The following is a 540,000-nucleotide window of genomic DNA, read 5'->3' on the forward strand; positions in this document are numbered from 1 at the left end:
AAGGGACACTTTCCGGGTAATGGGAAAGTTATTTTAATAAGGGTGGTGGTTATAAGAGAATAATAAATTGTCAAAACTGACTGACGTGTGCAGTTTATTGCATTAAATTGTACTGAACAAAATCCTAATGCCTAAGCTATACTTTAGTCCAAGTAATCAGAGTGTCTGGGGATAGAATGTAGACACCAGGATTTTTTAAAAGCTCCCCAACGAGGGCCTCACCTTCCACAACTGAAAACTCTACCATGGTGTTTCCATTAAAAACAAAACTAAACAAAATAAAGGACTCTATTTGTGTCTTTGAAAGGAGGCAAGTCAAACCTGAGCCAAGTTAAAAAAAATACTTTTTCTCCCACTCTATTCATATTTTTTAGATCACCACTGACAACGAAAAAGAAAGGCAGGGCACTAACATTTATTAAATATCTACCATGTGCCAGACACTATATTCTGCACTTTATACTCATCATCTAATCTTTGGAACAATCCTTTTGGTAATTATTACCGACATTTTGGAAAAGAAATCCTGAGAGTCCAAAAAGATAGGTAATGTGCCCAAATTAAAAAAAAAAAAAAGCACGATGAATAAAATACAAGTGCATTTGATTTGCAAGGTTTTATATTGTGCTTCCACAGACACTTTTTAAAAAATCTGACACATAGTAATTTGTAAAAACTACATTAAAAAAATCAAGCCTCGATTCTTAGTTGCTCTAAGGCATTAGCTTTTGAATTGTTTGTTTTGTGTAAATCGTACCTTTGAGATTTGGGACTTCTTTTCCTATGACACAGTAAGGACTGTTGTGATTTGGGAAGCGGTATCCGCCTTTCACCAGGGTGAGTCCGAGATGCCACATCTCAGCTGACCATTGTGGGGCAGACCATCTTCTCATAGAAACAGCTATCATTGGTGGCTGCGTGCCTGAGCTGTTCTCAGCATCAAAGAAATCAAAGAGGAAAGCACTAATAAAACCAAATATATACCTTCATAATCATTTTGAATAACCAAACTATGCTTCCTAGTGTATAAAATCATCACAATCTTGGGGTCCCTGGTAGCTCAGTCGGTTAAGCTTCTGACTTCATCTCAGGTCATGATCTCAGGGTCCACAAGATTGAGCCCCGGGTTGGGCCCTGTGCTGACAGTTCAGAGCCTGGAGTCTGCTTCAGATTCTGTGTCTCCCTCTCTGCCCCTCCCCCACTCTCTCTCTCAAAAATAAACAAACATGAAAAAAAATTTTTTTAAATGATCACAACCTTTCCAAGGGTCCTCAGGGTACTCTTATAAACTGTAATACAGAATATATATAACATATAAATCTAGGGTATCATGAAATCAGTCCAAGATTAATAATCTAATTAAATATTTAAAGAATTATTTTGTGGGGCGCCTGGGTGACTCAGTCGGTTAAGTGTCCGACTGGCTCAGGTCATGATATTGCGGTCAGTGGGCTCAGGCCCTTGTCAGGCTCTGTACTGACAGCTTGGAGCCTGGAGCCTGCTTCAGTCTCTGTGTCTCTCTCCCTCTCTGCCTCTCCCCCCACTCACGGTCTATCTCTCTCCCTCTCTCTCAAAAATAAACATTAAAAAATAAACTTAAATAATTATTTTGCTTGTATTTTTTAGAATTTTAGGGTTTTTTAAAAGATGAGTTAAGTGAACCATAACTCTGTCAGCTAGTTATTTAATTTCCAAATAGTTTGATCAGGGGAATGCTATAGACATAATGTATCTGAAGATCGTCAAGCTTTTCGAGATATCTTGGTAAGAGAATAGAGGTAGGAGATTGTCCAAGATAAATGTCAATAGGAATCAGCTGCAGCAAATACTTATTGAGGGTCATGCACTGCATTAAACACCCTATGTTACATTATTTAATCCTTCAACTTTGTGAAGAAGGCACTGTTCTCACAGCTATTTTACAATGAAGAAATTGACACTCCGAGAAGTTAAATAACTTGTTTCAGGATACACAACTACGAAATGAAAAGACGAAGATAAAGGCCAAGCCATTGACGATAAAGCCCTTTCCTCTGCAATAATAATGACTCACCTTCCTGAACATATATACTGCGGTGGGCACTGTTCTAAGTATATTGCAAGTGTTTAATCATTTAATCCTTACAACAGCCCTATGAGTGGGTACTAAAGTTATCATTTTACAGTAGAGGGAAAGGAAGCACAGATACATTAATGTGTAACTAGCTGAGCAACCATCCCTAAAGAGTGTTAACTGTTTATCACAAGGAGCTAGAAGGAAGGTCTCCAAGGCCACAGTAAACTGTCCCCCTCTGATCTTTTCATCAGAATTTATTTGGATAAAGACTGATTTACTACCCAATATGGGAAAGCATGAATTTGGTGGGGTAAGTTATCTTGGATGGTAGAAATGAGGATGCACAGGATCTCAGTGGTCTGGAAAAATGAGCTGAATCTAACAAGATGTAAGTGTGAGAGAATTAAACATTGAGTCCTAAACAGTTCCAAAAAATAGATCAGTTGGGGGCAAAATGAATTAATAGTGATACATGTAAAAGAATTGCGCCGAGTTTAGGTGACTGAGAGTGTGACTTGAGTACTGGATGACAACCAGGTGCTACCACTAGGTATCCGCTCCCACCCATGCGCATGCACACACACACACACACACACAGCTTTTGGAAATTTAAAAACAAGAATGCCCTTTCAAAGTTACTACAAAATAAGTAATAGGGGTGCTTGGGTGGCTCAGTCGGTTAAGCATCCGACTCTTGGTTTAGGCTCAGGACATGATCTCACATTTCATGAGTTCAAGCCCTGTGTCAGGCTCTGTGCTGACAGGGCAGAGACTTCTTGGGATTCTCTCTCTTTCCTTCTCTCTTTGCCCCTCCCCTGGTTTTGGTTGCTCTCTCTCTCTCTCTCTCTCTCAAAATAAATAAATAAATAAACTTTAAGAAGGTAATAGGTCAGGGCAGACAAAAGCATCGTCACTAGAGGTAGAAAACTTCCTGGCAAGGGTTTTACTTTATTTTTATTATTTTTTTAACATTTATTTATTTTTGAGACAGAGAGAGACAGAGCATGAACGGGGGAGGGGCAGAGAGAGAGGGAGACACAGAATCGGAAGCAGGCTCCAGGCTCTGAGCCATCAGCCCAGAGCCCCACGTGGGGCTCAAACTCACGGACCGCGAGATCGTGACCTGAGCTGAAGTCGGAAGCCCAACCGACTGAGCCACCCAGGCGCCCCTTATTATTATTATTTTTTAATGTTTTTATTTATTTTTGAGACAGAGAGAGACAGAGCATGAGCAGGGGAGGGGCAGAGAGAGAGGGAGACACAGAATCTGAAGCAGGCTCCAGGCTCTGAGCTGTGAGTACAGAGCCCGACGTGGGGCTCAAACTCAGACTGTGAAATCATGACCTGAGCTGAAGTCGGACGCTTAACCAACTAAGCCACCCAGGTGCCCCAACAAGGGTTTTACTTTAATCAGGTTAAATGTATTATCATACTTCAAAAGAAGAGTAGGGACGCCCATGGGATGCTTGGTCAACAGTTGAAGCAAAGATACAGGAAAGTCATAGGAGCAAAGGGGAAAAGAATCCTAGATTCATGAACACAAGCAGTTAGTTCTTGTGACATGTTTATCTGTGTGCAAAAGGTGAATGTGGAAGATTACCACAGATGGAGGTCAACACAACAGTTAGTGGAACATTCCAGTCTTTAGGAAGAATTTAAGGATCCTCTACCCTACCCTCACAGTGTTTGACATTATCAAGAATGAGGCTATTTTAGGGCCATGGGATTGGGTGTTAGAGGGAGAGGGTTGACTGAGATACAATGAGCAAAGAACTTAAAAGCTATTGTGATTCTCAGGCAATATGATCACATATGTAAAAAATTACAGAGGAAACCTTTGCACACTGTTGGTGGAGATGTAAACTGGTCTAGCCATTATGGAAAACAGTATGGAGTTCCCTCAAGAAATTAAAAATAAAATCACCATATCCAAAGTAAACAAAACCACTATTTCAATGAGAGATCTCTAATCCCATGTTCATTGCAGCAGTATTCACAATAACCAAGACATAGAAACAATGTGTTTGTCAATGATGGCTGGATAAAGAAAATATGACACACACACACACACACAGTAGAAATGTATATATGCACACACACACAATGGAATATTATTCAGCCTTAAAAAGGAAGGAAGTCCTGCCTTGTGATAACATGGATGAACTCGGAGTACATTAGGCTAAGTGAAAGAAACCACAAGGGAAAGGCAAATATTGCATGGTATCATTTATATCTGGAATTAAAAAAAAATTAAACAGAGAGTAGAACGGCAGTTCCAGGGGCTACAGAATGGGGGAAATTAGGGAGATGCTGGTAAAAAGGTACAAACTTTCAGTCATAAGATGAATAAGGCCTGAGGATTTAATTTATAGTATGGTGACTATTGTTGAAAATACTGTATTGTATAATTATTGAAGTTTGCAGGGGTGCCTGGCTGACTCAGTTGGTTAAGCATCAACATCTAGTTAAGATTTTGACTCAGGTCCTGGTCTCACGGTTCAGTTTGTGAGATGGAGCTCGCTGACAGTGTGGAGTCTGCTTGGGATTCTCTCTCTCCTTGCTCTCTGCCCCTCCCCCTGCTCTCTTCTCTCTCTTAAAGTAAATAAGTTAATTAAAAAAGAAGAAATGTGCAAAGTCAGTAAAACTTAAGTATTCTTACCAAAAAAGAAAGAAGAATGGTATATTAACGAAAGGTGATGGGTGTATTAGTTAATTCATTGGTGGGAATTCTTTCATAATGTATATGTATATCAAATCATCACATTGTACATTTTAAGTATGAAAGTTAATTTTAATTAACATATTAATTTATTAAACAAATATCGTTTAGTTAATATTAAGTAATAAAATAAATTACAATTTTGTCTATTATAATTCAAAATGGATAAAAAATTTTTTTCTTGGCAAAGAAGCTAAAAAAATGAGTTTAACAAGATTATAGAATACAAGGTCAATATACAAAAAACAATTATATTTCTATAAACTATCAATAAGCAGTTTTAAAATGAATGAACTCAACTTATAATAGCATTAATGGAATACAGTACCTAGAAAGAAAATTATTTTTTTTATTAAAAAAATTCTTTTAACATTCATTCATTTTTGAGAGACAGAGAGAGACAGAGCGCAAGGGGGGGTGAGGCAGAGAGAGAGGGAGACACAGAATCTGAAGCAGGCTTCAGGTTCTGTGCTGTTAGCACAGAGGCAGACGTGGGGCTTGAAATCACGGACCTGAGATCATGACCTGGGCCGAAGTCAGATGCTTAACCGACTGAGCCACCCAGTTGCCCCTAGAAATAAATTTAATAAGAGAAGTGCAAATCTCTAGATTGAAAACTACACAACACTGCTGAGTGAAATTAAAGAGGACTTATAGGGGCTCCTGGGTGGCTCAGGTGGTTGAGCGTCTGACTCTTGATTTCGGCTCAGGTTATGATCTCCCCGCCTGTAACTTCAAGTCTCACATGAGGCTCTGAACTGAAAGAGTGGAGCTTGCTTGGGATACTTTCTCTCCCTCTCTCTCTGCCCTTCCCCTGTTTGCATGTTCTCTCTCTCTCTTTCAGTATAAATAAGCATTAAAAAAAATAAAGAGGACTTACAAAAATAGGAGATATACAATATCCATGGGTTGGAAGAGTCAATATTGGTAAGATGGCAATTTTCCCAAACTGATGTATAGATTCAATGTAATATCTATGACTATCCCAGTAGGCGTTTTTTGTTTTTGTTTTTGTTTTTGTTTTTTTGGTGCAAGCTGAAAAGCTGTTTCTAGAATTTATATGGTAATGCAAAGAACCTGGGAAAGTAAGATAATTTTGAAAAAGAAAGAAAAAGTCAGAGGACTTTACTTGGCTTTGAAACTTACCACAAAGCTATGATAATCAAGAAACAATAGGCATTTTTTTTAATATATGAATTTTATTGTCAAATTGGTTTCCATACAACACCCAGTGCTCATCCCAAAAGGTGCCCTCCTCAATACCCATCACCCACCCTCGCCTCCCTCCCACCCCCCATCAACCCTCAGTTTGTTCTCAGTTTTTAACAGTCTCTTATGCTTTGGTTCTCTCCCACTCTAACTTCTTTTTTTTTTTTTCTTCCCCTCCCCCATGGGTTTCTGTTACGTTTCTCAGGATCCACATAAGAGTGAAACCATATGGTATCTGTCTTTCTCTGTATGGCTTATTTCACTTAGCATCACACTCTCCAGTTCCATCCACGTTGCTACAAAGGGCCATATTTCATTTTTTCTCATTGTCATGTAGTATTCCATTGTGTATATAAACCACAATTTCTTTATCCATTCATCAGTTGATGGACATTTAGGCTCTTTCCATAATTTGGCTATTGTTGAGAGTGCTGCTATAAACATTGGGGTACAAGTGCCCCTATGCATCAGTACTCCTGTATCCCTTGGGTAAATTCCTAGCAGTGCTATTGCTGGGTCATAGGGTAGGTCTATTTTTAATTTTCTGAGGAACCTCCACACTGCTTTCCAGAGCGGCTGCACCACACAATAGGCATTTAGATAGAAGGAAGAGAACAGACGGTCCAGGAATAGACCTGGACCTTCACTTACAGAGTCAATCGATTTTCGAGAAAGATGCCAAGTAATTAAATGGGAAAGATAGTTCTTTCAATACAGATGCTGGAGCAATTGAATAAGCATCTGCCAAAACAATGAAACTCAACCCTTACCTTATACCATACATAACAACTTAAGAGAAAACATGGGATGAAATCTTTGCAGCCCTGAATTAGGCAGAGTTCTTTACAAATATAGCACAAAAGGTAAGAACGATCAAAGACAAAATGAACACATTGGATTTTATCAAAATCAAAACTTTTGCTCTTCAAGAGACACAATTAACAGAATGAAAATATTTGCAAAACACAGATCTGGTAAAGGACTTGAATCCAGAATATAATATATAAAGAACTTTTATAATTCAGCAACAAGAAGACAAACAATCTAGTGCGAAATGAGCAAAATATTTGAATAATCACTCACCAAAAAAGATATATAAATGGCAGGTAAGCATGTGTAAAGATGTTTAAATATCATTAGTCGTCAGAGAAATGCTAGTTAAAAGCACAATGAGATGTCACTACACACCTATTGGAATGGCTGAAACAAAAAAGTCTGACCAAGCGTTCATTAAGATATAGAGAAAAAAAAAAAAAAAAAAAGATATAGAGAAACACATACATTGTTAGTGGGAATGTAAATGCCACTTTGGGAAACTTTGGCACTTTTTAAAAAGCTAAACATAGACTTATCAATTGACTTAGCAACTCAACTCCTAGGTATCTACCCAAAAGAAATGGAAATGTATGTCCACACAAAGACTCATACAAATATTCATTGCAGTATTATTCATAACAGCTTCCAAACTGGAAACAGTGTCTATCAAACTGGTAAATTGATAGACAAAATGTTGTGTACCTAAAGAGCAGAATATTATTCACAACAAAAGCATTATACTAAATGGAAGGAGGCAGACACAAATGACTACATATTGTATGATTCCATTTACATGAACATTTTAGAAAAGGCAAAACTCTAGAGACAGAAAACAATCAGTGGTTGCCTAGGGCTGAGTGGAAGCAGAGATGGATTGCAAACTGGCACAAGGCGACTTTTTGTGGTGATAAAAGTGCTCTAAAACTGAATTGTGGTGATGGCTGTATAATTATATAAACGCACTAAGATTCAATGAAGTTTACATTTAAAATGGGTGAATTTTATGGTATCTAAATGGAACCTCTATAAAGAGGGTTTAAACAAAACAAAACAAAGCAGAAAGCTATTATGACTTCATAGCACCCCTTTTGGCTCACCTTTGAAATAGCTGGTGCCTGTATAATTGGTAAAACTGTCCTTGAACTTTCCTTTCCACACCCTCTGAAGACTGCGTGGAAGACTTGAAAGGGATGATTTTGCAGGCAGCTCTAACCCTGGTGGGGTTTTTATTTCTCTTGGAGGAAGGTTGGAAGGTGAAAATTTACAAAAAGGAGCACATGTAGAAGGGCATATCAGGATGGTGGAGATCTTAAAATCATATCCTAGGCATTCATCATTCTTCTATCAAGTACCTTCTGGATTTTCCTGTTCAAGTAAGTGCTGTGTCTATAAAATAGTGAATGATATCGACAAGGTCCTTGCTCTCTGGGACTTATATTCTAGTAGTGTGAAATAAAGGAGGGAGGGGAAGGGGGGAGAGAGAAAGGGAGGGGGAAGTAAAAAGAACGTACCTTAAGTACTCAGAAAAGTCGAAAGGGTGATATTAGAACATGACTGAACCACAAGAGGGAGCCAGTCTTGCAAAGACCAGAAGGAGGAGCATCTTAGGCACCTTGTCATGTTTTGGTTTGTTTTGTTTTGTTTTTACAGGGTATTTGTACCTTGAGGCCCTCTATTCCCTCTTTGCTCAGCTTAAAATTCAGAGTTGATAAATACAATCATTCCCTCAACTTCCTTGATCGCATTAACCTCTCATACTGGTTGGCAAAATCACAACACTGTTCAAGTCCAACTGTCCACCTCTACCGGTCTCACTTTAAACTTGTCACCAAGAACTTAAGAAGGCCCTTGCTCTTTGCCGGCTAACATCCCACATCCCCCTCATCCATTCACCTTCCTACATTCTCCAATACTACATCCGCTTTCTGCTAAAGGACCGTTTTCTCTCTTCTCCGTGGTCACTCCCAGCTGATGACTGTGCTTCTTTCCTCATTGAGAAAACTGAAGAATCAGAAGACAACTTCCACTTGTTCTCACCACAGCCACATGTGCCTATATGTGTGCCCCCTTAGGCCCTGCCTTACCTCCTCTCAGTCAGGATGCACTCTCAGGGCTCCTATGTACAGGCTTCCCTGTGTGCATTAGATTCTACCCTCTTGTTGACTCAGGAACACCCAGTCAGCCAATCCTCCCCCGCTATCCTACATCACGAATCTTTCCTCTACTGCATCGTCTCCATTGGTATACACAAGAATCATTTCAGGCACATTAAAGACAAGCAAAGGAAAATCTCCCCTTGGTTATATTTCCCTCATTTGGTTACCATCTTACTTCTTTTTAATCTTTCATAGCCAAACAGTTGTCTATACTGTACTAGCAGGCTAATTCCTGTTCTCCTGTTCTCTCTTAAATTCTCTCCAGTCCAGCTTTTGTGTCATCATTGACCTGAAACTTGTGTTTTCAAGGCCAACAAAACAAACAAAACTAAAATGCTACTGCAAAGAAAAATGAATAAAGCGGCTCTGAGTAAATGAAGAAGGTAGGGAGTAGGAGAAAGTCCTGAATTCTAGCAGCTGGGTTGACTACCTGTATCCTAAGAATTCCTTAGATAATTAGTTTTCTTTCTATTCCATTTGAACCATCCTTCTTTCCTATATATTTTCCCAATTTTCTTTGGAATCTACTGTCGCCCAGATTCTGAAATCAGTCTGAATATCAGATTGACCTGCTCACCATTTTGTGAGAGGAGAGTGAAGCAAAATCATAGCAGTGAGTGAGACCGTTTTCATTTCTGTATTATATCTGAAATTAATGTGAAACCTCAGAAACCTAAAACTCTCTTTAAACCAATCAGGAATGGGGCGCCTGGGTGGCTCGGTCAGTTGAGTGTCCGACTTCGGCTCAGGTCATGATCTCACAGTTCGTGGGTTCAAGCCCCACATCAGGCTCTGTGCTGATGGCTTAGAGCCTGGAGTCTGCTTCAAATTCTATGTCTCCCTCTCTCTCTGCTCCTCCCCCGCTCATGCTGTCTCTCTCTCCTTCAAAAGTAAATAAAAACATTGAAAAAATAAAAAATAAAAAATAAACCAATCAGGAATAATTTTAAAAGTCTGAGAAAGAATTGCCCCCAAACAATACCCCTCTATTCTAAGATAAATGTAGTTGCTATTTGTGACGATTTTGCAGCTACCCTTGTCTATAAATGGCCTTGCCAGGAATTATATATAGTGACCTCAAGCAGTTTAGAAAGTCTGGCTGCAGGGGCGCCTGGGTGGCGCAGTCGGTTAAGCCTCCGACTTCAGCCAGGTCACGATCTCGCGGTCCGTGAGTTCGAGCCCCGCGTCAGGCTCTGGGCTGATGGCTCGAGCCTGGAGCCTGTTTCCGATTCTGTGTCTCCCTCTCTCTCTGCCCCTCCCCCGTTCATGCTCTGTCTCTCTCTCTCTCTCTGTCCCAAAAATAAATAAAAAACGTTGAAAAAACAAATTAAAAAAAAAAAGAAAGAAAGTCTGGCTGCAATACTCAGCTTGCTGATGTTATCAGCAGGAGCAACTGTGACTTACTTGGGTGAGGTGGCCTCAACTCCTTTTGTGGACAAGGTGGTTCCTACCGGAGATAGCACCAAATGAGGTAGACTGTGTAACAATTGTCCTGGCCGGTTGCTTAATACACGAAATCTTAATGGATAGTGCAGTTCAGTGTTTAGCAAAATGCAAGTCACAATCCATTAGTGGGTTATGAAATTAATTTGGTGGGTTGACCAATTTTTAAAAGGTGACATGGAATAGAAAATATCAGAGCTCATTACACATAGTCGGGGTATGACATAGTTTGTGACACTCTGGATGAAGTTCCAAAGAGGGTGTCTTCGATCATAAAATTAAAATTTTAAAAATTAAAGCCACTGGTCTAGATCCATTCATAATGAAATAGCCGGTGTGGTTGAATGCACTAATCAAAGTTACAGGACATTTGGAAAATGTCCACGTCATTTTCAGCATCATATATCACTAGGCATGAGCAGAAACAAGGGAAATCCAGAGCATCTTAAAGAAGGGCTTTTATACACAGGACCAGGTGAAGAGGTTGAAATTACCACCATAGAGCCTTTGTAGTTTGCAAACCACGCTCACAAACTTAATCTCCTTTGAATTATCTTGTCATCCTTTGTAGTAGGTCAGATAGGAAGGTGGCAGCATTCAGAGGCAGTTTTCAATAACCCATCCAGTTTAGGTCAGGAGCCCAGCCAGCAGCTGGGAGAAACGATCTAGCCCCACAAGCCTCAGGGAGAAAGTTGGCAAGGGTGAAAAACTGTGTGTGGGTCCCAGCCAAGGGTTCAGGGCAGAATTCCAGTTCCAGGAGGGAGAAAGGGAAGGAAGAACATGAACTGGGGCAGAAGCCCAGATATTAAACAAAGCACACAGATAGCCAGGCCCACCCCCAGCACATTGGATTTCATGCTCACACCTGCAGGGTTCCAGAACTCCATGCCTGGCTTTTGAGGAAAAGAAATGGAAACATACCATGTGGCTAAGGGGGAGAATGGAGTGGTTATCAGGCACTTACGAAGGCATGAAGAGACTAGTGTGGAATGGTAAGTTAATCAATCAGACTGGCAAGAGTAGAGTTGCCAGATAAAATATAGGATACTTATTTAAATTTGGATTCAGATAAATAATGAAAGCCTTTTAGTGTATGTCCCATGCAATATTTGGGACACATTTATACCCCAAAATTGTTGCTTATCTGAAATTTAACTGGGCATCCTGTTATTTTTATTTACTGAATCTGGCAACCATCACACATGGGTGTTATGAAGGATGAGGTGAGAAGGTTTGGCAGAGCAAGATCACAAAGGGTCTTGTGTGCCATGCTTGGCAGACAACGGGGAGCCAGGAAAGTTTTTGTGCAGGGGAGTAATACAGTCAGGTTTGCATCTTAGAATCAACCTTTGGAGAACAAAGCAGAGTTCAGAGATTCGGGAACTGAGAGACCAGAAAGCTCTTTAAATAGCCTAGACTCCAGGAGAATTGAATTTAACTTCATTCACTTCACAATTCTGCCTAGTGCTGGTGAAATTCCAAGGTTCGCTCAGGCTGCACAGACCAAACTTTTTTTTTTCAAGAGTTACTCTTTGTTTTGAGGAACAAAGGCTGTTCTGGGGGTCGTGGGGGCGGGGGGTGGAGTATATATTTTTTTGCCTTGCCCAAACCCTGTGTCAATCAAAGACTTCTTTTTTTTTTTTTTTTTTTAAATTTTTTTTTTTTTTTCAACTTTTTTTTATTTATTTTTGGGACAGAGAGAGACAGAGCATGAACCGGGGAGGGGCAGAGAGAGAGGGAGACACAGAATCAGAAACAGGCTCCAGGCTCCGAGCCATCAGCCCAGAGCCTGACGCGGGGCTCGAACTCACGGACCGCGAGATCGTGACCTGGCTGAAGTCGGACGCTTAACCGACTGCGCCACCCAGGCGCCCCAATCAAAGACTTCTTAAGGGAGCCGTAAAGATAACATGTATGTATCAATCTCATGCTAGTAAGCTCAATATCTTTTTCACCATTGCATCCCCAGTAGTAGCCAATAAACATTTGTGAATGAGTTTCTTAAGGGCAAAGTCTGTATCTTCATCACCTTTGTTTCCTTAGCACCTGACCCAGGACTGGGAATAAGTTTCTCAGAAAATAGTTCTTGATTACAGTGGCCTAACTAATTAACAACCAGATGTGCTTTCTATTAACTACACTTCTCCAACATTGTTTCAAAGGTACAATCTGGCATAGTTTTCACACAAATGCAAAAGAATCCTGCCTCTTATACTGGACAAGAAAACTGTTTTCAAAAGTTGCAGAATTGTCTGATTGGATGGGGTTTTGAAGGTAATCATCGTCATGTATGTGAAAATGTGAGGGTTTGGGGGTTTTTGGCTTGTTTTTGTTTTTGTGTTTGTCTTTTGGCATTTTCCTCTCCCGATAAGCTTTGTCATTGCTTGGGTTTCCATAAGCTTTGTCATTGTTTGGGTATTCGTGAAGACAGATCTTATGTAAATGCTTCACAGTTAGATCATCATAAAGTAGTACAAGTCAAGTGTTTGTCTTTGGTCCACCAGTATCAGTATAGTTAGTTTTCTATGTATTTTTCGAAGGCTAAAGTGTGAACTTCCTGAGGGCAGGATGTATTTACCTTCATAGTCAAAGAACTGTCGTTAAAATGAGATTTGTGGAATTTTTTAAGAGGAGAGGGGCAGAGAGAGAGTGAGAGAGAGAGAATTCCAAGTAGGCTTTATGTCCAACACAGAGCCTGATGAGGGTTCCATCTCAAAAGCCTGAGATCATGACCTGAGCTGAAATCAAGAGTTGGACACTTAACCAACTGAGCCACCCAGGTGCCCCCGGTCTGTTGAATTTTCAAGAGCAGGAAGCCACAAGGAAAAGACTAATTCTAGGAAGTATATGGTGTAAATAAAAATGCAACTTAAAAAATTATTACAGCCACCTGTTATTGAAGATTATGTTCTAAGCATCATACCAGGGTGGGGGCTTTATGTATATTTCATTAAATTCTGATTAAGTTTCAATCCTAAAAGCTTCTCTTTGAGCTAGGTGACATTATGTTCGTTTTATGAGTAAAGAAACAGAACTGATGAGAAAATTGCCCAGGATGACACAGCTAATAGATCGGCAGAGCTGAGATCAGAACTTGAGTCCAAAGCCCAGGAATTGTCCACACACCAGGAATTGTCATTTAATTTATGTATTTATTTATATTTATTTATTTTTGAGAGAGAGAGAGAGACGGGGGGGGGGGGGGGGAGGGAGACAAGGAGACACAGAACCTGAAGCAGTCTCCAGGCTCTGAGCTGTCAGTAGAGCCCAATGATGTGGGGCTTAAACTCACAAACCATGAGATCATGACCTGGGCTGAAGTCAGACGCTTAACCAACTGAGCCACCCAGGCACCCCCGGAATTGTCAGTTTTTTAAGTGTATATTGGAGAGATAAAGAATATATTGTTAGAGTGCCTATAAGAGCTCTAATCAGCAACCATGTAGTTCCCCAGAGGACTAAAGTTTGATCTTTATAATTATGTGTGAGTGTACATGTCTGGAAGAAACATGGAGGTATTTCTTGTATTTTTGATCTATGTTCCTTTTTTCTCTGTTCGGCTTTGTACTTAAGGGAGCATGTGACTTTACGTATAATTAGGGTCCATCTCCACCTTGCTGGAAGGTAATATTGTTACACTTAAAACGACTATCATACTGTTATTATCTGGGATGAAACTTTAGACGTTACCATCAGTAATACCAATTTCATTTGCCCCATCCAAAGGAATTCTTGTAGTTTATGTTCAGACATGCGATGGAAGCTCATTGGTCTGCATGTGTATGAACTCATCTGTGACAATCCAGACTCTCCTCTGAGCTATCAATATGATTGCATATATCAATTATTCTCCAGTCTTTTAAAGTACAAATGTGCACTTTTGTCCATGATGAGATCTTTTCAGCAGCCCTCTTCATACTGCTCAACTGCCAGCCTCCCCACTGTGTTCCAGGAGGAATCAGTCTCAATAAGAATGCTGTCTCTGGCCATTGAATTCAGCCATTTGATTTAACCAATTGCCGAGCAGGGTTAAATCATAGTTTTGACTTTATCAACCTTTTGGATCTGTGAAAGCAAAAGTTAAAAGGCAAGTATTGGCATAATCAATTGTATCGATTAGAAGGAATTTGTAGAAGAGGAACCAAACATGGTAAAAAGAGGGTTGAAAGCATTTGCTTTAAAAAAAATGAGAAAACAAATCATGTTTTGCTTGGCTCTGTAAATAACAAGTCTGTCAAAGATGGTCTGCAAAGTGTAAGAATCAAAAGGCATCTTTGGTGTTCTGCCTTCACCAAGAACATGGTAGGACTTTTCTAGAGATGGTTAGGATGTAATTACTGGGAAAAAAAATCCTCATCAGGCCTTAATTTACTTATTCATTGTCAGGCGGGGTGCTAACCATGAGAAATATAAAATTAACATGGCATGGCCCTGGCCCTCAAAGCTTACACTTCAGTTCAGGGAGATACAGCAACTTTAAGCTTTAGTGTGAAGGGCACCATGAAATAAATATTGAAAGGATACAGTGGGTGGACAAAGGGGCAGTGATCTTCTCTGCGATTCTAATAGAAATAATTCATAACTATCATGTAAGGTTGTTCAGTGAGATGACCAACTCTGGCGGGGGGGGGGGGTAGGGGGAGGGAAGCGAAGTGAAATCTGAATTAACAGAGGTAGTTGAGGCAAAACACAAGAAAGGGGGTTTTGAAGAAGCCATCAGTTCACATCAGTCCCACGAAGGTAATGATCTGGTCGTGTTCTCCATCTTTAATTTCCAGGATATTAATTTTACAGAGCAGAGTGGCTGCCAAACACTACTAAGCACCTCCCCCCACTCCCTAACCATCCCCCACCCCCTCTAACAGAGCTATCAGGTGAGCAATGCTCAGTCCAAGCTCCGCCCTAATTAATTATGTGACCTGGCGCAACTTGCATCATTGCTCGGGGCCTTGTTTGTGCGCCTGTGGAGCGAGGAACCCTAGTACATTCTAAAGTCCATTTCTGCACCGAATTGTGAAATTGAGACAAGAAACCAGAAAGGAAACTCAAGAGAAACAAAAGTGAAAGTGCCTAAAGGAAATACAGTAGTAAACAAAAAAAAATTTATATCTCACTGAAAAATGTGGCAGAACTCCCAAATACTTTGTTTTTTCCAGCAACCGTGAACACGAGACTTGGGAGAGAATGACATGTCTATCACGTCCTCCAAATGTGAATACGATCAGTGTAACACGAATCCACCTTGCTGCACGCAACTGTCTTAAAACAATGCTCCCTGGCCCTGAAAATCCACTTACTAAAAATTTCTTACAAAATAAATCAAGCCATGACGAATGATCCGTCCCCACATAACTACCCGCCCCCCATCCCCCCTTGGAACACCACGTAAGGGTGTGTCCGGCTTTGAGGAGAGAAAAGGGGGTTGAGAAAGGAAGGATTCCAAGGAATATTAAATTCTGTCTGGCGTTGCCACGCGGTTGTCATAAACAACAGCATCGAGACAAACTATCTTAAAACTCAGGAAATCCAGTAGCCTTTAAACTTTATTATTTCCTCCGTTTATGCTGAGACTTCCCTGAACGTAACCCAGAACCTTACACCCGCCTGGGAGCGAGGGCGCGAGCTCCAGGGTGGAAGACCAAGTGGAGGCGGCCAGAAGGGACCAAGCTGACAGCTTCGCGGAGCGTTTGCAGCGACTGTGGGACCACGACGCGCTTCGCCACAGCTAGAGGGTGCGACCTGGACCCACGGGGTCACTGGGCTCCCTAGATGGGAGGATGCTCCCTGTCCGCTGCGGGAGCCTCCCTTCTAGGACCAGAAGAGAGAAGGGCGCGCGTGTGCGCGCGCGTACACACACACACACACACACACGCACGCGCGCGCGCACACACACACACACGCGCACACACACACACACACGTATCCTTCCCCAGGAGTTGCGTCTCGTCTCCCTTTTGTTTTTCTCCCTTCCCGGTCATGAGACCCGGAAGTTTTTTTTTTTTTTTTAAACCTGTCTCTCTCCCTTTTCCAAACCCTCCCCCCCCCCATCTATCACATGGCAGAGATAGAATAAAAACAGAAAAATGGCGACGGTCACGTTGTGGCGAGCCTTGCTGCGTCATTAGATAATCCTCATGCAAATAGCGGGAAGAACAAAGGAAGGGGGGGCCCAGGACCCCCGGGGGCGCAGGTGGGCGTGGGGGGCGGCGGGCCGGGCGCGGGGGCGGCCGGGCGCGCGCGGGACCGGGCGCCGGCGGGCCGCAAGCGACCGCGCGGGGCTCCGTGCCGCCGAGGGTCTGCGTCCGTGTGCGCGCCCGTGCGCCGCGGCGGAGCGCTGGCCGCTGCGCTCCTGGCGCGGTGTGGTGGCGCGCCGGGGCCGGCCGGGGACGCGGGAAGCGGCGGGGGCGACGAGAGCCGTTCCTGTGAAGCTGGCCGCGGCGCGCGCGCGCACACGCACACGCAGCCGCGGGGCTCGGCCGGCTCGGCGCCCGCGCGGGGGGCGGGCCGAGGGCGGGCCGGGTGGCGGCGGGGGCCGAGGGCGCGCCGCTGCCCGGCGCTGGGCGCCTGCCTTCACCGCTTCCCCGGACCGCAAGCAGTTCGCCGCCGCGGGGTAGGCAGCGGGCACTAGGGCGGTGGCACGGGGCGGGCCTGGGCTCCGCACTCCCTCCCGGACTTCGAGCGTGTGTTGCCGGGCTGGGTTTGTTGTTGTTGAGGCGTGTGTGTTTTTCCTGCGGGGTTGTGTGTGTTGGGGGGGGGGGCGGCCTCGCCCCTGGGCATTTCCGCGGTTGTCCTCCGGCCCTCGCTGGGGTGCGTGGAGCGGCGCAGGTCGGGTGAGGGCGCGGGTGGCCCCGGACGCCCCGCTCCGGCCCCTCGGAGGGGAGCGGCGCGGAGGGGCGGGGCGGGGTGCGTGTGTAAATGTTGCGCACTCGCTTTTCCCCCACCCCCGCCTTCTTCTAGGGTGCTGGCGTGGGTTCCTCGCCGTCCGGCGGCGACTGTAAATAGAGCCTGGATGTTGTTTACATGAAGGATCCGGCGGGAGGAGTCTGCGAGGAGGAGGCGGAGGAGGAGGGAGGGAGGAGAGAGGAAGAACGGAGTCCCCGCGGCGGCGGCGGTCCGGGGTGAGGGGGAGCCCCGCGCGGCGTCCAGGGACCGGACGCTACCACGAGGCCGGGACGCTAGACCCTAGGGTAGGAGGGAGAATGGATGCGAGGCGGGGAGGGGGATGTCTGTCAGTGTGGCATTTTTAGCTTGCAACCTGCCACGCAGATTCTCCCGGGCTGGAGGGGAGGGGGTGTGCAGGGAGGGCGAGGAAGCCTCGATTTCTCGGTACGTTCTTTCTCCCATCTCCAGTCTTTTCCCGCTTCTCTCCGGGTTCACCTGTTTATTTCCATCAACCAGAGAGTGCAGTTTTTTAAGTAGGCATGGGAGGGTGTTTCTTTTATTAGAAACATTATTGGGGGGGGGGTGCGTTGTTGTAATTTCTGCCGGTCCTGTTCGGTTTTCAAGAAGGGGGAAGGGACTTGGAGATCGCCTGCTCCTGGCCGCAACTGAACCCACGGCTTCTCCCTGCCTTCCCGGGCCAAGGAATCTTTTCCCTCACTCAGCTACCCGCATGCCAGCTGCCACCTTTTTGGAGAAGGACCACACCTGTGCTTATTCTCGCTTTGGAGGAGAGGTGAGCTGAAAAACCAGAGAATCCCGTGTTCCCCAGAGTTCTTAGCTAATCCCCCCTCCCAGGATTGACCAGAAAGTGCTTCTTTCACCTGCTGATTGCACTGGGCACTTCCGTCTCCCTACCCAGGCAAGTTGTGGTTTACAGATGTGTTGAGATTTTCTCTTCCCTCTGGACCTGCACCCCACCAGCCAACTGCTGGCTTTAGATTGAGAGAGATGACCTCCTTCGGTCAGTGCTGTTATTTGTTCCCCACCAGGTAGTGTAATGGAATTGTCTGCTCTCTCCTCACAGCCCCTTTTTTTCTTTCCCTAAGAGCTTAGCCCAGAATCCGGCCTAAAGCAGCCTGTCTCTGGCTCCCTTTCCCTGGGCCCCACCCTGGCCCCTCTTGGTTCTTCAGAGCCAAACACGCCTCCCAAGCAGAAGACACACCCAGTCCCAAACCCAACCATTCCAAAAGGGAGGAGAAAGCAGTGGCAGAGAAGGGACCCAAGGGTCTCCTTTCAGTCTTGAATATCCCCACCAGCATTTTCCTCTCCAATCCTCCTAGATTTATAATAATCCGTTGATTCTTCTCACCAGCTGTCTCTCCTACCCTTCCTGCCTGTAGTCCTGTGATGGGTCCTTGGGAAGGTAGGGCTGAAGAGTGGAGAAGCAGGTGGTCACCATTATTCCCCAGCATGAGGCATTTTCCTTCTCAGTCTTCGTTTTTGAGTAAAACATGTAAATATGTTTGCACGCTTATTTGAACTTGTTTTCTTGCTGGCTAAATAATAATTGGGACTCACAAGGAAGGGAAGGGAAAGGAAAGAGATGAGAAATGAACATCCCCCCCCACTCCGCCACCAGGTTCTATCATATGAGCAGCCCCGAGCTGCTGAAGACCCTTCTGTAAAAGTCAACAGTTTCTCTTTCATGACATCACCACCTAAGCCCTTCCAACTTTAGCTTCAGAACAGGAAGAAGGCTCAAAATAGAACTATCTTAGGAATCCAGCTCCTTTAGAAGATCAACTTTTAAATCAGCCGCAGGAGCAACACTGAACTTTGACATAGGGAGGGAACTGTAGTATTTGTAATCGGTTCCTTTGGGGAAGAGTGGAGGGGATACTTACCATGCGTATTAAAAAAAAAAAAAAAAGCTTTTCTCAAGATAATTTGGATACCTAGACCAATGAATGATTAATAGGCTGGTTCGAGATTCTTTTACTGAATTATTCATATGTTTCGGTGTGTCAACAATAACAAGTACTTTTAAGAATGAATTAAAGTGGGGCTCCTAGAGTGTTCTCTAAAAGTCTGCTAGAGATCAAGGAGACTGTGGAGGCAGGCTAGGAGGGAGCATTTGAGGAAGATGAAGGATGTGAGGTTGCGTGCAGTGACAGCTGTCATGAGAGGCTCATCATAAACAATGACTAACTTTTGCGGGGGACAAACATCCTTGACAAAGAAGTAACCATGTCAGGATTTTCCACCTTTACCTTGGAACTGAACTGCGTATCTCTGAATGTCAGTGTCTCCATTCTTTCCCTGAATTGAGATGTGCCTTTCTCTCTGAGCGAAAAGTATTGTTCAGTCTCTGGGAAGGGCTGCTTGATAAGTGATCATCACTGAAGTATTGACAATTTAAGGATGAGTAGTGGGGCAGAGAATACTTGGCATTAAGTTGAGCATCTGGTGGGTGTCGTAGAAGGACTTGCTAGTTGGAGAGGTAACGTCTTCTAATCTGGTTCATGTTTTAAAAAATCGAGGAGACAGACAGGGTTGCCTGTAACTGCATTAATACAGTAGCCACTAGCTCCATATCCCTGTCAACCACCTGCAATCTGGCTGTGATAATGAACTGAATTTCAAATTCCAGTAAATTCTTAAAATTGATACTTGATTCAGTTATTGGAAAACTTAAATATGTTTGGAAACAACTTGTGCATATGCATCACCGTTTTAAACTGTAAAACATGAAATCTAAGTGTAGATTAAGTACTTCTGATGAAAATTTAGTGTTTAAATTGAGACGTGACGTAAGTATAAATTACATTCTCATTTTCAGAAACTTCCTACAAAGAAAGTAAAATAGCCATGGATAATTTTTACGTTGATTACATGTTCAAATGATACTATTTTGGATATTTCATTTAGAAATACATTGTTAAAGCTAATTTAACCTGTTTAAAAAATTTTTTTAAATATGGTTACTAAAATATTTAAAAATACATAATATGGTTTGCATTTTACTTTTCCTGGACAATACTGGCTTATAACATTGCTCCTTTTGGTCCATGGATTAATTTCAGAAGAGATGACTGAATGAAATCTCTACTTCCCCTTGCTGTTTTCCATGTGGAAATTTGGGGACCCCAATAGTGAATTATTTTAGTACATAAGACCTAATAGTGAATGCTTTGCAGATTTCTATGTGGGAGGCATGCCCTACTCAGGAAGGTCAATACAAGCATGCAGGGGACCAGAAAGGCTAGTGGGAGTGTCATGGTGAAATTTAGATACCACACATCTGGCTCTAGGTGCTGTTTTAAAAGATTCCTGTGCATACCAAACTCTATCAGAGAACAGTAAGTGACACAGTAACAATTGTGACACCTGGTGGCATTTTAGTGATACCACTCATTTGTTTTCTCTTACTCCTTCATTTACTTTCTCTCCTCCACCCCCTCATCCCCCCATCCTAGCTCCACTGGTGGTAATTGGGCCCACAAGGCTGCTGACCCCTTACGTCCGAAAAAAGTATAATGATGACCTAGATGGAGATAGTGCTGTCTTTGGTGGTTGGTTTTGTCTAATGAGATTTGCTAATGGCACTGGAAGGAACTTAGGAGCCATTCAAATAACAACCCCCTCCTCTAACAGATGACAGAAAGTCATGTACCTTGCTTGAGATCATACAGATAGAAGCTGGAATTAAACATACACTTTCGTTGATAATCTATTTAGAGAATCCTTAGGAAGTGATGAGGTTCAGTTAATCAAATACCTGTTGAGCTTGCACTTTGTGGAAAGGAGTGATTAGTGTCTTGAAGTGACATGAAGAAAACAATTTCTGACCTTAGGAACAATACTGCTGATTGGAAGAAATAATTATAAGCCGTGCCAAATTAAATTACAGTACAGGCATGCCTTAGTTTATGGTGCTTCAAAGATACTGTGGTTTTTACAAATTGAAGGTTTGTGGCAATCTTGTGTTGGGCAAGTCCGTTGGCACCGTTTTTCCAACAGCATTTGCTCACTTTGTGTCTCTTATGTCACGTTTTGGTAATTCTCACAGTTTTTCCTTATTATATCTGTTAGGGTGATTAGTGAATATGACTTGCAGAAAGCTCAGACGATAGTCATTTTTTGGCAAAATGATTTATTTTTTTAATTTTTGAGAGAAAGACAGAGACAGAGCATGAGTGGGGGAGAGGCAGAGAGAGGGAGACACAGAATCTGAAGCAGGCTCCAGGCTCTGAGTTCTCAGCACAGAGCCTGATATGGGGCTTGAACCCACAAGCCGTGAGATCATGACCTGAGCCAAAGTCAGACGCTTAACTGACTGAACCACACAGGCGCCCCATTTTTTTGGCAAAGTACTTTTTAATTAAAGTATGTACATGGTTTCTTTAGACATAATGCCATCATACACTTTATAGGCTACTGCGTAGCCTAAACATAACCTTTCTGGGGGTGCCTGGGTGGCTCAGTTGGTTCAGTGACCAACATCGGCTCAGGTCATGATCTCGCGGTTTGTGCGTTCGAGTCCTGCGTTGGGCTCTGTGCTGACAGCTCAAAGCCTGGAGCCTACTTAAGATTCTATGTCTCCCCCTCTCTCTACCCCTCCCCTGCTCATGCTCTATGTCTCTCTGTCTCTCAATAATAAATAAACGTTACAAATTTTTTTTAAAAAAACATAACCTTCTTGTGTACTGGGAAACCAAAAAATTCTTTTGACTCCTTTTGTTGGCGATACTTTAGTGTGGTGGTCTAGAACTGGACATGTAATGCCTCCAAGGTGTGCCCGTATAAGAAATAGTGTTTAATATTAATAATGAGTGCAGTACCACTGTGGCATATGTTACAAGTAGAAATGTGTTTATTTTACAGATGCAGGACTAAAAGCTCTGAGAATGGTGGACTCTGCAGAAAAGAGGAGTTTAATTGTGTTTCTGGAACGGCTCAGTGTTCTAGAACTTGAGGTCAGTGAAAGTCTTTGGTATTGCCCCTGTTAGCTGGCCCTTCAGGGAATTTCAAAATCTAAGACCCGGCGTTTTTACATGGCAGTGCTGTAATAATGAGGAAGTTATAGATTAATTAGGGACAGGGTGTTTAGAGATGGTTAGCTTAGGTAGATCATTTTGAATAGTTATTTTAAAAAGATTTAATACAGAGGTGAAATCAGAATAAAACGGACTTGTGAGCGGACTCTAAAATCTAAACTCTGGGGAAAAAAATGGAATCTAGAGCAAAATCAGAAAGCAAAGTAACTGGAATAGACAGTTGGACTAAAAGTGTGTATGTGGAGTGTGTGTGTTACGAGGAAAAGGCTAATGATAGAATTTATGGGATAATCCATTTATTTGTAAATTTTTAGTCTCCTGTAGCTTTTTTGGACTAAAATCCCCGTTAAAATAAATAAGAAAGCATGTTCTTTCTTTCTCTGTGTTATTGTGTACATACTTCTTTGATAGGTCTTTTCCTTGAGACGGATCTCTTGGGGTTATGTGGTAGGAGAGGACTTGGAGGTCAGTGCTGGAAGTGGGTAAAATATGACACTCCCTTTATAATGCCTCCCAGTTAATGCTTCTCTGTGAGAATCAGGGTGGACATTGCACAGGGCAGTGGTCCTTGACTTCTCTTTGCCTTTTTAGCCAGTTTCTTTTCTCCTTAAAAAAAAAAAAAATACCTGTAATTCCCTCACTCTAGGTCTCCTAATAATCTCTAGCAGAAGTTAGTTTTTAAAAAGTGTTGATACAGCAGAGCTTTGCAGTGATACGCATGTGTACATTCCTGTACTTCCAACAAAGCAGTAATTGATATTTGAGCATTTTTTGTTGACAGTAAATTTTTATAACATCACAGTTGGGTCAGATATGCACATTTTATAACATTGAGTTGGATTTCGGTTTTCAAGTTGGGAAAAAAGTCACACTTTAGTAAAAGCCTGGTGGATTTAATTAAACAATCTTATTTAAACTATTGTGTTTGAAGTGTTTTGTAAATACTTGGCATTGTCAGCAGCTTATTTTATGGTGCCTCCAGTTATTTACTCATATTTAAAGGTTTAAAATCATATTTTCATTTTTGGTCTACAGGTAAGAGAGATGTGACATGTTCTTTGTGTGTTCATTTATACTCCCCAAGATTGATTGATTGATTTTGTTTATTTATTTTGAGAGAGAGTCTGAGTGGGGTAAGGGCAGCGAGAGAGAAGAGGGAGGGAATCCCATTCAGGCTCTGCACTGCCAGCTGCAGACCCGATGCAGGGCTTGAACTCACAAACGGTGAGATCATGACCTGGGACTGAAACCAATAGTCAGATGGTTAACTGACTGAACCTCCCAGCCGCCCCAGTACTCTGCAGTATTTAAAAGCAAGTTCTTTACTATACCAGTGTGCCACAAGTACTTAATTTATTGATAATATTTGGTGCATGCATCATGAAGAAATTGTTCTCAGTTTGTATCATTTTTATCATAGAACTTTAAAATCAATTTGATCTCGGTAGGAAACATCACTATTTTGTTTCTTCTCTTACTTTGCAGTATAGTTTGGTATGTAGCATGAGTACCTGCAGTCACCTGTTTTAATATTAAAACAGTTCCATTTTTATAAGAAAAATCTCTTGAGAAAGAAATGTTTCAGATTTGATTTTTTAAAATGGACATTTATAAAGAATAATTTCCAAGAAGAAATAAGACTTTGCATCTCTGAAGTTTATTTATCAGTATTTATAAAATACAATAACCCATATTTTTCTTCCTTGAAACTGCTTTAGAATTATTCTGAGAGCATTAGTGTAAGTAACCACTCACAGTATGATGACAATTTGCTTTTTATCACTTGGTCTGTGAGGTGTTGTTTTTTTTGTTTGTGTGTGTATGTGTTTTATTTTTTGATCCCAGTTTAGACAAAGTGAGAGAAAAATAAGAAAATATCTTTTATGTAATGTGCCAGAAATGTTTAGTTATGTGGATTTTGGTCATGGCTAAATAAAGTGAATTTCAGCTTTGCAGTACAATACGAACTAAGTTCATCTTGGCGTACTTCACATTTAGATGTTCAGTTACATTAATACTGAACCTTGTGTAGAACAGTCTATTCACCACTAAGTATATCAAGGCTGCTTATTTATTCCCATAACTTGTCCACCCTTCAGTGTCTCAGAGTAAGTACTCCTCTTTTCCGGACTGACAGAACTTGTATCCAGGAAATGTTAGGTGGTAATCTTCTTATCCTCTTTGACAGATCAGCTATCTAAAATTTTATTCTCAAGTAATCACAATATCTTTGTTCATGTAACAGATGTTTATAATTTGGGTGAAAATGTGCAGCTATTTCCAGGAACCTAAGGTTACGAGATCCAACTTTTTTTTTTTAAGCTTCGTTGCCCTCTCGTGTTTCAACTCTGTATTACATCAGTTGGCTAAAACCTAGGCATTGTGACCTCCTTGAGTTTTAGTTATTTAGAGAATGTTTTAATTTGTGTGAAGGTGGGTTATTTCATTGGATGCTACTTTTCTGAAGATAAGGTCAGTTTCATAGTGCATAAAGTCACTGTACTCCTGTTTTCTGCTTCTCATCTAAAGAATTGACTCATAACATCTGTCTTATTTGAAGTACAGTGCTAATATCTAATTTGCATATAATGAATCATTGAAACTGAGAAAATGCCTAATTGAAAACATAATTATTTTTCAAATATCTGTCGAGTTCCACTCATATTGAAATAACTTGAGATCTTATGACTGACATGGAAAAAAACCGAGTGAATCATAGTTTTAATAAGTTGACAATCTAAAGCCTGAATTCCAATTTCAGAATCTTTTTGTACTTTTTATTAAAAGTAAGAATCATCCCTCAAATGACTTCATGGTACAGCTCAAAGGTACAGATAATTTCAAAGCAAGTGATCTGTGTGTATGTTGATTTTTTTTTTTTTTTAAATGCATTCCAGAGGTTGTCAGTGGTTCTTGCACCACCATAACTGTAGAATTGACGTTAACTGTAGTGGAAAACACCCTGCAGGTGTGCTAAGTACATAATTGTCATCAGTGTCATCAATTTGAGTACGTCCTTGGAACTGAGAGTAAGAATAATCAAAGTCATTTTTTTTCTTTTTTGCTAACATGCATTTCCCCTTAAAGCATAAAATCCCCACTAATTTCTGCGTTGTGATCTGAGATACTGAGAAAACTAAAACTCTGAAGCCAAAATTAAATGTTTTCAGAAATCCCTTTGTGTAAATTGTGTATCCAGTTGATGAGTTGAATGGCCAGGTTGGAGTAGAGAAAAAAAAAACCCTGGGCTTGATCATTGGACATGGATTTGAGCCCAAGTTTATCATAACTTAGGGCATGATCTCAGTTAAATCACCTAACCGCTCAGGTTTTTATTTTTTATCTGTAAAATGGGCTAATGATATGTAATCTATTTCTAAAACCTTTTGTGATAATGAATAATTCATGGACAGCCCCATGTGAGTTGTTGTGAAAACCAAATGAGAATGCACATAGGAAATTATTAAATGTAAGACACATGAGAAGTATTATGGCTATGTTTGTGAGCACTTTGAGGACAAGGAGCATTTGCTGAACATCTAGAAGAGATCTTGGAACAGAGTAGTTCCTCACTAAGTATTTATTACATGGGTGATTGAGGTCAGGGAGATAGAGTTGGCAAATCCATGCATGGAAGAGATAACACTGAAACAGCTGGGAAGCTTACTGCATATTTGATGTATTGTCAGAGTTGAAAGCTTAATCACATGGTTGCTCATCATTAATATGCATTCATCTTGTGTTCATCTTTCATTCTAATATGATTCAACTGGGCCTTTTACTATTTCAGTCTCACCACTTGCTGGGCCATGACCCTACTCTTCTTTTGCTTCCCCACATCTCAAACCAGAAAGGGATCTTTTAGTTCTTCACTTCATGGGAGCCTTCGGAGGAAGTCGTGCAGCCACCCAGAAAGGATGGTGCTGGCCGACACCGTGACTGACAGGCTGCCCTGGCTCAGTTATCACAGTGCTGATGCTGTCCATTCTAAAGGTACAGTACTGTGATAACTGAAGGATGGCAGCCATCTTGCCTTCCATCAAAGGAGTCCCGTCGTGTCCAGGAAGGAAGACAGAAGATGAAACAGGCACATAAAACAGTGGCGGGGGACCTGGAAACCTGCTTACCCTATTCCTATATTGTACGTCTCCTGGAAAATAGGGTATGTTATTCCCTCTGTCTTTGCCTTGTTTTGTAACATGGTGGGGATAAGTCAGAGTTGGGTAGTTGCTTCCATGGCAGGATGAAGACTGTTGCACTGAGTGGACATGTATTAAGACCTTTGGAACTTTTAAGATGCTGTTACTAGATGAATGCTTAGTGTGAATTAGTATTTCTGAAGTGGTATTCAGAGAAATTTTTGCCTTTTTTTTTTTTTGAGATTTTATTTTCAAGTAATCTCTACACCTAGCATCAGGCTTGAACTCACAACCCTGAGATCAGGTCGCTTGCTCCACCCACTGAGCCAGCTAGGTGCTCCCCCTACCCTGCCTTTTTTTTTTCATTGCAGAAAGGTATTTTTATTAAAGCACAAAGACCAGACCCGTGGGCAGGAAGAGCTGCACTGGAATTGTGAGGAGCAATTGATTTGCTATTTTTATAAACATAAGAGGTAATCTAATTAGAATAGATAGATACTTGGCAATATTGGGTATTCATAATGAAATTCAACTTAAAACAGGGAGAGGAAAGCCCTACATGTTGAACAACATTGTTATATATATTTTTAAGTTTATTTGTTTGAGAGCACAAGTAGGGGAGGGGCAGAGAGAGAGAGGAAGAGAGAGAATCCCAAGCAGGCTCCATGCTGTCAGCGCAGAGCCCGATGGACGGCTTGATCCCACAAATCCTGACATGGTAATCAAGAAGTCGGATGCTTACTCTTGTTGCCCCTGAACAACACTGATATTATTGCATGAATAAAACTGTATCTTTGTGCTTAAGGAATGGGTAGGGACACATTCTGTTTCTTTCAGGAATAATTTAGAATTTAGTTCTAATTCAAAAACTGTTTGCTAAGTGTCTATGTTATTGTTGCTGTCACCTTTATGTGAAAATGTAATTTTATTTCTATCAAGAATTGAGGACGACTCTGCAGTGACATCTAAAACAAATTGATTTCAGGGATATAAGGCTATGAATACCAACCCAGCATCAGGATTGCATAAAACACTAAGACATTTAACAGAGCATGCATCTTTAGCCTGCATCCTACACTGAAGAGTGCTGTTTGGGATGGGGATCTTAGAGAACCCAGAGTTTCCTACATCCTTCAAGACCCTTTCGGAAGCTGTACACGTGGATCAGCAGCAGACAAGAGTCAAAGTGCGTGACTTTATTATGTGTTAGATCACAGTCTGCTGCAGGGCTCAGGTAATTTCATATAGCTCAGGTTCAGTCCATTAAACAGAGACCTCTTAACCTCTTCTGAGGTTCATGTCTGTATCTGGGAATCTGACCTTCCTGTCAGATGACTGATGGAGGAACCCAAAGCAGTGACCCACTCATACTCTTGGGCAAAGAGATGACTGAGCCTGCTGAGGTCAGGGTGTGCATCCCACAGGGCGAGAGGAGCGAGGGAAGGAAGAGCTGTGTGTCACCTTTTAGTATATGGAGACCTTACCCGCTGATCAGCACAGCCCAGTTAATCTCTTGGGCCAAATGTATTTCAAGTCCTTAAAAAGGGGAACCGGAAAAAAAAAGGGGGGAACTGGAGTGCGAGTAGAGAGGCAAAGCCTTGCGTCCCCATCCAGAGAGGTTCAATTTCACCCTTCGTTGCGTGGTCCTCAGATGTTCCTGGTAATTGCATTCCTTTGCTGGTTCACACAGTTCTCTTTAACCCCTCTTCCCTCCCAAAAGGGGACCGACCATTCCTAGAGTAACCCCTTGTACTGTACCTGCTTGGCCCTGAATTGTTTTCTCCACAGCATTGACCACATTATGGCCCAGTACCTCCACATGTCATTATACATTCAGAATTTCTCTATAAACTGCATGTTAGACTATGTTTTTGATGAATTATAGGGAATGATGGCTCTGCCTAAACGTGTATTACACTATCAGTCCTAAAATTCCTTGGAGTTTCCTGCTTCCTTAAACAGGGAATTTCTGACAAACCTTGGAAGAACTTCTAATAAAGGAAAGTTTTGGGATTGGTGAATTCTCAAATAACTTGAAACATTCCTAATTTTTAGTGTTCTAGCAGGTGGAAAAAAGTGCCTCAGGGAGCGACGTGTTGTGCAATCATTGGCCTTGGTGGGGATTTCACCACCTTCTTTGATCTTCCTGTTTTCCCGTTACTAGTTTTATAAAAATTCAGGTTTTATACTTACCGGGCTCTGATGCCAGGATCCACACCCGTGCCTGTGGGATGCTGCAGAGCTGAGTTTTGGGTGTAGTTTGGACTGACCTCGGCACTTCTACAGACGGAGCTGTACTGGGTCCTGTTTCCTGTCAACAGGAAAGCCTCAGGCTTGGTCTGCGGCAAGAGCTCTGGAAGGCTTGCCTAGGCCTGGAAGCCTTTGGCGTCTTCAAGTCAGTTCATAGATGTAAGGTGTTCCAACAGGTTAAGTGAGGTGTGATGCAAGAAAATCTGATGGGGTTTTTCCACTGCCTTGATGAAAATCCACACAATGTGTTCGATTGGTGTATTTGTTGTGTTCCTCATTTAGGTATATAAGAATGGAATTAAACATAGAAATACCCTATGATCGAGCAGTTCCAATCCATTTCTGGTTATATACCCAAATGATGGGGTTCAAACAGCTATTTGTACACCCAAGTTCACAGCAGCATTTACTCACAATAGCCCAAAAGTAGAAGCAGTGATAGATGAATGGATAAAGAGAGGGGTGTATATGTACCATGGAATATTACTCAGCCTTAAAAATAGTGAAAATTAAGACACCTACTACAAAAGTGGGTGGACCCTGATGATAGCTAAGTGAAATGAGCTAGACACAAAAGAATAACTATTGTATGATTCCTTTGAGATGAATCTCCTATAGTAGTCAAATTCCTAATGCCAGAAAGTGGAAAATTGTTGCCCAGGACTGGGGAGGGGGAAGGAATTCATGTTTAATGGGTACAGAGTTATTAAGGAAGATGAAAAAATTGTGGGGATGGATGGTGATGGCTGTACAACAGTGTGAATGTATTTCATGCCACAGAACTGCACACTTCAAGAGGGTTAAAGGGGGAAGTTTATGTCTGTTTTATCACCAAAATGGGAGGCATTTCAGGGTAAAAACACTGTTGCAGTCAATAATAGGAGTGAGTTGATCGCTTCCTTAGTCTTCAGTGTGAACAGTTTCAAATAAGCAGTTAAAATGTAATTTTCATGTCTTTTGCATTTAAACTTCTCTGAACTGTAGACTGTTAGACATATTTCCAAGGGTTTCTGACATAATTTAGCATAGTTCCATAATTTTGTAAAATATAAAGGAAATGAAACATAACAATGAATACTAAATCAAAATGGGAAAGGGGCCTCAACAGGCAGTGAGGTGATGGGACATCTCTTGCTGGATTTACTGGTGAAATCAGGGTGACTCACCAGATCTTTCCATTCTCCAGTGTTCTCATTTGCCCACCTCTGGAGCTGTGGTAAGATGACATCATACATACTTTATGTATAGGTATACTTTATATGTATATATGCACACACATATTTCACGTATTACATAGGTGTAATATGTATATGTAACATTACATGATATGTGTCAAGAATTATATACACACATACACCTAGCTATGTGTACACATGTGACCACTTTGATGACTAAAGGAACATTCAAGTGTGGCATAGTCTCAAAATTTAGAAATTCAAGGTCTGAAAAGAACAGCTATAGTATCCCTAAGTAAATCAATGTTTTAAGATTCCTAATTGGACTTGTGGCTCAAATATTACCAGCCTCATTAAAAGGAGTGTTCTGTAGCTTGCTATAGATCATGAAAGAGTTCTGTTTGTTATTACATGTGTAAATTTGAAAATAAGTAAAAGCATAGAGACTAGAAATAGGCAGCAACAATCTTCTCTTAGGGACCATGCTTTATTAGCCATGGGTAAAAAATCTGCTTCATCACAAAGCTCTTAGTTGGGGTCATGCTTTGGAAATGAGATTGTAGTTGTAGGAACTGCCATGAGCTGCATGGAAATGCAGATCCCATGCAGTATTCTGCAGTGATCATACCACACAAAGTTGGAGCAGGGGTTGAGCTCTTGACCCTGCCACACCAGTTTTAAATATTTTCCTATGCCTAGTACACTGTTAGCTTCTCTGAATAACCAGCCAATTAATGAGTGTGCCAGGAGTTTGTGCCATTATTAAACATTAATTTTTTCCAGATCAATTGCTTTTTGAGACAGCAAGGTTTCTGTTTCTGTGTTTCTGTGCTTCTTGTAGAGAAATTTTCCCCCTAAAAATTGCTTCCTTAAAACTGCATTCTGGGGCACCCAAGTCGCTCAGTCGGTTAAGCGTCCAACATCAGCTCAGGACATGATCTCATGGTTGGTGAGTTTAAGCCCCGCATCGGGCTCTGTGCTGACAGCTCAGAGCCTGGAGCCTGCTTTGGATTCTGTGTCTCTCTCTCTCTGCCCCTCCCCTGCTCACACTCTGTCTCTCTCTCAGAAATAAACAAACATTAAAAAAAAAACAACTCTGCCTCCAGGGGCGTTTGGGTTTCTCAGGCGGCTAAGCATCTGACTCCTGATCTCAGCTCAGGTCATGATCTTGCGGGTTCATGGGTTTGAGCCCCACATTGGGCTCTGTGCTGATGACAGACCCTGCTTGGGATTCTCTCCCCCTCTCTCTCTGCCTCTCCCATGCGCATGCTCTCTCCCCCTGTCTCAAAATAAATAAGTAAAACTTTTTAAAAACCTGCATTCATATTTACATAATCTATCCTTGTCGTATAGTTCATTCTCACCATTGCCTGTTCAAGTTAATCTTTCACCACACAAAATTGCATTAAGCATGAACAAGACTAAGGGACTCAAAACAAACAAACAAAAAAACCAACCCACTTTTTTTTCTTCCATATCCAAAACATAGTGATTATGAAGATCCCCATTGACAGAGAATGTACCCAGAACATTCTCAGCTGGAGTTCTTTAAAATTGTTTGAAAGGGTTTGGTTTTGTAATACATGCCTCTGATGTAATATATGTTAAAACAGCTCACATTATAGAACTGGAGTAAAGCAGATTATATCTTTATGAGTTTGGACTATTACTGCGCTTGTACTTTCCATGAGCTTATGAGGAGATGGATAGTGATGTTTAAAAAAATGTGAAAGATGTAAAGAATGGTTCAATTTAGTGGGGAATTTGTTTTTCTGCTTTTTGTAAATGAAATTCCAGGTATGTTACTTAAACTCTCATTGCTTGATTTTTCCCCCTACTTTGAAAATGAGTACATTCAGACCGGGAATATCTTTGGGTTAGTCGGGGTAGCTGCCTAGAGCCCTTGGCTGGGACTTCTGAGGCTGTGTCTGGGCTCCATAGAAAGGAGTGCTGTACCCACCTATCCATATCTTCTGATGTCTGCCACGGGCACCAGACAGTGGAGTTGTGGTACATTTGCTCTCCCCTTTGTAGATAACATAGTTTTTACTCTGGAGGTTTAGATCCTCTGGGGAGGTGCCAATTCTCAAAGTTATATTAATAAAGACTAGATTTCTGGGAAACTGTGTCATTGGGAATATAGATGGCCTTTTTCTTATGGGGAGGGTATCAAGGAGTTTTAATTAAAATGTCTGCCAGTATAATGTCTAATCATAAATCTTTCTTCACCATTTTAGTATCACTCACTGCTATCTGTAAAAGAAAAAAAAAATCCTGGCTTACAATATTACTATTCTAATACCATAAAATTTGCCACTCTAGTAAATGCATTTTGGGTAATCTCTTGCATAATTTATGTATGTAGAATTTTGTTTAATTAGATCCAGTAGAAGAGGCCTTCCTTTTTTCCTTTTTTTAATTGACAGGATTATTTGCTTGAGATGAGTCTGTGTTTGTGGAGCGTCCATGTACCCAGGCTCTCATTTCACCCTAATGCAAATCTTCAGAGAAGTGTGCTCCTTAATTCATAATTGAAGAACCTGAGGAGGCTCATAGGTAGTTCCTAAGCCACACAGCTAGCAAGTGGTAAGAGGGAGGGTATGATCCCAGAACAGGAAAAGTGTAGGAAATTAATGTAAGTTAATACAACCTTGCTCTTGAATGTTGATTAGGTGAGGTTTTTTTTCCAACGTTTTTTTTTTTTTTTTTTTTTTTTTTTTATTTTTTTTATTTTTGGGACAGAGACAGAGCATGAACGGGGGAGGGGCAGAGAGAGAGAGGGAGACACAGAATCGGAAACAGGCTCCAGGCTCCGAGCCATCAGCCCAGCGCCTGACGCGGGGCTCAGAGCCTGACGCGGGGCTCGAACTCACGGACCGTGGGATCGTGACCTGGCTGAAGTCGGACGCTTAACCGACTGCGCCACCCAGGCGCCCCTAGGTGAGGTTTTGAAAAGGGGTTAGACCCAGCATAACTAGAAATGCTTTAAAACTTGCATGGCACTATACCTGCTCCCTTCCCCACTCCATTCTTGCCTTCTGATGCCCTTTCAAGCTGTGCAGCTGTAATTACCTTTTTAAAATGAAAATTTGATCATGGGAGCAAATAAAGCCCACTGATGGCTTTCTTTTCTCTTGGGACCAAGACTACTGTCCTTAACATACCTGGAGGTCCTGGACAATTTGGCTATCATCTACATCTCTGATTTCATCTTTTGCACCCAGTTGACTGGACCATCCTTTGGGGAATGAAGTCTCTTTCTGGCTTCAGAAGTATTTTCTGCCTGGGCTACCCTTGCTTTTCACACCACCTGGTTGTTTCTTAGCCTCTGATTGAATATCCATTCCTCAGAGACCCCTTTCCTGATACCCCGACTAAGTCCAGTCTCCTGGCTGGCACTCTGTGTTTTTCCTCCAGAGCACTTGTCACAGTTCCTTTGTGTGTGTGTGTGTGTGTGTGTGTGTGTGTGTGTGTGTGTGTGTGTGTGTAATGTCTCCTTCGATGTGTGTGTGTGTGTGTGTGTGTGTGTGTGTGTGTGTAATGTCTCCTTCGATTGAGTTCCTTGAGGGCAAGGGCCATGCATGTGCCTGTTGCTGTGTCCACAGTGCCTGGCACAGGTCCTACAGTGTGGCTTGCTGTAGAAACCTAAGGTAGTGTGAGATGCTGAGTGGAGTCTTTCCTGTTTTCTAAGAAGTGGTGAGAAGAGCTCACAGCTAAAAACAAGGTGTTTAAAATCCCCACTTTTGACATTTAGGTCTTTAATCCATTTTGATTTTATGGTGTTAGAAAGTGGTCCGGTTTCATTCTTTTACTTGTAGCTATCCAGTTTTCCAACTAATAGAACATTGTATAACTGTGCTAAAATATAAAAAAATACATAAAATTCAGGCTTACCAAAAAAAAAAAAAATATCCCCACTTCTCTAAGGTCACAACTGCAGCTCTGTGGCCAGCATTTTCCTGCAGAGTGTTTTCAAAATGTGTATTTGAGCAGAACCAATTCTTGAATGGCCTTTAGCTCTCACACCCATGTAAAGTGGGCTGGAGGAGGGGGAGATGTCAACTTTCGGGGTAACCTTTCAGAAGATCATCTTTTGTCTGAAAATTGGTGAGCAGTTATCCCAGAAAGAGGTCCTCATGCTGAGACTGTGAAGCTAAGAGAAGGAATAGAGAGAGTGGAAAGAGGACAAATTTGGTAGGATGCGGGTGTGAGGTTTTTTGGACACCATGGTCTCAAGTGAATCCACAGAAAATGGCTTGGGACTTCGGCCTTTTGGGTGGTACCCAACAGGAGAGCACTCCCCACAACTCCTGAGAAGAACCCTGGTAGTGACTCTCAGCAGAGTCAACAGATGCGCCCCCCCCCCCACCCCCCCAAGAGCAAGCCAGGACATGGATAGTATCCCAAAGTGCAGGCATCTGACCAGTCAGAAAAACTAACCCCTGCCAGGTCGGGGGTTCACCTGGGAATCCCTTTTTGAACTTAATGAAGAGGCAAACCAGCATTCACGTGGAGCTTTTTGAAAAGATGTCATTTCTGCACAACCAGCTCTCAAATTTGCTGTGGATAGTCATGAAAGGAACCAACCATAAGAATAAGTTCAAGGAGAAGGTGAGGGATGCAGGTGAGAGATCACTCCTCCAGCATCCCATGCCCCTAGAGCTGCAAGACTTGCCTCTGCTGGAGAGAGGCACAGAGCCTCGTATTGAATCGGAGATTAAAGTTACCAAGTGAAACACTTAGCAACTCAGACTGGGAGGTCAATTAGAGATGTTCTTACTACTCAAGAGGAAAGGGGAGGTTCTACAGAGCACAAAATTAGAAGTTACTAGAAATAACTTCATCTTTTATTCTTCGACAAAGTTGAAATTCACAAGTTAAAATTATTCATTAAAAGAATAAAAGGACTACAAAATATCCTTCCACATAGAAAGCTGCATGTCAGTTTTCTTTTCCTACTAAGTTTCTCACCTGCTGCCTCTAACATGTGAAAGAAGGGAAATACCAGTTCAGTCCTAACACTTCCAGCAGCCTGTTAACTCCCACTGTTGTCCCTTCTCCCTTCTCCAGAAAGAAGGTGGCCTTTTAGCCAGACCACAAAATCCAATAAGGAAATTTACCCATAATTGTCTCCCAGTACATTTACCTGAAGGAAGCTTGTATGAGGGCAGGTAGGAGTTACCCAGTGATGCCTCTAGGTTGTCATCCAGGGCTATGAGCCAAAGACACCCACATCTTTGACCATTTTTTTTTAATTTTTATAATGTTTATTTTTGAGAGAGACGAAGTGTGAGTGGAGGTGGGGCAGAGAGAGAGGGAGACAGAATCCAAAGCAGGCTCCAGGCTCTGAGCTGCCAGCACAGAGCCGTAAGCGGGGCTCGAACTTGCAAACCATGAAATCATGACCTGAGCGGGGCACCTGGGTGGCTCAGTCGGTTAAGCATCCGACTCTCGGCTCAGGTAATGATCTCAAGGTCCATGAGTTTGAGCCCGGCGTCGGGGTCTATGCTGACAGCTCAGAGCCTGGAGCCTGCTTCGGATTCTGTGTCTCCCTCTCTCTCTGACCTTCCCCCATTCATGCTCTGTCTCAAAAATAAACATTAAAAAAAAAAAAAATCATGACCTGAGCCGAAATCAGATGGTTAACCGACTGAGCCATTGAGAACAGAATGGTCCTTGACCATTATTCTTTATGACCAATGGATTCACTTAATATCCCAGTGTAGGCAGGTGGGGGTTGGGTGGAATAGATAAAGGGGATTAAGGGTACATATATCTTGATGAACACTAAGAAATGTATGGAATTGTTGAATCGTTATGTTGTACATCTGAAATTACTATAACACTATGTTAATTACCCTTGAATAAAAAAATTTTTTAAAGACTATCCTAATGTAGAATCAGTTGGCTTAAACAAAAACTTCTAGGTAATGTCAGTCTTACCCGGAAATCAAGTTGTAAATGACTGAGAGGAACCTATTTACTCATTAATCCCATCATCAAAGATAGAAACCCTAGAGATCATTTGCTGTAGCGTTTTTCAAGTAGTGGATTTGAAGTCAAATATGTCTTGACCAGCATTTTTTTATTTTTTATTTTTAAATATATATATATGTGTGTGTATGTGTGTATATATATATATATATACGTATATATATATATATACATATATACGTATATATATATATATATATATATACGTATATATATATATTTTTTAAAGTTCTACGCCCAACATGGGACTCGAACTCAACCCTGAAATCAAGAGTCACATGGTGTACTGAGTGAGCCAGCCATGTGCCCCTTGACCAGCATTAAAAAAATAAGAGAAATCAGAATGCATAGCATGTGATAAGAATAATATTACTTCATGAAACTTTGCAGTTGCCTGCTTGAGTGTATGTTGGTGCGTTTGTGTCCTGGGACATAATGAATTTTTTTTTCATTCTGGGTTTCAGTTAAATTCATAAGTCACTGATTTAGATGTTCGGTTCTAGATCATCTCATGTATTTTACATTTTGGAACTAACACTCAGCACAGTGAAGACACTTGTCCAAGGTCATAGCAACAGAGTAGGAACTCAGACATCCATGTCAGTCTCCTGGATGTTTCCCCTCTTCTCACCAGCCTGGGGAGGACAGCAATAGGTAATATTTAGTGGGTGATTCCCATGTGCCAACCCCAGCACTTAAATATATCATCTTACAGGGAAAGGGATAGGTTGGCTTTGTGTTCCATTTCAAGTAAAGTGTTCATGGCTCACCAGTGACAGATCAGTGCTGCAATCTACAGCTGGATAAAATACAGAAGTTGTGAATAAACATTTAAAATTTTTGCAGTTTGACAGAGTAATTTTATGACTGTTGAATCTGGTAATAAAACAGTGGCTTGCATTTTATGTCTTTAAATTTTTTCCTAGCAATTAATTTTTATTGTATTTTATAAAGTATCAGTCCACGATGGATTGGAAATAGGAACAAGCTGGTCCTTCACCACAGATTGTGCAAGAAGCACTGACTCAGACCCACCGAAGCCCATTTCCTCTTGAAGTGCCAGGTGGTCACAGCTACCCCTGGAAGGGGCAGATTATATTGCTGGATGCAAGTCTCCCAACAGCAGAGAGGGGGTTACTGTGCTTTCGAGGAGTGAGTGGAGGACTTCCAATTCTAGAAGTAGCCCTCTTGTCTTGGGGACATAGTGGAAAAGGTGCTAACACCAATAAACACTTCAAAGTTTTCATTTACTTCAGAACTTGCAGAAAATGGGACTGATAAGGAAAAGCAGAAAGCGCTTCTTCCTTGTAAAGCGGTCCCCATGAGAAAAAGTTCAACATGGAACAAATTAAATTCTCATTTTCCAAAACTCTCAATCAGAGTGGTAAGAAGCAGAGGGATGATGCTACAGAGGTCTCCGGGAAAATAGGGCTGATTAAAGGGAGCTTGTGATCTTGACTTGCAGGCTCTGGAGGGAAGCACACTTCATAAATCCTTTTGGACTGTTTTTTTGGCTAAACCCTCAGATTTGTACGAAAAACTGTTTTGAGTGAATCAGTGTGTCTTTTGTTTGCATCTTCTGGAATTCTGAAGACTGCAGCCAAGGAGTTAGCAAGGCTGAGAACTGGATGGAGCATTCAATCAGTTGAACGCTTCCTTATGTTTTCCTGGTTTGTTCTCATGGCAAGTGACCTTAGGCCAACTCCTAGTAACACGTGATTGTGGAATGTTCCCTCCTGAGGGATACAGCTTTGTTTTTTCATTCTGTACACAGGGAAGATCCAAAAATTCAGATGAGTTTGGACAATGATGATAATAATGTAAGCTCACTGTACCTGCTGTGTGCCCAGCATTTTACATATGTGATTACTAAATGTTACAATAGCCCTGGTCAAATATCAGGGAAAAACTAAAGCTTAGAAAAGGTAGGTCACTTAGCTGATGAAATTCCGTTCAAGCCAGAATTCCTGCACATCTGTATTTCCTAGAATCTTATCAGCAACCTTGCATAAATGAGGTAATGCCAGAACCCTAAACTCATGACATTTTCATTGAAAATGACACTTCAATGGGGCGCCTGGGTGGCTCACTCGGTTGGGCGGCCGACTTCAGCTCAGGTCATGATCTCGTGGTCCGTGAGTCCAAGCCCCGTGTCGGGCTCTGTGCTGACAGCTCGGAACCTGGAGCCTGTTTCGGATTCTGTGTCTCCCTCTCTCTGACCCTCCCCCGTTCATGCTCTGTCTCTCTCTGTCTCAAAAATAAATGTTAAAAAAAAAAAAAAATGACACTTCAAAACAGTGTCAGGATCCATTTCCTTTTGGTTTTGATTTTGAACACATCACCTATTCAATAAATCGGGAATGGATGATGCATTAAAGTGTAGACCATGTGAGCTCAGAAGTCTCCATGGTAATAATAGCCAAAACTGATTGAAGACTTTCTACTGAACCTATTGTGCAATAAGTTTTACTGTATTAGCTTACTTAATCATTTCACAGAGACTGCCTTTTCCTCCCTATCCCTCTTACTGCTTTCTTTTCTCATAATAGTTTTATACAGTATGTTCACACTAACATACTCCAAAAACTTATTTACTGTGTTTATTACCATGTCCCCCCCTCCCTCCAACTAGAATATAAGCTCCACGAGTGTGTATGTCTTTTTTAGCCCAATGATGTAAGTTCCCAGCAAGTCAAACCAGGCCTGGTCCATAATAGGTGTTCAGGTATTTGTTGAATGGATGAATGAACAGTCCTCAGAGGTACACAGCACTATCATTCCTATTTTACATGTAAGGAAACTGAAGGTCATGGTATTAAATAATATGCTCAAAAACGAAACTTTTTGTTCCTTTTTTTAACTTCAAAGTCTGTTTTTAAATGGTGATAATAGCTTCCTTTCTACACTATATTGTTGGAATGAAACATTTAACATGAGGAAGAGGTTGGTTTGGCACTTCAGGTACCCTCCTTAGAGTAGGTAAGTAATATGTATTTGTTAAATACATAAACTGGGCCTTTCATGTACAGTAGGAACTATAGCTAGTATTAAGGTAAATAAGATGTCTTTCTCCTCTATCCTGTTGTGGTGCCCCCAAGATTTACAACACGCTGAAGGAACTGGTATATATAAATGACCTGCTAACTCAAGACTTCTTCTGTCGGAGCATGGGCCTCTCTTGAGATGGACTTTCAGAGCTGTGAAGGATCTGAGGGATGTGCATGCCAGCCTACCCGCCTCTGCCCCTGAGTGACAAACACTGGGACTCAGGTTCTCCTTCACTGGACAGCCTGTTCCACCGGTAGACTGCTGCATTTCCAGAGAATTCTTGGAATTGTATCCTCAAGTAACTTCTACCCACTGGTCTGAGTTCTCTCCACAATCAATGAAATCATCCTTTCACTTATCAACCCTTCAAATATTGGTTTATTTGCACTCATCCTTCAGTTTTTCTTGTCCCTGTCCCTTGGACATTTTTCACGTGGCATCTTTCCAGCCACTTTCCCACCCGGCGTGCTCTCCAGCTCATTCATGTCAAACGTGAATGTGTCATTCAGTATCCAGGTGTGGTATTGGGATTACATCCATTGTTTTTTGGCAGTTGCACTACCCTGTTGACTCATCCACACTCCTGAAGTCCTTTAGTGTGACCTGTTGTGGAACTCCAGTGGGAAGAACATACTACTCAGATGGAACCAAGGATTAGTGATGATTATGAAAAATAATAGTGATGTCTGTGGACGCTCTGCTCATTTCTCTGTGCATTCCTGCTGCCCCACCCAAGATAGTTATGGAGAGAACAAACGCTTATTGCGTTCAAATTACGTGTAAGACAATGTCTTAGACACTTTATATTTACTACCTGTTTAACTTTCTAGGCAACCATATTCATAGATATTATTAAACTCTTACACTGAAGACACAGAGATTGGGAGAAATTAGCTAACATGCTTAAAATCACATAGCTTGTAATTGCTAGAGCATGAATACGAATCTAGGTTTGCCTCCAAATCCCAGGCTTGCTAAGGTGCATTCCCAGGAGCTATAAAGAGGATAAGCTTAGCTATCCAAGGCGCCTGTTCTCATTATCTCTGAAAAACATGAACAAGATATCTTAAAGGAGTTATGATATCTTCTTCCTATCCTTTGAAGAAAGAAGGATCCGAGTTACTGTGTTACTTCTCTGTTCCAGCTGTACCATATCTGTTTACCATTTAGTCCTCAGGATAATTCTGGGAGGACAGCATTATTGTCATTACCATTGACAGGAAGGTGAAGAAGCCATGGCTCAGAGAAGACAAAGCTAGGTTACTCACACAGCTACTTGCATTTAGAGCCCATGTGCTTTCTGCCACACTATGCCACTTCTCAAGTTTTTCAGCTCAGCCCTAAGTGCCTCCCTCCTAGAGTGTCTCTGGATAGACTGTCACCCACCATGATAGTGTCCCCTCTCCTATGCAGCATTTCCAAAAGTAGTGATTTCCCAAATTACCTAAATGGAAAACATAAGAATCCTCATCAAATTAGATGAGCATTCATTATTTAATTCTCTCTATGTGCATAGCTTTGGGCCAAGGGCCAGTCAGGGAAGCATGCTAGGAAACCAGCTGAAGTTATTAAAGCTCAGCGCAGATGGGGGACATCATGCTTTATTCCATTCCCATTGTATGACCCCATCCATGAACTCATGGTAAGTGCAGTGGTTGCTATCAAGACCTGATCATTTAGTGATGCTCACTTGAGGGCCATGGACCCTCCAGCCTTCAGGTGGAATTAATTCACTTGCCAAATCATAGGTATAGAAATTTAGAGACCACTAGTAGGAATCTTGTGAATCACATTACTAATCTTTGCATTTGCGAAGAATGGAAGTGTTCACGGAGTATGTATTACTAACCTTATTCCATTTGTTCCTCCCAACCAACTGGTAATGTAGGCCAGCAAGGGTTCTTTGCTCTGTTTTGCAAATGAGTCAGTAGCTCAAAGGACTAAAAGACTAGCTCAGAGCCTCACCGTTTCTAAGGGACAGAGCCTAAACACAGTCTGTTCAAGCTGTGAATCCTGTACGTGTCCTCTGCCGTCTCTTTTCCCTTCACTCCTCTCTTGCACTATTTGCCAAACTTCTTGTACATCTTTACCCTTGCCATTGGCCTGTTGGCTGTGAGCAGCCAGTAGCTCAGAAAGAACTGAGATGCACCACGCTGGAATTGCTCTTTTCTCAGGCTCCACTTCCCATGCCATCTGATCGCTCTGTCTTTTCACAAAACAGATGCGATGGCTTGTAGGTTGTCATCAATCTTCACTGTCAACTGCAAGTCTGGTTGACCCTGCAGCACTAAGCTGCTGTAAACGTTCCTTTTCCCCAGGCAAGTACCTGTGTATCAATCTTAATGTCACACTAACCATTTGAAAAACTTATAACTTCACTCAATTTCTCTAGGGTGGATAGTAAGTTGAAAAATTGTCCGGGAAGCACAGCCTTTCCTGTGGGTTGGCTCATTGAAGAACACTTGACCTAAAACTTGCTCTGTCTTCAGCCAGTGGACAGAAGGAACAGTGTCCCTACTGCCCAGCTCAGAGTCAAAGCCTGCTGACCACTGCCTCAACCTCTGTCCTCATCACCCCCTGGCAACCACTAACCTAGCCTCCCTGTCTAAAATGTTGTCATTTCAAAAATGAACAGAATCATATAGTAGGTAGCCTTTAGAATTGGCTTTTTTCTACTCGGCATCATTCCCCCAGAGATTCAGCCAAGTTGTGCTATAGGGTTTTGTTTTGTTTATTATCATACGTTAAGACCATATGTTAACAAATTTTATTTAGTTTTAATTTTTTAAAACATTCAGTTAGGTATTTTGTTTTGGTTTGTTTTTAGTTAACCAAAATCTGTAGCTGGGGTAACAGAGGCTAGCTGTGCCACTTCCTAGCCAGGAGACTTGTGGAATGCTTAATCTTCCTGAGACTCCAGGTCCTCACCTTTAGAATGAGTGTAACAATTAGACTCTTATATTTGACTTTTTAAAGTTTCAAGGAGGAGAAGCATCCAAATTCCCTTCATTAATGGAGTTGTGTTATAATGATGCAAGGCAGTGTCTTTTTTAGCCACAGTACCTCCAAGTCCCAGTACTTCAAAAATTGGGATAAACAACGAGCCTCTTGCGTTATTTGGAAGGGAAAGACATTAGATTCAGTGACCTACCTTTTCTGTGACTCCCTGTCCAAGAGAGTCCTATTGCCCAAGAGAAAGGGTGTGATTGGGTTGGTTGGCCATTTCCAATATAGAGAAACTGTAATGGGTCCACACCAAACCTTATGAAGGTGGTATCCTCTCTCATGGCCCTCTTGTAGATGCACTACAAGAATCTGTAAACTTCTCTGTCTGGCCATCTCTGTCTGCCAGTTGGTCAGAAACAACCAAAGATGGGGATTGCCTTAGGAGGTGATAACCATGTCACTAGAGGTATTCAGGCTGAGGCTGATGGTCATATAGTATATATGGGACTATAAGCAGAGAATCAACTGATTTCTGGTTTAGCCATCTGTAGATGAAGGGCAGAATTTATTCAACATAGTAAAAAAAAAAAAAAAAGGAAAGCCCACATTTACTCAGTGTTCTCAGAGGGGACTCTGGATTTGAAAGGTTCTTAGGACCTAAAGGACCCCCATCGAAGGCACTGTTTCATAAGGTGGTTACGAGCAACAAGGTTCAATGGCCAAGAACAACTATAAAGCCCTGTACAAACACTAGGGATTTCACAAAGTCACCTGATTTAACATGAATTCAATCTCATCAAAGTAGCTTTTTGGTTGCACCACTGGAAAGGAAGTGTGTGTGTGTGTGTGTGTGTGTGTGTGTGTGTGTGTGTGTATGTGTGTGTGTGAAATAAGAGAGCCTGGTTTGTCATAGTTCGGAAGGATAAATAGGAAAATGGGAAAAAAATATATATATATGTGCTGTGCTTCTGAAAGGAGACAGTAGAGTTCAGTACTGAGCTGGAAATAAGGCTTTCGGTTCTTGTGACATGTCTGTGGGCAGGAAGTACAGATTCAGATGATAGTCTGAGTTTCTTATAAAAGTAGAAGCAAAGGTCAATCATCAGGCACATCCAAGAAATGGCTATGATAGGGTATCTACAACAAACAAATTCATTGAAAGCTTACAAGTTCTTGCTCCTTCCTCCTGTTCCACATTTGAGACTCAGAGAGGAACTAAATTACATCTGTGTGTGTTTAATGTAACAATTTCTTTCCTTCTCAACTTTCAAAATAAGACCTTCTTTTAGGTCAGGTTCAGATGAGGGAAGTGGGAGAATGCGCCACCTGGGATGAGCCCATCCTTGTGAATACTATAAGCTTGTTTCACTTGGCAGTGGTCCTCCTTACTTTGGTAATGAGCAACTCCTGGCTGCCACTGAGCCCATGCTGAAGTGAGGCCTTCAGGAGGACAGAGGGAGATTGACGTGTTCCTGTGCTTCTTAGTCTCTGAGCAGCCCAGCCCTGCCTGGCATCACTGGGCACTGATACTTCAGAGACGCCAGAGACCAGATCCCAGATCCTTATCTTCCATGGTGAATTCTACTGGCTTAATCTTGTGTATCTATGACAGGAACAGGTGGAGTAAGATCTATCTTTGCATATCCCCAAGCCCCAAGTCCTGAGTGCCCTTTCCTCTCCTGTGCTTTTATCTCAGTATTTGCCATATTTTCTTGTCTTTCATGATTTTTCTGTCAGCTTCACTAAAGTGTGAGCTCCTTCAGGACAGGGACGATGTATTTTTTCTTGGTATCCCTTGTGTCTTGCAGAATGCCTAGAACCTAATAGGTGGTTTATAAATGTCTATGGGCTGAACACAGAGGAACCAGAATGCATCCATAGGAAGGTGAGCAGAGTCTATAGGAAGGGGAAAGCCCTGGAATCCAGGTCCCATGAGGAGCTAGGTGTGTGTGTGTGTGTGTGCGTGTGAGTGTGTGTAGTGTGTAGACGTGGACAAAAATGTCCACGTCTTAATTCCTGGAGCCTGTGGATATGTTGTTGTGTGCCAAGGAGAAATTATAGCCACAGATGGGATTAGAGTTTGTAATCTGCTGGCCTTAAAATGGGAAGACTGTTGTGGATTATCTAGGTGGTCAGTGCATCACAGAGTTCTTACAAGAGGAAGGCAGAAGGGCCAGAGTCAGAGAAAGAGACATGATGGAAGCAGACCTTGGAGTGTCATGGCTGCAAGCTAAGGGATGCAGGCAGCATCCAGAAGTTGGAAAAGGCAAACGACGGACTCCTCCCCAGAGCCTCCAGAAGGCCATGTCTCCGTGGACACTTTCATTTGAGCCCTGTGAGGCCCCTTTCAGACTTCTGACCTCCAAAACTATAAGATAATAGACTTGTTTTAAACCACTAAATCTGTGGTAATTTGTTACAGCAGCAATTAGAAACCAATATAGAAGCTAAGCGTGGGAGGGCACCTAAGGAAAGAACCTAACAGAGAACAAGAACCTGGGGCAGGAAATGGCCACGTGGGAGTAGCTCAGTCAGCACCCGAAGAGAACTTCCCAACGAAATCACCTTAAATGAAAATTAGTTGACAGTAAGATCAGATGGTAACAGCTCAATACGTGCTGCATCTAGCCTGCCAAATAGCGCCTCTAATAACTTGGGAGAAACCATAGCAGAACATAGTGTGGAAGAATCAGTCAGCCCTGGGTTAGAGTTCTCTGCCACCTATGACTGTACAATCTTAAGCAAGTTATGTAACCTCTCTAAACCACAGTTTGTTTTTTAACTTTTAACATTTTTTTAAAATTTATTTTTGAGAGGCAGAGAGAGACAGAGCATGAATGGGGGAGGGGCAGAGAGAGAGAGAGCGAGAGAGAGAGAGAGGGAGACAGAATCTGAGGCAGGCTCCAGGCTCCTAACTGTCAGCACAGAACCAGACACGGGGCTCAAACTCTTGAACCGCGAGATCATGACCTGAGCCAAAGCTGGACGCTTAACCAACTGAGTCACACAGGTGCCCCCATCTTTTTAATGTCTTTTTTTAAAGTTTATTTTGAGAGAGAGAGAGCGCACAAGCATCCATAGGGGAGGGGCAGAGAGAGAGAAGGGGAGAGAGAGAATTTCAAGCAGGCTCTGTGCTATCAGCACAGAGCCTGAAGTGGCTCTTGAACTCACAAATCATGAGATCATGACCTGAGCCGAAATCAAGAGTCACGTGCTTAACCAACTGAGCCACCCAGGTGCCCCACCGCAGTTTAAGCGATAATTGCTTTCTATTACTGAAAATATACATATAATGTTAGGAGCCTGTATAACAGCAGTGTCTGAGGTGTCCCTATACTCCACACTCACTAGATCATATGTAGAGTCTGTGGTGAGTTCTGGGAACTAAAGCCGGAGAATGGTGAAAAAGATGCCAAATGGTTAAAAGACCCCAAATCCAGTCATATAAAAAAGAATGTCCAACTGAATGGAGAGGTTTAGACATGAAGCTATTTGAAATATTCTCGGGAGAGGCTACATAACTTGTGGGGTCTGATGCAAAATGGGAGAGTGGACCCCCTGGTTCCAAAAATTAAGAATTTCAAGATGATGACAGCAGAGCATTCAACCAAGCCTGGGAACCTTCTGAACACAGGGTCTATTGCATAGTGCACACGCTCACCAAGCCAGCCCTGAATATGATCACGTAAGAGGTGACAGACTCACTTCTGGAAGCAGTGGTGACAGTGGCAGCATGGAAGCTCCAGGCCTTGCAAGATGATGATAGCAGAGTCTGTGAGCAGAACAAAGGACACGTAGAGAGATGGTATGAAGGAGAAATGGGATGAGACAAGAGCCAGAGCAGCAGCAAGAGAAAGGCTATTGTCCTTGGATCAGCACTGCATCCCCGTCTCACACTGGGGCCCGGGAGAACTGCCACCATCCCACCAGCACACAGAACTGCAAACAGAATATCAAACAGATGAGCACCTTTGACCCTGTGGAGCAGTCCTGGGGGGTTTTCAGCCACCATGTGCTACCTCCATGGAACTTGACAGGTCATAGTGGCTTCCTTCTCTTCAAAGAAGGAGTTAAGCCCATGTGGGAAGATGATGCAAACAAAAATGGTGGCAAGTGGGTTATTTGGCTGTGGGAGGGCTTGGCATCCTGTTGCTGGGAGAATCTCATCCTGGCCATGTTGAGGCAATCCATAATGACTGGGGAGGAAATCTGGGGACCTGTGGTCTATGTGGTTTCAGAATATTATGTCTTTTTAAAAAATGTTTATTTATTTATTTTGAGAGAGAGAGAGAGTAAGCAGGGGAGGGGCAGAGAGAGAGGGAGACAGAGAATCCCAAGTAGGCTCCACACTCAGCATGGAGCCCGATGCGGGCCTTGATCTCATGAAAGTGAGATGCCACTTTCGTGAGATCAAGACCTGAGTGGATATCAAGAGGCATCCTGACTGAGCCACCCAGGTGCCCGTCTATTATTTCAATATCGAATAATCCTGGCAGCGACCTTACAACCACAGCCCAAACACGGACGTGTGTTTATGTTGGAAGTCTCCAGCCAGTCCTTCCATCTGCTCACTGAAGAGACATTCCTTTGCTGCATGATCCCCCTTTGCACTCATTCCTGGGGGACTGATATACCCTCCAGCATCTCTGACTTTATAAAACAGAAAAATGGAAAATGCGACTTAGTAATAGACAAACTTTGTGTTTTAATGGCCTTCTGTGGAGGGGAGTTCAGCTTTTCTTTTTGCTGTGTGCTGTCCAGATGCCTCTTGAGCATTGTTATGCTCTCCTCATGCTGTGAGAAAGGCATCATGACCACGTTTACAGCCAGAGCTGTCGCCTGAGAGTTATGTTGGTATTATGAATGTCTGGGCATTCAGGAAAAGCCTTTTGTTGGAGAGTCCTGAAATAGCTGTAAATGCTCTTTTCTAGCTGTGTCATTAAATTATTGGGACATTTTGTTTATTTCTCCTCTCTCTTCCCCAAGCCCCCCGTTTCTGAAAATGTGTTACTGATTTTGTATAGTTTCCTGCCTTGTGCCCTCCACTTCCCTCCTGTGCCAATCCTTGCTTTTTAGGCTCTGCTGCCCAGAGAGTTTTAATCAGTGGGTCACATGGGTTTCACCGGGTATGCCTGATAAATTAAGCTGAAGCAGAACCCAGTCTGATAAAGAGCTAGATTACAATACATGTTCCAAGTGCAGGATTTGGAGCTGAGGGCAATGACTGTAATGATTTTCCCTGATGAGCAGTTGTCAAGCCTATTTTGGTGGGTTCTTGCATGCCCTTCATTGAGGAAGGAAAGTGGAAAGCTGGATGTTGTCAGGCACTAAAATTGGCAAATTCTATGATCCTGAAACTGGAGCATCTGGAGAAAAAGGGACCTTGATGAATATCTTCATCTGCATGGCTGTGCTTGTCTGCAGTGATTGGAAGAACCTGCTTTCAGTCCTCATCCCTTGCTATGTATGTTAGCAAATGTGTACTGATCTCGGATGCCCAGACAGAAACCTCCTGAAGGTTGATGCTTTCAAATGCTTTAAAAATGACCAGTTACTGGGGAGCATGGGTGGCTCAGTTGGTTAAGCCTCTGACTCTGGATTTCAGCTCAGGTCATGATCTCACGGTTCATGGGGTTGAGCCCTGTATCAAGCTCTGCACTGATTGCGTGGAGCCTGCTTGGGACTCTCTCTCTCTCTTTCTGCCTGGCCCCTACCCCCTACTCATGTGCTCCCTCCCTCTTTCTCTCTCTCTCTCTCTCTCTCTCTCTCTCTCAAGATAAATAAATAAAAACTTTTTTTAAAATGACCAGTTACCTACCTATTAGGGTACCTAGGATTCCAGTAAATAATGATTAAGAGTCCTAAAGCCATCCCCAAGTAGCACTTTTTTCACTCTTGTGAGCAAAGATTGAAATATAGTCTTTAATACATATCCCTGTGGCGCCTAGGTGGCTCAGTCAGTTAAGCATCTGACTTCAGCTCAGGTCATGATCTCATGGTTGGTGAGTTCGAGCCTGGCACTGGTCTCTGTGCTGTCAGCACAGAGCTAAGCCCACTTTGAATCCTCTGTCCCCCTCTCTGTCTGCCCCTCCCCCACTCATTCTCCTTCTCCCTCTCTCAAAATAAATAAACTAAAAACAAAACAGAAACAAAAAGTCACGAAACATATCCTTGAAAGCTAAAGGGATCCTTAGCCACCTGGTCTAAATCACTTGACAAATCATATGAGAGCAAAAAGGCATTTCCCTATTGTGTTTATAGTACTTTCTTCCTACTTTCCAACTTCAGAACATCTTTACCTGTTTGAGGATGCTTTTTTCCTAAAAGAACAGGAGGTCAAAAGAGGTACTTACATTACAGGTAAAGTTAGATCAGATAAGAAGATCTGGCAGTGATTTAGAAACCTGAAATTCTGGTGCCCAATTATGAAGGGCTCAGACAAATGTAAGAGCACCATTGGCTAAAATGGGGAGCAGTGGCTGCCTCTTAAGATTTGCTCAGATCCAGGGCGGTCTTCACTTTTGCCTAAACTCAGATTTGCCATGAGAATTCCAAAGACAGCAAACATTTGGGTTTCTCCTCCTATTGTGTGTATGAGGATGGGTGCATATGTGTATATCGTGCTCATGAGTGAGGGTCTTCTTGGGCTGGGTGGCTAGGTATATTGTCCATAGTTTTGCTTTTTTGTCTTTTGTCTCATTTGTTCAAGATTTTTGAATCTCTTATATTTTCTAGAAATTCCCCTTCCTCTTTGTCATTGAAGTATTTCACAGTTACCTTTTCCCATCAAAAATATGCTGATGATGCTGGTTAGAGCAGGGGCTATCCCTGTTGGATAGCATGTTACTTACTCCAGTGTTCTCCCAGATATCCTGCTAACAGCTTTAAATGGGAGGTAGCCATTTTATTCAAACCACTTATTTTTTTCCAAACCAGCTTGAGAAATCTTTTCATTTATTTTGATTCCATGGGGCCTCTGGTATGCTAAGATATAACACAGCTATGGTTAGGGTATCACCTGTTCTAGAGACAAAGGGAAAAATGATCTGCTGGGGGATGGGGAGTCAGCTTCCACTTCACACAATCAGGGCTGTTTTCCCCATGACATCTTTGCTGGGTTTTCCATTTGCAATTGGCCCCTGCTGTCTTCCAGCACTCTTCTCTTTTTATCCTTCTGTTCATGTATGTGTCTGTGTGCGTGTGTGTCTACTTTTTCCCTCTGACACTGGTAATCATTTTTCTGCCCACAGAGAAGCTTGTGGTCCAAGACACTCCAAGAATGAATTTTCAAGTATTTTTCCAGTGGGGAGAGTGCTGTGATGATTGATTGCCTTTTCAGAGCAATTGTCTATTGCAGTGATAAATGGAAATATCAGGGGGGAAAAAGGGATAGTCTTGACCCTAATAGGCCTAGAATGAAAGGGAAGAAACTACAGATAAAACATGGGGGAACAAACTGATGGTTGCCAGAGGGGAGAGGGTGTGGACCGATGGGCAAAATGGGTGAAGGGAGAGGGAGATACAAGCTTCCAGTTATGGAATGAATAAGTCACGGGAATAAAAGACACAGCATAAGAAATATAGTCAGTGATACTGTAATAACATTATATGGTGACAGATGGTAGCTACACTTGTGAATGTAGCGTAATGTAGAAACTTGTCAAATCACTGTGTTGTACACCTGAAACTAATGTAAAATCGTGTCTCAACTGAAACAAACCAACCTGAGGGAGAACTTTGTAAAACAAGTCAACCCAAGACACTTTGGCACCTCTGTCCCCAGAAGTGTTTGAGCAAAATGTGGGCAGCCACTTCATAGTTACCTTATACTGGAGGGCAGAGAGCTCCTCATCACTGAAAGTGTTTAGAAGGTAAGAAGTGAAAAATTATACTAAAAGACTTCTAAAATTATTTCCAGCTCTGAGACTTGATTATTCCATCAAATATTTTAAGAGAGGGAATTTTTTAAGAGCCCTCTAACTTTTCTTAACAATTTAATGTGACTTTTGTGCCTAGGGCTTCAGCGAGTGGGAGAACTGGGGGAAAATTGGGAACGATTGATAGTGGGTAGGGGATTTCTTTGGGGGATGATAAAAACGTTCTAAATTGACCATAGTGATGGCTGAACAACTCTGTGTATATATAAAAAAAAACATTGAATTATATGCGTTAAATGGGTGAGTAGAATGGTATGTGAATTATAGCCATAAAATTCTTATTTTTTTATTTAAAAACATTTTTTAATGTTTATTTATTTTGAGAGAAAGAGATCAGAGGAAAGGCAGAGAGAGATGGAGACACAGAATCTGAAGCAGACTCCAGGCTCTGAGCTGTCAGCACAGAGACCAACTCAGGGCTCGAACTCACGAACCACCAGATCATGACCTGAGTGGAAGTTGGACACTCAACCAACTGAGCCACCCAGGCACCCCCAAAATTCTTATTTTTTTTAAATAAAAAACCAAGACAATGGAAAGCGAAGTTTTAGGACAGGCAAAAAAAGAACCAGGAAAGGATGGGAACGAGTGCAGGCATGAGACAAGGAAGCTGGGCATTATGGATTGTGGCTTGGTGTGCACAGGGCAGTGTCTGAGACTGGTGGAGTGAATGGCTGAAGGGTTCATCCTTAAGTCTACTCAGAGCTTAATGCTTGTTGGATATTGGAAGATCATACTCGATAGCATCACTAGGGAGCAGAAGGAATGGTTGTCGACACTGGTGACCATTGTACTAACGAGCACCGCTCCTGGCTTTCTGAATGCTTTATCACACAAAGAGCGAGGAAACTTCAATGATCGTGAAAATTAAATGTCCCATCATTTACAGGAGTGAGATCTCAATGTATATTAAACTTGATTTAAAGGAATAGTGCAATAAAGCTGGCTGAAGAGCATGAAAAAAATGTAATGCAGTTTTTGAACAACATAGAACACACACACACACACACACACTTAGATAAACATACACACAACACACTTCTTGCCTACCATCACAGTTTCCGATATATTTTCCCTATTGTAATTATTCTACTTATATACAGTTTTCTGCTTGTGCATTTTCATGATTATATAATATTCCATGGAATGGACATTGTATAATTTATTATTTCCTAACTGTTGGGTGACTCAGTTCTTCCCAATGTTTAATTATTATAAAAGCAATGCCCTAGATTTTTTTTGCGCACACAGCTTCTCTTCACTCTTGAAATACTTTATTAGAATAATTAGAACTCATTTGCTTGCAAATTATATAGCTCATTGGAGGAGCCTAAGTAAAAGAGATTTTGTTGATAAGCATATAGATACAAAATGCAAGGCACACATAGGAATTGGAAAGTTATCCAGAACTCCTCATCTTCCCTCTCTGGTCTCTTGTTTTCTTTAGACTGACTTTTTCTGCCTACTCCTGGCTTCCTTAGAACTTTGACTCACACAGGGCTTTGACTTGCTTGGAGCCAGAGACACTGGGTCTATAGCAAAGAAGTCCAGAGCCAACCGCTATCTGATCAAAATTTTTGTATCTCTTGTATCAAATTCCTAAGAAATAATCTGATTCTCCCCTGATTTTATGACTTGTGCTTTCCTCTGAGTGGTGGAGAGGGTGAGGGAAAGGCTCTGTAGTCTGCCTAGATTCAAATGAAACTCTACCACTTACTAGGCATGTAGCCTTGGGTCAGTTCCCTGTGTATCTGTTTGCCCATTTGTAAAATGAGTGTAACAGTGGCACCTACTGCACGAGGTTATTGGGAAGATGAAATAAAATATTCCTTGTCAAGGAATATAAGAAGGGCACATAAGAAGTCCTCAATATGTGTTGGCTCTAGGTTGTTTTTTTTTATTGTGGAAAAATATGCATAAAATAAAATTTACCATTTTAACTATTTTTAACAGTACAATTCAATGCCATTAAGTATATTCACACTGTTGTGCAACAATCACCACTCTCCATCCTTAGAGCTTTCTCATCATCCCAAACTGTAGCTCTTGTTTTTAAGTTGTCATCATCATGATTATTTCAAATATGGCTCCCTAGGTCCACCCTTTGGAAGGGTGTGATGGGGACTCTTCCCGAAGAAAGGACCATGGTGGATAGGCACTCTAAGTTCCTACTGAAAATATCACACATTTGCAATTCTTTGAGGCTTCAGAACATTTTTACACATGATTTTATGTCATTCTTCTAAGGAAGGACTTCTTGAAGTAGGAAAGGGTTGTAACCTTGTTTTATAGGAGAGGACACTGAGGGTCAGGAAATCTGTCTTGCCCAAGATCTCCCACCTTGCTTGCAGAGTCAAGACTCAAAGTCAAGTCTTCTCACTCCCAAGTTCCTGCTTTTTGCATAACAGCCCAGAGATGTGATTACTCAGCCAAGCTTTATACCCACTTGTTTACAGTTCTATTACATACTGTAGTTCAGATGATGAGAAGGAAGAGACTCCTCAAATTGGAACTTGAACTTGCGGGTAGGCTCTCTCTGGGAAGTACAGCTGCAAGAAGCCTGACGGTTGGTCTAGTTTACCAGTTTGCATCCTTAACATATAGGAAAAGCAAGACTCATTTAACTTTATTGTGCAATGTGGTGATTCTGTGAAAACCAAAGAGTAGAGGGATTGGTTAATGGGCCTCTTAACTTTTACCTTGAGAAAGTTCTGAAATGTTTGCCAGAAACAAATGGCATTACTAAGCAGATTTTTCAAATGGGATAAGAAAAAGATACCATTAGAATCAAAATGGGCAACTTTCTGCTGGTGTTTTATGATTTGTACAAAGAAGCATATTTTGTCTGATTGGCTTGATTAGCTTTTTTTTTTTTTTTTAGTGGAAAACACCTTTGTCAAATGGCAAAAGTTCATTTTATATAAAAACCACAGGAAGAAAGCTGTGTGGACTCAAGCTACCTCACAGCACCTTTCTAACAACTAGATTAATGTTTGCTATTAGGCAATCTTTCCATTAAATTAATGGCTACTTTTTGGATTAGACATTCGCCTTCCATTTGGCACACTCTGACTCATTTCCTTGTCACTTGTTCTAAAAGAAAATCACTTAGGATAACTGAACACCTTAGTGCAGTGAGCTTTTATTATGTCTGTTCTGATCATTGCTTTTGTGTAAAATTTATGGATTCTCTTGTGCTCTTTTGCATCAACTCACATATTCTCTTTTGCTTTCAACCTGATCCCAGCCCCTCTCTGCTGCCCTGATCTCCCCCCACTAATGCTGCTCTATTTTCCTCAGTTCCAGAGTATCAGTTATGCTGATCTCCTTGTAACTTTCAAATATGTTCTATTCATCCAATCCCCATATCTTTACCTATGCTGTACTTGTCTTTCCCTATATCCATGTGGTACATCCTTCCCTTTTATCCACCTTGAACATTTCCATCCTTCACTGCTGTTAAAACCCCACTTATTCTCTAAGGCTTTCCTGAACATTTCAATGCATACGGACTGCATCTTTCTGTGTGTTTGTCTACCTTATAAATTATGACCATCATTTATTGTACCTATTAAGTATCAGGCCCATTTTCTCTACTCATTACAACTACATAAGGTAATTGTTGTCATCCTCATTTTATAAAAGAGGAAACCAAGGGTCAGAAACCGAGGTCACATACCCTAAATTGCTAAGCTGAGGACTGAACTACAGGGGTAACCGATTCTAAAGCTCTTCCTCTTTCTACCTCTGCTGGCTCTTAACCTTATACCTAGAGGTGTTCTCTGTGTGCTCTGGGTACACGAGTCTTCTCTCCTCATTTCGTTCTTGAAATCAGGAATTGTGTCATTTAAGAATTACATTCAACTGCTAGTTACAGAGATCCAGACTGATGATGGCTTCAATAGGACAGAAGAGGATTTTTCTCTCACCTAAAAGAAACGGAGTCCAGAGAAAGCAGGCCAGGTGATAATGTGGTACCCTAAGAGAGTATCATGGTCCTCGCTTCTTTCAGCTCTGCCCTTCCCTTCACCACCCCTACAGTGTGGGCCTTACTGTTGTGTTTACAAGTTGACCTCTGCAAGTCCAGTCATCATATTTGTGTTCGAGGCACAACGGAGGAAAGGATGGAGGGGAGAGCACGGGCCTCCCAGTCAAACTTTTAAAAGCTTTTCCACAAGTCTCACCTACAACTTCCATTTATATCTCGTTGGCCACCACATCTGCAAGGATGGCTGGGAAATATTTTATAGTTGAGTACACTGATTCACCCAACAGTAAAGGTAATCTGTTTCTGAGAAAGAAATAGATGTTGAGGGGTACCTGGGTGGCTCAGTCAGTTAAGTGTCCCACCTCAGCTCACGTCATGATCTCACAGCTTGTGAGTTGGAGCCCCGCATCAGGCTCTCTGCTGACAGCTCCGAGCCTGGAGCCTGCTTTGGATTCTGTGTCTCCTTCCCTCTCTGCCCCTCTCCCGCTTGCACTTGTATCTCTCTCTCTCTCTGTCTCAAAAATAAATAAACCTTACAAAAAAGGGAAATAGATGTTGAGCAGGCAGCTAGTGGTCTCTGCCACAGAGACCCATGTCCCGGTCTTCCTATTTTCACAGCACCTTGAAGGTGTCCAATAAACACTGGTGGACAGTCTAATGTAGAGAAATAGAGAGTGGAAAAGGTAATTTAGAAAACTGATAAATGAAAAAAGTAGCCCCATATGATGTCAAATTTATAAGTACTTTATAAGAAAATAAATCCCCATGGGGTGCTTGGGCAGTGGCTCAGTCAGTTAAGCGTCTGACTCTTGATTTCAGCTCAGGTCGTGATCTTGCAGTTTGTGGGATTGAGCCCTACATTGGGCTCTGTGCTGGCAGCACAGAGCCTGCTTAGGATTCTCGCTTTCTCCCTCTCTGCCCCTCCCTCATTTGTGCTCATTCTCTCTCTCTCTCTCTCTCAAAATAAATAAGTATTTTTTAAAAAAGAAAATAAATACCCACTTTCTTCTCCCTAAACAGTCCTGTCACTCAGCTTCCTGTACAGAATGCTTATAAAATTAACATCAAGATTAAGAAAATGAGGCCAAGTCTTTTGAAATTATTTTCAGTAGATTCATTGTTTCTTTCAGCCTTTATTCTTTGCATACATTTTATTTCCATTTACAAAATTGGAGTCATAAAATGTTCTGTTTTGCAAAAGGACTCATTGCAAGCAACCACTTCTGACAAAATGACCAGTACCCAGGCGATGTTTGATGAGCACTTAGAGAAAAAGAGAAGATTACATTTATAGAAATTAGTGTTATGCATTTCTGGAACTCTCCTGAGTTTCTTATTTTGATTTGCAAAATAATTCAAACTCTTGAAAGAAAAATCTATGGTAATTACCTGAAGTGTCTCCCCAACCACCAGATTAACCTTGAGAGAGGGCCTTTGTTTGAGATCAAAAGCACAGTTTTATAACTTTCTGAAGCAATTTCATATTTAGAACAAATTTCTAAGAATAATATAAGGAACTCTTGTATGCCCTTTATACAGCATCACCAACTGTTTACAATAAGACCCATTTGCCTTATTCTCTCTCTTTTTTTCTCCAGTATGTGTGTATGATTTTTTTTTTGGACTCTTTTGAGAGTCAATTGGAGATGTCTGTGCTAGGAGACACCTAAACACTTCAGAATATTGGCTGAGAAAAGGATGTTCTGTTATATAACCACAGGAACATGATCAAAAGAAATTTGATATCATGCTGTTACCCAATACATGCCTCATGTGCAAATTCCATTAATTGCCCCAATGATGTCCTTTATAGCTATTTTATTTTTCTCAGCTGGAATCCAGTTTCAGGTTATGTATTCCATATAGTTGGCACGTCTCTTTAATCTGGAACAGTTTCTCAGCTTTCTCTGGTTGTCTCTATTTTGACACTAAAAAAAACAATAAGACAGTTATTCGGGAGAATATCCTTCACCTTGGGGTTTGTCTGACGTGCTTCATGATTACATGCAGGTTAAACACTTTTTGGCCAGAATCCCACAGGAGTGGTATTGTGTTCTTTCCATGCATTGTATGAGGAAGCACACAATATCAGTTTGTCTTAATACTGGTGGATCACTGGTTGAGGTGGCATCTGCTCGATTTCTCCATTGTCAAAATACTACTTTCTTTATAATTAAGAAATGATTTATAGGAAGGTTTTTTTTTTTTGAACTATGTAAACATTGTCTTTTTCATCCAACATTAATCTACCAGGTTTAGCATCCACTGAAGATTTTCAAATCCCATCATTCTTTCTATTTTTACTAATTACCGTTCTACCACCAGAACACCTTTTTCTTCTAAGAGAGAGTTTCTGATGCTGTGTAGCTCCATGTTTCTGAGACTTTATCTTATTCTGCTAGGGCTGCTATAACAACATACCGTGGACTGGGTGGCTTAAACAATGATTTATGTCTTACACTTCTGGAGACTAAAAGTCCAAGATCAAGTAGCAAGGCAGTTCAGTCCCTGGTGAGTGGTCTCCTTCTGGCTTACAGATGGCTGCCTTCTCCCTGTGTCCTCACGTGGCTGAGAGAGCTGGTACATTGATAATTCTTTCTCTTTTTGTAAGAGTATTAATCCCATCATGGGGCTCTACCTTCACTGCCTCATCTAAACTAATTACCTCCCAAAGGATCTACTTCCTAATACTATCACATTAGAGGTTGGGCTTCAACATACAAATTTTATGGGGACACAAACATTCAGTCTATAACAGCCTTTATAAAGGGAAAAAACAAACCCATTGTAAGAAGATGATATCTCCCTTGGACTGAGTAACTGTGATATTGAGCATTGAAGCCCATGCATAGCAAAGTAATTCCTTCCTCCTTCCTCCTTAATGTCAACCTTTAATTTTATTTTTATTTTTCAATCAACTGTGAGGGAATTTAGCCACATTCCCCTCACTTAGCATTAAAATCTGTTTTTTGTTTATTGCTATCAAACAAATCTGGATTTAAATTCCACACTTCCAGGGGTATATGTGATGTTGGGCACCTTCTTTGGACTTTAATCTCCTTGCTCCTAAAGTAGAGATGCTAACCCCTATTTCAAAAATAGTGCTAGGATAAATAAATGAAATAGTGTATGTCAAAGGATGTAACATGGTATCTGATGCAAGAAAGCAGTTGATATGTTTTCTCTTCTTCATTTATAATTCCAACTTTTAATTATATGCTTTTGCAAGTTTCTTGACTTGGAAAAAGTTAAATGCTTGACCTTCATCAAAATGTTAAATGGTCTTGGGGGGCCTGGGTGGCTCAGTCAGTTGAGCATTTGACTTCAGCTCAGGTCATGATCTCACCACTCATGAGTTTGAGTCCTGCGTTGGGCTCTGTGCTGACAGCTCAGAACCTGGATCCTGCCTCCAGTTCTGTCTCCCTCTCTCTCTGCCCCTCCCCCACTCATGCTCTGTCTCTTTCTCTCAAAAATAAAACATTAAAAAATGTTTCTAAATGTTAAATGGCCTTCTTAGATATGAAATCACAAAGAGAAAGATTTAGTGGTAGTTACCAACTTTTAGATGATGTGTGTGGTTATATCAGTTTTATTCCTTCCTCCTTTCTTTCCTTCTTTATTTTCATTTGACATATATTTAATGGCCTTTGCTATGTGCCAGCCATGACTGTAGGCACTAGGAATAGAGCAGCAAACAAAATTTCCTGACCTGACATCAATTATATTCTAATCAAAGAAGACAAATGATACAGAAACAAACTTTTTAAATCATGTGGGATAAGTGCTATGGAGAAAAATAAAGCCAGGAGGGGGAATAAGGATTGCAAAGGGATTGCTTTATTAATTAGAGAGGAACTAAAGTGTCATTAAGGTGACATGTGAGCAGAGACCTGAAGGAGACAAGGGAGCAAGTCATTAGAATGTCTGAAGAGAAACATTCCAGGCAGAGGAAAGATTTCAAATAAAAGAGATCTAAAGTATAGAATGACTAAGAGTTCACCCAAGGGAGTCATCAAGAAAGCCAAGGCAGTTCTGTGGAGCACAACAGCACTGTCCCTCCCTTCTGTGAGTATGATTCTAGGCGTGAGCAGAATGGCCAACATGGCAGGGGCTGTGGCACTGTAGCATGTGACACTCAGTCCTCTTTTCAAGAAGGAGCCTGCTTCAAGGAGTGCAGGGAGCTTAGAACTTCCAGCTATGGCACCTCCTAGAGGCACCTCAGCATCTGAAGTATAGCATTTTCTCCCAGGCAGTCCTCAGCCAATGACTGAGCACACAGAGACACTAGAGTATGACCACTGTTATACAACATGGGACTCCTTTTTTTCCCCTTTAAGTTTTTAATCACCTAGTGCTCATCATGACCTGATCCTCTGGATCCATTCATGTTGTTATAAATGGCAAAATGTCATTCTTTTTATGGATAAATAAGATTCCATTGTGTGTGTGTGTGTGTGTGTGTGTGTGTATGTATACATATATACATACCACTTCTTTACCCAGTAATCAATCAATGGACACTTGGGCTGCTTCCATGTCTTGAATATTGTAAATAATGTTGCTGTAAACATAGGGATGCATGTATCCCTTTGAATTAGTGTTTTTGTATTCTTTGCATAAATACCCAACGGTGCAATTGCTGGATCATAGGGTAGTTCTATTTTTAACTTTCTGAGGAAACTCCATACTATTTTCCACCATTTCAAAAACAATTCCTCTATATACTCATTTTAGCCAGACTCCTACCCCTGACATTTCTGTAGAGAGATTCTGGGTCTACCCAGGTAGCAGTTCCAAACTCTTGACCAAGTTCTGAGGAATAATGGGCCCACTGTTGAGTTACCAAACTAGAACCCAAAGGGGCAGCATGCATGAGAGGGTGGGAAGGTGGGGAGATGGCACTTACTTCCATTCCTAAAAGTTAAACTGTGGGAATCTGAGTTCTCTGGTGAGATGTTCTAGGTCTCCCTGACAGATCTTTTCTGTCTTCCACCATAGCCTCTGTTCAAAGGCCACTGCCTGTGTCTGTCTCACAATGAAATTCCAACCAGAAACCATTCTTACAGTTGAGAGAACCATGTACTAATCATGTAGCTGAGGGGGCATTCTGGGGCTCAGTAAGGCAATGGATCCAAATATTTTCTGGGGAAATCTCTCACATCCCATCAGGAAAGCAAACACTGGCTTGGAAGGAAGTTGCTCTGGGGTGGGGACACATGGAAGACAAAAGGTTATGAGCCAGGATTTCAAAATAAGTACCTTTATGTGCCAGGTACTTTCATATGTTTATATTTCTAGAGCCACCCTATGCTGCCAGAATTACACTTTAAGGCAATCAATTATACTTTAAGATAATCTATTTTTTTTTAATTTTTAAAAAATTTTTAACATTTTTTATTTTAGGGAGAGAGAGAGAGCATGAGTTGGGGAGAAGGGCAAAGGGAGAAAGAGAGAGACAGAGAGATAGAAAGAATCTTAAGCAGGCTCCATGCTAATGTGGGGCTTGATCCTACAACTCTGGGATCATGACCTGAGCTGAAATCAAGAATCAGATGCCCAACTAACTAAGCCACCAAGGTGCGCCTAAGGTAATCCCTTTTTTAAGACCTAGAAAACTGTGGTTTAGAAGGTTAAGTGATTTTTCCAAGGTCATAGTGTTAGCAGATAGCAAAGCTAGGAAATTCGGATAAGATCTTCTAACTCCAAATGTAGTACTTTTTTTTTCATGATTTCACTCTGGCTAATTTTATCAATATGCCTATATCAATGATAATAATACTTTACCCAGTGGCCATACCTGGCTTCGTTGCTTAGGTAAAATCATGTCAACTTTTAGTCAGACCATGGTTGTGAAGCACTGTAGTGGACATTTGCTAGTTTTTGACATCTCAACATCTATTTTCCTCTTCTTTTGGTAAACATATTCTAATTTCCCTCTGGAGAACTCTCTCCTCCACTTGCAGTCCAGAGTTTTGGATGGGCTCCAATCCTGGCCTAAGGTCCCTCCCAAATCCATCAACGGATGCATTTCCCTGGCCACTGCAATTTGGAATGGTCTGTAATCAGTCAGGACCAATTAGCTTTTGGCCAAAGCTTCTGTGAGAAAAGCAGTGCTCTTCCTAGTTCCCCTGAACCTGGGAAAATGTAGGCTGGAGCCACTAAAGCTATCTTGCAGCTTTGATTGGAGAGTCTGTCCAAGAATGGTGCTTACACAGCAAAAGCAGAGCCAGGAGATGAATAGGGAGAAACCGGGCCCTGTTGTCTTTCTTTTGGCCTTGGATTAGGCCACTTTTCAGACCGAAACTATCCCCCAAAACTTACAGTTCTGTGATACAACAAATTCCATTTATACTTAAGCTAGTACAGGTTGTATTTTCTGTTACTGTCAAGTAAAAAGGTTTAAATTAAACCTTTTTTAAAATTTAAACCTTTAAATTAAATTAAAAAGGTTTACCTGATACAGTAGATTTCCTCACTCCAATCCAACCAGTGTTAAAAATCAATTAAGACTCAACAATAAAAAGGCAAATAACCCAAATAAAAATGGGCCTGGGATCCTAATAGATGCTGTAGACTGAATATCTGTGTCCCCCTAAAATCCATATGTGGAAACCTATTCCCCAAATGTGATGGTATTAGGAGGTAGGGGCCTTTGAGAGGTGACTATGTCATGAGAGCAGAGCCTTCATGAATGGGATTAGGGTCTACAAAGAGACTGTAGAGAGCTCCCTTGTCCCTTCTGCCATGTGAGGACACAGTGAAAAGGCTGCCATCTGTGAACCAGGAAGCATGCTCTCATCAGACACTGCATCTGCCAGTGCCTTGATCATCAACTTCCCAATTTCCAGAACTATGAGAAGTACATTTCTGTTGTTTATAAACCACCCAGTCTATTGTGTTCTGTTTTCGTAGCCCAGATAGGCTAAGACAATAGACATTTCTCCAAAGTAGATATGAAATGGCCAATAAGCTCTTGAAAAGATGCTCAACATCATTAATCATTAGGGAAATGCAAACCAAAACCACAGTGAGATACAATTCCACACACTCTGGGATGGCTTTAATAAAAAATATGAGCAATAACTAGTGTTGACAAGGATATGGAGAAATTGGAACCTGTGCACATTGCTGGTGTGAATGCAAAATGATGCAGCTGCTTAGGAAAACAGTCTGGCAGTTTCTCAGATGACTGAACATAGAGTTGCCATGTGACCATCAGTTCTGTTCCTAAGTATATACCCATGAGAAATGAAAAGATATGTCCCCAGGGGTGCCTGGGTGGCTCAGTCGGTTAAGTGTCTGACTTTGGGTCAGGTCATGATCTCATGGGCCGTGAGTTCGAGCCCCACATTGGGCTCTGTGGTGACAGCGCAGAGCCTGGAGCCTGCTTTGGATTCTGTGTTTCCCTCTCTTTGCCCTTCCCTCACTCACACTCTGTCTCTCTCAAAAATAAATAAACATTAAAAATTTTTTTTAAAAAAAGAAAAGATATATCTGCCAAAAGGCTTGTGTAAGAATGCTCATAGTTGTTGTATTCATAATACAACAAAAACAAAACAAATGTCCATCAAGGAGAAATGGATAAACAAATTGTGATATATTCATTCAAAGAAATACTACTCAGTAATAAAAGGAATGAGCCACTGATACATGCAAAATCATGAATGAAACTAGACACACGTTGACTGAAAGAAACCAGACACAAAATAATATGTATGGTATGACACCATTGATATGAAGTGCAAGAACAGGAAACTGATCTATGGTGATAGAAAATCAGAAAGTGGTTGCCTCAGTGAGAAGGAAGCATATTTAATTAGAAACGGATAAGAGGGTGAGGGCACTTTTTGGAATTTTAGGTGCTACTTACATGGGTGTGTACAGCTATCAAAACTTACTAAATTGACCTGTAAGATTAGTGCACTTCACTTAAAAAATGATGAATACTATTTTTTTCAGTGTTGACTGCTTTTTCACTTCTGATGAGGAACAAAGGCATCCATTGAACTTATGTGATCTGAAATGTGTGAAAAATCATCCTATCCAAAAACATCTTTCCCTACCAACTTAGGAATGGACTTCATTCCTCCCCACCAATTACTTTCTCCTTTAATATAGAGCATTGCAAATCCTAAGTAAAATGCTGTATTACATATTCCTGATGACTATTTTAGCACTGCACTAATTCACAAGATTGATTGATTGACTGATTAAGAAGCTAACGCTTCATAGCAATGCATCTCAACCCACTGTTGTCAAAGGTGAGCAAGTTATCTAAGGCCCCATTGGTCATCTGATAATGGAGTATGTTTATAAACCATTAATTTCCAACCTCTCTTTTTTTAAAAACAAAGTTTGTCACAGAGTTCTTCATTCCATTTAACTTAGCTCAAGAGATCAGGTGAAATTCTATCTTAAAAAATCCAGAAATTAAAAAGAATGAAAGCAATAAAACAGTGATTGCCATTTTCAAGTTACTAAGTTTGAAGAGACACCGACTCTTACAAAGTAAGTTTCCCCTCTGGATAATGTGTTCTCATTTCTTCAGTTCTTTCTTTATCTCACTGCATCTCTCGGACTTATGCCTCATCACTTACCACTTATTGACCACTTTAATTAGTCCCAGAAAGGCTATGGAAATCCTAAAATGCAGACTCACTTTGAAACTTCCCTAGCATGATTCATGAAATCCCTATAGGTTCACCGTAATAATCCATTTTGATGGTGTTTTATAGATTAGAAAGAGCCTTATTGCTTCACTAGATAGACTTCTCTGTGACTAAAAAACAAAACAACAAACCAAACAAACAAAAACCAATGTGAACTCCTCCTTTGCGGGAATGGAGAGGGGATAGTACAAAAGAAAAATGGTATTATTTTCCAATACCAAGGAAATTTATTAGCAAACACATTAAAATGCACTTGAGTAGTCATCAGACTGAATTGTTTTGGAAAAGGCTCTACTTTGGAAAAACACAGGGCAAAACATCTTCAGTCCTGTAGCTTGGCACAGTGAGACAGCAGGATGACAAATGTCTTCTTATTCCCCATGGTGCCTTAATGTTTAGAGGACATCTGTTACTATGTGTTTCTCCCTCCCCTGAGTCACCTTTATCAGAGTCTAACATTATGTTACTGCTACTCTCCACGTCCACCTGGTACAGTGATAAGACACAGATGTAGTCCTCCAGTGTAGCAGACAAATTAGCCTTAAAGTCAGGAGGCTGAGCTTTTATTCTCTGTTCCTGTACTAACTATGCAGTCTCAGGCAAATATCACAAATTCTCTTGGCTTCAGTGTTCTCATGTGAAAAAAAGGAAGCATTCCGAAGAAATGTAAGCTGACTTCTTCCTATTCATTAAGGGTTCCTCAGGCCACAGAACCAATATGCAGAGAAGGGGTGATGATGTAGCCTTCGTAGCGGTAATTGTCTTGCCCTTGCATGGTGGGGATGCGGTAAGGGGGGGCTATGTTCAGAACTCAGGCATTCAGTGCACAACCTCTTAGCCCTCCTTGGCCCAGTGGCCAAGTCCGCTCACTGGGAAAGTGTTTGCCTAACATAGACAGGACTATCTGTCTCGTATTCCACATGCATGAAGTTTAGGTCTCTCCAAACCTACTTTAGAAAAGCATGCAAAAGCATCTTTATTCCTGCAGCCTGGCACAAGGAGAGAGGTAAAAAACAAAATCAGAAACATTCAACCAGTGTGCTGGCAGAAAATAACAAGAACAGAAAGAGCAGAGAGAAGGTAGCCTTGAGCACCTGCTTAAACCTTGTGGCACGCTGCAGAAGCAGAGATAGTGCCAGATGCATGTTCTGTACTTGGTCATTTTTCAATCCCTCACACCCCCTACTTTAAAAGGAAAACAATGGAGGTGGCTGACATTTTAGGTTCAGGTGGACCTGTGACCAACTTCTCATCGCTCTAGATCTACTCTCTAGCCTTCCTTCTGCTGTGTTCCCTGAGAGGTTGACGTAAGCGTACAGCATCAATAGATTCTCTTGCCCTCTGGGTTCTGGATGGGTTCGACAACAGGGAGCAAAGTCAGAGGAAAGAAAGGAGACTAAGATCAGAGTATGTACATATGCCCTTCTATGAAGCCACTGCACTGTGAGCTGGCAGCATCCTTCCACTAGAGGTCGGAGCTCCTGTTAGGCAGCTGTCTTCACAAAGCCTTATCTCCTGGTTCCAATAATGGCTTTCTTTCCTTGCCCCCAAGCCTATGAGTGGTAATGGTACGCCTAAGTTACTAATACTTGGGTATTTTATTATCACTTTCGGGTTCCTTACACCCTGCCCACACTTTTGTAAATAGTCCCTTTGTTAAATTCTTCTCAGATTACCAAATTTGCATGAACTATTTCTTTTCTGGGTGGGAGGTCTGACTAACAGACAGTTTTTCATAGCAACCACAGGCGTGATCATAAGATGAAATGACTTTTAAAATGTGTGTGAAATTTCTTTGGAGAATGTAATAATTTTGTAGAGTTCAAATGAAGCATATGTGATACATATAGAAAAAATGCATAAAACATATATGTACAGTTTAAAGAAAAATGATAAAATTAACACCTCTATGACCAGTACTATGATCCAGATATAAAACATTGCTGGCTTCTTGGAAGCACAACCTTCCCAACCTACCCTACCCTGCCAAACTAAAGACATCTTTTTCCTGACTTTTATGGCAATTATTCATTGTTTTTCTGCATTTTACCAATGAATGTGTATTTTATCAGCTATGTAAGAGTCCCTTAAACCTAAAGTTTTATTTTGCCTATTACAGACCTTCTGCAATTGGGATCACACTATAGGCATTTTTTGATCTTGCTTCTTTCGCTCAATATTATGTCAGATTTATTTATGTTGTTGTGTGTAAGTATCCATGTTTTGTAGGATACTTTCTTTACTTTAGATGCTGTATACTGTTCCATTGTAGCAATATTCAACCCTTAATTTATGTATTGTAGTGTCCATGACTATTTGAATTGTTTCCAGTTCCAGGCTATTTGAAACAATTCTACCAAAAATTTTTTGTGCTTAGCTCTAGTGCACAATGCAAGAGTTTCTCTAGCACAGTGGTTCTTGAATGTTTTGGTCTCAAAATTCCTTTACATTCTTAAAATTTTGAGGACCCCATAAGAGCTTTTGTCTTTATGGGTGATATTTGTCATTAATTACTACATTAGAAATTAAAACAGAAAATTTAAAAATATTAATTTATGTTTATTAAAAAATTTTTTTTAACGTTTATTTATTTTTGAGACAGAGAGAGACAGAGCATGAACGGGGGAGGGTCAGAGAGAGGGAGACACAGAATCTGAAACAGGCTCCAGGCTCTGAGCTGTCAGCACAGAGCCCAACGAGGGGCTCGAACTCATGGACCGCGAGATCATGACCTGAGCCGAAGTTGGCTGCTTAACCGACTGAGCCACCCAGGCGCCCCTATTGATTTATGTTTAAAAATAATAAACCCATTACATATTAACATAAATAATGTGTTTTTAATTAAAAAACTGTAAGGTTTAGGAAGATAATACAGAATTCTTTATGCCTTTGGGATAAAGATTCTTAAATACAAAAAGCAAAACCATAAAAATTGACAAATTAGACTACATTAAAGAACTTCTATTCATGAAATGATACCTAAAAGAGGGAAAACCCAAGCCACAGCATAAGAAAGGATATTAACTACAGATGTAAACAACAAAGGACTTGAATCTAAAACATAAAAACACATATAAGTCCTCTTTGATTTCTTAGTTGACCCCTTCATTAATTAGTAGCATGTTATTTAGCCTCCATGAATCTGTGTTCTTTCCAGATTTTTTTCTTGTGATTGATTTCTGGTTTTATACCATTGTGGTCAAAAAAGATGCATGATATGATTTCAGCCTTTTTACTTATTTTTTAAAAGTTTTATTTATTAATTTTGAGAGAGACAGAGAGCACATGCATGTGAGTAGGGGAGAGGCAGAGAGAGAGAGAGGGAGATAGAGAATCCTAAGCAGGCTCAGTGCTGTCAGTGCAGAGCCTGACATGGGGCTCAATCTCATCAACCATGAGATCATGACCTGAGCCTCAATCAAGAGTTGGACAATTAACCAAATGAGCCATCTGGGCACCCTGATTTCAGTCTTTTTAAATATATTTAAATTTGTGACTTAATGTGATCTATTCTGGAGAATGTTCCATGTGTAGTTTTTTTTTAAGTTTATTTATTTACTTTGAGAAAGAGAGAGAGAGCAAGAGAGTGCGTGCATGCATGTGAGCAAGTGGGGAGGGGCAGAAAGTGAGAGAGAGAATTCCAAGCAGGCTCTGTCAGCACAGAGCCCAATGCAAGGCTTGAACCCATGGACTATGAGATCATGACCTGAGCTGAAATTGAGAGCGGGACACTCAACAGACTGAGCCACCTAGGTGCCTCCATGTGTATTTGAAAAGAATGTATATTCTGCTATTTTTAAATTTTAATTTATTTTTTTAAATTTACATCCAAGTTAGTTAGCATATAATCCAGCAATGATTTCAGAACTAGATTCCTTAATGCCCCTTACCCATTTAGCCCATCCCCCCCCCACAACCCCTCCAAGAACTCTCTGTTTGTTCTCCATATTTAAGAGTCTCTTATGTTTTTGTTCCCCTCCCTGTTTTTATATCATTTTTGTTTCCCTTCCCTTACGTTCATCTGTTTTGTATCTTAAAGTCCTCATATGAGTGAAGTCATATGATTTTTGTCTTTTCTCTGGCTGACTAATTTCGCTTAGCATAATAGCCTCTAGTTCCATCCACGTGGTTGCAAATGGCGAGATTTCATTCTTTTTGATTGCCAAGTAATACTCCATTTTATATATATATATATATATATATATATATATATATATATATATATATATATATATATATACACACACACCACATCAATGGACATTTGGGCTCTTTCCATACTTTGGCTATTGTTGATAGTGCTGCTATAAACATGGGGTGCATGTGCCCCTTTGAAACAGCATACCTGCATCCCTTGGATAAATACCTAGTAGTGCAATTGCTGGGTTGCAGGGTAGTTCTATTTTTAATATTTTGAGGAACCTCCATACTGTTTTCCAGAGTGGCTCCACCACTTTGCATTCCCACTGGCAGTGCAAGAGAGATCCTCTTTCTCCACATCCTCGCCACATCTGCTGTTGCCTGAGTTGTCAGTGTTAGCCATTCTGACAGGTGTGAGACTCACACAGTGTGAGTCAGAATCTCATTGTGGTTTTGATGTGTATTTCCCTGATGATGAGTGATGTTGAGCATTTTTTCATGTGTCAATTGGCCATCTGGATGTCTTCTTTGGAAAAGTGCCTATTCCTGTCTTTTGCCCACTTCTTCACTGGATTATTTGTTTTTTGGGTGTTGAGTTTGATAAGTTCTCTATAGATTTGGGGTACTAACCCCTTATCTATATGTCGTTTGCAAATATCTTCTCCCATTCTGTCGGTTGCCTTTTAGTTTTGCTGATTATTTCCTTCGCTGTGCAGAAGCTTTTATTTTGATGAGGTCCCACTAGTTCATTTTTGCTTTTGTTTCCCTTGCCTCTGGAGACGTGTTGAGTAAGAAGTTGCTGCGGCCAAGGTCAAAGAGGTTGTTGCCTGCTTCCTCCTCGAGGATTTTGATGGCTTCCTGTCTTATGTTTAGGTCTTTCATCCATTTTGAGTTTATTTTTGTGTGTGGTGTAACAAAGTGGGCCAGGTTCATTTTTCTGCATGTCGCTGTCCAGTTTTCCCAGCATCACTTGCTGAACAGACTGTCTTTATTCTATTGGATATTCTTTCCTGCTTTGTCAAAGATCAGTAGGCCATACGTTTGTGGGTCCGTTTCTGGGTTCTCTATTCTGTTCCATTGATCTGAGTGTCTGTTTTTGTGCCAGACACAAAACTGTCTTGATGATGACAGCTTTGTAGTATAGCTTGAAGTCTGGGATTGTGATGCCTCCTGCTTTGGTTTTCTTTTCCAAAATTGCTTTGGCTATTTGGGGTCTTTTGTGGTTCCATACAAATTTTAGGATTGTTTGTTCTGGCTCTGTGAAGAATGCTGGTGTTATTCTGATAGGGATTGCATTGAATGTGTAGATTGCTTTGGGTAGTATTGACATTTTAACAATATTTGTCCTTCCTATCCAGGAGCATGGAATCTTTTCCCATTTTGTGTGTGTGTGTCTTCTTCAATTTCTTTCATAAGCTTTCTATAGTTTTCAGTGTATAGATTTTTCACCTCTTTGGTTATATTTATTCCTAGGTATTTTATGGTTTTTGGTGCAATTGTAAATGGGATCAATTCCTTGATTTCTCTTTCTGTTTCTTCATTGTTGGTGTATAGGAATGCAACCGATTTCTGTGCATTGATTTTATATCCTGCCACTTTGCTGAATTCATGGATCAGTTCTATCAGTTTTTTGGTGGAATCTTTTGGGTTTTCCATATAGAGTATCATTTCATCTGTGAAGAGTGAAAGTTTGACCTCCTCCTGGCCGATTTGGATGCTTTCATTTCTTTGTATTGTCTGATTGCAGAGGCTAAGACTCCCAATACTATGTTGAATAACAGTGGCAAGAGTGGACATCCTTGTCTTGTTTCTGACCTTAGGGGGAAAGCTCTCAGTTTTTCCTATTCTGCTAATTTTGGATGGAATATTCTGAATATATCTGTTGGATCCATCTGTTCCAATGTGTCATTCAAAGCCATTGTTTCCTTGTTGGCTTTCTGTCTGGATGATCTATCCATTTATGTAAATGGAGTGTTAAAGTCCCCTACTATCATTATATTACTGTCAATTTCTTCCCTTATGTCTGTTAATATTGCTTTATGTATTTAGGTGCTTCCATGTTGGGTCATAAACATTTTTAATTGTTATATCCTCTTGTTGGAATGTTCTCTTCATCATTATGTGGTGTTCTTTTTTGTCTCTTATTATAGTCTTTGTTTTAAACTCTATTTTGTCTGAGGGGTGTCTGGGTGGCTCAGTTACGTGTTCAACATCAGCCCAGGACATGATCTCATGGTTTGTGGGTTCAAGTCCTGTGTTGGGCTCTGTGCAGACAACTCAGAGCCTGGAGCCTACTTTGGATTCTGAGTCTCCTTCTCTCTCTGCCCTTCCCCTCCCCCCTTAAAAATAAGTAAAGATTTTTTAAAAATTAAAAAAAAAGAAAAAAAGAAAGTCTATTTTCTCTGATGTAAGTAGTGGTACCCTAGCTTTATTTTCACTTTCATTTTCAAGGTAAATGTTTGTCCATCTCTTCACTTTCAATCTGCATTTATCTTTAGGTCTGTACTAAGTCTGTTACAGGGGCGCCTGGGTGGCTCAATTGGTTAAGCATCTGATTTCAGCTCAGGTCATGATCTCACAGCTTGTGAGTTTGAGCCCCACATTGGGCTCAAACAAAAATTGAAGTACGTCTCTTGTAGGCAACATATAGATGGGTCTTGCTTTTTTATGCATTTAGTCACCCTATGTCATTTTTTTTAATATTAAAAAAAATTTTTTTTAATGTTTACTCACTTTTTGAGAGAGAGACACACAGCATGAGCCGGGGAGAGGCAGAGAGAGAGGGAGACACAGAATCCAAAGCAGGCTCCAGGTTCTGAGCTGTCAGCACAGAGCCCAATGGGGGGCTCGAACTCATGAACTGTGAGATCATGACCTGAGCCGAAATCAGCTGCTTAACTGACTGAGCCACCCAGGCATCCCCATCCTATGTCTTTTGATTAGAACATTTAGTCCATTTACATTTAAAGTGATTATTGCTAGGTGTGTACTTATTGCCATTTGTTACATGTTTTACCTCTTGGTTTTGTAGTCCTTCTCTGTTTCTTTCTCCTTCTCTTTCTCTCTTCCCTTGTGGTTTGATGGATTTCTTTAGTGATATGCTTGGATTCCTTTCTCCTTATATTTTGTGTATCTATTACAGGATTTTGATTTGTAGTTACCATTAGGTTCATATATAGTATCTTATGCGCATAGCAGTCTGTGTTACGTTGATGGTCACTTAAGTTTGAACCCATTCTAAAATCATTAAATTTTTACCTTCCACCCCATTTTATGTATATGATACCATGCTTTACATCATTTTGTTTTGTGAATCCCTTGACTAATTTTTATAGATACATTGATTTTACTGCTTTTGTGCTTTAACCTCCATACTGGTTTTATAAGTGATTAACCTACTTTTATCATATGTTTGCATTTATCTATGAAGTTTTTTCCTTTCATAATTTTCTTACTCCTGATTATGGCCTTTCTTTTCACTCGAAGAATTCCCTTTAGTGTTTCATATAAGGCTGGTTTAGTGGTATTGAAGTCCTTTAACTTTTGTTTGTCTGGGAAACTCTTTTAAATCTCCTTCTATTCTGGGGGTGCCTGGGTGGTTCAGTCGGTTGAGTGTTTGACTTTGGCTCAGGTCATGATCTCATGTTTGTGGGTTTGAGCCCCGTGTCAGGCTCTGTGCTGACAACTCAGAGCCTGGAGCCTATTTCAGATTCTGCATCTCCCTCTCTCTCTGCCCCTCCTCTGCCTGTGCTCTGTTTCTCTCTTGTCTCTCAAAAATAAATAAATGTTAAAAAAATTAAAAATTAAAAAAAATCTCCTTCTATTCTGAATGATAGCCTTGCCAGGTAGAGTATTGTTGGTTGCAGGTTTTTCCTTTCAGCACTTTGAATAGATCATGCCAGTCCCTTCTGGCCTACAAAGTTTCTGCTGAACAATCCGCTGATAGCCTTATGGAATTTCCCTTGTATATAACTGTGTACTTTTCTCTTGTTGATTTTAAAATTCTCTCTTTATCACTATTTGCCATTTTAATTATTGTGTGTCTTGGTGTGGACCTGAGAGTTAATTTTGTTTGGGGCTCTCTGTGATTCCTGGGTCTGGATATCTGTTTCCTTCCCCAAATTTGGGAGGTTTTCAACTATTATATCCTCCAATAAATTTTCTGCCCCTTCTTTCTTGCTTATCCTTCTGGGATCCCTGTAATGCAAACATTATCACACTTGATGATGTCTCTGAGTTCCTTTAACTCATTGTCATTTTTTTTATTATTTGTTTTGTTGTTCAGGTTGTTCCTTTCCATTACCCTGTCTTCCAGATCACTGATCCACTCTTCTCTGTCCTCCAATCTGCTGTTGATCCCATCTATTTGTATTTTTTATTTCAGTTATTGAGTTCTTCATCTCTGATTGGTTCTTTTTGTATTTTAATCTCTTTGTTGTAGGTCTCACTGAAATCTTCCATTTATTTTTTCAAGTCCAGTCAATCTTTATGATCATTACCTTGAATTCTTTATCAGGCATATTGCTTTTCACAGTTTCATTTGGCTTTTTTGCTGTGGCTTTGTCTTGTTTTTTCATTTGGGGCATATTACTCTGTCTCCTCATTTTGTCTAACTCTCTGTTTCTATGTATTAAGAAAGTCAGCTACATCTCCTGATCTTGAAAGTAGTGGCTTTATTAAGAAAAAGTGGTGCCCTGTAGTGCAATGCCCCTGTTCACCAGAATCAGGTCCTTTAGGGGTGTCTCCTATGTGGGTCGCATATGCCCTACTGAGCTGCATCTGCCTTCAGTCCAGTCACTGCAATGACTCATGTTGCCTCTTGTAAGCTCACTGGGCAGGGTTTGATCCCTGTGCTGTTAAGGGGCAAGTCTGGGGCTTCTGGTGGCTTGTAGTCGGGTGGTGTCAGTAGGCAAATCAGATGCCTGCCCCTAGCCTGTCTGCCAGGGCTGCAGTCACACCAAACTGTAAGGCACTCTCCCTTTATTGTCCTCTGAGAGGCTTTAATTGATTCAGTCAGACCAGATGCCTGACCCCAGTCTGCTGGAGCTGCAGTTGCACTGACCTATAAGGTGCTCTTCTGCCTTGTCCCCTGAGAGGCTTTCATTGGTGGGTAGAGCCAGCAGTCAGACAATACAGTCAAAAAAAAAAAAAAATACATGGAGAAAAATGAAAATGAAAACACAGTGGTCCAAAATCTTTAACATGCAACAAAAACTGTTCTACAAAGAAAGATTAAAGAAATACAAGCCTACCTCGAGAAACAAGAAAAATCTCAAATAAACAACCTAACTTTATACCTAAAGGAACTATAAAAAGAACAAACAAAGCCCAAATCCAGTAGAAGGAAAGAACTAATACAAAAGAAACAAATGAAATAGAGACTTTAAATCAATAGAAATAATCAATGAAACCAGGAGCTGGTTCATTGAAAAGAAGAACAACCTTGAAGAACCATTAGCCAGACTTATCAAGGAAAAGAGGATTCAAATAAATTCAGAAAGGAAGGAGAAATCACAACCAATACCACAGAAATATAAAGGATTATAAGAGAATATTATGAAAAACTATATGTCAACAAATTGGACAACCTCGAAGAAATGGATAAATTCCCAGAAACATATTACATTCTAAACTGAATCAGGAATAAATAGAAAATTTCATCATACTGATTACTAACAATGAAATTAAATCAATAAAAAAAAAAAAAAAAACAACTCTCAGCAAATAAAATTCCAGGACCAGATGGCTTCACAGGTGAATTCTATGAAGCACTTAAAGAAGAGTTAATACTTATGCTTCTCAAACTATTCCAAAAAATAGAAGAGGAAGGAATGCTTCCAAATTTATTCTATAAGGCCAGAATTGCTATGACCCTCAAACCATATAAAAACACTACCAAAGGGGCACCTGGGTGGCTCAGGTCAGGTCATGATCTCATGGTTTGTGAGTTCGAGCCCCGCATCAGGCTCTGTGCTGACAGCTCAGAGCCTGGAGCCTGCTTCGGATTCTGTGTCTCCCCCTCTCTCTGCCCCTCCCCCACTCATGCTCTATCTCTCTCTGTCTCAGAAGTAAATAAACATTAAAAAAAAAACACTACCAAAAAGGAAAGCTACAGGCCAATATCTCTGATGAACACAGATGCAAAAATCTTCAACAAAATATTAGCAAACCAAATCCAACAATACATTTAAACATAATTCAATCAAGTGGGATTTATTTGTAGAATGCAATGATGGCTCAATATTCACAAATCAATCCAGGTAATATATCACATTAACAAGAGAAAGGATAAAAGGCATGTGATCATCTCAGTAGATGCAGAAGAACCGTGATAAATCACAACATCCATTCATAACAAAAACTTTCTGCAAAGTAGGTTAGAAGGAACATACCTCAACATAATGAAGGGCATATATGAAAAACCCACAGCTAAACATCATACTAAATGAGCAGGGGGGACTGAGAATCAGACAAGAAAAAAGGAATAAAAGATAAGGTAAGGAAGAAGATGCATTTGCAGTTGACATGATGCTATATGTAGAAAACCCTAAAGACCTCATCAAAAAGCCACTAGAACTGGTAAATAAATTCAGCAATGTTGCAGTATACAAAATTAATATACAGAAATTGGTTGCATTTCTATGCAGTACTAATGGAGTATCAGAAAGATAAATTAAGAGAGCAATTCCATTTACAGTTGCACCAAAAAGCAATAAACCTAACCAAGGAGGTATAAAACCTATACTCTGAAAACAATAAAACATTGATGGAAGGAATTGAAGTGGATACAAACAAATGGAAAGATATTCCATGGTCATGGATTGGAGGAACCAATATTGTTAAAATGTCCATACTTCCCAAAGCTATGTACACATTTAATGCAATCCCTATCAAAATACCAACAACACTTTTTACAGAACTAGAACAAATAATTGTGAAATTTGTATGGAACCACAAAAGATACTGGATAGCCAAAGCAATCTTGAAAAGCAAAGCTGGAGGCATCACAATTCAAGTTATATTACAAAGCTGTAGTACTCAAAACACTATGATACTGGCACAAAAATAGACACACAGATCACTGGAACAAAATAGCTCAGAAACAAAACCACATTTATAGGATTAATTAATCCATGGCAAAGGAGGCAAGAATATACAATGGAGAAAAGACAGTCTCTTCAACAAATGGTGCTGGGACAACTGGATAGCTACTTGCAAAAAAATGAAGCTGGACCACTTTTTTACACCACATACAAAAGTAAACTCAAAAGGGGTTGAAGGCGTAAATGTGAACCCTGAAACCATAAAACTCTTAGAAGAAAATATAAGCAGTAATTTAGTTGATATTGGCTGGAGAAACATTTTTCTAGATATGTCTCCTCAGGCAAGGGAAATAAAAGCAAAATTAAAATATTGGCACTACACCAAAATAAAATTTTTGCACAGCAAAAGAAACCATCAACAAAACAAAAAGGCAACGTACTGAGTAGGAGAAGGTATTTGCAAATGGTATATTCAATAAGGGGTTAATATTTAAAATATACAAGGAACTTACAGAAGTCAACACCAGGCAACAAAAAATGAACCCTATAATCTGATTAAAAATGGGCAGAGGACCTAAATAGACATTTTCCAAAGAAGAAGACATACAGATGGCCAACAGACACATAAAAAGATGCTCAGCACCACTAATCATCAGGGAACTGAAAATCAAAACCACACTGAGATATTATGTTATACCTGTCAGAATGGCTAAAACTAAAACACAAGAAATAACAAGTATTGGAGATAGATAAGATATGGAGAAAAAGGAACCCTTGTGCATTGTTGGTGGGGATGCAAATTCGTACAGCCACTATGGAAAACAATATGGAGGTTCCTCATATAATTAAAATCAGAATTACCATATGATCCTGGTTGTTTACCCAAAGAAAATGGAAACACTAATTCAAACAGATGTATGCACCCCTGTGTTTACTGCAGCCAAATCATGGAAGAAACCCAAGTGTCTATTGATAGATGAATGGATAAAGAAGAAATCACACACACACACACACACACACACACACACACACACACACACTGTAATATTTACTTAGCCATAAAAGAATGAAATCTTGTCATTTGCAACATGGATGATCCTAGAGGGCATAATGCTAAGTGAAATAAGTCAGTCAGAGAAAGACAAATACCATATGTTTTCACATGCAGAATTTAAAAAACAAAACAAATGAACAAAGAAAAAAGAAACCAAAAACCATCCTCTTAAATGCAGAGAGCAAACTGGTGGTTGCTGAAGAGGAGATGGTTGGTGGACGGGTGAAATAGATAAAGGGAATTAAAAGTACTTACTTTGATATGCACTGAGTAATGCATAGAGTCATTGAATCATTATATTGTACACATTAAACTAATACAACACTATGTGTTAATTATGCTTAAAAAACCAAATAACTCCTACAAGTCATTATGAAAAAACCAGGTAGCCCAATAGAAAATGGGCAGAAGATCGGGTCATGATCTCAACAGTTCCTGAGTTCGAGCCCCACATCAGGCTCACTGCTTTCAGCCTGTCAGCATGGAGCCCACTTCGGATCCTCAGTCTCCCTCTCTCTGCCCCTCCCATGTTTGTGCTCACCCAAAAATAAATAAATAATAATAAAAAAAGAAAGAAAATGGGCAGAAGATTTAAATAGGCACCTCATACAAGAGAATATCTACAAAGCCTAAAAAAATATCCAACGACTTGCTCCAACTTGTTTTCCTCATTAGTAACGAGGGAAATGCAACAGGAAACCACAGTAAGGTACCAACACCATCCCGACTAGTGGTGTTGATGTTTGATAGTGGGAATTCTTTTAAGCTATTGGTGGGGATATAAATTAGTACAACCGTTTTTGAAAAAGTGTGGCACTGTCTAGTACAGACAAAGTTATACCTATCTTCTGACCCAGCAGCTTCACTCCTAGGCTTGCACCCTGGAGCAGTGGTTCTCAAAGAGTGGTCCGTGGACACCTGAAGGTCCCTGGTTATCTTAAAGGTCTATGAGGACAAAACTATTTTTATAATAAAACTCATATGCTACTTGTCTTTTTCATTGTGTTAACATCTGCACTGATGGAGCAAAAGCAGTGGTGGAGGAAAGGCTGGAGGCTTAGCACAAATTAAGGCAGTGGTACCAAACTGTACTGGTAGTTACTGTATTCTAAAATACCACTTACCAAGAAAAATGACAGTTTCACTGAAGAATATCTTTAAAAAATTTTTTTCTAGTGTTTGTTTATTTTTGAGACAGAGCATGGGCAGGGGAGGGGCAGAGAGAGAGGGAGACACAGAATCTGAAGCAGGCCCCAGGCTCTGAGCTGTCCGCACAGAGCCCAACACAGGGCTCGAACTCACAGCTGTGAGATCATGACCTGAGCTGAAATCAGACACTTAACTGACTGAGCCACCCAGGAGCCCCAAGAATATCTTTAAAACAATAAAATCAATAAATGAAGTAGTAACAATTAATTGTATTAAATCATAAGTAATTGTACCTTAAATACATCTTTTTCTGATAACATCAGTAGCAATATTAACAAATGTGAAATTTCTGGTATAAGGAAATGTGTTAACATTTGGAAAATCTGTGTAACTCAGTGAGCCAATATTTACCAAATGACCAATGCATGATATTAAAAAGTCATGCATAGGTGAAAGTTTCATTCAGAGTTAGAGACCAGATTTAATGAACAGAGTACATAGTTTTAATGAGTACAGAGATTTTAATGAACAGAGTACATAGTTCACTGATGTGATTTCAGATTCTACATTGCAACTAACCTTTGAGAAACTACCAGTGTTAAATAGAAGAGATGATGGTAAGCATCTTTTTTTTTTTTCCCTTATTTCAGAGAGAAAGCTTTCAGTGTTTCACTATTTAGAATGATGTTGGCTATAGATTTTCTGTAGATACCTTTGAAATGATTTTAAAGTTCCCTTTTTTTCAAGTTTGATGAAATTTAAAATTAAGTGTACGTATTGATTTTTTTTTTTTACTATTTACCTCTTCTGAATATACTGAAGTAGTCATATGGTTTTTCACCTTTACTAATATGACAAATTTTATTTATTTATTTATTTATTTATTTATTTATTTATTTATTTATTAAAGTTTTGAATGTTTATTGTTGAGAGTGAGAGAGAGAGGGACGGGGGAGGGGCAGAGAGAGAGGGAGACCCAGAATCAGAAGCAGGCTCCAGGCTCTGAGCTGTCAGAACAGGGCCCTATGTGGGACTCGAACTCATAAACTGTGAGATCATGACCTGAGCTGAAGTCAGACGCTTAACTGACTGAGCCACCTAGACTCTCATATATTGATTTATTTTTTAATGTTAAACCAATTTTGTATTCTAGGATAATTCCAATTTGTTATATATATATTATCCTTTTGTATTGCTGGATTCAGTTTGCTAATATTTTGTTTCAGATTTTTCAATTAATGTCCGTAGATCAAATTAGCCTGTGATTATTTATATTTTGTCATAATGCCCATGAGTTTCGCACCTTATTACGGGTTTGAGAATTCTCTCTTTTATTTTATGTTTATATAATATTAGAATACTCTTTTCCTTAAAATATTGGTAGAACTCACATTAAAGCCTCCTGGTCCTAGAGTTTTCTTTAAGGATTTTCTATGATTGATTCAATTTTTTAATGGTTATAGGAGTTTTCAGGTTTTTCAGCTATTGTAGGCTTTGCTAATTTTTCCCCTAGAAAATTAGTCCATATAGCTTATTACATTTTCAAATGTATCAGCATTACGTCATTCATTATATCCTTTTGTGATTTTATTCAGTGTCTGCAACCTCTGGAGTAGTATGCTCCTTTCCAATCTTGATAGTTTTTTTTGTGTGTATGTATCCATCCTCTCTGTCTGTCTCTCTCTTATAGTCTCATGAAAGGTTTGACAACTTTATTAGCCTTCTCAAAGAACCAAGGATTGACTTAATTATGCCTTTTTTAAAAAACGTTTTAAAATGTTTTTATTTATTGTTGAAACAGAGAGAGACAGAGCATGAGCAGAGGAGGGGCAGAGAGAGAGGGAGACACAGAATCTGAAGCAGGCTCCAAGCTCTGAGCTGTCAGCACAGAGCCCGATGCGGGGCTTGAACACACAGACTGTGAGATCGTGACCTGAGCTGAAGTCAGACACCCAACTGACTGAGCCACCCACATGCCCCTTAATTATTCCTATTACATGTTTTTTCTATTTCATGTATTTTTGTTCTTATTTATTATTTCTTTTCTACTACTTTCTGTTTATTTCTAATATCCTGAGGTGGTTGCTTATCTCATTAAGTTTTGGCCTTTTTTCTTTCTCTTCTTTTTTCTTTTTTGCCTTTTTCCCCCTAATATATCACATTTAAGGCTATAAATCAGCCCTCTAAGTACTTTTTAGCTGTATCCTACATGTTTTCAATAGGTGTGAGTTTATTATTCAATAGAAAACAATTTTTTTAAATTTCCATTATGAGTAAATTTACAATTACATGGGGATGTTCTGTTTATCTTTTTATTATTTATTTATAGTTTGATCACCCTCTGTGTTATGTCCATCCATGTCTTAATGATCTCATGAGTCCATTTTTGAAATGTTGTGTGTGGACTTTGGAGTATTTGTTTTGCAGTTGTTTAATGTAATATATATATCGCAGCTAGGTCAACTGTATTAAGCATCATCGTTTGAATCATCTATTAAGTAATTTTTCTTTATTTTTAATGTTTATTATTTATTTTTGAGAGAGAGAGAGAGAGAGAGAGAGAGTGGGGGAGGGGCAGAGAGAGAGAGGGAGACACAGAATCCAAAGCAGGCTCCCAGCTATGAGCTGTCAGCCCAGAGCCCAACTCTCAAACAATGAGATCATGACCTGAGCTGAAGTCAGATGCTTAACCGACTGAGCCACCTATGCGTCCCTATTAGGTAGTTTTTCTTGTCTTATTCTATCTATTATTTTTAAGTTTCCCATATAATTGTGGGTTTGTCTATTTCTCCTTATAGTTCTGATTTTCTCTTACATAGTTTGAGGATGTTGGTAGGTATATATAAATTTTAAATATAAGTGAAAATTGAAATTGTATTGTTAAGGGACTGTCTTTATCTTAGTAAATTTTTATTGTTGTAAAATATATATAACATTAACTTTGCCATTTTAACCATTTCTAAGTATACAATTCAGTGGCGTTAATTACATTCACCATATTGTGCAACCATAATCGCTATATAGTTACAAAACATTTCCATTACCCCAAATAGAAACTGTAACCATTAGGCAAAAATTCCCCAAGTTCCCTTCCTCCCAGCCTGACAAATCTACTTTCTGTCTCTATGAATTTGCCTGTTCTAGATATTTCATTTAAGTGAAATCATACAATATTTGTCATTTTATTTCTGGCTTATTTCAACTTAGCATATGTTTTCAAGGTTCATCCATATATGTGTGGCGTATATATCAGAACTCCATTCCTTTTTATGGCTAAATAATACTCCATTATATGTATACACTGCATTTTGTTTAGCCATTGATTTGTTGAATAGTAGGGTTGTTTCCACCTTCTGGCTGATGTGAACAATGAACATGGTGTAATAGTATCTTTTGAGTCCCTGCTTTCCATTTTTTTAGCTATATGCCTCAGAGTGGAATTGTTGGGTCATATAGTAATTCTGTGTTTATCTTTTTGAGTAATAGCCAAATTGCTTTCAATAATGCTTTTTTTTTTTTTTTTGCCTTAAAATCTGTTGAGAGTACTAGTGATACAAGAATGCTGGCTCTTTTCTGTTTGTATTTGCAGAGTATATGTATTTCTATGTCATCTGTTTGTATGTTAGTTTTTTTTATTCAGTCTGAAAACCTCTGTTTTATAACTGATACATTTTATCCATTTATTTTTTATTGCATTAATTAGTATTAATAACTAATATCTTAAATTTTTTTTAATGTTTGTTTATTTTTGAGAGAGAAAGAGAGACAGAGCATGAATGGGGGAGAGGCAGAGAGAGAGGGAGACATGGAATCCAAAGCAGTCTCCAGGCTCTGAGCTGTCTGTACAGAGCCGGACGTGAGGCTCGAACCCACGGACCGTGAGATCATGACCTGAGCCAAAGCTGAACACTTAACCGACTGAGCCACCCAGGTGCCCCAATAACTAATATATTTTAAATTAACCACAAATGCTTTGCTTTCTCTTTGTCTCACTTGTTCTATTATTCTTTTTCTCTTCTTTGTTTTGAATTGATGATTTTTTTAATCATTCCATTTTCTCCCCTCTACCAATCAATTTATTGGCCACATTCTTTGTCTATTTTTTTAGCAGCTAGCTAAATGACCCATCAGTTCAAGTTAGCCAATAATGCTGTTTTTGTGCTAGATACTGCAAAGACACTAACTCTATTCTCTTCCTAGTTTGCGTGCTTTTACTTTTGTTAATATAACTCTTCATCTTTATTTCTTTAAAATTTTTTAATGTTTATTTATTTTTGAGAGAGAGAGAGAGAGAGAGAGAGAGAGAGACAGAGCACGAGTGGGGGAGGGGCAGAGAGGGAGACACAGAATCCAAAGCAGGCTCCAGGCTCTGAGGTGTTAGCACACAGCCCGATGTGGTGCTCGAACCCATGAACCGTGAGATCATGACCTGAGCCAAAGTTGGACGCATAACCGACTGAGTCACCCAGGTATCCCTAACTTCTTAGTTTTCAATCTAAGACATTATTAATGTTGTATTATGTGTAACATTGCATTATATAGATTTATCTACATATTTACCACTTTCTTTATTCTTCATTCTTTCTTTCATTTCAGAGCTTCCATCTGAGATCATGTTCTTTCTTCCAGAATGATATCCTTCAGAATTCCCTTTTTGGAGGGTCTGAATAGTAGCAAACTAACTCTCTGTGTTCTAATTGATTTTTAAATGTTTATATTGTGTTCTCATTCTTGAAAGATGTTTTCACTAAGAATAAAATAATAGGTTAATAGGTATTTTCCTTCACCCCATGGACGATATCATATTGTCATCTGCTTTCCATTGATTCTATTGAGAAGTCAGTTGTCAGTCTAGCTGCTTGTTGCTTTGACAGTGATCTCCACCCATACCCCACCCCAGTCTCCACCCTACCTCCAATTCCCCGCCCACCCCTGCTCTGGCTATTCATTAGTTTTATGGTGAGGAGTCTTGGTTTGAAGTTTTCTCATTTCTCATGTCTCAAAGTTATTTCATTCTTTCCTCCTTGCTTCCCTCCCTGCTTTCTTTCCTTCCCTCCCTCCCTCCTTCCTTCTCTCCTTCCTTTCCTCTCGTCCCCTTCCTCCTCTCCCTTCCCCTCCCTTCCCTTCCCTCCCCTTCCCTCCCCTTACCTTGCCTTGCCTCGCCTTCCCTTCCCCTCTCTTTTCCTGTATAGGATGTATTTAGCTTTTTGAGTGTGTGAATTGATACCATTTATTAGCTCTGAAAAAGTATGAACCATTATTTCTTCAAATCTTATCTCTGCCATGTCATCTCTTTCCTCTCCTTCTAGAACTAATTAAATGTACACTAGACTTTTCCATTCTCTTTTCCATAAATCTTATTTTTTAAGTTTATTTTTATTTATGTTGAGAGAGAGAAAGAGAGAGAGAGAGAGAGAGAGAGAGAGAGAGAGAGAGAGAGAGAATCCCAAACAGACTCTGCAGCAATGGCACAGACCCAGACACAGGGCTTAAACCCATGAACTGTGAGATCATGATCTGAGCCAAAACCGAGAGTCAGATGCTTAACCGGCTGAGCCACCAGGCACCCCTGCATAAATCTTAATCTCTTTTTGATATATTCCATTTCTTTGCATTTCTGTGCTGCCTTCTGTAAAATCTCATGACTTAAACTTCCTGTTCTCTAATTCTCTTTTCATTTATGTCCAATATGCTGTTAAACCACTGGTTTTTGTTTTGTTTTTAATTTCAGTAGTTGTGATTTTCATTTCTAGAAATTTTATTTGATTCTTCCTAAAATCTTCTTGGTCACATTTTATAGTTTCCAGTATCCTGAAGATATTTTCAAGTGTACCTTTTATATCTTTAATAACAGAGATATAATTGTTTTTATTTTTTAAACGCTTATTTATTTATTTTGAGAGAGGAGGGGCAGAGAGAAAGAGGGAGAGAGAGAATCCTAAGCAGATTCCAGGTTGTCAGTTTGGAGCCCAATGCTGGCTTGAACCCATGAACTGTGAGATCATTACCGGAGCCAAATCAAGAGTTGGATGCTTAATTGACTGAACCACCCAGGCTTCCCAGATATAATTGTTCTTTTAATCTATGTCTGATAATTCCAGTGTCTGAAGTCTTTTTTGCTCTATTTCTACTATAGTTTCTTTTAACTTTTATACATGGTGCTTGTTTATTCATGTGCTTAGTTGTTTTTTACTGTGTGCTGCTCATTGACCTTGAAAAATTATTTATGTAAATACTTTGAGGCCGAGGAGGAAGATGACTTCTCAAAATAGGTTTGTATTTGTCACATTCAATCCCTATGGGCTTCACCAGTATACAATTTCAGTTGGCAGAATTGGGGAAAACATAGCCTGTGAGTTCCTAGTTCCACTGGTGCATTTCCTTTTGTACTTTACACCTTAGGCAGATAGAGGCTCAAATTGGCTGGATTAGCAAATGCTCTCAGGGAAAAAGTAGCTTGTACTCAGTATAATTTAGATTTGAACAAACTGAGGGTTGCTGGAGGGGAAGTCTATTGCAGGTGGGGGGAGTGGCACAGAGGGGATGGACTAATTGGGTAACGGGCATTAAGGAGGGCACTCGTTGGGGTGGGCACTGGGTGTTATACATAAGTATGAATCACTAAAGTTTACTCCTGAAACTAATAAACTATATGTTAATGAACTAGAATCTAAATAAAAATTTGAAACATTAAAAAAATATTTTAGAGTTGCATTCCCATACGCCAACAATGAAGCAACAGAAAGAGAAATCAAGGAATTGATCCCATTTACAATTGCACCAAAAACCATAAAATACCTAGGAATAAATATAACCAAAGAGGTGAAAAATATATACACTGGAAACTATAGAAAGCTTATGAAAGAAATTGAAGAAGACACACACACAAAAAATGGGAAAAGATTCCATGCTCCTGGATAGGAAGAACAAATATTGTTAAAATGTCAATACTACCCAAAGCAATCTACACATTCAATGCAATCCCTATCAAAATAACACCAGCATTCTACACAGAGCCAGAACAAACAATCCTAAAATTTGTATGGAACCACAAAAGACCCCAAATAGCCAAAGCAATTTTGGAAAAGAAAACCAAAGCAGGAGGCATCACAATCCCAGACTTCAAGCTATACTACAAAGCTGTCATCATCAAGACAGTTTTGTGTCTGGCACAAAAACAGACACTCAGATCAATGGAACAGAATAGAGAACCCAGAAACGGACCCACAAACGTATGGCCTACTGATCTTTGACAAAGCAGGAAAGAATATCCAATAGAATAAAGACAGTCTGTTCAGCAAGTGATGCTGGGAAAACTGGACAGCGACATGCAGAAAAATGAACCTGGCCCACTTTGTTACACCACACACAAAAATAAACTCAAAATGGATGAAAGACCTAAACATAAGACAGGAAGCCATCAAAATCCTCGAGGAGGAAGCAGGCAACAACCTCTTTGACCTTGGCCGCAGCAACTTCTTACTCAACACGTCTCCAGAGGCAAGGGAAACAAAAGCAAAAATGAACTAGTGGGACCTCATCAAAATAAAAGCTTCTGCACAGCGAAGGAAATAATCAGCAAAACTAAAAGGCAACCGACAGAATGGGAGAAGATATTTGCAAACGACATATAGATAAGGGGTTAGTACCCCAAATCTATAGAGAACTTATCAAACTCAACACCCAAAAAACAAATAATCCAGTGAAGAAGTGGGCAAAAGACAGGAATAGGCACTTTTCCAAAGAAGACATCCAGATGGCCAATTGACACATGAAAAAATGCTCAACATCACTCATCATCAGGGAAATACACATCAAAACCACAATGAGATTCTGACTCACACTGTGTGAGTCTCACACCTGTCAGAATGGCTAACACTGACAACTCAGGCAACAGCAGATGTGGCGAGGATGTGGAGAAAGAGGATCTCTCTTGCACTGCCAGTGGGAATGCAAAGTGGTGGAGCCACTCTGGAAAACAGTATGGAGGTTCCTCAAAATATTAAAAATAGAACTACCCTGCAACCCAGCAATTGCACTACTAGGTATTTATCCAAGGGATGCAGGTATGCTGTTTCAAAGGGGCACATGCACCCCATGTTTATAGCAGCACTATCAACAATAGCCAAAGTATGGAAAGAGCCCAAATGTCCATTGATGGATGAATGGATAAAGAAGATGTGGTATATATATATATACATATACATACACATATATATACATATATACATATACATATATATACATATATACATATATATGTATACACACATATATATGTGTATATATACATATGTGTACATATATATACATATATGTACATATATATGTACATATACATATATACATATATATACATATACATATATACATATATATACATACATATATATACATATATACATATATATATATACATACATATATATACATATACATATATATATATACATATATATATACATACATACACACACACACAATGGAGTACTACTCGGCAATCAAAAAGAATGAAATCTTGCCATTTGCAACTACGTGGATGGAACTGGAGGGTATTAAGCTAAGCGAAATTAGCCAGAGAAAGACAAAAATCATATGACTTCACTCATACGAGGACTTTAAGAGACAAAACAGATGAACATAAGGGAAGGGAAGCAAAAATAATATAAAAACAGGAGGGGACAAAAGCATAAGAGACTCTTAAATATGGAGAACAAACAGAGGGTTCCTGGAGGGGTTGTGGGGGGGGGATGGGCTAAATGGGTAAGGGGCATTAAGGAATCTAGTTCTGAAATCATTGCTGGACTATATGCTAACTAACTTGGATGTAAATTTAAAAAATAAAAGTTAAAAAAAGATTTCAATTGTGTTTTGATACTTTTATTATAAGTGTATTTAAAATAATTTTAATACTTGAATAATATTTATATTATTTTATATATAATATATATCTTATATATTATATTTATATGTTATCTTTATATTCAATCCAGCATTTTTAGTTGTCAGTTTCTGTAGTCAAGCGTCTGGGGCAAGCCAGTCTCAAGACTGGCCTGTAGACTGGCGTCCACTGAGGTCTCACAGGGGTATCTCTGGTTTTCTGGTGTTATCTGTTACTCAAATCAAAGTGGAGTATTTCATAGGATGGTCATTTTTCTCCACTTGGTCAGGAGTTGGTGGTATACCTCAGCTACCACTGGCCCACCATGGTTCTCATCAGCACCAGCACCAGCACCACAGACTTTTTGAATCTCTCCAAGTCCTTTACTCATTGTCTTCATTTCTACTTCTGCAATGGGTCACCTTGACCACCCTTATGGCTGAACTAGTGTCTCTCCACTCAGCCATGTTCTATGTCCTCTATAGGAGTTGCAGGAAGCCCCGGTCCCTTCCCCACCACACAGGAACTAATGGAGCTCAAACTGGGCCCTCTTTGTACCCTCTGTTCTGCTCTTTCCTCCTCTGGGCCCACCCCTTGTGATGCTGGCTCAATGTCATATCCTAGTTCTGTCTGAGGACAGCAAGCTCAATGGTCTAGTCATCATAGGTGCACAGTAGTCTTAACTGTGCTAAAGAAGAAACTCCATGATCTGGTCTACCAGGTTTAATCCTTGATATGTCAATGCTAGGAAAAGGAATGTGGACAATTTCTTCTCTTTCACCTTTTTTTCTGGCTTCCTAATTAACTATTTTGATCAAAAATCCTATTTGGGATGCCAGAAGCTGATTTTTAGCCCTCTTTTAGTAATTCCGGCTTTAACAATCCTAATCCCACTCTGCACACAGCACTCTCAGGCAAATAGAGGCCTCAGGCCAACTAAGGAAAAGATCATATGCATGAAAATGTAAAAGAAAAAGGCGTATTAGTACATTCCATAAATATCCAAGTTACAGATATATACATATATTATTTTCTAATCAAAAGCATTTGTATTATTTGTATTAAATAATTTATTATTATTTAAATTTATTGTTGTGTAATAAGTTATGCCAATATTTAGCGGCTTAAGATAATGAACACTTACTATTTCACCATTTCTATAGGTCATAAATTTTCCAAGTGGCTTATCTTGTGATTCTGGCTCAGGGTCTCCTAGGAGGTTAAAGACCATATGAAAGAGGGGGTACAATCACCTGAAGGCTTGGCTGAGGCTGAACTTCAAAGTTTACTCCCATATTAGCAGGATGCCTCAGTTCCTCATGACATTGTAACTTGGCTTCCCTCAGACCAAGTAAGCGGGGAGATAAGAGAGTGAGCAGGAAGCCACCATGCCTATTATGTCCTAGTCTCTGAAGTCACACACTGCCACTTTTGATTCATTCTATTCATTAGAAATGAGCCACTAAGTCCAGCTCATAACCAAGGAGAAGAGAATTAGGCTCACCCTCTTAAAGGTAGTGTCAAAGAATTTGTGGACATTTTAAACCACCACAGAATTCAAAATCCTTCATTTCCCCCTTCCTGTGTGCCAATGTGCAAAAACCAACCACAAAACAGATTCCTGCATAATAGAGCTCAGGGTCTGGTGTGGACATGAACATGAAAACAAGCAATTACAGTACACCAAGATATGGGTCCTAGTTTTCTCCCATGTGACATGGCAGACAATAGATGCTTGGGGGCACACAAGTCAATGTATGTGAAAATGCTTTTGTATAAGTGTAGTTTAGCAAAAGTGATCAAGAGCTGAGATTCAACAGGCAAAATGCCTGCATTCAAATTTCAGTTCTGCCACTTACTATCTCTGTGAGCCTGGACCACTAAATCATCTTCTCTGTGCCCCAGTTTCCTCATCAGTAAGATGAGAGAATAACAGTACCCAACTCACAGGGTCTTTGTGAGGATTAAATGAGTTAGCATATGGAAAGGTTTAAAAGATACCTGGAATTGGGGCACCTGGGTGACTCAGTCAGTTAAGTGTCCGACTTTGGCTCAGGTCATGATCTCACGGACTGTGAGTTCGAGCCCCACGTCATGTTCTGTGCCGACAGCTCAGAGCCTGAAGCCTGTTTCAGATTCTGTGTCTCCCTCTAGCTCTGCTCCTCCTGTGCTCACATTCTATCAAAAACAAACAAAAAAGTTAAAAAAGAAAAAAAAGGTACCTGAAACATAGCAAGGGCTGGTTATCACAGTTGTAAACTGTGAGCTGCTTCAGGAATGAAAGGTAATGTTAGGGGTGTCTGGGTGGCTCAGTTGGTTAAGTGTCCCACTTCGGCTCAGGTCACGATCTCATGGTGCATAGGTTTGAGCCCCACATCAGGCTCTGTGTTGACAGGTCAGAGCCTGGAGCCTGCTTCGGATTTTGAGTCTCCCTCCCTCTCTGCCCCTCCCCTGCTCATGCTCTGTCTCTGTCTCTCAAAAATAAATAAACGTTAACAAATTTTTTAAAAAAGGAATTAAAGGTAATATTATTCTACTTTCTGAGTCTAAGTACATATCCTTATGCCTGTCTTATTGCAGATGAAATTAACTTTAGAAAATGTTTAAGGATGTATTTGTACTTTTATCTTTTTAAGCATATGACACGTAGTAAGATGACTGTCACTCTTCATCTCTACCCCACCCACTCATTAATCCCACTTCCTTCCCCAGGGGAAACCACATTAACAGTTTCATGAATGTTCTTTCAGAAATGTTTCTACCTGTTTAAAAGCTGATTTTTAAAAAATACTTTACTATAAATGGAATTGTATTATACGTATCTGCTACTTGCTTTTTTTCCGTGAATAATTTTACTGTTAATAGTTAATAGGCCTTTTCATGTTAATGACCACAGCTTGACATCATTCCTTTTAGTGGCCACAGGAAATTTTGTAGGATAGATACTGTCAGTTCTTTAAACATTCTTCTACTGATGGCTATCCATGTTGATTCCAACTTTTTATTATTATAAACTATTTTATAATAAACATGAACATTTAAACGGACTTTCTGACCTTCAAAGACTTCATGAATAAACATTTTTTAAAAATTAATTTGTTTATTTTAAGAGAGAGAGAGAGAGTGAAAACAGAGGAGGGGCAGAGAGAGGGGGAGAGAAAGAGAATGCCAAGCAGGCTCCATGCTGTCAGCTTTGAGCTCAATGCGGGGCTCGAACCCATGAAACATGAGATCATGACCTGAGCCAAAATTGAGAGTTGGATGCTTACCAGACTGAGCCACCCAGGTGCCTCAAATATACATGTTTTTTTATTAAGACCTGTTAAACTCATTGGACCTATAAAGTTCTAATGAAAAAGTCTATAGAAATTTAAACCTTTTAGCTTGACATCCAGGAATTTCTCCAATGTGATCCCAAATTATTTTTTCGTTTTTGTCACTTGGCACTGCTTTTGCATAAACTCCACACCTAGACAAATTGTCTTACGTGATATTACTAGAACACACCATACACATTTTTGCCTTCAGGCCTTTGACTAGGAAAGATCTCCCTACTCCCCTTGGCTTTTCTGTCCTATTCTTCTGTAGTAGGTGACAACGGGGTGGTCTGTCCATCTCACAGAAGTGGATTCCTGGTTTCCTACTTGATTACAATTATTTGGACCAGGAATTGATACCAGACCAAAGCTGTGCAAATCACAGTCTCCCTGAAGAACTTGGAATTGGGACCAAAAGTGATCATCTGTCCACATAGCCAGAGTTGGGTCACCATGGGAGCTATGGGATGGTTTTCTGATCCTTGGGGGCAAGAAATGCAGCCAAAGCAGGCTGGTAGAGGCAGAAGAATGAGATGAACTTACAGAGAGATGAAACAGTCTGGGTATTTTCCCAAATAGCACCTGGATCTTCTTCCATCAAAGGACCCAGTTACACTCCTGCCTTGCATTCTATCAAAACTGGGTTTACTAAAGCTGGTTTTTCCTATTTACAGTCATAAAAGTGGATCCCATTGTATATTCCTTGAAGGTTGAGCCCTAGTTACTCTGATCTGTGAGGGCCTGAACCTGCATGCCTTGGCCCACTCACTTAAACCATTCATTTTGGCCACTTTGTTTCAAACTCATGAGTATCCAATATTACTATGCAAAGAGGAATTCTAGAGGAGGAAGATAAAGATCAGGACTTTTCTTACTTTTTAAATTTTTAACCATTTTGGATGGACCTTTCTAAGGCAGCTGACAAAAATTACCTAGCTTATTAAATTGAGTGTATTATTATTTAGTTATTTCTGGATGATTCAAACTAAACATGAAGATCAAATATCTTATTTTATTTTTATTTTGTTTTAATGTTTATTTATTTTGAGACAGAGCATGAGTGGGGGAGGGGCAGAGAGAGAGGAAGAGAAAGAATCCCAAGCAGGCTCCACACTGTCAGCACAGAGCCCGACACAGGGCTTGAACTCACAAACTATGAGATCATGACCTGAGTGAAAATCAAGAGCCAGACACTTAACCTACTGAACCATCCAGATGCCCGGAAGATCAAACATTTTATATGAAGGCATAATTCAGAGAATCTATAGGTTCATCTCAACTAATGAGCACCAGTTACTAAAACAGAATAAAATAAGCCTCCTCTTTGAAGGGAAAAATGAGATATCAGATATGAGTCCTCCTTTAAGAAAGGAAACTTTTTTTTAAGCTTATTTATTTTGAGGGAGACAGCGTGCGAGCAGGGGAGGGGCAAAGAGAGAGGGAGAATCTCAAACAGCTCAGCACTGCCAGCACAGAGCCTGATGTGGGGCCCGACCCATGAAACTGTGAGATCATGACCTGAGCTGAAATCAAGAGTTGGATGCTCGACTGACTGAGCCACCCAAGTGCCCCAAGAATGGAAACTGTTTTAATTCAAGAAAAACTATGAAGCAAACCACCTAGACCTAAAGATATTTTCAAATTCAGATGCTAGACTGTAAAAATATTTCAGTCTTTGCAGAAGGGAAAGCTAAGTTTATGATTTAGTGAGCTACTCATGGGGCTTAATGATTTATCAGTTAGGTTACCAAATAAGATTTCAGTTTACCGAGTTCAGGTCTCTCCATGTTAAGAAACATTTTTCTCTGTTGCTTCCTCACACCTGTGTGCAGAGATAAAATCTCTCCTGCCATAAAGCCCACACTCATTCTTTACCTCTATGTTGGTATGGACATCAAGGTTGGTGCAACAAATTCAATTGTGGTATGCTCTGAAATGGATGTGGCTGGTGTCAGACCAAAAGAGTTTGTGAATTATACTTACTACTAAAGTTGGGATGATCTTATTTTGGTTTAGAACTAAGCCCCTTGTTTCCACGTATAAAACCTCCAGTGTAATTTTTGTTTGTTTTTGGTTGAATAGTTTTTGTTGAAATTAATCATGCTCACATAAGAATGTAGAAGACATAAGTGTACCATCGGAAGGAAGAATAAAAATAAACTAAGAATTATCTCTAGCACCCCCCTTAGGTTAAGAAAAGAACATTTTCCTCATCAGAGAAACTTGGGTGGGCCTCCTCAATTGCTGTCCCCTCCCTACACCACTGAAGTAATCAATGTTCTGAATTTTAGGGTAATTATCCCCTTAGTTTTCTTTTCTTTAGTTTTGTGATCTATGTGAATCCCTAAACAAGAGTGTTTAGTTTTGCCTGTCTTAAACTTAGTATAAACAGAGTCATATTGTATATTTTCTTCAGGGTCTTGCTTCTTTCAACACTGTGTTTGCAATATCTATGTTGGTGTGTGCAGCTGTTCATTATATTCATTGCTGTATAATAGTACCTGCATGAATATACTACAATTATATATTCAACCTTTGGTGGACATTTGGATGCTTCCAGTTTGTTACTATTATTACAAACAATGCTGCTATAAACATCCATGTATATATTTCCTACTGCCAGAGTTTCTAGTTGAAAGTATACAACTGGGAGAAGAATCATAGGATCTTTACACACTCAGTCTTACTAAGTAATGCCAAACTGTTTTTTTAAGTGCTATTGCAAATTTATGCTCTTATCTGCAATGTGTAAGAGTTCCCATTGTTCCACAGCATTTTCTACATTTGGAATGGCCAGACTTCCTTTCATCAATCTGGTGGAGATGTAAAAATATTTCAGTGTGGTTTTACTTTGCATTTTACTCCTTATTCCTAAGGATGAACATCTTTTCATATGTTTAATGGCTATTTGAGTTTCTCCTTTTGTGAGATATCTGTTTTTGTCTTTTGTCCATTTTCCTATTTTGTGTTTGTCTCTTATTCATAATTCCCAAGTCTTCTTTGTATGTTTTTGATACTACTCTTTTATCACTGAAATCTGTCGCAAATATGCATCTCCTTCTAGTGGATGGTAGGTTATATTTATTAAGTTTTTTGATGAATAAATATTCTCAATTTTTAAAAAAAATTTTTTTTAACGTTTATTTATTTTTGAGACAGAGAGAGACAGAGCATGAACAGGTGAGGAGCAGAGAGAGAGGGAGACACAGAATCTGAAACAGGCTCCAGGCTCTGAGCTGTCAGCACAGAGCCCGACGCGGGGCTCGAACTCACGGACCGTGAGATCATGACCTGAGCCAAAGTCGGACGCTTAACCGACCAAGCCAGCCAGGCGCCCCAATATTCTCAATTTTAATGTAGTCTAATTTACCAATCTTTTGTCTTATGTTTATACATTTTATGTCTTAAGAAAACTTTCCCTGCCCCAGGGTCATGAATATTTTCTCCTGTATTATTTTCTAAAATTTTTATGGTTTGCCTTTTACATTAGATTTTAATTCACCTGGAGATTATTTATATGTATGGTATGAAGTAAGGATCCAATTTTATTTTTATAACTAAATACCCAGTCATCCCAGCACTATTTACTGCAGGCTCCATGATTTCTCCTTTATTCTGCAGTGCCCCTTTTTCTATATATTTGTGGATCTAGTTCTGGCCTCTCCAAGTTCATTGATTTATTCTTCTATGCTTAGACTGATACTATACTGTCTTAATTATAATGACTGTATAAATTTTAATATCTTGATGGCAAGTCCCTATCTTCTTCCTCAAGAATGTCTTGGCTCTTTTTGGCCTTTTGACTTTCATATATATTGTAGATCAAGTTGTCAAGTTCCACCAAAAAAGTCTTCTGGGATTTTAACTGTAATTGGAATTAAATCTATAGATCAGTTTGGGGAAGAATTCACATCTTTAAAATGTTAAGTCTTCTAATCAGTTGCATTCTTATACACTAACAATGAAGCAACAGAAAGACAAATAAAGAAACTGATCCCATTCACAATTGCACCAAGAAGCATAAAATACCTAGGAATAAATCTAACCAAAGATGTAAAAGATCTGTATGCTGACAACTATAGAAAGCTTATGAAGGTAATTGAAGAAGATATAAAGAAATGGAAAGACATTCCCTGCTCATGGATTGGAAGAATAAATATTGTCAAAATGTCAATACTACCCAAAGCTATCTACACATTCAATGCAATCCCAATCAAAACTGCACCAGCATTCTTCTCGAAACTAGAACAAGCAATCCTAAAATTCATATGGAACCACAAAAGGCCCCGAATAGCCAAAGTAATTTTGAAGAAGAAGACCAAAGCAGGAGGCATCACAATCCCAGACTTTAGCCTCTACTACAAAGCTGTCATCATCAAGACAGCATGGTATTGGCACAAAAACAGACACATAGACCAATGGAATAGAATAGAAACCCCAGAACTAGACCCACAAATGTATGGCCAACTCATCTTTGACAAAGCAGGAAAGAACATCCAATGGAAAAAAGACAGTCTCTTTAACAAATGGTGCTGGGAGAACTGGACAGCAACATGCAGAAGGTTGAAACTAGACCACTTTCTCACACCATTCACAAAAATAAACTCAAAATGGATAAAGGACCTGAATGTGAGACAGGAAACCATCAAAACCTTAGAGGAGAAAGCAGGAAAAGACCTCTCTGACCTCAGCCGTAGCAATCTCTTACTCGGCACATCCCCAAAGGCAAGGGAATTAAAAGCAAAAGTGAATTACTGGGACCTTATGAAGATAAAAAGCTTCTGCACAGCAAAGGAAACAACCAACAAAACTAAAAGGCAACCAACGGAATGGGAAAAGATATTTGCAAATGACACATCGGACAAAGGGCTAGTATCCAAAATCTATAAAGAGCTCATCAAACTCCACACCCGAAAAACAAATAACCCAGTGAAGAAATGGGCAGAAAACATGAATAGACACTTCTCTAAAGAAGACATCCGGATGGCCAACAGGCACATGAAAAGATGTTCAACGTCGCTCCTTATCAGGGAAATACAAATCAAAACCACACTCAGATATCACCTCACGCCAGTCAGAGTGGCCAAAATGAACAAATCAGGAGACTACAGATGCTGGAGAGGATGTGGAGAAACGGGAACCCTCTTGCACTGTTGGTGGGAATGCAAATTGGTGCAGCCAGTCTGGAAAGCAGTGTGGAGGTTCCTCAGAAAATTAAAAATAGACCTACCCTATGACCCAGCAATAGCACTGCTAGGAATTTATCCAAGGGATACAGGAGTACTGATGCATAGGGGCACTTGTACCCCAATGTTTATAGCAGCACTCTCAACAATAGCCAAATTATGGAAAGAGCCTAAATGTCCATCAACTGATGAATGGATAAAGAAATTGTGGTTTATATACACAATGGAATACTACGTGGCAATGAGAAAAAATGAAATATGGCCTTCTGTAGCAACGTGGATGGAACTGGAGAGTGTGATGCTAAGTAAAATAAGCCATACAGAGAAAGACAGATACCATATGGTTTCACTCTTATGTGGATCCTGAGAAACGTAACAGAAACCCATGGGGGAGGGGGAGGGGAAAAAAAAAAAAAGAGGTTAGAGTGGGAGAGAACCAAAGCATAAGAGACTGTTAAAAACTGAGAACAAACTGAGGGTTGATGGGGGGTGGGAGGGAGGGGAGGGTGGGTGATGGGTATTGAGCAGGGCACCTTTTGGGATGAGCACTGGGTGTTGTATGGAAACCAATTTGACAATAAATTTCATATATTAGAAAAAAAAATGTTAAGTCTTCTAGTACATGAACATAGTATATCTCCATTTATCTAGGTCCTCTTTAACAACATTCACTAACATTTTTATAATTTTCTTGCATATACTTTGTTAGACTTATTCCTGGGTAATTTTTAACATATAAATTTGGATGCTACCACAAATGAACTATTATTTAGAAATCAGTTGCTTTGTAATTGTATTATTCTAAGGCTACTGTAACAAGTTGCTACAAACTTAGTGGTATAAAACAACAGAAATTTATTATCTCACAGTTCTGTAGTTCTGAAGTCCAAAATCAGTTCCACTAGGCCCAAATCAAGATGTTGGAAAGGCTATGTTGCTCTCTAGAGGCTCTAGGGGAGAATCTGTTTCCTTGTCCTTTCCAGTTTCTAGAGCTATCCACATGCCCTGGTTTGTAGCCCCCTTTCTCCATCTTCAAAACCAGTCACAGGTTGGCTGACTTTTATGACACACTTTTCAGTTTTAAGGACTCTTGTGATTACATTTGGCTCTCCCAGATAATCCAGGATAATCTTACCATTTTAAATTATTTAATCATGTCTACAAAGTCATTTTTGACATTTAAGGCAAACATGTTCACAGATTTCAGGGATTAAGATCTGGACATCTCTATAGAGAAGATGGGCATCATTCTGCCTACCATGGTAATACTGATTTTGTATCCTACAGTCTTGCTAACCTCTTATGAATTATTATCATTTATCTATAGGTTCTTTTAGGTTTCTACATATACAATCAAGTCATTTGCAAATAATGATAGTTTTGTTTTGTCCTTTCCAATGAGTGTGTGTGTGTGTCTTTCCTACATTTAATGCCAAGGTAAAACACAAAGAATGGCTGGGGAAAACAAACAAACAAATAAAAACCAAAATACTGCTAGGACTTCCAATATAGTGTTAAATAGGAGTGATTATGTAAGGCAATCCTGTTTTGTTTCTAATCTCTAATGGAATACTTTCAGCGTCTCATCATTAAGCATAATATTTGATGCAGGCTTTTTTTCTCCTGAAATTGAGATGGTCATATGATTCTTCTCCTCTAATCTGTTAATCACATTAATTACATTAATTCATTTTCTAATGTTAAACCAACCTTCCTTTCTGAGAAAAATCAAACTTGTCATGCATTTTAGTAGTCATGCTAATGAGTGATTCTGGGCCTTTTATTTTCCTTTGCTTGTGTACATTATCATAATCAGGTTATCGCAGCTAGGTTATAACAGCCTCACAAAATTAGTCACAGAGGGTACCTACTTTTTCTATTCTCTGGAATAGTTTGTGTAAGGTTGGGATTATTTGTTACAGCATTGGTTTTAATAAAATTGCTGAGTTTCTAAACGTAAACTACATTGTGAAGCTTTGTACATTCTTCAACATGTCTGTGTGAAGTGCTTTAAATTTTTTTAATGTCTATTCTTGAGAGAGAGAGAGAGAGAGAGAGGGAGGAAGGGGCAGAGAAAGAGAGAGGGAGACACAGAATCCGAGGCAGCCTCCAGGCTCTGAACTGTCAGCACAGAGCCTGGCGCAGGGCTTGAACCCATGAACTGGGATATCATGACCCTAGCAGAAGTCAGATGGGAATCACCATGAAGTGCCTCATGAAGTGCTTTTATATTTAATTATTCAACCCAGGGAGATTGGAGGTACTATCTCTCTCTCTCTCTCTTTTTTTTCCTGATAGGGAAATTGAAGCTAAACAGATTACATATATGCCTAAAGATCACATAATTCCTAAATGGCCCACTAGGACTTGAATTAAGATTTCTAGGGGTGCCTGGATGGTTCAATCAGTTAAGCGTCCGACTTTGGCTCAGGTCATGATCTCAAGGTTTGTGAGTTCAAGCCCAGCATGGAGCTCTCTGTTATTAGCACAGGGCCTACTTGAGATTCCCTATCTCCCCCTCCCCCTCCCCCTCCTCCAATCTTTCACTCTCAAAAATAAATAAACATTAAAAAAAAAAGACTTCTTGGCTCCAAATCTATTATACAATACTACATTTTCATTGATACTCTCCAGAAGTATTGATATCTTGGCTGCCATGAGTTCACATTTTTCTAAAAAAAAAAATTTTACGGTGTCTCTGTCTCTTCCTTGGATTTTATTTCTTGCCATCACTTTTCTCCTTGCCCCACTATTGCTTTATTTCTAATATGCTGTGTTCCCATAGACAGAAATAGGTTCCTGTAGTATGCTCTGAGTGTCTGAGGGACATTCCTCAAAGTAAAGAGCATCAGCTTTGGAACATCCATTTCAGATGGGCTAAGAAGATTTTATTATTCTCTTTGTTTCTCTTATATTGCTAGACTGTTAATTCTCTTTATGTTTGTATGTTCTACACTTTGCTACTCAAAGCGTAATCTGTGCAAGTGGCATCTCCTTGGAGCATGTTCGTAGCAAAGCAGGTCCCATCCCAGAACCAATAAATCAGAAACGGCATTTTAGTAAGATTTCTAGGTGATTATTGTGGACATTAAGGTTTGAGAAACATTGGCCTACATCACCAATTAGACTATAAAATCTTTGGGAACTCCTTATACCTTCTTATACCGCCGGTTCCAAACACCATGCCTTATGCAAAACCACACACTCATGAGATGAAGGCTATGATGATAATTTTGTAAAACACATGGCAAATCAGAATCCTCAGTTCTGATTTTGACTGTGTCAGGAACTCCATATATTATTTAATTTCAATAACCTTTAGTTTCTCCTCTATAAAATGAAGGTGTGTAATTTTTTTCTAATGATCTCCTAAATTCCAAAATGCTACACCATGACTGATAAATATCTTATAGTCAAACTAATTAATGTTGATAACAATTGAAATTGCCCTGAGGTATTTTCTTTGCAAGAATTCAACATGAATTACACAATGGTGTTGAATGAAATATGTAATATATTTTTAAAATATCACTTGCATCCAAATAGGTTGTTATTCTTAAGATCTCACTTGGAAAACATGACTTTTGTTTGATCAGATGCCCTTTCTCAAGCGGCAAAGCAGTGTAATAATAGGGGTCAACACTTTGTGTTTCTAAAGTTCAGGTTCAGTAGCCTGGTACAATGGCAAACTGGAAACTGCAGTATGGGAGAATATAGGAAGTGATGCTTTGATTTCATGAACATTGTGTAGGACTATCAAACCAGAATTAATATATTCTACCTCAGCTGCCTAGAATTTCAAATTTTTCTAGCAATTTTGTATTTGTTCTCACGTTCAAGATATCAGAGGTAGAGAAGGGGGAGAGACAGCAATGTTAAAAAAAGATTGCCCCAGGGGCACCTGGAGACTCAGTTGGTTGAACTGAGCGTCCAACCCTTGATTTTGGCTCAGCTCGTGATCTCACAGGTTGTGAAATCGAGCCGTGCATCAGGCTGTGCATTGATACCACAGAGCCTGCTTGGGATTCTCTCTCTCCCCGTCCTCTGCCCCTCCCCCACTTATTCTCTCTCTCTCTCTCTCTCTCTCTCTCAAATAAATAAACTTAAAAAATAAAGTTTTAGTTTGGAGTGTATCTGGCTAGTTCAGAGTGTATCTGGCTGGCCTAGAAAATGAGACATTTCATAATTTGCTCTTCTGTTCTATCACTGGAAAAAACCTTATCTTGTTGGAGAAGAATTTGTACTTGGGTTGTATTGTTATAACTGTACCATAATCACCATTGTGGAACCATTGTTGACAACCCACAAAAAAATGAAGTTTTTCATGATTGCCACTTATAGTTTTGATTCCTTTGATCTTAACATCTACTTGTTTGGTAATTCTGTTCCCTAAATTAGACATTTGGTATATATAGTTGGTCAGCCTTGAAACTTCAAAGACAACAAGCTGTCCAGCCATCTGCATGACTGCCATTGAAGTCCCTTGTGTTCTCACAGATTGCAGCTTGTCTATTCTGGAAGATGAGCTACACATTTATTCTGAGCCTGAGCAAAACATCTGACCAGTCTCAGAGCAACCCTGCCAGAGTCTAGCAGTTCCCATGCAAAATACCAAACACTGTACTTAAAACAGCATGGTTAGTGGCAAATGGTATCTTCCATACCACTGTTTTAATGGTTTTTTTTTTTTTGTTTTTTGTTTTTTTGGTTTCTTTTTGTGTTTTGTTTTGTTTTGCTTTTTGAGAGAGACACCACAACCAGGGGAGGGATGGGGGGTGGGGTGCGGGCAGAAGATCCCAAGCCGGCTCTGCCTGACAGCGGGTGAGCCCAATGCCGGCCTGGAACTCATGAACCGGACATCATGATCTGAATTGAAGTTGGATGCTCAATAGACTAAGCCACCCAGTCGCCCCTTCCGTACCATTTTGGAGAAGCACTGTTTTTTTCTTTCCCTTCCTTCCTTCCTTTTTTTCTCCTCCTCCTCCTCCTCCTCCTCCTCCTCCTCCTCCTCCTCCTCCTCCTCCTCCTTGCCTATTTTGCGATTAACTTCTGGGGATAAGAAAAAAAATGCCTTGCAAACATCTTGCTTTGGCGTTGTCAAATTTAGCCTATTACATGATGTATTGTGTTTGGGAGTTGCTTGGTTTTGTTTTGTTTTAGATGGGTAGGAAGAGAGCATGGAGTAAGGATTTGAAGAGGTTACTGCAGAAGGCGTTTTACTTTCATATAGAGGGAAAAAATATACCCACCTCATAATTACGACGTCTTTCGAGTTGAAACGAGAGGCAAATTCTATTCCTGACGTCCAAATTAATTAGCTGGGTGACCCTGGGGAAGTCACTTAACCTCTAAATTTCCTCATCTGCAAAATGAAAGCATTGGTCTACACACAGCCATTTAAATCCCTCCTTCAATTGTTCATTCATTCAATCTCTATTCAGTACCTGGTATGCGCCATTCATGCTAACAACACCGATTCTTGGAGAGCTTAAGATTGCGTCTTTAAACATCACTTTAACATCAGCTTTAAACATCACTCCTCATCCTCCTTTAAAACCAGTTCCTGATCTCTCTCCCCCGCAATAGATCCAAACACTTTTTCTGTCTGAAAACACACACGGGGACAAGAAACATGTCAGTTGCATTCAACCTGGAGCTGATGTACCAGCGGGCTAGCGAGCTTTTCTTCCCTTGGAAAGGGCGGGCTCTGCATCGTAAAGGGCTGCAAGGCACCCGGGCGCAGAGTGTGTTCCCCAGTCGCTCCTTTCCCGGCGGGGGGAAACCTGGGAAACATTTTTGGGCCCCGTCCGAGTCACGCGGCAATTCCACGGCAGGAATTGTGCAATGAGGCGAGTCGGGCGGCCGGCCGGGGTTGGAAAGACGGCGGGGGAGGCCGCCACAGTGCCAACCCTTCCTCCCTGGGGAACCGTGAGGCGCGACGGCGCGGCCAGGACGCCGGGGATCCGGACGGCCCCGAATCCCGGCCAAGAAAGCTGCAGGGGCGCGGAGGAGAGGAGCGCGTGGGGCCCGTCCCTTCTCCGCGGCAGGGACCGCCCCAGCGCGCTCCCCGGGACTCCACTTGGGGCCGCGAGCCGAGGGGGGTGGGGGGGGGAGAGCGGGAACGGCGGCCCCGGCCCCCCCCCACCCCCCTGCGCCCGCGAGGACGCGGCGGGGTGGGAGGGACCGCAGACTCGCCCGGGCGACCGCGGCCGGGAAGTCCGGGCTCGCACTTTCGGTTAGAGCACCGGGGCTTCCAGCGGCGCCGCGCCCCCACCCCCGCCGGCCGGCTTGCGCTTTCGGGCTGTGACGCAGCCGTCCGGGTACGCAGAAGTCTGAGCGGAAGCCCGGAACCTCCCGGGCCGCCGGCGCCGCCCGGCCGCCCCCGCGCCGCCCAGCGTGCCCGCCCAGGCCTCCGCCGGGGTAACCCAGGGAGCCCGGGCGGGACGCGCTCCCCGGGCGCGGGCTCGCAGATCAACCTTTGGTCCCGTTCGCCACTCAGGTCAGCGGCCGGTGACGTGCGTACTATTATTAGCGTTAGAGGTGAGGAAGCCGACTCAAAAAATATCCAGTTACGTGCTTGAAGTCAAACAGAAGGAAGAGCTGCGAAGCAATTCCAGCTTTGTCTGGACACAGCTAGGTCATACTTCTCTTGGGTCGGCCTCTTCCAGGCTTTCATCCCAGCGAGCAGCAGACGGGTAACAGGTGGGGCAGGTAAACTGAGAGACGGAGCCCCTCTTGTACGGGGCAGCGGGGGCAGTTGGCTTCTGGTTGTTGCACACTCATTTGCCCCAGTGTGCCGTAAAAATCTGTTTTGTCCCTGTGTATCTCGGAGTGGACGAGGTTGGAAAGCATTTTACAGACCTTCTACCTCGAGTTTCAAACCACATCTTGGGATCAGGGACACCTAACATAAGGGATTTGTTGGAGAATTAAATAAGACGGCGTTTATGTGGTTGCTAGCACCTCGGGGATCTTCAATACGTGTTAATGTTTTGTTTTTGTTTTTTTTGCAGCGCTCCCGGGGTCATCTGGGCACTCACCCTAACACTGGCGAAGGGACCTAGCCATTTTAGGTCAACACCCTCTCTGACAGATGAAAGATACAATGCACCCAATGGGAAAATCACTCCCCCCCCCCCCCGCCCCAATTTCTATCTAATTAGTGACAGAGGGCGAGCTAGGGGCCCTGTTTCTTGGGACGGTGCAAGGGCTCTGGCCACCTCACCCTCCTTTTCCTCCCAGAAGCTTCAGAAGGGCTCTAAGGCCAGAACGTGACTTCCTCGGGGACCTGATGACGGTGATGTGGGCGGGGACCTCCGGGAAGGAGGAGGAAGTCAAGTCACCGGGTTCGCAGCTGCTCCCCCTACCCCCTAGAGAGGGATCCAGAGCCTCAGACGTGGGGCCAGCCCTGCAGGCCTCGGGATCTTTGCTGGCTGGGGCTGGGCCCCAAAGATAAAGAGTGTGTGTGTGTGTGTGTGTGTGTGTGTGTGCGTGTGTGTGTGCGTGTGTGTGTGTGGGGGGGGGGGGGGGTGTGTCCGGAAGTGCAGTGGGCGGGGGAGCGTCGGGCTGTGGAATATCCAAGTAAATGTAGATCAAGGTAGGAAGGAACAGGCTGGCGTTGGGATCTTCTCCTGGAAGGGGCACGCTCCTTCCATGGCAAATCATTTCAGGGTCAGCACAGAATTTTGGAAGGAGTTTATCTTGAAAGTGAAATATGCTGATGAAAGTTTTATAACATGGCTGCATCTTGGGAACTGTTTGGGTTTTAAAATCACTGCTCACTGGAGAAGCTGGTTTTGCCTTCCAAGCCTCGATTTTATGAAATGAGGCTAAGCTACCTGGGCAGCCCTTACCCTTGGGCACCCTGGAATGACTGGAACAGGAATAGCCTCCAGGTAGAGTTGCAGCTCCAAAGGGAAGCCAGACCATGAAAGGAAAGGACACTTCTTTGAAAACTAAATCCTTTTTTTTTTTAAATCACAAAAATAATTAGTGCTCATTGTACACAAGTTAGATTTTTTTCAGAATCAGAAAGAAGATAAAAAATTGAAATCCAACACCTTGGAAACCACTGTTGATAATTTCGTATATAGCGTTAAACGTAAGCAGACTGAACACGCTGCCTTTTTCCTTGAACAGCCTTTTTTCCTTGAATAAAATGTCATGACATGCCACTAAATATTTTCCATATGTTTTTTTCCATGTATGTTTTAAAGTGGTATTTAGTATTCCATTGTGCATTTATTTAACTAAGGTCCAGTTGAAGGATTAAAATTGTGTCAGGATTTTGCTATTGAAATAGCAATGAAGTGTGAGCTTTGTAGCTAAATCTTTGCACACATTCTCAATTATTTATATAGGTTAATTTTCTAGATATGGTATTTCTGGATCCAGAGATAAAGACTGCCCTACATGACCTTTCAAGCTTGATACAGTGACCCCCCACACCAGTGTTTCCCCAGGCTTTCTGTACCCTTTATTCACCAAGAATTTATGGAACATCCATCGCATGCCAGACATGCCTGGATACAAGCAGAGATGAATACTTTGTAGCACAATGTGCCATAAATGTTGTCAGAGCTTTGGGTAGTGAGATGCCCAGTTTGAGGAGGGTCATAAAAGACAAGTTGACTTTTTTGAAACCAAGGGATTTTATGTGAGAGGAAGTTAGTGAGGAGCACTGAAAAAAAAAAAGGGAGGAACAACAAAAGGGCCAAGGGGAGTTTTCTGTGCAAAAGCATGGTAGCCTAAAAGCCTGGTATGTGTTCATATATTTGGCAAAATTGTGAGTTGTCTTGTGTGCTTGTAGTAAGCATAGACTTGGGAAGGAGAGTAGTAAGAGAATGCAAAAACAAAAACAAAAACAAAATACACTATTATGTCATGCTAAGAAAGTTCTGACCTTATTCACATAGTAAACAGAGAAAGTTATTTATGGAGCCGCCAAGAAACTTCATGTATGATGAAATTGGATCTCACCACTTAACCTACTGAAGGGCACTGTCTTCAGTAGACCCTTGAAATCATTCCTGGGAATAAAGAAACAAAAGATGCAAAAAATTGCAAAGAAAGTATCCCCAAAGAATGTTGAAATGGAAACTGCAGCGAATCGACCAAATTCAGCAGTAGTATCTACCAAGTCTGGCACACTGAAGAATGTGCTATACTAATCATTAGTAAATTTGGTCATGAGTAACATTCTCTTCTCTAAAGAGAATGGCCTGGATATTGATGCATTTCCATTTCCTATCAGGAAAACAAATCCAGAGTAATAAACCTTAAAACATGTAGCCTAGATTTTAGTATGTGAAAAGCCCTTTGTAAACTGTAAGTAGTGTTCAATGAAAGATATATTTCTGGAAGGTGGTTTAATAAAAACTTTTGCTTATACACAAGAGGTCACAATGTTCAAATGCCTGCTGTGACCAGGTAGATCATAACTTTCAGCAATTCTGGAAAATTCTCAACTCTTATCTCTTCAAATGTTTCTTTTACCTCATTTTTGCTATCTTCTTAAAGAATTCTGATTACATGTATATTAGGCCTTCTAATTCTGTCATCCAAGTCTTGTAATCTCTCATATTTTGTATTTGCATTTGGTTGTTTTTTAGGATCTGACTTCTAGTTTACTAATTCATTCTTGAATTGTGTCCAATCTCCTTTTGCTCTTGAGTTCTTAATGTCTATCATTTTTTTCTTTCTTAGCAGTTTTGTTGGACAATTCTGTATAGTCTCTTGTCTCTTGCTCATACCTACCAGCTTTCATTTCATGAAAAAAGGTTCAAAAGGAAGCCAGTCTGTCCCCTGGCCTCTAGGCCTTCATCAGCAGGAAAAGAGAGGGATCCTTGGTGTGACTTGACCTTTAGATAAGAGCTTTCCTTCCCTACCCCTCCATTAGGAATTGCCAGGAGAGAAGAGGGAAGCATAGGACTCTCTATGCTCTTGAGAAAGGACTCCACCCTCCACAAGGGTCTTACCACCACTATCTGCCACAAGGCCATTGCAATTCCATTTTGGCTACATTCCCGTTTATGTCAAGAAGCCTAGGGGCACCTGGGTGGCTCAGTAAGTTAAGCATTTGACTTCAGCTCAGGTCACGGTCTCTTGGTTCCTGAGTTCGAGCACTGCATCAGGCTCTTTGCTGTCAGCTCAGAGCCCACTTAGGATCCTCTGTTTCCCCTTCTCTGTCTCTCTGCTCCTCCCCCACTCACGTTCTCTCTCTCAAAATAAACAAAAGAAGCCCAGAACTCTCAGATCATCCTTCATACACAAAGCTAATCCCATGTGGTTCTAAGGACAGAGAGATACCTTCTACTATAGTGTTCTATATCTCTCTCCTAGCTTTTTCCCCCCACCATCTGCCATACTATATATTTTATTAGTCTCCCTCTTCTAAAACCACAACCTCCTTAAGAGTGGGGATATTTGTTTTGTTAACTGCTTTGTCTTCAAAGCTTAGAATATTACCTGAAAAATAGAAGGTATTCAAAAAATATATTTGTCAAGTGAATTAATATTAAACATTCTTATTTTATATTTGGTATCTTGCCATTCCATTTCCAAAGATTTTGCAAGTCTGATTTTTGTTCAGCTGTTGCTGTTAGCTTTTATTTATTTTGCTCTTTTTACTTGTGTGGTTTGTGGATTTTTACTCTCATATTCCTTGGGGGTTTATCTGTAAAAATTCTTTGAGGCATAGATTAAAGTTCATTCATTCACAAATCATTTGTATTTACTTTTACTAGTTGGCTGGGGTAACTCTTTACCCAGGACCAAATTAATATCTCTGCTTGTTTTTGTTTCTGTTGTTTTTTTTTTAACTACAAAAGTAGGATGAGTGGGGTTGCAAACCCATGTGTGTGGATATAAATTATCAAACGACAAATATTTTCTTCAGACAAAACAGAACAATGATATGAGAGTAAGAGGTTCTTGCTTGTAAATAGGCTTTACCTGCTAAAAACAGGTCCCTCCTGTACAGATTTTGTATAGATAATTTATTTAGCTCTTGCAGTGTGGGGAATAAGCTTAGGAATTCCCTGAGCCTGCACTGATGGGTTAACAAGGCATAAAGAATTACAAAGCCATAGGATGCTCACATCCAACTCTTGGCAAACAAGATTATGTGAATAAGGATAGAGAAGAGGGGCAGAGGCCCCCAGTATGAGGGGGCAAAGGCCCCAATACAGAGGTATATGAGGTGAGCAAGATTAGGTATTCAGGGTGAAAACGCCCCCCAATTTAGTACAATAGTAGAAAGCTGCTTTCACAGGAAGGAAGGACCAAATTAGGTAAACAGGTAAATAGGGCTATATACTGCTGCAGGTGAAGTTGCCCAGAGGGGAGCTAATCAACAAAAGAAAGGTGCCTTGTTGACCCTGAGGTTACTTGCTCTTTCTTGTCCCCTAGACCAGTTTAGGTAAACAGAGGTGGTGCCTCACGTCTGCTGTAAACAACCTCCGGCCCTGCTGCCCCTGTGCCAGGATTTTGTTTTGCATTAACTGAAGCCCCTAACCCTGAATATCTTCAGGACCCTCTTTTCCTCACGTCCATGAGTTAAAGTTCACAGTTTCATTGTCTCTTTGTGCATGTCCATCACCATGTTTGTAAGCCTTCTGATCCTAATAAAAACGGAGCAACAACCTTCAACTGGGGCTCTTGTCTTTTCCTGGACATTAGCCATCTCTCGCATTTTAATCCTGCGTCTGCTCTCTTGCTGGACAAGAAAGAACTTTAGACTCAGAGTCTATGACATTGCAGTCCATCCAAAAAATTTCAATATTTTTTGAATGTCAGGTACAGACTTTTTGGTTAAGACCTTGCTTTTTAAAAGGCATTAAGTATAAATACAGTAATCTTGGAGTGTCTTTAGTTAGTCATTTGGGCCACCATAGAGGAAAAAGAAATTAGATTTGTTTCCTCAGCCTTTCTCTATGCTGTAATATTTTCAGCTTACTATTTGCCTGGTCTCAGTAAAAGGTTTCTAATGTCAGATAGGTACTGTTGTGTACGTTGAGTGTTGCATTGGTCTCCCTTTCCGAGGCACGTTTAAGTACATTTCAAGGGATATTGAGCTGTGGTCAGTCTCTCTGCGGGTCATTGCATTTAAAAATAGTCTGGTGACTTTTGCCTCAGATTTCCTAGATAATATTGCAGTAGATGAGAAAATTATTCTCTGTTTCTTTAAATTAGAGTAAAAGATAATTTTCTACTGACTCAGAATTAGAAGGTAGCTTCTAAAATCATTTCCCTTGCTCACCTTCTGAATTCAACCTCATTTTTTTAAAAATGAAACTTTTCCTAAAGATGCCCCAGATCGTTGGAGATTAGTTACGAAAACCTTGAAGTTTAATGATTAAATTGCACTGGCCTAGTGCTCTCAGAGTCAATCCCAGCACATTCAGTGTTTGACAGGAAGTGTCTGATGCAAATTCGAAAATTTGCTCCTGAAACTGCTCCTTTTTTCTTTTTGCATTTTTGAACTGGGTGGCTCCTCATGTGTCTAGCTCCAGAGAGGCAAATAAAATTCAGAATGGCATAGCCACGAGGGACCACAGCTTTACGGCATGAATTGTGATGGTGCTTGGGAGTCTCATCCTTCCCCTCGACCTTCCTGTCTCGCTTAGAGACCAAGAGGCCAAAGTCCCGTCTGTGCTTTGACTTCTATTCTACTGTGGCTTTGCTCTGCTCTTGACTGAGGTTTATATGTGAGACAGAAAAATATCTGACTTAGAAAGGTGCATTCTTAACTCTGTTTTATTTCTTTACTTCCATAGTATCTTATTTCTTTAGTAAAAGGCGAAAGATTTATACGATCTGAAGAGAAACCAGAGTATCATAGTATCTTATTTCTATCTAATTCTTTTTATTATTTATAAATCTTGTCTTGAGAATATTGTGAGTTTAGAGATCAGATCCTCACAGACTGAATGCTGCCAGCGATGATGGAGTGACCTTGCAGGGTTACTTTTACCTTGAAGAGGTCATCAGGGTGTGAGCCTCTGCTCCTCAGTCTCAAATTTTTGTCAATACTGAGAATGAACCCATTTCAGAGATGAGCTCACATTGTCTAAGCTTATAATATGCATAAGGTGATAGATAAACCGAGAATGCTGATATATTATGTGTGTGATCTTGGAAAATTCCACTAGAAAATAAGTTCCACAAAAGGCAGAGAGTCTGTTCTCTGCCATATCTCCAGTGCTAGTTCAGCGCACAGTGTGATAGGTGCTCAGCAAATATGTGAATGCATGATTTAATCCCTCATTGCCAGTTTTCTCTGTGTAAATCAAGTACCATGTATCTCACTGATTGTTTTGAGAACCTTGAGAACTAATTTATAAGCACTTAGCATGGTATTTGCCACAAAGTAAGCATTCAGTAAATTTCTCATCAAAGATTGACACCTATTAAGTTTTTATTTTACTTTTTGCTTATTTTACTTGAAATGAAACATCAATTCTATTTGCTATATATATTTGTTTTACCCCTCACTCATTTTGGGGGAAATTAGTTTGAAATATGAAAATGTATATTGAATGTTCACTGTGTGTTACAAATACAATGCTTGTGCCATGTAGGAACCTAATCCAATGAAGGAAATAGACTTACAAAATGTATATAATAGAAGACTACATATGGAGCTATAGAAAAAGGCATGGAATAGGGCTGGGGGCATTCTGAGTAAGGGCAAGAGGGTTAAAGGTCTATTTGCTAATAAAACTGTTGCTTATGCTGAACTAGAAAGCAGTAGGAAATATATTCCTGACTCATAAAAGACAAGTGATGGTTTAAAGATGGTACTATTTTTAAAAGGTTATGGTTAATATAAATTTTTTTCATTGTCTCATATTCTAATTCTTTGAAAATTTATAATCTATATAGAGTGTTGCATGGCAATGCAGAATTAATCAGAGTGTTTAATCAGTTGGAATATTCTGTTTTTCAAACTATTTTAGACAAACACATTTGAAACTGTTCTACCAAGAATAATACAGTTCTTTTTTTTAAGTTTATTTATTTATTTTGAGAGAGAGAGAGAGAGAGAGAGAGAGCACAAGCAGGGGAAGGGCAGGGAGAGGGAGAGAGAGTGAATCCCAAGCAGACTCTGCACAGTGTGGAGTCTGACATGGGGCTTGAACTCATGAACCACGAGATCATGACCTGAGCTGAAACCAAGAGTCAGACGCTTAACTTACTGAGCCACCCAGGCACCCAAGAATAGTACAGTTCTACCAAGTGACATCCTTTTGTTGTATAAAAACAAAACTAAAAATTAAAGAAGTATACATGTAAATATTTATTTTTTGGTAATTTATAATCACAGTATCCTTGGCACTTGGAGGAGGAGATAGAGACAGAGATAGATGTAGATATCTCCCCCATGGTCCAGACAGGCATGTTTACTTGTCCCTGTACAGCAGCTGTCTATCCTGTTCATCATTATACTGGCCTCCTTTGAGTTTCCAGTTTTATTAGATTTCCCCATTTGGGGTGGACTTTAGTTCAAGCTGATTTCTAACAACCAGTCTTCTGAGATCATCAGATTTCTCAGGAGTAGCTTGATTTTTTATATGAAATCAGCACTTTTTAAATGTTGCCAATCAATTCCAACTTATTTGTTTTTAAAGTGCTATACAAAAAAAATTTACCAAGGGCCATACATGGGCCTCAGTGTATTAGCTTATAATCTCTGTTCTAAACAGGCTAAGCCATCAACCCATGTGTGTTTTATATATACAATGTAGAATACGTTTTGCTAGCATGCATCTGTTAGATACAATATCCACAAATTTGGAAAGAAAAGTCCAATTTCAGATTTCTTTTTATTTTTCTTTATAAATGTACATGTGTCTAGATTTTTTTTGGTTCCGTGAATATGGTCACTATACCTACAATATAAGGAAATGTAGGGCACAGTCCCTGCCCTCAAAGAATTTTTATATCCTGTGCGGTATAGAATGTGAGATGGATTGAAGCATCAAGAGATTTAAAGAAAGAAGAACACCCAGGAATTTACTAGCTCAGTCTGGGTCTGTTTTAAAGGAGCCAGAGGGAGAATGGGTGTGATGGCACTAGAATGAAAGGGGCAGATATCTGATGTTTGCAGGAAGTTGTGACAAGAATTGATAACTGAATAGACGTAGTGTAAGAATAAATGAGAAATTGTATTTGTTCTTCTGTAATTGGAAAATCCTAACCAAGCATCGTGTTGCATGACTATCCAAAGGAGTCCCTTCAGTGAATTTTTAAGGAAATAAAAAAGCTCAATGTCACTTTCTTTTCGGTTTGTTCATTTCTTATAAACCAAAAGCAATGTGGAAGAAGGCTCAACAGATATAATAATTTACATAATTAAAAGGCAGGAAAAACCCAAGTATTAGGGGAAATGTTTTAGCTGATATATTCATGTATATTATCCTTTTTTATTACCTTCTCATTTTACAGGATTGCCTTTCTTTTTTTGAGAAAGAGAGAGAGAGAGAGAGAGAGAGAGAGAGAGAGAGAGATAAAATCCTGATGCAGGGCTCCATCCCATGACCCTGGGATCCTGACCTGAGCCAAAATCATGAGTCGGACGCTGAACCGACTGAGCCAACCAGGCGCCCTGTCTTTCATTTTTAATCAACAAAAAATACATGTCCACAGTTACATCAAGATTTTAAAATTTCTGTAGGCTTCTCATGTTGAAAAGCTTCATTGAAATAGACCATCAGTATTCTCCCAAATCAATGCGATTAGTTCCACTAAGGGCATTTCACTGGCATCTGATTGTTTGAAGGGGCTATAGGGAAACTGATGACATTAAGTAAGATAGATTATGGATAACATTCAACTCTCATCTCTCCATGGACCTAGCAGGCATAGCTTGCATTATTGCTAATGGGAGTTTTGAGTTTACCATTAAAAGTCTATCAATCTCCTAATCCTTGCAGAACACAAATGGGCTTTAACTTTCGGTATAACTTGTTAATTGGTTGACAACAGCCTCATTGTAAATGATTGACACCTGACAAGTTTTTTAATTTTTTTTTTAAGGTTTATTTATTTTTGAGAGAGACAGAGACAGAATGCGAGTGGGTTAGGGGCAGAGAGAGAGAGGAGGACACAGAATCCAAAGCAGGCTCCAGGCTCCAAGCTGTCAGTACAGAGCCCGATGCAGGCTCGAACTCACGAGCTGTGAGATGATGACCTGAGCTGAAGTCAGACGCTCAAACGACTGAGCCACCCAGGTGCCTCCCAACAAGTTTGTTTGTTTGTTTGTTTGTTTGTTTGTTTTGCCCCTTCTCCTGCCCCTTTCTAGTTCCAGAACCAAAGGACATTTGTCAGCAGCCTAGAATAAAGACAACAGTAGGAGACTTCGGTTGCAGATTCAGGCCAACAGGGAAGACATCAGATAGGGTTATGTTTGCTGCACTTCAGGAATGTCCGGTGTCACATTTGAATGTCAGTGCAATTCTGTCTTGAGAGTAGGTTGTCGTCTTAGACTGGGCAGCTATAACAAAGTACCGTAGCTTGGGTGACTTACACGCAGTAGAAAATTTTATTTCTCACAGTTCTGGAGGCTGAAAATCTGAGATCATGGTGCCAGCCCGGTCAGGTTCCAATGAGCACCCTCTTCTGAGTAGCAGGCTGCCAGCTTCTCATTGTATACGCACATGGCAGAAACAGGGATCCACCCTTGTGACCTAATCACCTCCCCAAAGTCTTCTCTTCTAATACTTTCATACTGGGGGTTAAGATGTCAACATATGAATTTGGCGGAGGGTGGGGGGGACACAAATGTTCCACTCATTGCAGTTGAACCTACCTAAGACACCCATGTAGAGACTAGTTATCCAAGTTGCCTTCAAGTTTCTTGTCCACGGTCACCACACTTGCACATATGGAAATTGGGACTAGAACCTAAATCTTATGGCAACAGGTCCAGTGCTTTTTGCAGGGCCCCAAACTGCTTCTCAGTCCCTCAGTTTAACAAGTGTTTCTTCAGGGCCCGTTTCATCGGGCTCTAAGGATGGCAAGAGGGCTTGCATTGCTGTCTTCTCTCAAAGGACTTAGAGTTTATTTGATCAAAATTTGTGTACATGTGAAATGGCTGCAAGCATCAATTGTATTTTCGTGAAGTGTTTTAGGAATGTAGAGAAAGGAGAAATTGTGGGCTGTTCATTGGGGAAATTTTCATGGAGGAGGCCTGCGGGCGTTCATGGATGCTCTACAACAAATAAAATAACTAAGAAGGTAACCCTTTTGAGCACCTAGTCTGTGTTGGGCACTGTGTGAGGTACCTCTCATACTTTCCTTCATTTAGGCCCCATTATCCTCTGAGGTTGGTGTTATTACTGTCCACGTTGCTGATGAGAAGATCAGTGTTCAGAGGAGTGGAAGGCACACTTGTCCAAGGCACATGGTAGGAGCAAAGACAATGTTGAACATAGGAGGACACCAGTGTCTCAACTCTTAACCACTATTGTACAGATTTTATAGTAAGTAGATTTAAAAATCTAACTTAAAATTTTTTAATGTTATTTATTACAAAATTTTTAAAAAATGTTTCTCATCTTTGAGAGAGACAGAGTGCAAGCAGGGTAGGGGCAGAGAGAGAGAGGGAGACACAGAATCCGAGGGAGGCTCCGGGCTCTGAGCTGTCAGCACAGAGCCCGATGCCGGGCTCAAACCCACAGACTTTGGGATCATGACCTGTGCCAAAGTTGGATGCTTAGGGGCACCTGGGTGGCTCAGTCAGTTAGGCATCCGACTTCAGCTCAGGTCATGATCTCATAGTCTGTGGGTTTGAGCCCGGCGTCGGGCTCTGTGCTGACAGCTCAGAGCCTGGAGTCTGCTTCGGATTCTGTGTCTCCCTCTCTCTCTGCCCCTCCCCTGCTCATGCTCTGTCTCTCTCTGGCTCAAAATAAATAAAAACATTAAAAAAAAAGTTGGATGCTTAACTGACTGAGCCACACAGGTGCCCCTAATTTTTTTTAATTTTAAAGAGAGAGGTAGATCAGTAGAGAGAGAGAGCGCGTGCACACATGATATGGGGAGAGGGGCAGAGGAAGAGAGAGAATCTTAAGCAGTCTCCACACTCAGTGTGGAGCCTGACACGGGGCTTGATCCCACGACCCCAAGAGCATGACCCAAGCTGAAATCAAAAGTTGAACGCTCAACAGACTAAGCCACCCAGATGCCCCCAAAATCTGACTTCTTACAAATATATGTAAAAATGTGTCTAGGTCTCTAAAACAAAAAAGCAATTAGAGTTCCCCTTTCCCTTAACATGTTGGCAGACCTGTGGGATAGAACAGAGAAAGGGGATCTATTATGTTCTAAGCTCTCACTTTATAAAACAAAATTCTGGGGGCACCTGGGTGGCTCAGTTGGGTAAGTGTCTAAAGCTTTTAAAGAGACCCAGGCTTTGTGGCCTAATATTTTGGGGACAATCTGCTTCAGGAAGTTGAGATGACACGGCTTTGTTCTCTAAGCCATTGAGGGAGGTGATCCAGGATGAGAGCTCATCTCCCTGCATAAGTTTGTAGAGCTATCAAATATGGTTTACCATATTTACTTTCTAGAACTTTTATTCAGTGTCCTTTTTATACATACATATTTACAGTACAAAAATGTTTCTGTGCTCATTTTAAAGTGTTTTTTCCCCAATGCCCTATGTCCTACATCAGCAGTTTCTGTCAGCACGTGGTACTTGGCCAGCATAGTGCTGGTTGGTGCATCCTTCCCCACTGGGGTTGCCAAGTGTACAACATGGAGGAAAAAGGCTTCAAGCAATTGGTGGAGAAATAGGCAACATTAGGTCACTGGGCTCAAAGGAGGGGATAAGAAGAAGCTGGAAAATTAAGTGGAGGGTCTACAAGAACCGTTTAATTAGTTACTTTTTTTATTGTAATTAAATATGTATAACACAAAATATGCCATTTTAACTATCCTTAAGTGTACAGTTTAGTGACAATAATTATCGAAAAAGTTGTGTAGGGGTGCCTGGGTGGCTCAGTTGGTTGCATGTCTGGTTCTTGATTTTGATTTGTGAGATCAAGCCCCATGTCTAGCTCTTCTCTTTCTCTCTTTCAAAAATAAATAAATAAACATAAAAAAAGAAAGAAAATGTTGTGTAACTACTACCATGATCTATTTCCAAAACTTTTCCATCTCCCCAAACAGAAACTCCATACCTATCAAGCAAAAATTTCTTATTATGCCTTCCTCCCGCCCCTGATAAACACTAATATACTTTCTGTCTTTATGAATTTGCCTATTCCAGATAGACAGTATTCTAGATAGAAATATTCCAGATATTTCATATGCTCATACATTTCATAAAATATTTTTCCTTTTGTGTCTGACTTATTTCAAAGTTCATCCATAATGTAGCATGTATCAGAACTTCATTCCTTTTTATGGCTGGATTTTCTATTGTACATATATATCACGTTTTGTTTATCCATTTATTTGTGGATGGACACTTGGATTGTTTCTACGTTCCGGCCATCGTGAATAATGTTGCAATGAACACTGGCATACAAATGCCTGTTTGAGTCCCTCTTTTCAATTCTTTTGAGTACATACCAGGAGTGGAATCGCTGGGTCATAGGGTAATTCTATGTTTAACTTTTTGAGAAACTGCCGAACTATTTTCCACAGGGACGACACCATTTTACATTCCCAGGGCCCAGCCAACAGAAGGTGAAGCAATGCTCTTTGGAATGGCCCATGGGGTCCAGGTTGGACAGGCAGGCATACTGGCTCATGGGCAGGAGCAGCAGGGGCTCCACTTCTGGGGGTGGTAGGTGGTTCCATATTTCTCTTATTTGCAAAGTCCTAGCTATAATCCAAGGCTTCAGGGGTCTGTCCACCATGTACTAGAGCTTGAGGTAAGTGGAGTGTTCATTCCTTAGTTCCTCCAGCTTTGGCTGCAGCAGGATATCCTTCTTGGTCCAATTGGCAAAGAGCAGTTGGCATATGGTGTAGTCATCCAGGTCCTTCATGATGTCACAGATCACCTGCAGCATCCCTCAGATGCTTTGGGATGCCCGTTCCTCCCATAGTCACACCAACAGACTTCACCATCTTGATGACAAGGTTAGATTTATTGTCTGGACAGATGGCCTTTGCCTGGGTAGACTAGCAGCCCATTTGAGCCCTGGAACGTAATCAGTGATGTCTTCCATCTTCATGGTTTCCTGGTACTGGGACATCTTTCCTTCTAGCGGGAAACTTGGGATGGATGCCTTTACAGAAAATCTTGGTGACCAAACGCACTAAGCCCTTGTCATCATGGCCAGAGATGAGTATATAGGGCGAATGACCAGGTTTTGGTGGATTTGAGTCAATAGTAGATGTGCTGGCCAAAGGGGAGGCCTAGAATGTGATGGGGTTATAGCAGGATGAAGTAGAACCACTGGGTGTCATGGCCAATATTCTCCTTGTTGATGAGCCACAGTGGGTACTTGATATCCAGGCTTTTAAGGTGATATCCAATAGTGGATAGCTGAGCAGGCTATAGAGGAACCAGACTGGGGAGAGCACCACATGCCCCAGTATTCTCAGCTGGGCCTTGTGGTGGTGTCTGCTGTCCAGGCCAAGACAGTTGGGCTGCCTCTTTTCACTTCCTTAATAATATCCTTTGATGCACAAAAGTTCTTAATTTTGATGAAGTTCAATTTATCTATTTTTTCTTTTGTTTCTCATTTGATGTCTTATCTGAGAACCCATTGCCACACCCAGAGTCACCAAATTTATCCCTATATGTTCTTCTAAGAGTTCTATGGTTCCGTTTCGAGTTAATTTTTGTATATGATGTGAACTAGGGGTCCAACTTCATTCTTTTGCACGTGGAAATCCGGTTGTGCCAGCATTATCTGTGGAAAAGACTAATTTTCCCCTGTTGAATGGACTTGGCATCTCTGTGGAAAATAAATTGGACATAAATGTAGGGGTTTATATCTGGACTCTCAATTCTTTCCATTGGTCTATATGTCTATCCTTATGTCATTATCACACGGTTTTGATTACTTTAGCTTTGTAGTAAGTTTTGAGACCAGGAGGTGTGAGTCCTCCAACTCTGATCTTTTTTAAGACTATGTTATGTATTCTGGGCCCCCTGCAACCATACGAATTTGAGAATAGGTTTTTCCATTTCTGCAAAAAAGGCTGTTAGAATTTTGATAAAGATTGTGTTGAATCTCTAAACCACCTTGGGGAATATTGCCATCTTAACAATATTAAGTCTTCCAATCCATGAACATGGATGTCTTTCCATTCATAGCCATACCTTGGAAATATTGTGGTTTTGGTTCCAGACCACCACAATAAAGCAAATATCACAATAAAACAAGTCAAATGAGTTTTTTGGTTTTGCAGTGCATATAAAAGTTATGTTTACACTAGACTGTAGTCTATTAAGTGTGCAATAACATTGTGCCTAAAAAACCCAATGTATATACCTTAATTAAAATATACTGTATTGCTATAACTGACTGATCCACCCAGTCGCCTCTGATTTTCTTTTTTTAAAAGGCTTTACATGTTTTTATTTATTTTTGAGAGAGAGAGAGAGAAAGAGAGAAAGATCAAGCTACCACAATCATGGCAGGGGCAGAAAGAGAGGGAGACACAGAATCTGAAGTAGGCTCTGGGCTGTCAGCACAGAGCCTGATGCGGGGGTCGAACTCATGAACCGTGAGATCATGACCTGAGCCGAAGTCTGATGCTTAAATACACTGAGCCCCCCAGGTGCCTACATTGATTGATTTTCTTAATGTTAAACTACTCTTGCATTCCTAAGAAAAATCCCACCTGGTCATGGCATATAATCCTTTTAATATGCTGTTAGATTTGGTTTCCAAGTATTTTGTTGAGGCTTTTTGCATTCATGAGGGATATTGGCCTGTAATTTTCTTTTCTTGTGATGTCTTTATCTGCCTTTGGTATTGGAGTAATGCTGGTCTTAAAGAATGACTTAGGAAGTGTTCTCTCCATCATGTTTAAGTGCATCAACTTTGGAGGCAGGTGGTGTAGATTTTAATTCTTCCTCTGCTACCAAAAAGTTTGTAGCAAGTTATTTTGTCATTTACCTTCTCTAAACTTAATTTTCCCTTCTGTAAAATGGGAGTATTAGGAGAATTCATTGGGATCATTCATTGTAAAGCCAGTGGTGTGCTGGTAAATGTTTAACAACCAGCTCTTAGAGGATGTGGAGGTGGAAAACCCTGATTTGGAGTGTTTGCCAATGTCCATGTGGTAACTACTCCTGCCATTACTGGTTTTAAGGTGCAAATAGAGTTAAAGAGACATGCACACAGTCTGTTCTCACATGCCAGTGGGAGCTGACTCCAGGACATTGGTTTGTTTTTTAAGTGTGAAGTACACAATAGGTTATCAATCGATAAATATCATTTTCAGTTGCCTTTAACAAAAATAAAATAAATGAAAATAGGATGATTCCTGCAAAGCAAGATATATAATCTCCCTCTCTATTGCCTTCTGTTCTAAAATATTCTATATTTAATGTTATCCTCGGATAGTGTATCCTCTGTGGAAATCACATTTTATACTCATTTTCTAATTTTAGATCTTGTTATCATTGTTTATACTGAACATAATCACAGGGAGGATGATCCTTGCCCACAAGTCTGTTTGCCCTGCTGGCAACTGGCCGCACCTGGAGGGACTTGTTGCTCCTAACTGCTTAACATACTAACCTTGATGGCTGCAGGGAAACTTAGAAGCATCATTCTGCCTTGGCTCCCTGGTTGCTAAGGTCTTCTGCTTGATATTGTCCCTGGCAGGAATCACCAGCCAGTCCTGGTTTCCCTGGAAGGCACACATAGATTGCCCAACCGCCACCATTGGGCAAATGACTCAGCAAATGTCATGCCCTCTACACTTTTGCTCAGACCTGGTCTTAAGAAAATTTATGAAGGAAACAAAGACTATCTTACCCTGTCTCCTGGGCACCTAGTGTTAAACCCTTGACTAACTAAGTCACTGTGTTGTCTCATGTTCTTTATCCATCCATCCATCCATCCATCCATGACTTACAGAATGCTTGTGGCTGCATATATGAAGATGCTAGATGGGCCTAGTGTCCATAAACTCACAGCCTGGGATGGGGCCAGGTGGTGTGGAGATAGAGATGCAAATGAATAGTGAGAATAAGGTATGATAAGAAAAAGCACGAACGTATATGCAAAGTATTATGGGAAACTAAAGGATGAATTCTGTTTGCCTGGAGGAGCTATGGAGGTTTTTGCAGAGTGTGTGCAGGTAACCAAAGGGTGAAGCAGAGGTTTGGGCCAGATTATGACAGACTTTCTATGCTCAATGTGCCATTAAACTTGATCCTCCAGCAACAGGGAGTCTTTCTTTCCTTTCCTCTTCCATTGCCCTGTATCTTAGGACTTCAATGCCCTGGTCCCTGCTAATATAATAATAACCAACTTTTTTAGGGCTTACAGTGTGCCAGATACTGTACCAGGTGCTTTAAATTCATTATTTAACTATCTTCACAACAACCTTCGAAGACAGAAAATATCATCATCCTCGTTTTACAGAAACGTTTTACATAAAACGTTTTACAGTTTTATGAGAAAACTGAGATTTAAAACTCCAGGTCACACAACTGGGAATAGGCAGAGCTATAACCCACTTCTGATTCACAGCCAAGCCTGTGCTCCTAGAAACATGAGCCAGTAGGACTTGGTATCGTTGAGGCATCGGGAAGAGTGGTTGCATATCCCCAAACCCGCCTCCAAAACTTCCCTACGTTTTATGATGCTCATACCTCAAACCCTCTTACCTCCTACCTGGGCTGATAACAACCATCTGAAAGCACCTTGTTTAGGAGACATTCATAGTTATTGGGGAGAAGGGCTTCGGAGGATGTTGATGGCAGTGTCAACTTACCCTCAAGGACTGTGGTTGCTTCTGGGTGATGTTGAATTAACGATTCATCTGCTCATGCATAAGTCACCTAATGCCCCTCCCAAATAATGTAATGTGTTAGCCCAGTTAAAAACACCCACTCAGCTAAATGGACCGTCAGTTCTGTCAACTCCCATTGTACACTCTCTGCAAAAGGAAGCAGGAATTCTCTTTAACCTTGTCAGGCAGAGTTAAATTTATATATGAAATTAACTTTATATTAAATATGCATATATTTATAGGCATAATTTAACTCTAAAATTGTGTGTACAAATGAATAACCTGAAGCTCAGAAAGATGAAACCACTTGTTCAAGGTCATAGAATCAGTTTTCTTCCTACTATTGAAGGACTCTAACATTGGGGTGGTCTTTAGTCTGTATCCTAGCGAATAACTGCCCTTCTTTTTAATAATGAGACTTGGAATGTCCCTGAAGAAGTATTATTATTTTAATTTTTTTTTTCAACGTTTTTTATTTATTTTTGGGACAGAGAGAGACAGAGCATGAACGGGGGAGGGGCAGAGAGAGAGGGAGACACAGAATCGGAAACAGGCTCCAGGCTCCGAGCCATCAGCCCAGAGCCTGACGCGGGGCTCGAACCCACGGACCGCGAGATCGTGACCTGGCTGAAGTCGGACGCTTAACCGACTGCGCCACCCAGGCGCCCCAGTATTATTATTTTAGAGATGTGGTGTAGTGAAAAGAGCAAGGGCTCTGAAACCAGGTATTCCTGCATTAAGATTCTAGCACCTGCTCTGTAGTGGTGTGACCTTTGGCAAATCACCTCACGTCACCCGAAAGGCTGACTGTGAGAATTGCAGCAGATGACTGGCCCCTGGGGTACCTCAGTACGGGTTAGTCCTTTCCAGCTCTCCTCAGTGTAACACGAATGGACATCTCCAGCCATCTCAAGCAAATTGGTTACATACACAATACATTCTTAGAGGTATGTTAACTCATTTTAATCAAAATAAATTCCTGACATGTGGTATTTTGAAGGGCAATTTGGGGAAGGTATTGTGAAACTAGGCAAGTTATACAGCTCCCACAAGGTGGGACTCAGCAGACCAATCAGGGAGGCCCATGACCTGTGAGACTTTTGGGGAGGAAAGAGAAATGCTGCTGTATTGGGGACACAAAATATCTGGTCACATAACACAGGGATAGATGGAAGGAGAAATAGTAATAGAAGGCATCAGAGGACAGATTTCCAGAGAATGATGCCCATAGTACATGCTGTGTGAATGTGGGGGAGAGAGACCAGTTGCAAGGGGCCAAGAAACCCACCATGATGCCCCTCCTGCATTCTCTCCAGCTTTTGTCCCCCCATAGCACTTTGGGTTTCTCTTAGAGTCACCAGTGCACTTACCTCTTTGTAACAAGGTGGAGAAAATGTCACTATCTTTTTTTTTTTAAGTTTATTTATTTTATTGAGAGAGAGAAAGAGAGAGTGAGCAAGGAAGGGGCAGAGAGAGAGGGAGAGAGAGAATCCAAGCTGGCTCCATGCTGTCAGTGCAGAGCCTGGTGTGGGGCTTGAACCCACGAACTGTGAGATCGTGACCTGGGCCAAAATCAAGAGTCGGACACTCAACTGACTGAGCCACACAGGCACCCCCAGAAAATATCACTATCTCTTAATAACTGGTGCCAAAATTCCTCTTGGAGCTAGAAGCATCTAGGTTTGGAAAGCTGGGTAGAACAGAATCATTTGGAGAGCTTGAGGCAGAGCGTTGAGACTTGAGGACTTGGGTGTTAGAGGAGGGGCCACTTGCTGTGGGTACTACAGGGAGAATGTGCAATCCTTGGGGGCAATCTGGGATGGAGAACATGAGGAAAAGAGAGGAGGGAGGGCAGGGGGAAAAGGGAGAGAGCGGCTAGCAGTGCACCTGAGCTGTGATTCCTCCCTACCCTTCCCTACGTCTCCAGCGATGACCACCGAACCCAGGCACCTTCATCAAAGGTGAGTGCCTTTGATGAAAAAACTGGGAAGGGGCAGAGTTTCATTGCAACATTGTGTAGGACAGATTAGATGTGAGGAAGTGGAAGTGTCCCTTCGGATGTTATTCCTCTCTTGGAAGGGCTGTATACTTGCAGAGGCCAATGAGGGGTTGGGGTCTCAAACAAAGTTTACCCAGATCTATGAGAGGCAAAGGGGCCTCAGCTGACTTCCGAGTTATATCTCTAATTTCTTTCTCTTTCCTTCTTTACCTTTCCCTCCCCTCCAAAGCTTACCCAGTACAGCACCTGACATATAGTAGGCACTCTGTAAATATTTGTTGTGCTGAATCATGTAAATATTATGTATAGTTTCTGCTGTCGTGGTACCTAAAATTGAGTAAAGACAACACACATGTATTTCACACATAAAAATAAACTGAATTCTAAAAATTCTGAGAAGGAAATAAATACCATCTAAACAGGTTTAATACTTTCCCACCTCTTTGTTTTTTTAGTATCCTTCAAGTTCAACTCATATCTCACCCTCCAGGAAGTCTATCTGGACTTTCAGTGATGTTTCCTGTCTCTGAGATCTTATGCCATTTCCTGTCTGTGTCAGCCATTTGCCACTTGATCATTTATTTTTCAAATGGATGTTTTGCCTTTTCCTCTATATACTGCAGTCTCTGAGGACCACCCTTGCTAAGGGCCTAGTATAGTATCCTGTACACATAGTTGTTCAATTGATTGTTACTGATCGTATGTATCTTGCATCAGACTCTCAGAAACTGAAGAATTTATTATGTACTTAGCACATCCTGGTACTGAATAAATATTGTTGAATTGAGTTGAATTGTTGGCTGCCACAGACCTCTGAGAATCTCTGATTCCTAGATCTCACCCTCCTGCCAGAATAAGAGAAGATTAGAACTTGGGAAGAGATCAAATCTAATTCTTGTTAAGCTATAATTTTTTTTCCTATTGCTTTGGGGCATGTAATTTAGGCTTTGTACTCCAAATGAAAATATGATATATTGGCCAGTCACTTTCACATGGATGCTATGAGGTTAAAAAAATAAAGATGCACAGAATTTTGATGCTGACAGATATTATCAACTCAGAAGTATGAGCTCAGAGAGGTCAAACAGACTGCCTTATGTTTCCTCGGTTTGTTGCAGAGCTCACTGAGCATTTGGGTCCCACACTTTCTGGTTCGTTGGCTTTCCAGGCTCTATTCTTGGTTGTCAGAATAGCATTTCTTCATAGTGTTTTCATTATTAATGCAGCATACTAAGTCCTTGGGGTGGAATAAGCCTCATTATTAGAGCTAGTAAGTCAGGCCAAGGCAATCTGATATTCTTATAAAATCAAATAGATTTTGAAGTAAAGAATCCTTGAGCTCACTACCTTTATCCTACCTATATATAACATCATATATATACACCCTGTAAGTGGACACTTCTGCGTGGACATTCATTATAACAGTTTTATTGATTCTGTTGTACTGCTGTTAATTACATGAACCACAAAAACCTTCAGTTAAATTAAGCCATAATAAATAAGATTAATAACTCTGCTCTGTATATTGAGTGTTTTTACAAGAAACAATGTTCATCTTTTCAGAAATTACTACATTGACGCCTTGTAAAATAATTATATCAGGTATGTGGACTTTTTTTTTTAGTAAAAAAGCTTTTGCGTGTCTTCTAATAACTAATGGTGTGAACTACGATTAATTATCCTCATGATAACCCTATGAAGTGGACATTATGATCTTCCTCACTTACAGGCGAAGAAAATCAAAGCTTATGGAAATTTGGTATCTTGCCCAAGATCCCACAGTAGGGGAGGCCGACACTGAATGCGATAAGATATATGTACTTAGCACAGTGCTGGGCAGATAGTGTGTTGAATAAACGCAATTGGAAAAGTCAGCATGAAGGGAAAATCAGTGAAAAGGAAGACAAAAGCTGTTTTGAAGGTGGTACATAAAGTATATATTAAAAGTTCCTGTATATAAGAATGCCTGGATGGCTCAGTCGGTCAAGCGTCCGATTTTGGCTCTGGTCACGATCTCACAGTTCGTGAATTTGAGCCCCGTGTTGGGCTCTGTGCTGACAGCTCAGAGCCTGGAGCCTGTTTCAAATTTTGTCTCCCTGTCTCTCTGCCCTTCACCTGCTTGTGCTCTGTCTCTCTCTCTCAAAAATAAATAAATATTTAAAAATAAAAAAAAAAGAAGTTCCTGTATATAAAACATGTATGACTAAAATTTGATTCTGAGCTTCCTAACAATCAGCAGGACAAATACAATCAGTTATATGAGTGGTAAGTAACCTTGCCCAAGAGAAGTATAAATATCTGGAGCTCAGACCTAAAGGCCTTTTTTTTTTTCAATATATGAAGTTTATTGTCAAATTGGTTTCCATACAACACCCAGTGCTCATCCCAAAAGGTGCCCTCCTCAATACCCATCACCCACCCTCCCCTCCCTCCCACCCCGCATCAACCCTCAGTTTGTTCTCAGTTTTTAAGAGTCTCTTATGCTTTGGCTCTCTCCCACTCTAACCTCTTTTGTTTTTTTTCCTTCCCCTCCCCCATGGGTTTCTGTTAAGTTTCTCAGGATCCACATAAGAGTGAAACCATATGGTATCTGTCTTTCTCTGTATGGCTTATTTCACTTAGCATAACACTCTCCAGTTCCATCCATGTTGCTACAAAGGGTAAGGGCCTTTTTTTCAAGACACAGCATTTAACCTCCTAGCGAGAACCTTGGAGGATGAGGCAAACTCACCGTGGAATAGATGGGATGGCTGTTAGAAGCCTGGAAAAAGTACCAGCCAACCTGAGTGAGGTGGAGATGCCTGAGTTGCCCTGGCAGAAGGCAGAAGAAGGATTAAGAACTTGAGGGAAAGGGCATGCTAGAGTGGAAAGGCCAGAGGCCCACGAGAGGATTGTTTCATGAGAGACCCAAAGGATACACCATTTACCAAGACGATTAAGAATGTACTGCAGAGAGGTACCAGTGTCACTAAGAAGTCACTCCTGAAGACCTGGGCTTAAGGTAGGAGAATAGTCCCAGAGCTGGGCTACTTAATGGCCATGGGCATAATGGGGCTCCCTCTAAGAAACAGAGACCAATTGGAAGCATTTACCTATCAGAAGCCATGAGGCCACAATACCATAATAACCAGTAGAGTCAGAGGGCCAGCCAAGGGTGTGGTCTGCAGGAATTACAGAGAGGGTAAACAGCTCATAGTGTCCCAAGGGACAAATGTGTAGAGAACAAAAGTACTACATAAAATCTAAAAAAGAGAGGGCCTATGATCACGTGGTCCTGTGGTCATATATACCACATATGACACCACATAAAGCAGCAGACCTTGTAGAGTGCTGGCAGGCCTTGCAAAGGCACATCTGAAGTGACAGATCAGAAACAACCCTCTGAGAGACTCGGTTATCTTCCTGTAGGATATGCTTTAAATCAGAGACCTCTGTATGACAGTGTGTCCACACCTAGAAGAATGAATGGATCCAGGAACAAAGGAATCAGAGTAGGAGTGGTGCCATTTACCATCACTCCTATTGACTCACTGGGGAACTGTCCACATTCTGGTCTCTTCAAGTGTTAGGGGTCTTGGACCCTAAACATGGTGTACTCTTGTCAGGGGATGTAACAAGAGTCCCATGGAATTATGAATCATAGCTGTCACCAGGGCCCTTTGGATTCCTCATCTCCAGGGACCAGCAGGGGAAAAGAGTCACCATCATGGCAGGGAGAATCCATCCTCATCAGTAGGAGGAAGTAGAGTTCCTTTTACACATGTAGCTAGGGAAGAATGTGTGTGGTGCCCAGGAGAACACAAGGTCCTGGCACTCTGTTTCTCCACTGGAACTGTGATTGGAAGTGGATAGCACTCCTGGCCTGAGGAGGGTATGACTGCAAAGGGCTCAGCCCTCTCGAGGGTGAGATTTGGGTCATGTCACCAGGTAAGCCACCAGGACCTGCCAAAGTAATAGTTAAGAATGAGGGGAATTTAGAATAGAACAGAAAACAAACAAACAAACAAACAAACAGAATGGACAGAAGAGGGAGAGGATGTGAACCAGCTGTGGCTCTGAGACCAACGGCAGTGACCTGGCCATAGTTTGCCTCATTAACCGCCCTTTTCTAAATTTCCCTGCAGACAGACAGATCCACAGACCTGTGGAGGTCCTGCTCCCTGAACCTGCTATAGAAGTTGGCCTGAGCAGTGCAGTGGGTAGAATGTAGCCTCTATGAAAGTGCACTGCCCAGATCTCCTCCTATGGGTGGCATGACTGACCGAGAGTTCCAGCTTTTCCCCTATGCATCCATTGCTACGTTTGTGTAGGGACTAGGCTTCCCATGCCAATGACTGAGCATGGCAAGCATACTAAGGCAGGCTAGTTCCAGTGAACAATGGCCACTTTGGCTTGAGGACTCCCAAGTGGCTTACCCAAGGTTTTCTTGGAAATGCGTTCTTTCTATCCCAACTTCCCTTTCCTCCTCTTTTCTTCCACAGATATCGGAGCTGCATCATGGTCTGGAGTTGAGTCTTCCCTCGCCTTCTTTTGCTTCCTCCCCAGTAAATCTCTTGCTTATCTAATCCTGTCTTACTTGCTTCTTTCTTCTTTTAAATGTTTACTTTTGAGAGAGAGAGAGAGAGAGAGAGAGAGAGAGAGAGAGAGAGAGAGACGGAGAGAGAATCCCAACCGGGCTCCATGCTGTTAGCGCATAGCCTGACATGGAGCTTGACCTCACAAACTGTGAGATCATGACCTGAGCTGAAATCAAGAGTTGGACACTTAATCCACTGAGCCACCCAGGTGCCCTCTTACTTGCTTCTTGAAGGACCTAAACTAATGTGTGTTCTCCAGTTAATGACTGGCTAATTTAGTACAGTCCATACACCTTAATGGAGTTAAACCGTGAGTTTGTATATACCCGCTTTCTTAGTCTTCATAAACATTTACTGAGGTAAATGGGCTGGGTAGTATTATTCAGATTTTACATTTGAGGAAACTGAGTATTAATTTAGGAACTTTCCTGGGGTACCCAGCTAGTAAGTGGCAGGGCTGAGCTGAAATTCAAACTTAGATCTCACTCCAAAGTCACCTTTGCTACTCAGCCATTGGACAGTTGGGCTAAGGGCAGAGTTGATAGCTTAAGAGAATCGAAGTTTCTAAGGAAGATGAACCTCATGTTTTAACAGGAGCGAGCTGAGGTAGTTCTCCAAATCAGGACCAAGGTATATCTCCAGCAATAATTTTAGGGTAGTACTAATGCTGTTATCAAATACATGATAGAGGCATCAATGTTCTGGAAAGTAATCCCTCAAAAATTTTAGCCTGGAAAGGTTTTAAGGTGGGTGCTCACAATCATACATATATGATTCACTGGATTTTATCTTTTTTCTTTCTCTGAATTATACTTTTATAACAAATATCTGCTGAACTTTTATGGCATGCATGATTCCTCTCAGGCAAAAATTACATACATTCCTTTTCCTTCCCCATTACATTTAATCAGGCTCTTTTTTCTTACTTTCAGTGTGTCATTATCAGTATTATTTTTTTTTAGTGTTTATCTTATTATTTATTTTGAGAGAGACAGAGAGAGCATGTGCAGGGGACGGGCAGAGAGAGAAGGAAAGAATCCCAAGTGCCTGAGTATTATTGATGGCCTACTGTTTTCATGGCACTAAGAAATGAGAAAGGATCTCTTTCCTGTAAGTGTAATAATTTCCCCACCTTAGAAGGAGACTAATTCAATGGATTAGAGACCACATAGGAAAAGAATTGTCCAGTTACCATCTTAGTTTAGAGGGAAAAGACCTAACATTTTATTTTAGTTTTTCTTTCTTTTTTTTTTTTTTTTTGGAGAGTGGGATGAAGGAAAGGGAGAGATTATTAAATAAAAGCCATTTATGGAATAATATAGTTTCAATATAAATAACAAAAAGTTTCAGACACTTTGGAGCATCCATTGAAAATTCAGGTGGATTAAATATTGGATATTTAAAGCATTGAGCTGTATAAAACCTAGAGTAATATAGAAAAAACATTTGAGTCATCCTCCCTCATTCTGTCTCTTAAATATTTTTTCCTCCTTAGCATATATCACTATCTGACATTATTCTAATTACTTACTCATTTACTTGTTTTCAACTATCCTCACAACTAGGAACCTTCTCTGTCTTGTTTCACTGCTGTATTCACAGTGCAGAATAGAGACAGGCACATAATTTGGTATTCAAGAAATATTTGTTGTATTCGTTTGTCTAACCTAGGGAAAGAGGATGGTTTCCTAGAGAATCACGGATGACAGCATAATGCAAACAAACAACCCACAGTAATCAATATACTTCACTATAAGAAAATGGAAAATTTTTACAAGCATTTTTTTTAGAGTAAATAGTATGCTGGAAAAATATATATCAAAAGTAGGACAGAAACATATTGCTATCTTTTTTTTTTTTTTTAAATTTTTTTTTTTTCAACGTTTTTTATTTTTTTTTATTTTTGGGACAGAGAGAGACAGAGCATGAACGGGGGAGGGGCAGAGAGAGAGGGAGACACAGAATCGGAAACAGGCTCCAGGCTCCGAGCCATCAGCCCAGAGCCTGACGCGGGGCTCGAACTCACGGACCGCGAGATCGTGACCTGGCTGAAGTCGGACGCTTAACCGACTGCGCCACCCAGGCGCCCCCATATTGCTATCTTTATTAGAGATATCATTATTACAAATTGCTAGAAGATACTATGATCCCTGTAGATATCAGGTAAAGAATGAAAACAGAATTTCTCCTGCCTACTCCATAGACACACATTGATAAACTAAAAGAAAAATGAAAAATAGAAACTAGTGAGAAAGCACATGGAAAATTATTAATCTCTTTAATAATCATGGAGATTCATGGGTACCTGGGTGGCTCAGTCAGTTAAGTGTTGGACTTTGGCTCAGGTCATGATCTCGTGGTCTCTGAGTTTGAGCCCCACGTGGGGCTCTGTGCTGAAAGCTCAGCCTGGAGCCTGCTTTGGATTCTGTGTCTCTGTCTCTCTCTGCCCCTCACCCGCTCATGCTCTGTTTCCTTCTCTTTCAAAAAATGAATGAACATTAAGAAAAAAAAAAAACCAAAAAAAATCATGGAAATTCACAATTAAAAGTAAAAAAAATTAAACATTAAAGATGTAAATATTTATTTACTTATTTTATTTTATTTTATTTTAAAGTAAGCTCTGCACGTAATATGGGGCTCAAATTCAGAACCCTGAGATTAAGAGTTGTATGCTTTACTGACTGAGCCAGCCAGGCACCCCAAAGATATAAATCATTTTAAAATGATAATGTTCATTCTTGCAGAACTTGACATTGTGTATGTTTTTTAGGACAGTGTAAATTTTTGGAAACTTCCTGGAAAGTGACTTGCCAATATGAATCTATGATCAGGAATCTAAAAATATGCAGTCCATTTAACTCAATAATTCCATTTCTGCAAATCTCTCCTAATGGCCTAAATAGCATATATTTAATTGTTATTTAAGTTATTTGCATGAGGAAATCTATTAGTTATGAAGACTTCAGTAGTAACAGAAAAATGCTCATATATTGAAATAAATTTAAGGAACAATTTATAAAATTACATGCACACCGTGATCATACTTACATTAAAAATATGGCTAGTGAAAAAAATAACTGGAAGAAAATATATAATATGGTAAGCATATTTATATTAGGGCTGAAAAATTACAGAGATTTTATCTGTCTTCTCTAATTTCCAAGTTTTTGTAATTGAATTTCATCATCTGTACAATGGCATTTTAGTTTTGTTTAGTACAACCTTTTAAAGGCAAACCTTATTGTTTGAATCTATTTTCCCATTGTAATCTAATCTTTTCCAGAGACATAGACTGGTGAGCAAACACTCTTAATGAAGATTTACGTGTGAAACCCATGTGTATGATTGCTGGTTGGATGGAGTGGGTTTTTTTGAGAATTTCCCAATAAGAGGGTTAGTTCAATTTAGATGAATGTTTGTAGCGGGCTTGCAGATTTCATGCCACATGTTACCTATTAGAAGGGGATGTGTGTAGTCCTCCTTCTATACTGTTCTCTGCTTCATATGTTCCTTATAGGGTAACTGTACAATTTTTTTTTTCTATTTTGAAACATAAGATTGAATTCCTCATCCAATTTAGTTGGTGTTCTTGGTCAACCTGTCAACTAATTTGGAAAATTTGGGAGTCACGTGCCGTTCTGCCTTTTGCCTCAGCACCCACATCTAATCAGTCACCGCACAGTCTATTATATCCCCTCAGGCTTTTGACACTTTCATGCTTATCCCTCCTTAGTCTACTGCTTTAATGTTGTTCTTATCACTGGTAGTTTGCGGCTCTACAATGCTGTGGAGATTAATCTTGTCCTCCAATCCATCATCTACCTTATCTTCACATTAGTGGTTCTCAATAGGGGTGGTTTTTGTCCCCCAGGGAACATTTAGAAATGTCTGAAGACATTTTTGGTTGTCATAACTGGACGAGGAGATGGGTGGGTGGGGGGTGGAGGGCATGGAGGAGAAGCGAGGGGGATTGCTACTGGCATCTAGTGGTTAGAGGACAGAGATGCTGCTGAACATCCTGCAATACACAGGACAGCACCACATAACAAAGAATATTCTAGCCCCAAATGTCAATAGTGCTGAGGCTGAGAAACCCTGCCCTAGGGTGATTCTTGTAAAATGTAAACCTGCTTAAATACCTAAAGAACACACTATATTTTTCAGGCAAGATTTTTGCATGACTCTTATCTTATTCCCCAGCCACACAAGCATATATGTATTACTGTCTGAATATGCCACGATCCCTCTGGGGCTCCTGTGATTTATCTGCTGCTTATAGCATCTTCTTCCTGACTTCTTCAGGCTAGGTTGGGTAATTCTCCTCTATGACCAGTTTTGGAAGAGCATGAATCACACTGAACGGTCACCCGTCAGTTATGCCACTCCAGTGTGAGAACCAGAGGTCAGGAGCTGGGTGTTTCCCCCCAGAATCCTCAGCACTTAGTGCAATGCCCAGTATGGGGAAATACACTCAGCCAAGGCCCTCTCTTCTTATTCCATGTCGTGAGTCTTTCATAGCAGTCAGATTCATTCTTGAGTACAATGGGGTCATTGCTGCTGTCCTGACTGGCCTTTATCTTTACTTTTCACCTTCCCTGAAATGTGGCTCTTTCATGTTTCTGTCTCCATTCATTCACTCCCACCTGTTCTTTAAGGCCCAGCTCAATAAAAATGACTTACCGAGCCCACCACTGTGCCAGACCTGCATTATCTTCTTTATAAAATGTTTATATATTTTTGAGGGGGGGGGGCTCAGTGAGAGAGGGAGACACAGAATCCAAAGCAGGCTCCAAGATCTGAGTTGTCAGCACAGAGCCCGACCTGGGGCTTGAACCTGCAAACTGTGAGATCATAACCTGAACCGAAGTCAGATGCTTAACCTACTGAGGAACCCAGGCACCCTGGGGCTGCATTATCTTAGTTCACCTTCAGCATAATCCCTGTAAGGAAGGTATATCCCAATTTAACGGGTGAGGAATGTGATGTGAACAGCCCTGAGTTGCAGGTGAGGCAATACATGCACACAAACACCCACAAATGGAGACAGCTGGGGCCACAACCCTCCCTGCTTGCTTCTCCTGTCCTCTCTGTTAACTCTTCTATCTCCTTCCAGAAGGCAGTTTGGAGATCTTTTAGTCTGCCCCTCAACTTTTATGAGTAACCTGTAACTTGTTTAGGGTATCACAGGTGGCTAATGGTGGGAGCCAGACCTAAAATCTAGAACTCAAGAATCAAGTGCTCTTTTCACTCACCAGGAACCACACTGGCACTTCTTGCTCAGTATGAGGTAAGTCTTAGTAGTCCCCCAAGTTATCAGGAACCCTCCAGCAGGATTAGCTGGGCAGGTGGGGCAGTCTTAGTCCACAGTGACTGAGCTGCAGAAGCCTGACCTCATGCCTAGGAGGATTTTCCCGGGGAAGGCACTGGATTGTTTCAAGCTTGGGAGTGGAACAGATTTGAAATTTTAAAAGCTCACTGTAGAAAATTAAATAGAGACTGTAGTCTCTTCTATTCTCTAACTGTTGGAACAGTTAGAGAAGTGAAAGGACTAGAGATTCCTTGGAAGTAAAATTGTCAGGATCTGACTGTAGACTGCCTACGGGATATGAATCCTGGCTGTAGTGTGACTTTAAGATACATAAACCTCAATTTGTTTTCTCATAGCTAAAACGAGGATAATACCTATTTTGAGAGATTATTAGTAAAAAATGAAAAGTGCTGAATACATGAATACATTAGGTATCAACAAATGTTTTTTTTTTTTTTTTTTTTTTTTTTTTTTAATTTAAAAGAGCTCTTTAAATAGGGCATGGGTTGGATCTGAAGTACCTTGTCTATGTCAAATAAAATTTGTTCTTAAGTTCCTGCTAGTCAGGTGCTCTACAGCTCATCTCTTATTCTGTCGCGACGAGGGGCAGAGGACTGTGATCAAAGCATCGCGGTGCAGGAGCACATCAAACTTGGGAGGTGTCACCCTATGGCCAAAACCTCACAACAATTTTACTTTTTGCCCTTTCAGACCTCTCCTCCATAGACTGGTGTTTCTAGAAGACGCGGTGTAAAGAAGCGAGTGAGGCGGGGGAAGCATGAACGACGCCGAGTGGGAACCGGACGGGAACACTAGTGGCGCTGGTTCTTGGGCGGTAGCTGAGCCCACCACTGGTCTGCAGCCTCCGCCCCCTGTTTCTTAGGCTGTAGCTCGTGACGTCACGAGGAGGCGGGACCGACTTCGGCCTGGGAGGCGGAGCCAGCGGCGGGGCGGGGCGGGAGCGTCGCGAGGGCAGGCCGCGGCGGCCGCGGAGTAGCTAGCAGCCGCTTTCAGCGCTGGCCTGCGCCCCAGCCCTGATTTCCCATCCCGCGCCCCCTCCTCAGCCCCGGGCGTGCGCTCGCCGGGGCCCTGCGGGGCTGGCCGCTGAGCTAGCAGGCCGCCGGACCTGCGCAGCGACCCGGAGCACCCTCCGGCCCAGGCGCACACGGAAGTGGTGAGTGTCACGGAGGGGAGGTGGAGAAGCCTGTGGCGGCCGCCGACGGCCGGGCGAGGGGCGCGGAGCCGGGCGCCGGCGGCCGACGCGGCCGCTGCTCTCTGTTCTTGGGAGTCGCGCACCCCCGGCCGCTCAGCAAGCGGGGCGGTGGACCGGGGGGCCCGGGCGGGCTGGGGGCGTGTGGGTGCGGGCGAGGAAGCGGGGGATTTCCAGCCAAGCGGAGTCTGCTGGCGGCGGGGAGGTTGGGGGGCGGGAGCCCCACGCCAGGATGGGGGGGATGGTTAAGGCTCGCCGCCCCCTCCCCCAGAGCACACACCAAATTTTCATAAACAAGTCTGGAACGCGCTGACATCCTGTTTATACCACCCTGAGATACAGGCGCGGGCTTGAGGTCTGACGTTCTTCGCTCTTGCACCGAGAACTTGACCGCCAGCACTCTGGCATAATTGCTGTTGGGGTAGGGGCGGGAGGAGGTTTTCTCTGGCCTCAGGACGGAGGCCGAGGGTCTTCGCCGTTGTCCTCCTTTGCCATCTCAGCGAGGGAAAGTTTGTGAGATTTGGGGGCATGTCTGGGGCAAGGAGGGGGCATCTGTGGACTCAGGAAACGCCCCCTCCCCCTTTAGGGTCTTTTGGGACCGTGGCCTAGCAGCCAGCGAGGAGGGGGAAAGACACATCTTGGGCGAGAGGGCCTGGGAAGAGGAACAGTGAGAGAGAGCGACTGGGGGAAGTGCGAATCCTTCTGTAATGGGACTGAATAACTGAAACTAGGGCTGGTCTCTGGCCTCCAGTCTTACTCCTCAGACCCCATCCGCGCGTGGTCGCCAAGCATCAAAGGGAGATGTCGCTTTAGCAGGACTGGTAAACACCCCTCTCAAGTCACATCCTAAGGTTCTAGGGATGTGGGCTCCTTGGATGTGTGTTCATCACGGAACTTCTTTAGGGAGAATAGATAAAAGGTGTGATTATTGGCAGGTGTTCACATTTTTAAAACATTGTGTATTCTCTGAATTCCTGTGTGTCCGTTGGGGAAAGGAGCGAGCCACTTCTCTGATACGTGGCTGTGAGCCGTCGGTCTTTAAGCCCAGGGTAAATACATGCTATTAACCTTTCTTTTCTTTCTTCCTTTTCTTTCTTTCAGAGTCAGAGTTTTTCTTTCAGTGGCAGGAGTTCACAGCGGTATAAAATTGTCATTGCTTCTTTCAGGGAGGAATGCATTAAAAACCTTGGACAGTTAAGTGAGGAGTAGAATGCAGAAACAATTAGATTTGACTGTGGAGTCTTTGTTGGCAATTTTTAAAGGAAACGATCATGGGCATATACACGTTGCAAAAAAATTTTTCAGATGAGCATTTTATATTGATTAAATCCTTGTTCTTCCTTTTCCAAAACCCCATTTTGTGCTGTTTCTCGCTTTTGCTTTTGGTGGCTATGTTTTCTAAGACCAGGGAGTCGTTCTCACTGAAGGATCAATGTGTTCTTTTTTGTACTTTGTGGTGAAGGTTAATGGAGACCATAAGGGTACCAGACACTTGGGGTACAATATGCTATGTATTATGGAGAAAATGTCTCCAATATATATAGATCCAGATCACGTTTAAAGTACATCATACCTGAGTGATTGTGGACATTATGAATAGGAATAATCACCATCTTAATAATTCTACTTATCATATTAACTGAGCACTTTCACTGTATCTTGATTTCTCTAAATAGCTACAAAAATGCATTTTTAAATCCAGAGATTGCAGTGTGATATTCTGCATTGAATAAAAGCCAGTTTAGTTTCCCCATTCCATGATATACTAATTGCAGTTATTAGGAAATGATGATGGAGGGTAAATAAATTGTACATATATAGATAAAATAATTCACTTTCCAAAATATAACATATAACTACTTGCAAATTGCTATAATTTAAGCAGTCTTAGTGTCCGTTTAATACTGTACTTGTGACTATCTTTCTGGTCATTTGGTATCCACCCTTAGTACAGATTAAGATGAATTATGTTGCAAGATTTTTTCAATTCAGGAATTTGCTAAGAAGCTGCTAAAAATAAGGAATTTTGAGGGTGGAGTTGCTTTTGCAGGAATAGGGATTTGGATGAAATGGCATGAAGGAACTTAAATTGAGTGCTTTTAAATCAGATTGTTAGGTCTACCAGTTTAGATTCTGGGTTCACAAACACTAGTGGTTTCAACTGCAGACCACAAATTCTAGTAATGTTTTAAGGTTATCACTCAATTTCTTCTGAAAAGCTTTAGGTCATACATATATTTGGACAGAAACCCAACTGAAGCAAGTATTGAGAGCGTGTGTAGGTTTATATTCACTTTTCTAGAGGGAACACTCGTGTATAACTGCGTTAATAAGGTTCATTAGCAAAGACCAAGATCTGTGTTTTCTAACTCCTCTGATAAGTGTTTTTCCCCCTAAACCCATGTGTATCATTTTATATTTTTTATTACGTGTGTCCTTGTTGTGTTCTATGAGGTAATTTATGCTTTTCAGAAAATTTATCATCTGAGATGTAACTATTCGTACAAGGATATTTTTCTTGTTCATTTCCACATTTAAAGTTTTTTTTAAGTGAATGGGGAATTGGTTAATTAACTCCATGTCCCCGAACAAGCAGCATCTGATGCTTTGTGATTTCTTGTGGCTTAGTGGTATATGGAGCTTTGTCATAAAGTAGAGATGCCAAAAAGAACCTCCCAGATACTTTTAGACCAGTATTTCTCAGCTGGGTATGATTTTGTGCCCGAAGGGATGTTTGCATTTTCCAGAGACATTTTTGGTTATTACAACTTCGGGGGTGGTATGGGAGGGGGCAGTGTTGTTGGCATCTAATGGCAAGAGGTCAAGGATGTTCCTAAACATCCTATAATGCATGAGGCAGCCCCATAGAACAAAGAATTATCTGGCTCAAAATGTCAGTAGCGCTGGGGTTGAGAAATTCTCTTTCGAAATGCCAGGTAGGAAACAAGAAGATGTGGGCTTCTGTCTTGGCAAATAGCTTCCCTTCAGTTCCCAATTTTCCTCATCTGTAGAATGGAAGTAAAAGTGTTCACCATTTCAAAAAGTTGTTGGGGGAAAATCATTTAAATAATGCATGGAAACTATGAAGTGCCACACAAATATAATTGTTGGGAAGACATGATTTTTTTTAAAAATTTTTTTTAACATTTATTTATTTTTGAGACAGAGAGAGAGCGTGAACAGGGGAGGGTCAGAGAAAGAGGGAGACACAGAATCTGAAACAGGCTCCAGGAGCTGAGCTGTCAGCACAGAGCCCGACGTGGGGCCCGAACCCACGGACCGTGAGATCATGACCTGAGCTGAAGTCGGACGCTTAACCGACTGAGCCACCCAGGAGCCCCAAGACATGATTTTTTAAATTGTTAGATATATTAGTAGTTGACGAGCAAAGAGGTTAAGGTTATGGAGTGAAAAGATTGGATGGTTTGGTATTATTGAATTGTTACTAATTTTAAGGGGAAAGGATTTATTTAATGTAGTTTTCTTATAACATAAACTTCAAAGCTCTATAATTTCTTTAAACCTAAGGATTATTTTTTCATCATAGCAAGAGGGAACACTCACTGTAGAATAATTAGAAAATCGAGGAAAGTGGAGGAGAATAGTCATCCATGGTCTACTCCCTTTCCCGTTTAAAGACCATTGAGTTCTTATCAATTTCTGGAAGAGTCCTTAAAATTGGAAGAAGAGCTAACGATGAGAAAAGGGGGAGCAGTGAAGGTGCTGTTGACCAGAGAAGGTACTATTTGTTTCTAAGCCCTTCATTTTCTCTTTTTTGGTAATTACCACGTACAGGTAAAATGCATTATAGGAGACATTAGAAAAATTGGTTCATTGTTTTCATACTTTGTGGGCTAACCTCCAAGCCATGTTCTCACTCGGCATGTTGTTTCCTCTCTGCTTCTTGCTCTCCCCTGTACTCAGCTAGGTGTGCCACTATTGCTTCCTGTCTCGAAAACCCAGCGGTAACGTGGGGTTTTAAGCAGCTGCCATGTTGAAATGACTGGGTTTCAGGGGCAGGAAACTGCTTCCTATGAGTATTCTTCCCTCTGAAGTGCACCAGGTTTTTTGGTATTTGGGGGCAACAAGCAAGCATAAAACATGAAGTTCATTTCCATGATATATTTACTTCTAAGATTTTATGATCTGTGATTCTTAGCAGCTGGCAGCAGGTACACATTTTTCCTTGGTGCTCTGTGAATAAATTGCCCAGTCTGGAGGCGAGACTTGCATTAGAAGAAAAACGAAAATTTCTTTAAGTCTGCTCTAGCCAGAAGACAGAGCTGGTCTTTGTTGGGATATTTTTAATCTGTGGTAACTGAATTTATTTAACAGTAATATTCACACAACACTTTGTTCACTCCTTTATTCATTCAGTAAATACTTGTTGAGCCTGTGCTATGAATCTCAGGGAGTGAATAAACAGAAAAAAGCATGCAAAAATCCTTGTCCTTACAGACTTTACAGTCTAGTGGAAGAAACTTGGGAGTTGTTCATTCAGGGTTTCTCGGTTGTAGATTTTACACATGCAAAAAAGTAAATCCTTTTTTGTAAATGTAGCCAGGCTGCTTGTTTTGATCCGAGCTGCGACAATGTGGGCAACTTAAGCTTGTCTCATCAGTAAAAAGAAATAAAGATGGTACCTACCTCTAAGCTTGTTTCAAGAATTGAATGACTGTGCCTGAAGAGTTTGGAATGGTGCCAGGCACAAGGTATAAGCCAAACATTTGTGTTTTTATTTTTTTATTGGTGAGTGCTTTGGGTTAAAAACAAAATGAAGAGCTTAAATCGTGTCCAGAATGCTTTAAAATGGTAGGGAGGGGCGCTGGGGTAGCTCAGTCATTTAAGCTTCCGACTCTTGGTTTCAGCTCAGGTCGTGATCTCATGGTTCATGGGTGCAAGCCCTGTATTGGGCTTGGTGCTGACATTACAGAGCCTACTTGGGATTCTCGCTCTCACTCCCTCCCTCCCCCCCCGCCCCCGTTCTCTCTGCCCCTCTCTACTTTCTCTCAAAATAAATAAACTTAAAAAAAAAAAGATGGCAGGGAAGTGTGACCCATTAAATACAAAACAGAGTGGCTAATACATTCTATATTAGAAAGGCTTCGATTAGAAACGGATAAACCAAAGAAGTTTAGGCACTTAAAGTATGCAGTTTCTGAAATCTAGAGGAATTTGTTATGTAGACAGCACCAAAGATGATAACACATTAGGTGTTGTATTTTTAAGGAAAAATGAGAAACAAAGGTGCCTTTAATTTAACTTTAAAGGTCATGCAAAGTATATAATTTGGTAGGAATGTATTAGACTTTCTGGGCAAGTCAATATAAAGGTACGGTGTTGCTCTCACTGATTCAGTTTACTTAGGAAGTGGCAGAAACATAGGCATACCCTTTTGTAAAATGGTGTTTTCAGAGTTGTGTGCAAGTTAAAAATCTTACAAGTCAGATGATGTGTTAGGGAATTTTGTTCTTTAAGCAATTGTAAGAGTTTAAAGGAACTCTGAAGTATATATTCAGTTTCTCCTGAATTTTGTCTTACCAGTTTCTATTTCAGATATGTGCTTTCCAGAAGCAAGGTTTACCCAAAATACAAATTGCACAAGAAAGTTAGCCCTTCCTCCTACTTATTTTAAATATACCTTTAGTTCCTTCTCAGTACTGTTTATATTGCATTTATATTCTCAAGAATAACAGTTGCCACGTGGTTGGAGAAGAGCTCTTGACATTTTCATCCCATGTTCTTTGATAACAAAGGTGTTAGTTGTATCTTTTCCTTGTCTTCTGGTAAAATTCTCTGATTTAACTTTGTGGAGGGGCAGCTCAAATGGTGAACAGGTTGGCCTGTAGGTATTTAAAAAATAAATTTAGGTTGATTATTTTCAGGTGCATTGGGTAACTCAGGCAAGTTTGTATATTTAAAGTAGAAATAGGTAAGAACATTTTGTAATTAACACAGCTCTTGTTTTTAATGGTGATTTAAAGGGCTTACGGCTATTAGAATTGACAACAGTTCATTCAATTAAGCACAATTATATCTGCAGACTTATTTGCAGTTAATTTGCTCAAGCTGTAGCAAGGCTGTAATTTTAGCAGTTTTTTTCAATAAGTAGAATTTAAAATCTTTATCGTAAGAGAAAAGACAAAAAAAATTAAGGAGAAAACAATCTGCCAAATGTATATTTTCCCAGTAAAAAATTTTGTTATTGAGCAAGATTGTACACAGGGAGGCAGACACTACCCCCCCCCCCCCCCCCCCCCCCCGTTAAAGCCATTGTGTAAAACTAGGTGAGTCTGCTAATCACCGTATATGAGTTTTCTAATTGGAAAAATCATTTCATGTATTGTGGCATCTCCAAAGAATCCCATCTTTATACCTGTTTAGAATGACCATTCATGCGTGTTGGTTAGAGACTGCTGGATGAGCCTGAATATAAATTATAAGCCCACTTGATGTGGATTTAGGAAGTGGGCTGCTAGAGATGTACAAACTGGCTGATATAGAAATGCTTTCAGGTTTTCATGTTTATTCCTTTATTTAACTATTATCTGTAAATGTGTATTATGTGAGAGCAAGATAGGCCTGATGTCTGCCCTCAGGAAGCTTCCTTGCTAACAGAAAACACAATAATTCAACAATTCTACAGCCTGTGTTACAACTATGCGAAGTACCAGTACTAGTTTGCTGTAGAGGTTGAAGGCAGTAAGAAGAGGGGGTCTCTATGGTATATTTTTAAATTTTTAAATATTGAAATTTGAAGGGTGAAAGAGTTAGCCAGGCTAAGAGGATGAGGAGGTTTTTCCAGCTAAAGGAGACAGCATGTGCAAAGGACCTGAGGTGCAACCAACACTGCAGCTGGAGCAGAGGGGACAAAGATGCAGACTGGTAAGGTTGGCAGGAACCTGATCAAGCAGGGTGCTTCTGGGCCATATTACCTTGGCCTTGTAACATAGCAGGGGAAATTGAAGGCTTTAAAACAGGGCATCAAGTGACATGATGGGACTTGAATCCTGTGTGAAAAAAAGAAAGAAGGATTCCCCGATTGCTACCACCCCTGGGAACATCTCTCTTCTCTCTCTGCCCTCTCTGCCAAATGCCTTGAAAGCCTTCATTTCCTTTCACTCACTCATGCTTTAATTCTTTGCAATCTGACTGCCACCTCCACACTCTTGAGACTTCTTCTTTGAGGTCACTGGTGACCTTCTTGCTGTCACATTTTGACACCTTTCTTCTCCTCTTGTTATCTAAAACATTGATGCTGTTAACCCCTTCCTGAAAGCTGTCCCACAGCTCCACTGCTGTCTGGCTTCTGAAGCACAGTACCTCTCTCCTTCCTTTCTTTGTCTTTGCTCTCTCCTCTTTGGTGTCTTCTCCTCTTCTCATCTCTCCCTTTCCCCCAGTGAAGACTTTTCCCCAAACTTCTGTGAATGGCAAGTCTCTTTTGTTACTGCAACTGCGTGGATGGCTTGCTTTCACCTGAGCTCCAGTTGTTGAGCACCCCTAAGTGCTATTCAAAGCACTGGGGATGCTCTAGGCAACAAGAGGAAAGGCCTCTCCTTAAAGAGCCACACTCCAAGATGTTAAATGCATCCATAAATAAACAAGATAATGTCAGGTGGTGATAAGTGCAATAAAAAAAATAAGATAATGAGTAGAGAATGCTTAAGTGGGTGGGAGAGGGACTTCCCCCTGGGAAGTGACATTTGAGTTCAGGCCTGAGTAATAAGTGGGACCCAAGCCATGCCAGGATCTAGAGGAAGATCCAGGCAGGGGGAACAGCAGAGGCCTAGGCCCCATTAGGAATGGTCTTTCCATTTTATGCTGTGCTCTCTTATCTGGATGTCTTACTGATACCTCTTATTTGACTGCTTCAAACTTGGTATCTCTCTTTCTGGTCCTGCCTTACCAATGGATGATTTCTCTGTTCCTCGTAATACCATCTCTGTCTGCCACCCTCAAAACCTTAGACCAGCGGTCAGAAAACTTTTTCTGTGAAGGAAAAGGCAGTAGTTTTAGCTTTGAGGACCATGCTGCTTTTGTCACAGCTACACAATTCTGTTGTAGAACTGAAGCAAATATAGACAGTATATAAACCAATGAGTGTGGCTATGTTCCAATAAAAGTTTATGTATGGACCCTGAAATTTGAATTTTCACTTGTCACAAAATATTTTTTCCCAACCACTTAAAAATGTAAAATTCATACAGCTTCTTAGCTGTCCAGAACAAGTGGCAGGCGGGATTTGGTGCGTGGGCCAAAGTTTGCTGCCCTTAGTGCTCCCTTCCAGTATTTGCACCTTTCACTGCTCAGTGGTCCCTGCCTTGAGCTAACTTTCTTCTGCCTGGTGATCACAGCAATCTCTAATGTAGCCTCCCTGCCTGCAGCCCTTTCCCTCCAGTTTGTCCTCCACACAGATATTGAATAATCTTCTTGCAGCTGGATTCAGGTCATAGAATTTCCCTGACCACAAGCCTTCGGAAGCCCCTACTGCGTACAGAAAATAGTCTAAACTCCACCTTGCTGTGGCATTCAAGGCTTCTTATGATAAGACCTCAACTTTTCTGCTTCTCCAATTTCTCTTCCTCTGCACTGTGCCAAAATAGATTATTTACTGTATTGCATTCAGCCTTAAACATTTCTTCTGTTTTTCTGCAGTCTTCTTTTTTTAAAATTGTTTTGTTTATTTATTTACTTATTCATAGTGTGCATGCATGGATTGGGGGAAGGGGCAGAGAGAGAGAGAGAGAAGAGAGAGACAATCCCAAGCAGGCTCCACACTGTCAGTGCAGAGCCCAACACGGGGCTCAATCTCACAAACCCATGAGACCATGACCTGAGCTGAAATGAAGAGTCGGGGACAATCAACCGACTGAGCCACCCAGGTGCCCCTGCAGTCTTCTTTTTTAACGTACTTTGCCTATGCCTTCTGCTCTCTCTGTCTGCCAAATTTCTATACCTTTCACGGCCCCTTCAAATGTCCCTACTCCCTCCCCCTCATCCCAGACAAGAAGTTTGTATACATGTAGCACTTCAGTGGTGTGCAATCCTCTTTTCGAGGGCATCGTGTTCTGCCTTGTGCCTCAGTTCTTTTGTAGACTGGCTTCTACTGTACAGTCTCAAGGTCTTGGAGGCCAGGAACAGTCTCACTCACTGTAGTATGGCCTTTCACAGTAGGCACGTGGTGTTTATTGAATAAATGCTAAGTCCTATGTAGATATATACAATATGTAGATGTTGTAAATGAGAATGTTTTGCTGATGGGAATTTGGTCAGATTAAATCCTTGAGTCTTATATAAAGAGGTACAGTTTTGTGAAAGATTAGGTGTTTTGGAAGACATTAGTTGTATTCTTGGTCCTGAATATTGAGCTTAGATAAATACATTCAGGCAAATTACTGATGTTCCTCTTTAGGAATTGTTGTTTCCTTTCATAAAGAAAAGAATGCTCTTTAATTCATAATGTTTCCTTGCCTGAAAGCTCAGGGCCGAGTTATTTGCTTGTTTTAGCTTGCTATCTGTTTTTTCTGACAATAATCTCCTTGCCTCAGTCTCCCATCAGATCACTTGTCACATATGTTAAATCCTTCCTTTAATGAGTGATTCTGTCGTATGTGGCTTTTATATTCATGTAGGTAGCCTCAACGTCTTTTTTGGTGATAGGATTATAAGTAATAAATAGTAGCTCCTTAGTGTAACCATCCTGAAGTGACACCAAGATGGTAGAAGTAACTGAGAAGAAACAGACTAAAAGGCTCTGGGGCAACGTGGGAAACATGATGTGGGTTTGGTGGAAAATGAGAAAGCGACTTTATAAGTGTCTTGTAATCTTTTGATTAACGTGTGCCTGGGGCAGATTGTCTCCCAGGTTTGTGGGTGTGTAGCACATCTTTATCGATAGGAAGGAGAGGGAGCAAGAGGATGAAACTCAAGATTAGTGAACTTTTATGCCTGCTGTTGTATGTGCTTTGTATTTGCTATTTAATCTTTTCATAGAGGGTTGGATCTTAACAGCAGCATTTTCCAGATGGAGCAAACAAAGCTAATAAATAGCAGACCCAAAATTCAAATTTGAAGCCCTTTGGCATTAAAACAGATAAACACCCTTTCTACTCTTTCTACTCTATCCCCAGCTTTACTGAGATATAATTGGAAAACGCTTCTCTTAGAAGAACCCTTTGTACTGTCTGGTCACTTGTCTCTTTGTTTTGTGTGTATGTTTTGTTTTTTTTTGTTTTTGCTGTTTTGGCATTTAAACCAATGGAACTTGTTTCTGTCCCATTTTATAGCTTAATGCTTCTGAAGCAGTTTTTGCCTCTCCAAAAAGTGCCTTTCTGCACCTGTATTGTGTTTGGTATTGTTAGATGCTAAGTAATAAAGAGGATCTGAGAGGATTTTACCGTGAGGGGATGGGGGTGAAATAGGCAACTGGGTTCATTTAGCTGTCCTAAACAGAGTTTTCAGTACTTTCGTGTGAAATCTTTTTGACAGTGTAAATCAAACTTGATTTACTGTTATTTTTTATTACCTGGTTATTATATAGTATGTTCCGTGTTTACAGGTTTGGATCTAGATGTGTTGTGAAAAGCAGGCTGGACTTGGAACCAGCAAGAACTGGGTCTGAGGCTGTCCTCTGCCACAGCTAGGTCTGTGACTTTGGGTTCATAATTGACCCTCAGTTTTTCTCAGCTGTAAAATGGATTTACTAGTGCCTATCACAAAGGTAGTTTTGTGAAGGTTAAATGAGGTAGAACATATGAAATAACTTCAGACGGCACCTGGGATTCAGCAGCATTTACTAAATGTTAGTTTCCCACTCCAGATACTGAAAATTGCCAGGGAATGTGTAAATGATTGTAATGTTTGCATGTTTATAAATGGGAACTTGATCGATAGATCATACTCAAGTTATGAACTTGTGACGCAGGAAACCTCCTAATGCAAATGGCTGGGTTCCCACTGCTACAAAAACATCAGTATTGCATAGTGGCTCAGACTTCCAAATATGGAACTAGAGTCTGTGGGTTTGAATTCTGCTTTATTTTACTAGCTTTTTGATCTTGGGCAAGTTACTCAAACTCTTTGTGTCTTGGTTTGCTCCTGTGTAAAATGGGGATAATGATAGCACCTAGTTTTTAGGTTGTAAGGATTACATGAGCATATGCATGAGCATGTGTGTGTACGTGTACCAGTACTCCATAAGGGTTTGTCACTACTATTTACTACCACTCCTGTCTTTTCCTCATTGTGTAGACAGACCATAAATCACTGGAAATTCCTTGTAATCCCCTGCCATGTCTTCTCTTATCAGGGGAATCCTCTGTGCATTTTAGGTCTATCTTTTCCCTCTATCTTCAGTCCCTTTTTAGCTACTTCATTTTAACTGAGGCTGTCATTTTCTCATATGCTCTCCACGGTGCTCTTCCTTGTACATTTCTTGTCTAGACGCTTAAAAAAAATGGCTTTGTTTTATGTGGAAACTGAACATTTTCTAATAATGAATGATAAACCCAGCTATGTGTTAAGGATACTTTTATGCCAGGGAAGATGAAAGCCATAAAGTCTCAAGCAGATTTAAAAAAAAGTGTATAAACTACTTTATTGTGTATTGAATGCTTACTCTGTGCCAGACATTAAGTTCAGTACACTGAGGCTAAGAATGACCAAATATGTTTAAAGGCACCCAGGTTTTGTTTTTTTTTTTTTAATGTTTATATTTGAGAGAGGTGGAGGAGCAGAGAGAGAGGAGAGGGGAACAGGATCTGAAGCGGGCTCTGTGCTGACAGCAATGCTGACAGCAGAGAGACCAACGCGGGGCTGGAACTCACAAAGTGCGAGGTCATGGCCTGAGCTGAAGTGGGACGCTCAACGGACTGAGTCATCCAGGTGCCCCTAAAGGCACCCAGTTTTGTTTTTTTTTTAATTTTTTTTTTTAACGTTTATTTATTTTTGAGACAGAGACAGAGCATGAACGGGGGAGGGGCAGAGAGAGGGAGACACAGAATCTGAAACAGGCTCCAGGCTCTGAGCTGTCAGCACAGAGCCCGACGTGGGGCTCGAACTCACAGACCGCGAGATCATGACCTGAGCCGAAGTCGGCCGCTTAACCGACTGAGCCACCCAGGCGCCCCTAAAGGCACCCAGTTTTTAAGTGGGGGAACCTAGATTTGATTGAAGTGAGGCCTCCCTGACCCTTGGTTTCAAAATTCCTGAGGTGAGTTGCCTTAAAGCCGACAGCCACCTCCTCAGCACTCCGTCTGCACCCCTTATTAACCTACTCTCTGCTTTCCCTTAAGCTCCAGCTTTCAAGGTGACAAGATCACTCACAGTTCTCTGGCTGCAGTAATGTTTCCTGCTCGTTTTGCAAGGCAGATGTATAGTGTTTCAGTTGCTGTATGTGTTAAATTGGTCTTTTGTGTGTTGGCTTGGAAACCTAGCCACATTTATAGCAGTGCGTGTTGGGGGAAAATGTGCTTTACATTTCAGACAGCCAACTGGGAGCAAATTTTCAAAAAGGCAAAACCTTTTATAAACTAGAGGTACTAATGTATTTGAGTATACATTACCTGCATTGATACACTTGAAAGGCTTATATGTCATGCCTGAACTAGGCACGTTCTGGAATTTATACACATTATTACACTTCTGCTTAGCTGTCTGTTCTCATCTGTGCCTGACCTTTGTATCCCCAACCACCACCATTGTGTTTGGCACATACTAGGAACCCTATGAAGAGACCTATTTAGTCCTCTTTAAAAATCGATGGCTTTTTATACTTTTCTGTATGTTCGATATAGTTCAATAAAAAAAAAAATCAATGCAATAAGGGTCAGGCAACATAGAAGGAGGGATGTTGCCACGCAGTTACCGATTAGATGAAAATACTGCTCATGCTAGACCGAGTTGAAGCATTGAAAGGTATTTGGGAGCCAGACACTTAGACAATATTGCTTTGATTATTGGAAGGCAAGGAAAGCAGTCAAACGAGTTCTTTCTTGGCTTGGAGTCTTGTTTACTTTTCTCAGGTTGAAGTGATAGCTCTAATGGTTTTAAGGAATCAGGGAGACAGGTCTGCCATGAACCCAGCATATTGGGTTCTAAGTTTATAAACATTTTCTAGTTGGTGTTGTTTAAAGGTTTGTAGTACACAGTGATCATAAAATCTTATAATAATTGTAAGAGTTGGAAGAAATTGAAGTCACCCAGAGATACTTCCCCAGTTTTATAAGAGAAAACTAGGAATAAGAGCATTTGTGTGGCTTGCTCAAGACCTCAGTGGGCCACCACTTCTGTGTTTTATTTATTTACTTATTCATTCGTTCAACTGTTTATTTTTGAACTAGAGAGAGCGCGAGTGGGGAAGGGAGAGAGAGAGAGGGAGGGAGGGAAGATCCGAAGCGGGCTCTGCACTGACAGCAAAGAGCCCGATGTGGGGCTCAAACTCATAGAACCACGCGGTCATGACCTGAGCCGACCTGAGTCAGCTGCTTAACTGACTGAGCCACCCAGGCACCCCTTTGTGTTATTTTTAAAATACAACCTCATGCAGAATTTGTGATTGAGTGGTAAAATGATATAGAAAGTATTGACATGTAGAACTTAAGAAACTAAATGCCCATTTGTTGAAATAGTTCTGAGAAGTTTAAGATGTATTTGTGGGTGAAAGATTTAGAGATTATTTAAGAGCAGTGGGGGTTATGTAGGGTCCAGCCATTGGACAGTGGACATTGTGAAGTGCAGTGTCTTGTGGGAGAAGAGCGATCATGCTGCTCTCTTTGGCTCTTGCCATATTAGAAGTTATAGAGGTTAGGGACCAAGTCTCTCTTGATTATCCATTAGTCCCAGTCAAGCCCTATCCCTGCTGCCAAGCAGACGGTCAGTAAGTATTACTGAACACGTGAATGCCAATTATAAGATGCTAAGTATGGGTTTGTGTTGTGTAAGTTTGATTGTTTTGGCTGGCATTTCTTTTTTATGTTCCTTTTATCAGGAGAAAAGCCACTTTACCAAGCATTTCCAGCCTGTTAGACCTTAATGGAAGTAACAGTTAATATTAAGAGCAGCAAAAACAAAGTATTGTGAGGTCAGGGAGATAAAAAGGTGTTCGGTATAACTTTCATTTGAGACTTAAGGCAGCTGAGATTCAGAGGAGTGAAGCAGTTATGAGCTAGCCTGGAGCCCTGTACTCTCCCATTGTGCCCCAGGGCTGCACTTGACTGCTTGTGACTGGTTTGGGGGGACAGCACAACCTGTGATGCCTTCTTCTGTTGCAGTCCGCTCAAGTTCATCTCACCCACTGGCTCCTGTGTCCACCTGGCTCCACAGAGCCTCCCAGAGGCTTAGAATTTATGCCTGCTGTCTTCTGGTCACACTCAAGGCCCTAATCACATAGCTGAGTCAGAATGACCTGTCCTTGACATCTTGCAATGAGGCCTGCTCTTACCATATTCTCACTGTGGGAATGAAGCCTCAGGAAGTAATTCAGTCCAGGTATTTATGGCTGAAACAGGTGCCTTAAAGCAAGACAGTCTGCTCACCTTGACTTGAGACTCTGAGGAGAGAGGTTTTTACTTCCTCTTTTGACCTTTACCTTAAGTCATTTAAAAGCTATAGCCTACAAATGCAAAATAATCGTAACTGTTCGATTTTCTAGAAGTAAGAGACATATGCTGTAGAGTCTTTTGTATTATGTTTAGTTTCTTTTTCACAGTATAATACCATTTATTTTACAAACTAGTTACCCAAACTATATATTCTTTATGTACACGTATATGTAACAGATATATAGAAAACTAATGATGGCAACTGAAACTATTATTTTATTTGAATATTTTGAAGGTATATGAGAATACATTTATTTAATGTTTCTATAATTACAATATTTACTTTTAAAGAGATTACAATGATTATAAATATAGGAATTTAAAAATGGTATATTAATATGAAGCTGTCAGGGCCATCTTAAAAATGCCATAAAATGAAATGAAATGAAATAATGAAATAAAACTATTTCTACTCAAAGATGGCTTTTATTGTATCAATAATTAGAATTCTTTTTACTATTAACACCATTTAGATGACATGTCAACTGCTAACCCCTCTTATTTTCCATTTAAGCTTTATTTTTACAATACTTCTCACACTATGAAATTAAATACTCTATGGAAGTCTATACTGGCTCATCACTGTTACCATTAAAGTGAAGATCTTCTGCACACACTATATAAAAAAGTATATGCTTTTATATACTCTTCAAGGGATCCACTAATTTTATTTTATTTAATTTTTAAAATTTACATCCAAATTAGTTAGCATATAGTGCAACTATGATTTCAGGAGTTGATTCCTAAATGCCCCTTACCCATTTAGCCCATCCCCCCTCCCACAACTCCTCCAGTAACCCTCAGTTTTTTCTCCATCTTTAAGAGTCTCTTATATTTTGTCCCTCTCCCTGTTTTTATATTATTTTTGCTTCCCTTCCCTTGTGTGCATCTGTTCTGTGTCTTCAAGTCCTCATATGAGTGAAGTCATATGATATTTGTCTTTCTCTGGCTAATTTCACTTAGCATAATACCCTCTAGTTCCATCCATGTAGTTGCAAAGGGCAAGATTTCATTCTATCTAATTGCTGTGTAATACTCCATTGCATATATGTGTGTGTGTGTGTGTGTGTGTGTGTGTGTGTGTGTGTGTGTGTGTGTGTGTGTATGGGTAAGGGGCACATCTTTATTCATCCATCAATGGACATTTGGGCTGTTTCCATACATTGGCTATTGTTGATAGTGCTGCTATAAACATGGGGGTGCATGTGTCCCTTTGAAACAGCACACCTGTATCCTGTGGATAAATGCCTAGTAGGGCAATTGCTGGGTTGTAGGGTAGTTCTATTTTTAATTTTTTGAGGAACCTTCACACTGTTTTCCAGAGTGGCTGCACCAGTTTGCATTCCCACCAGCAGTGCAAAAGAGATCCTCTTTCTCTGCATCCTCGCCAATGTCTGTTGTTGCCCGGATTGTTAATGTTAGCAGTTCTGAGAGGTGTGAGGTGGTATCTCATTGTGGTTTGGATTTGTATTTCCCTGATGATGAGTGATGTGGAGCATTTTTTCATGTGTCAATTGGCCATCTGGATGTCTTCTTTGGAGAAGTGTCTATTCCTGTCTTTTGCCCATTTTTTCACTGGATTATTTGTGATAAGTTCTCTATAGATTTTAAATACTAACCCTTTTTCTATGTCGTTCGCAAATATCTTCTCCCATTCTGTTGGTTGCCTTTTAGTTTTGCTGATTGTTTCCTTTGCTGTGCAGAAGCTTTTTATTTTGATGAGGTCCCAGTAGTTCATTTTTGTTTTTGTTTCCCTGGTCTCTGGAGACGTGTTGAGTAAGAAGATGCTGCAGCAAAGATCAAAGAGGTTTTTGCCTACTTTTGCCTCGAGGATTTTGATGGCTTCCTGTCTTACATTTAGGTCTTTCATCCATTTTGAGTTTATTTTTGTGTATGGTGTAAGAAAGGGTCCAGGTTCATTCTTCTCCATGTCGCTGTCCAGTTTTCCCAGGACCACTTGCTGAAGGGAGTGTCTTTATTCCATTGGTTATTCTTTCCTGCTTTGTCCAAGATTAGTTGGCTCTACGTTTGTGGGTCCATTTCTGGGTTCTCGATTCTGTTTCATTGATCTGAATGACTGTTTTTGTGCCATATGTTTAGTTTCTATAGACACTAGGCACTTGCATTTTTAGTTGTTTATCTAAAGAGTTTTTTTTTTTTAATTTTAGATACTTTGTTTAGCCAGTGTATTATGTTCAACAAGTAGTTACAGTTTCATCTGGAATACTGTTAGCCATTCTTTTATTTACTTGCAGAGAAGTCAGGATGTCAGCCTAAATTGGTGCTTCCTAGGCAATCACTTGAAACTTGCTATAGTACCTGAATTCTTCTTTTAAAATTTTATTTAGCATTTTAAAGAAATTAAGACAAATACTATACATGAATTTTAGAAAATTCATAAAAATTCATAGAAATTTCAATAAATAAAAATTATTTTTACCTGACCTATCACTCAGATAAACATTTTTGTTATTATTTTAGTGTTTATTATGTCAGACTTTGTTTCATGCATAATGGACCTATAAATTTAAAAAAAAAATCAAGGAGATCGTAGAACATAATGCTGTTTTGTAATCTGGTTTTTTTCACCAAGTGGTTCCTCACAATTTTATCCCCATATGGTAATAATTTTGGTTAGGGTGACCTAATGTTTTATGGTACATAGTTTTCCTTCTAAAGTGCAACATGCATTGTTTGTTTTTCCTACTGTAAATAATCCTATTGAAAACATCTTTGTGCCTCCATTTTTGTGTACTTTTCTGATTGTTTCCTTAGGAGGCCGTGAATGGTATTGCTTTGTCAAATTTTTTCACATTTTAAGATTTTGGATAATTATTTATGTCATGGTTTAAAAAGCGTCTGCTGTGCTCTAATGGAAACATCATAAATCTGCCCAGTTGGTGTTGTACAATAGCAGGTTGCATAGGTTCTTTGGTGAATGTATGGTTCTGGGGATTTTGGATTCCTGAGCAGTGTTTCTAATGGTTAGATTTCCCCGGAGTACCATAAACATTCTGGGCTGCCAGATTCCAAGATTTACTTTGAAGCTGTGAGGTGGAAGCCACCTTAAATACTTAAATAGTGGGAAGATAATCTGTGGAAGAGACAGGCTTTATCATTGTGTGTTTACCAGGTGTGTTGTAGTGAACCTTGGAAAGTCTTCCAAGTAAAATAGGGACTTCTTTTTCCCCCCTTATGATTAAAATAGTTTCTGCTAATCTTTCATGACAAAGAGAGACACCCAAAAGCAATTTCAGAAGACAGATCTTTTACTGATCAGTGGTTATCAAGATTTCACATGGATAGTATTCTCAGTGTTCTCAAGTTATTTTATCAGTCAGGTCTGTTTCAGTGAAATAAGCAAGGCTAGTTTATCTTTGCAAAGGCTTGCTACAACAAGCTCATAACTGTGTTCCCTGGGGAGCAAAGGATACTTTTAAGATTTTGCTTTAGGCATCTCTGTGCAGCCTTATGCTATGAGCCTTTCAGATTCTGTATGTGAAACTGGTGTGACGTTAATTCTAGCATGACAGCTTTTCAGATAGTCTTTTTGCTTAAGTCAAAGTCTGCAGAGCTAACACCATGCTGGGTACATTAATTTCTTTTCTCTTTATTTGCTCCTTTCTCCTTGCCTCCTGATTTATACAAGAGAGTCATTATACCTAAGCGGTCCTACAATTTTTTGATTAGATTTATATTTGATAAAATTAAACTGTGTCAATAATTAATGGAAACCAAACCAAGGGAACTATGTTAAGGGAGCATTGAGTTGAAGACCTGGTAGAGGGCAAAGTTCTTAGAGCACAGATGAGAGATCCTATCTGTGTATTATCTTCCTGTTCTTTGACTTCAGTGTTCGCATGTTCCTTCCAAAGCCTCCGTTTCAGGGTAATAAAATAGGCACTCTTTTCTAGGTTATACTTCAGGTAATTTAGAAACATTGATACTTCTAATTCAGTCTATTTCGGTATGAGCCTTTAATGCTTTGTAAGTCTCTCCTTCTATATATAATCTAGTGTAGATTTAATGATTTTTTTAAATTATGTTTTTTCTTCGTAAATGTAATAGTACTCAGGCCTAACATAATGCTGTATTTACCAACTGGAAGGATGATGTTAAATTTGAAATTGTACTCACAAAATTACGGAATTGTGTACTACTGTTCTAATAAAGGCATGTGATACTGCAGATAAGATATCAAATGGAGCTATGGAGAGAAATTCTTCTACAAGGACCTATATAGTTCAGCACGATTTTGCTTTTTTTTTTGGATTTCTGTGTTGTCCCTGGTGACAGATGTTGAGGTTTATTGGCCCATGGAACTAGAGCCTTTTAAAAGGAGGGAGGGAGAGAATCCATGAGATTCAGTGATGTCAAGGCATGATCCCTTCATTAGGGTTCTTGTTTCTGTTTCATTGGTCTCATTTCTTGCCAATAGTAAGGTTTTCTCCAAGTGGCTTGAAAGAGAAGAACTGGCTGCCCCAAGATGATATTCTGGCTTCTGTTCATCAAATCTCCCTGAGGGTCTCTTGCTTGAGTCACTCCTCAGTCCTGTAGGTAGATAGTGGGAGGTCAGGCCTCCATCATGGATGGGGGTCAAGCAGGACACTGCCTGAATTGTAGCCCTAACAGAACCACATGGGATGAGAAATTTCTAGGCATAGATGTCTACCATAACATCTTGAACTGGAAGTTTTTTAAAAAGTTTGTTTTCAATTGTGAAATACACAACATAAAATATACCATCTTAGCCATTTTTAAGTTATAGTTCAGTAGTATTAAGTACGTTGCACATTGTTGTGCAGCCTGGCTCCAGAACTCTCTTCATCTTGCAAAACTAAAACTATATTCCCAGTTAAATGTACTGCCCAGCCTCCATTCTCCCCCTCTTCCATCCCCTGGCAACCACCATTCTACTTTCTATGATTTTAACTACTCTAGCTACCTCATATGAGTGAAATCACACTGTAGAGGTGGAAAGTTTTTCCTTTCTTCTAGGTTCATTGGCTGGTCTAATAATTAAATTGGCATCAGATAGATCAACAGGAGAAACACATTTAATTTTATACATATGAAAGCTCATAAAAATATGAGACTCGAAGTGACAAAGCAGGCAACTTTTTATACCTTAAACAATAGATTTGTGAAGAATTGGCAAGACAGAGAAGTTTGGGCTTGGGGTAGCAAATTAACGAAGAAGTAACACGTTATGTTTATATAGCCTTTTCCACCCTGGATTTGCTGTTTCTAGCAATAAGGGTGCTTTCTACCCTGTAGGTGCAAGGAGGGTACCTTTCACATGGGGGAATTTATGCCCTGCTTTCAGAGGTACAGGGGAGGGTCAGAGTATCCTTCTTGTACTGGCTATTTTTAAAGTAACTTTAATTCAAAATAACCACTATGTCAGAGTGGCACATTTTAGGGCAGTCTGCCTGGAACTCCCTCAATACGGTATTTGTCCTTTTGTGATTGGCTTACTTCACTTAGCATAATGTCCTCAAGATTCATCCATGTTGTAGGATATTTCAGAATTTTTCTCCTTTTTAAAACTAAATTAATATTGTGTTGAATGTGTATACCACATTTTGTTTATCCATTCATCTGTCAGTGGACGCTTGGGTTGCCTTATACCTTTAGGCGATTGTATATAATGCTATGAACGTGGATGTACAGATATCTCTTTGAGACCCTGGTTTCACTTGCTTTGGAAACTGGCAGTTTTTAGACAATTCTAACTCAAACAGGACCAAAACGAAGTTCATCTTTTCCCTTAAAAACTTTCCTATATCTTAACCTCCCTTTCCTGTCACCTCCACTGGTCACCTAAGCCCAATCCTGGGGCTTTTTTATCTCCTTTCTCATGGACTATTAGTCACCAAGTTGGATGATTTTTAATGTTTAAACATCCTTTTAATCCAGTGCATCTCTGAGTATGTTTGTTCTGAAGGTGTTCTTTGAATAAAAAATTTCATGATCTGGTAAGTTTGGGAATTAGATGTTGCTTAGTTTATCCTTTTCTTGGAGAACCAAAATGTATGTTAACATTCTAAAGTCTCAAGAAGGCTTGCAGTAAAGTAACTCTCGAATGTTACTGAGTTAACTCTTTTCCAGGTACACTTGATTATGGAATCAGTGTTTCACTTAACACTTTACTCATATGGATTCGAGTAAGAAACACAGCTCTCATCTCTCCTTTCTATCTCCACTCCTACTGCCTGCCTTCCTTTAGTTTTTATCTCTTGCTTGGACTATAGCCTAAACCTCTGAAATCAGGAGTTTTAAATCTTTTTTTTTAAATCTCATCGATCCATTTGGCAGTCAGTTGAAGCCTCCTTCTCTTGGAATAAGAGAACATATACAATTAAATACATAGGATTACAGATCATTCACTGATTTGCTGGAGAAGCTGTCATCTGGTTCATCATCAGTTACTGCAGACTGGAAATGCTTTGTGGGGAGAGTATTGTATGGTGGGGAATAGTGTAGGCAGTACAGTTAGGACAGTCTCTGTGGGCAAGTTATTGAATTTCTCTGTCTCAGTTCACTCATCTATAAAACTAAGATAGTAATAGTACCTACCTCATAGGATTGTTCTGAGAGTTAAGTGAGTCCTTATATTTAAAGCACTTATAATGGTGACTGATAATATAAAAGTGCCCAGTAGCTGTTAGTTGCTATTTCTTTCCTCCCTTCCTCTGTGGTAGCATTATTTTGATCACATTGCAAAAGATGATTTATGGTTCCTGTGAGGTTCATTACTTGCAGATTTTGCATGCGTTTCCATAGTTCATCCCCAATGAAGGAAAAATGCATCTGTTAACATTACCTGTAACTAACTTTTTTGGTGCTCAGTAAGTGGAAAATAAAGAACATCCTTTAGTGTAGAATGTTTGCTTTATTTATTCATTCATTTATTTATTTTAAGATAAAAAAATTCTTAAGAAATCTTTCCACCCAGTGTGGAACCCCAAGATCAAGAGTCATACACTCCACTGACTGAGCCAGCCAGGCACCCCGAATATTTGCTATATTTAACAAACACTTATTCTCAAAACCTAGAAAACAGAATATTAGAGGAAACACGTGGAAGGAAGTATGGTTACGGGTGAATGGCTGACAGTTATTTTTACTGAGACCTAAATTTTCCCTTTGAAAGTTTCAGCAGGTAAAAGCATGAATTCCAGTCATAGCCCTGTGACTTTGGGCAAGTTACCTAATGCCTTGCTATTTACTTATTTACCACCATTTGCTTATTTGCAGGAATGGGGCTGGTTATTCCTCTGAGGGTTAATTTGAATATTAAATGAGATGACTTACACAGAAAACACAGCCCCTGGTAGATGGTCTGTAAATGGTTTCCTCTCTCCTTGGAGGGAAGTGGAAGAGTATCCCTGTGTGATCGATTGCTCAGCTCCAGTGTTCTTTGCTGTGGGTGGCAAATGTCCCTCTTAGGCTTTCTTGGCAAGTGTTTTAAACAACAACATCATTGGTGGTAGTGTTGATGTTTTGTTTGGCATGGGTGCTATATGGTTCAGAAACCCAAGCACTAAATAACAAGGTGCACATTGAGAAAGCTCCTTTCCATCCTTGTGTCTGGCAACTTCCTTCCCTGCCTACATAAGTATCCTCCTTTATTAATTTCTTGTGTTCAGATACAGTTAATACAAGTATATATTTTGCCTCTCTGTATATTGTTCTGCACTTTGTTTTTTTCTTCTTACAGTATATCCTTCTCACTTTTTTTATTAGGACATAGAGTATTTCCTTATTTACATGCATGCATGCAAGTGTGTATGTGCATGTGTGTATATTTGTATATGTATTAGAGCTCCAGAGTTTTCCAGTGTGTGAATGTACCATGGTTTACTTAACCAGTTCCCGTATTCATGGATATTTGGTTTCTTTCTACATTTTTGCTGTTGCAAACAGTGCTTCTTCATATAACCTCATATGTACAAGGTTGGACAAATTCCCAGATGGTACTGTTGGATTAAAAGATAAGCATGTTTATCATTTTTATTAATATCGAAAATTGCTTTCCATGAGGTTTGCACTATTTTGCATACATTGGTATGCATTTATTTTTATTTTGCATTGCAGATAGTTCTTACCTCTCTTCCCTCCTGGCCCCCCATACCTTTTTTGAGCTGCCATCTTGTTAATATAGAAGGTATTGTACAAATGGAGGTGATACCTTCCGGTGTTTCCTAAGTGGTACTGGGCTGTTCAAATCCAGTGTTTTCCAAGCCAGATACTAGGGCACAGGGTTATAGTGTGGTGTGAGACAAGGCTTTCTGCCCATCCTTATCTGCTCTTGTCCCTGTCTTGGGATCTGAGGATGGAATGGGTGGGTGTATTGTGTGCCTGGGGCACCAGGTAGGTATGGGGAGATAGTCAATTGCCCTGCACATAAACTGTTATTGGCTACAGTCTCCCATCCTTGGAAGTTATTTATATTTTAAGGAATTATGTTCACTGCTTTTTGCAAAAGTTATTTCTGTTTATTGAAGGTTTAGAATAAGAGAAAAGAATAAAAAACACTTGGAATCTCATAACCATTGTTAATATTTTAAATATCCTCTCAATCTTATGGATGTATCTTGATCATAAATGGTAATCATGTACTGAATGATGTTTTATAACCTTTCATTTATTAGTGCATTAGGAATATCATTCTATCTTTCAGTAATCATACACACACACACACACACACGAACATGTATGTATATATATATGTGTGTGTGTAGAATTCTGCTGGGTGGCTTCACTACAATTCTGTGTTCCTGGATGGATGAACATTTTAAGATTGTTTTGTTAGTCATTTTAAACAGCCTTATGATGAAGATCCTTGTAGCTTAATCTTATGTATCATTGTTATTTTCTTAGAAGAAATTCCTAGAAGTAGAACTGCTGGGTCAAAGCACATGTGCAGTTGCTCAGTTCTACTGAGTGCTCAGGCATTCCTGAGACACTATAACCATAGTTAAAACTAGTAACTCAACATAATAAAAGGTTACATTTTGGGTTTTGAAGGAATTAGGAAAAAAACCCAACAAAACAGCTTCTCTGGCTTTAATTTCTCATTAGCCAAATAGAACCCAATCACTAAACCAAAAATAAGCATGTTATAATTATTTTTAAAATCTTTACCGGAATTAAATATAGTAATTAATGATTAATAAATATAGGAAAATGTAACAATTTAATGATAAAAAATAGAAAAATGTAATGCTGCATTTAGCTTTTCACATGTTATTTTTCATTTTTTTTTCTTTCTTTTTAAAAAAATTAAGACAGTTCCTTTATTTTGAACAAGAAAGTTGTGTAAGCAATTGAAAATATGCCCCATTATAAGAGAGGTTCTTCCCCCATTCTACACCATACCCCAACATATAATTTTGGAAGGAAAAATACCAGATTTAGTTCATTGTGTTACTTACTTTTATTCCTTCTTCTAGGGCAGGTGTGGCATTGACTGATATCTGGCTTAAAGTCTAAAAATGATGCCCAGGTAGAGCATGCTAAATACATTTGGGGAGATTAACCTTTCATTTGGGTTAAAGTTGAATGCATGTACTAACACAGTGCAACTGAGCCACTATTCTTGATTTAATTAAAGAAAATAAATGTGCTTTATCCACATTTTTGCAGTTTCTTTCATTACAAATCCATCGTTTCTTTCACTTAAAAATATTCTAATGAAATAATCTTGCAAAGGAAAGCTATCCTAGCTGTGAGTCCACAATAAAAAAGCAAAGAGTAAATGTTTAATTTTCTGTTCAGTTGTGTTTAGGACCTTTACAAATAAAGGAGCACCACTATGCTGCCTCTGCCAAAAATTTCACATTCTCTCCTTGAGCCTCAAAGTGGGAACATTGGTTCTGCAGCAAACAGCCAGAACAACAATACTCTTTTCATCCACTGTGAAGTCGTGATAAATTCCTGCAGGAAATAGCGGGTCTTCTTTCTCCATGAAGCTCTGGAGCCACTGTCGTCTTTATCTCTGATATCAAAATCTCCACTCTCATCTGAGATAGATCAAATTCCATCATTAAATGTTCCTCCTAAAACATCTTATTTTTTCCTTCTAATCTGGAAGTTTATCTTTGCATATTTTTTCTTCTAATTTGGAACTTTATCTTCACATACGGTTGTTATGTTCATCCAGGAGTAGTTTTTCTCCTTTTGGATTTTATCTGATTCTAGATTGTTCTCACGGTCGTCAGCAATCTGTTCCCAGTGACAGATACCAAGCTGATGCGATTGCTGCAGGCTGACTGGACTTCAGTAGAGGTTCCTCTGGCCTGTATCCCACGCCTCCAGCATCTCCTCTCCCTCGCCTGAGTGTTGCCTGCAAATCCTGGGGGGCACTGATGGGACACAGCCGACCTCAGGCTCTTCATTTGGTCTTTAGATTCAGACATTTCCTCTGAACTTACACAGTCAGGTGGCTCGAGTTGTGTGGGGATCTGATAATAACTGACTTTTAGACCATAGTTAAGTCATTTCATGCTACTGAGCTTTGGTGTATTCATCTGTAACATGAAGCTCCTTTGTAGGCATTTGAATGTAATGTCCCAGCTCTGAGGTCCCCTTTGCAGCCCCAGTTTCACTGATAGGAGGGACAGTTTTTTTTGCATTCTAACCATGGGAAATTTGAAATGTTGACTTCACTTCATTTTTATGTCCCTAAAATAGAAGAAAACGATCATTTTACCTTTGATTCCTGATTATTATCAGGGTAATGAGCAGGTAAGCTTCAATGAAAGCCCCAAATGAAGGAATTTCCAGTATTGTTATTGTAGTCCATATTTAAAAGTGTTTCCATAGAGGGGCGCCTAGGTGGCTCAGTTGGTTAAGCGTCCAACTTTGGCTCAGGTCATGATCTCGCAGTTTGTCAGTTCGAGCCCTGCCTCGGGCTCTGTGCTGACAGCTCAGAGCCTGGAGCCTGCTTCGGGGTTCTGTGTCTCCCTCACCCTCTGGCCCTCCTCTGCTCACTCCCCCACTTCCAAAAATAAACACATATTAAACAAAAAGTATTTCCATAGAGTTAAGGAATGAATTTTTTTTTTTCACATGTAGATGCAAAGTTGCAGTGCAAGTTACTTGCAGTGTGTATGCAAGTTAAATTCTTGACTCTTTTCAGACCCTTAGGGATGAATCATTTTGGGATAGCCAAGTTTTCTAGATGGATGAGAGTTTATTCTTATGACCATATTTTAAAAACTTTAATCACTTTGATGAAAAAGTTCAAAAATATATTTATTATGTCTTTGCACTGAGGTAACTAGAGCCAATTTATTTGTCTCTATTAATCAGGTTCAGTTATGAACGTAAGTTGTTATGCTGAGCCTTGTGCTTATAGGGGCATAGCATGGCCTGGAGTAAAAAGACCTGGGCTTAAATTTACATTTTACTACTATTTGTTTGCTCAGCAAACCCCTCCTAACTTCACTTTCCTCATCTTTTAAGAAATTGAGATTGAAAATCTTTGTATATGATAGATCTTCCGTAAGTGATAGCTGTTATGATTGGGATGATAAATAGAGGGATGTCCTCCATTGTCTATTGAATTGTGTGTATACACACTCTTTCTGTCTCACACACACAACATATATACACACAGTGTATTTGTTTCATACTGACTAACTTTGGACTAGAATTCTTGTGCTTTCTATAGTTTTTCTATCAACCTCTCTGTTTTCACTTCCTGAAGTGATCAGTGTGCCTATGTATAGAGCCTTATCCCATAGGATTTACAGGCTTGTTGGCATCTAGTCACTTTTATTTTATGCACAACTCTACATGAGAAGGCCTGGCAACATGTAATGTTCATGAATATTTGTGTGAAATTTCTGTAGCATTTCCTTTGGTGAACTCATATTTCATGTGTGTTCCAACAATGAAGCTTAGCGTTATTCAAACATAAGAGTGTATTTGCACACTGGTCTTTATTTACAGAGGAATAGTATTGAGCCACCCACTGGGGAGACACATAGTCTAAGTGGTTCTTTTATTTCCTCTCCCCTTTTTATTGACAGTGTGGCACACATACACCAATAGTGGTATAATACATCTGAGTTTCAAAGCACAGATTGAAACCATGTGGTTTTGTTCTTTTAAGCCTTGTATAGGGATTATGCCTAGGACCTTGACCTTAAAAGTTACACATCTATCATGTGCCCAACCTTTGTGCACTGGATGATATCCCCATTTAAAGATGAGGGAGCCAAGATTTGCAGAAATTAAGTACCTCGTTTTGTAAATGAGTAACTCCTGTCTGACTTCAAAGTTCTTGCTTTTTACCACAAACCATGCTATATGTTAGCTCCAAACTGAAGCTCTTGTGAACTTGGGTGGATGTATTGGAGTGATGAGCAGTAAGCTGCCATCTGCAATCTCAACTACATGGTCACTTTCAGAGGCGTGTGTTGTGCTCATATGTATACATTTATGCAAAGATACACTGCTCACAGAACCATCCCACATCTTCCTGCCTCCAGAAAAGATGGCTGGTGGCAGCCAGAACAGTGTGCCACAGCAAAGACATCTTTAGGGGAAAACATGTTATCAACTCTCAGATAGCAGTGCTCTAAGCACACATGAGCCAACAGTCTCTCCATGAAAAGAATGCTAGATGGATCTTCAGTTTTGTTCCGTTAATTTAATTATTAAATATTAAGTTAATTATAACATTATAAAGACTGCCAGGGGAAGGGAGATGACATCATGATTCTGTTCTGGGGCACTATTGAGATCGTGTGATGCTACTGTCTGCCCCTGCCTCCATCACATCCTTGTGTAAACATAAAATGTGTATTAAGATGAGAGATTCCACGAGGAAACAGTAGTTTTTCAGTTTCTTTTGCAATGAACTCTTAATTTTAGATGAGATACATGGAACCAGCTGGTCTTGTATTGATAAAAGTGTTTACTTGGGAAGTTTCATTTAGAGCTAATATTGTTTTGGGTTTTATAAATGGTTATATTGAGGGAAGGAGAGAAGATAAATAGTGCTGGCATTGATGGAAATGGAACAATAACATCAAGATAAAACGTCACTAAGCCCAAACTAATCAGATCATCTGTGAGTCTTCAAATAAGGCTGAATCAAGGATTCAGACAGGTACAAGTGCTTCTGGATTTTTTTTTTTTTTCTAACCAGGCTTAGTTTATGGACCAAAGAAAGGTTCTGCTGCCATTCCATTATTACTGGGCCAATAGTTGAAAAAAGTCTGTCTGTCATTAATGGAAAAAAAGGCAAAATCATACAGTGCATCCAAAATTTGTGATTAAAGTTGTTCTTTATTAAAGGGCCATTTCTTATGTCTTTATACAATTGAATTTAAAACACTTTTTATTTTGAAATAATTACAGGTAGTTACAAAGATAGTACAGAGAGGGCCTGTATTGTTTAATTGACCTTTAGCACAAGAAATAATGCTTTTCTTTCTAGTTTTTAAAGATTTTAAAGATAAAAGATGCCCAGTGTTGGGTCTTTGAAACTTGTTTTGAACTAGTTTTCTGAATGACTCCAGGTACAACTGGAATAATGGCTGAAATCCAGATGGCGCTGGTCAGGAGTGTGACTGTGTCACAAAAGGGAAGTGGTTTCCCTGGAAGCCAGAAGCACCATTAGAAGGCGAAGAGTTCTCTGGTCACTATAGCTTGGGCCTCTTGAGCCTTTGAGCTGCCTGTAGATGCCTGGGGTTTTGTAACAGGTCCTAGTAGCCCTAAAGCTGCAGTTGTCAAAGCAACAGGTGGTAGCTGGAAGCCAGCTTGGCAGCCAGTCAGCTCTGCAAATAGCCAAGGTTGCTCAACCTTCACAAGGTCCTGCAGACCAAACTGGGGGTGTAAGGATCAGCCGATCAGCCCCACACAGATATTTGATTCTTTTTTTTTTTTTTTTTTTTTTAAACAATCATTTGAAGTCAATCGCTTTGTGTTTTCTTTCATACCTATTTGATTTAACTATATGAAATGGCCACTTTTGTGAGTTAAAAAAAAATGGTCAAATGTTGGAAGTTTAATATGGTTCAGCCTAATGCTTTCTCCTGTCACATTGAAAACTCTTATGAGTGTGGAATAGCATATTTTCAAGGAGACCTTGGCTCTGCCCCTTTCTTTATGGAGGAAATTTAGCATTCCCCATTTTAAGTAGATTAACTTAATCCTCTTAAAAATCGTGAGGTAGGTCCTGATATTTTCCCTCTGTTTAAGATCACAGGTAGTGAGTGGTAGAGCTGGGTTCACACCCAGGCAGTCTAGTCATGGAGTTGACAGCTAGCTTCTCAGCACTTCTCTTTGGCCCCACCTCTCCAGTCATGCTTGTGAAAGTCCTGGGTGTCTGGCCACCTGATGGGCAATGATGTAGGTGTTTATTTTGACTTCATGGGAAGAAGAACTTAATTTCCCCCTAAAAATGAATTCTGCAATACAAGAGTTTTGCAGACTTAACAAAGATACTCTTGCAGTCTTTGGGCCTCTAGAATTGAGGGTAAGAATAGAGACTTGTTGGCCCTAATAATGAAAGTATAGATGGTTGCTGCCTTAGAAGAGGAGGGTGAATGTTTATCTGTCCATTCCAACCATGAAATCCTGTGGTTCTCTAATAAATCTCTGCCTCTCATCTGTGTTGCTTAATCTCTTTGATCTTGAGCATGAGCATGGAAGGAAAGGAAGCAACACAGCCCACGAGGGAGCTTTATTTGGCAATTGCTCATGGTCTCTTGCTTGCTGAGTCCCATATTGATATTGGTGGAGTGAGGCAGAGGGCTAGGAGCCTAGGCTCCCTGGAAGCTTTGTGAAGTGGGGAGAAGAGGGGTGTGTCCTTGGGTCATGTGTTTCTGGGGCAGCTGTCCTAGGTATTGAGACACACACAGATCTATTCTAGAACAGTCCTACTGGAGCCTGTCACATCACACTCTAGCCTTTCCTGATTTATTTATACATCAGTTATGGCTCTGATGTCCATTGAACAAAATTGTAAAGGCTCACATAGTGCCTTTCCAGGGACTTTCCCTCTTTCTCTCCCTTAGCATCAGAGATGAGCCATCATGGTTGTAGGCAGTTTTGTCATCAGCATCTTAGGTATTCTGTCACAGCAGGAAAGGCTGGACAAACAGTGAGTGACTGCCAGAGACCCAGATGACTTCCCACTCAGGCTGAGTAGGAGGAAAGGACAGGTTGTTAGAGACTTGGTTTAAAGTGAAGTACGATCATTCTTTCTGGTTGTATCCTCTTATAGGCAGAGGAGGGAAAAGGTCAGAAAACTGTTTTGAAAGTATTTTTCAGTAACCTCCAAGTCTGATGCATTAGTTTGGTCACAGTGGATGTGAGGTTGAAAGCCAGTTTGATTTGTTTGGCAGTGACAGGGATGTCAGCTGCATTTGTGTTATCATTTCTAGAGGGCAATCAAGGGAAAAGCTCCCTCATTCCTATGTTAGAGAAAGTAAGGAGGGGAGTGATGCATATCTGTATGGCTAGGATTCGATTGGTCTTCAAGTGAGTTGGTTTCATAAGTTGAACGTGAATCTTCCTGCAGAATGCCATGGCCTTTGGAACTCTGGATGGTCATGAGTTTATCCATTCATTCATCCATTCAGTACCTACTATGTTAGAAGCCCTGACTCTGAGAAATAAGAATGAGTAAAGCACAGCCTCAGGCGCTCCTATGGCCTGGTGGGTTATATTTACAAAGCAAAACAAGCTTAGGTTATAATTCCTGTGTTTAATAAAGTGCTGTTGAGGCACAGACAAGAGAATGACTGCATTTGTCTGGGGAAGCCAGGAAGACTTAACAGGGAGGGTGAAGCATTTGAGCTGGACTTTTAGAGAATAAGATAGAATTCTTCAGGTCCAATAGATGGGAAAACTTTCAGAAAAATCTCAGGAGGACAGAGCCTTGGGAACAGTCAGGGTTGAGGGAGCACTCATACAGGTCCGTGACCTGAGGTCCTTACCCATCTCATTTTGTAAGTAGAATGCCAGGCTCTCCCTTTAATGTGTTTTTCTTCATTTTCCTATGGATTCATCATGATGAGTCACTGCAGTTTCTGTTTGCAGTTATACCAGGTACAGCTGCTGAGAAAAGGACACAGCTCTTCACTACCTGGGTCCCCTGGTTGTGGCTTCTCCCACTCTTCACTCTCCCCTTCTCAGAAACAGCCTCACATGTTGTGCCCTCATGTCATTTATTGAGCATATTTCTCAGGTCAGGACCGGTCTGGAGGATATTTGCATGATGCCTCTTGGGATTTCCCTGAAACCTTTCCTCACTGGTCTCAGTTGGTGACCAGGGACACAGGCTGCTTTTGGTCCTTTGCCATGTCTCCATGTGTTTTCTGACATCTTGAGATACTTCTGTCCTTCCTGGGTGTGGGCCAGCATTTCTCTTTCCTCCTGTGGACTCCTGGTAGTGTCTGCGTCACTGTGTGCCAACTCCCTAGTTCCAGAGGTGGACCTGAGGTAGGCCCTTGGCCGTATGTCTCGTTAGTGTGTTTGCATTACTTGAGGGTCTCCGTGTTTATATAATAATTGTGTACTCTGTAGTGCCTGAAAATCCTAAAGGCCAAGGCTGGTTTGAATGATTCAAAGTTAGTCACTTTGGTATGAAACAAAGTGAGTCTAAGGCAAACCAAGAATTCTTTGAAAGCAAAAACTTTTGTTTAGAGCAGCGTGTTTGATGAAGCAAATAGATTGATTTTGTGGTGCCAGAAATATGCTGTTTTTTTTTTATACTGTTCCTCCTGCCGGTGGTCAGAGACATGAGGATCTTTTGGAGTGAGTTCTAGCCACACAGTTCTGGGGAGAGCATCAGGGCGATAGTGCAGCACGGAACGAAGGCCGTGCAGTCTGTTGAAGAGTGAGCGTCACTCAGCCTGTTGCCCGCGTGGATTGTGAGGGGAGGATGCAGGTGGAAGGTGGGTAATGTGCAGGGACACTGTGAAGACACGTGTGAAAAGCCCTTTGGAATCTGCTTCTAGGCAGTGTTGTGCAAGTCCCTCCGAAGTTTCCTCACTTCCCCAGGAACGTGTACAGAGAGCGATATATCACTGGTATGTGAAGATTACTCAGGGCCTGAAAAATGCTGCACTTGCAAACAGTTTTGCTGAGCTGAACATTGGTCAGTTCTGATGTTTGGATGGTGGCCACGGTTATTAAAAATAACTTCCTGAGTCCGGGAATCTAGGAATTTACTAGTTCAAAGCAGAGGGGTGGGAGCCCTGTGTTCTCCCTCTTCCCAGGCAAGGGAAGTGTTTTACTAGCTGTAGAACTTTCAGTAAAGCTTAACTTCTTTGCGCTTGGGTTTACTCATCTGTAAAGTGGGGGTAATAGGGGTACCCACCTTATGGTATGGTTCAGGATTAAATGAGTAAGTATAGGTAAAAGTCTTGGCTGATGCCTGATACATATAGCTAACACTGATGTAGTGCTTATTTCTATTTATTTTCCTCCTTTCTCATTTGAGATTTCCCTGAGATTCTATACCCATTTAAAAAACATAACTCTTTCTATGGTTTTAGGCTCCATCAGCAGTGGCTTAAGAATGCTTCCTAGGAGGGACTTTTGGTTTGTGGTAGGCTTCTTTATTCCCTTCCTTTGCCCTTGGGGTGGTGCAGGGGAGGGGGTGGTGCAGGGGAGGGGGTGGTGCAGGTTCAGAAGCCAGTGGGGAACAGAGGTGTGTGGTCGCAGGCAGAGGCACCAGCCGGAGCTACTCCCTGCCTCATAGTTGGGCCCTTGTATTTGTTTGAAGGTGGAATGAATGGTTATTCCATTTTGCCAAAAAAGCCATAGCTTCAGTGGCAGGAGAAGCTGAACAAAGGCATGTAAGACTCTCTCAGTTATCTTTGCAGATCTTCTGTAAATCTAAAATTAATCCAAAATAAGAAGTTTTTGAAAATCAAGGGGAACGAACAGTTGCTCATGGTTATAGAGTTTGAGTCATGCGAGATGAAAACAGCTGTGTGCATATAGTTAACAATACCATGATGTACACTTAAAAATTGTTAGGAGGGTAAATTTATATTACGTGTTTTTACCACAGTAAGAAAAAGAAAAAAGTAAAAAAAAAGTTGAAAAGCTCCAATGACAAAACTGGCAAGTAGTACCATGCCCGGCACATTAGTAAATACTTAAGAAATGCTTCTGTTGGCTATGGGAGTGAGTGAGCTAGGTTTGAACCTGACCTTGACACTTACTAGACAGGCAACCTTGGGCTGAATTGTTTCTTCTGTGAATCTGCTTATTTACAAAGCGCAGTCATATCTACCTCATAGAGTTGGTGTGAGCATTAAATGAGGTTAAAGAACTTTACCAGAGGATCCAGTGTTAGTAAGCGCTCTAAAATGTGGGGATTGTTACTATTAATTATAGAATTGATATACTCTTGTTTGGATATCCCATTTTTAAAATCTATCCTTTTTTTGGTACATTGAGGTTGCTTTCAGATTTTTGCTATTGTGAACAGTACTGTGATTAATAGCCTTACACACAGTTAAATCTGTGTGCATACATTGTTTTCTTAGTATATATTTCAGAGAGTTGCATGGTTCCTAATTTTTAGGTCTTCTTATTCCAGTATCACACTGTTTCCAGATAGTTTGTAACAATTTGCTATTCTCCACAGCAGTGTGAACAGACTTTCGATAGGCAGAGATGGGGGCTGGAGGGGGAATGGACCCTATACAAGTGAGCTGCTCTCTTCACAGTAACGTTAAATGTTGAGGGCCCCTCTGAATGTCGACCTGAGCACGAGAAGTCAGCCTCGTGCCAAATAGCTGAGCGCCCACCACATGGCTAGGGTGAGCTAAGTGGCTTTCAGCCTGTGGCTGGGGAGGTGGGGACTGTGTGGCTGGCATATGCAGGGTGGACAGCTGCCCCAGGTGTACAGAACCCTACTGCTGACAGATCAGGGAGCAGAAAGGGAGAATTTTTTTTTTTATTTTTTTTTAAACGTTTATTTATTTTTGAGACAGAGAATGAACAGGGGAGGGGCAGAGAGAGAGGGAGACACAGAATCTGAAGCAGGCTCCAGGCTCTGAGCCATCAGCCCAGAGCCCGACGCGGGGCTCGAACTCACGGACCGTGAGATCGTGACCTGAGCTGAAGTCGGACACTTAACCGACTGAGCCACCCAGGCGCCCCCAGAAAGGAAGAATTTTTGCTTAGGCCTTCCTTCCCCATGGGAGCTATAGTGTGGGTAAGCAAGGGTGGGCAGGTAATACAGACCTAATTAGAACTTGCCTTCCTCTCTGAATATTAGAGCCTGAAGAGGACTTTGATGGTATCTGGTATAGTGCTTTTTGACTCTTTGGAAGCCAGGGATCTCTATTTCAAATTTAATCCCACATGGAACCTCAGCATACTGAAGAGACTAATTTTATAAATTCAGACACAATACCATAACTTACCAGTATTATAGTAATTATGATAAAGTGAACAGAACAATGAATCTGATTATGGGCACTGAATTTTGAGTTGGGTTCAGAGTGGAGTGGCAGTCCCAATCATTTGCCAGTTCTATTACCCAATTTACTTCTGAATTTAGTTTTGGTTGCAGTATGGAAAAATCTGATTCACATAAATAAATAATTACAGATAGTTTACTAATAACTTACCTTGCAGTTTCAGGATACTCTTCACTTGGCCCAGAAGCCTGAAAGAAGAATAGGGGGAACTTTTATCACAGAGTAGATAAAACTATCACCACTATCTAACGAATGCTTTATTTTCTACACATAGCGCAAGACTGATGCTAGGTGCTTACTCTTTATTCCAGTGCAGGCTGCTATGAATTTATTTGTTATTGCATAACTGACGATGCCCCTGTGAGTCTGAACCCAGCGGATGTGCTGGAGATTTGCCCGGCATTCAGTTGAACATGCTGCAAGTATGCTCTAGTAGTTTGTATATTTGTTTGAGCAGTTTTCAGGGAGCATGTCAGTAGAAGTCTGAGTTTAAAAAATAGAGTTCCAGCTTCCTTTATAAGATGTTGAAATATAAGCTCAGAATTGACAAGAGAAGCTTTATTCTGATGTCTTCAGAAAGAGAATGTGAACACATTGGTCATCTTCAGTGGGTTAAAAGTTACTATAAAATTGAGTTTGTGAGGGTTCATTATAATTTCAAAAATTGTTAAAATAAGGCTGAAAAGTGAAATTTGAATGTATTTTCCCCCCAGAATTTTAGAGCACTCCAAACATTTGGTTACTTAGAACATAGCTTGAAAATCCTTATCTCGAATATAGTACAGCTTCACTTATTTTGTAACATGATAAAATTGAGGTCTCAGGAGGGGAGGTGACTTTCCAAGGGTCACTCTGAAAGTTACTGGGAAAGCTGAGAAGAGGGATCCTTGGGTCTCTAGATGCTTCTGTCTCTTTAAAGTTTATTTTATTTATTTTGAGAGAGAGAGAGAGAGAGCAAGGGGTGGGGTGGAGAGAGAGAATCCCAGCCAGGCTTCGCACTGTCAGCACAGAACCTGATGCACGGCTCGATCCCACGAACTGCAAGATGATGACCTGAGTCAAAATAGAGTTGGATGCTTAACTAACTGAGCCACCCAGGCGCCCCTCCCGATATTTTTTTATGCGTTTTTTTTCTGCTGAATCGTGAGGACTTCCCAACGGGGCAGGAAGCTGGGAAACATGTGTAGGCACATGCACGGACTCCCATATACTCACCCACACGCTATATACCCTGACAGCCAGCTTCAGGTAAGGGGGGGAAGTGTGTGAAGTTTGGAGTCCCCAGACTGAGCTGCCCTTCCTGGCAGTATTGCTTGTTGTGAATCTCTCCTGAGAGACCTTTTGCTGCATGAAAACTTAATCTTCTCAGGACTCTACTTTCTGGCTGCTTTGCTCGGACAAGTAAAAGTAGCTAATCTGATAAACTTGTCTAATTTAAAAGGTGGGAGTGAACTGACTGGCTGCCCCTCCCTGTTTTTGTATTATCATAAGCATCTCCTGGAATACAGTGCTTTCACCCTGACTGGCTGTTTCAGGGGCACTGTGAGGGTGTGTGTGTGTGTGTGGGGGGGGGTGTTCTTAATAGTATCTCATTTGCCTTTAAAATAAGACTGACCCTCCCCAGGGCTGCTGCCAATCTGCTGCCTTTGCGGGAGTTAGAAAACAGCCCTGCACTGGGAGTGCAGCCTGGCCAGTAGAAAGAAGGCAGCCATTGCGATTTTTTCACCTCAGTTGGGCACTCTTGACAGGACTGTAGTCCTGATCTTGCTTGTTGTCTGTCTTCCAACCAAATACAATGACTTATTGTTTTGCATTATACAGAGAACATACAGATTTGCTCCTTGTGGGTGCTTAATAGATGTTTCGGTTCACTGATAATTCAGAGTTGACCAAATACAGAAAATGGCACCTCGCAGGATGACACCTGCTCTCATAGCAGCAGTGACCATTCAGCATTAACTTTAGGATTCCATAGTTTATACATTTATTTATTTATTTTTAATTATTTTTTAATGTTTATTTTTGAGAGAGAGAGAATGAGAGTATGCAGGGGAGGGGCAGAGAGAGAGAGGGAGGGAGACATAGACTCTGAAGCAGGCTCCAGGCTCTGAGCAGTCAGCACAAAGCCTGATGCGGGGCTTGAACACACAAACTGTGTGATCATGACCCGAGCCCAAGTCGGATGCTTAACTGACCGAGCCACCCAGGTGCCCCTTAATTTTTTAAAAATCATACATTTATTAATTCAGTAGACACTTCTTGAGCACTTACTGTGTAGAACCAGGCTCCCGGTAGACGTAGTTTGTTCTCTCATCTCTAGTCAGGATGATGGACCCCAAACAAATACACAGACCAAGTTATCATAAATAACAGATTTCTAGGTTGTGATAAGTGCTCTAAGGACAATAAACAAGGGTGTGGTAAGGGGGTGGATAGGAGTGGCAGAGGGAAGAAGAGGGCACTGGAGGCAGGGCCGAGATGACCAGGATCTTCTTGATCTGGGTTGTCAGGGAACATCCCTCTCTGAGAGAAGCACATAATCAGACCCAAAGAATGGAAAGGAGCTGGTGTGCAAAGAGCAGTCAAGGAAGCTTGGATAGAGGTGGGTAATAGTTTGGTATACTTGAGGCCCTCAGAGTATGGACTTGGAGCATAATATGAGACAAGGTTGGAGGCAGCAGGATAGTAACAGTCACGAACACTGAGTCTATACAGTATGTGCCGGCGCTGAGTGCTTCCCGTATATTAACTCTTCAAAGGCTGAGAATGATCCTATGAGGTATGTAATAACACATACTTATTATTTTACAGATGAGGAGCGGAGGCACAGAAGCTAAATAACTTACCTGAGATTTCACAGCTGGTAATTGGTAGAGCAGGGATTCAAACACAGGCAGCCCGACTCCACACTGTGCTGGTATCCACTATGGTGTAATGCCAGTGGAAGCTGAATAATGCCAGGTCTCAGTTTCCTCATCAGAAGAATGGAACTGGTCTATAGATTAAAGGAGATAATATCTGCAAAGTGACTGGCACATGGGTAGGCACTCATTAAGTGGACTTTCTATCTAATGGTGGTGGTGGTAGTGTTGGTGTTGTGGGAGGGGAGGGGCGGAGAGGAAATAAGGAACTAAAGCTCTATGGAAGGGATGTGTATACTGACTGCTGTGATGCAGGAGAGTGCTGTGAAGGCTCTGAAGTAGGTTGGTTCCTTCCAGCTGGAGCATGCAGACAGTCTTAGTGGTAGGGGAGGGTAACCTTACTGTAGACCTTGAAAGATGGGCAGAAATCAGATATGCAGAGCAGGTAGGAGGGGAGAGCTAGCATTTGCTCAGAGGCTGGGAAGTAGGGCCTGGGGGCAACAGTACTGGCCCTCCCGAGGGGAGAAGCAGGATCCAGATATAGGCCAGGTGATGATAGGTTGGAGCCAAAACCCAGCAGGGCTTGATGCCATCCTGAAGCTTTGGGTCTTCACGTATCAGGGAATGTGGTGTCCTGGTGTCCAAAGCTTAGTTTAAAGATCCAATTTGGGCTCCTCCCAAGTCTCAGATTGGGCCTGTGGCTGAGTCAGTGAGAGAGATGAATTTTTTATTTTGTCTTTTGACATGGCATCTGGCTGTCCAGTAGAGGTGTCTGCCCACCTTCCGGGTCCACGCAGAGAAGCACTGCTCTCTAGTAGAAAGCTCTATTACCCTGCCCCTTCAGACAAGTTTTATAGGTAGTTGCAGACAAATAACTAGCACAGGCTTTGGAGCCAGATAGCTGGGCAGGAATCTGGGCTTTGATTCTAGCTTTTGATCTTTGGGGCTTGTGTTTGGGCCTCATTTAGTTTCTGTGAAGTAGAGATTTCTACCACCTCATGTTGTTGTAGGAGGGTCAAATAAGCATTTAGCACTAGGTACCTAAAGCACATAGTAAGTGCTCAGATGACAGTGGTTGAAGTTACTAGATTTCATGTTGTGGAAAGCTCTAAATACCCAGGGGAAGTTTTTTGAGCCTACTAATTGCCTTCTCCTGTATTTCTGAGGTTAGGAAGCCTAAACAGTTGGCGGGACTCACTGGAGCCATGTTGAGATGGATTTTAAAGCCATTCCCAGGCTCAGTGGGACATCATGCTGCAATGTGTATTTGCTGTCCTAGTCTTAGGCTGTCATTTTAGAATAAGAACAGTAGCATCTTTTGAAGTGTTTCTGATTGTGAGTGAAGTGTCAGCAGTTTTACATTCCAGTCCGGTAGACCAGTCATTTTCATATTGACTGAAAATATTGCCTCTGCTTTTCTGCTACCTAAGAATGAATTTTTATTTTTTTTAAAGTTTATGTATTTATCTTGAGAGAGAGAGCACGCACACATGCATGGGGGAGGGACAGAGAGAGGGAAAGAGAGAATCCCAAGCAGGCTCTGGGCTGATGTGGAGCCCAACGCGGGGCTTGATCCCACGAACATGACATCATGACCTGAGCCTAAATCAAGAGTTGGATGCTTAACTGACTGAGCCACCCAGGTGCCCCTGAGGCACCTAATAAAGAATTTTGGAAGAAATATCACCCAATTCCGTAGATCCTTTGAGCATCTGCTTAGGAGCCAAGTATAGCTCTAAGGTCAGTACTGGAAAACACAAAGACAGTAAGACTCCACTTGGGCTCAAAGCTGCATTCTTCATCTCAGCTGGTTCAGTGACTTGCGGTGAGATGTTGTTGGTTGATGGTGGGTGGGTATCTTTGGCATTTAGAGGGAATGGCTGGGAATAATAATTATCCTGTAATGTGCTTAGGGATAGTCCTGTACAAAAAAATATTTTTCAGTAATCTGCATGACTTCCGAATGTCTCTCCAGACATTCTTGTGGGGGAAAAAAACCTGTTTGTAATTTTATGAGCCTAGAACCTAATTTTATTTTACATAATTTTTGCATCATTTTGATATAACCTGAATTTCCTAGGAATGCAACTACTGTATAAATCGATATATGGTACTATAGAAACCTAATAGTATTTTATTTTGGTTGGAACTTTACCAGAAGCTGTTCACCATTTTTATAAATTGTGCTACCAATGTTGGGGTGCTTGTATTTGTGTCCCCAAGAAGAACCTGCCGGTATCTGTCTCTATTTGTAGTTACTGTATTCATGGCTGCTCTGCTGTTGGTGCAAGACGTAGACTATTTCATTATGTCTTCTAATGTACTTTTGACAGGAATTACATGTTGAAATACAGATTCTTATAAACTTCTTTGAGTGACCCTTTATTTATACTTTGGACGTCATTTGATTATTTTGAAATTTTGCATATGAATAGTTTTTATTTTTGATTTTCATTTCAGGGTAGTAAGGGAAGCGTTACAAAATATGTGTTTAAAAAAAGGGGGAGGAGAATGTTAGAACTACTGGTCTGGTGCACGGGTTCCATATCAATTATACCTGCTGATGTGCGGAGAAGTCTGTAGGGAGAGTTACACCTCCAGTTTGTTTTAAGTTCTGGTATGTGTAGCCTTGATTCTAAACTCATTTGCATCAAGAGTTGTTTTTAGCTGATGGTTTTGCAGTTCTAGAAAACGGGTATATCTGAGTGGATGTGAAGTGGTTACAGTGGTTTTGTCCACAGCACCCTGCGCCTGAGAATCTTAGCTGGAGGGATTCTAACTTGTGTTCTAGTCACCACAGCCAGCAAATGGGAGTGTCCCCATGTGAGCTGAACCAAAGTGGTTTTAGAGAAGGTCGAACGCTCATTGCAAATGTTAACGTTATCTCTTAGTGTTCAAGAGTGATTTTGAAGTTTTCGTAATTCTCACTAAATGGCATTGTGTAATCGCTTGTGGTCTCAGTGTAGTTTATAATCATCAAGAGTAATGAAAGGGTAATGAGACTGGAAGTTAGAGAAACACAGAGAACTCTTTCCCTGAAGGTCTTCAGTGGATAGGTGTTGGGGCTGGCCTAGTCATCATCCTGGAAAAATAATAAAATGTTTAAGGGCTGATTGTGTTATATGTCAGTCATTGTAGGCCAGAGTTGATGGAGATAGGTAGTGGAAGAGGAGGTTGGATCAGGGTGGACCCCAAAGGGAGGAGCGTAGAGTATAAAAAAAGCTATATTTGTTTCCTACCCTGAATTTCCATGCTATTATTACCCCAGCAATCACGCTGGCTTGTACTCTGAATTTACAGTCATAGGAATTAATGGATATCTTTTATTTAGTACCTAATGTATGATTTCCTTTGTGCTTGGCTTTTGGCAACAGTTAGATGAGAGGGACTTGGAATTGAGCTCAGAGACATAAGTGCCCAGGGCCACATAGCTCATAAGTGGTAGGGTCAGAATTTGAACTCAGGTTCGAGTGCTGCCGGAACCTCTCCTTAAGCCTTTCCATATCTTCACTCTGGAGGAGGTGATCAGGATTAGCTTTTTTGCTCACTGTTTGGTACCCAGATTGTAAAGCAGATTTCATTTGGCCTAATTATGGTGATTTAAGTTTTTGACATATAATCTCTGATTGTATTTAAATTAGGGATGGTTAGAAAGTTCCAGCCCAGTTAGTAATTTAGCAACTTAAAGCATTTGACTATCATGGTTAACCAAAAACCTAAATCATACTAACTGTTTGAAGTGGCAAAGAGTAAGGGAGCTTTTTATATGGTTACTAGTCTGCTTTTTAAAATGTGTTTGTAAACGGAGAATCCTAGGTGATCAGTATTTGTATAGTGATGTTAGATGGGCTTTGGAAATTCCCTCACTGTGACTTCTTGAAAACTTGGCTGAATAAACTGACAAAGGATTCCAGTCCTTGTTGTGTAATTGAAGGTAAGGATATAGAGTGAGTTTCTGTGCCCCCAGCTATCATCAAGTTAGTTGTAGCTGCCAATGAAACTGTCAGGTTAACAAAAAAAAAAATCTTACTATTTTTTTTAATGTTTATTTATTTTTGAGAGTGAGAGAGACAGAGTGTGAGTGAGGGAGGGGCAGAGAGAGGGGGAGACATAGAATTGGAAGCAGGCTCCAGGCTCTGAGTTGTCAGCACAGACCCCGATTAAGGGGCTCGAACCCACAGACCATGAGATCATGACCTGAGCCAAAGTCGGACGCTTAACCAACTGAGCCACCCAGGCACCCCTAAAAAAAATCTTATTTTTTAATGGTGCTGGTATGGCTAGCTCTCCTCCACTAGGGAGTGTGTTTAATAGTGGATTTGGTTTTTGGTTTTTTTGTTTGTTTTCTGAAAGACAATCTAGTGAGGAACCTAAGGGCACCTTTGGTTGCTGACATTGAACGGACTATTGAAAACTGTGATTTTTGGGAAGGATTGCCACATGTCTTAATGTCTATGTGGAGAGAGAGGGTTGAAGGCCCAGTGTTGTTCTGTGATTTGAGGCCCGTTACTTAATCCCTTTCTGGCTCCATTGACTCAAGCCATGCTCTAACTAGCAGCTTCTGTTCTGAGGGTAGATCTCAGGAGTTGTCTTCTCAGTTGGGAATGGAAGATGGGGCACATCTCGGGTCCAGCCCAACTAGTAGGCTGCCTCAGTTCCTGTCCTGACTGGCTCCTCTCCCCACCTCTGGAATTTCTACCTTGGCCTCCCCGTCCTCTGCCCTCCTCTTCTGAGACTGTTCTGACCCACTTTGTGAGGGACAAGAAACAAAAGTGATGGGGACAAACTGGGGTGCACTTAGCCATGGAACTGTCACTAGGCCTGGTTCTAATTTTGGCCCCGTCACTTCTTTGTTCTTTTTGGAAATAGATGGAATTCACTCACTGGTGATGTTGGGCATTGGGACAAGTGAGCGGTACTAGCTTTTTATGTACTGACTTTTTCTAGCTGGCCCTTTCTCAGTGCAAGGGGACGAAAGAAAGGGAGAAGGAAGTTTAAGAATCTTTTTGTTGTTGTTGTTTACAGTGTTTACAAAATATTGAACTCTCATAAGTAAAGTTTACAAAAGATTGAACTAGTAAGTAAAATCACAAGAGTTTCCAACAGGTTTCATTTCTGTCAGTTGTTTTCTTTTTTTTTTCTTTTTTTTTTTTTTTAATTTATTTTTTTATTTTTTATTTTTTTATTTTTTTATTTTTTTTTATTTTTTAATATATGAAATTTACTGTCAAATTGGTTTCCATACAACACCCAGTGCTCATCCCAAAAGGTGCCCTCCTCAATACCCATCTCCCACCCTGCCCTCCCTCCCACCCCCCATCAACCCTCAGTTTGTTCTCAGTTTTTAACAGTCTCTTATGCTTTGGCTCTCTCCCACTCTAACCTCTTTTTTTTTTTTTTTTTTTTCCTTCCCCTCCCCCATGGGTTTCTGTTATGTTTCTCAGGATCCACATAAGAGTGAAACCATATGGTATCTGTCTTTCTCTGTATGGCTTATTTCACTTAGCATCACACTCTCCAGTTCCATCCACGTTGCTACAAAAGGCCATATTTCATTTTTTCTCATTGCCACGTAGTATTCCATTGTGTATATAAACCACAATTTCTTTATCCATTCATCAGTTGATGGACATTTAGGCTCTTTCCATAATTTGGCTATTGTTGAGAGTGCCGCTATAAACATTGGGGTACAGGTGCCCCTATGCATCAGTACTCCTGTATCCCTTGGATAAATTCCTAGCAGTGCTATTGCTGGGTCATAGGGTAGGTCTATTTTTAATTTTCTGAGGAACCTCCACACTGCTTTCCAGAGCGGCTGCACCAATTTGCATTCCCACCAACAGTGCAAGAGGGTTCCTGTTTCTCCACATCCTCTCCAGCATCTATAGTCTCCTGATTTCTTCATTTTGGCCACTCTGACTGGCGTGAGGTGGTATCTGAGTGTGGTTTTGATTTGTATTTCCCTGATAAGGAGCGACGTTGAACATCTTTTCATGTGCCTGTTGGCCATCCGGATGTCTTCTTTAGAGAAGTGTCTATTCATGTTTTCTGCCCATTTCTTCACTGGGTTATTTGTTTTTCGGGTATGGAGTTTGATGAGCTCTTTATAGATTTTGGATACTAGCCCTTTGTCCGATGTGTCATTTGCAAATATCTTAAGGGGGATCCTGTGAGACAAAGTACCAGAGACATCACTACAAGCATAAAACATACAGACATCACAATGACTCTAAACCCATATCTTTCTATAATAACACTGAATGTAAATGGATTAAATGCGCCAACTAAAAGACATAGGGTATCAGAATGGATAAAAAAACAAGACCCATCTATTTGCTGTCTACAAGAGACTCATTTTAGATCTGAGGACACCTTTAGATTGAGAGTGAGGGGATGGAGAACTATTTATCATGCTCCTGGAAGCCAAAAGAAAGCTGGAGTAGCCATACTTATATCAGACAAACTAGACTTTAAATTAAAGGCTGTAACAAGAGATGAAGAAGGGCATTATATAATAATCACAGGGTCTATCCACCAGGAAGAGCTAACTATTATAAATGTCTATGCGCCAAATACCCGAGCCCCCAGATATATAAAACAATTACTCATAAACATAAGCAACCTTATTGATAAGAATGTGGTCATTGCAGGGGACTTTAACACCCCACTTACAGAAATGGATAGATCATCTAGACACACAGTCAATAAAGAAACAAGGGCCCTGAATGATACGTCAGTTGTTTTCTTATCCCAGATCACAAAGCACTTTGGTGAGAAGAGGCCAGGTTTTGGTTTTGGATAACCTGGGTACAAGTCCCAGCTCCACCACTTGCTAGCCGGGTACCCTTAGGCAAGTCACTTAAATTTTCTGGACCCCTGTTTCTTCACCTGTTAAAATGGGCACAGAAACGTTTGCCATAAGCACTCTACTGGGTCCCTGGAAATCAGCTAAGTTTATAGATGTGGAAGTGCTTTGTAAACTGAAAAGGGCCATATAAGCCTGAAGGACAATTGTTGCTATGGTTTCACGTATCAAAAGTGGCCGTGCATTGAGAGGTGAGGGAAGTTATATTGTGGGCGTCTGACTGGAGGTCCTGTATTCCAAAGCCCAGAAATCCTCCCTGGAGTTTTGTCCTAATGCAGCAGTCCTGTGGTGGTAGTTTTTGGAGTGTGGCCAGAAGCACATGCTACACTTATTAAAGGGTTTTGGCACTCTGTAACATGGGATTACTAGCACCGGAAGATGAAATGATAAAGGAACATCACATTATATTCAGATGTGTGAGTCATGCACATTTATGAGTTACTTTAAAAAATGGAATCATAATAGAAATGGGCATGGGTTCAACTTACGTTCCTTGGCTTTAGAAGTTTTCAGGTTAAAAGTCACTGCATTTAACTGTCTTAAAGTATAGCTTTTATAAAAAGCTTTTAGAATTTAAACTCTGTGTAAATGAACCTGAATTCAAAACTGTCTTTTAATTTTCCTGCCTGTAAGATATTAGAGACATTTTGCATTGTGCATGTGTGTGTGTCCTGCTCTGACTCTTACTGAATCAGAAGCAGGAATATATGATTCCTACAACCCTGGTGGCCTTCAGAGAGCTTCATGGTCTTATATTCTGCCCGCTTATTCTGTGGTGAGGAACCCCTGCGGTCCTGAGGGGTTGCCGGATTTGTCAAGGCCCAGAGCTAGATTATGGCAGAGGCGGGATTAGAACTCAGTCCACATGGCACTGCCAACAGGGAGATAGACTCCGGGAAAACTTAGTCACGGCATTAGGTGAGAAGTCTCCCTCCACTCTCACCCCCTGCCCCAGTTCACTCTATCTAAAGATCATGGTTTGTTTAGTTTAACCTACTTGCCCCTGGTTTAATTCTTTTCAGAATTGGAAATAATTTTCAAGGATTATCCTTTATGTCATACTACCTCTTTATGCTTAAGATTTTTGCTTGATTCATTTAACCAGGAACGATTACAAAGACTTTTCCTTTTCTATAAGGGGCGACTTTTCCATTAATCAGCTTAGTCATATTTGTCACTCTACTTAGAACTTTTTTCTTCAGATTTCATTTATTATATATCAACAGACATTTGAGTTCTTACTCTGTGCCAGTTCCCTGTGCTAGGTAGATGCTGTGAGTAGGAAGGCATTGAGTAACAGAGCGAAGGACCTCATCTAAGATCTTGACTTTCTCCTGAGAGGATCTAGTGTGCTTGTCACCCCCCACCCCCCCCCCCCACCCCCATCGTTGTGTTTTATAGTAGAGAATGGAAGGCTGAAAGAGAAAATCATTAGCCAAAGTAATGATTTTTCTAAAAATGTCTGTTCTCAACCTAGCTAAGTAGACATACATTACCAGTCAATAATGACATAAACTGGCAATAAAAGTCAAGGGGATTCTTGCATAGCCAGGGTTTCAGAAGATTGCTGCCACTCGAGATAGTCTTTAAAGCAGCTCAGGATTTGGATACCTGCAGGGAATAAGGTAGGTAATTGATAATGAATATCTGATAAAGATCTCTTGCTGTGTTTGGAGCTTTAAATATTTTTTAATGTTTATTTATCTTTGAGAGAGAGATAGTGACAGAGTGTGAGTGGGGGAGAGGCCGAGAGAGACAGAGACAGACAGAATCTGAGGCAGGTTCCAGGCTCTGAGCTGTCAGAACAGAGCCTGACATGGGGCTCGAACTCACGAACCACGAGATCATGACCCGAGCCGAAGTCAGATGCCTAATCAACTGAGCCACCCAGGCACCCTATGAGCTTTAAATATATTAGTTCATCTAACCATTTGGGGAGGGATTTTTTTTTCAATTGAAAAATGTATTAAACAGATGAAAGAGGGGTGTCTAGGTGGCTCAGTTGGTTAAATGTCTGACTCTTGATTTCAGTTCAGGTCATGATCTCAGGGTTGTGGGATTGAGCCCATATCGGGCTCCCAGCTGAGCATGTTCAAGATTCTCTCTCCCTCTCCTTCTCCCCTGCTCACGTGTGTGCACGTGTGTTCTTTCTCTCTCTCAAATTAAAAAAAAAACACACACACACATTCAGGTAGGGATCTGACATTCTGTCCCTTGATGTGGTCTGAGGATCTTGATGATGACAGCCCTAAGCATATCCATTTCTTGGGTCTCACTGCCCAAGTGTGGACAGGTTGTCCTCAAAGTCTGGCTATAGCTTTCATCCTGAGATCTCTGTTCTGTCCTCCTAGAAATTCCCTTTGCCTCCTCTGTGTTTAATCTTTATTTCTCGTTTTGGAGCTTCTCTTCTAGTCACCCTTTAAGGAAAGGTAGCAAGTAAATTATTTAAGATCTTGAATATCTAAGTATGCCTTTATTACTCCTTCAGACTTTACTGATACTTGGCAGGTTATAGATTTTTAGGTTGCTACTGTTTCCCTTCAAAATTTTGAAGGCATTTGTCAGTTGTCAAGTTGCTTCATGCAACTGTTAAAAAGCTACCCAATTACTTTTTTTTTTTTTAAAGCATTTATTGATTTTTGAGAGACAGAGACAGAGCATGAGTCAGGAAGGAACACAGAGAGAGGGAGAACAGAATCTGAAGCAGGCTCCAGGCTCTTAGCTGTCAGCACAGAGCTGGATGCAGGACTTGAACTCATGAACAGCGAGATGATGACCTGAGCCCAAGTCGGACGCTTAACTAAGTCACCCAGGAGCCCCAAAAGCTACCCAATTATGGAGAAAAAAAAAAAAGCCTGTTTTTTTATCTTTTGGATGTGGTTGGTTATATATTCTCTTTTGGGCATGTATGGATTCTTCTGCTGTTGTTTCTAGTGTTCCCAGTAATACTTACAGTGAGTCTTTTCATCCATTGTATTTTTAGGCCTTTTCAATTTGGCAACTGGTGACCATCACTTCTGCAAAATCTTTCTTCAATGATCTTGCTGATGATGGTTTTCTTCTTCCATTTTTCTCTCTTTCCCTTAGGAACTCCTTTTACTCAGATGTGTGATTTTCTGCATTGGTCCTCTTAATGTTCTCATGTTTTCTCTCTTATTTTCAAACTATTATTTGCTAAGCAATTTCCCCAACTTTATCCTCAAACCCTGCTATTGAGCTTTAAAAAATAAACACATATTGTATGTAAGTTTACATACAGTAAAGTGCACCATTCTAAGTGTTTATTTCACTTAGTTTTGACAGTCGTATCCACATATGCAACCACTACCCAAAACAGAGTATATAGAACATGTCCGTCAACCTAGAAATTTCTGGAGGGCCCTTTTCCAGTCGTGTTTTTTTCATTTCTGTGGCCATCTTTTTAATAATCAAGAGCCCTATTGTTTTTTTAACATTTATTTATTTTTGAAAGAGACAGAGTATGAGTAGGGGAAGGGCAGAGAGACAGGGAGACACAGAATCTGAAGCAGGCTCCGGGCTCTGAGCTGTCAGCACAGAGACCGAAGCAGGGCTAGAGCCCACGAACCGCAAGATCATGACCTGAGCCGAAGTCGGACGCTTAACTGACTGAGCCACTCAGGCGCCCCTTTTTTCTTTGAAATGTTACTTAAAAAAAATCTTATTCTTGCTTTGTAGATAAAATATATTTGTTTATCAACCTGAAGACATTATTTACTTTTTAAGGTTTTTTCATCTCTATAAATAATCTTTGTTTATTCTGAGTTGCTTTTTTTCCTGTCTGCATTAAGGGCTTTCCTCAGACATTGGTTTATCTTGGATGTTTGTTCATTATTAAAAATGAGAAGGAGCATGAGCATGGGACTTATGGACTTTGAACTTCACTAAAGAGTGACTTGAATGGGCCATCAATTAGGGAACCCCCAGTATTAGTATCTTTAGGTGTGTTCTCGTGGGATGGTAACATTCCTCAGAAAAGATTATTTCACTTTCTTGCCGGGAGGGTCAAGGAGTGTCTGCTAGCATTTCTGGAGCCATGTGGGGAAGAGGGTGGAAGTTGCAGCATCCCAGGCCTCAGCATTCAGTGTGCGTGCAGACACAGCCCCCCTGTGTGCTGTAAGCGCCCTGTGCTTTGCCTGGCATCTCCAGTCCTAGGATCCTCAGGCTTATCCTCTCCAGAAAATAAACCTCTAGACCCATGCTGCCCTAAAATGCAATAGCCACTAGCCACGTTGAGCCATTTAAATTTAAATTAATAAACATTAAATATAAATTTAAACATTAAATAAAAACTTAAAACTTGCCCTAATCACATTTTAAGCTCTCCATAGCCTCATGTGACTAGTGGCTGCCATACTGGGTAGAGCAGATAGAGAACATTTCAATTGTTGCAGAGAATTCCGGTGGACAGTGCTAGTCTAGACTTTGGCTGGGTGGAGGAGTGGGCAAGAGAATTCGATTTCTCAGATGTCTCTCCCCAGTCTTCCTTGTTTACCCCAGGTGCTGGTGCTTCCAATTCCTGTGACTTTTTGAGGCTTCTGTGGTATACATTTATTTGGTTTTCAGCTTTTGCCACTGTCCATGTGGGATTCAGTTTTCATGGATCATCTGTCATTTTGCTATACATCTGTCTAATTACCAGCTTCCAAAATTATTTGCAGTTTTCTCCTCTCCTATTCCCCTGCCATAGTTGTGATTATGGTCTTAAAACAAAAAGGCCTTAATGTATCTGTGTTATACACATACACACACACACACACACATACACACACACACATTTTAGTTGGGTTTCAGGAAGGCATGAAGTTGGACAATTGTGTTCACTGAGCTGTTTTGACCAGGAATCCTAATTCATTCTCATTTTACAGTGAAGAGAGGCAGGTAAAATAATTGGCTGAAGGTCATATAGCCACTTAGTGGGTTTTAAACTTGGGTCAGATTTAGAAATCTGGTATCTTTCTCACTGAACAGTATTATGCCTCATCTTGTTGTGCTCAGGAGGGATTCTCTCCTCACACATACCCCAAGTTTTATTATTTTATAGTTGTGTTTTAAATCTATTATTCCAGATATTTCTCAGTTATCCTTAAACCTATTTAAGAAAAGAGGTCAACTTTGAGTACTTCTGTCTCAGAAATGTTTTCTCCCCCTGCTCTTCATTTCTACTTTTTTTGAGGACTTCATGACTTCTAAACTTTGTGTTAGCATTCTCTTCAGCAGTTCTTGAAGAGTTTAGAAAAAAGTATTTAGAAAAACATTCTGTTGTTTAATTTAAACATTGTATTCAAACTATCTATCATTCTCATATAAAATTGTCCCTGTATCTGTCTTCAGTTGGACCCCACTTTCCATAAGACAGTGAGTAATTCTATTTGTCTTCTAATCTCTTGTCTGAGGTACAGGATTCATGAATGTTTATCACTCTTTGGCTCGACATTTCTTTTCTTTTCTTTTCTTTTCTTTTCTTTTCTTTTCTTTTCTTTTCTTTTCTTTTCTTTTCTAGATTTTATTTTATTTATTTTAAGTAACCTCTATACCCAGTGTGGGACTTGAACTTGCAACCCTGAGATCAAGAATCACACGTTGTTCCAACTGAGCCAGCCAGGCGCCCCTCGACATCATTTCTTATTTGGGCCATTGCATTGCCTCCTAACTGCAGGTGTCTCTGCCTTCTGTCTTCATGGTTGCCCAAGATGACCTATACAGATTGGTCCTTCTCAAATGCAACATTCATTGGCCTCCTCTAACCTTCACTATAAATTCCTGGCTCCTCAGCATTGCATTGAGGGTCGACCACGGTCTGCCTTTCCTACCACTTTAGCCCCACTTTTGGGCACCCACTGTAACATGTACTGTCCCCACCCTGCCTTTCAAGGAAGGGTCTCTGTATGGTCTTGAATCTGTGCCCTTTATACGTGCATTTATCTCTGAGATGTGCTCTGTTCCCATCTGTTTCTTCTCCTTTTTAATATCTACTATTTTTCTGCAAATCTCAGCTCCAGGATACTCTCCCTGTGAAACCATGCCTGAATGAACCACCGTTACATAGACTTAGAGGATTCTGCTTTTTGCTCCCACAGCACCACATTTCAGTATACTTCATCTGTCCATACATCCAGATGGAATCCTGTCATACACACTATTCTGCAGCTGGCTTTTTCATGTTGTAACTGTCACATGACTAGTTAGTTCTCCCTCTGGTTGCAATTTTATTTTCATATACCAGTTTCTAGCATAGAGGCTGGCATGTAGTAGGCACACAGATTATTTTGTATTGAGCCAAACTGAGACCTAGTGTTCAATGAGTTTATGGCAAGTGATTTGTCCTTTGTTGTCTTTGAATTCTGCCATCAGTGTGACCATAAATTACACTTATATCTATTTTCCCAGGATAATTATGAATAGCACCCCACTTTGACTCTTAAAATCTTCTAGTTTGGACAGTAAACTGTATGTCCACCTGCTAATCAAACACATCCAGGTTGAAACCCATTTTTTATTTATTTTTCTTTACTGGAGCAACTAAAGAGAAAGAAATACTTGGGGTGTGAGGTTGCATTTGGAATATTGAATTCTATATCTCTCCAAGCAGCCAGAAAGGAAAGCCTCAAATTACACAATGGAAGCGTCACCTTTGAGGTACCTTTCAAAGTCTAAACATTTCATTTTCCAGAAGGACTGCTGATTCCTTCCAGAAGTACTTTTATAAAGAGCAGTTTATATTTCAGAAATACACCTTTGTCTCCCTTTCCTGATACTAATATTTAGATTTCAGTTTGTCTACTAGAAAATCCAAGAGCTTTTTGGATTCTTTTTCCATTGAGACCCCGGGGGGTCCTGGGTTGTGATGCACAGCCTGCGTGGAAGCTAGCTGTCCTGAAGGCAAGGGAGACTCAGAATAGCTTTAGGTTAATTGGTGGGTATGTTGAGAAGAGCTTGGGATTTAGGTTTGAGTCCTTGCTCTGCCACTTCCTAGCAGTATCACTTTGGGAAAGCTATTTTAACCTCTTTAGTGATGTGAAGTGGGGATGGGAATAATCCCACTTTGCAGGGTTAATGTGGAGATTAGGATCATGCATGCAGAGCAATTAGCACAGCTAGTGGCATAGCAGGTGCTTAGCAAATATAATTTTTTGTATTGTTATGATTAGGACAGTTATCTTTTGCATAGGCTAAAACATTTGAAGATGTTCATGATGATGTTGGGAGAAGAATGAATAGGATCTACCCCACAGCTTTATGCCTGCACTGTGCTCGTCCTCTCTGGCTCATCAGTGCTGCATTGCAGAGTGGAAAAAAGAAAATCAATAGAAAGAAATCATGTGGATTGTGGAGGAGAGAGTCAAATGACATATCTGTGGTTGTGCGCAGGTGGAATATTACTTGTGTCTACCTTCGAAGTCTTGTGTTGGACTGGGATTAGAAGGGCTGGATCTCAGAATCACCTGAACAGTTTAAAATTTTTTCTTCTCTGGATTCCTGATCTAGAGAAGTTCGGGAATATACTATTTCATACTATACCTTGGATAGTATGGTGCAGTATATTTTTAAAAAGCTGTCAGGTGATTCTGATGTACAGCCGGGTTTGAGAATAACTAGATTAGGTGACTATTTCTTACCCAATAATACCATAAAACATTTTCTAACCATTTGTTACTTAATGTAGGTCAGGTGATGGCATAGTAATACTCATTTTTGGGGTCAGAGAACAGAGATTATTGTGTGTTTTTTTTTTAATGTTATTTATTTTTGAGACAGAGAGAGACAGAGCATGAACGGGGGAGGGTCAGAGAGAGAAGGAGACACAGAATCTGAAGGAGGCTCCAGGCTCCGAGCTGTCAGTATAGAGCCCGACGTGGGGCTCGAACTCACAGACCGTGAGATCATGACCTGAGCCGAAGTCGGAAGCTCAACTGACTGAGCCACCCAGGCGCCCCAGAGATTATTGTTAATGTAGTAAAATGGAGAGCCTGACTTAATTGAGTTCAACTGAATTAAATTTTATAACAGTTTTGAATTTAAGCTTGTCATGCATCTGTGTTGTTTTTATCCAGGATATTTGACTGTATTTAGATTATTTGAAATGAAGTAACAAGGAAATTGTGATATCAGGAACCATAAAAAAAATTCTATTAGCAATATAAAATACTCAAAATCCAGGTAGGTGTGCATTTCAAGCAAAAAGGAAAATATTTCTCCCTGTATTTGGAAATGTCTTCAACTTTTATTACTGATACTGGAAAAGAGAACTTGAATAGGTCCACGTCCTTGATATCCGGTTGTTCTGGGTCATTATGTAGTGGAAGGGTATTGGGGTAGGAGTCAGTAGACCTGGTTGAGTCTCTGCTCTGACATTCCTCTCTGTAAACTTGAATTAGTTACTTGTCTAATCTCTTGGGCATGTGCTTTCTTTATCTGTAAAATGAAGGTAATATTATTGGCCTTCTCTGTCCTATATGATGCCGTTGGGGGTATCATGAGGAAATACATTCAGTAGGAATGTAAGGCTGTGATGAGCTCACAGTGTGACCATATATATGGTCCTGTTTAGCTGGGATGGCCCTGGTTTATGACTATTCTTGGGTGTGATTATTAATAGCACCCTATTTAACTCTCAGGTGTTCCAGTCTGGATGATAAATTATTTGGTCACCCTGTTCTCCTAACATCCATCCATTGTTGACTCCTAGTCTGCACAGTAGGAGGGTTTTCTGGCCCTATTCCTATAGCCCTAAAAATCCCTCACCAGATAATCTAGCATTTCTTTGATGCTTACTGGTAATTTTCTTCACTTTTAGGTCAGTCTCATCTCTCTGGCTAGATTGATCAGTGGATAAACATGGTTTGTTTTTCTCCTGAATAATTTTCTAGATTTATCATAGATTTAGCATTTTAGACACTCTAATTGCCTACTTTGATTGATGTGTCCTAAGGAAGTAATATCTAAGTGTGAGGAGAAGACAGAGGAATCATACACAGAGCAGGAAATGGCTTTGTGGAAAAATGACTGAAAAATAAAGAGAAATACAGTTTTTAGGTTGGTGTCCTGACTTGATTTTTTTGAAATATAAATGCCCTGTGTTGATATTTCCAAGTGCAGCATAAATCTCTAAGTAATTGGAAGAACAACAGAAGCTTCGTGAGATCAAATTTCAAATGCTCCCTACCCCCTCAGGAGAATTTGGTGTTAGAACTAAGACTAGAAAAAAAATTTTTCATTTCTCAAATAACGGGTGCATTTTCTTTGCCCCTTTTGACAATGAATATAATGTATTTGGTTGTTTCCCTTTTCTTTTTGACCTCTAGGAAACTAGGAACCAAATCCATGGCTCATCTGTTTGGAAGGCTGTGGCTTACAGATAACTTTCCCTTAATCTTGAATTGTTGGCCCTTTGTTATAATTTCCCTGGATCTGGGTTTTTTATTTTTGATATATTTCTGTTCTATTAAATATATTCTTATAAACTCATTTGGAATCTTGTGGGTTAAGTCAGAGGTTAAATAAATAACCAATGTAAAGACAGCATATAGTTTCAACATTCTTTTCATGGAACTCTTTGGAGTTTAGAAGGCCAGAGCTTTTGAGACCTGTATTACCTCAGAATAATAACGAGTATGATTGATGTGCCATCCTGCTGAAGAAGTCACCTCCCTCCCACAAGAATAAGGGCTGAGTAAAGTAAATCACCTTCCATAAGTTAGCTCTTGGACAAAGCATCAGTAAAACTAGTGTCGCGCAGCATTGACTGAGGATAAGGACTGAATTTTCAGCAATTCAGTCTGGATTAGAATATGCATTTTCTTTTGTCTCACTGCTTCTCATGATAGTGTCTCTCCTCATCTCCCCCTCCGTCTCTTTTGGTTTCTCTTTTAGTTTTCTCAGCCTCACCTTCCCTATCCACTGTTCCTTCCTGGTCTGTCTTCTCCCTGCCTTCCAGTTCTAAAACCTTGAGGTGTTTTGTTTTTGGTCATTAGCCAGTTTCTCTTCCACTTCATCTGTTCCGCTCTGTGAAGCACACTGTACCCCCCACCTGCTTTCAACCCTTCTGCCCCCAGGACCCTTTCTTCCTAATGTCACCTCAGACCAAGTGGTATGCATGTACCAGCTTGCCTGTCAGGCAGCTCCTCTGTGAAGCAACCCCCTACTAACCAGCTACCCTCAAACTAGGAAGAGAAATACACCAAGATGTGATTCAGAAAAAATAAAAGAAAACATTTAATTTGATGGGAATACTTACACTGCACTTCAATAGGTTAGTAATAGGAAGGAGAACTAAAAACGTGGCATAATGCTAGACAGCAGTGAAGCAGTTCTTGTGTATTTTGTTCATTTATTCACTGGTACATTCATTCACTGGTTCACTGAGCAACCACTTGTTCTGTGTCTGTTGCATTGCCAGTTATGTTTCAGTGGTCTGAGCTTTTGATGACTGGAGCTTGGTGAAGCCTGTTAACCTCATCACGGAGTTTAGTACTTGATGGATTTTTGTTCTGGAGAAAGGCCACCTCTACTTACACAACTTCACCTAAACATAGAGGTTTGCGTTAGTCTGTTGGACTGCTGTAACAAAATACCAGAGACTTAAGGGGCTTATAAACAATGGAGATTTATTTCTCAGTTCTACAGACTGGATGTCCAAGATCAGAGTGCCAGCACGGTCATGTGAGGGCCTCTTCAGGGCCGCAGATTTCTCATTGTGTCCTCATGTTGCAGAAAGGGCTAGAGAGCTTTGAGGTATCTCTTTTATGAGAGCAGTAATACTGTTCATAAGGGCTCCACCCTCATGGCCTCATCCCCTCCCAGAAGCTCCACCTCCTGACACATCACCTTGGGTGTCAGAATTCCAACATGAGTTTTGGTGGGGGACACAAACATTCAGACCTGACAAAGTTATGTACACTGAATGCTTGCTTTATTTAAACAAGGTGTGTGTGTATGTATGCCATATATTATATTCTGAAGACTGTTTGCATATGCTTCCATTTTAGCAAGCTTGGAATGAAGTGTAGCAATTCGAATGTCTGATGAAGATTGTTTAAATGTGGGGTGCCTGGGTGGCTCCGTTGGTTGGCTGACTCTTGACTTCAGCTCAGGTCATGATCCCAGGGTAGGATTGAGCCCCATATCTGGCTCCACACTGAGCGTGGAGCCAACTTAAGATTCTCTCTCTTCTCTCCCTCTGCCCCTCTTCCCTGCTCACACGCTCTTTCTAAAAAAACAAAAACAAAAAAATCCATGAGTCGTTAAGTGAGTTCAAAAAGCATCATTAAACACAAAGATTATTTAAATGGGGTTTTGCTACTAAAAATAGTGAAAACATTAATACTGGGAAAGATAGGAGTCTTAACTGCCTGCTTCTACGATGAGGTCTTTGGGACCTTCTCCTTAATGCACTAATTTAAGCAAAACATTATTAATATTTTAATTTTTAATCTGCATAGTAAAACTTTTACTAATTGGAACAAGTGGGAAGAATACTTGCTTGAATATGTTGAAAGCTTGAATAGGGGAATATAGAGTACCTGCAAATGGTAGCTGAGGAGAAAGACCCTGATTGTGTTAAAAATTAATAAGGATATGGGGCACCTGGGTGGATCAGTAGGTTAAGCATCCAACTTCGGCTCAGGTTATGATCTCGTGGTCTGTGAGTTCGAGCCCCGCGTCGGGCTCTGTGCTGACAGCTCAGAGCCTGGAACCTGCTTCGGGTTCTGTGTCTCCCTCTCTGCCCCTTCCCCACTTGTGCTCACACTCTCTCTCTGTCTCTCTGTCTCTCAAAAATAAACATTAAAAAGTTTTTTGGGGTGCCTGGGTGGCTCAGTCGGTTGAGCGTCCGACTTCAGCTCAGGTCATGATCTCACAGTTTGTGGGTTCGAGCCCCGTGTCTGGCTCTGTGCTGACAGCTCAGAGCCTGGAGCCTGCTTCAGGTTCTGTGTCTTCCTCTCTCTCTGCCCCTCCCCCACTCATGCTCTGTCTCTTCTGTCTCTCAAAAATAAGTAATAACATTAAAAACATTTTTTAAAGTTTTTTAAAAATTAATAAGATATAGCTCAATATGCATGTCATTTTGAGAGGATCACCACCATAAGAGTAAGGACCGAAAAACTAGCCTTCTATGTGACTTTATGTTTAAGGATTTGATAAAAACTATTTGTGATCACAGTGTATAATGTTTTAACCTGAGCAGTGCTGACTTGACTTCAATTTACATTAGCAATACTTTTTGGAGATGAATGGACCTTTTTAGAGTAGCTGAAATGTTCTGATAAAGAGGTCAGTGGTCTCCTTTATCAGTATTCTTTTTCTTTAGTTTCATTTTGGACAGCTAGTATGGTGCTAAATGCTTTTATTTTTATTTATTTTTTAAGAGAGAGCGTACATGCATGGGCATGCAGGGGAGGGGCAAAGGGAGCGGGAGAGAAGCTCAGGCAGGCTCCATGTCTAACACGGAGCCCAACGTGGGGGCTTGATCTCACAACCCTCACAACCATGAGATCATGACCTGAGCCAAAATCTAGAGTCGGACTGAGCCAACCAGGTGCCCCAGTGCTAAATACTTTTGAAAATGTCTCAAGACCCAAACTGGGAAAATCTGATTTAGAACGATGTAGGCTAATGGGAATAGCAGAGTAAGGATCATAATTATATTTCCGTCAGCAGATAGAATTTTGGTGTGAGCTGAGTCTCCCTAACTTTTTTGTAGTCTTTACGGTCTGGTAATAAAAGAGCGTGTGCATTTCAGTAGTATGTTGTATTGCACATGGCGGTAGCTCCTGTGTTTTCTCAGGGGCCCAGTTTCATAAGATTAGGGGAATCCTGCCAGCACATTCCTAACGTATCTTATTTGTATGTCCTTGTACCTGAAGAACCTGAGTCTCCTAGAGGTAAAGAGATACATTATAGCAGAACCTGTGTGGGTCTGGCGCTCTTTATAAATTCCACTCTGCTGCAGGTCTGACAGTGGCCCAGAGAGGTTTGTTATGCTAGAAGAGTGTTATTTTTCCTTTCAGAGCCCAACCTTTTCATTTTCTAATAGCTATTCTTTAAGGGCACCAGTCAGAATATGTAAGTGCATTTAGATAACATGTATGCATTATATCAGTTTACATCATAGAAGTACCCCCACGCCCAACCTATGTCCTGGTATTTTCAGTTCAGAACTGGGGTTAGGCTACAGTGGCACCTGAACTGGTTCCATCCTCCATCATCATTATTACTCTTTAAAACTGGTTACATTGTTTTACCAAACAGACTTCATTTTATTTTACTATTTTTTTGAGAGAGAAAGGGAGTGAGTGTGCCTCCGGACTCCATTTTAAAGATGTTACTGAAAAGTTTACTGTACTTTGAACATTTCTCTCCTTTGTGTGCATTTCCTCACTGCTTAGACTAGAGGTTTGTTGGAAAAGAAGTTTTGAGTATGTGCATTTGAGAAAGAAGAGTGAAAGGAAAAAGAAAAACAAGCACAAGGATGAGAGACATCCTACAGATGTGGAGCCTGGGTCTTGTCGTTACTCTGTGAGTCCTGTCACTTCTCGGAGCCAGTATTCATTTACTCATTAACTGTTGAGCATTTTTTGCGTGTCGAAACATTGCCGATACAATATAGAGAAAACTAACACAGCCTCTGCCTTCTTGGTTGTTTATGTTAAGAAGAAGGTGCTGACTGAGCAGCAGAGGTGGTGAGAAATGGTTGGATGTGTGACATACTTTGAAGCTAAAGCTGATAGAATTGGTGATGGTTTGGATGTGGGGTGTGATAGATATGTCAAGGCCAACCTCTGGGGTTTCTACTCAGACGACGTGTTGAATAGTGGTGGCATTTACTGAGATGTTGAACACTGGGGAGGAGGGTGATGGTGTGTGGTGTCGCAGGAATCGAGTGTTGCTCTTTCTATGAGCTTTAAATGCTTATTAGACTAAACAGAGATGTTGAAGAAGTAATTAAGATGGGAGTCAAAGAGAGAAGTTTGGAAATTGTCAGCATGTAAACCACACAGCTGGTTGTGATTGCTTTGGCTGTGAGTGTGGAAAGAGAAAAGGTCAAGATCTGAGACCTGGGGCCCACCAACAATTTGGAGATAGGGAAATGGAGGCGGCTCCAACGTCTGAAAATGAGGATACTAGAACCTGACCTCTCTCTCAAAATTGTTACAGAAATTGTGTAAGATAATACGAATGAACACACACTGAAAATTATTTGCTCCTTAACCACATAAATAAATATAGGAGTTGGGGGAGTTAGGTAGGAAAATCATTTTCCCACTTGACTTTTCTTCTGAAAATCTGTTTGTATGGGATTGGGTGAGGTGTGTCTGAATCTGTATACAGCAGAGGATTGCAGTGTGTAGATTATGTAACTGAGGGAATGGGGATGGAGGTGTGGAGGCTGTTTGGGAAAGTTTACAAGAGGCTTACCACAAGATGCATGCTTGGAATATAGTTATTTCTGTTTTTTGTCAGTTCAAAAAAAAAAATACACAGCCAAAGGATCATGAACTATTTACTGTTAACGGGGTTCTAATAGTAAAAAAAATTAATGCTGATATTGACATATGTAGAGATACATGCATACAAACAATGCATGTGCGCTAAATATGAATTGGATACAGTTGGAGTTGTCTATTTTGTGAACCGATTCTGCTTGAGTTCCGGTCTTAGTAGGCTGTTTGAACTTGGCATCATCTCACTCTCTGCCCCTCCCTTCTCTTCATCTTCCCCTCAGTGGGAATGAGGCAGAGTTTCCTGAAAAGTGGGCTCTCTTCTGGGAAGACTCTGTGGCCATTTGCCAGTGTGTCATATAACTTATCCAGTCACATGGTGAAAGAGAAGACTTGCAAAAAGATGGGGGATAAAAACAGGAAAAACCAAGTGGGTCAGAGGAGAAAGAAGCAAGACCGAAGCAAATACAGGCAGAGGTTCATTTGGAACAGAGTTGGGGATAGGCACCTTCACTGTTCACTCAGTGACCGTTTTTTCCCTCTCTCCTTGGGTTATTTTCTTTGTGCCCACCTGCTGTTATCAGAATTGCAAGGGCTTTCCCCAGGTGTTTGGGTTATTGAGTAATAGAGAAGTGTAATTTTTCCCAGGCGTTACCTTCCAGAATGCCTGCTTGAGATGACATTGCAAAAACGCCCCTGGCTCAGTAGGTTAAGTATCCAGCTTTGGCTCAGGGCATGATCTTGCAGTTCATGAGTTCAAGCCCCGCATCAGGCTCTGCGCTGGTGGTGGGGAGTCTACTTGGGATTCTCTCTCCCTCTCTATCTCTCTGCCCCTTCCCCATTTGTGCTCTCTGTCTTTCTAAATAAATAAATAAACTTAAAATAATTTTTAAAAATGCCACATTCTTCCCCATTTTTATGAGTACCTCTTTCATCTGATGTGATTAAACTGTAATCTTGGATTTTATTCCTATACTTGTGTCTATCTGATTTTAGGATGTGAGAGAGGACATATGTGAGAGACAGGGGTAGAGAATGTAAGTGATTGAATGATGGATGGATGGATGAATGAATGCCTTTCTGAAGAATTTGGTGTATTAAATTATCTGCCCAGGAAAGAAGGCTTTCTGAGATGGATACTCTTAGATATATTTATAGAATTTGATAAGTGAAAGAACATGGAGATCATCTGATTTAGACTTTTCCATATATATATAAAAGCTCCTAGATGGAATAATTTTGCAAAAGTTGGAGACTTATTACACTCATTAACACGTTGAAGGCCAAGTATTCTTATTATTAAAGATCCTGTTTAACTTTGCTTAAGTAGTATTTCCCCAATTTATTTCACTATGGGCCTCCACTTTTCTTCTTCCCACTTTCTGAGCAATATGTATATAGAACAGTTATTATCATTGCACAGAAATACAAGGTTTCAGAAAACAGTTTGGGAATGCTGATTTAGTCTAATCCTTACATTTATTTTGAGCTTGCCACTTCTCTGGTCTTTGCCCACGTGTATAATACAAGTAAGAGTAGGTTGAATGAATTAGTCAGTGATGTGATGCTATTCCTGGTTGTGACACTTCCTGGTTCAGGTAGATTCATTAACAAAATCAACATTTAAAAAATTATATCTGCTTCTGTATTAAGAAGGTTGTCAGGGCACCTGAGTGGCTCAGTTGGTTAAGCGTCCAGCTCTTGATTTCGGCTTAGGTTATGATCTCACGGTTTGTGAGATTGAGCCCTGAGTCAGGCTCTGTGCTGACAGTGGAGACTGCTTGAGATTCTCTCTCTCCCTTTCCCTCTGCCCCTCTCCACTTTCTCTCTTTCTCAAAATAAATAAACATTTTTTAAAAAGTTGTCTTCCTTGTTCTTCACTATAGCTTTGGTATCTACTACAGTGCCTGATACATAGCAGCATCTCAGTATTATTGAACAGACATTTATCTTTCAGTTTCAGAGCACTGTGTCAGCTATGCCTTGAGGCTTAGAGAAGATCTTGTTTTTGCCCTCTAGGAACTTGTAGTCAAGTTGATGACTTTTCTAAGAGTGTGGGATCTGCCAAGGAGAGAACCCAAGTTAGATTTTGATTGTGATCATCTGTAGGTTGTGGATATATTGGACACGATTTCTGAACCTGAGTCAGATGTGTGGACTAGAACATAAGTGGGTGTGTTATCATAACTTTCATGAGAAAAAGTGTCATTTAGAGTTGTGGTCATGGTAGCAACCACAGAGTTCTTTTATCCCTGACAGGGATTTCATGATACTACCAGCACTAGGAGATAAGAGCTAGTATTATTCCCATTTTGTTTTTGAATTCTTGCAAATTTGTATTCTCTTTTTCACATTTTTTTCTTTTAATGTATTTCTAATATGGTGCTTATACTTCTAGTCTCAATCAGGTCAACAGACATTATTCATTCATCTATTTATTCCTTTATCTGTTCCTTTATTTAGGTATAATTGGCAAATAACATTGCATTCATTTTAGGTGTACAGCATAATGATTTGAGATAGATAGGTAGATAGTGAAGTGATCACCCACACTAAGTTTAGTTTTAATATCCATCACCACACATAGTTATAAACTTTTTTCTTAAAATGAGAACTTTTAAGATTTATTTTCTTAACTTTTAAATATATAATACAGTATTGTTAACTACAGTCACAACACTGTATATTACATCCCCAGGAGTTACTTACCTTATAACTGGAAGTTTGTACCTTTTGGCCACCTTCAGTCCTTTTGCCTACCCCTCCTGCTTCTGACAGCCACCAAAAGCATCAATCTGTTGTTCTCTGAGTCTATGAGTTCAGTTTTTGTTTTTGTTATTGTTTTTAGATTCCACATATAAGTGAGATCACATAGTATTTGTCTTTCTCTGACGTATTTCACTTAACATGATTTGCTCAGGGAACATTCACGTTGTCACAAGTGACAGAATTTCCTTCTTTCGTATGACTGAATAATGTCTCACTGTATGTATGTGTATAAATATGTATATATCACATTTTTTTATCCATTAATTGATGGACACTTAGGTGGTTTCCATATCTTGGCTGTGGTAAATAATGCTGCAGTGAACATGTGGGGTTCACGTATCTTTTTGAGTTAATGTTTTTGTTTCCGTCTGATAAGAATCCAGAAGTGGACAGGGCACCTGGGTGGCTCAGCTGGTTAAGTGGCTGACTCTTGATTTCGGCTCAGGTCATGATCTCACAGTCTGTGAGATTGAGCCCTGTGTTGGGCTCTGTGCTGACGATGTGGAGTCTGCTTGGGATTCTCTCTCTCCCCGCCTCTGTCTCTATCCCTCTCCCACTTGCTCTCTCTGTGTCAAAATAAATAAATAAACATTTACAAATTTTTAATAAAAGAACCCAGAAGCAGAATTGCTGGATCGTATGGTAGTTTTATTTTTAATTTTTCAAGGAACCTTCATACTGTCTTCCATAGTGGCTGCACCACATTACATTCCCATCAACGGTGTACAAGGATTCCTTTTTCTCCACATCCTCATCAACACAGATTTCTCATCTCTTTGATAATTGCCATCCTAACAGGTGTGAAGTGATATCCCATTGTGGTTTTGATTTGTATTTCTCTGATTAGTGATATTTAGTACCTTTTCATACTGTTTGACCATCTGTATGTCTTGTTTGGGAAAATGTCTATTCAGATCCTCCGCCCACTTTGTAATTGGGTTGTTTGGGTTTTGGGTTTTTTGTTGTTTTGTTTTGTTTTGTTTTGCTTTTCGCTATTGAGTTGTATGAGTTCTTTGTATATTTTGGATATTAATCTCTTATTAGATACACAATTTGCAAATATTTTCTTCTATTCAGTAAATTGCCTTTTCATTTTGTTGGTTTCCATTGCTGTCCAAGCCATTTAGTTTGATGTAGTCCCACTTGTTTATTTTTGCTTTTGTTGCCTTTGCCTTTGGTATCAGATTTAAAAAAATCATCTCCAAGACTGATGTCACAGAGCTTACTGCCTTTGTTTCTTTCTAGGAGTTTTATGGTTTCAGGTCTTCTGTTCAAGTCTTTAATCCACTTTGAGTTGTTTTTTGTGTGTGGTGTAAGTGTGGTCCAGTTTCCTTCTTTTTTACATGTGGCTGTCTGGTTTTCCCAGCACCATTTATTGGGCCTATTTTATAAATAAAGGACTTGTGGCTCAGAGATTTAGGAACATGTCTAAATTGACATATATCCTGAGTGAAGAGCCAGAATTAGGACCAGGTGTGTGATTTTAAATTTTGTATCCTTAACCACTTCCTATCTTCCCATTCAGTCTTGGTCTCTTTCATTATCCCATTCATATTAGAAGCTCTGAACCTTATTTAGGTTCAGAAGATGGGCACGTTTCCAGAAAGGGTTAAGAAAAAGGTGCAAAATTCATATGCTCGCCTTTTGGGAAGAAGCTTCTACGCAGCACTTTGTTCATACCCCGTTGGCCAGAACTTACACGGTTTCATCCTGCAGTAAAGAGAGGTCATCAGGTTTAGTCTTCGTTATGAGTGCCCATGTGCACAGCTGAGAATTATTGAAGAAAGGGAGAAAGGATAGGGGCATACAAGTAGCAGTTTCTGCCATCCCCTCTTCACTGGGGGATCTGTTGCCCATCTCCTCCTATCTTTGACCGTTGGTCAGTAGATCATCCTTTTCCCCTCTCACACCTTAACCTTCATCCTTTTAATCCTTTTCTCCTCATTATCATTTCAATGTTCTGAAGTCTCTCTTAACATGATATGACACAAAACAGCAACCAGTCTGTGAATAAAGGCACTTTGTCCCCCACCCCCAGTGTTCATGTTTTATCCCTAGATCCTCATACAGGGCATAGTGCATAGGAGTTTTTCCAATAGTTGAGAAACTAAATGAATGAGTGAGGAGCTGAAACTTTGTTCTTAGCTTTTATCAGCCAGTGAACAGGGAAATGCTGGTCAGTTTTTCTGTGGCAAAAATAGTAAGACTGATTTTACTGATGAAAGTGCCAAGACGGTAAAACATATTGGCTATTCTGATTTTGCCATTTACTGGCTACACGGACATTTGGCAAATCATGTAGTCTCTATGAGCCTGTTTCCTCACTCACCTGAAGAAATGAAGGCTCCCTGACCTCCCTCACAAGGTTGTTGCTATGATGAAATGAGAAAACTGTGGTAGAGAATGTATCTTAATACTATTTTCACTTTCTGTGTTGATTTTTAAGATCAAGGAACATCTTTACTTCTTTTTTTTTTTTTTTATTTCTCTAGAGTGATTTGTAATTTTTAAATGCCTTCACATAGTGGAATATTATTCAGCCATAAAAACAAATGAAGTATTAGTACATGATACAACATGGATGAGCCTTGAAAACATGTTAGGTGTGGGGCATCTGGGTGGCTCAGTTGGTTAAGCGCCCGACTTCGGCTCAGGTCATGATCTCGCAGCTCGTGGGTTTGAGCCCTGTGTTGGGCTCTGTGCTGACAGCTCGGAGCCTGGAGCCTACTTCTGATTCTGTCTCCTTTTCTCTCTGCTCCTCCCCCTCCCCTACTCGTTCTCTCTCTCTCTCTCTCTCTCTCTCTCAAATAAATAAACATTAAAAATTAAAAAAAAGAAAAAATATGTTAGGTGAAGTAAGACAGTATTGAATCACGTATTGTGTGATTTCATTTATATGAAATGTTCAGAATAGACAGATTAATGATCGCCAGAGGACGTGATAGGGAGAGTGGAGAGTAGCCACTAATGGGAATGGGGTTGTTTTTGGGGGTGATGAAAATGTTCTAGAATTAGGTATTACGGATGGTTGTAAAACTTCATGAATATACTAAAAACCTTTGAATTGTACACTTTAAAACAATAAATAAAAATATTTAAATGCTTTCACAGGGCAATGTAAGAGAATATTTTAAAACTTTGTAGTTTTGTTTCACAGTTTATCACTAATTCTTCTATAACAGAAATCAGCATTTGGTTCATACCTACTATGAACTTGTGTTTTTTCACTTGCTGGCCTAATTGAATTGATTTGATATACTACATTTGATTATATTATTTCCATCTTAAGCAACTTCCAGCACACTGAGAAATCTCAGAGTATGTTTTTCCTTATGAGAAAGAAGAATTAGCTGTGGGCTCCTTCATGGGTACCGTGGTGGGGGGAAGATATAAGAATACAAAGCTTAATTGTTTGTCACAATTCAGTTAGGCATATAACTGCACATTTAATGTTATAAACATTTTTTATTTTATTTTATTTTATTTTATTTTATTTTATTTTATTTTATTTTATTTATTTTATAAACATTTTTTAAATGCCAAGTGGTAGGGATGGCTAGCTGGCTTAGTTGGAATAGCATGTGACTCTTGATCTTGGGGTCATGGGTTTTGAGCATCATGTTGGGTGTAAAGGTTACTTAAATAAATAAAACAAAGTTTAAATGCAAACTGGTATACTGTGTTCACATAGACTGGGAGAGTACTTCTGGAGGGAAGTGGGGATGGTCAGGGAAGGCATCCTGAAAAAGGAAGTGTTTAAGCATTCCTTCCACAAGCAATTACTGACTGCTGTACCCTAAGCATTGTTGTTTGGTGCTACATATAGCTTGATAGCAGCTACAGTCCCTGCTCTCAGGGAGCTCAAGGACAGTGGAGAAGACACAGTTCTGTAGATAATTTCAAATCAGGATCATAAAGCCTGCTGTAAAAGTAAGCACAGGATGCTGTGATGCCTAGACTTGGCAGATGGATCATGTCAGGGAAGCTGCCTGCATAACTCAGCACATTTGGAGTCCAGGTACAAATGGTGTTAAGCCACGAAAGGTTAGATCACAAGTAGCCTTGAAGTCCATCTTTCCTAAGAGAGTAGGAAGAAGAAAGCATAAGATTTTTAGATTTGTAGTTTAGAAATCTGACTGGCTACATTGTGGAGACAGGAATAGAGGAAATGAGAAGGAAGATGAGAACTTTTCAGGAGACTGTTGCCCTAATTTGAGAAAGAAATCAGAATGATGGGGAGAAGTGGAGGAAGACAAAGCAGTTACAGTGATTGGGGCTTACCAGTTGGACATGTGAGCCGTCTGTGACTCCCAGTGTCCTCTGTGCACCACACTGTTGTCCCACCCATCTCGGTCTAAACCCCGCCTACCTCCACCGTCTTGTCTCCTGCCTCTCTGCATGAATACGTGCAAGTCTCCTGCTGCCTGTCCCTGAAGCAGGCCTGCTGATATTCTGCCTGCTGCCTGTGATCACACTTTTATCTTCACCTTGAATGGAGCTCCCTTCTCTTTACCTGTCCAGATCTCTGGCTTAGAAAGCCTGTGAAATCATTCTCTGTTAGGATGGTCTCTTCCTCCTCTGAAGTCATAATACTTAGTATCTCTATCACTCATTAGCAAATAATTGCATTTTGCCTTGTCACATCTCTTAATTGCTTTTAGTCATTAGTAACTCCTGAAGTGTTTTAAAATTACAGCAGGCAAAAAGAAACAAATAAATAAGATTATAGCAGGCAGAATGACATATTGACATGAAGACTTAAATAGTGGAATAGGAATCAGCTCTCCTGAATCCCAGTCTGAACCTCAACTCCCTGTGTAACCTGGGGGAATTACTCCCTTCCCCCCCCGCCCCCATTAGAGTAGTAACACATAGTTATCAGAGAACACTTGGAAAATCTGAAAAGGGTTGCAGGACGAACTAATCCCTAATCCACAAGCACCTAAAATAATCACTGTTAACACAGGTAATTTTTCTTACTGTGTCCTTCCCATTCTCCATTTTTTTTCTTTTTCTAGGATTATATGCATGTGTCTGTGCAACATAGCTGGGGCATCCTCTACGTGCTACTTTGTAACCTGCTTTTTTTTTATTACTGTATTGCAGGGTTGCTGAAACCAAATACAAGTATTTTTATTTTTTTTAAAATTTTTTTTTAACGTTTATTTATTTTTGAGACAGAGAGAGACAAAGCATGAATAGGGGAGGGTCAGAGAGAGGGAGATACAGAATCTGAAACAGGCTCCAGGCTCTGAGCTGTCAGCACAGAGCCTGACGCGGGGCTTGAACTCACGGACTGCGAGATCATGACCTGAGCCGAAGTCGGCTGCTTAACCGACTGAGCCACCCAGGCGCCCCGCAAACACAAGGATTTTTAAATACAAGTTGACACATGGGGCCAAATTGTCCTCAAGGAAGGTTGCACCAAAAGCAGAATAGTGGTTATCTCTGAGGAGTAGGGAGAAGAACTCTTGCTTTTCAGTATATCGGTCTGTATACTGAATGTGTATTTTTATTAACATGAGTCTAAATAACTTTTATAGTTTGAACATGACAGTAATTTATACCTCTACTTAATTCAGGCTTGAATCTACATTTAAAAACTACATAACCTTTACTGATCAGATGGATTAAAAAATGGCATCCTGTTATTTTATTTTGAGTATTGGTGAAATGTGACCTTTTCACCATGATCATTTGTCATTTTTTCTTTAGACCTTTCATGAGTCACTTAGTATCTTTAGGCCTTAGTTTGCTTATTAGTAAAAATAAGAGGAACGATATTTAAAATTATTATGAGGATTAATGGAAACCATGTATTGAAGATGCTTTGTAAGCTATAAGAAGTATATAATTGTATTTATCATTTGTGTGTGTATTGATTTTGTATTGACTTTGATTACTTAATGATTATGAACAGTTAGGCCAGCTTTGCTTTTTTGCATTCATTTGGAGAAAGTGTAATATTTATTTTCATGCAATGTACAATTCATGACATGTGGCATCTGAGGACTTGGTCTGTGCTATAGCTCTGCTATTTATTAGCTATGTGTACAGATGTCATAGTGCATGGACATACACAGTTCTTTTGGCCAAGATCAGCAGTGTTCAGGGAACACCTAGCTGGACACACATCAGAGAGTTCTGTGAGCTGATAAAACATTCATGCAAGCTCTTGAAGATTATCTGTTTAAATGGATGATAGTACAAGGGACCTTGTTTGTGCAAATTCCACTAACTGGATTATCTCCTGCCTTATTCCACCCTGCATGGTTTTATGAAATGAAAATTGGTCAAAATCATAATCCTAAGGCCTGGGAAGTATCAAAGGCAGATAAATTTCCATACGACATGATTTTTGTGAATTCTATATATAGCTCTCTGGAAACATGGGTACCTTATGTCTTTCATTTATCCAAAACACTGAATTCTGGATAATAGGGAAACAGGGCTGTGTAAACAACTCCACTGAGTAATAGATGACCTCCCCACCTCCTATTTCTGACTGTTTCCTTTTATCCAAGGACAAGATGTTACAAAAATAATTCAGAGTGACTCCCGAGGGTAGCCCTGCGAACTCCTCCCTCGGACTGTACTCGCAGAGGAGGATGAATCACCACAGCAGAATGTTGATTCCCCCAGTGCTGTTAGTAAATGTCCCAGCCAGGCTCTTAAACTGTGAGAACACAAGCAATGGGAAAGTTTTTTCTGACTCATTCATAGTGTAATTCGCAGAAGAAACCCTCTAGCTTCTCATTTTATTTTTTAAAGTGTGTGTGTGTGTGTGTGTGTGTGTGTGTGTGCGCGCGCGCGCGCGCGTTTAGTAAGGTGAGGTTAAAGTATGGATCTCCCAAATGAATATTCAAACTAGCTCTTACCAGTAGCAATATTTGGGGCTATTTTGTCAGTTTTTGTGGTCCTGGATGTTCACACTGGGGGAAGACGGATGGAGAACCTCAGTGTCCAGTGCCTGTCTATCCATGAAAGACTAGTTGATTCATTCAAAGTATTTTAGGGGCTCCTGGGTGGCTCAGTCGGGTAAGTGTCGAACTCTTGATTTCAACTCGGGTCATGATCTTATGATTTGTGGGTTCGAGCCCCATGTTGGGCTCTGTGTTGACAGCATGGAGCCTGCTTGGGATATTCTCTCTCTCTCTCTCTCTCTCTTTCTCTCTCTGCCCCTCTCCCCTGCTTGTGTGCACTTTCTATCTAAAAAATAAATAATAATAATAAAAGTATTTTAAAACAATATTATTTTCCACAGTGACCTTCAGGTGTCCCCCTGCCTTTTTTCATCACTTCTTCTGTCTGAGACCCCACTCCTGACAGAACACACATTCATGTACCAGGGGACTTTCTTGCTTCAGAGGAATTCATCTGAGTCTGGGGATTCATGGGCAGTGTCTCCTCAGAGGAAAGTCCAGACTTTAGTTGGCATTTGTGGTCCACTGTAAATTGACCTCAGCTTTCTCTCTTTCCTCATTTCTTTTTGATTTACACAGACCTTCTCTTTACCCTCCAAAGGGGGACTCCCCCTTTCCTTCTGCTGCTGTGTTTTCTTGTTTCTGTTATTTGGAGTGTTCCCTTTAGTCAGCTTCCATTCTCTTCCTGTTTGCAGCTTCCCCATCCCTAAAGACCCAGTTCAAATCCCACCTCTGCCATAATGGTCATACTATTACATGACTACTGTGGGCCAGCTGTTCTACTAGGCCTGTATATATTATTTTTCACCGAGTTTAAAACAATCCTGAGAAATAATTACTATTATCCTTATTTACAAATGAGGAAACAATCACAGAAAGTTAAAAAGTGGCCTGAACCAAGCTACTAAGTGGCAGGGCCAATGTTCTGACTCAGGTCTTCTTCCTCCTTCCTCCTTCCTCCTTCTTCCTCCTTCTTCCTCCTTCCTCCTCCTTCCTCCTCCCTCCTCCTCCCTCCTCCTTCCTCCTCCTTCCTCCTCCTTCCTCCTCCTTCCTCCTCCTTCCTCCTCCTTCCTCCTCCTTCCTCCTCCTTCCTCCTCCTTCCTCCTCCTTCCTCCTCCTTCCTCCTCCTTCCTCCTCCTTCCTCCTCCTTCCTCCTCCTTCCTCCTCCTTCCTCCTCCTTCCTCCTTCCTCCTTCCTCCTCCTTCCTCCTTCCTCCTCCTTCCTCCTCCTTCCTCCTCCTTCCTCCTCCTTCCTCCTTCTTCCTCCTCCTTCCTCCTTCTTCCTCCTTCTTCCTCCTTCTTCCTCCTTCTTCCTCCTTCTTCCTCCTTCTTCCTCCTTCTTCCTCCTTCTTCCTCCTTCCTCCTTCCTCCTTCCTCCTTCTTCCTCCTTCCTCCTTCTTCCTCCTTCTTCCTCCTTCCTCCTCCTTCCTCCTTCCTCCTTCCTCCTTCCTCCTTCCTCCTTCCTCCTCCTTCCTCCTTCCTCCTCCTTCCTCCTTCCTCCTCCTTCCTCCTTCCTCCTTCCTCCTTCCTCCTTCCTCCTTCCTCCTTCCTCCTTCCTCCTTCCTCCTTCCTCCTTCCTCCTCCTTCCTCCTCCTTCCTCCTCCTTCCTCCTCCTTCCTCCTCCTTCCTCCTTCCTCCTCCTTCCTCCTTCCTCCTCCTTCCTCCTTCCTCCTTCTTCCTCCTTCTTCCTCCTTCTTCCTCCTTCCTCCTTCCTCCTCCTTCCTCCTTCCTCCTTCCTCCTTCTTCCTCCTTCTTCCTCCTTCCTCCTTCCTCCTTCTTCCTCCTTCTTCCTCCTTCTTCCTCCTTCCTCCTCCTTCCTCCTTCTTCCTCCTCCTTCCTCCTTCCTCCTCCTTCCTCCTTCCTCCTCCTTCCTCCTTCCTCCTCCCTCCTCCTTCCTCCTTCCTCCTCCTTCCTCCTCCTTCCTCCTCCTTCCTCCTCCTTCCTCCTCCTTCCTCCTCCTTCCTCCTCCTTCCTCCTCCTTCCTCCTCCTTCCTCCTCCTTCCTCCTCCTTCCTCCTTCCTCCTTCCTCCTTCCTCCTCCTTCCTCCTTCCTCCTCCTCCCCCCTCCTCCTCCCCCCTCCTCCTCCCACCTCCTCCTACCCCCTCCTCCTCCCCCCTCCTCCTCCGGATTGGACTAACTACACCAGCTCCCACCTCACACCTTCTCTGAACATGCTCTTTTGCCTTGGTTGGGTGTGTCTTGTGTTTGGCAATCAATCATGTGTTATTTCCTTGTCACAGTCTTGGGTTGCTAGCTCTTCTTTGATGATGCATCTTTTCTTGCATTCTTTGCATCCCACAGAGCTCTGGTTCATAGGCTTTTCATGATGAATTTTGCTTGTTTATAATAACTTAATGAATGATGTCTAGGAGTGAGTTACTCCTCCTAGTTGTTAACGTTTACATTTTTCTAGTTTAATTAGTCGTCAGCATCCTACCATAATATTTACAGTAGTCTTAGTGTATTATCTTACCCTCCTGTCTTTCTACATGTTTATTCTCTTGAAAGGAGGGACAAAAGAAGCTCCATAGCTGGAGTATGTACTACTCCTCCACCTTTCCTGCAGGAAAATTAAATGTAATGAATGAAGACCAGGCATTCCACTGAATTTGCAGTGAGATGGATAACAGTTTGGTTAAATTCAATTGTTGTCTGTTAGGCAAGGGCTTTTTGATAAAAGAATTATGGGTCTAGAATCATGCTGTGGATGTATTTGGGACAGGAGTGCAAAAAAGTGCTTCACCGAGGGTTCTGCCTTCTTAGGTGCCAAGTATGAAGTGAGCATTTATCTTGAGGAAAGAGAGCTGTATCTGTTTATCTTTTTCGGTTCGTTGGTAGAAAACTATAATTAAAGTTGATACAAAGGAGTCCTAACCTAATCCATGGAATATACCATCTGTCATCTAAACCTGCAAAACCTGCCTAGCTCCCCCTCCCCAGAAATTCCCATTGGTGGCCATACACTGAATTCTTCTGTCCATCCACAATGGTTATCAACATGAAATACATTGAAAAATTTTGCACAGATGAGAAGTAAACAATGGATTTTGAATTCCTTAGGCTCCTGCAAGGCATCACTTTACTGTGATTGTGAAGTTAGAAACTGGGGACTGTGGGAATAAGTTATGAGTTTATGAATAAATCATGGGTTTTAAGAAGAGTGGTTATTGGCAAAATTGAAAGCATGGATCTTCTGTGCTCTGTGGGTTTAGTTTCTGTGTTTTCTCAATCTCCGGCATCATTGTGGAGATTTAGAAGGTAACCCGACTGAAGAGCTTCCTGGGAGAAGAAACTATTGTGAAAGGAAGACTCTGAGTGGATTGCACAGTGGATCTCAGTGTAGCTGTCTGGGTTGAAACTTCATAGGCTGCACACTGTGGGAAAAGAGGAGTGATCTTCTGGTAGTCAGAGGAATTTCAGAGAAATACATTTCAGTGTTTTAATGTCAGCTAGGGAAGGAAGGTATACACATTGAATATAAGCAGTGAATATAAAATACATTTTATGGAGCACCTGAGTGGCTCAGTTGGTGAAGCATCTGACTTCAGCTCAGGTCATGATCTCACAGCTTATTATTATTATTATTAATTTTATTATTTAATTTTCTTATTGGTAATCTTGTTGAGTCCTTTAAACAAGTGTTTTTCAGACTGTTTGTTATTCATTAGTGGACTATGAAATTTATTTTGAGGGTCTTGTTTAGCATTTAAAAAATGTATTAAATGAAGAAAATAGCATAGAATAGAAAATAGAATGAATTGCATACAGTAAGGTATCCTTCTGTGAAACTAATTTTTTGTCACACACACACATACACACACATATACTGTAAAATATATTTTTTACTATGCATCATGGTCAAAAAGGTTTGAAAAGATGTTGGAAAGCATGGCCGTTGGCACAGGTTCCTAGGACATCAGATAGTGAGGTATAACTCTTCTAGATACTCAACTGGGGCAGACCAGGGAGTTGAATGAGAGGTGGCTTAGTGCTCTGCAGTGTTGACCTAGTGATCAAGTCTGCTGCCTTGATGAGGACAAAGTACACTACTCATTGTACAAATATGGTCCACTGAGGAGCTCTGCCTGCCATTTCAGACTTGGCTGGCAGACTATTTCAAAACTAAACATAAAAATTGGTTCTAGTTTCTTGGTTGGGGAGAGGTGCATGGGACCATTTTTCTTGAGATTTCTTTTTATTTTTCTCCCCTGACTTCCCCTAGCTGAGTTCACTGGAAGTATAGACTGGAGTGGACACTTGCTGTTTGGGGGATTGTCTAGCATCTGAACTCTCTTTGTTTCTAGAGTGATCATCTGTTGTTGCTGTCGAAGTTGAAGGAAATGCAGACACATGACTGGATGAACTTGGTTCACCTCTTGGGTCCCTGTGTCCCAGGATATTGAATCTGGAGGGGACAGTACGGACACATAGGGGCGGCTTGAGTTCACCTCTTGGATCCCTGTGTTCCAGGACGTTGAATCTGGAGGGGATGGTACAGACACGTAGGGGCAGCTTAAGATCATTGAAGAGAGCAGCAGAGCTAGGAGTCCAGTTGTGCTAATGTCTGATGAACAGTGGTAGCTGTCCTAGAATGGTGTCCTTATCAGACTTCTCTGTGCTCTTAATTCATTTTTATCTTTCTCTTAATTCATTTTTATCCTAAGGTAAGCAGAACTGGTTTCTGTTGTTTGCATCCAAGAATGCTGAGTGGTTAAAGAATTACAGGAGAAAATGTTAGATGGTTTTTTGCCCTGAAAGAGCTTAGTACATAACAGAGAGAGGGGGTAGGTTAATACGCAGTGACACACAAATAAATTAGTAAAAATTAGCGAGGGGTGGGGGGATTCACTCTTGTTTCCTGTGTACTCCATTAAATTATGGTTTCCTGCAAGCTTTGTCAGATGCCATTATCAACAAAAGGTTGTTGAAGCATGTCATCTTGGAAATACAAATCAATGAAAAATTAGCTGTGTTAGGGTGTGGCGTAATATGCTTTCAAACATTCTGTTCTTTAAGGAACCGCAGAGGTCATCTAGTATTTTTTTTTTTTTTTTATTACACACTATTTGAGCTCAGAAAGCTTTAGAGGCTTAAGACCAGGCAGGTTCTGGCAGAACTAGGCTGGAACTAGGGCCTCCTTCTCTGGGGGGTTTCTCTTGTTGCCCGAGGGAGGAAGCTGGCACACAGACTGTCCTCAAACGGACCCTCCTCCACCTTTCCACGCTGTCTACCTCCTTCCTATCTGCCCCTCCAGGTCTGCATATTCCTTCTTATACACCCGCCCTCATGATTTTCCTTGCTCCTGGTCCTTTTCCAGAAGAACTGCATACTTCCTTTCTATCTTTGAAAATCTTCTGTCTTCCTCAAGGCTGGGAACAGATTCCACTCTCCCTGATTACCTCACAGCCCTCTCTTCTTGACTCCTGTTGTTCCTACTGTCTGTGTCTCAGCATCCCCTCCACATCTGCTTTCTTGAGGTCCCCGGGTGTCTTTTTCTCTTGCCAGCTATTAACAGACCAAGGTTTTGGTGAGCTTAGATTTTAATCCTAGTACTTCTTTAGATTCCACCAAAGCCCCATGCCTTGACCAAGGAAATGTGGCACAGTGAGAAAGGGCAGTGAAGCTGGAGGCCGAGAAATGAGTGTGAGCCCTGTCTGGCCATGCACTGGCTTCTCGAATGTGGGAACGTCTGAAGCTGAATATTCTCATTTGCGAAAGGGGCTGTGAGCCTCAAATGTGGTTATAGATGTGAAAGCCATTTTAAAATATAAAGTACCGTATAAATGCAAGGTTTTATTGCGATGGTACAAGTGCTTAATATGTATTTTAGGAATGAGTGGTTGAACAGCACATAAGGTGAAGACAAGCCATTCTTCCGACCATGTTTGGAGTGTCCACTTCTGCCACCATAGTCCTGACCCCGAGATTCTGTGTTCTCTAATAACATTATAGATGTATTAGTGGAAAAAGAAGAAAGAGTAGCAAAGCATCTTGATACTCTGTGGCTTTTAGGAAAATACTTATTGACGTTAATTAGGCCAAGTACTGTATTTACTTTGATCAGAAATTGTCTCTCAGGGAAAGCAGGCTCGTTGGGAGCAGTGCAGAGAGCCCTGACCCATTGAGTTGGCATTGATTGTTTGATCATCCCTGGAAGTTTATTGTAAATGAAGCAGCACTTACGGTTCTGGGGTATTCCTGGAAATGCTATAGTTAGAAGTGAGTTATTCTGTGTGGCAGGAATGGCATATAGAAAAGCCATCATTCTGACTTGCTGACAGGGAAAAATAGCAGGTTTTGTATTTATATTGTGTCGTCCTTTTGGCTGGAATCCATCAGTTCTGCACAGTATCTTGTGATGCTTTCATCAGACAGTTGTTCTGGGTCTCGGCAAGGCAGGGGGTACCGGGTGCACCCGATACAAGTCCCTTCCAAAGTTCTTGTGTGTGTGTGTGTGTGTGCAGAGTTCCTAGTGGGGAACTCTGGAAGGGAAGCAGAGATGCTCTCCCTGCCTCTGTGTGTGTCTTAGGCCTCAAGGAGGTTCTGTGCATGTGTGAGCTGGGCCCTAGTTAGCAGCCACCAGAACTTTCCTCTCCATACCTGAGGTAGTGGTGCTGGAGCAGTGTTTAGCTGTGGGCTTTGGTGCAGCAAGGCCTGAGCACTTGGCTGGTTTTTTCAGTGACCATTTCTTCAGTCTCTGGAGGGAAAGCCCTAGAATGAGTTCAGTCTCCCAGGTGGATGTTAAGCTGTGAGAAATACTGAAAAGCCAGAGAAGACCATGGTGTTGGTGATAGGGGGCATTTTAAAGCAGGCTTCGTCATTCCCCCTGCCGCCCTGTGGAAAGAGTAGGGTCCTTGGAATCAGGAGTCCTGTGTTTGACTTTCGGCACTCTCACTGACTGGCCTCAAACCTCTCCTGCTTTTTATGAGAATTAAGTGCAAGTGCCATTGATGCAGGAGTTGTTGCAGAGGCTCAGTGTATACTGGAGTTCCCTCTCCTCGACTGGAACTGTGTTCCATCAATATGTAATCAGTTTAGCAGGAATTATGGCCAAAATATGAATGCTTGCTGCCTGCTAAACTCTGCCTGAGGCAGAGTTTATATGCATTAACTTATATAACCCTTAACAGCTCTATGAGACACATGCCATTCCCTGCCTCCCGCCATAACTGAGAACATTGAGGTTTAGGGATGTTAAGTAGCTTGCCTAAGGTTACAATAGCTAGTAGGTGAGGAAGGCAGGATTTGGACTCAGGGATGATCCAGCTCACTCTCCTAACTGCTCTGCTAGATTTGTGAAATGGAACTTGATTAATGATAAGGCTTTTGTTCAGAATGCCTATTTATTCTGTTGTCCTTCTCGCAAGCTCACAACTCACTTGAGTCCTTTGCCATAAAGCCTACATTACACTGTTTTACCACTTAACACCTTTCTGAGCACTTTCACATCAACAACTGCACTTGAAAAAGGTGTTGTTATAGGAGCTTGATGAAGACTTTTTCTTTTTTTTTTTTTTTAATTTTTTCTTAACGTTTATTTATTTTTGAGACAAAGAGAGACAGAGCGTGAATGGGGGAGGGGCAGAGAAAGAGGGAGACACAGAATCAGAAGCAGGCTCCAGGCTCCGAGCCATCAGCCCAGAGCCCAACGCGGGGCTCGAACTCACGGACCGCCAGATCGTGACCTGAGCTGAAGTCGGACGCTCAACCGACTGAGCCACCCAGGCGCCCCTGATGAAGACTTTTTCAAAAATTTTTCTGATTCGTTAGGCGGGATGTTTCCTCTAAGGTTAAGCGGATGAGGAAACTAGGCTCAGAGTTAGTTAAAATGATTTGTTCAGGATCACACTTGCTAGTTGTGTATGGATTCAGTAATGTTGTTACTTTGTTACCTTCATTTCATGTAACAACTGCAGTTGACCCTTTAACGACAGGAGCTTGAATTGCATGGATCCACTTATACACTTCCTTTTTTTAATAAAAAGTCCAGTGCTGTAAATGTATTTGCTCTCCCTTATGATTTTCTTGATAACATTTTCTTTTCTTTAGTTTACTTTATTATAGAAATACAGTATGTAATATGTATAATGTGGAAAATATGTGTTAACTATTTGTGTTATTGGTAATTTGGATGGAGTCAAAAGTTATACACTAATTTTTGATGGCACGGGAGTTTAGACCCCTGACCCTTGTGCTGTTCAAGATTCAACTGTATTTAACTAATAGCACCTAATATGTGCTGGTGATCAGCACTTACGGGACAATGATCCTTGCCCTCCTGGAGCTTGTATTGTGATGTTAGGTTTCATTGCCCAACTTAAGGCAGGTGCCTGCTGAAATAGTTTAAGGTCTAGAAACTTTAGTCTTAAAATTTCTTAAGCAGCTGATTTCAGGAAATACTTCTAAATTACATATTTTTCTTCTCAGTTTTTCTAGGTTCATACTTTAACTTATCAACATTTTTTATTTTCTACTTCAGAAATCAAAAGCTTTGATTCCTTTAAGATGGACATAAGTAACCCTGTGTGTGTGTGTGTGTGTGTGTGTGTGTGTGTGTGTGTGTGTGATGGTTTCTTTAGTAAAAATAACCAGCTACCTACCCAAAGTTTTGTATTCTGACTCTTGTCATTGATTTTAACTATCATCCAGTCTATTTTTATCATATAAATCTGGCAGTGGCCTTTGGCCAGAAGCAGTCATATTCTGATCATACTTGTGAATTTTAACATGGTCTATTTTTATGTCTCTTCACTATTCAAAGTTTAATTGTATATTCTTCCCTTATACAGATACTTGTACTTTAAAGGGTGTCCTTGACAATTTAAGAGGATTTCAGCATCTTCAGACATAGATTTCTAGGAGTTTGCATCTTGGAAAATAGTTATGATATGCCTCTATTGCAGCTAGGCCCTGTTCAGACTCGCAAGTTGTCTCTTGTTTTGTTACATTTTCCTCGTTCGGGAAGCATCAGCTATACTTGGATCAGACTTTTATAAACTAAAGAACTGTGAGATTCTACAAAATATCCCCCCTCCCTTTTTTTAATGTAAAGTAGCATCTAACAAGATCGAGCCACAGAAGCAATCCTCTAACCATAGAAAGAGAGGCAGTTTTTTTTTTTTTTTATTCAAAAACTTGAAATTTTGTAAGTAAATTAGTATGGAAGAATTCAGTGCTGTCCTCAAAGAGCTTTTGATTATTCACTTTTATTCTTCCCATTTTCTGAGCTTCTTTGTGTTCATTTGCATTGGGAATGGAACCCAGTGAATCATATTCTTTTGAAAGGGTGTTGCGCGATTCTTACCAGTCAGGTTTCGAGCATTTAAGATTTTCTTTTTGTATTTGTAACGAAAAACTTGAATTGATTGCCTGGAATTATCTGTAGTATTTATAAACTTGACCTTGCTCTTTTCCTATCTGTTCTTAAAATAAATAGAGAACAAACTGAGGGATGCTGAAAGGGGGGCTAAGGGTGGGGAGTGGTGTTGGCTAGATGGATGATGGGCATTAAGGAAGGCACTTTTCGGGATGAGCATATGTAAGAGATGAATCACTGGGCTCTATTCCTGAAGCCAAGACTACACTGTAAACTAACTTGAATTAAATAAATAAATAGCATTTTGTTTGGTTTATATGGAAAGAAATGCTACCTGAATGAAGCCTTTACACAGACTCTGTACCAACAAAAGACTCTTCTCATCCTGAATGAGAACAGATGTCATTTCATACAAAGTGGATCAGCAGTCCTAGATTTAAGTGCTTAGAACGGTGCCTATCCTGTCTTTTAAATGCTTTATGGGTGTTTTTACATTTTTATCATTAGGATGTCAGTTTTTTGAGATTCTGTTGTTATTGAATCAGCATATAAAAATATCATAGTAAATACATATGGTCTAGCAATTCTGTTGCTGATTCTGTTTTCCCTGTGAGTTTGATCTCTATGCTAAGCATCACAATACCATTTTATTGTCCTATCCAATAATATGGGAGGTCAGTTTGAAAATTAGGTGTATTATGACTTCAGTATAGTGTGGCTTGCAGTAGGGAAGGAACACTGGAAAAACCAAACTCTGTTTTATTATGGGTTTTCATAGAATCCAATCCTAGAAAAATGTTAGTAATTTTAGGCTGACCCTCGAATCTTACATGAGGCTCCGAGCAACCCTGTGACTCCTGAATGCAAGTAGTAGGTGATCTGATGGTACACCTAAAAATCCTTTGTGAATTCTGAAAGGTTTTATGCTGTAGTCTTTGTTAAATTGGGTCTGTTGGAACCTACAGGTCTCTTCCTGATCTGAAAGGCTCAAAATATGTTCCTTTTGGGGCAGGCTTCTTAATTCTCCAGAGCATAGGGCTCATCTGGGCCCATCGGTTTTCATTCATCCTTGGCAGCAGCATATAATGGCATGCTTCCAGGAAACCTCAGGTAGGCCCCACACATGCTATTAGCAAATACTGCTGATGAACCAACTAGGGCTGTTCTTTGCCCAGGTATAAAGGGATATTGGAGGGATTTCCCCATTTATGAAGCTGGAGAGATGAGACTAGCTCCTTCCCTCTACCAGGCCTTTGCATATGCCAGTCCTTTACCCAGACTGCCTTCTCTCTACCTCCCTAGATATCCATTACATCTCAGCTCAGTATTGATTCCCTCCTGAGTCCCATGCTAGATGATATTCCTTTTATTTTACCTCTCTCTTTTTCCGCCATGGCATTTTAAGCTCTTTATAATTCCCTCTTTATGTGCATCTTTGTTTGATTCCACTACAGACTGTAAGCTCCATGTGAACAGGGGCCATATTGCTCCAGTTCTTTATTGTGGCCTCCTGATGTAGGTCAGTTTCAGGCATGAAGAACTGCTCAGAAATAATGAATTTCCTAAATGTGACATTTGAAACTCTGCTCCTGAGCCAAAGCAAGGCATTATAGCATGTAGCTAATTGCGGATTGCTGTTTTGATGTGGGGTGGGGTATCTATTCTCATAATTAAAACAATGGATTACGTTAGATTTTTAAAAGCTGAAAGTATAATGGTTTCTTCTTTGAATCTTGATTAAGTTGTCCATGTCAGAATAGCCAAGTCAAGGGGCGCCTGGGTGGCTCAGTCGGTTGAGTGTCCGACTTCAGCTCAGGTCACGATCTGGCGGTCCGTGAGTTCGAGCCCCGCGTCAGGCTCTGGGCTGATGGCCCAGAGCCTGGAGCCTGCTTCCAATTCTGTGTCTCCCTCTCTCTCTCTGCCCCTCCCCCGTTCATGCTCTGTCTCTCTCTGTCTCAAAAATAAATAAACATTAAAAAAAAAATTAAAAAAAAATAGCCAAGTCAAAGTTGTCATATCAAAATTCATACTTATATCCTCTGCCTGGCTTCCCGAAGGTGACATTGTGACACACTCTTCTGGTTTAAGAATTTTTTTTTAATGTTTGTTTATTTTTGAGAGAGAGACAGAGACAGACAGGGAGTGGAGGGGGGTAGGGGCAGAGAGAGAAGGAGACACAGAATCTGAAGGAGGCTCCAGGCTCTGAGCTGTCAGCACAGAGCCTGATGTGGGGCTTGACCTCACAGACTGTGAGATCATGACCTGAGCCGAAGTCAGATGCTCAACCGACTGAGCCACCCAGGCACCCCATACTCTTTTGGTTTTAGATTGCTTGTATGTTTTCATTTGTGCCATCCCCCCTTCGATTGTAAGATCCTGTGGGAATGCTAGCCTGTAGCCTCATTTCTGTCACCCCACTCCCTTTCTACTTCTGCCGTGTAATGCTTGGGAAAGTAGAATTCTGATAAAGTGTATTAAATGACCAACAGAAAACAGACAGTGATCTATATTAACTTGGAAACCACTTTCACACCACTAAGGGTGGTTGCTCCTGATTTGCAAAAATAATTAGATTCTACTATTAAAGAGAATTTGTGAGAGGCACCCGGAAAGTTGTTAAAACAATGCAGAACTCTGTGTGTGTTGGGCGGTTGGTGGTGGTTGGTGATGAAGATGATAGGATCAGTGCTTTAATTCTAGAGAATCAAACTGGCTTTCTTATGTAGTGTAAGTGTGAAGTGAGGTCAGGGGGTTGGAAGGAGGCTTTTTTGCTACCTAAGTTTTCAAATAAGAATGGCTCAAAAAACATTTGATGAACTAAAAGCATTTTTCACTGGATTTATTTCTCGGTGCTCCCCCTTTCACCATATCATATGATGTATCACCATTAAATGAGGCCAAGGGCAGACCGGGTTGGGAGGAGGGTAATTCTTAAAGGAAATGGAAATGGGAAATAAAAGTGCATAAGTTTGGGGGTCCTGAACTATTGTTCACGGCCTCAGGGGAGAAGTTGTTGACGGAAAAGGCACATGGTCTTCATTTGCATTGGACCGGGCACTCTATGCCAGGAAGCAAAAGTCCCTGGCTTCCTCTGTTGAAGTGGTAAAAATAATATCTTCTTTGATATTCATACCCTACGATGCCTCTCTGTCCTCTCAGTGTCCTCATCAATTTTTTTCCCTTCTTCCTCCCAAATGCTTTTTCCTATCCACTTATGGTTTGGGCTGCTTCCTTAATAAGAATGTCCTCTTATTCTCTGATGCAATTACATCTGCAGCTGATTTATTTATTTATCCTTGTCTCTATCCCAGCTCTGAACGGACTTTGGAAAGTAGAGAAGAAAATCCAGTCAGCTTTTGGAGGACATTGGACAGCCGAATAAATGCAGGTATGTACCTTTGCATATCTTTAAAAAAGGACCAAAAGGAAAATAGCTTTTAAAAAGAATAATGAAACTGATCTTGAACTTGTAAGGATAACCTGTACTTCTATCCTTTCATTTTTCAGTATTGGTAGTTTAATTTTTTTTTTTCATTTCCAAATGTTGAATGTGCTGGTTTAAAAATAAATCTCAAGAGTATAAAAGTATAGGAAGTCCAGAGTAAAAGATAAAGCTCCCTTATAGTCCTTCCTGGATATTCACCACTTTAGCAGTTTATCACATGTTTTTCCAGATTGTGCACATAGGCATGATCAAAAGGGTCATGATATACATATTATGCCTTTTTTCACTTTGTAATATGTCATATATATTTTTCAGTGTTGATTCACATAGCTTTATGTCATCTTTTTAACAGCTGCATAGTATTCTTTTGTGTTGATATTTCTTATTTCGTTAGCCTTCTATTGTCACTTGTATTTTTTTCCTATTATAAATGGTGTCCCACCGTATACGTATATAATCACGTATACTTGCCTGATTATTTCCTTAGAGTGAAAGCGTGTAACACCATCTCTCAATTCTTCCCATGCCATGCCTGTATAAGGCCTCAAGGACAAAGGTGTATCTTACATTATAAAGCAGACTGCAGCTTATTTGTTGTCTGTTTCTGTTTCTCATTGTAGGGTGGAGTTGGATGCTCAGTGTTGGGTTTTAAACCTTTCTTGCTCAGGGAGCCTGGGTGGTTCAGTCAGTTAAGCATTCAACTCTTAATTTCAGCTCAGATTATGATCTCGCGGTTTGTGAGTTCGAGCCCCACATCAGGCTCTGCACTGATAGCACAAAGAGATTTTCTCTCCTTCTCCCCCTCCCCTACTCACTCTCTCTCTCAAAATATAGAAACAAACTTAAAAAAACTTTCTTGCTTGACAGTTGATCTGAACCCTTAAGGTAAGTTATGAACTTAGTCTTTCAGCCTGATCTGGTTTTCAGATTTATTTTGGAGGTGAAACAAGTAAAATTGAGTGCCTCTTAGTTTGTAGCATTGAGGCCTATCTGGTTCATGTCTCTCCTATAAGTATCTCACCTTTACCAGGGTGGCTAATAAACGAGCTCATGAATCTGGTGAAGAGAGCTATGTGACTTGTTTTGAGGAGCTTCCTTGGGCCATTCTGCAAGCACCCTTTAAATGTAAGGCTCTGTGCTAGGTACTCGGGAAAAAGATGAATGACACAGTCCTTACCCTTAAGGAACGCCCAGCATAAACCATTGAGAGAGAGAAAGACAGACACATGAATAAGATGGTCATAATCCAGTGTGGTTAGTGCAGTGAGGTGAGTTTGGGAGAGGGCATCTAACTTAGGGGATGGGATGGAAGTTCATAGGCATTTCCTGGAGGAGGTGATGTCCAAGCCGAGTTCTAAAGAAAATTACAGTTTTTCATGAAAAGATGAGGTGGGAAGGTATTCCTGATAGAGAAATGAGTATGACCAAAGGCAGGAAGGTGAGAAAAGCAGAATGGGGTGGGGCGGGGGGGGGGGGGCAGTAGGAGTAACCAGAACAATGGCAACTTTGTCGGTTTCAGGCATGAAGTAAGAGGCTAGGAGTGATGGAAGATGAGGCAGAGAGGCTAGCTGGCAGCTGATGGAGGACCTCTGTGAGGAGTTTGAGACTGCTCTTATAGACTAATGGGGGCTTTTGGAGGACCTGATAGGTGTTACAGAGATACTACTTTGAGGGCTAAGTGAAGGTTGGCTTGGCAGGCAGTAGGAAATTAGGAACCTGGTGTCAGGGAAATTAGTTTGTAGGCCACTGGTGTTGGAGTGAGGGGAAGAAAGATGTTCCTTTTCCTTCCTGGCCTTGTCTAAGCTAAGTTGCTGGGGCTGGCTCTTTGATCCTAGTTGCCCTGCCTTTAGAGGCTCAGGTGAAGGACTTTTGCAAGTTTCTCACCAGCAGGTTCTGGCCTCTTCAGAGCAAGGCTTCCAGCCCTCATTCTGCTGCCACACAGTGCTGCCCATCTGCCTGCCTGCCAGTGGAGTGATGAGGACTTGGCCCCGTTCAGTAATTTTCGAGACCCTTCCATATGGCTCATGAACATGAATTGGTGGTCACTTGGTGTGTACTATCTGTGAGCCAGCCCTGGGCTAGGCTCTGGAGACAGGAAGATAGATAAGACGCGGTTCATGCCCTCCCTGAGCTTGCAGTTTAGTGGGAGATAGACAAAGTTAAAAGACAATGTGATTCGTGCCCTAGGTGGGCTCAGAAGTGAGATGATTCCAGTAGAGGTGGCAGCATGAGTAACATTAACGTGAGCGCTTCCAGAACGAGCCACGTTTTTCAACTACAACTTGTGTGCAGATAGAGAAAATAAATCTAGGCCATGTCTAAAATTATTCTGATTTTTGAGAATATGGTCTGGTCATAATGAATTAGAGTGTATAATTGATTATCCTCATAACTATAATGGATAGTTTGACCTCTCGTAAGTTCGGATGCATTTGATTTTCCGAGAGGGAAGGGGCAGTAGGAAATTACCTGCTTGAGAGGTATTTATGCTTACTTACCTTCCCAGCATTCTCTTTTACCACTTGACCTTCTAGCACATAGAATGACCACGTGGTCTCGCTTTCCTTCCACTACAGTATCTAAATATAAAAGAGGACTGCAATGCCATGGCTTTCTGTGCTAAAATGAGGAGCTCCAAGAAGACGGAGGTGAATCTGGAGGCCCCCGAACCAGGAGTGGAAGTGCTCTTCTATCTGTCCGATAGGGAGCCGCTCCAGCTGGGCAGCGGGGAGTACACGGCAGAGGAGCTGTGCATCAAGGCGGCGCAGGAATGCTGTGAGTACGGGCTGCTGCCTGCTGGCCCGGTCGTGTGTGGTGTCCCTGAGCCTCGCAGCTCTGCTCTGTGTGGGCACGCGTGGGCTCTGGCCTGCCTCTGCTGCTCACGTGCGTTTCACCTTGGGCCAGTGGTTTGAATTCTGAGGGTGTTACTTTTCACTGTCTTCATGGTAAAGTGACTTATTCCTGCTCTGTCACTAATGAGCTTGGGGTCCCAAGGAATGAGGCTTTTGCCTTCTGTGGAGGCGCAGTTTTTATTTCCCCTACAATCTGGAAAATTGGAATACTATCAGCACTAAATGAGTAAAAACATCTGGCACAAAGTTGCAAGCTATTCAATAAGGGGCATCTCTCAAGATGTGAAAGTCTGTTCAAAACTTCTTCAGAAGAGTGGAATCCATCCTTTGGCCGCTGTAACCTGCTTCCCCTTTGTGATGCTGACTTGAAGTGAGAACTCGAGTGTCACTTTGTGGCTTGGTCAGACTGCCAGGTTGTAAAAAGGGCAGTGAGGCTGTGAACAACATGGTCTTTTTCTTTCTTTTTTTTTTTTTGCAAGTGAGCCTGTCTTTCTTGAGTTAGCCTGTTGCCAAATAGGAGAAGGTGAGAAACCAAACTGAGTAACAAAATGAATCTCATTTAAACCTTGGGGTCAGTGACAGTTTTTGTCTACCTACTTTTAAATGACAAGTAAAGTTAAATTATAGAAACTTAAAGATCTAATCCACTGGGGTTGTGGCAGCAATTGTATCAATGTAAGTATACTAAAATTCATTAATTGTACACTTAAAATGGGTAGACTTTATGATATGTAAATTACATCTCAATAAAGCTGTGGGTTTTTTTTGGTTTTTTTTAAACAACTCATGATGATTAACTGTAATGGCAGACGATGTGATCCATGCTTAATTTATATCATCTTTAGCCCTCAGGACAACTCTATTGGGATAGTATGAACATTTCAAGAGTTACCTACCTAGTTTGTGATAACAGCTTGTCTAGAAACCCCTTTTTCTTTCTGATATATATCTTTCTGTTTCCAATGCTTTAAATACCAGAGTTCCAATAAAAGGGGAGAAGTTGGTGCTACAGGGAATAAAATTGGCTGAGCTGTATAGATTATGAGGTTCATGCCCTTATATTATATTCTAAAGTTATTTTGACTAGATAGCAAAGTATAAAAGGAAGCATCTTTAGACATTAGCTTTAAAAGTATTTGTAATTAGCAAAACAGCTAGATGTAAATTGATGCTTCTAAAGTATTTTTTTAAGGTGTTGTGTTTTTTCTCCTTTCCCTTGAGGTTTGGTTTTTATAGCGTTTCTTCTGTTGACCCAGTTTCTTACCATCATATTTGTACAGAATTGTTGGGCTGCAGTTAATGAGAGATCAAGGGGCTGCTGCTAAAGGAGACGAGGAGAGAGCCTGAGCCCACAGGCAGACGCAGCCACTGAGTCTGCTGTAGCTCTGGGCTCAGGGCCAGGCAGTGTGGGGCAGCAGTTTCTAAGCCCAGTCTGTAGAGAATGAGGGAGCTCTTTTATAACTGACTCAGGGGAATGTTGCAAACATTTATTAATTTTAAAAGTACATGAATACAGAATGCCACATATTATTAGAACTCTCATTATTATTATAGTAAGTGATATTGGGAGGCAGTATGGTTTTCTTCCCTGTTGTCCAAAAGTGTATGGTCCATTTTTGTTCTTTCAGCTCTCATTCTTTCACCTCCTCAGTAGCTCTATCTTGGTTTGAATCTTAACTCTGACTTTTACTGAGTAGCCCTGAATCAGACTAAATCGCGGGAGGCCACAGTTTCTTCACCTGTAAAATGGCAAAAATATTAATTACGTCATTAAGTGTTAGGATGAAAAGATAATAAATGTAGAGCGTGTCAGCCTGATGCCTGACACTTAACCCTCAGTAAATGTTAGTGTTGTTGTTACCATTATTCTGTACTTTTGTATAAAAAGCTTTGATCTTTTATCTTTGATCTTCCTGTTTTAAGTACTAAAATTTTAGAATCAGACCTGTGATAGAATACACACAGATTCATGATCACAAATAAGTTATGCTTCACTATGTATGTGTCAGTGCCCATTCAAGTATGAGTATGTATAAAGAAAGTCTAGGCTTCCAGGCCAGCCCACAAAGGCCAATTCACGGATGGAAAACTATATAGTATACCCAAAACATAGTCCTAACAGTACTGGATCTAAAACTCATTTGCTCTTGTTCCCAAGAGATGATGCCCTTTGAAGTTTACTCCCTCTTCTCTGTTACAAGGAGGAATAACCTCTGGAGGGGTTACCCCAGATATCTTGAGAGGCAGGAATCAAGGAGTTCAGCGAGATGTCAGCATGCCGAGGCATCTGTCTCTTTTTCACTCGGTGTGTGCATTGGAGAGAGTTCGTGCCTGGACGGGCCGAGCCTGGGAAGATCCCTGTCAGTGTCAGTTGTGCTCCAGATATCTGATTTGGGAAACTCCTATTACCTCATATTTTCATATATTTTTTGGTTAGGTTGCCTGTATCTTAGTTTGAGGCCTGGTCACAGATGAAAGTATCAGTAGTAATTATTTGCAATCACCTTCTCTGCTTCCCCCATGCTTTTAGATTACAGGTCTGTGTAATTTTAATTATGGGCTCAGAAGTGAATGGAAAGGTGCTTTCCTGGCTTTATAACCTCCTTTATCTCTCTAGTTCTTCTTGTGTCAAAGGAGGCAGTTGGTGGGGCAGGGAGACAAGGGAGCACTATTGGACTACTTTTGTTAAGCATATATCTTCTTGTGAGTTGGCTACTAATAAAAAATATGATAACTATACAGAGTACTTACAGGGTGTATCTATTAATGGTAACAGATTTTTATCATTGACAAAAATCACTTTGGTTATTTATTCCAACACATGATTTTGTGTGCTACTGCCAGGAACGCCTTTGCATATAATACATAATCACAGTGTTAGAATTGTTTAAACATTTTCTGTAGGAGACGGATTGGGGGTTTCCCGAACTCCAAGGATGTTTCTGACTATGATTAGCAAGGTGCGCTTCAGGTGGGATCTGGGAACCTCTCAGCTCACGTATTTTTTCTTTTAAGTAGGATTTGTTAAGACTGTCATAGACACCGTGATGAGAAACATTGTTAGACTTTTGTTGTAAAATGTTTTTAATCTGGTTTGTCAGGAGCTATAGTATATATTCCTGGGGAGCCATAGTTGTTAATTATCATGATTAAAACTGCCTGACTGAATATGGTTGGAAGTCATATTTACCCTAAGAGGATACAAAATGTGACCTAGATTCTTTGGATAAGAGAATTTCTTGTCTTTGTGTATATCATGCTTTGGAAGCAGATGGCCTAATGTATCTATCTTTAATTTTCTGATACGTGTTTTACTTTTTCCCCAGGTATCTCTCCTCTGTGTCACAACCTTTTTGCCCTGTATGATGAGAACACCAAGCTTTGGTACGCTCCGAATCGCACGATCACAGTTGACGACAAGACATCACTCCGGCTCCACTACCGGATGAGGTATGGGTGCCTGCTTGGCTTCCTCTTGCAGGGGGAGGATGACAGTTAGCTTGGAGGCCTGAGTCACTTACTAAGAAGATTTGTAGTCATTTTGTAATTGGTAAGTTTTATATTTGCTTGGTATGAGAAAGGACTTCTTCAGTATTTGGAATGCAATTCAAGATGAATTTGATCACTTTGCCACATTGTAGAAAAGAAATCATTATGATGCAGAGGGTATTTTGAAAAGAATTAGTGTACTATGGCAGAGTTTTTCAAGTGATGAGTCATGGTTATGAGTTTAATTTCATGAGTTGTGACCAGAATGTTTTTGAAAAAAGAAACAGGCAAGAATAAGTAATATCAGCATATATACATATCCCAAGAATATTGTTTTAAAACTTCTGTTTGAGATATGCAAGTGTATATACCAGCTCATGATACAATAAAATATTTCTTCTTAAGAGTTGCAGCTAAAGAGTTTGAGAAGCACCGCCTGAAGTGGTTCCCTATAAATTTCAGGTTGCTGTTGCTCTCAAGGGGTAGATGTTTTGATTGACTCCCTGAGAATTTTTGCCTAGTGGGTGGGACTCTCATTTTTCTTCTGATGGGTATTGCCTTTTCTCTTGTATTGTAGACTTCCTTAAATGTCACATAGTCTCCCAAGGTGTCATAGGCAGTCACTACTTCACTGTAGTGTCTTGAGTTGATAAACATTTTTGCGCTGTTACCTAGAATTGAAAATGTTTGTTAGATACTAGTTAAGCACAACTGAGTGTGCTTTTAGCAAAGGAGCTTATAAACAGGGTGAATACTTTTTGAAAAGGATCCTGACTTACATAGATGTGATGAAACCGGCAGTTGCTGATGGAACGTAGGGACCTGCTGGAAACACCCTCAGGGATCTCAGAGCCTCTCCATGGTAGCTTAGATGCTGCTTCCTTCGGGAAGTTGGTGGAGTTGCTAACATTCTAGAATGGTCTGGGTGTTTTTCTCAGCAGCAGTTGAACCAGATCTGCTTTCTTTGATAATCATTCTAGGGCTGACTGTTTTTTTCTTTTTGTACTCACCCAAGGTCTCACCTTAAGAGGAGAGGTGTGTACCATGTGAGATTTCTCGCCCCAGATTTAGGGAGACATTCACCCCACCCAGCTGAGCCTTCTGACTATATTTGGATTGTTTTTCAAAGTGTAATCTTGCTTTCTGTGGCCTGGGGGTTGTCTGTGTGAACCAGCATTGAAACGTGTTATTTGCAGCCGACAGTCTAGGAAGGGGGCATGTCACCGAATTCTAGTTCTTTCCCTCTAGGTTTGTCTACTTGGCTCAGAATTTGGAATGGTAGAACTTGGGACTTGGATAAGACCTGAATTTACCTAGTTCAAGTATTGTTAATTGTTTAGGGGCGAACTGATGTCCACAGTGGAGAAGTGAGTTACACAAAGTCACACACCTAGTGAATCCTCTTGTCCGCCCCAGAACCCTCCTTGAGGCACTCGTCTTTGTGGATTGTGCCAATACCTCACTATTAGGGGCTGTCTTTGCCTCCTCCCTGTTCTGTTAGCTGCCAGGAAGTGCACAACTACTTCATTTTTGGCACCTTGACTTTGTACCTGACATCGAGCTTCAACAGGATATTGCTTTGTTACCACAGGCCCTTTGAACTTGGAAGGAAAGATCCCACCCTAAGCTAAAACATTTGCATTACAACAAACTACAAAAACTTTGAAACCTCCTAATCTCACCACTGTAGAAGGTGTCATATGAAAACAAATGTTGGCGACTATTTCAGTGGAATCCCAGCTCTATTTTGGGAAACACTCTGCTTCAATTATGAGATTCTGTTTTTGGATCATGATTTTTAATGGTTATTATTTTATAATGTGTCTTAGTATAAGATAAGCATATTCTTTTTTATGAAAAAGAATATTTCCTTTTTCATTCAAATGAATTTCACTATCTGTTAGTAGAGTTCTGTAGAAACCTAAGGAGAATTCCTTGTGTATAATATCTAAACATAAACTTAGAATATGCAGTCATCTGTAATATAATTTTCTCAAAGACTTGCAAGGAAGTCGTATCTCCTTGATAGGTCTGTCTACCTCTCTCCCCCTCCCTCTTCCTTCCTCTGTCATTCCTCCATGCCATTCTGAAAAGAATCTACACAGCTATCATACTATATTTATTTATGCCATTCTTTATTTTTTTCCATTAGCATGTTCCAATCCTAGGAATTTGTGTGTGGCCCCAGTTTGATGAACATCTTGATGATTAATTTTAAAAAGGAACGTAGAGCATCTTTCCATGTGTCTGTCGGCCATCTGTATTTCTTCTTGGAAAAATGTCTTTTCATGTCTTCTGCCCAGTTTTTAATTGAGTTATTTGTTTTTTGGTTATTTGTGTAAATTCTTTATTTTGGATCTTAATCCCTTATTGGATATATCATTTGCAATTATCTTCTCCCATTTAGTAGGTTGTCTTTTTGTTCTGTTGAGGGTTTTCCTTCCCTGTGTACACCTTTTATTTTGGTGTAGTCTCAATAGTTAAATTTGTTTTTGTTTGCCTTGCTAAAGGAGAAAAGGGTTTCTGTGGCCGATGTCAAAGAGGTTACTGCCTGTATTTTCTTCTAGGAATGTTACAGAATTGTTGAATCATTGTACACCTGAAACTAACAGAACACTGTATGTTAATTATACTTGAATTTTAAAAACATAGAGTGTCTGTCTTCAGTGTACCTTCTAGTTTTGTCTTATTAGGGTAAAATTAGGAAGGTGTTGATTTTGGTAGTCACTGATTTAAAGGCTTTTGTTTTTTGTTTTGTCATCTTATTAAATAGAAAGCTGTCAGCCTTTGACTATGGGCAATTTCTAGAGATCCAGCCTTGTTTTAGGCTCCTTTCAACCTTTACGGAAGTGATGGAGCAAGTTAGTTTGATCTCCTCAGCCTTATCTTGTCTGAACATCTTGCCAAAAGATTTCCAAACTGAAGCTGGTCTCACAGGGCTCAGATAACAGCCTGGAAGAATGTTTTTGTTCAGACCCGACTGGAGATTGTGTTTTGCCCAAAGGGAGTATGTTGGGCCCTTGATTTACCAGGTCCAAGGACTCTTTCTCATAGAGACTCAGTGGGATGTGGCAGAAGAGGACCATGCCTTGGACCGGTTCAGGGAAAATCTGTCTTCATTGCTTCTCTTTCAAACAACCTCCTGCATCCTAGAGACTCTTACTTTTCCCAGGTACCCTTCCATGTTGCACATAATTCTCATCTTCTCACCACCTTCCTCCACTACCAAAAGGAATGTACCTGTCGGCCTGCCCTTCGGGGAGAGCCCTGCTTTGTTTGTTTGTATAAAGAGTACCTGGCACAGGGTAAGTGTTCGCAAGCCCTTAGTTACTGTCTTCATTGTCCTGTTCGTTGCCTTTTCACCTGTCTCCTTCTAGACAGATCCCGAAAACTTCTAGTAGATATCTGGTTATTGTGTGAATGATGAGAACTCTCCATTTTGGACTTGACTCAGTAGCCAGAGGAGTTGGCTGTGTCCTTGTCAATTTTTTTTCTGCCCCAATGTCAGATTTTCCTGTATTTGCTCAGTTGGTAGAGCCAGTTCACCCTTAACTTCCTGCCTATCTTGGATCGCTGATCCTGGCTGAGTCCTCCCATCCTGTGCTCCGTCTGTCCTTGAAAAGTAGATTCTTCAGTCTAGGGATAGAAGTGCCAGCCTCTTCATCAGCAGATAGCTGTGGGCACCTGATCCCCTCTCACATAGGAGAGTGAGAGGACAATCCCACAGCTGTGGTTTATGCTGCATGTGGGCTCCTGGATATGTGTTCTTTCTGTGTGTGAGTGAGAGCTACCAAAACCCACAGTCAAATTCTCAGTCACTTTCATAAGTCATAGGGAAGATGAGGTGTATAGAATCCCTGAAAGTTCTAAAATACTGATTTTACTTTTATACTAACTTCTGTATCCATCCTTCCCTCACCATGTTAATTGCTACTCCCTGAATTTGTTCATTCATTTCTTGTTTATTCATCTGACAATGATGTGTTAAGCAACTGTTATTTGCCCGGAGATTCAGTGCTGAGCAAGACCACTGAGGCATCTGCCTTCACAGAGCTCATAGCGTTGTCCAGACTATTGCCATAGGCATCTGATTTGGTCTCTGTCATTTCAGTCCATCTTCCATTGGGCTTTCTTCCGGGGCATCCTGTCTCACGTGATCTTGCCTTGCCATCTCCTCTGCCTGCTGTGTCTGGTCCAGGCTCTAAAGCTTGGGATTTATTTATTCTGGCCCCAACTTCCCTTCCCAACCCTTTCTCCCTTCCCCTGGCAGTAGAGGATGGTTTTTCCCTTGTTTGGCACCTCATCAAAGACTCCCTTATGTCCAGGGACATCTTATCTATTGGGCACAGTGCCTAGGGCTCATAATATTTTTAAAGACTCAGAAAAGTGTTTTAATTTCATTAAAACCAGAAAAAGAAATCCAAGCTGGATTATATTTATCTTTATATCAATGTGGTTGTAAAATACAACTTTTAATATTTTTTTTATGAAGGAAGGAAAAACTGGCCTCCATGAAAGTCACATTCTAGTCCCGCTTATGAGACATGCCCCTTGTATGTTTCTTTATTGTTATTGTTGGATTTGACTGGTTGCCATGTAGACATATAGACAAGGAACTCACAAGAGTATGGAGACCAGGCCCTTTGAATCCCAGCCTGGCAAAAGGGCCTGCCATGTGTAGGCGTTGCAAATACAGCTCAGTGACAGATGTCTGAGTTTAGTGGCAGCACTTTTTTGGGAGGAAATTTTATTTGTTGCTTCTTTATGCCACGGTGGTTTTGCCAGCACACAGGCATGTCAAGGGAGAAAGACCCAGGTACCAGTTGAATCTGTAACCTATAGATGGCCTGCGCCAGCTTGGCTCAGTCACTTTCACACACTCAAGAACTCACTGCATTTCCCCTACAGGTGGCAGAGGCATGTAGTAGTTAAGAGAAGTGGCTTGGGGTCAGTTCACCTCACCTTTTGGAACCTCTGTTTTCCTTGGCTGTAAAATAGGAACAGTGAAACCTACCTTGAGCAGTTGCTGTAAGGATTAAATGGCATGAAGTGCTTATTAATTTTATTCACAGCACTGCAAGCTGCCGCTTGTAAGTAGTGCTCATGTATTTCTTCTATTTGTAACTCTATTCATTGTAAGATAAGCCATCAATTAAATAACAGCAGTCTGGGAAATAGGAAGCACTGCCACATTAACTGTGCATCTTGATTAGACAATGAAGCTACATTTTCTTGAATAGAAATGTTAAAATGTCAATTAAATAGGTCTTGGATTCAAGGCAGGATAGCATTATTAAAGGTAAAGGGAGTTGCTGGGCCAGCTCTTGCACCTAGTCAGCATGTTTTCCTATTTAGGAAGACGTAGTGGAAAGTCACTTTATCTCCTTGAGTCACTGACAGGTTCTGGCAGGATGCTGTTCACAGAGTGCTTGTAAGAGCGAAAAGAAAAAGGACCTTCTAACCAGTGACGTGCTATACAGTGGAAAAGCAAGCAAACGCTTCCTTTCCAGGGAAATTTAGCCTCCAGCATTGAGCACTCTGGGTACAACAAGGACACCTCTCCCATGCATTCGAATGTCCCCTTCCCCAAATTGACACTTATCTTCCTGCCTTCTAGGTTCTATTTCACCAACTGGCATGGGACCAATGATAATGAGCAGTCTGTATGGCGACATTCTCCGAAGAAGCAGAAAAATGGCTACGAGAAAAAAAAAGTTCCAGATGCAACCCCTCTCCTTGACGCCAGCTCCCTGGAGTATCTGTTTGCTCAGGTGAGAAGTCTGGGCCCGGGAGAAGCTGGAGGGCCTGGGATGGCTGAGGCATCACAGGTTCAGACCGCCTGGTGTGGCTGGACTCATTGGTGGCTAGGATGTTTATGGCCTCCTCTCCTGCTCTGCTCTGTCTTATGGCTGTCCTTGCTGCCCTAGGACTTGCCCAGAACGAGGAAGGAAGAGGCAGCAGTTCGGCATCCCAAGGGGCTGGTTGTCCCACTTGGGGATTTTCGAGGCATCGCTTCTTCCCTGTTCCTTTCTTTTTCCCCTACCTCCTATCATTTCACTTCTCATCTGCAGTGCCTCCCGTGGAGAGAGCAGAGGGAAGCTGCAGGTGAGGGAGGATGTAGTTCAGTGGGGTGAATGGGGACATCTCAGCAGTCAGAGTAACGTTTGGGAAGGCAGGAGGTGGCCGCTCTGAGTCACAGCGGTAGTGGGGTGGGAAGATTAGACACTAGATAAAAGCCAGAAGAGAAGTTAGAGTCCCTGAATTGCATTCCCCAGAGATAACCAGCGTTTTTGGTGATCTGCTTCCTGATGTTACCATGCAGGTATATATTGTGTACCGTGTAGTTTTTTGAAAATACCCTATAATTTTTGTAAACTGCTTTTTTGTCCATTCTATTGATGATCCTTCAGATGTCAGTTAAAAATATAAATCTGTGCTGTTTTAATGGCTTCATAATCATTCATTCATTCAACAAATATTTACTCCTGTGTACTCTTTGCTGAGGCACTGCAGATACTATGGTGAACAAGACAGATGTGGTCTCTGCAAGCAGCAGATACAAAATCAAGCTGGGCAAACAGAAAACAAGTAAAATGATACATATGGAACACATAAGAATGGTCAGAAGTGCTATGAAGGAGAAAGCTTTTGTGATAGAGAATATAGGGAGGAGGTTTGATTGGGAAAGTCTGATTTAAATAGTGTGATGGGAGAAGGTCTCTAAGGAGGTGACACTTCTATGAATCTGGAAGAAGAAGGAGTCTGCAGTTCTAAGGAAGGAGAGGGGAAAATATTTCTTCTCCATTAGAGCAGTTTTTCAATAGCACTACTGACATTTTGGGCTGGATGGTTTTTTGCTCTGAGGGACTGCCCTGTGCGTTGTATGACATTTACCCACATTCCTGGCCTCCGCTCATTAGATGCCGTCTCACCAATTGTGACAATCAAAACTGTCTCCAGACATTGCCAGATCTCCCCTACGGGGCAAAATCTCCCTGGTTGAAAGCATCTGATAGATAGGGAACAGAATGTGGGAAGACTGTGAGGCAGGTGGGAGCTGAGAGGAGAGTCAGTGTGGCTGGAGGAGAGGAGGGTGATGGGAAGGAGTGTTACTGGTGGGGCCAGCGAGGAGCAGATCATGTGCCACGTTGGTCCACGTGAGAGAAGATGCTGGTTTGGCTTAATGGTGGTGGCAGTAGAGTTTGGAGAAAAATGGTGGACCTACAATTAATTCTGGAGGGAGAATTGATTGGATTTGCTGATCAGTTGGCTGCGCAAGGGGAGAGAATCCGAAGTATCAAAGGTGATTTTGAGGTTTCTGTTTTGGGCCTTGTTTGATAGATAATGGAGTCGTTCCCTAAGTAGAGAAGGCAGGGAGGAGCAGGGAGGAGCAGGTTGGAGAAGGGTTGGGAATGAGGCATTCTCATTTGGAGATGCCTATGGAGAGATTTCAGGTAGGAAGTGAGTATGAGGCTGTTGTCCAGAGGACAAGCCCTCATTTATTAAACTCGCCTCCTCTTTCTGGACATTTTTTGTTTTTCTTAAGTTTCCCCTATTAGGCTGTCACTGTTACAGTAACAGGTTGTTGTGAACAGCCTCCATATGTGTTTATAGATGTGTTCTATTTCTTTAAGATATACTTTCACGTGTGATTTTTATGTCCCAGTTACATTCCATTGCACAGCTTTAGTTTCTGGCCAGAAAACTGGCCATTTTCAGATTGATCGTTTTTTATTCAACCTCCCAGCTTTATATATTCAAAGGAATAGTACACCATACTTCAAGAATAAGTATTGCATTAGAATCTGACCTCTCAGAGGTTCAGGAATGAGTTACTTGAGGTGGTTGTACAGTGATATTTACAGAAAATCACAGCCAATCAAAATAGTTTCAGATTCTGTTCTGCTTTTTCACACGTTGCCGGCAGAGATGATTCTTGTTGGTCCTTAGTAGTTTGTGGAGGTTGACGGTGTCCTGTTCTTACCGGAGAGAAATAAATCCTATCTGGGAAAGAAAAACAGCTGCAGTGAGAACCCTCCATCCAGAAACCACTAAACTAAAGTCCCTTCAGAGAAAGTGAGTGTCTCACTTATGTGGAAACAGCACCCCTAGATTTCACACTACCTCTGTTCCATCGAGAGAAAGGCTAAAGATTTCAGTGTGCTTGACATTAGTAAAGTTGAGTGGCTACAGCACAGTGTTGATGAACCATAGCCCTGGAGTCACATCTAGGTTTGACTTTCCCCCACCACTTCCTGGGTCCCAGCTCCCACAGCATTCTGTCTTTCCACTTGACTTTGTTCTTTATAACTATATTATGTTATATAGTTCTATATTAAAGAACTATATTAAATAACTATATATTAAAGTTCTATCTATATTAAAGAACTATTCTTTATAACTATAACTATATTGATGTTCTATATTCCTGTTTGTTTATTCTTCTCAACATGGAATCTCCCTGAGGTCAGGAACACAGTTTGGCTTACTGCTATGTATACCCCTGGCCCCTAGAATAACATCTGGCCCATAATTGGTTCCCAGTAATCAATAATTACCACATGGGTGAGTGCAGTGATGTAACTTTTGGGTGCCTTACATTCCTCATCTGTTAGGTAGAGGTGATGGATGATGTCAGCACCTACGTCATAGGGTTGTTGGGAGGATTGAATGAAACAGTAAATAAAGGGAACCTAGCCCACAGTCTGGCACTGGGGCTAGGGTTTCACAAAGGGGAGGTAGCACTGACATCATCATTACTCTGTACAAGACAGGTGGTGTACTTGTACTCTGTATAAGACAGGGACTGCTCTTTAGCTTTTTTGTTTTTGAAGCCCTCACTGGGTCTTGGAATGCTGTGCACCTCCAACGGGAGCGGGGGGTGTATATTTTGGTGATATGTTTCACTACTAGAAACTTAACCAGCAGGTGTCGAAAAACTCCTGTGTGGCAATGATTCACTTGCCCTTTTTCTAACTCACCATCAGAATGAGGTGTGATGTGCTGTCAGTTATACAGCCAGTGCCTAGGCTAGGATATCTCAGTATATGTTTGTGGAATTAACGAGCCAACCCCAGCCAGGTGTCACCCTCCCTTGCCCTGGTGCTGTCCAACCCCAGAACGTGGTGCTGGCCACGGTCATTTATAGGATAAATCCTGCGAAAGGGCTCCACGTATTTGTGCTATTCAGCAGCAGCTCGCATGGTGCTCAGTAAACATTTGTTAAATAAATGAAATTTATTCCTGGGGAGAACATTTCCTGAGCCCCCTTGTGCCCAACTTTTGAGAAGGAGCTTTGGTGCCAGAGAATCTATAAACCTCGTTCGTGTCATCGCTGTTTTTCTGGGTGGCACCTCCCTGTGTGGGGAACCTTTCTCTTAAGACTAGAGACACAGAAAATCTGGTGGTTCATTTCTTTTCACCTCTGCTCCTAAGGGACAATATGATTTGGTCAAATGCCTGGCTCCCATTCGAGACCCCAAGACCGAGCAGGATGGACACGATATTGAGAACGAGTGTCTGGGAATGGCTGTCCTGGCCATCTCCCACTACGCCATGATGAAGAAGATGCAATTGCCAGAACTGCCCAAGGACATCAGGTAAATCTTCCTGCTGGCTGAAGAGTTGATCGTGGGGACAGTGTTATTTTTATACGTTCCCTGACATCTCAGTTTAACCCCTGCCAGTTTTTGGCTGACCCCTGCTCTCTGCAGCGCCTAGATCTTTTTTAGAACATTTATAAAAGGTAGCACAATTACAATCGTGTCTTGATTTTGAACACGGGCTCATGACCTCAGAAATTTGCACTCCGGTGAAAGTTCTAGATGAGCGATACCAATCAAATTGGTGGCCCACATACCTGCCCTTTGCCTCTCTTCCCATGGTGGGCATTGCCATCTGTCACGGCGTTTTTTCCTTTTGTGCTGGAGCTGTCCTGAAATCCTTCTGAGTATTGTTCTACAGGCAGCTACTGTCATCCACAGCCTGAACTAGAGTTCACTAGAGAGCTGTTTATCTGATGTGAAGGATAGTACCTCAAGAAAATGGCATTTATTTAAAATAGCATTCATGATCAAGTCTTTGTGAAGGTGTCGTCAAACTGCATAATTTCTACCTATCTGTATAATATTTGTATGTATGTATTTACCAAGGAGTTTCTGTGAATGTCGTAAAAGAAGACAGATTCATTTTGAAGAACAAGTTAATATAGCTCTTTTATTTGAGATAGGCAGCATGCACCTTCCCATAAGCTTCCTTCTTGTATCTTGCCCTTGAGCAGAGTCTGGAGCAGGTGCCGGGCTGCCCCCTCAGTGATGCAGGGCTGGTTAGATACATGCTGTACTGCTGCTTTCTCTTTTTTCCGTGACTTTTGCTCCGGGTACCTCCTCTTTACTTTTTCATGAGACAAAGGTAAAAAATGACAGCTCTCCTCTGATCTTCCTCTCTATTACATTAATCTGAAATGTCACAATATCTGTTGGGGAAAAATTCTAAACTTTACAATTTTCCACTGTCATGAAACCATTCGTGCAGCAGGGATTACCCAGGGCCAGATGCTGTCTCAGGCCTGAGAGTATTAGGCAGACTGGTCTCTCCACTGGTTTGGTTTCCAGTTCTTTCTTTCATGGGTGTTCATACTGTTCTTAAAACCGGCTCCTTCCAGCAGTCTGTCAGTTTGTCAAGACTCTTGTTAGTCATAGATACTTTCCTATTAGCACCCGCATAAGTAATTGATCGTTCAGTTTCCTTGCCAATCCATTTAATTCTTCTGGGACACTTCCACATGGCAGACACGAGGTCTTTTATATTTAATTGGATTTTATGTGTTTTTCCCATTTCTTGTAAAAGCAATATGTGATCTTTATAGAAAAATTATAAAACCTAAAAGTAGAGCCTACAGAGCATCTATAATCACTCTTGCCTCCTCTCACACCACCTTCTAACTGATGCTGAATCTTAATAACATTTGATATGAGTACTTAACGTGCACAGGAACAGTGACGCTGGCAAGCAAAAACACAGATAAGTCAATTTTGCTGCCTCCCTTTGCAACCCAGAAAATTGGATGATACTTGTAGGAATTCCCATCTCAGTACAGTCTGTGAACATGTGCTTTTCTTTCTCTTTCAGTCCCTGTTCACCTCCATCTCCTTATGATTTTCAGCCTAGTGCTTACTCCATCTAAGACCCTCTGGGAGCAGGTCCTCCTTTCCTATGGGGCAGTGCATGGAAGGAAGATTTCTAGACTAGGTTGGTTTCTGTACTATTCTATGCTGGCCTGTGCATGACATACAGACATATTTTCCTACTTTGTTTTAGCTACAAGCGATATATCCCAGAAACATTGAATAAGTCCATCAGGCAGAGGAATCTTCTCACCAGGATGCGGATAAATAACGTTTTCAAGGATTTCCTAAAGGAATTTAACAACAAGACCATCTGTGACAGCAGTGTATCTACTCATGACCTGAAGGTGAAATACCTGGCGACCTTGGAGACTTTGACAAAACATTATGGTGCTGAAATATTTGAGACTTCCATGTTACTGATTTCGTCAGAAAATGAGATGAATTGGTTTCATCCAGATGACAGTGGAAACATTGTCTATGAAGTGATGGTAACTGGAAATCTTGGAATCCAGTGGAGACAGAAACCAAATGTAAGTGGTGATAGGTGGCTGGTGGAAGAGACCATCCTGTGTCACATACCTATTCCGTTTATCCTGTTGGGATTACCCATTTGCATGTCCATCACCCCTGTCAGACAAGTGTCTTCAGGTTAGAGACCATGTATCATTCATCTTTTATTGTCTTCACGAATATTTATTTATTCTAAATAAATACTTATTGAGTTCTATAGGGAAATAGAGAAATATAACAATAACATATATAATATTAATAATAATGGCAGATATTTATTGAGCACTTACCATGTACTAAGTACTTTTCTAAGCATTTTACATGTATTACTCATTTATTCCTTAAAAAAAAAAAAAAACAACAACAACAACAGAAGAAGAAAGCCTGGAGGGGAGTCCTATTGTTGTCTCTATTCTATAGATGAACACAAAGAGGCTCAGAGAAGTTAAGAAACTTGCCCAAGGTCATAACTAACTAATAAACAATAGTGCCAAGAGTTGAATTTAGACTTCTGGCTCCGTGAGATAGGGTAATTGATTTTGCGATTTAAAGCTGCTTTTTTAAGTGTTTGCTGGATGAGGCAAGGGAGCAGAGTGGTTTAAAAGCATGGATTTTAAACCTAAATAGTCCTGGTTCAGGTCCTAGCTCCACTATTTGTAGTTCTGTAGCGTTGGGCGTTCCTTCCCCTATATCAGCTACATATTACTCATCTGTAAAATGGAGGTACTTAATGTATCTGCCTCATGGAGTTGTTGAGAGAACTGAATGTCAGTCAGCACAAAGCCCAGCATGTAATAAATGTTTGGAAACTATTATAGCTGCCATCATCATCGTTATAATTATCAATAATAATGTTAAAGCCAAGGCTATTTTTATTTTCTCCTGGTTTATTCATGCTAAAATAACAATGCCTAAAACTTAACCAAGTGCTTTTTATATAGTAGATACACTGTTAATGAGAACTAATCCTCAAAGAACCTGGTAAAATATAAGATCTGTTCTATGGATGGGGAACTGGAGGCTCAAATTGATGACCTAACTAGTTAATAACTGGCAGATTATTCAAGCATGGGATTCATACCTTCTTTTGAAAGTTTCATCTTGGATATTGTTAGAATGTTAAGATAATCTGTGATAGATTCTAAAAGGAGAAAGCTCATGTTCTGTGCAGCCACATTTGGGAAGAACATGTTCTCTGCCTGTGTTGAAATATCCATCAGTCCGGAAGTGAGAGGACCTGAGGGTGGATGCCTGTCTAGGGGGCAGTTATTTCCCTTTCTGACTTGACTGGTACAATAGAGATGTTGTAAAGAGTTTATTCAGAGTGCTCATTAAGGTCCCTGCCAGGTATAAAATCCCAAGATTCCCTGATGGGACACTAAACTGCCATCCTAAGCCCACATGTGCCACCTGTTCTAATTCCTGTGTAGATCCAGGCAGGCTGGCTTTCTTCTCCTTGAATGTAGCCTCTGTTTTAGTTTTCCAGAAGCGTTGACCTTTTTTGCCAATAGGAAATGAGAAAGCAACTTAACTCTGGCACTTTAATGCATCTTATCAGGTTGTTCCTGTTGAAAAGGAAAAAAACAAACTGAAATGGAAAAAGCTGGAAAATAAACACAAGAAGGATGAGGAGAAAAACAAAATCCGGGAAGAGTGGAACAATTTTTCTTACTTCCCTGAAATCACTCACATTGTAATAAAGGAGTGTGTGGTCAGCATCAATAAGCAGGACAATAAAAAAATGGTAAGTTTGCTCTGGAGGCAATTCTGTTTGGATCCAGTGATAAGAGGCAGACTTTGCTGAGGACAGTTAGGCAGCACATGCTTGCAGAGCTCCTGTCCCAAGGAGAAAATCTGATGATTTTCTTTCTTACTTCAGCCAGAAATCCCTCTTGCTGACATTGGCATTATCCATGTTGGTTTTTGAGTTATACTGGTACGTTCTGGAGCCTTTCATTGGTCTTGCCAATGTGTATCTACTTTTCAGGATTTGCTGCCCTCCCAAAGACATTTTAGCATAAATACTTAGTTCACAAAAGTTAGTGGATTTGAAGGAAAACAAGATGGGTGAATGTTAGCATTTCCTCCCAAGGGCCCCTGTGCAGCCTCTCCGCTGAGTTGGGGGAGCCTTCTGGGAAGAAGTCTCCAGGAAACCCCGCTTTGCACTTCAGGAGCCTGTCAGGCTGGTGGCTGTGCCCACAGTGGCAGTCCCCGTTACAGTGTCAGGCACACCCAAGTGACTCCGGACAGAGGAAGGGGTGTTCAATCTCACTTCCTCTTTTTTGGTATCACTTGAGGACATGATCTAGACAAGCAGGCCACTTTTGGCAGGGGAAGTAGGAGCGCTACCAAAATAAACATGTTTGTGTTGGGGAAGTCATGGCCGATGGCACGTGGAGAGCACAGGCAGCTGAGGCGGGCACTCGTGGGGCGAAGGTAGTCAGCACCAGGGAAATACCACGCTTTGCCTTAAATGTGGCAAATACTCTGTCAAGACGGTAACATAACATTCAGTGTTGGGAACGAATTTGGTGATAGGGTTGAGAACAGATGGTCACTCTTTTATAGCTGGTGTAACTTGCCTTTTTGTTACACCTTTTAGATAGCAGTTTGGCAACACGTGCTAAAAGCCTTGAAAATATTTATATATACCTCTATTTGGGAACTTAGTGCTGTTTTCCAGAAACAGAGATGAAGCCAGTGGTCTGTGCATGAGAATGTACCCGAACAGAATTTACAGAGTAAAATCACTGAAAATTACCCCAATCTACAATAATAGGAGAAGAGGAAAAATTCATCACAATTCACCTGAGTAGTAAAATACTATATAAACAAATTGTTATTTTTTTTAGTAATATGGAAAAATGCTTTGTAAATGGAAAAAAGGAGAATATTAAACTATCTACAGAACGGTACCAGTTTTGTTCAAAACATTTTTAAAAGAAATGCATATATGTATATACACACACATGCTCTTAGAAAAATAAAGTATTAACAGCTGTTAGGGTCCCTGGATGGTTAAGCGCCTGACTCTTGATGTCAACTCAGGTCATGATCCTATGGGCTCGTGAGATTGAGCCCCGAGTGGGGCTCCAAGCACAGTGTGGAGTTTCTCTCTCTCTCTCTGTCCCTCCCCCCACTCATGCTTGCACTCTCTCTCTTAAATAAATATTTTAAAATATATTAACAGCTGTTATTTACAGTGGGATTATGAATAATTTAAATATTTTTATTCTCCTTATCTCCCCCCCCCCTTTAAACAATAAACATAAGTTAATTTCATCAGGAAACTAATGAAAAATAAAGTGAAGGGAGAAGCAGTAGAGTCCAGATAGATGTTAGTGGGAAGATGGAGAATGTAAGGAGGAAGAAGATAAAAATGAGTGCCATTTATTCAGCATATCATAGCTATAAGGCTGCATTCTGTGTTGTGTCTATACTATTTTATTTAGTCCTTACAAGGATCTTAGATGTAGGAATTTTGGCTCTGTTTCTGGGCGGGGGGGAGGGGAGGTCTAGACTGTGGAGAGGTGTGGAAACTCGTGCAGGGTCACGGAGTAAGAATGTGCAGCTCCAGCTCCAAAGCGTTCTCTTCCCCAGAGACTGCAGGGAGGAAGAGCTTGGCACAGCCGTGGTCGGGCTCTTCACCTCGGTCAGACCCTGAAGATGCATGTAGCAGAGGGGAGAAGCCACAGCCAGCTGGTACCGTGTCTGTGAGCCCGCCCCATCCTATCCTGGCTGACAGTCACGTTGGGCACCGCAGTCAGCGCCCGCTCGGACCACAGGGGCTGGCGAGTCTGTGGCAGCTGCAGGAGGAAGGCAGGGAGAAATAAATACTTCATCTCCTCTTTACTGCATTTTCCTCTACAAATACTAGCTCTTACTACATGCCAGACACTTCCTGTTCTAAATGCTTTGTGAATGTAAATTCTTTCCATTTTCACCGACCTTATAGGTAGGTGTATTATTGTCCCTATTTTACAGAGGAGGAAACTGAGGCACAAAAAGCTTAGGTACCTTGCCCGAGGTCACACAGCTCTAAGATTAAACCATTTGAAATTGCCAATATTTGACAGTTTTTGACCTGTAAAAATGGCGATTGCATGTGCTTAACCATAATAGCAAGTTGGAGATACTAAGATATGAACCCACGTAAACGGACTCCAGAACCTGTGGGTTAACACTGTGTGATGCTTTCTCTTCTTTATCTCCTTCCCCTGTCCCTTGCCAGCCATGGGATTTCCAAGCCCTTTGACCAGGCAGTACTTTGGCTGCTGGTCTTTCAGGAAAGCATGATGCTAGCATGTTATCAAACTATATCTTGATTTATCTCTTCTCTCTGCCTCTTCTTGACGTCTCCCATTTCCTCAGACTTCTCTCAGGGAAGTGCTTATGTGGTCTCGGTCTTTTAGGTGATAGAGGGAAGGGCTGCCCGATTCAGACCATTTGCTCTGAATTTGCTCTTTGGGGATCTGCAGGTCAATGCCAGGTAACATGTGAAAGGAAGCACACTTAGCACAGAGTCTCCTTACTGAATAACCATCTCTGTGGTGGCCTTGGCCTCCTTGGCTCACAAGTCTAGAGCTGACCCTTCCTTTGGCAAGGTAGCTGTCATTAGCCCCACTTGCCTGCATCCTTTCTAGTTGCTTCTCTCCACCCCTTTCTCTTTCACTGATTTTTCTCCTTTGTCTGTTTTTCTTTGCCACCAGCCTGTCCTTTCTCCAGTACTGTGGGCAGAGTCTTATACTCACATGCTATTCTACCCTCAGAAGACTCAGGTGCTTTTTAATATTCTTGTGAGCCAAAGCTCTAAATGGCTTTCCATTCCCCCCTCCATCAGGAGATGTTCCTGGTTGAGCCCATGGCTTCTCTCAGATAGGCAGTTTTTGTTCAGGGCTATATGACCAAGACAGAAAAAAAATTCACCTGTCTTTATCTCCAGGCATTTTTTTTGAAAACCTTCTTTCTGTGGATATTCCTTCTCTCATCTCCATTTTTGCCTTTGTTCTCCCACTTTGAGTAAGACTCTCTGCCGCCTCCAAACCCTCAGAGGTCTCTGGACTTAATCTAGCAACCTCATCATTGTCTGGGACCATTCCTGGATTAAGACTTCGGAGTTTCACCTTCTAGACCAACTCCATATGAGATGAAGCATCTGTGCCTATGTTTCCTTTTCTGTAAAATGGGTGCTGAGTCAGTCATTGCTTAATGCCAAGACCAGAGTACCACTTCCATATGCTTTGCTGCTCCTCCCTCCACTTCTTTTTTTTTTTTTTTTTTTTTAGCTCTCTGTACTTTTATACCTGAGGCAGTCTTGTTCCTCCATCTAGACCCCTGTGGCAGCCTCTCCATAGGTCTTCTGCCTGCCATAGCTGCCTGTTCTGCCCTTCCTCCCATGCAAACACACCATACCTCATCTGGTAGTTTGAAGATACTAGATGAGAAAGTATGGAGAGTCAAAATCCTGTATAAATGCAAGGGGTACAGTTATTGTCAGCAAAAAGTGCTTCCTTTTGAGGTCATGCCTCATCCGTTATGTTTTAAATATCTTTTCACTCTGTACCTCCCCATAAAGTCAGCTGCTTGAGGTAGTAGGCACATGATGTAACCATGGGCATGTCTTCTCTCTCATCAGGAACTGAAGCTTTCGTCCCACGAGGAGGCCTTGTCCTTTGTGTCCCTGGTAGACGGCTACTTCCGGCTCACAGCGGATGCCCATCATTACCTCTGCACTGATGTGGCTCCCCCACTGATTGTCCACAACATACAGAATGGTTGTCACGGTCCCATCTGGTTGGTTCTGGAAACTTTTCAGTTCCCTTTGGTGTGAACGGAACCATATTTTAGTGATGGGATGTGTGGTGTCATCAGTTGATTAGGTTGGGGCCAGTTGAGCATGTTGTTTAGGACTTTTTTGGTGCCCTCTTTTCCATCCCTCCCTGCTGTCTACTGGTCAGGCCTTCCTGCATCACCTTTGTGGGGGGGGATAGCTTCTGTCAAGCTGGAGACCACATGTGTAGGGAAGTCAGGGTCAAGCTGGGCTCAGTGCCTTAGATGGCAGACGAGTCCTCTTTCTAGACCTTGGAGACTTGATACGTGTTGAGGCTCCTTGGCATCTCAGCTTGCCTCATGTGTCCTCTCAGACAGGACTTCAGGCCCCAGGTTGGGTAATGGGATGGGCGCATAGGACTTGAGCCAGCTTGGGGAAGTGGCTACTCCAAGGGATTTAGAGTGCTGTCATCGGTATGAACTCTTTCTCCCTTTCCCTTTCTCTCCCTCTAGCACAGAATATGCCATCAATAAATTGCGGCAAGAAGGAAGCGAGGAGGGAATGTATGTGCTGAGGTGGAGCTGTACCGACTTTGACAATATCCTCATGACTGTCACCTGCTTTGAAAAATCTGAGGTCAGTCAGGCCGAGTCATATTGGCCACATGTGTTCAGTGCAGCCAGCCTAGGAGCTGCTGCAGAGAGGACCACCTGGGGGGAGGGCTGGGGTGGGGGTAAAAAGCCCAGGGAGATAGACACCCAGAGAAATGCAGAGCAGGATGTTGAGCATTATAATTTTCTGAGATATCCCTGGCAGTTCTGACTGGAACAACCCCACTCTTCAAAAGGAGACTTCCTGAGCAGCCAAACCCCGAAACTTTCCTCCTTGTGGCCCTTTCTTTCTTCCCTCAAGAGACCCATGTCAGGGATCCACAGCAGCTCTGGAAGGTAGAACATGGCCAGAAAACCAGTTCAGACCAAACATTTGTCATTTAGTGCATTTGTTCGGTGACAGAATCTCAGACACAGAGCCACGTCTGTCTGTGGTACTCACAGGTACCAACCAGTGCCAGGAAGGCCAGCTTGGCAGCCTGGCCTAACACAGCTTTCCCTGGATGGTAGCTTCAGATATTTTAATGGACGACTTGCCGTGCCGTGGTTTGACAAGTGGAGATGACTCTACTTAGTGACTCTACAGTAGCTGGAAGCTAGCAACGATGTGAGAGATACCCAGAAAGCAAAGATAGAAACCAGAATTGTTGACCTTACCTCACTAGACTACAATACTCCCTTTGTCATTCATGCAATCTTAAATACAGGAAATGGAATATTTTAAAAGACCATGAGTTTTACAGAATTAGTCCAGACAGATACACTAGTGTTGACTGGGTTAGCACGAACTGGGAGAACTAGGATGGCAGGGGGTGGGGCTGCAAGGTGGAAGTGAGCACATTAGTGCACCATAGCCCTCAGACACTGGATGGAAAAGTACTGGAGAAGCCCTGGGGACTAGACTCTGTTCAGAGGGGGAAGAGGAAATGGCAGAAGGAACCCAGGGCTGTCAAGTGTCTGGGTACCACTGCCTGCCTGGGAGCCTTCCTGTACAGCAAGGCCTCGTGGCTGATACGGCCACAGCGGGTCAGAACTTGTCGGCTTTGTTGTATGGGCAGCATGCCTGTCTTCTACATTCATCAGTCTGTGAAGGGAGTATAATGTTGTTAATATGGATGGGCGCACGAGACAGCCTAACTGCCTTCTGAGGTGGAATCGGCTTGTGCTGGACCAGGAATGTCGATGACTCAGGAGTGTGGTCCGCCTGGTGTCAGATTACCTGGGGAAAACAGGATCATAGATACGATTACTGGCACAGTTCATTTTAGCTCACCAGACACTGTGCTGACCACTTTACATGTCCTCATTTAAACCTTATACTGACCCTGTGAGATTGACCCCGGCATTATCCCCATTGTACAGATGAATAAAAACCAAGGCTTTGCGATCTTAAACATCTTATCCTAGTATATACCATAAGTAGATCTTTCCAACCTTCATCCTTAATGACTAAAATATTTATCTTTGTACAAAAAGTGCCCGTGAAGGAAAGCTGCTTATACTTCCTCTCTGTGGTACTATAGAATCTGGAAACGGACCAGACCACTGACCACCACCTCCCAGAGGGGTTCTCCTCAAATAGATGCATGGCCTGGAAGGGCTCAGTTTGAGAGACTTCCTGGATAAATGTTGTTATAGTAATGATTATTTCATGCATAATAATATTTGCAAACCTTTACAAAGCACCTTCTAAGTTTTTTACTTTGTCACACAGTCACAGCAACGTTCCTGTGAGGTTGGTTTTTCCTTGAACTCCATCTTACAGGTTTAAAACGGGGTGATGCTATTGTAGAAGTCCTGCTGTGTTAGGCTTTCTCTCTAGTGTTAACTCTCTTTGATCATTGTCTTCTTCTGGACTTATTTATTGTTTACTTGTTTGTAATAAATATTTATTTTTGAATAATTATAGATCTACAGAAATGTTACAGAGATAGTACATAGTTCCATATATCCTTGTTCAGCTTCTCCTGTTGTTGATACATTTGCCTGAGCCTTTTAAAACAAATCGTTTCTGGTCATTTTCTTGAATGGCAGGTGGTGGGTAGCCAAAAACAGTTCAAGAACTTTCAGATCGAGGTGCAGAAGGGCCGTTACAGCCTGCATGGCTCGGACCGCAGCTTCCCCAGCCTGGGGGACCTCATGAACCACCTCAAGAAACAGATCCTGCGGACGGACAACATCAGCTTCGTGCTGAAGCGCTGCTGCCAGCCCAAGCCCCGAGGTCGGTCTCCCCTGGCCAGAGCTGGGCCCTGTCCCTTCGCTGATCCCCTTTGCCCCTTGCTGATGCTCTAAGACACGGATCAACCAGAAGCTGCTGGTTGGTTTGAAGAAAGTGGCCCCTCCCCACAGTTTCTAGGTGTCCTTCATTTAGTTTTGTTACGAGTCTGTCCTGAACTTCAATCCTGGGCGTCAGGTGTCAGCATTGTCTATAGATAAAAACATACACCTTTTCTTAGCATCTCAGGCTTTGGAAAGAGCATGTTTAGGATTAGTAAACAGAAGCTTACCACTTTCCTCTTTAAGGTAAAATGTTCCCCTGTGAGTGGTTTATTTTCTGAGAAATGTTCCTAGTATATCCTCTGTGGGTCAAGAACTGTGGTAAATGCAGAGAATCAAATGCCTGACACTCAGGCCCCTCTCTCCAAGGGTTTCCAGTCTAACATAGAAAATGTTTCAGGTAAACAAGGCCACCGCACTACGTGATGGCTGTTTTTATCAACACCTACATATCAGACCTCAGGCTTGCAAAGAAGTGCATGGTCAGAATCCCTGAGTCGTGGACTGGAAAGCTGCACAGAGGTGGATCTTGAGCCTTGTGTTGGACAGTTAGCCTGGCCACTAGATAAGGGCTTTTCTAACAAAGCATGTGTAGGGGCAGTGTGGTAGGCCAAAGCAGGAGCTGCAGAAGAACAGGGGCTGAAGGGCTAATGCATTCAGTGAAGTTAGAAAGAAGAGGTAGGATGGTACGCCTGGGCAGCTCAGCTGGTTGAGCGTCCAGCTCTTGATTTTGGCTCAGGTCATGATCCCAGGGTCATGGGATCGAGCCCTGCGTTGGGCTCGATGCTGAGCATGGAACCTGCTTAAGATTCTCTCTCTCTCCCCAACCTGTGTTCTCTTTCTCTAAAATAAAATAGAGTAGGGTAGAATAGAATAAAATAAAAAGAAGGGGATGATGAGACTGGGAGAGGGCAGATTTGGGTCCTAGGAGGCCTTGGATGCCATGCCAGGGAGCTGAGTGGGGAACCATAGGAGAGTCAGGGAATAAAGTGGATGGGGGGTTGACGGACTCAGCTCTTCTTTTTGAAGCCCCATGGTTAGTGTCACTGATACCCTGCAGGTGAATTCATCACCTCTTAGAATGTGAGAACTGGAAGGACAGTTAGGCATCACCTAGTCAAGTGCCCCATTTTAGAGGTGAGAAAATTGAGTCCTGTAGAAATGAAGTGAGTCTCACTGAAGGTCAGGTCAAAGAGGGGTTTGAGTGCCAGTCTACTCCAGATAGTTTTTTTGACATTCCCATAGTGTGAGGTGCTGCCCTACATGTGTCACATCCTTCCCTCAGAAAGGGTCAGGCCTCAAAGAAAGGGCGGGCAGCGCATTTGGGATGGGCAGGCCCCAGTAAGTGTGGTCGAAGACTCTGAGGAGTCTCTTTATCTGACACATCTTGTTCTTTTAAGGGAATTTGTCCGTGAGCCTTTATGTCAGGGGTGGGCAGAGGATGCAACACCGGGACAGAAAGGGGCCTGGGTTCTTGATGTTTGAATCACTGTTTGGTCTCCCAGCCACGGGGCTGCCACTGCACTCAGGGAAAGAGGAAGGTCTTGTGTTCTTGTTGATCAGATAGGGTTTCCTGCCAGCTTCAGGGGTAACTGCAGCCTTTGTTTTCATGCTTGAAGATGTTCCGTGAGGGTAAAAACACATCTGCCACTTGGGCCTGAGACCTTGGCCTCAGAGGGAGGTAAAATCTTAAAGCCCAACTACCCTATTTACTTACATAATCTCTCTTCCAGGTAGTACAGGCAGATTGGTGGTCTCCGGGTAAGGTTGGGGGGGATGGAGGGCAGCAGCCACACATAGTGAGAAGTGGTGGCAGATGGGAGGCTGGGACAGGATTTCTTCCCTGGAATTAGCTGGGTAGGTCTCTGGTGTAGATTCCTGCCCTTCCCAGTCCAGACCTGGGAGCCAGTAGCCATGGCAGGAAAAGCACAGGAACGCATTGAATCCCTCTCTCACGGCTTCCCTTGGGGCCCCTGGAACTCCACACTGAATGTCCCTCCCACTTGAATATGAACTATTCAGACAGGCTCTGGGTCTATCTTACCACCCTGTGACTCGTAGGGTGGGTACACAGCACCCGGCACGGAATCCACGTTCGCTGATGTCTGATAATTACGGCAGTAGCTACCATACTGGTGGGTACTTAACTAATTTCAAATGCTTTACGTGCATATTTGCATTTATTCCATCTGTACAATAGCTCTTTGTAGCTGTTACGGAGATGTGGAAATTGAAGCCCAGAGAAGCTCAGTGCCTTGCTAGTGGTGTCAGTACTAGTTATGATAAAAGTAGCAGCAATTTATGATGACGATGGTGATGGTGATGGGTACTATCATGTGCCAGGCCCTGTCATTCAATCTTCCAAACAACCCGGAGTATGTTGTAATCGCCATTATGCTTGCCCAGGTAGTTCGAGCAGGAGTGGGGAATTGAACTCAAGTCCTCTGACCCACCTCAGATGGTCTTTTCCCTACATCACACTCTGCAAATGCGCAGGGGCAGCCATTAACCCACGGCTGTGGGGCAGGGGCCAGTTCTCCTGACCTGGGGGAGAGGAGGGACTGCCGGGGGGCTTAGGGAGAAAGGAAGAACAAGCTCTGAGGATGAGGCTGGCTTCTGTGTGCCCTCAGAAGCCCTCTGTCTTCCCTCTACCACCTGCAAATTAGAGAAGTGAGGAAATCATGACTATTAAAGAAGGTCGTTTTGGGTTCCTGAATGCCTCTGCCCTCCTAACTCTAAGGCTCTGATAGCCAGACTCTGACCTGGGTTTCTTACTTGAAAATGCAGCTGAGAAGCTCCTCATGGAATCAGTGAAAAGCAGGCAGCCCTCAGAGTGGATGTGACAGCAAAGCAAATCCACATCTCTGTGTCTGGTTCAGCCCCACGACCCCTCTCTAGGCCTGAGGGCGGCCATGTCAAGAAGGGGATAGGGACCCAGCAGGACTCACTGGCCTAGTCATCGCTGACCCACATCCTCATCTGTGGAGTCACGCTGGGTGTTTGATTTCTGCAGCCTTTCGCTCTGACACTGAAAGCTTCTGCAGGCCGTTGCCAACCAGCTGGTACAAGGATGGTGACGCTGACCAGGATGTAATGTTGGTCTTAACCACAATAACTACCAGTTTTGGAGTGCTCCCTAGATGCCAGGCACTGAAGTGAGCCCCCCTGTGTGCATTCTCATTTATCCCTCACAGCAACCTCACAAGGGGCACAACTGTGTCTCCCATTTTTCCAGTGAGAAACCAGGCTTGTGGGGGTTTAGCGGCTTTTCCTCACTCACATGGTTGACTTCAGTGCCACATTCCCCGTAGCAGCCATGCAGATCATCATCCCGTAAATGGTTCCTCTTTTCCTTCTCCTCTCTCAGTCCCAAAGCAGCTCTATTGCCCTGACTCTTCCCTGGGGACACTTTTCAAGTGGCCCTTTTTGATGTCTTTTCTCCAGGGCAGTCCTGAGTTGGCCTGTTTGAATCTGATTTTATCCAGGTGATTGCATGGAGTCAGGGTAACAGAATGGGGGAGAATAGACTCTGGAGAAAGGGTACCCAGAATGTGATCACAAGGGGAACCTGTGTCTGAACCTAGTTTCTGGCTCCCAGAACCTCCTCTGAGGTTGGTGTTATTACCATCCATGTTGCCGATGAGAAGATCAGTGTTCAGAGGAGTGGAAGGCACACTTGTCCAAGGCACACAGTAGGGGCAGAGACAATTTGAACATAGGAGGACACCAGTTCTCAACTCTTAACCACTATTGTACAGATTTTATAGTAAGTAGATTTAAAAATCTAACTTAAATTTTTTTTATTTTATTACAAAATTAAAAAAAAATTTTTTTTTTAACGTTTATTTATTTTTGAGACAGAGAGAGACAGAGCATGAACGGGGGAGGGTCAGAGAGAGAGGGAGACACAGAATCTGAAACAGGCTCCAGGCTCTGAGCAGTCAGCACAGAGCCCGACACGGGGCTCGAACTCACGGACCGCGAGATCGTGACCTGAGCTGAAGTCGGACGCTTAACTGACTGAGCCACCCAGGCGCCCCTATTACAAAACTTTTTAAGAATTTTTTTTGTCTTTGAGAGAGACAGTGCAAGCAGGGTAGGGGCAGAGAGAGAGAGGGAGACATAGATTCCGAAGCAGGCTCCAGGCTCGGAGCTGTCAGCACAGAGTCCAGTGCCAGGCTCAAACCCACAGACTTTGGGATCATGACCTGAGCCAAAGTTGGATGCTTAGGGGCGCCTGGGTGGCTCAGTCGGTTAAGTGTCCAACTTCAGCTCAGGTCATGATCTGATGGTTCGTGAGTTTGAGCCCCGCGTCGGGCTCTGTGCTGACAGCTCCGAGCCTGGAGCCTGCTTCGGATTCTGTGTCTCCCTCTCTCTCTGCCCCTCCTCTGCTCATGCTCTGTCTCTCATTCTCTAAAAAATAAGTAAACATTAAAAAAAATTAAAAACAAAACAAAAAACAAAAAAAAGGAAAACAGTGCCCTGCAAAGAAGTGAGGACTTGAGAGACCATGTTTGAGTTACTTGGCCTAATGTAGGGACCTAGTACTTAGTGCTCATGGGTGGAGTTCTTCCAGAGTTCCAGAACCCTCTCACTGCCAGTCTGAATCTGGAAGGTGCTCTCTTTCCCCACAGCGACATAGCTCAAAGTGGCTCCATGGTGGGAAGTCTCCTTCTGTGGGTTATAAATTCCATCAGCCTCCTGTGCTCACCCTTGCCCAGCAGATTTTGTGAAGTGTTCAGTTTGCTGTTTGAATTAGTGGTATTTGGGGATGGTCTGCTCATAATCTGTACATTTATATAGCACCTCCTTGGAGTCAGGCACTGCTGGGAGCCCAGAAAGGTTCAGGCACAACCTTCTCTCTGGATTACTTGTCCTGTTTTTTTACACAAAACCAGTGTTTTTCTACCTTCCTAACTCAGTTCCCCTCACTCCCTAGGCCCAACGTACTGATTCTTCCTCCCTCTTCAGCTCTCATCCTTCATCCTGATTATTCATTCACGCATTTAACAGATACTTACTGAGTACCTACTCTATGTTCCAGGCTGTGGAGGTAGAGCAGGAAATAAGACAGATAGTGGCCCCTGCCTTCGGGGAGTTTCTGTTCTCAGATTTTAAAATTTCACTTCCTTAGGCAAACCTTCCCTGAGTTCTGCTGCCACAACAGACCCTGCTCTCGCAATCTTGAGAGCAGCTGCACAAATGGGAGCTTTCCTTTCGATTGGTTGATTACTCGATTAGCTTAGGCTCTGTTATTTGCCTTAGCAGCTCCTGGAGGGCAGGAATCAGGTACTTAATAAATATTTGTTGAATGACTGAACCAACAAATGTACAAATGTTGTGTTCAGCAAGCCCCATGGTTCGGCAGACGTTGGCCAACTGGGATCTTGGACCTTCGCTGCCCTGCTCAGTCTTCTTCGTTCTCTCCCGCAGAGATCTCCAATTTGCTGGTGGCTACTAAGAAAGCCCAGGAGTGGCAGCCTGTCTACTCTATGAGCCAGCTGAGTTTTGACCGGATCCTCAAGAAAGATATCGTGCAAGTGAGTCATTGCTAAGGTTCCTGGGTCCACCTTGGTCCTGCCTCCCCATGGCAAGCAGTCTGAGGATTTGGGGGACTGAAGTCTGGGTTTGGGGAAATCCTATTGGAAAAAACAAAAACAAAAAAAAGAGACTTTTCTTTTGTAGTTAAAGCTGTTCAGCCAGCACCCTGCCATTCTACCCAGCTTTGCTCATGTTCCCAAGAGACACTTTGTCTTTGAAGGAAATGGATTAGTCAGGCTTTGTGGGGTTATCTAGGGTTACAGGACCTTCTGGGGAGTGGTCTTCTGCAAATAGAAGGAGTTGGAGAACTTGGTGGGAATGCTGACAAGGCAAGAGTAGGGTGTCCATGGGGCGAGTCTGGGCTGACGACCCTCGTTAACCCACCACATGCTGTGACAGAGCACTTCTAAAGTTCAACCCTGGGCTTTCAGATGATGATTCCAAAGGGAGCAAAGCTGGGGGAATACAGAATACAGTAAGGAGGCAGGAGAACTGTCTTGAGAGATAGGTCCCTTGGACCATTGTCCCAGCTTGGGAGGCCTCTTGCCCAGAGTTTGCAGCTGTAGGCAGGCCCAGTTTCCCTTGTAGCTGCCCTCGGGCTAAGGGTGTGAGGCCCAGGGCAAACCCCATGTTCTCTTCCATGCCCCTGCCCCAGTGGAGCATGGTGTGGAGCCACACACCAGGGAGGCCAAGGAGACAGCCTGCCAGCAGCCTTGGAGGGAAGGAACGTTTACTGCCTGGGAGAAACTGTGACACTTTGGAGGTGTTGGAGAATGAATTGTGGGCTCACGCCTACTAGGGAGCCTAGTGGAAGGTGGCAGGCTTGGGGTTGGTTTGCTAGTATACTTTCTTAGGTTAATCCCTAAAACTGTTGGGCAGGGTTTCAGGGCATAGAGGTCCGCAGCTGCAGCTGCCTCTCACTTCCTTTGATAAATCCTTCACTGAGGGCCAGATTGTGTTGTGTTCTGTCCTTCTGGTGGAGTCGGAGCTGTGGCCAGAGATTGAAATCACCAGAGTGGCAGTACCCTGGGTTTTTTTCCTGCCTAAATTTGGTCCTGTACTTGGGCCCTTCCTTCTTTCCTTGCCTTTGAACCTCTGCACAGATCATAGCCACCCTCCGTGTCCCCAGCACTCATCTAGCCAACAGTGAGCACTTTCACGTGTCACGCATGATGGCAACCCTTGGCAGGTGCACAGTGCGCTGGAGGAGCCAACTCGCATCTTAAGTAGATAATCGCGTTACCAAGACACAAGTCCTAAGTAGGGAAATACAGCAGGATGTGGGACTGTCAGATGGGACCATGCCGCCTAGCCTCGGGAGGACAGAAATGGCTTCCTGGGAAAGCGGCATCCAAGCAGAGTCCCAGAGGATACACAGCAAGCACCAGACAAAGGCAGAGGGAGCAGCACGGAAGGAAGCCAACGTGTAATACGCAGGACCCTCCGTGGGGCACTGTGGAGGCCTGTTGCCATGGCTTGGCTGCTGGGATAAGCAACCCTTCTGGGGAAGAGTAATTATTCTGCAAGCATATGGCTTTTACGGGATGTTCTGGGAACACAACTTCCCATAATCTTGATGAACCGCTTCATGACAGATGCAGCTTTAATGAATAGTCACAGGACCTCACCAGGATATGGGAGACAGGGCAGATGCATCGCCACTGTGCTATGACAGATGACAAATGGTGGCATTTGTGCAAATTAATATACCCGATTAATGATTGTATACATTCCTGTAGGGGCAGGACTGATTCCAAGGGAATCCATTTTCTGCATTTACAGAACGTGCTGGCATAATAGAATAATAGCACCATAACTTAACAGACTTTGCGAGGTTAATGTCAATAGCTTGAGAGTGCCTGAGTTTTATGAATCACATTTTGGTTTCCCAATATTAAGAATGTTTAACTCAGAATTATTACATCTTGAACTGGGAGACTCCTTAGAGACAGATGATTATGTGCTAAGGGCTTTTTGCTTTTTGGGTATGAGGCTTTTAGTCCTCATACCAGTTATTTGGTGGTATTATTCTCTTTCATATGTGAGGATACTGAAGGCCCATCCTTCCAGTCTCTGCCTCTGCCTTGACACCCTTCCCCCGCTGTGGGATTGTGAGGGCAAGTCCACATGTAAATGCATCACAAATTTTAAAGCTTAGCACGCATGTGCATATACAGACACACACACTGGGTAGATAGCTGAAAAACGAACAAGTGCCTGGTCTAGAGGGCAATCAAACAGAACATATCAGCCAGCAGATCGTTTCTGCCCATGATGTGCCAGACTCTGTACCTGGAGCCTTTATACCTGCCTCTTCACTTGATTCTAACACAGCCCTGGGAGGCAGGTACGATTGTTATCCCTGTTCACAGAAAGGAGTTGAGGAAAGAATGTCTCAAGTTAAATGGCCAGTGAGCAGTAGCATGATCACTAATAAGCCCCTTTTCTTTGTACCCTAGCCTATAGTAGAGTTGCCCCTGTGGGGTCCTCTCTGAGTCCACTTTGGAGGTGAGGGTGGGGCTGCTGTCACTGGAGGCTATTGGTGGCGCTACTAGAAGTTTTATGATTGGTCAGGATTATGTTTTAGCCACAGGTTGTTTCCTGGAAGTAGAAGGGAAGGAACCGTTTGGGACTGTAACGGTCTCCTGGGGCCCAGGAAGTGCCACATCTGTGTTTGGTTAAATAGCTTTGTATTTCTTTCGGAGGCCTGACGGGGACAAGACATGGGGAGGCTGTGATCTTTGGAGGCCCTTTTGCCTTCGCCCCACCCCTGCTGGTATTCTGTGTTCCCATTAAGTCCTCAGTGCAGCCCCAGAGAGGGGTCATCACCCCAACCTCCTGCTTCCTTCTTCAGGGCGAGCACCTTGGGAGAGGCACGCGGACGCACATCTACTCTGGAACCCTTCTGGATTACAAAGATGACGAAGGAACTTCCGAAGAAAAGAGAATAAAAGTGATCCTCAAAGTCTTAGACCCCAGCCACAGGGACATTTCTCTGGTAAGTGTCTCCTTCATAACCCCGTCCCCTCTTCTCCCCCAGTTCTGGAGCCAGTGGAGCACAGTGAGCCTGGAAGAACCTTTGTCTTTAGTTTGGCCTTTGTCATCTAGTCTGGATGCCTTTCTTCGAGTATAATCTGAGATAAAGCCGGCGTGGAAAATAAGTGAGGGAGGATTGAAGATGAAGTGGGTTGAGCAGCCTGTCCCTTCCTGGCCCTCCCACTGTCCTCCTGTTTCCTATCTAGAGTCCTTGTGGTGGAGCCCAGGACTCTACATAGTCCCTGGTGTATCACTTCACAGTCTACAGAATTAAAGCCCAGACGAGTAAAAGGACTTACCCAAGATCCCACAAACTGTTAGAGTGATAAAGCCAAGTCTTGACTGAGATCTGCCTGGGTTTTTGTTTATTCTAACACAGTGCCAAACATTGTTATTTCTCAAGGTTTAATGGAGAGAAAGTGGTGGATGTGCGTATCTAATGGGGAAATTGTCAGCTAGCCTCTCCTTCCAGCCTGGCTCCGTATCCTATTAGGTTGTCTAAATATATCCCGTATCCCAGCCGGCTTAGCAATGCCTCTGGACAGGCAAGGCCAGGGGAGCAGTTTCAGGGCCTGGGATGACAGTGATGAGTTTTCCTGGGACCCATTGACTTTCCTCCCAGCAGAGCCCCTTTGGCATCAGAGCAGTGGAGTCTGACCCTTAGCATTCCTTGTCCTCTTCTCCCACAGGCCTTCTTTGAGGCAGCCAGCATGATGAGGCAGGTCTCCCACAAACACATCGTGTACCTCTATGGCGTCTGTGTCCGAGATGTGGAAAGTAAGTGTATTCGCTGTGGAAGGGGAGGTTGCCCTGGCTGGGAGCGTTGGCGCTGTGGGGATGACTCGGGGCTGATGCCACCTTTACCTTGCCTGGGCTTCTTGCCTCTTGCAGCAGTTCTTGTGCTTAATAGTGGATGTAGAATTAAGCTCCATTTGTTTTTTTCACTCATTTCTCGAACGTTTACTGTTGCTGGCCCTGACTGCACACCGTGCTGGACCCGGGAGGGTGGGGTGAGCACGCTGAGAGAGAAGAAGGCGCTCTGGGCGGGGGCAGAGGTGTAAGCGCTCATTCTGCTGTTTGCACCTCACAAGGATGGTTGTGTCCTCCCAAGCCGAGGACCAGTCAGTAAAGTGGGCTCCCCTCAGGGGGTGAGGGAAGATACTGTCCCTACTGTGGCTACTTTTGTGCCTATAGATATCATGGTGGAGGAGTTTGTGGAGGGGGGGCCCCTGGATCTCTTCATGCACCGGAAAAGCGATGTCCTCACCACACCGTGGAAGTTTAAAGTTGCCAAACAACTGGCCAGTGCCTTGAGTTACTTGGTAAGTATGTTCTGGAGTCTGTGGTGGCCCCCATCAGGAACCAGAATGCCCGAGTGGTTGGTGGCAGGAAGGGACTCTGGTGAGGTGGGCTGGAGGGGCCTGGTCTCTGGTTAAACACAGGTGTGCCTGGTGCTTAGTGGCCTTGACCTTGGTCATTTGGGGCTGTTCGTGTGCTTGTGTACGAATCCTGTTTTGATGGAAATTGTATCACGTCAGAGGACTGACTTCTGTACTGCACTGTAGGTAAGAGTGGAAATAGTGCGATTCTTGTCACACAAATGAGTGAAACCGCCAGCGTCAGTAGTGCTTACCGTGGGTCAGCCGTTCAGGGGTCCTACTCGTTCTCCTTGGTGTCATTCTCACAAAAGCCCTATGAGGCCCACTCTGCCATTATCCCCGTTTTACTGGTGAGGGGACCAGGGCGCAGGGCCATGGTGCAATACACCCAAGTCACACAGATGACTGGGGAGAGAGCTAGGCTGCCCGGGCATGGCTGTCGCTGGGGAATATGGAGAGATGATGTGAGGAGCCAGGCTTGGAAACGGAGTGAAGGAAGGAGGGAAGACGGGCAGCCCCATGGGCAACTTGACTGAGTTCACCCTTCTCACTCTGCAGGAGGATAAAGACCTGGTCCACGGAAATGTGTGCACTAAAAACCTCCTCTTGGCCCGTGAGGGCATCGACAGCGAGTTCGGCCCGTTCATCAAGCTCAGTGACCCCGGCATCCCCATCACCGTGCTGTCCAGGCAAGGTGGGTCTCGCCTTTCCTCCCACCCCAGTTCCCATCTGTGCCCTTCACCCTTCCACCCTCCCTGTCCCCACCTGAATTCAGGTCAGGCCAGCAGGGAGAAGGGGGCTAGGGCTCTGGTGTGTTTCCTTTTAAGAAGGACACTTTAGCAGACAGGCATCTGGTGCTGCTGCTGTGCCCCAGGGGCCAAGGGAGATGTGGAGGGTAGGGAGGGCCAGTCCCTGCCCTCTGGGAGCTGTGTGGTAGGAGAAACTCACCCGAGGCACGTGTGGTCCTGACGATAAAGGAGCTGTGTTCAAGGTGCTGGGGTAGCACAGAGGGAGGCTGCTGGGCCCAGGGATGGTCACAGAGGTGTCGAGAGGAGCCGGGTCTCCTGGCCCTCCACTGTAGTTGGTGAGCTGTTGGGGGAGGCCCCCAAGTGATAGCTGTGCTCTTGTGGCCTTTGAATGAGGTCATCGTGAACTATAGGGCTGTGAAGAAAAAGACGGGCCCAGGAGCGAAGACACTGCAACCAGCACTGCCCAAGTAGTACTCTCTGCCTCTTAGCCTTAGAGGCCGTGTGTGGGATCTCAGCGTGGCCCTGGCCTGTGACGGCCAGCCACCAAGCACAGTGCTGGGCTCTTAGAGTTTTGTTCAGTAGGTCAAAGAATGGGCTAAGTTTGGAAGGGAACCAGGATGAAAACAGGCCTTACAAATACAACTGAAATCATTCACTCCTTAGCAGGGAAGTGGGAAGCATTCTTTAGTGCCTATGTAGTGCCCCTTACCCGCCCATCTCCCACCAGTCGGCCAAGATTCAGCCCTGAATCTGTTCCGGGACCTGTCCTCAGAAAGCACCTGGGGCGCAGACACTGGTGACTCCAGAACTAGTAGAGGAGCCTGGGTATCCCCAAGAGGTGCCGGTAAAATGCTATGGGCATTCAGAGACAGCGATATCACCTAGCTGGGGACAGAGGTGATTCAGGGAGGCAGTAGGATTTCATCTGGGCCTTGTGGGTCAGTGAGGTGGGCCTGACTGTGACTGCCTCTGTTTCCAGCAGGAGCCAGGAGGCTGTTGCTGGAGACCACAGTGCTTGTTGAGGGACACAGCAGGGGTGTCTACTCAGATCACTGGCCTTGGCAGGAAGCCAGAACAGGGCTGCAGAAGTAGCCAGGTGCAAGAGATGTAGGACAGCTTCACCTCAGGCTTTCATTCCCTTGTTCTTTCCCACACGAAGCAAACACACAATTGCAGGGGGATTGTGCAGAATGCATGAGTGAGGTTAGCCCATGCCTGCTCTGCATGTATGGGCCTCTTGTCTTTCCCTGCCTTTTCTTCTTTTTTTTTAATGTTTATTTATTTATTTTGAGAAAGAGCACACGCACAGGCAAGTGGGGAAGGGGCAGACAGAGAGGAAGAGAGAGAATCCCAAGCAGGCTTTGCCTGTCAGTGCAGAGTCCGATGTGGGCCTTGATCTCACAAACTGTGACCTGAGCCGAAATCAGGAGTGGGATGCTTAACCGACTGAGCCACCTAGGTGCCCCTCTGCCTTTTCTTTCTTAAGCCTTTGTTCTCCTTCCCCGGGGTGTTGGCCTTCCCCAGGGTGCTTTGCTGTCATCTGAGGCCAGAGCTTCGGAAGCCTGGCCCTATGTGACCCTCCTGGGGGCTTGTGATAAATGGACACGTCTGCTGGCCCTAAGACTGCTGCATGGTGTAGCACGTGCCAGGGTGGAGAGGCCTGGAAAGTGGCACCCTTCACAAACTCCCCCCGGGCCCATGTTTGGAAAGCACTGCTTAAAATAGTTTCTTCGTTAGTTCACAGTTTCTGCTGCAATGACAGTGATTTACAACCCTGGCATTTCCAGAAACTGATCTGGAAATCTCTCTGGTCTTTTTCCAGAGTGCATAGAACGAATCCCGTGGATTGCTCCCGAGTGTGTTGAAGACTCCAAGAACCTGAGTGTGGCCGCTGACAAATGGAGCTTTGGAACCACACTCTGGGAAATCTGCTACAATGGCGAGATCCCTCTGAAAGACAAGACACTGATTGAGGTGAGCAGTTGCTTTCCGGGGTGAGAGCTGAGTGAGGACTCCTTGAGCCCTCGTGAACGTCTCAGCAGTTGTCAGGGAGCCTCATGTTGTGGGAAGAGATGGAGGCGGCTTTGACTGTCCTCCACAGGCTTACTGGCTCTGTGACCTCGAAAGTGTCACTTAACTTCCCTGTCAGTTTCATCATCTGTAAAATGGGGATAAATACTACCTATTTTGCAGGGCTGTTGTGAAGATTAAGTAAATAATGAAATAATGCATGCACAATGCCAGGCACACGATATGTGCTCAGTAGTACATTATGGTAGTGTTTATCTCAGATTTGAAGTACCTGTTAGCAACATTAACACAGATACTTGTTGAGTTTCTACTGCGAGGCATTGTTCGAAGTAAAAGCTGGAGGCTCACTATAAAATAGACACAGGCCTTGGCTTCCCTTGAGGACCTTAGGGTGTGGTTAGGAGAGTTCGCCTATAATAGCAAGAACGAGGATTCTTCACATAATATGTGAAACCAGCGGCCTAAGAATCCTGCAACTTAGATACAGCAGTGCCATCACCTTCATTTCACAGTTCAGGTAACGGAGACGCAGGGAGCCCCAGCACATGCCTGGGTCCCTCAGCTACAGTGCAAAACCAGAAAGGTCTGAACCACTCTTAAATTTACTGGTAGAAAGTGTGAAGACTGTAACTCTAAAGGGATAAAGTAGTAAAATGACAATCAAGGACCACTGATCCTGACTTAGTGGTTCAATTATTGGAATGTGTCTCGTGTATTTATGGGGGCAGCAGCATCATTTTGAGCTGGGAGGGATTGATCAAAATCCAGGGGAAGGTGGCATTTCAGTTGTCCGTGGGAAGCAATAAGTGGTTTCGTTTGCCTCAAGCATGGAGAGGAATGACAGGTGGTAAGGTGGGAAAGGTTATTTGGGGTCAGATTATTGGAAGCCCTAAATTCCAGGCTACAGAATTGTACTTAGGGGTGATGTGGGACACTCATGAGTTCGCGTGGAGAAGTGAGGTGCTTAGAGGTCGGCATGGGGACAGGTCTTCTAGACACCATGGTTAGGATGGACAGGCTAAGGAGTGACCACATGCTCTGAGGCTCTCAGTGGTGAGGACAGAGACAGGAAGTGGCAATGGAAATCCAGAGTGGAGGGTGCACCTGTAGGAGATCCTGAAGAGGTAGAATGTTTAACCAGTTAACTTTGGCCAGGTAAACATAGTACAGGGCTTGGGAAAGCGGAGTTAAGTCAAAACCAGCAGGGAAGCCCTCAGATCTATAACTCTGCTATTTGGGATTTTCATTCTAGGGTTTTTGGAGAAAAGTCAGTATCTATTGAGCACCTGCTGTGTACTCAGGGCTAAGCAGCATGCAGGAATGGCGTAAGGAAGGGCCTGTACCTTTGATAAAAGAGGGCTCCTTCTCTCCTCCCAAGTACTCTTGATGGGTTTGGATGGCCTTTCCACCTGGCTGTGCCAGAGCGGGGAAGCGAGCGTGACACTGAGAGGCGAGAGCAGCTCCCAGCTCAGTTCCAGCTCCTCCTCTTCCTCATCCGCTGAGGTCTCCCCACTTCCACCAAGGATCCCCAGGGACAGAGGAGAAACCAGTACTCATGAGATTCACTAGAAACTGGAGGGTAGGGGTGCCAGGGTGGCTCAGTCGATTAAGTGTCCGACTTTGGCTCAGGGCATGATCTCTTAGTTTGTGGGTTCAAGCCCTGCATTGGGCTCTGTGCTGACAGCTCAGAACCTGGAGCCCGCTTCGGATTCTGTCTCTCCCTCTCTCGGTTTGTCTCCCACTTGTGCTCTCTCTGTGTCTCTCAAAAATAAATAAACATTTTTTTTTTAACTGGAGGGTCATGGTTTCACTTAATTTTTATTTTTATTTTATTTTTTATTTTTTTCTGAATTTTTTTAACATTTATTTCTGAGACAGAGAGAGAGACAGAGCATGAGCAGGGGAGGGGCAGAGAAAGAGGGAGACACAGAATCTGAAATAGGCTCCAGGCTCTGAGCTGTCTGCACAGAGCCCGACGCGGGGCTCGAACTCACGGACCGCAAGATCATGACCTGAGCTGAAGTCGGACGCTTAACCGACTGAGCCACCCAGGTGCCCCTTAATTTTTAAAAGTAGTGTCAATTATTTGTTTTAGAACTTTGAAGTAATAAACAGTTGAAAATTGGAAAATATAGAAAACTATGAAAAAGAAAAAACAGCAGTCATCATATTCCAGTCGCTCCTCACCACTAGTTAGCCCTTTGGTATTTTGTCTTTCAGTCTGTTTCTGTCTGTCTTGTTTAAACACAACCGAGACCATGCTAGATATAGTTATATAGGCTCTACTTCTTAATTTAATATTGGGAGTACTTTCCTGCATAGTTAAATATGTCTTACAATTTTACAAATTTAACGTAAGAGTTGTTTCATTAAGCTCAAATTTACTTAACTAATTTTATATTTGGCATTTAGGTTGTTTTTAAATTTGTAATGTGCTAATTCTGCAGGGAGTATCTTTGAACATAAATCTTTGTTTATATCTGACTTCTGAGTCATTTTATAGTTGGAATTAATGAGTCAAAGGATTTGAAGAGTCTGCCAAGTTGTATTCCAGGAAGGCTGCATGACTGCACTAGAATGCAGCAGGTTCAGGCCTGGGTCTACCGCCCATCTGACTTGAATTTGGATTTTAGTATGGGGACTAACATTTCCCCAGGCCGGAATTAGGCAATAGTAACACAGGTTTGTGAAACCTGCCTTTATGCAGAGCTATCGGGGAAATAAATTAGGATGGTAACTGGCGCTGAAGGGTTAGTGAGCGGTACCTTTGGTTTCTCCCATGTGGTTTTCTTCTTTACAGAAAGAGCGATTCTATGAAAGCCGGTGCCGGCCAGTGACACCATCTTGTAAGGAGCTGGCTGACCTCATGACCCGCTGTATGAACTATGACCCCAACCAGAGACCCTTCTTCCGAGCCATCATGAGAGACATCAATAAACTGGAGGAGCAGAGTAAGACCCTGTCGTGCAGTGTTTGCATGAGACCAGCCAGTTCCCCGGGGAAGCAGCAGAATAACTAGGAGCCTGTGGACGGCAGTCATTCCTTTTTAGCATGGTTTCTTTCCTCCTCTCCTAGATCCAGACATTGTTTCAGAACGAAAGCCGGCAACCGAAGTGGATCCCACACATTTTGAAAAGCGGTTCTTGAAGAGAATCCGTGACTTGGGAGAGGCAAGTTAGGCTGGAGTCCCCTGCTGACCATCTGACCTCTTCTGCGTCTAAAACCACTCTCCATTCTCTCTGTTTCTGGGCCAAGATTTATGAAGAGAAGGCATCTCACTGGGTTTTCCCTGGGCTACTGGAATTACGGAGGAGTCTCCACTTGGCACACGGCAGCAGTGTGCATATACCTGCCTGTCCAGGTGGCTGGATGCACACAGGATGTTGGTCTGCTCCCTCCAGACTCGATTTTTCTCCAAGGGGTGGAAGAGAATGGAAAGAGAGAGATATGGGGGAATAGGTATAGATGTGGTAGAAACAGAAAAGTCCCTATCTTGGACTTTGCTGTGCGGCTGCTTAAATAAGGGATATTTACTACACAGAAGGCCACACAGAATGTCAGTTTTCCCTTGGACCTCGAATGGGAGTTTCCTAACGGTTAAGGTGACCAGAAAAGCTACTGGGATTTGTGTCTAAATACAGATTTTCAATAGTTGAGTTAAGCGAACACAGACAATGTCCTGTGTGGAGTGTCTTCTGTGTGCCCGGGCCGTGTGCTGGGCACATAACAGTGTCCTTAGTGCCTCACAACACCCTGAGGGTCTGTGCACATCAAGTGCCTCTGGAGCCAGCTCAGAAGACTGGGTCACTGGGCCTTCCCTGTCCGGTGGCTCAGGAGAAGTCTGACCCCACGTCTCCTGAACACCCATCGCGCAGTGCCCTTTTCAGCCACGTCGTGGCGCCTGCCCCGCTGCCTGGGCCCGTGGCTGTCAGAGAATGCCATAGTCATCCTGCAGGTCCAGAAATAACCTTCCTTGTGGGCTGTGTTTTCACGGAAACTGGGATCGATGTGTTGGTTCAATAGTCCCCTGATACTTCCTTGTCTTAGCTCAGTAATAGAGGGGATGGCATGTGGGACCAAGAGAGGAGGGGCTGTGGTGGGTGGGGAAGGGTGGGGGGGCAGTTTGCTGCCTGTAAGGTCGGACTGTGCTGTGTACCCCTGGCCTTCGTGGGAACAGCACGAGGAGCAAGCGTCATCTTCTGAGTGTTCCTGCTGGCCCGGGGTGGGGCTTTTCTCATCAGGCACGTGCATCTTTCCTTCCAGGGCCACTTTGGGAAGGTTGAGCTCTGCAGATACGACCCTGAGGGTGACAATACCGGGGAGCAGGTGGCTGTCAAATCCCTGAAGCCTGAGAGTGGAGGTAACCACATAGCTGATCTGAAGAAGGAAATTGAAATCTTAAGGAACCTCTATCATGAGAACATTGTGAAGTACAAAGGCATCTGTACAGAAGACGGTATGTTGTGCAAAGTGGGGTTGGTGTGAAAACTAAGGGAGCTTCTGGGGTTATACGGCCAGTGCCACCGATCAAGGTGGCAAGTGGTATTTACTAATAAGTATCTCTTTTTTTACAAGCCAATATAACACCCACATATTATACTCTAAAACTGGTAATGAAATGATGTGGCTCATAAGTTTTAAAAATCAGTCATCTGTGGTTGTTCGCAGAGCACTGTTAGCTCACAGGGTGCTGATGACTGGGTTCTGTACACACGTGTCACTATCTCTGTTCACTGCTGAGGATCCTGAGGTTCAGGGGCTTAAAGAGGTTAAGTAGCTTGCCTGGGATTCGGGGTGGGGAGTGACACTGAAATCAGTTCGGGGCCTGTGTCTCCTGATCCTGCACCCTCTACTCCCCCACAGTTCCTTCATCTGGCAGCCTTGTCCTGATGGGTGTTCTTTTCTTGACAGGAGGAAATGGTATTAAGCTCATCATGGAGTTTCTACCTTCAGGAAGCCTTAAGGAATATCTTCCAAAGAATAAGAACAAAATTAACCTCAAACAACAGTTAAAATATGCTGTTCAGATTTGTAAGGTAAAAAAAAAAAAAGCATGTTAAAGATTAAAAAATCAGGCATTCTGTCCTGGGTAATTGGTTTGTAATTAGACTGCAGGGGGAAGCTTTCCAGTAATTGTACCTGAGTTCATATTGCTCTGCATGATTTGGATGAAAATTAGCCAGTACTGACAAAACGAGCTGAGTTGTTAATATGGGTGATTTAATATGTATTTCTTTGAATTGGGTTGGTTTTACTTGCATTAAAGTAAAAACAACAACAACAAAAATGCATGACAGGTAAATGAAACGGCATTTGTGCTTTCCTGAGATGCAGCGATGGATACAAAACACGGCCTGAACTGACCGTTAACAAATGACTCTACATTGACTTCTCTCCCTCAGGGGATGGACTACTTGGGGTCTCGGCAGTACGTTCACCGGGACTTAGCAGCAAGAAATGTCCTCGTTGAGAGTGAGCACCAAGTGAAAATTGGAGACTTCGGTTTAACCAAAGCCATTGAAACCGACAAAGAGTACTACACAGTCAAGGATGATCGGGACAGCCCTGTGTTTTGGTAACTGAGTCTAATGTTATGTTAATGTCTTTTATTCCTCCTGCCTAAGTCAAGGTTAGAAAGAGCTTAGAACATTTGGGATTGATTGAGCTTTGCCTTCAAGAAACCTCTTTTAGACTGTTTCCCTAAAAGCAACCCGCACAGAAATGCCTGAGGTTTATACGATACCATCTTCCAAGGAGGGGAGCCACCCAGTCAGCATCTCCAGCTTCCCAGGAGAGAGCATTCACTGACACAGTCCTTGCCCCCGTCAGTCGTTGCAGGGGTCACATGCTCGCACAGAATGGGAAGGAGGTGATGAAGTAGGCTCTGACCAGTGCAGGGAGGTCCCAGACAGAGCAGAGCACAGCACGCCCGGCACGCAACTTGGCTGTCTGCTTACAGATCACCGGGGTATCTTGGTCAGGAGGCTGCAGCCTGACTGACCCCTTGCAGCCTGGAGCACCATCCAGGGGAGAGTCTGTTTAAGCCCCTACTCCATGGCTCCTACAGAACAGAGCGGTTCCTCTGAGGTGCATCCTGCATAGACACAAACGTAGATCTCTCCCACCTATGGAGCCTAAGCCTTATTCAGAATTCATCAGTGTGTATCAGGGTCCTGCTTTGTGTTGGGTACTCTCAGAGATATGTGGTGAACAAGCAGACTGAGTTGAGAATTTAATGGATGGGACAGCCAATATCATAGTATCATAAGCATAGAAGGGTTCAGGCTTGGTTTTCTGGAAGTCTTGTAAACATAAGATTTTAAAAAGATCCATGGGGGTTAGAAGAATGGTTAGAAGGCGGCATGTGTGACTAGCAAGAATGAGATGAGAGCAGTGACTGTCCCAGGACCTGAATCAGCTCGGTGTGGCTGGATCACGAAGTGGGAGGTCTCAAGGACTTGCTAAGGCAGAGCACTGGAAGCCGAGTCACAGAGCTAGCACTCCCTCTACCCCAAGAGTTTTGGGATACCATGAGAGGGTTTAAGAATGGCAGCTTTTGTTTAAAAAAAAAAAAAAATCACTGTGGGGGCACCGGGGTGGCTCAGTCGGTTAAGCGTCTGATTCTTGACTTAGGCTTAGGTCATGATCTCACAGTTGTGAGATCGAGCCATGTCTGGCTCTGCACTGAGTATGGAGCCTGCTTGGGATTCTGTGTCTCTCTGCTCCTCCCCGGCAGGGGAGGGTAGGGGTGGGAGTGGGGGTGGAGAATCTAAAAAGATCACTGTGGATGGGAGGGGAACAAGACTAGAGCCAGGAAGTCTGATGCAGCCAGAACTCATGAGGGTGTGAACTGGGACAGTGACATTGGGGCTTAAGAGGAGTAGGTTTGAAAAGTATTTAGAAAACTAGATATGGGCGGGGGGGCTCCATTTCTGTCTTGGGCAGTTGGGTATCATCTACTGGAACAGTTGACCTTGGAAGAGGGCTGGGCAGCGAGGTCATTGCTAATTTTGAACTTGAAAGAAAACCTGGGGCCTTCCGTCCTCTGCCACCTCCTCCTCGTGGACAACACGTGCTCCGTGAAATGAGCGCAAACTAATATTTTAAAGTAACTCCGTGCTACAGAGAGCCTGTAACAGTATTGTTGGACATGTCAGATGTGTACTTCAGCGTATGTGTGGTTAATGTATTAAACACCAAGAAAAACCAAAGAGGTGATTTTTCAGAATTACTCTATAATGTTTATTGAAATATCCTTCCCCGAAAAATGAAGTTTCACGTTCTGCATTCTTTCAGGTATGCTCCAGAATGTTTAATTCAGTGTAAATTTTATATCGCCTCTGACGTCTGGTCGTTTGGAGTGACTCTGCATGAGCTGCTCACTTACTGTGACTCCGATTCCAGCCCCATGGCAGTAAGTCTTCCTTGTCCCTTCATCTGAACCTCACACCCAGTTAAAATGTGTAAATTTTGTTCTTGCGTAGACTCTAGTCAGTGTGTTATAATGGACAGTGTCACTTTTCCATTTGACGTGGTTGCCACTTGACACTTATTTGTGGCTCTCTCCAGTCCTGTTTCAGTACGAGCCAAAGTTCTAGAAAACAACACCAGTTTTCAAGGATCTTACCTGTGTGAGGAGTCCAGGGACAGTTTCCTGGGAGAATGGGGGAGCAGCGCGTACGACCTTGGTTGAGCCTCATGTGTTCGTAAATGAGATCATTGTCACTGGGACAGGCCCTTCAACCAGGGGAGGGAATGGTTGGTAGAGTCTGAGAGCTAGATTATAGACTAACCATTGAGAGTGAATCAAGATTTTGAACTCTCATTTACGGTTGGTAAGGAGAAGAGTCTGTTTATTAATTTCCAGTTAATTCTAGGAATTTTACCTTAACCTGGTGTTACATAAATATGTGCTAAAGTATTTTCTTTGGTTTTACTTTACATAGTTGTTCCTGAAAATGATAGGCCCAACGCATGGCCAGATGACAGTCACAAGACTTGTGAACACGTTAAAAGAAGGAAAACGTTTGCCCTGTCCACCTAACTGCCCAGATGAGGTATCTGTGGGCCATTTTACAGTACTAAACTCAATTTGTATTATGTTTTCAGGGCTTGAACTCCTCGAGCAAGGGTTTGGGGGTAGAGGTGGAGGAGTGGAAAGTAGTAGAAAAGTAGTTTTTAAAGTAACTTTCTAAAGCTGGATCTCAGATCAGACGTCTGACAAATCATCTTTGGGGCAGATGACAGCTATGCTGAAAGTAAGGATTCCCTCCAGAAGTAGGCTCACCTCAGCGAGCACCATAAAGGAGCATATTCTGGTGTAGCTGGATTGTGACAAGTATGGGTACCGTCAACCCCTTGACCTTCGTGGCATTGGGGGCGCTGACCTCCTACAGCTGAAAATCTGAATGTAACTTTAGTGTTGACTGGAAGCCTTCCTGATAACAAGTAGCACGGTTCTGCAAATGTTTTTTATAGCGCTGTATTATATTTAGTCGAACAGCTCCGGGGATAACTGGACCCGCACAGCTCAAATCCGTGTTGTTCACGGGACAACTGTAACTGTACTGGAGTCCGTAGCATTTATGACACTCGGTTTTCTGTATTCTCAAGTGAATTGAGCTTTTAAGACTTTCACTCGTACGTATTCTTCAGTGCATCTCAAAGGTCTAAGAACGACCAGTGAGGAAATGGGAGTCTATACTGAGATATAATGACGTGGATTTTTTGGAAGGTCAATTCATGAGCTTCTCAAATGTTAAGATCTAGGAAATGTGATAACTATAGTTCATAAATAATACTTTCAGTTAACAAGAGTAATGGAGTAATAAGGAAAGTCATCTACCTTTTTTTTTCCTCCTCACAGGTTTATCAACTCATGAGAAAGTGCTGGGAATTCCAACCAACTAATAGGACAACTTTTCAGAACCTAATTAAAGGATTTGAAGCACTTTTAGAAGCACTTTTAAAATAAGAAGCATGAATAGCCTTTAAACTCCTGTGTATCAAGTCCTCCTTTCCCAACCAATACCGAGCCATTTTAAAAAGAAATTTTAATGGAAAAAATTTGTATTTGGGCGTGTACAAGGCACACTGCGGTGCTCATTATGTGTAAGTACTTCCCTCTTTAAATTTGGCACCAGTAACAAATGATGGCAACCACAACAACAGAAAGCACTTAAGCACTCCTCCTTTTGGAAAGATTTTGTTTGGCTAGTTTACCATCACAGTTGCACAAGAGAAAACAAGAGGAGCTGACCCCAGCACTTGTTCCCAGCTGCCAGTTGATCTGAAATGCTTTCCGGCAGATAAATTGAAGATAAAGATGGATGGACTTAGTACTCTAACCTGCCCTCGAATTTCAGTATCTATACAGTGATAGGCCAAGCATTCTTGAAATATTAGATACCAGTTAGTAGATCATTGTTTCTATACAAAGATGAGTGTATTCCTGTCACCAGTAGGACTTAAAGTTTGAGTTGTTTCTTCAGTGGCTTAGCTCCTGCCCCCTCGGGTGACCAAGTACTGATTTTTGAATGGCTCATACCCAGGGGGACGGCTGTGGAATAGATACTTTGCTGCATGTTAATTCTTGAGAACCAAGCCTGTGCCAGTGCATCTTTAATCAGAACTGACTCCAAGACCCTGGATACTGTCCTACATGCTTTTCAGAGATGCCCACGTAGATCCTTTTAGAACTCAACCTCTTCGGGGTAAGCTGTTCCAGCACTGGTTTTGGATGCAACCAGTCACTGTTTTAGTACCTAACCGTCTACGAGAGTTCAGGATCTACTAGACCGTTTTCAGTTTGCTTGGAGGTAGCTGGGTAATCAAAAATGTCTCATCTGATTCAGTGTGAACCGTAAGACCTTTATGACCAAGAATGAAAACCTCTGTCAATGCTATTTGATGTCATTACTTTTCACCTTTTGAGCCTGAAAATTTGTTCAATAACCCTACATCACCAAGGTCTCTGTCTGTATCAAACCTGTGGCCACTCTATATGCACTTTTGTTTACTCTTTATACAAATAAATATACTAGAGACTTCACATGCATATGCCTTTTAATATTAAGATTTCACTTTCAAAGCATTCAGACAATTTGTTTACATAGAAAAATAACAGTATAGACTTTGCAGGGGGTGGGGGAGTTTGGTAATGGTCCTCATTGCAAACACATACCACTTGATTTATCTGTTATGTCCAATGATGACAGGGCACAGGCCAGTACAGATGGCAGATCCTCATGTGCTCTAATCCAGAATCTCTTTTTGTTCCTTCAACCTCTTTGTGCTTTCATTTTGCAGCTCTGATTTACGTTTACTGTGGGAGAGGTGTGACTAAGCACTGAAAATGCTTAATGCAGTGGGAGATGGGAAGGTGAAGTACAGAATGTGGAGAAACCATTATTCATCTGCTGAGTTAAAAACTGGTGCCAGTTACTTAGAGGCAGTTTACTTCTCAGACATTAGCTTTGTAGCTGTCATTTTCGAATAGAAGTTAATATGTAAAATGAATTAGACCGAGTAAATTTTTTTTTACAAGTCCTACAATATGTGTACTAATTTTAAACTTCATAATTAAAATAGGGTACCTTATAGTCAAAACTTGTCTCCCAACCGAATTACTATTTAATCTGATTTCAGAAAGACTAGGATCATTGAGACACCTAAACTCCATATCCTCAATTACAGTCTCATAACAAGGAACAAACGTGGAAATTCCTAGACAGCAAAGGGTTTTTCAACACCAAAGTCTTCAGGAAATGGTGATGTTGAAAGTTATATGCGATAAACACAATTCTTACAGAAGTAAATTGAATTAACTTTTCAGCCTAACACTACAAAAGAGTAAGAGACAAAGCAGAAAGTGAGGTACAACTCGCTAACTCAAAATCGTTACACTCTTACTCCATAGTACTCCTTCAGAAAGAGCAGTACTGAGTGTGGAAATAGGGCATTTGAGGATCAAAATAGACCTTGTTGTAGCAATTAGATCATTACTAGTTTATGCCATGAAATCAGATGCAGAAACTATATTGCTTGCTGCTTACAAGTCTGTTGCAAAAGTTAAAGGATTAGGGAATTTGTGCTATTAGATCAAGGGTTAGCACACTTTCCCCACAAAAGGTCCAGACAATATTTTAGGTTTTGCAGACCATATGATCTCTGTCACAGCTACTCAGCACTGCCACGAGAGCACAAAAGTAGCCATAGACAGTATGTAAATGAATGAACAGATTTGTGTTCCAATAAAATTTTATATAGACACTGAAATTTGAACTTCAAGAATTCAAATCATTTCTACTTCACTTAAAAATATAAACATCACTCTCAGCTTGCAGACGATATAAAAACAGGGATGACTGAACTTGACCCCAGGGTGTAGGCTGCCAACCCCTGAAATAACTTCACCAAAGCTACTTTTTTAAAAAATACCTTGTTTTTCACAAAAGGTATAAATGGTATGTAACATTAAAAGTAAAGCATCCGTAGTTGTGTATAACTTGGATATCACTATCACTCTGGGTTTTATACTGCAGGGCTGGCGTGGGGGTAATTAGTTTGCATTACCACCACTGCATTTTTGTACTCGCAATCTTATAGTTCTAGGAAAAAGTCCTAAAAATCTATAAATGAGTTATTTCTAGGGAAAGTCAACTGAAATGCACACTGGCATATAAGAAACTCATTCTTCTAAGGCTCAGGAAACAAGACTGTTTCCCATTTATTGCTTCACACTTTTATATCTGGTGTCAAAATTATTCCCAGTCCTAGACAAGGAATACCGGAACATTGTTAAAGATGCATCTAATTCTAATGGAAAATGTCCTCAATTGTCTTATTGCTACTTATTTTTTATTTGGCAATTCTGCTTGCTGCACTATACAGTTCCTTCTGGGAAATTAGAAACCCGTATTTAAAGGATATGGCTAGTCTGAATGTAGTTAAGGCAGCGATGAACAGCAGAAATACTGCAAAAAACCTTAGGAGGCTCTAAGGAGAAAACTTAACTCAGTATACACGTTTCTTTTTTAAGTAGGTTTCCATGTAATATGCTCCTGTGCCCTGAGGATGCTGGCCAACAAATTCCACGGAACCGCCTTCTGGGGCAGAGAGGAGAGATGATGAACCTCGTTTTTCATTTCTTAAAGAGGACACCTAGGAGAAAAAAGCACAATTGATGTAAATACCTAAATTAAAAATTGGTTTATTCCTTAAGGATGTTTATAAGAAAGGCAATTCTTCTGATTTGGTGTAAAAACAAAATAGGATAAATAACAAAGCTATCAAAAAATTACACAAACTCGTTTATGAAAACAAATCAGGATTTCTAATTCAAAATCACTTGAGGGACTGTTTGAAAAATATGAACCAGCCTCTGAGTGTTCTCTCAACACTTTGGGGAAAGAAAAAAAGCAACTGCCGTTGCCTCTGCTCCCCCCACCTGGCTAAAGCACACTGAATCAGAATGGCAATGCTAGATGCCAGTATTCCTCTGAGAAAGGCAACTGGCTAAGAAACTGAACTGCATATCAGATTAGATGATGGTTCTGTCTGGATATTTAAAAAGTGGTAACAAACTAGTAGGTGGAAAAGCACAATGGTTCCAGACCCCAGCGGAACAGAGGTGCGCACAGGGGATTCGGAACAGCTTCCAGGGCTTGGAGGGAGATGGCGCAACAGGAAGATCCCGGGCCCACCTCGTCCCACAGAGGCAACAACTACATCTATGCAACTGCCTCTGAGGATGGCCTGAAGACTGACACAACTGAGTCTCCACAGCTAATCGTACAGAGAAGGCTACGTTGCAAAGGGTAGGAGGAGCAGAAATGCAGTCTGGAACCAAAGCCCTGGCACAACTGCCCACAAACGGGAGGGACATCATCAGCACAGAGGAGCAAGAGGATCAGCGCACACACCGAGCACCCTCCGGACCTGCACTGGAAAGGGGAATTTCCATATGTCTGGCTTTCAAAATCAGCAAGGTTTAACTCCAGGAGAGCTGGAAGGCTGTAAGAAACGGAGTCCCCACCCTTGAAGAGCTAGTAAGCTAAAAACGGCCCAAGATACAGCACAAAAGACACTGTCTGAAAAGCACCTGGGCCTATACGTGGAGATTTACTGACTAGTTTTAGGATATGTGCCAGTGGGGCAGGCATCTGCAGGGGCTTTCTCTGGAAATCAAAGTGCTGACAGGTGCCATTTTTGTTGCCCCTCCTCAGCCTAGATAGCCAGAGGCTTTCAGGACTCGGTTCTAGCACTCTTCATCTACCCTGCTAGCACCACCTGTCCCCGGTGTCAATCCTCTGTGGACCTGCCCTGGGCAGGGGAGGGAAGCAGACCCACCCAACCAGCACACCTTTCACAGTCACGGCAGCTCACTACCTCACAGATAGCCGAGCCGAGCGTCCACCCTGCCCACCAGCAAGCCCCCGGCCAGGCCCCCAAGCCAGCAGCACAGGAGGCAGACCCTGCCCACCAGCACACCCACGGTAGCTGCAACCAGGCCTCACCGGGAACGAGCCCTGCGTACCAGTGCACCTGCAGTGGTCACAGCTCAGCCACAACAGGAGGGCACATGTAGCCACACAGGGGACGTTCCTGGAGTTCTCGGTTCTAGTGACTAGGGATTCCTCTACAGTTTACAACAGGACCCGACCACTTTCAAGATCAGGAGACATAGCTGACCTACTTAACACATAGACACAAGCACAGAGTTGGACAAAGTGACAGAGGAATATGTCCCAAATGAAAGAAGACAAAAATAAAACAGAGGTAAGCAATATGCCTGATGAAGAGTTCAAAGTAATGGTCATATACTCACCAGACTTGAGAGAAGAGTGGATGAACTCAGAACTTCAACAGAGAGAGAGAAAATATAAAAACCAATCAGAGGTGAAGAATACAATAGCTGAAATGAGAAATACACTAGTGGGAATCAACAGATTACAGGATGCAAAAGAATGCATCAGGGATCTAGAAGACAGGGCAAGGAAGCAACCAAGCTGAAGAGCAAAAAGAATAAATAATGGCAGGTTAAGAGACCTCTGCAACATCATCAGTATAATAAAATTCACATTATAGGGATCCTAGAAGAAGACAGAAGGAGGCACAACTTATTTGAAGAAATAACATCTGAAAACTTCTCTAATTTGGGAAAGGAAATAGACATTCAGGTCCAGGAAGCACAGAGAGCCCCAAATAAGATGAACCCAAGGATGTCCACACCAAGACTCATAATAATTAAACTGCAAGAATTAAAGATGAAGAGAGACTCTTAAAAACAAGAGATAAACAGTCACAAGGGAAACCCCATAATTATGGCTATCATCTGATTTTTCAGCAGAAACTTTACAGTCCAGAGGAAAGGGCAGGATATATGCAAAGTGCTGAGGGGATAAAACCTACAACCAAGAACACTATATTTGGCCTTATAAGAAATATTAAGGGGAATTCTTTAACTACAAGAAAAGTATGAAAGGAAAACTCTTACTGGTAAAAATAAACAGAGCGGGTCACCTGGGTGGCTCAGTCACTTAAGCATCTGACTTCAGCTCCGGTCATGATCTCACGGTTCATGAATTTGAGCCCTGCGTTGGGCTGACAGCTCAGAGCCTAGAGCCTGCTTCAGATTCTGTATCTCTTTCTCTCTCCGCCCCTCCCCTGCTCATGCTCTGTCTCAAAAATAAACATATAGTAAACGTAGTAGATCAATTACAGAACTAGTAAGGAGATTACAATGCAAAAGTAGTAAAATCAATTATATGCACAAAAATTAGTCAAGGGATACACAAAATAAAAAGATACAGAATAAGATATCAAATATATAAAATGTGGAGGAAGGAGTAAAAATGTCATGCTTTTATAATATGTTTGAATGTAAGTGACCATCAACTCAGTATAGACTGCTACATACACATAGGATGTTACATATGAACCCAGTGGTAACTAAAAACCTATAACAGACAAAAAGAGAAAAGAATCTAAACATAACACTAGAGAAAGCCATCAAACCATAAGGGAAGAGAGCAAGAGAAAAAAGGAACAGAGAACTACAAAAAATAAGTAAAATGACAATGAATACATACCAATCAATAACTTTTTTTTTTAAGTTTATTTTGTGGGGTGCCTGTGTGGCTCAGTCAGTTGGGCGTCTGACTTTGTCTCAGGTCATGATTTCACAGTTCATGGGTTTGAGACCCATGTTGGGCTCTGTGCTGACAGCTCAAAGCCTGGAGCCTGCTTCGGATTCTGTGTCTCCCTCTCTCTCTGACCTTTCCCACTCGCACTGTGTGTCTTTCTCCCTTTTTTTCTCTCTCTCAAGAATAAACGTTAAAAAAAGTTTATTTATCTTGAAAGAGAGAGCAAGCAGGGGAGGGGTAAACAGTAAGAATCCCAAGCAGGCTTTGCGCTATCTGTGCAGAGCCCGACTGCCCAGCTCGATTCCATGAACCATGAGATCATGACCTGAGCTGAAATCAAGAGTCAGACGCTTAACTGAGCCACCCAGGTGCTCCTCCATCATTCTTTAAATGTAAGTGGACTAAATGTGCCAATCAAAAGACACAGAATGGATGAAAAGAACAAGACCCATCTATATGCTGCCTACAGAAGACTCACTTTAGATCTAAAGACATACACAGACTAAAATGAAGAGACAGAAAAAAGCTAGTCCATGTAAATGGAAGCTAACAAACAAAAACCAAACACACAGCTGGGGTATCAATACTCAGATAAAATAGACTTTATGTATCTTTTTTGAGGAGTGGGGGAGGGCATGGTGAGCGACGGACAGAGAGAGAGAGAATCCCATGAGGGAAAGAGAAGCGGGCCTCAACCAAAGTGGGGCTCGTGCTCACCTCAAGCAGGGCACAAGCTCACCCAATAAGGAACTTGAACTTACAAACCATGAGATTATGACCTGAGCTGAAACCAGATGGTTAATCAACTAAGCCACCAGGCATCCTCAGATAAAATAGACTTTAAAACAAAGACTGTCACAAGAGAAAAAAAAGGTCATTACATATTGATAAAGGAATCAATCCGAGAAGACATAACAATTGTAAATATTTATGTGCCCAACTTAGGAATACCTAAATATATAAAGCAAATATCAACAGGCATATAGGGAAAAACTGGCAGTAATACAATAAGAGTGGGGGATGTTAAAACACTACTAAAAAAATAAAAACAAAAAAACATTACTTACATCAATGGATAGGTCATTCAGACAGAAAAATGAATAAGTAGCTTTGAATAAACTTTAGACCAGATAGACCTAACAGATGTATACAAAACATTCCACTCCAAAAGAGCAGAATACACATTCTTTTCAAGGGTACATGGAACAAATTTCCAAGACAGATTTTATGATAGGCCACAAAACAAGTCTCAATAAATTTAAGAAGACCAATATAAGGAGCATCTAGCTGGCTCAGTCGGAAGAGCATGCAACTCTTGATCTGGGGGTCGTGAGTTCAAGCCCCATGTGGGGTGTAGAGATTACTTAAATAAACAAAACTTAAAAAAAAATAGAAGGTATTATATCAAGTATCTTTCCTGATCAGTATAAAACTAGAAATCAATTAGAAGAAAAAAAAACTGGAAAAAACACAAACACATGTAGACTAAATAACATGTTACTAAACATCCAGTAAGTCAATGAAGAAGTAAAAGAAGATACCAAAAAAAAATATCTAGACACAAATGAAAATGGAGACACTACAGTTCGAAATCTTTAGGATACAGCTAAAGCAGTTCTAAGAAGGAAGTTTACAGTAATACGGGGAAAATGGGTGATGGGCATTAAGGAGGGCATTTGTTGGGATGAGCACTAGCTGTTATGTATAAATGATGAATCATTGGAATCTACTCCTGCAGTCAAGACTACACTGTATATGAGCTAACTTGAGAATAAAACAAAGAGAAAAAAAAAAACAAGAAAAACCTCAAATCGGCAATCTAACATTATGCTTAAAGGAACTAGAATAAGAACAAAGCCCAAAGTTAGAAGGAAAGAAATAATAAAGATCAGGATAGAAAGAAATGAAATACGTACTCGAAAAACAACAGGAAAGATCACTGAGACTAAGAACTTGTTCTCTAAAAAGATAAACAAAATTGATAAACCGTTAGTCAACTAATCAATTAAAACTCAAAATTGAAAACAAAAGAGAAGTTATAACTGATATCACAGAAATACAAACAATTATAATTACTACAGAAAATTATGTCAACAAATTGGATAAACTACAATAAATTTCTTGAAACATATAATCTTCCAAGACTGAATCAGAAAGAAATAGAAAATCTGAGCAGACCAATTATTGGTAACAAAATTGAATTAATAATCAAAAGATTCCCAATAAAAAAGTCTAAGAGCAAATGCCTTACAGGTGAATTCTACCCAACAGTTAAAGTGCTGTTAACACCTATTCTCAAACTATGCCAAAAAATAGGCAGGAAGGAATTAGGAAGGAATGCTTCCAAATTTCATTCTATATGGCCAGCATTAACATGATAGCAAAAAAGCATACAAAGATACTACCAAAAAACAAAATTACAGGTCAATATCCTTCATGAACATAGTTGCAAAAATCCTCAGCAAAATATTAGCAAACCAAATGTAAAAATACATTGAAAGAACAGTACACCATGATCAAGTGGGATTTATTCCAGGAATGCAAGGATGGTTCAATAGGTAAAATCAATCAGAATGATATCCCACATTTACAAAGGGAAGGATTAAAATCATATGATTATCTCAACAGATGCAGAAAAAGCATTTGACAAAATTCAAAATGAATTCATGATAAAACTCAACAGAGTGGGTGTAGAGGGAACATAGCTTAAAAAAGGCCATATATGACAAACCCACAGCTAACATCATACTAAATGGTGAAAAACATAACTTTTCTTCTAAGATCAGGAACAAGACAAGGATGCCCACTCTTGCCACTTTTATTCAAGGTACTATTGGAAGTCCTAGCCATAGCAATCAGACAAGAAAAAGAAATTAAAGGCATCGAAAACAATAAGGAAGAAGTTAAAATGTCACTATTTGCAGATAATAGGCTACTATATGTAGAAAACCCTAGAGACTCCACAAAAAACTATCAAAATTAATACATGAATTCAGGAAGGCTGTGTAATACAAAATCAATATGTAGAGATATGTTGCATTTCTATACACTAATAATGAAAGAGGAAGAAAGGGAAATGAAGAAAATTCCCATTTACAATTGCATCAAAAAGAATCAAATATCTAGGAATAAATCTAATCAAGGAGGTAAAGACCTATCTTCTGAAAACCATAAGACACTGATGGTAGAACTCAAAGGTGACAGAAGTACATGGAAAGAGAGATAATTTTCATGGGTTGGAAGAATACTGTTAAAATGTCCACACTACCCAGAGCAATCTATCAAAATACCAACAGTATTTTTCACAGAGCTATAGCAAAATAAATAAACAAATCCAAAAATTTTTACAGAATCACGAAAGATCCCAAATAACCACAACAACCTTGAGAAAGAAGAACAAAGCTGGAGGGATCACAATCCCAGATTTCAAATTATATTAAAAAGCTGTAATAATCAAAACAGCATGATATTAGCACAAAAATAGATACATAGATCAATGGAATAGAATTGAGAGCCCAGAAATAAACCCATGTTGATATGGTCAATTGATCTTCAACAAAGAAGGCAAAAATGTACAATCAAGCAAAGATAGTCTCTTCAATAAATGATGCTGAGAAAACTGTACAACTACATGCAAAGCAATGAAACTGGATCACCTTCTTACACAATACACAAAATAAATTCAAAATAGATTAAAGGGGCACCTGAATGGCTCAGTCGGTTGGGTGTCCAACTCTTGATTCTGGGTCGGGTCATGATCTCATGGGTTCATAAGTTTGAGCCCTGCATCAGTTTCCTTGTGCTGACAGTGTGGAACCTGCTTGGGATTCTCTTGCTCTCCCTCTCTCTCTGCCCTTCCTGTGCACACTCTCTCGCTCTCTTTCACAATACATAAATAAACTTAAAACAAAATGGATTAAAGACCTAAATGTGAGACCTGAAACCACAAAACTCCTAAAAGGAAGCATAGGCAGTAATCTCTTCGATATCAAACTTGGCAATATTTTTCTGGATATGTCTCTTCCAAGGAAAATAAAAGCAAAAAACCCCAACACAAACAAACAAAAAGCACAATTGGGATTATATCAAACTAAAGAGCTTTTTGCACAGTGAAGGAAACCATCAACAAACAAAAACCAAACCCACCTTCTCTTCCAGCCCACTCCAAGTCACTAGTATCTCCCTAGAAGTTTTTACACATGTCTGTGCCCTAGCTTTTCTAGCTGCTATTCAAGGTATGGTCCCTGGATTGCTTGATTCAGATAGCCAACAAGACACAATATTCATGAGTCCCACAGCACTGTAGCAAACAGAAAACAATTTCTTAATGGATGCAGGGATATCCTCTCTACTCCCCACCTATGACTATACACCTGGGCCCAGCACAGAGGAAAGAGGCAAAAACTTCCATTTATATTTCTCCCTGGAAGAAGTTTAACTACATACTTTCTCAGCTGCTGCCTGAATGTCCAGAATCTAATCAGCCTGCATCTAGGTGCTAACTGAAATTCATCCTTTTGGGATACTGACAAGTCTTAGCACAATCTCAACTACAGGGAGTCATAAGAACAAGGAAGAAAACTTGGTCAATCACAAACATTTGAGGACAACTAAGAGCTCAGGCCAGGTTCATCCCCTATACAAGACCATTCTAGTAAGACTGGGAGAGGTGGCTGTTTTATCCAATGTGCAAAAACAAAGAGACGGAGAGTCAAGGAAAATGAAGAAACAGAAAAATGTGTTGCAGACAAAAGATCAAGATAAAGATCCAGAAACAGATTGTAATTAAAAAGAGGTAAGTGGTTTACCTGAAAGGAGTTCAAAATAACAGTCAAAAATAATGCATGAACAAAGTGAGAATTTCAACAGAGACAGAAAAAATTTTAAAAGTACAAACAGAAAATTCAGAGCTGAAGAATACAACTCAACTGAAAAAAAATTCAATAGAAAGTTTCAACAGCAGATTAGATCACCCAGAAAAAAAGCATTAATGATCTTGAAGACAGATCAGTGGAATTAATCCAATCAGAGATGGGGAAAAAAAAAGAACGAAGAGAGCTTAAGAGACATATGAATCACCATCAAGTAGATCAATATAAGAAGTGAAGGAGAGAACAAAAGGGGCAGAAGACTTTTTCAAAGAATTAATGGATGAAAATTTCCCTGCCCTGAGGAAAGAGACATCAAGATCTATAACACCCAAAGAGTACCATACAAGATGAATTAAAAGAGACATACACTGAGACATACTATAATTAAACTATGAGACATTAAAGACAAGGAGAGACTCTTAAAAACAGCAAGAGAAAAGCATGTTTTTAATGAAAGGAACCCCCATAAGCAGATTTTTCAGCAAACCTGAGACAGTAAAACTCCTAGAAGAAAACAGGTGGTGAGCTCCTTGGCATCAGTCTTGGTGATGATTTTGGGGTTTAACACCAAAAGTAAAGGAAACAAAAGTAAAAACAAATGGGAGCTCAAGAAACCAAAAAGCTTCTGCCCAGCACAGGAAACCATCAACAAAATGAACAACCTACTAAAGGAGAAAATATGTGCAAATCATATATCTAATAATGAGTTAATGTCCAAAATATATAAAGCACTCACGCAACTCAACAGCAAAAAAAAACAGAACAAAACAAAACAAAAAAACCCAACTCTATTATAAAATGGACAGAAGATATGAATAGACAACTGTCCAAAGAAGACATAAGATGGCCACTAGGTACATGAAAAGATGTTCAGTGGCAGGAACACAGGAGCATGTGATGGGACATATCGGCTGGTCCAGGGAAGACAGCAGCAAACAAAGTTAGAAAGACATGCCGGCCTCAACCATGGAAGGAGTGAAAATGAGATATCACCTCACACTTATTAGAATGACTATTATCAAAAACACAGAAGATATTAATTATATTGGAATTAAAAAGCTTAACAAAAAAAAGACAAGATAACAAGCATTGGTGAAGATGTGCAGAAAAGGGAGCATTCAGGCACTACTGGGAATATAAATTGGTGCAGCCACTATGAACAAAACTATGGAGGTTCCTCAAAAAATTAAACTACCATTTGATCCAGTAATTCTACTTTTGAGTATTTATCTGAAGGAAATGAAAACATTAACTCACAAGTGATATCTGGGCCCCCATGTTCATTGCAGCATTATTTACAATAACCAAGACATGAGTTGGGGCACCTGGGTGGCTCAACCAGTTAAGCGTCCGACTTCAGCTCAGGTCATGATCTCAAGGTTTTTGAGTTCAAGCTCTGCATCGCACTCTGTGCTGACAGCTTGGAGCCTGGATCCTGCTTGGGATTCTGCGTCTCCCTCTCTGTCTGCCCCTCCCCCACTCATGCTCTGCCTCTCTCTCAAAAATGAACATTAAAAAAAAAAAACACATGAAAGCAACCTAAGTGTCCATCAATGGATGAACGGGTACAGAGAATCTCTTTCTCTTTCTCTCTCTCTCTCTCTCTCATACACACACACACACACACACACACACACACACACAAGAAGGGAGGGGGAGAGAAAGAGAAAGGGAGAAAAAGAAATATTAGCCATAAAAAAGGAGAAAATCTTGTCATTCGTGACAACATAGGTGGACCTTGAGGGCATTATGATAAATAAGTCAGACACAGAAGGGCAAATACTGTATGACCTCACTTATATGTGGAATCTAACAAACAAGCAGAACAAAGCCAATTAAACTATAGATACAGAACACAGATAGGTGGTTGCCAGAGATGGTGGGGGATGGGGAGTGGGGATGGGTGAAATAGGTGAAGGTGGTTAAAAGGTACAAACTTCCAGTTAACAGATAAGTCCTGGAGACGTCATGTACCACATGGCGACTAATACCATATTGCATATTTAAAAGTTGCAAGAGTAGACTGTAAACGTTCTCATCACAAGAAAAAAAGAAATTTGTAACTATGTATGGTGATGGATGTTAAACTAGACTTACTGTAGTGAACGTTTCACAATATATGCAAGTATCATGTTGTAAACCTAAAATCAATATAATGTTATATATCAACTGTATCTCAATTAAAAAAAAAGAGAGAGATTCCACCCTAAAGATTGCCTGCAACAAAATCGCATACTGAGACTGGAATTCCTCCAATATCAAGCCTCTAATTATTCTCTTCATCTGCCTTTTGCTGGAGTCCCTCTGTTGGTGATCTTACTGCGTGTCAGACTGTGCACACTATCACTGTCAGACCCTTAGCTTCAGGTATAAAGAACTCTTTTTCTTATTAGTGTTCTTCCTCTAATAAATAGTTAGTCCATTAAATTAAATTTTGAAAAGCTACTTATTTGACAGCCCAATTCATTTTTCAAAGATGACAGGGAGAGAAATAATACCTCACTCCGGGGTCTAGAAATCATACACTTTGAATTCCTTTCCCTTGAATCTTCCTGCTATGAAGTAATCCACGTTTCATGTCTTAGTATAAAGCAAATCAATAGTTTGAATTTTTCTCTCTTTCTATATACTATCTTTATTCTCAGAAGCCAGGTAGGAAATTATGTGCTTCCACCGAAAGGACTTCCCAGTTGTGTACCGTGTATGTGTGTGTGTGTGTGTGTGTATACACACACACACACATATATATAGTACACTTCAGTGGTATATATACATATATCTCAATGGTATATATATTCTTACTTTAATGGTGTATATGTACATATATATACACACCACTGAAGTAAGAATCAAGTGAGATGTAGGAGATCAGCAAAACACTCCACTGAGCAGCACAAGAATTAGCAGTAAGAAGAGGAAATGAAAATGGACATCATTATCACCCATATGATACTGGGAGCAAACGAAATTTTTCTGATACACTCTATCAAAGATATCTAATTTTTAGTGAAAGGATCGTTGGGTACAATGGGAGGTGATGATAATTAAGATTTTTGAAACAAAGCTCAGTGTTCTAGGAGAAGTAATCTGGATCAGAAAGGGGGGGGACCACAAAAGAGGGGAAGAGTTTATGTAAAACAGGCAAATACTCTTCCCTCTATTTCATATTCGTAGGTCACAGACACCCATTTCTTTGTGGACAACTATTGAGGTCACCGGGCTGTGTGCTATACAGTTACCTAGAAAAATGAAGTTTGGACTGTGCCCTCTAACAGCTCATATCATAGGGGAAGTAAGAAAAGTACAAAACATATTTCTAAAAGGAGAACACCACCATGCCAAAAGAGAAATAGAGGCAAAGTGCTCAAGCGTTTTCATAGAAGGGAAAATGGGAGAGGAAGGTTTGAGAGGTAAAGTTTCATGGATGAGAAGGCATCAGAATTTGGATATGGAGATGATACTGGGTATGGACATGAGGATACCAGGAATGACTGTTCTGGCAGAGAGGAAATGCCTGAGCAAAGGCAGGTAGTAAGAACTCACGGGCCTGTGATGGGGCAGAGCGGCTGGTCCGTGGAAGAGCGGAGGGGCAAATGAGGTTGGAAAGGCAAGCTGGCCTCAGTCATGGAGGGGCTGGAATGCCAGGCTAAGATTATAAGCAGAACAATCTATTTGATCTTGGAATCTAGAAAAATTAATAAGCAGCTCTATTGCAAACATGGTAATCAAAGAGATAGGCACTAGATATATGCATGTGGGCAAACACACAGATTATATGTGACTTAAAACCTTGATTAAAATTTTACAAGAAAGAAAGTGATATACTCTGGAAATCTGAAAAAACAATCTGATGGGCATTTATGCATTGGAGACACTAAAGAAAGGTCCTGAGTAGAAGAGAATGTCTACTATTCAGGTGGGGATCAAATTAGCAAAATATCCAAACCATAATACACCTGAAAGACAAACTGACAAAATTTAATTATGATGACAGTCTACGCTGTATCACCGACATCAGCCCTGTGTAGTAAGCAAAAAAGGAACGATCTCCAGTGAATAGGTGTGAAAACAGAAGCTTGGATAACTTACGGGACTTGCCTGAAATCACAAGGTTATTAAATGTTAGAGCCATGAATCCAACTCATTTTTTCTCACGTTGGTGTCCTTTACATTATTCCAATCTTCCTTATTTTTAAAAATGCATTTTTTTCTTTGCACACAATTACTCTGAGGCCCATTCTGTACTTATGCAATTGCTATTTTATTTTTGCGTTTGAAGAAATATTTTCTTCCTTTAAAGTATTTTTATCTTCATGTAAATGGAGACTAATTTTCTTTTATTTCCATGTGAATTTGGAATATCACGGTTTCACTTTTTGACAGGCAAAGTTGTATATTTAAGATGTGTCTTAAGCTCAATATTTAGGTTCACTTCAGGAACAGAACTTAAGGCTAGTTTTTAAAAGCTCACGGAAGAATTCATGAAAACACCATCTTGAATATCCCTCAGTGAGATTCCTTTGGGCTCTATTTTTTTTTTTTTTTTTTGAAGTCTATTTATTTATTTATTTATTTAGAGAGAGAGCACATGCACAAGTGGGGAAGGAGCAGAGAGAGAGGAGAGGAGAGACAGAAGCCCAAGCAGGCTCTGCACCACCATGCAGAGCCCAATGCGGGGCTCCATCTCGTGAACCACAAGGTCATGACCTGAGGTGAAGTCGGACACTTAATTGACTAACTGAGCCACCCGGGCGTCCCACTTTGGGGCACTTTATAGTGAATCTGATGCAGCTCCTCAGCTACTGGTCCAAATTCACAACGTTTATCACTCGCGCTCTTCCGAAAGGAATGCAACGACTTAGTGTCCTCTAAATATACAAATTGTTTTTTGGAAAATTCTGCTTCCACTTAGGGCTCCTCAGCCTCACCTTAACCTTTAGCCCCACTTTGCTTCTCCAAGTCTTGTCTTATTAGAGAAGTCAGAGGAGATGGAAAGCCGAAAATGAACAACTGCACAGGTTCTTCTAGAATCTGAATCAAACCCTTAATACTCCTTTCTTACGGTTTCAAGTCCAGCTTTTTGGACTTTATACCTAAACAAACATGAATTCATTCCTCTTTTCTGCATTAAGCATAAAATTTTATTTAAGTACAGTTTTTCTCTTTTCCGCAGTTAAAAATGTTTTAAAACCCACTTTCCTTTATTTTCTGACATTCAGGATACAACAAAATGTCTCTTCCTTACATATATGCATAGATGTTTTCAATTTTCACATTAATTTTTGCTTCTCAGCTACTTGCCTTTCTTCATGAGTAACATTACGTCTTAACTTTGAATGGAAGGACTGATCCTCCAAAAGTATTGTAGCACGTTCCAAAAAATAAAAGTAAAATTTCAGTGCCCCACTAGTTTCAGCGTACCAAAGTATACAAATTCTACACCTTAGGTTTAAGTATGTTTTTTTTTAAAAAAAATTTAGAGTGTGCACGCACGTGTGTGAGAGAAAAGTGAGCGAGCGTGACAGAAAATCGTAAGCAGGCTCCACACTCATCGCAGAGCCTGACATGGGCCTTGATCTCACCACTGTGAGATCACGACCTGAACTGAAATCAAGAGTCGGACACGTAACCAAGTGAACCACCCAGGCGCCCCTAAGAATGCTTAATAAGCACTCTCAAAATATCAAAATACACACATTAAAATCCTTTGAAAAATTAGACTAACAAGTCAGAGTAGCAATTCAAAACTAGCTTTAAATTGCACACTCATTTTATTGATTTTTTTAACGTTTAAAAAACTGATTTGGTTTATAAACAAAAGATTTTAAAGCAGTGAGGGTAACTAAATCAATTCCAAATTATTGTTTTCCTTTAATTACAGTTTTTAGCAAAAATCATTTTTAAAGTATTTTCTAAATTATTGGCTAGAGTTAATATAATCTGTGATTTCATAATTATTGTTTCAAGTAGACTTAGGTTTTTAAAAACATTCTATATGTTCCTGTTTGTCACAAGATTCTTTTTGTCACAAAAATCTTTTTGGCAGGTCTCCCTGTACTATTTTCCCACTAGGTGGCAGCATTGGGCTCCATGTTAAAGGACTGAACGCCAAGCAGACCTTTTTGTTCATTTTTTAGTTTTATTTCCTATTTCCTCATCACACAGTCTTAGCACACATTCTGTGGTGGATTCCCTGAAACAGGCAATCGGCTTCCTCGCAGGAAACACCCCAGTAACCAAGGGCAACACAAGAGTATAACAGGCAGGTAAATCGTGTTCTCTTCACCTGCGACATACCAGACGCAAGTGTCCCGTGAAAATCCCAAATCACAATTTTAACAGTCCTATGACACAGCAGAAATAATTCTTATATTATTCTTTACATAATTAAAACTAATTACTAAGTCAAACTGAAAAGATACTTAAGTGAAATTTTGATCTATTTTACCTACTTTAAAAGTGGGGAGGAAAAAAAAAAAAAAGTGGGGAGGAAGGAATGTCTTGTTTTTGACAGATTTTAATTAGATGTTAGGTATAGGCATTTAATAAAAACTTAATAAATTGGCTCAAAGGCTTTTCCCTTAAGGTAGGCTTCTCCCAACCATCTGACATAGATGTACCTCCCTCAGAACCGGACATTTCAAAATCCATCCATCCATTCAAATTAATAGGATTATATAGCTGACTATCATGATACTATCATTGCCAGTGTTATGATAGATTTTTAAATAACTACATCTATTTTTTATTTAAATTTTCTCAATAAAAGAATTTTTAAGGGCAGCCTGGGTGGTGTAGCCAGTTAAGCATCTGACTCTTGATTTCAGCTCAGGTCATGATCTCATGGTTCAAGGGTTGTTGAAGCCCTGCATCAGGCTCTACAATGGCAGTGCAGAGCCTGCTTGGGATTCTCTCTCCCTCCCTCTCTCTCTGCCCCTCCCAGGCTCACATTCTCTCTCTCTCTCTCTCTCTCTCACTCTCTCCCTCCCTCCAAATAAATAAATAAAAACTTTAAAAAATTTATTTAAAAACGTTTAAAAAGAATATTTAAGCAGTACACTTTTGAGAAAATAACTTCGGCTCAATAGCAGTACTCAAATATAATCGACTAGAGAAATAGGATGTATAGCCCATTTTAAATTGTTTTCTAATTAGAACTAGATGTGTAATTAACTTGTTTTCTTATCATTAGATACTTTCAGGATCTCTAAAACACTGTGTGAAAATGCCACCCTCTGTTTAGTACAGTTAGGCTTTTTTTTTTTTTTTTAATTTGAGTACATTTGTTGATGTTCACAAGGCTGTGTAGCCATGACCACAATCTAATTCCAGACCATTTTCATCACTCCAAAAGGACACCCTGTACCTGAAAACAGTTACTCCACAACTCCTATTTCCCTGACCCCTAGTAACTGTTTACTTTCTCTAAGAGTTTGCCTATTCTGGGTATTTCATATAAACAGAATCATGTAATATGTGACCTTTCGTATCTGGCTCAGCATAATGATTTCAAGGGTCAGCCGTACAGTGACAAGGATCAGTATTCCATCTCTTTTATAGCTACGTAATATTTCATTGTATGGATATGCCACATTTTGTTTATTCACTCATCAACTGATGGACATGTGAGTCATTTCCATTTTGGTTATGATGAATAATGCTGCTATGAAAATTAATGTCCAGGACACCTGGATGGCTCAGTCGGTTAAGCATCCGACTTCAGCTCAGGTCATGATCTGGCAGTTCTCTTGAGTTGGAGCCCCCACGTCAGGTTCTGTGCTGACAGCTCGGAGCCTGGAGCCTGCTTCAGATTCTGTGTCTCCCTCTCTCTCTGCCCCTCCCCTGCTTGCACTCTGTCTCTCAAAATTAAACATTAAATAAAAAAAAGTTAATGTCCAATTTTGTATGTGGACATTGTATTTTCAATTCTCTTGGGTATGTGATTCCTAGGTCATATGGTAAGCGTGTTTAACATTTTGAGGAACTGCTAAATTTTTCTAAAACAGCTGTGCCATTTTATACTCCCTCCCGGCAATGTCCGAGAGTACCAATTTCTCCACATCATTGCCAACCCTTTTTATGGTTCATTTTTCTTCATTCTCTTTCTATCGTTTAGGCTGGATACTCTCAATTGACTTATCTTCCTAACATGTTGGGTTTTTTGCCTGTTCAAATCTGCTATGCATAGTACATTTTTCATTTCAGTTATTGTACTTACTCGAATCTAGAACTTCTGTTTGGTCCTTTCCTAATAATTATTGCCAGTTTTATTGATGCTTTTTTTTTTTTTTTTCAGGAGAGAACACTTAGAGCTTTTTATTGTGCCCTTTTTTTGTTGATATCCATTTGGCCTGGATTTTCCATTTAGGCCTATAATACACTGCAGATTAATTTTAGAGTACGGTTTGAGGCAAGGGTCAGGGTTCACGATTTCAAATATGGATAATCAGTTGTTCTAACATTTCTATTCTTCACCTATTGAATTGTTTTGGCATCTCTTTCAAAAATCAGTTTGCCATTTAAGCATGGGCATATTCTGTTCTAGTGATCTATTTGCCGGTCATTATGCCAAAACCCCAATGCTCGATAGGACTTTATAGTAAATCTTAAAGTCATATACAGGAAGTCCTCCAAATTTGTTCTTTCATAAGACTGTTTGGGTATTTCAGCTCCTTTGCATTTTAATACAAACTTTAAAAATTGGCTTGTCAATTTCTATTTAAGAAAAAGGCTGCTGAAAAACTAGTTGGGGTAACACTGAATCTAGAGATAGTCTGGGGAGAATTGATATATTACCAATATTAAGTCTTCCAATTCACTGACACGATATAGCTTTCCATTCACAGGCATCTCGTTTAATTTCTCTCAGCAGTGTCTTGTAGTTTTCATTGTTCTTACAAATCTTGTTAATTTATTGCTATGTATTCCATGTCTGATGCTGTTGTAAATGGAAATTAAAAAAAAAACCTTTATTTTCCAATTGTTTGCTGCTTGTACACAGAAATACAACTAATTTCTGCATTCTGCCCTTCTATCATGTGACTTTGCAAAGTTTGTTAGTTTTATTGGTTGCTTTTCAGATTCTTAAGGGTTTTTCATGCAAAGTCATCATATGCAAAGAGAGACATTTTTACTTTTCCTTCCCATTTCACATTCCTTTTAAAAAACATTGCTGCAGTGATTGAAACTTCCAGCAAAATGTTGAATAGAAGCGGTGAAAGTATATAGTCAAAGCTTGCTCTGGAAACCTCTTTAATTGGAGCTTATACTCTATTTTAACTATTCTTATCATTCAGTTTAGGTTTCCTGCCTAGCTATTTGTTTTCTACTCATCCTGGGTTTTTTTTCCCCCCTTTCCTGATATTTTTTGGCTTAATCAAATGTTCTTAGAATTCCATTAAATTATTGACACTTTATGTATACTGTTTTGTATTTTTTTTTAATGGTTGCTCTATGGGTTATAATGTGTTCCATAACTTATCAGTCTACTCAGTGTTACTGTTCTACTTCATATAAAATGCAATGATCCCACAACTATACTTTCATTCACCCCATACTATACTGTCATTTGTACAATTACCAAATATGTTGTATCTATGCACATTACAAACCCCACATCACAATGTTACAGCTTTGCTTTTAAATAGAGAAAATATATAGTATTTTATTTACCCACATATTACAGTTGTTTTAACACAGTCGTTCTCAATGAGGAGCAATCTAAGGGGTAGAAGAAAGATACTGCTAAATATCTTCCAATGCACAGGATAGTCTCCCCACCCTCTACCCAGCCCAGAATGTCAACAATACCAAGGCTGAGAAACTGTGCCTTAGGAATAATGTGCGTTGTTTTTATCTAGTTGCTTTCAAGATACTCTCTTTATAACTTTGGTTTTCATCATATTAACTAATGTGTCTAGGTAAGTTGTTCTTTTTATTTATCCTGCTTTGCAGGGGAGATGTCTGAGCCTGTTAGGTCTGTAGGGTTTTTACACCAAATTTAGAATATTTTTACTAACACTTTTTCAAATATTTCATGTGGCATTACCTGTCTTCTCCTGGAACACCAATTACACTTATTTTAGACTACTTGATATTGTCCCTCCGGTCTTGAGGATCTGTTCACTGATTTTCATTCTCATTTCTGTTTTTCAGACTGAATTATTTTTTTGTCTTTATGTTAATCATAACTTTTTTCCTGTTTTCTCCAATATTTTGCTAAGCCCATCCACTGTATTTTTGTTTCCAGATACTATACTTTTCTATTGTAGAGTTGCTATACTTCTTTTTTAGTGTATATTTCTTGCTGAAAATCCCCACCTATTCACTATGACTTTATTTTCCTTAAGTTCTTGAACATATAATCGCTGCTTTAAATAAGACCTTATCTACTAAGACCAACATCTGGGTCATCTTGGGGTCAGTTTCTATTAGTTTTCTTCTTTTTAAAAACATTTTTTTAATGTTTATTTTTGAGAGAGAGGGACAGACAGAGCGGGAGAAGGGGAGGGACAGAGAGAGGGGAAGACATAGAATCCCAGGCAGGCTACAGGCCCTGAGGTATCAGCACAGAGCCCGACGCGGGGCTATAACTCATGAAATGTGAGATCGTGACCTGAGCCAAAGTCAGACACGCAACTGACTGAGCCACCCAGGTGCCCCGAATTACTTTTCTTCTTAATTGTGGGTCACATTTCTTGTTTCTTCAGTTATCTAGTAATGTTTATTTACCGAACATTATACATGGTATATCATAATGACTATACATGTGTAATCTTCCTCTGGTGATTACTGATTTTTTTTTATAAGAAGGAGATAACTTTGCTGAACTCAAACTCCAAAACTCTGTCTCTTCTGTGCAGGGGAGGAATCGAATCTGTTCTCAGTTCTTATCTTCTAGCTATTGTTTTCCACCAGGACCTGGAATCTCCCTTACAAACATATTTCAGAGGGTCAATTAAGTGTATTTCACCTGAGTTTACACAGAGATTTTTGAGGCTCCTTCCTAAGCAACCCCTTTTTCAGCGACTTCATGCTTACTTTTCAGCCTTGCTAATGGTTCTGAACTCTGTGCTCTGACCCCACCAGCCAGTAAATGCATGGACTACAGGTGGTGTTAGGCAAACAGCCACACAAAGACAGATCTCATCCAGTGTCGTTTCTATCTTTCAAGGACTAATTCCCCTTTGGGTTCTGCTTGCTTTTGATCATGTCCCAAGCCTTTGGATAGTCGTTTTTCTTTCATATTTTGTCCAGTTTTAATAATGGTTATCTGCAGGAGAAATAATGTGATACAGGCAACTTCACCAATATTGGAATACGAGTTAGGGATTATTATATCCATCTGGACCTCGACACATCCATCTCTCCTAATTCTTATGCATAGCAGCCAACACAAAAGAAACAAACAAAAAAAAAAAAAACGTTTTTATGAGACCCTACTTCCATGCCCGATGAAACTCGTCCATGGTATAATGAAAATAACGTGGACTCTGTTATCACAGAAATTGTCTGCTAACTGCATGAACTTACAAAGATTATTAACTTCTTTTCCACTTGTATTAGGAAGGCAGTCTCACAGTGTTGTCGGAAAGGTTAAATTCTCACATCACAAAGCATACAGCGAGTGTTAAAAACAAAAAAAAAATGTTGGTTTCTTTTCCTTAGACCTCTCCCTCCATTCCAGCAATGGAAATAAAAGGAATTCCTAAAACACGACCACTTTTTTTTCTAGTTACTTCATTCCATAAGTAACATCTAATCGAGTTCACTTCACAAAGATGAAAGAACACAAGACTGAGAACAAAACTCACTTGATGAACATACACAAGGCAGAAACAGAGACTGTTGAAGGGGATGATGAATCCAGGGAAGATTCCCACATCCACAGTGTCTCTGCGTAAGCAAGTATGGAGGCAGGAGGAAGACTGGTGATGTAAAAGGCATCTTTATCACAGAATTTCTCCATGAGTGAATAGAGAAGTGTCTTTCTGTGGCTAAGAAAAGTATACAATGAACCACAATAATCTAATAAGCAAAACTGCTATTGAAAAAAACAGAACAAATTTCAAAAGTGAAATGAATGCAAAGGTAAGGAAAAAAATTAACTTGAAAAAATTAAATCATATATGTCAGCTGGGCAGAAGGTGGAGTAGGTAAACTCTACAATTGCCTTGTTCCATGGATACAAGTACATAACACTCCTCTCAGTGTAAGTAACCTAGAAAATGACCCAAAGACCAGGAGAACAAACTCCACAACTAAAGGCAGGCAAGAGGCTATAATGAAGAAGGTAGGAAGGGTGATGACATACATGGTCTGAGAGTGAAACAGACCGTGGTGTCCGTGGTGGGGAGGGAGTCAGTGGTGCAGAGAAGAGTGGAAAACAGATTTTCACACTGGGGAGCTCATGAATGGGGAGGACAAATCTCCACAATATTTCCTTTTGAACGTGAGAGGGGCCAAATTTCGTGAGTTCTTAAAACCAGCAGGACTTAAAGGCTGGAATTTTAAAAAACAGCAGGCTGAGCTCTGGGAGAGCCTGGATGGCAGTAGGAAGCAGAGCTCCCAACCTTAAAGAAACAGCACAATAAACAGCTTGTGCAGATACAGTGTAGACCAGCAGTTTGAAAACTCAGGGGTAGATAGGAAGGAGTGGGATTTGCTCATCTCAGAGCATGGCCTGGAGACACGGGGATCACAGGGAGACTCCTCCAGGAACAATGGAGCTGCCAGGCACCACTGCCCTCCCTACCGCACAGCATAAACAACGGCCATCTGTGGGAACCAGCATGGCACCAACTCTCCTCACCTAACTTGCTTACACCAAGCCCCCAGCCCCGGTCTTCAGCAGATCTGCCCTTCCCAGTCATACATGCCCTAGGCTTGGCACTGTGAACCCGTCCCGGAGAAGACCAGACCACATCTCCTGTACCTTTTGTGAGACCTCAGTTCTGGCAGTAACAGGGGCAGGTCTCATTTAGCAAGCAGACCGTTGCACACCTTGCTAGAGAGCCTCTACAGACAACTGGACTGAAGGAAAAGCAGGCCAAGGCTCAACGGAACGGTACATGCAACACACACAGGAGACACTGAAGTGCCAGGCCCTGGGTAACAGGGGATACTGCCCTGTGGGATACTAGAGGATCTATTCTTCATAAGGCTATTATCATTAAGAGCATGAAAAGTAGCTGACTTTCCTAACACACAGAAACAGACAAAGGAAGTCAGAGAAAATGAGGAGACAGAAACACATTCCAAAAGACGGGCCAAACCACAGCAAGAGACAAAAGTGAAAGGAGAGAAGTAATATGCCTACCATAAAGATACTCCCTGAACTGGAGAAAAGAGTAGACGACATCAGTGAGACACAACACAGAGATTAAAAAAAAAAAAAAATCAGATCAAGTACACAATAAAATTTACTTAAAAATACACTTGATGGAATGAGCTTGATGAAACAGAGGAACAAATTAATAACTTGGAAGACAGAGTAATGGAAAGTAACCAAACTGAGCAAAGGAAAGAAATTATGCAAATTGAGAACAGTCTTAGGGAACTCACTGATTTCATCAAGCATAATAACATTCATATTATAGGGATCTCAGAAGAAGAAAGAAATAAGAGGGCAAAAAAATTATTTAAGGAAATAATCTGGGAAAGTAAGTAGATCCAGATCAGGAGGCACAGAGAGACCCCTCTCAAATTCAACTCAAGGAGGTGCATACCAAGACACATAGTAATTAAAATGGCAAAAAGTAGCAAAAAAGAAAAAGCTTTAAAAGCAGCAAGAGAAGACAATTATACACGAGGGAAACCCCATAAGGTTATCAGGATTTTTCAGTAGAAACTTTGCAGGCCAGAAGGGAATGGCATGATATATTCAAAGTGCTGAAAGAAAAAAACATGCAACCAAGAACACTCTATCCAGCAAGGTTATCATTCTGAATAGAAGGAGCATAAAGAGTTTCTCAGACAACAAAAACTAAAGGAGTTCATGACCCCTAAACCAGTCCTACAAGAAATATTAAAGGGGACTCTCTGAGTGGAAAGGAAGACCATAAGTGAGAGTATGAAAAGTAAACACAAAAGCAGTAAAAATAAAAATATTTCTGTAAAAATCAGTCAATGGACGCATAAAGTAAAATGATGTAAAATATGACATCATATACCTAAAATATTGGGGGAGAGGAGTAAAGAATGGGTTTAAACTTAAACAACCTATACGCCAACAAACTGGACAACTTACAAGAAACAGATACATTCTTAGAAACAAATAACCTATCAAAACTAGGGCGGAGGAAAAACAGAAAATTTGAACTGACCAATCACCAGCAACGAAACTGAATCAGAAATCAAAACAACTTCCCCAAACCAAAACTCCAGGACAAGATGGTTTCACAGGCAAATTCTACCAAACATTTAAAAAAGAGTTAATACCCACTCTTCTCAAACTGTTCCAAACAAATAGAAGAGGAAGGAAAATTTCAAAGTTCTATGAGGTATCACCCTGATACCAAAACCAGATACAGACACACACCCCTGTCCCCACCACACACACACAAAGAGAAGTACGAGCCAAGATCTCTCGTGAATATAGATGCAAAAATCCTCAATACTCTACAATTAAGTGGAATTTTTTCCCCCAGGACACAAGAATGGTTCAATATTCACAAAACAATCAACATGATACATCACATCAGTAAGAGAAAGGATAAAAACTGTGATCATTTCAAAAGGTGCAGAAAAAGCATTTGACAAAGTATAATGTTCACTCATGATAAAACCTCTCTGCAAAGTACGTCTAGAGGAAACATATATCAACATAATAAAGGCCTTATTTGAAAAACTCACAGTGAACATTATACTCTGTGGGAAAAACTGAGAGCTTTTCCCTCAAGGTCAGGAACAAGACAAGGATGTCCACTCTCACCACTTTTATTCAACACAGTACTGCAAGTCCTAGGCACAGCATTTAGACAACCTAAAGAAATAAAAGACATCTAAATTGATGAAATAAATAAAATTCAGTGTTTGTAGATGACACAATACCATCCATAGAAAACCCTAAAGACTCCACCAAAAAACCACTACAAGTGATAAATGAATTCAGTAAAGCCACAAGATCTAAAATCAATGTACAAAAGTCTGTTGCATTCCTAAGCACTAATAATAAAAATACAATCCTGAGGTGCCTGGGTGGCTCAGTTGGTTGAGCATCCGACTCTTGATTTCAGCTCAGATCATGATCTCAGGGTTCATGAGATGGAGCCTCATGAGGGGCTCTGTGCTGACAATGTGGAGCCTGATTGGGATTCTTTCTCCTTCTCTCTGCCCCTTGCCCATTTATGCTGTCTCTCTCAAAATAAAGCATAAAAAAAAATAAAAATACAATCCAATTTATAATTTTACCAAATATATTAAATATGTAGGAATAAACTTAACCAAAGGGATAAAAGACCTATACTCTGAAAACTACAAAACATTGATGAAAGAAATTCAAGATGATGCAAAGAAATGACAAGACATTGATGCTCATGAATTGGAAACACCAATATTATTAAAATGTCTACCCTACCCAAAGCAATCTACAGATTTAATGCAATCCCTATTAAAGTACCAACAGCATTTTTTACAGAACTAGAAAAAACAATCCTAAAATTTGTATGGAACCACAAAGGATCTCAAATAGCCAAAGCAATCTTGAAAAAAATAAAATAAAACTGGAGGTGTCACAATTCCAGATTTCAAGTTACATTACAAAGTGGTAGTAATTAAAACAGAATACTACTGGCATAAAAACAGACACATAGATCAGTGGAATAGAACAGAAAGCCCAGAAATAAATCCACAATCACATGGTCAACTAATCTTCAACAAAGGAAGAATCAATATCCAATGTGAAAAAGACTGTCTCTTCAACCAGTGGTGCTGGAGTAACTGCAGAGCAACATGCAGAAGAACAAAAGTGAACCACTTTCTTTCACCATACACAAAAATAAACCAAAAGTGGATTAAAGACCTAAATGTGAGGCCTGAAACCATAAAAATCCTTGAAGAGAGCATAGGCAGTCTCTCGGACACTGGCCATAGCAACACTTTTCTAGAGGTCTCCTGAGGCAAGGGAAATAAAAGCAAAAATAAACTACTGGGACTACATCAAAATAAAAAGCTTCTGCACAGCAAAGGGAACCATCAACGAGAATAAAAGGCAATCTACTGAATGGGAGAAGATACTTGGCAAATGACATATCTGATAAAGGGTTAGTATCCAAAATATACAACTCAACACCCAAAAAAATGAACAATCCATTTAAAAAATGGGCAGAAGACACAAATAGATATTTCTCCAAAGAAGACACATAGATGGCCAAAAGACACATGAAAAGATGCTCAACATCACTCATCATCAGGGAAATGCAAATCAAAACTATAATGAGATATTACCTCATACCTGTCAGAATGGCTAAAATAAAAAATTTTAAAAACAAGTGTTGGCAAGGATGGGGAGAAAAAGGAACCTTCTTGCACTGTTGATGAGAATGCAAACTGGTGCATCCACTTTGGAAGACAGGATCAAAATTCTTCAAAATATTAAAAATAGAACTACTATGGGGCGCCTGGGTGGCTCAGTTGGTTAAGCATCCGACTTCGGCTCAGTTCATGATCTCGCAGTTTGTGAGTGTGAGCCCCGCATCGGGCTCTGCGCTGATAGCTCGGAGCTTAGAGCCTGCTTCAGATTCTGTGTCTCCTTCTCTCTCCGCCCCTGCTCTGCTCATGCTCTATCTCTCAATAATAAATAAAGGTTAAAAAAAAATTTTTTTTTAAATAGAACTGTATGATCCAGGAATAGTAGCGTTGGGCATTTATCCAAAAAAAACAAAAACATTAATTCAAAAGGATACCTGCACCCCTATGTTTACTGCAGAATTACTTACAATAGCCAATATATGGAAGCAGCCCAAGTGTCCGCTGACGAATGGACAAAGATGTGGTATATATTTGTAATGCAATGTTACTCAGCCATAAAAAAAAAAGAAGAAAAAAGAAATCTTGCCATTTGCAACAACATAGGTGGAGCTAGAGAGTATTATGCTGAGCAACAGAAATCAGAGAAAGACAAATACCATATGATCTTACTCATATTTGGAATTTAAGAAACAAAACAAACAAGCAAAGGGAAAAAAGAGACAAACCAAGAAACAGACTCAAAGTGATGGTTACAGAGAGGAGGTGGTAGGGGAAATGGGGGAAGGGATTAAAAGTACATGTATCATGATAAAATTAAGTGATAAAAAAAAGTTACATAAAAATTAAATCATACATGTTTAAATAAATTTTTAAAAGTTTATTGTGCTTCCTCCTGTTTATAAAGTGAATTTTGTTCCTTGTAAAGAAAAAAGATAAAATTGTATAGGACCATATAAATTTTAAAAATTAATAAGAGATTATGAAACATTTACCATGAATTTACATGGTGTTTTACATGATTTTTAATATTTGCATTGTATATCTGGGATAAATATGACATGATTTGTTTACGTAGTCTTATAAATTGTTGGAAATTTAGGCTGTTTCTAATTTACAGAACTATAAACTATTTATAAATGATTTCACACATCTCTGATAATTTCCTTGGCTTTTGTCACCTGTAAGTATAATCAGCATACAATTAATGTCCCTATCTCAATTACTACTTAAAATATTAATAAAGGAACAAAAATGGAATCTTAAGAAACATGTAAGAGAATGCTTTCCAAGTTGTATCTGTATTAATTCATGATTACTATTCCTTAGATATAGGTCTGTTGCCACCTACTTACATCATCTTTCAATCTGTTTTCTCCATCTTTTCCACGGGTAGGTAAGAGACTTTATTATACAGTATTCGAATTATTCAACTGTACCATTTTTACAGAAACTATTACACTTGTGTTTCTAGTATCCTATCATTAAAGCATAATGAGGCATCAGTTGTTCCAAGTGAATTCACACAGGTTTACTTTTCTAAGGTTTTAGAGACAGATGAGACAAACACAGTTGCTCCAAGGAAATCAAAGTGGAAGCATTGCTCACACAGATAGGACAGAGCTGAGAAGCTGATAGGCTGAGAAATTAGAAAGAATCAGAATGGTTAATTATAAGACTCTCATGATTATATAATCCTATACTGCTAACATATACACTCTCTGCTTAAGCCACTGAAAATAACCTGAAGGAGAAAAGGCCAAAGTAAAATTGACTTATTTAAATAATAACACAATATACCTTCTGAATATAATACTTTTTATGTTATTGATTGATTGGTTTAAATGTCAGAATAATGCCTACAATAATGATCATGTTTCTGTATCAGTAAGCAGGGGTGAAGAACAGAGGCATTTCCTTGGGTTCCTTAGTCAGATGTACATTGATAAAAACCAGAAGTCAGCAGAGTTTTTCTGTAAAGAGCCAGAGAGTAAATATTTAATCTTGTGGGTCCTATAGTCTTTGTTGTAGCTATTTAACTCTACCATTGTGGCACAACACAACCACATACGATATGTAAATGAATGAATGTGGTGGTATTCCAATACAACTTCATTTACAAAACAGGTAGTCGGGGGGGGGGGGGGGGGGGGGGGGGGGGGCACCTGGGTGGCTCAGTCGGTTGGGCTCAGGTCATGATATCACAGTCCGTGGGTTTGAGATGGAGCTCAGAGCCCGGAGCCTGCTTTGGATTCTGTGTCTCCCTCTCTCTCTGACCCTCCCCCATTCATGCTCTGTCTCTCTCTGTCTCAAAAATAAACAAACATTCAAAAAAATTAATAAAAGAAAAACAGGTAGTGGGCTGGATTTGGTCTATAGTTGGTTGGCCACTAGTCAACAAACACTGAGTAAACACTGAGAGGGAAATATCTAGTAAAATGCTAGTTAATTTCTTGCCTAAAGAACACGGCCTAAAACTCCAAATGAACAAGGAATATTGTATAGATGAATGCAATTTTACTTTCCTATGATATTTCCTATGATATTACAGGAATCACAATTTCAATTATAGGAATCACAATCACAATTATAGGAATATGAGCTCAATATATAGTTGAACCAATTTTTCTAGATATCAATACCTGAGAATCATTTACCTGTGCATAATCACCAAAAGGTTGAGAATAAGAAATGCACTTTTCCAATGTGTGTTGTGATTCATTTCCCTGAGAGATTGCATCCAGAATGTTGCTTGCAATTCCAGTCTTCTGTAGAGTGGTTTTACTTGCAGGGGCTAAAGGCAAAATCAATCATATTTTCAGCTAAAAGTTGTTTTATTGTAAGTTATAAGCAAAATACAAAACTTGTATTCCCAAAAAGAACACAAATTTTCATTAGCCAGTATATGTCTATATTTATTATGCCCAGGGGAAAAATATGTAGTATATGATGTTGTCTTGTTCATTTAAAGCAACTGAAAGTGGAAGTTTGCCCTATAGATAAATAATTTTGATGGAAACATTTTTTAGATCTATATCTAATCTCTAAAAGAAGGCAAACAAAGGGGCGCCTGGGTGGCTCAGTCGGTTAAGTGCCCGACTTCGGCTCAGGTCATGATCTCATGGTTCTTGAGTTTGAACCCCACTCAGGTCATGATCTCACGTTTCTTGAGTTTGGGCCCCGTGTAGGGCTCTGTGCTGACAGCACGGAGCCTGGAGCCTGCTTGGAGTTCTGTGTCTCTCCCTCTCACTCTGACCCTCCCCCACCCCTGCTCATACTCTGTTTCTCCCTCTCACTTTCTCTCTCTCTCAAAAATAAATAAGTTAAAAAAATGTTTTTAAAGAAGGCAAACCAAATGTAAACTAACTGTTCTTGTTAATGCAATAGTTGTAACCATCCATTTTTAGACGAGGTAAAAATGTGACATGGGAGAAGCACATTAAATTTTTTTCTGGCTCTTTAAAAAAATTACAAATCAATGTCTACATTTAAGAGGATACTTTATAAAATACAAAGAATGTATATTAAAACCTTTAATCTCCTTCATTCAGTCCTATTCTTTTTCCCAGAGGTAACAGTTTAGAATTTATTTTCCAAAATTTACTGTATGCATTTATACATTAAGTATGCACACATAAGAATATACGGCTTTATACAAACATGAATGGAATCTCTTTGTTCCTACATTGGCTTTTTTCACTTAATTTGCTTTAGAGATAATTTCATATTAGTACGTGTAGCTCTCCCTCAATTACCAAAAAAATTATACTGTATTCTATTTTATGATGAACTAATTTTTATTTAACCACTCCACTACTGAACAACATTAAGGTACTTTTCAGTTATACCAATTGACAGCCAACATTGTAGTGAATATCCCAGTACCCAGAGCATATACCACATTTGTGATTTTCCTTTAAAATTATAACTTATTCTAACTGAAGACCTGAGAAGGCCTTTCAAGAAAGTAAACAAGAGTTCAACCTCTGCCAATTATCATTAGCTCAGATATTTTGGGGTAGTTTGCAAATATTCTGGATAGTAGATTACTTACATAGGCTCTTTTTTAAAAATACGGTTCTATATGTATTGCAAAGCATTATAGTATTGTCAATAATTACTTTGCTCAATTATTTTCTATTATGATTCAATAATTCAATAAATTAATTATATTCTTAATAAAATATTACAAAAGATATTTTCCTTAAATAATCAGAATGTATTTTAAGTGTCTTAATTTTAGTTACTCTTTCAATTTAAAGGCTGGTCATAACTTAAGCTTTAATTAGTCAATAAGCATTATTTGCTTTCATTAAATTAAAAATTAAAGTAAAACTGATTATAGAAAATATTCAATACAACTCCAAAATATTAATACTGAGCTCTCACTTACATGATAAGCACACACTGGGCAACACACTTGCCAAGTTCAAGTATGGATTTTTACTGAGCCGTATTTCTTTTGGTGGTTCTCCCAATAGTGAAGTCTGATTCTTAGAAGCAGCCTATTTATCAAAAACAAAAGAGTAGGTGCTTACTAGGAGGTACAAGAAAATAAAGATACATAAAGAGTAATGCCAATTCTTCAATAAATCCAGTCCAGTGTAATAAAAATCTGTGGAACCTTATATTTGAACATATTAAGTTATGGGATATTTCTGGATATTGATTAAAATTATCACATTCCACTTGTTATTTTTGTCAATTAGTTGGTTTTTTTTTAACTATTCTAGAACCATAAAACTTCAGAACTGAAAGAAAATTAAAGGCCTTCATATAAATCCTTCTCATTTGAATTAGGAGAGAATTCATCTTCATAAGAAAAGACAAATCCCATACCTTTTTTCCAGAAATATTGTTATCCACATTTTCTTATTAAGATTTCTATTTTATATTGTACAGCTAGATAAAGGAAAGCTTATTTATCTTTGGTTCTAAGAATAATACCAAACAAAATCAGTGGACTTAACAAGATCCAAATACACATTTAGATGATAACCCTAGAAACATTTCTTGAAAAGATATGCTATCAGTATAATTTTATATAACAAGGTATAAGGGTATTTCTTTATTTCTAATATTTCTTTAATACTATTTCTAGTATTTGTAGTATTTCTTTAAATGGAAAGGGCTGATTCTTCAGATCATTTCAATTTCTTCCAACAAAATTTTGTGCTTTTTGTTCCCTGTTGGTAAAAATTTTTAAAGACAACAATTCAGATTACTATAATAAAGTTAAAGCTAGCAGCTAAGTTTTCATTTCCAAATTAATTTTTATTTTGTTCTCCGAACAGAATGAAGAAAGTATAATCTGAAGTGCTTATTTCTATATTTGAGAGCCAGAGCTCCTTTTATTTGTTCCTTATCTGGCCAACATTACTGTATTTGGATTGAGAAATCTATCTTGCATCTCTTCATAAGCCCCAAAGTAGGGCTTGTGATATGTAAATCACAGATGTAAATGTATTCATCCATTCACATATGTTTACTGAATGTTCACTATGCTTCAGGCACTGTGGTATTGATAACACCAAAATGAGTTAGACAGGAATACTACCCTTAAGAAATTCACAGTCAAGCAGATACAATAGCTCAAAAGAAGTCTGAGGTGGAACCCTAAGATTCTAGGTGGGAGCTAAAACCATTAGATGTTTGCCAAAAGAAAGCATATAGCACCAGAAAAGACAATGCCTTAGAATTCAGTAACTGAGTAAAGGTAGCCAGCAAAGTACTCTCAGATTTTGTTTCTAAAGTACTTACATGGCCAAGGTAATCAGATTCTATCCTATCAGGGGTTCTCTAGCTATGAAAGAGAATCAATCATAAAATTTTAAAACGTACAGAGTCTGCCGACAAAGAAAAGCCCTGGACCAAATGGCTTCAATGGATAATTCAATAAGACATTTAAAGAGGAATTAAAACCAATTCTTCTTAAACTCTTCCACAAAACTGACGAAGAGAAAATACTTCTTAACGTATTCTATGAGACCAGCATCACCCTAGTACCAAGGCCAGACAGACACTACAAAAAAGAAACTACAGGGGCGCCTGGGTGGCGCAGTCGGTTAAGCGTCCGACTTCAGCCAGGTCACGATCTCGCGGTCCGTGAGTTCGAGCCCCGCGTCAGGCTCTGGGCTGATGGCTCGGAGCCTGGAGCCTGTTTCCGATTCTGTGTCTCCCTCTCTCTCTCTGCCCCTCCCCCGTTCATGCTCTGTCTCTCTCTGTCCCAAAAATAAATAAAAAACGTTGAAAAAAAAAAATTAAAAAAAAAAAAAAAAAAAAAAAGAAACTACAGACCGATATCGAGTATCACTATTTGTGCTAAAATCACCAACAAAACACAAGCAAGTCAAATTCAGTGGATTATTAAAAGGGTTATATGCCATAACCAACTGGGATTTATTCACAGAACACAAGGACAATTCAACATACAAAAATCATTCAATGTAATACACTACATTAACAGAATGGAGAAAAAAAACCCACATGATCACCTCAAATGATGCAGAAAAAGCATCTAACAAAATTCAGCACACTGTCATGATTAAAATTCAACAGGCTCAACATATTAGGAATAGAGGGAAACTACCTTAATACAACAAAAGTTATATATGAAACATTACACTCAATGGTGAAACACTGAAATATTTCCCTCTAACATCAAGAACAAGACAAAGTTGTCTGCTTTCACCACTTCTGTTCAACATAATATTAGAAGTTCTAGCCAGAGCAATTAGGCAGGAAAAAGAAATAAAAGGCATCCAAACTAGAGTGGAAGAAGTAAAATGGTCTCTGCTTGCAGATGACATGAAAACCCTAAGTAGCGCGCGCACACACACACACACAGACACAAACTGTTGGAGTAAATGAATTCAGCAAAGTTGCAGGATATAAAATCAACATGCAGAAATCAGTTACATTTCTACACACTGATAATGAACAATCCAAAAAGAAAGTTAAGAAAACAATTCCACTTACAACATAATCAAAAAGCATAAAATATAAGATTAACCAAACCAAGAAGGAAAAATACCTGTCTACTAAAAACTACACAACATGGCTAAAAGTGATACTTGAGCAGAAATCTCAATAAAGTGAGAGATTAAGCCATGAAAACATCTAAGACTGCGCTGTCTGACACGGTAGCCACTATCTACACATGAATACTCAGCATACAAAATGTGAACAGTTTAAACTGAGCTGTTTGTGAAATGTAAGATATATACTAAATCGCAAAGAATTAGTATCAAAGAGAGAATGCAAAGTATCTTAGTAGTTCAGTATATATTACATTTGGTAATAGTATTTTGAATATGCTGAGTTAAATATTAAAATATCAAAAAACATTGCTGAAATAAAAGACATAAATAAATGGAAAGATATCCTATGCTCATGGGTTAGACGACATAATGTTAAAATGTCAATATTAACCAGAGTGACCTCCAGATTCAATACAATCCCTATCAAAATTCTAACTTTTCTTTGCAGAAGAAGAAAAATCTATCCTAAAATTCATATGGAATTTCAAGGGACCCCCAAAATAGTAAAAACAATGTTGAAAAAGGTGAAAAATAAGAACAAGAATAGAGGGCTCATACTTTGTGATTTCAAACTTACTAAAAAGCAACAGTAATCATAACACTATAGTATTGGCATAAAGACACACAGACAAATGGAATAGAATAGAAAGCCCAGAAATAAGTCCCTGCATATATAGTTAAATAATTTTTGACAATAGTCAATGGGGACAGGACAGTTTTTTCAACAAAAGTGCTGGGAAATCTGGGTATCACATGTAAAAGAATAAAGTGGATCCTTACCCTACACCACATACAAAAATAAACTCAAAAATCAAAGACCAAAATTAAGAAATTATAGAATTCTTAAAAGCTTAGGTGGAAGGCTTCATATTTGCCCATGAATTTTTGGGTCTGACACCAAAAGCAGAAGCAAAAAAAAAACAAAGAAAGGAAGGAAGGAAGGAAGGAAGGAAGGAAGGAAGGAAGGAAGGGAAAAGGAAGGAAGGAGGGAAGGAAGAAGAAAAGAGAAGGAAAGGAAAGAAAGAAAAGGAGGGAGTGGGGGAGAGAAAGGAAGGAAGGATGGAAGGATCACATGTTGGGTCACAAAATAAGTCTGAACAAACTTAAGAATACTGAAATCATATTGAGTACTGTTCTGACCACAGTGGTATGAAACCAGAAATTAAAAACAGGAGAGAAACTGGAAAATTTATATATGAATAAATTAAACAACACATTCCTGAACAACCAACAGGTCAAAGAAGAAATCAAAAGAGAAGTCAAAAAGGATCTTGACACCAATGAAAATGGAAATATAACATACCAAAACTTATGGATGCAGCAAAAGCAGTTCCAAGAAAGAAGTTTATAGTAATGCGTACATGAAGAAAAAAGATCTCAAACAACCTAACATTATACATCAAGGAACCAGAAAAAGAAACAAACTAAGCCCAAAATTAGCATAAAGAAGAACATAGTAATGATTAAAGCATAAATAAATGAAATACAGACTAGAAAGATCCATGAAACTAAGTGTTGGCATCTTGAAGAGATAAACACAACGGATAGACCCTGACTAGACTAACCGAGAGAACAAGAGAGGACTCCAATAGTTACAAATGAAAGAGGAGACATTAAAACTGGTACCACAGAAATACAAGGGATTGTAAGAAACTATTACCAAGAAATATTTGCCAACAAATTGGATAACCTACAAAGAAATGGATAAATTCCTGGAAACCTATACCCTATCAAGACCAAATCATTACAAAAATAGAAAATCTTATCAGACCAATAATGAAGTAAGGAGTAGTCAAAAACCTCCCAACAATGAAAATAACAGGACTAGATGGCTTCACTGGTAAATTGTACCAGACATTTAATGAAAAATTAATGCCATTTCTTCTGAAACTCTTCCAAAATGTTCAAGAGGAGAGAATACTTTCCTAATTTATTTAATGAGGCCAGCATTACCTTCATACCAAAGCAAGAATACTGCAAGAAAATAAAATTACAGACCAATATCCCTGATAAACACAGATGCAAAACTCAACAAAATACTAGCAACCCAAATTCAGCAATATATTAAAAAGATTGTACATCATTATCAAGTAAGATAGACAACTCAGAAATAAACCCACACATATGTGCTCAATCTTTGACAAGGGAGCCAAGAATTCACAATGGAAAAAAGGACATCTCTTTAATAAATGGTGCTGGGGAAATTGGACATCCACATGCTAAAGAATGAGAATGGACCCTGATCTTACACCACACACAAAAATTCACTCAAACTGGATTAAAGACTTAAATATAGGATCAGAAGGCATAAAACCCCTAGGAGAAAATATAGGAAAAAAACTCCTTGACATTAGTCTTGGCAGGGACTTTTTGGATATGACACCAAAAGCAAAGGCAACAAAAGTAAAAATAAACAAGTGGAACTACATCAAACTAAAAAGCTTCTGTACAGCAAATGAAAACACAATCTACTGAATGAGAGAAAAGCAATATGACCATAATGAGAAACAGTATAGAAGTTCCTAAAAAAAATAAACAATTGGGGCGCCTGGGTGGCTCAGTCGGTTGGGCGGCCAACTTCGGCTCAGGTCATGATCTCGCAGTCCGTGAGTTCGAGTCCCACATAGGGCTCTGTGCTGACAGCTCAGAGCCTGGAGCCTGTTTCAGATTCTGTGTCTCCCTCTCTCTGACCCTCCCCCGTTCATGCTCTATCTCTCCCTGTCTCAAAAATAAATAAAACATTAAAAAAAAAAATTAAAAAAAAAATAAACAATTACCGTATGATCCAGCAGTCCCATTTCTGGGTATATATTCACAGGACATGAAATCCCTGTCTCAAGTGTCATCTGCACTCTCATGTTCACTGAAGCACTATCCCCAACAGACAAGATATGAAAACAACAGAACTGCTCTTTGATGGGTGAATAAAAAAAAGTGTGTATATATTCAGTCTTAAATAGGAAAGAAATCTTGCTATTTGTGATAATGAGGATGGACCTTGAGGGCATTATGCTAAATGAAAAAAGTCAGACAGAGAAAAACGAATACTGTATGATCTTACTTACATGCAGAATAAAAAAAAGAAAAGAAAAAACAAGCTTATAGATACAGAAAACAGATGGGTGCTTATCAGAGACAGAGGTGAGCAAAACAGGTGAAAAAAGTCAAAAGGTACAAACTTCCAGTTATGAAATAAATAAATGATGGGGATGTGATGTACAGGATGGTGACTATAGTTAATAAAACCACGTTGCATATTTGAAAGTTGCTAAGAGAACAAATCTTAAAAGTTCCCATCATACACAAAAAATTATAATGTATGTATGTATGGTAATGAATATTAACTAGACTTACTGGGGTGGTCATTTTGTAATATGTGTGATATGTATCAAATTCTTATATTGTATATCAGAAACTAATATAATGCTGTATGTCAATTATACCTTAACAAAAAAATTCTTAAAAACGTAAGTCTAAAAATCTAAAGTTGAATGAAACCAATTATGTTTAACAAAATCAAATTTCTTGCTTCATTCTTGGAAAACACACTTTGAAATTACCTGGCCCAAACCCCTACTGTCAAAAGAGTAATCACTTTACAGCAATCTGTACCAATGCTCATTTCATGTCTACTTAATTGTTTTCAGTGACAGGACAGTCACATCTTAGTGAAAGAATCAAGCTTTTTGTTTGTGTGAAAGCTTCAACTGCTCTTTGTTGTATTAAGCCTAATACACTATTTTGGTGTATAAAGCCTAATGCTTTACTGTAGCTCATAGTTACTGGACTAGTTCTGCCTACTGGTGAAACACAAAATACCCTGTGACTAGTCTGAGAATATATTTTTTAAATAGATATCCAGCTTGTCTTCTCTTTCAGGGTTACATGTCTCCATTTCCCTCAATTTTTTTCACAGAACCTGTTTTCCTGGCCCTGCACCACTTTGGCTGTTTTCCTCCTGATAGACTCTGCCCATTATGTGAATCACCCCAAATCAAGCTTTTCTAAAGAGCTGGTGCTTTCTGTGCAAAAAGATATAGCATATTCATATATGAGTTCCAATTGTTTAACTTCCCTCAAAAACCCCCAAAATTAATACTGCAGATAAATTTTTAAAACTCATTCTACAAGATCTGCCTTAGCTTTCTCAATGAACAATTGTAGGGCATCCCATCCATATCTGCTGCTATGACTAGTTGACAATAAAACCACCTCCAAATTAATCTAATTATTTTGACATTTCAATACAGCCAACTACATGAATTTTTTTTCCTCACATGCTGCTTATAACCTGAGTTTTATAATACTTACAAACCAAAGGGTACTTCAGGGTATGAATATAAATTAAATGTACTTTATTCTGCCTACCAAGTTTAACATTTACAAATGTCGCTGGTCTAAGAACAAATAAAATAATTGGGTAAAACTTCCAGAATTAAAACAGAGATTAGATTCTTTTGAGCAGACCAGAGTTTAATAACTGACTTCGACATTTTTCAGATAAAATTGGTTTTGCCTTTACATATTAAACTAATACCTAGTTACAGAGTATAAATTTAAAGTAGAAAAAATTAACATTTTGAAAAGCGTTATTATTTCATTAGAAAGCCTCATAAATAACATCATATCATTAGATAAGTATTAATGATACTCTTAAGCTTTTCCAAACTACAAATTTTGAACTTGGTTTATATTTCATTTCTAAAATATCAAGCATTTGTGAATATTAGAATTCTGAATTCTAATTGAAATACTGAATTTTAGAAAAGTATCTAGAAGAATAAAGAATCCATATTTAAGTTATTTTACATACTTAAAAAACTCATTTTCTTCAAATTGAAATTATTTTATTTACAAACTGGTAAGTAATTAAGCATAGTCACAAAATCAGCTGGCATAACTTATCAAAAGATGGGTTGTTTGCTTATAATAACAGTTTTATGAGTGCAATATTTTCTTCTATTTTGAGAAGTAAATGCACACTATGAAAAAATCATGTCATTGATATATCAATCATCTACAATTGTAATCCACATTTCTATACTTTAAGTATATTATTAACTTTCTTTGGAATTTAAAAATACTGAAGATACTTTATGATACTTCATAAATTACATTACCTGTAAAATAAGCCCCAAATTAGAATCCTCTAGAATTAGAATTTAAAAAATTTTAAAAGAATAGACATATATATTCCTGCGTATTATCTACATACATGTAGTATACACATGTATATGTGTGTACTTGTGTGTTTATGTGTGTGTATATATGCATAAACACAATTTTCTTACCCCTGAACTTATCTCCGAGCCTCTTGGCTGACTCTGCTGTTGCTTATGGTGTCCTGTCAGCAAGCCTCCTGCAGTAAGGTTTGGAAAGCTCTGAAGATAAGCCTGTGACCCTGAGAAATTTCCTTCTGCCTTCCCCACCGAGGCTGGCTGTTTCTCCTGAGTATTCCCGTGCCCTGGCCCAGCTTGTCCAGCAATGTGCTGATTTGGAAAGAATGGTAACATGCCCATTCCAGCTGTTATAGTTGTTTGAGTTGGAATCAGATTAGATGCTGTAATAAACCACAAATGCAAAAAGGTTTGATTAGACAAGAGTTCTTCACAACAGTCCTTTGGATGTTTGTTAAGTTATGGGCAAAATGTGGAAAAAACTATTTTGTGCCCATTAGAGAAGAGTTATATTTAAAACATGAAGTTAGTGGTTGTAAAGTAGCAGGTTTCCATATGGGGGTAATAAAAACAAACCCTATAACAGTAATCATGCTTTCCTTATTTTCAACAACTTCCAGGATAATCTCAAGGATATTTTTTAACTCCAAGTTTTAGCTGTATATTGTAAAATATGAGAGCAAAATGTGTATACTTTTTGGCACTTAAGTTACATCAGGTGCCTTTGTTTTAATGCCCAATCACTGTAATTTGCCTGCTTCCATAAATAATTAAGTCTTCAGCTGAAAAAATTCTCTGACACTTAAAAATAAAGTTAAATTAAATCCAACAATAGTTTTGGTCAGCCAACTTGTACCAGTTCATAACAGCTGACTATGGGTATCTTTTCCCAGCTCCTGAATTCAGTGTCTTCATGTGGGTAGTGTGCAATTGGCCATGACTTGTAGTGCTTACACATAGACCTCTACAAATGCTATGAAAATCAAGACTTTTTTTTAGACCTAGAGAGCTGGTTTTTAAACATCAGCATAACCCTGGTTTAAAAAACTGTAATATTTGTGAATAGATAGGCACCAATTTAACACATGAAAGCTTTACATTTTTATTTACAGGAAATACCAAGAAATTCTGGAAGAGATGAAAATTTTAATAGGAAAATTTTGAACCATTCCACTTTTTAAAAATCTATGGCTCACAATTAGAAGAAAAGAGCTAATTTTGATAAGTACGTTAAGTCAAATTTATATTTTACAAATTCACTGAACAAATTTCTTAAATTATTTCTAGTACTAAATAGAGGTGGATACTTCAGTTCTTCTAGCAATGTATTTATTTGGACATTTTGAATTTTAAATGTTCTTAAAGCAGTTTATGCAAAAGCAAATAGCTTATTATTTAGCCCAACACAAATAATAAACATCTGCATGAAGGGTGGGTGGCTCTCGGTTAAGCATTCAACTTCAGCTCAGGTCGTGATCTCACGGATAGTGGGTTTGAGCCCCACGTGGAGCTCTGTGCTGACAGGTCAGAGCCTAGAGCCTGCTTTGGATTCTGTGTCTCTCTCTCTCTCTGCCCCTCCCCTGTTCATTCTCTGTTGCTCTCTTTTAAAAATAAATAAACGTTAAAAAAATTTTTTTAAACATCTGCATGAACTTTTAGTGATATAAAATTTAATTTTTGGAAAGGGCTCCATCATACCATAAAAATTTCTACACCTGTCTGTATACTAGTTTAACTTTCACCCAGTCAATTTAAACAATCAGAATTGATGGATTTATTTGATCATTTGACTTGCTGGCTTCCTGCAAAGGCAAAATATACTACCCTATAGTTAATTGACTTTTTTTTAAAATTACTTGTGGCCCTTCTCTTTTCCCAGCATAATCACTTAAGACAAATTTCAATTACACTTCAAACTGAAAGTTCCTTTCAAGTCGCATTCCAATAAGAAATCTTGGTATACCAGATGCTTTTGTTTTTCTAAAAAATAATTGTTTTGTTTAAATTTGTCATCTTTTCAGGGGCACCTGGGTGGCTCGGTTGGTTAAGCGTCAGACTTCGGCTCAGGTAATGATCTCACAATTGTGGATTCGAGCCCCTCATCGGGCTCTGTCCTAACAGCTCAGAGCCTGGAGCCTGTTTCAGATTCTGTCTCCCCCCTCTCTGCCCCTCCCCCACTCGCGCTGTCTCCCTCTGTCTCAAAAATAAATAAACATTTTAAAAAAATGTTTAAATTTGTCATCTTTTCAGAAACACAGAGTACACATGTTGTTATTTTTCTTCGACTACTAGTTTGGAGATCACATTTAAAAAATAATACAAATAAATCATCAAAGTTTACCAAAATACCACATATTTCTTTAAAAGCTAAGGGTTTCTTATTCAGGCAAAAATTAAATGGATATCTATGTAATATGTTGTCAGCCCAGTGGGCAGCACGTCACTCTCAAAGGGATCTATGTCTTTGCCTCATGCTGCTGTGAACAGTCATCAAATATTAAAGCATATCCAACAGGGAAAATGTGATCTTGGCATGGAAGCAAGTCCATCAATAACTTATCAATAGTTTTCTTATATGAAAAATAGAAAAGCCAAGAGGGCTCTTAAAATTTTAAATGACTGAATAAAACTCAAATTTAACCTTTCTGTAAATAAAAGCAGAATATAGGTAAACCATCTTTAAATCTCAAATCTGATTGTTTCCAGACTTCTCAGTAAATGCATGTCATTTACTTTTATGTGCTTCTCCATGATGACCCAACTCTGTTTTCAAAGGAAGTGCTGACCCCATCCCTACTGTGGTTTGAAGTATCATGGCTGGGGGATCTCCAAGTAAGCCCGGTTTCTGCAAAAGAAGAAAAGAAAATAAGACTTCTGCTCATGGCAGCAGGATATCACCAAATGAAAAGGCTACACATGTGAATGTTCATAAACAATCTGACAGCCTGAATACAGAAAAGGAATGAACTCAATTCTAAAGAAAAAAACAATGCCATACTTACATTATTAGGAATATTCTCAAACTTCATTAATTGTTGCTGTGCCAATGGTACATGAGAAAGATTCTGAAGGAATAAATTAGAAGTATTACCCATAACTGTGCTCTGTGAAAATGATAAAGCATCAAGTTAGTTTAATTTTGAAAAGCTACTTTTCACAGAACCCAATTCATTTTAAAGTTCAGTTCTCCAGTTGATCTGAGCAAAAGCCAATAGCTTCTTAATATCCTACTTTCCTACTTCAGGCAATGCTAATTAATTCTTTTAATAATATACAAGATGTGATTATGTGGTCATAGAACTAACTCCAGATCTTCTTTTTTTCTTTCATCCTTCTTCCTCCCCCCACCCTCTTTTGGCTTTATGTCAGTGTCATTCAATCATTTATTTATTCATTTAATCATCCAACACATATTTACTGAGCACTTACTGTGTGCCAGGTACAGTGCTACATAATGTGAAATACAAAATACGATCTGCCCTCACAGATCTTAGAGGTTCCTGAGGGAGGGAGACATTAATATTAAAAACATATAATTATAATGGTGATGAGTATGTGAAAGAAAAATACAGGAGCTATGAGAATAGTTGGGGATTTGATTTAGGTTGGTGAATTCAAGGAAATTTTCCCTGAGGAACTAACTCTTGCACAGAGATCTGAAGGCTGTGGAGAAAGAACTAGGTGAAGTCTGGGGGACTTAGGTGGTATTGAGGTGGGGAGCATTCCAGGTAGAAGCAGCAGCAGGAGCAAAGAACAAGAAGAGAGCAAAGTCCTTCGAGGACCAAAAGCAGGCCATTATTGCTGGGATAGTGATACCCAATGAACAGGAGAGGCAGCAGAGGCCAGCTTGGATAGACCTTCTGGGCAAAATTAAGCATTCTTGTCTTAATTCTAAAATAAAGAGAATATCATCAGTACTCTGAACTCCCCTCTCATGTCACTCTTCACAACTTATTATAATTAACATTTGTTTTCTATATTTGTTGAAATTCTTCAAGAACAAAGGACCATGAATGTTTTTGTTGAACGCTATAGCCTCAATGACCAGCACAGTGTCCAGTACATGTTAGATTCTCAATATGTTGACTAAATGAATGAATAAAGACCCTCTAATGTACAAGGTCCTACGTTAGATTCCAAAAATGAAAAATAAATAAAAGATAAACCTTCTCTTCCAAAGCTCAGTTTAGGACTACTCATTCATTAAGCTACATTAATCATCTATCATACATTAGGTTGGATTTGTAATTAGGCTTCTATATAGACACAGCCTTAAGCAGTACCAGAAATTAATGAGTAGCATTTATCTCCAATATTATGTTTATATACAAATACGTTTTAAAATACTTATCTGAAGAAGGTAAGAAAAACATTTTTATTCTTGTATGAATTATTTTCATATAGACTAAAATTTAAAAATTAAGAGTTCACATTCATTCATTTTTTTCTTTCTGTGAATACTTTGAGTTAAGACCACATAAGACTTGTTTTTACTACTTATTTCTAGAAAAATATGCCACAAAATACACCTCTCTTCCCTTAATGCCCTATAAACAGAACTATACTGCTTTGATCAGCTTAATTTGATCTGATGTCCTGTGTTTTCATGTAGCCATAGTTATTACTAAGAATTTTTTTTTAGAGATGAAATACTCATTTAACTTCTCAAGAATTTTAAATGTTAAGAGCAAACAAATGAGTCACTCCAAATGTTTGATACTTCAGTACTCAATGCCATTTATATACCTGATGTGCTTTATTCAGATGTAAAAATGCAGGGGAGATGGATGGATTCATCAGATGTGGCAAGCTGTGAGGTGTTCCAAGAACTGCTTTTAAGAAAATAAAATATTTAACTTCATGACATACACGGGATTCAAAAACAAATAAACTCCAAAAAGGGTAAATAAATATAGTTTTTTAAAACTTTTAACAAGTTTATTGAAAGGTCAATTATATACTGACCTTGTCACACAAGAAGTAACAAGCTCCCTTCCCCGTGATTCAAAATCAGAATTTGATTTCAAATCCCAACACCTTCTTGTCAAGATAATAAAACACCAACCCTAGGCTTTCTCTTCTCTAGTTCTTCGAGCAACAAAACTAACTCCATGTATTAGAGTAAGTATAATACTAACTGAACCCCTGTCATTTGCTCCATATTTGTGTTAGATTTTTGGGGTATGTTGGCAGGGAGTAGGGTGGGTGGGAAAGCCAAGAACATACAGTCTTTTCCTTTGAAGAGCTTACAATCCATTTAAGAAGAGAATATATGTACATAAAAATATTTATATAATAAAAACAAAAGAAACAATACACAGTTGATAAAAGGAATAAATAGCCACACTTTTTACCAAGTTTGCCTGACGACAAATACCAGAGTATATATTAAAAGAGATGTTTTCAAAATAAAAATAAATAATATATAGACAGAACCATGAGATAGAAAATATGTGAAGTAATTTCATCTAATTATTACAAAGCAACTAGGAATGGTCAGGCATAGAAAGTGCTTCAAAAAGCATTTCATCTTAGGGAGCCTGGCTGGCTCGGTTGGTAGAACTTGTGACTCATGTGGCTCTTGATCTGTGGGTCATGAGTTTAAGCCTGACATTGGATGGAGAGCTTACTTAAAAAAAATAAAGAATTGTGTTGTCTTATTTATAAAAAAAAGAAAGGGAAAAAAATAAGTGCCTTAAAAAAAAAGCATTTAGGGGCGCCTGGGTGGCGCAGTCGGTTAAGCGTCCGACTTCAGCCAGGTCACGATCTCGCGGTCCGTGAGTTCGAGCCCCGCGTCAGGCTCTGGGCTGACGGCTCGGAGCCTGGAGCCTGTTTCCGATTCTGTGTCTCCCTCTCTCTCTGCCCCTCCCCCGTTCATGCTCTGTCTCTCTCTGTCCCAAAAATAAATAAAAAACGTTGAAAAAAAAAAAAAAAAGCATTTAATCTAACAATCAAAAGTATTTGAAATTCACATATAACATGTCTACAAGTTTATCCCATGTTTTAAAAAGCACAAGTTTTTATTACTTGCTAAACTAGTCCATCTTTGGAAAACTGTTTAAAAGTGTTTTCTTTGGTGGCAACTGGGTAGCTCAGTTGGTTGAGCTTCCAACTTCGGCTCAGGTCATGATCTCATCATCCATGAGTTCGAGCCCTGCTGACAGCTCAGAGCCTGGAGCCTGCTTCCAGATTCTGTGCCTCTTTCTGTCCCTCCCCAACTCATGCGCGCTCACACTTGCTCTCTCTCTCTCTCTCTCTCTCTTGCTCCCTCTCTCTCTCAAAAATAAAATTAGAGCAAATTGTTTTCTTTAGAAGGATCCTGTTTCACAACAGGTGGTAGGAAGATTAGGTCATTAGCTGAGTTGTTTATAAAGACAGATTGTTTATTAGGAAAGAGGGATAAAACGGTCATTTCATAACAATAAAGGGGTCATCAGGAGGATACAACAATCTTAAATGTGTCTCAAATAACAAAGCTTCAAAATACAGAAGGCAAAAATTTCTAGAACTAAAAAAGTAGACAAATCCACAATTATGGTTAGAGATTTCAACACCAACTCCTCTCTTTTTTTCAGTTAGTCACTGTATTTTGTTTTAAAACATTAAAAAATATTTTTTCACGGCTTTTAATGAAGACAGTATTTCCCAGTTTAAAACAACCACCACCAGAATCAAAACACTCTGGAAATGTCTACAGTCTCACATATAACTGCCTTTATCCTTAACTTCTTCCATTGTGCCCCATCCTCCCCTCAAGAAGTCCTGAACAACACTATCAATCAACAATATGTACAAAGGACTATAATACATCATGACCAAATGAGGTTTACCCTTGTAATAAAAGGTTGGTTTAACATTCAAAAATTAATGTAATTCATTATGCTAGCAAACCAAACAAAAACAAAAAACACATATGATGATCTCAATTAATGGATAAAAGCACTGGATAAATTCTAGCAATTATCACGACAAAACTTCTCTGCAATATAGAAATAGAAGGCAAATTTCTCAGCTTGAAAAAGCAAATCTGTGAAAAAGCTATAGCTAATATGACAGTAAAAGAATGAATGTTCTCTCCTCAAGATCAGAAACAAGGCAAAGATGTGCATTCTTACCAGTTCAATGCACAAATTATGCTGAATTTCTGTATATTGCAATAAAGCAAGAAAAAGAAGTAAAAGTCACACATATTGGAAAGGAAGAAGTGAAAATGTGTTTATTAGTGGATTACATGATTGTGTATATAGAAAATCCTAAGAACAAAACCTACAAGAAATAATAAGCTAGGTTGCAAGATACAATATATACAAAATCAAGTGTACTTTCATATGCTAGAAATAAGAAATTCGAAATTTAAATTTAAAGGCAATACTATTTAAAATAGTATCAAGAAATGTAAAATACTATGAATAACTGACAAAATATGTGTAATATTTGTACCTTGAAATTTACAAATTATTTCTGAGAAAAATTAATAAGACCTTAATTGAGAAATATACCATATGTATGGCTCAACCTCAACACTGTTGTCAATTCTATCCAAATTAGTATAGATTTAACACAATCCCAATTAAATTACTGACATTTTTTCATGGAAATTGACAGTCTAGTTCCAAAATTTATATATTAATACAAAGGACAGAGAATAGGCAAAACAAAACAAAGGATTTACACTCACTGATTTCAGGGCTTGTTATAAAGCTACATTTATCAAGACAATGCAGTACTGGGATAAAGACAAATGTTTAGATCAATGGAATGGAATGGAGAATCCAGAGATAGAGCCATACACACATACAGAGTGAACTGATCTTTGAAAAAAGGCGTCAAGCAATTCAATGGAAAAGGATAATCTTTTTTAACAAACGATGGTGGAACAACGGTAAAAAAATTAACCTGCACCTTTACTTAGCTTCACACCATAAACAAAAATTAACATAAACCAGAAATCTAAATATAAAAGACAAAATTATAAAATTTCTCAAAGACAATATATGAGAGCATCTTAATGACCTAAAATTTGGCAAAGATTTTTTTTAAGATTTCTTAAATATGACAAAAGATGTACAAATTTTAACCAAAAACAAATTGGACTTTGCCAAAATAATAAATTTTGCTCTTCAAAGGACACTGTTAAGAAAATAAAGGAAAACTTGCAGAGTGAAAGAAAATATGTGCAAACCCATACATACAACAGTGGACTTGTACCTCGAATAAAGAACACTTACTACTTAATAAGAAAAAGATAATAAGAAAAAGATAACTACTTAATAAGAAAAAGGCATAAAATATTTAAAATGATATAACAAAAAAGATATAAAGAGGACTAATTAGCATTTTAAAAGATGTTCAAAATCATTTAAAGGAATAGTCAAAATCACTGTGAGATACCCAATAGAAAGGCTAAAATTAAAGGAGGAACATAACAAGTGTTGGTGAGAATATGAAGCAAACTGGAGCCCTAGATATTGATGAGTGAGAATGCAAAGTGGTTTAACCACAATGGAAAACAGATGGGAGAGTTTCTTATAACTCAAACCTACACCTACCACATGCCCTGGCCATTCCACAACTAGATATTTAGCAGGGAGAAATAAAAGCATAAGTCTGCAGAAAGACTAACACACAAATGTTCGCAGAAATTTTATTTGTAACAATCCCAAACTAGAGATAACCTAAATGTTCATCAACAATTCAATAGATATGCAAACCATGGAATGCAATATGGCTCCATTAAAAAAAAAAAACAAAAAACTACTGATACATGAAACATGAATGAGTCTCAAAATAGTAATTTTATTTTATTCCATTTATATAAATTTCAGGGTGATTCCATTTATATAAATTTCTAGAGAAGACAAACTATAGTGACAGAAGTCAAATCAGTAGTTTCCTAGGGATGGAGGAGAGGGAGATTATAAGAAGACAAAATGAAACTTCTGAGAGTTATAAATATGTTCATTATTTTGATTATGGCAATACACATATGGGTGTATACTTATATATAAAAATTACGTACACAATGGTTTTATACATATGTCAACTTATAAATTTTTACAGTCTAAATATGTGTAGATTAATATGCAAATATAACTCAATAAAGCTGTTAAAAAAACAATTTAGACTATAAGTAATTGCATACTAGTTAAAATTTAAAAGGGACACACACACACATACATATAAAGAAGGATGTCTAGAATATTTACATTGTATTTTGAAGTTGGTTAAAAGGTTTGGATTGAAGAGAAAAGATCAGTATGGTCAGAGTAACATAACCAAACTGGGTCTGAAAGGAAAATCAAGCTGATGGAAGTGTACAGATTAGACAGAAAAGGCAGAGTAGTTGAGAATTTGTAGAACAGACCATATGTGAGTAACAAGGTATGTATAAGCTGTGGAACAGAGATACAGAGGAAGAAGATTGATCTGTAAATAACTATTTAAGTTCCTTTCATTATAATTAACAGTTGCTTTAGGTGCAGGAGATGAACAAGACATAAATCTTTGTAGTTATGGAACTTACATTCTAGTGGGAGAGGCAAACTAAAAACAGGTAAATAAGTGTGAGTTATTTGAGAAATGAAATGAGAAGGAAGAAGAGCGAGGGTATAAATATAAATATCTATACTACTTAATATAAACATAATTATAATAAATTATAATTCTTAGGTTGCTCAGAGCCCTCTGTGAGGAGCTCAAAATACAGTAAGGGATAGAGTTAGATACAGTAAAGGACAGGGGCGCCTGGTGGCTCAGTCGGTTGAGCGTCCGACTTTGGCTCAGGTCATGATCCTGCAGTCCGTGAGTTCGAGCTCCACGTCAGGCTCTGTGCTGACAGCTCAGAGCCTGGAGCCTGACTCAGATTCTGTGTCTCCCTCACTCTCTGCCCCTCCCCGACTCATGCTCTGTCTCTCAAAAATGAATAAACATTAAAAAATTTTTTAAAAAAGATAAAGGAAATACAGGTGGCATTTACTGATTAACAAGACACTTAGTCAGTCTTTCCTAACCACCAAGAAACTGTCATTACATCCTCCAGAAGCTTTGCATGTGTTTACATTAAGGAGATTTAATCTTCCTCCCTTGCCACTCCACACAAAGGAAGAAAGCAACCTTGGTGAAATAATTTCTCCATCAGTGTAATACTGAAACATCCTATTTAAAATTGTGAAACTATCCCTAAAATAAGCATAACTTATTTCTTGGCCATACATCAATCTGAGTAGAAAAGCAGAGTAGAGAATATATATTCTCAGATGAAAAGACAAAAACTAATATTGGACAGGAGTTACTAAAGAGAGCCCAGAGTCCAAAGATGTGGACAATACTTTCTAAAAGACCCAAGAGCATGAAATACTTCCCTCAAACACTAATACAATCTTGGACTGCATGAACAGCAACAGAATGATCACAGGAGGGAAATCCCACCACATTCTATGCTGATCAAAACCCATTTACAGGATATGTTCATGTCTGTGTATACCCTATTTCTGGACAAATCAGAAAACCTAGGCTGTTATCTACAAGAGGACAACCAGTTGGGGAGGCCTGAGAGCGTATCTTGGGACATATTATGGAAAGCCAAATACAAAACGGTAGTCTTCAAAGAAGTTAACGAGGTGTAGAAAAAAATACTAGAATTCTTGTTCATATTAACTTTCATCCTTAAATAAAAAATATTAAGTTTTATCATTTCTTAATATACAGGTCAACAAGGGTGCATTTATATAACTGACATATAATTGATACATATACTGTATACACTGGGGCTCTGCTCAAAATTTATTTTACTGATATGGCTGCATATTCAAAAAATAAATAAATTTTAAGAAGACCACTGACCTGGAGAATGGAAGACAGGGAAAACCAAAAATGACTAAGGTCTCATGGTAGCTGTCTTTTCAAATATTATTAGAAGTCTTTTCTTATGGAAGAAGGAATAGATTTATTCTGTGTTTCTTCAGAGGAAGAACTAGAATAAGTGGCTAAAATTATAGGGATTACCATCTAATATTTAAAAAAAACTCTAGTAAATAAATTTGTCTAATTAGGGAATAGGTTGCCTTGGGAAATAATGAGCTTCTCATGCTTTAAGTAATCAAGACGTAAAAAACTATCTCTATACCATTAAAATTGTAGAAGAGATATCTGATTATGTAACAGGCTGAACCAGAAAACTTCTAAAGCTGCTTCTTACACACAAATAATTGATGATTACGGGACATATTTATTACTATGACTATTGTTGTATAATACAAAATTTAACTGGTCTTTGTCCCTGGTTCCTAGAAGGAATACTAGATCCTCACAATTTTCTGAGTGGTACAAGTATCTTTGTTATGCTAATGAGGTGACTCAAGGTGGGCCTTTATGGGGGGATTGCTCTTGCCAGAAACACCAGCTATGTGATTAGGGGGCTGGGGCTTTGGGCCACGTGGTATCAGCAGGACCTCCTGATCTCCAGAGAGAAGAGTGAAACTGGAGATTGAGTTCAATAACAGGTCGTCATTGCTTACATAACAAAACTTCAATAAAAACTCTGAATGCCAAATTTAATTCAGTAGACATCTCTAGCTGGCGAACATAGAGATGTGCTCTGACTCCATGGGAAAAGATCACCAAAGCTCTGCATTCAGGGCCCTCCTAGACCTAGCTCTAAGAGTATTTTCTTTTGGTTGTTTCTGAGTTGTAGCCTTTATAATCAAACGGTAATCATAAGTATAGTGCTTTCCTAAGCCCTATGAACTGTTTCAGTAAATCATCAAACCTGGGGTGGTCATTGGAATCCCTGAATTTGTAGCCAGGGGGTCAGAAGTACAGGTGGCTTGGGGCCCCCCCTGAATTGACACCTGGTGCATAAGGAGAGGCAGACCTGTTGGTGACTAAGCCCTTAACTTCTGGGGTCTGTGCTAACCCTGGGTAGTTAGTGCTAGAACTGAATTGCAGTCCACTAGCTGGTGTTGAAAGAACATAACCAGTTCAACCAGTCAGCGTTGAAACAAACATAAAATGTACTTAAACATTTTTATTCTAAACTTTAATGTTAAATATAAAAATTCACTTCATAATGCTAAAGTATACATTTTATGTACATATAGTTGTACATTTCAAAAGGTAGGCTCTTATCAGAGAAGGAATACTAAACAGATATTTAATATATACCAATATTATAAAGATTTCCATAATGCTTTTGTTACTTTCTACAAAGTAAAACTATTTTTCAACAAAAAAGAGCAAAAAGGAAACATAACTTCAGCATTTTTGAACAAAGTAATTCTGCTAAAAATATTACTTAGAAAAGTATCATATCGTCTGTTGATACAGTCCATAACAATGTAGTGTATTAATTATCTGGTCTTTAAATTCCTGTCATTTAATTATGAGCTAAACTGGTTTTAAAAAGGTAAAAGAAATCAGGAAACATATAAGCAGATTGTATCTACCAAAAACAGGCAAAACATATTATCACCTCAGACCATTAATTAAAATTCATGACAAGTCCTAGAAAAATATTTTTGGACTAATTTAAATGTGTTTTTCATATAAAACAGCACAAACTGACTTCATGCCAACCTTCTATATTTAATCAGTGCCATGTGCTTACCTGGTTTAATAGCTCGTCCACAAAGCTGGGGTTGTAGAAGGACTTGTAACAGGGCAGGGTTGTTCAAACTTTTCATAATTTGTACAGGATTTGGCTCTGGAAGTAAGCCTTTTTGATTACTGTGCATCTTTAATAAATACAGAAATAGGAAACATTATAACAAGGATAAGTACAAAAGATGAAATTTTAAAGGTTTTCTTTCAGAAATTCTCATTCATCTGATCTTTTAATGATACAGGCAAATTGCTTTCTATGATACTTTTTTTATATATTCTACAATTTCTAATTATAACGTTAAGATATATACTATAAATACTGTACAGCATATACTGAAATCATCATAAAATGTCTCAGTGAAATACAAATCGGCTCTAAGAGGACTAACGATTTAATAAGATAAAACAAAAACAAAAACAAAAACAATTTAGGTAGCTAAATCTCTTCATACAAGTAGAAAGATGCCAAGGGTATCTGAATATATTAACAGGGAGATAATCTGTCGACGCAGTATGAATATCTTATACTACAGAAGAGCCTTACTATAATGTTTATCCAAAGCATAATAATGTGGGTTGCCTTACGAGTAAATTTTCTTTTAATAAAGGTCTTTATTAAGTTAATCTTCTGATACAAAGCTGAACTGGACTGACACACATGTAATTAGGAGCTTCCTAAAATTCTGAAATTGTGTTCAGTTTTAAAAACCAACCTGATAGATGAGAATACTAACGTACGGTTATAAAAAACTATAAACTTCTAGCCATGAAAAAATGGAGAACTGACAATGCACCTGGAATCCCACTCTAAACCCAGAAACTATGAAGACAGAGGGACAGGGTGACAAATCTGAGAATGGGACACAAAACCTGTGAGAAATCCCTGGAGAGATAGAAGGCAGCAGGTCCTAGTGCAGAGGCAGACATCAACAAGGAGCATGAGAGAGCCTGGACCTACAGCCAGTTTGGGGAAGGGCTTTTTACTTGTGCAACTATGTTGCTGCCTCCACACTGCCCTCTAGAGATGAGGACTTTCCCGGCCAGCACAAGAAGGGAAAACAGCAGCATCAATCTAGTGACAGCCACAGGACCAATGAATTAAGGGTTTCTCAAAGGTGCGGGATTGCCTGGTTGAGGTGGGAAAAGGGTTGCAGCCAAGGACAAATAGTAAAGGCAGAGGTACTCTGCTTCGCTCCTCACTGGCCTTCCCTAAACCCCAGCTAAGATGAGTAGGCTTTAGCTCTCCCCTGTCCAGCCTCTACTCCCTCAACCTCTAAACATTCACACACAGGGAAGCTGATATCCTCCCAGGGAAATACATATTCACAGAACACAACAACTAGACATGTGGAGAGAATGGAGCCCCTTAACTGTAAGAGACACCTGTAAGAGGCAAACCAGAATTAATGGACAGGATATAAGAATGCTGCATAGTAACAGACATAATAAATATCCTTTAAAAAAACATTTTTATCAGTCATGTGAATCAAGGAGTAGTAGTTACAAAGAATAACTAATTTGAAATAGTGGGTATGAAAAATATAAATGTTAAAAAAAGAGAAAAACAGCCCTCATTTACCACATACTTGGCATTGTTCTAAGCACTTTACATGGATTGCATCACTTAGTTTTCCAAAACAACTCCACAGAGTTGATATATTATCACCACTCTGTCCACTAGGAAACTGAAGAAACTCATACAGAGCAATACGCTATCCTCTAACCTGTGCTTGAACAGATAGGTTAAACAGAATATGTGTTGCTGAAAAACAAAACAGTGACTGGAAATATCAGTTCAAAGAAAGTTCCCAGAAGATATCAGAAAAGGATAAATGGAAAATGCAAATAAACAAAACAAAACATGGAAATAAGAAATGCAAACAAAACGAAAGAGAATGGAAGAGGTTAGAAGTGTCAACCTGTACAAAACAAGAGTCCCTGAAGGAGAAGAAAAAAAGAACAGGGTCTTTGAAGAAATAACAGCTGAGAATTGCTCATCATTAAAGAAAACTTAAAAAGCACAGAATGAAAGGGATTCACAGTGTTCCAGATATGATGTATAAGGAGGAAAACACACCTAGTCACATTTTTAGGTATGAAATTTAAGAATATCAAAGACAAATATGCTAAAAGCTTCCAGTGAGAAAGAATGTATTTCCAAAGGGAACAGGAAATGATTATCATCTCCCTCCAAGCATCAACAATGGATTTAAGAAGGCAACAAATTAGTATTTTCAAAGGGCCAAAGGAAGAACTTTGAATATAGATTTTTATAATTTTATATTCATCTAAGCTATTACCTAAATATGTGAAAAGAAATTAAAATACTTCCAACTATACAAATTCTCAAAAGTTTTTATTTACCACATTAATACCATCTCTGAAAATCACATGAGATGCAGTAAATACAAGACATGTTACATGATATGTGCAAATAAACATATGTAAGATCAGAGTTAATTTCAATCTTGCATACAAAACCTAGTACCATGGGGGGAAATATTTAAGGCAACTGTAAAATAAAAATGTAGATACCAACATGGTGGTAGGTGGGATAGGAAGAAGGAAGTAAGACGGAGATAAGAATGAGTTAAGTGGCTCTCCACTGTTATTCAACATAGTATTGGAAGACTTAGCCTTGGCAATCAGACAACACAAAGAAATAAAAGTCATCCAAATCGGCCAGGAGGAGGTCAAACTTTCACTCTTCACAGATGACATACTGTATATAGAAAACCCAAAAGATTCCACCAAAAAACTGCTAGAACAGATCCATGAATACGACAAAGTCACACAATATAAAATCAATGCACAGAAATTAGTTGCATTCGTATACACCAATAATGAAACAACAAAAAGAGAAATCAAGGAATCGATCCCATTTATAATTACACCAAAAACCATAAAATACCTAGGAATAAATCTAACCAAAGAGGTGAAAAATCTATACACTGAAAACTATAGAAAGCTTATGAAAAAAATCGAAGAAGATGCACAAAAAAAAAAGAAAAAGGAAAAATATTCCATGCTCCTGGATAGGAAGAACAAATATTGTTAAAATGTCGATACTACCCAAAGCAATCCCTATCAAAATAACACCAGCATTCTTCACAGAGCTAGAATAAACAACCCTAAAATTTGTATGGAACCATAAAAGACCCCGAATAGCCAAAGCAATCTTGAAAAAGAAAACCAAAACTGGAGGCATCACAATCCCAGACTTTAAGCTGTATTACAAAGCTGTAATCAAGACAGTATGGTAATGGCACAAGAACAGAAACTCAAACTCAGATCAATGGAACAGAATAGAGAATCCAGAAATGGACCCACAAACGTATGGCCAACTAATCTTTGACAAAGCAGGAAAGAATGTCCAATGGAATAAAGACAGTCTCTTCAGCAAGTGGTGCTGGGAAAACTGGACAGTGACATGCAGAACAACGAACCTTTCTTACAGCACACAAAAATAAACTTAAAACGGATGAAAGACCTAGATGTAAGATAAGAAGCCATCAAAATCCTCAAGGAGAAAACAGGCAGCAACCTCTTTGACCTTGGCCACAGCAACTTCTTACTCAACACATCTCCAGACGCAAGGGAACAAAAGCAAAAATGAACTATTGGGGCCTCATCAAAATAAAAAGTTTCTGCACAGTGAAGGAAACAATCGGCAAAACTAAAAGGCAACAGAGAGAATGGGAGAAGATATTTGCAAACGACATATCAGATAGAGGGTTAGTATCCAAAACCTATAGAGAACTTATCAAACTCAACACCCAAAAACAATCCAGTGAAGAAATGGGCAAAAGACATGAATAGACACTTCTCCAAAGACGACATCCAGATGGCCAACTGACACATGAAAAAATGCTCAACATCACTCATCATCAGGGAAATACAAATCAAACCACAATGAGATACCACCTCACACCTGTCAGAATGGCTAACATTAATTAACAACTTAGGCAACAACAGATGTTGGCAAGGATGCAGATAAAGAGGATCTCTTTTGCACTTTTAGTGGGAATGCAAACCGGTGCAGCCACTCTGGAAAACAGTATGGAGATTCCTAAAAAAATTAAAAATAGAACTACCCTACAACCCAGCAATTACACCACTAGGTATCTATCCAAGGGATACAGGTGTGCTGTTTCAAAGGGGCACATGCACCCCAATGTTTGCAGCAGCACTATCAACAATAGCCAAAGTATGGAAAGGGCCCAAATGTCCATCGACTGATGAATGGATAAAGAAGATGTGGTATATATATAAAATGGAGTATTACTCGGCAATCAAAAAGAATGAAATCTTGCCATTTGCAACTACGTGGATGGAACTGGAGGGTATTATGCTAAGCGAAATTAGTCACAAACAGACAAGTATCATATGACTTCTCTCATATGAGGAATTTAAGATACAAAACAGATGAACATAAGGGAAGGGAAGCAAAAATAATAGAAAAACCAGGAGGGGGACAAAACACAAGAGACTCTTAAATATAAAGAACAGAGGGTTGCTGGAGGGGTTGTGGGAGAGGGGATGGACTAAATGGGTAAGGGGCATTAAGGAATCTACTCCTGAAATTATTGTTGCACCATATGCTAATTTGGATGTAAATTAAAAAATAAATTTTTTTAAAATGCAAAAAAAAAAGTTAAGTGGGAAGAAAGAGATACTAATAAATCTAGGGATGTAAATAAGTTAGGGACAGTCACCAAGAGGATAAAGATAGAGAATATTACTCTCAAAAAAGAGGAAGAAAATTCTTATTCATCCAACAGTAGATGGGAAATGAAAATAAAGGGAAAAAGTATAGGGTGCCTGGGAGGCTCAGTCAGTTAAGCATCCAACTTCGGCTCAGGTTATGACCTCAAGGTTCAGGGTTTCGAGCCCCACATCAGGCTCTGTGCTGACAGCTCAGAGCCTGGAGCCTGTTTCAGATTCTGTCTCCCTCTCTCTCTGCCCCTCCCCTGCTCATGCTCTGTCTCTCTCTCTCTCAAAACAAAAAACAAAAAAAAAAACTAAAAACATTAAAAAAGGGGAGGGAACATGATATAAAAGAATAATCATTACTACATATTCAAGCAGTTTAAATATACCAACTAAAGACATACTTTTTTAATTTGATTTTTAAACACATGTTTTTAGAGCAACATGTTAGCTATAAGACACATACCTAAAACAAAATGTAAAGAAAGGTTATTAATAAAGGGACGGCAAATATAAACTAAAAGAAAGCTGAAGTAGCAATTCTAACATCAGAAGAACATATATACTGGTAAAATGATCAATATGACTACAAACAAATGTGTACCTAATTAATAATACCTATACCTATCTATGTATCTATGGAGAAACAACTTACAGAATAAGGAGAAAAAAGAAAACCCAACAATTACACAGATAAATTCTAATACATTTCTCTCAATGACAGATCAAACACACAAAAAAATAAGATATTGAAGATTTGAGTCATAATAAACTCAAGCTAATATTTATACATACATATATGCATATATAACTTTATAACTCACAAACATAGAGTCTGGATTGTTTCTGAGCACACATGGCTCATTCACAGAAAGTAACCATGTACCATAAATTACAAATCTATGTCAGAAGAATAGTTTTTGAAAATTTGTAAGTGGACATAAAACAAAAACAAAAGCTTTGAGTATAAAAGGAAATAAAATAATTTTAAACATTTATAACCTGAAATTTATGACATTGTTTAGAATTGTGGAATCACTATATTGCATACCTGAAACTAAAATAACACTCTGTGTTATAAAATTATTAAAAACACTGTAAATTATAAAAACTTAAAGCCAAAATAAAATTTATGACACACAGGTATAGCATTAGTTAAAAAGAAACTTGCTTTAAATATATTCATCAGAAAACAACCTAGATTGAAAATAAAGGTGCTAAGTACTAATATCAATAAAGACAGAGGAGAAAGAGTAAACCTGAAAAAGAAAAAAACAAGGATATCATAAAGATAAGGCCAGACACTGTGGAAAACAGTACAGAGGCTCCTCAAAAAAATTAAAAATAGTATTACCATATGATCCAGAAATTTCTCAATTGGATATTTACTCAAAGAATATAAAAACACTAATTTAAAAAGATATAGGCACCCCTATGTTTACTGCAGCATGATTTACAACGGCCAAGATGTGGAAGCAGTCCAAGTGTCCACTGATAGATGAATGGATACAGCAGAGGTGATACACACACACACATACACACACACACACACACACACACACACACAGAAAATGGAATAGTTCTCAGCCAAAAAAAAGACTGAAATCTTGCCATTTGCAACAACATGGATGGATCTAAGTGAAATAAATCAGAGAAAGGCAAATACCTTATAATTTCATTCACATGTAGAATTTAAGACACAAAACAAAGAGAAAGACAAACTGAGAAACAGACGCTTAACTGTAGAGAACAGATGGTTCCCAGAGGGGAAGTGGGCGGAGGCAGGGGCGAAATAGGTGAAGGGGATTAAGAGTACATTTATCATGATGAGCACTGAGTAATGTACAAAATGACTGAATCACTATACTGTACACCTAATAATATAACACTATGCTACCTATACTGGAATTAAAATTTAAAAAGAAGGGCGGAAATATGCAAAAGGTAGAAACAAACACAAGAAAACTGTTTCTCTGAAGAGATATAATGGGGAAATCTTTTGCAACACTGATCAAAGAGAAAAAAAATAAATAAAATACACAATGAAAATGAGAACAGTAGGAGTACCTAAGTGGCTCAATCGGTTAAGTATCTGACTCTTGATTTTTGTCCAGGTTATGATCTCACTGTTCCTGAGATCAAGCCCTGCACTGGGCCCTGTGGTGACAGTGTGGAGCCTGCTTGGGGTTTTCTTTCTTTCTTTCTTTTCTTTCTGTTCTCTCTCTCTCTTTCTCTTTCACTCTCCTTCCCTCTTTGTCCCTCCCTAGCTCATGTGCTCTTCTGTCTCTCAAAATACATAAATAAAATTTTAAAAAATGAGAACAGACAAAATAAATTTTAAAAATATTATAAATGACTATGTGCCAATAAATTTGAAAAATTAACCAAAATGGATGATGAATCGGTGGAATATAATCAAATGCCAAATATGGCATAGAGACAAAAATAAAAGTAAAATGTCTAAACATCTATAGGAGAAACTTAAATGGTAACCAATGATTTTCCTCTGTATGAGTTTCCAGGACTAGGTCTACATGATTTCATGGACAAGATTTCTCTAATTTTCAAAGAATGGGCAAGCCCTATTTTATATGAATTGATCCATGAAGTAGCAAGAAAAGGGGAGCAGGTGACAGGTCAGAGGGAAGATGGCGGCGTAGGAGGACGCTGGGCTCACCGCGCGTCCTGCTGATCACTTAGATTCCACCTACACCTGCCTAAATAACCCAGAAAACCGCCAGAGGATTAGCAGAACGGAGTCTCCGGAGTCAAGCGCAGACGAGAGGCCCACGGAAGAGGGTAGGAAGGGCGGCGAGGCGGTGTGCGCTCCACGGACTGGCAGGAGGGAGCCGGGGCTGAGGGGCGGCTCGCCGGCCAAGCAGAGCCCCCGAGTCTGGCAGGCAAAACCGGAGGGGCCTGACGGACTGTGTTCCGACAGCAAGCGCGACTTAGCGTCTGGGAGGTCATAAGTTAACAGCTCTGCTCAGAAAGCAGGAAGGCTGGAGGACAAAGGGAGGGAGAGCTGCTGAGCCCCCAGACGGCAGAGCTCAGCTTGGCGAGGAACAAAGGCGCTCGCCAGCGCCATCTCCCCCGCCCATCCCCCAGCCAAAATCCCAAAGAGAACCAGTTCCTGCCAGGGAACTTGCTCGCTCTGTGCAAACACCCAACTCTGTACTTCTGCGGAGCCAAACCTCCGGCAGCGGATCTGACTCCCTCCCGCTGCCACAGGGCCCCTCCTGAAGTGGATCACCTAAGGAGAAGCGAGCTAAGCCTGCCCCTCCTGCCCCCGTGCACCTTGCCTACCCACCCCAGCTAATACGCCAGATCCCCAGCACCGCAAGCCTGGCAGTGTGCAAGTAGCCCAGACGGGCCACGCCACCCCACAGTGAATCCCGCCCCTAGGAGAGGGGAAGAGAAGGCACACACCAGTCTGACTGTGGCCCCAGCGGTGGGCTGGGGGCAGACATCAGGTTGGACTGCGGCCCCGCCCACCAACTCCAGTTATACACCACAGCACAGGGGAAGTGCCCTGCAGGTCCTCACCACTCCAGGGACTATCCAAAATGACCAAACGGAAGAATTCCCCTCAGAAGAATCTCCAGGAAATAACAACAGCTAATGAACTGATCAAAAAGGATTTAAATAATATAACAGAAAGTGAATTTAGAATAATAGTCATAAAATTAATCGCTGGGCTTGAAAACAGTATAGAGGACAGCAGAAAATCTCTTGCCACAGAGATCAAGGGACTAAGGAACAGTCACGAGGAGCTGAAAAGCGCTTTAAACGAAATGCAAGACAAAATGGAAATGACGACAGCTCGGATTGAAGAGGCAGAGGAGAGAATAGGTGAACTAGAAGATAAAGTTATGGAAAAAGAGGAAGCTGAGAGAAAGAGAGATAAAAAAAATCCAGGAGTATGAGGGAAAAATTAGAGAACCAAGTGATACACTAAAAAAGAAATAATATACGCATAATTGGTATCCCAGAGGAGGAAGAGAGAGGGAAAGGTGCTGAAGGGGTACTTGAACAAATTATAGCTGAGAACTTCCCTGAACTGGGGAAGGAAAAAGGCATTGAAATCCAAGAGGCACAGAGAACTCCCTTCAGACGTAACTTGAATGGATCTTCTGCATGACGTATCATAGTGAAACTGGCAAAATACAAGGATAAAGAGAAAATTCTGAAAGCAGCAAGGGATAAACGTGCCCTCACATATAAAGGGAGACCTATAAGACTCGTGACTGATCTCTCCTTTGAAACTTGGCAGGCCAGAAAGGCTTGGCACGATATCTTCAGTGTGCTAAACAGAAAAAATATGCAGCCGAGAATCCTTTATCCAGCAAGTCTGTCATTTAGAATAGAAGGAGAGATAAAGGTCTTCCCAAACAAACAAAAACTGAAGGAATTTGTCACCACGAAACCAGCCCTACAAGAGATCCTAAGGGGGATCCTGTGAGACAAAGTACCAGAGACATCACTACAAGCATAAAACATACAGACATCACAATGACTCTAAACCCATATCTTTCTATAATAACACTGAATGTAAATGGATTAAATGCGCCAACCAAAAGACACAGGCTATCAGAATGGATAAAAAAACAAGACCCATCTATTTGCTGTCTACAAGAGACTCATTTTAGATCTGAGGACACCTTTAGATTGAGAGTGAGGGGATGGAGAACTATTTATCATGCTCCTGGAAGCCAAAAGAAAGCTGGAGTAGCCATACTTATATCAGACAAACTAGACTTTAAATTAAACGCTGTAACAAGAGATGAAGAAGGGCATTATATAATAATCACAGGGTCTATCCACCAGGAAGAGCTAACAATTATAAATGTCTATGCGCCGAATACCGGAGCCCCCAGATACATAAAACAATTACTCATAAACATAAGCAACCTTATTGATAAGAATGTGGTCATTGCAGGGGACTTTAACACCCCACTTACAGAAATGGATAGATCATCTAGACACACAGTCAATAAAGAAACAAGGGCCCTGAATGATACATTGGATCAGATGGACTTGACAGATATATTTAGAACTCTGCATCCCAAAGCAACAGAATATACTTTCTTCTCGAGTGCACATGGAACATTCTCCAAGATAGATCATATACTGGGTCACAAAACAGCCCTTCATAAGTTTACAAGAATTGAAATTATACCATGCATACTTTCAGACAACAATGCTATGAAGCTTGAAATCAACCACAGGAAAAAGTCTGGAAAACCTCCAAAAGCATGGAGGTTAAAGAACACCCTACTAACAAATGAGTGGGTCAACCAGGCAATTAGAGAAGAAATTAAAAAATATATGGAAACAAACGAAAATGAAAATACAACAATCCAAATGCTTTGGGACGCAGCAAAGGCAGTCCTGAGAGGAAAATACATTGCAATCCAGGCCTATCTCAAGAAACAAGAAAAATCCCAAATACAAAATCTAACAGCACACCTAAAGGAAATCGAAGCAGAACAGCAAAGGCAGCCTAAACCCAGCAGAAGAAGAGAAATAATAAAGATCAGAGCAGAAATAAACAATATAGAATCTAAAAAAACTGTAGAGCAGATCAACGAAACCAAGAGTTGGTTTTTTGAAAAAATAAACAAAATTGACAAACCTCTAGCCAGGCTTCTCAAAAAGAAAAGGGAGATGAACCAAATAGATAAAATCATGAATGAAAATGGAATTATTACAACCAATCCCTCAGAGATACAAACAATTATCAGGGAATACTATGAAAAATTATATGCCAACAAACTGGACAACCTGGAAGAAATGGACAAATTCCTAAATACCCACACTCTTCCAAAACTCAATCAGGAGGAAATAGAAAGCTTGAACAGACCCATAACCAGCGAAGAAATTGAATCGGTTATCAAAAATCTCCCAACAAATAAGAGTCCAGGACCAGATGGCTTCCCAGGGGAGTTCTACCAGACGTTTAAAGCAGAGATAACACCTATCCTTCTCAAGCTATTCCAAGAAATAGAAAGGGAGGAAAACTTCCAGACTCATTCTATGAAGCCAGTATTACTTTGGTTCCTAAACCAGACAGAGACCCAGTAAAAAAAGAGAACTACAGGCCAATATCCCTGATGAATATGGATGCAAAAATTCTCAATAAGATACTAGCAAATCGAATTCAACAGCATATAAAAAGAATTATTCACCATGATCAAGTGGGATTCATTCCTGGGATGCAGGGCTGGTTCAACATTCGCAAATCGATCAACGTGATACATCACATTAACAAAAAAAAAGAGAAGAACCATATGATCCTGTCAATCGATGCAGAAAAGGCCTTTGACAAAATCCAGCACCCTTTCTTAATAAAAACCCTTGAGAAAGTCGGGATAGAAGGAACATACTTAAACATCATAAAAGCCATTTATGAAAAGCCCACAGCTAACATCATCCTCAACGGGGAAAAACTGAGAGCTTTTTCCCTGAGATCAGGAACACGACAGGGATGCCCACTCTCACCGCTGTTGTTTAACATAGTGCTGGAAGTTCTAGCATCAGCAATCAGACAACAAAAGGAAATCAAAGGCATCCAAATTGGCAAAGATGAAGTCAAGCTTTCGCTTTTTGCAGATGACATGATATTATACATGGAAAATCCGATAGACTCCACCAAAAGTCTGCTAGAACTGATACATGAATCAGCAAAGTTGCAGGATACAAAATCAATGTACAGAAATCAGTTGCATTCTTATACACTAACAATGAAGCAACAGAAAGACAAATAAAGAAACTGATCCCGTTCACAATTGCACCAAGAAGCATAAAATACCTAGGAATAAATCTAACCAAAGATGTAAAAGATCTGTATGCTGAAAACTATAGAAAGCTTATGCAGGTAATTGAAGAAGATATAAAGAAATGGAAAGACATTCCCTGCTCATGGATTGGAAGAATAAATATTGTCAAAATGTCAATACTACCCAAAGCTATCTACACATTCAATGCAATCCCAATCAAAATTGCACCAGCATTCTTCTCGAAACTAGAACAAGCAATCCTAAAATTCATATGGAACCACAAAAGGCCCCGAATAGCCAAAGTAATTTTGAAGAAGAAGACCAAAGCAGGAGGCATCACAATCCCAGACTTTAGCCTCTACTACAAAGCTGTCATCATCAAGACAGCATGGTATTGGCACAAAAACAGACACATAGACCAATGGAATAGAATAGAAACCCCAGAACTAGACCCACAAACGTATGGCCAACTCATCTTTGACAAAGCAGGAAAGAACATCCAATGGAAAAAAGACAGTCTCTTTAACAAATGGTGCTGGGAGAACTGGACAGCAACATGCAGAAGGTTGAAACTAGACCATTTTCTCACACCATTCACAAAAACAAACTCAAAATGGATAAAGGACCTGAATGTGAGACAGGAAACCCTCAAAACCTTAGAGGAGAAAGCAGGAAAAGACCTCTCTGACCTCAGCCGTAGCAATCTCTTACTCGGCACATCCCCAAAGGCAAGGGAATTAAAAGCAAAAGTGAATTACTGGGACCTTATGAAGATAAAAAGCTTCTGCACAGCAAAGGAAACAACCAACAAAACTAAAAGGCAACCAATGGAATGGGAAAAGATATTTGCAAATGACATATCGGACAAAGGGCCAGTATCCAAAATCTATAAAGAGCTCACCAAGCTCCACACCCGAAAAACAAATAACCCAGTGAAGAAATGGGCAGAAAACATGAATAGACACTTCTCTAAAGAAGACATCCGGATGGCCAACAGGCACATGAAAAGATGTTCAACGTCGCTCCTTATCAGGGAAATACAAATCAAAACCACACTCAGATATCACCTCACGCCAGTCAGAGTGGCCAAAATGAACAAATCAGGAGACTATAGATGCTGGAGAGGATGTGGAGAAACGGGAACCCTCTTGCACTGCTGGTGGGAATGCAAATTGGTACAGCCGCTCTGGAAAGCAGTGTGGAGGTTCCTCAGAAAATTAAAAATAGACCTACCCTATGACCCAGCAATAGCACTGCTAGGAATTGACCCAAGGGATACAGGAGTACTGATGCATAGGGGCACCTGTACCCCAATGTTTATAGCAGCACTCTCAACAATAGCCAAATTATGGAAAGAGCCTAAATGTCCATCAACTGATGAATGGATAAAGAAATTGTGGTTTATATACACAATGGAATACTACGTGGCAATGAGAAAAAATGAAATATGGCCTTTTGTAGCAACGTGGATGGAACTGGAGAGTGTGATGCTAAGTGAAATAAGCCATACAGAGAAGGACAGATACCATATGGTTTCACTCTTAATGTGGATCCTGAGAAACTTGACAGAAACCCATGGGGGAGGGGAAGGGAAAAAAAAAAAAAAAGAGGTTAGAGTGGGAGAGAGCCAAAGCATAAGAGACTGTTAAAAACTGAGAACAAACTGAGGGTTGATGGGGGGTGGGAGGGAGGGTAGGGTGGGTGATGGGTATTGAGGAGGGCACCTTTTGGGATGAGCACTGGGTGTTGTATGGAAACCAATTTGACAGTAAATTTCATATATTAAAAAATAAATAAATAAATAAATAAACATTAAAAAATAAAAAAAAAAAAGAAAAGGGGAGCAGGAGAAGAAACAGTTAAATCAGTTAATGAGGTATTTCCCTTGATTCCAAAATAAATGATGGTACAAAAAATTTTAAGCATTTTTCACTTATGAGGACACGAACACATATGCACAATAAAATATCTAATCAAATCACACAATGCATTGGAAAAAATATTATCAATTACAGTTTATAATGCAAGGATGGTTTAACATGAGAAAATCGGTGTGATTCAGCACATTAAAGAATTTAGGGAGAAATCACAGGATTATCTCAAGTTGCAGAAATGCTCTGATAAATTTTAGTACCTATTTATGACTTTTTAAAATTTTTACTAAAATTTGTTTTTAATGTTTATTTATTTTTTTGGGGGGGGAAGGGCAGGGAGAGGGAGACACAGAATCTGAAACAGGCTCCAGGCTCTGAGCTGTCAGCACAGAGCCTGACTCAGAGCTTGAACTCATGGACTGTGAGATCGTGACCTGAGCTAAAGTTGGATGCTTAACTGACTGTACCCAGGCGCCCCATGATTTTCTTTTTTAATCTCAGAAAATTTGATAAAGTATATGTACCAGGAACCTGTAGAAAGCATCAATGCAAATGCATTACTTATAAGATCAAGAAACATTTAAGATTTCTCATTATCACTGATATCTGATCATGAAGGGCGCTGCATGCCATGCAAAGGAATCTGAATTTATGCAGACATTAAAGAATATTAAGTAAGTAAATGACATAATCTGATTTGAGGATGGAAAAGATCACTCCTGAGGTCCTGTGGAAGATGGATTACAGTGGTGACCACACAGAGGGCTATTCTTAACACCAAGGTGAGAAAAGATGAGATCCTGAGCAAAGTAACAAAGATGTTGACAAGTCTCAAGGATTTAAGAAATGTTGGGACATACAACTGAAAGGATTTACTAATATTTTTGACATCTGGATTTGGGCAGCAGGTGAGGGAAACCAATCATGATTAACTGAGTTTTTGGTTCAGATAATTTTAGTTTGGGTGAACTTGTGCCACATACCGAACACAGAATTATACATGTATGTCACATATTTATAGTGGCATCAAGCCACCTAGGTGTTTGTTTTTCTCTAAGGGAACACAGTGTCCTGGTGCAAGTAGGTGACTGGATGGATTCAGAGTTGTAACCTCAGCAAATCCAATCCCACATTATAGAACACAGAAAAACAAGTTCCAGAGAAAAGATAGTTTTCTTTTGAAAATGTTGAAATTTAACTACTTATATGAAGGAAGAATGTTTAATAATCATTTGGAAATGCATATTTACTGCTGAGGGCAAACTGGTTCAAAAATATAAGCTTGTAAGTCATTACTGATAGGCAATAACTGGGGCTATTGGAATATATAAGAAGAAGTGAAAAAGCCAAAGGCAGAAGTCTGACACCAGCCCTTAGGGAAAAAGAAGAAACGGCACGAATAGTTAGGCAGAAAAAGAATAGTGGGTAGAATTCAAGATGGTGGAGGAGACTTTTAAAGACACCAAGCAATAAAATGCTGAATAGTGCCTACTCAACTTCAATACTAAGAAATCTCTATTAATCTAAATGGGAACAGATTCACTTGAATAGCTGAGGTAGAAACCACAGTATATCAGGCTGAGGCGGAATGGGAAATGAAGAAATGGGAATAAAGCAAGTAGGGGCTAATTGTTCAAGAGGCTCCAGTTGTGAAGGAAGAGCAATATAAAAGCCAATTTCTATTTTTTTAAATATGAAATTTATTGTTGGGGCGCCTGGGTGGCTCAGTCGGTTGAGCGACTGACTTTGGCTCAGGTCACGATCTCACAGTTTGTGAGTTCGAGTCCCGCATCAGGCTCTGTGCTGACAGTTCAGAGCCTGGAGCCTGCTTCGGATTCTGTGTCTCCCTCTTTCTCTGCCCCTCCCCCACTCGTGTTCTGTCTCTGTCTCAGAAATAAACATAAAAAATTTTTCTTTTAAATACGAAATTTATTGTCCAATTGGTTTCCATACAACGCCCAGTGCTCATCCCAACAGGTGCCCTCCTCATTGCCCATCACCCACCCACCCCCACCCCCCATTGACCCTCAGTTTATTCTCAGTTTTTAAGAGTCTCTTATGGTTTGGCTCTCTCCCTCTCGAACTTTTTCCTTCTCCTCCCCCCATGGTCTTCTGTTAAGTTTCTCAGGATCCACATTAAGAGTGAAAACATATGGTATCTGTCTTTCTCTGTATGATTTATCTCACTTAGCATAGCACTCTCCAGTTCCATCCACGTTGCTACAAAAGGCCTTATTTCATTCTTTCTCATTGCCAAGTAGTATTCCATTGTGTATATAAACTACAATTTCTTTCTCCATTCATCAGTTGATGGACATTTAGGCTCTTTCCATAATTTGGCTATTGTTGAGAGTGCTGCTATAAACATTGGGGTACAAGTGCCCCTATGCCTCAGCACTCCTGTATCCCTTGGGTCAATTCCTAGCAGTGCTATTGCTGGGTCATAGGGTAGATCTATTTTTAATTTTTTTGAGGAACCTCCACACTGTTTTCCAGAGCAGCTGCACCAGTTTGCATTCCCACCAGCAGTGCAAGAGGGTTCCCGTTTCTCCACATCCTCTCCAGCATCTATAGTCTCCTGATTTGTTCATTTTAGCCACTCTGACTTAAAAGCCAATTTCTAGAAAGAATTTTTAAAGGAAAGGATCTGAGCATGTTTATGAGAAGATGGGATGGAGCTAGCAGAGCAACCAATGAAAAAACGTTGAAAGGCAAGGATCACGATCCTTGAAGATGGGAGACACAGTCATGAGCCGCAGTGTTGGCTGGACGAGGTACAACTCTTCCTCCAAGAGAGCAGGGATCTTTGTCCATGGATGAAGCATGACCATCTGATACAAAGGACGAAGGCAGAGGAGAGATTAAGGCTTAAGGTAATTGCTGTAGAAAATGGAGAAGAGTGGCTGATGAGAGATGTGAAGCTAAAGTTTTTCAGGGGACCAGCCATAAATGCAAGACACACACATGTAGTAGCATCAAGTCACCCAAGTGTTTGTTTTTCTTCAAGAGGACACAGTGCCCTGGCTGCAGAAGTAGGTGACTGGATGAATTCAGAATTGTAAACTCAGCAACTCTGATCCAACAGAGGCATGACATTGACAGTCAAAGAATAGCTGAGGCTGTGACTTAGAACAGGAGAATGACAGGAGAGCTTAAGAAGGAAAAGGCAAACTACAAAAGAAGGGAGAAGGGATCAAGGACCAGACATGAAGTGCAAGAACAGGAAGAGGAGGGCAAGTGATGTGAGACCAAGAGCAATCTCCTATCCTTTTCTCCCTCCCCCGTTCATCCATGAACCACTTTCAGACTAATCTCTTGATGGCTTCACTCTGATCCCATCACTACCTTGTTTATATACCTCATAAGCTCCCCTCTGCTTATCAAATTCAGTCTAAATCCTTCCAGTGCTTGATGGTCCTCTGATTTGGCATCAACCTACCATGTCATCCCTTTCTATACTCCTCCACCTCCACCACTCACCACTCTGGAAGCATGCAAATTTCACCTCATCCTACTGCTTGAAAGGTTTTATTCAATTCCTTCTACCTCCTTATGGTTGCCAGATTTAATTGGTAATACCCAGATGGGTTTCAGATAATCAATGAATAATTTTTTCAATGTAAGTATGTCCCATGCAAAATTTGTATTTATCTAGCAATTCTATCCTCCATTCCCAACAATACAGTTCAAAATCATACTTTAACGTCACATTCAAGTGTCACACTATGCTAACATGCCTCGAGTAAAAACTGAACAAGAAATAGTGTCTATCTGCATGGAACTTCCATACCACAGAGGTACAGAGAAAAATAAGCAGGCAGTCAACAATAAAGAAGTAGTTACAATGAGCCATGTGGGCAAAAAGGAAGCACACACCTTCCTGTATTTGCACTATGCATACTTTATGAACACTTTGTAAAAAGAGACATTACACTCAAAGTTTAGAACAGAGCATTCCTTCAAAAAACTTCTTCAGATGGATACACTTTACTTAATGCAATTTTTTCTTTTGTAATGACTCCTGGCTTGATTTGACAGAGATACCATTTAGCCAATTTTTACAAAGGAAGAATGTCTTTGTGTAATGGAAATGTAATGCAGGTCCAATGAATGGTCAACTGGTTTGGATAGATTAAGATAGCATTAGCATTCTTCTATATCCTCATAAAGAACAATAAACTTACCACACGTTGAGCTGCTATCAATGCTGCTAATGTGCTTCGCCCAGGTGCTCCTGGGGCACAGAAGGAAACGTGGACTTTGCTTCCCTTGATCGTCATACCATCAGCGGCTTGCTGAACCTCTTCAGCATGCTCTGCAGTGTTATATTCCACCACTGCAAAGCCGCCAACATAACTACCTTCATCCTGTGCAAGCTGATTTAACACAGTTTGTTAAAAGGAGAATCCTGATATCTGGTTAGAAATATTTATTTTCAGTATGCAATTTTCATTTTCAAAAACAAACGTATCAGAGCATATACTGGTGAAAATAATGTATTCTCTCTCTCTAAAATTAAAAGTTTCCTAGTTGTGGGATGCCTGGCTGGCTCAGTTGGAAGAGCATGCGATCCCTGATCTTGGGGTCATGAGTTCGAGCCCCACGCTGGACATATAGGTACATTAATAAATAAACAAATATATAAATAACGAATGTTCACTAGTTGCTTAGATGCAGTCCTGAAGATAGGATGATAAACAAGACTCTGTCCAATTTCTTTTCAATTCTTTGATTTTCTAATTTACTTTAAAACTCAAAGTTCAAATGACAATATTCCCTCTATATTAAAAAAGATGTGTAACTGATAATTTATAGAAAAATGTAGAAACACAATAAATAACACTTTCTTTAAAATAAATTTACCAGATACATGGACAAAGAAAGATACTGAACAATTATCTGACCACATATCTATGTAAATTAAAGTTTATATTATCAAGAGAAGAAAGGTAGGAGGAACCATATTCAACTTTTAATTCAGTATTTCAGGAAGATCTCAGGAATTTGGTCAAGTATTCCAAAGCAAACCTTATGTGGGAAAATTGTGCCCTGGGTTTGTTAAAATACCATATGCAACACACAAGCTTTATTTCTGAATGTGCCCTAAACAAACTCCTACAATGCAGAACTAGATTTATTTCCAGTCACCCACCTGTAAGAGTGTAAAGGAAGATACTAAAGTCCTGGATCTGTAAAGACTGGTACAAAGAGCAAAAATAAGAACAAAATAAGACACTAAAAAGTTTCTAAGTTTTGAACATGTCTGAATTATCTTAAACACATTCACTCTATAAAGTGGTAAATGTGATAAAATTCAGCATGGTATGTCTTTGAGAAGACACATCTATGATACTTGTTTGGATTTGGCATCTCATAAGTTAATATTACAATTAAATCATTTCTTAGTCCTTTTTAGTTTCTTTTCTCTTTTTGAAGTTTTACTTTCTAACTATACAGTGAGACCAAATTTCTATCTTTCCTTCACATTCTTCCTTCCTTTTAAAACTTTCCTCATGAAACTTTTCTTCCATGAAACTTTTTCCAATTACATGGAAGAAAGGGAAAACATATACCTCTTCTAAACATCTCTCCTATAACCCCGTTCCTCTTGTAATCCAAACCAGATATTTGGGGCACCTGGGTGGCTCAGTCGGTTGAGTGGCCGACTTCGGCTCAGGTCACGATCTCACAGTCCGTGAGTTCGAGCCCCGCATCGGGCTCTGGGCTGATGGCTCAGAGCCTGGAGCCTGCTTCCGATTCTGTGTCTCCCTCTCTCTCTGCCCCTCCCCCGTTCATGCTCTGTCTCTCTCTGTCTCAAAAATAAATAAACGTTAAAAAAAAAATTTTTTTTAAATCAAGATTTGTAAACGCCATCACTGTCTTTGGTGTCCCTTGATTACAAAGTAAGAGACTGTGTTCAACGTAGTCCCTGTCTACCTACCAAGCAAGAATCTGAACATCACAGATCCACTGCTAAAGGCGTCATAAAGTTGTTTCATCAATCCTTTGAAAACGTTTCAAACACTTATTATTCCTGGTTCATTATGGTAACTTTCATGCCTATATAAATTATAATACCATTTTAATTCTTCCAAAAGACAAAATCCTCTAAGTCCACAGCATCAGTAGTTTTAAAGAGTTTTTTTTAGTTCAATAGGAGAGCCACTCAAACATATATTAGTCTGACTCCCCATCTAGTTAATTTTCCATTATTTTGAAGTATTTTAACAGAAGCTAAATGGCCACTTGCAAATAGTGTAACAAACACTTTTCTACCAATGGCAAGCTGGATTAGAGAACCTCTCAGGTACCTTCCAATTCTGGGATTCATAATTCAAATACAATTTGTGATAAACAGCTTTCCCCCTCACATATGCCTCAAAGGCCTCAACGACAGCTACAAAGAATTATATATGACCTTAGAATATCACTATACAATTTTTAGTATTCAAAAATAGTATATGGATTACAGAAATCACTTTTCAATAACTGAGCAAAGACTGACAAAGCTTTGTCACAAAACTTTCTAATTTTATGAAGCTCTTGGATGGTTTCCTTGATGTTTATATTGGGATTGGAGGGGTAGAAATGAAAAAATAAGGTAGGCATTCATATATATATATAATATATATGATATATATTATATAATATACATAATATATATTATATATAATATATATAATATACATAATATACATATTATATACATATATATTATATATAATATATACACATATATAATTATAATTATAGATATTATATATACTTATGTAGTTAGCTATATATATTATTTAAATATACTATGGTTATGTATATGTATGTGTGTGTGTGTGTGTGTGTGAGTGACCATAACTCCTAGCCTCCCACTGTAACAGTAGAGACTGAACAAATATATGATTAAAGAAAACTGGTGGGGTGGTGGGGGTGGAGAACAGGGGTTAAGAAGAAAAGCAGCATGAGAGAGAAGGAGAGAAGAGAGAGAAGGAAGAAATTAAGAAAAGCAAGAGAGAAAAAGAGTTCATTAGTTGCTATCAAACACCTATAAGGGAAGGATCTTATAGTCCGTATCTATGTTTAGTAGAATATATTTAATCTTACTGATAAATTACATGAAAATTCGTACCAGTGTTGTCAGTTTTCAAGATCTTCTCTAAATGTCTCACCATGATCCCATTAGGACAGAATTATACATTCTTTTTTAAACCTCATAATACTTTTCTATCTTCCAATAATTACATCACTCTTTATACAGGATTTATCATTATTTGCTTGTCAGTACCTTCTGCAAAATTGTAAGGTATTGAGAGAGTACGTTTCTATTCTATTTCTAACTTTTAGCAATATAGTGTCTGGTGCAGAGAAGATAATAAGTAAAACTTGGATAGATGAACGGATCAATGAATGAAAGGCTAGACACATGGATGGAATGAGGTGAATGAGTAAGTGATGGGTTTGCTAAGACATACTTAACTATATAATACTATAGGTTGACCCACACACAATGGGAATTGATTTAAAATTTACCATGAACTTAAAGTCTTCATTATAGACTAAAGAAGAATTAGATTATCCACTGTGATATTCACATAGGCATAATAAATTTGTGAGTGCATATACAATAGATACAGAGGCAGATATTTTCAAATATTTCAAATGATACCTGAAAAATACATACCTGGCAAAACACAGGTTTATGTATACTGGAAAAAAATTGCAACAGCTCCTCTGAATCCCTGTAGTCACTAGGGAGTTTATCTATACAAAGGCACTTAGAATGAATTAGCTCTGCAGCCAATAGATTAACATCCATCCATTGTGCAAACAGAGCTGATGCTCCCAATTGTTTACCCAATAACTCCAATCTAGCCTTTGCAGCAAAGTCTTTTTTCATGTATTCCACAAATCCATAGCCTTTGGAATGGCCAGTAACCTCACTGTAGACTAGAAAACATCTCTCGATATTTCCATAAGCACGAACAAGTTCTTCAAACTCTTCTAATGTAAAAGAAGTGGGTAAGTTGGTAATACACAGCAAAGCATCTGTTGGCTGGAGCTGAACAATTAAGTCCTTTCCTCGAAAAGAATATTGATGGAACATCTGAATTGCATTCTGGGCTTGTTCCCCATTCAGTAAGGTAACAAAAGCTAGAAGATAACAAAATGAATTAAAGTTTTGTCTAAGCCAGTGTTTGCAAACTTTTTTGACTATGACCCACAGTAAGGAATATATTTTTGGTCTGTGACTCAATAAACACACACACACACTTCAAATATTTCTGAAACAAAAGTATCAGTAACTGAAACTCCTGCCCTATGCAATGCACTCTGATATTTTCTATTCTATTTCATTGTGTTTTTTTAGGCTGATACCAACCACTAACCTAATTTCATGACCAGTGACTCAAATCAAAGTACAAGAATTATATCAGGAGTTCCACTGTAAGATACTACAATGTTCTGTTTTGTTTTTGATTTTCATACAGATTTTATTTTTTCCAACTATGTCTAATGCAAAATTTTATAAAGTCTTAAAAATTTTCTTTCATATTGAAGCACCTAAATACATAAAGCAAATATTGACAGAAAGCAAGAAATTGACAGTAATACAATAATAGTAGGGGACTTTAACACCCCACTTACATCAATGAATAGATCATTCAGGCAGAAAATCAATCATGAAACAGTGTCTTTGAACGACATACTAGGGCAGATGGACTTAACAGATATATACAGAATATTCCACTCCAAATCAATAGAACACACATTCTTTTCAAGTTCACAAGGAACATTCTCCAGGATAATCATATGACAGGATACGGACAAGTTTCAATAAATTTAATAAAATTTAAATCCTGTATCTTTTCTGATCACAATGGTATAAAACTAGAAATCAATCACAAGAAAAAAAAGTGGAAAAACACACAAAGGTGGAAGCTAAACCACATGCTACTAAACAGCCACTGGATTTCTTCAATGAAGAAATTAAAGATGAAATTAAAAATACTTGAAGACAAATGAAAATAAAAACACAATGTTCCAAAATCTCTGGGACACAGCAAAAGCAGTTCTAAGAGGGAAATTTATAGGGATACAGGCCTACCTCAAGAAACAAGAAAAATCTCCAACAGTCTAACCTAACACCTAAAGGAATTAGAAAAGGAAGAAGAAACAAAGCTCAAAGCCAGGAAAGGAAGAAGATATTAAGATCAGAGCCAAAATAAATTAGAGAGTAAAAAAAACAACAGAAAAGATCAATGAAACCAAGAGATAAAAGATCAACAAAATTGATAAACCTTTAGCCAGACTCATCAAGAAAAAAAGAGAGGATACAAATAAATAATATCAGAGATAAAACGGGAATTAACAACTGACACCACAGAAATACAAAAGATTGTAAGAGAATACCACAAAAAATTTTGTCAATAGACAGAACAACCTAGAAAAAATGGGTAAATTTCTAGAAACATACCATCTTCCAAAACTGAATCAGGAAGAGATAGAAAATCTGAACAGACCAATTACTAGTAACAAAGTTGAACTGATAATGAAAAACTTCACACAAACAGAAGTCCAGGACCAGATTGCCTCACAAGTGAATTCTACCTTTCATTTAAGCAAAAATACTGATTCTCCTGAAACTATTCCAAAAATAGAAGAGGAAGGAAAGCTTCCAAATACATTCTATGAGGCCAGTATTACCCTGATTTAAAAAACAAAACAAAACAAAACAAAGACACTACAAAAAAAGAAAATCACAGACAAATATTCCTGGTGAACAGATGGAAAAATCCTCAACAAAATATTAGCAAGCTGCATTCGGCAATACATTGAAAGGATCATTCACTTGGATCAAGTGGGATTTACTCCAAGGAGACAAGCAGGTTCACATATTCACAAATCAATCAACAAGGATAAACCACATTAACAAAACAAAGAAGTCATACAATCATCTCAGTAGATGCAGAAAAAGCATTTGACAAAATTCAACATGAATTGATGATACGCTCTCTCAACAAAGTGTGTTTAGGGGATATTACCTTAACCTAAATAAAGATCATTCATGAAAAACACACAGCTAACATCATACTCAATGGTAAAAAACTGAAAGCTTTTTATCTAAGACCAGAAACAAGACAAGGATGTCCACTCTTGCCACTCTTATTTAACATAGTACAGAAGACCTAGCCACAGAAATTAAATAAGAAGTAAAAGTCATCCAAATTGGTAAGGAAGAAGTTAAACTGTCACTATTTGTAGATGGTATGATACTATATGTAGAAAACCCGAAAGATTTGACCAAAAACTATTAGAATACATGAGTGCAGCAAAGCTGCAGGATACAAAATTAATACACAGAAAATAGTTGCCTTTCTGGACACTAATAATTAAATAGCAGAAAGAGAAAGTAAGAAAACAATCTCATTTATAATTGTACTAAAAAGAATAAAATGCCCAGGAATAAATTTAACCAAGGAGGTAAAAGACCTGTACTCTGAAAGCTATGGCATTGATGAAATAAATTGAAGATAACACAAACAAATGGAAAGATATTCCATGCTCCTGTATTGGAAGAGCCAATACTGTCAAGATGTCTACACTACTCAAAGCAATCTACAGATTTAATGCAATCTCTAACAAAATACCAACAACATTTTTCACAGAACCTGAACAAATAATCCTAAAATTTATATGGAACCACAAAGAACCTCAAGAAGCCAAAGCAATCTTGAGAAAGAAGAATCAAGCTCAAAGTGTTACAATCCTAGCTTTCAAGATCTACTACAAAGCTGTAGTAATCAAAACAGGATGGTACTGGCAGAAAAACAGACACATAGATCAATGAAACAGAGGGCCCACAAATAAGCCCATACCTATATGGTCAATTAATCTATAACAAAGTAGGCAAGAATATACAATGGGGAAGGCAGTCTTTTCAATAAATGGTGCTGGGAAAATTGTACAGCCACATTCAAAAGAATGAAACTGCACCTTCTTACACCGTACACAAAATAAACTTACAATGAACTAAAGACTTAAATGTGAGACCTGAAACTGTAAAACTCCTAATGGTTGCAAAAAAAAGGCAGTGATTTTTTGGACATCACCCTTAACAACTTATTTATGGGTATGTTTCCTTAGGCAAAGGAAACAAAAGCAAAAATAAACTATTGAGACTACACTAATTTGCCTGGCCAAGGAAATCATCAACAGAACAAAAAGACAACCTAATGACTGTAAGAAGATATTTGCAAATGATGTATCTGACAAAGGACTGATACCCAAAACATATAAACATATACAAATCAACACCAAAAAACAATGTGATTAAAAAATGGGCAGAGGAGTGCCTGGGTGGCTCAGTTGGTTAAGCATTTGACTCTTGATTTCAGCTCAGGTCATGACCTCACAGTTTGTGAGATCAAGCCCTGTGGCAGGCTCTGTGCTAATAGCATGGAGTCTGCTTGGCATTCTCTCTCTCTCTGCCTACCTGGCATTCTCTCTCTCTCCTACTCTCACTTTCAAAATAAATAAACAAGCATTTCTTAAAAATGGGCAAAGGGCCTGAATAGACATTTTTCCAAAGAAGACATACAGATGGCCAACAGATACATGAAAAGATGCTCAACATCACTCATCAGCAGAGAAATGCAAATCAAAATCATGAGATATTACCTCACACCAGTCGCAATGGTTAGTATCAAAATGACAAGAACTAAAAGTGTTGATGAGGATGAGGAGAAAAGGGAACCCTTGTGCACTGTTAATAGGAATGTAAATTAGTGCAGCCACTGTGGATAGTAGTATGGGGGTTCCTCAAAACATTGAAAATAGAAATACCATATGATTCAGTAATCCCACCACTGGGTATTTACCCAAAAAAAATGAAAACATTAATTTGAAAAGATACATGTTTGCTGCAACATTATTTACAACAAAGATATGGAAGCAATCCAAATGTCCATTAATAGATAAATGCATAGAGAAGATATGGTGTGTGTATATATATACATATATATGCACACACACATGTATATATACACACATATAACAGAATATTACTCAGCCATAAAAAAGAATGAGATCTTGTCATTTGCAACCACATGAACAGACCTAGAGGGTATATTGCTAAGTGAAACAAATCAGAGACAGAAAGATAAATACCAAATGATTTCACTAATATGTGGAATCTAAAAAAACAAATGAATAAACAAAAACAAATGGGGGGGGCACCTGAATGGCTCAGGTGATGGAGCATGCAACTTGATATCAGGGTCATGAGTTTGAGCCCTGTGTTGTGCATTGAATGTGCTTTAATAAAAAAAAAAAAAACTCTTAAATACAGGGAACAAACTGGTGGTTGCCTGAGGGGACATGGGGGAGTAGTGAGTGAAATATATAAAGGGAATTAAGAGGTACAAACTTCTAGCTATGAAATAAGTGACGGAGATGAAAAGTACAGCAAAGGGAACACGGTCCATAATACTGTAATCATGTATGGTTACAGATGGTGACTACACTTACTGTGGTAATCACTGAGTAATGTATAGAATTGTGGAATCAATATGTCATACACCTAAAAAAAAATATGTTGTACATCTGAAACTAATATAACATTGCATGTTAATTACACTGCAATTAAAAAATAAACAATGCAAAGCCTACAAAAATTTACTATAACATCACAACGTATTAGGACATTCTTTATAAAAATGAATGTTTCTAGTAAGATACATAGATACATTAATAAAGCCCACATTTAGAATCAAAGTGAAACCAGATGCTTAAAAGTGAAATCTTACCTGTTCTCTTATTTCTGTCCACATAACAATACTTTAACTCATAGTCTTGTAATAAATCATGAACTTCCTGAAAGAGACAAAACACGAGTTCAAATAAACACATGAATGCAGTTAGTGGATAATCCAGCTGTATTAGCCAATCATTACTACCACCATCTGCCATGTACAACACCTTCCACGGATCTCCATTATTTAAATTAAAGGCATTCCAGGCCCACCAAATATGACATCAACCTACCTCTCCAACTGTATCTCCCAGTACAGGATCTGCACACAGATCCTGTTTCTGCTCTATGAGCACTATCTCATGAGGATGCCATGCACAGCCCTCATTCTGAATCTCTGCTCATGCGGATACCTTGACCTTGCATGGGACAAAGATATCAATACTTGTAAACTTCATCTGAAACCACATGCATCCTTTGAAATCCCAGTTCAAATATTCTTTCATGAAGTTTTCTCCAATTCTTTCCCACAGGACATGACTTCTCTCACCTCTACACTAACAATGATCATACTTTTTTAATGCCTGTCTTATAGAAATAATATTAAACATTTCTCTTGGTATATCACATGCTGAGTTTTTAACAATACACTTGTAGATGCTGTAGTACCAGCCTAGAGAATAAATACAGTTAGACTGCAAACCTAGCGATCCCCGGGTATGAAACAATAACCACCACAAGGTACACGTGTGGTTCAATTTATTTCCACTTGGCTCCCCAAGATGTTGAAACTGGCTTTCCAGTTCATTCTGTTTCCATTATCAATCCAGTCTGAACTTGCTTCTTCTGGTATGACTTTCACCCAGCTGGGGTCCTGAAAAAGCAAATTTATATTCCCAATCCTCCTGTTAAATTGATAATACTTGAGTATGGGAACTGCATTTCATAGATTTGTATAGTACCTGTACTGCTTTGCATACGGTAGGCACTCAAACATACACTAAACTGAAAATAATTATTTTGTCATTGAATTGATATTTGGCCTTGAAAGTTTACTAATAATACACAACAGATGCAATTATTATTTTCTAAAGGAACTGGACCATCATGTAGGTGGACATTCTGATCCTGGATGGAGGGTTACAGCCAACCTGTTCTATATTGCACATGAATAAATTAAACATACACAAGTGCTGGTATATTGAGTTCACAATAGAAGCGAATTTACTCAATGATAATAATTCTTATCATTGCCATTATTATAGCTAATATTCATTTAGCTTTTACTTAGGTACCAGAGCAAGGGTACCTCACTCCTTTTATTAAAAACCAGGAAACCAGAGCAGAGAAAAATCAAGTAACTTGCCAAAGTCATACTTAGTAACTTGCTGAGTGGAGATTCACCCATCAGTCTGGTTCCAGGGACTACAACCTTAACCTCTACACAATACCACCATATTCCTTCAAAAATTAATTAAAAATAGTATACTACCACTAAGAATTACAAAAACAATATCATTAGTGCCCTAGTAAGAGATCATATGGAAACAGAAAATAAATACGTGGGCAGTTACAAATTGAGACATATTTTCCCCTTTAACACAATGTAAGTGGGGGGGGGGGGGTGGGGGAAGAGTGACATAACAGGCAAAATATAAAAACATAATGTTAGGTGAAGAAAAGATAATCACCTATGGTAAGAAAGAAAAGAAAGTAAAGTTGATAATTTAGTATTCTTTAAAAGTAAGTCAAAATTAGATATATTTTAAAGTAACATACTACCAATTTTGTGAAATATGGTTTGATGAGTTATGTAGTAGTATGATCAATATACATATCTTACTACGGTCATTTTTTATCTTGTAAACTGTAATGTTTTCTTGGACTTAAAAAAAACATATAGTGTATTCATTAAGAAAGTGTAACTCTCTCAATAGCATAGCACACACATCTTGCCAATCAGCTAATACCTAATATAGAAGGTGGTACGCTTTTAGTCGCACAGACTTTCATCTCTCCTTTCAGTAGTTAACAGCTGTCGAGCACCAGATTAAGAAAACATGACACTGCTCTTCACATTATCAACTATCTGTAAACAAATGACATGTTATGTTCCTCATTCAGCTGAATTACCTGAGAGAGATCTTAAATATTCAAAGATGCATTTTGCAACTTAAAGTTTTTATTTTTAAAATACCTCTATTTAAAATTGTAACTTTTCTATGTATCAGATGTGGCATACAGATTTTGCCAGCTGGGAAACCTTACAAGACTTCTTGTAAAGAAAAAAAAAACGATTATTTTTCTCCATGCCCTGGTTGTTTTGACCCAGGCAAAAGTGGGTCACCCCTCAATTTAAGCCTTGGTAAGTTGGCCAAATTAAAAACTTAAAACCTGAAAGAGAGCCCTAACAACCATTTGCCTAAATTCCACTATGCTCTACAGAAGCACAGAACCCAAACAACTGAAAGTGTATCTCCCTATTCTAAGAGCTTTATGACATTTCTATTAACTTATAAGTTAATTTTAAGGAATGAAGTAGCACCTTTGATGAAAACATTTTGTCTTCTGACCAGGAATATCAGTTACAAATTACTTACAGTAAGATAAGTTCATCAAAACTGATAGCATTAAACAGCTTTAGTAACCTATCTCCAGGCCATGTTCATTACCACTCTCTGGAATTAAATGAAAGTTTTGCACATATGAAATACTTCCTGGGGAGAGAATTGATAGCCTTAAGGAAACCCAGCCTCAGGTTTTTGTTTTTTTTTTTTTAATGTTTATTTTTGAGAAAGAGACAGAATATGAGTGGGGAAGGGGTAGAGAGAGGGGGTTCAGGGGATCCAAAGTGGGCTCTGTGCTGACAGCAGAGAGCCCATTGTGGGGCTCGAACTCATCAACCACGAGATCATGACCTGGGCCGAAGTTGGGCATTTAACTCACTGAGCCACCCAGGCGCCCCAACCCAGGCTTAGTATTAAACATGAATCACATCACCTTCTAAACCCTTCTCAGACTTACTTTCATTAATTTTTTTTTTTTTTTCCTAAGAAAGGCCTTCACAGATTTCAAATTCTACTTTTTTGGAATAAAAAAGGAAACATTTTTGCTAATTTACCTTTAAAATTTTAAGTGATTTGATATTATAAAGAGATTATCTGTAACACATATTAAGTTATGAGGCATAATGAAATAAGCATCTAGGAACTCACCACCAAACCTAAGAGAACATTAGCAACACTGTTCCACTGACTTTTGCATTCATTTGCTAGGCTCATCCCACCGTTCCCCTATGGTTGGAGTTGCTCACTTAGGTATGCATCTCCAAACAATATGTTGTTTTACTTGTTTCTGAGCTTTAGAGAAATGGTATTATGATGCTTTTAGTTTTCTGTGCCTTGCTTCTGTGTGTGTGTGCTTTGCTTTTTTTTTTTTTTTAAGTAAGCTCCATGCCCAACTTGAGGTCTAAACTTACAACCCTGAGATCAAGAGTCAGACGCTCTACTGACTGAGACAGCTAGGTGCCATGTGCCTTGCTTTTTATACTCAATAATATGTTCCAAAAATTCACTCATGTTCCACCTGGCCATTCATTTATTCACTACTGTTTGATATTCCATTCTAGGACTATTTTTCTATCAATGAATATTTGCTTTCTAGGTTGTTGTTTTGCTACTTACATATTTTTAAAAAATTACTACCACGGCACCTGGGTGGCTCAATCGGTTAAGCATCCAACTTTGGCTCAGGACATGATCTCGTGGTTCTTGAGTTTGAGCTTTGCATCAGGCTCTGTGCTGACAGCTCAGAGCCTGGAGCCTGCTTCAGATTCTGTGTCTCCCTCTCTCTTCCCCACTCATGCTCCCTCTCAAAAATAAACAGTAAAAAAAAATTTAAATAATAAGAAAAAAACAGCAGATGTTGGTGAGGACGCGCAGAAAGATGATCTCTTTTGCACTGCTGGTGGGAGTGCAAACTGGTGCAGCCACTCTGGAAAACAGTATGGAGGTTTCTCAAAAAGTTAAAAATAGAACTACCCTATGACCTAGTAGTTGCACTACTAGGTATATATCCAAGGGATACAGGTGTGCTGTTTTGAAGGGGCACATGTACCCCAATGTTTATAGCAGCACTATTGACAATGGCCAAAGTATGGAAAGAGCCCAAAATGTCCACCAACAGATGAATGGATAACGATGTGGTATATATACACAATGGAGTATTATTTGGCAATCTAAAAGAATGAAATCTTGCCATTTGCAACAACATGGATGGATCTATAGTGTATCATGCTAAGCAAAATACATCATTCGTATGACTTCACTCATATGTGGAATTTAAGATACAAAACAGATGAACATAAGGGAAGGGAAACAAAAATAAAATAAAAACAGGGAGGGGGACAAACCATAAGAGACTCTTAAATACAGAGAACAGAGGGTTGCTGGAGGTGCTGTGGGTGGGAGGGGGGATGGGCTAAATGTGTCAGGGGCATTAAGGAGGACACTTGTTGGGATGAACACTGGGTGTTATACATAGGGGATGAATCACTGGAATCTACTCCTGAAATCATTATTGCACTATATGCTAACTTGGGTGTAATTAAAAATAAAATAAATTAGGGGCGCCTGGGTGGCTCAGTCAGTTAAGCGTCCGACTTCGGCTCAGGTCACGATCTCGCGGTATGTGAGTTCGAGCCCCGCGTCGGGCTCTGTGCTGACTGCTCAGAGCCTGGAGCCTGTTTCAGATTCTGTGTCTCCCTCTCTCTCTGACCCTCCCCCGTTCATGCTCTGTCTCTCTCTGTCTCAAAAATAAATAAATGTTAAAAAAAAATTATTTAAAAAATAAAATAAAATAAAATTACTACCACATTCTTATAAATTTTATATATTTCCTAGTGCTCATGTACAAGTTTCTGAAGAAATGAAATTCCTGGGCTGCACATATGCAAATGATCGTCTTTGTATGAAAGTGCCAATTTGTTTGCTGGAACGGCTGTACCAGTCTATATTCCATCAGGAGGATGTCAAAGTCCTGCTAATACATATTCCTACAATGCTTGGTGTTACCAGATACTTGTCAATTTCGTGAATATAATTGTACCTCACTGTGATCTTAACTTGTATTCCCTTGATTACTAAAGGTAGAGCTTGTGATAGTTACTTTTAGGTTGACTTGGCTATAGTATCCAGCTATCTAAACATTAATCTAAGTGTTGCTGTGAAGGATTTTGTAGACGTGGTTAGTATCTACCATCAGTTTAAGTAAAGGAGACAACCTTACATAATGTGGGTGGGCCTCATCTAATCAGATGAAGGCCTTAACACCAAAAACTGAGGTTTCCTGGAGAAGCAATCCTGCCTCAAGACCATAGCATCAAAACATGCCTGACTTTCTAGCCTGTTGATGTGCCTGACAGATTCTAGACTTGCCAGCTCCCTCAATCAATCAATCAAGCTCTCTCTCTATATATATATCTGCATATAGTATAAATACATTTTAACATGATATTATATACGTATCTCTGAAGAACTTTAACTGACATAGGCACCTTTTCATGTTTATTTGCCATTTATTTCTCTTTCTGGAAAACACTCATCTTGATTGCCATTTTTCTATTGTATTTGTCTTTTAACGACTTGTAGGAGTTTTTTTTTTTTTTCTTTAACATATTCTGCATACTAATCCTTTGTTGGGAACTGTATTATAAATGTATTCCCCTGCTATGTGGTCTGTTATTTTATTTGTGAATTTTTCTGGTGAAGAGAAATGTATCATTTTAATCAAGCCAAATTTATTAATTCTTTCCTTTACCATTTGTATTTTTTGTACATTAAGAAGTCCTTTCCTGAGGCAGGTGGGTGGCTTGCACAGATAAGCCTCTGACTCTTGGCTTCAGCTCGGGTCATAATCTCACAGTTGGTGAGCTCAAGCCCCACTTCGGGCAAGCATGAGCCCCTGCATGGGGTGAGCATGAGCCCTGCTTTGGGTGAGCCCCACTTCTCTCCTTCTCTCTGCCCCTTGCTCACCTGCACCCCCACCCTCAAAAAAAAAAAAAAAAAAAAGAAATCCTTTCCTACCCAAGTCCTAAAGACATTTTGTGTTCCAACAATTTTTAAATTTCCCTGTTGCTTATCAGTTTTCAGTCTGTTAGCCATATTATGCTAGCTACAATTTCCAGTACAATCTGGAATGGAAGTGATGCTACACTGCTCCTAATCTCAGAGGGAAAGTTCTCAGTAGTTCACCATTGAATATGATGGCTTTGGGTTTTCTAGATAATCTTCAAGTTTGAGTTCTCTTCTATTCCTGATTCCTATGAATTTTTATTAGGAATGGGTGTTAAATTTTATCAAATGCTTTTTTTGCATCACTCGTGATGCCTTAAGTTCCATCTTCGTGCCAATGATCTCTAAATTCTTATTTCCACTTTCAAACCTCTCTCTTAGGCTCCAAACCTAGATGTGCTATTGCTTGCTTGGAACAGCATTTGCATGTTCCACATCAGGTAATAATTTTTTTTGGCCCAATGGAGGGTCTATCATATATTATCTTTCATGATACTGCCTGAGTAAATGTGGTATTAATTTTAACTTTGGTAAAATTTTAGCAACTTTAAATGGAGCTATTATGTTGGGAAGTTCATTTGAATACAAACTTTTTGCCAGGGTAACATTCTGACTTTGTCTAAAAAAATTAATACACTTTTAGCTTTTCTTATTATCAAAATAGTAATAATAATGATAATTTACAGAGTGCTCACTGTATCCCAGGCAATTTATAGATATTATCTCATTTAATCCTATTTAACCCAGATTAGCTAGATTTTAAAACTGGATTTTATTATCCAGATTTTAAAGATGAGGCCATTGAGGCCTAGAAAAGTATAGTGAACTACAGTATAGACAGTATGTGATTGATCTAGGATTCAAACCCAGAATAACAGACTCTAGAGCAAACACAGTGAACTACTAAACTATATTGCATCTTAAGTATCAGCACTACAAAAATAAAGTCTAAGAAATATTCATTCCCATCACATTTCTAAAACTTACTGCATCACTGACCTCCTAACCTTAGAATGAGGGTTAGGCCAAGAACAAAGCTTGAAAGATAAAAACAAAAATAACATAGTGTTACTTTTTGACAGCTAGAAATAAGATTGCATCACTACCTTGGGTTAATTATTTCAATGGATCCTCATTTTCCTTAAAGTAAAATCCAAACTCCCTAATATGGCTTATAAATGTTTCATCATCTGGTCCTCATATAGCCTTTCTCTAGTGCTTGCACACATTTAGGGGAGGGAAGTGGATGCACACAGCAGACAGCAAGCTCTCTGGGGTCTTTTCTTCTGAGGATCCTTCTCCTGCTGGATCAGGGCCCCACCCTTACAGCCTTGTTTAACCTTAATTACTTCCACAGAAGCCCCATCTCCAAATATAGCCACACGGTGAGGGGAGGGGGGCTAGGTCTTCAACATATGAATTTGGAGGAACACACACATTCAGTCCATAACAGGTGCTGTCATGAAATGGCTGGTTCCAGGGCTGAAGCACAGAAAGTGCAAAATAAGCTGCAACATCTTATGTTGAAAACAAAGGAAGTGCTTGGCAAAGGATGGGGACACGTACAAGGACCTCAGACCCTTCCCATAAGTGTGTGCTGGAATTAGTGACTTGTTTCCAAGGAATCGTGAATGGGAAAAATTGTGTCTTTACAGGAATGACATAGAAGACATCACCTTATGCAAATGACCAAGGTTAACATCACTGGTAGTAAGTCATGTTCTCCCTAAAATGATGTTATCAGAAGTACACCTCACCTCTACGGAATTCTTACCAAAATTCCATAACCCTAATCTCTCATGAGAAAAACATCATACAAACCAACGTGGAGGGGCATTCTAAAAGATATCTAACCAAAGCTGTCAAGGTCATAAAAAGCAAGGGAGAGAAACTGATGCAGAATGGAGACCAATGGGACATAGTGACCGAGTGCAATGTGGGCCCCTGAATTGGATCTTGGAACAGAAAGACGACATAAGTGAAAAAACTAATGAAATCCAAAGACTGAAGTTCTGTTAATAATAATGTACCAATGTTAATGTCTTAGTCCTCACTAATGTACCTTGAGTATATAAGATGTAACATGAATGGAAACTGGGATACATGGGAACTCTATCTCATATGTTTGCAATTTTTTCTGTAAACCTAAAATTATTGCAAAATAAAAGACTGAAGAAGAGGACATAGGAGCCAGCTTGAAGAAGCTCCCACTGCTCAAATCTAAAACAATTTAAGCATGAAAATAAGTAATTCTATTAATGAAGTATAACCCATCGAGCAACATAGAACCCATGAGCCTATTTTTAATATAAATAAATAAATTGAACACTTGAAAGGGAATAGAATATTTACACAGTCTTAATTAAAGTATCCTCCTTTAAAATCCTTATTGATTACAAAGGGAAATCTCTGCATGGAGAAGATACCACTTTAATAAAAGTCAAAACGATCAAAGTTAATTTTACCAACAATGAGCCAAAATCTAAAATGTGTACCACCCTGTCCTGCCAAGGATACCTCACTTGAATCTAATCATGAAGAAATATCAGACAACTTCAAATTGAAGGACATTCTACAAAATAACTGACCCATCTCATCTTCAAAAGGGTCAAGGTCATAAAAGCCAAGCAAAGACTAAGGACTTATTCCAGGCTAAAAAAGACTAAAAAGACACAACTAAGTGCAATACATAATTCTGAACTGGATCCTTCCACGATGAAAGACATTAGTGGGATAACTAGCAGTCATCCTAGTGATTTGAGGATTAGGTGGCAGTTATTTTTACTTCCATAGTAGTGATGTAGATATGTCAGAAAATGTCCAAATTTGTAGGAAATACACAATGAAGGACTCAGGGTGGTAAAACGTCATGGCAGTACTCACTCTCAAACAGTTCAGGGAGAAAAGTTCTTTGTATTGTACTTTTCTGTATGTTTGAGATTTCAAAACTTTCCAGATTCACATGTTCTTGTTTCTTGCCATTACCTATACTCTAGATAAGGCTGTAAAAAGCCCACAGGATATAAAGTCAGGGAAATGGAGACGAATCTGCACTCAAAAGCAAGCAGTTAAACTTGTGGGTAACAGAAGATCCAAAGTCCAGAAAATAAAAGCTGGGAGCTAAGAGAAGAAAATTACATTAGTGGGTTGAGGAAAGATATAAAGCCCAACTGGCTGGGGCAAAAGGGGTGGGATGAAGTAGGTGAAGGTGACAGGAAGAGAGGCAAAGTATACGCATACAAATACAGGCTTGAACAAATTCAATGAGTTGTAATGCTCTTTTGGCATTCCTGTGGTAACAAACAGTTAACAGAAAGCTTCAAACACAAGGAAAATGCATGAGTACAGGGGAGTGAGAAATAAATTCACAAACCTAACGATAACGATAGTAAAAATAAGCACAGAATTAGGCACTAGATGCATAAAAAACAAGTTTAGGAGCCCACAATGAGCTAGGGACTCAGAAAACTAAAAAAAGAGAGAAACTTCTTTCTTATCAAATACTTATTGTGAAGAACACTGAACAGCACAATGGGCAACTGTCTTCCCATGTTTTAAAGAGAAATATTCTTGGGGCACCTGGGTGGCTCAGTCAGTTAAGCATCCGACTTCAGCTCAGGTCATGATCTCACCGTTTGTGGGTTCGAGCCCCACATTGGGCTCTGTGCTGACAGCCCAGAGCCTGGAGCCTGCTTCGGACTATTCTGTGTCTCCCTCTCTCTCTGCCTCACCCCTGCTCACGCTCTCTCAAAAATTAATAAACATTTTAAAAATGTTTTAAATTTTTAAAAATAATAAAGAGAAACATTCTTCATATCAGTCTCTGACATTTAGTACATGTTAAGGAGAAAATAATACACTGCAATTCCTTGTAAACCTCTGTGCCAGGCATAGTGCCTCAGGTGTCCATTGGTACTGCTGGGGAGGCTGGAGAAGAATGAGCTTTTACAACAAACATGAAGTGACTCAGTTCACTTTTTTAAGAAAGAAAATTAAGGAGCTTGATTTATATTCTTGCCCAGATGGAGGATCTGGCATAAACATGCCCCACAACAGATTCGGATGAAAACTCTTTGAGCTCTGGATCTGCTCAAATGGTCCATACTCACGTGAAGTCCCAAAAATATGACCAAATTATATTAGCCTGGAAAGGCACTTCTCAACCTGGGTCTATAATTCCCCAGTGAGATCAGGCGTAAGTTACAAGAGATCCATAATCTCTTGAAATTACATGCAAATTTCTACGTGTCTAGGAATATTAAGCACTTTCCTGGAGACAGCGTTTATGGCTTTCAACCTACTCATAAGCCATAAACAGTTGACTGATTGAATTATAAGTAAATGGAGTAACATCACTGCCAAAAAAGCCAGCACAATCTTACAATGCAAAATTTCTTCATTGTGCAAATCAGTCATGAATACTTGAGTATGTCAGACATATTAATAGAAGTCTAAAATTTTAGAACAAAGTAGGCGGGTAATCCTGTTTTAAATTTCCCTTGGAACAATGTGTCAGGCTCTAGGTGAAATATTTGCGACACAAAGGTAAATATTACATAATTCCTGTCCTTTGGAGGACACGCTACAGTGTGTGTGGAGAAGAATTGTAAGTATAATACAGTGTAGGATAAGAATATGAGCTTTGGAACCAAACAGACATTAGTCTTTTTACCTTACCATTAATTAGTGGAATGACCTTTGGCAAACTGCTTAACATCAATTTTGCATCTGTTTCCCTATCAATAAAATGGAAATGAGAAATTCTGATTTTTTTTTTAATTTAAAAAATTTTTTTTAATGTTTATTTATTTTTGAGGCAGAGAGAGACACAGCATGAGCAGGGAAGGGGCAGAGAGAGAGGGAGACACAGAATGTGAAGCAGGCTCCAGGCTCTGAGCTGTCAGCACAGAGCCCAACACGGGGCTCAAACTCACTAACTGTGAGATCATGACCTGAGCTGAAGTCGGACGCCTAACCAACTGAGCCACCCAGGTGCCCCGAGAAATTCTGATTTTACAGTCTTGAAATGAGGGGTAAATATCATGTAAACAAAATACAACATACAGTGTCTGGCAATAGTAAGCACCCAATGAACAAAATTTTTTATTGTTGCTACAGATATCTAAAGGAGAGAGAAATTTGTTCTTGCAGAGGGATTACTGGAAGATCTCAACCAGACAACCATACTCAATTTTGGGTGCCACATTTTAAGATATACAATAACAAAGTAGTAGTGGTGTGCATTCAGGGAAAAAGAATTAAGTCTGTGAGGAAATTTGGACTCATATCCGAAAAACTAGTGGTTTGAAGGAATTGAAGTTGTAAGTTAAAAAACAATATGACAAATTCTCTATTATGGGAGGGGAAAAGTTGGATCAAGAAATCAAAATTTCAGGGAAATTAATTTTATATATTCAGTATAAATAAGACACTAAAGCTGTCTGAAGGTAAAAGTAGGATACTTTACTAAGCAGTGACGTCTTTGAAAGTAAAGGTGTTAAAAGTTCACGGGTTGAGAACTTTAAATTGGATTTATTTATGCAGTAAGCAAAAGAGTTAGATAAAATATCTTCTACCATCCCTTCCAATACTGAGATTTTACTTTGTTTTTTTTTTCACTTCTATATTAATTAGCATACTATTGGTTGGTAATAATGTAAGACCCAACTTGAAATCCATGAAATAAAAGGAATGTATTGGCTTGCATATGTATGAAATCCAGAACTAAGTTTCAGATATAGCTTGACCAGGGCTCTAGCTCAGCTTTTCTCTCTCTCTCTTTTTCCTCCACCTCTGTCCAATCCCCCTTTGGATGTCTGCTCTGTCCTCAGATAGCCAGCAGCAATCAGGGCAATGTGCCTCTGCATTCGTATCCAGTAGGAAGAGAACTCCTTACCTTAACAAGCAAACAAAAGTCCTAAGCTTCTTGTTATATTGAGTTGAAGCAATCACTACAGTCAAGGAACAATGATATACTGACTGGCTTAGGGGGCACATGCTTTAATTCTCATGCCAAAAGGGAAGAACACTGCTTATTGGTTTATGTCACCCAAACCAATGGGGTGACTTCTATCAAATGGACTCAAGTCATATAATTGCCAAATAATGAGGGAGAGAAAGAGCCTCAAAGGAAAATTCGGGTTCTATGAGGAAAGACGAGAGAAAGAAAGGAAACTACGGGTAGGCAACAGCATCAGGTTCTGAGCAAGAAACATCACATACTCAAAAACTAAGTAATTGAAGAGAATTTTTTTTAATGTTTTCATTTTTGAGAGAGAGAGTGCGAGCGAGCGCGCGCGCGCAAGTGGGGGCAGGGGGGTGGGCAGAGAGAGAGAGGGAGACACAGAATCTGAAGCAGGCTCCAAGCTCTGAGCTTGTCAGCACAGAGCCCCCCCGTGGGGCTCAAACCCACAAACCGTGATATCATGACCTGAGCTGAAATTGAATGCTCAACCAATTGAGCCACCCAGTCACCTCAAAGAGAATTTTTTAAAGACACTATCTACAAAGGCTTAAAAATAAAAAAAAAACTATGGTTAACAACAGTCCTCCCATAACCCCTGGCAGAGGGATTATGATTACAACAACCCAAAGAGCTTAGTTGCATGGTGTGCCACAGGAAAGGAACTGTGACCTTTGAAAGAGGAAACAGCCAACCCAAGGCATCCTGGTAGAAAGGGAGCTAGGTGAATAAATGCTCCAATCTAGCTCTCTTTCACCCTTTAAATCTCCCACTGGTGGCTCTGGCTAAATGGAACCAGAAATTAGAGGATGAGAGAGCCTGGTTAGTGCAATCTACAGTAAGATAAGCCGCCCAGGACACAGCACATGTGAGAAGGATGGAGACAGATCTGGAAGAACAAATGAATGATACTCAGCACAGCAACCAAGGACAATCATCTGCAGATAATCATAAGCCAAAATATACAGACAAGCATTCCAGGTGGTCTGATTTTCCCACTTCTCATTTATTACCCCTCTCCATACACATCATCCTCTTAGACAAGGCAACTGCCTCCCCAGGCAAACAAAATACAGCGCCAAGGTTTCAGACAAGCAATCATAGAACATTTAAATTTAGAATTTTGTTTTCTCTATTTGCATTTTAACCTTCTTTTAGTTGTCTTGTTTCAGCTGGTCTAAGTAGAGCTAAGCATAAAACTTTCTGCCCACAGTTAAGAAATGGGTTCTGAAAGCTCCTAAGGACTGCTGGCTACAAAGTAGGGAAGATAAATCCACACAGAAGTAGTAAGAGACAAAATTCAGGGAGCCAGAGGGACCCCTTTTCAGCAACAGCCTTCCATCAGAGATGATCTCATTTAATGCTTCCCTGATGTTCGTGATCTTGTTTGTTTAAAGAGCAATTGCCTTAAGTACAGCTTTCTTGAGCGTGGCCATAAGGCACAAGTGTACCTGTCAATGACTTGAAGCTGGAAGAGGCTGTTGGTGCACAAAGCTGTTTAGATGTTACTGTACTATTTAGAATCAGCTTAAACTTCAGAAGCATCAGAAACCTCAAACAGCTGTTAAGGTGCTAACCGACAGCACTAAACACCATCTGCCATGTTATTCTATGGGAAAACACGTTACAAGTCCAAAAAATAATTTATAAACATAAGCTGGTCATTAATTAGGAAATGGCCTATAAATCACCTGAGATTTCTTCAGACTGCTTGTTAACATCCAGCATCGTGACACTGACCACAAAGGACTCCTCTTCTTGAATATGGTTTCAGAGCAGAGAACAAGCATTGCTGAAACACTGCAAGAATTCCTGCCAAGACAGAAACTTACCGAGCCAGGGGCAACCCAGAAGTCTCGAAGATGTCCCTCTAGCAGCTTTCAGTGTCCTTGTTACATTGGGAATAATAAAGCATACAAAAAAGAACCCATCATGCAATTCTGATTAACTACACTAGGAAACAGATAACTTTTAAGTTGTGTAAACTACGCTAAGTAACTACACTAAGAATAACAACTTATCAAGAATGCAAAATGGTATTCTCAATAAGAAAAAGAATATTTTCAAAATGTAAAAACATCCCAGTATTATTAGGAAAAAGTGAGTAATAGCGCTCTTACGAAAGGAGACAGTAATTACTGATTATTAGAGAAAACAAATAATGTATATTTTTAAATCTCACAGTTAGGGGTGCCTGCGAGACTCACTTGGTTAAGTGTCCAACTTCAGCTCAGGTCAAGATCTCATGATTCGTGGGTTTGAGCCCCACGTCAGGCTCTGTGCTGACAGCTCAGAGCCTGGAGCCTGCTTCTGATTCTGTGTCTCCCTCTCTCTGCCCCTCCCCTGCTCTCTGCCTCTCTCAAAAATAAATAAACACTAAAAAAATTATTTTAAAAACTCTCACAATTGGGGCGCCTGGGTGGCTCAGTCAGTTAAGCATCCGACTTCGGCTCAGGTCATGATCTCACAGTTCGTGAGTTCGAGCCCCGCGTTGGGCTCTGTGCTGACAGCTCAGAGCCTGGAGCCTCCTTCACATTCTGTGTCTCCCTCTCTCTCTGCCCCTTCCCTGCTCATGCTGTGTCTCTCTCTGTCTCAAAAATAAACAAACATTAAAAAAAAAATTTTTTTTTAATCTTACAATTAATGAACACAAAATATGTGAGAAAATGCTATAGGTTTCTGACAAATACAAAAGAAACACAGGAATAAGTAGCTTTTAAGAAGAAAAGTAACTGGAATTTTCTACATTTGGTGGTTTGTTATTCTAAAAAGTGCTTAGTTAATGCTATGCTTTGAAATGGACCTCGGTGAATTAACCATCAAGCTTCTCATTAACTATTATAATAGAGTACTTCAAAATGAAAGTTAACAATGGCCAGAGTGAGACAATACAACGTTTTGTTTCTATTACTAACCTTGGCTGTTAGCCCTAAGCCCTTCACATTTTCTCTTAATTACACAATAAAGTCTCTTCCAGATTCTAACTTCTAAACAAAACACATGTACACATACATAACATTTAGGAGAAAACTGAGTGAATTCAAACAGTAGAGAGAATAAATGCCACTGTCTTCTCCATTTTGAAACCCCAGTAACAATTCTTTTGAAACAGAACCAGGTTAACCAACAAATGTAAACAATCTATAGAAAGTGCAACAAAAACACATATTAGAACATTACCTTAAAATAAAATTCTAGGTTCATAGTTGCAAAAGACTATCCACAGACACACATTCACAACGGCTCTTCTGAATAAGAACCAGCATTTAACACTGTTTATTATTCACTATAATTATTAGAAATGTTATTTGTTATAAAATAATCACTAAAGTTACATTCCAAAACACAAACATTCAAAGACATTTCTATAAATATTCAAATCACAATGTTCTGAAACACTTCGGCATGTAGGTAGCTTGATAAGGCTAGAGCAGAATCCAAGGCATGACTAATAAGAAAGGAGACTGCAAATGTAGGCAGGGGCCAAGTTACAAAAACCCTAGAATCTTTTATTTCTATCCTATTATGTCATGCCTTTCAACACAAGGTCTGAGTACTCCATGGTAATAAAGGAGCACAGAAAAACACAGGATGGGGCGCCTGGATGGCCCAGTTGGTTAAGCGTCCGACTTCAGCTCAGGTCAAGATCTCATGATTTGTGGGTGTGAGCCCCCCATCAGGCTCTGTGCTGACAGCTCAGAACCTGGAGCCGGCTTCTGATTCTGTGTCTCCCTCTCTCTCTGCCTCTCCCTTGCTTCTCTCTCTCTCTCAAAAATGAATAAACATTAAAAAAAAATCATAGGATAAATATGTGCATCTTCCATGTCAAGTTTATGAGAAAAAGTTGGAAGGCAGTGAAACAAGTTTAAGTCATTGTTTTTACATTAAATCCAAGTTTACTAGAACATAAAATTAACACGAATTTTTCAGTCAGAACATGAAGCTTCAAAGCAATTTCACTCTTGGAATAAGCTAATTGAGTTTCACTATTCCTTATGATTTGAGGAAAAGAGAGAAGTTGACGGACATTTGAGGAAGATTTTGAGAATGTAGAGCTAAACTTTTCCTTCTCTTTTTTCCCCTCTTTTTCTCTTTTGAGAATGCAGAGCTAAACTTTTCCTTTCTTTTCTTTTTTCTCTTTTTCTTTTTGTAGTAGAGTGACATTCTTGGATTTGTGCTTTGAAGAGTTCTCTCAAGGGAAGCAATAAGCAGGATGGGCTAAAACATAAGACACAGGACAATAATGAGGGTAGATGACAAACAGAAAAGTTGTTAATAAGTCTAGGCAAGAGATGACAAAGGACATGAGCCAGAGCTGAGACTATGAAAACACAGAGGGCTAAGAGGATTCGAGAAAACAGGAGACCAACCAGACAGCACCTGACTGCACTGTAACTATTCAATGAGACAGCTTCTGAGAACTGTTTTTACCTAAAATTAAAATCTGAGTAACATTTATGAAAAGCAAGTTTAATAAAGAAAACACCCTTGCTTTAAAAATGTTCAAAGAGTATTACTAGGCTCCTACTAATCAGTTAGCAATGTAACTTTTCTAGAGACCTAACTATACAGCTTGAGAACTAGAGTGAGGAATGGCCTTGATCTTTAATGTAATATTCTAGAATAAATGAATGAATGAACCTAGAGAGTCTTCTAGAAAAGAACAAGAATTTGAGCATTTAAAATATCTTATTACTTAATAACTGAAGAAAAAATAGTAACCTTTTCCTAAACCATATTAGTTGTTTCATAAGGAGTAAATTGGTAGTTTAGCCAAGCAATAAAATGCTAAAAGGCACAACAGAAAATTAAACTTAAATCCTCATTTTTAAGTTGACAGTAAGCTGCAGCCACTGAGAAAGACATTAGAATTAGACATTAGAATTTTTAAGGGAAATAAAAGATAAAATATAAAAAAATCCTTGCAGAATATATTCATAAAATTACAATTTAAGAGTAGATTAAGTGTATGTTAATTTTATTCAACGAATAAAAATAGCTATTCTCAATCTAATGACTTTCAACTGCTTTTAAAAATTAGCATTCTTTGGTCTACTGTACTTAATTAACACAGACCACTGACAGTTATGACTGTGATCAGAAATACAAGTACAGAATATGACAGAAAAAAAAAACACTACTCAAATGTACACTGACATGTTTAGATTTTAAAACTACATATCAGAAATATTAAAAACATTTTATAATATAAATCAGAATAGAAAAAAAATGCTAGAACAAGTCTGGAAATTAATCTCTAGTTCCTAACAACTTTTGTTTTTAGATGAAACTCTTCAATTCTCAAAAAATGTGGCATAAGTATTTAACGTAAAACTTTAAGATACTTGACAGCAAGTATCTTAACTCATCTAGATCTTACTCAAATTTTATTCAATAGTTTATACTTGCTACTTTACAGAAAATTCCAAAATTTAGGCTAAAGACAAAGTCATAACAGAGAAAGAATACCTCAAAAATACAAATCAGTATAATTCTCAAAAAACCTCCATTCATCACTAATACCAATTAAAACTGTTCCCATGTTTGGACCCTTTTATTTATTTATTTTCATGGCTCTTAATAAGGGAAATGAGAGATACCAAAAGAAAAACAAGAATAGAGCAAACTGTCCAGACTTTTGTGTCTAAATATTTTTAGAATGCAAGGGAATGTGGTAACAAAAGAAAATTAAGACACTTCTCCATCTCCCTTTTCCTAGATTACACACAGAACTGCCATTCCTTCAACTTTTTTTAATGCCACCTGCTTCGAAGAAGCCTCCCTCTTACTGGGCGCCTTGCTGTCTTCTCTTTGGATGGGTAGGGGAAATTTGCTTCTATGAAATCAGCCTATTGCAGGTGTTCTTACAGGTAGCATCACAAAATCTTACCTGACATATGGGAAGTGGACAATGATGGAAAGAGCTAAAGGAGGGATGAGCTATATCGTATTGACAGAGTCTTTTTACATTGCGTTTTGAAACAAAATGGCCCCTCATGCATCCGGATTATAAGGTTATCTGCTCTCATTTATTGTGAATGGCTATGTAAGGTCTATTTACAAAATAGTGAGGCACTGCTCTCATTATTTTACGGGTCTTACTGCAATCATCAATCGCCAGCCCACTTACAATTCCCGGTATCCCGTTATAGAAGGAACTACATAAATCTACCCAAATCTGCCACCACCAGGACAGCCTACCCTCCTCCATCCACACGAAATATATAAATTCAAGCTATATATGAAATATACACAAACATCTAGACAATTAAGAAACACTGAAGAATCAGACATGGCTTTTTTTTTTTTTTTTTGGTAAAACAAAAATACATATGTACATAGACGTAGGGAAAGGGAGAAGAATAATACCTTACGTTAACAACGGCTGTCTTTAAATATCAGAAATACGTAAATTTTTCCTTGCCACTGGTGACAACATGGATGGACCTGCAGGGTATTATTATGCTAAGTCAAATAAGTCAGACTGAGAAAGACAAATGCCATGTGATTTCACTTATATGTGGTATCTAAAAAACAAAAGAACAAAACAGAAACAGACTCATAGACACACAGAACTTGGTGGTTGCCAGAAGGAACAAGGCGGAGGGGAGGGGATGGGTGAAACAGGTGAAGGAGATTAAGAGGTACAAACTTCCAGTTAGAAGTACCTCACGGGCAGGAGAAGAACTGTATCGGGAAACCAGTCCAGAACACTGTAATAACTTTGTATGGTGACAGATGGTAACACTGTAGTGAGCAATACCTATTGTACAGAAATGTCCAATCACTATGTTGTACACCTGAAACTAATATAACCATTGTGTTAACTATAGTTCAATTAAAGAGAAAAAGCACAGGTGATTTCTATTTCCCCTCTTTGCGCTTTTCTGTATTTTTTCCCTTTTCTACAATGAGCATGTAGACTTTGACAATAAGGGGGGGGGGAGGGGGTAAAAAGATGCAGTTTCTGATCTTAAAGCAACAGTTAATCTGGATCAAAGACACAAAGTAGCCTATCTTTAAGCCTCCTCAGAGTCACTAACAAATCCTCCAGTACTTGGCATGACAGAAGGTGGCCGCAAGGTTCCCCAAAGCGCAGCGATAACCTTCCATTCCGGGGCCTTGGTAAACCGGGGGGGGGGGGGGGGGGGGGAACCGGGGCAGAGTTCTTTCATACAAACTTGGGCAAGTGCTTCTGCAACAGCAAAACTCACTTTCAGCTCTCCCGTGACCCCGCCCCCCACGGCACACCCAAGGCCGGAGGACCCCAGGGGGGGGGCCCTCTGCCCCTCCCAAGGTGGCCCCGAAAACTTAGCCCCCCAAAACTGTGCTCCTCGGCTCACTTCCACTCTCCTTCACTTCCTTTCGCCTACTCTTTCCCCGACTTTTCTCCTCCCACACTCACCCAAGGGCCACAGGGGAAGGAAAGAGCGGGGCGGACTGAGGGCAGCAGCCCCCGATTCCCGTGACCTTGGACCAGCCGATTCGCCTCTCGGAGCCTCAGTTTCCTAATGTGCCACCCGGCCCGGGGGCCGCAGGCTCGGAAGGCTGGGGGCTTTGCAAAATCCACAGACGGTTCTAACTCTGCAGCGACGCCCTCCTTCCCTCCACCGTTCAGGCGCCGGGCACCAGCTCCGACACCCCCGCGCAGCTTCCCTCGGAAGCCCTGCCCCGATGTCCCCGGGACGGGCCGCCTCAATGTCCTATCCTCGTACCTGGCAGCTGCTGTCCTGGGGCAGGTTTTTCACCAGGATTTTCCTGCGGTTGCTCAGCTCCCGGCGCATCCGCTGCAGCCGCGCGGCGACCTCCTCGGGGTGCAGCGCGCTGGGCGCGGGGCCCCGGGCAGGGTCCTCGCTGGCGCCGGCGGAGGGCCCCGGCCCCGACCCCGACCCCGCCGCGCCGCCCAGGCCCGCGCCCCCCTCGCCGCTGCCGCCTCCCGCCGCCGCCATCTTCCCGGGCGCCCCGCGGCTGCGGGCTCCTCCGGAGGCTCGAGGGGAAGCGGAGAGAGAAAGCGGGAGGAGGCCCGGGCGGGGGCGAGGCGGGCAGAGGCCGCAGAGTGGGCCCGGCCGCGAGGGGGAGGGAGGCGGCGCCGCAGCCAGCAGCCGGCGGGCGGGAGAGGAAACCTGAGCGCCGAGGAGGAGCCCGAGAACCACCTCGCGGGAACCTCCCCCTCGGCCCCCAGCCCCCGCGCACGGGCGGCGCCCATCCCTCTCGCCCGCCCGCCCGCCCTGCGCGCGGGTGGGGGCCCGGGCGCCGCCACCAGGACACCTGTGCGGCCGCGAGTGGGCGGGCGGGCTCCCCTCCTCGCGAGGCCGTAGTGAACGCCCAGGCTTGGGCTCTGGGGATGCGGCCCCTTAGCGGCAGCTTCCCCGGGTGGCGGCTCGAACCCTGCGCGGCCCCTCCACGTGACACCCAGCTGCCCCGGGCTCTCCTCGAAACTCCCGCGCTGGGGCGGCTCGGGGGCTGCAGACGCCGGTTCGGGCTCCCCAAACCCGGGCAGGCTCCCGGACCTTAACCTTTTGTGCTCAAGATGTGCATATGTGGCAAAGAAGTTTGAGTTTACGATGAAAAATAAAATTTGAGATTTTCTAGGTAGTACAAAGATATTCTGGAGGAAATGTTATGTATTTGGAAAAATCGGATAGCAAAGTATTTTGCTAGCTGTGCACGTGAAAGCCTGTGCTCCTCACCCGTCCCTGTCGGAAACTACTAAAATGTAAAAAGCCTGGATGGTTGCACATACAACATTATAAAGCGATCCTGAAACAAAGACTAACATGGAAGAGGAGTTACGGCAGGGGGTTGGAGAATACCCTAATTGAAACTGGGAGAGTTACATCGTAGAACTAGATTAGGCCAAAGTGATGTTATCAGATCAAACCATCAGCACCCTTTGGCGCCAGCCCAAATGAGTATCAGTAGAGAGGACTACGCATCGAAGTGTGTAGCATGCAAATTTATTTGTAAAACACATAAACCCTGTTTAACACCAGTATTATTCCGATAGGGGAAAATATTTTAGATGAAGGTAACCGAAAAGTAAAAACAAAGGATTAAAAAATACTATGTATTCAGTAGTTACACTGCGCCTCCACATAGTTCTAAGTGCTTTACATATATTTCGACTAAACTTCATGATAACGCAGTTGTGTTTAAGGTTCTATTTTCCCCACTTTACACATGAAGAAATGGAGTCTGGTCTGCTTAATTCTAAAGCCCAATGCTCTTAATAATATAAAAAGATTCCCCTGTAATCCCAAAATAATGGCCCTTAATATTCCTGAATTTATTCTCTACCAATAGTAGTTAGATCATTAAAATGATTCTGCAGTAAACCCATGTTCATAGCAAAACCCTTCCCACAACCCAAATGTGCATCTACCCACGAACAGAAAAACAAATTGTATGTACATGCAACGGAATATTATTCAGCCATAAAAAGGAATAGTACTGCTACAAGACAGAACATTAAGCTAAGTGAAGCAACAAAGGGTCACATATGTATGATCCATGTATATGAAATATCCAGAATAAAGAAATCCATAGAAGACAGAATGCAGATTAGTGATTACCAGGGATTGGGGAAGGGAGGATTGCTTAATGGGTACTGATTTCCTTTTGGGGTGATGAAAATGTTTTGGAACTAGACAGGGGTGGTTGTTGGCCAATAATGTGAAGGTACTAAACAGCCACTGAAATGTTCACTGTAAAACGTTTAATTATGATATGTGAACTTCACCTCATAAATGTTTAAAATGAGGGTGCCTGAGTGGCTTAGTTGGTTAAGCCTCTGACTTCCGCTCAGGTCACAATCTCATGGTTCATGGGTTGGAGCCCCGCATCAGGCTGACAGGGCAGAGCCTGCTTGGGATTCTCTCTCTCTCCTTCTCTCTGCCCCTCCCCGAATTGTGCTCTCCCTCAAAATAAATAAATACACTTAAAAAAATAAATGTTTAAAATGATACTCTACAGTTTATAGCTTTGTTACCTGTTTTTTTCATAGTATATTTTTCTGAGCCTTCTTCTATGCCAATATAATTGAACATCATTATTTTTCATGACTACATATTGTTCTATTATGAGAATCACTGTAATTTATGCCCCTAATCTCTTAATATTAGACATCTTTATCTATTGTCAAAAGCCTTGAGATTAATATCCTTGCATCTGTATTTGCAGATTCTTAATTTGCCACAGAAAAAGAACTAGAAGCAAAATTTCTTCATCATAGAATAAGTATGTTTAAAGATTTTTGATATGTATTTCCCAGCTACCTTCTTCAGTTTTCCCTACCACACACATTGCCTGAGAGTGCTACTTGCGTTCAGGATAATTTGATATCAGAACAATATCTCATTTTGTTTTCAATTTTATTCCTTTGATTTAAAGAGTTATGAATTTTAAGTTCCAATAAAGCCCTATTTTGTAGGTTGAGAGACTAGAAGTATATATATATATATTTTTTAATTTTTAATGTTTATTTTATTTTTGAGAGAGAGGGGGGAGGAGCGTTAGAGAGACAGGGAGACACAAAATCCAAAGTAGGCTCCAGGCTCTGAGCTGTCAGCACAGAGCCCCATACAGGGCTTGACCTCACGTACTGTGAGATCATTACGTGAGTCGAAGTCAGACACTTAACCGACTGAGCCACCCAGGTGCCCTGAGAAGTATTTAAAGTGGGCAATAAGCATGAATAGCCTTAGCATGTGCTCTGACCTTGAGTCACTCATTTAAGTTTCAGAACATGAATTTATCCAAATGAGTACTGTCTTCCTAACATTTATTAAATATCTCTTATGTTCTAGAATACACACCTACACACAGGTACTAGGATACAGAAATAGTAAAATAAGTTTTCTGTGTGATAGGGACTCAGTCTCATTAGAAGAAAATTATACAATAATTATAATTAAATGTGATACACATGCAAACAGAAACTTCAGAAGTAGCCCTGGAAAATAGTGCTCCGAGTCTAATTTTAGTGATGTTGCTTTTGCTGAAAATATTTTTCAAACTGCTTTTTTGGTATTGCCTTCAGAATCTATGGCAAATTTTTTGGCATGGTTTCCGTGGTAGTAAACATGCATCTCTGAGAGATGGGTTTGACTTTGGAAATAATTAAATGTTATTTGAAGCCAAGTCTGGTGAATGAATCAGGTATTGATTATGCTTTTGGAATTATGATTATGTAATTAGAATTTGGGCCCAAAGTGGGGCATGATTACAATGTTATCAAGTTTAAACCAATTTTATTAAGTGGGTACTTGGCTATGATCCTGTTCCTTGAACAATATTGCTATGTCCTATAGGGTGGTAACTTTCAAACTACTTCCCAGTCCAGTGGGAAATAAATACCATAGTGGGAATTACATTTTACATCACAACCCAGTACACACACACACACACACACACACACACACACACGTATAACGGTAACAAAGATTTTACGTAATAACATACTCCTACCTGATGCAGCACGCTATAGCATTTTCTATTTTGTTCATTTTTTTTAATTGCTGGGGTGGCACACTAAATTGATTTCATGTGCCGCTAATGAGTCATTACTCACATTTTGATGAACACTGCTCTAGTTTTCAGATCAATGATTTTCCTCATTACTCTGGCTCAACTGTTTCCAAGGAATTCAGGGAAATAACAGAACTTACTGATTTTAAATTATTTAACTGAATTGATTATTATTGCCACATGAGAGAAATGGATGGAAACTGCAAAGACTTGGAAATGCTACTACAATTCAAAGAGTTCCTCTCATTCCAGGTTTTAGCCTCTTTAAATAGTAGCTTCTGTGGCAAATTAGAGGAACATTCTAATCTGAACCTGAAGTGGAGTATAATTATCAAGCTGCAATGTATTTACCAATAGCCACAGGTAATTATCATGATCTGTATAATTACTTTGTTCTTAAAACATGAGCAGTGCTCAGTTTTGCCTTTATTTTTAAACCTTTTGGAGGTTATTTTTGTATGTATATGTTTTTAAAGATTTGTTTTATTTTGAGAGAGAGAGAGAGAGAGAGAGAGCACGAGCAGGGGAGAGGGGCAGAGGAAGACAGAGAGAGAATCTTAAGCAGGCTCCACACTCAGCAGGGAGCTGAATGCAGGGCTCGATCCCAGACCCTAGGATCATAACCTGAGCCAAAATCAAGAGCTGAAAGTTCACTGACTGAGCGACCCAGGCGCCCCTATTTTTGTATATTTTTAAAGCGCTGCAATTGGAGAAAATGTTGGTGAAGTTTAATAAGTCACTATTGATAATAATATAGCCTCTTGTATCCAATCTTATGCTTATATATTATGCTAATGTGATGGAAAAAAGCACGAGAAAAGACCTTGTAAACTTAATAAGAAATTTTTGTCATTTATTCATTCAATTACATATAGTGATTGCCTACAATGTACCAGATACTGTACAAACACACCAAATTTGATGGATTTTTATCTGGAAATGGTCTTTTCTCTAGGGAAAGTAATTGCAATTCAGTAACTGCAAATTTGGCATAATAAATACTATGACTAAAGTACTCTTATTAGCACAGAGGGGTGTCTGATTTTGACTTAGGGGAAGGTATCATGAGGAACTGGGTCTTGAAGGACAAGAAAGAGTTTTCCAGATGACAAAAGGTAAGTACTGAAACAGGGAACAGAGAGAGACCCAAAAGCATCAAAGGGACTGGCATAAACATAAAATAATAAGTTTGGTGTTAATGAAGGCTGTGTTACTTTTGGGAGAGTGGCAGAAAATAAATGAGAATGATAGCAGGTGCCATTCCATTTTACGAATTTGATTTCAATGCTTCAGTATGGCACAAAAGGCAAACTCGTAGAGAAAAGCAAAAAACTCGTAGAGGCTCCTTAGGGGAATGACATGATCAGATACAGCTTTAAGAAAAATAATTCTGATAGCAACTGAGAGAATGAATTTAGCAGGTCTTATGCTAGGGAGACCAGTTAGAAATCTTTTGAAACAAAGTAAAGACAGTTATGGGTTTATACCGGGAGTAGAATAGTAACAGTAACAGATGAATTAAGCGTCATGTAACTTATATGTATTAAATGTACAGAGCTTTACATAGGTTACCTATGCTGTATTCTTTATTTTTTCTTTGTATTATTTAATTTTAAACCCTAGAATCAACCTGTAATGTAGCTAGTACATACCTATTTACCAATGAGGAAGTCACAGAAGGTAACTTGTCCAAAGTCACACAGCAGGTAGGGGCCCCAGGATTCCAATGCAAATCCATCTGCTTTTGGAGCTCAGGTATGGGAACTTGTGTAACTGTAGCTGAAGGAGGGGCTAGATTTGTGAGACTTTTTTGAGAGAAACACAAGAGAGCAAAGTTCAAGCAGAATATAGTGATGGAGAAAGAAGGATCTGGAGTTAAAATACCTGGAATTCAATTCTGTGTAACTGGAGCAAGCTATTTAAAACGAGAGAATAATTCAAATATGCCGAGCGTCAGACTTTTCATCTCTAAAACAGAGATAATAACAGCACACACAGGCTATTATTAAAGGCTATTATGAGGATTAGATGAGGTAATGTATATAAAGGGCTTAGCAGAGTGCTTAGCTCAAGGGCAAGATAAAAAGGCAGGAGCAATAGCAGCAGGAGGAGTAGTAATAGAGTAGTCGTAGTAAATTCTCATTATTTTTAGAAGTCGTGCTAACTTACTAGATGTCAGCAAAGAGAAAGAATTCAAGGAAGACATCGTGGTTTCTAATAGGAGAGATTGGATGGGAGCGATGCCGCAAATGAAGAAGGGAACAATTTAAGAAGATACCAAGCTCAATATAGGCATCTAAGCTTCAAATACTGTGGGACGTCTAGATAAATATACCCATTAGAAGGTCTAAAACTTGTAAGAGAGCCAGGTAGTTAAAATGAGACTGGATGACATCCTCCAGGCTGAGTGTGTATTGAAAGAGAAGTCCAAGAAATAGTACTTGAGGGACAACACCGAAAAGCCCGAAAGGAAAGGAAGTGGAAGGTACTAGGCAGTCCTGTTAAGATGCTGCTTAGACTATTTATGTACCCTGCCTGTAAAAATAGTGCCAGGTAAAAATGAAAAGGATGTCCGGCAAACATGGTTGTATCACATTAGGTATTTCTCCGGTTTTCTTATCTGCAGTTACCTTAGTGGCGATCTCTAGCTCCTGATTCTTGGCTCTAGGTCGGTTACAGCTTCTGGCACATCCCCTCCTTGGCTTCTGCGTCTCCACAGTATTGGCTTTGGTTTTTTTTTCTTGGCTTCCTTCTCGAATCACAAGCTGAACCAACTCACCACTGCTTTCTGCTATTGACCTTGCATTCCATGATATGCCAGCTATAGAAGAACCCCAAAATCAGAAAGAAAGAAAAAAAAAGGTTGGAAGTGAACTAGAAAGAGTGGCTTCTGAGACCGCAAGAAAGCGAAATGTTTCCAGAAGGAGAGTGGTCGACTTGCTAATGCAGCAGAGAGGGCAAACAGAATGAGGACTGAAATGGAGGTAATTGGATTTGGCAGCTGGGAAGCTCCTGGTGTCTTTGAATGGGAGCAACTTCAAGAAAGTGGTAAAGGGACAAGAAACAAATCTATGAAAAAGAACTGGTGAGATTCTAATTTTCTCCGTGAAGCAGAAAGAAGATCAGCCTCTAATACTAAGGAGATTTGGCAGAAAATTAAAAACTGTGGTCCACACAGGTGATTTACATAACTGAATTCTCACAATCACCACCTGAAGTGGGTACTATTATCCCCATGTTACACGTTAGGCAACTAACATAATGAAGAGTAGTCATCCAACTAACGTGAGGCAGATTTAGAACTCAAACCCAGGTCTGTCATCAAATTCCCTGCTTTTCTTTATATTGTTTTAATTTTTTTTTAATGTTTATTTACTTTTGGGAGAGTGCACAAGGAGAGGGAGACAGAGGATTGAAGCAGGGCTCAAACCCACCAACAGTGAGATTATGACCTGAGCTGAAGTTGAATGCTTAACTGACCAAGCCACCCTGGTGCCCCCAGATTCCCTGTTTTTCTTATTGTAGTTAACCACGAAGGGGAATGTGAAAGTACTAATGTAGTAATAATAGGCATAGTATTATAAATATTATTAATTCCATATAAATATATAATAGTGGTAAGAATGATAAGTAACATGAATCAGTTGATGCTGAATCAGATACCCTGGTGCCCATGGTAACAGTGAGATAAATGCTTTTGTTGCTTAAAATTTAATGGCAAGTAATAGCCTCACATCTAACTTTATGCTGTAAAGGACAGTGCTTGTGAGTACCTATGATTAAATGAAATTAATACAAATGATTTTTCTGAGTTTCATTTCAGCCACCATGAAGTATCATTTATAGATTCTGCTTTTGTTATAATCTAACCATGTCTTTAAAATATTTATAAGCATTAACTTCATTTTTATTTCCAAGGTTATGAAAGATATTTTGAAAGTTGTAAATACGTAAACTACAAACATCTCCCTTGAACCTTGCATTGTGTTAAATAATACAAAAAGAATTTTACATTTTGCCATTGAAATTTGAATTCTTTTCACACCCTGAATTACAGAAGCCTTTCTATCACTTTCTAATGTGCATTCTATCAAAAATGTGATTTTTAAAAATGCTAGCTATAAAGTTATTTAAAAATCCATAAAACAGGTGGCATGGATATTTGAAAGATAATAAAGTATAACCCAGCGATCTAGCAGGGAAATCAATATCTTTAAGTCGTAAACTTTTTGTGTAGAACGGAGTTACCATTTAAGCAAGTGACATTCAAAAAATCATTTTGTTGAATATTTTTTGAAAGTGCCTATACAAAGGAGTACATATTTACTTCATAGGACAGATGATACCCAACTTGACTATCCTTCCTGTGATGCTTCCAATAATAAATAGAGTGATTGCTCTCTGGGTATAGTGAGGATTATAGGATGATTTTCACCTACATTAAACGGCTCCATGAAGTTATGCCTTCTTAATTCTTGTGTCCAAGTGTTATCAATTTTTTTTGCCTCCTTCCTTGTCAATTTTCATTTCTTACTGCCAGCTGTTTATTCACAGGCCCATTTATGCCCTGTTGTAACAGTAAACCAGTCCATCCAATGCATATACATGTAAATAAAAATTTGCACGTGGCCATGCTCATCCACAAAGCTCCTTGGCTGGCTACCATTCCATTTTCCACCTGGCCTCCTGGTGGTGGCTTCTTTCCCTCCTGCTCACATCAGTTAGACTTGATTGTGGAGCTGTTCCACTCAGCTCTTCCTTCAAGAAGTGTATGAAGTGGGGAGCACCTGGGTGGCTCAGTCGGTTGGAGGTCCAACTCCTGATTTCAGCTCAGGTCATGATCTCACAGTTCGTGAGTTCAAGCCCCAAGTCAGGCTCTGCACTGACAGTGCAAAGCCTGCTTGGGATTCTCTCTCTCTCTCTCTCTCTCTCTCTGCTCCTCCCCCACTCTCTCTCCCTCAAATTAAATACACTTAAACAAAACAAAACAAAACAAAAAGAAGTGGAATTGGCCAACAACCTCCAGTCAGTTGCTGTACCTCCAGGTCTGCAACATTCATACTGAGGGCATTCTCCCTGCAGGAAACTTCCAGCCAATAACTTAACACAGTGCAGTACTAGAGCTGGGCCATTTCTGCCTGACAGAAGATTGCTCTAGTGGGTAATCTTTGTTTGGGGACTCCTCAGTTGCCTGGCCAGACTTTCTCCAAAGTACACTGCGGCCCCGGGACTTTTCCTACCTGAGTTTGTCTCCTTTCACAGGTGTCAGACCTGCTCTGTGGTTTGAAGGCCCTCCCCACCTACTCTCGCTCCCCTCCCCTTTATCCTTCACAGGTGTCTTCTCAATACATCTTTTGCACACCTAATTTTGGTTTGGTGTATACTACCCAGAGGACCCAAGTGACACAGTTGGTAAAAAACAGTCCAAGAAAGCAGGTGGTAAAATTAGGTTTTAGGGATTGTTCACTCATGCTTGGCCAGCCAGTAGGACCTCATTGTGAGTGCAGTGTGGGGAAGAGAGTTCCTGGCACAAGGAAGCCCCATGATTGCTGAACATTCCTCTGCTGGTGACTTGGGAATGCATCCTGGTAGAAGGGGACAGCTTTGCTAGTGTGATGATTCAGGCATTTGAAAGATATGGGGAGAATAATGTCTACAAGTATGGCGGTGTTGGCTGGTTATTTTGAAGTTCTATTGATACCCTGCAGAGGGATAATGAGAAACCGAGAAAGCATGAAACAGGAAAAGGCAATGTGAGAGACAGAGAGAGAGAGCCAGTTTGAGCACTTTCTTGGAAAGTGGGATTTAGCACCATCGCAAGGACTACCCCCTACCTCATAGGATGGGGCAAACTCACTGTAGGGTGGCTCTTAGAAACCTAGAAAAGCTGATAACTCAGGCTGAAGTTGAACTGCCTGTGTTCCCATGGCAGATGGAAGAGGAAGGAATAAATGGGCTACAGGAAGCAGTCCGTTATAACAGCTGCATACTGTGAGACCAGAGGGTCCACCAGATTATGTTCCACAGCAGGGTCTGGAGAACACACACCCCACAGCTGTATACTGGTGACAGGGGCACCAGCACCAGTAAGAAGTCTTGTGGTGGCACTCCTTGTGGCCCAGAGATAAAGCTGTCACAGATTTGGGCTCCTTCATAACATCCGGGATGCTGGCACTACAAAATAATAGAAGCCCCATAATAAAACTTAACTATCAGAAGCCGGGGTCGGGGAGGGGGGCACCATCACTATAACTCCCAACAAGACTGGAATAGCTACTGTCAAAGGAGCAAGTCCCATAGAAAGCTGTGGAAATGGTTAATAGAATCTGGTGTCCCTAGGGGGCAAAGTAAAAGGACAACCAATGAGAGTGCCATTTAACATCTATAATCAGAAACAGGCAAGAACAGAGAAGCAGGAAGATAAGGGTAGTAGCCCCAATAAAAATTCATTCTCAGCTCTTGGACCTGAGACAAAATTTCAAATAATTACTGTAATTTATTAAGGGATACAATTTTGGATATAATGATGGATATAATTTTTTTAATCTCTTGAGGTGACCACGAGGTGTCCCCCCTTTTTTTAACTCTACATTTTTCCACTTTGAGAAAGAATTGACATACATCACCCTATAAGTTTAAGGCATACAGCATGGTGGTTTGATTTACATACATGATGAAATGTCTACCACAACAGGTTCAGCTGACATCCATCTTCTCATATGGATACAATAAACAAGAAAAAAAAAAGAAAGAAAAAAAGGGAACCATTTTTTTCCTTGTGATGAGAACTCTTAGGATTTATTCTGTGAGTAACTTTCCTATAAATCCTACAGCAATTTTAGCTATGATCATCATGCTGTATGACACATCCCCAGTGCTCATTATCTTGTAACTGGAAGTTTGTATCTTTTGATCAACTTCCTGCAATTGCCCCTCCCCCACCCTCCACCTCTGATACCCACAAGTGTGATCTCTTTTTCTATGAGTTTGTTTGTTTTTCTTTTTACATTCCACATATAAGTGAGATCATACAGTATCATTTCACTTTGCATGATGTCTTCCAGGTCCATTGATGTCACAAATGGTAGGGCTTCCTCATTTTTTATGGCTGAATAATAGTCCATTGTATATGTGTGTATAATACCACAACTTCTTCATCCACTTACCTATCGAAGGACATTTAGGTCACTGCCATGTCTTGGTTATCGTATTTAATGCTACTATGAACATGGGGGTGCAGATATCGTTTCAAGTTAGTGTTTTCATTTCCTATGGATATATTCCCAGAATGCAATTGCTGGATTGTATGGTAACTCTATTTTTAATTTTTTGAAGATCCTCCATACTGCTTTCATAGTGGCTGCACCAATTTTGAAATGATTTTCAGATGGAGAATTCAGTGACTGAGAGATTGTTGTGTCTCACGGTGAAGGACCCCTGCCTACAACACCAGGATAGGTATTAACTGTGATGATTTCCCCAGTGCTGCCCCAAAGGGATCTTCAGCCATTAAGTCAGGTGACTATGCACTGGACAAAGGAGGATAATGGTGCCTATTGAGCACTTCTGACATACTTTCAGAGCCGACATTGATAACTGAAAACCTCAAGTGTCATCATGACCATCAAGGGCTTTGGGACCCAGTTAATAAATGTAGCCTGAGTCCACTGGGCTCATGAACCTAACTAGTGGTCATTTCATTCCCCCTTGGTGAAGAATTTGGATTAACATTCATGTCAGTTCGACTCCTACTCCTGGTTAGTAGGATAAGAACCATTATATTGGGGAAGGCCAAGAGGAAGCCTCTGAAGCCACCACTTTCCCAAGCCATGGTAGTAAATGAAAAATAATAAGGATCCCAAAAATGATGGCAGAGATTAGTTCTGTTGTGATAGTTAACTTTATGTGTCAACTTGGCCAGGCCAGGGTGCCTGGATATTTAGTTACACATTATTTTTGATAATTCTGTGGGGTATTTTTGGATGAAATTTCCATTTAAACTGGTGGACTTAAGGGAAGCATATTGTTGTGAGCCTCACCCAATCAGCTGAGAGCCCAGATAGAACAAAAACCTTATCTCCCCTGAACAAGGGGTAATTATGTCTTCAGACTTCAGCTGTGACATCTGCTCTTCTTGGTTCACCAGCAGACTGCCTTTGGACTTGAGTTACAACTTGAGCCATCTGGTCTCCCTCATCAGATTTTTGGACTTGTCAAGCCTCCACAATCATATGAGCCAAATGAATATCTTTAAAAAAATGCTTTTATTTTTTAAAAATAAATTTATTTATTAAAACACACACACACACACACACATCCTATTGGTTCTGTTATTTTGAAGAACCCACACTGATACAACCACCATTGAAGATTTAAAGGATGCATGGGTGGTGGTCTTTATCTTATTTCCATTCACTTCACCAGTCTGACACATATAGAAACCACAATGGACCCTGCACAATGATTAAAGATTTCTGCAGGCTCAACCAAGTAGTAGCCACCATTGCAGTTGCTATGCCAAACAGGATGTTGGTGGTAAAGCAGATCAGTAAGGCTTCAGCTCTGTAGTATGTAGACATTGATTTGATGATTCTATTCTATTCTATTCTATTCTATTCTATTCTATTCCAATCAGAAAAGAGGATCAGAAAAAAAAAAGAACAGAAAATGAAAAGAGGATCAAAAACAGTTCACACTGACATGGAATGGATAACAAGATTCATTTACAGTTTCACCCCAGAGCTGTGTTAACTCTCCACACTCTGTCATAATATAGTTCAAAGAGTCTGAATCATCACATCAATCCAAAATGTTAATGATATAATGCTGATCAGGCAGGATAAGCAAGAGTTGGTCTGTATACTGGAGGCCTTGGCACATGAGTTCCAGAAGGTAGGAGATGAAACCTATGTAGCTTCAGGGACCTACCACTTCAAGAAAGTTTTTAGGAGTAAAAGACAAATTGATGCGTCTTGTATTTCCTGCCAAAAACAAAAAAGCATAATACCTGGTGAATTTCTTTGGGTTCTGGAGGCAACCAAATCTACACCTAATAGGGGAACTATAGTCCAGCCTATTAACCTGGTGACATGGAAACCTACCAGCTCTGAATACAAACTGGAGCTGAAAAGAGACTTGCAGGAGGTGTAAGCTGTAGCTCAAACAATCATACCACTGGAAGATGAGAGATGAGAAAGTCTGCATGTGGATAAACATATGGACATGAAGTGTGAAGATTTTTGTATAACATGTTAATGCCCACAAAAAAGCATCTACGTTGGAAAAGGCATTGAAAAAACAATTAGTCAAAATTACTCAATGAGTCAATGTTAGCTAGTTTTCATCATTGGTCATCCCAGAATTGCCACAAGAGGCACATAAATGACATGGCCATGGTGTCAAAAATGGCATCTATATATGGGCCCCACTGCATGAATAACTACTTACAGAGACCAATCTAACTACTGCTGCCTCAGAATATCCAGCTTACCAGCAATAGAGACCAACACTGAGACCTGATAGGTACTTTTCCTCATGGGGACTAATAACCACTTGGTGTCATTGGGCTCTTCTGTCCTGGAAGGACCAGCAGTTCATTCTCACAGTGACAGATACCTACTCTAGGTCTGAATTTTCCTTTTCTGCCTAGAGAGCCTCAGTTAGCGTCACTATCCAGGAGTTTATACAATGGTTGATTCATGGACATGAAACACTGCATAGCATCTGACTAGAAATGCCATGTTACAGTGAAGGAGGTCCAAGATTGGGTCCTTGACCATGGAATCCAGTGGTCCCTCACTATCCTAAGGTAGCCATCTAACAGAATGTTGGAACAGCTTACTATCCAGCTGAAATGCCATCTTGGAAGCAATACTCTGCAAGCACAGGATGACATCATTCAGGATACAGTATATACATTAACTCAAAGACCTCTTTATAGCACCCCGTCTCCAAATGAAAGAATACCTGGGCACAAAAACCCAAGGGTAGAAGCAGTTATGGCCCACTTACCATCACTGCTAATGATCCAATGGAGGACATTTTCCTTCTCATCCCTACAACTCTGAGCTCAGAGTGGGTGAGGTTCTCATCCCCAAAAGGAACATACTCTTGCTAGGGGTCAGCAAAGCTTCCATTTAACTCAAACTAGGGCTGCTGCTTGAGCATTCTGGACTCCTTGTATCCATAACCAGCAGCAGGAAGAGAAGTCACCATCATTGTTAGGGTAACAGACCCAGAACAGCAGGAGGAGGCAAGGTTGCATTTCCACACGTGATCCTTTGGGGTATCTCTTAGTACTCCCTCGACCAATTTAACCATGAATGGACCCATGTAGCAATGTTAGCCTGAAAAAGGATGAGTACCAAGGAATCTGGTCTGTCAGGAATGAAGGTTTGGGTCGTTACCTGGGTCGCACCACCCAGGTAAGCCAAGAGGTACAACAGAGGTGATAGGTAAGGGTGAGGGGAATTTAGAAGGGACAGAGCAGGAGGGAAACAATGCATACCCATCATTTATAGTTCTGAGACCAACTCTAGCATCTGGAGATGTAGTTTCATTTCCCATTAATCCCCCTCTTTGAGGTTTCCTCTCAGCAACAGAGGCTCCCAGGAACTGTGGAAGAGCTGCTCCCCAGATGTATGTGGAGAAGTATATCTGTGTGGCATTAAGAGTGCACTGTAGCAGCCATACAGGTATGCTACTCAGATTTCTCTTCTAAAGAACTTGCTGTGAGAAGTATAGTTGGCTGACCATCTCCAACTGCTGCCTTTTGTGACCCAACACATCATTCATCACTGAGGCCAGGCTGCCCCCAAACTGCTTCCAGTTAATGACTGAGCACAGTGGTACTCTCAGAGCTGGGCCATTTCTCCCCAGTGCATAAGTGGTCCGGAGTGGGGGTGGGAGAGGGGGATCGTTCCTAGGGCACTTACCACTGACCTTGCTGCCATACAGTTCTTTATACAAGATTCCCCTTCCTTTCCTCTCTCTTTTCACAGAGGTCAGAGCTCTACTGTGGCCTGAGAGCCCACCTCACCCACTCCTGCCTCCTTCCCCCTTTACCCTTCATAGATATTTCCCTAAATGAATTTCTTGCCTATCTCATTCTATCTTGGTATCTTGCTTCTGAGAGGACCCAAAATGAGACAAATTGTTTTCTGAATTTTGATATTTAGAATTCCCCACAAGCTTTGACATATGCTCATTGTTCTCGTTTAGTCTTCTGCCATTTTGCATAATTCCCTCAGTCTCATCCCTTTAGTCTTCAGCCCCTGGCACATTTCTGTGTTATGTTTGTCAATCTTTACTAGAATCTGGCATTTGAGCACATTTTTAAGACCATATCTAATTAGCACAGTCCTGACAACAGTCTTATCACTAATTAGTAATGTATTGCAGTCCTTGGACAATTACTGCTTTTGAAGCCAAATTAACAGGTGCTTCACATCATCAATGCATAAATTATCTGATCTCACTTAGCAGACAGTTAAAAAAAACATATTAAACTCCCTTTCACAGATTCTACATTCCTACCTCTCCTCTGAGCCAACCGAGGTATGGGTTTTCAAGCTAATTCCCCTGGTTCCTTGGCAAATATATTGCTGGATCTAAATTCCTAGGATTCTCTAGTTAAAGGCTAAATTTCTTGTAGAATCATTAGCATTTGAGCGGCCCACTCAAAAGGAGCCTTCCTACAACTGCCTCTGTTTTCAGCTAATTTTACATCCCTCCATTTTGCTGTATTCCAATTCTCTTGCCAGGGCTTCCATTTCTTTTTCAGTTGCAATATTCCATCACCCTTTCTGCTTTTGCACTCAGTTGTCCATTTATGGGTGGAATTTTGCTTTTCTTCATCCAGTAACAGAAACCCAACCTTTGAAGTTGTACTATTCTAGAATAGTTTTCACATGAGCACAGATCTTTTTCCTAATGCACTTTGCAGCTGGTGAACTTATTCTTTACAAAGAAAAAGATCCCAAGATAAGGCATGCTAAAGAAAACCTTAGTAAAGTAGGTTAGTGCTAATTCCATTCATACTGTTGAACGCTTCCCAGGTACCCATAATCACAGGAACCTGTATGTTTGGTGCACATTTAATGCAATGATAAATATTTCACTTACAGAATGTCCATTCAGAAAGCTCATCAAGTGTCCGCTGAATTGTGTCTAACATAATACAGGTGTATCTATGCCAGCTTCACACTGACCATCTTACAGAGTCATACGCCTAAAGAAGTTTTACAAAGGGGCTCTGTTGTAGTCGGGCAGAATTGTTCATAAATAACCAAGATATGAGTGACAAGCACCCAAGAAAGCGTTAATAACCAGTTAACTCTAGTTTAACAATGGGCAGTCAGGAATTGCTTCTTTGAATACTAAAAATCTGTTATAGCTTAAATCCATTTTTTAATTATATGCCTTATATAGAGTTTAAAAAACACACATGATTTCTTTTTAAAGAATGAGTAATATATGCCCCAAGTTGTAATTGTTTATTTCTTGTAGTAAACACTTTCATGTAAATGACCACTCTTTTTTTTAAATAGTGGGTTTTTTTTAAGTTTCTTTTTTATTTATTTTGAGAAAGAGGGAGAGATGGAACGAAAGAGAGTAAGAGCAAGGGAGGGGCAGAGAGAGAGATAACTCTAAGCAGGCTCCATGCTGTCAGCACAGAGCCCGCCATGGGGCTTGAACACACGAACCGTGAGATCACGACTTGAGTCAAAATCAAGAGTCGGATGCTTAAGCGACTGAGCCACCCAGGTACCCAGTAAATGACCACTTTCTATTTTAATCAAAGTACAACTCATTCATTCATTCAATAAATAAATACTTCTGAATCTCAAATCATCCTTTTGGCAATATTTTAAATCCCTTATGCCCTTTGTAAATTACCACAGACTCAGGTCTCCTTTGACAGACTCATCTTCCAATTATTGTGATCATTTTTTTTAAACATTTTTTTTAAATTTTTTTTAATGTTTATTTATTTTTGAGACAGAGAGAGACAGAGCATGAACGGGGGAGGGTCAGAGAGAGAGGGAGACACAGAATCTGAAACAGGCTCCAGGCTCTGAGCAGTCAGCACAGAGCCCGACGCGGGGCTCGAACTCACATACCGCGAGATCGTGACCTGAGCCGAAGTCGGACGCTTAACCGACTGAGCCACCCAGGCGCCCCTATTGTGATCATTTTTAATATCAAATTTGTCACCTTTGTCCAGTGACTACTCTCCCTTGCCAGGACTGTTTCTAACATTTATTTAGGCATTTGCAAAAACATCTTTAGTTTTTGGGGGGGCATCTGGCTAGCTAAGTCAGAAGAGCACATGACTCGATCTTGGGGTCATGAGTTTGAGCCCCACACTGGGTGTAGAGATCACTAAAAATAAATAAACTTAAAAAACACTTTAGTTTCTGACTAAAGATGTCTCAGACTCTTCTTGCTTGCCTCTCCCCTAAGATGTATTACCACATACTTTCCAAGGAGCCCTACTTCTTTACTGAAGAATTTTATAAGGAGAGAAACTATGGACACCAGGGGCTCACGTTCTATTTTTCCTCATTACTAATGTAATCTGAGCTAAGACTGGTAGGATAAGTAGGAGTTCGCCAGAGGAAGTAGAGAGGCAAGTATGCTTTAGGCAGCAAGGAAAGATCTAATAACAACAATTAAACAAGAAGTAAAATCATGTATACTAGTTGAAATGAAAAAAGGTTGTATAGGCACAATGGAAGCATATCAAACCAACAGCTTACCTAGAAGTGGCAAGTGTTGTTGAAGAAAGGCTTTCTGAACAAAGCGACTTTGATTTATGTAGTAGACATTACCAATATCCACTTCTCCTTTCCTTCCTCAGCATATGGAAAGCTTCACTTAAAAAAAAAGAAAGGAAAAGCTTCACTTCCTGGATCTCCTTTAAATAATATAGGCCATCTGTGGGGTGGCTGGGTGGCTCAACTGGTTAAGTGCCCAACTTCGGCTCAGGTCATGATGTCACTGCTCATGGGTTCGAGCCCCACGTCGGGCCCTGTGCTGACAGCTCAGAGCCTGGAGCCTGCTTCAGATTCTGTGTCTCCCTCTCTCTGCCCCTCCCCTGCTCACACTCTGTTTCTCTCTCTCAAAAATAAATAAACATTAAAAAAATTAAAAAAAAATAAATAATATAGGCCATCTAGCTAATATAAGCTAATGCAATGTGAGCAGAAGTAATGTTTGTCACTTCCTGGCTGAGGCAGCTGAAAATTCTCCAATAGCTTTCTCTTCCCGTGGCAAGCTGGCCAACAACATTCTAGATGGTGGAATCCCACTACCCAGGTCCGTGAATGACTATGTGGAACGGAACACCTCTTTCTCAGCCTACAACAGCATTGGTGTGAGTGACAAATAATCTGTTAAGTATTGAGTCACCGATATTTGGAGAATGTCGGCTGTTGGTTGCTGTACAGTGGCTAACACAACCTCGTATCTTCCTTACTTCCCTTGGGGAAGTTTGACACTTCTTGGGTTGCCACCAGCAGGCAGAGCAATCAGGCATCAAGATACAATTTACAAGTGAAGCTAATTCACAAAGCCATCAGGAATGTAAGGTTTTGTGTGACCTAATCCAAGGTTCCTTCTAGGAAGTGATGCTACTAGGCAAATCAGTAGATTTAAAAAACACCTAGTCTGTTTATACTAGTTATGATCAAATCTGTGGGAAACAAAATAGGTCTTCAATTCCCAGAAACTTCTGGAGATAACTCCACTCTAATTATATTCTAATTCATTTGAACGTGGCTCTTCTCACTATGATATCATTAATCTGAGGTAAGGAGAAGGGAGAAATATGAGGACTGTAACAGAGGCAAATGGAAACGGTCCCAACACCATCGAGCTTCAGCAGACTTCTCGTTCCACATTGTCAAATTCCCACTCTTAGTTTGTCTCCCTTGTGTGGTTGCCAAAGTGTGGACAATTGATAGTCTATTAATCTTGTCTGGTCCAAACATATTCTCCTAGACCCACTAAACTGTTATCATTCTCTTAGTGTAACACACACGTAATATATAGACAAGTTCCTAGTATACTTAACTGCGTAATTACAGCTTTTAAAATCCTTTGTTGACCACTGTTATAGGTCACTTTGCTTGTTTAATATTTACCTTCCTCCCATGAAACATAAAGTCTCCACAAAGGAAAGACTCTGACTATATTGGGCTCTGCTGCTATCCCCAGAGCCTGGCACAGGTCCTGGCACATGGTAGACATGCAATACATAATTGTTGAATGAATGCCTTCTTTTGTAAGGATCATTTTAGCATGATAAAAAGAATACATTGGAATTCAATGAGACTAGAAGCAGGGAGGCCACATGGAGGCCACTGTGGCTCTTCAGATGAGAGGTGAAGATGCTTCAGACCGACGCAGTTGCAGAGGACGTGGAAAGAAATGAACAGATTTAAGACATATTGAGAAGACAGAGAGGACAGGACTTGGTGGCGGATTGGATATTAGGAGCTGTGCGGGGGGAAAAGTCAAGCTTTCCACCATGGCAATGAAATGAGCAATGGAAACCTGAGGAGGAATGGGTTAGGAGGGCATAAGGCAGATGGTGATGAGGTCAGGTAGTATAGGTTCTTATAAGCTATCTGAGTGTCAGTGCCTAGTGAGCAATCATGTATCTCAGTTTTATAACTCAGGAGAGTAGCTTCTATCTGAAAAACAGGTTTGGGGAAAAAGCATAGCCATAGAATTTTTCAGCCATGTAAATATATGAAAGTAGAGTATGAGAACAGGACTTAGAATAAAACCCTGAGAATTACCCACAATTAAGATCATTTAAGATTTTTTTAAAAAAGGAATCCGAGTGTGTTCAGGGAGCCTGGGTGGCTCAGTGGGTTGAGCATCTGACTTTGGCTCAGGTCATGATCTCACGGTTTGTGAGTTCGAGCCCTGCATTGGGCTCTGTGCTGACAGCTCAGAGCCTGTAGCCTGCTTTGGATTCTCTCTGCCTCTTCCCCTCTTGCTCTCTCTCTCTCTCTCTCTCTCTCAAAAATGAATAAACATTAAAAAATTTTTTTTAAGGAATCTGAGTGTTTATTGAATTAGTTGGACTGGGTAAAATGCACTCAGATAATAGCTTCATTTTCCCCCCATCATTACTTTTAAGCCATTCTACTCAGGGGCACCTGAGGGGCTCAGAGAGTTAGGCATCCAACTCTTAATTTTGTCTCAGGTCATGATTTCAAGGTTCTTGTGTTGGGTTCTGCCCCATGTTGGGTTCTGCATTGGCAGCATGGAGCCTGCTTGGGGTTCTCTCTCTCTCTCTCTCTCTCCCCCCCCCCCTTCCCTTCTCCCACTCATGCTCTCTCTCAAAATAAACACTAAAAAAAACCCTGTTCTACTCTGGACAATATCTTGAGCATCTTCCATTAGTTTTTGTTAAATTCTTAGTATCCAAATAGTCCTATTTTCATATACTAAAATGCTCAGACCAATCTAAATGATAACTTCCATCTAAAAGCCTCCACCAGTTCAAGCTTGCCTCTTTCCTCCAATTCTAGCTTCACACAGGTTCCTAGTCATGGAGTTGAGAAAGAGTTTTGTCTGTTCTTTTGCTCTTTTTGTGCCATATTTGCCCTATTCCTTCTCTGGCTTTTGGTTCCTTCTAGGTTAATGTAATAAGGTGGAATAAGAACAAAAAGTGGCAAAAATATCTCTTTTGTAGTTGGCTGTCAAGTGCCCTCTCCCATGACAGGTGTTAAAATGCTCTTCCTGCTGCATGGAACTTTGTGAACTCTCTAAAGGCCATTATCCCTCATCTCCCCCCAAACGTCTGGGGGCCTCTACAGAGTACTGTTCCTTGACTCAGAAAATGCATTATCCAACTAACCTCTCACAATTCCTCTTCATGTTCATCTTTTTTTCTGCTGGGATAATCAACCCACCACTTCTTGAGTTGGATCCTTGCAAGATCATGCTGCCCTCCCATATTAGTCAAGATAGGTAGTTTGTGCTACAGCAGCTTCTAAATCTCAGTAGAAATGTGCTCCTACCCATGTGATGTGTCCATTGTGAGTTAGTAGGGGGCTCTGCTTCTCAGAGCCATTCAGGAGCCCAGAGTGATAAAGACTCCCTCTTGATTCATGCTTCTATGACCACCACAACAAGAGGAAAAAAACATGGCAAATTCTGGGCTGACTCTTCAAGCTCCCCCCTAGAAGGGACACCTCTCTTCTGTCCATATTTCTTGGGCCAAAGCAAGGTATATACCCAAGTCTCACTTGGAGAATGAGGATATACAGTCCACATGCCCAGATGGAGAGAAGAACAGGAATATTTTTAACCAGCACTAATGACTACCACATCTTCACATGGTCCAGTTGGCCTGGTGGAAATATTCCAAACCCTGGTAGCGTAGGCTGCTCCCACTGTCTCTCCCCATCTTTCCCACTCCCTCTGCTGATGAAGTCTTTCTGCTAGCCAGCTCCTGTTTTATCATGTAGGATCTTAAACTCTTTGAAGCCTATGTCAGGCTCTCAAAAAAAAAAAAAAAAAAAAAAAAAAAAAAAAAAAGAAAGAAAGAAAGAAAAGAAAAGAAAAGAAAACTGTGCTTGGCTCTGCTATTGAGCCTGGAAGTGGAACATCCATTGAGCATCCAGTGGAGAACATGAGGCCAGTGTTCGTTTCTGGGAATATTCACTCTGCATTTCTCTCAGTGTTCACTTACTGCCTCCCCGCATGTCCCTCACCTCCTTCATGGGAGGAGAAAAACTGTTGCCACATTCTCCAGTTGGCCAGCAACTTCGAAGACATCCTCTTCCTCTAGTGAATCCCTAGATGAGTTAAGGGGCACAGGACAAGGTCTGTCCACTCTTAGCAGGTTATAATACTTGTGTTTTGAATAGGGGGTGCATGTCATTTGTTTTCAGCTTTGGGTTTCAGCTGAAATTTGAGACATTAAGGACAGTCCCATTTAGCATATTATTCCATCTGTAAGTGGACAAGGGACAAACCACCAAAGAGATAGGAGAAAACCAAGAGAATGTATGGTTCTGGTAGCCAAAGGTTGTTCAAAAAGGAAGAAGTGCTCAACGGTTTTGAATCTGTTGAGAAACCAAGAAAAATAAGGACATAAAAATGTCCATTGGATACGAGAGGAAGTGTGATGACCTCACCAAGGATGGTTTGTGAAGGGCGGGGAAGGAGTCACCTAACAGTGACTGAGGAAGGAGAGGGAAGTGAGGAGGTGGGAACAGTCCTCACAGCAAGCACACATCAAAAAGTGTGGCTGTGGGGTGCCTGGGTGGCTCAGTCGGTTAAGCGTCCGACTTCAGCTCAGGTCACGATCTCGCGGTCCGTGAGTTCGAGCCCCGCGTCAGGCTCTGGGCTGATGGCTCGGAGCCTGGAGCCTGCTTCTGATTCTGTGTCCCTCTCTCTCTGCCCCTCCCCCATTCATGCTCTGTCTCCCTCTGTCTCAAAAATAAATAAACGTTAAAAAAAATTAAAAAAAAAAGTGTGGCTGTGGAGGGAAGAGAGGAGTAAGGTGGTGTTTGGTGGGGGAACACGGGTGTAGGAGGAAGGTTCATTTTCTAAAATGAAAGACTTGGTCATGTTTAAGTGCTAATAAAAAAGGAACTAGTTGAGAATGGAGAACGAGACATTAGGGGTCCCTGGGTGGCTCAGTGGTAAGTGCTGGACTCCTCATTTCAGCTCAGGTCATGATCCCAGGATCATGGGATCGATCCCCGTATCAGGTTCCATGCTGAGCGTGGAGCCTGCTTGAGATTTTCTCCCTCTCTCTACCTCTGCCCCTCCCTGGCTTGGGCGTGCATTCTCCCTCTCAAAAACAAACAAACAAACCAGCACAATCTTTAAAAGAGAGAGAGAGAGAGAGTGAGAAACTAAATGGATGGTGAAATGGTTTTCGATCAGTAATTTTTCATCTTCAAAGGAAAATAAATCCGCATCACGGATATTATAATTCATTGTAGAGATGCTGAGAGGCAGTGGGATGCTGTTCTATGTCTTGGTGGTGGTGGCAGGGAAAAGACAAGAAGAACTGGAATGTTTTTTCAGGGTGAATAATAATGGTACTTGGGCAGCTGTAGTTTTTCATTCAACAGAATAGGTATGTTCACAGGGCTCTAAAATGTTTTAAACTTCTCTGCATCCTCAAATACATACTTTTATTCTCTTGGGGTTGAACAAGAGTCTTAACTTGCTCCTCTGGTGCTGTTTACACAACTCATTAAAGTAAATTTTTATTTATGTCATTGTTTATAATAGGAAACCCCCTTAAGGGTTAGCATTTGTAAGGAACTAATCTGCTAAGTGCTTTTATGTCTTCCAGCTCCCACTCAAGTACTTTGCTACAGCAACAACCATCTCTCCCTTCTGGATGTGTAAATCTTTTGATTTCTACACATTTTAAATTATTCATTTGGGATGAGTTAAAAAAAAAAAACAACCAACTTCCTATGGTATGTGTAAAAAAGAAGTGTTTCCACAGCTCCGTTTCAAACGTTTCCAAATTTAGTTATGTGGATTACTAAGTTTTATGTGGAAGTGTTCATAGATCATAATTAAAAACCAGGTCATTACTTTCATCTCAGCCCCTGATATGCCTGTACCACAACCATCTAGTACCTTGCCTGGAAACAGGAGTTCAATCAGTGTCAGATGAAAGAACAAATGAATAGATGAGTGGAAGAATAGATGACAGAATAAGTGAATATTGTGTGAGCCACGGATAATGTAGACCATCTCACTTGATTCCATTCCAATCCCTTTGTAAAGTATCTTGATGGGCAATCGAGGCTAGGAAGCTCAAAACTACATGAACCAGACTTCCTCGCAGCTCATTTTCCACATATAACCTCACTTTCACCGTGTAGAAACTTCTATGTAAACATCAGGAGATGGAGGTGACCATTGTGAGATGGAAAGCATGTGTCTGCCAATTCTTTCTGAAGGCTTTAATTTTCCTATGGCAAAGGTACCTGAGGTTCTAATATCTGGTCCTTAACTCTGAGAGTATTTAGAGGTTAAGGATGTGCCTTGAAAGCCCAAGAAAGAGGGTGTTTCAAAAAGAGTCTGGCTGAGGGAGTGTGGTCCTAGAGTCAGCTGTCATGGATAAAGCTTCCCAATCTTGTCAGAGGCAACAGCACTCTCGACTGATAGGTTCTGCAGTGTTTTTCTGAGAGTCATTTGTGGAAGCTCACCTTAGATCCCCCTCCCCCAGTCCTTCCAGTGATTGAGCAATCAAGGAAGTCAGTGCTGTTTACCAAATACATTTCTAGTTTTCTGCTTTCTGGGCATGACTGTTCTACCCCACCCTCTTGGAGTTGGGTTTGACTGTGTGACTTGCTTGAGCTGATGCAATAAGAATATTCTTATTAGTATACGAAACTAATAACCATCCCATAATGTTTCACTAAATTATTAACTAATATATTTATAATGACAACAAGACCCTGAGAGGAAAGGCTGATTACTCGGGACCACCAAAACTTTTATTAAAATGCTTAATACAATTCTGATTTCTTATTCTAAGGTTTTAAACCTCAAATCCATCATATGTGAGAAGACAGATGGTGTACTTGCCAGGATTAGGTCCAGCTATCTGTAGCAGAGAAATCCCAAATAACATGGACTTATGCAAGACAGAAATTTGTTCCTCTTTTACACAAAAATTCAAAAAGAAATAGTCCAAAGTAGAGCAGCTTCATGAAACTGTCAGGGCTCTGGGCTCTTATCATCCTCCACATGAGTCCTCCATGTTACAATCCAAAATGGCTGCTCTGATCAAGTCACCATGTCTACTTTCCAGGAAGCAAGAAGGAGAAACAGGGGAGAAGAACATGTTCCTGCCCTTTAACTTCACCCTGTACTTCTGATTATATCTTATTGGCCAGAACTCAGTCACAAGAGTAGACTCAGCTGTGAGACTAGGAAATGAAGCCTTTATTCTGGACAGTCCTGTGTCTAAAACTTGGATTTTATGTTAAGGAAGAAAGAAAGAAGAGATTTGGGGGATGTTTAGCAATCTATACAAAATCGGTATCAGAACCTCAGAATATGACCTTCTTTGGAAATATAGTCTCTGCAAATGCAGTTAGTTAAGAATCTTGGAATGAAATCATCCTGAGTTTAGGATGGGCCCTAAATCCAATGACTGGACAGAGATACACAGCGGAAGGCTACGTGAAGGCAGAGATTGGAGTTTTGCTACCACAAGCCAAGAAGCACCAGGAGACACCAGAAGCTCAAGGAAGCTCACCAAAAGGCATAGAAGATATCCCCCCGAGAGCTTTCAGAGGATGAGCGGCCCTGCAAACACCTTCATTTCAGATATCCAGCCTCCAGAACTGTGAGAGAATACATTTCTGTTGTTTCAAGAGAGTAAGTTTTCAGTAATTTGTTACGGCAGCCCTAGGAAACTAATTTGAAATGTTGTTGTAGCTATTACTGAAGTCAAGGGCTAACAGAGCATAGCTGTAATAGTAATGGTAGTAGGTCCCAAGTGCTCCACAGTCAGGCTGGACTTGTGCTTTGGCAAACAATCCATGGTTCAGTAGGTGGTCTCTTGCTATTCACATCACAGAACCATGATTTTTAGCCCCACACAGAAGAAAATAAAGATGCAGGATAAGCAATTTACATTTATTTAGCACTTCCCATGTAGCAAGCACCTAAGACACATTTTTCTGATTTAATCCTCACAAATATCCTAGATGGTTGGTATCGTACCTATTTAACACATGAAGACACAGGATGCTAGATTTTGTATATATATTTATATATATATTATATATAATATGCATTATATAATATATATAATTTCTATATAATATACAATTATGTAAATATATAGATATATAGATAGATATATATAAAGAGCAGAGCCAATGCTTATACCCAGGTCTGTGTGCTTCTCACGGACAGGCTCAAAGCAGTGATGAGGCTGGGGAAGATCTGACTCACGTGCCTCACAGAACGTTTTGTGCCAAAGGCCAATTAATTTGTACAGGAGATAAAGCTTTCCAGTGACTATGTGTTCACTTCCAGGCATGAGTTCCCACCTCAAAGCAATTCAACTCAAATAAACTCAACAAATCTCATGTGCTGGGGCACTGAAGGGGATATAATGATAGGTAAGACAATCCTTCTTCTCAAGTTGCCTACAATTTTAGCAGTGGCTAAGGACTGGGAGTCTATAATAGGACTATACGAATGTCTTTGTGCACTGGCTTTTATACATGGTTAAACATCAGAAGCAGTTGGGTGTACTTTTAGAAATCCAGATTCCTAGGTCCCACCCTGGCCTGTGGAAGCAGAATATTTGAGAGTAGGCCCTGGAACCCTACATTTAAAAAAAAAGCTCTTTGGGTTTATCTAGCCATTCCAGTCCTTGTTTTAGGAAAAAATACTTTCCTTGTATAGTACCTTAAATACCAGTGGTAAATAAAAACACCAGCTATATCTAATATTAAATTTTTTTTAATGTTTATTTATTTATTTATAAAATTTTATTTATTTATTTTGAAAGAGCGAGAGATAGAGAACTCTGAAGGGGCAGAGAGAGAGAGAAAGAGACAGGGAAAGAGAGAGATTGCCAAGCAGTCTCTGCACCATCAGCACAGAGCCCGATGCGGGGCTTGAACTCACAAACTGTGAGATCATGACCTGAGCCGAAATCAAGAGTTGGTCGCTTAACCGACTGAGCCACCCAGGCGCCCCAATGTTCATTTATTTTTGAGAGAAAGAGAGAGAGAGACAGAGTATGAGCGGGGAAGGGGCAGAGAGAGAGGGAGACACAGAATCTGAAGCAGGCTCGAGGCTCTGAGCTGTCAGCACAGAGCCTGACACAGGGCTCGAACCCACAAATCGTGAGATCATGACCTGAGCCAAAGTCAGACACTCAACCGACTGAGCCACCCAGGTGCCCCTAGTATATTTTATAATTGTCTTAGTAGTAATTGCATACCACTTATATATCTGAGGAACTCTAATATAGAAGCACTATTTAGGCAATTCCTACATACATGTACTGTGCCTCTCTGGAGAAAGAACAGTGTTTCTAACTACCTTGATAGATATGAAAATAGATTACAAAGAGGTTGTAGGATCTTATTTACATACCCTCAAAAACATCAAGCAATAACCTAGCTCTGTGACATCTAGATATTCCTCATGGATTAAGTATTGAAGTAAGGGAGTTTTTCACTTTCAGCCGGCCTGTGGTGAGTTCAGAATTTGGAGAGGCGCAAAGATCGGCACATCAACTGCTGTCTCACTCGGATTCTCCACAGAAGAAATTTGAATCACAAAGTTATAATTAGACTTGAAGTTCTTCCTTACTACAATAATATCTATTCACAATGACTCCACAGCATCTTAACTTTCACTTGAATATGTGTAACCTCCTCACTCCCCAGGAGGTTAGATTAGTTTTCTTTAAAATTCTTTCCACTTAGCAGTGAATGGAACGCTCTAAAGATGCACTCTATTTAATAGGCACAACAGCTGCCAAACAAGGCTACTGGCAAACTTATCTAAATTTTTAATCATCTTGGAAGATGAACGCAGAAGGAAAGAACTATATAAATTCTCCCACTTGTGTAGCAATGAAAATATCTGAACAGCACTGGAAAGACCAATTTCCATTTTGTGGAAATAAGTTTTGCTGGGCACACTGTACCCCTTTTTCCTCAGAGTCAAAAAATACTTCCAAGGCATATATATTCAATTAGGTATCACAGGATATATATTCAATTGGGTATTCTTATTAACAAAAATATCCATTTTCTTTTAAAAGCCATGTTCCCAGGGGTGCCTGGGTGGCTCAGTTGGTTAAGCCACTGACTCTTGATTTCAATTCAGCTCATGATCTCAAGGTTGTGACATCGAGCCCCATGTTAGGCTCCATGCTGAGCGTGGAACCTGCTTGGGATTTTCTCTCTCCCTCTCTTTCTGCTCCTCCCCAACTTGTATGTGCATGCTCTAAATAAAAAACAAACAAACAAACATAAAAAATCCATGTTCCAATTAATGCAAAAATTATTAAACTGAAGCAAGAATGGGGTGCCTGGGTGGCTCAGTTGGTTAAGTGTCCGAGTTCCGCTCAGGTCATGATCTCACAGCTCGTGAGTTCGAGCCCTGCGTCGGGCTCTGTGCTGACAGCTCAGAGTCTGGAGCCTGCTTCAGATTCTGTGTCTCCCTCTCTGAACGTCTCCGGCTTGCACTCTCTCTGTCTCTCCCAAACATAAATAAACATTAAAAAATTTAAAAAAACAAAACAAAAAAAAAATTTAAAAAAACAAACTGAAGCAAAAATTTGACTTGGGAAAACAATATATTAAAGAAAATATGTGAATAATAGATGGATACTGAAAAAAATAGTTTCTCCCTTCCATCACTAAGATAAAGCAAGGAAATGTTAAAATATAGAAATAAATCTTTACTAACTTGATCTTTTAAAATTTTACAAATGGAAATAAATTCTGATCGATCTCTTAATATTTGGGGGCTGATTTCAAAAGGAGGCCATTTCCACCTTCAGCAAATATTGTTCATGCTACACCTAGCATCGAAAATCATGGACAGGCTCTCTTCCCTCAATGCATGCATTCCTGAGAGATGTAGAGAAAAGCTGTGAAGACCACACATTCTGGTTCTAGATTCTTTGGGTTCAAGTGCTAACTCTTCCTCTCAGAAGCTGTGTCACACTAAACAGCATCCCTAACCCTCTGTTCCTCAGCTTCCTCCTCTATAATGAGGACAATGATACATCCACCCTAATGGGTTGAAGTGAGAATCCAATGATCTATTGCTGTGATGCCCTTAGAGCAGTGTCTGACCCAGGGGTGCCTGGGTGGCTCAGTTGGTTAGGTGCCAACTCTTGGTTTTGGCTCAGGTCACGATCTCATGGTTTCATGGGTTTGAGCCCTGTGTTGGGCTCTGTGCTGGCACTGCTTTGGATTCTCTCTCTCCCTCTCTGCCTCTCCCCTACTTGCGCTGTCTCTCTCTCTCTCTCTCTCTCTCTCATAATAAATAAACTTAAAAAAATTCTTTTTGGGGCGCCTGGGTGGCTCAGTCGGTTAAACGTCTGACTTCATCTCTGGTCACGATCTCGCGGTCTGTGAGTTCGAGTCCCGCGTCGGGCTCTGGGCTGATGGCTCAGAGCCTGGAGCCTGCTTCCGATTCTGTGTCTCCCTCTCTCTCTCTCTGCCCCTCCCCCATTCATGCTCTGTCTCTGTCTCAAAAATAGACAAAACGTTAAAAAAAAAATTTTTAAAAATTCTTTTTTAAAAGAACAGTGTCTGGCCCAGAGTAAGCACTCAGTAAATCTTCGCTGTTATCGTTACCCTAACTTACTTGAGGGTTATTATCTTTTTCCGTGTACCAGAAGAACAGGGGTCAGCATGTCGTTGACAAGTTGCTAGGGGGTGTGTATAAAATGCACCCTATCGTAATGAGGTAATTCAACAATAGATATTTACTACAAGCTAGCACCATTCTACGTACCTGGAATATGTCAGCGAACAAAAATAAAAATCTCTGCCCTCACCGAGTTTATATTCCAAGAGGTGCAGGTAGAAAAGAAATAATAAACATAGCAAATAAAGAAATTACATAGTATGTTAGAAGATGACAGATGTTTGGTAAGACAAAATAGAGCAGGATACAGGGAATTAAGAGTTTGGAAGGAGGGGCCAGGTGCATTGAGAAGGTGACATGTGAGCAGACATGAAGTGCATAAGCAGAGTTGACATTGCCGGGTATCAGAAGGAAAGATGTTCAGCAGAGGGACCGGCCAGTGTCAAGACCCCAAGGTAGAAAGCATAGAGCATGCCTGGCGTGTTCAAGCCACAGCAAGGCCAGTATGGCTGAAGGAGAGTGAGTGAGACAGGGAGTAATTGGCCATGAATGATATCAAAGGCTTACCTGGGGGTAGGGTGGTAGCATGTGTGTGGGGAAATAGATTGTGTAGGGTCAGAAAGACACATCAGGACTTTGCCTTTCGCTCAGTGTGATGGGAGTTACCACAGGGTTTGAGGCTGAAGAGGGCCCTCATCTGAGCTGTTTTACACACCCTGGATGCAACACAGGAAATCAACAGGGAAACAAGGAGAGCAGTGAGCAGTTTGTTCAAGTAATCCAGACCAGAAATGATGGTGACTTTGACTCAAGAGAGGGGAAGTGATGAGACGTGATCACATCTGGATGTGCTCTGAAAGCAGAGCCAACAGAACTTCCTGATGAAATGGAAATGGAATGTGAGAGAAAGAGAGAGCAAAGACTTATTTTTGGCCAGAAGATCAAGAAGACTGGAGTAGTCAGCACGGTAATGAAGAAGGACTCCTGATGAAGTAAGTTTTAGGTGGCAGATGAGTAGAAGTGCTGCATAATCAATTATTTCACAGTTTTGCTAGGGCAAGATTTGCCACCAAAAGTTCATGTTCAAAGAAAGACACATGCTTGATTTCATTAAAAGATCCACTATAGTGAATTATTGACAAATGATCTGTAAACACACTAAATTAACCCAGAGGTATCCTAGTTTATTTAAAAAATTGTTTAAGGGGCGCCTGGGTGGCTCAGTCAGTTAAGCGTCGGACTTCGGTTCAGGTCATGATCTCATGGTTCATGGGTTCGAGCCCCGTGTCGGGCTCTGTGCTGACAGCTCAGAGCCTGGAGCCTGTTTCGGATTCTGTGTCTCCCTCTCTCTCTGCCCCTCCCTCACTCACGCTCTGTCTTTCTCTCTGTCTCAAAAATAAATAAACATTAAAAAAAGAAAAAAAAAATTTAAAAAAAAAATAAATAAAAAAAATTTAAAAAAAATAAATAAAAAATTGTTTAAAAATATGGTTGCTATAGAAAAGTGACACTTTTATTACTTCTGAATATAAGAAAACATGATTTTTAAAACCTTTTCCCTGATTATAAATAGAATGTATATTCATGACAATAAATTAGGAAGTAGGGAGAGTAACCTGTAGTTTTACCACTCAGTTTTGTACATCTTTTCCCTTTCTCTTCCTCATAAATTCATCCACATAGCTATCGACAAATGCATATCTACACACCTATTACAACAATGGAGTCATATTTACACATAATTTTATATACTGCTTTGTTTCCGTGCCAGTAAACAATTCTTTTATATTCTGTGGGCTCTCAACATTTTCAGATGGGTTCATACTATCTCTTCACCTGGATAACCATGATTTCCTTGTTTCAATCACTTAATTTTCATCACAAATGAGGATTCTTCTCCCCAGCACTGAGTCCTTCATCATCTCTTCTTTATCTCCTGTTACTCTGAACTGCTCTCATGACTTTAATTATCTATGTGCTGACAGCACTCCAATTTATATTACCAACAGGAGCTTCTCTCTCCTGACCACACTGTACACCCAACTGTCTCCTCATCACAGTCTTTTTCATCTTGGTTGATGACAACTCCATCCTTCTAGTTGTTCAGCCAACATGTTGACACTCTTCTCTTTCACACTTCACGTCCAGTTTGCCAAGAAATTCTGTTGACTCAACCATTCAGATATATCCAAACTCTGATCACCTCTTGCCATCTTCACTGCCATCATCTTAGTCTGAGTGGCCATCATCTTTTGCCTGGATTATTAGTTGTCCCAATGGCTCCCTCCTTCTACTCTTGTACTCTCTTATGTGTCCTCAGCATGGATCCAGAGTTATCCTTTAAAAATCTAACTAAGGTCATGTCATTCCTCTGCTCAAAATCCTCCAATGGCTCTCCATTTCACTCACAATAAAAGCCAAAGTCCTTAAAATGGGGTGCAAGACCTGACACAGTCTGCCCTTCCCCCACCTCCAACTTCTTACCTTTCTGTCCTTGTCACTCCCTAAACTTATCAATCTTTCTCCTTCATTCTTCTGTTCCAGCTACACTATTCTAGTCTTGCTCTTTCTTGAACAGCTGCACAAGATCTCATCTTAGAGCCTTTCACTGGCTATACCTCCACCTAGAAGGTTCTTCCCTTAGATACCCACATAACCCTCCTTCACCTTCAAGTCTTAGATCAAATCTCACCTTCTCAATGAGTCCCACTGGACCAGCCCATTCTTGCAACATTTTTTCCCCTTCGTACTATGTTTTTATATCTACATACTTCATGTTTAAAAAATTTTTTAATTACATTTATTTATTTTTGATAGAGACAGAGCACAAGTTGGGGAGGGGCAGAGAGAGAAGGAGACACAGAATCTGAAGCAGGCTCCAGGCTCTGAGCCATCAGCACAGAGCCCGACTCGGGGCTTGAACTCACAAACCGCGAGATCATGACCTGAGCCGAAGTCAGACGCTTAACCGACTGAGCCACCCAGGTGCCCCTATACTTCGCGGATTTAAAAAAAAAATTTTTTTTCTCTTTCCCACTAGAATATAAGCTCTACAGCTATAGAACTGAGATGTTTTGTTTACAATTGTATTCAAGTACCAGCACACTGCCTGACACATGGCATGCTCAACAAATGTGTGCCACTCTATTATGTATGACATTTTTACAAGAAACGTTTTTCAGTGTTTCAAAATATTTTAGACTGTTCTTTTTTCCTAATGCAGCCAAAATATTTTAGTAGCGTGTATATTAATATTTCTCTGGGCAGTATTTATCCTGCCCAAATTTTTCAATTTTGATTATTCCATGACATGTGAGTTAAGTGCTGCTTTAAAATGTACCGAAGATTTTGTTTTTATTCAGGTTTGGTGAGGCCAACAGATCAAGAGATGACTGCCATTTCAAAGGTAATTTGATGGATGTTAACATATTGTAGTAATCATTTTGCAATATGTACATATATCAAATCATCATTTAGTTGTATACCTAAAACTAATAACAGTGTTATTTGTCAATTATATCTCGGTAAAACGGGGGGAAGGAGGGGAGAAAGTTTGTTGCAGTTCCCAAGAGAGGGGGCTTGCCACAAGGCGACTTGGGGAAACACCAAGGTGGGTCAGGAGGCCAAAGGAATGTGGGGAAGAAATGGGCATGAATCTTTATTTTCGTTTCTGTGGAAAAGGCAAGGAAAGGCAGGGTAAGCAGATTTAGGATTGGCTAGTTTGAATAATTTCACAGGCACTAGGCTACAGGGGTGATCCTCAATTGTTCCATGACCTTGGGGGGTTAGGCCAGGATGCCTGGACTGCAGGAGCCTCATAAAAGCAGGTGGGTGGAGATAAGGAAGGACTCAGGATTGGTGGTTTACATATGAAAAGTCATGTTTGCAATCTCTAGGAATTAGCTAATCCTGGGAGTGGCAGTCCCTTCCTGTGTCTGCAAGGCCTCAAGATACCAAAACATCATAAAATACAGAAAATAAATGGGGCACCTGGGTGGCTATGATGGGGCACCTGGGTGGCTCAGTCAATTAAGCGGTTAAGCAACTGACTCTTGGTTTTCGGCTCAGGTCATGATCTCACGGTTTCATTGGTTTGAGCCTCCCATCAGGCTCTGCACTGTCAGCACTGAGCCTGCTTGGGATTCTCTGTCTTTCTCCCACTCTGCCCCTCCCCCACTTGCACTGTCTCTCACTCAAAATAAGTTTTAAAAAATCTACTCTAAAAAAAGACAATGAAAACTATGATTAATACAGGTACTTTTTTTTTTTAAACATTTTACTTCTAAGGAATCTCTACACCCAACATGGGGCTTGAACTCACAACCCTGAGACTAAGAGCCACATGCTCTACCAACTGAGTCAGCCAGGAGCCCCAACACAGGTACATTTTTAAAACTATAACTTCGGTTTCATTCAAGCCTTCTAATATGCTCCTTCCTTGCCTGAACACCTTCCCTTTCCTTGTTCACATGACTATTACTCACCCTTCAGATTGTAACTTGAAGGTCATTTGTCAGGTTGGCCTTATAAGAGCAGAAGTTGTTCTTTTCATTCCTCACCACATCCCCAGTGTTCAGCACAGTGCCTGGCATGTGGTGGAGGCTCCTTGAACATCTTCATGCTTCTAGAGAGGAATTTAACACAAAGTATTAGCCCTCAAATTATATAAGGCTCTGTTTGAGTGAAAATTACAAGTCTATTTCCCAAAGAGTCAAAGCAGAGGCATTTGAAATATTTGGATGGCTGGGATTCAGCTTCTTTTTTCTTGCTGTTGACCCTACCAACTCTTGCCTTCTGGGGTACCAGCCTATAGAAGCCACAGATGTGGAAGAGTTTTAAATTAGCAGTTGAATACGTCAATTAACCGTCTGACGTTGCAATGTGAGGGTAGTGCGTTACACAATTTCCAGAACCTTTTAAACCTCCTGTTTAAATTTAGTAGGTCAGGCAACTTCTTAAAGACTTCACACTGGTAACAACATTCAGTAGGTGCTATTAATGCAAGTGCTTTCTCAGCTTTGAAACATATGCTCCTATTTCCAAAGTAAGATTTTGGAGTTGGTAGAAACTTCAGAAATTTGACCTGGTTTCATGATTTCAAAAAACCCCAAACTTTACAAGTCACACTATTTATATACCATACATATTTTGTCCTATTAACTTGGGAGAAAAGACTCAATTCAAATGATTCTGTACTTTCTCCCTCTAACTCACCATAATGTTTAAAATAGAGAATGGCCTGGCAGGAAGTTGCACACTGTGGCTGGTCTTAAATGTCTGTCCAAGGAATAATAAATTGTGAAAAGTGCCATTTGATTACATCATACATCAGTTTGCCTTCTTTTCCTTCGATGAGAAACTTTCTGTATTTTCCAAATGAAGCTTTTTGCCCCTGAGCAAGGAAGGAGAGGTTTTCACCTATGCCTAGCCTGGACTTACAAGTGACTTTGAATGCCAATAGAATTATTGTGGAATTTAATAAAAGATGACATTTCCTATACCACATATATTTAGCATTTTTCCCATAGAAAGGAGGGGAGGGGGACTCAGAAATGTCCTTTTCATGACCCCCAATACATTTTGTCAATTATTAAATAGGAATGTGGGGTGAGCGGGAGTAATGAAAGGCAGAGCACATCATTCATTCTTCTAGGCCGCCAGTCAGGAAGCACGCATGCCCAGTGGGCTCAGTGATGGAAACCTGAGCTGAGAAGTGCAGTCCCTGACCTCACAGAAGAGAAGCATCATGAAGCTCTCTTAGAAGCTTGGCTTCTCTTATGCTCTCAAAGATATTTGTTTAGACAGACCTCTAAGTTTCAAGAAACAAAAGATTAAGCAAAAAAGGAAAACATTCTTATAAAGCATATGGATATCTCATGGATATCTCATGGAATTTAAGGTACTGAGGACCTCAGGAAGGATGGGAAGTGGGACCAGCTCTGTCACGGGAATCAGACAACACCTCTTCCGTCTCTTCCTTTCTGCACCTTGCCAAGGTTCTCTTTTTCTCTGAGACTATTTTTCTCTACTCCTGAGTACAAAAAGTTGAAAAGATGGTCACTTCCCCAGCTCTCAAGTTGATACTTTTTCCATTCAAAAGGACTTGATTTGGGAATCTTTTTAATCTCTAAATTTTTAGAGAATGTATTCTGATTGGACTAGCCTGGGCCAGATGCCCATCCATGGACCAATTGACTGTAGCCAAGAGGACAGGATTATTTTGTACACTCTTGTATGATAGGGAAAAATAGGACAAAATAGTCGGAGAGGGAAAAGTTAGGACCTGAGGTCCCTGTGTAGGGAAAAACACATATTTTGGAACAATGCTTTGAGTGTCTGACCACAGCAAACTCTCTTGGGGCGTAAGATTCCTCCTAAGAGGAGGTGTCCTAACAGACACCACCTACTCCCCCTCAGGTTTCCCTCAGGAATTTGACAAAATACTTGACTAAAAATAAGTAGTAGACCATAAAATGTAAGACCCACAAGGAAGAGTATGGCCACAGACCACCCCTCATACAATGGAATCTAGCCAGTCAGGAATAGACAACCTAGCACTTAGATTATCCAGCCAGTAAGGGTGGAGCCTGAGAAGGAACGAGAGGGAAGGGAAGGGAAGGACTGACCAGAACCTTATAAAACAAGGACCCTTGCTTATTGTCATCGGCATTCACTTTATAATGTCCCCTCTCTGCAAAGAGAGATTTCATACTGTTCTTACTTTATAATTTTATACTCTAATACACTTTTGCCTGCTGTTCATTTTGTGTCCACCTCTTCATTCTTCAAAGCAGGGAGACAAGGAATCCTAGGTATTGAGGTAAAAAATCCTGCAATATAGAGTCACCTGTATATATAACTTTGTGGATTTAGAACAGGAGTTTGGGGACATTTCCCAGACAAGTATGGCTGTACAAATAACTCAATATGTGTCATAGAAACAGACACTCAGATCAAGGGAACAGAATAAAGAACCCAGAAATGGACCCACAAACATATGGCCAACTAATCTCTGAAAAAGCGGGAAAGATTATCCAATGGAATAAAGACAGTCTCTTCAGCAAATGGTGCTGGGAAAACTGGACAGCGACATGCAGAAGAATCAACCTGGACCACTTTGTTACACCAGACACAAAAATAAACAAAATGGATGAAAGACCTAAATGTAAGACAGGAAGCCATCAAAATCCTCGAGGAGAAAGCAGGCAACAACCTCTTTGACCTCGGCCACAGCAACTTCTTACTCAACACATCTCTAGACGCAAGGGAAACAAAAGCAAAAATGAACTATTGGGACCTCATCAAAATAAAAAGCTTCTGCACAGCAAAGGAAACAATCAACAAAACTAAAAGGCAACCAACAGAATGGGAGGAGATATTTGCAAATGACATATCAGATAAAGGGTTAGTATCCAAAGTCTATAAAGAACTTATCAAACTCAACACCCAAAAAACAAATAATCCAGTGAAGAAATGGGCAAAAGACATGAATAGACACTTCTCCAAAGAAAACATCCAGATGGCCAACTGACACATGAAAAAATGCTCAACATCACTCATCATCAGGGAATTACTCAAAACCACAATGAGATACCACCTTATACCTGTCAAAATGGCTAACATTAACAACTCAGGCAACAAAAGATGTTGGCGAGGATGCGGAGAAAGAGGATCTCTTTTGCATTGCTGGTGGGAATGCAAGCTGGTACAGCCACTCTGAAAAACAGTATGGAGGTTCCTCAAAATATTAAAAATAGAACTACCCTACGACCCAGCAATTGCACTACTAGGTATTTATCCAAGGGATTCAGGTATGCTGTTTCGAAGGGACACTGCACCTCAATGTTTATAGCAGCACTATCAACAATAGCCAAAGTATGGAAAGAGCCCAAATGTCATCAATGGATGAATGGATAAAGAAGATGTGGTATGTATATACAATGGGGTATTACTCAGCAATCAAAAAGAATGAAATCATGCCATTTGCAACTACGTGGATGGAACTGGAGGGTATTACTCTAAGTGAAATTAGTCACAGAAAGACAAACATCTCATGACTTCACTCATATGAGGACTTTAAGATACAGGACAGATGAACACAAGGGAAGGGAAGCAAAAATAATATAAAAACAGGGAGGGGGATGAAACATAAGAGACTCTTAAATATGGAGCACAAACAGAGGGCTACTGGAGGGGTTGTGGGAGGGGGGATGGGGTAAATGGGTAAGAGGCATTAAGGAATCTACTTCTGAAATCATTGTTGCACTATATGCTAACTAACTCGGATGTAAATTAAAAAAAAATTAAATGAAATGAAAAAAACACAACTCAATATGTATCCAAAATAACATTACAACCTAATTATTATTATTTTGTAGCCAAGAAAGTAGTAGTCATTGTTAAAAGTTTGGGAAATAAATACAGAGAAAAAATGTAAATATCTGTCATTGTGACATTAAAAAAATCCACAAATAATATTTTGGTATATTTACTTTAACTCTTTTGTCTATGCAAACTAATCTCTCTATTTTTAAATCTGGTATTAAACACACAATTTTGTATTTTTTCAAAACATAATACTATTACATTTTGTATATTTATCCACGAAATAATATATTCTTGGGGCACCTGGCTGGCTCAGTCAGTGGACCATGCACTCTTGATGTTGGGGTTGTGAGTTCAAGCCCCACACTGGGTGTAGTCTACTTAAAAATAAAATCTTAAAAAAGAAATTATATATTGTTAAAATGATTTTAAATGACTGCAAGGTATTCTATTGCATAATGTCTTTGATTCTCTATGATTTTTTCACTTCCAATTTTTTTACTACTTAAAAAAAAATGAGGTAATACAGTAGTAAATATCCTTGTAAATAAACCTTGATGTACTTCTATAGTTATTACTTTTAGTCATTAAAAAGGGGACACAACATAAGGTTTTAAAGATATCTGTAGTTTTAGGCAAGTGTAGTAAAAGGTTAATTGAGCAACGAGGCTCATCACCAATCCTGAGCAGCATTGCTAATATAGACAAGAGGAGGGTAGAATTGTAGAGTAATAATCATCATCTACCCAACCACTTCCTTCTTTTGCATCCTTTGTTTGTAATCTGTTACTGGTAAACTAGTTTTTTCTAGCACCTGTATACCTTTCCCCTGAGCCTGTCAACACTCTCTGCCTGTGTCCTTGGGTTTCACTTGCACTCAGCACCATCCTTCCATAACAGTTACAACACTGTATTTTAGTTGTTGACATGAGCTTGTGAGCTCCTGGAGGTCAAAGGCTGTGTATTCCTATTCTTTGTACGTCCAATATCTAGCACAGAGCCTGGTACACAATACACAGCAATGAGTTTGTGAATCGGTAGGGCAATGAATAAGTAAAAACGTGATTTGATTGGTCAGTTTCCTAACTTCCCACAAAACACAAGAATTTTTTCTATAGGCTTTTCTTGAATATCTCCAGTGTTCTAGCCCGTGGAGAAAATGTGGTGGAGTGAATTCATTTATTCACATATTTATTCATGAATCCAATAAAAATCTATCCAGTGTCTATTACATGATCCTGGGGGCTCATATTTCTTGGTGATTCTTACACAGCACACCTGGATTTCTGCAAGTACAGAGGTCTGAATAATGACTATGGCTTCCAAACATATTTTTCCCCATATAATGTTAAGACATTTTACATACAAATTTAACTCTAAATCTAAAAACTGACAATCTCTATAGAAATAATGTTAAAGCTGGCTGCCTTAATTTAGATGGGAAGATTTATTAACTTCTTCAGGTTGTCAGATTTATTAATCTCCGTACCCAAGAAACACCTACTGAATGTTTATCTTGAGCCTATAGGTGATATTATGACCTCTGCAATAGACTAATCAGGGTAGCTAGAAATAATAGAAATAGAATAAATAGGGTGGATGGTAGTAACAACTCCCTGGGGACTGAGCTCCTAAGAATCAAGAAATTGGGTTTGAGTTCAAGCCCTGCCATCTTCTGGCTTTGCAGCCTTGAATAACACGTTTATCAGTGTTGATTTCCCCATCTATACAAATGAGACGATTGGAGATAATGCCCAAGGTCCTTCTGGCCCTAATATTGAATTATAGAATTATCATTTCACAATTCAGGGGAGGTAAAAAGTATCCACATACTGGTGTAATGAAAAGTTTTGGAAATAGATCATAGTGATGATGGTTGTACAACATTATAGACGTACTTAATGTCACTGAATTTTATGCTTACTGTGGTTAAAATGGCAGATTTTATATGTATTTTATCATAATAAAAATACCTTTACATAAAAATAGCCAAAAACATGTATATCAATTGGGCCCAGTCCTCCAATGTTGAAGATCAGCCAGTCCATCCATTAGTGTATGAGATTCATGAAGCATTGAGGAGTGGGGAGAAGAACCTGTAATTCAGCTTTGGCTTAACATTTAGATGGTTCTGGTGCAAAGGTGCTTTGGTCTCCATGCTTCCCTCAGCCTCTTCCCTCTGTGCTGCTTCACCATGTGCCCCAGTCTCCCGCACGTCAGGGACTGGTTGAGTCTCCAGGCTGTCCACACCCTCCATTTCTAACCCAAAGGAGGAAACTACCACACCCCCTGTCAATCTGGACCAACTTGTAAAAATGTTCTATTTTCTCTCTTGGCTTTTTTCTTCCAACTGAGATAGGTTGAAGTTCTTAAAACTAAAATTAACTAAGACATACTTGCAAAAAAGCCAAAATGGTCTGAATTTCAGTTTGCTTCATATTATTACTGCTGCAGCTGCTGCTGTTCTCTCTAGATAACATTTATGACTGCTCTTAATGCCAGGAATTGTTCCTGATGCAACCATTCATTTAATCCTCATAACAACTCCCAAGGATTTTACTTTTTAAATCTTTCATTCGTTCATTTTGTTGGAAGTATGCCTTCCTTGTCAGGAATCCCAGTCAGCAGCCTGGGAGGAGGGTCTGGCCCCCTCCTTCCCAACCTTCCAGCATAGAGTCCCCTCTTTGCTGCAATTCCACATTTGTGTCCCCCTGCTCATAAGATCTGAGGAGAAGGTCCTTTAGGGGCCAGCAGAGAACAGCCACTCTAACGCCACACCTTTCTCTCTCAGGAGCACATGCCCATTTGCTTTGTTTCTTTCCCCTTTCCAACGTTTCCATAATTAAAAGGCTGAACTGGTATCCTTTTCCTACTCATCTGTTCTGCTTCCCATCTCTTGTAAACTGATTCCCAAACACGAAACACATGCTGATCAGGTAGCACAGTAGATGGCTCGTGATTCTTCTCCTCTGTCCCCTCCATGGAGTGGCCACGCTGCACTCACAACACACATTCTTCACAAATAAAACACCTGCCCACTCCTACATGTCACAAATGGAACACATTCTTCTCCTCTTCAAACCAGGCTCCTATGGGGGGTCAGAGTCACCTGGCCATCCTCTTGTGGAGTCTGAGCTGAGCTTGGATGACATAATCAACAGGAGGATGGCAGAGATGGGAAAGAGGATGAGTGTGTTTCAGGAAGAATGCATTAGTGTAACGTGGGGCAAGATGAAAATTTCAGACATTGTATCATGACAATTTTATTAACTTCATTACCTTGAGGTCAACACACACTGAAATGCACTGATCGCAACTGTCCAGTTTTAACAGTGGATTCACCCACATGAGCCCCATCTTTCCCTCATCCCACTACCCCTCACCAGTTTGTCTCCACCACCCTCAGAAGAACCACAGCATTGATTTTTTTCCACTGTAGAATAATTTTGCCTGTTCTTCATTTTCATGGATTTCATCCACGGAGAACTTCATCTCCCTGGATTTACTCAGAGCGCACTCTTTAGTGTCTGGCTTCTTTTGGTTAGTGTATCACTAGCTCCTTTCTTCTTATTGCCCAGTAGTGTCTTCCCATTAAGCATTTAATTTCAAATTATGGTAAAATACAAACAGTATGCAATTATATTTGTCTTGCAAAATTTGGGAACATTATACATACGAAGTCTAATATTTTGGGGGCGCCTGGCTGGCTCAGTCAGTTAAGCATCTGACTTCGGCTTGGGTCATGATCTCGGACTGGAGGGTTCGAGCCCTGCTTCCAGCTCTGTGCTGACAGCTCAGAGCCTGGGGCCTGCTTTGCATTCTGTGTCTCCCTCTCTCTCTGCCCCTCCCCTGCTCACACTCTTTCTTTCTCTCAAAAAGTAAAAAAAAAAAAAAAAAAAAGGCTAATATTTTTTGGCCACTGTGCCACCCCTTTCTACCTCCAGCTGGAGATAATTTGTTGGAATCTGTTGTGGTTTTTAAACAGGTGTAACATTATATGTATTTATCTGCAACTTGCCTTTTTTACTCAATATGTCTTGTAGATACAACCATGTTCATGCACGGAGATCTACCTTATTTTTAAAAGAGCTTCCGGGTGCCTGGGTGGCTCAGGCAGTTAAGTATTCAACTTCGTCTCAGGTCATGATCTTGTGGCCTGTGGGTTTGAGCCCCACATGGGGCTCTGTGCTGTGGGCTCAGAGCCTGGAGCCTGGTTCGAATACTGTGTCTCCCTCTCTCTCTGCCCCTGCCCCACCCACACTCTGTGTGTGTGTGTGTGTGTGTGTCTCTCTCTCTCTCAAAAATAAACATTAAAAAATTAAAAAAAAGAGCTGCCTAGTATTTCATAATACACTTATTCCACACTTTATTTATTCATTCCTGAGATGCTTTCCAATTCTTTCCATTTTAACAAATGCTTCAGTAAACATATTTGTCATGTTTCTTTGTGCACACATGTTTCTGTAGGATATATGTGGAGAAGTGAAGTCAGAATGTACATTTAAATTTCAATAGATTTACCAAAGTGTCTATACCAATTTACATGCTCCCACCAATGCTTCAGAGTGTTACACAACTTTGAAAGCTTTGCAATCTATGGATGAAAAAAACTTACCTCATTTTAATTTGTATTTTATTAATTCTAGAAACGTTGAACATTTCTTCATATGATTACTGGCTACTTGTACCTTTTTTTCACCGGAGAGGGTCTGGCTTAAGTTTGTACTGGGTTAATTTCTTATTTCATAGGTTGTTCATTATTATTATTATTAATACATGAATTTTAATACATATTATTGTCAGAACCTTTTGTTCTATTTTCTTTTTTTAAGATTTTAAGTAATCTCTATACCCAACATGGGGCTTGAACTTACAACCCTGAGATCAAAAGTCACATGCCACACCGACTGAGCCAGCCAGGCGCCCCACCTTTGTTCTATTTTTGCAGTTAAGTTTTTTTGGTTATTTTTGTAGCATAGAGATTTTAAATTACATCAACCTTTGAGTTATGGCTTTTGCTTTTTTCAGCAGGTCCTATTTAAGAAAGTCTTCCCTACGGGGCGCCTGGGTGGTTTAGTCAGTTAAGCGTCCGACTCCGGATTTCAGCTTGGGTCATGGTCTTGCGGTGTGTGGAATTGAGCTCTGTGTTGTCAACAGGGAGCCCGCTTGGGATTCTCTCTCTCCCTCTCTCTGTCCCTCCCCTGCTTGTGCTCTCTCAAAATAAATAAATAAACTTAAAAACATGAAAAATCAAGAGAAAGTCTTCCTTACTCCAAGGTCATAAGCACAAGGTTTTATTTCCTTCTGATATTTTTATAGTTGGCAGGTTGATTTTGATGTGCGCATTGGACATTTTGATAAGGCAATTCCAATCTCTTCCAATCGTTTAGCAAGTAAACTTATTCCTATAATTTTAGGCATCTTAAATTTTCAACTATTTTTTCACTCTATTTCCAGTTCAGGGGAGAGAAATAAAAAATATGAAATTACCCCATTTTACTATATTTTGTTCCTTTCTTAATCCACCTCAAATTCTGGTCAGTACAAAGTTTATTCACTCAGCAAATATCTTTCTGTGCCTGCTTGAGAGAGGCACCAGGACGCAGTGCACAGACAGACGGATGCCCCCCGACAGCACCGGGCTCAGTGTGGTGGGAAGGCAGACATAAATAACTAGGCGTGATGACAGCAAAGAAGGACACGTCTCACGTGGGGCAATGTGATAGACCCCCGTGCCGCTGAGGTCAAACTGTGCTGGGGAATTGAAATAAAAGTGGCTTGGAGCTTTCATCCCATGCCCTGTAGTAAATCCAGTGACCTTCCCAAGACTCCTGTGAATTCCTTGGAGCTTTTGTGGCCTCTGGCCCAGGCATCTGCGTCCCTGGCCTCTTACCCTGGCAACATTACAGTCCTCATCTCTCTGCTCTGTCCTGGCCCATCGCCCTTGGTTTACTCCCCTTGATTGCCTCTGAAGTCACTCACCCAGGGCATGTGTTTGTGAATCTTCAGTGAAGCTGGGGGAGGCATGGCTGCACATGTAGCAGCCAGACAAGTGGATATCTGACCCTCCTCTAGCCTCCTTGCCACCTGATGCCTGGCACGTTCTCACTGGTCACCTTTCTCTGTGGGTCCAGGCCTTTACGTCTGGACTCTTCCTTTTGCCTGGAGACTCCCCACACAAGTCCCCAGCTGCCTGCTTTCCAAGCCCCTTCAGAAGCGTCATCTACCCCTGTTTCTTATGCAGATCAGTTTCACAGGATGAAAAGTCTTATCCTTTCATAGCACAGAAAAACTGGCAGGGGATTCAGAGTCTCAGTCTATTTTTCCCTCTGTGAGTATAAGGGCCAGTATAAAGATGGATTTTCCCATTAAGGATCATGCTACCTTCTCTGTTACCAGGCAGAAGCAGCTACAGCCAGTTTGGGGTGTAAATAACCCTGCAACAGTGGAATTTAATGCCAGTGGGTGGTCTCCGAGGAAGTGGAGTTGAAGTTGAGATCTGATGCAGGGGGGGCAGTAGTTACCCAGGGGAGGGATGGGGCTGGGAGGGGCAGGCTTGGAGGAGAAGTGTTCTAGGCAGTGAGCAGAGAATGCAAAGCATATTCGAAAAATGAAGAGAAGACGGCAGCAATGAAGAGAGGGGGGTAAAATGGAGTTAGGTTGACTTTATCCTAAGGGCAGAATGAGGGTGGGGCAATGGCAAAACATTAAAGTGTGTTAAGCAAGGAGCAGGGTTTTAATTTTACATTAAAAAAAAAAACTGCTCTGCTACCATGAGATATTACTTCATACCCATGGGGATGATTATACTTCTTTTTTGAAGGAAAATAAGTGTTGGAAGGAAATAGAGAAATTGGAACTCTTGCGCGCGGCTGGTAGGAATGTAAAATGGTGCAGCCACTCCAGAAAACAGTCTGGTGGTTCTTCAACACGTTTAACAGAAACACCATGTGACTGAGCAATACAACCCCCAGGGATATATCCAGAAGAATTAAAAATTAGTATTCCAACAAGCACTTGTACACAAACACTCAAAACAGCACTATATGCAATTGTCAGAAGATGGAAACTACCTAAATGTCCATCAAATGATGAATGATAAACACGATGCAGGGTATCCATATAATGGAACAGTACTCAGCCACACAAAGGGATCAATTACTCATTCTTGCTACAATACAGAAGAACCTCAAAAGCATTGTGCCAAGTGAAGGAAGCCACACACACAAGGTCATCTATTGTATTCGTATGAAACGGCCATATTAGGTAAATTCACAGAAATCCATAGAAAGTAGATTGGTGGTTGCTAAGGGAAAGGGGAAATGGGGAATAAGGTTTCTCCTTGGCCGGCCAAAATACTTCAGAACTAAAGGGAGGTGATGGATGGTTGCATAACATTCTGCACGCACAAAACGTCACTGAACTGTCTACTACAAAATGACTCATTTTACAGTAGGTGACATTTCCCTCAAAGTGAGGAGTAGGTGGTCTTCTGCCTAGAGGATGAATTGGGTGGGGCAGAAGGGAGATGGGACAACAGCCCGGCAGCTGTTGCAGTAGCCCAGGGGAGAAAGGACAGGGAAGGGATGGTGGGTAACTGATGCTGGAATGGCCTGCGAAGCCCCCACGCAACTGGACAGGGGATCAAGATTTCAGGGAAAAGAGTGGGAGCGTGGAGGGTCGGTGCAGCCTGTGGGGAGGCGGGTGCCTTTGTAGCTTCTGGATGAAGTCACAGCAACGAATGAGTGCACGGTGTGGGGCGGGGTTGCAGCAGGGGCCCAGCAGGAGAGGCCGCTGAGGGCTTGAGTGAACACTGCAGCTTTGTAAAGTGGCCCAGAAAGACAGGGGGAATGTCTAAGAGTCATTGGAGGGGAGAGCCAGGGGAAGGTTTGCATTTGTAGGTGAGGGGGTAATGGAGTATGCTTCAGGCTCAGAGCAAAGGAGCACTCACTAGGGCAGTGGAGCTGAGGATATGCAGATGTGGTGCAGCTTGATTTCCCGCTGGCTCTGGGAAGGAGCTGGAACATTCCTTCCTCTGAGAACAGAGAGGGTGACGTCTGAGAGCCATTTTGACATGAAAGGTGTAAAAGTTGTGGGATTTCTACCCAAAATGCCAGGGCAGAATGCAGGCAGCTGCAGAGAGGCTGTGGCATGGGGTGAGAAGACTTTCTGGAACAGTTTTGAGGAGAATGTACTAGAGAACAAACTGGGTCTGGACAAAGGATTGCCAAGGAGCCCTGAAAGTCAGGGACATACTTTTGTACGAGAGCCAAGCTTCTTGTTACATAATTTTTTTTTCCCCAAAAGCACTAGGCTGAAGTAGGAACTAAGGCAGTAATCCTGGTGGGTATATTGTTACATAAAACACTTTAATCAAGTAGCACCCCAAAATAGAATGGGAATAGTGTGAAGGAAACACGAGAAGTCTTACAAGAAGTAGGATTTGGAAAACTTCCATATTTACGTGGCTCCTTCTTCAAAATAAATGCCATTTAAAACTATATTGGATATTGGATAACTATACATTTGAGGGAGCCATCATTGATCTGGATAACTATATATTTAAGTTATGCAATAGTAATTTTTTTCCACGTAGATGTATGTATATGTCACAAGAATTAAAATAGAGGTAGTATTTTAAAGGCATATATATATACACACACACACACACACATATACAGAAACTGTTTCAGAAAATTGAGGATTTTTGTATCAGAGCTAACATTAAAAAGCTGTTAAACAGGTAACGTTGTGCTAATTCTTAGTACAATGTACTAAAAAGCTGTTGCACAAAAAAATTCGAAACAGAGTTCACGGTTATAGAGAACAGATTGGTGGTTGTCTGAGGAAGGTGGCAGGGTGGGCAAAATGAAGGTGGTCAAAAGGTACAAATTTCCAGTCACGAGAAAGTAATGTACAGTGTAACGACTATCGTTAACAATACTGTACTGTACATTTGAATGTAACTAGGAGACCAGATCTTTTAAGTTCTCATCATGAGAAAAAAACTTGCAACTGCGATGGTGATGAATATTCACGGGACTTACTGATGTGATCAGTTTGCAATTTATACAAATACTGAGTCATTACCTTATATACCTGAAATATGTTATGCCAATTATACCTCAATTTAAAAAAAGTACTAATTGCTTAAGGAAGTATTTTGGAGAAATAAATTTGCTTCATCTACTACTTTAAGTCGTGTAATATTATCCATTGTAACTAATCACAGTTGACCCTTGAACACCAGTTTGAACTGCATGGGTCGGTCCACTTATACAGATTTTTAAAAAATAAAGTACAGTACTATAAATGTATTTTCTCTTAAGGTTTTTAATATTTTTTCTCTAGCCTACTTTATTGTAATAACAGTAATACATACAAAAAATGTGTTCATCAACGGCTCACATTATTGGTAAGACTTCTTGGCCCACAATAGACTATTAGAAGTTTTGGGGGGAGTCAAAAGACTGTGGGGAGTCTGGGCCCTTTACCCCTGTGATTTTCAAGGGTCAGCTGTAATTATGACCGCAGCTGACACTCTAGACGTTTAATCTTTTCAACAAACATCGAAGGCCCTCCCTGCAAAGTACAGGGTATGGTACCATGAACACTACAAAGACAATAAGAAACAGTCCTTGCCTCAGGAAGGTAGGATCTAGTTAAGGCTATAAAAAAGCTCATATAGGGGCACCAGGGTGGCTCAGTCGGCTAAGCATCCGACTTCAGTTCAGGTCATGATCTCGAGGTTCGTGGGTTTGAGGCCCGGGTCGGGTTCTGTGCTAATGGCTGAGCCTGGATCCTGCTTCGGATTCTGTCTCCCTCTCTCTCTGCCCCTCCCCCGCTCACACTGTCTGTCTGTCTCTCTCTCAAAAATAAACATGAAAATTTTTTTAAAAAAAACTCACACTCCTAGAAACAGAAAAGTGGCTGCCAGGGGCTACCAGGGAGGGAGAAAGGGAGACGTTGGTAAAAGGGGATAAACTTTCACTCTAAGATGAACAGGTCTGAGGATCCAAGGTTGACAGTACTATATTGTACAACTGAAATCTAAGAGAACTTAAATGTTCTTACCAAAGATAAGTCAGTGAAGTGTTAATGGGGGATATCTTTTCACAATGAATACATGTATCAAATCACCATGACGTAAGTTTTAAATATCTTACAATGTATATGGCACTTAAACCTCAATAAACCACACACACACATCCAAAGCATGAATAAAAAGATATAGAAGAAACTGATTTTTGTGTAGCCCTCCAAAGCTCCAACCCATCTAACAAAATCTGATCTGCTAATATCTAACTTGTTAGGGTGAATATAAATCAAAATTTTCTCCTTAGGAGGGTAGTAATGAATTTTAAGAAGACGAGGAAACACTGAAATAAGGGATGGAGAGGCCCTAATTAGCAGTATAGGACAATGAGGGAGGTTAGAAGGAAGCCTAAAAAATGTCAGATGTGTATCTATCTACATATACTGTTATATACACCTTAGCTATTAGACTATCTATCTTATAATAGCCATAGAAACAGATCTTTCAACATAGTGTTCCTTACTGAAAAATCAGAAAAAAATTTGAATACAGCATTGTATTTCAGCCAGGAAAATCACTACTTCTGTGTTCAGAAATAGACCAAAGACAACACAGATGAGAATGCGCTGACGCATTTTGATTTGATTATTCTACCAGAAATAGGTTTTTTGTTTGTTTTTTTCCTGAAAGTGTAACCATTACAGCAGTCCATCCCCACAGGGAAACGAGCTCAAGTGATCTTCCACAATTTCTCTCCACGTACCAGTCACGCTGACGTGCAAAATAAGCCTGAGTCAATTTGAAAACATTTTTCACATAAAAATATTAATAAGGCTTAGTTGAGCATTCAAATTAAATCAAGAAGCAGAGGAAAAACAAACAAACAACAACAACAACGTTTTCTGAAGTATCTATGGGGTGCCTGGGTGGCTCAGTCCCTGGTTAAGCGTCTGCCTTTATCTCAGGTCACGATATCACAGTTTGTGAGTTCAGGCCCTGAATCAGGCTCTGTGCTGATAGCTCGGAGCCTGGAGCCGGCTTCGGATTCTGTGTCTCCTTCTCTCTCTACCCCTCCTGGGCTCACGCTCTGTCTCCTTCTCTCTCAAAAATGAATAAACACACAAAAAAAATCAAAATATCTAAAATAAACATATTAGAAACGCAGATGAATGTACTCAGAGCTACGTGGGTCTGAACCAGTGTTGTTTGGGCCCCAAATAGCAAACTCCCTTTCCTAGAGGTAGCAAGTGATCTGGGACACCCTTAGCTGTTGAAACTTGTCAACACTGATGTAAGTATTGGTTATAAGCATTAAGAGGTCTTAGTGAATGGGAAGGCATTGCTAGGACCTCCCCCTCTAGGATTTCAGGGAAGACTCGTGTTTAACAAGCAATGGTATCTGAGGGACAAGAAGAACCAACATCGGTCACCAGGATAAAAAAGTTCCTAAGCACTTAATTTTCCTTTGAAACAAGAACACGAACAACAAATGTTCAAACAACACTATATGCAATGTCTAGGGAACAAAAGGGAGCTTAGAAGGGCAAAACCTCACAAACCTGTGTGCCACGCTCTACAGGGGGCGTAAAATAGTTCTGTGCTCTTATTCAGCTAGAAGGATTCAATCCCTGCCCTCCTCTCCACCTGTCCCCATCCCCCCAAGTTCAGAACAGGGGAGATACTTAGCACAAAAGACACAAGGTGCATTTCTATTCTTACCTTCGAGTAGGCTCTAACATGTTATTAAGCTGTTTTGTAATTCTTTCCCTGAAAATACCCAGGTTTTCTCCCATCTAGTAGGAATCCCACAAAGCTAGTGCCACCACACAAAGGTTCTCAACTTCGGCAAACAAAATGGAGAGGCTTAATTTTCTGGGAAGACAGGGAAGTCCCCATTCTCTCCAGCAGTTAGAGAATTATTTATTATTAATGGCATGAATGTAGATGCTTAGGAAGAGGGACCTATGTTCCGCACATTTTTTAATATTTGTTATGTTTTTTTCAATTTTTTAAATTTTTGAGGGAGATGCAGAGCACGAGCAGGGGAGGGGCAAAGAGAGAGGGAGACACAGAATCAGAAGCAGGCTCCAGGCTGTGAGCTGTAAGCACAGAGCCCAATGAGGGGCTCGAACCCATGAGCTGTGAGATCATGACCTGAACCGAAGTTGGATGCTTAAGTGACTTGAGCCACCCAGGCACCCCTTAACATTTGTTCTTAATGTTATCCCCTTATATTCTTCAATTTTTTTTGCATCTTCAAGATGTCAAGAACCCCCTGACGTCGACAGTAGCACTGAGAGGAGGCCCACTAAGTTTGGTAACTGATCTGCTGGGTTACAAAGTGAACAGAATCTCCACGAGGCACAAGCAGCAGCACGTGAACACATCACTATAAACACTAAGACTGTCCGTTCATACAGTTTATTTCACTAGACTGCAAATTTATACACAGTACGAAGGGGTTTCCTGATAGCACGCATACAGTTTACTTTCTGTACTGCTGAAGAACCAATTGTTTTTTTTTTTTTTTTACATTATGTCGTGATACCCTATCATTAAAACGTTATTCAGTGAATTTTTTCCAACTACATATAAACGGAGATTTACCACACACACGGTGCAAGAATGTCTTTATAACATATTTGAATCACAAGATGTGAATCTAAAATACATCACTGTAATTAGAACACTACTTTAAAAATACAATGCCCCACGTTATATTAGCCAGATCGGATTAATCTCTGTATACGTCACAAAGCAGTTCAGTGGATAGCTTCTCGGATAACTGGCAGCAGCTTTGAACTAGGATATCAAAAGAAATCTTTAAGAATCAATTTTGAAGTTTAAAAACATCTTCCTTTATGTACTCAATATTTTCAGAATCAAAATGGGACACTTAAAAATTTATAGTCTCTAACACAAGAAGAAATCCATCCCTCCCTTAGCCGAAAGGCTGGGGTTGTAATACTAGGTTTTGTAAGACATCTGAGAAAAGCATCGTACGGGGAGTGGAAATGAGTGAAAAAGAGACATAACATTTCTTGGAAAGCATTTTGGATTCCTCTGTCTTCCCTGCCTCTGTCAAACATAAAGAATACTGCATTACAAAAAAAGATAGGTTTCCATAAGATGACGTTCTAAAGAAAATGTATGTAAACAAGTCAGAGAGAAGGATTTCTTCATTTTCCCATTTTGTAGAGTGGGGCAGTGGGAGGATATCAGTTAAATAATAGAACTCCTTAGTCAACCACTTCACACACAAAACAGCTAGGGATAATTGCTGACAATTTCTCATGTGTTTCCTTTTCTTTCCCCCAAAGTTTGAGAATGTTTGAAAGTTCAATAAATAGTAGAAAAATAATCCTTTACTTAGAAATTTTGAGATGCATCATTTAGAGCTTAACAGGAGTTCCATACAGCAACTGTGGTATCTAGGTACCGCCAGAAACAAAGCGAGATCTTCCGAAAGCACACATTTCTGTCTGGATGTGCCACATTCCCAGTCTCCGGCTGGGCACACTTGTCTCTCTTCCAGTTAAGGAGAGCCGAATGTTTCTGGCTCCTTGGGACATTCCTCTGGCTCAGCTTAACGAAGGTTCCCAATGTTTCGTTTATGGGTCTCGCCTCTGTGTTTGGAGGTTTGCCTTCTGCTCCATCCCATTGGTGTTATGGCAGGTTCGTTAATCAGGCTTACTTCCCCTCCATTTCAGAACCAGCTTCGCACTTTCACAAAAGTGATTTTGTTGTTGTTTCTCATTCCGAAACACATTTGACAGGCAGCAAGTGAGTTAAACCACTCTGGACAAAGCACGAACACAAGGGGTCTCTTGCTGTGGATTATCCGATGCTGGTTCTTCTTCCCTCCAGAACATTCTGTACCTCCCAGCTCCCATCTTCTCATGGAGGTCAGGAGAGTGTTAGCACTCTGCATCGACGGTGTGTACTGTCACGGCCGCCTGCAAGTGGTGGCTGTGGTGCGGCGTGGGGTGGTGGGAACGGTAGTGGTGGAATTTGTGACTTAGCAGGGCGGCCGTCTGGGGCGGGGCGTCCAGATCCAAGTCCTCGTCGTGGTTCCCCACATCCACCCCAGCTGACAAGGGGTCATTGTTGCATGGGGGGTTTTCACTATCTTCCTGTGGGCTCATGGTGCTGTAACCTAGAAAATGAACAGAACAAGCAGCTGAGAGCTTCCAGACACAGGGAGATGTGACTGAAGATTTCTAGGGCACGGGGAGATGTTCCTATCTTTGTGTTACATGGGTGCAAACGTCCGCAGGCTGCCAGCAGACGTCAAAGTGGCTTATTTTTGAAGAGATCTTTTGTTAGCTGTTTCTCCTCTGCGCCACCGCCCCCCCCAACAATTACACAATAAAAAATTTTACACACCTGAGAAAGTACAGATAAGAAAAAATATATATATATAGGAAGCTTTTTCCCAAATCCCCAAATCAACACAACAAAAACTAAAATCATCGCTCTTCCCACCTGATCCACAGATAACTACCATTGACATTTGGGACTATCCTCCTACACTTTTCCCTGAGGTAAGATTAACTTTATTTGAATGAATAAATGAATGAATGAATGAATGAATGAAAGAAAAAAGACAGAGAGAAAGAAAGAAGGGAGAAAGGGAGAAAAAGAAAAAGTAGGGAGAAAGAAAAATAAAAAAGGCAGCTTCAAAAAAAAAAAAAAAAAAAAAAAAAGGAAGAAAAGAAAGAAAGAAAAGAAAAGAGAAAAGGAAAACAAAGTCCTAATAGGATTCAAGTCAAGTTGGGGGCTGGTGGAGAAAGCTGGGCTGCACGTGATCTCACAGCAAGGACAAAAACAAGCGTCTCCATTGTGTGTATATCTGTTCTACGACACACACTGGTGTCCTGGAATTCCTACACACAAATTATACAAGTGAGGGAAATGATGATCAGAGAGGTTAATGAACTTGCCCAAAGTTCCAGTACCTGATGAGATACGAACTCCACATATACCCATAGCAACTAGCAAAGGAATCAACTATTCTCTGTGTAAGCTGGCTCACTGTATTTAAAGATTAATTTCTTTTGGTATTCTAAGTAATACACGTTTCAAAAGAAAATGCCCTTGCTGATCAAAGGATTCCATTCCAAGAACTCTGGCATGTTTTTAAATATTGCAAAAATCCCCTTTAAAATTTTTGAGAAGTGACAGCTCATTAATATTTCCACTGCATCTACGGTTAGCATCAATCAGAGCTCACCCATGGGTAGTGCTAGTCACATTTGTGGTGCAAAATTGATGTGCTTGCATACAGCCAAGCAGGAATGGGATATGGTTGAAAATGTATGCTGGGTGCAAAAATTAGAAAGGCAATTCTCTGTCCTCAATGAACCATTTTGCAAATGACAGAATTATTTAAGTCAGTCTAACTCCAGAAATATTTATTGTGCACCTACTATGTACAAGATACTGTGTTAGGCATTGCAGGAGACACCAAGGTGAAAATCTCCCTGCACAAGGAGCTTAAAAGCTAGAGTTTGAGAAATAAAATGAATACAAGCATAGATCCGTTCAATTATTCATTCATTGAAGACCATTATGCAGCCAGAGGGGGAGGCTACAAAACATGAATAAGAGATGTCTCTTTTCCTTAAGGATTTCACAACCGAACAGGAGACTTATTTGTGAAGCTGGGTTTATTCTAATGCAGATGATGGTAAGTGCTATAGTTGAGGTATAACTGGTATCGAGAACATGGAATAACTAATTCCGGCTGGAAGAATGAGAAAGCTCCACAGAAAAACTCCTATTTCAGTTGGGCTTAAAAGGATATGTAGGAGTTTGGTAAGTGGATATGAGCAAGGGAACGGGAGCACAGCCTAGAGGTGTGGAAAGCCAAGGCCACTGCTGTACCATGTGGCTAGGACAGGTGCAGGTAGGCAGTTGGAGAACGTGGCAGGAGAGAGGTGGAAAGGTGAGTTACAGTCAGATTATAAAGGCCAAAGCAGAGAAAATGTAGGAAAAATACATTCTGAACAGACTGGAAAAAAAAAATAGCATGACAGTTTCTGTGTTTCAGAGAGAGTTCTCGTGGCAGTTTGGAAGATGAATAAAAAGGAAATAGAGGGGACAGTTGGGAGGTTATTGCAACAGCCCAGATGACAGACTAAGAATTAAAACTAGGGGTATGGGATTAAGCGGATTTAAAAGTATCTCAGAGGTGGAAACAATAGAAGTTGGTAAGCAGTTAAAAGTTAGGGGGTTTTGGGGGTGATGACTTTGAGTCAGGATGAAAAGACTCGGAGATCCCAAGTGTCAGGGATGAAGGGGGCAGAAGAGGGTGAAGTTCATGGACATAGGCGTCTATCATCACTGAGAGTCTCCTTGGTGCCAGGTGGGGGGCTCAATCAAAAAAGGGGTAAGGGGGAAGCTCCAGCTCCCAAGAAGCCCACAGTCAAGAAGGGGAAACAAAGGTATTCAAACAGAGGCACATGGAGAGGGATACCAAAGCTGATTAACTTGGCTTAGGACACCTTACGAGGACACTTAAAGTGGCCCTCATGGGAGAGAAGGGGTTCATTAGGTAAAGAGCGGGTTGGAAAGGTACTGCAGGCTGGGAGATGAGCAAATGCCAAGACACAACAGCCCGAGAGCCTCTAGGGGCTTTGGGGATGATAACAAGCTCGGTATGGGGGAGAAAGCAGCAGGAGAGGAGACTGAATATGCGGGCTCAGACCAGATCAGGAAGGCTGGCTGAGCTAGGAGCTGGGATTTAGCAACAGGCCAGAGGTAGGGGAGGGTGCAAGGACATAACATGTGCTTGAAGATGATCACTTGTGGCAGTGAGGCGGCTGGAAAGAAGGTGGGACTGAGGCTCAGAGGACAGGAGGCTGCGGTGCTGGCCCAAGGAGATGATGAGGACCTCAAGTGGGCCAGCGGCTGTGTTACGTAGGGCAAGCGGCCGGCTTCAAGACACTGTTCGAGCTCAGAGTAGGTTGCCTTTGGTGGCCCAACTGACTTCCCTGAGGGGAAGATCCAGGTTGACATCCTTGGATAAGGTTGAGGTTTCTAAGTTCAGGGCTGGGGAAACAGTGATGCCTTTCCTCAAGAATCAGGAGCCAGAATGGGATTCTCAGCGTCAGCAGGGCTCGGTCTGGAATGTGAGACTGGATGGTAGACGCTGAAGCCCCAGTTACAGAGTGCTGCGTGTGCTTAAGCTGCCATGTGCTTCACACGTAGGGGACTCAAGTAGAAGACACACTTTTAGCAAAATCTCAGCATCTATGTTGATGATTGTTGGCCAACCTTTAGTGCTAGGCTGTCTTTATCTTGCCTCCAAGTACCTCCTGAAGGGTTTCCCATCTCCACTCATTTACAAGCACCCACAGAAACTGTTAACTCATTTTCACATTCCTGGTGTAAAATTCATGACAGGCCTTCTGCCGAGCTCACCCTCCCACCTTCCATCATCCGGCTATTGTCCTTCATGCTTCAGTTTTTAAAGGTCTTCTCTGGGAAGCAACCCAAACCCCCAGCACCCCATCCTGCCAGCCCACGTGGGGTCTGTTGCCCCTTCTGTGAATTTAAATGGCATTCTGTGCACATCTCTAGCTTAGATTTTTACTATGCAATAAAACTTAGGGCCGTTGTGGCCATTAGTGAATTTCCATTTATTTTTGTACTCTTAATATTCAACGCAATGCCTCACACAGAGCAGGCACTTCATTTTTCAAAATCACATTACTATGCTCCCAAAGCAATGGTATTAAGAGTTTTTTGGGTATCTGTGGTTTTATCTGGTGTGACATTCTCATCTAACAATGAAGACGTTCCAGGATTCACTGGGCCCTGCCCAGGGGTTCCGACTTAACATGTCAGGGGTGCTCTGGACCTGGCTGATCATAGGCTCAAGGGTGGTTTTAATGATGGAGCTGTTCCCACAGCACCTCAGGGGCACCCCCATTTCTCCTGCTCTTGCTTTCTGATGAGAACCCAAGCACAGGGTCTTCCAAAGTGAACCCCTTGCTCTGGGACATTCTGTTTAATTTTCTCAGTGTGGCAGTATTGCTCAGCCCCTCTGTAACTTACTCAAGCTTCCTCTTATCTCAATAATTAATGAAAATCTGGAGGGAGGGATAGCAAGCTGTGGAGAAGCAGGAGAAAGCCAAACACATGCTCTCACTTAACAAATTGAGTGTTTACTTAGCACCAGACAATTCTGTTGGGTGCTGGGAACAGTGATGAATAAGACAGATTCAGTATGACTCAAGGCAGAAGAAGCACTATTGAAAACACAAAGGATATCAGCCAATACTTTCAAAGGAAAAGTTTCTTACTATCCAAAGGTGTGTGCAGTATAGTCTCTGAAAAGGGGACCTCAAGCAAAAAGTAGGCTCAGGAAGGAGACCAGGCGACCATTGAGAACAGGAATCAAGATCAGGCTTTTTGGTATTGTGCTTACATATTTAGCTGATGGTTCCTGAAGAAACCTCTCTGGATGGGTGGGGAGGTTAGGTCACTCTGGGGACTCACTCTCCACCTTGTGGTCACAGAGAGTTACTGTGGGAGAATATCCACGCGCCTCCAAAAAACAATGGCCCTAAGTTGCACTCTACAGTTTTTGACCAGGTTTTCAAGGCTCACCATTCACCTTTTAAGCTTTTTGGAATTTGCTTCACTAGGAGGAGGTCTCCCTTTTACAAAGAAAAAAATGTTGCTTAAATACATTTATATCCAGTTTCTAATGAGTTGGTAACTAACACGCAGATTCAAAAGGGACAAATACACATTGGTGATTTTTAACCTAAAGATAAGCCAGTTGATGAATGGATAGAACATGAGATTTTCAGAAGAAAAAAATGGGCAGACATATAGAATTAAAGCATAAATAGGTAGTAATTGTTTTTAATTGCTACTTGCGAGTATAACAGTAAATCGTCAAGGGCTGAAAAACAGTCATTCTAAGTGGTCTTAGAATATTGACGAAAATAATTCTACCTTTCAAAAACTATTCTTATTTTAGCATTTTTAAGGTGCAAAATTAAAATAAGATTCCTTTGAAATACAAAACTCTCTTGGCCACATGAAATACCACTGACCCCTGAGTAACCTTGAACTACATGGGTCTACTCGCAGGCTAGTTTTCCATAAATATAGGACAGGGCTGTAAATGTACTTTCTCTTATGATTTTAACATTTTCTTTTCTCTAGCTTCCTTTAAGAAAACATTATATAATACATGTAACATACAAAATGTAGACTAATCCACTGTTCATGTTCTTGGTAAGGCTTCCAGTCAACAGATTATTAGTAGTAAAGTTTTTCTTTTGGCGGGGGTGAGAAGTTATATGTGGATTTTTTTAAAATATTTTTTTTTAATGTTTTATTTTTGAGAGTGAGAGAGAGTGGGAGAGGGGCAGTGAGAGAGGGAGACACAGAATCTGAAGCAGGCTCTAGGCTCTGAGCTGTCAGCACAGAGCCCCGTGCAGGGCTCAAACCCACGAACCGTGAGATCATGACCTGGGCCGAAGTCGGCCGCTTAACCAACTGAGCCAACCAGGCACCCCTAGATGTGGATTTTTGATTGTGCAAGGGTGGGGATTGGTGTCCCTAATGCCCATGATGTTCAAAGGTCAACTGTATTTCTAAATAAAAATACAGCTTGAAGTCTACAAGTTTGGCCTGGTGACATTCGGTTTTAATTCTAGGTATATCACAATTCTGAACCACATCCTGAAAATCTAATCTGTTCAGTACTCATATATTTATGTGTTTTATTCCTTTGAGTTTCCTTTTGTGGAACAGACCCAAGGTAAAAATGCTCACCGGGTTGCAAACAACCACGGTGCTACAATTTTACCCCGTCAAGGGCCAGCACCAACAGCACCAAGGCCACCTTCCCCCAGGGGACTTCCATGATTCTCATGCAGATAAAAGTGAACTAGCTCCCTATCTTCTTTGTTCTGGTCCTTTAAGGAAGCTGTCCTATTCAGTCTTTTATCAGTCTTATGAGTACGTGCATTCATTTACAGTTTTCTGCTAGATTGTACATTCCTTGAGGGCAGAGTGGGTATGGAGGTGGGTAAGTCACCCTGACCTCCCACCTGCCATATGCTATTTCATTTGGTGCTCACAACTTCACCAGGGAGACATTTCTAATCTCATTTTAATTATTAGGAAACTAAGGTCCAAAGTAGCTTCACTAAGATCTCATTACCTGTTGAGGGGGAGAGGTGGGTTCCAAGTGAGCTGTGCTTGGCCCTATCTTATAAGCTCTTCCATAATCACTCGGCCTCACAGAAACGAGGCCGCCCCTTCACAAGGTCCCCCCACTGTGCTAGCAAACAGCATAAAAGAACACAGAGCTGAGAAAGAAGGGTACTGACAAAACAACGAGATTAGATTTCCTTGTTTTCATGCGAACCTACCCATGGCCTATTCTTGGCATCACAGGGACATTAACCTGATGCCACCACTTTTAGTGACCCACCATTCAGGTTCAGGGATATGACAACATGCAGTTAAATGCTATTGATTTTTGTGGTACATTTGGAATTATGTGGAATGTCAATGTCTTCCATTTCTTTTGGTGTTGCATTCTATCTGCACGAGGAACTATTTTTCATTCCTCGGGGATAACAGGGATCCAATTATTGTGAAAAATGAAAGAAAGCAAGCCCTTAGCTAGATTCCTTAGCTTTCAGATACTGACACTGCATTACTGCTTTCATCTAAGCTGTTGCTTCATACACCATTTTACTAGGACAATGGGAGAGCTAATGGAACATTGGAAACGTCACTCAGAATTCCAATTTCGTATTGAAGCAATTTCTATCCGGGGAGAAGGAAAGAGAGAGAAAGGATTCAGTATTTCTGCTGAATAAGAAATTATTTCTGTTGAACTTTAGTAGCCTCAAACCTGTTTTATTATTCAAAGGAGAAGAGGCACAGAACTGCCTGGCAGAATGAATTTATGCAGGTTCAAAGGTTTTTAGGGGGAAAAAACCCCAGAAAGTCAAACTGAAAAATTTAAGTTGTGCTTTGACTCTGCATAGAAACCTGAAGTTTCTACTTAGTTGGTGAGAACAATGTCATTCAAAGCTCAAATTAGGAACCTCCAATTTACAAATCAGAGTTTTGGCTTCTGTTTTCCAAAGGGAGTTTGAATACCTGGCTGTCATATAAAAGGCAACACTGGTTGCCTTGACGAATATCCACTCCTTGCATGTTTTAGCACAGGGCTGGGAGCTCACTGTTTGTAGACTTCCTTTTTTTTTTTTTTTTTCCTAGGGTAGATGTGGAGAAAGAGTCAAAAAGGTATAAATGCATTATTTATGCATTAAAAAAAGATCTGATTCTGGGAAGAAAATAAAGTTTTCTAGCAAATTAAACAAGCACATGAAAAACAAAAAGATCTTACAACTACAAAAAGTTATTACAAGGCCCCACACTCCTGTCATGTTGTTGCAGAACACTGGCAGTGATGGCTACAGGGCGGGACATGTCTGCTATTCCCTGTGACGACAAGCCATCCGGATGTTGGCAAGGTAAGAAGCTAGGTGGTGGCCAAGTCTTTGGTACAGCATGTGGACTTGATAATTCACAGCCCGCTCAGCCTTAGTGCCGACCCTTTTCTGAGCATCTTAGAGGCATCTTCTATAACCTCCGTGACTATATACACCAGTCCGCTTGCCTCTGAATCTCCTTTGCCCCAACTTTTCTTTCATCAGCCTTTAAGCCCAGTGCAAATGTTGTCTCTTTGGTGAAGGCTTCTCTGAACCTTCCAGGCAAGGCTGGAGGTCAGGATGGGGAATGCCAGAAGGAAGCATGAACTCTTGTCATGTCCAAAGTGTATACGTGGCTGAGAGAGCCCTTGAGGATGCTGGTGTTGGCCAGCTAACAACAGTGGGTAGCAGAACTGATGTGGATGCCAATTACCAAGGATCACGTGGAATGGTAAGCGGGTTCCATTCAGACAATGTGAACCTTTATGCATGGAGAACACTTAGATGCAATCTGTGTGCCCAAGGGTCATCTCTCTTATTCCTGCAAGTGCCGAGACAAAAATCAAAACTACCCTTGGGCTCCTAGAAATGTGCCATGTTGGAATATGTCCTTTGGAAAACTATGCCAAAGTAATGAATTTGAGCACAGAACAGGAGGGAGAAGAGGGGATGTGAACACTGGCCCACAGGGAGCCCACCAGACTCTTCAGAAGGAGCTAGACCTTACCATGATCGCTTTCTGTTCCTGATCGACCCCAGTAGCGACGCCTCCTCTCTGGACTGTGTGCATGTCGTTCGATGACTGCAGCTATAAACCTAGTATTGCTGACTGTGGGGAGAAGACAGTTAATCACTCTTGTGCCAGTATCCTTACTATATAGAGTACATTTGCTCTGGGCAGGTTGATTCACACACTGGGGGGAGCTGTTCTTTGGAGAAATAGAAGAAGTAAATTATTATTATTATTATAATTTTTTTTTTAATTTTGAGGATTAAGGGCAGTGAGAAGTTCCTCATCACAGGTCTCCAACATGCATTAAGAAGACACGTTCTACACAGTTGTAGGCCAAGGTATGTATCTCACGCTAATTGAATTCTTTTTTGATAAAGAAATGCTCTTCCCCCCTGCAACTGAATTATATACATTTAATCCCCGGAGGGATTAAAACAATGTATATCACCTGATGATTCTCTTTCTGAAATACTATGCTGGAAAGCAATGAGGAGGAGAAAGAAAAGGTAGGGTGAGGTGTTAGGACAAAGCACTTAACGAGAAAAGGAACATCAAGACTCCTTTTAAGATTTTCTAAAACAAAGCAAACACCTACACTTATTTATTCCTAATGAAAATGGGGGAGGAAAAACCCTCGCCACATTAAGATTCTTAAATCGTAATATACGCCAAAAGGATAGAAGACAGAACATTTATTCTGGTTTAGCCTCCTGCTGACACGTTCCGCAACGAGGCAGCTTGAATACTCACTGATGCCTCTGTCCTCATGGCTGTCATCGTCCCTTTCATCTCTGTCATTCTCCAGGTTGGACATACGCACTGACATTTCTACCCATCATTAAAGAGAAAGAAACATGACTATTTAATCAAACAAAATCACCCACTTTAATACCCTGTGGAGGCCTCATTTTGATGGCTGGGTGACAGCATTCCATCAAGAACGAGTCCAAACTTGGAAAAGAATAAACTGATGTCCCATGTCCCATCCATTTTTTTTTTTTAAAGGAGGAGGTAGCAGGAATCAAAACAGGGAGGACCAGAAATGAATAATCAAGAGAGGCACCTGAAATTAACTTCTGAAGAAAGGAGAGCAAAGAAGTTGATAGAGGCTAATGGATCTTTAGTCCTCTACCAATGTACCTCAAACAGAAGGAAGGGGTCTAAAGCCATGGCTGAGTGTGCCAAGAAAATGGTGTCACAAAACCCTATAAAAGGCCAGGTATAAGGTAACACTGGATGACTGTCACATACTTACCAAGGGGAAATCTGGGTATCCAAATCTTACCACGGGGAAGGAGCTTTGTGATTAGTCCTGTTACTAAATCAGGCAGCATTATCCCAAGATGCCCCCCACACCCACCCCACTGCCCCATCAGGATTGCGGCCACAGTGAACTATTCCAGCATCACTCTGTCCTTACTGCTGCAAGGATGAGCAAAGTGGCCCTGACCAAGTCCAGAACGATGAGTGAACCTTATCTCCATAAAGGTCAGGTTAATAAATCCCTGGGGCCTTTTACAAAACATGGGGAAGCCCATTAAATGGTTTCGTCCTTGCAAACGAGCACCGATATCCCATTTAACTCTTGGTATGGAAGCCATGATTGCAGATTAATCATTTTGTATCTGGCTCCAATGAATTCTCCTCTTCAAGAGCTGTGATTATTGCTTTGCACGTGTTCCTTCACACCACGGGATAACAGCTGCAATAGAACAGACTCATGGTCTTGCCAACAGGGACCCAGGCTATCTTTGCCTCACCTGTCTGGAACAGCAAAGACAGCACATCTGAGTTGAGGGAAGAACGAAATTTCCCACTAAGCATCCCAGCTCCCCTGCCTGGCTTATTCAAGAGGCATGCCGTGGGCGGCTAATGTGTGTAAGATGAGAGAGCATTGGGGGATTTTCTGGGGAATCAAAATGAAGCTCACAGGGTTGAGACACTAAAGAATGAGCCACGGGCTAAAGGTAGCAAGTAGGCTTTGGGGACTTCCGAATCACACTCCATGAAAACGGAAAAGGTAGTGCTGTTCTTAGAATTACTTAGGGGCTTACACGACTGGCCACTGTCTTTTCAGCTCTGGAAGGACGCAAGGGAGGCTGCTGCCTCCCAGAGGAGCTTTGGATTCATTTGGGGCTCACCTTGGGCAGCAAGAGGAGACATGTGCTGGTGACTCCGGCGATGAATCTGATGGCGGTAGGCATACACTGCAAGGACGAGGACCATGATGCATCCCATGATGCCTCCGGCCACGGGGCCCACGGGGGCACTTTTAATCATGTTCAACGTGACCACCTCATCACCTTTATTAAAGCAAACAAATAGATGTCCTTTGTCAAGATTTCCCAAGTGTGGTAGGAAGTAGGGATGGGGGTGGTAAGATGGAGGGACTAGAGTGGGGTGGGGTGTGTTGAAGAGAAGAGCAGGTGCTTTAAGTTTTGAAAACCTCAAAGAAGATCCACCAGAATGTGGGACGAGTGGCTTCTGTTAATCCCTGGTTCTCAAATTAAATGTCGGCTGCTCGGCAGAGCAAGAGTACATTTGGCAAGGACTACTAAAACAAGTGAGTAGATGAGAATCACTTAAATATATGCTGCCCAGTGCTAAGAGCCTAGCTCCCCGGGGTGTGGGCTACTCTTGGAAGAGAAGTCATGTAGCACAGAGGTAAGGGCAGCGTGGGCCTCTTGGCACAAATTTATTGTACCTGGTGTCCTTTATGGCAACGAGTGAGTTGCAGGACTCCTAAACAGGATCACACTTCAAAGCTTATAGGTTCCCTTTAAAACACTATTAGCACAGTCACGTAGGAAACTGCAGGTGGGTATATAAAGTGATGTTTTAGAACAAGGTCACTTCAACTACATCCTAAGCTGGTTCAGTAATAATATGTGAGCTCAGGATCCTTCCTCACATAGGAGGAGTTTTTCTTCTATAGACGGGCTAATGTGGGGAGGTGTTTAAAAAAATAAATAAGGGTTTAAATATCTCACCTCCCAGGGAAGCTTTGGGACCTTGTACTAGCTCCAGAAAGACACCGAGAAAATCTCAGAGGAGGGATGCAGGTAGTAAGTATATTTGAGGTCTTGGGGCCTGATCCCAGACACGTTCCTCCCTCCAGTGTCCCTGTCCCCGACCCTAAGCTACCCATTAGATAGCTCTGGCTTCTGCTGACTCCAGGACCTGAAGTACTGACTTGTAGCCACAGAACTTCTGCCTTGCAAATATCATGAGGCAACGTTGCAGCAGGAGAGACCAATGTGCAGTGGTCACTCCACCCATCGCTGGCCCTGTTCTCCTGACAGCTGGGACTCAAATTCAAACAAACTCCATGGTTCAGCCACGCAGAAACCAGGCCTGACATTTCTCAGAACTAGCTTTATGGGAATGAATTCCAGGCTTGTAAACTTTGGCAGGATACATGGCTGCTTACTCTGCATAGAATATCTAAGCCAGCTTTGAAGGTAATTATCTGCCTTGGATTTGTAACTAAAAAACTACTGGCAAAGGAAGGAAACGGGAAACTAGGGTAGAGGATCATTTGAAGATTTTTGTCCTCGCGTAGAGGCAAAAAAAATTCGTATTCAAGAATCCAAATATTCTGGGTTCCCAACAAACATACCTATTGCTCCCAGGTCATCCACATAAGGACTTTTGGCTCCCACGATCCCCCCGAAGCATTCTTTCTGGGGTGCACAGTAGGATTTGTCCAGGTGAGTCTTTCCATCGCTGTCTACCATGCACCATTCACAATCCAGCACACCGAAGCAGTCCCTGCCAGAGAGATGATGCTGAGTGTTCCAGGAAGCTGTGCTGGGCAGGGGACAGCATATGGACTTGGGCATCAGACAGCTCTCAGGAGCTCCATTACTTGCTGGTGCCGTAAGTCCTTGAGCTCTAGTTTCCTTTCCTTATACAAAGAAGAATAGCAACCATCTGCCAAGGCATAGCTGTTTTATGTCTCTCAACAACATGGAAATGAGAGAAATAAAACAGTTCTGTGGATCACACCATAAAATCCACACATCACAGATTAGAAGAGGATTATTCCAAATCATCTCAAAAGACCAAGTGGCCCCAAGGTTCATTAGATTTTGGCCTGACATCCCCCAAGTGTAGGGTCATTTAAAAAAAAAGGGTGGGGGAGGAAGGAAACCTGGTCAAATCAATTTGGGAAACATGAGGCAAGTTAAACAGCTTTCTTTCCTGCCAATTTCTCAGAACTTTTAATATGTTAAGTGCATTAAGACTCTCTAAGAGGATGTGTGCAGTGTTCCTCAAATTTAGTTTTGGGGGCACCTGGGTGGCTCAGTTGGTTGAGCGTCCAACTTCGGCTCAGGTCACGATTTTGCAGTTCGTGAGTTTGAGCCCTGTGTCGGGCTCTGTGCTGACAGCTCAGAGCCTGGAGCCTGCTTCAGATTCTCTGTCTCCTTCTCTCTCTCTGCCCCTTCCCTGCTCACACTCTGTCTCTGTCTCTCAAAAATGAATAAACGTTAAAAAAAAATTTAGTTTTGAGTTAGTGCCTAATATTCCAAATTAATCTATCTGATACCCTCTCATTCCTTTGCTAAAATATGCACTAAAAGCAGAACTGGCTGCCTGTTCTACCCGCTGACCGTACAACCAAATGGCAATTGGCAGCTGTAATACACAGATCACCCCCACTCCCACCACCCCTACAGCCCACCACAGCCACTGCTCCCATGATGGCTAAGCCCAAACATCCTAGAGTGGAGGGAGACGCAGCAGGGGACATGTAGTTGTTGGTTTTTTGATTCTCAAAGCTACCATGAAACCTATCTGCTTTCTAAAAAAGCAGAACTGATCAGCTATAACCCACAGAGCTGGGTTCTGTTTCAGGAACCCAAAAGCCCCTGCCCCTTGCCCTTGGCTTCTGTGTGCCATGTCCCCTCTCATTCCTTTTATCTAAAGAGTAACTTTCCCATCCACAGAGGAGGTGACTAATATATGGTACCAATGCCAAGCAGCTATAAATAGTGAAAACTGGACAACATTACAACCAGTGGATAAAAGGCATACAGAAATCAATTTTGGGTCTGAAAAATTGGTACATATTTAGAAAACATCAAGAATGAGAGTAATAAATAACAGCTGGCAAAGCTCAATGAGGCTCCAGGTTGCCGTTCCTTACTAGACTCTACGCCTGCAGTATCGTGTTGATACCAAGGCAAGCAATGGGCAATGCTTACCCACTTTCCATCCTCTGACTGCACCTGCTGTTGACACACTGGTGAAGGGCATCTTGTAGGCCAGGGTCAATAGCTGTGTATGTTACCGGTTCCTGGTGGACCTCGCAGCTTGGGTTTCTATGTAGGAACAAGTCTGGAGGTTAGGACCAATACAACTCATGTTCTAAACTCATCATGCCTCTGGTCCCCGACTGCCTCAGACAGATCTGGGTTTGAATTCTCGCCACCTATATGTAACCACTCTGGGCTTCAATTTGTTTGTCTTTATGTACACTTAACCACTTAACCACTCTGGGCTTCAATTTGTCTGTCTTTATGTACACTTAACCACTTAACCACTCTGGGCTTCAATTTGTTTGTCTTTATGTACAATAGAAACAATATATGTATAAAAAGAAAATCATAAATATTCAACAAAACGGGAATGTATACAAGAGAAGTGAATGTTACCTCCCCTGACTCACCACTCTAAATCTTACTTTTCAGAGGTAACCACTATTAACAGTTTAATGAAGGTCCCTTTTGACATTTTCTCTATGACTAAACGAACATTTACTAGTATATCAGCATACACAGGATTCTTTCATTTAAGTTCTAGAGAAGGGACTTACCCCAGTTTATTTAGCTGTCGTCTTAAAACTTGTCGCTAATATAAATAATGCCATATTATGTGTAAGCACATGTGTGTATAAAAGGTGCCTATAGATTTATCACAAGGTTAATTTGAAAACCAAGTGACTCAATGTGCATAAAGTATCTGACACATGGCAGACACTTTGCGAATGCTTGTTAACAGTCCCCTACTTTATATGTACAGAGCACATATACTTTGAACATTTTCACAGCGTTTAAATTTAAACCTGAAAGAGGACTTCATTGGAAGGCTTGAAATCTGGCTCAGTGAACAGTTACATCATCAGAATGAATCACTTCTTATAACACAACCCAAAACAAATCTATAAATGAGGCTCCCAGGGTGCATGTATCTTTGTATGCCACATACATTTATGTAATATGTATATTTTACCGGTTCTCTGCATTGGTGAGGTTGCCAGTGCACTCATTGACCTCTAGAGGGCACTCACAGGGACATTCACATTCATTTTGTTCCATTCTGAAAGGCAATAAGAAAATTACTATGCAGAGGGTCAATAACAAACTATATGCTGTACATGGACCAGAAGAAAATTAAAAAAAAAAAATTCTGAGCTAGTTAAAAGGGAGAGTTAAAAGGAAGTTATGACCAAAGGTTTACACTATGATTGGCTTCCATCCATTACTTTTGGACAAGGATGCTGCGAACCACACAGCTGTCGATGCCTCTGCTACCCGGCCTTTCCTTTTCTCCATGACACGCCCCTGTGCTTTCTACTTTGCAGATACCACTTCAAAATGACTAGCACCAGTGAGGATATTTAACAGTGTAGTAAACAGAGAATAGGACCCATGGCATTTTTACCGGTGACAGTTGAGACAGAGACGATCGACCATGCTACAAGCACAGAAGGCAAGAGAGTCGCAGGTTTCGTTGACAATGCCAACAAACGCGTTGGTTCCTGGGATCCTCGCCAGTCTGTACTTAGAACAGTGGCTGCCGTGCACAAGGTTCGTCAAATCTCCCTGGAGACGATGCAGGGGTCAGAAGTGACAGACAACAATGCAAAGAGTCAGCCCTATCATGGTGAAAACAACCCTTCAACCACCTGCTGGAAACAGTGTACATTAAAACCTGATTTTTTTAAAAATTTATTTATTGTCTAATTTACATCTAAGTTAGCATATGGTGCAACAATGATTTCAGGAATAGATTCCTTAATGCCCCTTACCCGTTTAGCCCATCCCCCCTCCCACAACCCCTCCAGCAACCCTCTATTTGTTCTCTGTATTTAAGAGTCTCTTGTGTTTTGTCCCCCTCCCTGTTTTTATATTATTTTTGCTTCCCTTCCCTTATTAAAACTTTATCTGGCTACAAAATATATAGTTACTGTTGACAACTGGAAAAACAATTTTTTCCTTTTTTTTTTTTTTTTAGTTTATTTATTTTGAGAGAGAGCAAGAGTGAAAGCCTGAGCAGTGGAGGGGCAGAGCGAGAGGGTGAGAGAGAATCCCGAGTAGGCTCCCTCGCATCAGCACAGAGCCTGACGCAGGGCTCCATCTCACGAACCACGGGATCATGACTTGAGCCGAAATCAAGAGTTGGGCACTTAACCTACTGAGCCACCCTGGCACCCCTAAACAGAATATTTAAATAACTAAAGCAAGCATCCTTTTCTTCATTCTTTACCAAGAAAATGTGATAGCCAGCTTCTTGAAATGCCAGATTTGTCTACCACATATAAAACCAAAGATTCAAAAGCAGCATTGTAAAGCATGCTCATTCTTTTTTGCATGTGTGTCCAATGTAGTAGGCCAACTATGAAATCCCTTGCTTGTTACTGTGCCAGTCGTCCCCCTCCATGTGTATGGTGAGGATAACCTACCTCTGAGACTTGTGGCACTGAATGGATTCTTAGGGGTCTGGATGGATTTTCCAGAGCCTGGAAGATGCCCAAGCAATAATATAAGCTTATCATCCCATTATAGCTCTAATACCCAGAAATGCTCCAGGTTCCATTTTGGAATAACTTGAGCTGTTAAGAAATTATCCTAATTCATATTCCACTAAAATTTGCGTTTCTGAAAAATTTCTCCCAGAGTATGCTGGCTTTGTTTGCCGAAGACTCAGGAAATCATCGTACAAGTGGTAGAAGACACACAGTAAATCAGATTTTCATAGAACAACCTTACCCGGCAGCTTCCTTTGGATTATACTCAAGTGTGTCATTATCTGCTTTAAAGAGAGTATTCCTCAGAAGGGTGTGAAGTCTAAAGAGAGTAATAATGACTTCTTTTGCTTTGAATATACTGTGCTATTAATGTATTCAATTTTAAACTCTTCTATTACCCAATTTTTTTTTTGAGAGGATTTTCTTTTTTTAAAACATATTTGAGAGTGAGAGACAGAGACAGAGACAGAGACAGAGAGAGAGAGAGAGAGAGAGAACACATGTGAGTGTAGGAGGGGCAGAGAGACAGAATCCCAAGCAGGCTCCATGTTGTCAGTGAGGAGGCTGATGCAGGGCTCGAACTCGTGAACCATGAGATTGTGATCTGAGCCAAAATCAAGAGTCAGACAGATGCTTAACCACTGAGCACCCCCAGGCGCCCCGAGTAGGATTTTCAATCAACCAATACATCTTGAAAATTTTTAACTATACATTTAATGATATACGTAACTATTCTAAGTAAAAAGCTTACTTCTTGTGAATAACTTTTTCAACATTGGTTCTGTCACTACCCATTTGAGGTTTCCCAGCTAAGATTATTTACAATTTAATAAGAATATTAAGACCTTTGTTTTTTCTTAAGATCTTTAATCTTACCTAGGTAAGTTTGCAGTTAAATCAAATACTTAAGAGTATTCTAAGCTACAAAAAAAGAAATTATTTTTGGATGATCTACATGAAAGCTCCCATGTAACTGGGTGGATGACCAAGAAATGACCTAATTTGGCCTTAGGAATTTAAGGAGGCTGCAGGATCTCTAGAAGACAGGAAGAGGGGAACACAGGGCACCATGCGTATTTATATAAGACTGTGGGAAAGGACTTCAGCAGACATTTCAAAGGGTTTTGACTGGGTGAGTCTTTAAACAAACAAAACCAAAACAAAATACCAAGTGTGAGACCTTAAAACATTCACTGCTCCACTCTGGGCTTTATAGCCCACAATGGTCAGGCTGGTGAGCTGGACTAAAGTCCTGTCCTCTCATTCTATAATTCTCAGGCAATGAAAGAGCCAGGAATACCGTTCAGATATTAACTATTATTTCATTTCATATTCCACAGTGGGATGAGATATGAGAACGTAAGGATCCACTTACCACAAGGCTAGTGTTGAATTTATAAAACCTTTGGACTGTTCGGTCACTGAAGCTGTTGCACAGGTTTTTCTTTACAAAGTTGGGGTGGTTCAGGATATCGTTTGCTACCAAGGGCTCCTAACAAGGCCAAGTGGACAGAAAACATAGGCCACATAATTAATGAGGCAGAGGCTGTGGGTGCACTGCGCTATTGGCTTTGCAACAAGTACCTTGTGGGTAATATGCTGTTGTTCCACAGGTGCATGTCCTTTGGGGTCAATGAGGGTTGGATGTGCCACCAGATAACCCCGGTCCTCCATTATGAAGCACCTGTGTCAAAACACAGGACATCCTTCAGTAATATGAGTGGTTTTTCTATACTGTCAGCATTTATCTTGCTAGCCTTGAAACAAATTGCATTTATCTCAGTGAATAGTCCCTGAGACAAATTCACTGAATCTCAGTAAACGGTCCCTGAGAAAATTCACTGAAGGCAGGCTGGCAAACAGGTAGATAGATCCGTTCTTCTTCTTCTAAGTTTATTTATTAATTTGAGAGCGAGCGAGCGGGACAGAGGCAGAGAAAGACAGAGAGGGAGAATCTCAAGAGGCTCGGCACCATCAGCAGCGCAGAGCCTGATGTGGGGCTCGAACCCACGAACCGTGAGATCATGACCTGAGCCGAAGTTGGGTACTTAACCAACTGAGCCACCCAGGCGCCCCAACAGATACATTATTCTTGAGGTGGTAGGTTATCTGGTATACAGTTTATGGTAAGAAAGTTACACTTGACTCTGAGGCTACCTACATAGTTCAGACGGAATGTGTCCACTTAGCCAAAGATGGACTCAAAAATCTTTTGCAAGGATATGTAAGGGACAAGTTTATTCTTTCTTCAGAGGAGGGAGACTCTGAAGGAAGTGGCCTTGGCTATTTAGAGGCACAACGTTTAAGCAAACCATACGATTTCTTCTTTTCATGTTAAATATACATAAAATACAACCTGCAGGGACATACAAAAAATATATTTGATGGAAACACTAAATAAGCAAAGCTGGAATTGCTCTAATCAAGGCTATGTACTGCTCTATTTTACTCTGCATTTGTTGTAACAGTTTGCTATTACAACATTTCTCATTCCTCATTAAGGGCCAATGTGAAATTTAGCAGTGATGTGAAGCATGGACCATGAGAGTGAAATAAGAAAGCTATTTTTAAAAGTGGCCTGCATTAAATCAAGGGAATACCCTTGCTTTGATGAGACATGTTCTTTTGAAATTAGGAGGTGAAGGCTTTCTTTAGTTCCACGAGCCTCTTTCCGGGGAAATGTAAAAGGGAAAAGTCTAAGTGTCTGAAATCCCCACAAAGACTTTGGCTTAATAACTAAGTTAACATCAAAAGTACCCTCTGGTCTTTCTAGCACCCAAGATATGGGAAACCTTTAATTACGGACTCTGAGAGAAACAAGAGCTTTCAGGGAATTCTGTGCCACAGTCTTTCTCCTTGTTATGAGATGAATCTGTTTGTCTAAATCCTAAATGGCATGCATCTTAGAAAACAAAAAGAACAAAAACCTTCTTAATAGAACACCCAGGCGACGGAGTCCATTTCTGGTCTTGACCATGACAATGTGGTTGCCATTCAACTAGAGATGTCTGACAGCACTGTCTTTGCATTTTGCGGCTAAACAGGAAATGGTATTCCCAAAGGGCTTACCTTATTTTGTTGCCACCATCTTGGTTACAGACTGGCAGTAAGTCCATCAGAACCTTGTAGAAGTATCTAAGTGTGAAGTCAATCCCCATCACAGCCACGGTGTGCCCGGAAGACAGCTGGGTACTTCACGTGAAGAAGATCAGTGAGAACAAGAGGCACACATCTTATTTAAAGGAAAGCTATGTTCCATCACGAGGACGTTGTATGATATTAGAAACATATGCCCACTGTTCTGCCACATTTTTCATCCCTATAAAAATGATCAACTAAATGGCTCATTTAGCATAATGGAGATTTGATAGGAGAAAACTTAAGGATAAAGGTATAACTTTCTAATAAGATGAGCCCCAAACCCAGGCAGCTGTGGAATATGGCTAGCCCTGGCTTTAGATGTTCAGACAGTGACTGGACTATTCTTTGGCAAGAATATGGGGATGGCAGGAAGAGGCATCAGGTGGGAGGTTGGAAGCATGACTACCATAGTTCCTCCCAACAAGGAACCTGAGTGATCCCTTTAATTATTTCCCTCATTTCATAGATAAGGAAAGTGAGATCTCATGAAAGTTAACTGACTAGTGTAAGGTCAGACAAAACTATGCCTCATTTTCTTTCTAGAACACTAAGTTTGGCTCTATTCCAAACATAGCTCGGATTCTAGAACAAAACTCACTTGGTTCACAGGCCAGCTCCTTCTCCAGTCTAAAATGCTACTCTCAGAAAGAGGAGCACCCAAGAGGATAAAGTTGGGTACTATATGGTGCTTGCTAACTCTTTAGCTCTGGAATCAGGCAGATCTGGAGTCAAATTCTGGCCCTCTTTGTTCCCATCTCTGTGGTTCCTGGGAGGCTACTTAACCTTTCCAAGACCCAGTTTTCTTATGTGAAAATGGGGATAGTCTTACCTACCTTGCAAAGGCTTAAATGAGACAGTGTTTACAATGCTTAGCAAGCTGCCCAACCTATCCAAAATAGCCAATAAAAAGAAGTTACTCAAAAGAAAACCCATCAGGGCTTAAAGCTCAGGGCTGGACAGAGAGTGAACTTACTATTCTTCCAGACAAATGCTAGCTATAGAAGAAGCATGGACTTTTCACTTGAAGCCTAGGTTCTTTCTAATCTGTGATCATGGGCAGTTATGGGGTTTGGGTTACTTGGCCAATGAGCTCCGGGACCTTTGTGGCTGGGAATTGGGTTTACCCAACTTGGGACATTACAGGTGCCCATCATTACCATCATCCACCCATCCACCCAAACACTGATGTGTTTATAAAAGAAAAATGGTGTTGTTATTGACAAAAATCTTAGAAATTTTAAATGGAAAGCTCAGAAGAAAATTCCCAAAGTAAAATCACCTTTTGGAAAATCAAAACCTGGGAGTGAAATCAGCTTTGCTACGTAGGCAACTGTCCCCCTTCTGGTTACTGTCAACATTGATACTAACTTATATAACCTCCAACTCTCCCCCGAAAAAACCACTAGCAAAAGGGACAGTGAAATTTGTCAGAGCTTTGCTGTCAAAACTGTGTTTGGCATGAGATGAAGGAGGGCCATGCTGTGCGATTATTTGAGAGGCTACTGCCTCAGTAAGAGCCTGGAGTATTGTTACCGAAGTAACTTAAATTCTACCATGGGAGAAATCCAAGACTCAGTTGCCTTACACAGGATTTATGTTTTGTAGCAAATCATGTTTTGAAGTATCAGTCAAAAGAAGTTTAAGCCTCTCTTACTTTTCCAGGAGAGAGTGAGGGATCCAAACCATAGGTACCATTATGGTAATATTTACTGAGTGGTCAGAACTGATAGGCACTCTGGTGGGCGTTTCAATACATCATTTCAATTATTTCTCACAAAAACTTTATGAGGCATTATCATTTCCAGAGAACTGAAGCTTGGAAACAAAGTATTTGGCCAAAGTCACACAGTGAATAACTAGTGGAAGCAAGAATGGAAGCTCAGTGTCCTCAACTTCAGAGCACACGCTCCTAACTGGTGTGTTAATACTGCTTCCTTAGAGATGCAGTACATTCAAGAGTTTCCAAGCAATTTCACATGACGTACTCCATTTCCTGTGACAACATCGGAAAGGAATTACAGCTCCCATTCTATAAATGAAAAATTAAGCTTAGAATGGCTAAAAGACTTAAAAAGATTGACCACCGTTTACTTATGACACAGAGACCAGTATGCGATTCTGGTTCGTTCTACAATACTATACCTGACTCAGTGAAAAATACAACTCAGGTTTTTCGGGACAAGTTGATTTTGTTCCTAAACTTCCCCTATATGATTACCATCAGCTCCGACATGATCAACGTGCTGAAGGACAAGCAAGCATGTTGCCCATGTAAGTCTGGTATTCATATTTTTACCTGCATTTCAAAACTGTACAGTTACCATAGCAACACATAAAGAATGCCATAGAAAAATCAAACCAAGCCTACATTTCAAGGTTCAAAGGACCATGCTGTTTGCAGCACTTCCAGGAGATTTTCACTGCCAAAGACTCACCTGACCAGTCCTTTAATCCCTGACTATACTTCATCATCTCTGCTAGCATTACCATTCTCCAAAGAATGCACGAGTAGATTCTCAGGCCGCTAATAATGCTCATGGAAGAATCCCCAGTGCAGTTACTGTGAGTAACCGATGAGTGAACGCTGAGCTAGAAAAACCCCTCCCCAAATTATCAGCCAAACCAGTTCTGAAAACCAAGGCTGAAGGAGATTGCTTCCTGGCTAGTTGAATACTACCTTAAATTCTCTTTTCTGACCTATTAAAATGCCAGAAGTTTAAAGCTGGAATAGGACATTACAAGTAACTGTCATTTATTTGGGACTGCCCATGGTCAAGTGCAGTGCTAGACAGTTCACAGTCATCAACTGCAATTTCTCATTATATCAGTTCAACCCTGGCATCATCACCCGTTTCATAAGTGAGGCTTTGAGAACTCATGGAACGTAGTAATATTACAAGTATTTAACATTTATTGAGGCCTTACCATGTGCCAGGCACCATTCTAAGGGCTTTACATATATTATTTCACATAATCCCTAATCATCTGAGATAGGCCTTAATATCCTTTTTATTTTTGTTATTTTTAAATCTTTTTTTTTAAGTTTATTTATTTTGAAAGAGAGAGAGACAGTGTGAGGGGGGAAAGGGGGCAGAGAGAGGGAGGGCAGAGAATCCCAAGCAGGCTCCATACTGTCAGTGCAGAGCCTGAGGCGGGGCTTGAACTCACGATCGTGAGATCGTGACCTGAGCAGAAACCAAGAGTCAGACACTTAACCAACTGAGTCACCCAGGCACCCCAACCTTAATAACCTTTTTAAAAATATATTTATCGAGAGTGAGCAAGAGACTATGCGTGTGCATGAACAGGGGACGGGCAGAGGGACAGGGAGAGAGAGAATCCCAAGCAGGTTCCAAAACGGGACTTGATTTACAACCACCAGATCATGACCTGAGCCGAAATCAAGAGTCTGATGCTTAACCAACTGTGACACCCAGGCTACCCTATCCTTCTTTCAGAAATGAGGGAACCAAGGCAAAAAGGAACTCGTTTATAGTCATAGAAGTAGTAAATGGCAAACACACATTACCAGAGTGGAATCACATCTTAGGAGGAGGTTAGGTTCTCAAGTTGGCCCATGAGACCAAAATCACCGGTAATCACCTGAACAAAGTACATCCATTAAAGCTACAGTTGCTTTAGTTGAGAACCAGAAGTGGTAGTTGCCCTGTGTTCTCAACTAGGCGGAGTGAAAAATACACAGCTTTAAGTCATAAAAGCATGCTCAGCTAAGGAAGATGTTCAAATGATCAAGTCCACGGGACTGCATATTGATCAAAGCAAGAGCAGATGCTCATTCCTGGAATACACTCTCAGTGAATGACTGGTGGGCAGGACCCAGGATTTCAATGGCCACTTTTCACTCTTGTTAAAGTCGAAGAACTAACCTTGGATAGGTTAAGCACATTGTGAAAAGTAGCCAATTAAGGGAATTGAAGGTTTTTCTAACTTGAAATCCCATCATATTTCCATCATGCTTCATTTGGGCTGACATCATAAATATTTATACATTAGCTAAATGAAGCTTCTTTAACCCATTCAAATTTCAACAAAAACATGTACACAAATGTAAAAGAGCACTAAAATCTGCACCTCTCTGTGGCCACCCCCTCCCCCCGACACACACGAGAATACTGTAGAGAAGAGATAATGGCATAACGAGCAGCAGGTAGCAGAGTCCGATGGAACAGATACCAAGAAAGACACACACAGGCAGTCATTCTCTTCCTGCCACCCCTATCCCCAACATCTGAAGCCCAGTGCTGGCCCACTGTCATTGTCATCAAAGACCAAGGTGATTGCTGTCTCCTCAAGCCACCTTGTTTACTTTTTCCCAACTGATTAGAATATATGGGAGATGTCAAGTCTCATTATTCAGACAATAGTAGGGTATGCCTGACAGATGGTCTGTTAAGGAAAACATTGAAAAGTTCTGTTCTAAATAGGTGTTTACTTGTTCATATGTGACAGAGCCAAAAAGATACCATGCCCTGCAAAACAATCACTGTTTGGCTGGCGGCAGGACCCTGCTTTCCATGGAGACACAGGTCATGATATTGAAATTCCAACACAGTACTGCTTTCCCAATTCTTGCTCCCAATGAACTTGCGTTAGAAGAATTCTCCTGAATGTCAATCATCTGATACATAATGAGCACCAGCGAAAAGCATAAAGTTAAGCAAGAAAAATCTGTCTCCCATAAATTTTAAGGCATCATTATAGGTACCAGTCAAAATATGGGCTTTCTTGGTTGCTAGGGAAAAACATCTATTTGTATAATGAAGGGATTAAAACAATGTATGTGACCTGCCTTTCTACCCAATGTTTCACTGACATTTGTCGCTTAAATACTGAAACCTCAAAAGTCTGAAATACAAAGCACCCGGAATGTATTTACAGTCATGCTGACATTTAATAGCATTGTTGGAAAGTCAGTTTTCAAAATGCTTTTTCATTTTTCAAGAGACAGTATAAGGACAAATTAACAAGAACAAAAATAACAAACTCCTATATAATTCTAAGAAGTTAGAATAAAAGAGGTAATAAAATTGGGGTCTTGATACTTTTTTTTTCCTTCACTACACATGCTCCTTTGCTTGGGAAAGTATTCTCTGGTAATAACGGTCAGGCTCTTGTTGGGATTTCTTCAATTGGTTAAGATTGGTATTTCTACAAACTGCCCTACGGATTCTATCTTTTTCTTCTTCTAAAGGATCTTCTTCATAATAGGACTAAGAGCTTTTCATTGACTCAATCACATGATGATCTTGTGAAGTAGGTATTATCCCCATTTTACAGAGAACAGGAGGAAGCTCAGGAAATCCATGAGGACACTGCTAGAGAAGATATTCAAACCCCAGACTGCTCACATCAAAGATCATGCTTTTGCCACTAATCCTTGGTTGTCTACTCTACTTCCAAATTTTCAAAATATTCTTGAGGTGTTTAAAAAAATGACTAAAATATTAATTAAAATATTACCTGGATGAATGTATCGTGTGACTGATGGTTACTACATAACCAGCTCCTCCAACATCCAAATAAGGGCCAGTCAGAGAAATCAAGCCTGGATTAGCCACCGCATGGAGATACCTAACAGACAAGACAAAGTCGTGTTATCTTTAGGGTATGAAAAAACTCTCTAAATTTCAAAGAAAAGTGAACTTGTAAAAAAAAGTTTCTGAATTTATATATGTTCATTTTTTCATAGGTCATATATGAGCTATAATTTGATGCCATGATCATGTGCAGTGACATTAAATATCCCCACTATGGGCATATTACATACAAGGTAAGACTGAAACAAAATACCCAAAGGAATAGAAATGGCCAAGTATAAAACATCTCAGTCTCAAAATTTCAGTAAGAGATGAAAACACTGTAGACAGAGGAAACCCACAAATCTGTTAATACTGCATTAAAAAAAAAAGATTCAAAAACATGTTTTCACTGCCATAAAAGTATCTTCTTTAATGTGACTGCCTGAAGTTGCTTTATTGTATGTACTTATCATGTCTCTCCAGGATTTGGGGGGAACCTTTGATAATGGAAGCTCCTAAAACTCACCATTGTCTCCTAGTGGGATCAAATGCTTTGTCCATGAGGGAACCAGGATAAATTCTGAGGACGCCATTGGGTGTTGCTATGTAACGGCGGACAATGTACGTGTTCAGGCTACTCATTTCCATTTGTGTCATCCATTCATCTGTGACGTGGCTGGTGGCCATTACTTCATTCCTGACAGAGAACTGGGAAACAAAGGAAGACATGGCAGGGATCCTTTAAGACTCACATGAAAAGAGAGTGGGCTGCTGGCAGGGCTTCCTAAAGCTCTCTTGCAGAGAAGCCAAGCCCAATTACTTCTTAAAAATCTTTCCACAGCAGATGGATACAGCCAAACTTGGTGAAAACAAAAGCTCCCTGAAACATAGTCAGTGGATGTGTGATTTACTCAATTGTTCATCCTAGTGAGGCTTTCTGCATTTAAGAAGAAAGATCCTATAGTGAAGCATCAAACACACACACACACACACACACACACACACACACACACACGCACGCGCATGCACACGCACATCCCAGCTAAATCTCTGCTCTTTAAACTTCGTCATGTTTATGTCAACAGACCATAGGGGAACTTTACTTCTTTCCCCTGGGAAAAATGGGGCTGGGAAAGTTCCACTGATCTCTAAGTCACACCCCCCTACCTAGAAAACTCCTAGTGCATCTAAGGCCTGAAAGAGATTCTTCATCTGGCCCACAGGGCTTCTTAATCCCTCGGTAGGGTCATCGCCGACCAGCCTCCCGGGGGCCACACGCTGTCTTTCTGGCTCTCCAGCTGAGAGGCACAGATCCAGAGCTGGGCTTCCCGCTTCAAAGGTTCACTGACAGTGCCCCCTCCCAGGCCTGTGGAGGGGGTACGGCAGAAGTGGGGCCCCAGGCCAGCACTCACTTTGAGCCCTGGGTTAGCAATGAGGCGGGTGTTGTCACTGAGATAGGCCGTGTAGTGTTCCACCATTCGCTTTGTCTCTGGCTGGCTGAGGTGTTCGTATGGGGAGGAAAAGCTGCCAGCAGACAGCATGACAGTTGGACTTTCTGAAAGAGAAGCAAACAAAGCCAGGCCTGAGAACACGGAGACTTCATCTCAGGCCCAAACAAAAGCATCGCTAAGGCTCTGCCAATCTGTTAGCTATGGTGGCCTCAAGTCTTCCACAGGGAGAGCAAAGAACTCAACACTAAGAGCTTAGAAGGAAAAAGCCCTCATTCTCTCCCCTCAGGGAGTTTATAGTCATGAGTGAACCATAAGAGATACATGTACAAACAGATACAAGTGCCTAAAATGCAAATGCTCAAAATCTTTTAAGTCTACACATAGTATCTCACACTTACTAGGATTAAGGAACAGCATAGCACATGGAGCCAGACTAGGTTGAGTCTCAGCTCGACCATTTCCTGGCCACGTGATGGGGGGTAAGTTGTAATGTATGTGATGCTTTTGTCATCTGCAAAGTAGGCAATTATAGCACCAATACATCAGTGAATTTATGTAAAGCAAATGAGTTGATAAATGTAAAGCTTGTAGAATGGTGCCAGAGCATGTGACAAATGCCTTGTGAGCGTTAACTACGACTGTCCATATTGGTACTAATATTTCAAAGGAAGGAAAAATGGAATTGTGGAGTCAATGCAAAAAATCAAATAAAAAAATTCTTCGCACAGACAGGGATAGCCAAACTTGGCATAAACAAAAGTTTATAGACTGGTTACTGTAGGTATGATTTAATTGTTGGTCCTAAGAGGAAAACCCAGTTTGATCTATTTAAGCCCCAAATCCTCACAGTGAATTACATTATGAAACAAAAACTGACATTTCTGTGAAATTTCTTACTTCAATTTTACATTTTTAGACTCTTTAGGAAAGCACCAGTCATATGTCCAATCTCAAATCTGTAGGTCATTTTCCATTCTTTTTGTTAGTTCTCACTCATGGTATCTTGTTTCCTTGTGGCCTGGCTACCTCTGATGCAGGACATGGCATTTAAAAATAAATTTCTGGAAAGAGTTGAATCCTAACAGGATGAGGGAGTCCTTTCTACAGAGAGGACTGTTGTTTGATTCTGCCAGGTGCCACACCCCAAGATGAGGCAGGGTGGGTAGATGGAGACAGTTCTCAATAAGATGACAGGGTACCAGTCTAAGAGCTGCATTATGGAGCTTTGGTGTTCAACATTCAACTAGTCCATGACTAGTTAATGTGTGAGTTTCCTTAGACCACTCAGATGGTAGGAATCAAGTCAAGGGCTTCTTTAGTTTCAATTCACACATACCCTAAAGATGGAGGGTAACAGAGGAGGGGCAGAGAGAGAGAGAGGGAGACACAGAATCTGAAGCAGGCTTCAGGCTCTGAGCTGTCAGCACAGAGCCTGATGCAGGGTTTGAACTCACAAGCTGTGAGATCATGACCTGCACCGAAGTCAGATGCTTAACTAAGACACCCAGGCACCCCCCCTAAAGCACAGCTTAATTTCACAGTTGTTTCTCCTGGATTGGTAAATAGGTGCATTGCAAATGTGGCTTTAACAGTGGCCTCCTTCTCTGGGTTCTTCTTTTCTCCTAGACTTGGATCCAATTCCTAGCTACCATGTTAGTTCTTTGATACTTTTCAGGAAGATTTTTTTTTTCCCCTCAAGTTGCTATCCATTTTCGGTTATCCTCGGTAGGACAGGTCAGAATTATGTCGTCTGCTAATATCAAAAGATACTGCTTCCAGTAATGCTAATTCTCATGATACCACCATGGCATAGCCTGGGAGATTAGTGTTATATTCCTATCGAGGAGAAGAAAACCAAAGCTTAAAAAGGTAAGTCTGCCTAGCAGTGTGCCGTGGATTCATGTGCATATGCTCATGAGGTCTTCTGGGCACCGATGTGCCAGAGAGGGAGGACAGTCCTTGAACTCAAAGAACTTAGGAGCCGGCTGGAGAGACCAGAAATTTTTTTAAAAAAGAAAAACAACAAAATAAGAATTTATACAATAATATAAAAAACACCAAAATGCTTCAGGGACAAAAGAGTAGGGCCAAAGGAGAGACAATGAAAGCGGGCCTTTCTTGTAGTGACAGAGACTGGCCATTTGCGCAAAGGCTGATGCACTTTGAGGGAGAAGTGCGGATTGAGAGAGAAAACTTAAAAAAGTCCTCTTTGTGTACCGAGAAAGACAATGTCCCTCCTTCAGCCCTCTTGATGGGGGTTCTGACACATATCTAACACTTTGCCTCAAAATCCCTATCATCGGTAGGGATTTGCCAGTTATCTAAGGAGTCTTAGTCACCTTTCTGAATCCAAACAATTTCCAACAGTGAAGAAGAGAGTGCTTGTTTCGCAGTACTAGGAGTCCTGCACGAATGTCCAGTATGTGCCTGGCACATGGTGGCATGCAATAAAAGGTGGCACCATGGCACAGAAGGAGCGGGAGTCACATTTCAGCCTTGCTACTTTCTGAGGGAGCTTGGGAAAATTTTGAATTCTGATAAATCCATATGTCCTCATCTACAGGAGCTAATCGCTTCCTTTGAATTATCTGCCTATTTCCTACGCTCTTTTGGAGACAGGGGCCCGCGACAGAAACAGGTATGCTATGTAGATATATGGGCGTGCTACCCTTGAATCCCATTTACTATTTCTCCACATCTTACCCTGTAGCCCTATATCTCCTTGTCTCCGTATCTTTGGGCTGGCCTCTAATGGGCCAGACTGGTGACTATCTGACGGACTGCCTTTGGGCTACGAAAACCTCTCTGCCTAGCATTAGCAGAAAGCTGAAAGATACAAAGGAATATGAAAGTCCAGCTCCCTCTCCTCAGTCTGGGCAAACTCTGCAGTGTAATTTACACTCCAAAGCCCCGCTACGGGATTAGGCTGAGGCTGGAACTTCACCGAAAATCCAACTCTTGCTTGCTTTCTCCTCCTTCGCTATCCTGTTTCCCTCACTTCTTCCCTAGTTTCTTCTTAGAGCCCATCCTTAATAAATCACCAACACACAAATCCTCATCTGCCGGAGAACCGGACCCAAGGCAAGGCCTCATACGGTTTTCACATTTGTATCCCCAAACTAGCACTGCTGCCATTCAACATCCAGGTGTTTTTTCGTTTTTGTTGTTTTAGTTTTTTTCCCTCTAAATTCAAGCAGGTATTTATCGTGAGCTGCTATGAGTAAGCCCACAAAGGAAACTGCAAAGTGCAAAGGGCCTCACCTAGAGTCGCCAGCTGTTTGAAGTGAAGGCAGGCGCTAGGCTGGCCCAGGAGGTCCAGCCGGTGGTAGAGCAGCTTGCTGCTGGGGACGGTGTTGAGGTTTTTCAGTTGTTTGACGGGTATTTCCGGTTGTATCACCACAATACAGAGAATAAAGGAAGTGTCTTGTACCTGGAAAAATCAGTAAAGAATTTCTAATCCAGAAAACACAGGTTCCTAGAGGTAGTGACTTCACCTACATTATTTTCTGCTATCTCTGTCTCTATCCCACACAGAAAAATATTTGATGAGTGAATGAAAGCTGCGAGGATGGGGTGAGAGAACATATCTCTGGCAAATGACTACATGTTCTATTTTCCTTTCTGATGGAGGGAAAAGAACGTATGTAACAGAAAATCATGGAGCTAATGAAGGGATTACAGAATAGTCCCTTTGGAACAGCAACCCTATGGCCTTTTTGCTTATTTAAGCTGACAAATACAAGTTGGAGCACGGCACGAAAATACAGCACTTACTTCTGTTTGGATTTGAAATGTATTTCAAAATATATAGTTGGTTTTGCAATGAGTATTCCAAGAATTGACTACTTCAAAAGCCAATTCTAAATTTATGTACACAGCCCATATAGAATCTGGTTTATTCATTGTATTCCTGACTAATGCTTTCTCCTTTCCTGGTTGGAGATGGACAGGATCTCAGACTCGTGATAAGTACAAATCCCATGGCTGCCTCACAAAGCCTGCCTGACTTATCATTTCAGACCAGAATAGGCAAATGTACCGTAGCTCAGCCTAATTTATCAAGCTGCTATGTACAAATAGGAATACTTCCAAACCCATTTGGCTCTCAGAAATGGACACATAAGTAAAGTTCTTGGGAAAAACCGTCTACCAATGAATCAAAACCGAGGCAAGCTACTTAATTCTAGTTTCTTAAAGTTAAAAATACAAGACAGCCAAACTTCTGTAAGTCCGTTAAAGAAGGAGCAGGCCGAATCTATCTGAAAGATGGTTTGTCAACAAATGGAAAGGGTGATAGCCAGAACTAAGTCAAAACCATAGGACAATGAGAAGTAATGCAGCCCAAAGGATTAATTTCATAATCAAGGAGAAATTTAAGTAGGCAGGTTAGAGTTAAGTATAAGTTAGGGTTTATGAAGATGGCTGCAGAATCTCTTTAAACATGGGAGAAATTTGCATCTTCCTGGAACTGCTGTCAAGGATATTCAGTTAGATTAGCAAATTTAATTCTCTTCCTCCACCCACAAATTAGAAAATAATAGTGTTCTCAAGTGGCATATACTATTTCCCCTCTTCCCAATGCACGCAGTCACCTTTGTGTGCTGTGTTACATGTTCCAAGGAACCAAAAGACAGAACACTTCGTCAGAAGGACCAGAATTGTAGGATCGGGTCTGTTCTATAAGAGAACAATTGGAAGTTGCCCTAAGCATCTACACCTGGGTGGCTCAGTTGGTTGAGTGTCCAACTTTGGCTCAGGTCATGATCTCACGGCTCATGAGTTTGAGCCCCATGTCGGGCTCTGTGCTGACAGCTCAGAGCCTGGAGCTTGCTTCAGATTCTGTGTCTCCCTCTCTCTCTCTGCCCCTCTCCCACTCACTCTCTCTTTCAAAAATAAATAAAAATGTTTAAAAAAAATTTAAAAAGTTACCCTAAGCATCTAAAAGAAACACTTCAATAGTTCTTAGTTGGAAAGGAAAACTGATTCCAGTACAGGTCTTCTTATTGTGTTCTTAGCTGAAACAGTCTTTGCATTAAGGAACCATAATGTATCTAGAAGGGCTCTCCAGCACCGGGGAGTATTTTTTTTCACTGATTGCCCACGGGACTCACGTTTTAAAGTGAGCCATTCCTGTGTCACACAGGAACACTGTAATACCTTCTGAAGTCAGTACTTTCTTCTGTCTCGGTATGCAGTCTCCTCAAATGCTCAAAGATGGACTTGAGCTGCACAGTGACAGAGTAGTAATCTCTTAATGCTGCTAACATAATCTCTCACATTCTATTTAAATTAAGTCAGTGAAATATAATCCATAAGTATCTGCTGTATCTATGGATGCTAAGCAGTTCAAATAATTATTCTCAATATAAGCTGAATCTATTTGAATTACATTTAGTAGAAGGATCCATTTTATTCCTGAAGACGGGGGGGAGTATATGTTCCCCCCCACCCCGCACAAAGATAACTTAAAAGTATATGCTCTTTTGGCCGGGTAACCTGGCAAGCCTCTTTAACTTCAATCTCATTATTTATTATCTCTTTACTTTTTCACTTCATAGCGATGTTCTTGACAGTTTCAGAATTCTGAGAGAGCTAACACTTCTACCTGAAGTGATTACACGATTGTATCCATTTGGCTACATAGAATGGCCAGAATTTCTTGGTATCACTGAAGTAAAACTATCTTAAGATGATACTTCTTCCCAAAATGTTAACATTGGGTTTATTTACTGTGTAAAAAGGGTCTTAAAAATGCCTGTATCTCCTTTCTCTTTCTAATAAAAAATTCATTTTCTTAAAGATTTTGTTTGTAAGTAATACCCACACATGGGTCTTGAACTCATAATCCCAAGAGCAAGAGTCACACGCTCCACCGACTGAGATGGTCAGGTGCCCATCCACCTTTCTCTTAATGCCAACAAAATAAGGTAGAGATTTTCTCAGGATGCAATGGAGCTGCTTTCAATTAGGATATATTAGTGGTACATAATCTCCGATTTCAAATATAAAAGTATTTTTCAGTGGAGTATTCTGGTGTATGGCTTACTCTTTCTTTTAAAAAAATTTTTTTTGATGTTTATTTATTTTTGAGAGAGACAGACACAGCACGAGCAGGGGAGGGACAGAGAGAGACACACACACACAGAACCTGAAGCAAGCTCCAGGCTCCGAGCTGTCAGCACAGAGCCCAGCACGGGACTGGAACTCATGAGCTGCGAGTTCATGACCTGAGCCAAAGTTGGATGCTTAACTGACTGAGCTATCCAGGTGCCCCATAACTTACCCTTTCTGATGTGAAAATTAAGCCATTCATTCTTATTTACAAATGATGTAACAATAAGGGCATGTGATGCAATCATTCTCAAAAAAAATCCTGAAAATGAGCTAAGAGAATTTCAAAATACTTTGACTATCCTGAACTCTGTATTATCAAACAGTAAAATACCAGAAGAGGGGCCTGGGTGGCTTAGTCAGTTAAGCATCTGACTTCGGCTCAGGTCATGATCTCACAGTTCAAGGGTTCAAGCCCCACATCGGGCTCTGTGCTGACAGCTCAGAGCTGGGAGCCTGCTTCATATTCTGTCTCCCTCTCTCTCTGTCCCCATCCCTGCTCATGCTCTTTCTCTCTCTCTCTCTCAAAAATAAACACTAAAACAAAAAAAACAAAAAACCAGTAGAATCAGGCTTGCAAACTGCGAGTTTCTCAAAAGATTTCATTTATTATTTTGTTTGCTTTTACTTCCGTCATAGAAATCAATGTTGCCACAATGATCCTTTAAGAACGGAACAAGAAGGTCGGAGGACAGTCCTGTCTAAAGGCATGTTGGCTACTTCCAATTCCTGTCATTCCTATACCAGACAGAGATGCTGGGTCAAGCTGTCTGTCTGCATCCACCACTGGGCTGGATGCTCTATGAGGGCAGAGAGAGGAGCATTCCTCTATTTCCTTCTTAGCTCACAGTTAGATATTCAGTAAGTCATTCTTAAAGAGATGAATATGTAGATCCATTTAGAGTCGATGGGTTAAACACCAGATATGGCCATGTAAGGGAATTAAAGGTGGTTAAAAAAATGAAAGTCCACTCTACTTTTGGCCAACTGCAATGTCAAGAACCCCATAACAGCATTGATTCTCTGCAGGGAAGAGGGAGTAAAGGGCAGTGACAAGAGTACTGTGGGCACTGTGTGCTTGAACCCCTGACTGAGAGCCTGCTATCTGAATGAAGCTAGTCAAAGGAAGCTGAAGTGGGGGCCACAGGCGATCACTTCACTGTCCATCTGCTGGTGGTGAACATTCTAATCCGAAAGTTTCTTTGCCTTGGAAAATGTCAGTAGAGGGCATTTATGCTTTCATATCTTTTCTAAGTTTATTTACTTATTTTGAGTGAGAGAGAGCATGCACAGGATGGGCAGAGAGAGAGAATCCCAAGCAGGATCCACAATGCCAGTGCAAGGAGCCCGATATGGGGCTCGAACCCACAAACCCATGACATCATGACCTAAGCCGAAATCAAGAGTCAGATGCTTAACCGACTGAGTCGCCTATATGCCCCTCATATCTTTTTCAACTCCTAACTTCCACAACCCGAGTTTAAAATGATTAACACACACACACACACACACACACACACACACACACACACCTCACTGGATATAATCTAAATGTATATTGATGGACTTATTTAAAGAAATTTGGTCCATCAATTCAACATTACACTACACAGCCACTAAACGTGCATGCACATGCCCAGATATAGATGCCTGTATGTGAACATTTTCTGGAAGCTGATCAAAGTGGTGACTTCTGGGGGAATGGTAGGTCAAGGGCAGGAGAGAGGGAAGGGCAAAGTTTACTTTTTACTTTATATCCTTTTGTACGGTTTGAGTCATTCAACATGAAAAATGATTGCTTTTACAAACAAAAAAGAGGACACCTGTGGAATCTGCTCTTTTTCCAACCCCTTTAAAATTGGTGAGTAACATTATGGGATCTAAGTTCCCTGGAGTTGCTGCATCAGTAGCAATGTAACCCCCAGTTCCCCTGCCAAGACGTCCTGTTAACTCACCATCTTCCAGGCGTAGCTGACATTGTAGGCCTCCTTTCCGGTGGCTCGCAGCTTGTTTATGTGCCAGGACAGGGATGAGTTCACAGGGACGGTGATTATCTGGCTGCCCAGAGGGAGGCTGTGTTGGCAACAGAATGAAATACTTCAGGCAAAAGATAAAATTAAGCTCTTAATTAAAGGCAGAGAAGAAGCTGTGAGTCAATGACCACCTCCTGATTTTGAAAAGCAATGAAGCTCATCACTTTGGAAAGAGATAATGTGAAATTTTCAATTTTGTAAAAGCATGATGTCAGCTCAGCACTAAAAATATTCCTTATGCTCTACCCCTGCCGTCCCCGCTCCCATTCTAATTCTTTCCAGAGACAAACTTGTCTCGAATCACTCAGTCATTAATTTATAGCCAATGAGCACAAAGACCCGTTTCTCTATAGGTTACCATCTGCCAAAATAATGTATCACGGTTGGAAAAAATCCAATCTGTTCTTTATTTCAAAAGAAAATGTTGTATATGATTGTGCTGTCAATGGAATGGATGCTGCTTTGCCAAGCTATTTTTTGGCATGCTCTAAAGCTGGTCCTCAACTTAACCTTCTATTTTACCGTTTTTTTTTTTCATTTTAGTACAATTGGGAGTTTTTTTTTTTTAAATGAGATAACATACCTGATTTTATAAATTAATGGCAATGTGAACAAAGAATCTGATTTACAAGACATTTTCCCTAATAGTTTTAAGAGGCTATCTGTTGTTCTACAAAGTTTTACCTACTATTCTTATGAAAAATTCATGGAGGATACTTTTAATAACATTAATTTTTATACTTGTTTTATATCCTATAATACACACTCGTATTGGACCTCAAAAGGTCCTATTTTTTTTCAGGGAAAAAACCAAAAAACAAAAAAACAACTACTATAACTTTCACCTTTTCCTTACCTTAGGATATTCTGCCGAACCAGCTCAAATTTGGGGATATTTTCGTAATGAATGATGTCAGTATGAAGTGGGGGTTCTGAGAGTAAATATGGCCTGGTGAGAGATGGGTGCATAAGTGTATACCCTGAAATAAAAAAACAAAGACATGAGCTACGGGAAACATGCTGGAAGAAGTGCTGATTCTAATATAAGTGACTATCACACATTTGAAATGTGGGATACCCCGGGATGACTGCCAATACTCAACATCCCAGTGTGTAACTCGCCAGTCCAATAGAAACGGAACTTGTTTTACGTGTTCTTGCGTAAAACTTGAAGTGTAGAAAGATGCCTTAAGTTATGGAACAAGAGTCTAATCGAGAATATCTTGGAGGTACTAGTCACTGGGTTTTCGTTTTTATAAAGACAAAACTATCGGGGCGCTGATAGTTCTATCGGGGCGCCTGGGTGGCTCAGTCGGTTGAGCGTCCGACTTCAGCTCAGGTCACGATCTCGCGGTCCATGAGTTCGAGCCCTGTGTCGGGCTCTGGGCTGATGGCTTGGAGCCTGGAGCCTGCTTCTGATTCTGTGTCTCCCTCTCTCTCTGCCCCTCCCCCGTTCATGCTCTGTCTCTGTCTCACAAATAAATAAACGTTAAAAAAAAAAAAAATAAAGATGTTCTATCACCTAAACCTTAACACGAGTGAATTTATTTTTTTTTTAAACTTTTTTTTTTAACGTTTATTTATTTTTGAGACAGAGAGAGACAGAGCATGAACGGGGGAAGGGCAGAGAGAGAGGGAGACACAGAATCAGAAGCAGGCTCCAGGCTCTGAGCCATCAGCCCAGGGCCCGACGCGGGGCTTGAACTCACTGACCGCAAGATCGTGGCCTGAGCTGAAGTCGGGCGCTTAACCGACTGAGCCACCCAGGCGCCCCAACACGAGTGAATTTAAAGATAAGGATATAGAAAAAATCCAAAGGATCACATTCTATGTGTTACTCAGTCCTGGAGTCTAATTTCCTGATGTTTCAAATAACTGTTACCTACCCCTCAGTGCAATATAGAAACAAATGTGTGTCATTTTCAGGTTCACTCTGCCATCTTCATGGTGTTCCACAAAGAATTTGTTCCACTACAAATGAGCAGTTCTAGGCACACTATTTTTCTGTAAATACTATGATTTTCCTACTTTGTTAGTATCAGAATATCTACAGATCATTTTCTTCAGGTTACAAAAAACAAATCATTCTTCCCTCTGATTAATTTTTAGCAGATTACCTTTGTCATCTATGAGAAAAGTATAGGAAGCCAAAGAATCTTGGTAATACGTCACGTCTTCAAGGATGTAAGCCAGGTTCACGTCCACACCTACAATTCCCAGAAGTAGGTTTCCAAAATAACAGGGTTTACTCACAGTCATTATCAAACCTATGGTTTAAAAACAAAACAAATCCAAGGGATAGCAGAGAATGTACCGAACAAAGACTGGAGTTGTGTGCTAGTGAATCCCAAAGGCTAATATCTGCCCTCTAGCATCTTCTCATCTTGAAGTGACCTGTGTGATCCAGTACCCAACCACTGCCTCCACAGATGGCATAAGTGAGCAAGACTTCAGGAGAAAGAGTCTTCTGTGGGGTTCAGACACCCCAAGTTAATTTCAGAGGCAATTTGTACATTTCCCATTATTTCCTCACCTGACCAGCCATTCCAGATCAGTGCAAATTATCAGCAGCACTTACTACATCATTCTATTTCCTCAAGTGGGGAAGATTCAACTGTATGTGAAAGACCACTAGCCAAGGAACTGAAAAATGCAGGTTCTAGCCTAGCTGTGCCCCTTCTGCATTTTCCATATGACATCGGACATAACTTCTCTGGGTCCCGCTTTCCACATCTGCTTAAGTGACACAGTGGTAACTGCTTTACTGATTTTTAGGGATTGTTAGACGAAAAGAGATTACAAAGGAATGCTTATAAGGTACTTTATTTCATTAACATAACCTATCAAAAGACAAGAAAATGAGGTGAAAAACCTCAGAAAGATACAGAATCTAGTAAGATCTGACCACTGAGAACTCTGAGCAGCTAAAGAAGACAGTGGGTTTCCAAAGTAATGTATTTCTAGTTGTTCGGGTTAGGAGCTCCTCTACTGTTATGTAAAGGGCTAGACAGTCAGTATTTTAGGCTTTGTGGGCCATAAGTTCTCTGTTGCATATTCTGTATTTAGTTTTTTAAAAAAGTTTTGAGGGCACCTGGGTGGCTCAATTAAGTATCTGACTCTTGATTTCAGCTCAGGTGATGACCTAACAGTTTGTGAGTTTGAGCCCCATGTTGGGCTCCAAAACAGCATTGGGATTCTCCTTCTCTCTGCCCTTCCCCCACTCTCTCACTCAAAATAACAAACTTAAAAAAAGCTTTAGGGGTGCTTGGGTGGCTCAGTCAGCTGAGTGTCTGACTCTGGCTCAGGTCATGATCTTGCGGTTTGTGAGTTCGAGCCCCACATCAGCCTTGGAGCCTGGAGCCTACTTCAGATTCCATGTCTCTCTCTCTCTCTCTCTGCTCCTCCCCCACTCATGCTCTTTAATTATAAAAGCCACTCGCAGCTCCAGGCCATATAAAAGCAACAGGATAATCAGGAGAGGGAAAAGCAAAGGCAAAGACCACGTACACGTGTTGGGGGTCAGTGCGTGGCCCTGAGCATCGAACAGCCAGGAGAGCTCCTCCCAGCTCTCCTACTGAGCTGGGTTAAGTGGCGCCACCTCTGTTCATGTGTTGGAGACAAAATGATCTCTAGCACCCCTAGCAGTTCTACAATCCTATGGTTCCAAGTAAAACTCAAAACAAAAAGACGCATAGTGTCTCTCCATCTTACTCCTGTATTTTCCTGCACTTAATGGCAAGTTCATGCCTTAGCAGCACATCAAAAAACTATTCTTCTATAAACACCCAGGAAAGGGAATTGGATACTTCAAGTCTTCTACAAAGAATAGACTCCCACATATAGAAACCCGTGTGAGGTCCCTCAAAGTATTAGTGACTTACTTGTGGTCGCAAAGGCCAATTAAATGCATCACCTGGTAGGAGGAAGGGAACAGAACACTGAAAAATGTGAGAAGTTGTGCCCAGACGTAAGATAAATAAGTTCTGGGGATGTAATATATAGCATGGTGACTCTAGTTAACAATGCTGTATTGTAGATTTGAAAGTTGCTAAGAGAATAGATCTTTGAAGTTCTCACTACAAGAAAAAAGTCTTAACTATGTGGGGTGATGAATGTTAACTAAGCTTATTACAGTGGTCATTTCACAATATATACACACACACCAAATCATTTTGTTGTATACCTAAAATGAATGCAATGTTATATGTCAATTATAAATCAATAAAACAGGAAAAAAGAAAAGTTATGCACTATTATAATTTCCAAAGCAGTCAACAGAAGGTTTTAGCAATGTATCTTAAGGAGATTTTTTGCTTAGGGATCCCTGGACAAAGGGGTTATAAATGATGGGAGCAGTGCATGAGGGCTAGCATGGAGACACAGGTCATAACCTGCACGCCATGCTCCCCTGGGCTTGTGTCTAAGATTAAAAGCATCTTCATAGAGCAGCAAAGTGCAACAAATATTCTGAGACCATACGCTCACTTCAGAATTCTATCCTCCTCTGGCTATGTTGAGAGCAAGCCTGAAAAAAGAAACACCATCTTACTTTTCAATTATCATCTTGGACAGAAGACTCTTCATCCCATTGTGGCAAATAAAGTATGCTAAGCTCTCGCTATACTTAATGAAATCCCCAAATGCCCTCTCTACTTTAACCTAAAGTACATAGATTTACTTGTTAAAAGAAATATGTCCAGTAACCGATATTTTAATCAGTGGAGGTTTTGAATTAGAGCCAAGTAAACATGGGATTTCCTAGGCTCAGCATCCCCATGTTGTGGAGTTAGTAGAGATGTCACCCAATAATTCTAGGGACTGAAAATATAAACATGAAAGGCACGTTCTAGGAGGGGAATGCAACAGACCAGTAACCCAGTCACTGAAACCCACGGTAGAGGATTCAGTAAACAGGCCCTGAGGACTAAACTTTGGAAAGCATCAGCCAGCACGGAACCAAAGAACTGCCCACAATTTGATTTACAGCCTTTGCATAGCTCTCTGGGTTGTACAGGCGAATTTTAGGAAGGGTCTTACTCTGCCTGATATCACTAACGGTCAAAGGATTTGACTGCATAAACCTCCGTGCTTGTTCAGGACTCGGTTTCCACATCTGTCTTTGTTCCTCTGACACAGTATTAAGATGATTCATCGATCTGTCTTTCTCTTATCAGACTTACATGCTTGCTGAGGGTGGGATGTGTGCCTTACCCATCACTGCCTGACACAAGGCTTGGCCGGCACTCAATACTGTGGGTTAGATGCATCAAAAGTCACTTGCATTTAACACTTGACATTTCCCTATAAAAGGAAATAACTTTATCTAAAGGTGGGAGTTTCTATAGTCTACATATCTGTGGGCCCTGCCAGAAAGAGGAAGGATTAAAAAAAAACACAAAAAAACCTGACGTATAGCAGAGGCTACTACATTTCTTCCTTATAGAAAAAACATGTTTACCTAATTTCTAGAAAACATACTCTATTGGCCTGTTACTTTTTATACGTGGGTTTTCTCTAGATGTATTTGTGAGAGTTATTGGAACGTAAAAATAAGATCTCATGTGGTCATGGTGTCTGGCTAGTCATTAGATTCTTCTTCCATCCTCTCTGTCAGAGAAGAATGGGGGACAGGTGGGGGAAAGGATAAACAATATGCAGAGGGAATGAAAAAGGTTGTACTTTTAATGAGCATATACTGTCGGCTAGGCGTTATTCTAAGTGCTTCACATATATTAGTGCATGTAATCCTCACAACAGCCTTGACGGAAATATTTTTCCCATTTCGTAGACCAAGAAAGTTAATCATGTGAAGGTTAAACACTTTACCTAATATCACACTGTGGGTAACTTGAGACATCAGGATGATGACAACGATAATGGTAATAATAACAAAAGTAAAATAATAAAGTGACAAGAGCAGTAATTATTACTGAGAGGTACGCCAGGCACCAATAAATCTTCTAATCCTAACAACCTGAAAGATTTATTATGTGGAAGACATTATTACATTTTTAACAGGTGACCAAATGGGAACTAATGAGATTAAATAAATTGTCAAGGACAACAACTTAAGGGGTAGAGTGGGCCTAAAATCCTCTAATGCCAAACCTGTCTTTGTTTGACTATACCATGTTGCTTTACCTCTCAGGCTAAGTCCTAAACACATCTGAGATTTACCACCTGCTATGCAAAGTTACTCTTTTGTTCCAACTCAACATACTGGGGAATCCTTAGTAATCCTCCCCAATAGATCCATTATGCTGACTGAGGCTAGGGCAATGTGGAAAAAGTAGGGCTGGGATTTCTGTTTAAAATACAGTGCTACCAGACTGATGGAAGAGACCTACACCACCCTCTGACCAGAGAAAGGGAGGACCACTCCCTTGCCTGTCCAGACCTTCTAATGCTCACAGATGGGTGTTGGGTGACATTTAAAAGTGACTGTTTTGGTGGACCCATGTCTGTTTCTTTTCCCCTTCCTTTAGTAGGAAGTTGTCCCCAGACTCACCATCTCCCATCTCATCAGAGAAGGGAAGGCTAAAGACAGCTTCATCAATCATCCGGTTGGGAAGGTTGGTATAGAATCTGCCAACTGTGGTCTCTAGGTTACTCAGCTGGTTCAGCACCATCATGCTCCCTTTAATCACAGGCAATGCTGTCCGGTCCAGCACACCATACTTCCCGGAGTTCTGCTCAGCCAGATCTCTCAGAAAAGCTAGCTCTTTCAAACCAGTCACCCCATCTGAAACGGAAAGCCAAAGGTAGGCAGTGTAAACCAAAATGGTGTATAGCCATACAATAACCTTGCCATTTAGATTTAAGAAGGGCATGGATGAAATCTTGCCATGTCTAAGAGGTCTTGCAGAGACAACAGACCCAGGACACTGTTACCAGCTCTTGCTGAGGAACAAAGCATGAGGCAGTGTCTTTCCTCAAACAGCCAAGAGGGCAAATGGATTCTTCAAAAGGCAGCTATGAGAAACACATGAGTAAATAAAGGAGCCCCATTTGGCTTGATGTTTTCCCCTAAAAGTTTAAGCTTTATGCATTTAATATTTGAAAACAAAAGTAATGATTAACAAGTCGGCATTTAAATAGTAGATAAAGCTTAAGAGTTTTAAAGGATAGTGATATACCATTTCATTTCTTACTTCTTTGCCTATTAAACACTTGCCAAAGTCTCATGCAACTCAATGGAAGCATTATGGACTACATTTAGTGATGCCTCCAAACCCGGTGTCTTTAAGCTCATTTTAATTACGAATGTTTTCATGCTTGATACTGTTAGGACAGTACTGGATTTGATTTATTGAATGTATATTTTGTACATCGAGAGGGTTTTAAAAATTTTGTAAAAGATTTAGACATACTGGGATGTACTGTTCTTTAACATCTGTAATCTATAGCATAAAAATAAATTTAATAAGCCTTTTTAAAAAAATTTTGGTTTGCTATTGTTGTTGGAACATAGTCAAAAGGATTAGTAACTGATCCCATATGGGTGCCATTGTAAACAAATTCAAATGATTTCAGTCACTACTGAGATTCAACCAATGAGTCTTAAAAAGGCTTTGCCTCATGTTCAGCTATTTCGTCTTAAACAACAACAACAACAGCTGAAAACTTCATGGTTCATCTGTCTTATGTGACTTTATCACTTCTAACTAAAGAGTATGTATACTTCTAGCCTTGAAGTCCATTTCTAAAATCACACAAGGATCTAACGGATATAATTTTCTTAACACATTGTATTTAAATAACTTGGAGTTTGTTCTACTCGAGCAACAACAGTAAAAAGGCAGAAGCAAATTATTGTTATCTTTCCTTGACATCAAGTTGAGATAGGGGAGATGAGAGGTACGCTCCAAAGTGAAAAAATAACATGAAAGGTATGATTAATCCCTGGCCTTACATCCTTGAGAAGCTCACAGAAATGAATGATAAAAGGAGACAAAGGCAAAAAATACATTTCCTTTCTTTGTCATGTACTGTTTGACTCAAACATAAAAGCAAAGTAACAAACAGGAGCATCTACTAGGCAAAAAAGAACAGTGTGGGCTGGAAGGTGATCCAAGCTTGGGTATTATATGTACTACATCATGAAATGAGAAGCTAAGGTAGCAGTAGAGTGACAGACTGGTAGGTATGGTAGACGGTTCTATCACCAACAATGGCCATCCTGGAGACTATATTTCCCAGAATCCTTTTCCTGTATGTTTCTAGGTTAATGGTGGCCCAAAAGTGAAGTGTTGCTGATTGGAGAGGTGGAACAGACACAGAGGGACCAGAATGTTGCAGTTTGTTGTAACCTTCCCTGATCTGCATTCAGTTCTCTTTCTCAGCTGCAGGCTAGCTTGCTCAACAAGGGCAACCCTAGGTTCAGTCCAGATGCTTCACTGAGAACTCACACGGGTAGAGCAGCCACAGAGGGCCAACAACCTCTCATAGGCTTCTATGCAGACCTCCCAAGTGATCTTCGATGTTCCTAGCTTTCAGACATCCCCACAAGCTCCAACCTATTCACCCACGCCAGGGCTGGTTACTAAACGCTGAGTTGTTCATTTCTCTTTCTGGATCTTTACTTTTCCAGGTTTCCCCTTAATTGCATATACTTTAATTCTGATGATAAATTCATTTTACCAAAATTCTCATAGCGGCTCTGCTTCCCTATCTGAAGCCTGATTGGTAGAGGAAGGGCATGTGTCAATCTTAATGAACAAAGCTCAGAGATGGCATTTGGAGGACGGAAACCTGGCAGTGACGATGTTGTGTCCAGTTAGATTACAGGGAGAAAAAAGAAGAGTTGAGATTGATTAGAGGGAAGTAACCAGAGGTTTTTAAAGAGTGGGATTATCAGGGGTATAGCAGGTGCACAAAATACTCTAGTGGGAAGATTTAGCACCACTGAAGAGAAGAGTGATAGCGAGGAAGCTTCTTTACTCAGTATCTGCCTGGGCAGACCTTCGAATCTAATGGAAAGTAAGTGATCACTTCCTTGTAAGTTTTCTTACCATTGCATTTAATTCATCTGCCTTGTCTGTCGTCTTTCTCAAGAAGTCACAAGCTTCTTGAGGACAGGCACTTTGTACAATACATCTCCAAAACCTCAGTGCACTATGTTATATGTTGTAGGCCCAACCACCTTTATTCTCTTCCCTTCTTCTGTCTCTTCCTTCCTCGCACGAGTCAAGGAAGCTAAACCATAGGAAAAAAGAGTAAATGGCACCCAGAGATAACACTGAAAGATATGTGTCCCAGGCAAAAACAGGCCATCCTTGCCCACCTCGGCAGTGCCCAGCCCTGTGCCTGATGCTCAGAATACATAGAAAACTAAGACACGGCTCATGGCTGAGCAGCTCATTCTTCTGGAAAGTGGAAGGAGACAGGTGAGCACATCATTCAGTGTAATGGACAACACGTTTAACAGAAGCAAGCACAACACTCTGGTGACAAGGAATACTGAAATACTGAACAGAGAGCTGACCCTGAGCCAGAGTGAGACAGAGCCTCCTTGGCCTTTGAGCTATAACAAGCCAGAAAAAAAATTACACAAACTTTAATTCACTCCTACAACTAGCTTTGAGGACCTGTTATTTATCAGGTACCTGTGTCGGGAACTTTTAACACACTGTATCTTGTTTATTTATTATCACAGCACCTCTAGGCAGATCTTATTATTTTCATTTTACAGATATAACTGAAGCCTAAAAAGATTAAGTAACTTGCCACACGCCACCAGCTAATAAATGGAGACTGGAACTCAGAACCTTTAGACCTCACACCCTGAGTTCTTCCATGTAGAGTCCACAAAATATCTGGGAAGGAATCATGCTCACCCACACAGATTCCTGCATTCTGCCTAGGAGGGTCTGAATAAAAATCTGAGGGCACTGCCTGGGAATCTGCATTTAAACAGTAACCTCCAAGTAATCCTTAGCATGTTAAAATGAGAACCACTGTCCCTAAAGCCACGTGGTTCTGCACGGAAATCTGGAAATGGATGGGAGGGATGAAAGACCATATGGATCAAGACATGGCTTTGCGAATATGGTCGCCATGAACACTGAGGGTAAGGGGTCTGGAGAAGATACTCTGGGGGAAGGGCAATATGCATTAACAGGTGAAGAGACAGGACAGAGCAGAAAAGTTAGAAAACTGGGCTGAACTCAGACTGGAGGACGCGTTGGAGAGAAGGAAAAATATTATCTCCTCAGACTGGCCGATTTATGAAACCCTTTCACATACTGATCTAATAGCAACAAAATCAACCTTCATGAGTACCTGGAAAGTGACACTCTCCAGGTGTTTACTGTACATTAGAGCTAATCTTCCCAACAACCCTGTCACGTAGCTAATTCTTATCTCCATTATATAGTTAAGGAAGCCGCGGTGGAGAAAGTAGCAGAAGAGGCTGTAGGTGGGGATTCTGCAGGGAAACGTGATGCTCACTGACTTGGTTATAGAGATGAATCAAGGTCAGTATTTTGGCTTCCTGAAGCTTAAATCAATGAGCTCAGTTAATAACACAGTATCAAAATCCAAGAATATGAAGGAGAACTGAAAAAAATGGAGCTATACAGAATCATTTGCAAGCCCACATAACTGGACAAGGTTTAGAAAGGAGCAGCTGGTTGGACAGAACGCTGAAGAGAGAGAGGGACATCCTAACACATGCCCTGAATACCAACGTTAGGGAGAGAAAGGCTTGTGCAGGAAGCTGCTTAGCTGTCTCTCCTCATACCCTTCATCAAAGTGCACGCTGTTAGGGCTCTTTTTTACTTTTTTTTTTTTTTTTTTTGAAAGCAGCATGCACTTAGAGAGAACTTTCATCTGAAAGAAAAATCTCGAAATACTACCTACCATTCATGAGGGCATAAGTGAGAATCATTACAGAGTTGTTTAGAAAGCTATTTTCTTCATTGATGACGCGGAGAGTTGCCTTTTTATCTTCTTCCGAAGAGTCCTTTGATGTGATGCCAGCTGACAGGTAAATTATGACCATGTCTGTATCTAAACAAAAACATACAAATTGAATGTTACGTTGGATTCTAGCTAAAGGCAGCAGTTCTGTTTCTTTTTCATTTCCTTTGGACTTTCCCACCTCAAGGACCTGCCTGGCCGGGTATTCAGCCTCCTTCCCTGCCTCTGCTTCCCTTCCATCGTGCCCTTTGTGGGCCAGGAGGCCTCATTTACCCAGTGTCAGCTGAAGAGAAGTTCCTAATAAATTTACCAGATAAAAGGTGATTTCCTTCAGGCATTCATGGTGTGGTAATTTAGCCATCCCAGATGGAGATCTCTCTTACCTTCTGAAACAGAGGATTCAGGACCCGATATATCCTTTCCTCAGTGACTCAGGGGCTTTACCAGGAAGAGTTTAAGGGTGACGAGGCTTTAAAATGGATGGTAGTTCTTCCACAGGCTCTTAAAATGTAAGGTTATTTGTCCCTACACTAAGTAGCTCCAGAAAACATTTTTGTTTTTATTTTTATTTTATTTTTTTGAGACAGAGAAAGCACAGGTTGGGGAGGGGCAGAGAGACAGAGGGCGGGGGGGGGGGGGGGGGGGCGGGGTGAGAGAGGGAATCCCAAGCAGGCTCCACACTGTCAGCGTAGAGCACAATCTGGGGCTTGAACCCATGTGATCTGAGCTGAAACCAAGAGTTGGACGCTTAACTGAGCCACCCAAGCGCCCCAAAACATTTTTGTTTTTTAAAACTTATCAGCGTAGAAGAGTAGTAGAAACATCAAGATGAGAGCCAGTAAAAACATTTCACCTGTGTTGAAATCCTAGCTCTGTAACTTATAAGTTGTGCCTGGGTAATTTTAGGCAGATTTTCTAACCTCTCTACACTCACTCTCTTAGCCTGTCTACAAAATGGGGATAATGATGGTACTTTCCTTGCAGGATTGTTGTGAGGACTAACTGGTTAATTCAAGAGACGATCGAACCAAAGGCTGATGGCAAACAGAGTAAAAGAGAAAGAAACCTTAACACCCCCCTCCCCCAAACAAAACCCTCCTATCAGTCTGAAGCAGCACCTATCACTCAAGATTAAATTACTCCCCAACTAGGGCTTGTGGGTAGAGTGATTGAGGAGGTCATTTTAACTCAGTGTGAAGAATTTCCTTCAAGTGGATTTACTACAAAATAAAAGTAGTGAATTTCCTACCACTGGAGATAAGTAAACAGAGGCTGAATACTGAATGGAGGGAGGGAATTAAGTGAGCTGGACTTCTGCACAGTTTTTCCAATCTGAGATTCTTTGGCTCACTATACATTTTTTTTTTTAAACGTTTATTTATTTTTGAGACAGAGAGAGACAGAGCATGAACAGGGGAGGGTCAGAGAGAGAGGGAGACACAGAATCTGAAACAGGCTCCAGGCTCTGAGCAGTCAGCACAGAGCCCGACACGGGGCTCGAACTCACGGACCGCGAGATCATAACCTGAGCCGAAGTCGGACGCTTAACCGACTGAGCCACCCAGGCGCCCCGGCTCACTATACATTTTTATTGAGATATCCTATGTGGGAGTTTACCTTTCTATTGAGAAATAAATATTTATATAGTATGTCATATGCTTATTTCTTCAGGTCCTTATTCTTGTCATTTAAGTGAGGTTACTTTATAGGTACTGTGGTAGGCAACCTCCAAGTTGGTCTGCCAGTGATCCTATTTCCTGATAGCCATACCCTCGTGTAACTGTCTCCCTCTGAGTGTGGGCTGCATTTCAAGACTTGCTTCTAGGGAATAGAATGCAGGAGAGGTAATGGGGGTGGGGAGGTATTAAGAAATCGATTCGGTTACAAAAAGCCAGTGGCTTCCACTGTGCAGGCTCTCTCACTCTGAGTCAGACACTATGCTATGGGCCATAGCATATGGCTCATAGAAGCCTCGTTAGAAGCCAGGCACCGAGGCCCTCAGAATTGAGTCCCTCCAGCAACCACATGAATGAACTTGGAAGCTGGCCCTTCCCAAGTTGAACTCTGAAATGATATCAACTCTGGCCAACAGTGAGACTAACCTCATGAGATATCTTAAGCCAGAGGCACCCAACTATGATGTATCTAGATTCCTGACCTACAAACACTGAGATAGTAAATGTTTAATGTTTTTTAAGTGACTGAGTGTTGGGGGAATTTGTTACCCAGCAATAGGTAATTGAATACCGTTACCCTTTTAAAAAATTATCCTAACAATGATGAGGATACAAAGATTAGGTTTCCTTCAGTTTATAGATTTCCATTTTAAACTTGGAAGCATTCTTTTTTTTAAATATTTAAATCTTTTAAAGATTTAAAAATCTTTATTTTTAAGAGAGAGAGAGAGAGAGAGAGAGAACAAGCAGGGGAGGGGCAGAGAGAGAGGGAGACACAGAATCGGAAGCAGGCTTCAGGCTCTGAGCTGTCAGCACAGAGCCCAATGCGGGGCTCAAACTCACAGACTGTGAGATCACGACCTGAGACGAAGTCAGATGCTTAACTGACAGAGCCACCCAAGCGCCCTGCATTCTTTATTATACAGAATTGAATAATTAATGTTGTATCAATGTTGTACATTGAACTGAACGGAGTTTAATAAAATTGACTCAAAGAAGTAAATGCAATCTAAGTTGTTGTTTCTTATTTACTACCAAAACTTAATACACAAATAAGTGTATTATGATTGTTGAATAATTCTCTAATACTAACTGCAAGTTAAGAAAAAATTAATGTTTATTTATTTTTGAGAGACAGAGCGAGACAGAGCATGATAGGGGAGGGGCAGAGAGAGAGAGAGAGAGAGAGAGAGAGAGAGAGGGAGGGAGGGAGGGAGACACAGAATCTAAAGCAGGCTATAGGCTCTGAGCTGTCAGCACAGAGCCCGATGTGGGGCTTGAACCCGCCCAGGCGCCCCACTAACTGCGAATTTAATTGTACTATTTATTCATCAGAAATTAAGAAGTGAAGGCTGACACACACAAAAAAGATCTCTAAGCTTAGAAATATCCATCTTAAACTTGATGTCAATATTTTTCCAATGATGTAAATACTGTCCTATGAAATACTGTTAGTCCCCAAACTTCTCACTTAAACTTGAGACTGGAAAAAAAATACTACTTGATTCCCTAGTTGGGGGAGTATAGATATACCATGAGGCTGATCTGAAGTATGAGGCAAACAAACCATCACCCCACGGCAAAGGTACCATATGTGATAAATGCCTGGACACACGTAAGACGGACCTAAAAGAGAACTCTCTGAGTTTCCTTACTTAGTTAGCTTTATGACTCTAGATAAAATATGCTGTCACTGAGAGCTGGTGTTAAGGCACAGGCCCACATTTGGAAAGCCAGAAGGCCAGCAGCCTGTAGCCCCTCCTTTAGTAGTCAAGTATTTTTCCTTCCCATTCCAACAGTAAGACATCCACCCTATAAACATCCTCATTGTCTCTGCCCAGCCTCTCTCCTAGTCCTATCATTTTTAGATATCGGATCTGCCAAATTTGATATATTATGTTTTTACTTATTTGGATATTCCTTCCCTAGGCACTCAGAGGAATTAAACCTTATAATTAGTAATGTCATGGATGAGTAATTATAAGGGCTTGGGGCGGAGCAAAGACATAGCATGTGCCTGGAAGAAAACACAATAGCTTCCATTTGACAAGTCCCTGTCCAAGCCTTGATACAAGCATGTGTTGAGGTCAATATCAAAGAGGAAAGAGCAACTCAAATTTGGACTTCGCCCAAGCCATTGGATTCCCCACTCCTACCTCACCATTGTATTCCTTCTGCTACAAAATGACCTACCAACCAATCCCACCCTCAACAGGCAACCCAAATATGTCGATGGTATCAGTTACAGATTTGCCATGGGACTGAAAAAGAGCCAGCAATGGGTAAAAGTTTTGGATGTTCTGATTAGTGCAGAACAAATTGGTACAAAGCCACCATGATTTATGGCAGATAGCCTGTGTTCATACAGCTACTCACCTGGGGCAGATACTTTATTATCATGCACAGACTAATCCTTACAACAATCTTACAGGGTAGGTCTTACTCATTAGAAACCCCCCCCCCCCACCCTGGGGCTTTAAAACAGTATTAGGCATTCAGCAGAAGCTAAATAATTATCTAGGAAGCAGAACAGAAGTAATGAGATAGAGCGAGCTCCTAAGATGAGTTCATCCCTCCCTATGCTGTAGCCAAGTCTATAAAGTGTAGTCCTCAGCCTAATCTAGGCTTGAGGTCAACTTAGATGTTTGAGGCGTCTGCTCTAGTTTAGCCAGAGCTAGAAGTCCTACGGGAAACTGAATATCATAATAACCACGGGTAATATTCATTTAATATTTATGATGGAATCCTCGATCTTATTATCACCCTCAGTTTGCAGAAGAGGAAATTAGGCCTGGAGAGATCAAATAATTTACACGAGTTCGCAAGTTTATAAAAATTTCAGAGTAGGAATTTGAACTCACATTGGTTAAAGTCCAAAACCCACATACTTAACCACTATGCTAAATTGCTTGAAAACACCTCAACTCTCTCCCTAATGAGCAGGACAATTCTAATTTCTGATGTGTTTCCTTATGCAATTCACTCTGAGTTCTTTTTCCTCTCAACTGCCAGTAGAAGCTGTCAAGTGAATGCCCGTGAGCAAAAATTTAGGAACATCTTACTTGGCTTAAAAAGGACTCCAGTGAGTATTTAAGTAACAGTGCCATCAAAATTCCTCCAAGGCTGTGATGGTCACTCTTCTTGCCATGTTTTTGTTTGCCAACATTAAGAAAAACCAAAAAACCCAGAGGAGAAATGCCTCCCATTAAAGCAGCCTTCTGTTAATGTGTAGTGCAGGGAAGTTTGTAAGAAGAGGTTTAATGAGGTCTCAGTTTTAAAGCTGAAACAAATGTCAACATTTGAAAACCAAGGGGGTTCACATAAAAATCCAGATTTCTGGCTTCTCTTAAAATAGGAGATCTGGCAACCCTGGGCAGGCCCTCCTACGTGGCAATCACAGGCTGCATAGAAAAACAGCTGCCTTCTCCATGGGCCATGTGCCCTCTAGTTTACCATGCTCCCCAAAATGATCCTAATTAACTTACTTTGGGCTCCCTTGACTCACAATCACTGCCAGGCCACAGCCGAACATTTCTCTCCATTATTTGAATACCATAATAATAAAAAATGGACTTAAACTCTGAACATGGCTTAACGACCGAGAAATCAAGTAGAAAAGTCTGGTGAGGAGTGTGGATAGGTAAACAGCAGCTGATAAATGGCATTGACCAACTAGCCAATCTGTCTTGAATACTTGGGAGTCAACCTTGTTCCACTGGCCTTACTGAACTGTGGGGAACTTTACTCTCAGCCTTCCTGTAATATTGGTCTGTGGCTAGTTGATGCTTGACAGGACTGCTAGGCAAAATTCTAAGATGATCCCAATGGCCCACACCCTCACTTCTGTGATTGTACTACATACAGTACATCCATCCAAAGATGGAGAGATTTTGCAGATGTAATTGAGGTTTCTAATAAGTTAATCACAAGGGAGAGAAAACGGATTAATTCAAAAGGGGATGGGTCTGATTAGAACAAATGAGCCCTTTAAAACAGGGTACAAGCCATCCCTGAAGTCAGGGGCTCAAAGAAGAGACACTCTCCAGAAGAGACACTTGAAGAAACAAGTACATGGGAGTTTTACAGTTGCAAGGGAATGAATTCTGCCAATAGCTGAGCTTGGAAGAAGACTCCAAACTTCAGAGGAGACCACAGACCTAGGTGATGTCTAGACTGAGTCTTGTGCAACCCTAAATAAATCCTTTCAACTAGAACGCAGGTAAGCCATGTCTGAACTCCTGACCCACGGAATGATCTGTGTGATAATAAATGTACATTGTTTTAAGCTGTTATTAAATTCGTGGTAATTTGTTATATACAAACATAAACCAAATATGGCATCCGCCATCATTAGTTGTAATAATTCCAGTAGCCTCCACCTTTTAAGGGACCACCAGGTGCCAGTTACTATGCTTTGCATTTCTTAATACTATCTTAGTTTTAATGCAGACATACGGAACAACTTGAAAATATATTCTTTAAGTTTATCTCAATAGGATATATTCATTAAAAAAAATCCAACAAATAGATATTAGAATATAAAAGGGAAAATGACATAAGATTCCTTTCAGTAGTTTCAAAGCATGTGTCTTATTTCAAATATCTTTTCCTTCAGTTTAGCATGCATCCTAATTCCAGATTTTCTTTAATACATGAAAATTAAATTAGAGTGCCTTTGTACATTTGAAGGGCCGTGCTCATCTAAATGACAGCTGGTTACAAGAAGGAAGGATCAAGGCAAGAATCCTGCAGCCTGTTTACGTGCACATGCGCACAAGCAGACATCCACTCTTAAGTCCACGAGAGGCAAGGCTGACAATTAGCATTAAAAAGGACGTGGATATTCCCCTGGGAAATAAATGGGGCTGTGTTCTTAATAAAGGGGCAGGAAGAAGAGACTCTGTGAAGGAAGAAATCGTGCAGGCTGAGTACCTTTGATTGGAAAAGATGAGAAAACTGAATTAAGATCTTAGTCCTAGATGACAAATAGGACAACACATGAAAATTTTATCCCAGGTCGGTTTTTTAAAAATCCCTCTCGACACATCTGTGTGATCAATTTACAATGTATTCCTATTGCCATCCTTGATCTATTAGTTTCTAAGTCCTCTGAGAGAGCACACTTACTCGCTTGGAACTTTGTGTTATTGTTTGTGCTTCGAATCAGCTGAAATGCCTTTTGAAATCCCACTGCATGCTGGGTAGGACTGTCCAAAGACTTGACGCTGCTGACGAAGGTGGACATTTTCCTTTTTGTCTCACTGGTGGCTGGAGACAGGAATGTCTTATAGCACTGGTCGAGTGAGCACGTCCTGACCGTGTCGGCCACAGTCAGCACAGAGATCTGGAGGGCAGAAAAAGAAATCTTGTTATCTTATCATTTGAAAGTTTTTGTTTGTTTCTTTGTTTTTTTTTCCTAATTCTGGAAAGGCCCAAGAACTGAGAAGGCCTACAGAACAGTTTCTGAGAGTTTAAAAAATAAATGTTTGGAGGCATAAATCTATCCAATTTGAAAAGGATTAGTTAAGGATTGGTAATGGGGAGGGACTCTAGAGTTTGTTTTTTTGTTGGTTTGTTTGTTTCAAGATGAAGTCAGCAGTATGGTGTTGTCCTATAACATTAAGAATAAATGTTGCATGCAGGGAAAAATCTTAGCAAGTACTAACCGTCTTGGTTTTCCAATTGGAGGTGGGGTGAGGGTAAAGCCACAGAGTGTTTTAAGCAACTAGATTAGTCAGTAAAACCTTAGGAGCTGAAAAAGTCAAAATGATGAAGCACAAAATGTCCACACACAACAGATTATCATTAGCTATAAACACACCTGTCTCTGAGGTATCCTAGAGATTAGGACACCTCTAGAAGCCTTCCCTTATCCCACACTTCTCATAAATGTTGAGATAAAGTTCAGCCATCCACCAGCATCAAGCCCTTGTCCTTTTCCCCCCTCAGCACACAACTTCCAGTGTGAAAGTCACAGCTTATTGGATATCTTACCAGAAGCCATGAAGGAAGAAGCACAAGACTTGGCTTGGTGGGGGCGATTGTAAAAGAGATTTGGAAACCAGAGTCGGTAGTTGCTTGCTCAAACAAGAATAAAAACCAAACCAACTCTCTTTTCCCAAAGTCATTTTAAATATGGATTTAAAAATATAGATCATAAAACATAAAGTACTTTTTGAAGGGCATTGAAGGAAGATTCAGTTGCCACAGGGGTCACTGGGGTAATGGTCACCTTATCATGTTCATCGATGGCGCTGAGGATGACCCGGGCAGCATCCTTGGCGATCTGAAGCTGGGTGTCCGTGACAGAAGCCCCATGGTCCAGGATCACTACTATGTGCTTTGACTGTGGCCGGACCGTGGAGACGTAGATAGGTCTAGAAGGGGGAGAAGCTCTCTGGGGTCAGTCCTGGTTTAGGTAAAAAGACCTCAACCTACACAGCTGTGAACACTACAGATGCGCAGGCATTTGATGTCCATGTGTTTTTCCAGGGATGGCACAAGGATGGAGAGATCAGCTGGCAAGGAGAAATGGTATTGGTGCACTGAAACACTACCTTGAGACAATAGTAAACATAGAACAGGGACTGGTAACTTAGGTCTTCCAAAGATTAAAGCAACTGGGAGGAGATCTTAAGAAGCAAATTCAGTTGGTGGAGCATGTGACTCTTGATCTTGGGGTTGTGGGTTTGAAGCCCACAATTGGGTATAGAGATTACATAAAAAATAAACTTGAAAAAAGGGGGGGGCAGCAAATACTTTGGGGGCTGGCCTTTTCAACATACTTGAAAGGCAATGCTCTCAGCTGTGTGTGGTGATACTGCTCAAGGTTACCCAATAGTCAGCTACAGAAAATGGAACTGGTGGCCCTTCGGGCTGCAGAGACCGCCCAAGAGGGAGAGGACGGTCCACTCGCCCATGCCACGTCCTCCTCTGCAGACGTACAGAGTGGGGCTGTGCTAAAAGTGAGGCAGACTGGGATCCGTGAGCACACTGGGCAGCCTTCAATAGCAGGTTTGGTTTGTCTCCACCAGACAAAGCTAACCGCTTAAGAGGGTCCTTTCCTTTCTGTACTAAAGCAATTCACACAGGTCAGCCACCAAAAGGCCCCTTATCTGAGCATTTAAAACCATGCCATCAAATTTGTCCAAGCCTGTGATAGCAGCTCTCCTTGCCAGGTTTTTGTTTGCCAACATTAAGAAAAGGGGGTGGAGGGAGGGTGGGGAAGGTCCAAAGGAGAAATGCCTCCCATCAAAAGCAGGCTTCGGCTAATGTGCAGTATAGGAAGGCTTGTGAGACAGGTTTAATGAGGTCTCTATTCACAGTTTTAAAGCTGGAACAAATTAGGGGGAGCTTAAGAAAGCAAGTCAGCCTCAAGAGAATTGTTTAGTGACACCCCTAAAACCTAGATTTTTCCATGAAATGTCAGATGCCAGTTGAGTCACAAAAGCCTGGGCACAAATTAAGAAATATAGGCAAAGTTCAAAAAAAAAAAAAAAAAAAAAAGAATCTTTCAAAATCTGGCCAAGTTTACACTTTTGTTCTCAAGCCAAAAGTCCTACATTAACCCTGAAGTACCACCGCACTTTCACTAGTCAGTAACATTAAGCCAGTAGGGAAACGGAATAAAAGAATCCAGGAGAGATGGCTACAGAAATGAAAGAGAAACCAGAAAGGAAGCAAATCTGACTATCCCAACACGGACAACCATGTCAAATACTGAACTCTGCACATCTTCCAGGCAAGGTGAGTGAATTAAAAAAACAAGAAACAAAAAACAAAAACAAAAACAAACCTAGCATATCTCCTTTCCAACTCAACCCATATGAAATGAAAAGCAGAATGTGTTCACACTGTCACAATAAGTTGTTAAAAAACTGTTTTAGAGGGATGTGTAAATAGTAACATTAAATGTAAAATCAGGGAATCAGTCCCCACAGCATGATTTGTATCCACGGGTTCCTTTCTTGTGAGCTCTGAAAACCCATTCCACATTTCAAAGGATGTAGAGAACTTACAACAGTTAAGTCAAGTAAAGAGCTGGGAACAGCAATCTATGAGGGGAGGAACCTGGATTACTACTTGGCCAAGGGAAGACAGCCTTGAGGGTTGGTTTAATGCAGATTCAGAGTGGATATGCATGAAACCTTCCAAGTGGAGGTGAGTGCTGATGATTTGTGACAAGGCCCTGCTTGTCCTTCTGGACTTTCCCTCATGGGTGATTCATTAACAGCAGCATGCCAGTCAAACTATCTTCTTAGAAGTAAATGCAAATTAGATGGTTCATGGGGTCTCTGGCCTCTCCTTAGATGAGCCAGACTAGACCCAAGGTCATGGCTTCTGGTCTAGTCTCTAAGACACTGAAGTCTTCAATCAGGATGTCTAGAGAGGGAACAGAAGAAACCATACCAACAACACAAAGATCTTTCTAGGAAAAGCACAGGAGAGGTATTTTCCCTGGGGACAATTTTAGACACAATTTAAAGTAAAGATAAAGAGAGGCTAAAGGGATGGCTAATTCAGACTCCGAAAAATGGCATGAAAAACGAACATCTTGCACTAGCTCCGATTTTCTGGCATCAAACATCTGACACTGTGAAGGGAAGCTGTAGGGATTCAAAAGGGAAGTACCTTTGCCTAAGGGGTTCTGTAAATTGATGAGTCTTGTCATACAAATGAGCTCACCATTACCACCCTTCTGGCTAAACGGTACACACTCCACTCATTTCCGTGAGAAGAGCAGGGATGTTAACCATCTTCAATCCAATGTGTTCTGGACAACCTTAAAACTTCTAGTAGCTCAGATTGCATGTAAATTTCAAAAAGATGGCTAAGCGCATTGTCACAGAAAGGAAGGCTGGGAATCACAAAGTCCACTCTGAGACAGGCTATGAAGTCATGTAGGGTGGCACTTTAGAGAAAGGATTATCATTTCTGTCTCATCAAAGATGCCTGAAGCTCAAAACAACCTGGGCGCCTCCAACAATTTAATTTCTTTAGTGAATATTTTGTTTTCTTTGGCTTGTTAGACAGCTTATAGACAAACTCTGGGCTTTATCATTTGCCCTTCCTAGCGTTTCCATAGCCACACATGCTCAGTGGTGAAATCATTTCAGAACAAGTTCCTGAAATCACAGCTTCGAGGCAGAACCATGTATGTAAATGAGGAGTCTCTATTTCACACAGATGACTCTTAAGTAGTAATTAAAACCTTAGCATTTAGCAAGCAAGTCAACATACCTACTCCGATGCTCATAGCTGCCCTTACACCGGAACTTGTGTGCTGGGAAAACAGTGAAAATTCCTTCTTCCGAACTGAAATATTGCCACTTAATTCCAGGGTTGGATTTCAGGTTGTCTGCAAGAACTGGAGTGGGGAAAATGAAATATAACCACCAAATCCACAGGTGCAGGCAGGCACTGCTCCTTGGGCATCTGTTTTGCATAAACTGCTTGTAGTATGAAGAAATCCCACTAGATCTAAGGCTGTAAATTTTCCACTAAACATTTTCTTTCTGCTCCTTAAAAAACACCCATGAATAGAAAAATGTAATGAATGCTTCAGTCAAGCGAAGCTATTATTCTTAACACTGCATGGTGACACTCTATGTCCTGGAATATTTTCCCAGCATGAATGATTCATTTGCACTAGCCTCTCCCCTCAGTAGGTTCGTCCCTGTTGGACCAGCATACACTTGCTGGCTTGGGGTACATTCTCTAATTGTGGAAAAGAGTGACATTAAAGGGCTAGTCTCCAGAGGGACTAGACCCATGACCTTGACCCCATTCACTCCACAATGAGGAAAATAGCACAGATGGTACTTGAAAGGTCAGAACCACCATCATTCAGTAATCGCTTATAGAGTGATTCTAATGTGCCAGTACTGGGATCCAGGCTTTCCTTCATGTTATCTCATTTAACCCCTAAAACAGCTGTATGATGAAGGCAGTATTATTATTCCCTACTTTGGACTTTAGAACATATGCCTAGAGGGGCGCCTGGGTGGCTCAGTTGGTTAAGCATCCAACTTTGGCTCAGGTCATGATCTCGAGGTTCATGTGTTTGAGCCCCGCATCGGGCTCTGCACTGGTGTTGCAGAGTCTGCTTGGGATTCTCCCTCTCTGCCCATTCCCCACTTGCACACTGTCTCTCCCTGTCTCAAAATAAATTAAAAAACTAAAAAGAAAAAAAAAAAGAAAATGCGCTTAGAGAGCTTAAGTGATTTGTCTAAAGTCTCATCAGTAAAGGATCATGTCGGGATTCAAGCCTGGGTGTCCTGGTTCCTATGTTCTTACCACGCGGTATCGCCTCCCTTCCTATGTACACGGTATCCCGCCGATGCCACTGACGTGCAGCAGGAATGACAGCTACCTTACCGCATGCAGACCTGTCCCCAAACCTCCATGAAGCCTTGCTTATCCTCTCCCTTCTCTGATGCCCTTCTGACTCTCTTCCCCACTAAATCAGTTACAAATTATACACTCACTATGTGTACGTTACTGCTTTATGTGCTGCAGGATACACACAGTTGAGCAAAAACCAAGCCCTGTTTCAGTAACTGATCCACCAGAAGACTTACATAGCAGGTCATGGGGCTGAAAGCAAGGGGAGGAGGAGTCTGGGCAAGGGCAAAGGCAAAGAGAAAGCGCGAGGCGCATTTGACAAGAATGTATAGAAGCTCTGACCGCCACGCGGCCACCCTGGAGTCTGGTTCAGAGGTCGGCAAACTCTTGCAAAGATTCGCAGAGTCAAGAACTCTGGCTTTGCAGACCAAGCAGTCTCTGTTGCAATGCATCCGACTCAGCAGCTGTAATGCCATAGCAGCCAGGACACGGACAGCCGTTAAGTGTGAGGGTGTGCCAATTAGAGTTTATTTACAAACAATCAGCGGCGAGCTGGATTTGGTCAGTGGGCCTTCAGTTATAGTGCTGGTCCCCTGACTGCACTGTGTGTGATATGCACTCCACGGAGGGCCTAAAGCATGGTCAGTGCCTCACGCTTTCAGCGATTACCCCACCAAACATACACTGAGAAAGTGCAGCGTATTTTATCCTCACAAAAATTCTAGGAGTAACAAATTATTATCCTCAAGTTACAGACCAAGAAGCTCTCTCAGAGTTTCCTGGCCTCCCTGAGGGCTCCCCTCGGACAAGACGGCAGTCAAGCACGCGTGACCACAATGCCGGTGCCCGTCCTACTCTGCCAGGCAGCGGTCAAGGTCAACACCTGGACTCAGGCGACCACGCTCTCCCTGGAGACCCATGGCTGAGGTGAGTGCATGTCAACATGGAGGCGGCTCTTTCTCTGGGGGTCTGAAGCATTCGCCTTGATCTCATGTTAGCACTGGTCTTGAGGCAGCCCTGCCGAGCCGGCAATAGAAAGGCAAACACTGCCTTTGGAAGTAAAGCTCAATGACCTCATTTAAAAGTAACATCTGTAACAATAAACAGGCTACAGTGAGACTATTAAAAGGGGAGCCAAGGAGAGCGAGAATGTTTTAAAAATAAATCAGAATTCATACAGTGCATGATACATTTAGTCTCCCCACAAAAGATCATTTTGGTTCCTTATAATCATTCCGCCACTAGAGCGTAAGTATCAGGCAAGGTTCCTCAAACCCTCCTGCTGAGAACTCCTTTGGCATCTGATTAAATTTCATCCATTATTCGGTACTAGCAGAAGATGATGGATATGATGGTAATGAGGACCCCAGGGCCCAGCAGCAATCTATCACTGTGGTGTGAACCCCAACTGGGCCCCTCTCTGACCTAGATGTGGAGGTGACTAGAGGCCTATTTTCCACACAGGCAACCCAGAGGCAGCTTCCCCCATTCCTAGAAGTTAGTGAGGTGTTGGGGCCACTGGATAACTTGGGCCGGGGTGCTGCATGCTCGCTCTTTCCTCAGAAATGCTGGACACTGTCCAGGAAAAGGCTGGGCATACGTCCAACCTGCCGGCCCACGATGCACAGTGTTAGGTTTTAGGCTATCAACGGGTAGGACCTGTATTCGTCTCAACTGCTCTGCACACCTAACTCAGACAGACACATGTGAAGGTGGCAGTAAATGGTTTCTTCTTCCCTGGAGCTTCTGCCCAATTGGAAGCTACTACAGTCTCTGAAATCCTCCCGCATCTTACCTCTCCCACCTTCTGGTTAGAGTAATTACTTTTCCGGGTAACTTTTCGCTCCTCCATCCCCAGAGTCGGAGATCCTTGAGGACAAGTTCTGTATCAGAGTCACCTCTGTGCCTTGAGCAGAGATGCCCAGTTCTCTTCACATCAAGGTGCTCCCTCCGTGAGAGCTGCAGGGTTGAAGTGTGCAGCATACAGGCTGGGAGCCTCTGCTCAGAAGTACTCTTTCTCAGCCATCTGTGACACGTTTGTTTTAACCAACTCTCTTCTAATGCCAAATCCAATTAAAGATCGATATCGTGACTCAATCAATATAGAGCAAGGATAACGATAACAGTGGACGCTCTGTTCTCCCAACACCACTGCCAGCGTGACAGGCACAGAAATAGGTAATTAGAGAGAGAAAAAGCCTGCTTGTCTGATGATTTCGGGAGATGATACATGTCAAAATATATCAATTGTATGTTCCACTTGTGAAGTTTATGGCCTGTCAATTATGTCTCAATAAGGCTGATTTGATAAGACAGTGAAAGTTTACTGAGCATCGTACAGACCAGTTTTACACACAGTGTGCCGATTTTCATAATTACTTTAGGAATTTGTTATCATATCCGTTTTACAGATGCTGAATGAACTTGCTCAAGGGCAGAGTCATGATTTGATCTAGGTGTGTCTGCCTCCAAAGCCACATGCTCTTTCCAGAGCACGACAGTGCCTCTACGAGGTCAGTGAATAGATGCTGAATGCATTGGCAATCAGCAGATTGAAAAGTCTCTTGAGAGGCAGAATATACAAATGTTGGTGTTTCTCAATCAAAATAACCAGCTGCATTAGTGTGTAAATATACAATGTGAATAAATTGCAATTAAGAAGGCACGTGACAGAAAGGATAGGACAATGGCAAGAAGACTTAAGCTAATGTGAGCATTTAATCTTGTGAGAAAAAAACAAATGGCTGAGCTGCTAAAACTGGCCCACGCCAGCTGAGCAGTCCAATGTCACGGGGTTCACCACTGACCCCACAGGCTGGCTTAGCTGGAAAAGGGCACAGACACATACTGTAGCTCAGAAGGCAGAGTCAAGCTAATTATAACACTCAGGACTCTGAGTGACACTAAGCCATTAAAAGCATATTTTAGAGAATAGAGTTTTTATGCAGCTGAGAAACTATATCACTGAGACCTCTTAATTATTCTGTAGGTGTTCAACAGATTGGAGGGGTCTTTCACTGTCAATTTGAATAAACATAAGAAAGCCCGTTGGACACAGGCCCAATGCTATTTTGCACTATTTAATTTGGGTTGGCACTTAGGAACTAGAAGAAAGATGCTGATAAATCAGAATGGACTGGGAATAGGAAGCCATGGATTTTGGTCCCATCTCTAAGACTGGCAAACTCTCTGACCTTAAATCTACTCAACTGTACAGCATCCAAAGGCATCTTTCTAAAATGCAAATCAAATCCCAACATGGCTTTGCTGAAAACCCTCCCAAGTTTCCAACTGTGCTACAACTCACATTGCACCCAAAACTGATAAGGCCCTGCACCATCTGGCCCCTTCCTACTCTCCATACTCACTTTATATATACATATATACACGTATATGTATATATATGGAGAGTACGTATATATATAAAGAGAGAGAGAGAGAGAGGAGAGAGAGAGAAAATGAATCTTAAGCAGGCTCCAGGCTCAGCGTGGCTTCAGCCCCATGACCCTGGGATCATGACCTTAGCCGAAATCAAGAGTCAGACACTCAACTGACCCCACTCCAGGCGCCCCGCTCTAACCTCACTTTTACCCTCTTCAACTCACTACACTGTATGTCAAGAGCTACATCTCTCAGTTCGGCAAATGTGCCAAACTCTCCACACAAGGTGATCCTTAGCCCGGAAGAACTCTTTTACCGTCTCAGAGAGACCTTCCCTGACCTCCCCCCGCCCCCGCCCCCCACCGCAATTATCCTCTCTCATAGCTCCCTGTATTTTCCTTATACCAAAAGTTAGTAATGGTCAGTGTACTGATTTTGTGGCTATGTTTCAGGTCTCTCAGGCAGACTTGCCATAAGCTCTGTGAGGGCAGGAGCAGAGTCTGGAGCCAAGTTCATCACAGAGCCTGGTGCCTGCCTCGTTTTAGGAAGCACTGAGTCGCTAACTGCTAGATGAACCAGTGAATGATGGCATTGGCCAAGGCTCTTCACCTCTGCCCCCAATGAACTCTCACAATGTCCTCTTCTCTAGTCTCTACGTGATGGATCTGGATGAGGTTATTTCCATAGATCCTTTAGAAGCCAAAGAGAAGTAAGAAGGGTAACGAATGAGGGTCAATAGGAAGGAAGGAAGAGCAAAGATTTACAATTAGAAAGAGCAAATTTCTAACGGACTTTGATCAAGTTTATGCAAAAAAAAAAAAAAAAAAGGAGGAAAAAATTAGTATTCTTACTTCCTAGTAACTTAGAATAACTTGGTAGTCAGTACTAAGAGATGATTATTATTGACCCAAGAGTAAGGAAAATGTCCAAATAGGACCAAGAAACATTTAGACAGAATGAGAGAGAAAATTCATATTGGCCTTTAACAAACGAGGGGGTTCCCGTGACAACTCCTTGTTCTTTAAAGGCAAGCTCTGTTCCCCAGGTCACTTTCTGCATAGCTTTCAACAAATTTACTGTTTTTCTCTCATAGTTCCTATGTTAATTCTAGCAAAGACAAATTCAAAATACCTAATGGCTTATTTTTCTTGAATCACAACACACAAATTGTTGTCGGAAAAGCAGCTAAAAAATGTTCCTTTCTGAGGTGTCTAGCAGGCTCAGTCGCACAGCACGCGATTCTTGATGTCAGGGTCGTGAGTTTGAGCCTCACGTTAGAGGTAGCGTTTACTTTAAGAAAAATGTGCCATTCCCCTTTATAGGCGTTCTTTATTTCCCATTTATTGAGTCTCAAGATTTGTCTGCATTCAGTGTAGTATGCTGTCTGTGGAGAATTCTAACATATGGGCTCCAGATCCCATGGCCCCCAAATATTTCCCTTCCAATTTCACCACCTACATCTGACCAATTCTTCCATCAGCTTCTCTAGTCAAAATGAAACCATGTCCCCAAACTCCTTGACTGCCCTTTTTAATGCTTAAACCACCAGGCTGATGAGAAATAGATGGATTACAAACTGCTTGTAGTTGGGCTGTGACTTTGGTTTTTCCTGATGGTATTATCCACCAAAGGTAGAAACACAAAGAAATTGCTCTGTAGTAGAAAGCTTGCCTCCCACCTCAAGGAACTCTGGCCTTTCTGATGCCCAGCCCAACACTACTCAGCTAAACACACAAAGCTATCTACCTCCCACAGCTTGCCAAATATAAGATACAAGAGCTGTCCTAAATACACAGAATGGCAGGCAGGCAGGCAGGCAGGCAGGCAGGCACGCACGCACGCACGCACGCACACACACACACACACACACACACACTTCCCCAAAAGACCAGAAATACAGAGCACATTTCAATAATATTCTGTGCAACAGCAATCATTTTGGAGGGGAATAAAACAAACATTTTTAGGACTCCAAACCAAATTTGTGGCATTATACCCTGTATCACACCTTCCAGTTCCTACTCCTAGCTCCCTTCTAGAGCATCATTTTACCACATATTCTGGAGGAGCCATATTTCATGGACCCTCAGACACTGTTTATATGTTCAGGAGTGGTAGGCATATTGAGTATTTGGTCATGTACCAGGCACTTTGCTAAGTCTTTTATACAGATTATCCCAGTTAATTCTCATTACAACCTTTTGAGGTAGGTTTAATTTAGCATTCAGGTAACCAAGGCATATAGAGGTTAATCTTTCAAGTGTCTGACAGCTAAGCAAGAGCCAAACAAGAGTTGAAGGCTTCCTGTGGAGCTTTACCAAAGAGATATTATTATTCCCATTTTAAGCTAAGCATATTCTGCCTCAGGAATGGAAGAGTGACCCTAAGCTCTGACCCCTGAATGGGCTCCAGGCCATGTAGCCCAGTGATTCTTCCACCACAATGACCATGCTAGTAAAAGGCCACTGCCAAACTTAATGACAGCTGACCCAGCTAATCCCACTGTATTTACTTCAGTCTAATATGAAGGAGAGAACATCCTCAAATCTCTGGTTCTGCTCCAAACTCACAGTTCCTTGTATCCATTCTAGGTTATCTACATAATGCAAAACTCACCATTCCATTCTGTCCTTGATTCGGTTAAGACAGCCTGGTCATGGGCTCAGAGAATCCAGAATAAACTTCTGGGGCAATCTAGGATCAGTGTAGGACTTACTACTCTATCCCCTTCCTTTTAATAGACCACACCCAGAGGACCCAAAGGACCAGGTGATCTCCAAACATTCATGGAAAGGGTAGGAGAAACTTTGAACAGAGTTCTCAAAGCCTAGCTGATTGTCACAATCAGCTCTTGCAACCTACGGATTCCCAAGCTTTACCAAGCACCATTTTGAGTGGCCAGGTCTGGGCTGGGTTTTTTGACAAAGCACTCCAGGTGACTCTGATGACTGGAACAACTGGACCAAGACATTTAACTCCATTGTCCCATCTGTTTCCTTAGTTCTACTTTCTTCCTAGACTGACTGTCCTCAGCATATAAACATTTTCAAGTTTCCCTAACTTAAATGATTAGCAATAGCAGAAACAATAGAACACTTCCTTCATGCTATCTCTTCCCTAAGTTATCAGGGACCTTTCCCCTTGTTCGCAGCCAAACAACTTGGAAGAGTGGTCTACAAAGATTCTCTGTTTCTTGCCATCTCATTTATCCCTCATCTAGCCATTTTGCTTATGCCATGGCCATCTCTCGACTGCCCCCTCCCACTTTTGGAAAACATGTAATAGTCTAGCCCGGTTTTCTTTTTCTTCCAGGCTAACTACACTTCCGTCCACTCTCCACAAAGCTCTCTGGCTTATGCTGCTTAAAAGTCTGTCAGCTTGTTGACTCCAAGCTAAAAAACAAATCAAAACCAAACCCAACCAAAACCCAACTCCTCAGAGTAATATACAAGTGGTTAAAAACGAGCTTAGTGTTATCTTCATTTCCTGTTACTTACTCCCTCTTATACAAGGATACCGATTGTGCTGGCTGCACTTTTTATAGATTTCTAAATGGGAAATGTACTTACCACATGCATATCACCAGGATAATTCCCGTTGTCTTTTGAGACTCAGCTCAATCTTAGAATCTGGGCTCAAGTGCTCCAGGGTACCTTTATCATTATAGCACTTAGCTGTATGGTAACTGTATTGTCTGTTGATCTTCTCCTTCCCTTCACTCCCCTCAATAAATACATATATACAACTGTTTTTAAGCTTTGAGAGTAAAAATTCTGTCTTGATTATTTTGGTGTCTGCCACAGAAACTAGCATATATAGATGCTACCTGAGAGAAGCTCTTTAGGAGGAAGTACAAGGAATGAGTCATAGGTTGGTTCTGGATCTCACGCTTCAGTGACATGTAAAATGAAGCTGCTGTTAACTGACACAAGGAACATGGAGAGGGAAGAGGTTGGCTTGGAAGAGTCTAAGACTATGGGTTTGATTTTAGACATAAAGAGTTTGAAATGTCAGTAGGCAGATTACAGGGATGGAAAAATCTCATCTTAAGCTGTCTGTGGTAGGAAGCCCATTGGATTAGGAGTCAGGACACATAATGTTTAGTCATCTCAATACCAACAATTTGTTTGACTTTACGTAGATCAATTGGGCCTGTTTCTCATCTATAAAATGGACTGGATACTTGTCTTTGGTATCCATGGTAAGAATAAGATGAAAACATGAGATGGTTTATGAGGTACTAAGAAGCAGAGCAGATTGATTTTCTTGTGTACATTGTGTGTTTGGACTCACCATAGTTAGTATCATGCAAATGTAGGATGATATTATTCATGCCCATAGTCTGTGTCATTCTATATACCTGGGATATTTATGTCTGATTTGCTGTGAAGCTAAAGAAACCAGCGCTACCTTGCAAGCAAATTACAACCACATTCTTTTCTTCACTAAGGTCCTTCAAAAGGCTTGGCTCTTCCATTATAAAAACAAAAGCACAAAGCAAATCCTAGTCTCTCCCTCTCTCTTCCTTCCTTCCTTCCTTTCATTCATTCATTCATTCATTCATCCATCAAAAAGCATTTACTGTGTACCTGCTATGGGCAGGTCACTAGATCGGGAACTCAGCGAATAAAAACTAAATGAAAAGGAGCAGAGGATCAGGTAGATATTCAAGATAAAAAATTCAATTTCTAAGAATGTACTGTAGAGTAAAATAATAAAGAAGAGTTGTAGCTGGGCCAACATGACTCTGAATGACAGCCCCCCAGCCTGCAAGCTCCCCCTGAGGTGGCTGAGGACTCCACTGAGACTGTATCTCAGCCCAACTTCTCCCACCGCTCAATCCCACTTCTTTCCTTTTCCCGCAGGCTGCCAGTCTCCATGAAGCACGCCCCTAGTGAACCCAACCTGTACAACCGACAAGGAATTCTACCTATAAGAGTGAGGAAAGATGACAGAGAAGTTGGGCCCCGAGGAATGAGCAATATTTTACAAGTCAGAGAAGGCAGGCACTGTATTTTAGGATCAAAACAATAACATAAGCTAAAGTATGGAAGAGTGAGAGAGGTTGGGGATTTGAAGAAATGAAAGTGATTCCCTGAGGGTAGAGGGAAGAGGAGGAGGAGAAAATGGAGATGAAAGGCCTCTACTTTATCTTACAGGTGAGTCATCAGAGGTTTTTGAGAAATGGAGTTACAGCGCAGATGTTTGCAAAATATCTATGGTGTACAGAATATATTGAAAAAGAGAATAAAAGCAGAGAAACCTAATGGGAGGTTTTTTATATTAATTCTGTATTTAATTCTATATTCTATATTAATTTCTATATTAACAGAAAGGTCTATGAAGATCTAAGTTTATTGTCATTAGCAGTGGAGAAGACAAAGGGATTCAAGACATATCTTTGAACTACAGATTCTGAGCCAGGTTGCCCCTTCAGTGCAAAGGGGACAATGAGAACTACATCACAAGTCAGCATAATACCCAGGAAGAAGCACACATAGTAAATGCCTAGTGAGGGGTCTTGTACATAGTAAATGCTTAACAATATCCACTCACTCACACTCTCATTTGATCACCAACTCAAGAGAAATCTGTTAAAACCTGGAGAAGTACTAGGGGGAAAAAGGTGAGGAAGAATTCCCAGTGTGACCAGGATGGAGGTGGAACTAATCGTGATAGTGAGCCCAGACTGGGGAGAAGTTTAGAGAAAAGTGAGCGGTCTGTTTAATTTTTGAGGTAGCAGGGTGCCTGGGTGGCTCAGTTGGTTAAACATCTGACTCTGTTTCGGCTCAGGTCACAATCTCATGGTTTATGAGTTCGAGCCCCACGTCCGGCTCCAGGCTGACAGTGCAGAGCCTGCTTGAGGTTCTGTCTCTCCCTCTCCTTCTCTCTGCCCCTCCCCCTCTCACTCTGTCTCTCAAAAATAAATAAATAAACTTAAAAAAAAAATAATTTTTGAGGTAGCTACAGAATAATCACAGAGACATGTGTGTCTTAAATTTGGTTACTCAGTAAAAAAAAAAAACTCAAATAGGCCACAGCTGGAATGAGAGATTTGGAATATTTCATAGCATGTGGTAGGAGCCAAGGTGCTGGCTAAATTGAGAACATTTGGGGAGATAACATTTAGAAGTGAGGAAGGTGAGTAAGAGAGGACATGTGGGGAAAGGAGCTTAATAAGAAAAATGAAAAGGACTCAGAAGTAAACAGGTAAATGGTACAGAGTAATTTTATAGAAACCAAAGGATGACAGACCTTCAAAAAAGAAGTTTACCTGTCAACTACTACACAGGGGTCAAGGAAAACTGAAGAGGGGTCACCTGAAATCCCTCCAGGGGAACAATGATACAGTTAAAAAAAAATTGGGACATTCTAAATGTTAAACTGGGGCAGACTGGTTAATTCAGGCATTTTTTTTAAGTTTATTTATTTTATTTTGAGAGAGAGATAAAGAGGGGCAGAGAGAGAGAGAGAGAGAGGGGGAGAGAGAGAGAGAGAGAGAGAGAGAGAGAGAGAGAGAGAGAGAGAGAGAGAAAATCCCAAGCAGGCCCTGCACTGTCAACACAGATCCCAATGCGAAGCTTTATCTCACAAACCATGAGATCATGACTTGAGCCAAAATCAAGGGTTGGACACTTAACCGACTGAGCCACCCAGGTGTCCCTACTTCAAGGATGTTATACAATCATTACCACCATGATCTAGAAGTATATTTATTCACATATATACAAAGAAATGTTCAGGATATATTTGTTAACTAAAACAAAAACAAAACCAGGCTGTATCCATTATGATACGTATTATGAGAGAAGATGCATATGAGAATATATGCAACTAATAAAATCTTCTGCAATCAGTATAAAAGGGTTGCTGTGACAAACTATAAGAAAGACTATCTTTGCAGTAGCACCCATTATAGGGCTGGAACCTGAAGGGGAATCAGTGAAGAAAAGAGGCCTCTGTATACTTAATTTTGTATATACGTGTAAACACACATGTAAACTGAATCGCATAGCCTCAACAATCTAGATTTCTAAGTGACTGAATAGTTTTTTAATAGTATTTAATTTTTAATGTTTGCTTACTTTTGAGAGAGAGATAGAGAGCGAGCGGGGTAGGGGCAGAGAGAGAGGGAGACAGATGATCCAAAGTGGGCTGTGCACTGACAGCAGTGAGCCCGATGCGGGGCTTGACCCCACGAACCATGAAATCAGGACCCGAGCTGAAACTGGACGCTCAACCGACTGAGCCACCCAGGCACCTCTAGATTTCTAAGTGACTGAATAGTTTTTAGATGTTATATGAATAATTATCACATCGCTTGTGACGCTAATGCAATCATGAAGCTCGGACAGTTAGGCATAAAAAGAAACGAGAAATTCCTAGTTTGATTTTTATTCTCTTATTTTAGGTTTTTAGATAGAACACAAGCTTTTCATTGCATTGGCATTAGCATACTGAACAGATAATTCCCATGGCATTTTAAAGAAGAGAGAGAAGCCTACAACACACAATCTTTGGCATTCACAGAAGGATGCAGTGAAGCCCCTGAAAGTGGCAACACAGGCCCCGGTGCCCACCTGTGCCTCCGGCAGCATGTACCGCTGTAACCTGACTTACAGATGCCCTTACGCCCCGTGAATCCCGTTTCTCGATGGAGACTGCGACGCTACCAAGATCGAAGTTTGCAACTTCAAATGAGGTCTTTAAATCAAACACAATATAAAAAAAGTCCAGGCACTTTTTCTTTTGGCAAGAAAGACTAACTCCCCCTCTGCTCACACCTCAATTGCATAACTCAAGGGAGCAAGAGGCAACTTTCCTTGGACTCTTCAAATAAACTCTCTTTAGGGATCAGGCTACACACAAGAAAATAGCTCAGCAGGAATTTAAAAAAAGAGAGAGACAGGGAGGGAGGGAGGGAGGGAAACTAGGGATAAAAGCAAGAAGGAATCTGAGCAAAACATTACCAGCACCATAATGTAACGCATGAACTGTCAAATGCTGGTTGCCTGAATGGAATCAGGGACAAGGAGTCAGTTTAGAAAGCAGAGATCTGGCAGGGGTAGGTTTAAGAAAAAGAATATACATGTGTGTCGGATGGATGGACACATGACCTAGTTTTGGCTAAATAAAGCTAAGAATGGTTTACAATTTTTGCGAGTCTGTTTCCAGCTAGTCTGAAAGGCAATCTGAAACTGTGTTATCAATTAGGGACCCATTGACGGATTATATACAGTCTGAAAGGGCCCGAGGCTGGACATCTTACAGATGTAAATATCAGACATGCGATAGCCTATGAAGTCCATTAATTCTGCTCTGAAAAGGGGCATGAGCTGTAGAGGAGGAAAGGGGGGGCCTCTGAGGTCACCCTCCACCATCTACCACTCCTCTTAAATTACAAATGACTGCTCAAGAATGTGGACTTTGGGATGCAGCCACTGCTTGGTGGAATGTCACAAAACTTCAAATACAAGCAAGTCAGTTTTCAAATACCTGAATATTGCCAAAAACTGCTTGTAAATCTAGCTATGTCAACGGTGCCGAGAACAACTCTCCTTAGGGTAGTATGTTACACTTGAGTCATGCTTTTAGAAATATCAGAATTCAAGATCTGATCTTTAACCATACACCTCTGTCCTCACCATCTTCTTCCTCCCCTTCCTGATTTTTTAAACTCCCTCTCCCCTCACTAATAACTACTGTAATGACACAGAACTCTGTCAGGATTCCCAATTATGTGTTCAGAGGAGTTCTACTCTAAAACCTCAGTTACAGAAGATAATCTCAACATAACGAAGATGTCTTCAATACTGCTTCCTCTGGCCTTGCTCTTGGCCAATGATCTTGCTTCCTAAGTCTCTTGAGAAAACAATATCACGAAGAATGGAATGTCCACTACCTTGATCATTATAAGCATCTCTGCACACTTGCTCTTCCTTCCCTCCTCTTATTAAGAATAAACACTGTGCTTTTGGACCCTCTCCTTGGAATCCCACTATCTCTTGCCTAATCAAGGAAAAGGCTCCAGCAATTGTCACTCCTCTTGCTTCTGGGTCTTTAGCTTTCCTCTACTGGATCCTCCTCTTTGGCACACAACCATGCTATAACTCCTTTCAATTTAACACTCTCTTGACTCCACATGGCACTCCAGCTTTCCTTCCTTTCAGCAGACCCTGGCAGTTCATGTACTTACTGTTTCCAGCTCCTCTCCATTTTTAAGAGCTCGAACTAACCAGGATCATCCTATCATTCTAGTCTACTGATCTACCAAACAGCCCTCATTCAAGTTCATTGATGAGCCCCCCCCTCCGTTGCTAAATCCAAGGTCAGGTTTCTTAGCCTTCATCTTACGGGGCCTACTTAACCCAGTTGACCTCTCCTTGCTTCTTGAAATACTTTGTTCACTTGGCTTCAAGGAGATGGCTCTCTTGGTCTTCTACCAGATTGACTTCCTTTTCAAATTCCTTTACTGCTTCCTCTTCATTTCAGTGACCTTTAAGCAGTAAAGTATCCCAAGACTCAGTCCTGGACTTCTTTTCCATTTTATCCACGGCTTATTGCTAGATGACCTTTTTGGGTCTCATGATTTAAGTATTACCTATACACAATGAATCTCAAATTTCAGTCTCTAGTCTGACCCATTCCCCAGACTCCAGACTTGTATATCCAACTGCCTAGACAACATTTCTATGTGGATATTCTATTCTTTAATTAAAAAAAATTTTTTTTAGGGATGCCTGGGTGGCTCAGTCAGTTAAGTGGCCGACTTTGGCTCAGGTCATGCTTTTGCCATTTGTGGGTTCATGCCCTGCATCAGGCTCTGTGCTTACAGCTCAGAGCCTGGAACCTGCTTCAGATTCTGTGTCTCCCTCTCTCTGCTCCTCCTCTGCTTGCACTCTATCTCTCTCTCAAAAAATAAACACAAAAATTTTCAAAAAAATAAAACGAAAAAATTTTAAAAATATTCGTTTTTGAGAGAGACAGAGAAAGAGAGAGAGAGAGAGAGAGAGAGAGAATCTGAAGCGAGCAGGAGAGATGCAGAAGAGAGAGGGAGACAAAGAATCTGAAGCAGGCTCCAAGTTCTGAGCTGTCAGCACAGAGCCCAATGCAAGGCTCAAACCCAGGAACTGTGAGATCATGACCTGAGCCGAAGTTGGACGCTTGACTGAGCCACTCAGGCACCTCTCCATGTGGATATCTAATGCACATTTCAAACCCCACTTTTTTCAAACTGAAATGTTGATTTCTTGACTGTCACCAGTATTCTCTATCATAAAAAATGGCAACTGTCATTCTCATTGATAAGGCCAAATACCTTGGAAGTCCTTGCCAGCTCTTCTCTTACTCTCTCACACATTCCCCACCCCATCTAATTAATCAGCAAATCCTAATGGTTCTATCTGCAAAACACATTCAGAATCCAACCACTTCTCACCACCTTCACTGTTACTGCACTATTAATGCTATGGCCACCTGCCACCTGGATTTTGGGATAACCTCTTAAATGGTCTCCCTGCTTCCACTTTTGCCTTGCTATTATGTATTCTTGCCACAGCAGTGATAAACCTTTTAACCTAAGCCAAGTCATGACTCTGCATAAATCCTTTGTTCCTTGCCCTCACCTCTCTCCACCAGGACCTCCTATCTTATTCGCAGCAAAATCTGAAGTCCTTATAAGGGCCAGTAAAGTAAGGTCCTTGGTGATCTGGCCCCCAATTGCCTCTTTGGTCTCATCTTCTACTGTCAATCCTCACCCACTGAATCACACTTAGAGTGGCCTTCTTGCTGTTACTGAGCACACTAAACATTCTCCTAACTCACACCCTTTGCCTGGGATACGTTTCCTCCAGTTATTCTTATGGTTTTTCAAGCCCACTTATTCAGATCTCACTGATGAGCACTTTTATAAAATAAGAAGACTCCTCCCTCCTCCCCCCCTCCCCTCCCCTCCCCAGCCCAAAGTACCACTGTGTCTCATCCTTACATTGCTTTTCCTCCATAACATTCATCATCAGACATGTATATTTCCTTGTCCTTTTAAGATTTATGTCCCCCAGCTCCCAGAATATAAGCTTTTTGCTTCATTTATAGCTGACCTAATACAAAGGAAAAGTGTTTACCTATAGAAGGTGCTCAATAGGTACATACTAGGACTATTAATGATGGAGATATATCTTAACAATACACTCATTATTAGAAACAATGAAAACATATAAAATAAGGCAATGAGGATGGAGCCCTGGCTGCAGCAGCTTCCAGATCCTCCAAGGTCTGGCCCACTGAGGTGAGAGATCCTGGCAGAAGAGTGTTGTTCTGGCTCCCAAGTGAGCATGCACCACCCTCAGCCTGGCCCCAGCCTGCACTTTCTCAAGTCCCAGTCACCTAGTCAGGAGGGTAATGGAGTTTTGTTTAGAACCTTAGCACCATACTGAGGATCTACTATCAGATATGTATTATGAAAGGTACTCTCTACCAGAAAGGACTGAAAATAACACCGGAAAATAGTGTGTAATTCCTTATTGCTTTATTTTTTCCCTTGTTATACAAAGCAACGCATGCTTAATTTAAAATTAAGAAAATTAATAAGGAAGTAAACATATCCCACTATTCCAGCACTAAGAGGTAAGTATTAACATTTATGTGTGAGCCCTTCTGTATCTTATGTATATAAAGAAGTAATGGACTATATTTTTTCCTTATTAATTCAAACAGCCCACAAGTTAACATATATTGTAAAAATTTTTAACAAGATGTGTATTTCTGGGACACATTTATATCCGATCCTATTCAAAAAGTGCTAATTCAAACTCAAGTCTTCAGACCCAGCAACATGTCTTGTGTTACTGAGCATATGGGAGGTAAAGAGGTAAGGAGTGAATCTGGAAACTAGAAAATTCAAGTTCCAGCTCTGTGCCCTGTGCCAGCTATGGAATCTTCCATAATTCATTTTCTCTGTCCACTCTATGCTCTTCCCTACTCTTTTTTTTTTTATGGAAAATATTTTCAGTAAACTTTTCTAAGAATTAACCCCACTTGCTCCAAAAGGCCTCTGACCAAAAAAACCCAAAAAACCAAAAAACCAAAAAAATAAGACAAAAAACCCAAAAACAAAACAAAAAACAAAAACAAACAACAACAACAAAAACCAAATCCATTATATATTGCTCTAGACAATATGTGCTTAGCATATTTGGGTTGATCACTTAATTTAGCCAGAAGCTGGAGTTTTAATATCCTTAAGCAAGAGAAGGCTTATAGTTCTTCCTTTCCAGGCTTACTTAGATTACTTGGTTTGTGTATACAACAACTCCCAAAGACCACAACTCTCCCCACGGACCATGACTGGATGGGGTCCTAAAAGTAAATATTCTGTTCCTCTATCTTCTCTAGAGTTTTACATATCTGCAAGAGACCTGGAATTTCGGAAATACAGTTCTTCATGTTTAAGGATTAGATCCTTCATCTATCCAATAATAAGGGAAGTCTTAGGATCTCCTGAGCCTCAGATTTTTCTTTGGCAAAATCTGAGGATTGAAGCTGGTAGGTGATGTCTAAATTTTATTTCTAACTCTTAAAAGGGAAGCATTTAGGTTCTGAAGCCCATCAACAAATGTACATAACAAGACAAATAGGGTGAGAAATATAGACTGGAATGCCAGGACAAGATAGCAGAGACACTATGTGCCTTTGGAACTATATATAACTATATACGCACAGGTACCCTAATAGTTATTACCACTGCATTTGAACAAAGTGCAACTTCAATATGTAACATCCTGGCACCATTTCTTAGAAATGCTTCCTCATCATCCTTTCCAAAACACCAAAACAAATTAAAAATTGTAAATAGGGAATATAAATTCAGCACGTTCTAATGCAAAGATGGGTCTCTAAAATAACCTTTAAAATAACGAGTGTAAAACTCCTAATAAATGAGACAATGGATTCAAGAGTCTAGCAAGGTATATGCCATATATATACTATACAGTAAACACTCAATACAGTTCAGCCGGATTTTCTTTTTCCTTTCCCTCTTCCAAGTGTCAACTTCCAGAAAGAAATATCCAATTTTAAGTATATGATATTTTCTGTTCAAATCTTAAGGGATAACATCTAAAGCAATACATTTATTCAATGTGAATGTGGTGAAATACAGTTCACCTTTATAAGCCAAGAGATTACTGACCTGAATTTAAATCTCGTCCTGGATTGAAGGCCCGGCTATTAACAGTAGTAGAAAGTCGATCACAACTAATTGTTCTAGATACATTGGTGTTAAAGTTCCCATCAAATCTGAAACAATAGAATTAGCAATATTTACTTAGCGGTTATTAAATTCAGAAAAACCAACAAGATAATTCATACTGCATATGAACAGTAATAAACAGTATATTGTTTATTGTATTGTATTTATTATATATATCCAGCTCATAAACAGTAAATTGTGATTTAGATTTTAAATATTAAAAAATATCATTTCAGAACAATATGGGAAAAAACATCTGCTTCTAGGAGGCTTTAGAAGTCAAGTTCAATTCTAAGGAGATTAAAAAATAACAATCCTTTGACCCAATTCTCTCCCTAATGAATTTGAGTGAGGCATTATTGATAAAATCATACAGAAAACAGATTTGACAAAATCAGACAATAATTTTAAAAATGCAGACTTAAGCTCTGATGTAATATATGAAACAATTCTTTAAATTATCTTATCTGAAAACCAGTGATCAAGAACAAAAATAGTGAGTAATGAAGGAGAAAGAACGTTTGGGGCTTAGGCAACATCTAGACCTGAATCCCTGCTCTGTTCAATTTTCCTGAACCTTGGTTTTCTTATCCAGGGAAGAAAATTAATAAAAAAAAAAAAAAAAAAAAAAAAAAAGAGAGAGAGAGAAAGAGAGAGAGAGAGAGAGAGAGAGAGAGAGGGAGAGAGAGAACGAGAACAAAGTTCCTCTCCTGGTATAGAACACATAGTTTGTACCTTCTGGACTATAATATAAATAAAGTCAAAGCCTTTTTGATTTCCAGTGGTAGTTCAATGTTAGGGTTAGAGCTAGAACAATGTAAGTACTCTGGCTAGTTGCTGATCAATAAACACTAGTGTAATCAATGACTCATTTGCTACAGCAAACAGCAATCTGCAAGAAAATAAGAGGAAAATGTACCATCTCATTCACATACACTCCCTACAAGTTTTTATTCCCCCCATGAGTATTTTTAAGTGAACTTAATCCAGAAGTAACAAAAGCAAAAAACTTTGAATTTCTAAATAACTCATTTAGGATTTCATATACTGATAAGACTCATGAAATTTCTAAGAGTCCCCCCTCCAAACTAACTTAATCTGAAATTAGAGTTTTTAAAATTAATGTTAAAATGTGTACGTACATCAATTTATAAATGCCATTAATGAAATTCCATGAACACAGGTAGAAAAACTATATGACCCGGAAGAAACACTCCTAAAAAATCAAGATCCACTCAATTATTCATGTGAACTTTGATGATCTGTCGATCCCATTTCACAATATATAAGAATTATTACGTTAAACTGATTGTATAAGCAAGGGGACTAGGTCTTCACATGGTGTGTTGGGTTCTAAAACAAAAGTTAAACAGTTTTGTTTGGATACATATCATCTCAAAGGAGAAAGTAACTGGATTTTAAGAGACCTTTAGTTCAGCCTCCAACCCAGTAAAGAATTATATCTTCTATCAACATTGTCAACTGTGGCTCCAAGGACACAGTTGCTTCACCAACGAGGTTGCTCTTCCTTGGACCTGCTCCAATTTGTCTAGACAAGAGATTGCTGCCTCAAAAGCCACAGATGGAGAGGAAAGAAGAAATTAATACATCGGCAGCTGTCTGTGTGCATGCGGGCAAAGCAACATAATCTCACTAGCCCTCTCTCGTAGCATTTCAACATCTGTGCCGCAGGAGTGGCAATATACAAGGAACTCACCTGCTTGCCTTGCTCTAGATAGCCACATAAAATCTATTCCCTCACAAACTTTTTAATAAAAGACACGATAACGTTTTGGGCTCATGGGCTGGCTATACAGTCTCCATCACAACTGCTAAAACTCTGTCACTGTAGTGTGAAAGCAGCCAAAGAGCATTCACAAAGAAGGAGTATGGCTGTGTTCCAAAATACCTTAATTTTCAAAAACAGGCAGGGTGCCAGACTTGTTTCACCCCTGGCCCAGATCAGGGCAGTCCAGGAGAATTCTCTGTAATGATGACAATGTATTATTTTTGCAGTGTCCCGTATGGTAGCTACATGCGGTTGCTGAGCATTTGAAATGTGCCTAATGTAACTTAAACACTAAATTTTTAAAGAGTTTTTATTTTTTTTTTTAGTCTCATCATATTTCTCAATTTTAATACATCACGACATTCACAGATGTAAAGAATTACAGGCATAAAGAACTGGGAGAGCATGCAGTGTCTACATATTTCATATAATCCAACATGAGAGTTTTTAAATTCCAGTTAGCATATGAAATTTTCTATTGTATAATTTTAACTTAAATGTAAATCATCACTGAGTAGTGGCTACCATTTTGGACAAGTGCAATTATCGAAGTTTCTCTTGATTATTTACCCAGTCTTCCTTCAAGTCTTTATTCACTTATTATTTTCCCAGAAAGTCCTGTCCTAACTGTGGATGGTTTCTCATTCTATGCCAAGTGCCTCCATCTTATCTCAAAGCATTTGCCATAATTTTAAAAAATATTTTATTTCAGAGAAAGAGAGAGGGCACAAGCTCATTATAACGAGCAAATTATCTTATTTTTAATTTTTATGTTTTTGCCTTTTCCATATATCAAATAAAGACAGGTCAAGTTAGAGGTGAGATGCCAAAGGTTTTGGTATGGAAGGCTTCTTGTGTAAATCCTACCACATGGCACTTGAACTCCCAATTCTTTCTAAAACCTTTTCACATATCTGAGAAGTCTTAGTTCCCCCAATGGGACTCTAAGTTACTTGAGGATTTGTATTTCTCTCTCAGGTCTAACACTCTGTTGGTAATGTGTGGTATTCCATAGATTCTTATTGGTGACAAATGAGGAAGGGCAGAGAGCTAGTCACTGGAAAGCTCTGGGTATTTTACCCAGTCATATTCATGGAACATCTATGATGAACAAGGCACTGCCACTGTGGCAAAGCATGGTTATGTCATGGTCAGTAGCATGGACTTGAGCAGTAACCAGACCTGCACTGGACTTTGCATTTAAATTCCATCTTGCATATAACTTACATTTTCTAAGCCTCTGTTTTTCTCATCTGTAAAATGGTGATAACAATAGCACCTATTTCATAAGTTGTATTAAGAATTAAATCAGCAAATGGCTCTTAAAAGCCTGTCACATAGTAAGCATTTAATAAGTAATAAGAACTACGAATGGATGGGTTAGTAATGGTAACAGCAGCTACTAAGTGTTCATCATATGTCAGGCATATTCCAAGTATTTCACACGGATAAACTCAATGTGATCCTCACAAAGCCTAAGAAAAGTACTATTATCATCTCCATTTGAATGCCTGGAAACTGAGGCACGGCAATGTTAAATCAAGAAGCCCAAGGTCGCAGCTGGGAAGCAAACAGAACCAAGATGTAAACATACACTTGAGCTCTCCTTCATAATGAATACGTTACAACATATCTCAATAAATCAACAAATAAATCATCCTTAACATTATCTAAAATAGCTGAAGTAGAATTCAATTCTATCAGAGGAAAAGGTTACTCTGAAAGATTGTAGGGCATAGGGGAAATCTTTGCTTTTTACTTAATAGAAAATGACAGTGGCTAAACATAAGGCTTCACAATGCATAGCTACAGAGAAAGAGTTCTCTACTCACAAAGATAAGGATTTAGAGGAAAAGGAAGAAAATATTAAAAGCAGGTGTTCTTTACTAATTGTTGATAAAGTGAATGCTCACTACTGGCATAGCTATGAAATTGGCCATTAGGGAGTTGTTTTTTATTATTTCATTCTAGAAAAGCCTCAAGTTCCCCTCCCAAATCCGAGGGGTTTCAAGAGAGTCAGTGGATAGGAGAGCCAGCATGTACATTCCTTGCACAGAGAAGAGATACAGCAGACCTGGTGCCAGCTCAAACCAGTTTTCTCCTTTTCCTGGTACTAAACTCCTCTGAAAGAAAGACCCTGGCATTCTGAGAACCTTGAACAAATGGCTTATGTACAACAAAGGTAATAGAATGAAGACAATACCAAGAAAAAAGACTGCACCAAATTCTGAAAATTCTCAGGGCAGTTAACATAGGATGCACAATGCCACAACTGTAGTTTTACTGTAAATGTGGACAAGATGTAACACTGAAACACAGCTCAGGAAAGCCCCAACTGATGTGTGCAAACACACAGGCTTCCAGAGACCAAACCTGATCCAGACCTGATCCAAAAATAAAATGTAAAATACCTGAAGAAGTTCTTTTCTCTGAAGGAATCCTTAGAACAATCCTGATGTCTTAGCATTAAATAACTACCTTGCAGGAGAACCCCAGCCAGAGGGCAATCTGACTTGTGTCTTGTTCACTCAAGGACAAGAGGGTTCTGAAAGTTTAGCAGGAAGGGATGAACAGGTTGTTACCTCATTTTGGAACGTGATTTAATTCTTGCTCCCTGGGTAACCTGAATGAAGTGAATGCTGGTGGTTTTAAGTTAATTTTCTCCTAGTAAGCCCCCACATTCTGATATTTAAAGAATTCAGAGACCTGTCAACCACTCTCTTTCCTCCTGCTTCCTGCTGGATGCTATTCTTTAAGTGGTAACAGTCTCTCAGTAGTCTCAGTTGTCTTGAGTTCCTTCACATGTGCTGAACCTCAGCCATAGAGCATGCACTCCCCAGCTGGGTTAACACTGAAGTGCCCAGAAATAAACCTCACTCTGCTTCTGTCTCTGCCTAGACTGCTGACCTGCCAGTCAGGTAAGGAAGCAGGTGTCAACAGGGGGCTTAGAGATACAGGAGAACAGTGTGTCCCAAGCTGCTGAGCCAGCTAGGAGAAATCGTTACAAGAGCAAAAACCCTGTGATTATCTCTTCACCCTCCACTCACCCACACTCACTAGTATCTTCTCTTCTGGACTCTAAACACAGGAGTAAAACATGCTTGGCCGTTATATTAGCCACCTCCAGATCCCAGAGAAACAGTTGCCTTGACTACGATAGGAATGCATTTTATGCACCTGTGACTCTTCTAAATACTATTTATAAAAAGAAACATACTACTCACCCTGATTTGGGGACTATGAGAAACATAAAGTTACTGCTTACAATACTTTATAGAAACATGTCAGTTATGCTTAAGGGTTACCTACAAGATTTTTCATTGAGAAGTATATTAGCTGCCAGTCACATTTATAGTATTCCAGCTTTATGGAAAAGGTCAAGTACTGGTAAAATCATAGATTTTCGTATAAAATGAGCAGGGCAATTCAACTTTATATCTGTACTTTAAAAAAGGAATTTATAATAAGAGAATGATCCTATCTAAATCTCCTATAGACCCTCACTTGAAAAAAAAGGAGATATTGGATTATGACTGCTTTCTATACTTATTTTCATAAGATAAAACCAGCGCCTGAAATTTAGTTTCAAATAATTCTATCTTTCCTATGCCTGTAAGTTTGAAAAGGGAAAAAAAAAAAAAAAAAAAACTTCCTTCTGGATTTACTTTCATGAACTGATCGAAACTGCATCCCGAGGGAGAAAACAGAACTGTGACTCCCACTTTGATCTCTTCCCCATGGAGAAATTCACTCCCTGCCTGGCTTGCAAGATGTTCATTTGATTGACGTTTGCTCTGATGTGCAAACTGCTTTGAACTTCAGACATTTAATTCCCATCAGGCTGCAGTCATTTTTATTCTCCTTCAACAGGATTTACAAGCAGGAGATCAGCAAATGTAGAAGATAAAATAAATTTGCAGAAGCTTTGAATCTTACATCAAAACAGTGTTCAAGTGAGTTCCAATTGGATTTCATTCAGCCACGATTCACAGTGTAAATCAACTTTTCAGTGGAGTCCCAGTTTAGAAAGAAAAAGATATAAAGGAGAGAGACACATACACCAGTTGGGATTTACTTCCTGAGTCTCTTTTTTGGTCTTTGTTTAAATTTCCTATGGAAGGTGATTTGCCAGGCAAATCACTCAGAACCCTGGGTTTTCCTCAACATTTCCAAGGAAGCCTGCCCAATTTATCACTTTGCACACAAAAACCACACCCACAGTGTGGATTCCCAGGGCGGTGGTGAAATGCGGTATTGCTCACGGACACATTTTTAAGGCAGTAATTGAAAAAGCAAATCCCCGAGGATCTCTCAGAAGAGCCAGGCTCAAACTGCCAGTTGAGTCCATTAACAAAGCAACTATGATGACAGCTAATGGGCTAGGGAATGTTTTTTACTTGTTTGCTTGTTTTTAATCACTGCTAAAATGCCGAGACAGGTGCAAAAGGTTAAAAACAAAAAATCCCACTATTTCTTCCTGAAGCAGAATCTGGTATTGGATCAGAAGCTGGTGGAACAGATGCAGTGAGGCCACCAATGAAATTGACAACACAAGGCTGGCCCTTGCTGCTAGGGCTGTTCAACTACCAAGCTCCACTTTAGGAAGAGCACACATCTTTCTGGTAAGCACGGGAGGCAAAATCCCTTGACCGGTAAGCAGCTGTCAGAGTCTCTCAAAGACCGTCTGGACCCTGGGAAGTGACCATCTCTGCCAGACCCCTTGGTCCTAGTAACAACCTAACAGTGTCTGGTCTGCCATGATAGGGAGACATCATTTCGCCTCCATCCAAACAGGTTCCTGCTCATTCTTTCTGGGAAGTGTCTGCTCTCCAAATATTTGAGCAACACCAGTTGAAAAGAATTAAACAAGAGCCCCCTTATCTTCCACTTAACCACCCATGAGAATAAAGTTAAACAAAGAGAGAGCTAAGATAAAAATCAAACATCTGCACTGGCAAATATTTAAACTCTATGAATGGTAGAAGAAAGGGGTAAGAGTAGGATCACTTCAAAAAGGAACTATCACATTTATAAAGTAAATGATACTTGAACGCCCCCAACCGAGTTTACTTATTCAAACACCTAAATTAATGGGCAAACTGAAAAGCTGTCAAATAACGTGTAATCATGGTCCGAGAAATGGTTTTTCCTTCCATCTCTGCAGAGATTGGGGAGATAAGTCACATTCTTTTTGTTCTTATCAGTATTAAGGATTAAACCTTCAGGTTTCAGCAACTCAGCCATAGCAGAAACATGGCCAGTGTCAAACACCCTTGCAAGGTAAGGCTTGCAGAGCAACAAAGTCTCTCTTTCTCTATGAAAGTCTAAGTATCATACAAACCAGGCCCATTTCTTTTTCACCATTTTCCCACCACAACAGATCGCTGAGAGAAGGCCCTGCTGTGATTGTATGTCTCATGGCTAGATTCAAAATGGCAGTATTATTCATTTAATCCACTTTCTCACGCAAGCTTGAAAAATTGCACAGGTGACATCTAGGGGAATTGGAAGTGGATCCATGACCACATTAAACATTTATCCTTATCTTCCTCATCACCAGGTTGTTGCAGGGGTGCATGAAGAAGAAAGAAGGGAACCTGGAGGAAAAAAAAAACAAACCCCACCCCCCCCCCCCCAAAAAAAACCCAAAACACAAGCAGGTGGACACAGGCCTGTGGGACCCAAAGGTTCCCTTCGTGCTATTCTGTAGCCCATGTCCATCCTGCCAACTTGACCTCCAAGAAGGGCTTAAGTTGCTGTACATTTATTTATACACTTCCCTCCCTTGCTAAGAAAACACAAAGAGAGATCCTTTCCTGTGTTTATCCCCAGAGCCTGTGGCCCAGAGTTGGCTGTGAAGAGCAAGATATTAGTTAATAAATGTCTGCTGGATGAATAAATGCAGGAAACCTAAGAGGTGGAGACTTCCTGGGACTAGAGATTGGAAATTTGTGTGCTTTCTTCCTTCGTAAATAGCAGACAACTGTGAGTGGTAGGACACAGACATCAAAGAGAAGCACTAAGAATCTCCAAGTTAGCAGATGACCTTGTAGATGAACTGGCCTAATCTCGCAGGCACATGAGCCCTGAAGAGGGAAGAGGCCTGTCCAAATCTCCCTGTAAAAGAAACAGGAAATGTAAGATGTGGAATACTTAGGACTGTGTCCTCAAAAAGAATTACTGACATGATATCAATAAGTTAATAAAGCTATGTGTGTGCATCACCTTATTAGGAAAGTAGGGTCCCCCCAAACAGATTTTAGAATGGTTTTTAAATCTTGGCGTTCTTTGAAGACACGGTGATATTTTTGCACAATAAACATATAAAAAGCCCAAGGAAAACTTCTAGTCCTTTGTTATCACAGGGTTGATTTCTTAAAGCTGGTAGAGTCCACTAGCTAGTTTCTTTTAGAGACGAGATTTTCTAAAAAGGAAGGAGAGAAGGAAGAAAAGAAAATCACAGGACCAACTCTCTCCCTAAAATCCGCAGAAGGCCACTGGTGAAGGTCAGTATTCTAAGCAGTGGCAGGTCTCCCTTCTTTTAGTAAAGGTCACACAAGGAAAACTCCAGAAAGCAGGACTTTCAGCAGACCCAGATGCAGGTGTGCTTTCTGCTGGGAGGATGTTCATCAATAGTCCTAAATGTACAGGTACCTATCCCCCTGCCGCCGCCACCACCACCACACACATGGACGGAAAGGACATAAATTACTGCAGGAACACGGTTTTAACACTGAGAAACAAACTAACCAGACTATGGGAGATTTACATTCAGCCAATTTAGAAACTTCAGAGGGTCATACAACAGCCTCTAGTGAAATTCTAAGAAGGAAAACATAGTTTAGCATTTCAATTGGCAGCTAAGCCATTCCAATTTTACCACAGGTCAAAATATTGTCATTAAAAAAAATGATGTCAGGGGCGCCTGGGTGGCTCAGTCAGTTAAGCATCTGACTTTGGTTCAGGTCATGGTTTCACGGTTCCTGAGTTCGAGCCCTGCATTGGAGACTCTGCTGTCAGTGCAGAGCCCACTTTGGATCCTTGGTCTCTCTCTCTCTCTCAAAAATAAACATTTAAAAAAAATGATTTGAAATCAGGCAACCCAGATTCTAAATCCTGCTCCCTGAGCCTGGATACAACCTCTGAGCCTGCTTCTTCATGGGCACAATGGGGGTGGGGAGGAGCAGATAGCTGTTAAGAAGATCATTTGAATAATCTAAGTAAAATAACATTCATTTTTTAATGTTTATTTTGAGAGAGAAAGAGACAGAATGCAAGTGGGGGAGGGGCGGAGAGAGACAGAGAGAGAGACACAGAATCTGAATCAGGCTCCAGGCTCTGAGCTGTCAGCATAGAGCCCGACTGACACAGGGTTCAAACCCATGAACTATAACATCATGACCTGTGAAGTCGGAAGCCCCACCTACTGAGCCACCCAGGCTCCCCAGTAGAACAACACTTATAAGAGTAAAACCCAAGAAAGTATTTTACTGAAGTATAAGCATATGTAACTCTTACATAAGTTAAATAGTGTCACTTAGTTGGCCTTCTGAAATGTAAAACATTCTGTAAAATCTTTGTTGAATTCTGAGCTCAAGTGAAGTCCTTCTGTGCTAATATTCATAAAGACAGTTATCTGTAACATTTCACCTGCCTGCAGGTAGTAATCATTTTTAAAAGGACTGGAGATGAAAGTTTGAGATAAGGGAGAACAACTTGAAAGGCTAAGATGGGTCATATAGCACTTTAAGGGCAAAAACACAAAACACACCTTCTTGGGGGAAAGAACAAGATCTGCAATAAAAATTAAACTCAGTTTGTTAAGGACCATGCTTGTCACGTTATTTGACCTTGTGACATGGAAAGAACAAAACAGCAAGAGTCATAAATGGAAAAGCACCTGGCTAAGTCACAATGTTTTATTTTTCTTAAGAACACAATAATTCTTATTATAAGAAAATGTGTACAGGGTTAGATACTTTACATAATTTTTTTTCATGTGTACTACCTTAAAACAAGTGGGGAAAAATAGGAGTTGCACACATGTGGTCAGCTACTATGCTTAATCTTATTTTAAACAAAACTTAACTATGTATCAGCACGACATTAAAACTATACAATTTGGAGCACCTGGGTGGCTCAGTCGCTTAAGCATCTGACTTCAGCTCAGGTCATGAAGCATCAGCTTCAGCTCATGAGCTTCAGTCCAGTGTCAGGCTCTGTGCCAACAGCTCAGAGCCCGGAGCCTGCTTCGGATTCTGTGTCTACCCCTCCTCGGGCCGGCTCTCTCCCCTTCCCTCACTCACGCTCTCTCTTTCCTTCAAAAATAAACATTAAAAAAAAATCACATACAACTACACATTTCAACCTGGCCCTCTCTCCTGAACTGCCATGGCATATAACATAGTTGTGGGTGGAGGGGGATATTTGTGGGATGAAAATAAAATGATGCTACAGGAGAATCTCAACTCCTCACCAAACACCTCCCCAGAATGATCTGTGTGCAACTCAAAAATCAAAATCAGCATGTTCCAACTGAATTCATCTTCCTCTTGAAAATCTTTTGCTGGGGCACCTGGCTGGCTCAGTCAGTAAAGCATGCTACACTTGATCTCAGGGTCTGGAGTTCAAGCCCCACATTAGGCATAGAGCCTACCTATTAAAAAAAAAAATCTTTTGCTCTTATTTTCACTTTCTAATAACAGATTTCTATCTGCTGAGATGCTCAATTTAAAATTTAAAACCGTCTTTTAAAATCTTTCTCTGCACCTAAATCTCCAATGAAATCTAGCTGACATCTTGAAGTGTCATTACTTTTCTCCTGGATTAGGATGGCCCAACTTGACCAGCAACTTGCCTCTCCACCCCAACTTATCCTTCCTTTGCCAACTAATTAACCTGCCCAAGTCTCAGACTGACAATAGCCTTTCTTTTCTTTAAAATCTACTGTTTACAGAGAAAAAAATTTGTCCAGTCAGCCAAGGATTTTGAGCCCAGCCCAGCACAGCTCTTATCCATTACTCCAGCTCTGTCCTCCACTTCTGCATGCTCGGTTCTTTATGATACTTGCTCTTTTTTTCATCTGCAGCATTCTTTCCTAGATCTGTAGGAGTTCCACTCTTCAGGGCCTCAACTACCACCTCTCTACTGAGACTGAGTGCTCACAGGCCTCTGTTCATAATCTCTTTTTCTTCTAAAGGAGACTTTAGATTTTTCATGGCACTTGACACAGTCTGCTTAGCTTACTCTAATGGCCTGTGAGTTCCTGAAAGTACGGACTGTTTTTATTCATCTTTGTCTATCGGACAGTTTCTAGTACAATGTCTTGCACATTAGCTGCCTTGAACGGGATCCAGATGAGGTGAAAATGATATATATGGGTATTTGGAAAATTCACATTTTTAAATTTACCTTACATACAACCAGTTATTTTTATATAATTATTCATATCCATTAGTACTATATTAATGATTAACTCTAACTGGCCAACATCAACTTAAATTTTCTAACAGAGCTTCTAACAATCGAGTAACACTCAGATGAAAACAACTATTATAAATGGGCATAAAGGTACTTGAATTTCCTGTCTAGAGGTAAAGTAGCTCAATAACTCTGTTATCATCATTACTACCAGTACTCAAAAACTAAAGACGAAATCAGGCTTGCTGCCATGCACTAACTCCTTCAGCAGATATTTAATGGAGACTTGTTCAAGCAAGGTGTTGAATCTGACTGGGTCCCTGAACTCAAATGTAACTAAAAAGAAAGATGAGAGAGCATACGATGTACAAATATAACTTAGAATCTGGAATCAACCACTCTCACAGTTACTAGAATCAACTTCAGTTGATCGCCTTAGTTCCTCCCTCTTTCAACGCCCAAGAGAGTGGGTGCCGATAGCCATATTCATGCCCCCACTTGTTCCTTGCCTATATAAATGCAATCAAACTAGGTCTTCTACTTGCTACATGGTCGACAGGTAAAATCCCCTTAAAGGGGATCTTCATTTCGTTCCCTTTCTCAAAAATACTTAATTCTCTCATTCAACTGTTATTTACTGAGCATCTACCCTGTGTCAGACAGTAAAGATAAACACAAGAAGAATTGTCCTTGACTTCATTTACAGTGCCTATGGTCTCCTGAATAAAGTTTAATTCTTCAGTCTAGCCTTTGAGAATCTCTATTATCTGATACTAACCAACTTCTCAGATGGCCCTTCCATCACTTTCCAGACACTTCAGTGCTCTTGGCCATTTTCAGATGGTCCTTTCTTTCCTGGAAAGCTCTTCTTCCATATTCCTATATGTTCAAATCCCCTTCTTACTTCAATACTAGGCTGAAATGCTTCTTCCATAAATCATTCCATAAATGTTTATTTTTTAAATGATTTAAGGAATGAATAATTTAACCTTTATAAGCCTGGCTACATAATACCACCTTATTTCCCCTAAGTAGTTCTCAAAAAGATGAAAACAAATTCTCTCATGAAATCTAGAATTTACTAATTTGGGCAGTAGGAAAAGTTGCCTATAATGTCAAATGGCTCCAGTTAAAAACAAACCTTCTAAGAAGGCTGAGGGAAATTAATCAATCTTGAGAGCGAGGCCTCTGGAGTATAGTCTGAACTGCTCCTTTTACAGCTGAGGAAAACTGTAAACTAAAAAGTTACGTGAACTTTGTAAGATGATACAGCAAAGAAGAGCAAAAGTCCATCCAGTCTTAGTACTGTACTACAGTGATATAACTGCCTCACAACTTAACTTTAAGGAAAACTGTCTTCACTGTTTAAGGTGTTTCAAGGCAGATTATTTTAAAAATTAACAATTTAAAAAAAGGCTTGCCTCCTTTTAAAAATTAAAAAGGCTCATGTCTGAGTTCAGCTTTAAAAAAAAAAAAAAAAAGGCAGGGGCGCCTGGGTGGCTCAGTTGGTTAAGCGGCCGACTTCGGCTCAGGTCATGATCTCACGGTCCATGGGTTTGAGCCCCGCGTCGGGCTCTGTGCTGACAGCTCAGAGCCTGAAGCCTGTTTCGGATTCTGTGTCTTCCTCTCTCTGACCCTCCCCCATCCATGCTCTGTCTCTGTCTCAAAAATAAATAAACGTTTAAAAAAAAATTAAAAAAAAAAAGGCAAACACAAACCTTGACCTGAAACTAGTAAGTCCCTAAAGAATCCAAAGGATCCTAGCTTAGGAGTCTGAACATTATGGGTCAGCATGTTAACCATCAAAATTAAAAACAACTCTCTAAGTAGCTTATTTCTGGTTCCTATAGTGTCAACAATATTTGAACTTAACATATGAACATAGAAATTTGCACATCTAATCATACCGCAAGATATACAACCAATTTACATGAAAAAAGATTTACTCAGCTGCCTGCACTCCTTTCCAGGCAGCTATTAACATGAGCATTATTAACTTTTTAAAAGAAGCAGTCCAGTAGGACACAATATAACGTTTGAAGAGAGTAATAATCTGGCATCCTCCAATCTAAATGTGAGTGTTAACAAAAAATTTAACTTTGGTAGTAGGCTTTGCCATTCAATTTTCTATCCTTTCTCTAAAAGTGTGTGATAGTTAATTTTATGTGTCAGTTTGGCTGGGCCAGGGTCCTCAGATATTTGGTCAAACATTATTCTGGATTTTTCTGTGAAGGGAGTTTTGGGATGAGATCAACATTTAAGTCAGTGGGCTGTGGGTCCAATTAGGTGAAAGTCCTAATAAAGACTGACCTCCCAAGCAAGAAGGAATTCTGCCAGCAGACTGGAACTGCAACTGTTCCTGGGTCTCCAGACTGCTGGGCTACCCTGCAGATTTTAGACTTGTATCTGCAAAATCAGGCCAGCCAATTCCTTAAAATAAATCTCGCCCCCTCTGCCTCTCTTTCACATATCTTCTCCTATCAGTTCTGTTTCTCTGGAGAACTCTAACAGGCTTACAGCAATGGCTATTCATGAGAAATGCAATCATGAGCTTGTACTTCTTATATCAGAACCTATGCTGGTTGCTTTACCTATAGCACAATATCCCCAACAGATTTGTGGTAAGGCCTGACTCTTGAAATCCTACTGCTCTAGTGGGTGGCAGCCAGAGATGCATTAAATTTGGGTTCTCAGAAAATGAGAGGAGTCTTACCCTGCCTTCCCCAGTGACTACATCAATCCCAGTGGATGCTCCAACTCAAAGAGCTCCTTGAAAAATAGCAGAAATCTAATTTGACAATATTTCCCAGTGTTTCTTCACTTTTTGGAATCAGTGAAGTTTTAAGTCTGCCCTGATAGGTAGGAGAGAATTCTCTATAGAGCTGAAGTCTAGCTGTAGGTGGCTGGCTTCCAAGAGGCTTGAAACAATTGCTTGCTTATTCTAGCTCATTCTAGTATTGCTTTGCTCATCTCAAACCTGGCCTAGAGGCCTTAACAAGTCCCGCCACAATTAACCAATTCACAAGCATTAATTCAGTAAGGTCAAAAGCACTGAACCCCACTTGGAGACACAGAAATGAAAATCTAAGTTCATCTTCCTAGCATTTACTTCCTAGTTTACCCTCACCATTGTTCCCTTCTTTTAAAAATAAAAGAAAAGAAAAGAAAAGAAAAGGAAAGGAAAGAAAAGAAAAGAAAAGAAAAGAAACTGGGAGAGGGAGGAGAGAAATGGATTAAAAGACATGGAAGATAAAATTATTGATTGGTTTGTATAATAAAAGCCAAGGGTTGGTCGGTCCTGCTGAGTAAACAACAGGTTCAGATGTGCTCAAGAGAACCCTATCTCTGTGGTAAGCCAGATTTCAGGGACAGATATTCTAAATGTTATGCATAAAGGAGCTATATTCTTTAAATTTGACAGAATGAGTATGGACAGGATATTTTCTTAAGTCAAATTAATTAATATTATATGTTCGTTTTAGAGCAGGAGTTACAAACTCACATATTAGTGTGGGCCAAGCAGGTGATCAAAGTCAGGGGACTGGGTTGGGTGTAACCTACAGGGACCAGCGGGAACAGTATGTCAGGGAGATTGTGGGCCTTGTCCTCAAAGGGGAGCCATTCTTCATGCAAACGGATTGCTGCCCAGTGGGAATGTGGACCCACTATTGCCAGATCTTCTGATCTTAGAGAAGACAGCAATTTGGAGTTTTTAAATGTGTAATCTCCCCAAATTTAAGTGTTGGCAACAGATTTAAAAAATTATAAATTTAAAAACCTTTAAAACATCTTGTGGGGCTAAGGTAAACACATCTGTAGACAGATATTGTCCCTAAGGATAATTACGTGTTTGTGTGTCTGTGCACTCCTTGGGGGAGAGCCCAGTCTCTCCTGTGCCCTCATCAGCAACCCAACACAACACAAGGGGAGCTGTTAACTAAATTACATGAGTAACTGAACTCATTCTCAAAATTATTTTAAGTGATACCACTGAAAATGACTTTGTCTTACATTAAGACATAATTTAACTTTTCTCCATTTTAGAGGAGGTTAATTCTTCAGATCATTCCTTCAGCAAACACTTGACAAAGTACCTAATCTCTATGCAAGGCCTTGTACAAAATAATTAACTTGTAGAACTCCTGAGTAGGAGGAGTTCAGTAGTCTGAGAAGCAAAGTATCAAAATTATCTGAAAAATCAATTTTCTGCTGCTTTGTAGATTCTCTCTGTTGTCAACATAGTATAAACCTTCAGAATCTATGATAGGACACTTTAAAGACCTTCTCTCTTCACAACTGGGCATTTTGTTAAAATATGCATTATCAAGCCTTTATGAGAAAAATAAATGGATTATAAGTCAGCAAAACTGAAATTCTAGGCTTGAAACAAAAAGTGAATATTAGCCATTCGTTAAAATCAGTTATAAAAAATATTGTCCTAATACTACCTTATTTTTGATGCCTTTAGAGAAGAAGCAAAGTCAATAGGCACAGGCCTCTAAAATGTTAGTAGCAAATACCTTGAGCACCACTGGCCAGTGCTAGGTGTCAAAAAATGTTTACAGAGCCCAGATGTTTAAGAATGGACAAGATCCAGGGGTGCCTGATGGCTCAGTTAGGTAAGCCTCCGACTTCTGCTCAGGTCATGATCTCACAGTTTAGGAGTTTGAGCCCCACGTCAGGCTCTGTGCTGACTGCTTAGAGCCTGGAGCCTGCTTTAGATTCTGTGATTCCCTCTCTCTCTCTGCCCCTCCCCCGCTTGCGCTCTGCCTCTCTCTCAAAAATAAACAAACATTTTAAAAAATTAAAAAAAAAAAAAAAAGAATGGACAAAATCCAGATCTAAGACTGGAGGTCCTTTATCGCAAGTCAATTACTTAAACTTATAGTAGCAGTATTAATACATTTGCACATGGCCAGATATACATCAGGGGCATAAGAAGTCTACTTTATAGAACTGTAAAATCTCACAATTTGGAAGGACTTTGGAAATGACCTTGAATCCATTTTTCAGGAACTTCAGTCATTATCATATCTATCAGCTTCAAGATTTTGGTCACATTCACTTAATATTTTCATTTAGGTTAATTCAGTTTTTAAGTATATTATCTTAAAAAAGACTCTTTTGTTATTGCCATAAGGGAAAAAAGAGTATGTCCTGACATAGAGAATAATACCCATACTTATAAAATAAGCAAGTTACAACCTAAAAACATTTCCCTAAGTGACCCTGTGAGGTATGGACTATCCTTACTGTCAGCTCACTGATGAGGAAATTGAGGCTCAGAATTAAGTGACTCCCCAAAGTCAACTTATGAGTGAAAGAGGTAGGATTCAAAACCAAATCTGCCTACCATTAAAAAAAAAATTGTTTAGTCATGTCCTCAAATGGCTTCTAAAGACTGGGAGTTCTTCCTGTCCGCACTTTACTCCAACATGAACTCCCTGAGATTCAAAATGGAGACATTTTTGGAGGGATTAAAATACACACTGAAAATGTGTTCAATAAGATACCAAAACAAAGTGGTACATCAAAGTGTTTTATGAGGGACAGGAACAAAGGCACCAAAGGATTCCTATCATGGCTCACCCCAACAACTTCCTAGTAACTCTTTCCCGTTCTTGAAGCTTCATTAAAAAGTTAAGTTTCATAACTTTATTTTTTATTTATTTTTGAGAGACAGAGAGAGACACAGTGCTAGCAGGGCAAAGGCAGAGAGAGAGGAAGTCAGAATCTGAAGCGGGCTCTAGGCTCTGAGCTGTCAGCACAGAGCCTGACATGTGGCTCAAACTCACGAATCATGAGATCATGGCCTGAGGTGAAGTTGGCTGCTTAAGTGACTGAGCCACCCAGGCGCCTTGAGTCTCATAATTTTAGTAAGTGTTTGTGTTCACCCAATTGCTAGAAAAGCATCAGCTCAGAGTTACTTCAAAAATTCCTAAACACAGATCCCTGGTAAGTGAGCTCTATTCAGAGCCAGGAAGATTCTACCCGGGGTAGTCATCCTCTGCCACTCCCGGCTGTGAAGAGTTTTGATCAGGTATCTCTTTAATATGCCTCTTTACTCATCTGTAAATCTTCTGATTACCCAGCTTTGTTGTCAGAACTGCCCTGGTTTTGCAAGATTCACCCCATAAAGAGGTTGGTCCTGTCAACTACCCCTAGTGAGGAGGTAAGATTGCATCATGGCTCTTCAGAGTGCCCATGCAACATTCAACACACAAATCCAACCACGGAAGGAGGGAAAAGCCTCTCATCCTACCTAACCTGCTTACTCAGCACATACCCCGCCACGAGTACAACTGAAGTCCCTGACGGTAAACTGAACAAGATGAGAAATTCCAGGAGGGCAGAGACTACACTTTATGTGTTGTTGTATTCACCAAAAGGCAGACCACTGAATTTTGGCAAATATCTGCCTAGTCTGCATCTCAGACTTCAACCCTTATCGCTGCATATTCAAAATGGAAATTGCTATCTTTATTCCTATACATTTTGATGTGAGTCCTCCCAAACGTTTATTTATTTTTTAGGTGTATTTTAATTAATTAATTAATTTAAATGAGTGAGCAGGGGGAGGGGCAGAGACCGAGGGAGAGAGAGAATCCCAAGCAGGCTCTGCACTGACAGCACAGAGCCCGACACAGGGCTTGATCCCACAAACTGTAAGATCATGACCTGAGCCTAAATCAAGAGCCAGACACTTAACCAACTCAGCCACCGAGGTGCCCTGCCTCCCAAACTTTTAATGTGTGTATGTATGTATGGCCATTTTCACAAGTCACCAAATACTCTTCTTGTACAGTGTGGCTGTGTCTTACCAACTCACTTTTTTTTTAAAATTTTTTTTTTAACATTTATTTATTATTGAGAGACAGATACAGAGCGTGAGCAGGGGAGGGGTAGAGAGAGGGGGGAGACACAGAATCTGAAGTAGGTTCCAGGCTCTGAGCCGTCAGCACAGAGCCTGACATGGGGCTTGGACTCACCATCTGTGAGATCATGACCTGAGCCAAAGTCAGTTGCCTAACCAACTGAGCCACCCAGGCACCCACCATCTCACTTTTATGGATGGGATACAATTCTCTTGACTAATCCCCTATTAGAAATTTAGGATATTAGCAATATTCTCTATTCTAACTGGCAGTACAATGACTTTCTTTACAAGCGTCTCTTTATGAACATGTCTTATTGGGGCACCTGGGTGGGTCAGTTGGTTAAGCATCCGACTTTGGCTCAGGTCATGATCTTATTATGGTCTGTGGGTTTGAGTCCTGTGTCAGGCTCTGTGCTGACAGCTCAGAGCCTGGAGCCTGCTTCAGATTCTGTGTCTTCCTCTCTCTCTGACCCTCCCCTGCTCATGCTCTGTCTCTCTCTCTCTCAAAAATAAACATTAAAATAATTTTAAAAAAATGTCTTATTTTCTTGTGATATTCCCTCAAATGATATCAAATAACATGCATACTTCTAAAGTACATAAATTTTTTGTGATGCCATCCACCTGGTACATTTCTCTGCTTTGAGGAACCACAGGATCTCTCTGTGTCACATTTTGTGCTATTAATTATGTTCAGTATTCGCCCCCTCACCCCCAGAGTTTTAATACGTGGAGAGTAGACAGTCCCTTACTCAATTCAGATGTTGACAAGTAGTAATTAAATACAATTGCCAGGTGCTGGGGTAAAAAGGGATGAAGTGTAATCCCTGCCCAGAACAGCAGGGGAGGCAGAGTCACCACCAACAACCTGCCATAACATCAAGTTCTACACTGTAATAGAGGAATTTCAAACTTACTATGGGAACAGAGATGAGGGAGAAGTGAATCCCTCCAGGGGCAAAGAGAAATAAAAAGAGGGGGGAAAAAGGAGGTATTTGAAAGCTATGGAAAGAGGCAAACTGTGGAGTTACTTCTTGAAACATTAATAGAAATTCACAAGGTGGGCCAGTAATGGGAAGAAGACATAGGGGATAGATTTCCAGGTAGAGGGCAATCAATTCCAGCTCGTTTCAACCAGAGCAATAGTTCCACTTAGGAATTTATGAAAACCTCCTATAGCCAGATAATTCTTTGTTCTGGAGGGTCTGTCCTGTGCATTACAGGCCGTATAGACGCATCCCTGACCTCTACACACTAGATGCTAGTAACTGTTCCCCACCTTCCAAGGGTGACAACTGAAAATGTTTCCAGACATTGTCAAACATTCAAGGGGAAAGGGGGAGAAAAAAGGAGGATGGAAATCACCCCCGGTTGACAACCACGGTTTTAAGCATAATTCTAGCTTCAAGGATTTCTCCCTTACTATACCAGCTTTTCTCCCTGTTCTGAAAATGATGTTTTCTTTGGTTCAAAACCCAAGTGAGCCCTCCTTTTCTTTTAGGTAAGAGAGAAGTTGTCAAAAACACTAAGTTACTGATGTCCCAACTACAAAAAAGGACATCTTCTTTGATTACACCTAATAAAAAAAGAAATGTTCATGTGATATGGAAGCATATAAGTAATAGGGCTAATATTTGTTCAGAACTACAGATAATTTTTCACAATTGATCACACTGAATACTCAAAGCACTGTATGAAGTATTCATTATTGTTCCCTTTCTAGAGAGGAAGACAGGGTGGCTGAGACATCAAATACCCAAGACCATCTGAGTATTAGGTAAGATTCATAACCAGACAGTCCCATTCTACACTGTATACATTTTTCCATTTAGTTGAGTAAACGACTAGGAGCCTCTTTAGGCTGCAGAGAGAAAGGCTCATCTTAGTATCACAAAGAAGGAGAATAAAATGACTTAAGGATGTCCTGCTACCTCCATACCCCACCAAGAAACTGTAAGTAAAAAACTGCTGATGGAAGCAAGACATCTAACCACCAAAAACTGCTGTATCTATCCCTTGCACGGCTCCAAGAGCACTCACTGTACAAAGAGGGGAATAATACATACCAATTATGGTAACATTTATACTCATAATCTTTAAAGTATGTTAACAGCTTTTAGCCATTCGAAATAGCCCTAGAAAATAAAGATTATTATCCACTGACAGAAAAGGCACATAATTAATTAATTAAGGTCACACGGCTAGAGACCAAGTAAAAATTAAGTTCTCTTACCTTCAGTTAAGTGTTCTTTCCACTACAAACAATTTCCAGCATCACATGATTCTACACACCCCTCCAAATATAAATATCACTAGGCCAATAAATAAAAATATCCCTAACCATACGGATACTAATTCTGTTTCATTATTATCTGAAGCCACATTTCCCGTTAGTGTAGACGTTATTTTTAAAACTACCAAAGAAAAAAGCGGGAATTTTTGTTACTCCTAATCAAAGACAAAAAGTACTCTCTTAAATTAGGCGAATTACTAGAAGCAAAGAGACTAGCTTATTCATGACCCATTAGTTGACACATGACGAAATGTAATTTTCTAGACTTCATCAACTTTGTACTCAAGTAATATTTGCTACTTCTGAAACTGAATTCCAACATGACAAAAAGGAGAGCAGGGAAGGTCTGGGAATTTCTTGGATACAGTATGTTGAGCCCCACTTCTTTAAAAATTACTCGTCTATTTAAAGACAAAAGGCTTATTTAAGATAGAAATACTATTCACTTTGCAATAAACAAGCACAGGCATTTTGAATATGAATGGAAAGCAATTCAATTCCCGGTTTAAACAAGAAAAAAATATTTTTAAAGTCTTACTCCATCATGGAAGGTGGGATCGTACAGCAGTCTTGAATTGCAGTTAGAGGAGAGGTTAGGTGAGCCGTATAAGAAGCTTCTACAACTTGCTTGTTCCGGTTGACCACATCCAAGTAACGATTGAACTTCTCTCGGATTTTTTTGGCTAGCTGGGGGACAAAGGGTAAGCAAAATAAATCGAAAGCCTAACACAATAACCAACTGTGTTTTTTTTCTAATAAGCTCGTTAATTCGTGTCACAAGCTGCATGTATTAAACTTCAGGTAAAACTAACAACACATATGCACATCTCATTCCACTGTGTAAACTGAGGTAAAAACTGCAAAATGCCCACAAGTCACAGAAGGATACTCAGACAACGAAACAATACCTGCCATCTTGTGATAGCTAATGACACATTATGAACTTCTCATGTGTTTGAATTCAACAGAAAAATACTGATCCATAAAATGTCTTATTAGACAAAGGAAAACAAAGTCTATTGATATTATTGTCAGCATGACAGTGGGCATTAGGTCTTACAAAGCAACAACAGTGACTGTAAGAAAACAATCCACTATTCATGGTTCTGGATTCACACAGATTTTCAAAGGGGAAAATACATGAAAAAGGGAAAGGACATTCAGTATCTTCTGCTACAAAACTCCAGGGGGCACCATTCACAGTCTTCCATGTGAATGGCAAATCCCTGGAGTTGTACAATGTAGACATCCCTATGAAACAAAATATATAGTTAGAAATATACTCCTGTTTGGTCTGTTACACCGTTAAGATGGACAAATGTCTTTCTTAACTGCTGTGAACAGAACACTTCATCATCATTTACTTTCATGTGGGAAAAACAAAAGCAAATTGATAAGCATACTGCTTTTTCCTCCATTGTTCCCATCAAATATCACAGCTTAATTATAGATCTCCAAGGAAAACAGTGTTGTTTTTCTTCCCCTTCAACAAAATGTTACCCAAATGAAATGACTGATAGAATTATAGCTAATTGGTTTTGTAGAGCTATTCATTATCAGCACACTAGAGGAGAACTAATCATCTCCTTTGGGTCATCAACTCACACAATCCAATAGCTTACAGGCTGAGAACATGAAGCCAAATCAGGATATCTTCATTTGTTATTTTCAAGCCAATTCCTCAATTCGATCTTGTCCCATCGATATTTGGGAGTTTTCAGAGTGTCAAATGACGTTCTCAGCCTTGCTATATATTGTACAAACTATAAGGTACAAACATTTCTACACGTAACAAGAGTATGAGTGTAACATTTAATTTGATAAAGGGCTGTCCCATTTTGTCTCCCCGTTTTCAGAGGAGGTATTGTATGCCCCCCTAAATTGACAAATCCACCTGCAATTCTAATCCCTGAGCTAGAATTTATTTTAAAAAATTATGTTTTTCTTGCTGAGGTCTTTGAAACAAAATGTATAGATGCAGTTTAACTTCCCATCTTAATTTAGACCACTGGTGATTCTGCCTCTGAGGGGATTTGGCAAAGCTTAGAGATGATTTTGGTTACTAAAATGTGCTACAAAGTGCTACCGACATGTGGTAGGTGGAGGCCGGGATTCTAAGTAACAATGTGCTTAGCAAATGTGCTATTTTTTTCATGTTTATTTATTCGAGAGAGTGAGAGTGTATGCACAAGCAGAGGAAGGGCAAAGAGAAAGGGAGAGAGAGAATCCCAAGCAGGCCTGTGCTGTCAGTGTGGACTGGACCGGGGGCTCAAACTCACGAACCATGAGATCATGACCCTAGCTGAAATCAGGAGTCCGACGCTCAACCGACTGAGGCACCCAGGCACCCCTGTGCTGGTTTTGAAACCACAGTGTGCTCTAATGGAATAATCCTTTTACCTGGACTCTTACAGTCAATGGATAGTTGAGGGTGAGAGACAGAGTAACAGATCCAGCTTGAAAACCTCAAGTATATTCTCACAGTGCCCGGCATTCCCCCCTCATAACATACTCTACACTTTAATGCTGTCATCTGTTTAATGTCCTGTTCCCACACTAGACTGTATGCTCTGTAAGAGCAGGTACTACATGTGTTTTTTGTTCATCTCATTATCTTTAGCACCTGCCTGGCATTGCAGGCAGACAATAAATATTTAATGAATTAATAAAAATTAAAGAAAAAAAAAAAACAACCAGTCACCAACCTTATCTTTTGGTCTAACGACCAACAACCTCTTTCAAAACTTGGACTACTTATTTAAAAACAACAATATAGCAACAATATGTATTTCTGGGAACTCCATCAAGAAGAGCATGTTTTATCTTTTCTCTTTAGGTTCTGAAATAAATATCATTCATTTTCCACCTACAATATCAAGAATATAGCCCTTCCTTGTCCTTGGCAACAAATGTTCTGTAACAAGATAAAGATAAAGTGTGCTTGAAAACATGTAAATTCTAGGGGTACCTGGGTGGCTTAGTTGGTTGAGCATCTGACTTCAGCTCAGGTCATGATCTCACAGTCCATGAGTTCAAGCCCTGCATCAGGCTCACTGCTCTGTTGGCTCAGAGCCTGCTTTGGATCCCCTGTCTCCCTCTCTCTTCACCCTTCCCCAGCTCACATTCTCTCAAAAATAAAAAATAAAAAGAGGAAATTTTAAATAAGATCTTCACAAACTCACTTCTAAAATGCAATTTGTGATCAGTTTTGTCTTTCTTTCAAACATACACACACACACACACACACACAAAAACGTCTGAGAAATACCTGGTATTTCTTCTACATATTGGGAGAATTCTAACTTTGAACAAAGACAGATCTAATTAAACCTGATATTTTATTTTAAAAAAAAAATTTTTTAACGTTTACTTATTTTTGAGAGGCTGGGGTAGAGAAAGAGAGTGAGCAGGAGAGGGGCAGAGAGCGAGAGCGAGAGAGGGAGATGTAGAATCCGAAGTAGGTTCCAGGCCTTGAGCTAGCAGCACAGAGCCCAACACGGGGCTCAAATTCATGAACCGTGAGATCATGACCTGAGCTGAAGTTGGATGCTTAACTAACTGAACGACCCAGGCTCCCCAATCAGGATATTTTAATTTGTCTCACTGTCTACTTTTATATGAGCTAAAAATGATTTTTATTTTTAAATGTCTTTTTTTTTAAAAAGGTATTTTGTTATAGTTAATAATAACTACAGGAAATTCAAATTTCGATGTTCGTAAAGTTTTACTGAAACAGTCATTTGTTTACCTGTTTACGGCTGCTTTCATTCTACAGTGACAGAGTCGTTGCAATGGAGACTATGCAGCTTGCTTCCCTATAAGAAGTCAGAAGCCCTAACACATCCCAAGATAGAACCATAATCTTAGTAGTTTTACAAAAATTTGCAGCAATTTTTTTTTTAACATTCTTCTAAGAGGTGGGGGTCCATGCTCTCTCTCCACCCACTCCTTGAATCTCGGTAGAGTTATGATGGCTTCTACCAGTCAAGTATAGAGAAACTGACACCATGCAACTTCTGAGGCTAGGTCATAAGGGCCATGCAGCTTCCGCAGGTCTCTCTTGGAATGCTCTCAAGCTACCATGCTGTACCAAGACACATGAAGAGGCCACAGTTAAGTGCGTGGTTGGCAGCTCCAGTTGCTCAAGCCTTCAAGTCACCTCAGCCCAGGTTCCAAAGAGAAGTCAAGAAGCTTCCAGAATATTCCAGCCCCCAGTCTCCTCTGATGAAGCTCCACACATCATGGAACAGAGATAAGCCACCCTTGCTATGCCTGGCCTGAGCTCCTGACCCACAGAATACACAAGCATAAAGAGATTGTTTATGCCACTAAGTTTGGGGTATTTTTTTATGTAGCAACATGTAACTTGAACACCCAAGATAGGCTGAATTCCGTTCCAAGATAAACATATTGAGGCTGAGCTATACAAAGCCATTCAGATCCAACTGGTCCATCTATACCATCAGAACGATCAAGACTGTAGTATCTGTTGCAAAGAGATCTTGGGGTTGTTCACAAAAGTCTAAGAGCTACTGCATAGTGGCAGTTACCACATATTATGCATAAGGATCCTACAATTTAGGTATCATTATTTTCTATCAATGAGGTTGTTTTGTGAAAGCCAGTCACCTAAACTCAGAACCATCCTGTCTATAAAGCCTGTGTGTATTCACTATCTGCTCCACACAAGCCAAACTTAAAAGAAGCTTCAGTAGTGACTTGACATTTAAAAATATGACAAATCACACCAATGTGAGGAATGAAACTCTCATTAACATAACCAGCCAAGGCACAGAGCCAGGGTGCAGAGTCCCCTACTACTGGGCTGTCTGTGGAACTAAACAGTTAGTTCCCTGCAGTGGGGTGTATGGTGAGGGAAGGAAAGAAGGAAAGGGACAGAGGGAGGCACTGCAAGAAGGATCGGGGCAGGAGCAAGTTGGGAATGTCTGCCTTCAGCCTCCTCGTTAGCATGGGCTGCATTTTAAATATATATATTTATGGGGGGTGGAGGGAGGAAAGGAGAGAGGGAGAGAGAGAGAGGCAGGCAGAGAGAAGCCCGAGCAGGCTCTGTGCCACCAGCACGGAGCCCGATGCAGGGCTCAAACTCACAAAATGTAAGATCATGACCTGACCCGAAGTCGGACAGACACTCAACCAACCTGAGCCACCCAAACGCCCCTCAAGCTGCATTTTTCCTCAGTGGACGCAGTAACTTGCACACAGAGCCCAGACACACATGACCCTTAACAAAAGGTCTCAAATGCAAGCCCCCCCACTTTGGTCAGAAGTTCCTGCCTTTCACGTGGTGAAACCCCATCTTGCCTTGTTAAAAAAAAATCATAATTGCCGACGTTTGTTGAGTGCTAACTATGTGGGGGCACTGTTCTCAGCATTTCACAAGCACGTCTCCATTTAGTCTTTCAAAGAACCATGGGAGATACACACATCTGCATTTTTTCCAGAAGCAGAGCTGAATGTTCCGTAACTTGCTCAAGTTTACAAAGCTAGTAAGCAGTAGAGCTGGGATCCAAACACAGTCCTATTCTAACTTCAGGGCCAAAGGAGCAACCTGTGTGCAACACGGTTTCTCTCTGGAATACCCACAGACTAACAGCCCCCTCTTCCCACTTCTTTTCAAATCCATTTTAACAAATGCTATAAAATCTTGGCAGATTACTAAAAGCCATGCACAGTCTCATTACTTTATAATAAAAATTAGACTTCTGAAAATACTTACCTAGAATTCTACATAATTCGTACGAAAGTCAAGACTTTGTGAAGGTTTAGAATTGAGTTCTACCACCAATATAAAAAAAAGAGGGTCAGGGCGCCTGGGTGGCTCAGTCAGTTAAGCGTCCGACTTCGGCTCAGGTCATGATCTGATGGTTCCTGAGTTTGAGCCCCATGTCGGGCTCTGTGCTGACAGCTCAGAGCCTGGAGCCTGCTTCGGATTCTGTGTCTCCTCTCTCTCTGTTCCTCCCCTGCTCATGCTCTGTCTCTCAAAAATAAATAAATTAAAAAAAGAAAAAAGAGGGCCAAGTTTGAAATAATGTATTCTCCAAAAACAAAACCGGTTATTACCTGTCACTATGAGGTCAGATACATCAAATGGTCTTAAATTGTTTCCAATTACTTAAAAAAAAATTGTTCCAATTACTTCATGGTGTTTAACTTTGTTCATAACCCGGAAAGAGAACAGAGTGGATGCCCTGCTCTTTTCCTTTCAGAAACAAGTTTCATAATTCAATCTTATCTTCCACGCTGGATTTTCATTCAATTTATCTGCCATCATGAGGCAGTACCATGCAGTTGTTAATTCCCATTTTACAACGGAAGAAACTGAGGCATATATATGGAGCTTAAGGGCCCCTTGACTCCCATGTCGTGCTCCGGCCTCCCTTAACCCCACTGCCTGAGATGACCTCCCTGTGCCCTTCTGACAAGGAAAGGGGATAGTGGCTCACTGTGGAAACCTCAACTCATGCTCCACTGTGGGGCAGCTTTCTCTTTCTCACTCTAAAAGCAAGCTCTTTCAGCATACCAACCAAATCCAGGTTGCTCGGTGAGCACAACAATATCCATTTGAGTAAAGATAGCCCACAGAGAGATTAAATCCTGAATGTCTCTGTTAAACTAAAGAGGACCAGCTACCAACACAGACCCTTCCAAGAGGCCAGACAGATTCTGGGTCTGTAGCCTGCCATGATCCCTGCAGACAGAAGAAAACAAAGGACTTCTTAACAAAAAGCTACAGGTGGACCCACAATCCTCCTCAGTGTAATTAAAAACATTTTTCTTTCCACAGCCTAGCTTTCATCTTTTATCCTTCTTTATCCTCTCCCCCTTCATCCCTAAGGGGTTCCTGAATGCTGATGAGGCAACGGGACTAAAACCATCTTGTCATCTTTTGGGTCAATTCTTTGGCTAGCCAACATTCAGCCATGGGTCAAATGATCAGTAGGTAGCACGCCGGTCCCCATGGGAACGGATTCTAATTTGTCATCATCTCCAGTGACAACGTTTCATCACAACATCAATGAATTTCTTTCTTGCTGAATTTCACTTCCCTTAATTTTCCCATAGACATTTCTGTCATTTGCATACTTCCCCAGAGCCCCCCGTTTTTAAAGGTCTTTTTTTTTTTTTTACCTTAGCTTTAAACTTCTAAAGATTGGGGGTGGGGTAGGCACACAGTTCAAAAAAAGGTAAAAGAAAACAAAAATGCAAAGGCACAGTACACACTTTATTTATGTCTTTTCCCTAAAACTCAGAAGGAGTTTTGAATGTTAGGGAAAGCTTTATTTAAAATGCATAACAATGAAGCTGACAGGCACAGACAGGAAAGGTACCCTAGGGGACTGAAGATTCATAGCAAAATTCCTATTGAATGTAGAAGAGTTTAACATTTGACATTCAAAAACCTTTGTGCCGTGATAAGAATTTAATAGCTGATCCCCTTTTCTTTCAATTCCAGCCTTATTACTCAAGAATTATTATTTTTCCCAGCAGTTTCAGGATTTGGTTCTTTAAGCGTATGTGACATAGAAATAATTTTATGTATATGCAAGCACAAATATTTAACATCTCTGAACATCACACTGCCACATTCCAAAGTTCAAGTGGAAAGCATCCTCATTGCTGCATGTTGCACACCGTATGCAGGATATAAAAAAAACGCTCTGCCCTTGCTAGCTATGAGTAATTAGCCATCACTACCAGTAATTATTAGTGACAGTTGTAAAAGAGCTCTCTCAATTTTCTGCTGGGAATTTGGGCGAGTTGACTCCCCCCTAGACTCAGTTTCCTCATGAGTAAAATGGGAACACTATTCCCCCTTTTCAAGGGTTTACTGTGATGTTCAAATGAAACAGTGAACATAGAAAGCCCATGATAAGCACAAAGGATTTTTATTGTTATAGCTCCGTCTCGACAGCAGCAAATGCACGTGATAGTGATACAGAAATAATGTGGGGTCTAAATTTTCCAATAATCGAGCTCTAAGTGAAGGGAGAAGGGCTACCTGAACATTAACCATTTTATTCACTTAACTCATCAGCATGCTTGATCCTCCATAGGAAACCTGGCACAGGGTCAGCAGGGGAAGGAGGGAACATTTCCCCCCCCTTTAGATTAACAGCAAAATGGCACAAAGGGCTTAAGCTTTGGAGTCAAATAAATTGGAGTTAAATCCGGCTCTGTCTCTAACTAGCTAAAGGGAACAGGCACCTTATTTCTCTAAGCTTCAACTTAATTACCTCTGAACTGGGAATAATAACAGGTGCTTCATGATATTGTTTGAGAACTAAAAGGGCTCAGGTCTGTGAAGCAGTCAGCAGAGTAACAGACTGTAAGAGCCAAATACTGACTGTTGCTATTGTTACTTAACCATTATTGTAGTTGTTATTGTTTGGGGGACTTGATGTACTGACTCAGGTACTATGGAGAATCTTGAACAAAGAGTCAGGCTGGATGTGTTAACACTGGGCTATGACCTTGCTAGGGCTGTCAGTGCCTCGTTAAAAGCACTGTGTCCTGCAGGTTACATAATTACAGTCTGAAGTAACTCGGGATCCTTCTAGGATCTTCTCTCTTTCTAAACTTAAGGATCTAATGAGGACTTTTATTCTGGTCTTCTGCCTTTTTACGTGACTCGTCTTACGTGTGCCTTCCCACAACCCTAGGAGCTGGGCAGAGCAGGTATTCCCTGTCCTGTTTCTACAGTCAGGAAATCTAGTCTCAGTGGTGTGCCGGGGCTCACACTGAGTGAGTGGAGAAACCAGAGACCATTTCTTCTCATCTCTAGCTCTGTTCTCTCTGTGCTACAAACTCCCCAAATTGCAGAAAACTCAACTTTCCCAGATCAAATTCAATTCAATTCATTCTTTCAGTCCCAGCCTGATTTTTGTGTCTTTGAATCCTCCTCAGACCCTTCTTTTCCAAAATCGCCTTGAATTAACTGAGCTGGACCCCTCATATCCTGCTTCACATTGTTCATTTTTCCTAGGTAAGGATCGCGCTTTCCCCAACAAACCAGGAGCATCACAACTAGCATTTATCGATTGCTGACCATGTGTTAGGCATTTTGAAAGTGCAACATTATGTGAAGTCTTTTAATTCTTGTAACAGCTCTTAGTAATTGCTATATGCTATTTTTAGTAGATGGTGCTGATAATTTGTCCAAGGTCACTCAGCTAATACTCAAATCCATGTTCATGAACACTACGCTGCATTTTTATCTAATGTAGTACCTAGCATCTAGAAGAGACTTAAAAGAGTTCACTCACTACTGTAATCATTTGCCCTCATATAATACACCATTATTTGCCATATTGGAAAAATCTGCTTCCAGTTCTAGGAAAGGGCAGATAAACTGGGAATACTGTTCATATCTGGTTCAAGGCAATTAGAAACTCTGGGCCTGTCTAGTTCCCAATCCTGGGTAATATCAGCTGTTCTGTAGTAAGTCTTAATGAGAACAAGAACACCAGTTCATAGAAGGGATTCTGACGGCCAATAGCCATGGTTGTGATGTGGCTGCCCATTGACCACTAGGTTTGGGCTTCCTGCAATCACTCAGTAGAGCAAAGCCTGGGCATGGCAGACAATGATACAAGACAAGATAGATAAAGACCTATAGATGGAATAGGGTCAGTCTGACTCTCCAATGGCCCAAAGAGGCTTCAGGGTTGTCTGACGGATGTGTGGGAATAGCACATCCAGTGGAGAAGCAGGGCAGCCGCTGACAGACGAGCTGCAGGTGGACTAGGAAGATTTATTGCAAGGCTGTCTGGGCTCCAGGGTCACATACCCTGATCCTGTGAGAGGTGGGGCCCCTGTGGCTGAGCTGGGGAGGAGTGCAATGGAAAAAACAGAAGGCAAGTGCTGACATGCCAGAGAACCAGAGGCTGAGCTCTGGGAAACAGTTGAGAGTGGCAGCTTCTGTCTAAGCAAAATGCAGGTTTGCTTTAAAGGTTATAATGGGGTTTGCTTTGGGCAGCAATTTGTGTTAGGTATTTCAGGAGAGTCATGGAAACACACACCCAAGACTCCTGAAAGCCAAGGTTATCAACTCAAGGGCTCAATGGGCTCTTGCCCTGTTTTTCACCCCACTCTGCCCTTAACAACCATATCATAAAAAAAGAAACAATGGGAAGGGTAGGCTTCAACCCACTTCTCACTTCATTCTGTAACAGGAGCCTCTGAGCTGAGGTTCCTTAAAACCAAAATAAGCACGTCCTCAGGCCTTCAAAGTTTACAGCCCGTTCCTTTACAAAGGAACAAGAAGTTCAGCCTACTCTTGACCTTAGAAAAAATTGAGAGGCTGAGAAATGGGGAGCAGGAGGGAGAAGCAGGAACCACAGCAGAGACTCACCTCTAATATTTAATTCATAACTTCTGAGATAAGTTTGCACAGGAAGTTAATTAGGGAAGAAAGGGGGAGAAAGATCTTGGGTTTGTGAACTCAGGAATTCTCTGGTGGCCTATGAAGGACACGCTCAATCGTGAAAATAAAAGAAAACTAGTCCCTTTACTCTTACTTTGTAAAGCCTGTATTTAGAGTACAAATATCTGTGTGTAACTTATCAACAGCAGGTGTAGCTTAGAAGCATTTCAGCTAATAGGAGGCCACCACTACTAGAGCCACTGGGGATCATCTGGGAGGGCTCTGGGACCGTGCGATTCTCCCCACACCCAATACAAACAGCATCTCCTCTCCAACCAACTCTGCAACCTGGGCCAGAGCCTGGCACGCTGCAGGGGCTCAGGAAGTCTTTCCCATATAAATGAAAGTCAAAACGTGAGCTAACTCCAGTAACAGGCCAACTGACCACAGTGTTTTAGGGTTTCTTCACAGCCCGTTGAGAGCAGATCGATCAAACACTTGCCAGCAAGTGTCAATTAGCTCAGCAACAAAGTGGAAAGAGGACACTGGCAGGGGAACAAAAATCTACCACCAAACACATTCTTACCCTTGACCTGCCAAGAACTTAGTAAATCCAAACCTTGGGAAGACAATCTTGAGACATAATGGCGGTGGGGGGGAGGAGATATTTCTATTTCCTCCTTTATTAATATTAACTTGACTTCTCTTTCCAGTGGACTAGGTAACATGCCATTTTTGGACTTAATACCTATTTCTTCTAATGACAGTAGAACTTAATAAAGTAGGAGGTCTCTCCTATTCCCCCATTACAAGGTAAGTCAGTGCAAGACCGAGCGAATGCACAGCATACTCCGTATTTGGAGTAACCAACTCCCACAACACAGATTCCGTTCAAAATCGAGGGGAGAAAAGCAGTACAGGAAAAAGCATCTTATAAACATTCGATTTCTTCAGCTGTTGAAGACTAGCCTTGAATATTCAAAATCATCGGAGTTTTGACTGCGGTGTGATAACTTTAGGAAGGAGGGCACACTCTCCGGGTCCTACCTTCCAACAGCGAAGCCAGTTTGTAACATACTTATCTCAATAGAGAAAAGGTACTTTCAGCTTTAGTTTCCAGATACGGGAGTAGTGGCAAAATAGCTTCTGAAATCTAGCGGCCTTTACAATGCAGGCGTATAGCTGTAATTATTGATACAGAGGCACAGGTTTTTTGCTTTTGCTGTTTTAATTAGGAAACAACCACGACACTCACACAAGACCACTTAAATGAGGTGTAAATCCTGGATGCTAGCGGGAAATGCTATTAGGACTTGCTAGAAACAACAAAAAGTAATGTTTCCCATGTGGGTTCCAAACCAGAGGAATGAGGATATTTGCCTCAACCACAACAATTTTATTAGATCCTTCTCTGAACTATTCTGTCTGTTCCCTTGCCAACCTGCATCTGATATCATTCTCCAACTCACAGTTGGATTTGGGAAGGTCTTCTCATCCCCTATCTGATGACAGGGAGGATTGCAAACAGAAGACTTGGGCCATGCCTTGCTCTCCACTGGCTGTTTATTTGCGTAGGATTCACTGCTAACACCTTCCCCCATGTGCCTGACCACGGTGTCAGACGATGTGACAGTGACCCTTCTCCATGACTTTGCAGAAGAACCAGCATGTACTTTGCAGCTTATAAAAGGACAAAAGACTGCTTAAGCAACAACCAGTAAGAATGCCCATGAAGAGCTATTTTAGTATGATCCTGACCTGACTGGTCTTCTAATATTAAAACAAAATTGTAGCTCTTGGTAAGATTCCATTTTCATCAATGTGTTATTTCATCTGTCCAGATTTTCAAAATGCTTAGCTTATTCAGAAGCTCTTGATATGAGCAGCAGTTAATTCCTTCACATCATTACAAGTATTTCCGATTGCACCAAGGAACAGATTAGGGATGAGGTGGTCCCTGCTCTTACGAGTCTCACCAGGTTTTCGAATATACTCTGGGTTGAGTTTCTGTGTGTGCATTCTGCTGGTGGAGATGATTTGAGGTTATTTTTCTAGTAGGAGCAGCAGTTTTGGGTGGATTCGGAGAAATCTTGGCTGCTACTTTTCTCCCCAGCATTTCTGAGTACTCTCCAACCTACAGATACTGGAAATGTGTGTATAAGGGGCTTAATTGTTTCCATTTTTAGTGCAATGTTCATTTCTCATGGTGAAGTCTTCCTGGCTTCTAGAATGAAGACTTTCACTCAGTCTATTCCCTTCTAATTAAAGGAAGTCTGAGTAAAAAGCCCAGGCTTATACTTTTCAAGGTTCTGCCTTACTGAAAGAAGGCATTTGCACACATACGGATTGCAGGGTTATGTGAAAAGCTGGGGCAGGGAGAGGTGCAGACATGGTGGGAGCTTCGATGTCTTTTCCTGCCCTGCCCCAAAGGCTTCACCCTCGTGCTCCTGGCGACAAAGTACTCTCTCCAGTGATGCCTGCCTGCAACACCTCCTCCCTGCCTTTGCTGCAGGAGAGAGGGTATCCACCCCTTCATTTGCTCTCTCTTCAACAGGGGGAACACAATGTGTGGGAATTAAGGGAACTGGGAAATGGATTATTCTGGGTTTTGCCAGAACTGCAACAAAAAACCTGGAATTAGAATTTTTAAGCCTTAAATATTAGTGTATGGTGGGGGGGGGGGGCGGAGAGAGATTTCCGTTTTCTATCACTGAGATACAAGTGTATGTACAAATGTAAACACGAACTATAAATATGTGCACAGAATATAATTCACATGTATAAACGATATAGCATTTTTAGGTGTTCAAAGAAAGCACATTATATAAGATGTGTGTGTACCCGTGAGGTGTGTATGTGTGCAAGCGGGATTATCTCAGCTTATCTCAACACCAGGCACATACATTGGCTAAGGTACAGTACGTATGCCTGAAGCCAGCTGCTCTATATTTGGTGCAGGAATTAAATCTTTCATGCATGCATACAGCCATATTTTAACTTCCAAGTATGTACAAGCATACGGAACATATGCTGCATATTTTCCTTAAAATGTAAACAAGATAAATAGTTCAAATTCCAAAATGTTGTTTATTAAGTACCGAGTTATGCAGCCATCAAGCTGCTTTCTCTCTCCGGGGCCATCTTGTTTTACCCTAATAAGCTGAGCAGTTCCCCAAGTATCCCTGATTATTGTCAGAACTTCACACCGGGGGAAAAGCCAGGAGTTCTGAGAGGTAGTGAAGGGCTTGCTACATTCTCCAGGGAAGCTATACTGACAAAAGCTTTACCAACCAAACTCTACACTGGGAAAGCCATAGAGGTAACCAAGTCCTACTTGTGCGTAACAGAAAAGAAGCTCACTCTGTTAGACTTTAATCCTGAGTGCTAACCTGACAGCTGCAGTTTTTCCACTTACTCCATTAGCTAAAAGGTCTTATTTAGGGGGTACTCATTTACAAAAAACACCACCAACAAAACAAAACAAAAAAAGCCAAAAGCCGAACAGAAATTCCATCATGACACAAATTATAACCAACGGTCTTAGGGTTATGTTCATAACAGAATAATGATGAATTGTGAACATGAAGAGTCAAAGCCTTCATTTATTTTTATATCTTGTTTATGTTCCTGCAGGATGATCCATTAGTAATATAATGCTCTTCCTCATAAGGCTCAAGTTACATCCTTATGATTTATTAGAGTTAAAGGAACTGTCACTAACCGCCCAGAAGGCACCCTGTTCATGGTTTTACTCGCATCAACTGAGCATTTAAACTCCATCTTTTCCTCGTTCAGCAGCTAAGTATTCATCATAGTCCTTACAATGTTTAGACATACTCCTTTCTTACTTTGCTTGATATGTAATACTTTCGGGAAAGTATTCCTTTTAAAATATTGAAGACCTACAGAAAACCAGCAGTGGAATTAGTATGAAAAGCAACATCAGAACACATTGATTAAAATCCTGGTCATATCACCTAATTCAAGATCGATTTGGGGAAATTACTTAATAGCTAAGTCTCAGTTTCCTCAAATCTACAACAGGAAGAGGAATTGTATTTGTATCACCAAGTTTTAGTAAAAATTTAATGAGATAACGCACATTAAGCAGTATTTGTTCAAGGAACACAAACTGTCGTGTCAAATAACCTTTTCCTGAAGGCAACAAAATCTAGGTACACACCAGTTCTTGCACCCACCCCTATTTATTAGAATTCTAGAAAAAATACATAATTTGAACGGAAAGTACTGCCACATTAGATGCGATCCATAATCTATTTAGACCACCGCTCAGTCTCTTATAAATACAATCAGAAAGATATTTCCCAAAGAGGGCATTTCTGTCCTTGGGGCCATCACCTGCAAGAGATTATCAAGATACACCAAATATATGAACACATGTCTCCTGTGATTTAACTGTGTCCTTGAGATAAGCTCTTTGTTTCTCTTCCTACAATGCCAAGGATATAGTAAGTCCTCAACAAATGTTTGCTGAATTCATTAACTGCCTACTACTTACCAGGGGTATGCTCAGAATCTCCCCTTCAAGAGATCATACTCTAGTTTATCCATTCATTTGCAGTATCTATAAAGCACTACACAATTATTCTGACAAGGTCCCTGCACTCAGTTTATTTTTAGAGGAGGTACAAATACCACAAAATTTTCTCTCTGCTATACGAACATTTATTTAATATTTTCTTACCTTTTCCAAAGTTTAGGGAGCATCTCCTAATCACAATATTTTTGCATTTCTTTTAAAACAAATTCAGACTCAACCTTGCACGATTATTTTTGGAAAGCAGAATGAAGTAGTTGAATCGTTTGTAGAGCTTTCCTTTTTTAAAAGGATAGACCATTTTTAAAAATACAACTGTATACTAAACTCCAATATATCAAACAAGGAGGGTGAATTGCTAGAGAAAGAAATGGAGAGAAAAAAGAACTTCATCCCTTACATTCTACAACAGCCTCTGCAGTACTTTTCCCATATCTTAGGAAAACAAAATTTGGAAAATACGTGGTGGAGCACTGGATCTAAATTTACGTGAATTCAAAATCAAGTTCTCTAACCTCTTAAGTGATGTTGGGCAAGGTATTTACCTGTGCATAATTTGCCTTGTCAGTAAACCCTATAGAGCTTGTTTTGAGGATTATTATTTCCCTGCAGCAATTATTACCGAGTACCTACCATATACTACATGTAGATACTTTTTCCTGGTACTGAGGGCACATCAAGGCATGAACTAGTTCTGCCCTCATAGGGTTTATATTCTATTAGGAAATATATACAATAAGGAAAAATAAACATATATAGAAGTCCTAGGTGATAAATTATAAGGAGATAAAACAGGTAAGAAGAGGGGTGCAATTAAAAAATTTATAAATGGGGCTCCTGGGTGGCTCAGTTGGTTAAGCGTCCAACCTCAGTTCAGGTCATGATCTCACGGTTTGTGAGTTTAAGCCCCACGTTGAACTCTGCGCTGACAGCTCAGAGCTTGGAGCCTACTTCAGATTCTGTACCCACCCCCCCAGCCCCTCCCCCACTCATGCTCTGTCTCAAAAAATAATCAGACATTACAATTTTTTTAAATAAAGAAATAAATTTATAAGTGAATGGCCAAGGAGGGCCTCACTGAGAAGGAACACTGAGCCAAGACTGAAGGACGTAAGGGGGAAAAACCATGTGGCTATACAAAATTTAAGGGTAGTGCTTAATAATAAATATTCAGTAAGTGATGTCAATTATCATAACCAATATAAAGAAAACACGAAACTAGAAAAATTCTGTCATTGCCACTTTAACAAACCTCTCTGACACAGTTGTCTCATATGGGAAATGGGATAATGATACCTGTACTGTTTATGATGTCATTAAGAGGATAAAATGAGAAAATATACACGGATATACTAAAAAATACACACATAAATATTACAACTATCACATCCTCTCTTATACCATTTTTCCAAAATGACAGACCGCCATCCCATCTTATTAACAAGGCATAAGTAGCCCAGGAAGAGGGTTTCTAAGATAAAAATGAATTTGTCTTTTGGAAAGTCAGCCTAAGAACAGTAAGAGCTGAAACAGACCTAGATTAGTTTCCAATCAAGGAAACCTAAACAACCAGCTCAATTTGCTACAACTCTAGTTTGAGAGAGTATCATCTGTTTGCTCTGGGCTTTGGCTGATTCATTATAAATTCCCCATCTGTGTGGCTTCACTAGCTCTCCGCCTTTATTTTACCTTCCTACAAATTTAGTGCCTTCTGTTCACTCATTCAACAAAAATTTAGTGAACACTTACAGTAAACACAGAGCCAAGTGTAGATTTGGGTAAGTGGGTGAACTAAACCAGGGCTCAGCCTAAATAAATCTCCCAGGGACAGATGGGGGAAAGGTGAGGGGCAAAGAAAGGGTGGAATCCATCTACACCACCTCCAGGATTCCTCTACTCTAGACAAGTCTGAGCCTTGAACATACTTCACTAGGTAATGACAAACAAAATGAGAGCCTGCAGGCTACTACCACACTAGGTTACACTTGGCAGGGCAACCCCAAAACAAATCCAGATTCTGGGAATATGAATAATGAGGTGCAAGAGGATCTCTGGACACTTCCTTCAACAAATATTCATGAAACGCCTACCCAGTACCAGGCCCGGGAAGTCAGAATTCAAAGACAAGATTCGTCAGAATTCAAAGACAAGATTCCCAAGTGCTCAGCTCTTCCTTACCTCCTCTTCTTGTCTACCATTGTCCCCTTTCTCCCTGTGTGGTTCAGTGCACAGTTCAACAACATAATCAGATTCTCCTACAGTGGAGAGTTTTTGGCAAGAGAAATATAGAAGTAATACAAATGCAAAGCTGATAGAAACCCATTGTCCAGTCTCTCATTTCTCAACTAGCATGGCTTCTATTTAAGGCTCCCGCTAGTCCCCTTCCAGGGTCTTTCTGTGGTCATTCTCTCCTAGAAACTGACTTTCTAAAATTTACAGATCTTTTCTTACAGACCTTACCTAAGAAGATTAAGTAACACACCAAGAATAACAATCTTCCATTAGAGTACTCTTATATTCACACTCTACTTCCTTTTAGTATTCTGAAAAGAGAACACAAAATACTGAAATGGCTAGTCTGTGCCAGATGTGTAACTTTTTCAACAATTGTGCAGGACAGACTGCTACCCCCATTTTATAAATAAAGCTGATGCAGACACAGGAAAGGTTAAGTATCATGCCAAAAATCAAGCAGATCGTAAATAACAGAACCTGCTTGGAACTCAAGTTTTCCATATCAAAAGGCAAGACTCTTTAGCTTTCCATCCCAAGCAGCCCCATCCAAAAAAAAGTGGAAGAAAGTTTCCTAACCTTTCTGGCCTTGTACCCACAGTCTCTGAGGTCCCTTTCTACTCTAAAATTTGAAAACAGTACACTAGTTAGAACTGACTATTTACATTTTAGCACCTGGAGTGCCATCTGTCTAAGATTGACTACTTCTATTCATAATGACTTCGAAGAGCCATTGTGTGTTTGTCCTGCTACAGAGTATTTTTCTTCTCTAATGAGTAAAGGATATAATTTTGTGAATGATCTAGATCTTGCTTTTTAGATGGATTCTAATCAATTGCTTTCACCTAGTCCAAATTCTTCATGACTGGTGCCCTGAGTTTACACTTAGATAAAAGAATAATTTGGAGCAATGGCACCTGCTAAGTATCAATTTCTTACAGAACAAATGTGCTTCTCCTTTACTCCAATAAATTGTATCTGGTGAAATAAAACATCACATTTTAAGTCTTTCAGGTAAGGGGTGCCTGGGTGGTACAGTCAGTGGAGCGTCTGACTCTTGGTCTGAGCTAGGGTCATGATCTCACGGTTCATGAGTTCGGGCCCCACATCAGGCTCTGTGCTGATGGTGCAGAGCCCGCTTGTGATTCTGTCTCCCCTTCTCTCTGACCCTTACCCACTTGTACACTCACTTTCTCTCTCAAAATAAATGAACAAAAACTGAAAAAAAATTTTTAAATCTTTCAGGTAAAATTTTCAGTATCAAATAACAATTCATAAAAATAACTAAGAACTATAGACTTCTACCAGAATGTATGTTAAATGTTAAAATGTTTTGAAACACAAATAACAGACTAGTAGTGTGAGTCCAATCAACCTACTTGCCTGCTAAAACCAATACAAAGAAATCAACTGTCCTCACAGGAATATATCAGAATCCAAAGCTTTCCAGTTTCCAGGATACAATCCAAATTTTTTGACATCAGAAGGAAAACAAAACAAAAAGTGTGACCAAAATTCAAGAGAAAAGCGTCAACAAAAATCAAGTTCAAGTATTTGCAGATGTTAGAACCAGCAGACAGGATTCTAAAGCAGCTATTTTAAATATGCTCAAAGACAGAAAGGAGAATATGCTTGCAATGAGTGAAAAGAAAATCTCAGAAAAAAAATAGACTTTCTTAAAAAAGAAACAAATGGAGGGGTGCCTGGGTGGCTCAGTCAGTTAAGCATCTGACTTCAGCGCAGGTCATGATCTCACAGTTTGTGGGAGTCAAGTCCTGTCTTGGGCTCTGTGCTGAGGGCTCAGAACCTGGAGGCTGCTTCCAGTTCTCTCTCCCTCTCTCTTTGCCCCTTTCCCTCAAAAATAAACAAACCTTTAAAAAAAAAAAAAAAAAAAGGAAAATGTAGAGTTTAAAAATCTGATATCTGAAGTTTTAAAAATCTATCTGTGGGGGCGCCTGGGTGGCTGAGTAGGCAGAGCATTTGACTTTGGCTCAGGTCATGATCTCATTGTTCATGAGTTTGAGCCCCACATCGGGCTCTGTGCTGTCAGTGCAGGGCCCCCTTGGGATCCTCTGTGCCCCCAACCCCCGTCTCTCCCCTGCTCACACTCTCTCTCTCAAAAATAAACCATTAAAAAAAAATCTGTGGTGGTCAATAGCAAATTGGGGATAATTGGAGTAAACGTAAAGATATATTAATAAAAGTTATCTAAAAATCAGAGGAGAAAAAAATTTAAAAAGGACGAGGAGGAGGCATTATCTGAGGAACTCGTGTAGTAAAATATCAAAAGATCTAGCATACATGTAATCAGAGTCCCAGCAGGAGAAAAGAGAATGAGGTAGAGAAAATATGTGAAGAGACAATGATCAAAAAGTCTCCAAAAGTGATGAAAACCATACATTTATAAGTTCAGAAAGCTCAAACATCACAGAGGATAAATAAATATAAAGACTACTATGTCTAGACAGCCATAGTAAAATTGCTGAAAACCAAAGACAGAGGGAAAAATCGTCAAAGCAGCTAGGGGATGTGAGTGGGGCAATATTACATACAAAAACAACTTTAACTGACTTCTCATCAGAAGTGCAGCCCAGTACACAGTGGAACATCATTAGTACACTAAAAGAAAAAAAACAACACTACCAAAAAACCCTGTCTGTCTAGAATCCAGTCTCAAGCAAAAAACGTCTTTTAAGAATCAGGCAAAATAGATACACTTTCTGAGAACAAGAATAATAAGAAACAAAGAATGTCACCAGAAAATCTTCATTACGAGGCAATACTAAAAAAAAGTTCTCAGACTTAGTATCAGTTGATGATCTTCAGAAAGAAATGAAAACTAACTGGAAATGGTAAGTATACAAGATTTATTTTTCTCTTAATTATTAAACACATTGGACAGTTTAAAGCAAAAGATACAACATTCTCTTGTGAAGTTTGCAATAGATGTAACTCTAGCATGAAGGATAGCAGTGGGGAAATGGACCTATAAAGTTGTGAGAGTTCTAGATGTTACATGAAGTGACAGAATATTAACTCCAAATAGACTGTAGTAAGTATGTATATGGTAATTTATGGAGTATAAACTTAAAAATACCTAAAGAAATATAAATATAGCTTAAAAAACCTAAAATAGATTAATATGAAATTGAAAAAAAATTTAAAAGAGTGGAAAATGAAAAATCAAACAGTTGACCAAATTCAACAATCAAATTAAATGTTAATTGACTAAACACTCCCAATTAAAAGACAAGTTGTCAGATAAAAAAGAAATTTTCTGGGAGCCTGGGTGGCTCAGTTGGTTAAGCCTCTGACTCTTGGTTTCAGTTCAGGTCATGATCTCATGGTTTGTGAAATTGAGCCCTCCATGGGGTTCTATGCAGACAGCATGGAGCCTGCTTGGATATTCATTCATTCATTCATTCATTCATTCATTCATTCTCTCCCTCTCTTTCTCTTTCTTTCTCTCTCTCTCCCCCCTCCCTCCACCTCAAAATAAACAAACATTTTTTAAGAAGCCTCAACTATATTCTGTTTAAAAAACACACTGTTAGCAACAGAGGCACTGAAAGTAGATGGTTGTGAAAAGACACGGTGCAAATCGTAAGCCAAGAAAGGCTGGAGTGGCCATATTAATATCAGGTTAAAGAGACAAGAAGAAGAAGCATTGTAACCAGAGATAAAGAACAACATTTCATAATGTCAAAACAACAACTCATCAGGAAGACCAAACAATTTTAAATGCATGGGCCCAATAATGAAGCCTCAAACTATAGAAGGCAAAAATGGGCAGAATTAAAGGAGAAAATATACAACTCCACCAAAACAGATATTAACAATCCTCTTGGCAATGATAGAATTAGAGAAAATAAAAATCAGCCCCAAAGTAAATGATCTGAAATATCAACCTGTTTATAAAGAATGTAACAGCAACTGCAGAACACACATTCTTTTCCAGTTTATGCGGTATATTTACCAAAACAAATCATACGCTGAGCCATAAAACCCAACCTTCAATAAATTAAGGAACATACAGAATATGTTCTCTGGCCACACTGAAATCAAATTAGAAATTAGTAACAGTTAAGATAGGTAAGAAAACCTTAAATGTTTTGGAAATTGAACAACACACTGTAAAGTAATCCATGGGTCCAAGAAGACATTAGAAAATATTTAAAAACTGAACGATAATGAAACCATGATATCAAACTTTGTGGGATGTAACAAAAGCAGTGCTCAGCGGAAAGTCTATAGTGTAAAATGGTTCTATTTGAAAAAAAGAAGGTATGAAAACCGATGACCTGAAATTCCAATTTAAGAAGAGAAAGACCAAAATTAACTCACAACACAAAGAAGGAAATAATAAAAGAGCTCAAATCTGTGAAATAGAAAATGAAGAAGATTAATGAGGCCAAGTTCAAGTTTAAAAAACTTGGTCATCACCAATTTGCTTTGCCATTTGTTTTCTCTCTCATTCTCTGTTGGTCTAATTTATCCCACTTAATGGAGTTTTTTGTTTTTTTTTTCAAAGAACGAGCATTTTGTTTTACTGATTTTTCTTTATGTTCTTTTAGCCTACAGATATTAAAAGGACAACACAATATTATACTTTTATGCCAACAAATTTGACAACCTAGATGAAAAAGATAAATTTCTTGAAAAAATCCAGTTGCTAAAATTGACACAAAAGGGAACAGAAAATCTGAAAAGGAAAAAAAAAAAAAATCAAATCTCCTCACTAAATCCCGGCTGCAAAACCCAAAGACCTATAGCTATTAAAGAAACTGATGATCAAAACCCTGCCCACAAAGAGTGCTCCAAGCCCAGATGGTATTCTGGGTGTGTTGTACCAAACATCAAAGGAAGGAATACTACCAATGCTATATTCTTTTCAAAAGCAAAGGAGGAGGGAGTGTTTCCAAACTAGTTTTATAAAGCCAATATCCTAAAACCACAGTGATAAGTAATAAGGGGCTGCTGGGGCAAGGGGAGTAGAATCCAGGTAAAGGAAAATCAGGAGTTTGGCAGGCAGGGTGGGCTGAATTTTTAAATATGGTGGTCCTCTCTTTCAGCAAGTGACGTCTGAGGAAGAAATACTTGAAGCAGGCCAAGGCCCTTGAGGAAGTATGTCTGCACAGCAAAGCCCTAAGGCAGAAATATGCCAAACAACATCAAGGAGGTAAGAGTGGGATCCTGTAGGCAAACGTGTAAGTTATCAACACAATGCAAAGGATGACCTCTTAGTACTGATGTTCATCAAATACAATGAGGACCCTGGATTTAGCAAAGTGGGCATCACCGGTGACCTTAAAGAGAGAGGTTTTGTGGGACTGGTTGGGCTGGAGAAGGTTTCAGAGAGAATGGGAAAACTGGATTTATGGAGTATATAGACATCTCTGGTGATGCTTTGTGCTTCAGAGGGAAAGAAAAAATGGGGCAGTACATGGAGAGGGAAGTGGGGTCAAGGGTTTTTTGTTTGTGTTTAAGACAGGAAAACAGCAGGTTTCTATGCTGAAGAAGATCCTGAAGAGTTAAACTGATACCCTGTAAGAAAAGAGTACTGCTAGAGGCAAGCTCTTGGCCCGAGGTCAGGTTCGTCTCACACAGAAGAGTTGCGCTTACCGTGATCTTGCCTGTCCCCTAAGAATTCTGAGGTCTTCTAAAATCAGCCAGTGACATCAATACTTTATGACATATGGCATTATGAAAATATGTTTGCTATTTCATTGAATGATTAACATAAATAATTACTAGAGCATTGGAGAAAGTTAGACCAAACTCTTGAAACATGTCCAAGGTGCCTGTGATTTCTTTAGTGATCCAAAGGAATGCTCCAAGAGACTTTCTCTTTTGTTTCTTCTTCACTGCTTTGTGTTTCATGGACCGTTTTTGCTCTCTTTGGGGCACTTGATCAAAAATTTCTTTTTCTTGATTCAGGTTCAATTTCATATAATGCCTTTATGTGCTCATACAACTTCAATTCTCAAAGTTTTAAAAAATGGAGTCTATGGCAAATGCTCCCTTTAAGAATGTGTGCATGGGATTTTTATTTTCCTGAGGCTGTTGCCACAGATTTTTGGCACTGATACTACAGATACTGAACTAATTAAAGATTTAAAACACATTGTTAGGCATTTAGAGCCACACTCTGAAGGTTAATTTAAAAGAAATAATTAGAAAACTCAAAGCAAATTCTGTACCGTAGAGAGAGTTTTGTGGTAAGAGTCAAGAATCACAAAATGTTTTTATTAGTTTTAATTACTTTGCTCTCCTAACCAGGAAGATATTAACAACACATGAGATTTACTGCCAACTTACATAGTATGCACAAGTCAGATCCAACACTCAATAAGAATTGATTAGTAAGGTAGGAGGGTAAGAACCCATGAGGCTCTAGTTTTCATTACCCCAATGGAGGAATGATGGATAGCAAACTCAAGTCAGGATTCAAGAGCCTACAAAATATACCAAAACATGCACTAAGAAGTGGTTCGCTAAAGACTGAGCTAAAATGGAGTGCAGAAGTTAATAATCTACTTTGAATTAACTAGCCTGTTTTTGGCTTATCAAACAAATCTTATAAGAAGTTATGATTCTTCTAACAATAATAATGACATGATAATTCTCTCCAAATACTGGATGCAAAAGAGGCATAAGATCTATATGCTCAGGGTTCTTCCAGAGGGCAGACTGGAGAGACTGGAGAAAAGTTAAAAGTACATTGTGGGTCAACATAAAAAAGAACTTTCTGAGAATCAGAGGAGACAAAGGACTAGGTGTTAATTCTTCATTTGAATTACTCAGAAACAAAGAAAAATTTAGCAGAGACTCCTATTTTGAACTGGAACTACAAATTTTAAATTTATTAAAGTTTTATTTAGTTTTTTTTGAGAGAGAGTGAGCAAGCGAGCAGGTGAAGGGCAGAGAGAGTGAGAGAGAAAGAATCCCAAGCAGGCTCCACACTGTCAGCATGGAGCTCGATGCGGGACTTCAACCCACAAATGGTAAGATCATGACCTGAGCCGAATCAAGAGTCAGATGCTTAACTAACTGAGCCACCAAGGTGCCCCTGAAAATACAGATCTTAAAAATAAACCCTTAAAATAAAAATACAGAATATATAACTTTGTGTCAAACTTATTTTGAAAACTAGCTGACTTAATAGTCTAATGACTACAAATAACTTATCTCCTAGAGCTTCACTCTGCTCATCTGTAATAAGGATAGCTTTCCTTCAAGGTTATTCAGGGAAAAAAATCAATGTGGTAAGCGTCAGTGTTCCATAAGTGTTCAATCAATTGCTATAATTCTAAAAAGTTATTAAAGGCTTCCAAATTTGTTCTACAGTTAGATAAATAAAGCAATGACATCAGTCCAGGAAAACAAAACAAGTCTCGTGTTTGAAAAGAGCTGACGGAAGGACATGTATCTGTTACTTCAAGGAAAGCAGCAAAGCTGAGATCCCTGGCTCAGTTTCTTTAAAATGTTATCAAGTGGCCTTTGGTCTCCCAAAAAGTTCCCTCAGACATGCTTTGTGTAGAAATCTTTCCCCCCTAAAAACCCTTTTCAATGTCATGACCCTAAAAAGCACTTTTCAGTTTGCTGGAATAAAAACAAGACCGGAACGATAAAGATAAGACTTGATAGAGCAAACCACATTATATTCACTGTAACGCAGGGTCATTAGTCTTTAAAAATATCTAATGCTAAGAAAAAGAATATGTACAGAAGTGCTTATATCCTCTAAATTTAACCTGCAGAAACCAATAAAACATTTTAATGTCTAAACACAGGAAATGCTGAACTTCAAGATTAAACCACAGTAATTTATTATAAATAAATAACTATCCCATAAATAAGTTTACTCTAATGACACAAAGCTTTTTCCTCTTGCCTGGTGCTTCTAAAGTCATCAAGTCAAGCTGTTTTCCATGAAGAAAATAAAGGCAGAATCTCAGGAGTTTGAATTATTATGTGTTTTACTATAGTTGTCTTTTTAGTCTATGGAAGCACTCTGCTACACTTTGGTTTTTAGCTTGGTCGTGTTTTTTTACTTAAGTTTCCAACCTCGCTTCAAATTACCAGTTGACCGTCGCATAGTGTAATGAAGTTGGTGGATTAGTTGAAATTAAAACCCAGAATCCTCTTTACCACCCTTCTTTTCAAGCACAGATCAATTATTTATGACCAAGTTCACCAACACTATGTTTTAATTTACGAAGCAGTCCATTTGAAGGCAGCTATAAATAAAGTAAATAGAATCTGGCCTCAGAACTTTTTGACCCCACACAGCATTGAAAGGAGATGGAAGGAAAGAAGCAAAGGAAGAAATACAAGAGGAGGAAAGAAAAATAAAAGAACAAAAGAGACCAATATCCACTGAGCTGCATCTATGCCAGAATCTTCCACAGAAAAGATTTCATTTATTCTCCACTAACCTGACATTACTTAATTCTCACTAGCTCATAAAGCAGATACTGTATTCCCCTTATGTAAGACCAAGAAACTATAGATCAAAAAGGCTAAATTGCTTACTGGGGGTCATGGAATCAGTAAGAAAACCAGAATCTGACCTGGGTTATCGGTGTGATTCCAGCACCTGGGCACTTCTTCTATCAGATGAAACAATTTCTACTATTTCTAAATATGAGTAGTTCAGGAATTTTCAAAATAATGAAAATAAATTAAAAAAAAATTTTTAATGTTTATTTTTGAGAGAGAAACAGAGCGTGAGCAGAGGATGGGGGGGAGGGAGGGAGGGAGGGAGGGAGGGAGAGAGGGAGAGAGAGAGAAAGGAGAGAGAGAATTCGAAGCAGGCACCAGGCTTTTTTTTTTTTTTTTTTTTTTTAATTTATTTTTGGGACAGAGAGAGACAGAGCATGAACGGAGGAGGGGCAGAGAGAGAGGGAGACACAGAATCGGAAACAGGCTCCAGGCTCCGAGCCATCAGCCCAGAGCCTGACGCGGGGCTCGAACTCACGGACCGCAAGATCGTGACCTGGCTGAAGTCGGACGCTTAACCGACTGCGCCACCCAGGCGCCCCAGGCACCAGGCTTTGAGCTGTCAGCACAGAACCTGACATGGGGCTCCAACTCACAAACCACAAGATCATGACCTGAGCCAAAGTCGGATGCCCAACCGTCAGAGCCACACAGGTGCCCCATGATTTTTTTTTTTAATGTTTATTTTTGAAAGAGAGAGAGGAGAGAGCAAGCGAACATGGGGGAAGGGCAGAGACAGAGGGAGACACAGAAACTGAAGCAGGCTCCGGGGCTCTGAGCTGTCAGCACAGAGCCCGATGCAGGGCTCGAACCCACAAACCGTGAGATATGACCTGAGCCGAGGTCAGATGCTTAACCAACTGAGTCACCCAGGTGCTCCGAAACAATGAAAATGAATTAAATAATATTTCCAAAGTATAACCCAAATAGCAAAACACCATCCATAGAACCATTTTTTCAACTACCTGTAAGAAATGCAAGTGTAAGGCTGGCACTGTTATGCTTTAAGACGTATATGAAATCACATGGAAAACAGCTGGAACCTCACAAGGAAATGGCCTGCAGAGAATACTGAAGCCGTAACCAGAAGCAAGACAAAGAGAATGTCCAGTCCTAATAATCTCTTACCTGCTGTACTTCACTTTCTCCATTTGAGATTTTCTCAGTGTAAACAAAGGAGTTGAATATCCGCTGCAACAGAAAATAAACAAACATTAGTTCCTCTAAAGACAGCCATTTTCTTTTTCTTTTTAATTTTATTTATATCCAAGTTAATTAACATATAGTGTAATAATGGTTTCAGGAGTAGAACTTAGTGATACAACACTTAACATACAACACCCGGTGGTCATCCCAGCACGTGCCCTCCTTAATGTCCATTCCCCCTGCCCCCATCTCCCTCCATCAACTCTCGATTTGTTCTCGGTATTTAAGAGTCTGTAATTGTTTGCCTCCCTATCATCTTTTTCCTTCCTTTCCCAGATGTTCATCTGTTTTGTTTCTTAAATTCCACATTAAAGACAGCCATTTTCTAATGACAGTGTGTGTGCACATGAATAATTTGTTTACAAAACAGAATCAAGCAGAAAAAAATTTAATTAAAATAGTTATTTTACACAAAGAGATCCAAATATCAGCCAAAGTCAATCACACTTACATGAGCAATACCCAGGCACTTCCGTAGTGAAATAAACCAGATGTTACACTATACTTTTCATTTTCAAAAATACATTTAATTATAGATTTCTGGAGCCCGTGCCATTTTATCCAAGTGGTATAATCCGACAAAGTTGTGTTTCTCATTTGAATTCTGCACTCCCTGAATGCTGTAATTGTTTACAGACACTAAACTCTAACGCAATAAAGCTCTTTAAAAGGAATTCTTTCCATATCTTCTCATGTCCCTGGGTTCCACCAGTACCTACCCAATATTATCTATCACCTTCGTTACCCAAGCACCCCCTTGGGAGGGTAACATAATAGGGCTTGCCAAATATGTGCAGCCTTAAGATCCAGTTCTTACATGCCAGGAAATGGGACAGCCGTGCCAGGACATTAGTCCAAACTATGACATACAAGCACACACGCTCTTCCACTGCTCTCTGCCTAGCTAGTACCCACCCCCTCCATACATGGCCTGCGTTTAAAACCTCTCTGCAGACTTAGGACTTTACCAGACCCTACCCATTACTGAGCAATCACTAGAGATTAATATATAACAAACTGAAGAAATTAGAATCCAAGATACGTATCTGTTAGAGGCGCAAAAAAAAAAAAAAAGCAGCAGGCTCCTCATTTACCCTAAAACGTTAAAGATACCATTGAACTCTCCAGATGAGTAAGGAGTCAGACCTGGAGATATTAGCCAAAATTTCTCTTTTTCCTTTCTATCCTACGGCCAAGGGTTTGTCAGCATCTGGGACAGCTTCCCAGACAGCCTAACACACCTGCATGGTTGTGGTGAGGAAGACAAGTGCCAAGTTTACCAAGTGCTGTGCAAAAGAGGAAAGATAAGGTGCTGGGGAAGGGGGGTGGGGGTGGGGGGGCGGAGGATTGTGACCGAATGGGATGGAATTACAGTCTGCAAATGTCTAATTATGAATTATCATAATTTTACCAGGCACTACTCATTCATTCAACAGATGTCTCTTTTCCTTCCCTAAAAACGTCTCTATTGATAGGAAAGTTCTACTAGGTAATGAATGCTTACTATAGGCAGACACTATTCTAAGCATGTTATATCTATTTACTTATTTGAATCTCATAAAACACCTTTGTGACGAGCACTATTATTATCTCCATTACACAGAGAAAAGAAGCAGGTTTGTTGAGTGTCTAATGCAATGCACATATTGTACCTTATATGTGCATCCTATTTAATCTTTATAAGAAAATTCCTGCAGCTTTAAAGATGAAAAACTAACACCCTGGGAGGTTAAATAGCTTACCCAGAGTCCCTTGGCAAGGCTGGAATTTGAACCCAGGCAGAGTGACTCGAGATCTGGTGCTCCTAACTCTATGATCTCTTGAGAATTTGCCACATGGTTGCCTGACATATATTAAAAAACACTTCTGTCAGGAGCTGGCACCCAAATATATGTACCTTACATGTAATTCCGTAACTCAAAAGGCTCTACAAATCAGAAGTTTCACATAACACCTTTGTTAGCAAAATATGACATGACCGGATTTTACTTGGCAACCAATGGGTACTTATAGTCTTTATTAAGCCTCTTAGTGTGAATGTTCATTAATTTTGATGCAGATATCTTAATGCATCTGAATACTGGGTTCTGTTAGAGACCTCACTGGCGGTGTTTTATCATGAAGGGGCATTAGGATTCTGAACCCTAAGATCCCGTTTTGGGAAAGGGATTAGAAACTTGTTAACCTCATTCCTACAACCTGAAGTTCTGTTTTCTGATTGCAACAGAAATTATTAGTTTAATAGATTATAACATTTTTAGAAGCTGAGTCTGTGTCACTGCCATCTACTTTCCCAGACCATCTTCCGTATTTTCATGCAATTTGATTTTCAAAACCTACCCAGCACCATGAGAACATTGACGAAAAATGAACACAATTCATGTTGTGTCTCCAGATCTTGATGAGTGTTGCCAGTTGTCTTATTTCATTTCTGGCTGTGATCTTCCAGTTGATACCTTATGTGGCCTGTCCGGGAAGGTGCCCCCCGCCCAAAAGGTGACTGATGGAAGAACGCACGAGACAGCCCTGGGAAGCACACCACATCTGCCCACCAACGGCCAAACCTAATGAAGAATAAGATCATATCCTTCTCTTTTTCTTTCTTTTTTTTTTTTTTTTTTGGTTAAAATAAAAATTCCTCACTTGTAAAAAGGCATATATGTCAGGAAGTGTTCACAAGGCTGTGTTTCCATCCCTGCTTCACTCATTTATCATTTTAACAATTATCGATAATGATCACTAATGCTTTCATACAGATCTTTTTATGCCATAGAAGCATTTTTATATTCTCTGCACTTAACGGCTGGAATGATAAAAGAAAATTTAAAAAGCAAGAAAGACGTTTTAGATATGAACAGCACTAATTCTGTAGACTACCTACTTTATACAACCCTCTAACCTGCAGAAAGTGAAATCACCTGCAAGGGTAATAGTTTGGGGCTATCACCAAAGCCAACAATTTTTGCCCCTCTTTTCTCCCAAGCAGGGGAGGGGTGGTAGAGGCCAAAAGGACCTGGACAAGAAACTTACGACTCAACAGGTCAGCCAGCCATGTCTGGTGCAAGGTTAAAAGTTTGGACTTGTGTGTGTGCACAAGATCTCAAGGTACAGAGTTAAGTTTTCACTACTCTGTAGGTCAAGTTCTAGCTTAAAATGCAGGGCCTGCTAAGCCAAGCTCTCAAAGGCTTAGGCTTCATTCTTTTATAGTTTACCATTTCACATAAAGGATCACATTTGATCTCCACAGTAACCCTATGTGGCAGACAGGGCAAGGATGTGAATCCAGATCTTACAGACTGAAAGCTACAGCTCAAACATTAGAAAATGTATCACAGGTTAAAAAAGAAAAAAAAAAATCTAGTGCTGAGGTCTGAACCCAGGGCTTGCATTAAAAACAAGCATTGATTTTAGTGAAGCTATGAAATTTGTTCCCATCACCTTTTCTTCAGAATAATCTAGGAATCCTATACTTGCATGTAGAAAAAATGAGTATTGGGTATTTTTTCCTACCATTTTAAGCAGGATATAATGTGCTGGAATAACAATACATGTATCTAATTATCTGATGTCTGTCTATATACATACACACACACACACACACACACACACACACACACACACACACACACACACACACACACACACACAACCAGTGAGTGGAGTAACTAAGAGTCCCAGCCAAAGGTTTGTTTGGTTCCATGAAGTTGTGGAAGGAAGAGAATACAAAGTTGAGTTTCTTGATTGTTACAGGCACTTGAAAAATGAAAATGAAGTTGTCTTAAACCATGAAAATGGTGAGCAACCCTAACAGGTCAGATTGCCCAGTGCTCTTGGATGATTTGCTCACTGTAACAGGGTTAGGGTACGGCTGGGCAGGGTGGACATTCTGTCCTCTGTTTCCAAGGTATCTCCCAATTCCCTGGAGAACAATTCCAGAAATCTGAACTCTTAATTTGAGTACAAACTGGAGGGAGTCTGAAGAAACTCTCCCCAGTGTACAAATCTCTGGAAGGAAAGGCAAAGATGCTGCCTGCCTCTGCCCATTACGCTTTCTCATTCTCAGATATTGTAAGTAAAAACAGGTTTGACTGTAAGGTGAAAAGATCATTAAAAACGGGTGAGGAGTTTTAAAAAGTTATTTTAAGTAAAAATATTTCACTGAATCCTCTTTATCAATTTACTTCCACAATCAAAAGAAAACAAGATACCTCATTTTTATGCTCATGAGAACAGAATACTCTGGACAAAAATGACCTTTCTCTCATTAATACACACTTTGGCAAGCTAGCAGTATCTTCTAGACTTAATTATATGCATATCCCATGACCCAGCATTTCCCATCTTTGGCATACACTGAGGAGAAATGTGTTCATATATTTATCAAAAGAGAAGCAGAAGAATGCTCATTGCAGTACTACTCATGAGAGCTCCAACCTGGAAAATATTCAAATGCCTATCAGCACCAGAACAAACTGTGGTGTGTTCACACTATGAAATGTTCAGTGATAGCAACGAACACACAACTGCAAACATGCATCAACATGGTGATACTCACAAACATAATATTAAGTGAAAGCAGCCAAACACTACAATGCGAAGTGTACAATTCTATTTACGGCAAATTCAAAACCAAGCAAAGCTCATCTATCTTGTCAGAAGTCAGGAGAGTGGTTATCCTTTGTGGGAGAATGAACAGACCAGGGCACGAAGATGGCTTCTCGGATGCTGCAATATTCCATTTCTTGATCTGGGTGCCTGTTATAAGGATGTATTCACTTTTATGAAAATTCATCAGGCACCTCTGTGTGCTTTTCTGTACGTATGTTATACTAAAATAAATTTAAACATACATTCTAGGCAGTCTCTTTAAAATAACCCTAGTCAAATGTTTTCCTACGTTTTCAAAATTATTTATGCATAGAAAAGGGAAAAGAATCTATTAACTGGATAGAATACTATAAATACTCAAAAATCTATACCCAATCAGTAATCTAGATGAAATTGGGATTGTACCAACTAGAATCACCTAGTAAGTCACAGATAAGGTCTCCAATGAGCCTTCCCTGAGGCTACATATTAATTGCTCCCTCATATTCTAAGTATGTAACATTACTCAGTTCTTGGGCTTCCCATCCAGTGGCACTGTACTAACTTGAATTTTTAGCAAGGAAAAAAAAAGGTGTCTTTATCGGAGTTTCATCCAGCCTGCATATTCTAAACTTACAACACAATTTAATCAAATCTCCTCTTTGCATATTCTGTTCTTTTATTTCCTAAAGCACTGCCTTCCTCCTCCTCCCCCAGAGAGAAAGTTCAACTCATGAAGTTAGAAATGAAAAGAGTCATGTAACAATTGAATACAACTCCCCCTACCTCTACTGTAAGAGAAGGAAAAATATCCTGGGATGGGCACGCGTGTGCGTCTATGTCCCCCCCCCACCTCTTAAGGGTTGCACCTCATTCTCTGTCCCCACTCCACCTACTCCTATCTGCCACCTCTTTTGGTCCCAAATGTATTTAATTGAGCCTGCTTAACAGATGGCAAGAGAACCTGCTTTGCTGGAACAGGAACAATTACATGAGTGTTTAATAAGATGGTCAGTCCAGACAGTTGGTTCCACCTTCACGCCTCCAACAGCTCTGCCAAATCTTAACTAGATATTTAAATGAATGGTATAGCACAACAGCACAGTGAAGAAATGAATACCTCTACAAGCCTAATGACATTCTGTTGTCTTCCCTCCCTGATCTTTGCTAAGAAAACGCAGAACTGAGTTTTTATTCACAGGCTTATTCTCTTGATGTTTACAGGTCTCTGTTGCAAGCCAATTTGGCTGACAGTTAACTAATAACTTCATTCAGCTCTGGATCTCTTCCTAGGATTCTAGGAATTGTGGCCAAAGGGGAGGAAAATATAGATTACCACCATTATGTCAAGAAGCTGACCAACATTAGTCATTAAAAGACAAAGTGCTGTCGTTACAACAAACTCCAACAATCTCTGGGCAGGGAGTTAACAGCAACCTAATTTAAGTGTTGCAGGAAAAAAAAAAAACCCAAAAAACAAAAAACATACAATGACTTTATTTTCCCCTACGCACACCTCATGCATAATCTTTCAGTAGGTTTTTAAGGGATCCCTCCTGCCCAGATTAGACATTGTCTGATTTTTACCAGATTGTTTAGCCTCACATTGTTAAACATATGGAAGGTCCAGAAAAATGACCTTATCTGTGGAAGCTCATCATTCTGCATTTTGAAGTCATGAATCGGGTGCTACAAATGTTGGTCATTTTCTCAAATCTCTAAACTTGTTCATTCTGGATGTAAGTGGCTGAAGAAAATAGTTTTCCAAGAGTACTGAAAAGGTTTCCGCTAAAAAGCACAATAAAAAATAACCTAGAGGCACCTGACTGGCTTAGTAGGTTGAGCATCTGACTTTGGCTCACGTCATGATCTCATGGGTTGTGAGTTCAAACCCCGCATTGGGCTCTGTGCGGCCAGCTGGGAGCCTGGAGCCTACTTTAGATTCTGTGTCTCCCTCTTTCTCTACCCCTCCCCCACTTGCACTTTCTCTCTCTCTCTCTCTCAAAAATAAACATTAAATTTTTTTTTCAAATATACAAGTATTGTTCTAATTACATGTGTTGGGGGTGGGGGTATATTACATATAATTATGTTGTCATATTATCAAGGGCCCAGAATGGATTCAGGTGCTTTACAACATATTTCATTTAATACTTACAACAACCCTTCATATAAGTTACTATGTACTCATTTTACAGAGGAGGAAACTGAGCTTCTGAGACTCTAACTTGTCCACAATTGAACATTACTAAGAAAATGGCCAAGTCTAGATGTTAAATTTGCCTTACCCTAAAGTTTATGTATTGTCTTCTAAGTAAATACCATTTTTTTTAATGGTTATTTGTAAAAGAGAGAATGCAAGCAGGGGAATGGCAGAGCGGGAAGGGGATAGAGAATCTGAAGCAGGCTCTGTACTGAGAGCAGCAATCCCGATGCGGGGCTCAAACTCATGAACCATGAGACCGTGACCTGCACCTAAGTCGGACCCTCAACCAACTAAGCCACCCAGGTGCCCCTACGTAAATACCATCTTAATAGAGAAAAGTTATTCAAAATCTAGAAAGTGCCCAAAATAGGAATAGGGCTTCCCTGTGAATATTGAATTTAGAATATATCTTCTTTCCTCCCCACCCCACTCCCATCTCAAAATGGAGCATGTTTCCTTTATAATGGATAAGGATGAACATTCTTCAGAGTAACCACACTCATGAAAAGGGGCATACATTCAGTTACAACTAACTAAACTCTACAAAAAACTAGATCACTACCCTGAGAGCTTTCACTGAAAAAAAATAAATACAAGGGCTTATGCTTGATCCTCACCATAAAAATCAGATCCTGAACACCACAGCGACTTGGAAGAAATAGGGCTATTCCCAATTCATGACAAAGGGCAGTGCGTAGGAAATGAAAAGCATGGCAAAGGAAGAGGCAGGGACTGGGAATTTAAAACTAATCAACACACAACAGACAACCCTGTGCAAATGGTACACTGGGTACACATATCCCAGCCCAACAGATTTCCTTATTTTAAGGTTGTATATATAAAAAATGATAACAGCTACCGCTTACTATCTGTCTGGCACTAGGTACTTTTCACATATATTAACTCACTTAACCTCATGAACGTGAAAAGGCATTTCAATAGACTGCACTAGAGGCGCCTGGGTGGCTCAGTCAGTTGAGCATCTGGCCCTCGATTTTGGCTTAGGTGGTGATCCCAGGGTCATAGGATTGAGCCCTGCATCTGGCTCTGTGCTGAGCATGAGGCCTACTTGGGATCCCTGACCCCACCTACCACCACTTCTCTCTCTGCCCCTCATCCACTCTCAAAAAAAAAAAAAAAAAAAAAAAGCACTAAAATCATTATGAATTTATTTCACATGCTATCTTGATATTCTATCATTACTCTATTGTTAATCTGTTAAGAATATTTTCTGAATGATAGTAATTCCATGACAGTTGGAGGTACAGGGGGACCAAAATTACCTGTATCAAACTGAAGTCCTAGCTCATTCTTAACAGCTTCCCACTGATGGTAATCTCTCCTTTCTCTGACCTTCTGCAGCAAAGACTCTACGCAACAATTTAAAGAATACGTTCACTGTCAAAAATTTGAAAATTTGCAAAGGAAGAAGAAGGGAAAAAAATCCATTGTCTGACTACTCAGTAAAAACTACTATTTACATTTTACTTTATTCTCTTCTACTCTTTTGGATTTCTAGGTTCTAACTTTGTTGTAAATTTTTGATAATTGGTCCATGCCATGATTTCTTAGCACAGGGCATTTTACCTAGTGAGCATGAATAAGCATTTGCTTATCCATTAATCTAGGCCTTAAATCATTCAGATGATTTTGGTTGCTTACTCAACCAGCTAGAATGAATGAATGTTTAAAAATTTAAACAAGGAGGAAGGTATCCTTCCAAGATAAAATATGTTCCTCTTCTTTCAACAATTAACAAAGTCTCCCTCGCCCCATCTCTGTTTTTCCTTCTTTGTCTTCTTTGGGCTCTAAATACATACACACACAGCCGTTTGCATACTTCAGGTTCAGGGTCGCAAAAGAACTCAACTTATGAATTTCTTAGTCTGATGCCATTTAACTTAACACCCTTCAAGCCAACATGAGCTCTGAATAGTAAAAAGCATGTGGGAAAGTCACAAGTCAGTGACAAGTGTCACCTTTACAAAGAGCTGCCTGTTTTGGTCAACTCTATCCCTCAAAAGAAATTACAGGGGAAAAGGAACAGCCTGTAGTCTGATTTAGCAGGGAAAATCTAAAGCAATAATGTTAGCAAGCAAAATTCCTGGTCTTGATCACTTGATTTCCTGTTGGAGCATTCAAAACCAAAAGAGTGGCTAAGTAAATATGAACCCAGAGAACAAAGACAGGCAAAAGAAGCCGGAAACACTTCCCCCTAAATACAATAAAACTTCTAAAGGGTTACTGGAGTTTTGTTGTTATTTGTTGTTGTTTTGGCTTTCAAAGAGACTAAGAGAGAAAAAGGCAAGCAAATGAGTTCCACATGTTGGAAAGACTCAGCCTTTAGCCAATGTAACTTGATTATAAGTAATATTCATGACAATGCATGGCAACCTCTCAGAAGCGGAAAGTTGAGTTGCCCAAACGCTTTGTAGATGGTGCCAAATTTCCACTCCCCTGCTTCCACTCTTCGAACTCCTAATTCCTCCACTCTCCACCTCCTAGATCTCCATTAAGCCTTTTACTTTTTTGTTTCACCTTGAAAGAAAAAAGAGGGGTTATGGAGTGGCCGTGCATTTATTCTTGGGAGCTGGTGGCACTTTAAGGGTATAGCTTCAATATTCAAGCGTTCTGCGTGTGCACAAACCCATTCAAATGCGCAGGTCTTTAGGAATCCAGCCCTCAAGGACAAGGGGAACTGGAAACACTGAAATGCTTAACCTTCCAGACCTAAGCAAAGATGTTTAATTAATAACACAATCAGTCATGTCCTTTCTGAAGGCGTCAGACACCATGTAAGACGTGGCCCCATACTCTTGAGGAGCTCACTCTCTAATCAGAAGGAGAAATTAAAAATAAAGAGTGGTCAACAATGCAACACAGACTTGGTGTGAATTTCGTGTTTGCCATAGGCCCAAGGTGCTGGAGTGGGGGGTTTAAGGGAGACAGACTCCAAAGAGATGGGGCTTGAGGTTGAGAGCTTGGGTGAGAGCATTTCAGAGCATTCACAGAGAAGGCCTGGCACATAGTACTAAGTACGTGGGGCCAGGCAAGCGTTCTACAAGCTGGGGATGCAAGAATGAGTATAAC

General features: G+C 40.6%; 3 protein-coding genes and 2 pseudogenes across 6 annotated transcripts in view; 1 reads left to right on the plus strand and 4 right to left on the minus strand.

Moving 5' to 3' along the window:
* Positions 1 to 16,911: 16,911 nt before the first annotated feature.
* Positions 16,912 to 260,407, plus strand: JAK1 (Janus kinase 1). Of its 3 annotated transcripts, none has more exons than XM_060623878.2 (28): positions 16,912 to 17,009; positions 17,357 to 17,586; positions 17,906 to 18,074; positions 22,166 to 22,257; positions 210,849 to 210,925; positions 213,559 to 213,757; positions 217,161 to 217,284; positions 222,941 to 223,094; positions 226,759 to 226,922; positions 228,643 to 228,982; positions 230,521 to 230,706; positions 234,598 to 234,755; positions 235,245 to 235,368; positions 237,378 to 237,564; positions 243,054 to 243,160; positions 246,016 to 246,159; positions 246,887 to 246,974; positions 247,392 to 247,519; positions 248,135 to 248,270; positions 250,148 to 250,299; positions 253,157 to 253,307; positions 253,432 to 253,526; positions 254,620 to 254,812; positions 255,268 to 255,392; positions 255,759 to 255,931; positions 257,653 to 257,770; positions 258,303 to 258,413; positions 259,223 to 260,407. In XM_060623878.2, the coding sequence occupies exons 5-28, from the start codon at positions 210,920 to 210,922 to the stop codon at positions 259,328 to 259,330; spliced, it is 3,471 nt and encodes a 1,156-aa protein (XP_060479861.1). In that variant the 5' UTR covers positions 16,912 to 17,009; positions 17,357 to 17,586; positions 17,906 to 18,074; positions 22,166 to 22,257; positions 210,849 to 210,919; the 3' UTR covers positions 259,331 to 260,407. The 3 variants fall into 3 exon arrangements, with proteins under 3 accessions (XP_060479861.1, XP_078307947.1, XP_060479860.1); XM_078451821.1 differs by having other exon boundaries at positions 18,004 to 18,074; XM_060623877.2 differs by lacking the exons at positions 16,912 to 17,009; positions 17,357 to 17,586; positions 17,906 to 18,074; positions 22,166 to 22,257 and adding an exon at positions 130,007 to 130,243.
* On the minus strand, positions 105,965 to 106,090 carry LOC132673940 (U5 spliceosomal RNA; annotated as a pseudogene).
* LOC132670860 (NADH-cytochrome b5 reductase 3 pseudogene) lies at positions 112,892 to 116,111 on the minus strand (annotated as a pseudogene).
* A 1,755-nt stretch (positions 260,408 to 262,162) lies between the features above and the next one.
* Positions 262,163 to 358,005, minus strand: RAVER2 (ribonucleoprotein, PTB binding 2). Of its 2 annotated transcripts, none has more exons than XM_060623880.3 (12): positions 357,511 to 358,005; positions 337,818 to 337,884; positions 332,693 to 333,162; positions 329,202 to 329,393; positions 311,662 to 311,788; positions 303,804 to 303,889; positions 302,060 to 302,122; positions 301,791 to 301,902; positions 299,172 to 299,440; positions 291,234 to 291,345; positions 289,498 to 289,634; positions 262,163 to 262,518 (listed from the first exon to the last, which is right to left on the minus strand). In XM_060623880.3, exons 1-12 carry the CDS (start codon positions 357,742 to 357,744, stop codon positions 262,372 to 262,374), a joined length of 2,016 nt encoding a protein of 671 aa, XP_060479863.1. In that variant the 5' UTR covers positions 357,745 to 358,005; the 3' UTR covers positions 262,163 to 262,371. The 2 variants fall into 2 exon arrangements, with proteins under 2 accessions (XP_060479863.1, XP_060479862.1); XM_060623879.3 differs by having other exon boundaries at positions 302,060 to 302,161; positions 357,511 to 357,955.
* Positions 358,006 to 407,452: 49,447 nt separating this feature from the next.
* Positions 407,453 to 540,000, minus strand: part of CACHD1 (cache domain containing 1) — a 208,290-nt gene continuing 75,742 nt past the window's right edge. The window contains exons 2-27 of the mRNA XM_060623464.3: positions 530,040 to 530,102; positions 503,774 to 503,922; positions 482,797 to 482,903; positions 465,123 to 465,249; positions 462,115 to 462,259; positions 461,010 to 461,226; positions 454,147 to 454,296; positions 449,795 to 450,028; positions 445,404 to 445,553; positions 444,143 to 444,266; positions 443,209 to 443,326; positions 438,404 to 438,572; positions 435,104 to 435,246; positions 434,218 to 434,399; positions 433,633 to 433,743; positions 428,080 to 428,202; positions 426,595 to 426,694; positions 426,386 to 426,502; positions 423,924 to 424,084; positions 423,492 to 423,578; positions 422,465 to 422,581; positions 420,877 to 421,028; positions 419,399 to 419,560; positions 418,008 to 418,085; positions 417,252 to 417,353; positions 407,453 to 409,203 (exon numbers count right to left, since the gene is read on the minus strand). Coding sequence (XP_060479447.1) covers positions 408,965 to 409,203; positions 417,252 to 417,353; positions 418,008 to 418,085; positions 419,399 to 419,560; positions 420,877 to 421,028; positions 422,465 to 422,581; positions 423,492 to 423,578; positions 423,924 to 424,084; positions 426,386 to 426,502; positions 426,595 to 426,694; positions 428,080 to 428,202; positions 433,633 to 433,743; positions 434,218 to 434,399; positions 435,104 to 435,246; positions 438,404 to 438,572; positions 443,209 to 443,326; positions 444,143 to 444,266; positions 445,404 to 445,553; positions 449,795 to 450,028; positions 454,147 to 454,296; positions 461,010 to 461,226; positions 462,115 to 462,259; positions 465,123 to 465,249; positions 482,797 to 482,903; positions 503,774 to 503,922; positions 530,040 to 530,102 — 3,627 coding nt within the window. The 3' untranslated portion in view covers positions 407,453 to 408,964. The remainder of the gene's footprint in view (positions 409,204 to 417,251; positions 417,354 to 418,007; positions 418,086 to 419,398; positions 419,561 to 420,876; positions 421,029 to 422,464; positions 422,582 to 423,491; positions 423,579 to 423,923; positions 424,085 to 426,385; positions 426,503 to 426,594; positions 426,695 to 428,079; positions 428,203 to 433,632; positions 433,744 to 434,217; positions 434,400 to 435,103; positions 435,247 to 438,403; positions 438,573 to 443,208; positions 443,327 to 444,142; positions 444,267 to 445,403; positions 445,554 to 449,794; positions 450,029 to 454,146; positions 454,297 to 461,009; positions 461,227 to 462,114; positions 462,260 to 465,122; positions 465,250 to 482,796; positions 482,904 to 503,773; positions 503,923 to 530,039; positions 530,103 to 540,000) is intronic.

The sequence above is a fragment of the Panthera onca genome, chromosome C1 (assembly GCF_046562875.1).
Source record: "Panthera onca isolate mPanOnc1 chromosome C1, mPanOnc1 haplotype 2, whole genome shotgun sequence".
In the NCBI taxonomy this organism is placed as follows: domain Eukaryota; kingdom Metazoa; phylum Chordata; class Mammalia; order Carnivora; family Felidae; genus Panthera; species Panthera onca.

What these genes read in the sequence shown, in the direction of transcription:
- JAK1 (XM_060623878.2), top strand. An exon ending in CTGCCAGCCCAAGCCCCGAG is followed by an intron (nt 237,565 to 243,053) that starts GTCGGTCTCCCC and finishes TCTCTCCCGCAG; the next exon opens with AGATCTCCAATTTGCTGGTG. An exon ending in CACCTAACTGCCCAGATGAG is followed by an intron (nt 258,414 to 259,222) that starts GTATCTGTGGGC and finishes TCCTCCTCACAG; the next exon opens with GTTTATCAACTCATGAGAAA.
- RAVER2 (XM_060623879.3), bottom strand. Translation starts at nt 357,744, where the DNA reads ATGGCGGCGGCGGGAGGCGGCAGCGGCGAGGGGGGCGCGGGCCTGGGC. An exon ending in ATAAACCTGTGTTTTGCCAG is followed by an intron (nt 329,394 to 332,692) that starts GTATGTATTTTT and finishes GTGTTAAATCAG; the next exon opens with CTTGCACAGGATGAAGGTAG. An exon ending in TTGAGAATATTCCTAATAAT is followed by an intron (nt 301,903 to 302,059) that starts GTAAGTATGGCA and finishes CTTCTTTTGCAG; the next exon opens with AAACCGGGCTTACTTGGAGA.